We start from the raw sequence: 576,716 nt of genomic DNA, 5'->3' as shown, positions 1-576,716 counted from the left end.
AGAACAAAGAAGAATCTCAAAACCAAAGTGAGGAGAATTAAGAATTAATGGGATTGTAAGGAGTGAGGTGGTACAGAGGGGTCAAAGATGTTGATGATTGAGAAAAATTCAACAATTCAGTGGTTTGGAGGTCAAAGTCAACATTTTCTTAAGAAATGTAAATAGAACTAAGTAGGGGAAGCTAAATAAAATGAATTAGAAGACTTGAGAAGAAGATAGTAGATTAGGGACAACCACCCAGATGAACTCTCAATGTGTTCCATTCCAAAAAACTTTACAATAATGACTTAAACCAAATTTTAAAGAAGAGCCAACAAAAAGATGAAGTCAGAGAATTTTCTAACCTTAGAAAACTTAAGAAGTCAACAAGACAAGTCAGTGTCACTAGGGTGGAGGTCCTTCCAGAGCCAAAACAGGCAGTGGTGGCAACAGCAGCACCAGTAGCTTCTAGAACTCTCAGCCCAAAGATAATAAATAGGTTGGATAACTGACCAGAAAGAGATTACAGGGGGCTCTTTGATGGTATTGGGTACAACAGGTGCTGATGGAAAACTCTATTGCCCATACCCAGTTTTGAACGGCAGAAGAGAACTGCTAGAGGTCAGTTACGGGGTAACAGGGACCATGGCTATAATTTCAAGACACACAGGAGAACTAGCACTTGCAACTACAGGAGACCAGGGGCCCTTGGTAAAAACCAGAAGATGGAGAATAGAGACCATACCCAGGAATATATCATCTTGGAAGCACCCAAAACTTGCAGTTCCTCAGAACTAGCAGTTAAAACAACAACGTGACACCCCCAGGTGAGCAGAGACCAATTTTAACATAAAGTTCAAAGTCAAGAAATAGGTTGGGAAAAATGAGCAAATAACAACAAAATAACTTGACCAAATAAAGGTATCCTCATGTCAGGGAAGGACAAGACAAAAACTCAGAAGAAAACAATGTGAAAACAGCTAAAAACAAAGCCTAGAGAAAAATACTAATTAAAGCCAAGCCTAACAAGAAATCTGAGAAGAGTTAAATTAAGAGATTAAGGGTGGTGCAGGGAAAACAGGGAAAGAAATGAGAATGATGCAACAAAATTATGAGAAGAGCACTTATAGCGTGATAAAAAAAAGGCACAAAAATACCGAAGAATATACCACTTACTTAACAACAACAACTAAAGGGAAAAAGAAAAGGGGGAGTTCAATGAATAAAATAACTCCTTAAAAAGCAGAATAGGCCAAATGAAAAAAAAAGAGATACCAAATCTCACTGTAGAAATAATAAAACAAAGTCAAAGGAATGAAAAAAATAGAAGAAAATGTGAACTCTCTCATTAGAAAATCAATTTACATAGAAAATAAATTGAGGTGATTTCATTTAAGAATTATTTGACTACCTGAAAGTCATAATTAAAAAGAGAGCCTAGATACAAGATTTCAAGAAATTATCAAGGAAAACTACCCCAATATCTTAGATCCAGAGAGTAAAATAGAAATTGTTTCTATTTCAGGAGATAATCTACTGATTATCTTCTGAAAGAGATTCCAAAATGAAAACTCCCAGGAATATTATAACCAAGTTCTAGGGCTCCCAGGTCATAGAAAACATGCTTTAAGCACCCAGGAAAAAACCCAAAACCAAAACAACATAGGAGTCACAGTCAGGATCACACAAGATTTAATGTCTTCCACAGTAAAGGAGTAGAAGAATTGGAATATGGCATTCTGGAAGATACAGGAGTTAGGGATACAACCAAGAATAATCTACCCAACAAAACTGAGGGTTACTCTTTGGGGGAAAAATAGACTCTTTAGTGAAACAGAGGAATTTCAGGCATTCCTGATGAAAAGACCAGACCTGAATAGAAAATTTGACATGCAAACACAAGACTAAAGAGAAGTATAAAAAGGTAAACATGAAAGAGAAATGCATATAATTCTATATGGAAAGATAATACTGTAACTCCAAGAAAGTTTTTTTTTTTCAGTATTAAGGCAATTAGAAGAAGTATACATAGATAGCAGGTATGGGTCTAATTGACTATGATGGGATGATTTAAAAAGAAATAAGGCATTAGAAAGAGTGATGTATTGGGGAGAAGAGGGAAGGGAGAGAAAAAATGTGGAAAATTATATCATATAAAAAGGCACAAAAAGAGCTTTTACAATGGGGGGAAAGCAGAAGAGAGGTGACAGGCAATGCTTGAACCTTATTCTGATTAGAATTGACTCAATGAGGAAATAACATACATACACCATTGGGTATAGAATTCTATCTTACCCTAGAGGGAAGTAGGAGGGAAAGAAGATAAAAGAAAGAAGGAGACTGATAGAAAGAATGGCTGATTAAGGGAGGCAGGGGTCAGATGCAGAAAAGACTTTTATAAAAGGTCAGACTAAAAAGAGAAAGAGAAGGATAAACAGAGAAAAAATAGGATCGAGGGAAAATATACAATTATAGATCTTAACTGTGAAGATGAATAGAATGAACTCAACCATAAAATGGAAGCAGATAGCAGAATGGATTAAAAACCAAAATCCAATAACATGTTGTTTATAAGAAACACACTTGAAACAGAAATATACACATGGAGTAAAAATAAGGGGCTGGAGGAGAAACTTATGCTTCCAGTGAGGTTTGAAAAAAAAAACAACAGGCTTAGCAATCATGATTTCAGACAAAGCAAAAGTAAAAAAGCGATTGAATTAAAAGAGATAAGGAAGAAACCTACATATTTCTACAAGGTACTATAGAAAATGAGGTGATAACATTTCATACATATATGTATGTGTGTGTGTGTATCAAATGGGTGTAGTATCCAAATTCTTAAAGGAAAACTCAAAGAATTGCAGGAGGAAATAGTAAAATCTTAATGGTGGAGAACCCCAAAATTCCGTTCTCAAATCTATATAACTCTAATCATAAAATAAACAAAAAAGAAGTTAAGGAAATGGAAAAAAATTCAAAAAATTAGCTGCTATAGCCCTCTGCAGAAAATTGAACAGGAATATAAAGGAATATACCTTTTTCTTTTAATGTAAACATGGTACTTTCACAAAAATTGGCCGTGTATTAAGGCATAGAAACCTCAAAATCACATTTTAAAAAGCAGAACTATTAAATGCACCCTTTTCAGATCATAATACAATTAAACCTATATTCAATAATGGGCTATAGAAAGTTGGATGAAAATCAATTGGAAATGAAACAATCTAATCCTAAAGAATGAGCCAATGAACAAATCTTGAAACAATCAATAATTTCATTAAAGAGAATGAGATATCATACCAAAATCTGTGGGACGAAACCAAAATAGTTCTCAGGGGAAAATTTATGTCCTTTAAGGCTTACATCAATAAAAGAAAAAGAGAAAATCTCTGAACTGGGCCTGAAATTAGAAATAATAAGCAAATATTTCATATTCTTCCTATCCAGCTTTAATATACTAAAATAAAAGCCACGTCATATCTTGCTACAAATGTTTAAGCTAGCTAATTTCTCTGCAATTAGTTGATACTGCTGGTGCCATATATATGACAACTTAATATCATTTTGTAAGCTTATCCTTGTAATTTTCCAATTACATTAATCTGTTTAGCTGTCAATTCAGTGAAATTAATTTTGCTACATTTCCATTTTTAAAGTGTTCAGAGGAAACCATGCCAATTGATATTTTCCTTTCCTTAAAGGACAACACTTGGTCTATAGAATTCAGAAATGTAAAAAGCCTTCAAGATCATTCAGTTTTGCCTCCTTCCTTTGCCAACCAGGAAACTGAGACCCAGAGATATGAAGTGACTTATTCGTGATTACAGAGCTCAACTCGAATTTGAACCGAAGACTTGTGACTCTATCCAGTCTTTGTTCTACACACTACACTGACAAGCTAAAATAGTTCAATATATTTTTTCCCCATTCTTTGTAAATATCACTTGAAAAAATATCCTCCAAGTGTCTAAGCTAGACCGCTAGTTATAAATGATTTGCCTTTGGAAATTTCATCAAGAGCTATTTTCATAGGGACCTGCTATCCCTGTGATAGTCTGATGGACTGAGATGTCTTCATGGTCGGAGTAATAATTAGAGTTTTTATGTCTGGGCCAGCACAAACCATGCACAAGCAAAGCAATAGAAACACATCTCTCTCATCCCCCCCCTTGCTCACCTCTCCACCCTAAAGAGTGATCTCACACAATTCTAAGGATGAAGAAAGTGGTCAGGATAGATTTGAAAAGAGCCAGCCTTGGTCAGGGGGAGAATTCATCCTCTGGGAACTTTATCTCTTAACTAATTCTTATTACCCTAGGGGCCAAACTCCATCATGCCTCCTTTATGAAAAGATTGAAAGCATTTTCAATACCCTCAAATTCAACTATTGGACAAAGCCCCAGGGTTCCTGACCTATTTAGTGGTCTAATTATGGACTTGTAATTGCTGTGTTCTTTCTGAACCATCCCCTCTCTCCAATGCTGATTCTAGATCCTCCTTTACAGTGAGAGTTCAACAAGCACTGCCCCCATCCCCCTCAAAAAATTCTAAATGTCAGAGGGAGTATTTTCACTTCAAGGCCTAGGCAATGTTTTTATCACCCATTTGAACCCTACAATGGATTGTCTTCTTTTCGGGGGACAGGGAGAGCAGCAACCTAATCAGAGGGTACAAAAGGAAAGATTTTATGGTGTCTCTCACATAGACAGGGCCATGGAGCTGTGTAAAGTAATAGAAAAGAAACAGCACTGGGGAGGTTCAGAGGAGTTTAACAAACTGATAGACCAACGAGGCTGTTCACATCCCATTTCTAACATTTGACTTCACTTTTCCTGTATTCATTTATTTCCCAGAAGGCCATGAAGGGGTTGGACTTGAACATTTTCAGGCCTCAATTTACAAACTAATCTGAGGCTTATTTCAGGCTAATAAAGTCATCCAACTGTCAGAATAAAAATGACAATGAAGCATTTGGTAAATACTTAGTATTATATAATAATGCCATCAAAGAGGTTTACAATTCATCTGAAATGGGCTGCAGATGAGTCCAGACTTCTCTTAAGATATCTTTACCCTGCCTATCTGTCCAAGAAATTTCAGAGGAAGCCACATGGAGCAGCAGTCCCCAAGTCAATTTAGTTATGGGCAAATTTGTAGATTCAAAAGCAGACTTGTCTAGTCTTCATCTGCCTTGGGGGGGGGGGATTCCCATCTGAAACAGTCTTGATGCCAGCCTGATTCTAGGCATTATGGCATCTGAAATGTTCAACAGTATAGAAATTCTCATTGCAATTATAAATATAAGCTTAGCAATAGAAGAACAGTGTTTTTGAATGTAATCTCACCTAGATGATTGCAATAGTTACTTCATGGCCTTGGGTCTTCTCACTCCAATGCATATTCCGTACATGTGCCAGAGTGACGGCCCTAAAGCAAATGTTTGCTCTTAGTCAAGAAGCTTTAGTGGCTTCCTATTATTTGTAGAATCAGAAATAAACTGCTCTGTTGGCACTTAAAATTGTTCACAATCTGTCCTCTTACCTTTCTAGTCATCCTGCATATTACTACTACCTTCCACCAACTCCAGGCATAGTGGCCTCCATGCTGTTTCATACAAAAAAGTACTCTATAACCCAACCCCAAGAATTTTAACTGACTGTCTCCCATGTCTGAGATGACGATGTGAAACACATCTCCTCTGTTCTGTTTTTGTTCTCATATTTCATTTCATTTCATTTTGAAAAAAAATTCTCTTTTCAACATAGTGCTTGATAAACACCTCAATCATTTTCACCTTATGTAGCTTTTTTTCAAACTTTTTATTTCAAACCTTTTCCATCCCTAAATCATTACTCCTAACATGCTACATCAGAGACACTACTGTTAATAAAAATTATTATTAATATGGCAGAGAAAGAGCAGTGTTAGAAAGAATATCATCCCCAAAGCTAGGAAGACCTGGCCTCTATCCCAGTGCTGACACATATTTGGCAACTCACTTAAACTTTCATTGTACTTCTTTCATGTTGCAAACAAACCCCAGTGATTTTCATTGGAGAAGGGTTTGTCATCATCCAGAAGTTCTTGATATCAGTGAAATCACATGTTCTATTCTTATTCCTCTCTTTGATAACAATAATAATGACATGTGGTAAGCATTAATTATTATAAGTTATTTCTATATTATTTATAATACAGCATATTCATATGAAAATTATGTTGGTATTTCTACTATAACAAAAACAGCGACCACAATGATTACCAGTGGAAGCCACTTCTTTGGGTTTTAAAGTTTGAGAACTTCTTTCCTCATAAGTCTATCCTTTTCTGATATAAGTTGAACCAGGTGGCAGCTGAAGTTACTTTGACTGGAGGAGGTGGAAGGAATCACTTGCTGACATAGACTAAAGATGCCCCTTTTGAGCTCCTTGATAGCAGACACTGCCTTTTCCTACTATTTCAATGCCTAGTCAGCCATTATATAGCATGTGCTTAATAAATGTTTATTGAGTATTGACTGAAAACCCTAGGTATCAAAGACTATTGAAGAGTATGGAATGCAGAGTCAGAAGACCAATATTCTAATGATGTCTCTAGTGCTTACTATAAAGACACACATTTCTCAGAAGAGCTCTCTTATCCATTCATTTATTGGCTTCTCCTTTGGCCTGTAAAGGCAAGCCTTAAGGCCTACTGCCAATATGTAATCACAACATCTAACACACCTGATGTCTAAATCTAAAATAAAATGAGAAATAGCATTAAATAATGGCACGAGCAGGAGCTCAGGGCCTAGATGCACTTTCCAGACCAGGCATCTAATATCTGTATGATCTCAAGTTTGACTCAGAGCTTCAATTTCTATAAAATGAGAATAAGCATGTGTTCCCAATACCATATGTCCATTGCAAGGAATGTGCTTTGTAAACTATCATGGGATATAGAGATTCATCAATTGTTTGAACTAGAGGGGACCTTTGAGATCATTTTTTTTTTTCCAGCAGCCCTCTCATTTTACATATGAAGAAACTACAGTCCAGAGTGTTTTAGTGACTTAGAAGCTGGTATAATAAACATAAACCATTATTATTAAATATATACCAAAGCTTAAGAAAATGGATAAAAAAAAGCTTCAGCCAGTCAGAAACAAATACCTTTAGTACCAGCTGCTTTCCTGCCTATCAGAGAAATCAATAAATCCAAGAAAGATATCTATTACTAAATGAATAGATACACACAGCATTCACCATGGGGACAATTTGGGAGTTATGGTTATTCCTGCTAGAGGACACATAAACACCATAATGTGAATTATTTTAAAACGCCCTTAAAAAACAAAAACAAAACAGAAAGCCAATGAAACCAACTCAGAGGAAGGTACCGTAGGGACCCATCCTTCTCTGACATAGGACTGAAGTGGATGAATGAGAAGTTGTCAGTAATTTACTTGAACATTATTTGTTTGACGTAATAAAATTTAAGACAGATGGGAGATATAAATATTCACAGGAAAGACCATATCTTTACTGTGTGAGTGTTACTTAACCTGTTTTCCTCTCCAGTTTGATTTCCTTTTCACAGAATCAAAGAATGCTTCTTTTTTTTCCAAGGTGGTGCTAAGGACACGTTTCTCTTGGTTGTTTTGCCCAGAAAGACAGTATCTAAGAGCTAGAATTCTGAAAGACCTCCCACATCTGATCAAAGATCCCTTCTATAATATCCCAATCATTCAGCTTGTCCCTGAATCCCTTTACTGAAGGGCAATTCATAACCTCCCATTGCATCCCCTTTGATTTTTGGAAAGCTATAATTATGAGGAAGCCCTTCTTACATCACACATTTACCTCTGTACCTTCCATCTGAGGCTCTATTCATTTTAGTAATTTGTAGAAAAGGTAGATTTCACTACCTCCTGTCAATCCTTAAAATTCTAAAAATAAAATTTATCTCTTTCCCAGCTTCATCCCCCTTCTCTCTCAACCCTGCAGTTATCTTGGACTGCCTGTTCTGTTTTCCTTTTAATTATGCTTAGCCACAAAAACTGAAAACACATGTACTCACTGGAGGGTAGTGAAGTTAAAGGATAAAATATCGATATTATAAGATGTCTTCATTATGTTCAGTATTAAAAATCCACTCTATGTGATAAGGAAATCTTGGATAAACAAATTGTAGGAGCTCAACCTAACTGATAATTTTTGCTTTGCCAGGCACTTATCTAACTTTCCATCAGATACCCCTATGGATTAATCTTAATTCTGTTTTCTTTTATTCTCCCTACAGACCTGAGACGGTTTTCATAGACAACATTTAATAAATCCTTATTACCTCGGCTTTGTTTCACTTGAGGGAGTTGCTAGTGAGAAAGCAGAATGACTGAGAGCAAGGCAACAAAAAGAGCAGAGGGAGAAAGCATCTGTTTCATCCCCCAAATTGACTAATTGTCTACTAAGATTGAGAATTGCATGGAGAATTTATGTGATAAAGTAAACCTGCAGGAATAAACAGATCCATGTCACAGAATAGATGATGTTTAGGAAAAATAGAAATCAGTGTTTACTTGGAAAGACTTGTATGAACTGATGCTGAGTGAAATGAGCAGAACCAGAAGAACATTATACACAGGAGCAGCCACAGTGTGCGAGGACTGTTTCTGATAGACTAAGCCCTTCAGAGCAATGCAAGGACCTAAAACATTCCCAAAGGACTCAAGGCAAACTGTCATCCATATCCAGAGAAAGAACTATGGAACTGGAATGTAGAATGAAGCAGACTATTTTCTCTTGTGCTGTGTTTTGTTTTGAGTTTTTCTCATGATTTCTCCCATTCATTTAAATTCTTCTATGCAACATGACTAATGGAAAAATGTGTTTAGTAGGAATGTATGTGTAGAACTCATGTAAGATTGCATGCCAGCTCAGGGAGGGAGAGGAGAGGGAGAGGGATCAAATTTAAGACTTATGGAAGTGATTGTTGAAAACTGAAAACAAATAAATTTTGATTTATTTAAAAAATTTAATTATTTTTAAAATTTGATTTTATATTAAATATATAAAAATATAATACATATTATATACAATATATAATAAAACATATTAAATAATTTAAATAAATTTAATTATTTTTAAAAAAGAAATCAGTGTTCACAATACAGTTTTATCTTAGGGTTAATGGACCCACCAAAAGATTTTGCAATCACTTAACTGTGACTATTGGGGAAAGCTCATAGGCAGCCATGTATTTTAGAGCAAGGGTAATCTTCCAGTGTCCAAGTTATAGTTCCACTCAGGAATATTTGCTGTCCTTCTGGACACCCCCCTTCCCCAAAATAAGAATTATAATCATTCTAGTTCCACTGATGAAGTTATTATTTCCTTTTTACCCTAGAAGGCTCCAACTTGCTTGTTGGGGTAAAGTTCCAAAACACATGGGTTTGCTTGCCATCAGCATTTTGTTTTGGAGCGATAATAGAGTTCTTAAGACTTACTGTTTGCTGTTTGTTGAAAGTATTCAGGTCCTCACTTCTCCCTCATCATTTTCTCTTCTCCCTCAGTGAATGGAACTACCCAGAGCAGCAAAGTGATCACTGATGCAAAGGGTTATTTCATTTTAAAGATCATTGTAAAATCACAATTGCACACATATGAAACTCAAAGGCAGCTTGGCTTAGTGGAACAAGTACTATATCTGGAGTTAGGAAGAAGTGGGCTTCGATCATTTGACTATTGCTTACTAACTATATGACTCTGGGTAAATCTTTTAACTCTGTCTCATTTTCCTTCTTTGTATAAAGGGGGAAACCCATGTTATGGAGCTGCTCTCCCCTTTACTGATTGGGTCCCCAGGGCTCAACTACTACATCTCTCCTCAGGGTCTAGAGTTAGCCCTAAGAGATTGGGGGAGTATCATTTCTAATGTTCATGAGCCCCCACCACTGTGCTTTCCCCCATGACATTTGTTGATATCAATTAGTCAGCCAGCCTTGATTAGCTTTTAGAAAAAGGTATTAACTAAGGTTGTAGAGTAAGACTAGCTGAAACAAAATATACTACAAAAGTCTATGACATTCTCTCTCACCGGTATATACAGAATCCAGGGGAAAGTATGAGCAAGGGCAAAAGGGGCAAGTCACATCTCCTGGAGTCTTTTTGTACTGGAGTCTTCAAGATATTTCTCTTAGTGATAATGTATCTTTTCTTCTGGGATCCTATAAAGACTTAAAATATGCTTTTCCTTATATCCAATGTTTTCTTGATTGCTGATGTAGACATCATTGTCAGTTGTTCCAAGGACATTAGAATATCTATAAAAATAAGTCCAAATTATCTGACCTCCCTCCCCCTCGGTTCACATGGTCCTCTTCACAGAGGGTAGGAAGAAGACTGAAATCAAAGTTGAGTTTAGGATTCTTTTTACCACAACCCTAAGCTATTTCTTCTTAGGGGTTTAACTACAGGTTTCCATTACTAAACCACTATATACTCAAATACTAACTTCTGAATTGACTTCACACCCATAGGGTTTTGATACTAGTCTCCTTAGCCCATCTGAATATGCTTATGCATGACAATATTTTAATTTCTCCAGTGGTTGTCAAGAACTTTTTAATTGATCCACGACTTTTTTGTATTTAGACTAAAGTCACTGTTAGTTGACTTGATTTCTAAGTCTCCATCCTACCTAATATGCACTTTAAATTGATTGTTCTTAATTGGAAAAGGTTTCAGGGCATAGCATCTTGCCTTTTACTTTAGTAGGTTGGGTAATTGATTTATGGACTATGTATTCCATTATTTACAGGGGAATGGTAATATCTGTAATATCTACTTCAAAGGGTGAAATTCTATATCATATTTTAATCCTTGAAGCACTATATTCTATTAATTTCAGTTTTAATTTTTATTCTACTTCTTTTTTTTTTTTAACATTCAGAGAGAAATGGTCCATAGATCTTTTGCTTGGTTATGTTAATGGTGAGCCTGCCTCAACAAAGCAAGTGGATAAAATAATGCTTCTTCAAATTGAATAAAAGTTGGGTGATGGAATTTCACTTCTGCAGGTTCCCTGACAGTATTCTCATGTAGAAAATAGGACATGACTATAAGATATAATTCATTCACTTTCCACACGCTCTTAATTTTTTCCATTACATCTCTATGCTTTGAGAATATTTCATATCACATAGTTTGGAAATTGAGTATTCACTATGGTGGCATCTTTTTGTTTGTATTTAAAAATAATTTTATTGTTATCTTTTTTCCACGTCAACTTTATGTCTATCTGTGTCTTTCTGCCTTTCCCCTTTCAGAGAGCCATCACTTATAAAAAGGAATACAAAAGGGGGGGAATAGTTCAGCAAAATTAAGCAGTATATGAAGAGTCTCTTTCATTACATGTAGTATTCTAAACCAGTAGTCCCTCACCCACATTTGTGAAGAAACATGGGAGGAGTACATTCTCATATCTCTTTTATCGGGTCCACTTTGGTTATAATTTGGTCACAAAAAAAGGAACAAAATCAGCACAACTGAACAATTCATTGAAAACATCCAAAAACACATGTAGTATGTAACATCTATGGCCCTGCATGGAGGGGTAGGTGGTGGCATCCTCTCATATCTCTTTGAGTCATATTTGATCATTAAAATCCAACTTTTCCTTTTTTGCTTGCAATTTAAAGAAATATCTTTAAAATGCTGTTTCCATTTTTGCTGGTCATTTTTTTATGCATGTGATTGTAGGTAATTATTTGGTTTGTGATAATTCTCCAGTTCTAATACTTTATTTGTATTGTTGTCAATTTTATTTTGAAGTTGCATTTGCCATAGGAGGATTTATTGTCTATTAATTTATTCAAACTATTGGTTCATAATTCAGGGCAGTTTTTTTAAAGAAACAGCAGCAACAGCAACAACAATAATAGCTTTAAGGTTTGCAAAGTACTTTACTAACATAATGTCATTTAATGCTCACAACACCCCTGGGAAGTAGGCAATTGTGTGTCTGTATGTATGTAAGTGTGTAAATAAACACACATGTGTGTATATGCACATGTATATATGTGTATTTATGTACATATTTACATGTAGAGAGATTGATAAATTGGAGAGAGAGATGATAGACAGATAAAGATAAAGAATTTATTGAACACCTACTATGTGCCATATGTATTATAAATAGGCAAGACAGGTCTGTCTTGAAGGAGCTACCATTCAAATGGGGGAAGATAATACAATAGGGATACTGGAATGGGGGATGGGAGGAGGAAGGGAGCTCACATGGGGGCAGTATTTAGGTATTGAATGTATTTAGAGGCTAACATTTACAACCTTTAGTGAGAAATTACACAGTTTTTATCACATTGCTATATGGTCTGTCTTGATCATTAAGTCCAAGCTCTCTAACAATGATGACCTCTCTATAATGTGTTATGGCAACAACATAGTCATATATTGATCTCAGAAGTATGTACATTTTGAAAAACAAGCTCACATGACTCAACCTTTTGTTTAATACTGCTTTGTCTACGTGCTATTGGTTGATTGATTTCATGTGGATGGCACTCATAAAGTCTTTTGGTACTAATCTTAAATATTTTCTATTTCATAAACTTCACCTGGAGGTAAACGGATATTGGTTATATTTGGCAAGCCTAGTAGAATATATCCATTGCAGATTTTGTTCTTACTCTGTGAAGTGGTGCCTGTTTATTTCAGAAGTGTTTTTAGTTATCTGAACCTATTTTCTATTTTTCATATGATCTGAGAACATCTATTAGTTCTTTTGTGTGTGTGTGTGTGTTTCTGTAAGTATTCATCTTTCTATAACTGCCTTAATAATGATGTCCCTAAGTTTTATTAATATTGTCCAAGGTTTACTTGGTCATCATCGTCATTATCATCATGATCTTATCATCCTATTCTATTCGAGGTCATATAATGTCTTCATTGAGATGCTTGTTAATGAGTCATGCCTAAATGAAATAAAACCCAGGTCAAGAATGACAGAGTACCTTTTTTTTTTCCTATTTTCTCCTGTAAGAATCCTATCCTTCTGGGAAATATATTTGAACTTGGAAAAAGTACAGATTTAAACTGTGTTACAACCTGTGCTGACTTTGGAATCCCTTCCTACTTTTGGGTCTCAGTTTTCTCATCTGAAAAATTAAGGGATGGAACTAGATGATCCCTGAGGTCTCTTTCAGCTCTAAATCTATAATCCTTACAGTTCCAGAAAATGTGAATTCAAATTCCAACTTGGTAAAATTCTTCCTCTTCTCTGACCCTCAGCCTTCTCTTCTGTAAAATTAGGGGCTTAGACTAGGTTCCCTCTAAGATCCTTTCCAGATCTAAATTTATAATCCTAATTTTAATTGAATCCCTTTATCCTCATTCCTTTATCTAACTGAGATTAAATATTAGGCAACATTGTTTTCTCTGGGACCTTGATTTTCTGTGCTGTATTCATGTTGACATCCCTACTTCCACGAAGGGACAAAGGCTATTTAAATGGTTTAATGAGATTTGGAGACTCCAGCATTCGAAGTAAATTCAATAAACTTCCAATGATGTATGCAGTCTGATCATCCGTGTGTTTTTGGTAGTGTATCATTGTGTTGAATCTGAGACTAGGTGAACTCTAAATGATTCAGCATCCCTGCTTGCCACGAATAATATATGGAGTCATCCAATTGTAGATTCAGAGAGAGATTGCTGTCTGTGCAGGGAAGGGACGGAGCTGGAAGTGTCACCCACGAGAGAAGATTATACTTATCGACCCATCCTAGAAGAAGAAAGCTTATGTACTTGAATGCCATTGGAAACTCTGGCTCAGTTTAATCATGAGAAAAGAATTGTATTAGCAAATATCTATTCCCTGAAGATAAATCTACTGTTCCAAAGAATGTGGTACTTCCCCTGTGATCTTAAAGGCTATGATGCTAATTAAAAGAAAACAAGGGAAAAAAAAAACTTTCCAGCCATATTAATGCTGCAGTTGATCGGTGGACTCCTAGTAAGACTTTTTTTTTTTTTTTACTTTTTCAGGGAATGAAAATATTAACTATGTTGGGGTGATTTGGGTTTTGTTAGGGTGCTGAGTTTGCAGGGCAATGTAAATACATTTGTAGATTCACTTCCCCTCACTGAAGTATATTCCTTTCTTACCTTTCTTTTTTTCTTTTTCACATTCTTTGTAACCTTACAACCAAGAGTTTGATTTACTGTTTCAAGGTAGTTGCCTTTCCCATCTCCTAAATCTGCCATACCTTCCCACAATACCTCAACTGAGATACCTTTCTTGTTCCTGGCCACAAGAACAAAAGTTTCTAACTGTTGCTGTGAACATAGAGGATTTATTTTTAATTCTTAATCTCAAGGGCGAAGCAGGTATAAAGCAGTGATTCTTCTACCATTCATGACCAAAAGTGGGTGATCCTATTACCAGTCATTCTGCTCCTGCATTCAAGTTATCGATTCAACAAACATTTAGAAGGTAAAGTTGGGGATACAGACAAAAATGAAATAGCCTTGTCCTCAGCTTACGTTCTGCTTTAGAGAATGTATCATGTACGTACATAAAGTGAAACAAAGTACATACAAACTGATTTGAAGGAGAGAACTCCAACAACTCTTATTGTTCAATCATTTCAGTAAAGTCTGACTCAGTGACTCCATGTGGGATTTTCTTGGCAGAGATGCTGCTACAGTTTATCATTTCTTTCTCTAGCTCATTTTACAGATGAGGGAACTGAGGCAAACAGTATTAAGTGACTTTCCGGGGATCACACAACTAGTAACTGTCTGAGGGGAGATTTGAATTCAGATCTTCCTGACTCCAGGTGTGGACCTCTACCCACTGTCTCATCCAATTGCACTAGGGATTAGCCAAGTCTTTGTGTAGAAAATGGCACCTGAGGTAGGCTTGGAAGAAAGTTAGCAATCTTACTCTACATGACAGATGGCATCAGGGGAAGCAATCTAGCAATTGCCAGGAGAGGGGGAAGGTGATAAGCATGCATACAGGGTGGGCCAGGTGTGCTGGCACGCCTAGGATTGCATTGCAATGGCTATTCACCTTTTGCTCAGAGCAACTGCTTCTCAGGGACTTTTCCCTCAGGTAAATGCCTAATGGTAACAAAGGCCATGAGCATGTATGAACAACTGGCTCGTGCTCCATTCCTATGCAACAGCACAGTAGAGGGAGGTCGAATACAGCATTATATGTATATTATATTTAATATAAGAGAATAATTAGCAATCATTATTTTGGAACAGAGAATGGCAATAGGGAAATAATATGGGGTACAAAATATTTGAGAAGCAAGTAGAAGCTGTACTTTGGAAGGCATATACTAGGCTAAGGACTTGTATTTTATACTATATGGGACCACTAAATATTTTTATACATTAATGTGAACCATGCATTTGTGTTTAAATGCTTTTTTTCTTTCAAGGAATGGGAAAGACCTCTTGTATAAAGTGATATTAGATCTGATTCTTAAGAAATCCACAGAATGCAGAAGTCAGATTCAGAAAGGCTAGCATTTAAGACATGTGAGAGAACCAGTGCAAAGACACAGTTGGGAGATAGGGTACCATTACCAAGAAGATCAAGTTTGTGTATATTGTAGCACAGGGCATGGAGAACATTGAATTGTAAGAAACTGGAAAGGTTGTGAAACACCAGTTGTGAAAGGATCAAAATGCCACAAAGGGAGCCTTATATTTGATCCTGGAAGAAAGCAGACCCATAGAAGTTCACAGAATAAAGTATAAAGGATTACATTGTCAGATTTGTGTTTTATAAAAATAATTTTGACAGCTGTGTGGAGGATGACTGGAGTTGGGAGAGGCTTGAGGCAGGGAGAGCAGATAAAAAGGCATTGCAGCTATGAAGATATGAATTGAGGAGTGCTTGTACCAGGGTTGTGGAGACATGGGGACAAAGAGACTGATGTTTTGAAGGTAGAAATGACAAGATTTTATAGCATTAGTTATTCAGGATGAGTAAAAGTAAATGGTTGAGAATGGCCTCAAAATTATTAGCTTGGATGACCGTAATGATGGTGATTCTCTCAACAATAAATGGTCAATTGGCAAGAAAGAATCATTTCCCCAAAAAAGGGAAAAAAAGGATATTTTTTGTTTTGGATATATTGAGTTTGATCTCACTATAAGGTATCCAAAACAGGATGTCCAAGAGACAATTGGTAATTTAGAACCAAAGCTTAGGGGAGAGATTAGGGATGGATACTTCGACCTACGAATCATCAGCAAAGACATATTTAAACCAAGGGGACTGATGAGATCACCAAACCAGATATTATAGAGGGAAAAGAGAAGAAGGCCTTAGCTAATGGCCATGTCTTAGATGAAGACTCAATAAAGAAGGCTGAGAAGAAATGGAAGAGATATAGAAGGTAAAGAAACTTTCAGGGTAAAAGATGACTCTGTCTTAGTTACGGCAAAGAGAAGGGTACAACTGGTATGTATCTAATTGTAATTTGATTCATTAACTGCATTCATTAACCTTAATTTCATAATGATTAACCTATTCATTAATACTATTTCTAACTCCAATTTCTTGATGTTGGGCCTTGGGTGTGATGCCTCTCAGGCAATGGCAGGAGAAGGAAGAACATTTAACCATGATCCTGAAGGATGCTGCCCTCAACACTTGACCCACCCAAGTTGTATTATAATCACCACTCTTTCTGCCTTAATAGGTGGATATCTCTTGCTCCCTACAAGAGTACCTCCATGAATACATGAGGGCCATGGGCTTTACGTAAAGTCTTTACATGGAATATTTTGCAGGCATATGAACTTTTTCTGACCTCTCAAATTACAGGCCTGGAATCATCGGGGCATCACCAAGAGATCACTGTTCATCCATCATGGAGCAACTATTGAAAGTTTCAGAAAGAGGATGGGAGGGGACTAGACAGGTGGAAGAAGCAGGCAGAGAGGGTCTATTGCTGATGAACTGATGGATTTCAAAGCAGCCCCTGGAAAACAAGACTGGCTAAACCATGAACACTCTATAGCAGCTCAGGGAAGGTGGGATCGTTTTCAGAATCTCTTTGAAAACAGAGTTCTCTAAATGTATTCTGGAGACAGTATGGTGTAATAAATCTGGCCCACCATTGTTAGTCTCCGAGGTATTGTGGCTGGTATTTTCACACACGACGTTTAAGAGGTGCTTTAGAAATGCAAAATTATCGAAACACTCATTTCCTGTTTTAGTTCCTCATCATTTCACAGCTGTGCTCAATTAGGTCTCTTGAAAAACAACGGAGAAGAGAGAAAACAATGCATTCTTCTACCCATAAGAATCCCTCATAAAGAAGAAAAAACTCACTCCTTCCTTACGGAGTTCATGTCAAATCATCATTTTGAAATGGTGACCTCTGTGTAGGCATGTGGCATGTTCTGCATTACTGGAAAGACTAATCAGAGGATCTTTTTGTTTCCTTAGGTGTCTCTGGTTTACTGGCATTTCCAAAAGACCCTCATCCATTTGGCAAGCAAAATCACTTTCACCCTCTTCCTGAAAATGCCTCCTGGGAGCAGATGCAACTGGGCACCTTTTATACAAAAGGAAATTAGCATGGGGGAGAAAAAAAAAGGCCAATGAATATAGCCTCTCCTTGGACAAGTACCTGACTTAAAGTAACCTGAATCCAGATATGTCTTCTCCCAATACCTATAATAGGTATAAAGGAAATACTGTGTTAGTTCCCATTAATATGTCTTAGTTTACTTAGGAAAGTGACCTTATTTGAGCAGCAGAGAAAATAAGGATGTATCTAGTGCGGACTAACAGGAGAGATGGAAAGGTATAGTGATAGAAGACCTGGATTTGGAGGAAGAAGACCTTATTTTCAATCTCAGATCTGTTATATCAGTTCTATATATTTGGAACCTTGGAGAATTTAATTCAACTTTCTGAGTATCATTTTTCTCTTCTGAAAAATGAGTTTGGATTGGAATTTTACTTGTTTTCCCCTCAGGTCAGTAGGAGCTACTGTGGAAGAAGTCAATGGATCCTTTCTGTAAAGTACAGTGGAGTGGAGTGGCTAACCATGCATCTCATCCATAGATCTGGTAACAAGAATCCAATGGACCATCCTGGCATACAAAACTGCTGAGGAAAAGCACATAGAATCATATACTACAAGTCATTCATCTTTTAAATAAATAGATCATTGATCTAGTGCTGGAAGGAAAATTACCTTCACTGAGTCCAGGCCTTTCATTTTAAAGAGGAGGAAACTGTAGCCCAGAAAGTTTAGGTAATTTTCCCAAAGTCACCCAGCTAGTAAGCCTGAGAAGCAGGATTTAAATCTAGGTCTGTTGACTCAGCTTTCCTTTCACTATATTATAGTATCAGCCCAATAAACAAACAAAGCAATCATGTTAAACTGATATTTTAGCATTTGATATGTGCTTTTAATGAATCTAATGATGATGGATCTAAGTGGAATGCATAGTCGTACTTAGTAATTTTTGTTTTTAACAAATGAGAATGACATGAAACCACTTCTCAAATTGTTTTTTAAAAAAATAGATACTGTTGAATAGAGGAAAGGGTATACAGGCCAAGGAAGAATGTGGGATATCCAGAGGCATAGACAGGGACATCGGAGAGGAAAGATCACTGCCTGGTATATTACTGCTTGAACTATTCTTTCTCAGTGTTATGCTCAATGGATTCTATTATGATGAAGACTACAAGAGTTCTTGGTAACACTTGAATTTTTACACTCTGGGTCAGAGAGCCAGTTGCCCCAGCCTAGTTACAAATCTAGTGGAAAGTATCAGATTTTGAGAGCGTCAAAAGAAGAATGTATTGTAAGTTCAATCTGATAGTATTTTGGGGATATAGAATATTTCCTATGAGGTACTTTGCCTAGTATAGTAGCAGTCTTCTCAGCATGGGTAAATATTTGGTTTCCATATAAAACTTAGGCATTCATGCATAAGCTTCTTGGTATCTTTCAAATTATTGTAAATATCATGTGAAATTTGGAGTTCCTCCTGACTTATCTGGCACATCCACTTCAGGTATCTGAAGGTCATTGGCACCCAAGTCTAATACTGTGCCTCAAAGAGGATGATTGGAAATGGGGAGATATATCTGATTCTCCATAGGTTCCTGGGAAAACTTCATTTCTTAGGTATATTTTTAATAAGAATGTCACATTTTATCATTGTGTGTTCCACTGTTCCCTGTCTTTCTATATAAATATCCATGATAGTGAAGGCTCAAATTTCTCTTGCTCCAAAGTCACTAAAAAATCTCACTTTTTTAAAAAAATCAATTCCATCTTGCTCAGCATGTTTATGGAACTTTTTTTCCTTTAAATTCACTTCACCTCAATTTACTTTGTTACTTCACTTAAGCAAGCTTTTATTAAAGGCTAGCTGAATTTAATGCACTGTGCTAGGTGCTAGAGATACAAGGATGAAAAAGACAATGTCTTCATCCAGTTTAAACTCAATTAAGATACGACATGTTCATGAGGAATTCAGTACAAAGTCTCTTTATGGTACCTACTTCAGGACATCACTTCAACTCACTCAAGAGTTGAGGACCCATGAAAGGTCCATAATCCTAAAATGGGCAACTGGGTGGATCAGTAGATGGAGTCAGGAGGACCTGGGTTCAGATCCAGTTGCAGACTGTTACTAGCTGTATGACTCTGGGCAAGTCACTTAACCTTATTTGCCTCAGTTTCCTCTTCTATAAAATGAACTGGAAAGGGAATGACAAACCACTCCAGTATCTTTTCCAAGAAAATCCCAAATAGGGTCACAGAGAGTCAGATACAACTGAAACAATTCAACACCACCACCACCACCACCAATTCTAAAATGTAAGCCTCTGGAAAGCAGCTGCTGTTTTTGCCTTACCTAGAATTCTCAGTGCTTAGCTAACTACCTAACACATTGCAAGCACCTAATAAATGCTTATTGATTGATCACCTCCCACCCAATTGTGGATTAAGTGGTAGAATTAGAGTGATCCCAAGAACATTTCCTCTAAGATCCTGTCACAATATTTTCTGCTGCCAACATTCAGACCTTATAAGATCAAAGGCTTCAATTAACTTGTAAATATTTTACCTAGTCAGTTTTGGGTCTTCCAAAACTTTGATATCTAATTATGAAATGGAGAGGACATTGGAACCTCCAAGCCAAGGGAAATCTTTGTATGTGGTCACCTTGATTCTAGGTGTCGGAATTCCACCCTAGCTGACTGGTGATGAATATTTCAGTCATAGCAATTCATTAAAAACAGACAAACAAACAAATATCACTCAGTTAAAAAGGAGTTGTGATGTTCTTTGGGGATACCACACCAGCATAATCTCAGACAAATGTAACATAGAGGTCTTCTGGGAGAAAGAAGGGGACTATTAAAGGGTCTTAGGCAGACAAGGAGCAGTGTGGGGTTGGCATTGTTCCCTAGAAAGGGAAAGAAGGGAGAAGAAAAGCAAACACAGAACCTTTAAAGGAAATTAAAGATTGAATTTCCCTATTTTACAATTTACTTGTAGTCGATCCTGGTAAATTCCAGTGTGTAGGAAAGCCATTTACCAGATTGGATTTCTGAATGTCATTTGATCTCATTAAGAGAGATTTGCTAATGAAATGGGTCTGACTTGGGTTTGGGGGAATCCATTTCATCTCATTGTTCTTCAATGGCAGGGAGAGTATCACCTTTGTCTTTGGTATCTGGCACAATACTGGACACATAGCAGGTCCTAAAAATCATTTTTTTGAATGATTCAACCATCCTTCATAGAGGAGTGCAGGGTATTTCTTGAGAAGGTCTTTGGTTAGTCAACTACAGGAGTGTAGTTCATATATTTCATTTATTTGTTTAATCTGATAGCAAGACACAATAGGAGGTAGCTTTGCTTTAAAAAAACAGCATCTATGTGGTGGCACTGATTTGGATGGCACCATGTTTTTCTGCTAAGTGGTGGTATTTAGCTAAGAATCATCAAGGGAGAAATAATCCTAGAGTCCCTAATTAAGTAATAGAGCAATGACTTCCTCCTCCAGGAATGTAATGATTCTTGCAGAATACATTCTTGTTCCCTCATTCCTTCATCCACTTATTTCCACTACCTTTTATTCTTTATTTTCAAATGAAGAATCAGGAAGGCAGGACTGGATCAAAGATCAGTTGGATTTCAATTATCTTTGGTGGAATATTTAGGTTTGGTTCTTATGCCAGGTGGTTAATAGATACCAAGGTGGAGAAATAATTCACTCAGCCCTAGAAAAATTGGCTTCATCTATATAGGGTAAGGAACACTGACACAGCCACCTGGACATCCAAAACAGTCTTTCCAGATCAAGTGATACTTAGGGAACTGTATTGGATGCTGCTTTTATTTCTGAAGTTCATATGTCCTTTTATTTCATTTTTATAACATTACTGGAAAAGGCAATAAACAGATTCTGTTCTCTCTAATAGCAGATGAAAGTCATTAAGTGGCTTTTCTCAAGGTTTTACAATGACAACATTAGGACTACCATTTATTTATACCTACATTGTCTTTTCCTCTGTCCCATTAGCTTTGCCACAGTCTCAATCTACCTTTTTCCAGTAAAACACAAATGAGTGTGGGCAATTGCCCTGAATTACATTTTGAACAATTTCTCCAGTTACCATTAATTTGGAGGTCTTTGTTGATACTAAGCTCTCATTAAAATATGTGTAGAATTTTGTGTGGGAAAGTTCCCTCGAAATGGGGCCATTACCATGATTATTGAAAATATTAGTAATAATTGATATTAAAAACAGCGACTATGATATGGTTAAATAGATTTAAGGTTATAAAGTATATCACATACTTTCAGAAACTGATCCTTAAGCAGTCCTTTGAACTAAGTATGGCATTTAGAATCTGGTAACTTGGCTCTAACACTTATAAGCTGTGTGTTACATTAGGCAAATCACTTGATGTCTTAAGAGTCTTAGTTTCCTCATCTTTAAACTGGGATAAATGTAACTTGTATTACTTACCTTGAAAGGTTGCCATGAATAATGGGACAATGGAAGAAAATATTCATATCAAATGGGCTCAATTTTGCCATTAAAATAGGAGTATAAATTGTGATACATCTTGATTACTCAAGATGTTGTTACATGCATGCATACAAACACAAACACACATATAAGGAATATAATGCAATATAATATAATTGAATGTAATATAACATAACATAATGCAGCATAATGTAATATAACAACATAATATGATGCAATGCAATATGATATAGTTACCTATTATATTGTATATTACAATATTTTGATTATAAGTATATAAAATAATCATATATGCAAATAATTATATTATTAATACAATATGATATATAATTAGACATAATATATACTGTTCACTCTCTCCATTCTCTTCGTCTCAAAATCCCTTGACATCATTTACCACTCCCTCCTCCTTTCCCCCAGTCTCTGACAAAGACGTAACCTTTCTTACCAAGGTCAAATCCTCTACATTTACACTTGATCCCATTCTCTCCTTTCTTCACTTCATTACCTTGTCAATCATACCCTCTGTCCCTTGAAGTATTAAACCTCTATCCACCGGTTCTTTTACTGCTACCTTCAAATATGTCCAAGTTTCCACTCCTTTAAAAAAAAAAAGCTTCACTTCCCCCTACTATCTCCTCAAGTTATGATACTATACCTCTCTCTCACCCAAATTTCTTTAAATAGTTGTCTATAGCTGACAATTGTCTATACTCACTATTTATATGTAGTTCTTAGATAAGGTTATAAAGAAAAATCTTACAAAGTTGTTCATAACAGTGGTAAAAGGGGCTTAGGTGATGGTATGAACTTGTGAATCAATTGGTCAATAGTTTGAATTTGGGGGCACAGAAGAAATTTCTCTAAATTATATCCTAATGAGAGTAAACTTTAATCTCAATTATTAAAATATGGATTCCTTTGAGGCTTCACATATTCACATTTTTTTATTCTAATAAGAATTTATTTTTCTTTACTATATGTTAGGCACTGTTAGGTACTGAATATACCGAGAAAAAAATTAGAATTCCTTCCTCCACAAATTTGCATTCTACTGTGGGAGATACCACATGCATATTTACATACGTTAGAAGGATAGTCTTACATAGGAAGGCACTCATAGATGAGGGGACCAGAAAAAAATCTCCTGTTGAAGGTAGCATTTTAGAGTATTCTTGAAGCACACCAAGGATGGCAAGATGTGAAAGAGTGAAGGGTCAGTATTCCAGTCTGGTGTAAAAGCAAGCACCCCAGTATACACAGAAGGGCCTGCTATCACAGGTTCTTAGATCTGCTTTTCTAAAAGGAAGCAACTTGTGAGGGGTCAACAATCACTTTAATCAAACACATATGTATCATTCACTTAGTTCGGGGGAAAAAGTCAGCACCCTGAACTTCAGAGAAAATACAAAGAAATAAAGATCAACAGATGTTGCTTCCAGCTGCCTGACATAAGCAATACATACATCACAGATCAACAGACAGATACTTATCTGATCAAACACCCATAGTTACCAGAGACAGAAGCACTAACATCTGGTCTTTTATAACTAAGGTCTTTAACAGGTCTCAGTCTGACTGAGGCAATATCCAGTGAGTGATTGAGGCTACATAAGAAATGAGGCAGATAATGACCTCTTTACCTAGTCAAAAAAAATTATCCTGGGAGAGAAAGAACTTCAGGGCTCCTGACCAAAATAGAAACAATGGCACTCTGAGCCATCCTTGTGTCTGTCCTTCCTTAAGAGGACCATGACATCAAGATAATGACACAACTTACAGTTGACTTTGATTTGAGTGATGGAGGGCTGTGCAAGCTCACTAGTCTCACTTTCTTCTCTAGAGTCATCTGAATCCAGTGGTCAGATATTTCATCAGAACTACTGGATGTGACCTAGGATGCAAAGGAAGACTCTGGCCATTTTAGGTTAAGGCCTTTTCAGGTTCTCACTTTGAGTGAGGTAAATCCATTCAATGAATAGAACCCAGATTTCTGTAAGAGAAAGTGAGGCTGGTGACCTTTCACAGCCCTCCTTCACTCAAATCCAAGTCAACTGCAAGTCCTCTCATCATCTTGATGTTATGGTCCTCTTTGAGAACAAAGGACAAACACAACCTGTGAGTGAGTAGCAGCTCCTCTCCTCTCTTCTCCTCTCCTCTGAGCCTCAGAACCCAAACAATGACCACATGAGACTTAGGCTGGGATTTATTATTGGCCAATCAGAGTCTGAATGATTTAGGTTTAAGGCATGGTCCTTAAATAAGAGATCTAGCCCATAAACCCCAAAATATAGTGCAAGGTTTCAGTGATCAAAATTAACATTCCTTTGGGCTGAACAACTGCATGAAAGGGTATGATTCCTTATATGGACAGAGAGAGAGGAGAGAGGGAGAGCAGGGAAGGGAGGGAGAAAGGAAGGAAGGAAGAAAGGAAGGAAAGGACAGAAGGAAAGAAGTAGCACTGTCCAATGGAAGTGGCCAGTTGGGTGCCCAGTGAAACAGCTATTACTAATCAGATTGTCGTTTGTCCTTCATTCTCAAGGAGGACCAATGACATCAAGAAGGTGATGTCCTGATTTGCAAGTGAATTGGATTTAAGTGAGGCAGCATTATGTAAAGTCACCAGCCTCACCATCTCCTTCAGTTATCTGGGTCCAGTGGCATGATATAGATCAGCTCAATAGTGGTTGTAGCTTCCCTTGGAGCTAGGAAAGCAGCCATGGAGAGAAGGAATTTCACCATAGCAATTTTATCCCAAGGTCATTTTCTGGGTTTTTCAGTATAGTTATGTAGTTTCCAAAGTTCTGAAAGTTCAGAGAAAATCTCTAAAATTTGGGGAGTTAAATAGAATCAAACCAATTATGAAAAGAACTCAGGAAAAGTAACAAGAGGAATAGGAAAAGTTTTCTATGAAAAGTTTATAAAACTAAACATCTGTTAGGAAATTGTGCCGTACTGAATGCACTTATCTCAAGGAATGTGTAACATAAGCAAAACCCAAAAGAATTCTATTAAACATTTTTAAAAGGAATGTATGAGTTTCTGTTTCTCTTTGAATTGTGTTCAGCATTGGTGTGTGTATGTGAATGCATGTATGTGTGGAGATATACACATGTGTTCATGTATGAATATATACACATATGCACACACATGTATATGCACGAATGTGTACACACATATATGTATGTATATGTATGCGTGTATATATGTATATAAATATTTATATATATATGTGTGTATTTGAATTATATCTGCAGCAGGGAATGACAAGACCCAAATAAACAAGTCAGTGCCCTCCTTATGGTTTTATTTCCAAGGCAAATCAATTATAAGTTTTAAATAACATATTCTGTTTTGATGAAAGCCATTAGGGGCAATGACCAAATGAAAATGAAGCCAAATTTCCACACATTTGCTTGAACTTCATAACTTGCCTTTGACATCACTGTAGTTACTTGGCAATATATTCATGTCTTGACATTGGTAATGAAGGCTTAAGTTGTTCTTAAATGATGATTATTCTTTATAAATAGGGGGCCTCATCTAAATCTAAATTGTGGACTTTTTGTCCAGCTATCCTGCCTCATCTACTTGCTGTAACACCTTCCTCACAAGAAGTGCTCTCATACAGAATCTTCCCGAACTCTACTCCCCATTCTCATCTCCTCACCCCCTTGGATGTTTTACTGCACCTCCATTCCACTATCACCTGAATCATTCCATAATTCCTTTTAGAACATTTTCTCTATTATTAACCATCTTGGGAATTCCTTCAAATTTTGCAACAAGCAAATCACTTCACTTTAATGGAACTTTATGAGAAGGGACAATGATATTCCATCTAAGCTTTGAGCCTAGGGAGTATCCTAGAGACAGTAGGTGCTTATTAAGAGTTTATTAGTTTTGTTGCTGAAATTACGGATTTTGGTCTCATGTATTTATTGTCTCTTTACTTCTCCCAAGAGAGATCACTTGAAAAAATGTTATAGCATGAAAAAGATAATGGCAGCCAGATAGCACAGTGTAGAGCACACTAGATTTGGAGTCAGGAAGACATTTTAAAGAGTTCAAATCTATCCTCAAATAATTATTGGCTGTGTAAGTGATTTGACCTCGTTTGTCTCAGTTTCCTCATCTGCAAAATGAGTTGGAGAAGGAAACGATGAACCACTCCAGTATCTCTGTCAAGAAAATCCCAAATGATGTGAAACAAATGAACAGCAATGAAAATGATAAAAAGATAATTGTTTTCATACTACTACTACTACTAGGTGGCTACCATTTATATGGCCTTTTAAGGTTTGTAGAGCACTTCACACATTTTAGTTCATTTTATTCTCCACCTTGAGATGTATAAGTTATTTTTGTGCTCTTTTTGCAGATAAGAAAACAAGTAGAGGTTAAGTGACTTGGCCATGTTTCCCAACTTGCCCTTTCTCCTGGAAAGGTAGCAAACCCTGGAGATGGATGGATATTGTGGACTTCTATTAACTATTATACTAATATTTGGGCATTTTTAATATTAACAAATATTTCGCTTAATGATATCAGTAGCTCATTTCCACCAAATTGAAAAGGACCTGACTTGGGTCTGATTACTTTAAATCACAAAGATTCTGAAATTTGGAAAGATTCAATTCTGTCTCCCCTCTAGTTGGACTTGGTAAACTTAGACAACAACCTATTCATAGTGGGTTTTTAAAAATTTATTTGGTTTCTTTGACTTAGTTGCAACTATTTCTATTTACCAGGGAAAACTTTTCTACGGTTTACAAGATACTCTTTCCATTCTTTCCTTTTGTTTCTCTCCTTTGACTTACTTTGGGCTTTTTTTTCTTCTATTTTAATATACAGTTTTCTTTATCAACTATGTCAGATGTCAAATAATTGTCTTCTAAGAAGTTCTGGAAGTAAAGCATATACAAGATGTGTCTGAATACAGGATGTGATCGGGTGATGTCTGAAGAAGGCTAATAAAGGATAAAGATGTTGGTGAAGGCCAGTTCTTATACAGGGTCTAAATCTCTCTAATATTATTTTTACTTGAAGAATATGAACAATTAGAGAGGGAGAATCATATAATGAACAGAATACAGGGTGTGGAGTCAGGAAAACATCTCACACTTACTAACAGTATAAGCCTGGGCAAGCCACTTCAAATCGCCTGGCTTCAGATTCCCCATGTATGCAATGGGCAGATTGGACTCAATGACCTCTAAGGCTCTTCTATGTCTAGATCCATGGTGTCATGATCTTATGAACTACACTAGTAAACTGATCAGTTTGGGGTCCATTGACAATACATTGAAGATTATTTATTGAGTTGTGTGTTCATCCTTTGTTGTCCCCATGCCATTAGAGAAATAATGACATGACTTGCACTTGACTTTGCTTTGAATGAGGGAGGGCTGTGCAGGTCACTAGCCTCACTTCTCCTCCAGAGCCATGTGAATCCAGTGACTAGATATTCATTAGGATGACTGGAGATGACCCAGGATGAGGCAACTGGGGTTATTTGCCCAAGATCACACAGCGAGTGAGTGTCAAGTGTTTAAGATGATATTTGAACTCAGGTCCTCCTGACTCCTGCACTGGTGCTCTACCCACTGTACCACCTAGCTGCCCCTATTGAGTTGTATGATTTTGAGGATGGATTGAGCCATGGTTAACCTCCACCTAAACCATGCCTTTAGTGAATAAAGGAATCCCTCCTCCAGAAGAAACCTGTTATTTCCTTGGTCAAGCCTCTACTCGGGGATTGCCTATATAGTTCCTAAGTCTTTACAGAAAAGGTAAAGGACTGATAGCTCTCATGCTATTTCTGAAAACATAAATGACTCACCTCTAAGTCTATAAACAGTCAAGTTATGTCTCCTCGCTCGAGTCAGCACCATCTCCCCCAGGAATCTTTATAGATCTTTTCAGTTCTTTTGATTTAAGCAACTGCACATACAGGCAATGCCTAAGGGTGATGTCTCTTCCACAAGGAAAGAAAAGGAGAGTAACTAGAGAATAAACCTCAGTGTTAAGTCTCAGTTCTCATTAAGGGGAAAGTCTACACTCCTTCAAGGAGAAATTTGTTCTTTGATATTCTTTTGTCAGATGAACTTCTGCTTGCATTGTAAATTCACTGGATCATAGATTTAGAGCACTCAGGGATCTTCCAGGACATCAAGTCCAGTCCCCTCATTTTATAGGTAACACAGCAAGCATTGGGTGGCAAAACATTCATCTTGAAATCAGGAAGATCTGAGTTCAAATACAGTATTGTAGACATTATAAATCTGTGACTCTGGTCAAGTCACTTAACTCTCTGCACCACTTTCCTCATCTGTAAAATGGAAATTGTAATGACATCTACTTTACATGGTTGTTGCAGGGATAAAATGAGATAGTATTTGCAAATGATGAAAAAATATTTACAAACCTTAAAATACCAAATAAATGTGATGATGATGATCTGACTCACCTACAGTCATACAACTAGCGAGTATCAGAGTTGGATCTGAACCTTTGTCTTCCTGACTGCAACCCAATTATCTCATCTACTCTGCCTCAGTTCATCTTCTCCTCAGGAGGGTCAGTTCAGGAACTTTTCTGTTGGGTGGTTCCTCTTTAGGAATTTCTTTATACATCTCTGACTACTTCTTCCCTGCTGATATCTCTTGGGACAAGATATGTCATTTTGGGGTGTTTTTTATGTATACATAGGATTTCTTTCCCCACTGCCAGGTACTAGAGGGGTGAATATGCTCTCTCTTCCTTCCTTCCTTCCTTCCTTCCTTCCTTCCTTCCTTCCTTCCTTCCTTTCTTCTTTTTCTTTCTTTCTTTCTTTCTTTCTTTCTTTCTTTCTTTCTTTCTTTCTTTCTTTCTTTCTTTCTTTCTTTCTTTCTTTCTTTCTCTTTCTTTCTTTCTTTCTTTCTTCCTTTCTTTCTTTCTTCCTTTCTTTCTTCTCTCTTTTTCCTTCCTTCCTTTCTTCTTTCCTTCCTTTCTCCCTCTCCATCTGTTTATCCATCTATTCATTTATTTCTTTATCTCTCTATATCTCATCTAGCTCTAACTATTTTTTATGGTTTTCAAAACACTTTGCATTGCATAATAAAACTATATGGGGAAAGGCAGTTTGAAGCCAAAATTCTCATTTAATAGGTGATAAAGTAGGTCCAAGGGGGTTAAGTTACCAGCCCAAGATAACACAGGCATTAATAATGAGGACTTAGTCTTCATATTCTAGAGCAGGGCTTTTTCCAGCATCCTACATCACCAGTGTCAGCTCCAGTCTCTTCTCATTTATCTAGGTATTCATTTACTCTCCCTTTAAAGACCAAGTTTAAGGATGCAGTTCAGCTGCGTATTAGCCAAAGATAAATCAATCATTCCTAAATTAAACGACTCAACCAATCATCCTTAATGTGGCTTTAATTAATGAATGCTTTTTGATCAACTACCTGGCATGAGTGACAAAAGGAGACATAAACCAAAAAGAGACATAATGATCCTCTCAGATGTACTATCATTGGTGTCAAAGAAACCTAGATCTAGTGCAGACATATCAAACTCATGGTCCATGGGCCTCATATAACCAACAAAACTCCCCATTACTGCTGAACTAGATTGAAAAGTAATTGTGAAATGTTTAACAAAATAATTACAAATATAATAGATCATAGATAATACTAATTTGTGGTTTTCCAAGTCAATATGTTTCATACAAGAACCCATTTCTACTTGAGTCTCATGCTACTGATTAAGAACATGGAGGGGTTATTTTCTTGTCCAGCTCTCTTTTACAGATGAGGAAACTGAGGCCCAGAAAGTTAAATGACTTGCCCAAAGTTATACAACTTAGAAGTGACACATTCATGTCCTAGGACACCAAGATCAGTCTTCTTTTCCCTATATCTGTTGGTAAAGTTGACAGGAAGATAATTTCAACAAAACTCTCTTCTCGGAGATTTCTCAGTGTCGTACACACTCCTGATCATCCCATCTAGCTTGAACTCATAGTTTCTCCTGACTTTCCCCTGGGATTGCCTGCCTAAATCTTACAACTTACACCATGGAAAGACCCAAAGCCTAGTACATCTACTGTATAGGCAGTATGAATGAATTTATGCATGAAATCGAGGTTCCTCCCTTTCCCAAGTTTTTCTCGTTTGACTCTTCATATCAGCTTCTTTAAAGCTTGGAGCAGAGTAGGCCATCAGGGAAGTTGTATACAAACAAATAGACAGAGTTGTACTCCTAGGTTTAATGAACAGAAGAGCTATAGATATGACAACCACGGATTTTCTAGTCTAGTTCAGATTGCAATTTTTCTATCCTGCTGGGCATGAAAACAAACAAAAAGACTCATAACTTCAAGAGTTTAGGCAAGACACTGATGAATGAAATCAGTAAGAATGTATTTGTGTGTAGGTATGCACAGATGTATGTATTCATACATATGCATTCACATACATATGCACATGCTCATCCAAGTTATGTCATCATCTCCCTGATGTCATGGTCCTCTTCAAAAATGAAGGACAACACAAGAGACACTTATAGCCTGAATATTCTCTTGGCAATTTAGTCTCACTAAGGAGTAACCAGGAATTAGAATATGCACCAAAGTCCAAATGGGTGATACGTCTGGACTTTTGCCTCTTTTTATCCCTCATACTTGGCACAGTGCCTGGCACATAACAGGTACTTAGTAAATATTCATTGAATTGAATCAGATGGAAAAGGGAATGCACCAACCAACTTAGGTCTTTAAAAGACATATACAAAAGAGAAAAGCAAGGGCATGTCATTGAGGAGGAATGCCAAAGATTGGGGAGGTCTTTTGAAAATAAAATATGGGCCTCTAGAGCCCCGTTCAACCTGTCAGGGTGAAAAAATGAGCTATATTATGCAAAAAAATTCAATAGGTATAAATATGAAATAATATATGTGAGGAGTTAAAAATCAAATGGCATATTTAGGATAGTGGAATATATGACTAGACCATAGTTGATGACAGAAAGTCCTAGAGCTTTTGGACCCTACAGGATGAATATTGTGATATATAACTGTGTGATCTCAGGAGGATTATTAGAAATGTAGTATTCATGAAGAGGGAGGTGGTAGTAGATTCTCTGTCATAGACAGATTCAATCAAGTCTTGATCCTTCCCTCTCAAATAGTCATTACGAATCTGTATTGATCTGGTAGAATTTCAGCCCCCTGAGATTGGACAATGCTTGGCTTTGGTCTTTGCAGGCCCACTGTCTAGCCTAGCACCATGCACATAATAAGTGCTTAATAAATGCTTGTCAGATTGGGTTAATTTCAGGCTTGGGCATCACATTTGAAGAGGGCTAAAGATAAGCTAGAGAAGTTCCAGAACATTGAAGTTTAGATGAAAGCTTCTTAACCTTGTTGGCGTCACAGACACCTTTGACAGCCTGGTGAAACAGAAAGACATCTTCTGAAATCTTTTTGTGTTCATCCTTTGTTGATGAAGAAGATCATGCCATCAGAGAAAGGACAACATGACTTGCACTTGTACTTGAGAGGGGAAAAAACTTAGAGGTGGAGGGTCATGTAGAGGGGGCTAAGTACTATCTTTAATTAATCGAAAGACAACCACATAACAAGGAATTATTTTATTTTTCTTTAGCCTAGATAGTAAAAGTAGGAGCAAAGTTTTAGGAAGTCATGTTTTGATTTCATAAAAGGGGAAAAAAAAACCACTTTTTAGTAATTAAAGTTGTCCCATAGTGAAATGAATGGCTTCTGGAAGTATAGGGCTGTCCATTGCTTTAGATATTCAAGTAGAGGATGGAGATGCTCTGGGGGATAGTATAGATAGGATTCTAGTTCAAGTAATGGTCAGAATACATATCAGCAGATGTCTTTTACAATTCCAAAGTGTTTTGATTGGCAGGATTTTGCAGTGACTATTCAACTGAAGCCACAAATGGTTCCCTTCTCATAAAACCCTCTTTTCTTGTCTAGATACTTATGAGCTGTGGGTTAGGTCAGCATATAAGTGGCTGTGAATTATATAGGTTCCCATCATGTCTGACTAGGGGTACATTTTAAGATTCAGCTGTTGCAGTTTCATGGTCTGTTGAGGCAAGATTGTCTCAAAGAATTCAGACTTGGACCACCTCCAATCCAAGCAAAGGCATTTATTGAAGATTACGCTCTCTAGTGGATTAAGTTCCAAGAAGAACCAGCAAATAAGTAAGACAAGACAGGCAGTTTTATAGTATAATGATGCTGATTTCACAACAAAATGAATATTAAAAAGACAGGAAGTATTTGTCAAGAGATTAGGTAATGGGGGAGAGGTCCCAGTCTCAGTGGAACTACACATGCGATTACTCACAATGCATTTGGGGAGAGGGGGCAATTATGTATGATAATGATATTATAATAAGACTCTCTATGTCATAAGTTTACTTTAGGTCACTTCTTTACTGTCACTGCACAGGTGCTCTTTTAGATAAGCCCCTTCCATGGTTAGGTCTGTCAAGCATCTCAGTCATGCTACTATCTGATTGGATAGCTATTGTGGTCCTGTTTGGTCAAGATGGAGAGTTAGGTATTGGGGTCCTGTCTTCAGCCAAATGGATGATGTGATTGTAGTTGAGGGCATGGCCACACCTGTTTAAATATGAGAATTGGATCTGAGGGCAGAGGCTAGTTAGATGCAGTGGCTAGCATTCTATCATATGGACACACCCACTGTTAGGGAGAAATATAAGTTCATGGACACGCTTGTTGCTCCAGTGGGGCATTGAGGCATATATGAGGAAGTAAGGATTGTGAGGTGGGGTAAAGTGATTAGGTTGGGACAGTGGACCTGCTGTACAGTGAGACCAGTTATTGAGTCAGGGGGCCTATGGTGTGGTTAGAGCCAGACTGTGTGGTTAAATCAGGACATGCCTGCTGTTCTGCTGTTTAGTGAGGTCCATAAGGAAGTTAGAATATTGAGGTTGGGGGAAGCTTTATTAGGATTCCATCACAGTCATCAAGTAATTTATGCAATTCCTGCAAAAGCAAAGAGTCAAAGGATGGGGAGGGAGAAGTGTGAGTAGATTGTAAAGCTGAAGCTTTCATTCATAATATCCACACTGGTACTTTTCAGCCAATGAGGTGGGTCTGAATTGAATGTTCCACTGATTATTAGGTATTCCTCAATATAACTGAGTGGCTTACTTCAAAAGAAGGCCTTCATTTTGGACAAGAAGAAAGTGTGTTTCCATATCCCTCTCCCTTTTAGGTCCTGGAATGCCTATATTCTTTATGGGTACGTGGCATCATCCAAATTCCTTAGCTTATTTCAGGGAGAAGGGTTGACTCATTATATAATAGCAAATAGGTGATTGAGATTATTATGTTCAGTTATAACTTAGCCTCTGACTCATTAAATATGGGTCATTTTCCAAGCAAACTTTGTTAAATTGTCTTTTGGTGAAAATGATTGAAAAATGGGAAAAGGATATTCCTAGGCACCATCCCAAGCATATTATGGAATTTGCCTGGCATTTATAATGATCTTCAAATTTTTTCCTGGAGTGATAAAATCCAGAAATGCACCACTGTCAAGCCAAATTCAGATCCAACACGCAGGGCGTATTGAATCATTTTTATACTTTAAAAAGAAAGGAGCCTTTTACTAATTAGGAGCTGAGTAGTGCCAGACTCTGAAAGCATCTCACCAAATTGGCATAGCTAGAAATTATTCCAGTTGTCTTTACCAATTTTTACTGTCTGAAGATTACTGTCTACTCTTCATTCTTTTTTTTTCCTAAATCCCATATAGTATGGTGGTTACCTTGCCTGGGAAATTTTAGTCGTTTATGTTATAGCCTTATTTCAGTAATTCCTCATTTATTTTCTAAAGCCTTTTGGGATTTTGAGTAAGTTTGTTAAAAGAGTTCCTATGGCCATCTTTCTATAGTGCTATGGCATGACTCCAATTAACTTGGTAATTCAAATGGAGAAGGGGATGTGAAACAAGCCTTTAATTATGTAAAATGCTAAACATGCATAATTTGTTTTGTGGTTTGAATTATCTAGAAAATGTATAAAAGTTTCCTTTCTTGTTTTTTGGGGGGTGAGGCATTTTGGGAAATGACAGATACATCAGAACTACTCAGTGTCTCTGTATAGCAAGACCCTGAAATGCAGAAAGATAAATACGATACCAGGTATGTGCCTTTCCTGGAAATTGTAAATGTGAAGTACCTAGGCACTGTCAGAAGGCACTGGACCTGCAGTCAGGGAGATCTCAGTTCACATTTGACCTCAGACATTTCTTAACTATGTGATCCTTTGTAAATCACTAAACTTCACTTTCCTTATCTGTTAAATGGACATAATAATAGCGATTACCTCCCAAGGTTATTGTGTGTATCGGATGACCTAATAATTGAAAGTGCTTAGCATAGTGCTTGGCACAAAGCAGGCACTATATAAATGTAGGTTATTATTATTATCTAACTAAATATTGGACTGAGATAAATTATTTTCCCCTCACCAAATTGTGTACAGACACAGATTCTTTGCTCTTAAACATTTTAAACCCAGACAAGTGATCAAGAGCACAACGCGTGCCAGGCACTGTTAGATGCTGGATGCACAAAGACCAATAATAAATAATCTTTGCCCTCAAGGAGCCCTGAAGTTGTCTTTTAGGAAAGGCAACGCATAAATACATAGGTCTATATGGAAGCATTTTTAATGATACATAAATTATATATATATATGTATATGTATATATACATATACATATATATACTTATATGTATATATTTGATGGAGATTAGAGAGTTACTAGTAGCTGAAGAGATAAGGAAAGGCCCTACATAGAAAGTGACATGAATAAGTTGGGGGAAAACTAGGGATTCTAAGAGGCTGAGGTGAAGAGGAAAATAATCTACCCCAACCATATGACACTTCTGTTTCTTGGTTGACACAATATCCCATGGTTCAGAGGAATAAGGCTGGATTTGGAGTCAGAGAATTCAAGTTCAAATATAGATTTTGGCATTTACTGGATGACTTCCTATGCCTCAGTACTCTCATTTGGAAAAGTGGAAAGGTGGTGTTGACTAGGTGACATTGCTTCCCAAACTGGTTGTATTGTTACCATATTACCTGAATAAGGACACTTTCTTTGTATGGTGGGATCCTTGGTCATGGTCTTCCTTGTATCTTGAATGTCTTTATTCTCTCGGTTTTTTTAAAAATCCTACATATTCCCCAACCATGTCCAATTTCCTCTAATGCTTTTCTCCTTTTGGGTTCACAGAATCACAGCTATACAGTTAGAAAGGACATAAGAGGCCATTGAGGTTATCCTTCCATTTTACAGATGAAGAAGCTGAGGCACAGGGAGGTTGCATAATTTGTTTAAGGTCATATAACCAGTGATTATCTGAGGAAGGATTTAGACCCATGTCTTCCTAACACCAAGTTCAATGCCTTATCCACTCTCAAATTCAGCCTCTGTAGTAAGCTTTACCATCTCTGATCTCCTGTGGTCCTTACTGTCTGTACTGTCTTTTGGGCAGTTAGCTTATGCTACCACACACTGGTACGCTATTTTTCCCCCTGTAGAGTTTGTTTTTCAGCACATGGAACATATTCTATTTTTCTGTATCCTGAGGACTTCGTCTGTTACCCACAGATGAAACAAAATAGAGTAAAAGGAGAGCATTGGAGTCAACAGAGACCTGAATTTAGGTCCTTCCTCTGACACTGGCAACTGTGTGACCATAGGAAAGATATTTAATCTATCTGTTTTCCTATCTGTCAAATGGGTGTAATAGTATTTGCAATAATATCTGTCTCACAAGGTGCTTGTGAGTGTCATATGAATTAATATACACATATGAAGGGCTGTAAAAACATGGATTTGGAGATGGAAGGAATCTTTAAGATCATCTATTTCTAACCTCTTTTTGTGAAAACAAACACAAAGATTTTTCAAATTGGCTTGTCCGAAGTCACAAAGGCAGTATGTGCAAGGGCCTAGATTTAATCCAGTCTTTCTGACTCCAAAATCAGAACTATTTCCACTGCATTATGCAGTGCACACATTATCATAAATTATATAAATATCCCTAATATAAATGTCAGTCCTCGTTGCTGGTGAAGATGATACTCTCTGGCCACAGCAAACATACTCATTATAATCCGTATGTGGTCACTTGCCAAGCCTCAAATTGTCTGGCAGATACAAAGAGCCAAACCGATTTCTGGCCAAGCAAAGCCTGAACAAACAGAATCACCCACAAAGTCAACACTTTGAAAGAGGGTTAATCTCAAGGTCACTTACCTCAGACATGAACTGAGCAGAGAAATAAAAAAAAAAATGAACTCTTGCAAAAGTATCTGTAGGATGCCCAAGTCTTTAAACACCTGACTGATGACTCTGGAACCCACTCAGGTTAGGTCTTTCTAATCACTCCTATTCCCACCAGGAATGATAACACATTCATAACTGAGGAACATCTTGAATACAAACCAAAATTAAAACATCTTTAATCATTATCTCTGTATCATCACGTTTTTCTATGTTTTGCAATTCTCTTATTTTTCTATGTTGTCCTCTGGAAAGCACAAAGTTGACATTTGGTTTCTTTGGCAAATGAATCACAAACCTGGTCATTACCCTCAAAAGTTTTTGATCAGACGTTAAGTTTTGTTCCGTCTCTTTGTAGCACAAATACTTTCAATACTGATAAACGCAGATCAGTGCCAACCCCATAAATGATTGAAGATTTTTTGTCTTTTAAGACCATAACTTATTTTTCTTGGCCTATAATTTGTGCCTCACAAACATTCCAAACTAAGATTTATGGGAAAAGGCTCAGGAATACCTAACATGAATGTAAAAATTCCATGGAAAAATCTCACCCATTTGGTAAGACATAGGATGAGTTTAGAAAAGGATTCATGCATGAAGATTTTTACCCACAACATGAATGTATTGCAGTCATAACATAAAGTATGGATAACTATTGGAATTTGTGAGAAAAATAACAGATATTCTTCTTTTTATAGGTTATTTCTTATCATCAGATTGAAATTTGGTATGGAGAGAAGGAAAGAAGGCCATTGCCCAACCAGATGCATTCACACGGAGTACTACCACTCCCTCTCATTTACCTGATGCACTGAGGTGGACAAATGATTCAGTGTCATCCATGACAGCTGAGACTCAGCAGCTTGACATGAGATAGAAGTCAATATTCCCTGAATAAATAAGTTGAGGCTATTACCCAAGCAGCACTTATTCTATTCTATCTCTTTTTTGTGACTCTATTCCGATCTGACTACTTCTGCTGTGTTGTATGGCATGTGTTTCCAGAAAATTATTTGACTCAACTTTGGTAATAACAGCTCTGATTTTTCTACCATTTTAAATCTCTTTCCCTTCCTACCTTCTTCCTCTTCCTCCTTCTTTTCCTTCTCCTTCTCTCTCTCTGTCTCTGTCTCTCTCCCTCCCCCTCCCTTCTTCCCTCCCCCCTCCTCTCTCTGTCTCTGTCTCTGTCTCTCTCTCTTTCTCTCTCTCTCTCACTCTCTTTACCTCAATGTGATAGTTGAGGTTACTGATAGAATAATATGATTCAAATTTAAGTCATTCTCTCCCGTATGCCAGCCAGTGTACCATGACAATCACATTTTTAGAAACCTAGCCTCCTTTTCCAAGGAAAAATTATGTATTGTGAACCATGCCCCAATTAAAGTCCTTGTTTCTGCTAAGAATTCTAGAAGTCTTCCCTTAGGCTATGTCTATTGCAGTCTTTCAAATGCATGTGGTTTACCAAGAATATAAAGTACTTGAGAAAGGACTGTATTTCACAAGAACTTCTAGGAAAACCAGAAAACAGGTTGGCAGAAAATAGGTTTAGACCAGCATCTATATCATATGCTAAGTTCCAAATGGATATGCAATATGTAAAAGACCACATCACAATGAAATATTAAAAGATAATATATTGAAATAACTTTCACAACTATGGCTGAGAGAGAGAGAGAGGGCAAAACAAGTTTGAATAAATTTAATATAGGAAATATATGATGCCTTTGTAAGCTCTATTTATATTCACATAGGTTCTCTAACTGTGGCTTGTTGGAAAAATAAATATATGGGTTATTATGTATCATACATATATATTTATAAGAACCTACATGAATGTGTGTGTGTGTGTGTGTGTGTGTGTGAGGTGTGAGAGAGAGAGAGAGAGAGAGAGAGAGAGAGAGAGAGAGAGAGAGAGAGGAGAGAGATATGCAGGATATTAACCATCTCTTTCTAATGTGTGAGTCCTGGAAGAGAAGAGGAGAATGGAAAATATAAGATCAGGGATATTAAAATAGAATTATACCTCTCTGTCTTCCCCCTGCCACCCCTGCCACCCATATGACTAGAGTCACTAGACCAAAGGAAATTGTCTTAGGTCAGTGTTTCCAGGTAAATATCTTTATAGAAGAATAAAAACATATATCTAAATAATTCCTTTTTTCCCTATCAAATGCTTGTTATAAAAAAGACCGTCATAGATCATGAATACCAATAAACTCATTTTCCCAAGCAGATAACCAAAAGAAATCAGAAAATTTATACAGATGAGAAAATGAGACTAGAATTATATCCCTTTAACCACTGCCTAAATACTGTTAAAATATTATTCTAGGGGAAATAATATTTTGTTTCAAGCTACATTCCCCATTAGGACAGATCTCATAGAATTAGTCAGTTGAATATCTAAAGTAAAGTATTCCTAGGGAATATGAATCAGAAGAAGATGATGGCTACCATTACGGATTTATAAGAATGAATAATTACAGAGTTTGCCAAATTGCACCTCCTGGGAGTCAAATTAAAAGGATTTTGTTTTATTTTTTATTTAAGAAAGAGAATTTGCTGGCATAGATTAGTATATGCTGAACCAACAGACACACGCCAATACCTAGAATAGTTCCTAGCACATAGTAGGTATTTAATACATACCTTCCATTCCAGTGAACAGATTCAAAGAGGAGAAAATATAATAAAAATGGAGTAGTCTTTAGTACCCATGTGTTATGTATTTATTCTCTTTTATCTTTTTGATAGTATGATTTTCTCAGCTTTTGTCATAACCAGGGTCCTTATAGTCTCTTCTATCTCCTCCTGATCAAAATATGTTCTCAGGAAAAGGTCTCAACCATTCATTAAGGGGCAATGCCAGCCACCATCCATTTCATAAGGTGCTGGTATTTTAACAGAGATTAAGTCTTAAAGAAAATCAGTTCTGATTCAGTTTTTAGAAATTGACATATAGAAGGAGGCATTTGGGATAATTCAACAAATTAAATTTAACATGCATTTGTTAAATACCTACCATGGGCACATTTTGCCTGTTGCTAAAGGAACAAAGACTTTAAATATGTATTACCTTCAAGGAGCTTATGTTGTAGTAGGGGGTTGGAAGGTAGCATATAATCACGGACATAGGTTGATATGTTTTGTTTTGTTTTAAAGAAAAGATGTAGAATAGGGAAAGGAGGAAGATAAAGTTTTCTTAAAATTTTTGAGGTGGGAAAAAGTTTTACATCTAGGATGAACAGGGGAAGCTACATATAAAAAACCACAACTCAGTTGAAGGCCCAGTTGAGCCTTCAAAGAAAGTAAGGCTCATTAAGATGAGACATAAGGTAGGAGATGACATGTTAAGCTCAGAAGACAACTAGTTTTGTAGGTTGGCTTGGATGTGATTTAGTACTAAGATGCCTCAGGTTCTGAATTGGATGAAAATGAGCAGTTGGGCTATAATTGTGCTAATATATACCATTTCTAGAAGAAGGAGGTGGCAGACAGCTCCTGCATCTTTGCCAAGAAAACCCTAAATGGGGTCGTGAGCAATTGGACACACCTGAAATGACCAAAAAGCAAAAATACTTTTATTAAGATCACGAGGGAAAATGAAACATCAGTGATTAAGGAAATGTGATAAAGTTAAATGCTATGCTATTTAGAAATACCTCTCTGTCCCTTTCTGAGTTCCTCACAAAGGCTCATCCTTCGTATAGGTGGCAGTAGCCCAGATGAATGATGAATGTCTTACAAAGTGAGAAGGCCATTTACCCTCTGCTGACAGGTTGTTTCCATCCTCCAAATACTAGGTGCCATGTTAACCCCAGAGTTATGTGGCCAGTTGTCGAAAAGCATAGTTGATATGTCTTGAGCTATGTGTGTCTGGACTTCCCCACTCCATATTTTTTATTACTTTGCTTTATCCTGCTTCCAGAGGGTCAAATACCTTATTTTCCATCCAATTCAATATTTATTGCCCTCAAGGTGGCTCCTCCTTCCTTTTCTCTGTATACATAATTGGAAATTGGTGGAGGTGACAGCAGACACTGTTCAAATCCTGCTGCATGGTACATGAAAGGGAAATAAGTCAAGAAAGATAGAGTGGAATTGAATTGTGGAAGGTCTTAAATCTTAATTTAAGAAATTTGCATTATTATCTACAAATAGGAGCTTTTTTGAGTGATAATATTTGACCTGTACCTTAGCAAGACTACATTGACAAATGTGTAGAAGGATAGGAGAGTAGAGAGACTGGATAGAAGAAGACTACTTATGGTAGATCAGGTAAGAGATGATAATGGCTTGCTCTAACCTCTGGGTAGTATGAATGGAAGAAAGGGAATGCATATAATGGATGATGTAAAGTTAGAATTGACAGGGCTTGGCTGGTAACTTGATATGGGAGAGGCCTAAAGAGGAAGGGGGAGTTAAAGATGATGTTTAGTTTTAAAACTTAATTAGAAGGGTGAGGAACTAGCAGCTGAGGGTTGGGACATATTTTCGAGTACAAGGTGATACTTGATCTGAGTTTCAAAGGAAACTAAGGGATCTAAGAAATGAATAGAAAACACATTCTAAGCCTGGGGTAAGCCTGTACAAAGGCACAAAGTTGGCAAGGGAGACTGAGGGATGTTCAGACAAGGAGGAGGAAAGGCAATAAAACACAGTGTCACAGAAATCAAGGGAGAAGAGGGGATTATGATAGTTGGTACTGTTGAAACATGAAGGAAATGAAAGATCAGCACTGAGGAAAGGCCATTGGATTTAGTAGTTAAAGGATCATTTGAGAGAAGTTTCAGTAGAATGATGGGCTCAGTCTTTCCCCTTCAACTTATCAGTGATAAAAATGAGGCTCAGAGGAGCTGAGCAACCTGTCCAATGTCATGCTTAATATTATGTGGTAGAACTCATATTCAACCCTTCTCTTTTTTTAAGTCTTCTTGATCAACCATAAACAGAACAAATGATGGGCCCAGTTGGAAAATCACATGGACTGTGTGGATCTCTGTTTCACTTAGATCACGAGGAAGCATGGCCCAAGAGAAAGTTATATTTAAGGTCAGTGGACCTAGCTTGACCCCTAAAAAACTGTGTGACCTTGGAAAAATACTTCTTGTATTACCTTTGGGCCTCAGTTTCCTTATCTGTAAAATGAAGGTATTTGATTGTATTACCACTAAAGTCCTATCTAGTTCTGAGTTTATGATCTCATGGATCCACAATTTCATAGGTGTGAGTACTCTACTGCTGGTCCAGATCACAAACATTCTCTGTCTTCTGGCCTGGTACAGTTCTTGTCTGTGTATTCCATTTGTGGGTTTTCACAGGTTTTAGAATTGGAAAGGCCTTTAGGAATTGTTAAGTCCAACCTCATCTTTTTTTTTAAATAGATGAAGAAACTGAGGCTCACAAAGGAGAGGTGATATGCTTAAGTCAGACAGACAGGAAGCAAAGGCTCTCTGTGATGCCCTCTAATATCCACATAAGGTCCCATAGGCCTTTTTCTCATCTATTTTCTATCTTGTATGTATCAGTGGAATAATCTGACTATTCATGTGCTATCTCTGTTGCATGATACATGACTAGTCTGTCTCCTTTACTGGCCACACATATAATCAATAACGATTATGGCATTCTTTCATGCACCAAATATGGCATTCTTTCATTCAAATGCCACCCCTGATCATTTCTTGAATTTTTATTTTGCCTGCAAAAATAAGCAAGTGACATAGATTTTCTTTTTCTTCATACCCTAATGCCTTTCCCCAGCCAAAGTTGGTATTCTGAAGCTCTCCTTTTTTGGCAGCATTCTTGAGCATGTGGTCTTAGATTCAAGGTAATGATGGTTCTTCTGCCAGGGACTCTGCATATTAGAAGTACTACTCAAAATAGGCTAGGGAAAAAAATGTGAAGCAAGTGCTATATTTGAAAGTTCATGAACACATTTTTCTTCCTCAAAGAAAGAACGAGATAAAAAAAAAAATAAGTCCAGAAGTCAGCCTGGGACGGAGATTAATTCTAATTAAGGCTCCAAAGAGGGTGACAAGTGTATTGATAAATGATTTCCTTTTTTTCTTCCTTTCATGGACTGTGCTTGAAGTCAGAGGACTTGCCTAGTCAAAGCCTCATTACATAGTATAAAAATAATAGAACTCTCAGGCAATGGAAATAAAAACTGTCAACAGTAAGAGAGTGATGATTTGAACACTTGTCCTCAACCTTCTTGGAGTCATCATATCTGAACTTAAAATTGACTCTCATCCACTGGCTTGATGTGACCGTGGCTTCTCTTCCAAATTTTGTTACTTTGAGTGTATCTACACTGTACTGTGAAAAGTCTGGAGGCAAAGTTTTTGCTGTTGTTAAGAAGTTGGGTTTTCCATTCTGATTTCAATGCCATTACTAGAACAGGGAATCAGTAAGAAGGAATATTTTATTGTTGACTTGTTTGGATTTTTGAAAATGTGCAGATAGTACCACAAGAAAGTTGTACAATGTTCTTGAGCATAGGACTTTAGTGAGGTCTTGTAGCTTTCTGGTGTGGTGAATTGGTAAACTGGGCACATATATATTCCAAAAGTGTCATCTTCCTCTGCAAATATACATTCAATAGGGCAAAGATCACTTCCTATCATCTAACTTAGGAGAGGACAGACCAGAGATGATAGCAGTCAAACTAAATTCAACAAGCATGTTAAACACTTACTACATGTGATCCCCCACTCTAAAAAAATAATGAAAGAAATAAAGAAGGAAGGAAAGCAAGAAAGCAAGCAAGCAAGAAAGAAAAAAAGAAAGAAGGCAAGAAAGAAAGAAGGAAGGAAGGAAGGAAGGAAGGAAGGAAGGAAGGAAGGAAGGAAGGAAGGAAGGAAGGAAGGAAGGAAAGAGAAAGAAAGAAAGAAAGAAAGAAAGAAAGAAAGAAAGAAAGAAAGAAAGAAAGAAAGGACGAAAGAAAGAAAGAAAGGATGAAAGAAAGAAAGAAAGGATGAAAGAAAGAAAGAAGGAAGGAAAGAAAGAAAGGAAGAAAGAAAGAAAGAATGAAAGAAAAAGAAAGAAAGAAAGAAAGAAAGAAGGAAAGAAAGAAAGAAAAAAAGAGAAAGAAAAAAAAGAGGTCCTTCCTTCTGGTGTTCTCCTATCTCACTTGGTGCTCTTGCAATTTATCTTATTCTAAGAGGCAGATTGTTAAGTAGAGAGGGAGCTGGACTGGGAGTTGGAAGAGATCAATGGCACTGGTTTTCAATGCCACTGGTTAGTGTGGCCATGAACAAGTTACTTACAATCAAAAATCAATCAAAAGGCAAGTCTTACGTCCCACTCTGTGCCAGTAACTGTGCTGGGCAAGACAATATGAACATAAGGAATAAAACAACCTCTACTTTCATTCCTTATCTGTAAAATGGAGATAATGATAATGCTTATAGGATTTTGTCTCACACACATATTATACGGTAGTTTTAGAGTTGGGAGTAACCTAGAATCCACCTCATCCAATCCTCTTCCTTTTAGACACGAAGGAACTAATACGGAGAGAAGGTAAATAAACTTCCCAGAGTCACTTAGCTGTTAAATGCTTGTGATAGGATTTGAAACCAAGTCTCCCCTTAAGTTCAATGTCCAATCCACTATGTTTTATTGCTTCTAAATGATGTAATAGATTTAAGACATAATGTAAATGTAAACGGACATAATGTCTATTTTTCAGAATAATGTGATAGATGGAAAGGACACTAGGTTTAGAATGAAAAGACCTAGGATGGAATCTTTGCTCTGTTTATTATCAGCCATGTGATCTTAGAGCAATAATTTTACCTTTCTGTGCCTCAGGTTTCTCAATCTTTGAAATAAAAGGATTGGATTAGATGATCACTAAGGGTTCAGTTTTCATGTGGCTTCTCTATTAGAATGAGAGTTTCTTGTTGAGGATTGAGTGTTTGCTTTTTCCTGTATCTCCTGAATTTTATGGAGTGCTTGACACATAGAAAGTGCTTAATTAAGACTAAATGATTTGTAAATTGAATTTTATTCATTTGTGGCTGTCTCATTTTGATCAAGAATGCTATACCATGGCCATATAGCTTCTTACTTTCATGTGAATGTGTCTGTTTACGCATGTAAAAATAGAGAGAATGGCAGTAAAGGACCACCTCCTTCACATACATCTTCTCTTGCCTCTTCCTCCTTCCTACACCCCCCCCCCCCACCATGGGTATCCTTGGGGTATTCTCTTCTAAAGTTCTCCTTGGTGCTTCTATATGGTACAGCAGAGAGAGTACTTGTCCTGTAATCAAGAATTTTCATCTTCCTGAGTTGAAATCTGACCTCAGACACTTCCTAGCTGAGTGATCTGAAGCAAGTCACTTAATTTTGTTTACCTTAGTTTCCTCATCTAAATGAACAGGAGAAGGAACTGGTAAAACACTTCAGGATCTTTGCCAAAAAACAAACAAAAACAAATAAGGTCACAGCAAATTGAACATGACTGAAGCAACTGAACAAGAACAATAACATGAAAGTTATCTTCATTTGTAATGGACTTTTTGAAATTGATTTTATCTGCTTTAACTCCTCCTTATTGAAACATAAACAGTGGCTTTTAAAAAATATTAATTGCATTTAATTTACAAGCAACCATCAGCCTCGTACCACAAACCTAGGCTCAAGGACCAAACTATTTAACTTTTTTTTCTGTTGAGAAAGCTTTTATTTATTTATTTATTTTAAATATAATTTATTTATTTTCAGTTTTCAACATTCACTTCTACAAGATTTTGAATTCCAAATTTTCTCTCCATCTCTCCCCACTTTCCCCAGGACAGTGTGTACCCTAGCAAGTCGTTTCCCCAAATCTGCCCTCCTTTCTATCACTCCCCTCCTCCCATGCACCTCCCCTCTATTTTCCTGTAGGGCAAGATAAATTTCTATACCCCATTGCCTGTACAACTGATTTCCCAGTTGCATGCAAAAACAATTTTAACATTCATTTTTAAAGTTTTGAGTTCCACATTTTCTTTTTCTCCCTTTCCACCCACCCTAATTGAGAAAGCAAGCAATTCAATGTAGGTCATACATACGTGGTCATGCAAAACACTTCCATAACAGTCATGTTGCAAAAGGCTAACCACATTCCCCTCTATCCTGTCCTGCCCTCCATTTATTTTATTGTCTCCTTTGACCTGTCCCCCACAATAGAGTTTGCTTTTGATTACCCCTTCCCTCAATCTACTTTCCCTTCTATCATTCTCCCTCTCCTATCCCCTTCCCCCCCTTCCTTCCTGCAGGGTAAGAAAGATTTCCATACTCAGTTGAATGTGTGTTATTCCCTCCTTATGCCAAATCTGATAGAGTAAGGTTCACTTATTCCCTCTCAGCTCCCCTCTCTTTGCCATCCATTGCAAAAGCTGTTTCTTGTCACTTTTATGTGAGATGACTTACTACATAGTACCTCTCCCTTTCTTTCTCCCGGTACATTCCTATCAACATTTAGTTTTATTTTTTAGGCATCTTCCCTTCATATTCAGCTCACCCTGTGCCCTCCATCTCTCTCTCTTTCTCTGTCTCTCTGTCTCTCTCCCTACATATATATATATATATATATATATATATATATATATATATATATATATATATATATATATATATATATATATATATATATATATGTATATGTATATATATATATGTGTGTGTGCGTGTGTGTGTGTACATATATACATATATATATGTGTTCCCTCTAATGAATGTATATTAGTTATTCCCTCTAACTAACATATGTGTATATATTATATATATGAGTGTGTATGTGTGTATATATGTATTATATGTATTCCCTCTAATTCTCCATTTACATATATATATGTATGTATGTATATATATATATATATATATATATATATATATATATATATATATATTCTCTCTAACTGCCCAATATTTAAAATGGTCTCATGAGTTACAAATAATATCTTTCCATGTAGGAATGTAATTCAACTTTAATGAGTCCCTTATGACTTCTTTTTCCTGTTTTTATTTTCATGTTGCTCTTGATTTTTGTATTTGAAAGTCAAATGTTCTATTCAGCTCTAGCCTTTTCAATAAGAATGCTTGGAAGTTCTATATTTAATTAACATTTGCTGGGTAGGTGATTTTTGGTTTTTATCCTAGCTCTTTTGACCTCTAGAATATCATATTCCAACCACTCCAGTCTCTTAGGGTTGAAGCAGTTAAATTCTGTGTTATCCTGATTGTACTTCCATAATATTTGAATTGATTTTTTCTGGCTACTTGCAATATTTTCTTCTTGACCTGGGAACTCTGGAATTTGGCTAATATATTCCTAGGGGTTTTCCTTTCAAGAAGGGATTGGTGAATTCTTTCCATTTCTATTTTACCCTCTGGTTCTAGAATATCAAGGCAATTTTCTTTGATAATTTCTTGAAAGATGATGTCTAGGCTCCTTTTTTTGATCATGATTTTCAGGGAGACCAATAATTTTTAAATTATCTCCCCTGGATCTATTTTCCAGGTCAGTTGTTTTTCCAATAAGATGTTTCACATTGTCTTCTCTTTTTTTGCATTCTTTTGACTTTGTTTTACAAATTCTTGATTTCTCATTGTCACTAATTAGCTTCCAATTGCTCCATTCTAATTTTTAAGGAATTATTTTATTCACTGAGCTTTTGGACTTCCTTTTCCATTTGGCCAAATCTGCTTTTTAATGCATTCTTCTCCTCATTGGCTTCTTGGATTTCTTTTGCCATTTGGGTTAGTCTATTTTTAAAGGTGTTATTTTCCTCAGCATTTTTGGGGTCTCCTTTAGCAAGTTGTTGACTCGTTTTTCATGATTTCCTTGTATCCCTCTTATTTCTCTTCCAAATTTTTGCTCTATTTCTCTTACTTGATTTTCAAAATCCTTTTTGAGCTCTCCTGTGGCCTGAGATCATTTCATATTTTTCTTGGAAGCTTTGGATGTGGAAGCCTTGGCCTTGCTGTCTTCCTCCAGTTGTATGCTTTAATCTGTCTCTGGTTGTATGCTTTGATCTTCCTTGTCATAAGAAAATACCTTTTCACCAGGAAAGTAACATTTTATAGTCTTATTTTTCCCCATTTTGGTTATTTTCCCAGTCAATTACTTGACTTTTGAGTTCTTTGTTAAGTGGAGGGTGTACTGTCACATGTCTCAGGGGTTTTGTGTAGCTGTTTTCAGAGATATCTCTAGAGACCTATAAATTCTCACTTCCTCCAAAGTGGTATGATCAGTGAGAGGTGTTTATTCCTTTCCTGCCCTGCACTCTGGTCTGTGATCAACCACAGGTACTCTTTTTTGCCCTGGATCTGTGAGTAGGATTCCCTCTCCATAGCCACCACCATCTCTGCCTTGCTAGTGTTCCTCCTCACTCCAGGACGACCACCCAGGATGGTGACCCAGATCAGCAGCACAGTTCCCTCACTTTCTATAGGCCAAGAGCTCCAGAAGCAGGCACTCCGTCAGCAATGGCTGCAGTCACCCTGGGGCTGTGGCTGGGTCTGGGGCCTGACCACATTCCTTTCTCCTCAAGGTGAAAGAACTTTCCCACTGACTTTTGAAGTTGTCTTTGGCATTAATGGGTTAAGAAGTCCAGAAACTGATACAGCTGCTAGTGATTCAGGCCTGTCTGTGCTGGCATGGCCTACATGGGTTATGCTCTGCTCAAAGCCCAGTGCAAAGGACCCTTCCTGTCAGTCTTTCAGATTGTCTTGAGCTGAAAATCTGTTTCACTCTGTCATTTTGTGGTTTCTGCTCCTCTAGAATTTGTTTAGAGTCATTTTTAATAGGTATTTTGAAGGATTTGGGTAGAGAGATCAGTCAGGTCCCTGCTTCTACTCCACTATCTTGCCTCTGTGCCCAGTCAAACTATTTAAAATAAGATAGCAAGAAAATGCTTGCCATAGGGTCAGAATAGGATAAGAGAATGATCCTCAATTCCTCTAATGTGACTGACCCAGGAGTACCATTAAGTTCTAATCAACAGCATTACCACCAACATATAGGTTTTGTAGGATTTAATGCTTACTAGCTGTTTCCTTACTGCCTGGGAATATATCCATGTCACCTATATCCTTAAAAAAACAAACAAAAAACCCATCTCCCTTGATCCCTTCATTCCTGCTAGCTATCTTATCATATATTTCCTTCCTTTTGAGGTGGAATTCTTTGAGATAACCATCTATAATTAGCATTTCCACTTCCTTTCCTCAAACTTTCTTCTTAATTTCCTGTAGTCTGACTTCCCATCTCATCATTCAGTTGAAACTGCTGTCTCTGAAGTTACAAATCATTTCTTAGTCAGTAAATCTAATGGTATTTTCTCAATCCCTATCTGTTTTTCCTTCTCCACAGCTTTGGACACTGTTGATCACCTGCTTCTCCTTGATAGGTATTTCTCTATACCATTTGATGACTACTGTCTCCTTGTTCTCTTCTCACCTGTGTGAGTACTCCTCCTTTGTCTTTTTGCTTTATCTTCATCTAGATCATGCCATGTGTCTCCTATAACTCTGTGCTTTTCCTTCTTTAGATTACATTGATTTCACTATCATCTCTATGCAGGTGATTTTCAGATCCATTTATTTAGTTCTAATCTAACTTCTGTATGTCCTGTGTGATCCTGATTGTGACCCCTCAGTATTTGAATTGTTTCTTTATGGACTCTTGTAGTATTTTTTTCCTAGACCTGAGAGCTCTGAAATGTGTCTATAATGTTCTTTGGAGTTTTTATTTTGGGATCTCTTTCCTGAGGTGATTCTTCAATGGTGGATTCTTTCAATGCCTATTTTTCCCTCTGGTTCCCGGACATCAGGGCAGGTTTTCTTGATCATTTCTTGAAAGATTCAGTCCAGGTCTTCCTTTCGATTATGGCTTTCAGATAGTTCTGATGTTGTCTCTCCTGGATCTATTTTCCAGGTCAGTTGCTTTTCCCATGAGATATTTTACTTTTTCTTCTATTTTTTTTCAATCTTTTAAATTTTTTAGATTGATTCATGCTGTGTCATAGAGTCATTAGCTTCCACCTGCTCAATTCTAATTTTAGGGTATTGCTTTCCTCAATAAGGTTTTGTACTTCTTTTCCATTTGCTAATTGTACTCTTTAAAAAGTTGTTTTCTTTTGTGCATTTTTGTATCTCCTTTTCCATTTGGCCAAATCTACATTTTAAACAGTTTTTTCAGACTGTTGACTCTTTTTTCATAATTCTCTTGCATCACTGTCATTTCTTTTCCCAATTTTTCTTCTATCACATCCCTTATATGATTTTTAAGCTCCTTTGTGAGATCTTCCATGAGTTCTTTCTGGACTTGAGATGACTTCCCTTTTTTATTTGGGGTTTTGTTCATAGAAGTTATAACATTGTTGTTCTCTTCTGAGGTTGTGTCTTGGTCTTCCCTGTCACCGTAATAACTAAAGTCAGATTGCTTTGTTTGTTTCTGCTCATCCTCTTTGGTTTGGGAAGGTGTTTCATTTTTTTCAAATTTGAGCTCTGTACCCATGGTGGAAGGGGCACTGTCTCTGGCTTCTTGTCCTAGGGGCTACAGGCCCTGACTATTTCCCTGGTGCTGCACTAATGTTGCTCTGAGGTCAATGGAGGACTCTCCTGTCTGGTGCTGTGCTGAGGACATGAATGGGGGTTTAACTGGCACTGCTGTGGGCCAAAGGGGCCTGGCAGTTACTTGGTGCTGAGCTGGGATCCCAGTGGTGGTGTCTAGCATGTACAGAGTCCTGGTGGGGTGTTTGTGCATTTCCTTGTGGTTATACTGAAGCATGTGGTGGCCAGGCCTCTGGAGACTTCCCGTTTGTCTGGGGCTACACTGAAATGTAGTAGGCTGGCACTGGGTGGCAGCTGCCTCTTGGCTTAAGTACCTTTAGGGTTAGCATCTACCTTTATGCTGAAGCACATGGTCTGGCCACTGAAGGGTGTCTGCTTGTCTGGGGCTATGCTGAAGTATGTGGTGGTTCTTCAAGCTGGAGTCTGCAGTTCCTTTGGCTACACTAAGGCCTAAAAGGCCAAGGTCTCCCATTGCATCCTGGGCCATTTCCAGTTATCCTGATGAATATCTGGTCACTAGTCAGATGGTCAGGAAGAGAAGGTGAGGCTGGGGACCTTGTACAACCCTCTAAAAACAAACTCCAGTGCACTCAAAACAAACTCACTCAAAAGAAAGGCAAGTGCAAGTCATGTCATCATTTCTCTGATGCCATGGTCCTCTTCGAAAACAAAGGACAAACACAACAACAACAATTTAACTTCTAACTTCTGGTCTCACCTCTCCAATTGGATTTCTCAAACTAGATGTCTTAAAGTCAATATGTACAAAATGCAATATATTATATTTTTAATATTTTTCCAATTAGAAATGAAAATAATTTTTAACATTCATTTGATTTTAAATCTTGAGTCCCAAATTGAAGCCCTCCTTCCCTCTCCACAGCCACCGTCCCCTGAGAGGACAGGCAGATTGATATAGACTAAATGTGTACAGGGATGCAAAACACATTTCTATATTAGCAATATCGCAAAAGAAAACACCCAAATCCCAAAACAATTGGAGGTACTCAAAAAAAAAATCTGAATTTTTCATACTGAATGCTACTGTATCTTCATTAAGAATCTTAGTATTGGCTTGGAGAAATTCGAAGCCATTCTGTATTTCACTTAGTCAAAGTTGATTCTGAATCACTTTCATAGTTGAGACCTAGATGAAACTTCAGAGCCAATCCATCTGGTACAAATCTGTGTGTTACAGATAAGAAAATGGTCACTAATGTTTAGTATCATGTTAGTGAAAATCAACATAGTTTGTACTTACTGCCATCCTACTGAGTAACATTAAAATCAGTAAGAGAACAAAGTGAATGGTTTTGAAGTCAGGAAGACCTAATTTAAAATCTGATCTCAGACACTTATTAGCTATGTGATCCTTGGGAAGTCATTCAACCTGTTTCCTTCAGTCTATTCAGTTGTAAAAAGGGATAATGATTGTTTCTACCCCCCAGAGTTGCTATGACAATCCAAAATAACAGTTTTAAAGTGCCTAGCATGAAGGAAATGTTTTATAAATGTTAACTGTTGTTAGTATTATCAGTGTCCAGTGACTAATGTATTAAATGTATTTGAATGATCGAATGTATTAAAATTTCATCTTCCAGTTGCTCATTAAACATATGCATTTATTGAGTCTTTACTATTTATCAGGAACTCTATTAGTTAGCTGTTGTCCAGTTACATGGGTCTCTGTTTCAAGGGTTAAAATGCCCAATAACTGTCCTGTGATAGTATAAAATGACTTACATTCTGTAAGTTTCCTGAGTCTCTTAAATCAGTCAAACAAATCATCAAGCATTTATTAAGTACCAAATATGTGTCAGACTCTGTCATGGGCCAGGTTTATAAATACAACGAATGAAACTACCCTTTCTCTCAAGAATCTGCTATACCTCCTATTGGAGAAATTAAAATATACATGAGTAAATAGAAAATATATAATAAACAAATGCCAGTTAAGGCACAAGCAACAGGAATATGAGTAAAGAACTCTAAAAAGAATTCTGGCTTTAGAGATGGTAAGAGAAATTATTTAATTTTGAAATGGCAGCTGCTCTATTAATTAGAAGGAACACAAATCTATTTTTTTAAAGTATGGTACCACCATCAAAGTGGAAAAAAATGTATCATTCTTTTCTGGAAATTGTCCAATGTATACCACCCATTCTCATGTAAAGGACCATAATTTAGGGGTAGCAATGACCTTAGAGGTGATGTAGTACACTACTTTCATTTTATAGATGGAACTAAGACTGAGATAGTAGGATTGGTTTTATCAAGGTAAGCATTGGAGAGAAGCCTGAACATTAAGTTCCTTGATTCTGTGGTCTATCCAATACACCATACTTCCCCAGAAATTTAGCTAGGTTTAAAGAAAAAGCAGCTCATTTGATTGGGAAGCTATGGGTGAAATAAGCACAAACAGTTTCTAAGAAGAGATAGAAACAAAAGAAGGTGGAAACATCTGAGGCAAAAGAGTTGGAAGGTATAGACTAATAGCCAACTTTCTGTGTTTGATCATTCTTTAATCTCTGATGTGAATGAGTATCCCGTTTTTCTCCCTCACTGTTCTGAGAATAAAACATTTGCAAGTAAGACAGCCAAGGTTTTTATTGTTTTATCATCCTCATCCTGCAGTGACAATTCCATTGGAATCCATAATCCTCCTATTGATTGTTTCCTTTTATGTAGTTGGAGGCTATAAAGAGCTCCATTTTACATATACTAACTGTGCTCTCATAGATGGTCCAGTTTCTCAGTCAAAAGGCAAGTAAGAGATCTCTAAGGAAATCAGGAAGGTCAGTTCTACTTCTGGTCGGCCATCAGAAAGTACGAGTCTCAGTACTCACTCCCATCTCCATAAATCACTATGTATTTTTAAAAATAAAATTTCTATTTCTATATTTGTAGATACATTATTTCTCTCTGATAGATTTAAGCTTCTTGAGGATAAATACTATTTTGCTTTATTTTTGCATTCCCAGGGCAAAGCCTAGTGCCTGGTACATTGTAGACACAAAATATACTTGTTGAATTTAGCGTAGGAGATGGAACCCCAAATCATCTTTCTCTTGCAGGAGATGATTTAGGGATGCTCTTAGAATATAATCAAGAAACTCACATCGATTCCTACTAGCATTTCGGTTTTTTTTGAAGATAATTGCTTTCTTTTTTTTATTGTTGCTTTCACTTCCAAATACATCCCTCCCCACTGTCTCATCCAGAGAGCAATCCAAAGAATTAAAAAAAAATCCATTTCATCAAGCTAACTAACGAATCAGTGTAGTCTGACGATACATAAAGTATCTAAACAGAGAGGCCTCCCTTCACTCCCACCTGTGAATGCAGGAAAAGAGGTTTATTTTCTTAGATTTCCTTCAGTGACAAGTTTGGTTATAATAATTACAGTACTCAGTTCAGTAGGAGTTTCTTTGTTCTGTCCATTTGCACCCCTACAAGCTTTGAGCAGTATCCGCACCATATCCAATGACATTTATTTGCATTTCTATACCTGTCGCCTATATTGTTTTCCAGCGCAGCTGGAGGGAGTGGATAGAGGGCTGGCCCTGGAGTCAGGAGAACCTAAGTTCAAATATGGTCTTAAATACGTACTAGTTGTGTGACCCATGGCAAGTCACTTAATCCTGTGGACCTTAGTTCCTCATCTGTAAAAATGGGCTGGGGAAGGAAATGGCAAACTACTCTTGTATCTTTGCCAAGAAAACCCTGAAGGGGCTCATGTAGAGTTGGACATTAAATGAATGACCTACAATAAAAATATTGTTCTTTTGGTTCTGCATCCTTCCCCATACTTTAGTCCTTGTAAATCTGACCATATGTCTCCGAATTTATCATGCCATATTAGAATAATATTCCATTTCATTCATGTGTAGTAACTTCTTCATGCATGCCCTGCTCTATGGACCTCCTACTTTATTTCTACTTGTTGCTGTGACAAGTGGTTCTGGGAATGTCTTGGTGGAGTTGGAGCCTTTCTTCCTGATTTTGACATAACAAATTTTCTAAAAAGTCAGATTATTACCCAAACACAAACATCTAATTGGTTCTAAATATACACAAGAGAAAGATCTATTAGGTGCTTTTGGGATATTGAATAGCTAGAAATTGACTAATAACAGACCCTCCTGCTCTAAGTAGTCTTTGCCCACCTTGGCACTTCAGAGCCTTATGGCTTTCTAGTCACCACTGCCAATTGCATCTTCCTTTTGCTGCCTACATTTTTTGCCAGTTTCCAGAGTATTAATGTCATAACTTAGCTCTTCCCCTGTTAAGTCTGAATTAGACCAAGGAAGCTAACTTTAGAAACAGAATTTTCACATTCTCACCCTCTCTCAGACCTAAATAAATTTAAATACAAGGACAGGGAAAGGAAGCAGATATACCCTCCCCCCGCCACACTCCAGCCCTCATGCAAATGAGTGTGAAATCAGGTTTCCTCTTAGATGTTCAAAATAAAGGAATGTAAAGCACTTAGTTCTGAAATGGTCCTTATAATCTTTTCTTAGAACTCTGGGAAAAGTGGGAGGGGAGAATTATTCCAGTTCACTGAGCATATATATATTTTTTAAATGTTCATTCTCCTGTGTATGATTAAACAACTGTCTATATAACAGCCTGGTCACTAACACTTTTCCAAATGAAGATTTTCTCTCTGATTTGAATATGTGTGTGTGTGTGTGTGTATGCCAATGTTTAAGAGAAAGAAATGTAAAAGCCCATTAATCTTGCTTTTCTTTAAAAAAATCCCCAGAAGATTTCTTACTCTATCTCAGTTTTAATAGCAGAGTAAAAGCAACCATTTACCTTTCCCAGTTTTTCCAATCCTAGCCTTCTCATGGGGACTGGAATATGCCTAGAGAAAGACCTCAATTATGTGATCCCTGCATGTGAGGCCTTTTTTCACATGAGTGAACTGGCCTATGAGGGTGAGGGGAGTTCTTTGAATATTTGTAGATACTGCCTATCTTGCAATGGCCTAAGAAAATCACATAGAAACTTTTGGAAATCAGGTTGTCATCCATATGCACCTGAGAGGTTTGTGGTGAAGGAAAAATTTCTAATTCTTTCCAGAGCCAGGAAAAAAAAAAAAGATTGCTGAGCTGACATTAAGTAGGGAGACAAAAGAGTTGGTCTATTTTGATGCTATCTTCTATTTGGTTTTCTGTTGTTGTTTTTGGCTTGTATTTTTTAGGAGGCAACACTACTTAAGGCTGATCTTGAGGCGGGGAGGGTGATTGGTGAATGTAGAGGAGAGGCAGTCCTTTCTCTCCCCTTGCCATAGTAGCTGTGGGCACTTGATCACTTCTTTCTCTGCTTCTTCTCTCCTTATCTTAAGTGAACAAGTATTCTGTGAACCAGGAGTTCAAAACCTTGAATTTCCAGTCAACCTTGTGAGTTTAGGAGATATAGAGACCCCCTCAGAGGTCCCACTAGCAGCTGGAGCTAAAAGGAGCAAGAGAGAGCAGCAAAAGGAAATAGAACTGACTGTGGGGAATAAGTGACTTGAGGAGAGCCCAGCTTTACAAAACATAGTCCTTCATGATGGGGAGAAATGACAGTTGAGGTCTCCAGAAAGTCACTGATTTGGGCAGCCTAGCAATAGAGCAATACCCAAGGAGAATTTTGTGAACACTCCATGAAAGAAGGAAAGGACGTTAGGAGGTAAGGAGTAGGAGTTCCCTCTGTCACAGGTGTTCTCCATTCAAGTGCCTCACAACCCTTTTATCTTATATGTGACCCCTCTTTCCTCATGGATGCTATGTGTATTTGTGGAAGAATGTGATCCAGGTTTTGGGAGAAATGTTTTCTATCAAAGGTACTATTTAAATATTCTCTATAAATCTCTTTATTAAAAAAAAGAAAAAACTATTGGGGATGATTACTGATTTTGTACTGGGAATACATAATTGGGGGCTCAGGGCCAACAGGACTAGAAGTTATGTTTGTATAAATGTCTAGATTTGGAAATCACCATCTGATTATTTTGATTCAGGAAAAGGTACATTATTGTTTAGAGTTCATGTAAAAAAAATAAATTTTACCCACATCAGAGAAAAGTCCTGATGACCTAGTTGTAAAATGACCCATTTTCTGCCTCACTACTTAGTTGTTAGTAAATGAACATGAACAGCAAAGAATCTCAAAACATCAGATGGCTTATCATGCTATACTCATTTACATTTGTATCTTTAAATAGTATAAAACGATTGACTTGAAATGAAGGCTTCCTTAACTCTTTGCTATAAAAAAGAGAAATGTGCCAGTTTTTTTTTTAAATCACTATCACTACATTCTTAATAATTTTGAAAATGTTAATTTTCTAAAATACTTTTTCCATGTTCTCACTTCTGGTTACACTTATTTTCTGTATTTACTATCATGGATAGCTCTCCCTTAAAATTTAAAGTATTTAAGAGACCTTATACTACTCAAGGGTAAGAACTCCATCAAAGTATAGTAGTGAGCCCCCAGTGATGTGTTCCCCATTCAACAATCAATCAGGTGACTTTATCAGAAACACATTCATTTTCTTCTCTCTGGCAGATATTGTACTAAGTACTAGGAATACAAAGGCATAAGTAGTAATAGTCAGGACCCTCAAGGATCTTATGTTGTAGTCAGGGGAGTAGCATGTACATATTTAGAGAAAGACAAAAGAGATGTGAGAGGATGAGAGGTGAAAAGGGGGAATATACTAGCATCAGAAGGGATCATGAAAAAGATGGAATTTAAGTTGTGCCTTAAAAAAAACTAGATATTCTGAGAGATGGGGGGAAAGTATTCCAAGTCAGGAGAAGGAGGAAAGAAGTGAATACTTTCCATCATGCACAGCACCCAATAATGTAGTTACTTGATTCATACATAAAGGCATAGATATACTCTTCCATTCATTCACTCACAGCAGTGGAAATCTCCCTGAGCTCACTGACCAGGGGAACAAAATTAACAGATGATAACATTTTTGGGAGAATGCTTAGAGGTCATTAAGAAGTAAACAACAAGAAATAAATCTGATACTCACAGAAATAAATAAATTGTCTAATTCACTTTACAGGTAGATAGTGATATGGTTTGTATTAACCTGTCTTCTTGTATTCTGGTCTACAGTCTTTTCCATCATTAAAGCCTGATTTTTCTTGCAATGAAGGCAAGTCAGTTGCTTGTTAAAACACCAAGAAAAGTTGATCATGGAAGTGGCACAATGGATTGAAGGTTGGACATGGTGTTAAGAAGGAAAGTCTTGCATCTGGCATTTATTAGCTGTGTGACATTGAACATTTAACCTTCCTCAACCTCAGTTTCATATGTAAAATGGGGATGACAATAGCATCTCCCTCACATAACTGTTGTGAAAATAAAATAAGCAGTCCACATGGGACACACTTTGGAACCTTAAAGTTGTATATGAAAGCTATCCATGTTGTATTATGATGATGTTATGTTAGATTATGTTGTGTTGTTATGCTATCTCATGTTATGTTGTGCTATGTGATGCATTGTGTTATGATGTGGTATGATCTATTGCATCATGTCATGACATGGTGATGTGCTGTGATATAACATGGTATATTATGAAGGGCAACATGATGGAAGAAGGGGAACAATTGCTTTAGAGTCAAAATGGCCTGGGTTAAGTCCTGATGAAAACGTTCTGTCTTTTTTTAAATCTCATGACAACTAGTAGCATTGAACTAGCATGGGGGAGCAAGAGCAGGAATAAAGTGATGGTGCCCCAGTGACAGGAACTTGGGAAGGGTGATGCAGAAAGAGTTACTGCAACGGGGTTGTGCTACATAGTCTGGACAAGTGAAGATCTCATTCTGTGGAAAGAGTGTTTGCTGAATTGTGATGGGGAGGAAATATCTCCTATTCCTCCTTTCCCAAATGAAGTGTAGCCCCCTCCCCCATATAAGTACCTTGGAACAAAGAGCTGGTTACTCTACCCGAGTTATAGCCATGGGTATTGGATTATATGATCTTTAAGGGACCTTCCAGTTCTAAGACTCTCTGTATATCTCTAGAGATTCTTAGTTTTCTGAATGTTACTGGTACCTCAGATACAGGAAAAAAATAGCACACAGTCCAGATGATCTGACCCTCACTCATTTTCCTTTATCTCATCTCCCAAGGCATATCCCTCCTAGGTAGCAAACACTAAATAACTTCTGCCTCTAGTTATGAGTTTACTTCTCTTTTATTTATAGTATATAGTCACAGTCCTCTCATTTCCAAAGCTTTTTTTGATGGATAGTTTTGAGCTAGATCCAAGCTAAATCAAACTATTTCTGTGATGGTTTTGATTGATGGGCCAGGTGTTGGAAAATTTCAATGTGACCTAGTCCTCAGTGAGGTACATCAAAACTTGATCCTGCCTTCATCAGCAAAGAGTGTCTTTTTTTTAAATGAGTATGATGGGTGCACATGGGGGAGAAAGAGTTCTAGTGGGATTTGTCAGAGGGAATTTACAAGGGAATAAGGGTTTGGAAGTAGGAGAGGGGGACTCTTCCTTATGTTCAGTTTTCAGGGTTTTTTTAATTTGAATTCTAGAAGTGTTCTAAATAATCTTTTGAATAAGAGGGGATTGGAAAGAGACTGAAGGAAAGAAGATGTAGGAGGAAGGAGAAGAGAAGTAGAGGGGAGATGAGAGAAAGACAAAGAAGCACAGAGGAGAAAAAAAGATAAATCTTTTGACTATAGATACTTGATATCTATTGGAGAGGCTTAAAACTTACAGAAATACAGCTAACATTTGAATTTCAAATTAATAGAATTGCATTTGTCTCTTTAAGAGAATGTTGTCTCTTAAGGGGGTGGGCGTGATTGCAGAGTAGTATAAATTATGAACTAGCCATTTCCCAAAATGACTATGGCTCTCTGTCTTAATCGAAGCTTGTGATACTGGAGAAAGAATTCTGGAGTTTGAGTAAGAAGATTTAGCTTCAAATCCTAGCTCTTCATCATACTTCCAATGTGATATTGGGGAAGTCACTTAGTTTCTCCATTTTCTAAAATTAGACTTGATTAGTCCCTTCCCTTCCCTTTCACTACAAGAAAAGATACCCAACAGTTTCAAATTTCTAAAAGTCCATATCTAGGAGGATCATACTCTCTCAATGAGAAAAACAAATTCTCTTTGCATTCTGCTCTTTGTTGTTGGAATCGCTGCATTAAAGTTTTCCTGCTCCTATATATGATGTCTAGCTTGCTCAATATTTTGAAACAATGAAACATGAACATTTCACTGTCTCCTTGATCTAATCAAAGTAGGGAATCTTCTAGTGGAAGAATTCATAACCTCTCCGTACCTCATCCTGAATGATTTACTTCCAAACTTTTCTACAAATTCTCCATTAAAAAAGTCTCTCTGAGGTGCTGAAAATTTATTTTAAGTCTTTCAATATTCTTTGGATCCTCGCTAAGGACTCTATTTTCCACCAGTTGTCCTTCCTTTTGTTACATGAAAGACATGACTCATTTTTAAGCACATGTAATGAGAGGCAAATTGATGTAATATATAGAGAACTGGGTTTGGATTCAGGGAAACCAGGGTTCAAATGCTATCACTTACATGTAGAATGTTTAGGAAGTCAATTGACTTCTCTAAGACTGTGAGTTGTAGAGCCACCTTGTACTGGGAAATGAAGTTTGCTCACCAAAAGGTCCCTAAAGACATAAACTCATAGATCTAGTCTATGGGGTGGGCTCAGGGGAATGAGGAGAAAATGTCCCATAGATTGTCTGTTATATACAGTCTGGAAGGATGTCTGGAAGATGTAAAATGAGTCCCCAAGGATATGAGGGCCTTAGAGTACTCTTATTTATGTAATAAATCATGCTTATTTCAACATAGGCTTGTAACTCACAATATTTGTTTCATTTGACCTCTTTTTGTGCTAGGGTTCTCAACAATCTTAGGACAAAAGAAACACTCTTACATACAGCTTTCTATGAATATATAATTCTTAACTTCTGCTGAAAAGAAAGTCCACTTGGAAATAGCCATAGACAATCTTGGATGAAATCATTTCCAAATCTGAAGTTCAAACTTAGGCAATTTATTAATGTTCTCTCAACCATCCCTGAAAGAAATGTTGTAGGTATTCTTTATCAATGAATTTCCAAGCAAAGATGTGAATAGTTCTCTCCTTTCCTAAGATCATAAGCTTTTTAAATTTAGATCTAGAGGAGGTTTACAAATAGTCAAATTCATCCCCCTCATTTTAGAGACGCAGATTCCAATTAGAGTGTGGACTTGAGGACAATGAAACCAAAGGATAAATAACTTTCCATACGGTGTTTTGGAAATTCGTTTCCAACTCTGATATTATAATATCCATTTAGATAAACTGTAGAATTAGAGGAATGTTGAGATCATTTATCCCAATCATTTCACTTTACAGACAAGAAAACTGAGTCCCAGACAAATTAACATAAATTCAGAGGCAGCAATCATCAGATCTAGGGTTTGAATCTATGATAGAATCAGCCAAGGTCTAATTCATTCTTTTTCTATAACAATAAGGGGAAAGAAATCAAGAGATCATTATCTAGCATCCTTCTTTTTTTATATTTTAAAACATGTTTTGTTTTATAGCATATTATAATGGAAAATAATAATGGTATTTAAATCAGAAGCCCTAAATTTGGATTTTTTCCCTACGACTTACTACTAGATATTTTGGGGAAAATCACTTAACCCACCTTGTCTGTAGTTTCCTCACCTGTAAAATGGGGGCGTTGGACCAGATGTCCTCTGAAGTCTGTTTCAGCTCTAAACCTATGCAACTGTGAAACAACAAATTAGAAGTTCCTATATTTGTGGGATTTTATGTAGAGTAGTAATTAAACCATAATGAGTGATCTGCCAGCCATATTTTAATACTATTCCCCAAATTAGAGCCCCTAACTCTAACCTTTCTCGTGGACAATTATTTCAGCAATAAGGATCATGGCAGATAGGTAGATAGATTCAACAAAGAGTTTCTGATTTCATAACATTAAGGAGTTTAAAATTTATTTGAATCACAAAATTTCATAGCTAGAATTAACCTTAGAAATCGCCTAGTTGGACCCTTTTATAAATGAAGAAGCTAAGAAACATCAGGGTTAAGTGATTTATCCAGGGTTACAAAGCTAGGTATTTATGGAATTAAGATTAGTACTGAATTTTGGCATTTCTCCTTTCATGTCATTTGGAAATCAGTTGTTAATATATTCATTCTTCCATATTTGTATGGGCTAGGTGTAGTGTGTGTAGGAGGTTGGTCATGGGAGGGGGATGAGGTAGGAGAGAAGACAGAAGTTCATTGTATTCTCAAGTTGCAGATATAGGATGTGTGAACCAATGAACTCCATAACTGGGGAACAAAGATACCAAGAAAGAGTCAGAGTTGGAAGTAATGAGGTGGGCAGCCTCACTTCATTACTCCCAAGGCAACTGATATTGTTAAAGTCTTTCTATTCCACTCTCTAAAAATGCCAAGATAGTTTTTCATCTTTCCCTCATAATTGGCAAATAAAGACTGGCTTTGATGAGGGATGACTGCTCTGAATCAAAGGCAAGGTTCTCTCTAGGCCTGTCATTCTTTCCCTTCAACCTGAGCTGTGATACCCTGTGCCCATCTCTATTTCCAAGGTTAATTTTGTTTCCTTCAGGAAGCAAGATCCTGGATGTGTGTCTGCAAAATTGTCTAGCAGACTACTGAAAGAGAGGGGCAAGAACTAGAAGGTGAAAGAGGCATTTATAATAGTTTGTCAGTCACCATCAAACTGCCGGATTACATTGAATAGTGCCCTAGGAAAATAATATATGAGTCTTTTGGTTTTCATCTAACATCCCTGGTGCAGCCTTGGTCTTAAGTTTTATTCATTTTTATTTTATTTCTTTATTTTACAGCTGCACCATTACCTAAGAAGAGGCAGTTTATTGATCAGCAATTCCTCTGCAGTGATGGGGAACCCCTGATGTAGATGACTGATTACTTTCTCAAGGCTACTACCTGATACGAAAGAGAAATAGACATGAAGAATTGTTTCTCTGCCTGCAGTTAATCCAAGATGGTTTGACCAATCACAGTGACACTGTGATTCAGATGAGATGCTCCTGACAACTAGAATCAACAGTATATATAAAGCACCTACTAAGTGCAAGGCGCTGTTAGTGATGGGAATACAAATACAAAGAATGAAAAATCCTTACCTGAAATGAGCTTACATTCTAAGGAGGAGGAAAACAATAAGGATATATTAAAATATATGCAGGATGATTGTGGCATTAATAAATATTAACACATAAAACTAATCAAATACAAAGTTGCTAGGGAGAAAGAAAGTTTTCAGTTTGGGGGACAGGGAAAGCAGCAGTGAAGAAAGGCTTCATGCAGAAGATGGTGCCTGAGCGGCATCTTAAGGCAAGAGAGGAGGTCTTTGAGGGAGAGGCAAAAAGGGGGTGTGTTTCAGGTACATAGGATGACCATTGCTAAGAAACAATATGTAGAAAGTGGTGGCAAACTTGAATAGAAATGTGGAACACGAAATCACCCACAAGGATCCCTGAGTCGCATACTGACTTAGAAAACTTCATTTTAATATTTCCTATAGTTTTAAAGCTTGTTTTATTAAGTATTTCTTGGGGCTCCATGTGGCCCATGGGGAATTCACATGTTTGACAACTGGTGTAGAGAGAGAAGAAAAGAGGGCCTGGGAAGAGGTTTGAAATACAACAATTAGGAAAAGAGAGATGGTTATTATCCAGGAAAAGAATAAAGATGAAGATTGACCATTCTTGTGGATAATATGGGGATATAAGGATTAGGCAATAATGTGATTCATTGGATTCAAAATTGATTTGATGACCAGACTCAAAAAGCTGTCATTAATGGTTCAAAACCAATGCACCAAGGAGTCTGCAGTGAAGTAAGCTGAGGATTTATGCTGGGCCCAGTGTGGCTTGATGTATTTATCAATGTCTTGGATAAAGGCAGAGATTTCATTATATTTGCAGATGAAACAAAGCTAAGACAGACAGCTAACAAAAGGCATGGCAGAGTCAACATACAAATGGATCATGATAGCATAGACCATTAGCCTAAATCTAATATAGGTAGCTGGGTGATGTAGTGGATAGAGGGAGATTTGGAGGCCAGAAGATCACAGGGCAAATGCCACATCAGATCGTTTCTAGCTATCCTTGAACAAGCCACTTGAATTTTCTTAGACTTACTTTCATTATACAAAAAAAATTGGGAAAATATGGCACCTGCTTCATAGTGTTGTAATGACCTTAAAGAGCTATACATACATATATATATATATATATGCTAGCTAATGTTGTTGTTAGAAATCTAATGAGTTTAAATATAACTTCTTATATTTGGGTACCAAAAAAATCAGCTATGTAAGAACAAAGATCATGGAAGCAAGTTTGGATTGTAGTTTTTCTGTAAAAGACCATTGCGACATACAAGTCCAAAATGAGTCAACAAGTGTGCTAAGACAGTCAAACCAAGCCTAACATAATCTTGGGCTTTATTCAGAAGCAGAGCTTCAGGAACAGGGATGTTATAGTCTGAATAGAGTCCTCCTTTACAGACCACACCTGAAGCATTTTATTAGGCTCTGAGCACCATGTTGGAAGAATTATAGTGATGAACTAGAGCAAGTTTAGAGGAAAATAGGATGGTGAGGAGTCTTGCCCCCTTGAGTCAGTGTCATGAGAATGGGTTGTACAAACTGAGCATACTTAACCTAAAAGAAAGAGAAGCTTCATTGTGTGTGTGTATGTGTGTGTGTTTGTATGTGAGAGAGACAGAGAGAGAGACACACACAGATAGAGAAAAAGACAGAGACAGACAGAGAGACAAACAGGTACAGAGAGACAGAAAGAGACAGAGAAAGAAAGACACACACACAAAGATATAACACCAGAAGATGAACCCCTCAGGTTGGAAGGTGTCCAACACACTACTAGGGAAGAGCAGAGAACAATTACAAATAGCTCCAATATTAATGAATCAACTGAACCAAAGTCAAAATCAAAGTCAACTATGGTTACATCTGATGACCAAAGGAAAGTACAGTGCCAAAAAAATTGATATTGAGTAGTAACCTGGAACATAAGACTATGAATCAGGGTGAGCTGGATGTGGTCAAAGAGGAGACAGAAAGATTAAACATCAGCATCTTAGGTATCAGTGAACGTAAATGGATGGAAACAGGTGAATTTAATTCAGGTGATCACTATATATACTTTTGTGGGCAAGAATTTCCAAGAAGAAATAATGTATCTTTCATAGCCAATAAAAGCCTAAGGACAGCAGTACTGGGGCATAATCTCAAAAGTGACAGGATATGTGTTCAAATCCAAGGCAAAGAGTTCAATATCACAGTAATCACAAGTCTATGTTTAACCACCTACACCAAAGAGGCCAAAGTTGATCAGTTCTATTACAAACATACAAACCAAGAATTTCCAGAAGAGCAGACTGGTTTTCAAAAAGAGGCAGGAGAACTAGAGACCAACTTGTCAACATTTGTTGAATCATGGAAAAAGAAAGGGAGTTCCAGAAAAAAATTACAAAGCAAAAGCAATTTACTTTTAGAAATAACACCAAAAAAAGTCAAAAAGGAAATCATAACATAATTGGAATAATAGTAAAGTTTGACCTTAAAATACAAAATTAAGCAGGGCAGAGTTTAATAGAGTTTTATCAAGATAACTCAATAGTCACAGCAAACACTTTCAACAGCCCTACACATAGGTGTCACCAGATGGTCAATACAGAAATCAGATTGATTATATACTTTACAGCCAAAGGTAGAGGAACTCTACATAGTTTGTTGAAAGAAGACCTGGAGTTGACTGTGGATCAGATTGAACAACTGCATGCATTTCACATGCCAGTGAGGTTATGCTTAAAATTCTGTAAGCTAAGCTTCAGAAATAAGTAAACCAAGAATTACCAGAAGAGCAGGCTGGTTTTCAAAGAGGGAGAAGAACTAGAGAACAACTAGTCAATATTTTCTGGATTATGGAAAAAGCAAGGGAATTTCAGAAAAAAAAAAAACAAAAACCAATCTACTCCTACTTCATTGACTACATGAAAGTCTTCGACTGCTTGGAACAAAACAAAATGTGACCGACACTCAAAGAGATGGGAGTACCAGATGATCTTCTTTGACTTCAACCTGTATGTGGGCCAAGAAGCAAATATTTATCCCAGAATATAGAGAAACTGACTGGTTTAATATTGGGAAAGGACTACTGTAAGACTATAAATTGGTATATTGTCACCTTTTTTAATTGATATGCATGCTATATCATGTAATGAGTCAGACTGGATGAAACAAAAACTGCAAGTAAGGTCGCTTATCTCAAATATGCTGATGATACCACTCTGATGACAGGAAGGGGTGAAGAATTTTTTTTTTTTTAGGGAATTTTAGGTAGATTGCTTTTGCTTTGTATTTTTTTTTTCCTGGAACTCCCTTTCTTTTTCCATAATTCAGCAAATGTTGACAAGTTGGTCTCTAGTTCCCCTGCCTCTTTTTGAAAACCATCCTGCTCTTCTGGAAATTCTTTTAGGGAATTTTAGGGAAGTTCATGTTTGTTGATGTTTGTCAGATTCATAATTATGAAAGGGAAAAAAATAAGCCATTAATAACTTCAGCAAAGTAACAGATACAAAATAAACCTATAAAAATCTTTAGCCTTTCTGTATGTCATCAACAAAACCCAGTAGGAAAAGTCTAAAAAAAGAAATCACATTCAGAATAACTACAAAATTTTAAAAGTGTCTGGGAGCCCTTCTTGCAAAACACACTCAGTACTTATATGACCCCAAGTATAAAACACTCCTTGGAAATAAAACAAGACATATTTGGAGAGATATGAACTACCCAAAGAGGCTGTTAATATAGAGATTAACCTGAAAGCCAGAAAGAACTACTTCTAACATATACATGGAAGTAGTTTAAATCATACTTCTAATATAAATTGGCTATGTTGGTCTGGGCAAATAACTTAGAACTTTTCAGTGCCTCAGATGACTTTCTTTTTTTAAAAAAATTATTTATTTATTTTAAGTTTTCAACATTCGTTTCCACAAAATTTTGAGTTCCAAATTTTCTCCCCATCTCTCTCCTCCCCCCACCCCAAAACTCTGAGCATTCTGATTATGCCTCCCACCTGACTGCCCTCTCTTCTAACATCCCTCTCTTCCCTTATCCCCATCTTCTCTTTTGTCCTGTAGAGCAAGATAAATTCCTATACCCCATTACCTGTATTTCTTATTCCTCAGTTGTATGTAGGAACAATACTCAACATTTGTTCCTAAAACTTTGAGTTCCAATTTCTCTTCCTTCCTCCCTCCCCACCCATCCCCACTGAGAAGGCAATCAATTCAATATAGGATATATATGTAGAGTTTTGAAAATGACTTCCTTAATAGTCAAGTTGTGTAAGAATAACTATATTTCCCTCCATCTTATCCTGTCCCCCATTTCTTCTACTCTCTCTTTTGATCTTGTCCCTCCCCAAGAGTGTTTACTTCTAGTTTTTCCCTCCTCCCATTTGCTCTCCCTTCCAGCATCCTCCCCACCCTGCTTATTACCTTCTCCCCTACTTTCCTGTATTATAAGATAGGTTTTCATACTAAATTGAGTGTGCATGTTACTCTGTCCTTGAGCCAAATGTGATGAGAGTAAGCTTCACTTTTTCTCTCTCACCTCCCCCCTTTTGCCCTCCATTGAAAAGGCTTTTTCTTGCCTCTTTTATGAGAGAAAATTTGCCACATTTCATTTCTCCCTTTTTCCTCTCAATATATTTATTCCTCTCTCACCCCTTAATTTTATTTTTTAAGATATGATCCCTTTCTGTTCAACTCACCCAGTGCACCCTCTCTCTCTCTGTCTCTGTGTCTGTCTGTCTCTCTATATGTGTACATGTTTGTGTGTGTGTATAATCCCACCAACTACCCAGATACCGAGAAAAGTTTCAAGACTTACAAATATTATCTTTCCATGTAGGAATGTAAACAGTTCAACTTTAGTAAGTCTCTTATGATTTCTATTTCCTATTTACCTTTTCATGCTTCTCTTGATTCTTGTGTTTGAAGGTCAAATTTTCTTTTCAGCTCTAGTCTTTTCATCAAGAATGCTTGAAAGTCCTCTATTTCATTTAAAGACCATTTTTTCCCCTGAAGTATTGTACTCAGTTTGGCTGGGTAAGTGATTCTTGGTTTTAATCCTAGTTTCTTTGACTTCTGGAATATTATATTCCACACCTTGGATCCCTTAACTTAGAAGATGCTAGATCTAGTGTTATCCTCATTATACTTCCACAATACTCTAACTGTTTCTTTCAAGCTACTTGCAATATTTTCTCCTTGACCTGGTAACTCTGGAATATGGCTACAATATTCCTTGGGGCAACTAGGTGGTGCAGTGGAGAGAGCACCAGTGTGGGAGTCAGGAGGACCTGAGTTCAAATCTCACCTCAGACACTTGACACTCACTAGCTGTGTGACCTTGGGCAAGTCACTTAACCCCCATTGCCTCATCCTGGGTCATCTGCAGTCATTCTGATGAATATTTGGTCACTGTATTCAGATGGCTCTGGAGAAAAAGTGAGTTCAGTGACATGCACAACCCTTCCTCACTCATGTCATCATTTCTCTGAAGACACGGTCATCTCTGGTAATGAAAGATGAACACACAATATTCCTAGGGGTTTCTCTTATTGGATCTTTTTCAGGAGGTGATTGGTGGATTCTTTCAATATTTATTTTGCCCTCTGGTTCTAGAATATCAGGGCAGTTTTTCTTGATAATTTCGTGAAAGATAATGTCTAGGCTCTTTTTTTGATCACAGTGTTCAAGTAGTCCCATAATTTTAAAATTGTCTCTCTAGGATCTGTTTTCCATGTCAGTTGTTTTTCCAATGAGATATTTCACACTATCTTCCATATTTTCATTCTTTTCATTTTGTTTTGTGACTTCTTGGTTTCTCATAAAGTTATTGGCTTCCATCTGTTCCATTCTAATTTTTAGAGAACTATTTTCTTCAGTTAGCTTTTGAACCTCCTTTTCCATTTGGCTAATTCTGCTTTTTAAAGCATTCTTCTCCTCATTGGCTTTTTGAACCTCTTTTGCTAATTGAGTTAGCCTATTTTTAAAGGTGTTATTTTCTTCAGCATTTTTGTGGTCTGCTTTAGCAAGGTGTTGATTCACTTTTCATGTATTTCTCTCATTTCTCTCGCCAATTTTTCCTCCACTTCTCTCACTTGATTTTCAAAATCCTTTTTGAGCTCTTCCATGGCCTGAGATGATTGAATATTTTTTTTTTTGGATGTTTGGGATACAGAAGCCTTGACTTTTATATCTTTCCCTGATAGTAAGCATTGTTCTTTCTCATCCAAAAGGACAGGAGAAGACATCTGTTCACCAAGAAAGCAACCTTCTATAGTCTTATTTTTTCCCCTACTTTTGGGTATTTTCCCAACCAGTTACTTGACTTTTGGGTTATTTGTCAAGCATAGAGTATACTTTGGGGACCTGTAAGATCTCATTTCCTCCAAGGTGGCACAATCAAGCCTGCACACTGATCTGGGATCAACCAGAAACTTTTGTGCCCAGAGTCTGCGAGTGGTAGAATTCCCTCTCCACAACCACCCTTGCCTTCAGTTCCACCATGCCACCCCACAGGCTGAGATTCAGATCAGCTGCTCAGTTCCCCCAGGGGCTTTACGTAGGGGCAAGGCCAGCCACTCAGGACTGAGGTTTAGATCAACTCCTCAATTCCTCCAGGGGCTTTACTAAGAAACTTCCAACAATGGATGTCAGCTGCTGCCTGCAGTGGGAGTTCCTGCCTGCTGTGGCCTCTGTTACGTTGCCTGAGGCCAGAGCTATGAGGGGACCCTGCTCCCTTCTCAGGCCAGCTGAAAAAGCCCTCTCACTGACCTTTGGCACCTGTGGGTTGAGGGATCTGTGAACTGCTGCTGCTGCACTGGGGATTCCACCCCCAAGGTCAGCTCTGGTCCTCCTGCCCGCTCAGTGCAACCAAGGCTGGGCTGCACTCCACTCTACCTCTGGTGTGACAGACCTTTCCCACGGCCTTCCAGGTCACCCTGGGCTGGAAATCTCCTCCACTTTGTCATTTTGTGGCTTCTGCTCCTCTAGAATTTGTTAAGAGTCATTCTTTACTGGTACTGTATGGGCTATGGGGGAAGAGCTATAGTATGTGTGTCTTTCTACTCCACCATCTTGACTCTGCCCCCCAAAGTGGAGAAGAATGAAAAAGTCTTTTGATGAGGGTGAAAAAGATGAGTGGAAAAGCTGGCTTGAATCTTAACATTAGAGAAAAAAAAAACAAACTAAGATCTTGCTATCTGGTCCCATCACTTCCTGGAAAATAGAGGGAGAAGAAATGAAAGCAGAAATGAAAAACACGTACACATATAGAGAGAGACAGACAGACACAGAGACAGAAAGAGAGAGGGTGCACTGGGTGAGTTGAACAGAAAGGGATCATATCTTAAAAAATAAAATTAAGGGGCGAGAGAGGAATAAATATATTGGGAGGAGAAAGGGAGAAATGAAATGTGGCAAATTTTCTCTCATAAAAGAGGCAACACATTCTTGTGTTCAAAGATCACTGCAGATGATGATTACACTTCCTTGGAAAGGAAGCTAAGGCAAAGATGGACAGAAAATTCAAAAGCAGAGGCATCACCTTGACAACAAAGTTTTTATAACAAAAACTACATTTTGTTTTGCTTTTCCAATAGGACTATGTAGCCATCAGAATTGGACTACAAAGAAAGAGAAGTGCTAGAGAATTGAGACTTTGGAATTCTGGCATTAGAAAAGACTTTTGAGAGTCCCCTGGGCAATAAGAAGATCAAATCGATTAATACTTAAAGAAATCAATTCAGACCGTTCACTGGAAGGTCAAATACTCAATGTGAAGCATAAGTATTTTGACCACATAATGAGAAGATATAACTCATTGTAAAATACCCTGATGTAGGAAAAGATTGAAGACAAAAAAAAAAAGGGATAGCAGAGGATGAGAAGGATATGTCATGGAAGTTATGCAAGCATCAAATACGAGCTTGGACAGACTTCAGGTACCAGAGGAAGACAGAAAGACGTGGAGTGCTATAGACCATGGGGTCATGAAGAGTCAGACATCACTGAATAATTGTACAACAACATGAATAACAACACATGTGTACGTAGCATGGAGCTAGGAATTGCAACGTTTCTGGCCTGGGGACCCACATTGGCATTCTCACCTAAGCCATGGAGAGTCAGAGACATAAAATGGGAAACTGAATTATAGCATGCCCACCTGTACTACTAGATTGCTATTTACACCTGCAATTACACAGGAAAGCACATGGCTCTTGCCATACTTGAAACAGATGTGATGTTGCCATTTGAGGGAATAGACCAACTGCTAATAATCCTGGCTTCTGGAGTTCCAGAGTTAGGGCTTCTTGCCTGCAGTTTTGATAATGATCATCTAACCATTTTAGAGTTCTTGTTCAAGTGGACCCTGTGTGAACCAGACTGATGCCTGACACTGAAGATGGAGTGGATTAGCTACCAGCATAGAATGGTAAAATATCATTGCATATATATCGAGTGACTGGGTCATTACTGATCTTTGCCAACTCCCTCTTAGTCCAGTATCATAGCAGATACTGAATACATGGCATCTGCAGGAGACTTCACATTGCCTCATTTCAATCTCAATTCTGCGAGTTGTGTGCTAAAGTGTTTTTTGTCACCACTTCTAGCACGACTCAACTAGCAAGTATCTGAGGTAGAATTGGATCCTGGGTCTTTCCAGGTTGAACATTTCAATCTCTATTGCTTCTCTACCACTCAATGCATATTTGCTGTTTGTTAAATAGCAATTTTCCTTTTCCTGTTTTCTGATTGATAAGTCAAATGACTGATCATCTGTACGTAGGCATCTATGGCCATGAGGGGGTCCAGGAGGTCAGATTTTTTTTTTTAGGTTGGACTCAAAATAAGTAAGCCTTTAATGCTTTTGTGCCAATGAACTGACAGAGTCTGCTTTAAGAGGTGGGAGCTGAAACAGGCTGAGAAATCCACTTTCCACCTCTTCCTGGAAGAATTATCAGATAGACTAGTGATTATAATGAAAGCCTTCCCCTTTAACTGTCAGGATAAAATTTACTATTGTGAAACTTGCTTCTAACTTTCAGGCCCTGGTTTCACCTCATTGTGTAGAGTCCACTGCCATTCTTCATTTATCAAAGATTGTATATAATCTGGGCCATTAGCGACCTATGACTGTGAGCACTGCACTGCTTTCCAGAGTGGGCAAAGTTATCTCTGGAAGCACATATTTTTCTTAACAAAGATAGTACATGTCAGAGATGAAGACCTGCATAAAACTATTTACCAAATGACATTTCCTGGCTTATTGGTTTGAGGAATTCCTAAAGACATTTCAGTTCAGTGAGAATTTATTTATTATGCACCTTTGTGGTCAAAGATTGTGACAGGTGATGATTTTTTATTTGGAATTATTAAAAATAGAGAAATCGGTTCTAAAATATTTAATTTTTTTATACTTGGAAAGAGCTGTTTTATAAACAGTTCCAAACAGATAATAGTTTACTAATTGTGAAGTCAACTTTTCTCCCCCAAAAGGTTGTTGGTGCCATGGTCCTTCAGTATTTCCCTAAAAATTACTCTAGATTGGAAATGTCAACCACACCTGCCTCTATCACTACTCCTGTTTAAAATTGTCACCATCCGACCTTTTCAATGACCTTAAGGTTTCAGAATTACCTTACAAAAATTAGATACCCATAACCTAGGATAGGGAGGAGAAAGGGTGAGAAACATGGAGTGGAACATGTGAGAAAAAAGGAGAAGAAAGAAACAGAGAAGCAAGAAGAGTACCACTGGAATAATATTAATAGTGGAAGGATACCACAGAGTGAGATATAGGAAGAGGTTGGACTTTACAACATGATATGGGGATGAATCAGCTAAGATCAAAGGATATGTTCCTGAATCTCAGTGTTCCATAATTTGACAGGACCTCAGAGACTACTGGGGTCCACACATATCTTATCAAGAAATGATTTATAAATGTTGAATGTTGGAGGGGATGTTAGGAAAACTGTGCCACTAATCCATTGTTGGTGAGGTTGTGAACTAATCCAACTATTTTGGAGAGCCATTAGGAACTATGCCCAAAGGGCTATAAAATTGTGCATACCCTTTGATCCACCAATTCCACTATTAGGTCTCTATCCCAAAGACATTCAAAAAAGGGAAAAAACCTATTTGTACAAAAAAAATTACAGTAGTTCTTTTCTGTGGTGGTTAAGAATTGGAAATCAAAGGGATGTCCATAAGTTGAGGAATGGCTAAACAAAATGTGGTATGTGATTGTAATGGAGTATTGTTGAGCTATAATAAATGACAAGCAGGATTATTTTAGAAAACCCTGGGAAGACTTACATGAACTGATGCATAATAAAATGAACAGAACCAGGAGAATGTTATACACAGTAACAGCAATATTGATGAATAAATGTGAATGCCTTAGCTATTCTCAGCAATACGACAATCTAAGAAACGATGTATATTGATGAAGCATTCTATCAGCCTCCAGAAAAAGAACTGGTATTGTTTGAATACAGACTGAAGCATGCTATTTAAATTTAAAATTTTTCTTGTTGTCTTATATAAAATGACTAATATGGAAATGTTGTACATAATTGTAAATATATATCCATATCTGATTGCTTACTGTCTCAGGAAGGGGGAGAGGAGGGAGAGAGGGAAAGATAGAATTTGGAACTCAAAACTTTAAATAAATATGCTAAAAATTTAAAAAGAAGCACCTTTACAACAAATAGAATAATTATGATTCAATAGAATAATCATGATTCAATCTTCCCTTGTAGATTTCCAATGGAAAACAGTCTTTTATCCTATGTTATGGGTCTCTAACTTCTGTAGGTTAATTCTGAATTAAGGTCATTGAAAGGGTCAGATGGTGACAATTTTGAACGGGAGTAGTGATAGAGGTAAATGTGGTTGGCATTTCCAATCTAGAGTAATTTTTAGGGAAATGCAGAAGGACCATGGCACCAACAACCTTTTGGGGGAGAAAAGTTGACTTCAAAATAAGTAAAACAGTCTTTAACTCCATTAAAGTTTTAGAAAGCCCTAATTGACATGGTCTTGTTTCCCCTATAATCAAGCCTAAATTAGACTGCAGTTTTCTCACATTGTTCCTAGTAATGCCATTTGGAACCAAGTAGAACAAGCCTAATTCTTTCCCCTACTTAATTACCTTTCAAATACTTATAATTTGAAAAAGCTACAAGTCAATACAAAAGTGAGGGAGAGATGGTGTTTGACTTTTTCTCCATTGATGATTGTGCCTCAGTGAAGCCTCTGAGGCTGAGAAGCAGCAAAGCATAGGTCCATTCTCTGCTGCTTGTGCTAATTTTGACCTAATAATTAATATGAAGCTTTGTGAGCTCTTTATTTATCATCATACTTAGCTAAAAAAAAAAAAAGCTAGGAAATTTGCACCCAGATTAAGAGTAAGTAACTTGTTTTTCACCTCTGTGTGTGGGCAGAGAACAAAGCTCTCTGTTATAGATATATCTCTGACTTAAGCTTAGATATTTTCCATCTTTTCTGGCTTAGAATGGAAATTAAATTGAAGTATAATAAAAATTAGACTAAGGAGGCAAGCTTAGTGTTCTCCATGCATCTAACTCATACACCTATATTCATTATGCATATCTATCAACAGCAAACCCTGATTGCTATCTTTGGTCAAAAATATAATCTCCCTCCAACCATAATGGGAAAAAGAAAAGACTCAAAGAAGTCTTAAGACTTCTCCTTAGTGATAGATTCGATTATAATATTGGAGAATGGAAAGGAGACAAAGTTGAACTCTGACTTACTTCTGTGCTCCTAGGGGTAAAATACTTGTTGACTAAACTTGAATGGAAAGGACAAAATGAAGATATTTAATAGATTATTGAAGCCCAACAGTAAGTAGACAACCCTACCTAGAAGAACTACATTATATTTTGTTTAAAGAACTGGCAAATATGATGGCTAAGCCACCTTGGAAAATAGTATGGAGATGGCAAAAATGAAATAAAGCATATATCTGAAGTTTCCAGAGAAAGAGAATGGAGTATGCAACCTCAAAGAGTTGAAATTAGGTCAGAGGGATGAAATTTGATTTCTGTCAAAATTCTGAAATGTTTTATTAAAAGGATGATTTGTGAATGGCAAAAAAAGAAAGCAACAACCACAAAGAGCCTGTATGGCTTCAGTAAGAAGTAGTCAAGACAAATTAAACTCATTTCCTTTTTGAAAGGGTTACCTGATTCACTGATCAGGGTAATGCTATAAATACTTTTCACCTTAACTTTTAGCAAATCACCTGACAAGTCTTTTTATGATATCCTTGTGAATAACAGGGAGAGATGTGGACTAAATATTCATAGGATGAGGTAGATTAAGAAGTGTTGAATGATTGGACTCAGAAAATAATCATTAAAAGTTTAATGACAATTTGGAAGGAGGTCAATTTGTTGGAGTTCCCCAAAGTACTATTTAATATTCGTAGCAGTGACTAGCTAAAGATAGGTAACTTACATATCACATTTGCGGATGACACAAAGCTCAGAGGGATGTATAACATATTAGATGACAGTGTCAGGATATAAAAATGACTAGAACACTGGACTGAATCTAATGAGATGAAATTTAATGGGCATATGAATAAAGTACTATACTTGTATTCAGAAAATCAATGTCATTAGTACAATATAGGTGAGACATGGCTATGGGGCCATGAGTCTGAGAAAAACCAATGGTTTTCAATAGAATGTACATAAGCAGTGTGACAGCAACCAAGGTCTAGCTCCTTCTGGACACTTTATATGACCTTCCTTCTGACCTTTACCCTTTTTTTGTGCCCCACCCCAAAGGTTATGCTCCCAGAACCTCCAGGAATGATAGAATTGAAAGGAGTCAGGACAAAAGCATAATGGTTTCCCAAAAATCTTCAACAGGAGACTATAGGTCTCTGCCTCATTTAAATGCTTCTTCGCCAACATCCCTCAAATACTTTTTAATTTTGATTGACTGGTCAATGTGACTTCTCTTTAATCGATCCTTTCTCAAAGAGAATCACATTCTGAAGCTGTCAAATGACATAAGCTATGTCAGGTTCAGGTGACCGAAATAGTCATCCTCTGTTGTCTCCCTCTGAAGTGTACATGCAAATGAGGAAAAGGAGGGATTAAAATATCCTAGGACTGCATTCACAAGGATGAGGAAATAGCAACACAGGGTTCATTTTGGAAGGCCAGGAATCCAGCAGGAATAAGCCTTTGATGTATTATTATACCTTCTATTCTTGTGACATTTTTTTTACATTAGATGCCTCAGCTTCCCACATTTCTGAGGCCAATCTTGGTGCCTTCTTCAATTACGTATTTCATGGAGCTAACGCTATTTTTGCAAATGCTATGCTGTAATAGAACAGTCTTATAGTATGCTTTCATTCTTTTCATTTTTCCTCTTTACATGTTTTTTATGAAGAAAACCAGCATTTTTATCACTGAATTGAATGCTTTTGGAGGTATATGGCACTCTTCATTATCACAAAATAAATACCCTTAGTTTGCTGGAGATAGCTTATTTTTCCCCATTGCATTTTCACACTTGAATTGTCTTTTGTATATTTTTTTTAAAGAAGACATTAGGCACAGTTATTTCTGACTGAGCCCTTTGTACAGCACATGGAAATGGAATCTTAATCTTGCAACAAAACTTACAGATAAATCATGTGTCATACCCATTATAACAAACGTTTTTATAACCAAAGATCTTATATATGTGTATGTGTGTATGTATATATGTGTGTGTAATATAGCTATTGTACATATGTGTATATATGTATATGTATGTATATATAAGTATATATAGAAAGATATGTGTATATGTGTATTTTATATATGCATGTGTATATAACAAGTTTATGTATATATCCTTGAGTGTATACAGACACATATCTACACACATATATGTATGTGTATATATGTATACATATACACACATATATCTCTGTGTGTATATGCATGTATAATTTCTAAGCCCTGCTTGCAGCCTATTTATTTAGAAAAAATAATAGACTCTCTCTCTGTGTACACACATACATACACAAATGTATATATGTGTGTCTATATATATATATATACACATCTATGTGTATACATATATACATACATACACACATAGACCAACACATGTAGGTAATCACAAAAGAGATGAACAATATAGACAAGGTGATGTGATGGGGAGGAGGGGGCTCAGGTGGAGAAGGGTAAAGGAGACAAGGTGATTTTATGGGTAAGGGTACTATCAGAGTACTATTTGGAAAGGCTTCATGTAGAAGCAAAGCTTGGGTTAAGTCTTTAAGGAAACTAATGAATTTAAGAGGGGAAGGGAAGGAGGGACAATATTCCAAACCTGAGGAAAGACACTGGAGATAGGAACCATAGTTGTCATATAGGAGGGACAATAAGATGATCACTTTGATTGGGATATAGTTTTCAAATGGGGTAATGTATAATATGCCTCCCAGTAATGGTTGAGGCCAGATTGGGAAGGTTTAAAATGCCCAGTACTCCTCAAGGTAACTGGGAGCCAGTAGAGTTTATTGAGTAGGGGACTTACATGATTAAATATACACTTTGACAACTGTGGGGAAGATGGATATAAATGAGGAGGCCTTTTAAACTGGGAGACCAGTGAGTAGCTATTGAAATAGAGCAGAGGACAGGTGAAAAATCAGGGTAGAGGATGTGAGTGTGGTAATAAACAAGAGGATTCAAGAGATGTTGTAGAAACAGAAACACCAGGAATTGGTGGCTGATGAGATAAATGGAGTGAGTCAGAGTGAGGAAGTAAGGGTGACAGTGAAGTAATAAGTGACCTAAGTGACCAAAGATTAGCAGTACATAAATTAGAAGGCTTGTGATGCCCTCAACAAAAAAGAGTGGTGGTCATGGTTAGAAGAGGGATGGTATTTTGGGGGGAGAACAATGAGGAGAGAGAGACATGTATATATAGAACTATCTATCTATCTAGATCTAGATCTATAGACATAACATAGATATAGACCTCGATAAATACAGTTTTCAAAGATTCTTGGGCTCTTTGCTTCAGGTTGGGAGCAGTTTACTAAAAGAATATAACAGTTCATTATCTCCCAAAATGTGAAATGGATCATAGCTACTTGCCTGGGAAACCCTGTCTACAGTGAAAAATAGCCAAGGTCTCCTAGGCCTTATTTTCATGATGAAATTAACTTCAATTGATAAGGAAATCAAATCAAATTAATCACTTGGAAGTCAATTAATAGAGGGTGACTGTCCCTACTCCCTAGTGCTCATTTTCAACTCTGTATAGGGTTGATACTGAACTGAAACTTGTTAGTGAGTCTGTCAAGTCACAGGGATTTGGACTTTTTAGTCTTAGTTATGGTAATGGGCCCATCTGTTTTCATTCCATTTTCCAGTTACCATTGACTTCTGCATGTTTTGCCATGGTCGTCAGGCACCAGAGTAAGGACGAAGTTTCTGAATCTGGACCTGAATATGTTTCCTCCATAAAGACTGGACTTCACCCCATCCTATACAAAACTTTGCAATTACCTCCTGCTATTGCTCAGAGATTGTTATGGCTCCAGGCCCCTCCAAATATGATTCATTGAACTTCATTTGAAGGAGGCTTCAGAACTCTGTTTATCCTAACCCCCTCCTTCTCAGATGGCAAAATTGAGCCCCAAAGAACTGAAATATGTTGTACACACTTCCAGAAGAATATGAGCTCCCTGGAGACAAGGACTGTTTCACTTTATGTTCAGTTGCTTAATATTCTTTCTTCACGTCTAATTCAAATGGCTCAGATCTAAGACAGCCTTTCAGAAACATCTTTCCCCAGACCTGTGAGAGTCAAACCAGGTTTTTTTCAAATGCCAGAACTTGAGGCCCTGATTCTTCCAGTTTTAAGGCTCCCTTTTCTTCTCAAGTACTCCTCCCCCAGCTACACCCCACAAAATTTCCTGTTTGCCATCTGAGGTATACTTTTCAGTTCATTTACAGAACAGAGATGACTAGTAGGCCTTGCATTTAGTGAATGGTTCATTTTTTCCTGACTCTTCTCAAATGTCAAGTTCCTCTTTGATGACCCATCAAGTAGGTATTCCCAAGGGAAGAACTTTTCCAAAGTTTTTCAGTTAGTATTTGACCGTATATGATGCTTGTAGAAAGAAGTAATACTTTCTTGGGTCATGATGTATTTCTTAACTTTAGGTGAGTTTCTGGGAAGGAGTATCTGTGCTTACAAAGCTTCCCACACACTGAGCAAACTCTCTTCATGAAAAGGAATATAAAAGAATGCCACAGGATGAGAAAGCATGGGTAGATTGCAATTAGCACTGATAAGAAAGAAACTACATTGAATCTCTGGCAAAAAATAAGGTGGAGGTCTTTCTGTTACAATTGGTAAGATTCATTTGTTTATTCCTTCAACAAGTATTAATGGGTAATAGTTGTTGCTCAACAAGTATTAATTAAGCTCCTGCTAAGTCCCAAGGAGGGAGGATGCAAAGGAATGTAAAATCAAGGTAACTTTCCTCAAGAAGTTTGCATTCTAAGGGCAGAGATAGTACAAATGACTCTGTACATAGAAGTTACACATGTGTCGAATAGAAAATATTCTCAGAAGGCAGGTGCTAGCAGTATAATGTAGGGGGACAAGGAAAAGACTCAGTTAGATGGTAAGATTTTATCTGACTTCTGAAGGAAGCTAGGGAAGAAAAGAGGTCTGCAGAGAATAATGTGAATAAATAGAGTTGAAAGATGACACTGAGGTTGTAAGCCTTCTGGGAGACTGGGAAGATGGTGGTGCCCCCAATAGTAGGAAGAATGTATGGAAGAGGGGATGGTTTGGAGGGAAAAGATATTGAGTTTTATTTAGGACATGTTGGTTTTGAGATGTTTATGGGACATTAAGTTTAAGATATCCAAAAGGAAGTTGATGATGCAGGACTAGAACTGGAGAGAGAGATTAGATCTAGACATATAAGGGGTTTAAGATCATAAGATTTAGAGTTGGAAGAAATCTTGGAAATTTTCATTTTACAGAGGAGTAAACTGAGGCCCAGACTTACACTCACATGAGTGATAAGTAGAAGAGACAGACATTTCTTGTGTAAGGCAGCATGGACAGAGCTCAAATCTGGGCATTCATTTTCCGTTCATCATACATTCTTTCTTTCCTTTTAAAAATGATCTTTAATGGAAATGTTTTACATGATTGCACAAGTATAAACTATATAAAATTGTTTTAACATGTAATTTTGATAAATAAAATATTATATGAAAAGAGGAAAAATAAATGAAGTATTTAGCAGTACATACTGCTTATACCACACCTTCCCAATATAATACCATAGTGGAGTTAAAGTTCTCAAATAGTATGATTCATTCATTAAGTTACTCTAAATTCATTCAGCAGTTTACTCATTCAGACACTAGTTCATTAATTAATCTGATCATTCAGTCATTCCTCTGCTTATTCTTTCATTCTTTTTTTCATTCTTTCAACAAGTATTTATTGAGCATATATATTGAAGGGAATAGAAGTGAACCAGAAAAGAGGATCCTCATCCTTCAGAGTTTTAAAAACTGTTTAGGGAGAGAAATATATAGGAAAAGGTTAAATAATAGTTTCTCTTTAAGGCAGTAGAAGAAATATTCAAAGGGACAGGTGAATGAGTATTGGAGAAATAAATATTATGGTCCCAAAAGAGAAAGAGAGTGAGGTAGGCAGGTGGAACCATTTGAAAATGGAAGAGCCATTTTCCTCAAGTTATATCACCCATAGAAGTGGATACTAGTCATTGATGGGAAAGGAGATTGTAACAAATCAATAGAAGACTGAGTACCTTTGAGGTACATTCAATGTAATTAGCAATCATAAAAAAATCCTTATGAAAAAGTGATCACATAAAATTAAATATATTCAAAATTCCAAATGGTGCCAATCTAAAATATGTACAAAAAATTCTGGAAACTGAAGGAGAGACAAGAGACCATCTTTCTGTAAATGAGATATAGATATAATGAAATGATCATTTCAACCTAGTCAAGAAATGCAGAATTCTTTCATAAGTTTATTGTGGTTTTTTTTTAGTTTGTGTCATGCCCTGATGTTTAACCTAATTAACACAAATAAAAGGAACACTAATTAATACACCCCAGACAATGTGACATTTATAGCCCTCAGTATGATGAATGAGGGGAAACTGCATGGCATTTCTGAATGATGCAGATAATTAAGCAGGGAAGTAGAGGGATTCATTGTCACAGTCAGAGTGAAAGGCACCAAAGAATTCAAATTCAAAGAGAGTTAATTTCTCCCAGGATCTGCATATTCTTCTACTCTTGGGTAACATAGCAATTTGCCTACGTAGCATGAAGAAAAAGCATCTTAGATGCCTTCCAGTGACTCCTACATCTTCTTCATTATGCAATAAATGCCTTGAACAGAGGGTATGTGTTTTAATTCTGCAATTAGAACGAAGATTAAAAATGTGACTAGATCCAATAACTTAATACAATAGCATTAAATTCACACTAAAGTATGAATGGCTGGTAGAGGGACTTTTCCTCAAAGGAAATTCAATGGGGGAGAAGGAATAAGAAAACAAAGTCTCTGAATACCTGAACTGGGAAGTTGAAAGACCAGAAAAAGATGGCTAGGGATACTAAAAATAGATAATCTATGCCGGACTAGAAGCCACTACCCAAGAATCAGAGGCTTCATCTGGAAAACCAGCTCATACTTAGATGGAGTCAAACCATTGCTGCATACTACTGCTGCTACTACTACTACTACTACTACTACTACTATTACTACTACTACTACTACTACTACTACTACTGTCACTACCATTACTACTACTACCACTACTACTATTACTACTACTACTACTACTACTACAAAAGATGGAAGTGGCAGAGTCAAGATGGCAGAATAAAAACAGGGAACTGCCTGAACTCTCTAAACTCCCCAAAACACCTTTAAAAGATGACTAAACAAATTCTGGAGCAGCAGGAGCCACAAAATGACAGAGTGAAACATATTTCCAACTCAAGAAAATCTGGAAGGCCAACAGGAAGTGTCTATTGCACTGGACTCTAAGTATAGCAATGGTCAGCAATGGGCCATGCTGGCACAGACAGGATTGGAGCAGATCTCAGGGTGCTGAATCACTGGCAGTTGAAGAAATTTCCACACTTCTCAACCCACAAATGCCAAAGACAGCTTCAAAGGTCAGTAGGAGAGAGAGAAACATGGTCCACACCTGGCTCTAACCCCAAGGCTGCTGCAGCCACTGCTACAACAGTGGCTGCTTCTGGAGCTCTCAGCCTACAGATGGAGGGGAAATCGAGCGGCTGATCTGGGTCACAGTCCTGGGTGGTGGTCCTGGGGTGAGGAGGAGTGCCGATGTGGCAGAACTGGTGGCAGCTGAGGAGAGGCAATCCTATTTGCAGTTTCAGGGCAAAACAGAATGCTTGTGGTTGCTCAAAGGCCAGAGCACAGGCCAAGAAAGGAGTAAAGACCTCTACTTTATTCATTCCACTTTGAAGGAACTGAGAATTTACAGGTCTCTAGAGATATCTCTGAAATCAATCCCACTAAAACCCTGAAACTTGGGGCAGTATACCCTCCACCTAACAAAGAGCTCAGAAGTCAAGTAATTGGTTGGGAAAATGTCCAAAAAGGGGGGTAAAAGTAAGACTACAGAAGGTTACTTTCTGGTGAAAAGGTATTTTCTTACAACGAGGAAGATCAAAGCATACAGCCAGAGGAAGGCAACAAGGTCAAGACTTCTACATCCAAAACCTCCAAAGGTTGTCCATAAGACAGACATATCATCATGACTGCTTCCTGACACCAGAGAACAGAAAGAAATCCAAAACCCACATGAGGTAGAGAAAAAATAAGTTGAAATGGAGTGGCATCCTATAGGATTAAGACCTATAGGCATATAAGTGGCAATGGGCTAAGGAAATCTCAATTCAAATATAGCTTTAGACATGTGCTAGCTCTGTGATTCTGGGACACCCAATTTCTGTCTACTTTAGTTTTCTCAACTGTAAATGGGGGATGATAACAACACTTCCTTCTTAGAACCAGTTTGAGCATCAAAACAGAAACTATTTCTAAAGTGCTTATCACAGTACCTGGAACATAGTAGGTGTTAATAAATACTTGTTTTTCCTTTCATTCTATAGATCAACCCCAGTCCCCCTTTAACAACAGATTGTAGTAAACTATTCCATCTATTTGGGTTATTTTTACGTTGTGTCCAAATCTTTGTGAACTCATTTGGGGTTTTCTTGGCAAAGATACTGGCATGGTTTTCTCTTCCTTCTCCAGATCATTTTATAGATGAGGACACTCAGGCAAACAGGGTCTAGTGACTTGCGCAGGCTCACACAGCTAGTGTCTGACTCCAAATTTGAACTCCTGTCTTCCTGACCCTAGGCCCAGTGCTCTATCTACTGCACCATCTAGCTGCCCTATTCTATCTATATTACTTTAATATTGGAATAGTAAGCACCTCAACATACACAGGGGTCTTACTATCACAGGTTCTTTCATCTGCTTTTCTAAAAGGGAAGGCAACTTTTGAGGGGTTAAGAATCTCCTTTAATCAAGCACATATATCATTCACTTAGTTCAGGGGGGATAATCAGCACCCTGAACTTCAGAGAAAATACAGAAAAATCAAAATCAATAGACATGCTTCCAAATGTCTGACATAAACAATATATGCACCATAGATCAACAGATAGATCCAACTGTCTGACCATTACATACATTCATACATACATAGTTACCAAGAAGGAAACACCAATATCTGGGTTTTCAAAGCTGGGGGGGCTTCTCAGCAGCTTCCTAGAATCTCATCTGGCACACAAAGCTTCTTATAAAAACTAAGCCCCAAAGTAAATCCTCACCTCAAGAGTACTTACACAATTTTCAAAGCCAGAGGGCATCACAACCCTTGAGAACCCAGTGCCTCCTTAGAAATACAACAAAAGTGTGGACCTTCCCAAATCTTCTCAGACCCATTAATGAGTGGGGAACATCTTCCCATTAAGAAGAAAAACTATATTAACAATAAGCAAAAATGCATTATCAATACAAATATTCAATGTCACTGGGATAGGGATCGAAACTGTGATTTCGTTAGTATAAGGAAACCTCCTCTACAAAGGCAAGCTGTCACCTTTTCTGCAACTCAGTCTTAGAAAACTGCCTACATAACTGGAAAGTTAGTTAATATATCTAGGGTTTCACGCAGAATAAAGGCGAGAGGCAGATCTCAACTCTTCCTGGCTACAAGGCTAGCTCTCTAACCATCATGCAGTCCTATCACAACATTAAAAAACAAAACAAAACAAAAAAACACAGATAGCTGAATAAGGTACCTTTCAATGATGTAGCTAAGAATTCTTATCCAAGCCAGTGATGGCATGACATTGAAAACTTGAAGGATGACAATGTCAACAGGATAGTAAGTGAAGACATTAACTGGGGGAGAATATGTTTGTATCATATGTCTCTGGTAAGGCTCTATATCCAAGATATAAAGACAACACAAATAAATGAGCAGAAGCCATCCCCCTAAAAATGGTATTTTATAACTGTGTGAAAGAATGTTCTACTAGTAATAAGAGAAATGAAAAAAATAAAATCAATTCTAGTTTACTCATGTGCATCAGATTATCAAAGATGATAAAAGATCGTAATTGGCAATGTTTGATGGGGTTATCTAAAGATAGCTTATTAACATGATATTGGTTCAACTATTCTAAAATACAATTTGTATTCTAAAATACAATTCAATACCAATTGAAATAGCTATACCACCTTGACCCAAAGATCAAATTGTTTGGCACTTATGCCAAAGAAGTCAATCACCAAAATTTAATAGCAGTAGTTTTTGTAGTAACAAGGGAAAAAAAGAACAATGATGACAGTGACAGAAACTGGAAACAAAGCAGATGTTCATGATAGAGTACTATTGTTCTGTAAGAAATTACAGGAAAACAGTTTATACAGTGTCTGCAAATATCTAAATGGAAAGAACAGCTACAAACCCTCAAGACTGAATACTCTGAAATTAGAATGACCAAGTTTGGTCCCAGCAAAAAGATACAAGAATGCACCTTCCTTATTTTGTAGGGGGAAAGAACTATGGTTGTGGAACACTAAAGACAATGTGGAACTTGGTTGAGGTGTGATTAGTTTTGCTTCTTTTGATACTTTCTAAAAAATAAGTGATCATTTTCTGGGAAGGGGAAAAAGTATGAACATGATGAGAAATGTAAGTAATGTAAAAATGGTGTTTTGGGGAAATAGCATTTTTTCCAATTACATGTAAAGATAGTTTTTAACATTCATTTTATTAGATTTTGAGTTACAATTTTTCCCCTTTCCTTTCCTCGTCCCCCCCAAGAAGACAAGCAATCTCATATAGGCTACACATGTGTAATCATGAAAACATCTTTCCACATTAGTCATGTTGTGAAAAGAAAAACACAACAAAAGGGAAAAGTCACAAAAACAGTGAAAATTCTTCGATCTGCATTCAGACTTCATAGTTCTTTCACTGAATGTGGATAGCACTTTCCATCTCCAAGAGTCTTTTGGAGTTGTTTTGGATCATCATTTTTCTGAGAAGTGCTTAATCAATCATGGCTGATCACCACACAGTGTTACTGTTCTGGTTCTTCCACAAACTTCACTCAACATCAGTTCATGTAAGTCTTTCTAGTTTTTTTTTTCTGAAATTCACCTGCTTGTCATTTCTTATAGCACAATGGTATTCCATTACATTCATATAACATAACTTGTTCAACCATTCCACAATTGAGGAACCTTCCCTCAATTTCCAATTCTTTGTCATCACAAAAAGAACTGTTCTGAATATTTTTGTACATGCAAATCCTTTTCCCTTTTTTATGATCTCTTTTTATACAAACCTAGTAGTGGTACTGCTGGATCTAAAGGTATGCACAGTTTAATTTTCCTTTGGGCATAGTTCCAAATTGCTCTTCAGAGTGGTTGGGTCAGTTCATAACTCCCCCACCAGCGCATTAGTATCCCAATTTTCCTACATCTTCTCCAACATTTATCATTTCCTTTCTCTGTCATATTAGTCAATCTGATACATACAAGGTAGTACCTCAGAGATGTTTTAATTTGCATTTCTCTAATCAATAGTGATTTAGAGCATTTTTTCATATGACTATAGATAGCTTTAATTTCTTCATCTGAAAACTGCCTGTTCATATCCTTGGACCATTTGTCAATTGTGGAATGGCTTGTAGTCTTATAAATTTGACTCAATTCTCTATATATTTTAGAAATGAGGCTGTTATCAGAAACACTTAGTGCAAAAAATGTTTCCCAGCTTTCTGCTTTCCTTCTAATCTTGGTCATCTTGGTTTTGTTCGTGCAAAACCTTTTTAATTTAATGCAGTCAAAATTATCCATTTTGCATTTCATAATGTTTCTGTTTCTTGTTTGGTCATAAATTCTTCCCTTCTCCATAGATCTGGTGGATAAACTGTTCCCTGCTGTCCTAATTTGTTTATGGTATCACCCTTTATGTCTAACTCATGCTCCCATTTTGACCTTATCTTGATATGGGATGTGAAATGTTGGTTTATGCCTAGTTTCCGCCATGCTATTTCCCAGTTTTCCCAGAAGTTTTTGTCAGATAGTAAGCTCTTATCCCAGAAGGTGAAGTTTGGGAGTTTATCAAATGGTAAATCACTATAGTCATTGATGATTCAGTCTTACGTACCTAATTTATTCCACTCTTTTACTTAGCCAGTGCCAAATAATTTTGATGATTGCTGCTTTTCAGAATTATTTTAACTCTAGTAAGTCTAAGCCACCTTCCTTTGCATTTTTTGTAAAAAAAAATATTTTTAAAGAAAATCATATATCTACATATTCATCCCAATCAAACCATTTAATTGAGGTTAAAAGTGATTTTTTAAACGAAAAAGTGATCAACAAATATAAAGCAATCTCATCATCACGTTTGAAAAATGACTCCAGGGGCCTAAAAATTGAAAGCATATTCTGAGCCTATACACTGATCAGGAAATCATTACCAGAAAGCCACAAGATCTTTCTGAAAATATTTAGGATAAGGAAAACAGGGTGGGGCAATATGAGCACAGGCATAGGCATACAATGATATGATTTCAAATTTTACCTATCCCTGTTGCACATATACTATCTCTCCAAAGAGCTATACATTCAAGGATGGATGCCATGAGTCTTTTTTTATAATTCCTGAATTTCACGCTATTTACATTCCAGACATTTCCAAGGGCTAGCAACTTCTAGGGTAAAAAAAATCTTTGTAGCACATGTGATCAGCACATAGTAAGTATTTAATAAATGTTAATAAATAGGCGTTTCTATGCTTGTTCTCATAGTTTCATCCCTTTTCCACTTGCTCTGAGAACTGACTCCATCTATTATGTTATCTCAGGACTAAAACACTGGAATCTTCCACCATGGCACTTTAATGAAAACTTTATATGAAACTTGTCACCCAACTTATTCTTGGAGATTTCCAAAGAGGAGGAACACATTGCTTCTTAAAATAGCCAATTCCATGTTGAGACAGCTGTCATTAGAAAGTTTTTCCTGACATTAAGCCTACATGTTTTCTGGCATTCCTGATTGTTCCACCCTTTAGAGTCAAATAGAATAAACATAATCACTCCTTCTTATAACAACACTTCAAGTATTTGATCACAGACAACATGTCTTGTTCCTTCAGTCTATTCTTATGTGACATGGACTCAAGGGCCTTAAGTGTAGTGAAGCTCCTTCTCCTTTGGATACATTTCAGCTTATCTATATCTTTAAACTATGGCCCTCAGCTCTGAGTACAATGTTCCAGATGAGGTCAGTACAATAGCACTACCACCTCCCCATGTCTAATTCAGTCAAAGATTACAATAGATTGTTTTTACTGTCACGTCACATTTTCTATTGATGTTGAGATTGCAGTCTACTAATGGTAACTCCCCATTCTTACAGTTATGAGTTATAAGGGATGTCAAAGGTCACCCAACTCAAGTCATACCTATATAAGAATTCACTCTATAGCATTGTCTTTCCTTTCACCCGCTTCCACAGAATACTCACATGAGATTGTAAACTACTTGAAGGTAAGAATTTAACCTTACCTTATTTTGTTTCCCCTCATAGTACATAGCATAATGCTGGGCACATATTCGGTGAACAAAAAATGTCTGTTGACTTCACCTACGGATACATTAAATTCATTTAACTTGGGTGTAAATGTCAGGGTAATACATACATACATACATATATATATTTCTTTCAATAAGAATTCAATGAAGAATGAGAGTGATGTCTATAAAAGGAGCATTTTAATTTGAGTGAACATAAGGACCTTGGGATCCATGAAAATCTGCTGTCTCATTGAAATTAAGAACTATATACATGCCAAATCTTGGGCTAATGAGATTTAATCAATTTGTAATGCAATTTAATTAAGAAAGAAGGAAATAAGGATGACTATTATTCAAGGTTCTCTTAGTACTCATTGATAAACAAGTTAGACACATCCCCAAAATGCTGGTCCTCAATGACAGTAGAATGGCTGGTTGACTAAAAATAAAATCAATTTGTTATTTTTCCTTCTCCCAAAATTTTTCTTCTCTCTTCCTAAGGGATTTAGTCCTTCAAGGCCTATTGCTTTGATGATATGGTGGATATCTAATTGTCCCTTTACTGCTTCCTCAATTTTCTTATGTTTTGCTTTCCTGCTGACCACCTTTTCCATCTTTTGTCTTTCCCAGTTCAAAAATATTCTTTCTTGGTAGAAAAAACAAAAACAAAATAAAAGCCGAGTAGTTCTGTCTCATCTCTCCATCATCCATTTTTATAATCTAATCTATTCCTAGTTCAGTCCTTTACTTTTCTTCATTTTCTACTTGCCCCAAAATAGATTTCTCAAAAGCCTTCCTTTGCAGCCGGTTGCATTCATCTCCAGTCTCCAACCGTCCTCAACTTTGCTGCTACTGTCCTTATTCTTACAGAACTTTCTATTTTTCATTTGTCTTAATTCTACTACCATTGCAGTGCATCTTCTGTACATATCTTTTTCAAAATGGAGTTGCACAAAGTGTACCCTGTGTATTCCTGTAAGGGACATCAAAAAGGTTCTTATTTTCTTCTTCACTGGAATCATTTGTGTTCATGTCATGAGAATTTTATTATTTTAAGCTTCCCATTCTTCATGGTTGTGTTATAGAATTTTTGAACATAGGACACAATCTGTCTTTTCTCATAACTCTTTTTAATCTATTTCTTGCCTTTCTCTTCCTTATCAATCACAGATTCTAACCTGGAATACTGACTATTTCCCAAAGAGCTTGCCATTTTATCTTTATCTTTCAGTGTCTCTTTATTGACCCATGACAACTCCAGAATAACTGTTCTTTTAGCCTACCTCTTTGGAAGAATACAAAGGACAGTATTACAAGTAAAGAATGTATTCATTATTCATACTTTTTAAAAAAAATTAAAAATTCCTATTAGTACCCATTTTTAAACTAAGAGTCTTAGAAAGTTTGACTTGTGCATTGTCATATGGCTAGTGAAAAGGACTTGAAGAAGGAATTATATTGAGAAAAATGCTAACATATCATTAACATTACAAAGCTTAGCTTCTTGGTTCATGCACATACACATACATGTGAGGCCTGTGGAATCAAAAGTGATTGAACAATTGATCATTTCTCTGCCTCACACACCCATCAGGCCCTCATCCTGTCTCTGCTAGAGTATCAAAAGAGTCTCCTAATTGGTTTTCCTACCTCCAGGCTCTTCCCTCTCCAATCCACTAACCACAACTAATTACAATCTGTAATTTGATATTCCTAAATCAGAGATATGTTTGTCATTCCCTTAGACACATACACCAAAAAAAAAAAAAAAAGATACAGCTTCCCATTGAGTCCCCACTCTCACTCATTACTTTGTAGTTACTTCACATATAGCTGGCATTTATTTATCTATGTGTATGGTGTTTCCCCCAAGCAAACATAAAAAACTTCCCGGATTATTTTTTGTCCTTGCACTCTTAGCACTTATTCCAGTCTCTGACACATACTAGGTAGTTAACAAATACTTCTTGAATTACATTAAATTGAGCAGCTTCTTTGAAGGGAGAAACTTCCTTTGATAAATAAGCTAGGCCAGTATGGCTGACTATGGATGAAAATGGTCTTTTGGTAACATTTACTTTAAAGTCAGAAGAAGTATTTAAAAAAAACCAAAAACCATCCAATAATAACAGCAAACTCTCTAGGTTACTTTTCCTACTGTTTTCTTTTGATCTGGATTTTATAAATATAAACTGCTTGGTTACAGAATACTGAAATAATAAAAAAGTAAGGACTTACATGTTTATGTTCCTTTGTACATGTAAAGTTCTTCATGTACGTTAGAAGGTCAAAGGATGTTAAGCTAGAAGTGCCTTGAGAGACCATCAAAGCCACTACTATTATTTTACAAATGAGGAAATCAAGGCCAAGAGGAGTCAAACGACTTAACACAGAAAAGAACTTACACAGAAAGAAGTAGCACAGTCAGTTTTGAACCCAAGGCTTCTAACAACAGAGGTCATAATCTTTAAGTTATTCCAAACTGTCCTCTTTGTTTCATTGGTTTTTCAAAACAATCCCATAGGGAAGTCTGCCCACTGATGATCTACACCCAGAATATTTGATGGACTTTACCTGGAAGTGTCTTTACTCAGGGGATTTACAGTATTTCCTTTCTGAGCTTTGTGGATGCCACTCACATTAATGCTCATATCACTTATACCTTTGAGTCATTTCATTGGTAGTAAAAAATAAGTGAAAATCAATTGTATTAATCATGGGGAGGTTTAAAGGTGGCTCATATTTTATTACTATTATTTGTTCAGGTGTTGTGATGATCCCTAGAATTTTTGTTGTCCACCTTTGAGATTTGTGTGTGTGTATGGAGGAGAGGAGAGGGAAAGAGGGAGGAAAGAAATTATGTATGTTACTGACCCTAGTTGAGGAGTTCTAGTTGCTTATATGAATCAGAAGCAATCAAGGATAACCACAGACCATGCCCGGATGAGAATGTTCGAGATTAAACTATGGAAAGCAAAGGACAGTTTCATCTCCATAGGCTTCCTGTGTCTGCTGACTCTCCTCCCCCTCCTGGCACACAACTCTTGCTCTACCACAAAGGGATGTTTCTTCTGTTTTCATTCACAGTCTGGGCAGCAGACGAAGCAAGGGAAGTTGAGCTATTGGAGCAAAGAAAATAGAAAGTTCCCCCTGGAGCCCGTACTGTCTCCAAAACAGCTGTTTTTCTAAGAGGTATGTGGAAAAATGGCAAAAGCTGAGAATTCTGAACTCTTCTGTGATCCTAACCCCAGAATAATCACATATTAAGTACTTCTTGAAAAAACAAAAAGCAAACAAGCAATAACTTAGAATAGATAGAGGTCAGGAAGACTGGGTTTAAATGTTGCTTCTGGTCCTTAATGGCTGTGAAACCCTAGGCAAATGATTTAACTCCTCATTGTTTTGGCCAGCTCTCTAAGAGTAACTCTCTAAGTTACTAAAAAAGGTACCTTGATAGAGAGTTTCCTCATCAAATAGTCCCCCACAGCAAATAAATCATAGAGCTTCCTTCCCCCTTTCGCTGTTTTAATATATGAATCAATAAATCAATCAAAACCAAAAAGAACTAAATTCTGTTAGGCTTCTATTTTATCAATAATTGACATTCTCAGACTTCTACCTTAGGTCATTAACATTTTCAACATTGCTAATGAAATTGCCAAAATCAGAGACTAATTCAAATATCAAGTCTAACAAGAAAATACTTATAAAGCACATAGCGCTGCTCCGGGAACAGAGTAGGCAATCTATAAATGCTAGCTATTAATATTCATAGTTATTATTATGATAAAAACATGGAGTCTCAATTTCCTTATCTGTAAAATGTAGATAATCATATCTGTCATACTAATTTTATAGGCTTAGGATGTTGGAATGAAGAAAACAAAACTAAAGCATTTAAAAACCCTTACAGTGCTATATGACATAATTATCCTATTATCATCTGGTTGATCAGATTCAGATAAAAATAGTAACCTGGTGCAAGTTACTATTCTCCTCTCATTCTCTTATGGTTAATGTTCTACAGACACTTAAAAGTTAATGTTCTAGGGACAATTGCATAGGTGGATAAAATAATTACTTTTATAATTGAATAAAAGTATTAGGCTGTGAACATATGACACATAAGTTCACTGAAAGCATTAAGATTATTTATTAGTAGAATTAATCACTGTTATTCCTCTCTGCAAGAACAGTCTGGTTTTGGAAAGAAAGAGGATCATGCTACTCTTGTCTGTTGGCTTTTGAGCTGATACTTAATATTTCCTATTCTGCCAAGACCTTTTCTCCACTACCTTTGTTATCTTGCCCACAAGAATGGAAAACAGGTCCTGGAAAATGCTGAGTTATTCATATTATGTCTACATAGCAACCAAACAAAATGAAAGAGTGGAAAAGTCAGTCAAAACAACTAGTTGGTATGCTAATATCACAGAAAGAGAGAGAGAGAGAGAGAGAGAGAGAGAGAGAGAGAGAGAGAGAAACAGAACGAGAGAGAGAAAATGAAGAGATGCTGTGATTTGGTTTCTCCCCCTCAATGTATTGTTTTAATGTTTTATGAACTCAGTCTTTCCTTCAAGAAGAAAAAAGTAGCTAAAGGATTAAATAGCAAATTTCTTTTAATATAAGCAAATTTTTAAAATATTAATTGAAATTTTTAACATAGTAAACAATACCAAAGCCTTAAATTACTTTTCACCAGAAGATATATTCTGTGACAATATGTTAGAAACACCCAAAGAATGATTGGAATGAGTTGAAAAACTATTTGAGAAAAAACCAAAAATGTTTAATCAATAATCTTAAAAAATTGTGCCCCCAAGTGACATTCTTGCCCCTGTCCCCCATGAATAAAAAAGTATATTCCCCAATGGCTCCTGACAATGCATCGCCCTACTGCACCTGTGATCCATCCCCTGTCTTTGGAAAAGCAAAGGACTTGCTACACGGTCAAATTCTCTGGTCTTGATTGGTCACTTCACTCATCATAGTTCTTAATGTCTAACGTATTTTTTCTTTGTATTGTTGTTGTCTTGTAAATACTCATTTTGCCTACTTCATTCTGCATCATTTCATTTGACTCTTCCTTTAACACCCTCAAATTAATTCATTCTTCCAGGTTATTAAAAATCTTTTCATTATGATGGAGACCTTTCATTCCAACCCCTCCCCAAACCATTTGAGTTTTTGCTGAAGACTTCATTGAAAAAAAATGAAGCTTCTTCTCTCTTCCTTATTGCATATCACTAAGATATCTTTCTTAACTACCTCCACATTCACCTCCGTCTCTCATGAAGTTTTCTTCTTCTTTTCAAAGCATCATTACATTTCTTCCTGTTTACTCCACCATCAATGACAATTCTTTTGCTAAACTTTATCTCTTCTTATCTACTAGTTCCTATTTTTGTCTAAAAAATCACTCATGTCTCTTCACTTTGAAACAAAACAAAAACATCATTGGATCTTGCCATCTCTGCTAATAATTAATCTGTAATTCCTTCTCTTGGTTTTTTTTTTTTTGTGAAAATTTTGTTCAAATTGTGAATCTATTCTTCTCCTCTTACTTCATTCTAAACCATCTGAAATCTGGCTTTTAAACTACTCGCTCAATGGGAAGCTGTCCTTTCTAAAGCTACCAATAATCTCTTCATGGTCAACTTTAATAAACTTTCCTCCAAACTCACAATTCCTTACCCCACAAATACTTTCTCTTCACTCTCGTGACATTGCTGTCTCTGGGTTCTTCTCCTTCCCCTCTCATTGTCATACAAACTAATCAATCTTAAGTACCCACTAAAGCAGATCTTCTCAGACTTTCAGGGCTCAACTACATAGGACACTGAAGAACTCTTTTTTTTTAAATGTCCATTAGATATAATTGTATTCAACATATTATAAATTGAAATTAATAAATTTTGAAATAGATTTATTAATTCATTTAAAATAGCAGCAACAAACCCATTACGTGGTAGGATATTGCATGGAAAAATGATTATTTTCTAAAAAAAAGTATTAGGGAGAAGAGTGGCATTGTTTTATTTTTTTGCAAATTCCTTTAGTGTCTTGCTTAATCAAAGACTCCTGCTTCTGTATTTGATGCAAAGTTCTGAAGAGTATCTGACTTCACATATATAAAAGTTGGGAGAAGTACATTAATAACCTATTCAGATGAGTGTATATGTTATTCTTTGATACTACACTAAAACTTAACAAGTGCTAGATTTTTAAAGTTTGGTTGCAATTCAGATTCTAAAAATGTATCACTTAACTTTTCATATTCTGTCACATGAAAATCCATTGGTCTATTGTACTCTGAATGCATTTTTTTTTTACTTTGTATGTTTTTGTAACATACAGAATTGCTCATTGGGAAAACAACAGTTCCCTAAGTGAAACTCTCTAAATGCTGGCATATTTCATTATATCAAATAATCACATTTGTTACGTTACCACCAATCTTATCTGAAAAAAAAAACCTTTAAGTATAGGAAGCTGTCAAGCTCCCCATGGTAGATTCTGAATTGTTTTTTTTTTCAAAATTCTTGTTTCCACTTGAAAGCTTAAAATGTATCATTGACAATAAATCTGCCCATTGTTTTCCTTGAAGTGACCAGGTCATTTTCTCCATTTCCAGCAAATATCTGCCAAATACACAGGTCTGAACAACTGTAGTAGTTTGTCTGTCAGTTTTCCTTTCACATAAAAATTGTGTTCCATAAAAAATATATCCAGTTGAGGTCAGAAATCAAACAATTGCAAAAATGCTTTTCTACAAGACTTTAATTGTACTTCAGTATGGAATAGAAGTTTCATACATAATTCCCGTGTTATCACATATAATATTTTATAAAAAGATCCATTCAAAGGTCATTATATAATAAATTTAATAATATTTTATTGTTTCATGTAGGTTATTCTAAAATGAAACTGATACATTAAAAAAAAACTACAAGTACATAGTGGTTAAGAATCCAATGCCTACTGCTACAATTTGGTGTCACCACCTTAAGTCATAGTAAGGTGCCAGCCATTTTATCAACCATTCCTTTTGTACCAGCCATGCAAAGGTCAACGCAGTTCCTCCACATTAAAAAGGAGTTTCAAAAAAATTCCTTAAACAACTGTATTTCAGCATCACTTGTGCTTATTTACAAGCATCCACATAAAAGATGTTCTTCCATGATTATTTGATTCTGGTACTAGATGAATACAAACAAAATGATAAGTCAAGATATGTCTAAATTTTCACTAATATGTTATACAATAGCACAATTCTGAAGATGAACTATTAACTCCTCATGTTGCCAGCTAAATCTTTGATTCATAGGTCATGTAATCTCTGGAAAATTTCACTGTGCACATGTCGGAGAGTGAGAGTAAAAAAGGCAGATGATATCTTAATATTATTGTGAAAATAGCATTGACTTCATTGGACTGGTGAAGGGGTCTTGGAGGGTCCTTTGACTAGAGTTTGAGAATTGTTCCCCTAAGACTTGTCCTCAGACCTTCTTCTCCCTCTTTGCTATCTCACTAAGTGATCTCAGCATCCTTAGACATAATTAACATCTTTATACAAGTGATTCCCAGAACTGTATCACTCTAACCTTGAACCCAGCATCTTTTAGATGTCCAAAACTGAATGTGCCATAGGCACCTCCAAATCAACACATCTAAAAGAGAGTTCTTTCAAACTTCTCTTTTTAGAACCAAAGGTTTCACCATCTTCATAGCTCCCTAGACTAGAAATTTCAGTACCTTTCTGAATTTTCCTTTCACACTCACTCTCAAGATCAAAGTATTCAACCTGTTGGCTGCTCCTGTTATTTACATTCATCATATTTGTCTGTACTTTCATTTCTCTCAAATCGTACAGCCATCACACTGGCATGGGCTCTCATCACTTCATACCTAAAATACTTCAATAACCTTCTAATTGATCTCCTTGCCTTAAGGTTTTCTAAACTCCAATTTATCCTCTATTTATAGTTGCCAAGGAGATTGTTTTTGGGGAGGCAATTGGGTTAAAATGACTTACCAGGGTCACACAGAGAGTATCTGAGGTTAGATGTGAGCTCAGGTCTTTTTGTCTGTAGGACTGGTGCTTTATTCACTACACCACTTCACTTTCCCCCTTCCTCCCCTCCCCCCAAGTGATTTTTCTAACAAGGAGATCTGAGGATGCAGTGATATCTTTTTTTTTTCCTGTTTGGCATATGAAGCTTTTCAAAAAATGGCTTCTTGTTACTTTTCCAGGATTTACATTTTTGGTGCCTCCAACAAATTTTGCAATCCTTCAACACTTGCTTATACACACTCCCTTATACACACATGCACAAGCACACATACACACATACACACACACAAAACCTCCTGACTTCATTACTTTTTACTGTCTCTTTCTCATACCTGGAATATTCTTCTTACCTCCCCTCTGCTTCCTGGTTTCAGTGGCTTCCAGCAAGACTTATCTTCTGCAGAAGGCTTTTCTAGGTCCTCTCCCAGCTGGTGAACTGCATGAGATTATTTCTAATTTCACTGTATATGTTTTCCATGCACATAGGTAGTCACATGTCATCCTTGGAAGGCAGGTATTGGGCTTTTGGCTTTCTTTGAATTCCTAGGGCTTTCCATGCTCCCTGATACATAGTAGACACTTATTAAATACTTGTTGACTGACTGACATACCAAGTTTCTCTGAATTTTTCATATCCGTCATTCCTTATGGTGCAATAGCTATCTCACTCAATTTGTATGGCAAAGTTTAATAACTGTCTTGTCAAGCATAAATGCAAGTATTCAAATAGATGTGAGATAAATCATTGGAAATTCTTTGCACATGCTGGGCAAGTTCAGAATAAATCTCTCTATATCAGCAGAGACCATTTGGTTCATGATAAAGAGATAGTATGGGATAGTAGATTAGTATTAGAAATACATTCAGGAGACATAAGTGTGCTCTAGATTGGTCATTTATCAGTTCAATTATGTCTCTCTGAGCCTTAGTTTTCTCATCTACAAAATATTAAATATAGAAGTAGCTGGGGCTAACTAGGGCTAGCTAGGTAGCATGGTTACTATGACATCACAGTGTTTTCATAAGAATTCAGTGGGATACAAGAGATATACCCTTTCTCAACCTTAATATCTGTATAAATGGAAGCTATTACAATTGAGTCAAAATTAGGTACGTAACAAAGGTTTAACACATAAGGAGGGGGGAATAAAATAACCCTTGAGTATAAAGCACTTAAATAAGATAGCCCCAATTTAAAAACTCCTAGCTTATGAATTAAAAACAAAAATAAACCATAAATGAAAGTGAACTCTGATCTACCTGTCATTTCACTGTTCCTCTCTAATTTCAGCTATGGTTATGAATTAGGAAAAACAAAAAGTTTGACTTAAAAGAGTACTTTGGGGGAGGGCAGGGCTAAGATGGTGGAGTAGAAAGACAGACTTGTAGAAGCTCCCCCGTATAGCCCATAAAATATGTGTAAAAATGACTCTAAACAAATTCTAGAACAGCAGAAAGCACAAAATGACAGAGTGAAAGAGATTTCCAGCCCAAGACAGCCTGGAAGGCTGACACGGAAGGTCTATCCCACCAGACACAGAACGGAACACAGACCAGAGTGGGTCATGGAAGGACAGGACCTGAAACAGGCTTCAGGGAGCCACCAGCAGCAGCATTTACCAGATCCCTCAACCACAAATGCCAAAGACAGCTTCAAAGGTCAGTGAGAAAGCTCCTTCACCCAGGAGAAGGGAACCTGGTCTGGCCCCAGTGGCCCCACAGCAGCAGCCCTAGCTGCAGAACAGCATCCATGTAAGGAGCCCTCTGCCTAAAGCCCCTGGGGAAATTGAGCAGCTGATCCACCCTGAGCCTGGCCTTGGGGTGAGGAGGAGGACTGGCATGGTGGAGCTGAAGGTGATTATGAAGAGGGAATCCTAGGTACAGATTCTGAGTAGAAAAGTTTTTTGTTGCTCCCAGACCAGTGAGTAGGCCAGGAGAGGAGTAATCTTCTCTCCCTTGATTTTGCCACCCTGGAGGATTTACAGGTCCCCAGAGTATACCCTCCTCTTGGCCAAGCATTCAAAATTCAAGTAACTGGCTGGGAAAATGCCCAAAAAGGGGGAAAAATAAGACTATAGAAGGTTATTTTCTTGGTGAACAGGTATTTTCTTCCACCCTTTCAGATGAGGAAGAATAATGCATACCATCAGAGGAAGTCAAAGCTTCTACATCTAAAACCTCCAAAATAAATTAGAGAAATGGGAGCGATGCAAGAAAATCATGAAAAGCGAGTCAACAGCTTGCTAAAGGAGACCCAAAAAATGCTGAAGAAATTACCACCTTTTAAAAGAGACTAATCCAAATGGAAAAAGAGGTCCAAAGACCAATGAGGAGAAGAATGCTTTAAAAAGCAAAATTAGCCAAATGGAAAAGGAGGTTCAAAATCTCACTGAAGAAAATAGTTTTTTTAAGTATTAGAATGGAGCAGATGGAAGCTAATGACTTTATGAGAACCCAAGAAATTACAAAACAAAACCAAAAGAATGAAAATGTAGAAGATAATGTGAAATATTTCATTGGAAAACAACTGATCTGGAAAATAGATCCAGGAGAGACAATTTAAAAATTATAGCACTACCTGAAAGTCATGATCAGAAAAAGAGCCTAGACATCATCTTTCAAGACATTATCAAGGAAAATTTCTCTGATATTCTAGAACCAGAGGGCAAAATAAATATTGAAAGAATCCACCAATCACTTCCTGAAAGAGATCCAAAAAGAGAAACTCCTAGGAATGTTGTAGCCTAATTCCAGAGTCCCCAGGTCACAGAGAAAATATTGCAAGCAACTGGAAAGAAACAATTTGAGCATTGTAGAAATATAATCAGGACAGCACAAGATCTAGCAGCTTCTACATTAAGGGATCTAAGGGTGTGGAATATGATATTCCAGAAGTAAAAGAGACTAGGATTAAAACCAAGAATCACTGACCCAGAAAAACTGAGTATAATATTTCAAGGGGAAAAATGGTCATTCATTGAAATAGAAGACTTTCAATAATTCATGATGAAAAGACCAGAAGTGAATAGAAAATTTGACTTTCAAACACACACACACACACACACACACACACACACACATAGATAGAGAGCACAAGGTGAGTTGAATAAGAAGGGATGATATGTGAAAAAAAATAAAAGTAATGGGTGAGAGAGGAATATATAGGAAGGAGAAGGGGAAAAATGGAATGGGGCAAATTATTTTTCATAAAGGAGTCAAGAGAAAGCTTTTCCAATGCAGGAGAAAAGGGAGGAGGTAAGAAGGGAAAAGTGAAGCTTACTGTCTTAACATTTGGCTTAAGGAGGGAATAACATGCTCACTCAATTTGGTATGAAAATCTATCTCACACTACAGGAAAGTAGGGGAGAAGGGGCAAGTGAGGGGGGGGATGATAGGAGGTCAAATGGGAGGAGGAAGTAATTAGAAGTAAACACTTTTGGGGAGGGACAAGGTCAAAAGAGAGAATAGCAGAAATGGGGGGCAGCATAGGATGGAGGGAAATATAGTTAGTGTTATACAACATGAGTATCATGGAAGTCTTTTGCAAAACTCCACATATATAGCCTTTATTGAATTGCTTGTCTTCTCAGTCAGGATGAGAGAGGAGGGAGGAAGGGAAAGAAGTTGGAACTCAAAGTTTTAGGAATGAATGTTGAGAATTGCTTTTGCATACAACTGGGAAATAAGAAATGCAGGTAATGGGTACAGAAATCTATCTTGCCCTACAAGAAAAGAGAGCAGATGAGGATAAGGGAAGGGAGGGGTGTGAAGGGAGGGCATATTGAAGGAAGGGGTAATCAGAATGCAAGTGTTATGGAGTGGGGGGAGAGGAGAGACGGTGGGAAATTTTGCAACTCAAAATTTTGTAGAAATAAATGTTGAAAACTAAAAATAAACAAATGAACAAAAAAAGATTTCTTTGGTGGGGTGTGGTCTGCTTTCTCAAATGGCTTGAAACAATTTCCCCAATTAGTTTCCTTTAAATGAGGAAGCATTCTCTTTTTTAAAGATACAAATGCATCTAAGAAAGATTAAAAGGTCCTCCTATGTTAGCACCTTGGTTTAATGAATTTTCCTCACCCTCTATAGAGCAAAGGATCTAGAATGAGGAAATGGCAATATTGATTAGGGAGCAAAGGTAATTTCAGGGTGGGATGATTTTATTTAGGGTGTGTGTGTAGGAAGGTCTGGAAAATGGCACATTGGCAACCTTTGTACTTGAGACAGGAGTGGGAATGGAAGGGAAATGCATGGCACAGGCAAAGAAGTTGGAGATTGCCAAAGACAAATTTCACCCATTTGAATATTTTCCCTCTGACTGGAGGGTGCCCAGGAAAGAGGCTGGGGAAACTATTCCTTCCATATTTTTTCTGTTTCTCTGAACCTGCTTATCTTTCTGTTCCAGGACCTAGAACTCAGTCTAATGACATAGTTCAGCTCCATTTTGAGTTAAGCAGGCTTTTGTGGCTTGGCCTGAGAATGGAGCTCCTCTTGAGAGAAATAGGTATATTCAATTCAAATGTCAAAAACTGCCTTACGGATGAATTTTAGGAATAAAATAGAATTTTCTTCCAAACTCCTACAGTTTATTCAGATTTCTCTGGATGTGATTCCTACTTACTCTGTCTAACAATGTGACCTTAATTCACTTAACTTCATCTTGCTTCAAATTCTGTGTCAATAGAATGGAAATAATAATATAAAACTCCTATGTATCTAGGGAGGATTAAAAAGATAATACTGTATATGCAAAAATACTTCAATTTCTTAGGAAGAAAGGTCTTATGTTTTAATGTCCACCATTGTATAAATCCCAGATACTATTATCATCATCTTTATTATGTTAATCTTTAAGTAAACCACCTATCACAGCAAAGAATATAAATCAGAAAATGGAACATACTCTAGAGACAGTCCTGGAAGAAGGCATTTAAAACTGTTTCAAATACCCAGTCACCATGTGAGATACTCATTTTCCTTGTCACTGGGGAAAAGGAACCTCTTTCCTGTTCAAACTCTTTCATTTTATCTTGTAATTACACTCAGTAGACACGTTGCCACAAGTAGCATATGCTGCCTTGGGGACCTTTTTCATTGTCATCTTCCATGGTTTATGTGTCCTTTTTGCAAGATAGGATGGAGAATTTGACAAAAACTGCAGGAAAAACTGAAAAATAGTATGACAGAAACTATGCATAGACCAACATCTTACACCATCTTACAAAAATAAAGTCAAAATGGGCATACAATTTAGATATAAAGGCTGATACTCTAAGCAAACTGGGAGACAAAGGAATAATTTACCTGTCACATTTATGTAGACTGGAGGAATAAACAAGATATGACCAAACACTATGAAATGCAAAATGGATAATTTTGCTTACATTTAATTGAAAAGTCTTGCACAAACAAAACCAATGCAACCAAGATTAGAGGGAAGCAGAGAATTGGGAAAGAATTTTTACAACCAGTGTCTCTGATAAAGGCCTGATTTCTAAACTATACAGAGGACTGAGTCAAATTTATAAGAATACAAATCATTCCCCAGTTGATAAAATAGTCAAAGGATGTGAACAGGCAGTTTTCAGAGGATGAAATTAATGCTGTCTATAGCCATATAAAAATACCCTAAATCACTATTGATGAGAGAAATGGAAATTAAAACAATTCAAACCTATAAGATTTGCTAACATGACAAAACAGGACAGTAATAAATGCTAAAGAATATGTGAGAAAATTGGAACACTAATGCATGTTTGGTGGAGTTGTGATCTGAACCAACCATTCTAGAAACTATGCCCAAAAGGCAATAAAAATGTGCATACCGTTTGACCCAGCAATGCCATTTCTAAGGCTATATCCAAAAGAGATCATACAAATGAGAAAAGGGCCCACATATCCAAATATATTTATAGCAGCTTTTTTGTGGTGAAAAAAAAAATGGAAATTGAGAGGTTGCCTTCAATTGGGGAAAGACTGAGCAAGTTGTGGTATATGAATGTAAAGGAACACTGTGCTATAAGAAATGATGAGCAGGTGAACTTCAGAAAAACCTGAAAAGACTTCAGTGAATTGATGCTGAGTGAAGCAAGCAGAACCAGGAGAACATTGTACCCGGTTAACAGCAACATTGTGAGATGACTAACTTCAATAGACATCTCTTTTTAGCAATGCAAGGATCTAAGGCAACTCTAAAAGACTCATGATGGAAAATGCTGTTCAAATCCAGAAGAAAAAAAGAACTGTGGTGTCTGGATGCAGATTGAAACATATTATTTGCTTTCTCTCTCTCTCTCTCTCTCTCTCTCTCTCTCTCTCTCTCTCTCTCTCTCTCTCTCTCTCTCTCTCTCTCTCATCTTATTTTGTTTGTTTCTTCTTTCTTTATGGTTTCTCCCATTTGGTCTAATTCTTCTTTACAAAATGATTAATATGAAAATAGGTTTAATATGAATGTATATGTAGAACCTCTATCAAATTACACACCATCATGGGGGGAGAGAGAGAGAAGGGGAGAAAATTTTGAACTCAAAATCTTATGGAAGTGAATATTGAAAACTAAAACTAAGAAAAAGTAGATACAGCAGAGTCTTTTCTGTTGAAATGGAATTTCATAAAGGGATCTTGAGGTTCATGTAATGAAAGTAAAAAGTATCACACATATCTAAGAAATAAATATGATGGCTCTCATTTTAATATATGTGTACATGTGTGCATGTGTATAGAACCCTGGACACTTATTCTTTATTTTTTGAAGATACCTCTGGGATATGATTGCCTGCTATTGATTTCTTATCGTCAGCATGACTAAATGTGAATATGATAGATAATAAAGGATAATCATGTAGCTGTCACACACTGTCTTTGGGGTCTTTGTCTTCACAACAGGGTGCTATCTTGACACTGCCTGCAACAGAAGGCTGCTTTTGAAATGTTAGTCACATCTTTGCTCTTGCTTCAGAAGCTCTTATATAACACATTTTATAACAAAAATTAATCTACAGAAATATAATGGGATCTTTCATTTTCTATATATTTTAGTCAATTTTGGCAAAAAGTATCATTTACTATGGGATATCATTCACAAAAGCATTTGTTTATTCCTTACAAATATCATTCCTCATTAAGAAGAATGGCCTTGATGGGCATGTAGATTGTTCTTTTAACATGTGAATGTGAAGGTTCATATATAGGTTCATGGATATTTATGTTTTCTAAGTTGTCTCTCTATATTTTCATAGTAATAAGTTCCATCATTTTTCAATGCCCTTATTATCTCCTTTCCTCTTCAGGTACATAGAAAAAATGATCAAAAGCTTTCAAATTGTTTCACTTCCAACATGGGTCTTTTCCATATATCCTTGGTCTAATCCAGATTTTTCTTTTCTTCAGTGTTGTTTTCATAAGTAAGTCTGGGACTATAATATTAGAGTTTACATACTATGAGTCCATTACCATTTATAGTGAAAAAAGCTTGTTATAAAATATTCTCATATCTTTTTTGCGTCTTTCGTCTTTTTGTTGTCATTCCATTTCCACTATTAAATGACCTTGGAGCAACTTTGCTTAGTTGAGCTTCTCACTAAGTGTTTTTCAAACTGGCTAGAACTTGGGTGGTTATTACTTTTTACCACCAGGTTCTTTAGAATTTTATAGAGGAGTTTGTATTCTAAATCACTAAAATATTCTGTCTTTGATAAGTGTTTCTTGTCTCAAAAGACTTTCGGTCTTTTGGTCTCCCCATTATAAGCTAATTTATATTGGATAAACTGTGTGAAATTGGCTAAAATAGGTATTACCTTTTCTTCCATCCATCTCCCATCTTACAGCACCATTAGCTTCTTTAATGTAATGATTTGAAATTGTCTAAATTGCAAAATATGTATCGTTTTTCTAATTTTTATTTTTTTTTCTACCTTTATAAATTTGTATCTTTGCATTTACAATTTGATAATCCAACTGTATGCAGACATCTGATTCAGGATTAAATTTCACATGAGGAATAAGGAATTTTCTGACAGTTAAAAATATGACCAATTTTATTTTTACAATGTTATCTGATCTTCATCCCTTTTTCTCAAAGAGTATTCATTACATATAGGTATAAGGCTGCAGTGTAGTCTTTGAGCGTTTCGCTTCTCATTCATCAAACCTGAATCACATTTTCCACATATATTAAAATTTCCTTTACGTAGTCCTACTTTGCATTCAAGTCACTGAGTAGCAATGTATATTTTGATTTATTATAGAGGATCTTCTCAAATTATTCATAAAATTCCTTTATTTTCCGCAACAGAAATTGGCACATAAGCTCGAGCATTTTGAAAATATTTGCCATGAATGATACAAAGTGATCAAATATCCCTGGACATCACATTTTTACCTTGTCTTTGGATTTCTATTTGATACCAATTCCTCCAAATCTTTGCTTTGCTTCTACTAGATGAATTTGTAAGTCATTTACCTACTTACCTAAATTTATGAGTTTTTTCTTAGTTTTGTTTATTCTTAGAATATTAACATGGATCACACACTTCCAACAGTCTGTTCTTTCATTGGTCATTATGCAAGAGTTTCACATTTGAAGTATCAACAACTAAGTTAATATTTGTAGACACCTACTGTGTGACCCTGGACAAGTTACTTCATCTACCTACAGATAAATTTCCTCATCTGTAAATGGGTAAACCTATAAGATCTATCTCTCAGGCTTGTCATGAAGAGCAAATAAGATCATATTTGTAAGGGATTTAGTGTAGTGTCTATAGCATGTATTATGAACTATATTACTACTACTACTACTACTACTACTACTACTACTACTACTACTACTACTACTACTACTACCATTATTATTATTATTATTACAAACATAAAGACTGCTATTCTACAACCAACACCACCAGAAGTAAAAGAGAAACAAGTTCCCTTGTAGATTTTTTGAGGTTTTGTGAGTTTCCTTGGCCAAATAAATAATCCATCAAATAGTGGTCAATTTACTGATGGGGAGTGTGTCAGTATTTATCTAGTCTAGTCCTTAGGATGCAGGACCAGTCCATTGCCAACACTTCATAACTGAAGTCCTTCCAACTTGGTAGAACCTGACAGATGTCACACTACACTAGAACTTGGAGAGCTCCTGTTCATGCCTCAGAACAAGAGGCAGTTTGATACCCAGCTAGGGGACAAAGTCAGTTTATTTCTCAAGTGACTGGGCAACCATGAAACTTACTGGAGGGGAGGAAATTAGCTCTAATTTTCTTTGGGTTTCTTTGGGTTGCAGAATCTAGATGTTATATACCACTTGATGTCTTTGTGTGCACACATACATATGTAGATATGCATATATGTATATATACACATATATATGTATACACACACTTATATATGTATGTTTATACCACTGGAGATGATGTCAATTGTAGCAAATGCTTTCTAGACCCCCCAAATTCACAACTAGATGGATAAGTAGAAAGCATTTACCACAATTGATATCGTGTCCCATATTTAAAACAACCATAAATATATAATTTGTTATGAAGAGATTTTAGTACAAATTTCCATTTTTCTTTTTTCAACATTTAAGACCTTCATCAATCACTCACCCTCTCCAGACCTCATTTTCCTCATCCCCCAAAATGAAGGAGTTTGTTGATTTTTTAGATACTTCAATAAATTATATCATTAAAGAATTACAATTGTCCTGAGCATTGGAAGAGGGGACTTAGAGCACAAAGGATCTTAATTTTCATCTAGTCCAATCCATTTTATTTTACAAATGAGGAAACTGAGGACTAAATAAGAAAAATAACTAGGCAAATTTCTCTCAGGTAGAAAATTGCAAACCAGACATTTGAACACAGGTACCTTGACTAGCTTTGATGTTGCTCAGCACCCTTTAAAATAAGCAATTAATGAGAGAAGGAAGATGACAAGTACATATTAAGGGCAGAGCACTGTGCTAAGTGCTTTCAAATATTAGTGCCATGGTTCAATTAGTAGCAGGCTACACTTTGGACAAATAGAAACAGAAGATTTTGGAAACCACGCACATACAATCTCCCATTCCTTCCTACTCTCCAACTCCTTTTGCTTTTTGCCTTCTTGACCTTTGGAATGATTGATGTAAAGTAACAAAGCCAACATCTCTCAACCAGAGTGAAGGAAAGCTGCTTGGAGAACATTTTATTGGTCTAAAAATTGGTACTTATCTTTAAATTAGATGGGGTAGTCTTGAACATCCATTAGAGTAGAATTAAGGGAAGGATTGAGTGCTGTTTGCCCCATGGGCTGGACAGATGGGAAATCTTACTTTTCTTGGCATCCATAACTGCCCAAAATAGACAAGTAAGGCTGCTTCTACTGATAGTCAGCCACAGAGGCAATTGGTTTTGATTTGAGACTGAAGAATTAAACAACATCTCATAGATAGATGTAGTTCTTCAAATAACACCTAATTTTCCCTTTGAATATCACAGGAATGTTTCTGTCTGTGGCTTATACTTTTGCATTATGCATTTATGTAAAATGATCTTAGCCAGGAGGGAGCCTTTGAAATTCACATCTTTATTCCACGGGGAGAAATTATGGACCCCTTTCTGCTTATACAACCTAGAAATAGTTGTCTGAGCTACTATGTAATTTAATTTTTTAATATGAAGCTAAACTTACTATGTCTCTCTTCCTTGGCCTCGAGTCTGATTGATTGACATGAAATTATCTGGCAGTTATTGTCTTTGATTAATGCTTTTAGCACTTGTGTTCTGATCTTGCAATAATTGGTTTCTGAATTCTTTCACAATGCTAATTTCAGTCCTAGTGACTCTCCCTTGAACAATTTGCAACCCACAGACTTTCTGATCGCTGTCTGAATTCCACTGTCCTTTTTATGAGACATTTAGCTTTGATATGAAGCTACTGATGTGGAGGGATATATTATATATCACTGGAAATGAGTATGTATATAAACATTCTTGTGAACTTTCAGGGGACTAGAAAGCATTTATGAGCATCGAGATTATATCCCATATTTATGACAGTCATAAATATGTGATGTTCTTAGAGGAATATATAAAAATTCAGGAGAAGAATACTGGCTGTAGAGTCAGAGAACTTGAGTTCAAATCCCACTGATGACACTCACCTCCTATGGAACCTTGAGCAACTCACCTCCCCAGGCTTCCATTTCCTCATCCATAACAAGAGAGTCTTAGTTTAGGTGGTCTCTAACGTCCTTTTTAGCTCTAGATTTGTGATCCAATGACCATTTAAGATAAAATATGATATTTGTTCATTTTCTTCCTAAAGTAAATCTTCCCTTGCACAAAGAATTGTTGTAAGGAAAGTGCACTTTAAATAGTATATTATATTTGTTTTCTTCATTGATTTTGTACTAGACCCACACTTTATTTTTTAACTATCTTTCTATTCATTTATATTTATTCCATTTTAAAAAAGATTTCAAGACAGATGCATCAATTGGTTTCCCTAATGTCCCATAGCTGGTCCTTTGCAATGCTGGGACTAGAGCCCAGGATATTTTCCATTGGAATAGTTAGCCTTTTAAACCCTGGACATTTAATGATCAAAGGCAAAAATGAATCTGAGTTTAGTCTTTCATCCCCAAATTTATTCGTGTATTTGCTTTCAGTTTTCAATATTTATTTCCACAAGTTTTAAATATTTTCCCTGTCCCTCCCCAAGATGGCATGCAATCTTATATGGTCTCTACCCATATATTCCTATTAAATACATTTACATACCAGTTATGTTGCATAGAAGAATTATAAGTAATGAGAGAAACCATGACAAAAACAAAACAAAACACAACATAACCAGAAAGAAAATTGTCTGCTTTGTTCTGTTTTCTGACTCCATAGTTTTTTCTCTGGCTGTGAATGGCATTTTGCATCATGAGTCCTTTGGAAATGTTTTAAGTCCTTGCCTTGCTGAGAAGGGCTAAATCTATCAAAATCTGTTTTTGCACACTGTGGTTCTTACTGTGTAGAATGTTCTCCTGGTTCTGCTCACTTCACTCAGCATCAGTTCACATAAGTTTTTCCAGGTTTTCCTGAAGTCTACTTGCTCATCATTTTTTATAGCACAATACTATTCCATTATATTCATACACCATAACTTGTTCAGCCATTCCCTAACTTATGGGCATCCCCTTGATTTATTGATGAATATCCCCTTGATTTAGACCCTGATTTTCAATGAGTGCAATATCCACCCATGGATAAGAAAACTCTCTCTACCAATGCAGTTAGGAACCTGCTCTGTAACATAGAGGCTTAAAGACTTGTCTGGGTCATGAAGATACTGAGTGACTTGTCTCTGGTCACCCAGTCAGTGTATGTCAGAGACAGAACCTGAACATAAGACTTCCTGACTCCAAGGCCTTATTCCATCCACTATGACATTCTGCCTTACTTATAAACCATGTGACACTAAAAATAAATAAACAAAAACACTAGTTATTCTTTTAATTTGATCAGATATTGATATGATAATGATATTGATCAGAAATAATGTGGGATGGCAGAGTAGAGGCAGCAACCCAACAGAACTCTCCCGCAATTTCCTTCAACCACTTTCAAAATAATACCTCAAATTGTATTTTAGAGCAGCAGAGACAACAAAAATTCAGGATGAGACTTTTTTTTCAGTCAAAGACAACTCAGCAGGAGAGTTCTGTGACAGTGGGCTGGGAGCCAGCAATGGGTTTTAGAGGCAGCTAACAGTGGCGGCAGCAGCTTCAGGAGTTCTCAGTCCAGAAGAAGTAAAAAGATTGGACAATTTGTCAGAAAGAGATTACAGGGAATCTTTTGCTGGCACTGGATCCAGTTGGTGCTGATTGACAGCTATATTGCTAATATACAATTCTGAATCATAGTTTCAGGGCAGAGAGAAGCTCTTTTGATCCATCACAAGGGAGCAGGGGCCCTTGTTGAAGTTCAATGGCAGGAAGGAGCAATAAAACTTGTGGCTGCAAGATAGCAGGGGACTTGGTCACAGTTCCATGACCAAGAAGAGTGCTATCACTTTTGATTATGTCAAATCAGGGGCCTTTACTGGGTAAAGATCACAGGGCAGATCAGGACAATAGTGATCACATCTCTCCTCAAATCACAAAATCCAGAAAGCACCAAACATTTATAGAAACCCAGAACAAGCTCTGAAAATAGCAGCAAGATAAAAGCCCGAATCTTGCTCAGGTGAGCAGAAACTAACTTTAACATAAAAATTCAAAGTAAAAAAAGAATTAGCTGAAAAAAATGAGCATTCAAGAAAATGATGGCAGTGAAGATCAATAGAAAACTCAGAAGAGGACAATAATGTGAAAAGAGCTACAAGCAAAGCCTCAGAGGGGAAAAACGTCCTAACTGGACAGAAGGCTAACAAGAATTTTTTGAAAAGTTAAAAAAAGTGGCAAAATGGATAGAGGAAAAATTATGAAAATAAATTAAAGTGATGCAAAATTATGAAAACAGAATTAACAGCTTGATTAAAGAGGCACAAAAAGTACTGAAGGAAATAACAGAAAAAAACCAGAATATACCTAACGGCAAAAGAGGCACAAAAATTCATTGAGCAAAAGAACTCTTTAAGAAAAATTGATCAAATAGGAAAAGTTACAAAAGCTAACTAAAGAAAATAATTCCTTAAAAATTAGAATGGGGCAATGATTTCATGAGACATCAAGAAACAATAAAATAAAGTCAAAAATAAAAAAAAGAAGAAAATGTGAAATATCTCACTGGAAAAGAAAATAACTGACCTGGAAAATATAACAAAGAAGAGAAATAATTTAAGAATTATTGGACTGCTTAAAAGCCATGATAAAAGAAAGATCCTAGACATCATATTTCAAGAAATTATTAAATAAATTTTCCATGATATCTTAGATTGAGAGGGTAAAATGAAAATTGAAAGAATCCACTGATTCCGTATTGGAAGAAATCCCAAAATCATAATTCCCAGACAATCTTTTGTTTACCAGACCAAAAAATAGTAACTTAAAAAAGCCATGCATACACTAAAAATGAGGAGCTCCAAAAAAAAAAAAAAATGCTATGCATTGCCAAAAAAAAAGCAGGAATTGCAAGCATGCTGTCAGACAAAACAAAAACAAATATTTACAAAGTAAAAAAGGGACATAAACAAAGAAACTATGTTACACTGAAAAGAATTACAGACAACAGACTAATATTAATACCAAACATATTACAAATGCTTTACCATCTAAATTCATAAAAAAGAAATTAGCTAAATAGCAAAAAGGCATAAACAGTAATATACTAATCCAGGAGTTTTCAATAACTTTCAGTTTTGGATAATTTTAATGGATAAATAAATGGAAAATATAGAATAGAACAATTTGCTGGAGAATCTGGAGCTAAAAGACTTAATGGCAACTTCGACAAGGGACTCCTAAAGAATATATATATTAATCAGCATTTTATGGCACTTTAAAAAAAATGACCATGTAGTAGGGCATTGCCAAATATGTAAAAAGGCATTAACAACAACAATAAAAACCATCTATACAGTGCTCACTATATGCCAGGCACTATGTTAATCACCTTATAATTACTTTCTCATTTGATTAGCACAATGAGCCAGGCAAGTAAATGCTATTTATTATTTCTTTATAGATGGGGAAACTGAGGTAAACAAAGATTATGTGAATTTCTCATGGTCACATAGCCAGGAAGTATCTGAGGTCAGATTTGAATTCAGATTTTCCTGACTCTGGGCTTAGCATTCTATCTACTTTATGCAACCATAAAACAATAAAAAACATTTATCGATTCAGAGATGATCAAATTCTAAGCTATTTGAGGTCAGTCACCATTTTTGTTTTTTCATTGTAGCTGAAGTAATTAGCGTAGTCCGTCCCACACACAATAAATGCTTGTTGATTATCCTTCCATAGGCATACTGAATTAATCACCCCCCCACTCTTCAACTATTTCTTCCTCAAATTATCCCTCTCTTTCTTTCTCTGTCTCTGTCTGTGTGTGTGTGTCTCTCTCACTCTCTCTCTCTCTCTTTCTTCTTCTCTCTCTGGTTCTCTCTCCCCTCCTCTTTCTTTCCCTCTCCTCCGCCTCTTTCTCTCCATCTCTTATGTACCTTTTGTTCCCAAGGCAGTAGTGAGGAAAATGTCACCCATGTCTCAATTGTCTTTAGTATCTTGCCTAAAAGCTTGTTACTTCATACAATGATTTCTAGTTTCATTTGACAGTATCATATGCATTCACATAAAATCATTATAAGTTGGTAGTATTGATCCATTTTTACACATCTTGGGCTACAAGTGTGTTGTGTCTTGTATACATGCCCTAGGGAAGAAAACAAGCCTTATTGTTATTATTGTTGTACTGACAAATAGTTGCCTAAGTATCCCTGAACAGAAAGCCACTGATCACTTTTATTATTCCCTGCTTCTGAACCCCAGGTTCATCTCTCACCTGACAGTCTCATAAATCTATCTGAACATTCCTTGGGGGATAAAGTGGTTGCTTCTTAAGAGCATAATGCCCTTCTTGATTTAAATATTTAAAATATTTTTATTTAGCTCCAAGTGTAAAATGGTTCTTTTTATTCCCTTCCTCCTCTACATGGCCTTCCTCAACTCACAAACTTCATGATTTTATAAATTAGATTTCCTTTCTGCCAATTCAGTTCTCATCTGACAGTTCCTTCACATAATCTACCTCCCCCATAAACAAGGAATCTCAGCAGTGAATGGGATCTTGGATATCATAAAGTCCAACTCATTCCCAAGCAAGAATCCCCTCTATAACATCCATAGCAAACTACTTTTCCTTGAAGATCTCCAGTGAGTGGGAATACATTATACTCCAAAACAACCTAGTCCAGTTTAAACAAGTTAAATTTATTAGAAATTTTTCCCTTTCATTAAGTAAAGGTCTAGTCTTCTGAAACTTCTCTTTGTTGGTACTTCAGCCTTCTGGGACTCAGTAACAATGATTTTAAGACTCTCCTATGAGTCTTCTTTTCTCCAGGCTAAGCACTCCTATTTCCTTTAGCTGATCTTTATAAGACATAGGCTACAGGCCCTTCACTGTGCTATTTCCTCTCCTGCGAACTTCCTCCAGTTTGTCAGTGTTTTTCCTCAAGTATGGCAGACAGGATGAAACATAAGCTTCTAAATGTTACCTAGCCTTGGCAAAGGACAAGAGCAGGACAAGAATTCCTTGTCTGGGGCACTATGCTTTGCGATGCTACCTAGGATTACATTAAGATTTTTTCTTTTGTTTTGCTTGCTACATGGTGCTATAGACTCCTGTTGAGCTTATGGCCCCCAACCAGATCATTTTTTTAAAAAAGAAAAATTGCAATCTAGTTATTTCTCCTTCATCATGTCTCTGTGAAACTGATTTTTTAAATAAAAAAAAATATCAACACAGCACCATGCATTTTGACACTTTTTATGGATGTTGAAAAAAGATCAAACCAATTGACCCTCTGAAAAGTGGGCAGTGTGTATATTAAATTACATATCACTATGATATTGACACTGGCATCAGAAGACCTGAGTTCAATCAATTGCCTATGTGACCAGGGGCAAGTCATCTGTAAAAGGTGGAAATTTGACTGGAGAGTCTTCAGTCATTAGGAACTTTCCCATCTAGTATTGATCAAGGCTGCTGGTAGAAGTAGTTAAGAGATTCAGATACTGTGGAATCCCTTCACTCCCAATAATCAGCTTGCATTTCACTTTAGGAAGCCCTTAGTCAAATTTTGGGTCTGGGGCTCTGTTGAGAGTTAATAAAACCTCCCCAACTCCCTTAAGTAACTTTTCTTCCCAGGAAAGCCTATAAGAATGGAGTTGTTTTCCAATTTTTTTCCCATTTCCTTTCCATCTGTTCAACATTGAAAATGAGCATATCCATGTGAATTATTTGGCTAAGTAGAACAGGATGGTTTCAGCTTGGGAAGAAGTGTCTTCTACCTAAGCAGGTTATCATTTCCTAGAAAATAAACCCCTGATTTCTTCCTACCAGTCATCACGCCTGTCTGTGCCTTGCACACTCCTGATTAGTTTCCTTGGCAACATGTAATCACTTGTTTCCCTTAAATAGATGAGATGCCAACAAATATGTAATAGCGGTTTGATACATCAGCACAGAAAATTGCTGTAATGACAGCCTAATAAATTCGAACATGAAAAGTTAATAGCCACATTAGTGACAGCCTAAAGTTGAGTGTGTATTGCTTCCAGCCCCAGCATTTTCTGTCTTCTTGTTTTTGCGGACCTTGGCACTCCCTGGAAATTCGTCCTCCCTCCTCAGCACACAAAGGGGACTGGATTCATACAAACTTTAATCAGAGAAGCAAACAGAAAACCTTCAGAGTCCATAAATATCACTGGCATTTGAGTCTGTGTTTTCCTTTTGAGAAATTCTATGAGCCTCCTTTGGCTTTAGCAATCTTATCCTTATCAATATAGGGAGACCTATCAACATAGGTCCCATGTACATTTACTTCAATGCATTGTTTGCATGTATTATAGCATTTTTGTAGGCATAAAAAACAACCTCGCATAAGTTTTTTTTTTTTAATGTATCTGCATTTTGTCCAGTTATATGCTAGATAAGGTGAACAACCTCATTGTTTGCATGACCAGTGTTTATAGCACACTGCCTGATTGGTCCATATTGAATATTTTAGTAAATGTTCTCTCACACTTAACCACCCAACTCTTCTTCATCTCTGTCTCTGTCTCTCTCAATCTCTGTGTGTCTCCCTGTCTCTTCCTGCCTCTCACTCTATTTTTATGTCTCTGTGTCTATCTCTGTCTCTGTTTCTCTCTGTGTGTCTCTGTTTCTGTATGCCTCTGTCTCTCTCTCTCTCTCCCTCCTCATGTTCCTTACAAAAATCCTAGAAATCTTCTAATTCAGAAATATAATTGGACAAGATAAGACGATATGTGGAGCTCCAATCCATTAGTCATATGTACTGGGACTCACTCTTTGAACCTCAGCTTACTTTTACAGCTGTTATCAGTAAATTGGCCAAGGAACACTTATTAAATATCCACTATGTGCCAGATAGAATGCTAGGAAAACAAAAGAAAAAAATGAAATGGTCCCCACCCTCATGACATTTGTGTTCTAGCAAGAAAACAGCAAGTACACAGATAAATATATAGAACATAAATTCAAAGTAACCACAAGACAGTTTTAGAAGGAGGCAAGAACCAAGCTAGAAAGGCTTAAACACAAGATAATATCTGAGCTGTACTTTGAAGGAAGCTAGGGAATCTAAGAAGCAGAAGCTCTTGGGGCAGTCCTCAATAATTTTGAAGTAGTCCTGAGACCACAATGTTTGAGAAGCACTGGACCAGATGGCTAGAATAGCATATAACCTTGTCAGCTTAAGGAAAATAAATCTGAAGTCAGTCATAAAATACCAATGTGGTACAGCAGCAGAAGAAATTTCTTTGAAAGGAGAATCATTTAACTTCAAAACTGGAAGAGAACTTAGTAGCTATTGAGTTCTACTCATACTTTCCTGCCACACTGTCCTTCCCAATCTCAACATACCCACCCAATGGTCCAGACTTGGCTTGGAGACTTCTACTTAGGGGAACCTACTAACCCACAGGATCTGGTTCTAATTCCAGCTCTGTTACTTCCTACTTATATAACTCCAGACAATTTATTTTCCCTCTCTTGCTTCACTTAGCTATAAAATGATGGGACTGGATTAGGATAACCTTTAAAGTGTCTTCTAATTTAAAAATTATATGATATTAGGATAAGTAAAAAAAGGGGGGAAATAGACTGCCTCAGGAGGGGGTGAGATTTTCCTCACTTGAGAGCTCCAGGAAAAGATTGGATAACTACTTTTTGGGGAAGGCATTCTACCTTACATTCAACATGATCTAGAGGGCCCTCTAATGCTGACATTATATGAACTTTGCCCACTCTTTCATGGAATGCAGGTATTAGAGCTGGATGAGACTTTACATGTTGGCAGTCAAACTTTCCACATAGTAGGGGAGCTATTTATACAGAATTATGATGGATGCTCAATAAATCAACACCTTAAGATGTTCTTCACCTTATACACACACACATAGAAATATAAAATACCTGTGTGTAAATATATATGTATACATATATTCACATGTGTATATGTGCAAAAGTGTGTGCACACATGCACACATATGGACCCTATAATTCTCATCTTTTAATCACTAGAGGCAGAAGTGAATAGAGTGCTAGAACTGAAGTCAGGAAGCCCTAAATTTAAATCTAGCAACAGACACTAGCTATGTGACACTGGGTGAGTCACTTAAACTGTCTGCCTCAAATTCTTTATCTGCAAAATGGAAATAATAGTAATACCTATTTCTCAGGGTCGTTGTGAGGTTAAAGTGAATTATTTTGAAAGTGCTACATAGATGCTAGCTGTCATTACAGAGCCTCACAAGTTAGAAAGAACCTTAAATGGTCATCTATTCCACCCATACCTCATAATTTATTGACATTATCTCAGACAAGAAACCAGGAAGACATTCGCTTCCTCCTTATAGACTTGTAGGTAAAGAGAACTCATTACCTTCAAAATAGCCCATTTAATCTCTGAAAAGTCATAATTGTTAGGAAACTTTCTTTTTTATTATGTTGCAAAGCAATGACAGTTCTAATTAGATGATGCCTTGGACAGATATCACCCTATAGCAAACCACACCTCAAAAGCCCTTTTTTTGCCATAAAAGATTAGGATTAGGATTGACTCAATCAACTATTACTTTTAACTTCAGTATTCTTTATGCCCTAGATGGCCTGTAAAAATAATACAGACAGAACTTAATCCTTCATGAAAGCAGAACTACATAATTTTATACTTCAAGGACTTTGCAGTGTGTGTATATGGGGGGAGGGGGGTCAGGCCGAGTGGAGAATTAATTCTTTCCACCAATGCAGATTGCTATCCCTATTATTTTTCTTGTCTTAGTAGATCATTTGTGAAAAGTGTTGTGGCAAAAACAAACAAATAAAAAAAAATACATCCAGGTACTCTGAAGCTTGTATGATGATGAACATGTTCCTACCTTACCTAGGTACATTCTTTGGCAACAGATTTATCCTGAGACCATAAGAGCCATTGAAAAGAATAAGAGGGTTCAAATTCTGTTTCTGTTACTTACAACGTGTACGATCTTGGTAAAAATGAATACCTATGTGGGCCTCAAATTGTCATCTGTAAATTAAGGAGTTCAGATTAAGAGCTCCTATCTGGTACAGTGGAAAGAGATCTGGTCCTGAATCAGGGAGACCTAAGATCAAATTTAGTCTCAGATACTTACTGCTGTGACTGAAGGGGACCAGTGCAGAACCAGAGCTGTCCAAGATAGCTCCACCTCAGCAAACTGATAGGAGATCCTGAGCCCCAGAGGGGTGGAGCCCATAATTGCTAACACCAGGACCCCAGGCATACCTTAGCACAGCCAGGGGAATCTGGAAGACACTAGCACAGATTGGGTTCACCAACCCTTGAGCTTACCTATGCTATTGCTCAGGAGAAGAGACCTCCTACAACCAGACCACTCCTCCCCCACACTTAATGCAACTAGCTCCAGGGCAACTCCTGGGAAACTCAGAAAGACTTCACCTGACCTCTGCTTTGGCACATCAGCCAGCTCAGCACCAGGCAAGCTGCAGGATTTTAGCTTCTAGCTGAAAGAACCAGAGGCCACAATGTACAAAGCCTCAAGTTCTAAGCATAAGAACTGTGGAACAGAGCTCCCTGTGCCCCAGAAGCAGGGATCCAATTTAAAAGTTAGGAAAAGTGTATTCATGAGCAAGAAGCAAACCAGAAAAGATAAGATCATAGAATCTTTCTATGGGAACAAGGACCAAAACATGAATACTAAAGAGGACAGGATTGAGACTGTACTCCCATCTGAAACTTCAGAAGGGAATATGAACTGATCTCAAGCCCAAAGAGCATTCTTGGAAGAGCTCAAGAAGGAATTTAAAAGCCAAATTAGAGAAGTAGAAGAAAAACTGGCCAATGGCTTTTAAAATATGAAAAAAGAAATCATGGAAGAATTTAAAAGGAAAATTGGACAAATGGAAAAGGAAATACAAAAACTAACTGGAGAAAATAACTTCTTAAAAGGAACAACTGGGCAAATGAAAAGGAGATGCAAAAGTTAACTGAATAAAACAATCTATTAAAATTAGAATTGGGCAAGTAGAAGTTAATGACTCTATGAGACATGAAGAATAATTAAAATAGAATTTAAAAAATTAAAAGGTAGAAGAAAATATAAAACATCTCACTGGAAAAGCAACTGACCTGGAAAAGAGATCCAGAAAATAAAATCTAAGAATTATTGGTCTACCTGAAAGCCATGATAGAAAAAAGATCCTGGACAATATCTTCCAAGAAATCGTTGAGGAAAACTGCCCAGAGGTCCAATATCCAGAGGAAAAAATAGTCATCAAAAGAATGCACTGATCACCTCCTGAAAGGGATCCAAAACTGCAAACATTGAGGAATATGGTTGCCAAATTCCAGAACTATCAAGTGAAGGAGAAAATATCACAAGCAGTCAGGAAGAAACAACTCAGATATCAAGGAGCTACAGTCAGGATCACACAGGACCTTGCAGCTTCTACATTAAAAGATCAGAAGAATTGCAAAAATGATATTCTGTAAGGGAAAGGGGCTTAGACTACAACCAAGGATCAATTACCCAGCAAAACTGAGCATAATATTTCAGGCAAAGAGATGGACATTCAATGAAATAAGGGATTTCCAGACCTTCCTGATGAAAAGGTCAGAGTTTAGTAGAAAATTCAGTCTTCAAACACAAGTCTCAAGAGAGGCATAAAAGGGAAAAGGGGGAAAAAAACATGTTATTCAATATGGGCCAACAGTTTGCATTCCTATAACGAAAGATGTTACTTGATAATCTTGAGAATTGTATATTTATTACGATATTTAAAGGGGATATACATAGATAGAGGGAGTGGGTATAAGGTAAATGATGATAAAAATATGATTTAAGAGTGCATAGGGATTGTAATAGGAGATGTGAAAAGGAGGAGGCAGAAAAAGGGAAATTATATCACAGGAAGACATATTAGACACAAGACACAAAAGCATATTAGAGTAAAGAGAAAGAGGGGGAGAGATGAACACTGTTTGAGATTTACTCTCATCTGATTTGGTTCAAGGAGGGTACGGCAAACTCAGTTAAGGATAGAAATCCAACCAGTTCTACAGGCAGTAGGAGAGGAAAGGGGAAAGAAAGGAGAGGGGAGGCTAATAGGGAGGGAAGAAGTAATAATGAGAAAGGGGAGCAAAAGGGAAGGGGGCTGAAAGACGGGAGAGAAGGCTGAGTGAAGGCAGTGGTCAAAAATTAAAACTCTATTGTGGAGGGGAAGGGAGAAGGGAGAATTAAAAGCATAAGCTGATGGAAAGAGTATGGAAGGAAAGACACAGATAGTAATAATAACGGTGAATGTGAATGGGATGAACTCTCCCATAAAATGGAGGTGGATAGTAGAATGGATTAAAAACCATAATCCAACAATATATTGTTTACAAGAAACATATTTGAAACAGGGGTACACACACAAGGTAAAAGTAAAAGGTTGGATCAGAATATATTATGTTTCAGCTGATGTAAAAAAAAGCAGGGATAGCAATCCTAATCTCAGACAAAACAAAAGCAGTAATAGATCTAATCAAAAGAGATAGGGAAGGAAACTACATCTTGCTGTAAGTCAGCATAGACAACAAAGCAATATCATTACTAGATATGTATGCACCAAGTGTTACAGCATCCAAATTCTTATAGTTATAGCAAGAGACAGACAGCAAAACTATACTAGTGGGGTACCTCAACATCCCGCTCTCTGAACGTGATAAATCTAAACTTAAAATAAGCAAGAAAGAAGTTAAGGAGGTGAATAAAACTCTGGATTAGGTAGATATGATAGATCTCTGGAGAAAATTGAATGGGGACAGAAAGGAATATACCTTTTTCTCAGAGGTACCTGGCACATATACAAAAGTTGACCATGTACTGGGGCATAAAAACCTTACAATCCAGTACAGAATAGCAGAGATAACTAACATATTCGTCTCAGATCATAATGCAATAAAAATTATATGTAATAAATGGCCATGGAGAGATACACCAAAAATTAATTGGAAACTAAATAACCTAATCCTAAAGAATGAGTGGGTTAAACAACAAATCATAGAAACAATCAGCAACTTCATTCAAGAGAAGGACAATAATGAGACAACCTACCAAAACTCAGGGGATAATGCAAAAGCAGTTCTTAAGGGAAGTTTTATATCATTGAAATCCTATGTGAATAAAATAGAGAAAGAGGAGATCAATGAATTGGGAGTGCAGCTGAAAAAATTAGAAAAAGAACAAATTGAAAATCCCCAAGTAAATGCCAAATTAGAAATACTGAAAGACAAAGGAGAGATTAATAAAATTGAAATTAAGAAAACTATTGAACTAATAAATAAAACAAAGAGTTGGTTTTTTGAAAAAACAATGAAGTTGATAAACTTTTGGTCAATTTCACTAAAAAAAAGAAAGAAGAAAACCAAATTACCAATATCAAAAATGAAAAGGGTGAATTCACCTCCAACGAGGAGGAAATTAAAACAGTAATTAGATATTACTTTCCCCAACTGTATGCCCATAAATATGACAATATAAGTGAGATGGGTGGATATTTTAAAAGAAATATAAATTATCTGGATTAACAGAAGTGGAAGCATTATGCTTAAATAACCTCATCTCAGAAAAAGAAATTGAACATGGCATCAACTCTGTAGGAAAAAATCTCCAGGGCCAGATGGATTTACAAGTGAATTCTATCAAATATTTAAAGACTAATTATCTCCAATAGTATGTAGACTGTTTGGGAAAACTAAAGAAGAAAGAGTCCTAGCAAATTCTTTTTATGATACAAATATGGTTCTCATACCTCAACAAGGAAGAGCCAAAACAGAGAAAGAAAATTATAGACTAATTTCTCTAATGAATATAGATGAAAAAATTATAAATAAGATATTAGCAAAAAGACTACAGCAACTTATCAAGGGAATAATACATTATGATCAGGTAGGATTTATGCCAGGAATGCAGATTGGTTCAATATTAGGAAAACTATCAACATTACTGATCACATCAACAACAACACTAACAGAAACCATATAATAGTCTCAACAGATGTAGAAAAAGCTTTTGTCAAAATACATTGCCCATTCCTATTGAAAACACTGGAGAGCATAGGAATAAATGGAGCCTTTTATAAAATAATGAACAGTATCTACCTAAAACCATCAGCAAGCAATATATGAAAAGGGGATCAGCTAGATGCATTTCCAATAAGATCAGGGGTGAAACAAGGATATCCATTATCATCACTGTTATTCAATATGGTAACTAGAAATTTTAACGTTAGCAATAAGAGTAGAAAAAGAGATTGAAGTAATTACAATAGGCAAAGAAGAATCTAAGTTATCCCTCTTTGCAGATGATATGATGATATACTTAGAATCCCAGAAAATCAACTAAAACCTACTTCAAACAATAAACAACTTTGGCAAAGTTGCAGGTTACAAAATAAACCCAGATAAACCATCTGTATTTCTATATATATTACTAACAAAGCCCAACAGCATGAAATAGAAATAGAAATCCCATTTAAAGATACTGTATACACCATAAAATATCTGGGAATCTACCTGCAGAAACAAATCCAGGGACTATATGAACACAATTACAAAACACTTCACACAAATAAAGCAGATCTAAGTAAGTGGAAAAACTGTGGCTCATAGGTGGCCAAGCTAATATAATAAAAATGACAATTCTACCTAAATTAATTGACTTATTTATTGCTACACCAATCAAACTATCAGATAATTATTTTCTAGACCTAGAAAAAATAATATCAAAATTCATCTGGAAGAACAAAAGGTCCAGAATATCAAAGGAATTAATGAAAAGATACTAGGCAAGATGGCCCAGCCCTACCAGATCTCAAATTGTATTATAAAGCAGCAGTCATCATAACCACTTGCAACTGACTAAGAAATAGAGGGGTAGACCAGTGGAATAAGTTAGGTACTCATGACACAGTAGTTAGTGAATATAGCAATCTACTCTTTGATAAACCCAAGGACCCCAGCTTCTGGGATAAGAACTTACAGTTTGACAAAAACTGCTGGGAAAACTGGATAGCAGCATGGCAGAAACTGGGCACAGACCAATACTTGACACTGTGCACAAGAATAAAGTTCAAGTGGATACATGATCTAGGTATAAAGATTGATACTATAAACAAATTAGGGGAACAAGGAATGGTGTATTTGTCATATTTATGGAGAATGGAGAAATTTTTGATCAAACAAGAGATAGAGAATATTATGAAGTACAAAATGGATAATTTTGATTACATTAAATTGAAAAGTTTTTGCACAAACCAACTCAATGCAACAAAGATTAGGAGGGAAGCAGAAAACTGGAAAATAATTATTGCAACTGGTGTCTGTGATAAAGGACTCATTTCTAAAATATGTAGAGAACTGAGTTGAATGTGCAAGAATAGAAGTCATTCCCAATTGATAAATGGTCAAAGGATATGAACAGGCTGTTTTCAGAGGAAGAAATTAAATCTTTCTGTAGTCATATGAAAAAATGCTCTAAATCACTATTGATTAGAGAGATGCAAATCAAAATAACTCTGAGGTACCACATCCCACCTATCATATTGGCTAACATGACAAAACAGAAAGATGATAAATGTTGGAGAAGATGTGGGAGAGTTGGAACACTAATTCACTATTGGTGGAGCTGTGAGACAATCCAACCGTTCTGCAGAGCAATTTGGAACTATGCCCAAAGGGCTACAAAAATGTGCATACTCTTTGACCCAGCAATACTGTTTCTAGGACTGTATCCCAAAGAAATCATAAAAATGAGAAAGGATCCCTCATGTACAAAAATATTTATAGTAGCTCTCTTTGTGGTGGCCAAGTTCTGGAAATTGAAGGGATGCCCATCAATTGGGGAATGGCTGAATAAGTTGTGGTATGTGAATGTAAGGGAATACTATTGCGCTATAAGAAATGATGAGCAGGAAGATTTCAGAGAGGCCTGGAAGGACTTATGTGAACTAATGCTGAGTGAAAGGAACAGAACCAGGAGAACCTTGTACACAGCAACAACCACAGTGTGAAAAGAATTTTTCTGGTAGACTTTGCCCTTCACAGCAATGCAAGGACCTAAAAAATTCCCAATGAACTCCTGAGACAAAATACCATCCACATCCAGAGAAAGTGTTAGGTTTTGTTTTGTTTTTCATGGTTTCTCCCATTCATTTTAATTCTTCTATGCAACATAACTAAGGTGAAAATGTATTTAATAAGAATGTATGTATAGAACCTATATAAGATTGCATGCCATCGGGGGAGGGAGCAGGATGTGAGGGTGGAAGGAGAGGGGAGGGAGGGAAAGAAAATCTAAGATATATGGAAGTGATTGTAGAAAACTGAAAACAAATAAATTAATTTTAAAAAAGAACTTCCCAAGATTATCGAGAAAATAGAATGAGGCAATATGTGTAAAATGCTTAGCATGTTGCCTGACACATAGTAGGTTTGTTATTATTATTAATTACCTGTAGTTCTTCACAGTCCCTTCTAGATCCAAATATGGACTTCCCTGTTTCTAATAACACCAGCATCCTTCACTGAAATTAACTTCTACTTGTTTTTTCCTTGCTTGGAAAGCAGTAGATGATTGACTCATGAGATACAGTGATGAATGTGATTTGGAGTTAAAGCATCTGGGTTTGAATCCCACTTTTTCATCTAACTATCTATCTGACCCTGGGTACGTCATTTTTCATCCATGAGCTTGAGTTTCCTCATCACAAAAATGAAAATATGATTTCTAACATACCTTACATCTTTAAACCTATGAGTTTATGAACAAACCTGTTGAACTGAAATAAATTAAAGCCTTTCAAGTTGGAAGGCTCTCTAAGAAATTGCCCTCTATTTGTCTAGAATCCAAAGTCATCTCAACATCTTAATGAGCCATCAGAGGGGGACTTTGCTGAATGGTAAAGAGTGAACCCAAGTTATACAAGTTAACTTAGTCAAGAACCTTGGTTTTCTTCACTTTTCAGCTCAGCAAATACCATCAAATCATTTCATTTCATTTGAATAGCGATCATTCCTAAAGTCTAACTAAGAGGTTCTTAATGTGGAGTCCATGAACTTGTGTTTCATAAAAAAAAAAAATAATAAGTGGGTTTCAACATAATGGGTTTCCTTTATAATCCTAATGCTTTTGTTTTATGAATTAAAAAATATTTAAACCCTTTCTGAAAAGGGGTCTTGAAGCTACACTAGACTTTGGCCAAAGGGTCTAGTACATAAAAAAGGTTAGGAATCCCTGGATATCTTCCTGGGAGTGGAAAACAGAAACCAGACAGGATGGGAAGTCTCCTTTCCAAAAATCCTTCAGGAATCCCAAATAATTACACATTCCATTTCGCCTAACTCAAATTCATGGGGTTGGATGGCATTCTGATGTCACTGGCCAGATCTGCTCCTGTCTTGAGTATGGACAACATTTCTATCTCATACCTGCCATAATTCACTATTGGTCCCTTAGAGGGATTAGTAACTTTATAAAGTCTGCTCTTCCTGTTGTAAATTTGTATCCAAGCAACCTGCACACTTTCAATAAATATATAGTTTTCCAAAACCTTCATACACTAAGGATTGCTCTCAGACTTATCTGTTTGAATGAGCAGCACCTGGCTGCTGTCATTTTTCTCTATGAAATAAAAAAAAAAAAACGTACATACTTCCTTCTCCTTTTCAAATTATTGTTGTAACTGAGACAGTCTTCAGTTTTCAGGGAATGGTGAAACACTGTTGGCTGGAATTCTCCAGAACGTGTAGAGAAGCAATATCAAGAAAAAGATATTGGTCTGAATGGATCCAAAAATCTTGAATTTCCACAGACCTGTATAAGATCTATAGTTTCCTAATAAATATATTTTCTTTGTCATAATAATTATAAAAGAAATTATTTTAAGCATCAAAAAAATAGATGATGCATTTTTGTCTCCAAATATGAGTCATCCTTTTTTTTTCTTTTACAGTTACATGGTTAACAGTTGTCACTAATTGTAGAATTAAATGATAAATCCAATGGAATCTCAATTTCTAATAGAATCATTGATTCAAAATTGGAAAAGACCTCTGAAGTCATAGGATCATAGATTTAGGGTTGGAAGAGGCTTTGGATGACATCTTGTCCAACCTACTCATTTTATAAATGAATAAAAGGACAGTTAGAGAGATTCAATGACTTGCCCCAGGGCGTATAATGGCAAATGAAGAAATTCAGCCTAAATCCTCTTACTCCATAGCCAAGTTCTCTTCTTGTAACATGGGCTGGCCATGTTGTTTGAATGCCAAGCACAAGTTTGCCAAAAGCACTTTTTTATGGAGAACTCATACAGGGCAAGTGTTCACATAGTGGTCAGAAGAATTGATTACAACGACACTTTCAGTGTCTCTCCGAGGAACTCTGGAAGTCATTGGGTAACTTGGGAGACACTGGCACAGAACTGCTTGGTATGGTATGCCCACATCAGAGAAGAAGCTGTGCCCTTTGAGTAAAGCAGAGTTGAAACAGCTCAAAGGAAACACAGGATGCTCAAATTTGGAGTATTCACCTCAAATGGTAGTGTGGAATATTTGTGTCTGACCTGTGGTAGAGGATTCCAAGCTCATATTGGTCTGATCAGCCACAGTGGGACACAATGAAACTTGACTGTAGCACAGCGCTACCATTTTGATCCTCCTTGAGGACAAATGACAGCAACCAACCAACATGCTCTTCCTGTTATCTAGTCCACTGGTATCAAACTCAAATAAAACAGATTCCAGCTGCCACATATTGATTGAGAGAAGCACAAATTTATATTATATATGTTTTATTGTATTTTTATTTATTTTGTTAAACATTTCCGAATTAAATTTTAATCTGATTCCGGTGGGCTCTGAGTTTGACACCTCTCATCATCCCTGAATCGCTATTCATCTTTTCTGACATATGGTCATCCATATAGATTGGTGGGCAGCACAGTGCAATGGAATGATTGTTGGGTTAGAAGCTGGAAGAACTGGCTTCAGATTTCAGTTCTATCACTTACTGCCTGTATGATTTACCTGGGCAAATCAATCAATGTCTCTGGGTCCTAGATATCTCAATTATTAAATGGGAGTGGGGGAAGGTTTGAAATAAATGTTTCTAAGGTCTCTTGTGGCTTCTAGTCTATGGGAAGCTCATTACTACATGAAGCAACCTGTTCAACTCCTTGAAATCATTCAGCATATATATATCTATCTATATCTATATCTATATCTATATATAACTGTTCTCTATAAGTAGCATTTATATAGCATTTTAAGGTTTGTGCAATATTTTGCAAAAGTTATCTTTTCACGTTCATAACTACCCTTGGAGGTAGATATTAGTATTGTCCCCATTTTGCAGCTGAAGCACCTTAGGCAGATAGAGGGTTAATCATTTGCAAAGGGTCACATAGCTAATGAATGTGATGTCAGATTTGAACTCAAGTATTCCTGATTCAAGGTCCAGATTTCTATAAAATGTGTTACTTAGCTGCCTATATAATAACCCTGTCAGTGATATTTGATTTACATCTTCTCTGCTTTTCTCTGAGTCTGTTTCCTTATATGTACAGTCAGAGAGCTGGGCTAGATAACTTCTGAGGTCCCTTTTAGCACTGAGTCTATGTTATTTACGTTCTACATCAGGGAGTATTGTAATCTTCAACTTCTACACCACCGCCAAACACAGCCACTTATCTTAAGTAATCTGTGCCTATATTTTTCTTGAAATCCTCTCCTGAAGATCCATCCAGTTCCATGGGGGTATCTCTCTGATTAGACACTTTAAAGAATTATTCCGTCCAAATCCTTCATAAAATATGGTACAGAAAATTGAACACAGATATAGATAGATTCCGTAATCGATGAATACTGAACACCTTCCAAACTCTCCTTGCGTCCTTTCCCCTCTGATTGGAGGGCTGGAGAGTAGAGTCCTAAACCTTGGCCAAAGGTTTCCTTTTTAGAGGGTGGGGCTTGACTTTCCTCACTTTCTATTTTTCATCTGCAACTTTGCTTGGTTTGAACTCCATGGAAATAGATCACCACTGGTGTCCTCCTCCCCACTTTCTACAGTCTATGAAAAGGCAAAAAGGTCAGAGACAGCGTTGGATTTTAAACTCTTCAAACAGATCCTTCAGGCTAGAAATAGAGTGTATGAGGGGGGTAGTGGGGATGACCTGGGCACTTCTGCCACCATCGCCTCCAACGGGAGTGGCCACAATGTTGGCCGAGGCAACCAGTGTGGAATCCCCGGCCATCCCCTCCCCAGGGGGTCCCGAGACCCCAGGCCCGTCACTGCTGCCCACACCTCCCACCCCCTGGGCCACAGGTTGGGGCGCTGCCTAGGACTTCAAGCCACTGAGTCAGAGTAGCCAATATGTGAAGCTGAACGTGGGGGGCTTGCTCCACTACACCCCGCTGCAGACTCTGACCAAGAAGGTCACCTTGCTCAAAGTTATGTTCAGTGGTCTCATGGAGATGCTCACAGACTCCGAAGGTTAGGTGCTGATTAATGGGAGTGGTGGTCATTTTGGAACAACCCTGAGCTACCTTCAGGATGGGTCACTGCCTTTTCTGGAGGGCCCTTGGGAGCTGGGTGAGCTGTTGGGTGAAGCACAATACTACCTGGTTCAGGGCCTCAGTGCGGATTGCCAGTTGACTCTACAGCAAAAGAGAGAGCCTTTCCCCAATCTATTCCCAGGTGACATCTCCACAGGAAGGGCAGAAGTTTGTAGCTATCACCTCTAAGCCAGTGGTGAAGCTACTGCACAACCGAAGTAACAACAAATATTTCTACACCAGCAGGTGGCCAATCTACTAAAAAACAGTGAGCTGTTCAACAAGATGGCATTGTGTTACCACAGGCGGCTGCTCTTTCTCAGTAACATACTGGGGGATGAAATCTGTTGCTGGTATTCTTATGGACAGGGCCAAAAGATTGCTGAAGTCTGCTGTACCTCCATCATCTATGCCACAGAGAAGAAGCAGACCAAAGTATAAGTCCCAGAGGCAAGGATTTTTGAAGAAATATTGAACATCCTGATCTATGAGACACCCTGGGGGCCAGATCCTGCTCTCCTAGAGGCCACAGGGGGTGCTGGGAGGAGAGAAGATGCATCCAAGCCAAAGGATCCATGGCAGAAGACACATTATTCATGAAGAGAGACCTCATGGCCAGCAGGCTGTCTTTGAGAACTGACCTTTCACCCACCTTGCCCTTGAACTAGTTCTCCTCTCTTATTGTTACCATCACCTTAACACTTCCATTCTCTCCTTTCCCATGACTTCTGCTTAGGCTTTGTTGGTCAAGTCATGCAGTTTCCTTTCTCCACTCAGTATTTCAGATTTATGGCACAGTACATTTAGTCCCCTTTATCCTTCTCATTCCTCCAATCCTATCAGCAACATAGTACATTCCAAGGCACATAACACAATGCTTCCCAAAATGTCAAATCTGTTATTTCCAATCCTCCAAAATGCTTGGGTGCAATGTTCTCTCACTCACTGTACCTTCTCCCTAACTCCAGTTCTTACATTCTCCTGTCTTTGCATCCATCATATGTGCATGTTTCAAGTTTTTGGTTCTGCCCATGTTTTCACTTCCTCTTAGTATATATTTTGTACTAAAGTTTTTCTCATGACCTTAACCATCTGCTACATTCCAAACCTATTCCTTTACCCCGGTACATTTTACAGCCACTTCACCTACTATCCTGTCCTTGGCCCTTTTCCCTTCTTAAATTGGTACTGAAGTGACCTGTGGTCTTCCCAGCCTGGTCTCCCCATTTACTTGTTTCTTATTTTTTTTATTAAATGATTGAAATAAAGTTGAATTGCAAGGATAGACTTGGTTCCTGGGGGTGAGGAAAGAAAGAAAATAGAGTGTATGTAACAGATAAGCCTAGAAAAACAACCAAGATTCAGATTGGAAAGAGTTTTAAATACTAAGGTGCAGTGTTTGTATTTTATTTGAGAGACAATAAAAAGACACTGAAGATTCTTGATCAGGGAAGTGGAATGGTTGGACCTGAGTTTAATATTTCTGTTAGTCATTGAACCTTACTTGCAAGCCTTGGTGTCTATACCAATAGCTGTGACCCAGTAGGACATTTAGCATCCATAAAAATCACAGAGTACTTTCATAATAGAAGGAATTTTTTTCTAGACCTAGTGATAGACCACCTTCTCTGCAGACAGACTATATTTCACATGTAACCCCTATCCCAAAGCCCACTGATATAGAAATATCTTCTTACTGTGGAGATGAATTCCCTGTTATGAGTGAGGTCAGGGTGGAGTTGGCAAGAGAAAAGAACTTCAGTTCTCATCTTTGTCATCTTTCAGTTCAGTCTTTTGGGAACTCCCCAAGTGAGAGGTGCTTTCATTGGGAACTCTTCAAGTTTAAAATTCAAGACTCTAGCTCTGACCTCCTTGTGTTCTCATAGACTTTATGAAAGTGAGGAGAAGGATATCAGTGGTCATCTGTTTCCACGCAGTTCAAACCAAACAGAGCTACAGATGGAAAATGGAAACTGAGTAAAGTCAACTCCAACTCTTCAAGTCTTCAAGACTCTTCAGGCCAGCTTCCTTTGAATCCTCTTTCCCCCCCACCTTTGGATGACTCCTGCCCTTTGGAACTGGTCAACCTTCTTTGATCATGAAGTCACTATGGATGATGCTGGCTGCTAGCTTACAGACAGAAAATGGAAGCGGACAACCCCACTTCAGGTTTCTGGAAAAAAAAAAAAAACTCTGGGAAGACACAAGAGGAGCTGGCAGTCTCTGTCATGTCCTTATTCTTAGCTTGCTATGCTAGAGACGTTTGAGAGTTTTCCCCTTGGGTGATATCTAGGACACTTAGTTGAGCTGAGTTATCACTCTCTCAATGAGAGAGGACTTATTGTCTGGTATATGTTCTCCTCTGTATACCTCTGATGATTTTTATTTTGCTACAATTTGCATAAATGGGTATCTTTACTAATCATATGTTCATTGTGAAACTGTTATTATGTGGGAAAGAGCTCAAGCCTTAAATGTAGAGATTGGGGTCCCTTTCACCCTCCAAACGACTAAGTGATCAAAAGTTAGCTTGAACATGATCATATTCCCATAACTAATAATATTTAATGGAGCAAATAAATCTACCTTTAGCTTGGTACCCCTTTACTTTGAGTAGTGGACAGTGATAGCCTCTGGTCTTAACCTCCTAACACCCCACTCCACCCCCCAGAGAAGTGTTAAGGAAGAAAAGACTAGAGTTCTCTAATTTTCCTTCCCTTCTAGTCACAACACTTTACTTCCATACTTTTGCTTAGTCATGTCAGTTGTATTTGACTCCGTGACTCCATTTGGGATTTTCTTGGCAAAGATATGGCAGTCAGTAGTTTGCCCTTTCCTTCTCCAGTTCATTTTACAGATGGCAAAATGAGTCAAAAAGGGTTAAGTGACTTGTCCAGGGTCACAGAGGTAGTGAGTGTCTGAAGACAGATTTGAACTTGCAAAGATGACTTCAGGTCCAGCGCTGTATGCACTATAGAGTCACCTAGCTGTCCATAAATAATCATATCAAAGAAACTTGATGTTTACTACCATGTCATTCTTTGCCAGGTGTTATATACTTGACTGTACTGAGAACTCTGATGAATAGGATCTGATTGTTAATTAAGGTAGAAATGATCAGAAGCTATGATGCATTAAAAGGAGCAGATAGCTATGAAAGCAGCTTTGGTAAGAAATTATTTACCCATTTCCCCAGAATGTTTATAGTCTAGGGCTCCACATAGACTCTTGGAGCTTAAAGTCATTGCCAAGAGGGATAGACAGAGGAAAAAACAAAACAAAAAAGATATAGGTGTCAAGTAGTCTACCCACTGGACTTGACTAATTAGTAGAACTGTGATAAGAACACATACCCCTTAACTTTTAATTTCTCAAGTATTCTTTTCACCAATATGTGTTTTTGGAAAGGGTAATTGGACTGGAAGTCATGAAACCTGTTTTCTGGTCCTGGCTCTCCCTGTTATATGACCTTACATAATTCGCAAACTCTATGGGCCTCTTGAACATTATTAAAATAAGATGATTGTACTAGATGGACTCCAAGGGCTCTTCTAGTCCTAATATTCCTACCTAATAAATAAGTTATTAGCTTCCTTGGATGAGCCCTGAATGGAGTTTAAATGTTTTCCAATGAGATTTGGACACCCCTCCCCCTTTTCAGATATTGTTAATGTGAAATTTCGACATACCATATGAAAGAAGAGATGTCCACTACAGGGGACAATGAAAGTACATCGATGCAATTGTCTAGAAAAGTAGCCTGATACAAGGAAGAGAGTGCTAGACTTAAAATCAGGAGACACCTGGGTTCAAATTGTGCCACTGAAACTACCTATGTGACCATGGGCAAATCACTTAAGCTTTTTCATCCTTAGTTACCTTATCTCTAAAATGGGAGTAAGGGTAGTGGAAAGTAGCAGATAGAAGGTTGAAATTGGAGGCAATAAAATCCAGATTAAAGTCTTCACACTAAAACATTGACTATGAGCAAGTCACCTTAATTTTTCCATCCCAAAGGCAACTAAGTTTATAAATTGAACATATAGGTCCTTCCTTCCTGCCCTTAGTTTTTTCTTCTTCCTTCTTTCCTTCCTTCCTTCCCTCCTTCGTTAAACATTTATCAGCACATTTCTGCCCCCATCCTCATTAAGATGTCATTTCTCTACTTCCGACAATGGCAGCAGCTCCTCAAGGGAATTAAACTTCTTACCCCTAAGATTTAGGTAGTGGAAAATGGGGCATTTGGGGATCAAAGGATCCAGGTTTTAATCCCAGCAGAGGAACTTTCTAGCTGGGTGATCTTGGAGAAAACATTCCTGGGTCTCAATTTCCTTATTTATAAAATGAGGGTATTGAATTTCATAGCCTTTAAAGTTCCTTAGAACTTTGAATCTATGATCCAATGATGGGACTTTGGTATTTTATATGTAATCAGCATTGCTTGTGTCATTTATTCAAAATGTGGAAATAACAACCAAATATTCTTCTGATCATTATATTTTGACACCCCCAACCCCATCCCCAAACTGGCCTCTCACTCTCAGTCTTTGGACAGGACTTTGGTTGGAGAAAATGTGAAAACAAAGCAGGGTGATAAGCATATACTCACTTGGAGTGACTAATGAAGTTGAAGCTGCAGACGATTCCCAGGTCTCACATGCCATCTCCCCTAAGGCAGACTTGAAGTCTTCCCTTCCTTTGTCCTGATTTTCAAACATTTAATTTTATGACAAACATGCCACTTTGCCTTGGATTAGGTGTGGCCCTACCTCAAGGCAGCAGGATGAGAAGTGGGGGTTGCGGGGGGAGGGGAGAGGCAATGTGCTTCTCAAGAGCTCTCTGAATTCTATGATGCCTGATTGCTGATGAGGAATTCATTGAGATAATTATAGCTGGTGAATAAATGATGGCTCTTTTGGCATCAATGGTGTAGGTTTCCTATTGCCAGTCTGATGTAAATTGAAAGCAGGGAGAAGGGAATTTAGGATCAGGTAATAGAGGGGAGGGACAGGGGGTGAGAGAGAGAGAGAGAGAGGCAGAGACAGAGAGAGATACAGACAGAGGGGCAGAGACAACAGAGAAACAGAAACAGACAGAGACAAAGAGAGACAGAGACAGACAAAGGCAGAGAGGGGAGAAAGAGAGAGAGAGAGAGAAGAGAGAGAGAGAGAGAGAGAGAGAGAGAGAGAGAGAGAGAGAGAGAGAGAGAGAGAGAGAGAGAGAAAGAGATCAACTGAATGTGATTCATATAGCAATGTCTCAATGGTGACTGGAAAAGAAAATTATTTGCAAACAACAACTAAGGCAAACAAGTTTGTGGTGGGAGTAGGGTGGCAAAGAAATTTTAATCTTATAATTAAATTGACAACCTGAATGGTTCACTGGTATTCCCAAGATACTAAGAAAAAGAAAGAAAATCAGATTTTCCCCCAGGGAAAGAGTACTAAAGGATTTATGAGGAAAAGACAGACAAAGAGAGTATTGAATTGGACAAGAACTGACAGTGGAAGAATTGTTGTCGGCATCAATGAAGGCAGAATTTACACAGGTAGAATTATGGTTGAACAAAGGACCAAAATGTTCAGCTAATGATCTGAATGATCTGAATACGCCTCTCTTGATCTGCTAAGCATGCGACTATTGGTATAACATCCCATTCCTATAGGATTTTGGTGATCTTTGAACTAGTTTAGAAACTCTGTGAGAGTAAGGGCAGTCCTTTCACCTTCTTTTTGCGAATGCATGATGAACTAATGACACGGACCTTCTGTAGGCAGCGTGGTAAAAAGAATGGTGCATTGACTTTCATGTTAGAGGATTTAGAATCAAATCTCAGATCTACAACTGGCCATTTCCTCACTTTAGATCTCATTTCCTTTATCTGCAAAAGTAGGGATTTGGACTATATGCCCTTGAAGGTCACATACAGCTGTATATCTATGGCTATGTGATATTTGAACCCAGGAACTCATATGTGTTAGGTTCTGTTCACTATTTACCAGGATCTTTTACTGTGTGTTACAGACTTTTTTTAAGCATAAAACTACCAGTGTTATTAGGCAACATGCAACCTTGATAGATTTCGAGGGATGGTCCTGCACTTGGAAATTTCTAAGAATATTGTTTTTAAAATTTTTCTCTTTTTCATACTTTTATTTTTATGGCTAATTTTTTATTCATCCATCCATCCATCCATCCATCCATTCATCCATCCATCCATCTATCCATCCATTCATCCATCCGTCCATCCATCCAAGAACAAAGAAGAATTTGAATAAGTAATTAAAATACAGTGTTAGTAAAATAGTGGATATGAGTAGAATTTTAAGGAGAGTTTGTATAAATAGAATTTGAAGAGTGACAACTGTCTCACTTTTATGCATTTACGTCTTCAGCAACTCATCAATTAGCATGTAATTGACACATGGTAAATGACACATGGTAAGTACTTAATAAATGCTTGTTCATTCATTCATTTATTCATTCATTTATTCATTCATGACAAGCCTGGGCCTAAAATACCTGATGAATAATTTCAAAAATTTAATAAGTAGAAAGACACAATCTTCAAGGCAAGAGAGAATTAATTAACCTTGTCTGTATAAAAATAAAAAAATGAAAAAAAATGTAAGCCGTATGTAAAGGCTACTGTATAGTGTCTCTAGTAGGGAAGAACAAATAGCATGCCTATAAATAATTTTGTGTTCCTACTCTAAACTCCGAACCTATTTGTTTATACTATAGTTTCTTTATTTCATAGGATCTTGATTATATCCTCTTAACGAAGATTAATAAATGGTGGCTCAAATTTCAAAAGTCATACACCAGAAAGATGAACCAAGTAAACAAGTCTGAAAACACCTCTAAATGTAAGGTTTAGATATGGGAGTGGGGAAACTGGATTTATTCCATGAAGTTTGGATTCAGTCAGAGAGTCACACTTGAAGACCTAGAGGGCCACAAGTAGCCTCCAGGTCACAGGTTCCCTATTCCTCAACATAAGTAAAGCTAACATTTTCCCCTTTGAAATATAAGCAGATTAGTTGATGAATCTGTTTATTGTTTTCCCTACTTCAGGGACTGCCTAGTTGTGGATTTCTTTTGTCTTTTTGGGCATATATTTTAATGTTAAGTCACTAGCATCTTCATTAATGTAAGAATTCTCTTTTGATAACCAAACTCAGGAAAACAATAAAAACAACAACAATACAGAAAAATGAGGACAAGGACTTCACTTTTATATTAAACTGTATGAAATGCCATGAATCAAGACTGCCCATTAAGCAAATGGGCCATGGGCTTTTTTGGGGGGTATTTTGTAGTTGATGCTCAGACCTGTGATTTCATTAGTGCAGGGCATTTCTAGGGAGGAAATTCCCTGTACCCATAAAGATTCACAATTTATAATCATCGAGAGTTATCTAAAACCCTGAAAGCTTAAGTTAACTTGTTTAGAGTTACAAAGCCTATATGTATGCATGAGGAATGTTTTTCTGAAAAAAAACAAAAAAGCACCAAAAAAAAAAAAAAAAGACAACTCTCTGCTCTCTATATCACAGCCTCTTTCAGGTTGTGAATTTATTTAATATTTCAAGATTCTGTGATTCTCTCTACTCCTAGCAAAGAAGGCCAGGTCTGTAGGATTTAGGGGATTCAGAGGGCTGCTGCAAAAGGAAGAAATCAATTAAGCTGTGGCTAACTTGAGGATGAAACTCATGGAATTTATTTAGGCTGGCCCTGGGACAATAATCATGTGTCAGTCATGAGTCTTTACGTGAACTGGTAGTATATGCAAACGCTTATTTTCCATGATCAACTTCTTTTCCAACTGGAGTTTATCTTCAAGCCTAGAATGAGGCAATCACTAGTACTAATGGTAATTAGCTCCACCCAGCCATGAGTTAATTAACAGTGGGAAAAAAATATCAGCAATGTGAGAGGCAGCATGGCTATGCAGATAGGTGTACCATCTTTGGAGTCAGGCCAAGCTGGGTCCCATATCATCTCATGAGTCAACTGAGCAAGATTAGAGAGATGAAAACCCAAATAGACTAATTTCCTTCTCTGCCTCTGATACATTATGGGTGTATCTTTTAAAGTCTCTGTGCCCAAGGCAACTCTCTAAGAGAATAAGTCACAGACAAATTGCTGCTCTGAAATGGATGGGGGAGTTTTGAAACCAAGAGCTCTGCATGTCATTGAATCTCATGCCTCAAAAAAACAAAACAAAACAAAAAAATCCCAAACCCAGCAAAAGCTGATCTTCTCCATGTGAGTCTTATGTGTCTATGTTTCAAAGAGGGTAGGGTTAGATGGATTCAAAATCTAAGTTTTGTCATTTGTTAATACTATTCAGTACAGTAGTTAATACGATATTATATAGTTAATACAGTAATGTTAGTATATTACCATATTATATAATGAACTACATAATTATATTACATAATATGCTACAATACATTAGTTACATAGTTAATACTTTTCCGTTATACCTGTGGAATTCCTTGCTGAGGAAAGGAATGAAGAGCCATTAATTCTTTTTCTGTGATTTCATTCCTTTCTTTTTCATTCTTTTTTCCCCTAAATGCTAAACTGCGCATGCGTGCATGGGTGAGAATGTATGTACGTCATCTCTAAATATGTGGGAGAGGCACAATGTGCTGATCGACTTTACCACACGTTTCTTCAGAGAACACATTTAATTCAGAGAAAGGGGAGAAGGAAAGGCCAGGACAAAGTGTTGTCTAGTCTTGTCTTTCATGTTTAATGCTAATGCTACTACCAGTACTATTTTACAGACTGAAATATTTATAAGCAACCTCAGTAAAATGCTTGCAGCTATAACAATCTGACAAAAACATCCTCCCCACCTCCACTCCCAGGGCCAATGTCACAGATCAGAACTGGGGAGAGACAGGCTTCATACATGCACCAAAAACATTTGCTGTAAATGGTATTTTCAAAGTATTTCCCTTCTTCTAGCTTTGACTATTTAAGAAGAAGGAGCTAGAAGGAAAGCATTACACAGATGAGTTCTGTAATAATCAACTAGAGGGAGAATTTCCCTGAAAACCAAGCAATAGCAGTGTATAGCTCTCATTAAGAACCAGAAAACTCTATAAAAGAACATCAGCTAGGAAGGGCAGCAGGATCCTTCCAATAGCTGCAGAGGCTGGACTCTGACTGATGTCATTCTGAAGGGTGCTGAGTGGCTGCGTAGCACCCTTTGGCTTGAGGATGGCAATGGTTTTTGTTTTTAATTTTTTGGAAATTGACCATGGAACAGGCATCAATTCAGTGCTGAGTAAAATTAAAATAATTTACTTTTTTTTTCCTTCAAGCAACACATTTCTTTGGAGAAATAGTCAGGAAATATATTGTCCAGGATTCTGTGAGACTTTCTTGGCACTCTAAGCAATTGTTACAGTAGACTGAGTGTTTTTTCACAATATCAGAATATTACAGATAAGGCAAAAGAATCAGAGATAACTAGAATTGGAAGTTTAGAAAACACAGGACCAACATTGTATAACACATACACACACCAGCACACACACACACACACACACACACACACACACACACACACAGAGAGAGAGAGAGAGAGAGAGAGAGAGAGAGAGAGAGAGAGAGAGAGAGAGAGAGAGAGAGAGAGATTATCCTCACCTCAAATATTTTTAGAGGAAAGCAAAGTTGAGAAGAAAACCCCTGAATCTGATCAATCACTATATTAGAGAAGAAAATGACAATTTTGTTTCATGAACCAATAAAGCGCTATTATACGAAAACATAAACATAGCAGTTTCCTTATAATATGAGACCTATCATTACACAATTTTAGTCTCTTCCATTAGGAGACAGGAGAGAAGGGGAGGCTCCCAAGGTGTGGAAACAGGAAACTTTTATGACATGATAATCTTACACATTTCTTTCTTTCGTTGAAAAGAAGTGCTAAATAAAGAAATCTCTCTATATCCACACACACATACACACACACATGTGCACACACACATACATGCACACACAAATACATGCAGCACATACTCAATTAAATTAGCTCAAGCTCAAAAATAAAGCAGATATGATCACTCTCAATTGCTCTGTCTTCATCATTAGACAGAAGCACCATATTGAGATTTTAATACACGGTAGTAAATAAAATAACAAATTATAATTATGATGAAATGAGCCAGGTCTGACTTTTGGATCTAACATTTTACCTGGAGATTAACTAAGGGCAATTCTACATAACCCAGACCAGTTGGGTGAATCCAGGATGGAAGATACCACAACAAAATTGTCATTCATATATCTCAACATGAGCATTTCAAGGATAATTTCTTTGCCCTAATCTTCAAAGACTATTGGTGGCCTGACTGCTTCTGGTACAATTCACCCAAATCTTACTCATTGTGATGGAGTTGAATGACAAGATATGCTGGCAAAAAGTAAAGATGGAGACCTGATGAATATTGAAGTGAATAAGGTTCCTGTCATTTAAATCACTGAGTGAAAAAAGAATTCCAAAGAGTCCTGCAAATGAGAGTGTCCACTGAAGGTTGAAATGGAGAGCATATTTTCTTTTTCCAAAGGAAAACAAACAAAAAATACTTCTAGGATGACTTCAGTCCTCAATAAGAATATAAAAGTTTTTACAAGAATGGGGTTAGCAAGCTAAAATCTCATTGTAGCTATAAAACACATGCTTGTCTAAACTATATTATTAATAGAAAAAAACTAGAAAACTAAAAACTAAAAAGAACACTCTAAATTTCTAAACAGAAGGAAGATTTTTTTCTCTTCCTGTTCCCCTCTCACCCAAAAGAAAGTGTTTTCTCTGACGTATGATTAGAGACTTTATCTGTGATTTCTTTGGCATAGGGAATTTGAGGATGAAGACAATATGGTATTAGAGAGTTGACTTACTCAGAATTACACAGCTGGTATGTATCTGAGGTATTAGCTGGAACCCAGGTCCTCCTGGCTCTGGATCCCAACCTGACAGTTACTATTCACTATATAGATTTTCATAGTAACAGAAAATATTATCTTTGCTAATTCTGGGAGGATATTAGATATTTTCAAAAACTGTAAAATATCTACCAGGCACTTTCAATTTCATAACCCCATGTTTCCAACTGGATCTTTCATCATCAAGACATCCTACAACATTAATGTGTTAGATATTGAAATCGTGTTATGTTTCACTGCTTAAATGAATCTCCCAACAAAAACAAAATCAAATAAAGCAACAGAAACAAAACAAGTTTGTTGATTTCAGTAAACATGGTATGATCCTAATTATAATTCTCTAATCATGAGTTATTTTTTGTTAATTTAAGTAAAGCCTCAACAACACTCCAGCAGCTTCCATTCTATGGAATAATATTATCCAATTTTTCTAAGATTGGATGATGCACTTTTCATACACATCTTTCAAAATCACAGACATCGATTCTTCCTAATGGACATTATTAACAAGACCACAAGATCACATGTGTAGAGTTGGAAGGGACCTTAGAGGGCTGTCTAACCCTCTTCTTTTACAAATGAGGAAAATGAGACCTAGAGAATTTAAATGACTTTCCCAAGTTGATATATGTAGCAAGAGGTAGAGTCAGAATTTGAATACAGGTCCTCTGACTTCAAGTGTAAAATAAAGAAACTACAACAGAAATAATTAGAGCTGACAAAGCCATGAAAAAACATTCTCATTAGTTGTTTTTTTTTTTGCCAATTATACTCCAGTTATTGAGTTTGTTTTGTCCTTCGCTCTTGAAGAGGTTCATGACATCAGGATGATGACATGACTTGCAACTGACTTTGATTTGAGTGAGGGAGGGCTGTGCAAAATTACCAACCTCACCTTCTCCTCCTGAGCCATTTGGATCCAGTGGCCTGATAATTTATCAGGACTACTGGAGATGGCCCAGGATGCAATATGAGACTCTGCCCCTTTCAGACTAGCATACATGGGGTCTTTATGTTTTTGAACTGGTAAGTTTTCAATAGTGAAGGTGGACTGTCTAAAACTATTTTCAATAAATATTAAAAACTCTTTCCAGATTCTTTCAGGAAAAAAGTACATTGAATCATGCCCCTGGTTATCTACATCTCTTTTATTTTAGTTTTCTGAAAGATCAGGAAGAGGAAGAATAATAAAACAGAGATCTAAACTTCATTAAAAATAGGCTGTTGAAAGAGGAATTTAATAGAATCCATATAGATGTGTAGTCTAATTTTTAGATTCAAGTTAACTTTCTTCCAAATGAGTTTTTTGTATCACATCCTCTCAAACTAGGCCAATCTGCCTGTCCCCATTTGACAAAAGAAAAAGACCAAAACATCAAGGGGATTGTCCCAGTTTTCTCACTGGAAATTAGGAGTTGAGCCAAGAATCCAGCATTAGCTACTTTTGGTATTTAATTCTGGATTTTGTCTTTAGATCACTTGGCTATGGGGCCTTTCTTAATACTAAATCCATTCAGTTCTTTCCCAGAGTCAGCTCACTTAATAATTGGATACTTTCAGAGAGTTCATTTCCTCTCAGTTCATAAAATGTTTCCTGAATTTTAAGTAATTTGCAATATATTCTAAGATTCTTACAAATGCTTTTAAGTGTCCACTGTCAATGGAGATGATGTCTTCATGGTGACCATGGGATGACAGATTCCGAGATTTATGATTAGAAGTGAATTCTGAGGTCATACAATCTACTGCCTCTTTTTATAAGGAAACAGGAAACTGAGGCAAAGAGCAGTTGAATGACTTTCCCAGAGTCACAAAGCTAGCAAGTTTCTGAGGAAACATTTCAAGCCTGGTCTTCTTGACAAGTTCAGTGCCCTATCCACTCTGCCATGACACCTCTTTGGACTTTATCTACCACTCCTTATCATTTCAGGTTTTTTTTTTCAGTTGTGTCTGACTTTTTGTTGATCTCGTTTAGGGTTTTCTTGGCAAAGGTATTAAAGTGGTCTGCCATTTTCTTCCCCAGGTCATTTTTTGGATGAGGAAACTGAGTCAAGCAGGGAGAAGTGGCTTATCCTGGGTCAAAAAACCAGTAAGAGAATGAAGCCAGATCCAAACTCAGGAATATGAGTGCCTGACTCCAGATCCTGGGCTCTGTGCCACCTAACTGCCTCTCTCTTTTCATTACTTGAACTTAAATTCTTCAGTCTTATTTCTTTTGATTGTTGCTTTAATTTGTGATGAAAGATGTCATCCCCCCAAACCTAAAAAGTTTCATAATGATGTAACTTTCCTTAAAATGAAGATACGTATGATAAGATAATCTCAGAAGCTGGGTGGTAAAAGTAACTCCTTCATTCAAACCAAAGGAATTAATGGAGTCACAGCAAAACAGACATGCTTACTCCATACTGGATGGAAATTATGTAAACTAATTTGGTAATTATTCATTGGGCATCAATGTGGTACATTCTTTGAAACCTGGAGTTATTTTTCCATAGTTCTGCAAAATTCTATGGCATAATTGAGGGAAGGTCCAGTAGGATTTTAGAGATATTATCTCTCTTCTATTTTCATTGTCTTAGTGGTTTTCATTATAGAAAATATTGGATATGTAACATCAGTAACAGACATGGAAATAGGAAAGGAAAGTCACCACCAGAAGTTCTACTTCCCCAAGTTGAATTGCTTCAAAGAGATAAGGTATTGGACAGAGTGCCCAGTTACCAAGCTTTCTAGCCAAATAACCTTCATAAGACTCAGAAAATGAAACTGGAGAGATATCACCCAAGTGAAGGAACAATCAGCCCTAATCTCTTAAAAGGCTGAGTTGGTGATGGATTTGAAAAAGGAATACTTGCCAGTATAAAGGGAGGAGAAGGATTGTTATCCAACATATCAGACCTCTTGTAAATGAGTTTTCCTTTTGTAGGCTAGATGGTATGGTGGATAGAACATCAAGCCTGAAGTCAGTAACACCCCAGTTGAAATTCAGCCTCAGACACTTACCAGATTGTGACCCTGGGCAAGTCGCTTAACTCTGCCTCAGTTTCTTCATCTATAAAATGATCTGGAGAAGGAAATAGCAAACCCAATATCTTTGCCAAGAAAACCCCAAATGGGGTCATGAAGAGTCAGACACAACTGAAACAACTGAACAACAATAACAGAACGACTGGCACATTGAGTGAACTAAGAAACACTTATTGATTGCTATTGAATGTTCATCAAAGCAACAATTATGGGAAGCTCTAAGCTTATTTGGAAGCTGCTGCCATTGATTCAACCATCTTTGGTTGAATCAGAATGAGAATGTGGGTCACTTAAGAAAATGTTATTGCTTCAGTCACACTTTTCTTTAAACCCCAAATGGTGCTAAAGCAGGAGTATGGTAGAGTGAATAGAGTTGGGTTCAAAGCCAAGAAATCCTGGGTATAAATTTGCCTATGACCTATTTTACCTGTGACTCTGGGCAAGTGATCTTATCTCTCAGTGGTTTAGACAACTCTCTAAGACTTTAAGTTGTAGAAAAGGTACTGACCTCCTCTGGCAGAGAGATTTTTCTCACCAGGGAGTGAGTTCCCTAGACCAAGGAAATCATGACTCTAGCTCCTATTTCTTCCCTGAAAAACATTATGTTTCTTGATCACCTGGTTTTTCTGTCAGTCTTGGGTATGAATAAAATCTGACCCTTAATTAGTTCAATTCTAACTACACTACTCCATCTCCCAGTTCGACATTTTTCCTGGTTGTCTCCTATGTTCTTCCTCATCATCTCTGCCTCTTTCCTTAGCTTTGTTCAGTTACCAGCTAAAATCTCACTTTTTAGAAGAAATATTTTCTGCTTCTCCAATTCTAGTATCTTTCCTCTGATGATTATTTCCAATTTATCCTAGATATAGCTTGTTTCTACATAATTATCGGCATGTTTTCTTCCCCATAGGGCAGTGAACTCCTTGAGAGTAAAGACTCTTTGCCTTTATTTTTATCCCTGGCACATAGTCCAGTGCCTACCTCTACTAGGTGCTTAGTACATAACTACTCAAAATAATGAATCTGTGATTTTTTTTTATCAAAGCAATCACTTCCTTCAATGATGCTCATTACAGGTAATCAACTCTTATAAATGTCCTTTCCTAAATTTAGCACAAGGTATTCACCCAACATATTGTGGAACATCTTTGATTTCTTTTGTGAAAACTGAATTTTAAAGAAAGAAAAATTTATGAAATGTGAGAATATTCCTGAGACTACCAAGAGCTTAGCAGAATAAGGTCCTTTGACTTCATGCTTGGTTATGATTTTTTGAAAGTCAGATTTTGACAGCCCACATCACAGACCATCCATAAAAACTCCATTGCATTTAATAAACTTGGAAGTACTTGCAAACCAGAAATATTTAGGGCTGAGATACGTACTTTTTCTGGCACAACCCATTATTCTAGATGACAAATTTCTTTGGACAATCAACATTAGAAGAAAACTTGGAATTGGCAACCAGCAAATCCCAAGGTATTTGGAAGCCCAAGGATTCCTTGCACTACTATGACCTGCCAGTATATTAGTGGGGACCTGTCCCATTCAGGGTCCATTCAACTATTTATACATTTCTTTGTTAGTTCTGTAAGCAGATAGAAAAAAGACCATGTGAAAGGCTCCAGAGAATGAAAATCATCTATTAAAAAAATAAAAGGAAAGGGGAAGTATATAAATTCATTCTCAGGATGTATATTGAATATATATTGAAGAATGAATGACATGGCTCTTTAATGCCTTGAATTCACAATAATAATGAATTAACAGCAGTGATAATACAAAAAGCTACACCAAAGACTAAAAAATAATGGAGATCACCAAAGACAGAATGCAAGATTATTTGTGGAGAGTTCCTCTAAAAGAGGTCTTGGGTTGTTTGAAGATGAAACATTAGATTCCCCCATTCGATTGTAAGCTTCTTGAGGTCAGGGACTGATTTTTACCTCTTTGTATCTATAATGCTTAGAAGAGTGTTTAGCACACAGTAGGCCTTTAATAAATGCTTATTAATTATTGAAACAGAAACAAAAGCAAGAGGAGGAGAAACACTAAAATCTATTCCCCCTCCCACCTCCAATGATTTACTCAGCATCTGACATGATCTAGGCTAGAATAGATGTAGCAATGTGTCAAACCCATGGCCAGAATTATTTCAACTCAGAAATTAAACAGGATGCAACAACTGCTGTTCATTGGTGTTCTCATTGTCTCAGATAAGACAGGTCTGTGATCTACAGTAGGAGGGCATTATATAACAGAAAAGATTTTTAGAGCACTTAAATTGAAACTGGCAAAGCCACACATAGATATACTTTTGGATATCTAAGCAAAGGCAAGGACACAGTTTCTCTGCTAAGTGGTAATATATCATAGAGCTAGAATGAACCTTAGTGATTATCTACTCTAATCATATTTAACAGATGAGGAAACTGAGGTCCTGAGTTGCCACAGGTAACAATTTAATTCTTATGTCAGACTGGACCCGTTCTCCTGACTCAAACTATTCATGTCTCTTCTGTTGTTCCATAATAAATAGAGATTTCTATATAATTAATAGATGGAACACTCTCAATATAAAGCCATCCACTTTACGTTCTGTGTTATGCAATATTTTAGCGTTTGTATTCACTAAAGTCAGTAGGCCAGAATACGTGACCATGTGAGTTTTCTTCCAGCTTGATGGTCTATCTTGTATAGTAAATTTGAAATTCCATACAATTTGTTGTTATTCAGTCACTCAGTTGTGTCTGACTCTTGGTGACCCCATGGACCATAGCACACCAACAATGTCTATGGGGTTTTCTTGTCAAAGGCAATGGAGTGGTTTGCCATTTCCTTCTCCAGTGGAGTAGGGCAAACTGAGGTATACGTGACTTGCTCAGGGTCACACAGTTAGTAAGTGTCTGAGGCCAAATTTGAACTCAGTCTTTGTGACTCCAGTCCTCTAACTATATACAGGGTCACAAATGTGTTTTTTTTTTTGTAAGGATTGATTGATTTATTGTCTCCTTTCTCATACATTGGTGCTGTGTTTGCAATCCATTGATAAGCACTATTATATTTGTAGCTGTTCTGTTTATCAAGTAAGTCTCTTTCATTTAATACTCAAATTATTTGAAATATTGAGTTGTTGAGCATACTCAGACATGGATGTGTTACAGTCTTGATCACTTGAGGGAACACTCCCTTCAATGGGACCATGGATCCACTGGAATAAGGGACTACTTAAGTCTTGCTGGCCCTAGTTTTTCACACTAATTTAAAAATATTTCTAAAGAGACCTAGGGATTTATGGCTAGAAGGAAGCTCCAGGGTCATGTAGTTTGAACTCAGATCTTCGAATTCCGGATGTGTGACCCTTTCCCTTGCGTGGAAATGCTTCTATTTTTAAGTAATTCCTAAGAAGCAACTTATATAGACTTTTTCAAGAAACTAGAACATTTCTGCTAAAATTAGTGGTGTATTATTACAATGTCTGAAAGACCAATGATGCCTACAGTTAGTGATCCTTTCAAGAAAGTTTTTGCTTGTCCTAATAGAGCATTAAGTCACTGATATTACACAGTAATTTCTTCTATGAATAAAAACGTCACATGTGAAAGTTTCATGCCAGTCTAAGGAACAATTGCTCATATTCCAACATTTATTTCTTTGCAAAATAAATCCAATACCAGCCACTGTTGCCCATTGATTGAGTTTAAATGTATCCAAAAAAAATTCCTCTTCTCCCGAAGACTTTTGGCTCTTGCTGTACATTTATATTCATTTTAGATGAAATCAGAGATGCTCTCCTTGCTCATTTTTTTCTTCTACCATGGGGTAGGAATCAGATCTGAAGCTTCAGGCTAACTCAATAGAAGCGTGTGTTCCCATTGCTGACATAGTCAAACTATCTATCTTCACTTCTGAAACAGCATTCCATAAGGGACAAAATAGACCACTCTAAGAGTCTGGATTTGAATGGTTACTTACTCCTCTTAAGTAGTTATGTGCTAGGTAAGGAAAATGAAAATAAAATCATAGAAAATCCACTGTAAGACCTAATGATTAGGCTTCATCCTTTATTAGGTAGTAAGAGACAATCGATGTTTACAGGTCAAATTTAAGAGCGGCCATTTGAACCAAAACTGTTCCACAGAGCATGGAGGCAAAAGAGATTCAGACACCGCCTAGAGTTTGCATGGGTTTGCACGTGATACTGTTTGTTTTCAGCCATCTTTATGTTACCCCTCCCTCATGTCCCCAGAATAAGATCCAGATCTTGCTTCCTAAGGATATAGAAGTGTCAACTCCTGTGAAATTGGAGAATTGTGGGAAAATATTTGACATGTTGATATATACCAGCTATTGATTTTCCATCTTCAATTCAGAGGATTGTTTTATTTCTCCTTTATAGGTATTCTTTCTCAAATTATGCCATTGGTTGACTGTTGTGAAAACCAAAGTATTTTGTCTAATGGAAAGACTGAACCAAAGTCAGGACTCCAAAGAACCTGTTTAGCCCCATCAGGCCATTCCATGGGCAGACAATAGCTTATCTTCTTCTGTAAGGTCAAACAGTATTACACATGCAGAGGGCTCCCAAATCACTCGGAGTTCCCTCTCAATTGGCTAAACAGATGGACCACAAATTTGATCGTAGGTGAAAATGGGACAATCATTGAGACCAAAGGATACAGACATTGGGAAGTGTGAAATAAGCAATGGTCAAAATAAGAATTTGAGGAGATAATTTAAATAAATACTCATGTGAATCTTCTGAGTTCCTTGCCCCACAAAATACACAAAACACATTTTTCTTCTTTTGCTTAAAAATATATATGTATATATACATACATACATATATATACACACACATATATATGTATATATTTAAGCACACAATTTTTAAAGAGATGAGCACCACGAACTATGGCTAGATTGTGGATAAGAAAGCTCAGGACCATGCTCAACTCTGAGCACTGAACTTGTGAGTGGTTTTAAATATGGCAACAGTCAAACATGAAATATCTGCAGTTCTAAAGTATTATTGTATCCTGAATTCTTAACATCTCTCAAATTGCTGCTAATTTCCTTTATTTTTATTTGTTATTAAAAGCAATTTCAGGAAGGTGATATATGTGCCTCCCTATCCCTTCCTCATTAAATAACCTTTACAAAAACTTTTCAAAAATATTTTTTTTCCCTAAACCTAAGTTGTGGTTTCAATTCTTGTTCTAAGTGTAAGAGTGGCGTGTCTCTCAGCCGTGGAGCAATGCAGCTGCATCTTCCTCCATCAGGTGGATATGGTACCTTTTAGCTCTCCGAGGGCAAAAGTCAGTCGTGTTGATCACAAATCAAAGGCATGGTTATTTTTGGTGCCATTTACTATTTACCACTTTGATGATAAAGTGTGAAGTTAGATGGTTATATATTTACTTTAGATAGTAGATTTTCTGTTTATAAGTTATTTTCTTAATCTTTCTAACATATATACAATATATATACTTATATATACCCCTGATAAATCTTATTTTAAAGGGACACTGTCAACCCTTCAAAGCCTTACATTGATCACATAAAGCTTCCAATGTGCAGAAGTCCATGACAGAAATGAAGGTACAATAAGACCTTCCAGGTGTTTTTTCTCTCCTCCATATCCATGGTGTGCAGTTTGCTCATTTGCATTTTTCCCTTGTTGCTACTAACCTTTACATCTACAGTAAACATTTATATCATGTCAGTAGGAGATCGAAAAAATAAACAATTAAGCTTATAACTACCGTTGTACTCCAAACGAAAGCATTCTACCTACAGACGCAGTGTCACTGGCATGATATAAAGGGGGTATGCTGCAGAGGTATAATATGCTCCCTTTTTTATGAGGTAGGGATGACCATGGATTTCCTACTCAGCACTTCTCTTGGCACTATGGCTCAAGGTTATGGCCATCCCTAGCTCACAGAAACTGAGCAGGTGGGCTGCCTGCCATCGTTTATTTTCTCTATACCCATGGCACATATCTCCCCCAGTGCTTACTCATTCATATTTTCAAACATGGATATTTGTTGTTCCTGGGTACTCAGAACATTGCAACAAATCACTTTTCTTTTTTCTGATTTTTAGGGGGAAGGGTGACCCCAAAGCATGACTCCACTATACAACGTCTCTGAACACTGCATTTGTCCCAGAGTTGAGTAGGAGAGAAAGATTATTGATTCAGAAGACCTCCCCAACAGCATCATTGGTGTCCATTGTTTTGACTACTTACAGGCTGATCATTCTACCTCTTGTGATTCAGTGATAACCCTAAAGGTGTTAAATTGGGGCATGGCTACTGTTTTACAAGACAAGTACAGCATCTAATTTTGTTCTGATAAATACTCAGTAACTGCTGACATGGCAGGAGGATCAGTAAGGGGTACTACTATTCACAGTGTTGCTGCTGCTTCTCATTCTTCTTCTCTCTTTAAACTACAGAACAAAGTACTGAATATACACTGGAACCAGTTAATGCCCTTAGACAAAGGTATAGTTGTTTCATAAAGCAGGAAAGACAATGCAGGGGAAGTAGGTGCCCAAAAGCACGGTCACAAAGGTTTTGCAAGTTCTAGATATCGCTACGAGTCAATGCTGGAGATCACTTCTAAAACAGTCAATATTCAAGAGGAATGCTCTTATGTGGAGAAAATACTGCCCCTTCCCCTCCCTCCCATCCCCTTTGAGAATCTTTTCAATTCACTATCAAAAGTCCTGGCTCTTCAGATAGACTTTAAACTATAAATAAACACTGCATAGTTCATTTTTTTGTTTGTTTTCTTTGTTTTTTGAAAAAAAATTATTGCAGTACAATGACTCCCAGTTGGAGTTCAGTAAGGAGCAAACAGCACAGGAGTATGGGTGGTCCGTATGGGCCCCGGAGCAGGCCGGAGGAGTGCTGGAGGGAGTGCAGATGGCTGGAAGAGGGTTGCTGCTGGAGCTGTTCGGAGACTGAAGGGTGAATTTACTGCCACGGCAGCAGCAGCCGCTGCAGCTGCCAACGGGTTCGGGAGGATCCGTGGAGCCAATGGCTTGGAAGGTTCCTTAGAAAATACTAATTTTACCTGCGATGGAGAGGGAGAGAAACAAAACATAATTGGTGGACAAGTTCTTTCCCAGTTCGTTCCAAATTCGACAGCTTTAGAATTCCAAAGGATAATTTATAAGAAAGTTTTAGACTTATATTTCAAATACACACATGCAAAGAACTATAGGGTTTCAAATATATTTTCAGAGGAAAACCTGGCTGACAACTTGAGTAATCTGTTAAGAGAGACTGTGTGTATTTGAGTGCTGTCACGTCCTACAAGAATGTAAGCTCCTTGAGGTCAGGGACAATCTTATTTTCTCTATTTGTATCCCTAGCACTTAGCTTAGTGTCCAACACACTGTTAACATTTAATAAATGCCCCCTCCCCCTTGTTTCATCCAATCATGCTACTGAATTGTCATTAGAAAAATAACCAGGAAACCTTCCATTTGCCAAAGACAGTAACTGGTTAAAAAACAAATGCTCAGTAGAAAGTGTGCCAAACTTGGGAGTGCTGACTGTGGAGCAAGTGATATTACTGTATAGTTACAGAATCTTGGCCCTGACACTGTCAGATGTGAACAAGTTATTCAACCTGTCTGGGTCTCATTTTTCCTCATCTGTAAAATGTAAGAGCTGGCTTATATGGTCGGTGAGAGCTCATCAACTCCTAACAACATTCCTGAAGCCCAGTTTTATAAAATGAGAAGTTTGAAGGGGATAACCTCTGAGGTTCTTTCCCATTCTAGATCTTTGATCCTGTGATTCACAGTCAATTCATCTCCCAGGACCTCGATGTCTTCGTCCGTAGAAATGGATTTAAACTAGATGATTTCTGAGGTTCCTTAGAATTCCAGAGCTAAGATCCTAATAAACTACAAGTGATAGGGAATGTAAATGAGACAGCGATGGGCACATCAAATCTTTACGAGTACAATTAACGTAAATTACCCAGAGAGGTTCAGAACAAACAAAATAAAATGAAAGAGAGAGAGAAGGAGAGAAATTCATCATCTCTCAGACAGACAGCTGTCATCTGACAATTCAGTCCTATCAACTGCCCACAGAGAATGTCACTCTCATTTGAGCACATGGAAAAACTTGAAAAAAACAAAAGCTGTTCTTAAAGTGAAAGTTCTTGCCTCTAACAAGGTAAACATTTTTTGTTTCCTCATTATTTCAAATAAGAGTAGTGTTTTTTCAGCTTCAATCTAAATCAATAGCCTGAACCTCCGGCCAGAATCGCCAGGAAAATGGCATCTCTGAGGATGGATTCCAGTTATCGAACAGCAAAATGGTGCTAAGATTTTTTTAAGTGTTTGAAATTAATACGAATACTTTAAAAACCATACTCTTCACCTTTAGAAAATATTTACTTTGGCTAAGTATAAAGGTATGATAAAACCAAGGTTACTAATAAGATGATGAAATCAATGAGCATTTCTAATCTTATGCTATAGATAACATTGTTTCTAATAAAAAAAGCCATTTCATTTGTATAATGAGAGAGTTATGATGTGAAAGGACTTGTTTTGACCTACCCTGAGGACTAATCATCAAAGACTACAGTTCAATTCAAGGGGATTCTATCTTTCCTAAGCACCAGCTAGGGACAAGGCAGCATGCTATGCACCAAGAGGGTGAAGATGAAAGATAGAGCACTGGCCACACACAGCTTCCAATCTAGGGGAATGTGATCAGGGAAAGGAGAGAACCTAGATATTGATGACTGAGGAAAGTTTCTATAGAGTGATAAATATTGGAGGACATCGAGGAATTGGATGATGGTGAGCAAGTGGAAATACTGAGGGTAAATTACTCTTTCTAGAGGATTAGCAGTGAAGGTGAGGGGAAATAAAGGATGAGGACACAAGGAGGTAGCAAAATGGAGGAAAGGGTTCATTCTCTCTCTCTCTCTCTCTCTCTCTCTCTTCCTCTCCCTTTTTCTCTTTGCTGATAAATAGATCAATTGAACGATTAAGAGATATTTGCTTAGAAGAATCAAGTATGTTTGTAAGCAGAGGGAAAGAAGCCATTAGAGACTGGGAAAGTGAAAAGAAAGATAGAATGATTGATACAACAAGTATCAGAGAAGATGGAGAGGGGGACGATCAAGGGCACAAGGGACAGAATAAATCCATATCATGGAAAAGAACCCTCTCATCTTCTGGAATTTTAAAAATCAGTTTTAAGATGAATAATTATACTGATAATTTCTAAATGTAATTTTAAATTATTTTTAAAATATAAATTTATATACATAGTATATGAATATCACAACTGGATATTTATCTACCTAATACATGTAAGCACAATTAAAATTTAAATATTTAATTAAAATATAATAAAGTATAATATAAATGTATATCCATGTATACACTTTACATATTTGTGTGTATGCATGCATATATACATACATGTACATATATGTATGTATTCATACATGCACATTAAACAGGTAAATCAATTTCTCTTTTTCACCTTGGAAATTTCTACACTACTGTCTTATCTATTTTTGTTGCATTTGTCTTTGGTGTCTCAAGTCAATCAATCCATATCAATATCTGCTTGTGTGTGTGTGTGTGTGTGTGTGTGTGTGTAGAGACAGAGAGAGAGGGAGGGGAGGGAGGGAGGAGGAGAGAGGAAAAGAGAGGGAGGGAGAAAGGGAGAGAGGGAGAGAGAGAGAGAGAGGGAGGGAGGGAGGGAGGGAGGGAGGGAGGGAGGGAGAGGGAGGGAGGGAGGGAGGGAGAGAGAGAGAGAGAGAGGGAGGGAGGGAGAGAGGGAGAGAGAGAGAGCGCATTTTATAAAGGTGGATCTCAAAATGAAAAGGTATATTCTATAAGATCACCAAAATACAAAGAGAAGAAGAAATATGCTCAAATCAAAACATTGATTGGGTTGAGACTCCAAAGCCACTCAGGTTTAAAACATCCTAGTTTACTTTGACTTGTCTGTATTACTCATTAGTCCCTCAAAAGAAGCAGCTGAAGTGTTTTGCTTTGCCTACCCTTTGTTTCTAAGAGGGTTCTGCCTTTTAAATCAATACCAGAAATATACAGTAAGTGAACCATACTGCCCTCTCCTTATTGCTTTCTCTTTTCTTTCTGGGCTCAGTGACAAATTGGGAGTTCAAGGAAAAGATGCATGAATAGTGTTAGGGATAACAGCTACATTTATTCAATGGCGAAATATTAGTTTAGATGCTGGTAATTTCCCCGGACTAAGTTGATTCAATTGTTTATCGAATAGATCAAATACTTGCATGCTTTGTAGGTACAATCATTATCTCAAATATTGTCACTCAGGGATTCATCAGCTCATTTTTAAGTGAAAAACCATTTTCAAGTCAGCATATTTGGAGGGAAGTGAAAATTGTACTCACCCCAAGTGGATGTGCTCCCTTCTGAAGTTTGTTGTAGGGACTGTATTTAGGTTTGGGGGGTTTCCCAGCAGCTCTGTCTTTGTGCCTTCTACTGCTGATGTGCTATTAAATATAGGGAAAGGAAAGGAGCTTTTAAAATTTGACAATAGAGATCCTTGAAAAAGCCTTCCATCCTAGGAGATTTCAATATATGTGTTGAACTTCTAATATTAATGAAGTTTACTTGAACTCCTTAACTCCTACAGCTCTCATGGAACTATCATTCCTAGGGTTTAAAGTTATAGGGGAACTTGGACATTTTCTAGTTAGGTCTCCAAATTATGTGGAAACTGAGCTTGAGAGAGGTGTGGTGATATGCCTAATCCTTATGAAGTTATCAAGTTTTCACTCAAACTCGAGTCTTCCACCTCTAAAATTTATGTTGTCTCTTTTCTACCATATTTCTTGGTTTCAAATACTACAGGTCCTTCCTTAACCCAAATTTATTCAATACACAAAATCTTGAAGTCAAAAATTTCTCCTCTCTAATTGTAATGTCCTAACCTTCCTTTTATCTCACTCAAGCTTCTCAAATTGGTTTGCACTTTGTAACCTTCATTTTCTCAAATTTCTAGAATTCCACTCCATCCATGTTATTCTGGCCTTGCTTCTTTCCTTCCACAATATTGACCCTATGGCCAGTGATTGCATAATGTGTCTTCCCCACCCTTGAATTTTCTACCCTCTTAATCTTCCACCAATCACACTAATCTCCTAAGTAATTCCAACCAATGCCTTTTCAGCTCCTTACCATTCTAGAAAGAATAATCAATTTTTGCTGTCTTTATTTCCCCATCACCTCCCACAGTCTTGTGCAATTTGTCTTGCCTACCTATCATTAATATTAAAGTTTCTTTGTGTGTTACTTATATTCATTATTTGAATGTAGGAACCTTGAGTGAGGGACTTTTATTCATTTTGTTGTAGTCAATATCCAATATATTCCCTTCAATAAAGTGTATGCTTAAAAACACTTGGAATTTTGATTTAGTTATTTTATTAAGGTATCAGAGAATCAGAAGGCATGTGCTTAAATGCCCTCTGCCCTCATCAAAAATATGATCTAGGGAAAAGAATTAAAATGCGCATGTGCATTTTAAGGGTTACATCTATTTGGGTATTAGTTATAAAAATCAATAGATGTCATTACTTTTCTATGATACAAATCCCTTTTTATGGAAGGTGGCCTGTAAGAGAAAGAAAATTCTTGGGGAAGCTTTATGGGTAAATAAAGTCATATGTCAGGCAGAGATAAATTTATTTTCATACTAATGTTTATCCCTCTGTCCGTACAATTCAGTATCAACCTAAAAAATCGGACCTAAAAAGTCAGTGAATAGGATCTCTGAGAAAAATACTGTTCAGAAGCCTGTAAAATTGACCATAATGGAAAGGTTGTGTTCTTCAGTTATATCACTGGTATATTTTAAAAGAATTTTTTTAATTTTTATTTAGTATTCTTGAAAAATGCCATAAGAACAGTTGCTACAAATGTAAACTCATTAAACCAAGCATTTTCGTTTTTTAACTGTCCCCTATGTTGCTAGTATAGCACTTGATGCAGAGCTGATGGATTGATTGATCAGTATCCCAAGTGGAGAATTTAACAATGAATGGGCAAGTTTACACTTTAAGTAAAATCTTATTTAGTTGGCTGGTAAATCTGACCTCAAAAGTTTACCAGCCCAGCAGCCCAGCCACATAGAGTGGCTTTCCCACATCAGATTGAACATCTGTGAGCCCCAGAAGAGCACTACATTTCTTTCTCAGAGAATCAGGCTGAAACACACATGCAAATGCTCAACAAATACTTAGAGGTCAAAGGAATAAGCTATTTTCCCATTCCACATGAGGAGACCAAAAGTTCTTGCTCTCAGATTGGAGCCACTCACCTGTTTAAGTTGTGTCTCTGAATTTACATGCACATCACAGATTTCACAGTGAAATGTCTTGTTTTGCAGGCCCGTGTTTCCCTTGTTGATTGGACCTTTGCCTTTTACTCCTGCTCGAGGAAATGCCTTGATCGTCCCACTCCCATTTCGGGCTTCCAGCATGGTTTTGTGCTTAGTACCTGAAATATATATTTAAAAGAAATGAAAGACAGAAATGGGATCAGAGAGGAAAAAAATAAATATTGCAACTAGTCAGGTCCTTCCTCCTATCTCTGTAAAAAATAACCATTAGAGGTGTTTCATGTTCCATGGGTGATCATTGGAATATATGGGAATTTTGGAATCCTAATGGACTCTCTCTATCCCTAACACACACAAACACACAAACACACACACACACACACACACACACATATAAGATAAACCTGACTTAATCAATGTGTGTTAAAGTAAATGGTTATGACTTTATTTCCTCATGTCTTATTTCTTTATGTCTCCTGCTGGTTGGCAGGTATTTAAAAAGAAAGAGAAACTCTGTCCTTAATGTAATCCTAGAAAATTTCTAGATTTCTACTTTTTTGGAATAGGTCTAAATGAAGTACATAACTGAAAGGTTATCATATGAAATAAAATAGTTCCCCAAACTCAGATTGAATATGCATTTATGATCTTATATAGAATAAGTGCAAAGAAAAAAGAAAGAAGCTCAGTGTACCCAAAGGTTCTTTCTAGGTAGCCTAAATAGGAAAATAACATCCACCCAGATGAGATACTATCTTCTAACATCAAATCATTGGAACCAGATGGTGAGGGAAGGGTATACACACTATAATAGTCTCCACAATAGGTTACAGAGCCAGGCAACTGTTTTCTTTGAAGAAAGCAATAGTAGCTTTTTAATTCCTTTCTTGGATGTGAAGTATTTAATCATTATAAATCCACAGATAAAAATAATATTTATTCTACCACTTCAATTTTCAGTTTGATTTCTCATTTTTTCACAAGTTTTCTTAATTTTGCACCATTAAACATTTTTTTCTTTCCCTTGATGATGGAAAATGTTAGCTATTAGTTCTAGGAGAAATTTTCTGTGGAAGATTTTTTGAGAGGGAATGGATAAAATTCGAAGAGGAATTCCCAGAGTTGGGAAGATGAGATCCAACTTTGTAATAGCTACAGGGTCAAGGCAATAAGAAGAAATCACAGATCTAAGCCAACTTTTAGCATTGACTCAATATGGATTTTTACTTCATCACACTTTGGCAACCCTTCACTGTATCAGCTAGTGTCCTTCTACTACTGGTACCTTCCTAAAGTGGAATTGCCCATTCTAGTAGAAAGAGCCTTTTCTTAGGTTTGACTTTATTTTGATCTTACTTTCCAATTTGCCTTTCCTCTAGTGCGTTTTCCTGCACAGTACCATTACTTTTGATTGGTTAGTCAAAAGCCAATAGCTACATAAGAATCTTAACTACATTCTTTGATTTGTGATGATGTGCAAATGTTTCTCTAGGGTAACAATATGTCAGCACACAATATGTACCAAAGACAAAAGCTGTTCAGAATGAACCTTTCCCTGATTAAATAAAGATAGGCATGCATTTCATAGTTTTAAGTGATAATAGACCTTATAATTTTGCCATTTACTTAACTCTAAAGAGGTAGCATGGTCTAGTGGACACAATATTGGCTTTAGAGTCACGAAGACCCTAGGTTCAAATTTTGCCACTGACACATACAGTCTACTCTGGATGAGTCATTTAATTTCTCAGTACTTCAAGAAATACTTTAAGGCTACACACATTACAGAAGACAGTCCAATTTGCACTGGTAAAGAGAGTTTCCTGACTGGAGACTTGCTATACCAATGAAATCAGAAGTCTCTCCTTTAAAAAAAAAGATAGAGAGATAAATATAGATATATCTACATCTGATTCTATCTCTCTAAATGTCTAGCTATCTCTACTATCCCTATATGTGTGTATGTATGTATTTATGTATTTACCTGTCTCTGTCTTAATCTATCTATCTATCTATCTATCTATCTATCTATCTATCTATCTATCTATCTATCTATCTCTCTATCCATATATCTATCAACAACTATGCCATGTCAAAACCATAGCTCTCCATGAATCCCAGAAGCAAAGATGGATGCAAGGAACCTAGATGGCCATCTAGTCTAATCCACAGATGAAAATGAATACCCACAACAACACATGAGTGATTGTCCAGATTTTCCCAGTAGATTTCACTGAATCGAATTTGACTGGGAAATTCACTACTTCCTCCAGACATTCATTCTGTTTAGGATAGATTTAATTATTCCGAAACTGTTGCTTTTTCCTTACATCAAATCTAATCTCCCTCTTTGTAATTCCTGTCCTTTATTCTTAGCTCTGACCTCTGGTGACAAGTAGAACAAATCAAATTCTTCTTCCACACGATAATTCCTGAAACACTTGAAGACAATCACCATGTTTCCCACCATCTTTTCTTCTCTAGGCTAAAGAAGCCAAGATTCTTCCACTGATTAAAGGCAATGATGTGGAGGACTGTCCATATCCTATTCATTTCTCTCTGGGTACTGATTATCTGTTCTAAAATGTGGTGCTTAGTACCAAACATCATTCTCTATATGTGATTGTACTAGGGCAGAGTGCAGTGAGGCTGTTGCCTGCCTTGTCCTAAACATCAAGTCTCTTGATACAATGTGACTGTGTTAAATTCCTTACCTGTAGCATCCCTGTTGGTCCACCAACACTCCTTCCATTCTAAGGATTTATTGTCAGGCAAATTACTAATTTCTTCTCTATCTTGTACTTGTGAAGGTGATTTTTTTGTATCCAAATATAAAACTTGACATTATCCTCAATAAATTTCATTTTCTAAAATTAAGTCCAATGTCCTGGCCCAATAAGGACTTTTTTTTAAAATCTTAACTCCTAGGCAACATGTTAGCTATCTTTCCTGGCTATGTCTTTTGTAAATTTCATACTCTTATTTTATAAGAGGCAGCAAGGAAGAGAAATGGATATGGATTCAAGAAGCCTTGAGTTTAAATCTTGTCTCAGACACTTCTTGTGCAACCCTTGGCATGTTACCCTTTGTTTGCTTCTGCTTCCTCATCTATGAAATGGGATAATAGAAGTGCTAACTCAGAAGGTTCTTGTGAATACAAAATGAATAATCTTTGTAAAGCACTTTGCAAACTTTCAAACACTATACAAACGTAAGATTATGGTAGTGATTATAATTTCTAAAAGCACAATTATGTCACAGAGCCAAAATAAAGCAAAATGTAAGTGCAGATTTATGTTTATGTGAGTTTATGTGAATGTATGAAATGGGTAAAACGAGGGTGTCTCTTAGTAGGAAATTAACATGTTTTCCATTTGTTCTAATTTCCTAGGAAACAATTCTAACAGAGAAAAATCTCAGTTAACCTGTGCTTTGGATCAACTATATTAAATAGAAAACAAATCTCATGCCATCAACCCTTGGATAATAGCATCTAAGTAGCTCAATTATCAATTTTTTTCTTTCCTCCCCAGAGTAGAAATCATAGACTGGGACAGTCATTTCATTTTCCCTTTTAGGAATGATAAAAAAGATTAATAAAAGGAGAATTCTTTTATTAATTTTCCTTCCTATGAGCCAAACTTGCCTTCAATATTTATCCATTCAAGAGATATTGATTGTCAATGACTTTGACAACTGGGGACTCAGGGAATACGTAAACAGACAAACAAAAGAACAGTCCCCACCTTCAAAGAGCTTATTGGCATTCTACTGGGATAATGCAACATCAAAATTAATATTGTTCTTATAGTTGGCCTCTTTTTTCCATTGGAAAATATTCTGAATCATTCTGATATGTAAGGTATTGGCTATAAAAAAGAAAACTAGATCTCTGCTTCATCATTTAGAAAGAAGGCTGTCAATAAAGAGTATTTAAATAAACACTATGAGAAATTTGAACCTTCATAATAATTACACAGCAAAACTCAACATGTCTGAAAAATTGGATTTTCTGATTCTGACAATTACTGGCATTTATGTTGAGAGCTGCAAAAATGTTACATAACAAAAAGGCCATTTTCTCTAGAGGAAATCATCTAGATCTATGCTACCTTACTGAACTTCCTCTCTCCCTTCCAAAACCAAAACAAACAAGAACAAACAAAACAAATAAACAAACAACAACAACAAAACCAAAAACCTAGGGAACTCATATTTTTGGCTACCTTAGGGAGACAAGGGGTTATATTTCCCTTGATCATATGTTTCAGGTTAAATTCACTTGAATGATACTTTTCTACATAGTTTATTTATATGTTTGTTTGTTTATTTTCTGAATTCCCTTGAGATCGTGTTATGGCAAAGGCTCCTTCCCTGGCTTAATTCAATGTGGTTTCTCCTTTATCCATTGGCATAGGAGTGGAATTCAAACCTTTTTTCCTAAAACTCTGTAAAAAGGTGCGAAATACCCAGCTTTATACCTCATACTAGGTGGGTTTTACCCATGTAGACTTATAGAGGAACCCTTTAAAGCTTCTGCCTTTTGTCTTCCATTAGGCAATTCCTGAGGATGAAATCTTGGATCTTCTAGGTGGCCTTGCTTTTTTATTTCTATTTGTGACCTTTTAAGGGGAGGAGGCAGTTTCCTAATGGTTCCAGACACTTGAGTCCTGGCTAACTGATATTTTAATGTATTCAAATAAGCCCTTACAAAACTCCTGCCATTCCCCAAACCTCTATTCTAATTGCTTATTTAGTACAATTTCAGCCTACTTAACTTTAAATAAAGAGCAGCAAAAGCACTTTTTCTATAAATAGCACACTGGAAAGGTCTTACTCAATATATGGTGCTGAATTCATACCATGTGTTCTGAGAAAATAAAATTCTCCTCAGTTTGTAGACTCAATGGGTATCAGAAGCATTAATCAAACCCCAACTGAAATCATATCTCACCCTGGAAGATTCACTGACCTCTGTTTCCTCTAAAATCTTAAAACACATGGGGGCAGAGCCAAGGTGGCAGAGTAGAAAGACACACGTACGCTAGCTCCAAACCCACAGCCCATAAAATATCTGTAAAAAAGAACTTCCAACAAATTCTGGAGCAGCAGAAGCCACAGAACAACGGAACGGAGGACATTTCTGTTCCAGAGGGACCTGAAAACCTGACGCGAAAAGTCCATCATGCCCGAACCAGAGCCGAGCCCAGCCCTGCCTTGGCCGTGCAGCACCAAAAGGAGTGGATCTGAGCGGGCTTCAGGGATGGAATCTCCAGCAGCTGCATGGATCCCTCCACCCATGGGCCCCAAAGGTTGGTGAGAGGGTCTTCTTGGCCTGCTGAGAAGGGAGTGGGGTACCCCCATAACTCAGGCCCCCTCAGGAGGCAGCAGCGGAGGCAGGAGCAGACCAGGACTCCCCAAGAAGGCAGGAGCTCAGATCCATTGTTGAAGGTCTCCACATAAATCCCCTGAGGGAACTGAGCCTGTGAGGCAGCCCTGCCCTCACCTGAGCACCTGAACTTAATCTCACACTGAATAGCAGCCCCGCCACCACCCAAAGCCCTGAGGCTGGGAAGCAGCATTTGAATCTCAGACCCCAAGGGCTGGCTGGGCAGATCTGGAAGCGAGGTGGGGGTGGAAAGAAAACTCTGAAGTCAAGTCACTGGCTGGGAAAATGCCCAGAAAAGGGAAAAAAAATAAAACTATAGAAGGTTACTTTCTGGGTGAACAGATATTTCCTCCCTTCCTTTCTGATGAGGAAGAACAATGCTTACCATCAGGGAAAGACACAGAAGTCAAGGCTTCTGTATCCCAGCCCACCCGATGGGCTCAGGCCATGGAAGAGCTCAAAAAGGATTTTGAAAATCAAGTTAGAGAGGTGGAGAAAAAACTGGGAAGAGAAATGAGAGAGATGCAGGTAAAGCATGAAAAGCAGGTCAACACCCTGCTAAAGGAAACCCAAAAAAATGCTGAAGAAAATAACACCTTGAAAAATAGGCTAACTCAACTGGCAAAAGAGGTTCAAAAAGCCAATGAGGAGAAGAATGCTTTCAAAAGCAGAATTAGCCAAATGGAAAAGGAGGTTCAAAAGCTCACTGAACAAAATAGTTCTTTCAAAACTAGAATGGAACAGATGGAGGCCAATGACTTTATGAGAAACCAAGAAATCACAAAACAAAACCAAAAGAATGAAAAAATGCAAGATAATGTGAAATATCTCATTGGAAAAACAACTGATCTGGAAAATAGATCCAGGAGAGACAATTTAAAAATTATGGGACTACCTGAAAGCCATGATCAAAAAAAGAGCCTAGACATCATCTTTCATGAAATTATTAAGGAAAACTGCCTTGAGATTTTAGAACCAGAGGGCAAAATAAGTATTCAAGGAATCCACAGATCACCACCTGAAGGAGATCCAAAAAGACAAACTCCTAGGAACATTGTGGCCCAGAGTTCCCAGGTCAAGGAGAAAATATTGCAAGCAGCTAGAAAGAAACAATTCAAGTATTGTGGGAATACAATCAGGATAACACAAGATCTAGCAGCTTCTACATTAAGGGATCGAAGGGCATGGAATATCATACTCCAAAAGTCAAAGGAACTAGGACTAAAACCAAGAATCACCTACCCAGCAAAACTGAGTATAATGCTTCAGGGGAAAAACTGGTCTTTAAATGAAATAGAGGACTTTCAAGCATTCTTGATGAAAAGACCAGAGCTGAAAAGAAAATTTGACTTTCAAACAGAAGAATGAAGAGAAGCATGAAAAGGTAAACAGCAAAGAGAAGTCATAAGGGACTTACTAAAGTTGAACTGTTTACATTCCTACATGGAAAGACAATATTTGTAACTCTTGAAACTTTTCAGTATCTGGGTACTGGGTGGGATTACACACACACATGCACACACACACACACACACACACACACACACACACACATAGAGACAGAGTGCACAGAGTGAATTGAAGAGGATGGGATCATATCTTAAAAAATGAAATTAAGCAGTGAGAGAGAAATATATTGGGAGGAGAAGGGGAGTAATGGAATGGGGCAAATTATCTCTCATAAAAGAGGCAAGCAAATGACTTATTAGTGGAGGGATAAAGAGGGGAGGTGAGAGAAAAACATGAAGTTTACTCTCATCACATTCCACTAAAGGAAGGAATAAAATGCACACTCATTTTGGTATGAAAACCTATCTTACAATACAGGAAAGTGGGGGATAAAGGGATAAGCAGGGTGGGGGGGGATGATGGAAGGGAGGGCATGGGGAGGAGGGAACAATTTGAGGTCAACACTTATGGGGAGGGACAGGATCAAAAGAGAGAATAGAAGTAAAGGGGGACAGGATAGGATGGAGGGAAATACAGTTAGTCTTATACAACATGACTATTATGGAAGTCATTTGCAAAACTACACAGATATGGCCTATATTGAATTGCTTGCCTTCCAAAGGGAAGGGGTGGGGAGCGAGGGAGGAAGAGAAGTTGGAACTCAAAGTTTTAGGAACCACTGTCGAGCACTGTCCTTGCTAGTAGGAAACAAGAAATACAGGTAAAGGGGTATAGAAAGTTATTTGGCCCTACAGGACAAAAGAGAAGATGGAGACAAGGGCAGAGAGGGATGATAGAAGAGAGGGCAGATTGGTGATAGGGGCAATTAGAATGCTCAATGTTTTGGGGTGGGGGGAGGGGACAAAAGGGGAGAAAATTTGGAACCCAAAATTTTGTGAAAATGAATGATAAAAGTTAAATAAAAAATAAACAAATTAAAAAATAAAATAAAATCTTAAAACACTTTCTGTCCATGTCACTTCTTTGAATACTTTCTCCCCATATATAGACTAATTTTGATGATCCACAGATCAACCTGATGTCATTCTTAAGTATCCAGAACATTGCTATCCGACAATTATGGGACTAAAAGATAAAAGAAGTGTCTCTGGTAGCAAATTAAGAAGCAATGAGTATCAGGGAATGGATGGCAGTGTCTGAGATGAGCCGAGAATGCAGATTCTCTCTGCTCTCATTAACCAGTTCACCAGAGGAGAGATGAAGACGTACAAAGATGATATCTGATGTACCGTAATTGGCTATTTCCTTAGTGAGAAGAAGATGATTGGCAGACACTAGGAAAAGAAAAATCTAAGAAAAGAAAATGGAAAGAGTCAAGTACTGTGCATAGACCAGTGAGATCATAGATGGCAGAGGTCTTTGAGTTCATTTCCTCAGCCATTTTACAGTTAAGAAAATTAGTACTGTAGTCCAGTTGTACTGTGGCCTTGGTGATTTGATCACAGAAATTGATCACCTTTTTCAAACCAATATTTTTAAGGGAAAATATTCTTCAACTTCCAGACATCTAACCTACAATGTCTGTAATGTAGATTGAACATTTCCACTGATATGCTAACGACAAGGAGGAAAGAAATTCAAAAATTGATTCAAACTCTAAAGTCTATGATTTGACCTTGAACCCTGTAAAACTAAATCAGCTTCCTTTGGATCTAGTGACTTCTTAATAGAGTTCCAGAGGGGCTTGGTATGGTGGATCCATCCCTGGGCCTAGAATCAGGAGGAACAGAAATCATCAAGCCTCAGATATTTACTAGCTGCACAACGCTAGGCACATCAGTTTCCTCAATTATAAAATTTACTACGATAATAATGCAACAATACTATAATATAACATGACTTTAGTAAAAAAAAAAAAAAGTATAATAAAACTATAATAGCACCCACCTCCCAGGTTGCAGTGGGGATCAAATGAGGTAATAATTGGAAGCACAGTGCCTGGCACATAGTAGGAGTTATATAAGTGTTACTGATAAGGATGATGTTGCTTGGCTCTAAGCCTTTCACTTTTCATAATTTTCTCCATTTTTCTTGATCATCAAAGTTTGATCACTCAGAGCATGAAGTCACCTCACCCTCCCTGGCCTGTATCTACTTGTTTTTCTAGATAGAGATCCCCTGCTACAATCTCTGATCCCTGACTTTATTGGAATTAGATGCCTGAGTTGGGCTCTTTTCTCACTTTCCCATCCAGGGACAGCTGGGTGACATAATGTATATACTGCTGGCCTGGGAATCAGGAATACCTCCCTATGCATAATGGGTTTCTAGGTTTTCTGTCAACATTCCTGACTAAATACTAATTTCCTCTCTCACTGGCCAAGGGAAAGAGGAGGAGGCACAAAGCAGTTACTCTGACCTCAAGAAGGAAACATGCTCTGTCTCTGAAAGTACACAGAGATGACCCCATCTATCACAACATGACAGAAATACAAACACTAAGTAAGAGAAATAATGTGCCATAACTCATCCCTGTTCAGAGTGTGACACACAATGAAGTTAACCGACTCCAAATCACTCCGATATCTAATCCCCCAAACTGATTATCTCTAAAAAGGAAACACAGAGACAGATTCCAAGGACATACTAAGGCATTGAAGGAGTATTTATCAAAAGAGTGGAGAAGACAAAGGGAGACCACTGAAGTAACTGACCTCCACTGCCTTCCTATCCATTGCATCCATTGTAAAAGAGTTGAAAACCCATGCTTCAGAAAAATGTTACGAGGTATTTTCTACCTAAATACTGTGCAAAAGTGATGAGCTACCAGCTTTCTGGAAGGTAATCAATCAGAGTGACAACTGTGACTATCTCTGCCAATGACACAGGGACAAAGATAAACCATGACTGGCCAGTGTTGCTCTGCTCTACCGATGAGAGGGCTCTGAACTTTTTCTATTGTCTAGCGTAGAGGCCCACTGATGATCTTCCATTTGTCTCTGCTTTATCCTTTAGAAATATGTCTTTATTCCTTCTTTGTGTACATGACAGAAGTTCTGTCTCAGTGGAATAGAGAAATCACACACATACAATGGTAAAGGAACTGGGATGTGAGCATCAAGGGGAAAATCCAGGCATGAAAAGTCCTTTTGTTGCGGATGATCATAACCTATCTCTGCCTGAGTAAAAGTTGATTTATAAACTCTTTTATGGCAATTGTTTCAATTTGGTTGGTGTAGCCTCAGGGCCTATGTAATAGGCACTTAAGTGCTTATCAAATTGAATTTTTTAGGTCCTAAGAATTTATTTGAGATATTCAGAGGCTTGGTATGGACAGTGGGATTGGAATCCACTTCTATCTGACTTCCAAACCTAGTGTTCTAACCACTATCCCACACTACGAATAACAGCAAAAGCAGTGATCATGAAGATAATGATAGCAACTTTATATAGTGCTTTACAAATATTATTCGGGGTGGTAGATGAGGAAATAGAGGCAGATAGAGGTTCAATGATTCCTCAGTGAGTATCTGAGTCTGTGTCAGACCTAACATCTTCTTGACTTTAGGTTCAGCAATGCTTAATCTACTTTATCACTGAAGAGAAAACCATAAAGAACCTCCATTCCAATGCTTCCCATTATATAAATGAGGAATCTATGGCCCAGCTAGGTTAAATAGATGACTCACTGTCTCACTGATTGGAAATAGAAGAGTCAGAATTCAAATTCTGAGCCTATATCTCCAAATCTAACACCTTGTATCTCTACAAGTATGAGCTAAAATCAATGTCTTGGAATTAGAGTGCTTCTTATTAACATGCCCAGGAGGTGAATGAAGGCGGGTACATGATTTAACTCTAGAAATAGCAGATAATTTCTTAGCTCACAAGTTGGAACCAACTGCTGTGTTCCACAAGAGGCCGTGAGGATCTAGATCGGGGATGGGGAACCTGTGGACTCTAGGTCCCACGTGTCCTATAGGTCCTCAAACTTCACAGAAAAATGAAAGGATTTGTTCTGTAAAACTTGAACTCAGTGAAAAGGCTGCACCCAAGAACCTAGAAAGATATGTGTGGCCTCAAGGCCACAGGTTTCCTGCCCCCTGCTCTAGGGCATGACTATAGGCAAGTTACTTAGCCAGTTATACCTCCATTTCCTCATCTATAGAAAGGAGATAATAACATTTCTACTGCCTGCCTTGAAGGGAGGAAATTGCTTTGCAAACCTAAAAGTGTCTTATCAATGTGAACTGTGTGATGAATAAACTACTTATTATTGTAGCATAATTATAACATTAATAATGTGATTATTGCAATATTCTTAAAATACTTATTATTACAACAGTAATAATGTAACTTAAGCAGAAAAGATGTTAAAGTGCTCATGACAAACTGGTGTTTCAGAATGTTGCCTAAAACAAAATAGCTAGTCAATGTGAAGTGGAGATTACATTATATATTAGATATTATATTAGATTATATATTAGATAAAGAATTTATTAAATTCTTATGATATGTCAGGAACTTCACCACACACTGGAAATACAAATATAAAGAAAAGGAAAAGCAGTTCCCATCCTCAAGGAGTTTATATTCTGATAGGGAAAAACAGAATAGGAAGGGTTTCACAAAGTAAGGTAAAAGTAAGCTGGAGAGTCAGGAGATGAGGCCATTAAAAATGGGAGGGACAGGATTTTTTTGTTTGTTTGTTTCTCCCTCCCAATCTACATGCTCTATTGTTACCAGGTAGCAGAAGTCAGGCTAACTCTGTCACTACCATACTAGGGTAGCATGATTCCACTTAACCCATTCTAGTCATAAGGGCTCTCTCTTCCCCATCCCCCCACACGATACTCCATCTCCCCTCTTGGTATGCTGTGGTGCTTGTCTCCCATGCTGGAATACTTTCTCTCCTTCATGGTGCCTGTTGGAAACCCTGGCTCCTTTCAAGACTCAGTTCAAGCCCCATCCTTTCATGATTTCCTCAGCTTCTAGTGTCTTTTTCAACAAAGGTTAAATGTTTTGTCTTTGTGTGCATCTTGTATGTGTTTGTTTATAGATGTATATATTATTTTGTTCTCTTGCAGAATGTAAGCAGGAAATATTTTCTTTAGTCTTTGTATCTCCATACCCTACAACAGTACCTGACATAGAATAGGTATTTAATGAATGTTTATTAATTGGTTAGGTACACTTCGGAGAATTCCTTGCATGTTTAATAACATGCATTTTTAATTTCTACAACTATTTATTAAGCAACAGTCAAGTAGTATTTATTAATTGCCTACTGTGTGCCTGGAACTGGACTAAGTGCCCTGTGCACTCATGGAAAATGATAATCCCAGCTCTTAAAAAATTATCATCTAATAGGAGAGATAATATATGGATAGGTAAGCATGATGCAAAATGGAATGGTCTATGGGAAAGCAGAGGTCCACAAGAAGAATGGAAGGAGGGAAAGATCACTGTCAATCAAGAGATTGGAATAAGTTGTATTGTTGGGGGGAGGCTTAAAAGTAGAGAAAAATTTCAACCTCTAGAGAAAAAAAGGAAATGTCTTCTGGGTATGGGGGGAAGACATATTTTTCGGAGAAAAGTTGGGGGGAAGAGATTCCTTTAAAAAACAGTTTAAAATTATTTCTAATTACTGTGCAATGGCAAATATTTTTATAACACTTAAAGATTTACAAAGCATTTTCCATATATTATTGCATTTGATCCTCACAACAACCCTGGATGTAGGTGTTATTATTATTGCCATTTTGCTAAAAGGAGAAACTGAGATTGAAAGAGGTTGAGTAACTTGCCCAGGATGTCTCTGTAAGGCAAGATTTGAACTTGGGCCTTATTGACTCTATGTCTATTGACAAATAAAAAGAGACTCTTAAACCCTCAAAACCAGTTTATTCTCTGCTCTTTCTAGTTATCCAGACTTTTTGCTTATTCCATTAATTTGCTTAGCAAAGCCTTCTTCACAGATAGCATGGCAAAGCTATTTCAACCAAGATTTTGCCCAAGTTAAGACAGGTTCCAAGTTATTATTTTGAGATATATATATATATATATATATATATATATATATATATATATATATATATATATATATATATATATATATATATATATATATCTATAATAAGTTCCAAGTGAATTGATGAGATTTTCCTTCAAAAGAAATATCATCTAAACATACAGAATCTATGAAACAAGAGTAGGTCTAATAGACTGTTATTGCTTTGACAACAATATGAATAGGAACTTTCATTCACTCCTAAAAACCTTTGGAAGTAAGTCAAAGACATATTATTTTTCCAGTTGAAGATAAGCTCTTTGAGGGCAGGAACTGTTTCAACTTTTAGCTTGTATCCCTAATGTCCAGCATGATGCATGGCATATATTGGTACTTATTAATGCTTGTTCATTCATGGGTTGACCTTTTTTTTAAAGATAAGGAGGTCAGGGGCTGAGCCAAGATGGTAGAGTAGAAAGATGCACATACACTAGCTCTTCCCCTACAGCCCATAAAATACCTGTAAAAAATAAATCTCAACAAATTCTAGAGTAGCAGAAGCCACAGAATGACAGAGTGAAAGAGAATTCCAGCCAAAGTTAACCTGGAAGGCAGATAGGAAAGGTCTATCCCATGGGATGCTGAGCAGAGCAGAACCCAGCCCTGGTTGCATGACACTGGGAGGAACAGGAGCAGATCAGGCCTCCAGGGCAGAATCCCCAGCAAGGAGGGTCTCATATACCCCAACTCACAAGTGCCAAAGAAAGCTTTAAAGGTGAGTGAGAGGGCTATCTCAACTGGATGGGAGGGGAGCAGGATCTCCCTCAACACTGGCCCCAGGAAGTGGCAGCCTCCATCTGTGAAGCATTCTGCCTAAAGTTCCTGGGGGAATTGAGCAGCTAATCTGAATATCAGCTCTGAGCAGGGTTCTGGGGTGAGGAGGAGCACTAGGATCCTCCTCTTGACAAAGAATTCAGAAGTCAAGTAACTGGCTGGGAAAATGCCCCCAAAAAGGGGAAAAAATAAGACCATAGAAGGTTACTTTCTTGGTGAACAAATATTTCTTTCCATCCTTTCAGAAGAGGAAGAACAATGAATACTGTCAGAGGGAGTTGAGCCTTCTGCATTCAGTACCTCCAAAATGAAGATGCAATAGGCTCAGGCCATGGAAAAGCTTGAAAAGTGAGTCAACAGCTTGCTAAAGGAGATCCAAAAAATGTTGAAGAAAATAACACTTTTAAAAATAGGCTAACTCAGTTGGAAAAAGAGGTCCAAAAAACCAATGAGGAGAACAAGGCTTTAAAAAGCAGAATCAGCCAAATGGAAAAGGAGGTTCAAAAACTCACTGAAGAAAATAGTTCTTTAAAAGTGGGAATGGAGTTGAGGAAAGCTAATGACTATATGATAAACCAAGAAATTACCAAAACCAAAAAAATGAAAAAAAAAATAGAAGATAATGTGAACTATCTCATTGGAAAAACAAGTCACCTGGAAAATAGATCCAGGAGAGACATTTTAAAAATTATGGGACTACCTGAAAGCCATGATCAAAGAAAGAGCCCATCTTCCATTTCATCTTCCATGAAATTATCAAGGAAAACTTCCCTGATATTCTAGAACCAGAAAGCAAAACAAATATTAAAAGAATCAATTGATCATCTCCTGTAAGAGACCTGAAAAGAGAAACTCCTAGGAATATTGTGGCCAAACTTCAGAGTTCCCAGGTCAAGGAGAAAATATTGCAAGCGGCTAGAAAGAAATAATTCAAGTGTTGTGGAAATACAATCAGGATAACACAGGATCTGGCAGCTTCTACATTAAGGAATTGAGGGGCTTGGAATAGGATATTCCAGAAGCCAAAGGAACTGGGATTAAAACCAAGAATCACCCACCCAGCAAAACTGAGTATACTACTTCAAGGGAAAAAATGGTCATTCAATGATATAAAGGACTTCCAAGCATTCTTGATAAAAAGACCAGAACTGAAGAGAAAATTTGACTTTCAGAAACAAAAATCAAGAGAAATAATGAAAAGGTAAACAGGAAACAGAAATCATAAAGAACTTTCTAAAGCTGAACTATTTACAGTCCTACGTGGAAAGAAAATATTTGTAACTCCTGAAACTTTTCTCAGTATCTGGGTAGTTGGTGGGATTACACACACACACACACACACACACACACACACACACACACACACACACACAGCACAGGTTGAGTTGAATCAGAAGGGATGATATCCATAAAAAAATTATTAAGGAGTGAGAGAGGAATATATTGGGAGGAGAGAGGGAGAAATGGAATGGGGCAAATTAGGCAAATTAGCACTCATAAAAGAGATAAGAAAAATCTTTTTCAATGGAGGAGAAAAGCAAGGAGGTGAAAGGGGAAAACTGAAGCTTACTCTCTTCACATATGACTTAAGGAGGAAATAACATGCTCACTAAATTTGGCATGAAAATCTATCTTACACTACAGGAAAGTAGGGGAGAAGAGGACAAGTTGGATGAGGGGGATGATAGAAGAGAGGGCAAATGGGAGAAGGGAGTAACTAGAAGTAAACATTTTTGGGAAGAGACAAGGTCAAATGAGAGAAAAAAGGGGGGACAGAGTAGGATGGAGGGCAATATAGTTAGTCTTACACAACATGACTATTATAGAAGTCTTTTGCAAAATGACACATATATAGCCTGTATTGAATTGCTTGCCTTCTCAGTGGGGATGGGTGGGGAGGGAGGGAGGGAGGGAGAGAAGTCGGAATTCAAAGTATTAGAAACAAATGTTAGAATTGTTATTGCATATAACTTGGAAATAAGAAATACAGGTAATGGGGTATAGAAATCTATCTTGCCCTACAAGAAAAGAGAGAAGATGGGGATAAGGGAAGGGTGGGGTGTGATAGAAGGGAGGGCACATGGAGGGAAAGGGTAATCAGAATGCAAGGTGTTATGGGGTGGGGGGAAGGGAGAGATTGGGAGAAAAATTGGACCTCAAAATTTTATGGAAATGAATGTCATAATCTAAAAATAAATAAATTAAAAAAAGAAAGAAAATTAAAATAAGGGGGTCTAGAGAGGTTACCTGCCTACTCCCAGATCCCCAGGGAACAAAGTCCATAGTTTATCTTTGAGCAGAGCTCTGAAACATCCTGATCCCTCACCCAGAGCAGCTTGTGGAGTAGATAGAGTAATGTTTTTAGGTCCAGGAAGATCTGAGTTTATGTCTTACCTCTGGAACCTATTAGCTATGTGATTCCAGAAAAATCACTTAACTTGTCAGTACATTAATCATGTCTCTAAGACTATAAATTACTGGGGAATTCCTGAACTCCATTAATAGGAGTTTTCTCATCCACATCCCACTATGGCAAGTTCATTTCCCATCTCAAGCTCCCTCAGTTTTAAAAGCCAGAGCCAAAACAACTTGCTTTTCTCGTTTGTTTCTGAATCACATGTTGCTGAGGAATATTGGAGATTGATTCTTGTTTCCTTTAGAAATTAACTTCAGGCCCGAAGAACACAATTCATTTATTTGCTCAGAATATGGTTGGGTGAATTGATCTTCTCCCTAAAATTAATGTTATCATGTTAGAGGAGTCAATGGTTCAGTCTTCTTGAGAAATAATTGAACTTCCAATAGTTTTTATCATTCAGTTTCTTTGGTGCAACAAGAACACACACCATGCGTCTGTAGAGTATAGATTTTGACTCAGGGCCAGATTTTCTCTGTGCCTCTCTGCCCCTGAACCCATGAACTCTCAGTGAATTCTAATAGAACTTCACATGCAGAAGGCAGATAAGGGCTAAAAGAATTGGTCTCCCTGGGCAATTACTGCATTAGATTTTCAAAGTCAATAGCTGACATATGCTGATGGGCTTGGCACCCTTCTGTCAGCATAAAGTTCTCCTATTAAATCTTAGGCTTATACCAGAAGTGTTGAGGATCCCTTTCTTATTGTAATTTTGGTCAATGAATCCTATCATTTAGAAGTCATTGGAGAAAATGTGGTGGCTGGGAAGATTTCTTCTCACAATCTAAGGTGATATACTATATGATTATTTTGGAATGGGATAGGAAAAAAACAGTGGGAAGAAATATAAATCACAGGTTGAGATTGAAAGGAAAATTTAGAGGTCACCTAATCTAATCCTCACCCCCATTTTACATATGGGAAAACTAAGGCCCAAAGACATAAGGAACTTGCTCAAGGTCACAGTGTAGGACAGTTCTAAATGATGATCATGGAATGGTATGAAAGTAAAATATTTCATTAGACTATGGGATCTTTGATTTAGAGACAGAAGGCACTTCAGAGGGCATTTTGTCTTATTCAGTCATTTTACAGAAAAAGAAGTTAAGACCAATAGAGGTGAAATGAATTGTTAGATGGATGAAAAAGCAAATTTTGGTGTCTAGACCTTCTGGTTTTAAATTCAGGACATTTACTGAGGCATTGTCCACTGCATGGGGCAGCTAGGTAGTGTAGTGGATAGAATGCTGGGCCTGAAGGCAGGAAGGCTGATCATCCTGAGTTCACATCTGATTTCCAACACTTATTAGTTGTGTGACCCTGGGAAAATCACTTAAACCCATTTTCCTCAGTTTCCTCATTTGTAAAATGAGCTGGAGAAAGAAATGGCAAACCACTCCAATATCTCTGCCAAGAAAACCTCAAATAGGATCACGAAAAGTCAGGCATAACTGAAATAAATGAACAAGCATTATATACCCGGCTTCCCCAGATAATTATCATCATGCTTGAAAAAAAAATAGATATATTCTACCACACTGCCTATATTTGTTTGTTTCCATGCATCACATTGCCACAACTAGAGAATCTTTTGGGTGAACAAAGACTCTCATTTTTGTGATGCCTGCCAATGGAAAGATTGCTAGCTCTGGAATCAGAAAATGCGGGTTAAAATCTCAATGCTGAGGCTTAACCTCACTGGCTCTTGGGGCTCTCATCTCCTAAAAATGACAGGGTTGGACTGGAAGGCCTCTGTGTTCTCTCCCCTCTCTATGATTCTGGGAGATGTTGAAGGAGTTATCAGTCAACCAAATAGCAGTATGAATTAATTCAACATGATTGCTTTCTGCCTAACACTGACAGAGGTACACTGGAATTTTGTTTTGGGGAGCTTGCAAGAGGAGAGACAATACTAAAGCATGAACTTTCTATCCTGATTTATATATTGAAACCCACTGATGTAGACAGTCTAAAGGTATGAAGTTTAACGTCACTTTAGCATTCACAGATAACTCATTGATTCTCCAGGAAACTTAACCAACCAAGGTTGACTTTGTATATAAATTCTTCTATTCCACGTAGACTCAGTTTAGAGAGAAGTAGAATTTAGTGATGGTGGCCACTTTATGAGGAAAAAAATTCATAAGAGAAGGCAACCTTTGAGTATACCCTCAAAATCAATGGATTTAGTTGGTGTAAGACATAAAGGTAAGTTTTTATGACACATCACCTCCAAAAGTTGAATTTGATGCAAAACAAGAATGTTATTGTCAACAATAACCAAACTATGGCTTTGCAGAACATTAGCATCCCTTCCCTTCCTTACGTGATATCCTGCCTGTCATTTTTATTCTTTAATGGTTAATGAATACTCTGCTATTGGTAGTTGCCTACCACCTTTTTTGCCCCCTGCCACAAAAAGATCTAATCTATTCTGAGGAAGCTAATGGCAGACATGTTGAGACAGAACAGAAATCGCCACTTCTCACCGCTGTTGTGAGCCTCCAGCTGGGAGGCCGAGTTGACAGCAACCTTGCATAGTGAACAATACAGGAGCCTCTTGGCCTTCTCTTCCTCAGTCTCCACAGAAGGACATGTGCTATTGTTGCCAGGAGTGGTGGTGGTGGGCGTCTTTTCCACTTTGGTGGTGATCTCTGTCGTCATGACACTGCTTTTTCGAATTTCCACGGTGGTTGTTGATATTGCTGGTGTCCCTGTGGTACTGTCTGCAGCCAAAATAACCAAGAATTAAAGTGAAAAAAAAATTAGTGGGTTTTTTTTTAACCTTTATCTGGAAATCCAGTCTTCTAGCTACATAAAGTAATATAAAACTCAGAGGATCCTTGGTGGGGATGAATGGATGGATGGATAAACATATATACACACAATATACATGTATTACATATACATGGACATGCAAATGCATACATGGTTGCATGTGTATACATACATACACATGCATGTGCATCACACACATAACAGCCATGATAAATTTTCCATGTGAATCTATATGCTTGGTAAATTCTTTTTTTTTTTTTTTACTAATTTGTATCATGGTTAAAAATAATATTTTTGATAAGTACTCCTGACATGTTGACAACAACGCAAGAAAAAAGTGGAGAGTAACACAATAAGAAAATAAGGGCTTGTCATTATTCCTGACTCATCTCCCTGAGTTTTTTTTAAAGATTATTTTGATCTTGCTTCTCTCTGCCCTTCCCTCCTGCCTTTCCCCAATACTATGACTTTATTTTTTTATATTTCTTTTGTTTGTTTTTTTCAATTCAATAACAAGCCCTGGTTCTTTTCCAGGTGTATGCATGCAACAATGGGAGACAGATATCATAGCCCATTAGGTAAATGAGCAGTTCAAAAACTATTAAATGCTTGTAGAAGAAAAGAAGTCCCTATTTAACACTGGTTCAAAAGATCAACTTATTGCCATATTAATACATAGTCTGTATGTATCTCTATATCCACATTGATAGTACAGTGGATAGAGCACCAGGTCTGGAGTCAAGAAGATCTGAGTTCAAATCTAGTCTCAAACATTTAACTAGCTGTGTGAACCTGGCAGCTCACTTAACCACTGTCTGCCTCAGTTTCCTCATCTGTAAAATGGGGTTAATGATAGTATCTACTTCCCAGAGTTATGGTGACTTTCAAAAGAGATAATATTTGTATATCTCATAGCATAGTGCCTGGTACATAGTAATATATATGTTAACTATTCTTATTATTAATATTAATGTATTTCCATCTATGAATTTCTGCATATTTTTGGATTAGACCTATGACTTCATTGATGCAGAAAGTTCATGAAGAAGGAACTCCCACTGCCTATGCAGATGGACAATTCTTCAACAACACAGAGTCGTAAAACACTTCCTGGGGCATTGAGCATTTGGGTGACTTTCCCAGAGTTCATGTGGCAGAAGCAGGACTTGAACCCAGATATTACTAACTCTAAAGACAAATTCCCATCTTCTATTCTACGCAAGTTGCTTCACACATATATGTCTATGTTACGTAAATGCATGTCAGTATGTGTACATACATATGTGTGTGACAGTGGGAAGGGGTGGGAGAGAGAGTGAGAGAAGAAGAAGAAGAAAAAGAAGAAGAAGAAGAAGAAGAAGAAGAAGAACAAGAGGAGGAGGAGGAGGAAGGAGAAGAAGATGAAGGAGGAGGAGGAGGAAGAAGAAGATGGAGGAGCAGATGGGAGGTAGGGAGAATGTTAGCTGTAAATTTAGTCAGGAAAAATTCTCACACAAAATTTCTAGACTTAATTCCCTTCCCCTGAGCGTGCAGCACTTCTGGAAGATGAAGGCCAGCATGGTGACCACTAACTTTAGAAATACATTAAATCTCTGATGACCTCTGCCTAACTTCCCAGGCAAGACCTGTTTGACCTTGTTTGCTCGCTGCAACTGTTGAGTAACTTGACATGCTTTTCTTTGCCTGACAATCTCCTGATCATTCCCAAATGATTTAAGATTCCTCTGCTAAGATCATCCTTCCAAGTCCCATTGTGAAATAGAGGTGAGCCTGGCTTCTCAAGGCTTTGCCAGGAGATCTCCAGATTGGGCAGTTTCGATAAATCTGGTAAAGCTTCAGTTACCAGTCCACTAGCAGGATTACTCCAATAGAATTCTCATGCAAACACTAGCCTAGCTACTTTCAGAAAGTCTTATCACTCGAGTTGGCTACCAATTAATTTTGGGGGGAAGGGCTAGGGAGAAGGGAGGTAAGGAGAGGAGAAGCTATAGAAACCCATTATAGTCTCTACTAAAATGAACTGTGATCTGCATCTGTGGAGAGCCATACAAACAAAATCATAAAACTACTCACCCCTAGCCAGTCTTTTTCCAGCCGTAAAACACCTGCATCTATGGAGGAAAGACAGCTAGGTCGCAAAATGATAGAATTCCAGGTCTGGAATAAGGAAGACTCATCTTCCTGAGTTCTAATGTGGCTTCAGACACTCACTAGCTGTTTCTGGGTAAATCACATAATCATACTGGCCTCAGTTTCCTCATCTATAAAATAAGCTAGAGAAGGAAATGGCAAATCACTCCAGTATCTTTGCCAAGAAAATCCCAAATGGGGCATAAAGAACTGGACAAGATGCAAACAACTGAACAACAAATAGAGGGAAGACCTATACAAACAACATCACAAAATACAAAAGTCTAGCTAGACTTTAAGGTAACTGGGTATGGCTTCCTGAGGAAAATGCACAAAAGTGATCAATTTAAGATCTCACTACACTAGGCAAATCTCTAAATCTTTAAGTTTCAGAGAAAACTCTGAACTGGAATGGTTAAAATGGAGTTAGTCTTGTCAGTGAAATCACAGTCCAGTTCCTATCCCTTTAGCCATCTGATTTCACTTGTTGCCACCATATTTGACATTTAAAGATGAAATTGAACTGATTTGTGTATGATAAATCACCAACCATCAATCCCTACCCTACCTCCAGCCAGCTATAATATATATGTCTGGAAACTGTTATATTTTTAGATGAAATATTTCTATCAGAGAGGCATTCATTTCATTCTAGAAAATATAACCTCTGAGAAGGGAAAATAATTGTTGAAACTCAGAGTTTCCCTCAAACTCACCTATGGTTTCTTAGAATTTTACTGAGATGTCATTACTGGTCTGTGATATTTTATGATAAATCCACTGCAAGTGACCAGCTAGAAGTATTCCTTCTTCTCACAGGTAGGTTTTTGAAGAATGATCACTTTTAATACAGGTGTTACATTGAAATGGACTCTGGGCCAAGAAAACCAAGAGGAAGTGTTGCTAGATGATCATTGCTCTGGGCAGGCTCTCCCATGATGTTTTCCCCAGTCATTTCATCTCTGGCACAGGCTTGCTCCTAGAAGCCTCTGCTCTGAGCTTTGGGTATTTATGTCTGGATCCATAAACGCCATATGGCATAAGTTAATATGAGCTCAGAAAAATCTTTCATTTTTTTTTAACAGTGAAAAGCCTTAACATGCTTCAGAATAAACAAAGCACACCTATCTTGTGTTTCCAGTGACAGCTAAGTCTGTATCTTTCCTAATCTCACAGACTATTGTACATTTACACCAAAAGCTATGCTAGATTAGAGACACCCAGATCACTCTGAATACAGCTTAGCAAAGAATCAGCATTTTTTACAGCAAGGTCCGTATAGGCAATGGGCTTAGAGGGCATAATATTCCAAAGCTTAAATTCTGCTTTACCTTCCATCATACTTCTAACCACAAAGCTTCTCACAGAGACACAACTGTACTATATTCCATAAATGGATTGGTTATTTGCCAAGGAAATAATAAAAAAAAACAAACAGCACATTTATTCTGCATTTTTTTACTTGTGTTTAAATTTGACTATATAATAGAATCCCATTAATTCAGCTCCACAGAATTGGAATTTGTGATCATTTAAAACATGAGGGTTGAGGCAGAATTTTCCCTTGGCTCCAGCAATGATTAGAGGGATTATTCCCAAACAGTGGAAACAAATTAAGGGCAATAAGACCCACCTTAAAGGGAACCAACTGTTTTCAAGTACACACCATTGCATGTGATGATGCAACTTTCCATCAGTTCTTTGTTTTGACATTTATAAGTAATTCTTGTGATGGGGTGGGAATGGACTTGTGATAGCTCAAAGAGGTAACCTGTGCCAATGCACATCTGTATCTTCTCTCCAGTTTATAATCTTAGAGAGTTCCCTAGGCATTGAGAGACAAAGTGACTTGCCCACGGTCCCACAGTCTGTGCCAATCAAGAAATAAGCATTTAACGAATATCTACGCTATTTCAGGCAATGTGTTAGGTACAGGAGATCTTAATATGGAACAATTCCTGCTCTTAAGGGGCTTACATTCTAATGGGAGAGACAGCAAGTTTATAGATAAGCATGAACAGAATGACAAATCTGAAAAATAGCATGTAATGTGAATAATGCAATACAAGGTAGTTAGGACGTGATGACGTTAAAACATTGGTGATTGACAGGATTGAAGAAGGCTTCATGTAGAAGGTAGTACTTGATGAAAAAAGGAGGGACAGAGAGAGATGAGAGATGAGAGAGAGAGAGAGAGAGAGAGAGAGAGAGAGAGAGAGAGAGAGAGAGAGAGAGAGAATGGACACAATTCAGAGTTTAAAAGGCATGGGGGATGAAGACAAGAGATGGTGTACCAGGTACAGGGAATAGTGAGAAGGAGGATTTGGTTGGATTATATGGTGTAGAAAAGAATGTATAATAAGGCTAGAAAGGTAGCTTGAAGCCAAGAGGTTATGAAAACCTTTGCAATTTAGAGCAGGTTTCTTGACTCAGAGCCCAGATGTCTATCTATTATACCATAATACTTGTCTATTCGTTATAGAATAGCTTCATTCTGTACATTCTTATCTATAAACTTTCTGTCTCTCCCATTAGAATATAAGCCCCTTAAGAGGAGGGATTGTTCCATTTAATAGTAATAAAACTACATTCTTGACAAAAAAAGGGCAATGAAACTCAGACATTCCACTACTTGGCTGGTCAGAGTCACAGTTAAGTAACCTTGAGGAAGTTTTATAATTTGTCCTTAAGCACACTTAAATACTCCAAAGGATGTGGTTACTTCCTTCAAAGATGTCAGTACCAACCCATCCCAGTCAGCCAAACAAATTTTACTTTTCTCCATATCCTCCCAGACATTCTCTACAATTGCATGAATACCAATAGAATTAGCTGCCATTCTGCTTTTCCTCATTCTGACCATGTGACTGGTCCATCTAATGGGGTCATTTGTTTCTTCTGCGACATCAACATTTCCTACACCACTTCATTTGTGTAATTCCTTACTGGTCACAGTAAATGACCCGATTATTTTGTAACTCTTTTTGCACTTCTCAGCTGTCCTTTGATGGATGCTACCTATCACTTTAAGGAAGATTCCATTTATTTCTATTCTCTCTAGTGTTTTTACTAGGAATGGGTGTTATATTTTGTCAAATGTTTTTTCTGCATCTATTGAGATAATCATTATGAATTGAGATAATCCATTAGTTTTGCTGTTGATATGGTCAATTATGCTGATAGTTTTTCTAATATTGAACCAGCTCTGCATTCTTAGTATAAATTCTATCTGGTCATAATGTATTATCCTCGAAGTAAGTGACTGTAATCTCTTCACTAACATTTTATTTGAAATTTTTGCATCTATGGTTATTAGGGAAATTGGTTTATAAATTTTTCTGTGTTTTAGCTTTTCCTGGTTGAGGTATCAGGACCATATATGTATCAGAAAAAGAATTTGGTAGGACTTCTTCAACTATTTTCCCAAATAGTCTATATGGTATTGGAATTAATTATTCTTTAAATGTTTGATAGAATTCACTTGTAAATCCACCTGGCCCTGGAGATTTTTTTCTTAGGGAGTTCATCGATTACTTGTTCAATTTCTTTTTTTTCTGAAATGGGGCTAAGTATTTTATTTCCTCTTCCATTAATCTGGGCAATTTATACTTTTGTAAATATTTATTCTGTCCTTTGGATGATGCTCAATGAGTTTCCTTGGAAAGAATATCGATTCTAGAGGCAAAAGAAGTTGGTTCAAATCCTGCCTCTAACATTTGCTTGTTATGTGAGCTTGAACAAGTCATTTCAACTTCATGTAGCCTCAGTTTCCTCTTCTGGGAAATGAGGAGGTGTACCTAGATGACTTCTGAAACCCCCCTCCCTAATAGAAATCTGCCCAAATTATCACTTTATTAATCCAGTGTTCTATGTAGCAGCACTGAAGGAAGATTAGTATTAAAATCATGGCACCTTTGTTGCTGGAAGAAGCCTGAGATCATTAAAAGAACTTTACCATTTTTCACAGACAATCTATCTTTCTTCATCATATGAGATAATATTTGTAAAGCACTTAGCAGAGTGAACATAGCAGGTGTTTTAAAAAACTGCCCCCCCAACTCTTTAATATTTCCATTCAATTCTGGGCCTAGCTCATTGTTGAGTTGTACTGTCTGCCCATAAAGAAGTGGATAAGCAGTACAGGTTGTCCAACTAATCGTGTTTCATCATCCATACCAAGGGTTCTTAACATGGGCACAAAAATCAGTTTTTGAAAATACATATTTTGATAATTGTTTCAATGTAATTGGTTTTTTTTTAATCCTCTGTATTAAATTTTAGCCTTTTAAAAACATTATTCTAAGAATAACTCCACAGGGGGTGGAGCCAAGATGGTGGAGTAGAAAGACACATATACGCTAGCTCCAAACCCACAGCTCATAAAATATCTGTAAAAAAGAACTCCCAACAAATTCTGGAGCAGCAGAAGCCACAAAACAACAGAGCTGAGGAGATTTCTGTTCCAGAGAGCCCTGAAAATCTCTTGTAAGAGGTCTGTTGCGCCCTGGACCCAGAGCCAAGCTCAGCCTTGCCTTGGCCACATGACACCAAGAGGAGCGGATCCAAGCAGGCTTCAGGGATGGAATCTCCAGCAGATGCGCGGGTCCCTCCACCCAGGGCCCCAAAGGTTGGCGAGAGGGTATTCTCAGCTTGCCGAGAGGGGAGTGGGGTGTCCCTGTGGCTTGGGCCCCCTCAGGAAGTAGCAGCAGGGGAGGCGGCCAGCAGACAGGGGCTCCTCAAGCAGGCAGGAGCCCAGATCCATTGTTGAAGGTCTCCACATAAACCCCCTGAGGGAACTGAGCCCTTGTGGTGGCCCTGCTCCAACCTGAGCACCTGAACTTAATCTCACACTGAATAGCAGCCCCGCCACCACCCAAAGCCCTGAGGCTGGGAAGTAGCATTTGAATCTCAGACCCCAAGGGCTGGCTGGGAGGATCTGGAGGCAAAGTGGGTGTGAAGAGAATACTCAGAATGCCCAGAAAAGGGAAAAAAAATAAAACTATAGAAGGTTACTTTCTTGGTGAACAGGTATTTCCTCCCTTCCTTTCTGATGAGGAAGAACAATGCTTATCATCAGGGAAAGACACAGAAGTCAAGGCTTCTGTATCCCAGCCCACCCAATGTGCTCAGGCCATGGAAGAACTCAAAAAGGATTTTGAAAACCAACTTAGAGAGGTGGAGGAAAAACTGGGAAGAGAAATGAGAGAGACGAAAGAAAAGCATGAAAAACAGGTCAACACCTTGCTAAAGGAGACCCAAAAAATGCTGAAGAAAATAACACCTTGAAAAATAGGCTAACTCAATTAGCAAAAGAGGTTCAAAAAGCCAATGAGGAGAAGAATGCTTTCAAAAGCAGAATTAGCCAAATGGAAAAGGAGGTTCAAAAGCTCACTGAACAAAATAGTTCTTTCAAAACTAGAATGGAACAGATGGAGGCCAATGACTTTATGAGAAACCAAGAAATCACAAAACAAAACCAAAAGAATGAAAAAATGCAAGATAATGTGAAATATCTCATTGGAAAAACAACTGATCTGGAAAATAGATCCAGGAGAGACAATTTAAAAATTATGGGACTACCTGAAAGCCATGATCAAAAAAAGAGCCTAGACATCATCTTTCATGAAATTATTAAGGAAAACTGCCTTGAGATTTTAGAACCAGAGGGCAAAATAAGTATTCAAGGAATCCACAGATCACCACCTGAAGGAGATCCAAAAAGACAAACTCCTAGGAACATTGTGGCCCAGAGTTCCCAGGTCAAGGAGAAAATATTGCAAGCAGCTAGAAAGAAACAATTCAAGTATTGTGGGAATACAATCAGGATAACACAAGATCTAGCAGCTTCTACATTAAGGGATCGAAGGGCATGGAATATCATATTCCAAAGTCAAAGGAACTAGGACTAAAACCAAGAATCACCTACCCAGCAAAACTGAGTATAATGCTTCAGGGGAAAAACTGGTCTTTCAATGAAATAGAGGACTTTCAAGCATTCTTGATGAAAAGACCAGAGCTGAAAAGAAAATTTGACTTTCAAACAGAAGAATGAAGAGAAGCATGAAAAGGTAAACAGCAAAGAGAAGTCATAAGGGACTTACTAAAGTTGAACTGTTTACATTCCTACATGGAAAGACAATATTTGTAACTCTTGAAACTTTTCAGTATCTGGGTACTGGGTGGGATTACACACACACATGCACACACACACACACACACACACACACACACACACACACATAGAGACAGAGTGCACAGAGTGAATTGAAGAGGATGGGATCATATCTTAAAAAATGAAATTAAGCAGTGAGAGAGAAATATATTGGGAGGAGAAGGGGAGTAATGGAATGGGGCAAATTATCTCTCATAAAAGAGGCAAGCAAATGACTTATTAGTGGAGGGATAAAGAGGGGAGGTGAGAGAAAAACATGAAGTTTACTCTCATCACATTCCACTAAAGGAAGGAATAAAATGCACACTCATTTTGGTATGAAAAACCTATCTTACAATACAGGAAAGTGGGGGATAAGGGGATAAGCAGGGTAGGGGGGATGATGGAAGGGAGGGCATGGGGAGGAGGGAACAATTTGAGGTCAGCACTTATGGGGAGGGACAGGATCAAAAGAGAGAATAGAAGCAATGGGGGGCATAATAAGATGGAGGGAAATATAGTTAGTCTTATACAACACGACTATTATGTGAGTCATTTGCAAAATTACACAGATATGGCCTATATTGAATTGCTTGCCTTCCAAAGGGAAGGGGTTGGGAGGGAGGGAGGAAGAGAAGTTGGAACTCAAAGTTTTAGGAACCACTGTCGAGTACTGTTCTTGCTACTGGGAAATAAGAAATACAGGTAAAGGGGTATAGAAAGTTACAGGACAAAAGAGAAGATGGAGACAAGGGCAGAGAGGGATGATAGAAGAGAGGGCAGATTGGTGATAGGGGCAATTAGAATGCTCAGTGTTTTGGGGTGGGGGGAGGGGACAAAAGGGGAGAAAATCTGGAACTCAAAATTTTGTGAAAATGAATGTTAAAAGTTAAATAAAAAATAAAAAAAAAAGAATAACTCCATAGGTTAGCAGAATTACACACAAAAAAGGTTAAGAACCTCTGGTCTAGGCCACAAGCATGCCTAAAGCTAAGAAACATAATCATGCAAGCCAATACATACAGCCATAGGGGCCTTGAGGTGGCTCAATGGATAGAGCACCAGGCCCAGAGTCAGCAAGACCTCAGTTCAAATGTGGCCTTATGAGACACTTACTATGGGGTCATGAAGAATCTCTCATGACTGAGATGATGGCAGGCAACACACAGCTCTGCATAACCCTCCCCTTTTATTTCCCTTCTAGCCCTGTACCATCTCGAGTTACTGCATTTTGTTTGTAAGGAACAATTCATTTTTGTGAAAATCATATGACTCAGGTGAACATTTTATTCCCAAAGGAAACATTTATGGCAAGTGGCAGACCCAGAAAGAATTATTTTAGCCATGAACAAAGCAGAATTTTCAGGGAAGCCTTAAGGTATGAAGTTAGAATCAGTTTTTGAAAAGCCCATGAAGGAATCCGATTATAGGGTTTGTGGGCTGTGCTCCTTTTCATTGTTATCATTTAGACACTTTCAGTTGTATCTGAATCTTTGTAACCCCATTTGGGGTTTTCCAGGTGAAATACTAAAGTGATTTGCCATTTCCTTCTCTAGTTCATTTCACAGATGGGGAAATTGAGACCAACAAGGTTAAGTGACTTGCCCAGGGTCACATAGCTAGTATGAGTCTGAGGAAAGATTTGAACTCAGAAGATGAGTCTTCTTGACCCTGGGCCCCCAACCATCTATCCACTCTGCTACTTAACTGCCCTGTCTACATAAAAGTATTCAAAATCAGGGCTTTGGGAGCTCTGCATTACCAAAACAAAAGATGTAATAACATAGAGGAACGATTCATGTTTTGGAGAGTTGCCCATCTCCCAAGTTAGCTCTCAGGGCAATGTGTCATAGTGACCCCTAAGGAGAGAGCAAGTGGCTGGGAGCCTGAAGTCAAGGTCGTGGTGCAGCTGGTAGAAGAAGGTCCAGAGATAAGACAGGTTTGCAGCTTGGAGCTGTCCTCATGCCAACTGCCAGCAGCAAAGAACCTTTATTGCAACTGTCACTGTTTGGCTTTGACTTGGAAACAGCTTGCTCATACTCAAGGCAACATGTTACAGATTGAATAAGAAAGTTCCACGTTCACAAGGGACCATCATTTCTCTCATTTCAATGTTAACCCCTCTGTGACCACTTAAGAATTCCATAACATAAAAAAAAAATACTAATTGGGATTTTTTTTTGAGGGGATAGGATCTATAAATTCTTTTTTAGGAAATTTTCTGGTGGGGAAGCTTTGAACACAGATGCAATTTATGTCTGCTATTTACAGGTACAGAGGATTGCCTGAAAGAAATTCAAGGCTTAGTGATTTGTTCACTCTCACCCAGGCAGTTTGTGTCTGAGGCAGATCCTAAATGCAGGTCCTATGACTTCAAACGCTGGCATTCTACTCACCAGATCATGGTGGATGAAATTATCATATTTTTATTAAAATTAATATAAAAATCTTATTCTTTTTGTGTTTGAGACTAACTACCTCCGTGACCTTAGATAAGCTGTTTAATACCTCTGTGACTCAGTGTCCTTATCTGTAAAATACCAAAGTTGGATTGAATGGCCTCTGAATTCCTTTCCAGAAAGAGATTTATGATCCAAATTCCCCATGGCAAGAAGAAAATCTATAACTAAGCTATGAAGGATTCCTTCATGGAACATATAGGATTAATTTATCCCACAGATGCTCATTATGGTTTTTCTTTGTATTGAAGAGTTAGAAATTATAGCCAATTCATTTTAACTAGTACTTTAAGAACATAAGCCTCACTCAGAGGTATTTGTTTATGGGCAAAACAGCTGCTCACTCTTAAAGTAGATTGCATTATGGATTGGTGAAAAAAAAAAAGGTGTTCTGTGATAGAGAACGAATCACAACAATGTGCTTAGAGTCCCAAAGACCTCAGTTCAAATCCTGCTTTGAAATTCACCAGTGGTGTACCCCTAGACCAGTCATTATAATTTTATAGCTCTCCACATATAGTGATACCAATATTGGGAATCATGCTGAGAAAACTTGGTTAAATTTCACTTTACATCCTAGAATGATACATTTCTGAACTCTCTAGCCCCCAAATAAAGAAAGAAAATGGTTGGACAGAAGGAAGAAGGAGAGATGGACAGAATAAGGTACACAAGACAATAAGGCCTGACAGTATGAGAGGTTCTCTAGGGAAGGGGATGCATCTTCTAGATTTATGAGTTATGACTATGAGGCTTATTTTACGAATTTGTCCTCTTAGGTTGCAGTCCCTAACCAAAGTACTAACCTAGTAGCTTGAAGCAGACATAAGATCCTAAGACATCTTGCCTTGCCTTTTAAATCAAGGCTAGGAAAATAGGGTCTTTTAGGCAGATGCCCTTTGAACAAAATTAAGCATATTTCTAATGCCAGCTTTCATTACACATAATGACACACCTATAAAATCATGTGAACAACTAGTCAAGTGGGAAAAGTGTGGAGTTTTGAATCACATGACCTAACTTTGAATCATAGATATGCCCCCTACTACCTGCATGACCTTGGGATAGTCATTAACCTCTCTATCTCATTTTCCTCACCTATAAAATGAAAGGGTTGTACTAAATGGCTTCTAAGCTCCCTTTTCAAATCGAGAGCTATGATCTTATGAAGACTGCATCTTAAAATACTGGGCATTTTCTGCATCTAGCTGATGTTCTCATGACTTGTAAAGGAAAACTGCATTAACTCTGTTCATCATCTCTGCATGATTGGAATGTGGTTCCTCTCTCATCATTACCTCTTATATTACTTGAACTTTCTTCAAAGTTCAAACATCTATTCTATATAAAACCTTGCCAGATCTCCCTCCCCCTTCTCCCAACTATGACTGCCCTTCCTCCCTCGCAAAGAATTTTATATTTACCTATATGTATTCATGTTTTTCACCCCTACTCCTGTCAGAATGTAATCTCCTTGAAGACAGAACCTGTTGGATAGCTGTGTCTATTTCCCCACAGCCTAGCCTACCAACAAGTTAAACCAAGTCAATGAGCATTTATTAGGAATCTTCTATATCCTAGGCCCTGTGTTAAAACCAAGAATGGCACAGAACAGGTGCTTAGTAAACTCTTGGTATTTGTTAGTTAAATGAAAAAAAGAAATGGAATTTTCAGAAATAGATGATTGAGGACTTAAGACACCAGGGATCTTCTTAAATGGAAAATGACTATATTAGTCTTAACTGTTCTGCCAATTTAGGTTAACTGGTCTCAGCTGGAAGCCAACTAAATCTTTGATTAACATGTGATTAGAAAAAAAGAAATCAGCTACCGTTGAAAGCAACATTTGTCCTGAGATAGGCACTCAGCCCTCAAGGGTATCTAACATGGCCTTTTGTGGTAAGAATGACACATTCAGTTCTTAGAAGCAAAGAAAAAGGTTGAGTCCTTAATGCCCTTCTAAGATACAGTTGAACCCAATTTTGTTTAATATGAGGACACCCTCTCTCTTCTTTTTATACTACATGTCATAATTTTCTCGAGGAATTGGTATTCTTTATTTATGAGCTGTCCCTTCCCAAAAGGGAACTAACAACCAAAATGCAGGGTGACTACTTCCCCATCATAATTAATTGAGTGAAGCTGGCAGCCGAACAGCTGGAGGTTAAAGGCCTTTGGGAAAGAACCGGGAGGAGAGTATGAGTGAGGTCTTGTCTGAATTTTGGGACTTTCTGACAGATATTGCAAAAATGGCAAGAAAGAGAGGGGAAAGAAAATCAATTTATTCCAAAGCTATTTTAAGTAACTTAGTTGCAACTAGATTTGGGAGCTGTCTTTTCAGGCTTATAATATAGATTTCTTCTCAAAGAGGCAGAGGAAAAAAAACCAAGCACTTAAAAAAAAATCTATGAATGAAAGTTCCCTTGCTCAAGGGGCTTTGGGTGAAAGAATGTCTGCAGTTATAGTTTCCACTTAATTAATGAGACCTATGTCCTAAGAAAATCCAATTTAAACCTCAACAAAGAGTTAGTGCATGGAGTGGTGGTATAGACTCTTGTTTGCTTTGGGGCCTCCTCTGCCCAGTTAAGTAGAGATCACAGAATCCTCTTCCTCCTGCGGCCATATCCTTGAATGTCAAATGTAAGTATTAGCTTTACCTAACTGTATAACTCCTCTACTATTTTGCTTTTATAAAAGAAGACTGATTGGCAAAGATGAATGATACTGTAAATTACTGCTGGCTCCAGACAAGGTAGAAAGTAGGTACCCTTTTAAATGAACAATGGATTTGAATCATGTGGACAAAAACCATGTAACTCAGCACCAAATTTATAACAAACCCTGCATATATAATCCAATTGGGTTATCTCCGTGGCAGAAATTCATTTTCTAATTGTTAGAATTGTTAGTGCTCTATTTTTTTTTTAATGGTCATCCTAAAACTAAACAGTTTAACATGCAAGTTATCTTATTTCTTGTCTAGAAACACTGGTCTGCGTAGCTGTTTGTAGCATACAATATTTCATCACCCATCTCCACATTTTGTCTCGTATTGTCTGCCATGCTTGCAAAAGCTCTTGCTCCTTACCTATATCTCCTGGCTTCCTTCGAGACTGATCTTAAGAACCTCTTGGGCAGGAAGTCTTTCCAGTTGCTCTCCTTCCCCTCTACTGCTCCAACAGCTAGAGCTTCCCTTTGAGATTACCTTTCATTTACCCTAATGACATCTTAAATGTAAATAGTTGTCTATTACATGTTGTCTCCCATATTGGAAAGTCAGCTCAATGAGGGAAGGGACTATTGTTTTTGCTTTTTTTTGTAGCTACAGTGCTTAGCTGGGTGTCTTTCATACAGTAGATGTTTAATAAATACTTCCTGACTATTGACTGAAAACTTCTCAGTGCCCAGCTAGCTCTCCCATACCTTCGGTTGCCAAGTCATGTTTGTTTGGCATTGCAGTGGGAGTTGCATATACCAATGAAATCAGAATCCTCTTTCTCCTATGCCGCACAAGAAACCCAGCAACAGCAAAGGCACTAAGCGCTGTGCTAAGCTCAGTGGATACAAAGAGAAATATGAAAATCAAGCCCTGTCTTCTAGGAACAGTAAGAACATGAGGGGCATTTAGAAATTGAGACCTTGTTCTACTGACCACTTTCCTAAAATCAAAAAACTTCTGAGTTCAATGAGTGATTGTGACATTACAATACAAAAACCAAACAAACAAAAACAATTTGTTAATATATGTTTGTGTGTGTGTGTGGTGGGGAGAGGGGTCAATCATTCCATGTAGACCAAACTACCAACTACACACACACACACACACACACACACACACACACACACACACACATACATATTTTCTTTTTTAATTTTCCAACCACATATTTTGGTGCCATATAGACATATTCTAATGGAGTTTTCTCCATTCACAAAAACACAATAAGCAAACACAAAGGAAGCCAGAATTACCACTGTTTGCTTTTTTCGTTACCAAAATGTTCTGAACTCAAAGGGCTGAGTAGCTCACATGGAAAGTCCAGAAGAAAAGGACAATGGCACCTCTTCCTGATATCTAAGCAAACAGGTGGAGACCATCACTGGTGCAATTAGCACGGTACCTTTGTGCAACCTATTAGGAAGTAACATATTACCTGGGGCTATTTCTTCTCTCCAGTAGTGAATGCCACATTTGGTCACCTTCCCTTTCTTTTTTTAATTCCTTTCTCTTTTTAAAAAAGCTCAGTTAATGAGTTATTTAGATATAAATCCTATTTATTATGGTTTTAAATATCTATAAATACCAGCTCTTCCTACTGGCTAACCCAAGTCTTAAATCAACACCTAAAGTGTTTTTAGGGGTGGTGTGTGTGTGTGTGTGTGTATGTGTGTGTAAAAATTAAGGTTATAAAAGAATACAATTCATAACTGGAAAATTGGTTCTAAAAGACATTGAATCTTTCCCTACCCAATTATCCCTGTAACTGTGAATGATGAAAGGATTTTCTCAGCCACAGAGGATGAGAATATGGTCTAGTGTGAACTGGTCTCTTCCTCTCAGAGGAAGTGGCCCAGTGTCATTGTCGTATGACACTTCCCAGCGTGAAATATATTTTCCTGAGGAGATATGGGGCACAAAACTCAGGCCCATTAGAAAGTAATGAGGTTGCAGTTACTTCATTATTGTTAAAAAAAAAAAAAATAAAAGGGGTTTAAAAGAGGTTTCTCTTATAAATTTGACTCCAAACCTCAGAAAACAGAGCTCATATTTTAGAATAATAAAATGAAATGAGACCCTTATTTGAACAGCTGTTTAATGTTATGACTAATTTTATTACTTTTCACTATAACTGCAGTAGTCTAAATTAAAATAAGGAGCCAGATTTGTTCATAGGTAAATGATTCTGCTTTACTTTTATTGTGTTTTCCACAGACAAATAGGCTGTTCTTAGTAAGTCTTGCATTTCCCCCTAACATAAAAGGCATCTTTTAGAATGTTTCTCCCACAGTGGACAAACTTTATTATGGTTCAGATTTTTTCCTGGTGATATTAGGGAGGTAGAACAAAGGAATGGGGGTATCCTCCAAAATTGGGGGTACTCTGTTTCTATTGTCCTCACATTGGTTGCCATGAAACAAAGAGAGATCCTGGGTAGAAAAGTGGTGAGTCAGGGTAGAATTCAGTCAGAGAGCACTAGGGCAAAACTCTCAGCACAGCTGTGTCCAGGCCAGAACTCTTTAACACATCCCCATCTTGAAAAGAATGCCACAGCTTGTTAGTGACTCTATGGTTTAGTTAGCTCTACTTTGTGAACAAATGAGGAATGACTAAGTATAAGCATATTTGCTATACACACACACACACGTATATATACATAAATACACACATACATGCATATATATACATATATGTATACATACACACATATATGTATACATACATACATATATATAGACAGACACACATCTGCCTCAACAAACATCAATTGACAGTATTATAATTAATACACATGCTACCCAAACCCACTGTAATATGACAAGATCCAAGTATATCATCATCTAATCCAGTTGTCCATGATGTAAACTGGATGGTTAGCAATCATCCAAGCTCATGTTTAAATCTCAACACTCTTACCTCCCCTGCATTCCAATCTGCTTTCCTACACCATCCTGCTTACTCCATTGGTTTTATGAAACCTTGACACCTTCTCCCTTACTCTGGATTTGATGTAATAAAACTTTTATTTATTAAATCTCTAGTATGCTCAAGCTTTTGTATTACATCTGGCATTACAAAAAAGAAGTTAAAAAATTCCTTGCTCTTAATAAGCTAATATTTATTTGGAAGAATACAATAAGCAGAGAATTATCCAAAAGATATTTAGAGGATGAAGGAGAAAGCACAAACAATGAAGGGGAAAAGGTAAAAACTCCCTGTAGGATTTGGCATGTGGGCTGAGGTTTCTAAGAGGCAGAGGTGAGGGACTGGCAAATCTCATAATTGGGGATAAACTTGTATAAAGTTATAGCGACGGACAACGGAACGCTCAGTTTGGGGAACAGCCAGTCGCTAGTGTGACCCCAATATATTCTACTACTAAAGACTATGGCAGCAGGGGGAAAAACAACATATGTATATAAAGATAATCATAAAATTTATACAAAGTAATTTCAAAGAGTATAGACCATGAATAACTGGAGCAGATTGTAGAATAGAGCCAGGAAAGGCCTTAAGAAGGAAATGGTACATGAGCTGTCCATCAAAGGAAGCTAGAAAATCAATGTAGAAGGGGTGAAGAGGAATAGTCAGTTTATAGACAAAGATGGGTTATGGAACATCATGTGCAGGGAACAGTTAGCAGGCTAGTGTTAGAAATCAGAGGTGGCAATTAAGAAACATTTTCTAATTGAATTAATCAGGGGCAAAATCTCCAAAAGAGGAAGTGCAACAATCATTTGACAAGAGTGAAAAACACTCCAATTATTACACTCTTAACCACTTGACAAAATGAGTGAAAAGAATCTGCCCACTAAATTGATTAGTTAGCAATGTTAGTCAATTGACAAGAATTTATTAAGTATTTGTTAAATGTTGGACACTGAGCTAGGTGCTGGGGATTCAAAGAGACAGAACAGTCTATGTCTTCAATGAGTTTACATTTTAATGGGAGACAAGATATAAACAACCGTAGGTTCATGCAAAGATATAGCTAACAATGTGACATGAAAAGGGTGAATGGGATGTTGAGCTCTATTAAAATTATAGTGTCTAGAGTAAGGGAGGTATTAGTCCTACTGAATTATATCCTCTTCAGACCATACTGGATGTAATTATGTTTAGTCCTTGGCACCATATTTTAAGACCATCATCAACAAACCAGAGCATCTAATATAAGACAACCAGGATAGCGATACCAAAGGGTTGCAAACTCATGCTATAGGAGGATGAGGCAGAATTAATAGGGATGGGAAGGAAGTGGGAGGGACTGTTAGCTGTCTCCAAGTAGTTGCAGGGCTGTTGGGTAAAAAAGGAATCGAGTTGTTCTGGTTGGTCTGTACAGGCCAGACTAAGAAAAAGGGCTAGGATTTGCAGAGATGCAGTTTTAAGTATGATGTCAGAAAACTTTCCTCAACAATTAGGCCTGTCATGAAATGGAATGGGCTGCCTTGGGAAGTCATAAGTTCTCCTTTTGTCAAAAGCTTCAAGCAAATGTTAGGAGAATACTTAGAGTACATGGTAGAAAAAATTCTTGTTAAGTTACAGGTTGGATCCATTGGTCTCTGGGACCACCTCAAATTCTGGGGTTCTGTGATCCAAATCCTGAGTAACAGATGACCTCAGAAGAGAACTCACATACTTAAGGTAACTTTCTCTAAAATCTAATAGTATTCTTTCCAATGATTGTTCAAGAACATGTACACAAGAAGGAGGGTTTCACATTACAATTTTCCTTGCAACTCAAAACATTTTAAGCAAGGAAATGTCAGCATTCTTCTGAACCCTCTGCCTTTTTTTAACCCAACATTCACTGAGATGTGCACCATGACATGATATCCTTAATGTAACTCCTGAGTAGATAATTACTTTTTCTCTGTTGCTAATTCCTTGATCACAGCTAATGAATTTTCCTTCAGACTTAGAATTTAACTAAGTTAAGCTGAATAAATGTGAATGAATTTTAAAGAATCCTGAGGTTGGCATTAGCTTTGACAGTGTCACTTGAGATGCTAGCAGCTGTTTTGAACCTAAGCAAAGGTTCAAAGGATAGAAAGGAAAAGTGAAAGAAAAAACCCGTTATCCTTATTTTATACTGGAGAACACTCAGCTTCAGATAAGATAAATGGCTTGCTCAAAGCCATAGGTTAGGAAATGACTGGGCCAGCACCAGTATTCTACTGTCCTCAATCCTGGTTCATTTCAAGGTCTATTTTTGGCAAGTTATACAATAATAGACAGACAGACAGACAAGATAAATAGATAGATAGATAGATAGATAGATAGATAGATAGATAGATAGATAGATAGATAGATAATACATAGATACTTTTCTCATTAGGATTTCTCTCCAATTAGAATACAACCTAGTAGCATGCAGTGGCAATTTTTGCCTTTTTAAACTTAAGTTTTAACCTTTTATCCCTACTATTTAACACAATTGTTGGCATATGGGTAGTGCTTAATAAATATGTGCTGACTGACTAATCAGGGTAAGGACAGGAGTTGGACATGTGATTTCACTGGTAAAACCATCACTTGGGTAAAAAAACATCCTTCCACCAAAGCAGGACAGCAGCTTTTCTGCAGCTTCCAGCCCTAGAGAGTTGCCTAGAATGAGCTGCGGTGCCAAAGTCAAATAGAAAGAGTGACCGCTAAACTGTACACAAGGGTCCTGAAGGCCATATACTGACAGCTTTAAAAGCTAATATTGTAGATGATCTGTGATATTTTAATTATTTTCTTAAATACTTCCTAAACACATTTTAAGGAGTGATGTGGGTTAAATGTTTGACACCTCTGCCAAGTTAAATGACTTGCTCTGAGTCACATAGCTGGAATTTATCAATGGCAGAATTTAAATGTAGGTCTTCTGGCAGATGAAGGGAGGGAGCAAAAACGGGAAGGAGGAAGGATGAAAGAAAATACTTATTCAGTGCCTATAATATGCCAAGCCCTGAGCTAAGTATTTTAAATATGTTACCTCATCTGATCCTACCAACAACCCTGGGAGGTACGTACTATTATTATCCCCACTTTAAAGATGAGAAGATTGAAGCAGACAAAGAGGTCAAGTGACTCATCCAGAGCTTCACAGCCACTAAGTGTCTAAAGTACATATGAATTCAGGTCTTCCTGATTCTATCTATAATGTGCCACCTAGCTACCAATTCTATCTACCATACCAGAGTGCCTCTTAAAGACCATCAGAAGTCCTAAAAGTTAAGGAAGATAAGAAATAAATATTTGAGAAAGTACAGAGTATTTAAAAAAAAAACTGTCATTTCTTTTACAGTACATTATCTATAGTATCTGCTTAACAAAACCAAGCCCATTCTAATCAAATAGTACAATATAAAATACATGCATACTTGGGGTGTCGATCATATACTAGCATTTCTTCATTTTCATTTTACTTACTATCGTGGCAGTCCATAAATCCCTTTGAGCTATTTGCAAAATCTATATACTTTATTTTTCATTTTTATTTATTCTGAACTTAAAGAATAAAACAATCATTTCCATAACATAATAGAATAGGGGAAAAATGATAGTACATGAAACTGTAAATCTGTTGTGTAAAACTGACTATTCCTTTTAAATATATAATAAAGTTATCATGTAATTTTCTTTTCCCCTCCCCCACCCTAGAGATAGTTACCATTAGTAACAACTGTGTGTGTGTGCGTGTGTGTGTGTGTGTGCGTGCACGTGTATGTTAAACCATTCTATGCCTACTTCTACTTATCAGCTCTTTCTCTGGACGCAATGTTTCCTTTCCTATATCTTTTGAAGTTGATTTGGGTATTTATAATATTCAAAATAACTTATATGCTCAAAGTTGTTCTTAAAATAATGTTGCTGTTATTGAACACAATGTTCTCCTGGTTCTGCTCATTTCATTCTTTATAATTTTATGCAAGTCTATTCGTGCTCATCTATAATCATCAAGATCATCATTTCTTGTAGCACAGAAGTATTGCATCACAATCATCTACAACAAGATGTTTGGCCATTCTGCGATTGATGATCATTCTGAGATCCCCACAATTTCCAGTTCTTTGCCACCACAAAGAGAGCTACTAAACATATTTTAGAACGTATAAGTTCTTGTCTTTTTCCCTAATCATCTTTGGAAATAGACCTAGCAGTGCTAGGTCAAAGGGTATAGGCAGTTTAATAACTCTTTGGGCATAATTCCAGACTGCTCTATAAAATGAATGAGTGAGTTAAAGAATAAATCATGGAAAAAATCAATAATTTCATTAAAGATTATGACAATAATAAGATAGAACACCAAAACTTATGGGATACAGCAAAAAACAGTAATTAGAGGAAAATTTATATCTCTAAATGCCTGCATCAATAAAATAGAGAAAGAACAGACTGTTGTTGGATTGGATATGCAATTAAAAAAACTAGAACAAGAACAAACTAAAAATCCTTAATTAAACACTAATTTGAAAATCCTAAAATTTGAAGGTGAGAGTAACAAAATTGAATATAAAAACTGAATTAATTAATAAAACTAAGCATTGGTTTTATGAAAAATCAATAAAATAGATAAACCATTGGTTACTTGGATTTTTTAAAAGAATACCAAATTACTAGTATTAAAAAATGAAAAGTGTGAATATAACGCTAACAATGATGAAATTAAAGCAATAATAAGGAGTTCTTTTGCTCAATGATATGCCAATAAATTGAGCAATTAAGTGAAATGGAGAAATATTTACAAAAATATAATTTGCTTAAATTAGCAGGAGAAAATAGAATACCAAAAAACAAGTATTTTTATAAAACAAAATTGAACAGGCCATAAATGAACCTGCTAAGAAAAAAGTACCAGGACTAGTTGGATTTACAAGTGAATTTTATCAAATATTTAAAGATCAACAAATTCCAATATGACAAATTATTTGAAATAATAGTCAAAGAATCAAATTCCTTTTATGAAATAAATATGATACAGATATCACCTAAACTAGGAAAAGTGAAAAGAAAGAAAATTTTAGACCAATTTTATCAATGAATATGGATGTAAAAATCCTAAATAAAATACTAACTAAAAGATTATAACGTATCACAAAGATTCTACATTGCAATCAAGTGGAATTCATATACTTTCTTATATCCCTGTAACGTCAGAAGGAAGTGAATGGGGCAAACTGGGTGTTCCCCTCTGACAGTCTCTCATGGGGGGGGGGGGTCATGGACAAGTTATACAGAAGGAACAATTACAGCTTGGTTGCTATCTACATCTTTAGAAAGGATATTCACATCAAAGAGAAGGCAGATCCATTTGAGAATTTCGTTTCAGAGTATATCATTTTAAAAGCTACATGGAGGGTTTCTTTTCTTTTGATGGATATGATAATTGACTTTATCCAACAACAAGAAAAAACAATAGAATGCATAATAAAGATTTTATTACTCATATGCAAAATATAGAAAACATCTTTTCCTACTATTGAGCTATCTGAAAAAAAAGGCAGCATTTTTTTTCCAAAAATCTTGTTATGTCTTGAAAAGCAGAGTGGTATAATAGAATGGGGGCAGGTAAATGTCACATGGATAGAGTGCCACTCAGGATATGAGTTCAAATTCAGTCTCAGACACTTACTAACTGTGTGGCTCTGGGCAAGTCACTTAACCCTCTTTACCTCAATTTCCTGTTATGTAAAATGAGCTGGAGAAGGAAATGGCAAATCACTCTAGTATCTTCACCCAGAAAACTCTAAATGGGGTCACAAAGAGTGGGATACAACTGGAGTGACTGAACAAAAACAACAACCTAATGGAATGACTTTCAAGGTTAGACTGTTGAGGATCTGGAGCAACACATTAAAGCTCTATCTTGTAATAGTTACTTTATATTTGGTAAATTCAACTTGTCTGAGCCTCAGTCTCCCAGTCTGCAAAATGAAGGTAACAATACTGCATTAATTCCTTTATAGGAATATTGTGAGAATCAAATGAAATAATGCACATGAAAGAACTCTGTATCTATAGAGCCTGTGTAAATAGAAATTCTTAGGGGAAAAAGAGGAATAGTCTCTTTAAAAAAGAGAAATAGACAACGTGCTCTCTCAAGTCCCTCAAATACATGAAAAAAATGGGTTTGGGCTTTATTGAAATCTAGGTTGTAAAACCTTTAGAGGTTCTAAGGAAGTGGCCAATGAATAAATTTAAGTATTAAGTGCCAATTAACTATGACATAAGTTCCTGCTTTAAAAGGTAAAGAGCTGAGTTTGTAGAGGGTTTACTGAGAATCACATAATCAGATCATTTTAATGCTGAATGGAATATCATCTGATTAGAAAACTCCAGCTACATGAAAATATATTGAAAAGAAGATTAATGCTTCAAGCAGGGGTTTGACTAGGTAGTCTCTAAAGATGCTATCCAATATTAAAATCCTTTAAGTCTAAAGCCATATTGCTTTTCTGTCTGTAGGTATGCAGACATGACCTTTTACTGCTTAGCAATGCATTAGACAGAGATTGAACTCTGAGGAAAATGCTCTGGAGACTTTCCTCAGTGGCTAAATTTGAGGGAGAAGGAAATGTGTGTGTGTGTGTGTGTGTGTGTGTGTGTGTGTGTGTGTGTGTGTGTGTGTGTGTGTAAAGAACAGTTTGGTAGAAAAAAAGTATAATTGTTATTTTTGAATCATTTCAGTTGTGTCCACCTCTTTGTGACTGCATTTGAGTTTTCTGAGTAAAGATACTGGAGTGGTTTGCCATTTCCTTCTCTAGTTCATATTACAGATGAGGAACAGAGGGTTAAGTGACTTGTCCAGGGACACATAGCTAGTAAGTGTCATGTCCATACTGGGTATTCTATCCATTGCACCATCAAGCTTCTCGTGGAAAGAAAATATAGCAGAATTTAACTCCAGTTTCTAGGAAGCCATGTACAGGCTTTTTTGTAAGACTTTTTTTATGTAAATATTTTGGCTGAGACAAAGCTAGAATTTTTATTTTTAAAATTGTAGGGGAAAAGACAAAATTAATCGATATACTTGTGAAAAACCATTGAGAAAATTACCTCACTGTGCCCAAGTATCATATTTCTTTAAGTCTTGTTCTTTTTGAATATACTTTTGTAACAATATGTACATCCTCATAGCCAATAGAGAGTTAGCTTTGGAGTCAAAAACAATGAGATTCAAATTGGTCCTTTCATGCATACTGACTGTGTGAGCCTGAATAACTCATTTAATTCCTCAGTTTTCCAAACAACACTGAGACTTAAAAACGGTGTTCTACAAAAGAACAAAAAAAGTTTCTTCAACTGGGAGTATTTTCTAGGAATGAAGCCATAGGTCCATACCATCCACTCCCCTCAGGAAAAAAATATCAATATGTATGTTTATCCAGTCAACTTTGTCCATCTAATAGTAGCTTTTAGGAGTTTAAAGCATAGTACATAATATAGAATAAAATAACCTTTCCCTTCCTTTCAGTAAAGTAGTGACTAGAATGACTAAACTGTTCTAGAACAATTCGAAAAATTCTGAGCCTTTTTACATAATAACAAAATCTGAAAGCTGGAAAAGTTCTCAGAAGTCTTTAGATTTAAGATGCAAAGGAAAATTATGTTTATTCCATCCCCAACAAGTGGTCCTTGACTGTGTTTGAAGAATTTGATTGAAAGAGAATTCAACAATTACTGAAGTAAGAAATTCTAGTTCTGGATAACTCTAATTGTGAGAAAGTTTTTACAATTATTTCTCCCCTTAAACTGAGTTCAAATTTGTCTCTGAAATTTCTGTGGACTCTTCTTAGTTTTGAAGAAAAGCAAAATAAATCAAAACTATCAAAAAAAAGACATCCCATGTGATACTACGTCAGCCACTCCAATAGTTTTCTCATTCTTTTTCTTTTTACCTTTTTAAAAAGTTTTATTGATTGCTCCTTTTCAAAAAAAGGTACATTATTTCCACTTTCCAACAACTCTTCCCAGTAAAATGATACTGTCATCCATTGTAACAAATCAATGCAAACTAAACAAGTAAATGCATTGACTGTATCTGAAAATATATCACTCATTCTACATTTTGAACCCTATACCCCATTTTGAAAAAATGGGAGAAATTCTGCCATCAGTCCTCTAAAATTATAATTAGATGCTACACTAGTTAAAGTTTGGAAGTATTTCCACATTGTTTTCCTTTACATTATTGTGGTCATCAAATAAATTGTTGTCCGTGATCTGAGATCCAGGTTTCCTAAGTTTCTCTGAATTTCTCATATTCATCATTTCTTAAAAACACAAAATTCTACTATAGTATCAAGCCATATTTTAGTCAGCCATTCCTCAATCAATGTGGACACCCTTTGCCTGGACGAAAATGGCTTCTCCACACCATCTCTCTCCATGTATATGTATAATGGGTATGTGTTATGGAAATGTTCTTTCTGCTTTTGTCCTAATTTTTCAAACCGCTAGTCTGAGATTAATATTTATTTCCAGTAAATATCATCTTATTCAGTTTCAGTTTAATCTTCCAACTTGTCAAGAGCTTTGGGATCCTGACTCTACCATTTAGCATATATCTCCCAGATTTGGAATGTGATGGAACAGGAAAAGAAGGTAGATAGAGGATGCTGCTACTGTCTGAAAACTGATTCTTTTCTTTCTGAAAAGGGCTGGGAAAAATCATGTCTCCAATTCTTGCTCTTGTAACTTGCAGAAAGTAGGTGGTGGGGATGGAAGGCAGAAACGTAACTTTATTAATCACCGCATAAAACCATTGACAAATGACCTGCTTGTCGTAGGCTCCTACTTTCTCTGAATTCTAGTTTGCAAATCCAAATCTATTCAATAGAGTTTTCTAACTAGAGAGAGTCAATGAACTTGGATGGGATATATTTTTATTTTCACTAACGTTTAAACAAAATTTAACATTTCCTTTTAATTATAGATGTAGGCAAAAGAATTATGGCACCACACAATGTAAGGGGGCCCCCCAAAACAGTTAAGAATTCCTATCATGTCATCATGAAAAATCATAAAATACAGTGTCAGTCTCCTGAAATTTCACTCCTGTGCCTTACTATAACCACTTTCAAGCCTTATGATGTTGCTTCATACTTTGGGTCTTCATGAGCATTGACCCTGATCATTAGCATGAGCAACAGCTACTAAATTATCTGTCCTATTAACTGAATACCATTCAACTTACTCCAAATACAAAACCTGTCCTTTTTTGCTTGTGCATCCATTGGCTTCCTCCATCACAATTCCCTGGGAGAACATGAGTTAATCTTAGTTTCACATGAAGATGATGTTTTAGTAATTTTGCTACTTTTGTGCCAGGCCTAGAGGCCTGTGTGGGCTACCCGAGTCTTTCTTACCTCACCTCCGAGGTCTTCGGTTGGCCAAAACCGGATGCTCATATGAGAGAAAGGACGTTCCAGAGGCGAACAAGGGTTGAGCTTTATTTCAGGGTCTCGGTTACAAGTGCAGGGAGATCTTCCTTAGGAGGAAGAGGGGGAGATTTCCTAAGGAGGCTAAGATCTTAGGGATTGGAAGTAGAAGTACAAGCGCAGAGAGAGGGGGAGGGGAGAGAGGAAAGAAGAGAAGCGGAGCCTACTGTCCTCTTGGCTCCTCACGTGCTAAGAGAGCTTTCAGGCTTCCTCAATCCTACTTAACCTTCAGCTGCATAGTTTGCATCTGAATACCGTGCTGTTAGGTAACTAGGTGTGCCCAGATCCGGGACAATCTCGAGGGCGGGGAGATCTCTCTCCCATCACGTTTCTCACGGGAAGAGGCAGAATTACTCGAGATAGCTCGGTTCACCTCGATCCCCTGCCGTTTCCTGGGGGGGTCTCGTGAGAGCTCTAAGATTTAGAAGCTCCCACCTTTACCCGCCCGAGACTGTCCACACGGAATTGAGCTTCCAATCCCAACACTTTTGTAGTCCATGCTGGGGGAAAATATAATCAAAATACCTTTTTGTATGTTGTATGCCCTCCCTTACATGAATCATTGATTCCCACGAGAAGTAGATTGCTTTTTGTTTCTGATATTTGAATAAAAATCAAGTACCCAAGTCTAATGCCTGGTGTGTTTGACTGTTTCAAAGGGAGCAGATCACATGTGACAGACATAATGTGCAGAAAGCCAGACAACCATTTACTGAGAGTATATATTAACCATTTGGCTGAGCATAGGCCAAGTGATTTGAAGCTCATCCATACTCGACAACACTTGCTTAAATTTGGAACACTAATGCAGATCATGGTGATGGAGGAATTCCATTGATACTTAGAACATGACATTTTACAACAATTAAAATTCAGCTTAATTCGATACATAAAACTAAGTGCTAGAACTATTAATAAATAAGCCTATGGTGAGCATTCAAGTATATTAATTCATTTAATGAACATTTAAATAGTAAAAGAAAGTCATGTTGCATGTCATTTTCCATTCCCTTCAATATTATAAGGGAAGGAGGGATAACGATTGTGTTTAAAAATTAACTGTTGTTTTTTTTTTTAATTCATAACCCTTTGTTTAAAATGGATCTGTCACAGATACATCACGAAAATCATTCTTGTAGTAGATTAAATTATACTTAAGTGCATCTGCTGTATTTAAAGTTGGTCTCTCAAAGACTAATCTTTTTAAATACCCAGTAGATTGTTTAAATTGACCCCCTTATTTTGGATTGATGGTTTAAGTTCAGGGAGCAGAAAACAGACCAGGAATCTGAGGACGATGAGGGAAAATGTAAAAGCAAGAAAAAAATCTAATAATTCTACTCTGAAAATAATCTTGTATTTTCACTAATATAGGTGTACACACTTTTGATTTGACTCCTTTTAGAGTTAAAATTTGTTTTTGAAATTGGCTTTGAAACAGAATATTTTAAGAGAGTATTCTTGGCCTAGGTATTTCAAATTAAAAATTCAAATTATTCATGTAGGGCCAAACGTTAAATAGGATCCTAATTGCCTCCAAATTTGCACAACAACTAATTGGGACCCAAGCCAGTTGAGAACAAACTATCAACTGTTAGTAGCAAATTTCCAATACTTATCTGACAGGAGTTTGCTAATCTTCTGACAGGTGTGCGTGCTCCATATCTGCAAATTCCTGTTTTCTAAGCCTGCTTGTCATCTCTATGCAAAATATAACTCATGTATAACAAGAGACAAAAGTATTTTGTTTTTTATTTCTTCTTAAAGTTTGGATTAAAGGCATTTTTAAATACAGTTTCATTTTAATTTATCAGGGGCAGAGATGATAGCACAATTCATTAGCAGCTAGTTGGGAGTTGTCCAAAAAAGCCAAGTCAGCCTCAGTTTCCTTTTTCAGAATCATTAATCACAATTCCCCTTCATGCATTCTTCTTTCCACTGAAACCAGAGTTCTTGAGTGTCTTTGAACTTGGCATTCTATGCTCCATTTCTGTGCCATCACTCAGGCTGTCTGGAGTTCCTGAAATGTTCCCCTTCCCCCTCACCTTTACATCTTAAATTCCTTAGCTTCTTTCAAGGCTGATCGCAGATGCCAGTGCTTATAGGAAGCTAGTTCTGTTCCCCCCTAAAAACTGGAATAAACCGACAAGCATTTCTTAAGCACTGACACTATGTGCCAAGCACTGTGCCCTCTCCTGCTTTAAAGTGCCTTGCCCTTTTCTGTTTAAATGTCAAATACTCCATAAAATTCCACCTCACTACCTATTCCTAGCATATAAATTCTTTGAGGGAAGGGACTAAGTTTTCTCATTGTATCCTGAGTACTTTACACAAATACCTTTGGAATAACAAAATGGCTTTTGTTTATATGTTTAAATGTTTGCAATGAAGTTTCAAATATGTGCAAATTATTGGGCATGAAATATGGATTTGCTTAGAGGTAGTTAGGTGGCATAGTAAACAGGGTGCTGGAGGTAGAGTCAGAAAGACCTGAGTTCAAATCCAACCTCAGACATTTACTATCATTGTGATCACGCCCAAGTCACTTTACTCCATTTACCTCAGTTTTCTCATCTATAATATGAGCTGGAAAAGGAAATGGCAAACCATTCCAGTATCTTTGCCAAGAAAACCCCAAATGGGGTCATAGGAAGTCAGACACAAATGAAAATTACTGAACATCATTGACACATTTTCATTATGTAATAACATTAGTCATGCAAAAATATTTTTACTAACATGAGGGTCACAGAATATATCTAATCCTTACGAGACAAAACTGGATTGAGCTGGTTTCCCACATTTAGGTAGTTCTCTATCAGTGGAGCTTTGATGCACTTATTTTTTTAACTGCACTTACTTGTTGTGTTTTCAATTCTGTGGTTTTTAAGAATGGATATTACTCCAAGGAAAAATGGAAAGATTATAGTTAGTACTTACAGAGCACTCTTCACTGACTGTTAGAGATAGGTTTTTGGTGTGGAAAAGTCAAGTGTTTCGAGGATCATTCAAGCCCATAATGAAATAGAATTAGTTGTAATAAGAAACAAAGGAATTTGTGTCTGACAATGAAAAATGACATCAAGAACTGGAAAATGGTTTATGTGAAACAACCAGATTAATCTCTAGGAAAATAGCAACCATATTCCCAGGAACCTGGCAGTTGGAGATTTTTTGTTACTGATTCTTCTACAGTGTGATAGAGAGATTCTCTGAACAAAGAAAAGGCTAGTAAAATAACAGCAGCAAACTGTTTCTTGGAAAACTTTGTTTTCATTTGCACTTTGAAGTACATGAGATTATATAAGAATTGTATAAAAGATGAATAAAAATTACGTTTTCCCTAGCTTTTCCCCATGCCTAGACTGCTCTCCTTTCTCATGTAATCTGTCCCATCTTGTTCTAAATCTGTCATCCTAGGAATCTGACTCTATTTGGAAGAGATAACTTTAATCAGGATCTCAGAGGATACCATAACATCATGGTATCCAGGAATGTTTTCTTGATGTTGTTTTATTGCAGAGCTGCTCTGGTCTCCTCTCTTTGTTTACTGACCAGTTGGCTATCTTTGCCTTTTTCTGTCTTGTTTGTCAACTAGGCAGCACCGTGAGTAGAGTGTTGGGCCTGGAGTCAGGAAGACCTGAAGTCAAATCCATCCTCAGACCCTGGGCAAGTCACTTAAGCGCCATTGGCCTCAGTTTCCTCAGCTTTAAAATGGGCAGAAGAATAGCAACTCTCTCCCAGAATTGTTATGAGGATCAAAGAAAATAATATCTGTAAAGTGCTCAGCAAAATGCCTACCCCATAGCAGTTGATACATAAATGCTTATTCCCCTTCCCATCCACCTTTGCATGCTTCCTAGGTCAGATAATAGTTTTTAACCTTCTTCTCTTTGGAGGAAGGAGACAAAGCCTGAAGTAGACAGCTGAAAGAAATCAAGAGGTCAGCTGAAAAAATTCAAAGAAATGATGTCCCCAGGGAATTCTGCTTATGTGGAGTACATGGAAAGTAGAGAGTGGAATTGGATATAATAGAGAAAATGGGTAATCTTAGTAGTAGTAGTAGTAGTGGTAGTGGTGGTAGTAGTAGTAGTAGTAGTAGTAGTAGTAGCAATAGTAGTAGTAGTAGTAGTAAGCCATATTAAAGGTATATGAAAGGCTTTCAATGAATCAACAAGAATTTCTTAAGTGCCTACTATGTTCCAGACACTATAAAAAGCCTTGGGGATACAAGGATGAAAAAAAAATAGAACAGTCTTGTGTCTGCTTATGTTCTGATGGGAAGAGATGACTTCACAACTAATAAGAAACTGACATTTTCATGGAAATGTAAGGTTTATCTGCTTTATCTAATGTGATTCTCATAACAATGCTATGAGACAAAAACTATGCTCATTTTACAGAAAAGGAAACTGAGGTCCAGAAGCTAACTGATTTGCCTGGAATTACACAGCTAGTGAGTGTTTGAGGTAGATTCCACAGCCAGCTCTCTCCTGACTTGACTTCAATGCACTGCTCCATGACAGAACCCTCAGTTGATTCTGGTTGACTATAAATGTTTTCACTCTGTTTCATTGGTTTCTACCAAAATCTTAAGCTAAGAAGACAATAGAAGATTCTGGAGTTGGATGAGGCCTTAGCTTTTGGTTTGTAGAGAAACAGAACACAATTTATATTTTAATCTACTGTTTATCAGAGAAATGTGGGGTAAATCACGTCACAGTTGGGTAGATTCATGTCCTGTTGGAAATGTTTCTTGTGGAGTGTTTCAGGGCTGGCTCTCTATATGGTCCTGTCCTATTTAACATTTTTATCATTGACTTAAAGACATATAAAGTACACTTAACAAATACGTTAGCTAATTATGTTGGATGACAGAAATATGATTTAATATGCCATCCACAGGCAAAAAGAAAAGCAAAAATAATTGTACCAAGATTAACTTTAGTAATGATAACCCACTTAAAATACCAAATTCAGGCTCAAAAGCTCAATCACACAGTTACAGAATTAGAGACATGGCTTAATGTAAATTCATATGGAAAAAGGTACGGGGGTGGAAGATTGCGATTTGGCTAGTAACAACGTTTATGTGATCAAAGGCTTGATGAAATGATTTATAGTTTCCAGAAGAGAGCAGCTATTTATCCTACTATAGTCTGCACTGGTCAGACCGCATTTGGACTATTTCCTGTTTAATTCCAATGCCACATTTTATAGGAGTAATGAAATCATTAGCTTATCTGGAGAAAAGAGAATTAGATGGTGAAAGCTTTGTAAACGATGCTATTTGAGGAATATCTGAAGGAAACGGAGATGATTAGCTAAAAGAAGACTGAAGACATAAAATAGTGGCCTTCAAAAATCTGAAGGACCATCACATGAAAGAAGAATTACAAGTATTCTAAGTTGCTACAGAGGATAGACCTAAGCCCTATGGAAAAAAAGTGAAAGGGAACATATTTTTTTATTAAGTATAAGAATTAACTTCTCTAGTTTTAGAGCTACAGGAAAATGGAATAGGTTGCTTAGAAAAGGAGCAAGTTCTTCATCCATGGAAGTATTAAGGCAGTGGCAAGATGTCATAGCAATGATTTATGAAGTGGATAGTACCCTGAATCAGTGACCTTTTAATATTCTTTCCAATCCAGAGATTCTCTTGTTTGTGTGTGTGTGTGTACATATATAGATAGATAGATAGATAGATAGATAGATAGATAGATAGATAGATAGATAGATAGGTATAGATATAGATATATATACATATGATATAAAACCAAGAACATGTGATGTGACTAACTAAGAGTGGCATGGTTATGTTATATTAATTTTAGTATAAAGTACATGCCCTATAATAAAAAAAAATTTTAAAAGCTTCCATTTTAGTGGCAATCAAGTGCTATATGAAAATAAATATATTTGTTAAGGTTCACCCAACTGTGAATCTTTGAACCTGCTTCTTATTTTAATTTCTATTATATAAATAATTCTAGATCATCATATTTTTTTTTTATAAAATCCCCTCGGTATAGTGGAACAAAGGAGAATAAAACATGAAACCTTTGTGTCCAGGACATCAGACACAATAAAATATATTCAAAGAACAGGGAATGAAGCTGGCACCTATATCCTCATTTCTCTGGAGAAATACAGGGAGATTTTGAAGTAGTCTTAACCCCCTTCCCCCACTAATTTTTATTCCAGCATATGTTGTGAGAAAAAGAGGTAAAGACATTTATATCGGTAAGGTCAACCATGAATGGTCAGGCACTGAAAGAACCCATCAATTTGGAGCATGTGTGGGGAGGGCTGTTGGCAAATACAGGTCTTCCGCATGATGCTCATGTAGACAATCCATGGGCCTACTTCTCCTTCCTCTGGTGAACTACCTGATTTCTTCATGATTTGTTTGAAAAATAGAACTGCACTTTTATGGCATTTAAATTGACTCCAAGCCAAGATGTAAAATGGATAATTTTGACTACCTGAAATTAAAAAGATTTGGCACAAATAAAATTAATATGGCCAAAATTAGAAATAAAACAGAAAACAGAGAAAACTAAAAAGTATTTCTCTGATAAAGGTCTCATTTCTTAAATATATAGGGAACTAAGCCAAATTAATAAAAAATAAGAGCCATTCCCCAGTTGATAAATGGTCAAAGGATATGAATAGGCATTTCAATAGTCACATGAAAAAGTGGTCAAAATTATTACTGATTAGAAAAATGTAAAGTAAACAACTCACAACTCTCAGATTGGCTAACATGACAAAATGGAAAATACAAAATGCTGGAAGGGATGTGGGAAAAAATAGGACATGAATGCATTGTTGGTGAAGCTGTGGATAGTTCAAACATTCTGATGAACAAGCATAAGCTACTCCCATAGTGCTATAAAATGGTGCACACCTTTTGACCCACAATGTCACTACTATATCCATATGCCAAAGAGATCAAAGAAAAGGGGAAAGTACACATCTGTACAAAATATTTAGTGTTCTTGTTTTCTTGATTAGTTTTGTCCAACTCTTCATGACCTTATTTGGGGTTTTCTTGGCAAAGAGACTACAGTGGTTTGCTATTTCCTTCTCTAACTCATTTAACAAATGAGGAAACTGAGGTAAACTGGGTTAAGGGACTCAGCCAGGATTAAACAGCTAGTGTGTGGTTGAGGCCATATTTGAACTCAGGCTTTCCTGACTTCAGAGCCAACCCTCTATCCACTGTGCCACCTAGCTCTTTACATGGTGGCAAATAATTAGAAATCAAAGGAATGTGCATCAGTCGGGAAATGGCTGAACAAACTGTAGTATATTTTTGTGATTATTGTTCTATAAGAAATGATGAGCAGGATAGTTTTGGAAAAACCTGATGAGACTTAAATAAATGCATGTAAAATGAAGTGAGCGGAACTAGGAAAATATTGTACACAGTAACAACATCATTGTAAGGATGATCAACTGTGAAAAACTTAAAAACTCTGATTAAGACAATGACCTAAGACAATTCCCATGATGAAAAATGCTATCTACCTCCAGAGAGAGAACTGATAAACTCTGAGTGTAGATTGAAGCAATTTTTTTGACTCTTATTATATATGTGTATGTGAGTATGCATATATATGTGTGTATACATATATATGTATGTATGTATTATATTTTATTTTGTTTGTGGTTTTTTTGCAATATGTTTAATATAGATATGTCATAATGAGTTTACATGTATAATCAATATCAAATTGCTTGCCTTCTCAAAGAAGGGGGAGAAGAGGAAGGGAGAGAATCTGAAACTCATTTTAAAAAAGATTGTTGGTTTTTTACATGTAATTGGGAAATATTTAACAAAATAAAAATATTTTTAAAATAAATTGACAGTAAACAATCATGAAAGAATCATGTGATATACAGCCAATCTTCTTGTGCCAGGAAATTCTGCCTATATAACTTATTAAAGAGCAATGGTGGGCACTTATATATATATATACATGATGTATATTATATTTTATTCTTCATTTAAGATCACAAAAGTAATTTTAAAAAAATCCGAGGATAGTTAAGAAACTATTATATTAACAGGGTTTACTTGAATCTCTTATAGTCTACTGCTCAGAGCTCAGGATTATGTGAAATTAAAAAAAAAACATTCATTTTGTTTTATTTTTTTTTAATATTGTGATTTTTCTCCATGTTGTTTATGTCTTGGTAAATGCCGCTCACTTCTTCCTGTGTCCTGATCAGCCAAAGGAAAAGTAAAGCATTTGTTCTGAAGAACTTTTAAAGCCGTTAGAAAGAAAAATAACTCTTCACTTTCTAATTCTGAGCAAGCTGGGAGGGCAGACAAAGATACAGATAAGAAGGAAGGAAATTTTTGTTCCTAATTTGCAGGAATTTATAACATTTTGAACTAATTAGAGACTAAGTTAATGATTAAAATCTGATTTCTATAGTGTTAATTTCTAAATTGTGGTTCGCATACTTTATTTTTTCCCCAAATTTATTAATTTTTTTTTCAGTTCTCAACAAATCACTTCCATATGTTCCATATTTTCTCCCCCTCCCTCCATGTTCCCTCTCCAAGACAGCATGTAATCGTATATGGGCTCTACATATACCTTCTTATTAAACACATTTTCACATTAGTCATGTTGCACAGAAGAATTAAAACGAATGAAAGAAAGCATGAGAAAAATAAAATATAACAAGGAGAAAATAGTCTGTGTTCATTCTGTGTTCCAAATACAAAGTTCTTTCTCTGGATGTGGATGACATTTTGCATCATGAATCCTTTGGAAATGTTTTAGGTCTTTGTACTGCTATGAAAGTCTAATGATATCAAAAACAGTTCTCACATACTGCGGCTATTACTGTGTATAATGTTCTGGCTCTGCTCACTTCACTCAGCATCAGTTCATATGTCTTTCCAGGTTTTTCTGAAATCCACTTGTCAGTTCTTATAGCACAACAGTATTCCATTACACTCATACACAATTTGTACAGTTATTCCCCAAATGATGGACATTTTCTTGATTTTCAGTCTTTGGCTACCACTACAAGAGCTGCTATAAATATTTTTGTACATGTGGGTTCTTTTCCCATTTGTATGATCTCTATAGGATACAGCCCTAGAAGCGATATTGCTGTGTCAAAGGGTATGAACATTTTTGTAGCCCTTTTGGTACTGTTCCAAATTGCTCTCCAGAATGGTTAGATCAGCTCACAGCTCCGCCCAAAATGAATTAGTGTTCCAACTCTCCCATATCTTCTCCAATATTTATCATTTTCCAGTTTTGTCATGTTACCCAAACTGATGTGGTACCTCAGAGTTGTTTTGATTTGCATTTCTCTAATCAATAGTGATTTGGAGCATTTTTTCATGTGACTATAGACAGCTTTATTTTCCTCCTCAGAAAACTGCCTGTTCATATCCTTTGACCATTTGTCAACTGGGGAATGGCTTGCATTCCTATAAATGTGACTCAGTTCTCTATATATTTTAGAAATGAGGCCTTCATCACAGACACTAGTTGTAAAAATTCTTTCCCAATTTTCTGTTTCCCTCCTAATTTTGGTTGCATTGGCTTTGTTTGTGCAAAAACTTTTCAATTTAATGTAATCAAAATTATCCATTTTGCATTTCGTAATGTTCCCTAACTTGTTTGGACATAAATTCTTCCATTTTCCATAAATATGACAAAAAAAACCCTATTCCTTGCTCCCCTAGTTTGTTTATAGTATAAGCCTTAATATGTAGATCATATACCCATTTGGACTCTATTCTGGTACATGATGTCAGGCATTGGTCTATGTCCAGTTTCTGCCACACTATTTTCCAGTTTTTGTCAAACAGCGAGTTCTTATTCCAGAGGCGGGGGTCCTTGGGTTCATCAAACAGTATACTGCTATAGTCATTGCCTACTGTGTCTTGTGTACCTAATCTGTTCCACTGGTTCTACTCCTCTATTTCTTAGCCAGAACCAAGTAGTTTGGATGATTGCTGCTTTATGATACAATTTGCAATCTGGTAGGGCCATACCTTCTCTAGCATTTCTTTTCATTAATTCACTTGATATTCTGTCCCTTTTGTTCTTCCAAATGAATTTTGATATTATTTTTTCTAGCTCTATAAAATAATTTTTGGTAGTTTGATTGGTATGGAACTGAAGAAGGAAATTGATTTAGGTAGAATTGTCATTTTTTTATATTACTTCATCCTACCCATGAGCAACCGATGTTTTTCCAGTTATTTATATCTGACTTTATTTGTGTGAAAAATGTTTTGTGATTGTGTTCATATGGCTGCTGGGTTTTTTTGGCAGGAAGACTCCCAAATATTTCAGAGCGTCTACAGTAACTTTAAATGGGATTTCTCTATCTCTTCCTCTTGGAGTTTGTTAGTAATATATAGAAATGCAGATGATTTATGTGAGTTTATTTTATATCTTGCAACTTTGTTAAAGTTCTTTATTATTTCAAGTAGTTTTTTACTTGATTCTCTAGAATCTATAAAATTGATAGAATTCTCTAATTACATCATCACATCATCTGCAGAGAGTGATAACTTTGCTTCTTTGCCTATTCTAATTCCTTCAATTCTTATTCTTCTCTTATTGTTAAAGCTAATATTTCTTATATCATATTGAATAACCGTGGTTATAATGGATATACTTGTTTCATCCCTGATCTTATTGAAAATGTATCTAGCTTATCCCCATTGCATATAATGCTTGCTGATGATTTTAGGTAATATTTATTATTTTAAGGTAGGCTCCATTTATTCCTATGCTCTCCAGTGTTTTCAATAGGAATGGAAGTTGTATTTTGTTAAAACCTTTTTTTTGCGTCTATTGAGATAATCATTTGGTTTCTGTTAGTTCTGTTGTTGATGTGATCAATTATGCTGATAATTTTCCTAATATTAAACCAGCCCTGAATTCCTGGTATAGATCCTGCCTGACCAAGGTGTATTATTTTGGTAATCAATTACTGTAATCTTATTGCTAATATCTTTTAATTTTTTTGCATCAATATTCATTAGGGAAATTGGTCTATAATTTTCTTTCTCTATTCTGACTCTTCCTGATTTAGGTATCAGTGCCATATTTGTATCATAAAAAGAATTTGGTAGGACTCCTTCTTGACCAATTTTCCCAAATAATCTATATAGTATTGGAATTAACTGTTCTTTAAATATTTGATAGAATTTGTTTGTAAATCCATCTGGCCCTGGAGATATTTTCCTAGGGAGTTCACTGATGACTTGTTCAATTTCATTTTCTGAGATGAGGTTATCTCTATACGTTATTCCTCTTCTGCTAATTTGGGTAATTCATAATTTTGTAAATAGTCATCCACCTCATTTAGATTGTCAAATTTATGGGCATACAGTTGGGCAAAATAATTTCTAATTTTTGTATTTAATATCCTCTTCATTGGAGGTGAATTCTCTCTTCTCATTTTTGCTACTGCGAATTTGGTTTTCTTCTTTCTTCTTTTAAATCAAATTGGCTGAAGGTTTATCAATTTTATAGATTTTTTTTTCATAAAACCATCTTAGTTTTTTCTATTAGTTCAATAGTTTACTTGATTTTATTAATCTTTCCTTTAGTTTTCAGTATTTTTAATTTGGTATTTACTTGAGGATTTTCAATTTGTTCTTTTTCAGTTGCATGCAGAATTCATTGATCTCCTCTTTCTCTATTTTATTCATATAGGCATTCAATGACATAAAACTTCCCCTAAGAACTGCTTTCACTGCATTCCATAAGTTTTGGAAGGTTGTCTCTTTATTGTCATCCTCTTGAATGAAGTTATTGATTGTTTATATGATTTGTTGTTTGACCCACTCATTCTTTAGTATTGGATTATTTAGTTTCCTATTAATTTTTGGTCTCTCTTTCCATGGCCCTTTATTAAATATAAATTTTATTGCAACATGATCTGAAAAGAATGCATTGACTATTTCTGCCTTTCTTCACTGGACTGTGAGGTTTTTATGCCCTAGTCCACGGTCAATTTTTGTGTATTTGCCATGTACCACTGAGAAAAAGGTATATTTCTTTCTGTCTCCATTCAGTTTTCTCCAGAGGTCAGTCTATCATGTCTACCTTTTCCAGAATTCTATTCATCTTCTTACCTTATTTCTTGTTTAATTTCATGTTAGATTTATCAAGTTCAGAGAGGGGGTGGTTGAGGTCTCCCACTAGTACAGTTTTGTTGTCTATTTCTTCCTGTAACTCCCTTTACTTGTCCCCTAGGAATCTGGATGCCATACCACTTGGTGCATATATGTTTAGTAATGATATTACTTCATTGTCTATGATGCCTTTTTTACAGGATATAGTTTGCATCCTTATCTCTTGATTAGATTTATTTTTGCTTTGTCTGAAATTAGGATTGCTACCCCCCCTTTTTTACTTCAGCTGAAGCATACTATATTCCCTTTCAATTATGTTTTTGTAAACAAATGTGTTTTTTAATCCCTGCTATCTTCCTCTGTTTGATGGGAGAATTCATCCCATTCCCATTCACAATTATGATTACTATCTGTGTTTTTCTCTCCATCCTATTCCCCCACCCATTTATGATTTTATTTCTCCCTTCCCCTCCTCAAAAGTTTTTTACTTTTGACCACCACCCCCCTCAATCTTCCCTCCCTTCTCTCAGCCCACCTCCCTTTTCTTTCCCTTTTCCCTTACTACTTCTTCCCTCCCTTCTATTCACCCCTCTCTTTTCCTTCCCCTTTCCCCTCCTACTGCCTGTAGGATAAGTTGGATTTCTATACATAACTGAGTATATTATTCCCTCCTTGAACCAAATACTATTGAGAGTAAAGCTCAAATAATACTCATCTCCCTTTCTACTTTCCTTCTACTATAATGTGTTTTTGTGCCTCTTTATGTGATGTAATTTACTCTTTTTTACCTCTTTCTTTCCTTTTCTTCCTTTGTACCCTTTAATTAGTTTTTTTATTGTCACATCAGCTAATTTATACCCACACACTCTATGTATATTCATTCCTCTTAAGTGTTGTAATAAATATACATTTCTCAAGATTAACAAGTATCATCCTCCCATATAGGGATGTAAACAGTTTGCCCATGTTAAATAATGTTATTTTTTCTTTTTTTTTCTTGTTTACCTTTTTATGCCTCTCTTGAGTCTTGTATTTGAGGATCTAATTTTCTATTGAGCTCTGGCCTTTTCATCAGGAAGATCTGGAAATCCCTTATTTCACTGAATGTCCATCTCATTGCATGAAAGATTATGCTCAGTTTTGCTGAGTAATTGATCCTTGGTTGTGGTCCAAGCACTTTTGCCTTATGAATTATCATATTCCAATCCCTCTGATCTTTTAGTGTAGAAGCTGCTAGGTCCTGCATGATTCTGACTATAGTTTCTCTATGTTTGAATTGTTTCTCTTTGGCTGCTTGCAGTATTTTCTCCTTCACTTGATAGTTCTTGAATTTGGCAACAATATCCCTTGGTGTTTTCAATTTGGGCTCTGTTTCAGGAGGTGATTGGGGGGTTCTTTCAATGACTATTTTGTACCCAGATCTAGGAACTTAGGGCAGTTTTCCTTGATGATTTCTTGGAAGATACTATCCAAGGTCTTTTTTTTTTCATCATGGTTTTAGACCAATAATTCTTAGATTTTTATCTCCTAGATCTATTTTCCAGGTCACTTGCTTTTCCAATGAGATATTTCACTTTTTTTTCTATTTTTTTTCATTCTTTATATTTTGTTTGACTAGTTTTTGATGCCTCATGGAGTCATTAGCTTCTGGTCAAGTCTGTGCTGATGCAGCCAACATACTCTGTGCTCCTGCAACCTGGAGTAGAAGACCCTTCCCTTCGACCTTTCTGGCTGTCCTGGGCTAGAAATCTGCCACACTCTGTTTCCTAGTGGATTCTACTACTCTAAAATTTGTTCAGGTTCACTTTTTAGAGGTATCTGAAGGAATCTGTGGAATAGTTCAGGTGAGTCCCTGCTTTTACTCTGCCATCTTGGCTCCACCCCCTAAATATTTTCAAGGAAAAGAGAACTGAAGCTGGTCTAAAAGTAGTATCAGTGAGCAACTTAAAAAGCAAGTAAAACCTAATCTGAAGAAATTTTGTTTTCTTCTGTGAGCAGTATAACAGAACTTAATCATTTTATAGTTAGTCTGGGACTCAAGATGAAATGTGCTGCTTAGATGAACGTTGGGAGTGAGTTGACAAATTGCAGGGATAATTGAAGTTATTTAATATTCATGATCATTATTGTATTATTTTAGCCTTTTAAGTCAGAATTTTTATGCTGGATGAGTTTTCTTGGTGAGCCTTGAATTAAAACAAAGTCCAAGAATAAAAGCCCTGTTGGCTTTTATGGTCTATATCCACACATTGGGGTTGCCACCTTAGACCAGGCAGCAAAACATCATGCTCTTGAGCCTAAGTAGTCGACCCGAGCCACAAGTGAGTCTATCATCTCCTTTCAAATTGAGAGAGATTCTTTAGCTCAAATGGTCATGTAAAACCACATGGTCTTAGCTACTGTTATTGTTTGGTCATTTTGATCTTGTCTGAATCTTCATGACCTCATTTGGTGATTTATTGGCAGATACTAGAGTGGTTTGCTATTATTTGCACTAGCTCATTTTACAGACAAGGATACTGCGGCAAACAAGATTAAATGACTTGCCCAAAATCACAGTGAGTAAGTGTCTGAGGCCAGATTTGAACTCAGCAAAATGAGTACTCCTGACTTCAGACCCAGCACTTTATCCACTGTGCCACCTAGCTTTTTTTTTTTAAAGGATTTCTATAATTTTTTTGCAAGAAATTATGTATAAATGGTTACATTTTTAAAAGTTTCAAGTAAAATTGGTCAGAAGAATTCTATTACAATACTGCAAATATGCAGAAAATACTCAGGACACTTTCGATCTTTAAAGTAAGTAGTACTTTGTAATCCAACAGAAATCTATTAATATATGTGAAACTTTCCTCTGCACTATAATACATAATGCTTTCTGACTCTTCTTTAAAATCCAAATCTGTCAAACTGACAGAAGAGAGCAATAAAGTTGATGAAGGTGTTCCATTGTTGGACAACTAGGAACAGTTACAGAAATAAAACCTCAAAGCATTACTCTTCAGTAAACTACAAGCCATTTCTGTTAGAATAATCCCAACCATAGCATAAGGATATCCCAAAGAAGGAAGATTTAAATGGTTGATAAGTTTCATTGGTGTCATTTTCACTAAAATACAGAAGATTGACAAATCTCAACAATCTCATGTCTCAAAGCTGTTTTGGGATCCTCACCTTGAAAACGAATGTCAGATTACTACTTGGTGATTCAAGTCTTCCATTTTCCTTTAGGCATCAGCAGAATACAAAGCTTCATTAGTAGTTCCTCATGTTGGTAGTTATTAGCACCCTAAGGATTTTTTCTCATAGTTTCTATACCCAAATAGTGTTGCTTATAGTCAGATAGCTATGATAAGCTTCCTTTCATGTATATTTTATACTTTCTGTCCTGTTGTGGGTTAATATTCTCCTCGTTATATCTTATACACCTTCTATTTCCCTGCAATTTTAAGATCTGATTCTTTGAAAAGTTTAATCTTGTCTTTTTTTTTCCCCCACCTACAAACTCCTCAGAGATGCACTGTAATTCACATTTTCTGGTGACTGCTTGAGAGATCCACTTCATCCAATTTTTATTTTTAAAATCTATACAGGTACTATGACATGGAAGTAAATATTTTATCGTTTGTTGTATGGCCTCGGACATTCTTACAACTCTACAAGGAATTATTTTTGTTACAATCAATCCTGTTGTTCCTATATTAATCATTCAGGTAAAATTATAACAATTCTTTACAAAATTCAACAGGTTATAACAGAAACCCTACAGGAGATAGCCATAGTATAACCCTTCTTTATAGTTTTCTTGGCTATGCTTCTGGAGGAGGCATATTGACTATTATAACCATATGGGCTTATCCTAAGAAAACGGATTTCTACTAATTTAATGATGGTTCAAAGCACTGATTGTGCTATACAAGGAACCTTATTTAATTGGCATTAGATAAGTAATCCATGGGGAACAAATTTCACGAGACTGAAAGGGAGAAACTTTGATTTTCAAAAATTTACTATGTTTTGATTCTTCATGCTGTAGTTCTCATTTGTTTTGTAAGCCAGGCAATGCTTCGCTATAAAGCATATGATTATGGGGAAACTGAGATGCTGAAATCATTCTGGGAAATGGGGTAGAAGGTGCTAATCACAAAATGTTCCGTACATCCTGTTGTACATTTGTATAATGACCATAGAATGTATTGGGATAGTCTTGTAATAACTATAAGATCTGAAAATCTCTGGCTAATCAGAAAGAGTGAATACATGTTACTCAAGATCGTGTAAGTTGATTGGTTCCTTATTATTGGCTATAAAAAAGTATTTTTAACTGGCAAATGGTGTTCCTGTGCCTACTGAGGGACCCTGGGCTTAATTTATTATTCCACTGTGTGTCTGGCTAATAAATCAATATGCTCAGATTTAATTGCCTCAGCCTTTATCAATTTCACTCACAGTAATTGAGAAGCATCTGAGGACATGATTTAAAGGGTTAACATATCATATAACTCTTCTGTGATTGAATAAAATGATTTTTCTCTATAAGTCTTTTGAGTTCTACCAACTAATTGAATCAAACATGAATTTATTAGGTACCAAATGTTTGTTGGACATCCTTCACCTAGATGATAGCAGTAGTCTCCTAATTGACCTCCCTACCTCAAGTCTCCAGTCCATCAGCCACACAACCACCAAATGAACTGTGATAAAACACAAGTCTAAACATGCCACCCTCCCCACCCCAACCCCAGCTCAACCAATTTATAGAGCTAGATATAAATTCCTCTACTTATTTACAATCCAGCCTCTTCTTTTCCTGGTAGTTTTCTGATATTTTCTTTCCTTTTATCCAGCCATACCAGCCACGGTGGTATTTTACACACCCAAACACCATCTCTAGACTCCATGGTTTTGCTCTCTCCTCTCAGTATTTTAGAATCCCTGGTTTCCTTCAAGATGCAGCTCTAGTGCTGTCCTCTACATCAGGCATTTCCTGTTTCCCCGGGCATCTAATGCACTCTCTCTTGTATCTGTCTGTCTATCATCTATCTATCTATCTATCTATCTATCTATCTATCTATCTATCTATCTATCTATCTACAGTGTACATACATACACGCATACACATATACATACATATACATATTGTATATATGTATACATATATGTGTGCATATATGTATGTTATGTGTGTCTATATGTGTATGTGTGTATATATATATATATATATATATATGTATAATGTACATTGTATTTACTTGTAGATGTATTTTTCCCCCAACAGAATGTAATGTCCTTAAAGGCAGGGGTTGTTTCATTTTTGTCTCTGTATTCCCAAGCAGTAATAACAATCATTGAGTATTTCTTAAAAATTTATCTTGTTCTCGACATTGTCCTAGGCCCTAGAGATGCAATGACAATACTGAAGCTTGTTCTAAAAAAATTACATTCTATTGGAGAAACAACATGTACACATATGAAAAAACATATACAAAATAAAAACAAGGATTTTTTTTGGTTTTTTGTTTTTTTTTTAAGCGGGGAGAGTTGGAGGTACTAGCAGCTCTGATATCAGGAAATGCTTCTTAGGTGAGCTGCATTTTGAGGGAAATCCAGGGATTCTAAGGATGGAGGGTAAGCATATAATATCCTGTAGGGATCACAGACTATAAGCATGGAGGACAGATTGTGCAAGGAGAGAGATATTAAAGAGAAGTTAACATGTGGGAGGAATGGCATGAAGGCCAGTTTGACAGAACCAAAGTGTTCATGAAAGGGAGTTATATAGACAAAGGTTGGAATCCAATTGTGAAAGATATTAAATGTGAAACACAGAAGCTTTCATTTGATCCTAGAAGTAATAGGGAGCCACTAGAGTTTGTTGAAGGGAGGAGTGGGGGAACAGAATGATCTAAAATGTCTTTTAGAAAGATCACCTAAAGGTAAAATGGGAATGACCAAGGTTTTCAAGGTAGCCTGCCAAGTTTCCATTCGTATTTAATCAATTAAAATATCACCTGGAGGTTGAGTGTTGAGAATAGATGAAGAAGGGAAAGGTCATCTGTGAGCACTAGAACATTTTATAGGAATATCTCTGCATCCCCCAGCCCCAGCCCCTAGGCTTAGGGTCCTTAGCTCCTAGAACCTGAATAGGAAAAAATGACAGAAGAGGCAGAATATGTATCAATACTGATATGTATCAATACAGAGGGGAAGTAATACCTGAAAAAGCTTATCAGTGAAAACCTTAATTATCAGTAATGTCTCAGCAGGAATAAATCAGGAAGAAAAATCTGATAATGAAGGTCAAGAAGGGGAAAGGTAGAAATAAAACCATATGGATTTGGGAGGTAGATGAGAACTCAAAACAAACTTGAGCAGCTTTGTAAGATTCCTAATAACCCCATGGATTAAAGGCCTACAATGTCCCCTCATGTTGCCCCCAGATGCTATGTACAACTGATTAAGGACTCATTCCTGGCTTTATTTTGCTTGGTTTGCCCTACCCACACCTTTCCCCCTCCCTCTCCCCTTCCCCCCAGACTAAGATCAAAGAGGCTCAGAAAGGAACAGGCCAATAGGATGCAAGTTTATTTTTAACTGTTAAGCTTCTCAAAGTAAGAGAGGATAGGCAAAGTCCTAATTTAGAGTGATTTCACTGTGATGATCTCCCATCTACTTGTGTTCTCTCTCCTTTTCAGAAGGATCCCTTTGGTTTCTGGCTAAGGCATCCATTCCAGGGATGTTCCCCCCCCACCCCCCATAAGTGTTCCAAGCTAAGCTAGAGGTTAGAAAAGCAATACAATTTGTGTCCTAGAATCAAAGACTATGAGTTGGAAGGGACTTCAGAATTTAGGCCCATTTACACATTTACAGATGGGGAAAGCAGGCCCTAGAGAGTTTAAGTGAAATGCTTCAGGTCACATAGGCAGGTTAGTGGAAGGGCTTATATTTCGATTCAAGTTTTCTGATTCCAAATCCACAAGACTGATTCTCATCTAGTCCTCATAAGGAAGTGAGAATCACCCACATTCCTCTCCCCTTTCCCATGACTGGTGACTTGTTAAGTGAATTTCCCATAAATAGGATGCTAGGCAGTTTCTGGGATATATATTTTAGGAAGTGCTGCCAACTTTTACATCATTCATTTTATCCTATCCTATTTTTCATGAGAGAGCAGAGCTTGGCTTGGATCCCCTCTCCCTTCTCCTGGTGTGAGCCCCCATAGAGTAAGCTGTCAACAGAGTAGGCCAAAGTAAGATGTAAATGAGATGGATACTTGAGGATATCTTATCACCCTGACAGTGAATGGTGTGGCAAAATAATGCTACACTGCATGAAACATCATTGGGACTGGTCTATAGCATGTTGGGTTTTACTCCGTGACCTGCTTTCTTCACATCACGTTTATGTGTTTATATGTTACATTTGGCATTTACTACCTGTGTGACCTTGGGAAAGTCACTTAGTCTCAGTTTCCTCAATTATAAAATGAAGAGATTGGACTAGAGTTTCTGAGGTCCCTTCCATCCAGATGCATAGTCCAATTTATTGTACTATGAGGTCTATTAGTTGCTTTACCAGTCATAGGACCCTCATGAGGAAGATGCAGAAGGAATATTTCAGTGCCTTCATTAGCAGAGAGCATAGTATTATCTATTTTATCTCACTCTTCAAAAGATCGATTGCATGTGACCATTGATTACGGGTAAAACAGAAATAAATCATTGAAGCAATTCCAATTCGATAGTAATATATACTATAGATGAGATGGAAGAAAGCCTTCTGGCTTTCATACAAAAGCCCTGAATTTAAATGCTATTCAACTGCCTGTATGTCCTTGGACAAGCCGTTTCACTTCTCTAGACCTAAGAGATTCCACCTGAGAAATACGGGGTAGGAATGGCACGAATTAGGTGATATCTAAAATCCTTTTCTGATTTGAAATCTATGATCCATGGCAATGAGATTCAACAATGAATAAAGATTGGAAATCTATGATATCTCTAACAAAAGAAAACATACACTGCACCTGCACATCCCCTGGAAGGAAAGTATTTAATCAAAGCCAATTTCAACCAATAAAAATAGACCTTCAAGAAACAGGTTTTAGAGATTCCAGAGGGCTATTTCCTTTCCCTAAGCAGAGGCTATATTTTAAAATAAACTAAAACATGAAATGTTACAAAATGCTTTTAAGATTCCCACCTTGGTACAATCATTACTTTCTTTTAAGTGGTGTTACATGATTTTTGTTAGCATTAGTTACAGAATTAGCTAATCCTGACCAATTATATAACTGCCTTGACTAGAAGAAGTATTTTTTTAAACTACATTAAAAAAACCCACATTTGGACCAAGAAATACTTGCTCCCATTTCTCTCTTTGCAAACTACATTTCAGCTTTAGCTGTAATGGCCAATTCTTTAGATAGATTCAATTCCAAAAATACATTAAAACACAAACACACCACTACACATCTGTTACAAGCTGAAGTCCAAAGTTAATGTGTGCTGTGTTTTCACACTGTAGCCTCCCCAAAAAACCAAACCTGTGGTAAAACATGCACGAATATTTGAGCCCAGTGGAACATAAATAAAAACATGAGTTTTGCAATAACTTCACTGAGTTTTTTGAACAGAATAGAATATTTCAGAAAACAGATGTGCAACATATTAAAATTTTCCCTGAAACAGAACACAGGAAAATGACATAGTACCTGCTTACAATTCAAAAAAATGTGGCCTCCCTCTTCTTCTCAGTGGGAGTAGAAGGAAGAGGAATTTAAGTCATTTCATTAGGCTGCTCTATGCACAAACTGCTCACTAAAGAGTGTGTGCCATTAAGTGAGATGACATAAATTTCATTACAATTAAAAACATAATTATCTCTAAAGCTCTTTCTATGGAAGTTTCCTATGTGATGTCTTTTCAAAGAAATCCCACAAGACTAGTATTCTCCATATCAAAGAAATTTATGCTACATTTTATCCTTTGGCCTGTTTTTATTTGAGTGGATACTTGCTCATGTGGGGAGCTTCACACTGTGTGAGAAAATCTCTCCAACTTCCTTTGTATTTCTCCTCTCCTATCTTGAACACCCATATCTTATTCATATGTACCTAACATGGCACACATCTTTGAAGTATCTTCCTAAATTCCCTGGGTTCCAAGTTATTCTTTTATCTGATCATTTAAGCTTTTCATTTGAAAAAGAAACTAATTTCTCAGAGCTGTGCTTTTCGCAAAATGACCTTTTACAAGCTCAAAGTTAGTTAGGCACAGGTCACAAAATGGATACTGGTCTCTGGCTACCAGAGAGCTGGCATCTTCTCAAGGATAAGAACAGTCACAACTTACTCTTTTCTTCTTTCCATGCAGTCCAGAGAAATTGTTTCTTTAAATATTTAATACAGAGATTGAGCCAAATGATCCTTGTTTGTTTTTATTTTTTTTTTAGTCTCTATCATGTCTTGGAACCTTAGATGCTCATTACTTAACAGAGTTTGGTAATAACATCCAAGGGGTATGGGAAAGAAGGGACATACTCTGAAAGAGGGAATGAGACAGTGCCCCAGACCGTGCATTGTGTGTAAGTGTGTGTGTGTTTAGTTTATACCTAGTTTTCATGTTATCTCCCCAGTAACACCATAAGCAGCTTCTGAGCAGGGACTCTCTTCCACCTTTCCTTGTATCTCCAACACAAGCACACCATTTGACATGTTTATTGCGGTTGTTCTGTCATTTCAATCATGTTAGACTCTTCGTGACCCCATCTGGGGTTTTCTTGGCAAAAATACTGGAGTGGTTTGCCATTTCCTTCTCCAGCTCATTTTACAGATGAGGAAACTGAGGCAAACAGGGTGAAGTGACTTGCTCAGGGTCACACAGATAGTAAGTGTCTGAGGCTGGATTTGAACTCAGGAACATTCCTGACTCTAGACCTGGTGCTCTATTAACTGTGCTTTCTAGTTGTCTGTGTTTAATGAATACTTATTGACAGGAATGACACATACATTATCTCAGTATATGCTTATAAGCACCAGACCTACCACTCCTTTGTCCAACCTTGCCTTCCTCCATCTGATTTTTACCCCTTGGCATTATGGGATCTTGTAACTCAGAATCGCAGGATCAGAATTTTAGAGCTGGAAAGTAGTGTCTACTGCAACCACTCCAACGTATACATGAAGAAACTAAGGCCTAGAGTAGTCAAGTGACTCTCCTCCATTTATATAGGTAAATAATAGCTGAATTTGGCCTGCAATCTAGGTCTCCAGATGTACAGGCCAGGTATATTTCCACAATACCATGCTACCTGCCAATTTTCTTAAATTTGCTGATTAGGAATGTTCTCATAATTCCTATCTGGGATTTCTACGTGCTGTAGGTATGCTGATGTCTAATAGTAAACCACCACTCAGTCTGATTCTTGAGGATTTCAGTCTTTTATGATTGTACTTATTATCAGAAAAGAAATGTTTAAATAATTAGAGAGGGAACTGTTGGGATTTTAAATTCCGTGGCTTCTAAGAACACTCAAACCATAGTTAATTCAAGTTTATTTTTTCCACAAATGTAATTTCTTTTTTAAATGGCTTTTAAAGGTTTATGAAATATAGATATGGACAGTTACTAAAATAGTATTCCACTTCCAAGGGTTTCCTTCAATTCTGAAGGCAAATGAACGGAAGCAATGTATGTAAAAATCATAATTTTGCTAATTTGGAACTGAAAAAGACATGTGAGATGATCTACAAGTGGAGTAATGGTGATACGGAGAGAAGTCACATATCCAAGGACAGCTAGTTAAGGAAATGGTGGCACCAGAATTCAAATCCAGATCTTCTTATCACAAGATCAGTTTAGCCTATACTATATGACTCTGTCTCTTCCCTTGACTGCTTCCTCATAATATAAATTCATCTTATTCATTCAGATAAAAAATGATTTTCAAAAATTTAAGGCATCCAAACAGGTAACAGTCTGGCATAGATCAAGAGTTAGTATGGGGATCAATAAAACCTATCTTTAATTTCTAACTCTGAACTGCATCAAAGGAGAGATTTTTCATACACAAGTTCCCCAAATCCCAAGTCTGAATGATGACAGCAGAAATTACAAAAAGGAAGCATTTATCCAACCCTTAGATATTTCCAATTAAGTTGAATGTTAAGAAAAGAAATGAAGGCTGTGATTGTTATCCCCACCATCGCTGCCCATTACATTTCAAAGGAATTGTCAATAATTTATTGATCCTTCTTACCAAAGCTTTGACTAACCTGCACTGAAATGGTACAAATTTGATTGAACTTCTCATTTCCCAGGGTTCCCTCCTTTAGTTAGTCTAGGACAACTCATTCAGGGATAGTCAGATACCAATTAGGTCATTCATAGACACACTTTGTCTTCTGAAGACTAATATCAACACTGAATTATTGTATTGTATTAGATCCATAGACATAGTGTGGTCATTAGCCAGCAGTAGTTTTGTTTTTTCACATGAATGAATGATAACTACAAGCACAGTTTCAGAATTATCACCTCCAACTCTCCTCCATTTTACAGATGAGCAAACTGAGGTCTAGGGAGTTAAGTGACCAGCCTAAGCCAACATAATGTGGTAGAGATATGAACTGAATCTAAGTATTCCAATACCAAATCTAGCACTCTTTTCACACTGTACCAATTACCAATTACTAATGTCACTGACATAATATTACCCAGCATTTCCTTGTAATCTCCTGAGACTGCTAGAAAGAGCTACTGTATCCCTTGTTCCAGAAGATCATTATTTTCCCTGACATCACCAGGGATGGAACTCATATCCAATTTAATAATTAGTTTTATAGGCAAATAGATTTAGAGCCCGATGGGACCTGAGAAAACACAAGTTTAAATACTTCCTTTTACATTATAAGAAAGCTGAGTCATTAGTAAGTTAGGAAACTTGCCCAAGGTCATTGTTAATGGGAGTTCTTCCTAGCCCATTAATAAGCCTCACTTCAAGCCCAGTAAGGAAAGCTTGATGAGGGGAGGCTTGTTTGCTTGAAGGCTTGCATACCTTTTGTAATTTGGCACCGAAGCACATGGGTTGTGATGCATTCTGGCTCTCTGTATACTCTGAGGTTAGCATTTAGCTTTGGGGCTCACTCACTGTAGGAATGTTCCTGTGATTTTGCCAGACAAGACTCTGGGTAGCCCTCAAGGAGCCCACCGACTTTGAAAAGTCAGAAGTTGGTGCTTCTTTCTCTGGTAACTATGTATGTATGTACTCACTTAGGGGTATGTAGTGGTCAACAGTTGAATCTGTCTGTTGGTCTGATATGAACATTGCTTATGGTCAGAGAGAAGTCCTGCCTATTGGTCTTTATTCTATTTTCTCTGTTTGTAGTTTCTGCTTGTAATTTGTTTGGATTTTCTCTGAGGTTCAGGGTGCTAACTTTTTTCCCTGAACTAAGTTAATGATATATGTGTTTGATCAAAGTAAGATGGTTGACCCCTTTAAAGTTGCTTTCCTTCAAGAAAAAGCAGATCCAAGAACCTGTACTAGCAGGTCACCCTGGGCATGCTAGGGTGCTTGCTGTTACAGTCATACATGTAATTAGGGTTTAAAGTAGAATTCAAATCCAGGGTTTCCTGAGTTGAGGTCCACCATTTTATCTTCTAGGCCACTAAATCCCAGGTCAGGCTTTCCCTTGGAGTCAGCACCAGGATGCACACCCCAGCCTTTTTGTAAGATTACAGGCTTCAAGCTGAATGAATATCCTAAAAACCACCAGGTCCAACCCCATCATTTTACAGATGAGGAAGTTTAAGGCTAGAAGGATGAAATTATTTCCCAAGGATCCCGATTCTAGTATGTATGAAATCAATTCGGGGCTGGACTACAATGGTTTGCTGTCTCTTCAGACTTTGGACAATAACATTATTGCTATTGTACCCTGAAATTCAGAAACACTATATGATTGTGATCTAATAAATTCTAAGTTAATAAAGTTGCACAAATTTACTTTTCTATTTACAAAGCAACTTCTTTTTTGGAGAGAAGATTTTTCTATTTCCTCCTCCAAGGAGGCCTTTCTCTTAGTGATACTACTCTCATCCCTCACCCTCTCTCAGATACAGGAATAATAACAGGAAGCTTCCATAAGCTCACAAAAGGACTAGCCAACCTTCTGGCTTTGGTTCTGGGCTGAGCTCCTAACAGATCTAATCAATACACATCAGTGGTATTTTCCTAATCAGAGAAAGAAAGAACGATAAAATGAAAATATTGTCCACTGTCACATTTAATGCTATATATGGATGCACGTAAAGTAAGAAAAACTTGATAAAAGGAAATATAATCAGACAGTTCAGAAATGATTTTTAATGGGCAGAATACCCCAAAGTTTGAGGGCTTGGGGGTCCACATTAAGATAAAACTTGGTATTTATTTTGTGAATCTTCCTTAAAAAAATGACATGTTTTCCTCTGTATTCCTGTCTCTTAAAAAAAAAAGAGGGGATCAGTTATATTAAGCCTCAAATTGGAAATAGGGAGTGAGATCAGACCAGTGAAATTGTCCAAAGGCCAAGTAATCAATAAACTATTAGAGCAATTGAACCAAAGCCACCTTGAGTTTCTTTCTGTAAATGAAAATGAAACCAAAAGACAGGAAGCAGCTGGAGTTCAATGGAAGTCCAGCTCAAAGTTTTCCTCTTCAACAAGTAAAAACAAAGAAAAGAACTTGCAGACCAGTCTTCTTCATTTGTTGAATGACAATAAGGAACCTCATTTCGTAGGCCACTTGGTCATCTCCACAACAGGCAGCCAACCCTTTCGCCATCAATGCCATTTTCCCTATTGCAGAACTTTAGACTACATCCCTGAGACAATGGGCTCTGATCAGAAGAGTTTCTGCCTTATCCTATCCAGAGTGAGGCCTCCATATCACTTCCTGGTTCTCTCACTATGATGCTAGCACCTACCCCCTCCATCTTGCCTTCTTTTTTACCTTTCTATATAACCTTCATGTGCTTTTGTTGTTTTCTCCAATTAAGCTCCCTGAAGGTGGGAACTATCTCACTCACTTGTATTTGTAACCCCAGCATAGAGGATAGAAGATGGCACATAATAAGAGAATAAAAAGTGCTCTATGTTGCCTTAAAGAGCACCAGCAATCAATTAAATTATAAACACATATCTATTAAGTAACAGCTATGTGCCAGGAGCTGTTGATAAAATGAAATACGGGAACAATCACTATCCTCAGGGAACTTACCTCATATTCTGGAGACAATGCATACATACATAAAAATGTGAAGGATTTATGCAAAATGAACATGTTTTGGTTTTTTTTTTTTTTTTTTTTGAGCAGGAGACAACATTAGAAGTCAGGATGTGGGCTGAGTCATGAAAAGCTTCATGTGGAATGTGGTACCTGAGATGAATCCTGAAGGAAAGAAGAAATTCTACAAGGTCAACTTTAAGGCAAGGAGGAAGAGAGAATTCATGGCATGAGGCACTGATGGCATGGAGAAAGGAGACAGAGTGACACAGATGAGAAGCAGCAAGATGACCAACTGAGCTGGACCAAAATATGCAATGAGTGGTGACAAATAATGAAGCTGGATATGAGAATTAAGATGATCACTATTTATATGGCAAATTCTTCCATAGAAAATAAAGCAGTAGAGAAATTTTAAGACAGATCCTTCCAACTAAGTCAACATACTTCATGATGATTTATGACATCAATGAAATGATTAGATACAAGGAATCCTGTAAGATATATTTTAGGAATTAAGCATAATATGGTTATTTTTTCCTCTGGAAGAGAATTGGAAGATATCTAAAGAAAATATCACCCCAAAGTAGCACAGAGTATATTTTAACAGATATAAAATTGCCGATAACCAATAAAGCAAGGATTTGAGTAACACCAATCTGTTGCAGTTAGATCCTGCTTACCGTAAATTTCAATTTAGACCAAAAGGATAAAGATGAAAAGATAATATCAATAACATAGATCATAATCCATCCATAATTATAGTCTCAGAGAATTATTTGAGACAAAAAAATAGATTGAATGACATGCATCGCCATATAACGAGAAAATTTCAGAGGCTGGATCAGAACTCAGATCTCCTGAAAGTATGGGTCCAGTTTTCTATCTACTATACAATACTATGTTTAAATGTAGTTTCAGATCAACTTGTCTGAGCAAGCTACTAGTCCTTAAAATAGGGTAAAATAGAAAAGCAAATGTATTCATTGCTAAAGGCACTAGAAAAAATGTAGCCTAAGCAAGATTATTTTCTCAATAACATGACTAAGAATCTCCAGAAGTTTCCTCCACAATGAAATACTTGATACTTCCTGCCACGCTGAGAAACATGGTACCCAAAAACAACAAAGGGTGCAAGTTATTTTGCATTATTTTTGAGGAAGATGAGAGATTATGAACAGTAACAGGTCATAAAATAAGAAAAAAAAATATTGTTCAGAGGAAAACATAGCTTGGCTACCATTCCAAGAGTAGTTATAGTTAAAATTGGAGAAGGAAAAGAAAAAGATGTAAAATGGAACATGTTTGTTGGCATTTCTATTATGATATATACTGATCAATAAGGAGAGCATAGCCTCTTCACTTGGACACTTCCAATTTCATGCTAGATTCACCCTTTGGGGAAGTTGCAATGTCATTTAATAAAAATAAAATCCAAAAGAACAAGTAGATCTGAAAAATAAGTATGAAAGAAATTCATATTAGAGGAAACACAAGGTATCCAGGGATAGATTTTCAAGACATATCAATGAATTAAAGATTCCAAAAGAATAGAGGGAAAGGATGGTAGGTAAGAAATTGACACTCTCACTCAAAAAAAAAATGAAAAATGAAAAATAAGATGGCAGCAAATACTAAGCCAAGAAGAACATTTTGTGAGAACATTTCTGTATGCATCTAAGAAAACATCCATGTAAAAACACAAGAAAGCAAGACTGGCTTTTGCATACAATTTATTTTTTTATAATACGTCACATCTTCAGAATCATTGAACTGCCTGAATGGGGTAGCAAATATAAAAGATCAAAGCATTTATTTGTTTGTTCACAATGAAATGTTTATTTCATTTTTTTGCTATAACAAATTAGAGTCTAAAAACACTTCCTCAAACAAAGAATCTCTGTCTGCTAAAACTGTATGAATTCTACACCATTTAGCTATAGTGATAACTGTGCCTCATAATATGCTCAATATCAATCAAAGAGATGAATGTATGTCTTCCAGGAAGCATACTGAGTTAGTACATTTATATATCCTGGATATGAATTGCAGATGGACAGTGAAGTTGGCTCAGAACTGAACAGAAGGGAGGAGATCAAGCTGGATTGTATTTGGGAAATTGTCTTGAGCTTTAAATGACCCTGAAGTTCTGGCTGCTGCTAAAGGACATTTTCTTTTTAACACTGAAATTCTTCCATTGCTGTAAATCATGAATCATCATGATTCTGGAAGAATAAATCAAATACATGTGGACTGAAAACAGGCCATGACACATTACCAATTATGACTTGTATTTGAAAAGTGACAAAAAGAGGTAGGGGATGGTAGACCTGTCACATGAGAATATAGAGCAACTAACATATCACAGGAACCAAACAAAGCAGGGCCTCCAATGTGTAGGAAGAGTCTTTTAAGGAGAAATAAGGTGAACTGAACAGAATGAGAAGATTTGGTACTGGTGGAAAGACCACCATCACTGAAACCACAAATGCATTGATAGACAAAATTTAAGTATAATAGGTACACAATTTATATATATATGTATACACACATATATGTATAGCTAAATATTTACACACATATGTATATGTGCATGTGTATGTGCGTAAGCATTTATGTATGCACATCTCAGATTTATTAGTACCAATGAGGAAACTGAAGAACTTCCAAATGCATGCAAATTTACAATTGACATGATAAACCATATTCCTGCTAATTTCTTTGATTTCTCAGTCTGGAAAAGGCACAAATATATTAACTTCTAGTCTTCTTTTAATTTTTCCTTTAGAATGAAAACAGGAAGTAGAAAAATAAGTGGAAATAACTTTTCCTTGAAATTTATATACATTAAGTAAATGTTCCAAGGTTCAAAGGTATTGTTACGAATAAATTCTCATTTTTATAAAATTCCCTATGAAGTATTTAAATATCCAAATAATGTTTTAAGCAGACATTTAAAATATGAATTGGTTAATCTCTAGGATACTTATATATGTATATAATATAAATTTCAATACCTGGGAAATCATAATTTATTTCAATGTAATCACCTCTTCACAATAAAATGATAACCTGAAGCTTCAACACCCTTAAGTAGGTAATAAAATATTAAAATAATAATGTGAGGAAGATGAATTAATTAATAACAACTGAACTGATTCTTCCACTTTATGGTTTTAAAACTCTGTGGAAAAATTCCAAAGAGCTAAAATAGCCTCTTATTTTGTCAAACCTCAATTTGTCAAGTACTGAAAAGCTAAAAATATCAAGCATCTAATAACGAATGGATGATATAAATCCTAAAGTTGGATAAAATATACTAAGACTATTCCTTTGTATTTCTTCCATACAAGAATACATTATTGAATCAGTAAGACTTGAATTCTAATTTAGCCTCACACTCACTAGCTGTGTGACCCTTGGCAACTCACTTTACCTGACTGCTTCAGTTTCCTCATCTGTAAAATGGGTATAATGATTAATAGTATCTAGTTCCCAGGTTGTTGTGATATAACATCTGTAAACCCTATAAAGTGCTATATAAATGCTGGTTATTTTATATTGCCTCAATATATTTCAAATATTCTATAAATTGTCATTACACACACAATGCACACACACACATCCACACAGGCATTTTGTTGACATTTTTTTTAAATAGGTGGAAAACAAAATCAAATGACTACACCACTTAATCCTAAAATCTTAGAGGATAGAAGATACATTTTATGGTTCTCTGATCTCCACAGCAATAAGCAATCATGTTCAATAAAATTTTATTAAATGTACAACTACCTCTAATTTAATAGCTGCAAGGGTTCCCCAAGTATTAGCTGCAAGGATCACAGAACTTCTGAGACAGACATAGTTAAGAAAATGAAGAAGAGCTCAAACGCCCCTACATCGGTGAAATTCAAATTCAAACCAATGCCATTAACATGTTCACCAGAATCTTTGCAAACTACATATTGACTTAGAAAACCATATGTGAATCTTAATTATATTTTATTGTATTTTTATTTATTTTGTTAAGTATTTCCCTGTAACATGTTAATGTGTAGACTTATGTATTTAAATACTTCACAGGGTAAAAGAATCAAAGACCACAGTATCTTTAGAATTATGAAGCAATTACTGGTTATCGTTAAAATTGCAATTCGGTCATTGTGGTTTAGAATTTTGATGTCTTCTCTACCAAGGATGACCTGCTGGCACAAGTTCTTAGATCTGCTTTTCTAAGGAATTAACTTAAAAGGGGATCAACAATCTACTTTAATTACATTCACCAACAGAAAAAAATACAAGCAGAGAAATAAAGACCAACAGTCAGGGCTTCTAACTGTCTGACCATAAGCAGTACGTACATCACAGATCAATAGACAAATCCAACAGTCTGACCATTATATACATGCATAGTTACCAGAGATATATTAACAAAAGGTGTGGGCCTTCCTACAAAACAAGCTTCCCCTAATCAAGCTTCCCTTAATGGGTTCCACCTGAGGCCTATTAATGGGTGGGGAAGATCTTTTAACTGCCATTAATATAAATCTCATTAACATTACAAGACTTTCTCCTAACTTTTAACAATGAAAATAAGATTCAAAGCTTCAATACTGTTCTCATGGTAAGCATATTACTATCTGGGATTGAACAAAAAGGTGGAATAATCCAATCAAATTCAGTTCACAAATAGAAATTCCTAGAGAAGTTTTCTCCTCCTTTACACCTGTTTTTACAAGAAAATTCCAATTTTAAGTGACTTGTAGACTCAAATGTAGACCCACTGATCTCCAGACTGAAAGATTCCCTGGTGGTAGTTGCAATTCTTCTACATGCTAGGGTTTTGTTACTAAGACAGATTCTATGTTAGAAAAACAGAGAACATAATTTAACCAGTTTTTAGCTCAATTTTGCAATAAAAAAATCACCTAGTGAATTAAAATTATTTGTAGTTAGTGAATGTGTTCATTTTCTCAGGCCATGCCACTCTTGTCATTTGCCTTTTCTAGACACAGTACTAGAGAGTGAGTCTTCCTTTCAGAGAATCACAGAAACATAAAATCTATAGAGAACTCACCCAACAACTAGTCAAATCATTTCCAACTTTTTAAAAAAAGTAATCACTTTTATTATCAAAAAATCAAAAGTAGGCCCATATGATAACTGTCATTGATGTTAGTTAATAGGAAAAAAATAGGGAAGCATCATATTAGGGGGAAAAGAACAGATGTACTTGATTTGAAAGTTAGCTTTGCCATTTGTCACCTAGGTGACCCTGGATAACTCAATTAACCTCTCTGGGATTCATTCTTCTTTTCTAGAAAATTCCTCTAATTTTAAATTTATGATGCCATGACAAATCTGACAGGATCATTTTCCTTCTATGGAAAACACTTTTTAAAATGAGTTTGTATTTTATTCAACTCATAAAAGGCAAGTCCACATACCATGTTGCGACATAATTGCCATTTGCCATAGCTCAATAAAATGTGTGAAGGTGGAATAATGTGCCCAGTTCTGCAGAGTTAGGGAATCTGGATTCAAAAATCTGCTTCTGCTTCTTATCAGAACTTGGGGCTAGTTACTTATTCTCTCTGGGCCTATTTCCACATGGAAAGTGAGTCCAATTTCATTGGAGTATATGAGTGTAAATCATCCTTCTGCCTCTAAATCTGTGATACAAAGATTACAAAGACACATGTGAGAATTTTATGCATGTGAGAATTCAGGAACCTCTAGTCATTGCTCTAGACTGTCCCTCTGCTCCCATCCCCTAGGTATCTTTAGGTTGGGTGGTAATCATGCACTTAATCCAGCCTCCACAATGTACAGTGGAGGAAACAGAGGTGCTTTATGGTTCAGCAACTTATCTGTCACACAGCTAAATAATAGGTAGTTAACAAAATCTCATTATGACTATGGTTCAGTACAGTGGGGAAAAAATGAAAATAAAAAGCTTGCAGTGAAGTCCAAATACCATGGCTCAGACTGCACCTTTGATGTACGATACCTGTGTGATTTTGGTCAAGGCACTTCATTTCCCTTGGACTTTGATTTTCATCTCTAAAATGAGCCAATTCAGAGTTGAAGGGCTCTGAGATTCAATCCAGCTCTGTAACTAGGAACCTAGTTTATCTAAATTATAGTCATTTAAACTATACCAAGATACCTCTGATTAGACATTTTCTTTTTCCTTTTTCCTTCCTATAATTTACAGTTAAGCTCCCCCCACAAAAACCAAAATAAAATAAAACAAAACAAAACACAACATATGAACCAATTTTATTCATATCACTTCTTCATGAGATGCATTCCAAATATATGTGTGCGCATGAGGGTATGTGTATAGACAATCACAGATAGATCGACAAATAGATAGATAGTCCTCTTATTAAATTAATTTCACACACCAATTTTCTAGTCATGGTTTGCTGTCTGTAACAATGGTTGAACCCTTACAGGATATCAAAAGCAATGTCAATATTACATTAAAGAGTCTAAGAAATGTTCCCTCCTCTCCAATAATATGTCAGTTTCTTAATGTCATTTTTAATTGCTGCTATTATGTATGGGGGAAGGGGTACTATTTGCCAGTGTTCAATTCATCTATAATATATAGTCTCATAATGATCAAATAGCTCCCCAGAAGACAGAGTGAAGCAAATCATTCCCCTACCCTGCAAGTTAAAACATCCAATATTTTAATTAAAACTGGTTGCTTCTTATTTGACAGGGCTTTGAGACGGTGCAGTAATATTCCCCGTTAGACTCTTTAGTCCTGAAACAATTAGAAAAATAACTTATTTCCAGCAATGATTATAAAGATCTGTCAGGGAAATTTTGAGCATGAAATTCTGAGAAAGATCAACAAAAAAATCAATTATTATTTGCTGTTTCTTCCCTTTGGCAAGAAATTTAAATTAGAATAATTATTCCTCTCGATTTCATTAAATACCCAGGTTCTAGGGGGAAAACACTACATTTGCTAAATTGCTTTGCTGAATTTGTAATGATATTCTGTATTAATATGGGGGCTGGTTATTCTTATTGTCATCCTAAGTGGTAGATTCAAGTGAGCATTTCAGCTAGTTCATACTTTGTGTTTTGGGCTTTAGTCCAAATGCTACTTTTCTCTGGTTTGTAAACTGATGGCTACCCCTGAGCCTCAGGTGACTCCTCTGTGAAATGGGCCTTTAAGGTCCCTTAAAACTCTATATCTAAGATCTTATGAAAATCAAAGCCGAGAAAGAGTGGCCTCTACTAATGAGGAGGAGAAAGGGGGTCTGAAAGACAACCAGAAGCAAAGTAGATGTCCATCATTTGGGAATGGCTAACTAAGTTGTGGTACATGAATGCTGGGAAATCTAACTGTACCATATGGAATAATGCCCAAGGACTGCAATGGACAGTGTTGGACAAGGAGGAAGGATGACCTGAATTAAAATCAGACATTTACTAGCTGTGTGATCTTGGGCAAGTTCTTAAAACTTTTTCATCCTCCGTTTCTACATCTGCAAAATGGAGGATAATGAGACTACCTACCTCTCAGGTTTATCATGAGGACCAAATGAGATAACCTATGTCAAGTGTCACATAAATGCTAGCTATTAGCTATGGACAAATGCTCAGAGCTTTTTCTAGAAAGTAGTGACTTTGGCATAAAAGGGAAACCCTTTTAATTTCAAAGGAAAATTAATGACTTTAACAATGCCTGTTATCATAGGACATATATCTCATAGTGTCATAAAGTCCTAGTGATGGAAGTCCTATGATGAGTACAGAGAAGTATGAGAAGACTTGTGAACTGATGCAAAGTAAAGTAAGCAAAACAGGGGAAAAAAGGGGAAATGATCAATCAGGCAATGAGCATTAGTGTCACTGACCTCCTGGCTCTTTTACAAACAAGAAACTCCATCTCTCAACTCTAGTAATTGTTTTTTCTCTGGTTGTTCTCCATTCTGGGGCCATTCTCCTTCCCAGGACCTCTTGGCTTCCCCTGCTTTTTTCAAGTGCCAACTAAAATCCCTTTTGTACGGGAAACCTTGCCAAGCCATCTTAATTCTAGTTCTGTTTGTCTTTTAATTATTTTCTGTTTATCCAGTATGTACCTCCTTTGCACATATTTGCTTCTTTATTGGCATTCTCATTAGATTATGAGCTCCTCAAGGACAGGAACTGTCTTCTGTCTCCTTTTGTAACCCCAGTGCTTAGTACAGTGCCTGGAACCTGCCTAATAAATGCTAATAATCTGACTAAGTGCTTACCCTATGTCAGGCACTTAGGAAATGAAGACAAAGAATGAAATAATCCTAACTCCCCAAGAGCTTACATTCTAATGGGAAAAACAACTTATAAAGTATATGAATATATAGCTATACATGCATATGCATACATACATATACACATATACACACACATGCATATGTATGTATATGTGTATAGGTACACACATATACATAAACATACATATAAATAAAAGAGGAGAAGGAGAACTGTTCAGTGGTTAACTTTCTACCAAGTTCTAAAAGGCAGGCTATGATAACCTGTTCAAGGTATTGAGTTATAATCTGGTACTTCTCTGCTGAGAAGAGACAGGGTTTGGGGGTTCACAATCAACAGCACCATCAGCTCAAGCATATCTATATCACAATAGAAGCATTATAGAATCGGCTCCCCTCTTGATTTGAAATGGATGATTCAAAGGGTCTACACTAGCAGATCATCAAAGGGTCTCCTTTGTAAATGCCAAATTCAATCAGCTCTAACATTCTAGCTTTGCCTTGGGGTCATTCACAGATAAAGCCCATGCCCATACTCCTAGAAAAGAACTTTCACAGATACTAGAAACAAAAGGTAGAGAGCATTTTAAAAGAGAGTTTCAAGTGGGTTTGAAAATCTCAAAATACATGTTGCTGTTTCTAACATTAAAAAAAAACAAAAAACAAAACCAAAAAACAAACAAAAAAAAAAAAACCCAAAAGAAATGTTTCCTTCCATCACTAGGACTTTATGATGCTATGAGATATATGTCCCTTTGGTAACAGGCATTGTTAAAGTCATTAATTTTCCTTTGAAATTAAAAGGGTTTCCCTTTTATGCCAAAGTCACTATTTTCTAAAAAAAAAAGTTCTGAGCATTTGTCCAGGCCTCCAGGAGAACATTTAATTTGTTAATGCTTCTGAGGAGAGCAAATATAAGGCAGAGATTAAGATTAAACTTTACAAGCCCCTAAATTTAAGTTTAACATAGAATCCATTGGAATATTCAAGTAAAAAAAAATATTTCCTTATCTCTCAGTCTTTATAGGTTTATATAAAACCATTTACAATGTGTGACTTTTTCAGAAGATGATTTCCTCCCCCCCTTTGTGGACAGCATGAGTCAGGTATAGTGGATAGAAAACTGGCTTTGGAATTAGGAAGATCTAGGACTAGATTCTAGGTTAAAATCTGCCACTAGCACTTAACAGCTGTGTGACAAATGACTTAACCTCTCTGGGTCTTTACTCTAGATTTACAAATTCCCATTGGTTGAAAGAGTTTCCATGGTGGGAGATCCCTTCAAGAATGTAAATAAAGAGCCTGGATCCCTCACCCCCATATAAAGACCTCTTGAACTTGTGACTCTGCATTTAATTTTGGACCAGATCACTATTTCACTGACATAGTTCACAGATCTCAACAAGGTTTCTTCCACTACAAATGAAGGTCACTACCTACTCTGCCAACTAACTGATAACCTTGGATGGTTGGTTGCTGAGGGACACCCAAGAATGATGCAACTTTCCCAGGGGTCACATGGTGAGTATGTATTAACAAGGACTTAAACATAGTTTTTCATGATTCAAAGGGAGACCAAGATGGGGCAGTGCATAGAACAGTGGGCCTGGGGTGAGAAAGACCTGAATCTTAAACCAACCTCAGACACTTACTAGCTGTGTGACCCTGGGCAAGTCACTGTTTGCCTCAGTTTCCTCTTCTGTAAGACAAGGACAATAGTTTATAGCAAAAACTTCACATGATTTTTATAAGGATTGAAATAATAATTGCAAAGCACTTTAAAAACCTTAAAACACTGTGTAAGTACAAGGAATTACTATCCATTATTTCTCACTGCCTCAATGCATTTCATATATTCTGAAAACTGTCCACACACACACACACACACACACACACACACACACACACACACATTTCTTGATGGATTCTGGTTAGGAGGACAATAGAGAGATATCATCTGGATATTCCTCTTTAGACGATAAATACATCCTTGACTTGACATGTAACATTAAATTGTTCTAGTTGAGGAAGACTTGGACAAAGAAACTGCCAGCTATGATGAAGTGGGTTGCAGCCCTGTTATATTTGTTATTTGTAATGTCTAGAGATTTAATATAGAACATCTCACCCATTCCCATTCCCATAATGACCTAAGTGTCGATTTAAGGAGTATTTCTTCCTATAAAAGATCATTCTGTAATCTAATCCTCAGCTAGGTTCTTAAGGGATAGCTCAGATCATCATTTGGGCAAAGCATTTCTCAAAAGCAAAGAGGTTCAAAAGGACAGTGGCCAAGAGTATTATTTATCCAATGTTCCTAATTCACCAATGTCAAAAATTTTAAGTGAAGCAATAAGTATGTTGAGTTCAATTCTCCCCTTCCAGCACAGAGAACCACCAGTATGCCTTAGCATGCTGAAGAGCATGAGCACTGAGCTCAAAAATTAGAACAGACTTTCCACATGTTAGCCACGTGAACATGGATATACATCACATAACCTATCTGGGTTCGAGTTTCTTCACCTGTGAAACGATGACATGATATTAGATGGCCTAATTGTCACTGAAGGTATAAAAGTCTACTACCTGTTCTCCCCAACTTACAGAATTTGCAAGATCCCATTGAGAAAATTGTTGCTGATATGCTTGGTCAAATATGCCATGCTAAGCACAAATAAGAATGGTGGAGTCTAGAGAGTAATTAAAGGTCCCATTATGGAGTGAGGTGTACCTACACTGGGGGCAGGGGTAAGTTGCATTAACTAGGAAGGAGTCCTTTCATTCTGCATTAACAGCATCTTCTCTCTTTACCCAGCAAGCCCTCTCAGGCCACTTAACCTTGACTCTCAGATAGTGCCACCCTCAGTGATTGTGGTCAAAAGAAAAAAAAATATCTGTATGTGGGCCAAAGAGCTCACCTGTACCCTGCTGAAAGGGTTTTCCCACAGGGAAAGCGCTCAGTAATCACATTGGGGTTACCTTTAATACCTAGCAATGCAAGATAGGCCAGTCACGTGGGATAACTGCTTTCCCTTAGACTGCCTTTCATGTACTTCTGCTCCATCTTCCCCACAGGAGATCTGACCCTGAAACCACGTCTGAGTCTGTTGTTATACCAGAAATAACTCATGGCATACTTATCTGTGAGCAATCCGTAGTTCTGGCCCCTGCTCTTTCATTATCTCTCCCTGAAGCTGTCTGCCCTCCATAATGAGGCAAGAGCAACTGGATGCTTTAAAAAAATCTAGTTTTCATAACATTGTTACCTTGATGTATGTAGCCAGATGACTGTATCAATACAATATTAAAAACATTCCATTATAATCTAACTATCAACAAAATGCAGTGCCATGATACCACAACTGAATGTGTGCATCTCTTTTCTTTAAGATTTTCTACAACTCAGTCCCACAAATATGGATTAAGCACTGCCTACATTAAAGCCCTGTGCTAAGCACATAGGAGATACCAAGACAAAGACAAAATAGTACCTGCCCACAGGGAGATTATCCTGTGTTCCTTTCCAACCCAAGTGACTGTCATACGTACCCCATATATATATACACCATCTCATCTCCTGCTTCAGTATGCTTTGAACTGATTTCTCCCATCCCATCCTCTCTCTCTCTTTCTGTCTCTCTCTCTCCCCTCCCTCCCTTCCCCCCGTCTCAAGTGTAATTCAAGTGCTATCTCCTTCATAAAGTTTTTTGGTTGTTTTTTTCTCATTCTTGCCCAACTGCTAAGTGCTCTGAGTCTCTTGAAATTACTTCACAGGATAAAAGAATGGAAAATGTCATATTACCACATCCTCATTTTAAAGAGCAGGAAGGGGAAGATAAGATTCCCAAGGGTACACATTGCATACTGTTTATATTGACTTAGCTGTACACCTGTCCTCTTCCCTCAAGAGAATATAAGCTTTCTGAAGACAAGTAATGTGAGTTATTCTGGGTAATTATAGTATATGAGATGACTGTTAATCACCGATATTTAGAAAGCTCTAAGATTTAGCAGCAGTTCTACAAAGCTTACATTGTCTGAGAAAATAAAAGTTCCGTAACTGAGGTGGTGATGAGAAGGATTTGGGGATGAAGAGGCAATTGCCATCATCCATTTAAGTGTGGGAACACAAATTGAGTTAGTCGTATTGGGGATGGCAAAGTTATTTGACAAAGTTATTTGACAAATTGTTTTTTTGCTAGACTGAGATAAACATGAGCCTCACAGAGTACTTACTATGGAGTCTATTCTATCAACTTACAAAAATAAAACATCTGAACCATTGAACTCAATGACTGGTGGATGTTCCTGGCAACAAGCCTGAGCTGAAAGTAATGGTGGATGGGGTAATGGTGTGGTCAGTCTCACTCCATTACTTTCAATGCAATTTATTCTGTTGTAGCTTTTATCATACTCTTTAAAAAACATGGAAATAGCATTTCATTCTTCTCTCATGATGGGTTACAGAATCAGTTCTAGTCCTTGTCTGGGTGACCAAGGCCAAGTTCCTTAGCCTCCTTTCTCCTCAGATTACTCCTATGTAAAATAAGGATAATAATAGCACCCCCTCCCCAGCTAGCAGTTTCCAATTATTCTGGTCTACCATGATCTCAAGGCAATGGGGTTTTTTTGAAACAACTTAGCACAGACTGACCAGGTTACAAGAAGGAAGAAAAGCCAAATGATGATGATGGGGCTTAGCAGACTGAAATTCAACGAGCCATGAGGAGAGAGGGTAACCAATAAACAAATTCTATCCTGAGCTATATTAGTAGAGACATGGTTTCTAGAACAAGGGAGGGTAGGATCCTAGTGTACTCATTTTTGGTCACACCACAGTAGCTGTGTATTTGGGGTGTCATAATTTAGGAAGAATTTGGAAAAGTAAAATGTGTGAAGATTAGTACCTTGAGGTACTAGAAGGCATCTCATGTGAAGCTAAGTTAAAGGAATTATTGACATGGAGAAGAGAATAGTTATGACATGACAGTTGTTTTCAAATATTTGAAATTCTTTTATGGAAAGACAATTACAGTAGATGAGGTTGACTCCAAAGAGCAAAAGTTGAACCAAATGAGGAAAAAGCTAACATTTGTATAGTATCTACTATGTTCTAGTCACTGTGCTAAATGTCTTACAGTTATCTCATTTGATCCTCACAACAATCCTGAAAGATGGGTGTTCTTATGATCATCATCATTTTACAAATGAGGAAATAGAAGTTAAGTAGCTCGTTCAGGGTCACACATCTAGCAAATGCCTGAGGTCAGATTTGAACTCAGGTCTTCCTACCTCCAAGTCTAGTACTCTACTCACTGTAACATCTAGGTAGGTGCTACAGCTCCCCAAAGTGGAATTGGCTTTGTTGGAAAGACCTGGATCTCTCTCACGGGAGGTCTTCATGTAGAGTCTTAAGACTGGTAAGGTCCATATGTTACCTCTTTTACTAGATGGTTCCTCCAGTTCTTTCCTACTCTAATATTCTAAACATTTCTTTTCTCTTGGTTCATTGCACATGGCTGCATCACACGACTAAGCCCTGGGTACTTGAGTTTCATTACGGAAAGATTGCTGTGCTGGAAGTCAGAAGACCGGGGACCTGCTCCCAATTCTACCACTAACATGCTTTGTGTGAAAACTAAGTCATTTGGCCTCTCAGTTTCATCACATGGAAATTGGAAGAACCTAGACTTAAGTCTTTTCTAAATTCCTTCCACTTCCAAATTCTCTGATTCTCTCTCGAATGCTGATTAACTTGATTGAACAGTGTGCAACAGCAAGTACCCAGAATACATAGGAGGGCCTGCGGCACAGGTTCTTAGATCTGCTTCTGTAAGGAAAGCAACCTTAAAAAGGGTAAACAGTATGATTTTAATCAAGCACATATATCATTCACTTAGTTCAGGGGAAAAAATCAGTACACTGAACTTTAGAGAAAATACAAGCAGAAATTACAAACCAAAAGACAGGACTTTCTGTTTGACCATAGACAGTACATACATCATTACGAGAGACAGAAGCACCAGCATCTGGGTTTTTGGAGCAGGGAGGTCTCATCTGGCCTAATTACACAAACACTCTTCCAGTGATTTGAGCCCACAGCAAAACCTCACCTCAGAGTATGTGTACACTTTTCAGAGGTGGAGGGGATAACCCTTGTGACCCAGTGCCTCATTAGCAATTAACAAAAGGTATGGGACTTCTTACAAAACAATCCTCCCCTAATCAAGCGTCCCTTAACAGTCCCACCTGAGGCCTATTAATGGGCAGGGAAGACTTTTAACTCCTATCACATAGTGAGGCTCCCCCATATCAGAATTTCCAGTGACACCATGAAAGACAAAATGGGTGAAAAGCAGAGAGGAAAATCCACACCTTGTCTCATCCTTGAGCTTTGTGTTGCGGTCACATTTTTTTCTTTTTTTAACAAACAAATGATGCACAGGAGGAGGCAACAGACATGGAAATCAGACATGGAAAAAGGATTTTGGAAAAGATGATATAGATGTTGAGTTCAAGAAAGGTACTAATTTTTTAAAGCTACTAAAGTCATATTAGCAGCTTGTCTGAAAGTGTTCATGTACCATTGGAAGAGTGTTTCGCTTACTCTTCTACCGTTGCATAATTCTAGCATAGCATTAATGTAGGAATCCATGTGCCTACCCAGAAGTTGGCCTACTGTGCTATTGTTTTACCCAATTTTTATGACAAAATTTGAATTTTTTATCTAATTCTCTTGAGTACACACTTATCACATACATATAATAATGTGATGATAATCATTGATTTTATGATCTCTCTAGCCCTGGAATTAAAATTCCTTGATTTAGTTCATATTTCATCTCTAATGTGACATTCCAGCATCTGTGCTTTGCCTTGATATGGCTAAGCTTCTCTGAAGAGAAAGCTTAACAACTTAAACTTAAGGTTTCTTTACAGGATTAAAAAAAAATTTAGACATGAGTGTTCTTTTCTTATGACAACTCATTCTGAATTAGCATTAGGAACATAAGGAAACTACTTAAAAAACTCCTATCAGTGTTCAGCAGGCTTCTGATGACTACCAAATACCCTGATTTTTTATTAACATCATAGGAAGAAATTAATTTACATTGAAAGACTACTGTGCTATAGCAGCTAATACTACATTTATACGCGTCTATAATTTGCTTCACTTATGGCTGTCTCTTACATTAATATTCATTACAAAAGTCCCCTTCTAATACTGCTTGATTTGACAGGAATGCATTAGCTATGACAAATGCTTTATAATGTACTCAGACGGTATTAATGCAGGCAGAACCTATGGCAATTATTGCTATTTGAACACACAGATTATTCCTTTCTGACTTTTTCAAATGTATTATTTTAAGAAACAGTAAAAAGTTTGCAACAAATAGCCAATGGCTCCAAAATGTTTCAAAAAAAAGTAAGATCTGTACTTGTCTTTGGAAGTTCTCTATTCTGATTCCTTAGGATCACAGATCTAGAAGGGAATTCAGAGGCCTAAACAGGCCAACTCTCTCATTTTCCAGGTAAAGGAACAAAGAACCAAGAGTTCTACAAATTGTTCAAGATCTTGCATATTTTAGCAGAAGAGATGGCATTGAAATCTATGTCCTCTGAGTACAAAGCTAAGGCTCTATTCATTATATCACAGTTTTTCATCTGAGCCACACTGTTGCTCCAAAACCAATACTTACGTAGCAGTGGGCAAAAATTCTGGTTAAGTTTAAATTGTCAATTTCAAAAAGAAAAATGGCTCTGATTTGTATGACAACAAGGAACCTCCTAAGTCTGACAGCATTTCAGACTCCCACCTTAATTCTCTGGAATGAACCCAAGCAAGATATTATGGAGTTGAAAGTGGCAATAAATTTTGTGGTATATCCCAGGATGTGTATACGTTTATGGAACACCTTGTGAAGGCATGCAAGAGAGACTAACCTGCTTAGGACAGGATTAAGAGGACTTGGTGTTAGAAGAAATAGGAGAAGTATAGGAAAATGTCCAGTTGACCTTTCTAAAGCACAATATTAAATAGCATTCAATGAGATAAGGAATTACTAACTCATCAGCCTGTTCCCCCATATCAGTTCTAGTCTAGTTACAAGTTCTCCTGTTTGGAGGACTATGAGGCTTTGGTTGTCCTGAACTCTGGAGAAAACTTTCCTATAGCCTTCCATTCTCTTTGGAAAGTCACTGTGGTCTCTGTGGGTGAAATGATTTCTCCAACAACTTCCTTCCTCCCCTCACCAACTATATCCAAAGGCATTGCCAGTTCCTGGATAAAGTAATGTCTTCCTGAAAAATCATCTTAATTTTCATATTCAGTTCCCACATAAGAAATGTGGCTAGAAGCCAGATGCATATATATATATTTTTTTGTCACACTGTCCACATATCTTATATATAATCTGGTCACAGCTGTTTCTGCTACTTTTAACTGTATCCAGTCAAGTCCCAAATATACTGCACTGTACTAAGTACAGGAGATATATAGGCAAAAAACACTTGCTGATCTCAAAGAGATTCTGGTCTAATGGGGGAGAAAACATGAAAACAACTTTGCTATCGTTCAGTCCTATCCAAATCTTCATGACCTTATTTGGGGTTTTCTTGGCAAAAGATACTGGAGTGATCCTCCATTTCCTTTTCCAGTTCATTTTACAGATGAGAAAACTGAGACAGAATTAAGTAAGTCATCCAGAGTCACACAGCTATTTAGTGTCTGAGGATATTTGAACTCATGAAGATGAGTCTTCCCGACTCTAGCCCGGGCACTCTTTCCACTCCACCACCTAGCTGACTTCAAAAACAACTTTGGACAACTAATAAAAAGACAGGTATTGGAGATGCTAGTACTTTCTTAGTTCAGTCTCAATGTTGGGATAAAATGAAGCACTTAGAAATAATTGAATAGTTAACAAGAGCAGTTTTGTTTTCCCTTAAAAGAATAAGAATACGTAACCAGAATATTTTGGTCTTTAGGAACTTTGGTGTCGTACTCCTCAGCTCCATTGAAATAAATCAGATCAGCAGGGTAGACTATGGTGAAAGAGTGTTCTCAGGAAGCCAGCAAATCTGAGAGGCCTGGACTCTATGTGGCTGGAATTTTTATGCCTCTCTTTTCCTTTCCTTTTATGGAAAGCTAATCCCCTAATTAGGGAAAAAGAATGGCCAGGCCTCTTCATGTTAAAGAAGCATCAGGGAAATGTTAGTAAATATTTTTTCAACCACAACAGGATAAATTGAAGATAATCAACAAAGGAAAGTCACTAACATTAAGGGGAACCAAGTAAAGCTTCTTGCCCAAAATGGGATTTTAGCTGAGACTTGGAGAAAGCCAGCAGGTGGAGCTGAGGAGGGAGGGAATTCCAACAATGGGGAATAGTCAGAAAACACAGAGTTGGGAGATAAGTGACCTTAGCCAGATTACTTAAACCACTTTGGGCCTCTGGATCTTTCTCTAAAAATGTAACTTATTTAGGCCTCAATCATCCATATTAATTAAGAGAAACAAAGAAACCCCAAAGCAATAGATAGTTTAGAATGATTGAAGAATATAGTTGATTTTGGAATCCTTGACATTTCAAACATGATGACAGCACTTGAAAAAGGTAATTTTTTCCCCTTATAAAACTATGAATTCTAATTTCCCCAACTGCATAAATTACTCAAGGGTGTTCTAAGTAGACACCTTTCAATTTTTCTTATTATGTAAAATGACTCCTTAATTGCCAATTTCACCCCCAAATTCTTTGACTGATTTGTAGTCTGAGCACACACGCTGAACAACAGAGGAGTTAACTTTATGGCATGCCTATTTCCTTTTTTAGGCTCTTCATTCTAAGGAGTAGGAATCACAGAATCTCCCTGCTGCAAGTTCAACCTGTACCTGAATAAGAATTTTCCCTGCAAACCCAACCTATGGTCAACCAGTTTGAAGGCCTTCAAGGGGGTACATGGTAGGGTTTGCTACTCCAGAGGGAACCCATTCTACTTTTGGCCAACTCTAATTAACAGAAGTGTTTCTTTATGTCAAGCCTAAAACTATCTCTTTTCAAATTTGATCTATGACTTCTAACTCTCCCTGGTGCCCAATAATCCCTCATTCATAAGACAACCCTTAAAATATCTAACTTCAGCTCTCACACTCTATCCCTGACCACGAACTCTTCTCTTATTCAGGATTCTACCATGGCATTTTGCAGCATCCTTTTTTTCCTTCTGGTTCTTCCTATCAACAATGAGACAATTTGCTAAGCTTCTCCAAGGAATTGGACAACACCTCCTCAAACCGTAAGTCATGAGTGGAAAGAACACTGAAATTGGAGTCCCAAGACCAATATTCAACCTAGATTCTTCACTTTTTTTCACAAGGAAAAAACTCCTCAGAGTCTCAGTTTCTTCATTTGTAAAATGCAGGGCCTGGACTAGATAATTGTCAAAGTCCCTTACAGCTCTAAATCCTATGAACCTTGCCCCAAGAGGAATTCCTTTTCAAACTGTCAGGCTTTATCAGCTCTGCTCACAGCCAGATCCTTCCTGTTATCTTGCTTTTTCTTGACCTCTCAGTCAAGGACTCCATTGAGCCTAATTTATTTCCACAAAGGGAAGCCAGCCTGAGGCCTTTTTCTCTGGGAGGTAGCTAGCTTCTGAGTCAGCTCTGACCTGTCCAACATCCCTACTGAGTTCTCTCTATAGACAGTAGGGTCAAATCAAGTCAAGTCAACTAGCATTTATTAAGTTCCTGCCTTGTGTCTGGTACTGAGAGAAGTAAGGAGTGGAAAAGAGTATCTACTGATCTATGCAAAGGGCTTGGCTGTTCAAGGTCATATTTGGCCATGACGGGAAAAGAAGATCTTGTGCAAGATAACTAATATTTCACGTTTACTTGGTGATTCATGATTTGCAAAGCACTATCTATGTATTTTCTAATTTAACCCATTCAATATGGGTTGGATACTATTATTATCCCCATTTTATAGATAAAGAAACCAAGACATGTAGAGATTAAATTACTTGCCCAAGGTTAAACAGCTAGTATGTATAAAATAGAATTTGAATTCAGGTCTTCAGACTAAGTACATCATGGGATCCACTGCCACAACTAAGTGCCATGAAAAGAAATCTTGAGAAGACAAAGGAACCATAGAAACCAGCAGAGCATCAGAGGAAAAAAATAAAGGGGTTTTGTTTATTTAGAGATGTGGAGTAGTGACTCTGTCTATCTCTCTCCTTTCCCTTCTCCCTCTCTCCTCCCTATCTGCCTCTGTCTCTCCCTCCTTTTACACACACACACACACACACACAAGCTTATCAGTCTTTCTCGTTAAGGAGCTGATATTCTAATGGAGAAGACCACATATAAAATGTGTGTGTGTGTGTGTGTGTGTGTGTTCTTTGTTCTCGAAGAGGACCATGATGTCAAAATGATGACAGGACTTGCAATTGACTTTGATTTGAGTGAGGGAGGACTGTGCAAGGTTGGCAACCTCACCTTCTCCTCCTGAGTCATCTGGGTCCAGTGCCATGATATTCATCAGGGTGACTGGAGATGGCCCAGGATGCAATATGAGACCCTGGCCCTTTCAGGCTTAGATCTTATCATAATCTTACTTTGATTGACATATACCCATTCAATGAATAGAGGCTTCTTTAAGTTACTCAAGGAATATCTTTTTTAAACAAAACAAAACAAAAAAATCAAACTGGGAGAGGAAGACCCTCAGGGTTGCTGGGTAAAAGAGAAACAATTACAATTAGTTATAGGGGAGGAGGGGATAAGGATGAAACAGTATGGTGAGGTCTGGATTCCAGGAAGAGAAGGCTAAAGCTGACCTATCAGAGCTGAGGGACCTGGGAGAAGAGACTAAATTACTTCGGGAGGAAGAAAGAGCTTGAGGTGATACAGTAGCAGAATGACGGTTGTTTCCTCACCTACCTTCAGTCAATTTCCTTGACAGTCATGTAATGAGTGTGCACCAGGGATCTCTCCTTGATACTTTTCAGAATTTGTCCTGAGTAGGGTGCAAGTGCTTTGAGGTCAAGAACCATGTTTCTTGTCCTTTTCTGAAGCACTTATGATAGCCCCTTGTACAGAGCAGGTGTTACCCATACAGACAAACACATGTATGATTACATCAAAAGGCATTGGATGGTGCATGCAATCGTTTCTACAAAGACAAATAAACCATATATGTAAATACAGGCATAGTTCTGACAACGGATACACACAATTTAGAGACTCATCTTACAAGATGATAACAGGGATAAAAAGAGCCTCTATCAATCATGTCACAACCTGTCATCCTGATTACAAAGTACACGCTGTCCATTCCCTTGAGTACAATGACATGTTATCAGAAGATGATAAATGCACTCCCAAATATGTAAGGCTGAAAATGCCTGCAATATTTCTCCCAGTTTTATAATAACAGCCATTCTGAAATGGATATCCTCTCTGCTGGGCGGTTACAAGAAAAAGGCTCATTTCACACAAATACAAAGAGGGAGAAGCCAACCCAAGTTAAGTCTGCACCAAATCTGACAATGGATGCTCCATTAAAAATGGACAAGAAGGCCAAGATGGCAGAGCAGAAAGACACACATACGCTAGCACCGAACCCGCAGCCCATAAATTACCTGTAAAGAAGAACTCCCAACAAATTCTGGAGCAGCAGAAGCCACAGAACACTGGAGAGGAGGAGACTTCTGTTCCAGAGAGACCTGAAAAACCCACGCAAAAGGTCCATCACGCACTGGACCCGGAGCAGAGCCCAGCCCTGCGTTGGCCGTGCGGCACCGAGAGGAGCGGATCCAAGCAGGCTTCAGGGACAGAATCTCCAGCAGTCACACAGGTCTCTCCACCCATAGGCCCCAAAGCTCAGTGAGAGAGTCTTTTCAGCTTGCAGAGAGGGGAGCAGGATGTCTCCATAACTCAGGCCCCCTCGGGAGGCAGCAGTGGAGGCTGCAGCAGACTAGGACTCCCAAAGCAGGCAGGACCTCGGTTCCATTCTTGAAGGTCTCCACATAAATCCCCTGAGGGAACTGAGCCCTGAGTGGCGGCCCTGCCCCCATCCAAGCACCTGAACTTAATCTCACACTGAATAGCAGCGGTGCCCCTGCCAAAGCCCTAAGGCTGGGAAGCTGCATTTGAATCTCAGACCCCAAGAGCTGGCTGGGTGGATCTGGAGGTGTGGTGGGTGTGGACAGGACACTCAGAGGCCACTGGCTGGGAAAATGTCCAGAAAAGGGAAAAAAAATGAGACTATAGAAGGTTACTTTCTGGGTGAACAGATATTTCCTCCCTTCCTTTCTGATGAGGAAGAACAATGCTTACCATCAAGGAAAGACATAGAAATCAAGGCTTCTGTATCCCAGCCCATCCAATGGGCTCAGGCCATGGAAGAGCTCAAAAAGGATTTTGAAAATCAAATAAGAGAGGTGGAGGAAAAACTGGGAAGAGAAATGAGAGAGATGCAAGAAAAGCATGAAAAGCAGGTCAACACCCTGCTAAAGGAGACCCAAAAAAATGCTGAAGAAAATAACACCTTGAAAAATAGGCTAACTCAACTGGCAAAAGAGGTTCAAAAAGTCAATGAGGAGAAGAATGCTTTCAAAAGCAGAATTAGCCAAATGGAAAAGGAGGTTCAAAAGCTCACTGAACAAAATAGTTCTTTCAAAATTAGAATGGAACAGATGGAGGCCAATGACTTTATGAGAAACCAAGAAATCACAAAACAAAACCAAAAGAGTGAAAAAATGGAAGATAATGTGAAATATCTCACTGGAAAAACAACTGACCTGGAAAATAGATCCAGGAGAGACAATTTAAAAATTATGGGACTACCTGAAAGCCATGATCAAAAAAAGAGCCTAGACATCATCTTTCATGAAATTATCAAGGAAAACTGCCCTGAGATTCTAGAACCAGAGGGTAAAATAAGTATTCAAGGAATCCACCAATCGCTACCTGAAAGAGATCCAAAAAGAGAAACTCCTAGGAACATTGTGGCCAAATTGCAGAGTTCCCAGGTGAAGGAGAAAATATTGCAAGCAGCTAGAAAGAACCAATTCAAGTAGTGTGGGAATACAATCAGGATAACACAAGATCTAGCAGCTTCTACATTAAGGGATCAACAGGCATGGAACAGGATATTCCAGAAGTCAAAGGAACTAGGACTAAAACCAAGAATCACCTACCCAGCAAAACTGAGTATAGTACTTCAGGGGAAAAAATGGTCTTTCAATGAAATTGAGGACTTTCAAGCATTCTTGATGAAAAGACCAGAGCTGAAAAGAAAATTTGACTTTCAAACACAAGAATGAAGAGAAGCATGAAAAGGTAAACAGCAAAGAGAAGTCATAAGGGACTTACTAAAGTTGAACTGTTTACATTCCTACATGGAAAGACAATACTTGTAACTCTTGAAACTTTTCAGCATCTGGGTAGTGGGTGGGATCACACACACACACACACACACACACAGAGTACAGAGTGAATTGAATAGGATGGGATCATATCTTAAAAAAATGAAATTAAGGGGTGAGAGAGAAATATATTGGGAGGAGAAAGGGAGAAATGCAATGGGGCAAATTCTCTCTCATAAAAGAGGCAGGCAAAAGACTTTTTAATGGAAGAAAAAAGAGGGGAGATGAGAGAAAAACATGAAATTTACTCTCATCACATTCGACTAAAGGAAGGAATAAAATGCACACTCATTTTGGTATGAAAACCTATGTTACAATACAGGAAAGTCAGGGAGAAGGGGAGAAGCAGGGTGGGGGAGATGATGGAAGGGAGGGCAATGGGAGGAGAGAGCAATTTGAAGTCAACACTGTTCGGGAGGGATAGGATCAAAAGAGAGAATAGAAGCAATGGGGGGCAGGATAGGATGGAGGGAAATATAGTTAGTCTTACACAACATGACTATTATGGAAGTCATTTGCAAAACTACACAGATATGGCCTATATTGAATTGCTTGCCTTCCAAAGGGAAGGGGTGGGGAGGGAGGGATGAAGAGAAGTTGGAACTCAAAGTTTTAGGAACAACTGTCAAGTACTGTTCTTGGTACTAGGAAATAAGAAATACAGGTAAAGGGGTATAGAAAGTTATCTGGCCCTACAGGACAAAAGAGAAGATGGGGATAAGGGAAGGGAGGAATGATAGAAGAGAGGGCAGATTGGTGATAGGGGCAATTAGAATGCTTGGTGTTTTGGGTGGGGGGAGGGGAAAAATGGGGAGAAAATTTGGAACCCAAAATTTTGTGAAAATGAATGTTAAAAGTTAAATAAATAAAAAAATGGACAAGAAATGATGATGAGGTAACATTAAGAATCAGCCTGTGCCACATGGCCTGTTGACTCCATCCATTTGATTCACCTTCTTATTGGAGGGTTTTTAGTGCATTACAATCTCCAGTTGGCATCAGCTCTTGGGAAAGGGATTTCTTTTTTTGCATTTACTTGTTAAATCTCTTTAAAGCAGCTGAACAGTGTTAGCTCAAGGAAGAACTTGGAATTGGATTTTGAGTCCCAGAGGATACCTCTGCGGCTTTGAGAGATAGTCTTAAGTCCTAGTGGGTAACAAGGCCATTTGCCTTCAGAGTCTATTAATAAGCTGATGGGAATAAGCACCATGGTTAAAAGCTACAGAAATCCATTTATTTTATTCTCCTGCTTTAAGTGAACTAAAGCTTCCTAAAATGCCACTAAATATTAACAGCAACAAGAGTGGCATCAACCTAGAAGGGAGGAGAGGAAAAAAACCAACTTGGGAACAAGAAGACTGTCAGAGATGCTGTAATGAACAGGAGGATTTTCATCTAAGAAGGGGAAAAAGGGAGGAATTGGAACAGAAGAGTCCAGGGCCAGCTGGAAGCCAAGAAGGCTTCAGGGACCCTGGCAATGGGGGAAAGGATGGTCATCTGCAGCAAGAATTCACTGGTGGAACTTCTGCAGATCCACTATCAACTTTGCTTGGGGCTATTAAACTAGTGGAGCAAAAAATAGACACATTTTGTCCACAAATAACGAAAGCTGGGTGTAGTGAAGGAAGAGATTCAAAATGGCACACCAGATGTCTCAGGACTCTCTTTACAAGGTAGATGCACCAAAGTGCTCTTTCGGGGGCTCTTGAAGAAAGAGAGTGGGTTATTGTGCACAAAAACGAAAGAAGTGTGAAAATGGAGTTTTAAAGACTTTCTGTGCTCTTTGTTGTGCCCCCGATGTGCTGTTTAGGGTCTATTTGTGGAACCTGATAGAAGCTGTGTCAACACGGTACCAAATTCAACTATTTGATTCAAACCACATTGTATTTGCACATGGGAAGACCTGGGTTCAAATCCCATACTATATATTGCACAAAGTTCAAAAGATATCCATTGACTCAGTTACCCCTTGGAAGAAAAAGGAGCTATTGTCCATTATTGAGTAGAGGAGGGACAAAACTGGATACTGAAATGCAATTGTTTGCTCTATGAGCTGGGTAGCCCCCCAAAATCATTTCATCTCTCTATACCTCAATTTTCTCATCTGTAAAATAAGGAGGTAGTACATGATGTTCTCTATGGTCTCTCCCAGTCTTAAATCTTTTTATCTATAATATCATAGTGCAGTGAAAAGAGCTTTGGATTTAGGGTTCAAGTAGTGGGACTTCTTGTCCAAAACTGGTAATTCTGTTTCTCTAGATTCATTTAGCATGTGTAAATCCAATGAAGTACCTTCCAAAGCTCTCTTTCTTCGCCTATGCATGAAATGGGAATTTGTTCTGTGATTTACAGTATGATAGAGACCAAAAAGCTCTGGATTTTCTCAGTCTGAAGGACTAGAATTCCAATTCTGATCTATGCTTCATGTCTTTATCATCTAGATTAAGATTTCTCCCTTCTTTGTGCCTCTATGAACAGCCTAGATGACTTGAAGACCCTTTAAGCTCTAAGCCCTCATATCCGATTGAGTCATCTGTCAAATTTTCTTTGTTACACATGTCAGGATGTGACTCCAACTATTGCTCCCACACTCCATTTTTTTTTTTTTTGGTCAGATGTATTTAATTAGATTGGAGGATTTAAAACTGAAAAGGAGCAATAGGCATCATCTAGATGGAGCTCTTCATTTAGCAAATAATAAAACTGAGGCCTAAGAAAGGTCATGTGACTTAAAGTCATCCAAGTAATAAACAGCAAAGCCATTATGGGAGCCCAGGCTTTGTTTCCTGTCAAGTGCTTCTCCCCTACAAAATGTCCTCTCACCTGAAGACCTTAGGCTTGTCAAAACCAGCAGTTTGCTCCTTTCTCATCAGAAAGCAAAAGCAGCTCATGCAGGAATCGTTTCTTAGTATCAAGTTTACCTCATCATTGACTCGTGCCTTGTATCCACTTCCCTGCCTACCTTGATTCCTGACTGATTGTTTTGCCCTGAACTGTGTGTTCTTATGTATATTCTTCCTACTCTGCTACAAATAGCTGGAGTTCTCCATCAGAAAGGATACGTGGTACCATTTTTTCTCTCTACCTTTCATATATCTTGGATTTGGTCTGATAAGTTGATTACAGAAACTTGACATTCAAGAAAATAATGGGAAAGGAAGAGTGAAGGGATTAGACTCAGGAAAAAGCGGTGCAAATATAAAAGAATTACTAATACCTGTACCATAGGGGACAAAAATCTACTTCTCCTTCATTCACTACCCTAAAGACTTTGACTGTATGGGTCATAATAAAATGTGACAAGTCCTCAAAAAGATGGGAGTACTAGAGCATCTTATTTGCCTCCTGAGGAACCTGTATGAGGTTCAAGAAGCAAATGTTAGAAATGAACATGGAACTACTGATTGGTTTAAGATTGGGACAGGAGTATGACAAGACTATATGCTGTCACATTACTGATTTAACTTATGTGCAGAGCACATCATGTGAAATGCCAGGCTGAATGAAAGACAAGCTGAAATGAAGGTGGTCAGGAGAACCATGAACAATCTCAGATATGCATATGATACCACTCTACTGGTGGAAAGCGATGAAGAATTAAGAAACCTCTTGTTGACAGTGAAAGAGGTATGTATAAAACCTGCCTTGAAGGTTAACATTAAAAAACAAACAAACACAAAAACACTAAGGTCATGGCAACTGGTGCCATCATTTTCTAGCAGACGGAGGGAGAAAAAATGGAAGCAGTATCAGATTTAATGTTCTTGGGCTCACAGATCACTGCAGATGGTGACTGCAGCCGTGGAATTAAAAAACACTTGCTCCTTGGATGGAAAGCTATGGAAAATCTGGACAGCATACTAAACGGAAGAGACATTACCTTGTTGACAAAGTCCTGTATAGACAAAGCTATGGTTTTTCCAGTCACAATGTATGGTTGTGGCAGTTGGACAACAAGGAAAGCTGAGCACTGTGAAATCAACATTTTCAAATGGTAGTGCCAGAGAAGATTTTTGAGAGTCTCTTGGACAGCAAGAAGATCAAATCAGTCAATACTTAGAGAACTTGATTCAGAGTACTCATTGGAAGGACAAATACTGAAGCTGAAGCTTAAGTAATTTGGCCACATAGTAAGAAGATGGGACTCATTAGAAAAGAGCCTGATATTAGAAAAGATTGAAGGCAGAAGGAGAAGGGGACAGAAGAGGACGAGACGGATAGATAGTGTCATGGATGCAATGAATACGAGCCTGGACAGACTTCAAAAGATGATGGAGGATGCAAGAACCTGGTGTGCTATGGTTCCAAGTTTCACGAAAAGTCAGACATGACTGAACGATAACAATACCAGAGTTCGGGAGAAGAGGGAGAGGGAATGAGAGAGAAGAGAGAGGCAGGCTAGAGATTAGTTCTTTAATTTCATTAGAATAGAGAGGTCTGAAAACTCCTACTACCAATCCAAGTCATCATCTTCTATCACAAGGTTGGGGTGAGCAAAGTGCTTTATAAATTTTCAAGTTCTGTACATGTTTATTGTTATTCTCTGAGAACTGTAAACCTTCAGACATCCACCCTTTCTTTCTACTTTTATCACTATCTCTGATACTCTCATCCTGTTTCTAGCTCTACCTAAATCATATCACCAAGTCATCTTGATGTTTAGAAACATTTAGACAATAGCCTGAGAATTTTCACTTTTTAATCTTGATATCTATCATAGTTTAAGAGATTAACACTTAACTATACACACATACACAGAGTAAATGGGGAGGCTGGGGGAGGAACTAATTTTTATCAATCTAGACATATTTCAGACATGAATAAGAACATGGATTTTCTCTACGTTTGTACTTCAGTCATAGAGAGGTAGATTCCTTTCTGTTATATCAGTTTATTCTGATCATAAGCATTGCTTAGTTTCTCTTCTTTCATTTGATTTCCTGTCGAAACCAACAGAATATTTTCTGACAGCAGAGAACTTCTTTTGGATTAATTGGCAAGCTTGCAGTGATATCTTGTTTAAATGATTGACTGATATTACAGTTCATGAACTGAGCAGGATGGAAACGTGGTAAGGAGCTGATACTCCCTGATAGCTTACTCTCTATCTTACCTGAAGACACTCAATTTACCTCTTCCTAAAGGGGGCATGGAGTCAGGTAGGGGCAAGTTACTTAGATCAAGCCATTTGACTCCTCTACCTTGCTGTTTGAAAATTATGCAACTTCATATTCAAAGAATTTCATGACTAAACACCAGAACTTTTGGTAGCTCAGACAAACAGCAAGAAAAACAACTGCCAATCCATTTGGTGGCAAGGGAAAGGAAAGTGGATGACAGGATCTAGAGTTGATTCGTATTAAAAAGAAGTTCCAGAGTCTGGTCAGAAATACCTCTTGATAGATCCCAGCCCCTACCATGTAGTTGGCCTCCTTCTCCAAATTTGGCAGATACAGCACAGCGAGGTTGAGACATCACAGGGTAGAGGAAAATATACTGGACTCCAAGTCAGCAGAAACCTAGGTTCCAGTCTGGTCTCTAACTCAAACACTTAAAGCTTGGGCCAGTCTTCTCACTTCCTGGGGTCTCACTTTCCTCATAAATTGTGATAGTAATTACTATAGAGCATATCGCTGACTGTCATCAGAAGGAACAAATGATTAAATGTATACATGGGTATGTAAATGCCAGCTCATTATTTACATGATTTATGTTGCACATTTGTTTAGGCCAATAATGGTGTGTGAAATGCAAACAATGCATTCTATATGTGTGGATTCAGGTCTATTGCCTTGGAGAGTTTTGTAAGAGTCTGGGCATGTGATAAAATCAAATAGGTCCTTCCCAGATGTGTGTGTGTGTGTGTGTGTGTGTGTGTGTGTGTGTGTGTGTGTGTGAGAGAGAGAGAGAGAGAGAGAGAGAGAGAGAGAGAGAGAGAGAGAGAGAGAGAGAGAGAGAGAGAGAGACAGAGAGACAGAGAGACAGAGAGACAGAGAGACAGAGAGAGACAGAGAGAGAGAGAGGGAGATAGAGAGACACAAGAAGAGAGAGAGACACACAGAATGAGAGAGAGAGAGAGAGACAGAGAGAGAGAGACAGGCAGAGAGAGAGGAAAGAGAGGGGAAGGGAAAAGAGAGGAAGAGGAGATTTATAGCTAAAAAATAGAAACATGTGAGATACTATGAACTCATACTGTACATGTCATAATATTGCCTTCTACTTTGAAAGTCCAGCTGTCCTAGTCAGGTTGCATGAAGTCTTCAGAGGACACCTTTAACCAGAACAGTCAAGATTTTTCATTACTCCCTATAACTCTCTTATTCCATGTAACACATTGTTATTTCTGGATACAGAAGGTTAAGGAGCTACACAGGGTAACTGAAAAGAAATAAACTGGTGATATTCTATCTCAGCAGGCCAAGTGACACTGCCACCCTGAATCTCATAGGAAACTCTTCCTGGCACACTCTAGTGAATCAGCTGCTGTCAGACTGAAGAAGATTGATGAACCCCATCAATACTGGTACAGAATGGTTATTAAGGTGATCCCCTAGACAGCTGGGTCCCTGGAAAATTTGCTTGTCAAGTCAGCTGGTTGAGTTACCCATTATTATAATCCTGGAGATTTTACTACTTGAAAATAGTGACTGCATGCACAATGATGGCCTTTGGTAGAGGCCCGGTCAGGCTAAAAATCGGCCCAGAGAGAAGACTGATTTGGATCACTAAAGTGATAGAAATAAAATAAGACGGGTAAGAACACAGCCATTTATCACTGAAATATAGCAATGACAATGATTGCTTTTTGTGCTTATGAATCTTCCCTCACTTGGTTTTCCACTGAATTATATAGGCAAAAATTCAGATGCGCAGCCCAGAATGGTTCAAATAGGAGTCACAGACATGCAGAGGGGAAGGGGCCTCAACAACCACCTAGGCCAACCATTGCCTCCAAAGAATTACTCCATAACACAACCCATAAACCACCAGTTAGCCAGGCTCTAGAGACTCTCTTTACCTCCAGGATCTGATATAAAATCCTCTGATTGCCTTGTAAAGCTTTTCATGGACTGGAGCTTTCCTACCCTTCCTGCTGGATTCCATCTGACCTTTTAGGCCTTTATGGTATTCTCCCCAAATTTCCCTGTCAATTGCTCTTCTCAGAAATTAAGATGGCTTAGGCATATTTTGGGTAATGGGGGATGATGCAAGGGGAAAAAATGACCAGTTATCAAGAATTCATTATGTACTATTGTCTTAAATTACCTTTTTCTCCCCACCTGATGAACCTCTTTAACTAGCTAGAAAACCTGGGACTTGAAATAATGCTGGGATAGGATTCAAGTGAGTAAGGAGACAACTTGCATTGTACTGTCCCCTCTCAAGGCCTCAGTTTCCCCTTCTGTAAAATGAGGGGGTTAGACCAGATGACCACTATGGTCCTGACCAACTCTTGTCATAAAACCTGATTCAGGTAAGAGGCATCCTCCTTCTGATCTGGGGGTGAATCAGGCAGGACACAGAAGGGTTTACTCATTTAGAATATTCCTTCCAGCTGCCTACAGTTGGGAGCACAGCTGCTATAAGATGGGTCATTTTTTAGAAAGAACAGGAAGTGAAATATGAGAAGAAGAAGAAAAAAAGTAATATTTTTCATCCTGGAAACATGATGGGTGAGAAAGTATGTGATCCAAGTTTATAAAAATCACAAAAACTGGTAGACGGGGGAAGAGAGGCATTCACAAAATCCCAGAATACTTCATCAGTGAGCACCTCTGAAAACTTGAAAGAGGATTATTATAGGAAAAAATGTTTATATCGAACACATTAGATTTATAGAACTTATTAGCCTCTGAGGTAGCTCAGATGGGAAATACCAGTAATTTTATGGGGCTTAGAACCATGGCTGGAAGATTTGCAACAAGTTACTATGAGAAGATGGGTATGTTCTGAGTTTATCATTCAGGTTTGGAATTGATTTCAAGGAGCACAATGGTGCCTTTCCATGCATTACTTGGTGCCACTGGCAGGTAGGCACAGCATTCTAGAAAGATCATTACTCTGACCTATGCAGACATTTAGAAAATGCTTTTATGAATTGGAAACAAAAGGCAGGAAGTAAAAGGTGGCTCTTTGACTCGCTCCTGTCTTCCCTTCTTCTCACATACATACATACAAATGGAAATTCACTTTCTAACTTTCCCTTCCAAGTTTTTATTTGTTGCTTTGTTTTTGCCCAAGGCAATTGGATGACACCTTTGATACAGCACTGGGTCCCAAGTCAGGAAAACTCAAGTTCAAATTTGGCCGCAGATGTTAACTACGTGGCCGTAGGCAAGTCACTTAACCTTCAGTTGCCTGGGTTTTCTCAGCTGTAAAACAGGGATATTAAAAGTATCTTTTATTTCTTCTTTAATTTTAATTAACAGAGGGTTGAACAAAGTTCTTCATTGCTACATTTCTCAAAGACTTTTATATGACTTTGACATATACAAGAAAGACATTATTGGAGGAGAACCTTTGAGAAAGTGTTTTGGTCTACAGAACAAGAAAAAAAGAAACATAATGGTCAACAAAAATAAAAGCATAGTCGAATTCTGTATTCCCTATATCTTTCAGGAACTTGTAACTGTAAAGATATAGGCTGCTATGGAATTATGTCTGATTCATTCTCATAACTTTATGAAGGATGGCATGGATGGAATATAGATTACTTTAATAAAAGTGTTATACTCTTGGGAAAGTGGGTATACAGATAGCTATTGCTGTTTTCTTGGTAACATTTTTTCCTTTTTGGTAATCAAGTCTGAAATTTTATTCAATGCACTTTGCATCACTCATCCAATTCAGATATTTGAGAATCACTTCTTAAATGCCTTCAAAATAATATCACTTTCCACATGGATCTCCCCTGTGTATACTAGGCATGCCCTTCCCATTTGTGTTTTCTTCCATACTACTTCCCGCTCCTTATACAGCAATCTAATATTAGGATCTATAAGTGGTGGCTGTACTGTCCTTGATAGTGAAGAGTTTGTTACAAAAAGTTTTACAGATCTTTTCCATTTTTCTTCTATCAGTCTTCCAGTTTCTCCTTAATTTTTTTCTTATGACTTTACTTAGGTCTCTTGCCATATTCTCTTTATTTATTTTTTTGAACAACAAACAATGTAACTGAATGTTGTTTAACTATAAAGCCAAAGAAGTTCTGTCATGGAGAAGAATGGAGAGAAATGTACCTCCCTCTCTCTTTACAGAGGTTGGGAACTATAGGTATGGAATACAGCATATTCGGTCAGGCTCAGTTGACCTTTTGGTTGGTTTGGGAACTTCCTTTTACCCTTTCTTTTGTTATTCTTTGAATAGAGGATACCTAACTGGGATAAGGCTCAGAGCTTGGGAGCTGAAGGTTCCTTGTGGGACACATGGGTGAGGGGATGGGAGCACCAGTGATTCACAAGGCTGCGCTGGCATGGAGATGCAGACTCTACTGAACAAAGCAGTCTCTAGCCCAGCTCCCAGCTCCTGGAGAGAAATTCCACTTAAAGTAACTATATTATATATAAAATACTTGGGGTCTACTATCAAAATTCGTAGAGGAAAGATATGAAAGAAAAGCCTATGAGATATGCTTTACACTAATAAAGACAGAACTAAATAACTGGAAAAGATATTAATTGATCATGGGTAAATTGAGCCAATAAAATAAAAATAGTAATACTATTCCAAATAATTTACTTATTTAGTAAGAACTTTGTTTCTGTGATTCTCTGACCCAATAATATTGGTCCAGTACTTCCTATCCATTGCCAACAAGAATGCTGGGACACTCAATGTTCAGATAAAGTCCAGTTACAACCTACTCTACAAACTTAACTATCTACAGAACTTACTATCTGCAAGGAACTTTCTCTCCTTTTCTCTTGCTCTCCTTTAAATAAGCAGCATCTAGCTTCATGGGCTCTGTTAACAACTACTATGCTTATACGTTGGTTTTTCATAATGACTTAAAAGTGAGCATTGCACAGGCTTGCCACCATTAGCTATTCTACAAATACATTTCAGAAGCCAACTTTGATGAAAGAAAAAAACTATTTGGGAATAAAAATTTCATAAGGTTGCTTCCAATTCCTACACTAGGGACATGACCTTTTTTCTGCACATTTATTATCCAGATGACATTTGGTTTGGAAGAATAGGACAGAGAAAGTTGAAATGGGACACTATTTCCCAGGATGCTAGGAATGGCATGCAATCCACCATTTAAATACTGCAGTATGTCGTTTATCAGTGGTGAAGAGAGTCTGAACTCCTTTCAACTGACTTCAGATCATACATTAATCTTCTCAGCAGTTTCTTATCCTTGTAGAAAGAATTATTTCTTTTCTTCTGAAGAAAATCTGGAAATAATAATTATAACAGCTCCTTTGTGAAGTACATGTTTTTGGAAACAGGGTAAGAACAATTATCAAAAGCATGGTCTTACTAATGCACTGTTGGTGGAATTGTGAGCTGATCCAACCATTCTGGAGAGCAATTTGGAATTATGCCCAAAGAACAACCAAACTGTTTACACCGCTTGATCCAGCAATAGCACTACTAGGTCTGTGTCCACAGAGAGATCATAAAAAATGGGGAAAGTACCTACATGAACCAAAATATATATAGTGGCTCTTTTTGTGGTGGTAAAAAATTGGAAATTGAAGGGATGCCCATCAACTGGGGAATGGTTGAACAAGCTATGGTATGTGCATGTAATGGAATACTAATGTGCAGTAAGAAATGATGAGCAAACTGACATCAGAAAAACCTGGAAAGGTTTATACGAACTGATGCAAAGCGAAAAGTACAAAACCAGGAGAACGTTGTATACGATAACAATAACATTGTGTAATTATCAACTATGAATGACTTAGCTCTACTCAGCAATGCCATGATCTAAGACAATTACAAAGGACTTGTGATGGAAAATAGTATCCACATCTAGAGAAAGAATTCATGGAATCTTAATGAAGATTGAAACACACCATTTTCACTTTATTTTAATTTTTTTCCCCCTTTTAGTCTGTGTCTTCTTTAGCAACTATGAGAAATATGGAAATATGTTTTACAAGACTGCACATCTATAACCACTATCATACTGCTTCATGTTTTAAGAAGAGGGGAGGGAAGGGAATAAGGGAGAGAAATTTGAAACTACAATTTTGTAAAAATTCAATGCTAAAAATTGTCTTTATATATAATTTTGGGGGAAAACCTTCCAAAAGGAAAAATAAAAAAGTATTTTCCCTATCTTCTTTGATTCTAGAGCCTTATCATTAAAGAAATCTCAGATAACACCAGGTTTTCTGCCATCTTCATGATTTGCAGAGATACCCAAGAATGATTAAGAAATATATAAGAAATAGGAGAATATGTGTCCATTTTTTTTAGAAATACACAAAAGAATTGTGACTTCAGCATTGTTTAATATTTTCTCATGGGAATGATCAGACATTTTGCCTCTCCCCTTCCCCCTCTCTGACTAACATTTACAATGACTTGGAGTCTTTCTAGATCCCAAGCTGCAAAGTAAGACTTTTGAAGGTTTAATGAAAAACTCATTTGATCTCTTATTGTCCTCTGACAGTGAATTAAACGCTTTGTCAGATATCGCCTAGGAGTCGAGTAAAATCCTCCTAAGATTGCCTTTGAGTCCTCTACTCCAGCATGGGTTATTTTTTCACTTCTACATTGAAAACAGGGTTCCTCTAAGATTAAATGAATATTCTCTTTGTACACCTGCTGCTGGCTTCTCTGTTCTTAAAGTATCTCATGAGTGCCTCTACACATCATTGCACAGCCAACTATTGGAGCAGCTGAGAAATGAGATTTCTAGGGAACCTGAGAAATACAAAGAAAAAATGTAGAGTCACAAATGAGAAGTTGTTGGATTTTAACATTATTAGTGTCAGAAAATATTTTCAAGGTTCAACTGCCTGGTTTTATAGATGAGGAAATATATGCCACAACTGGTTACACATATAGCAAGTAGCTGAGGCATGACTTGAGTGTTCTGACCCCAAATCCATTCCTATTTCACTCTCCACCATATGATATTGAGAACATTTGGATTTGGAGATTGAATTATTCAGATGCTTGCATCTTTAGGATAACAGATGTTGTTGTTCAGTTGTTTCAGTCATGCCCACCTCTTCATGACCCCATTTGGGGTTGACTTGAAAATGACACTGGAGTGGTTTGCCAATTCCTTCTCCAGCTCATTTTAAATATGAGGAAACTGAGGCAAACAGGGTTAAGTGACGTGCCTAGGGTTACACTACTAGGATATGTCTGAGGCTGGATTAGAACTCAGGTCTCTCTGACTCCAAGCCTGACACTCTATCCATGGTGCCGGCTAGGATAACAGCAGTGTTAAATAACTTTCATAAGAGAAGGACAGTAAGCCTTTGGATACATTGGACTTTTCAAAAACTAGGTTATAATTTGGAAGATTATTGAGGTGTTTATAAAGAGGAATGAATATATAAATTCAAATTCAGTGCTATTATATCAAAAATGACTTCAGGTTACCTAACATCCTACAGCCAAAGTAGTCAAAAGAGGTGTATAAATTGTACTAGAATTCAGACTCAATGCTATTATATCAAAAATGACTTCAGGTTACCTAACATCCTACAAAAGCCAAAGTAGTCAAAAGAGGTATATAAATTGTACTAGATGACCCCTAGCCTTCCAATTCTGTGATTCAATGAAGAGTGTGTGCCAAGAAAAGTACCCCATTCATACACAACACTGGCACAACTACTGCCACACTAATTTTTACCAGTTACAAAATCATCATTTTATCCTTGCTGGTCCGCATTCCCATGGGTAGAATGTCTAGCCCCACTTATCAACCACCCAGGTCATGATCACTATTATACACACGCATACACATATATAACATATATATAATATATGTACATATATACTATGTTTATATTTGTGTATGTATATTAGAGTTATCCTAAAACTGAGCCAAGAAAATTCCTGAATTTTAAGAGATCAATGACATCCTCTTGTATGTTTTCTTTTATTCTTCAATATTTCCAGTAAGTTCTCAAGTGGGATAAGTTGACAGGTGAAAGGGAGAGAGAAGGGATCTTTTTTTTCTTGACAAGGGGTTGAAATCATCCATCTTCCAGATTTAAAGAAGAAGATTCAACTACTTTTCTCCATATTTACCATTCCAGGATGGGATGGTATTTGGTCAAGAGGGGAACATGAGGGTGACCCTCAATCAATATGACAAGAATTTATAACACTGTTTAAAAAAATGCAAGAAGAGTTGATCACAGAAGCACAGAATAAGGAAGTCAAACTGGGTTTAGAGAATGGGAGGAAAGCATGGGAAGAAAGGTCAGGGGAGGGCTACCAGACCTAGTCAATATTTCAAAGTGGGTGAACTTAACCATTGGTATGATTCTACTTCTCTCATCTCCAGAAGACCCACAATTTTTTATCCTTCAAAGATGATAATGATGATGATGACAATAATGTAATAAATTGCAAACATTTCTGTGGCACTTTAAGGTTTGCAAAGTGTTCGTTATACCTCATTTATCTCATTTGATACAGGTACCTTCTATTGTTTACGTTACCCTTCTAGTCAGACCCATTCATTACAGGTCCTTATTTCAGAATTGAGCCAATTTCTCAAAAGTTACTTAATTCTTTTGCTATTATAATTTTTTTCAGTTTCAAACTATGATAGATGTATTTCAACTCCTTCCTTAAAATAATATATTGTTCCAAAGTTCCTGCTTTTTTATTAAAAATAATCTCTCATCCTATACATCTTATTTTCTTATTTCATACTTAAAAAAATGAGTTTTTCTTCTGTATTAACATCCATTTACTTATTTTTCTCAATCAGTTTTAACTTGAGAGAGGTAGTGAGTAGTTAGAAACGGGAAAACTGAATTGAGACTAATGGAACTTGTCTACTATTTTCTCTTCTCTTTCCTTGCTATATGGGCCTGAATATGTCACTTTACTTTCCACTTAGGGCATTGAACTGGATTTTCTTTTAAGGCCTTGCTTAGTTTTGACATTCTTTCAACTCTTTGGGGGTCATTGTGTCAGGGTTTAATTAGGTCTAGACCTTGCCATGCACTAGCTTAATCCAAGATAGAAAGACCAGAATTCTACACAATATCCCTGCAAGACAAAATGGTAGATAAAGAGTGAGCAAGCCTCTGCTTCATGAAGACCTGCATTCAAATAAAAACTTCTGGCACATGCTAGCTTTGTGATCACAGGCAAGTCATTTAACAGTGCCCCAGGCCAACCTCTGAGTCTATAAATAGCAAAGCAGAGGTCCTTCTTTGCTGAAGGAGGATGTTTTCCTGTAACAATAAAATCACAAGTTTAGGATACCCTTACAAAAAGGACACAGGATTGAACAAAAGTTAAATGTCATTCAGTCCTTCAGTTGCATTGGAATCTTTGTGACCCGATGGGTCCCAGAACAGCAGGTCCTTTTCTCCACTATCTCCCAAAATCTGAAAAGAAAATTCCGCCAAGCAATAAGCAGCTTCTTCATCAAGAAAAAGGGGACGTTGAGCCAGATGACCTTTGAAGTCCCTTGCAGTTCTCTATCTATGAAGTAAACCCCTCGAGTGTCTTTCCCTCCCTAACCCCCTAAAACAGTGGCATCAAATTCAAATAGAAACACCCTGTTTGACTTCATAGTGACCTAGAAAACAATACATTAACATTAGCCATGTTGCATTGTATTTTTTTCAATTTTGTTAAACATATCTCAATTACATTTTAATGTGGTTCCTGGCATCATTTAGGAGTTTTGCTTTGTTTGAAACTTCTACCCTAAAATACTTCATGGTCCAAAATTCATTCTCCTTATCCTCTCCCCTCAAAATATTCATAGTCCTAATCCAGCTGATCTTTACAGTTAGGAGGAAAGAAATCAGATTAAAATAAATTGCATCTAGACAGGAATGACAGATGGCCCCTGCTTGACTCATTCAGAGGAATTTATATTTCAGAAGAGGATGCCAATCAACCCGCAGGAATCTCAGGTGACAGGGAGAATGTGGATATAACTGCGTGAGGAAGCCAAGGATGAAGATATTTCCGTAGGGTTGGTGAGCCTCCCTGTTACTCTTCAAATTCTATATTTCATCCATGCTTGTTACTTTGTTGGAAGAGAAGACCAGTCACTGTTCTGTCTGGTACTTGTTTCTGAACTTTATTGCAAACAGTCGGCCCTGCCATAAAACAACCACTAACCTTAGAACCCAGCTTTCATGCTGTTTCAAATCCCAAATCTTTTCATATCTGCAAACTGGGAGAACAAACTCCCAAGGCACCAAGTTTTATCCCAGCATCTGACTGTTCAAATTATCTAGGAACCTTGAGAAAAACTTCAGATTGGTTATCTGTACCCTACTTTCCCAAATGAGGGACACAGTAAAAGTAGGGAGAACGTTACCTTTGGATCAAGTGAACCCGAATTTGAATAGAGATTCAGCTATCTTTTGTACGTGTCCCCTTGAACAAATGACAACCTAAGCTTCAGTTTCCTCATTTGTAAAATGATCCCTAACCAAATCCTATGAAATTTTAAGTTTGTTTTAGCTCTTATAACTCCATTCAGCTCTATAGTGGGTAGCTCCTACCCCATTCCTTTAGACAACAGAGTTTTAGGCCATGATTCACTAGGTATCCATAGTCCCAGAGCCTAACTTTCTCAGGTTCTTGTCCAAAGAACATTTTAGTCTTTAGTCAGAACCCAAGGTGGGCCAGAGCATCTCTGATCTCCAGAGCCAGTGGGCTCTCTTGAGAGTAAGCACAACAAATCAGAAGTGTTACACCTTAGAAGCTAAGATTTGGGTACCTGAGCTACCAAAGAATTCCCAAGATGAATTAAAGTCTCTCCATATGTATTTAGTCTTCTTTTCTCATAACAATCATCTGCTTCCAACTTAAAAAAATAGAAAAATCAACACTGACCTTGCTCACTGGGCCTCGTTATTTCCTAAATGGCAGAGAACATAAGGTTGTTTGCTTTTAAGGTTTTTTTTCAAGCTGCAGAGGGATCCTTTCCCCCGCCCTCTTTGGTCCAGCAGGGAGAACAAAACTTTAATCTTAGATTTTAAAAGGATAAACCTTCGATCTCATCTAATCCTATCCACTATCCCTCAGATGATAACATTGAGGTCCAAAGAAATCTCCTGACCTCCTTGTAATCTGTGTGTTATGTGTGGCCTAAAGGATAGATTCAAGGACAGAATATTGTATGTATGTGTTTATATACATGCATGTAGGTAGTAATGGCACTGACTTGTATTCCAGCAAAAATTCTGTCGATCCTAAATGTCATGGCCACCTTATCTTACCACAGAAAGTTGTTACTCTATCTACAAAGGGGCAAAATATTTCATTCCTTTGATACCAAGCCTTATAAACTGAAACTTAAGTATGCCTCAGTATTACAGACTGGGATAAAGTTGGAGTAGCTGAAAAACCCTGGAGTCTAAGGGAGATCCCTGGCTCATTATGAATAGGGACACTCAAAGCTAGCACCTTCCTCATTGTGAATAGAAAACTCTAAGCCAATACTTTATACAAAGAGCCTAATGACTTCTATAATCAGTATTCTGATTAAAATTACTTACTGTTCCTGGTCATTTTCTTCTTCATATAGGCCTGTGATTTATCAACGTGAAGAACCAATACTGACTGGCAACACCTTTGTAATTTACAGTCTTAGAGAGTTACCTGGGCTATTTGCGTGACTTGTCCAGGGTGCTCCAGCTAGTTTGTGTCAGAAACTGATTTTAGCCTATTCCTAACTCCAAAGTTGGCCCTCAAGCTTCTACTCCAATGATCTCTCCATATTTATTTTTTTCCCTCTTAGTAAACATACTTATTTGGTGCAAGTCTTCTCTTGAATAAAAGGGCCATCTGTCCTGGGTAAGGAATTGTCTCAAGTAACAATGGAAAGCTTCCTTAATATTTATTCTCCATTGGCACATACTTTTACAATACAACTAGGTGTTACCTTCAGATACACACCAGAGGTCATTATCAGGATAATATAATTCCTCCATCACAAGATTTGCTTTCCCCCCTAAACTCTCAGATGTTGTCATGATGTTTAAAATATCTGTTTAGGGAAATCCTACTGGGTTGACCTGATGCTCATAAGGCTTTGATTTGTCCCAAGTGGCAATTTAAAGTCCATTCCTTCAGCTCGAAGACTCTGTTAAGAAGAGTAATTGGCATCAATAACACTTACCTGTATGTGTGGAATACAGGCTATGCAGCCACAATAAGTTAAGAATCATAGCATCGTTACTTTAAACAATGAAGTGAGTGGAATTTATGTGACAAAGGTTGATCCTAATGAGGACCTTTATAAGATGTGGATGGAAAATGTGGGAGAAAGTTTATCATGAAACTGAATTGTATATCAGTCATTATAAAGCATTAGGTGCTGCCCTCAGACTGCAAAGCAAATTCTGGGTCCCACAGAAGGCTTAACTTTTCATCACTCACAGGAGACCTGGATTCAAGTCATTTACAAGCACTGAATTACTCAAAAGTCGAGATCCCTTTCAAATATAGAAAATTCACCATGCACCTGGGAATTGGCTGAACCTCTCATGGGCAGTGAAAAGAAAAGGAGAGGGGTGGGGAATTCACCACTGGACAGAAAAATGGCTCCAGAGGGACGCTGGCATAACCAGCACATAACCCAACAGAGGAGGGCGATGTGAAAACAAAACCCCCAGAATGGTAACAATGACAAGAACAAAGATTATCTCATAACCTGTTTTGTCAGAGCTGGTATTGATGGCATTGGTACTGATGGAGGTGAAGGTAGTCTTTGCGCTGTCCTTGGCAGGTACAGATTTCTGTTTATTTTTCATGGCTTCCAGTGCTTTGAGCTTCTTGGCATGTTTAGTGCCTTTGTAGTGGGCCGCAGCCTGGCTCTACAAAGGAGAACAAAATGAACCATGCAATCAGGCTCATTTCTAAACTGGCATTCTCTGTATTAGTACAAATACAGATGACCTTTCAATAATGGGTACCATCCATGCTCTTCCTGACAAGGATCAAGTGACTAGCACTCTCTAGAATGAGGTCTAGAAATGAATAGACTTGGGTTCTTAAAAACCCCAGGGCAGACATGATTGAATTGGATGAAACCTAAAAGCATTCACATCCTAACACATCACTGAACTTTTTTTTCCTCTGTGGCATGAAGAATATCACATCGGCACATTGGAATGTTGCCTCCACTCCACCATATTGCTTGTCTCCCTAAGATTTAAACAAGGAGACTAATGAATTGTCCATCTGGTTCATTTGCTCAGAAAATGTATCCACTGCAATCACTGAATGTATTACTACTAGAGGAGTTGCCAGAAGTGTTTATGAGTAGGATCTCATAGAAAACAAGCCAAGGGAGTACTCTACAGATAGTCAGGTGTGCAAGTTAAGGAGAAAATATGGCACCTACATTCTAATGTTGGGGAAAGATGTTCAACTTTCTGGCTTTAAAAGGAAGAATCATTTTATCCTGCTCCCTCCTGAAAGGAGTCAGTAAAATTCAAGGCTAAGGACATTCTCTCAAATCATGACCCTTAGAGACTTTGACCTATTGCCAAGGGGTCTTGATGTGTTCTGACTAACAAATGAAACCCATAATGGCAACATGTTTTACCTGGGCTTCTGCAAGGAGTTTTTCCCTTCTCTAGACTTTTCCAACAATACATGAATCCTTTCCCTTTTTTTATCTACACCTGAGAAAAATATATTAGGAAGGCCTTTAAAAATACAAATCCTTCTTTTCATCCTACTTTTCTCCCACTGTTTAAAGATCAAGGATACAGAGGCTGGGAGTATGGGCTAGAGGGATAGCCTGCTCTAAGGACTCTTGGGTCCCTTCTGATTTTGAGATACTGAAATATCTGAAAATTCTTCAACCTTCATATCCTACAGAACAATGTCTAGTACAGAAATACCTCCCCAACTCTGGGGGCCTATGATATCCATTAAGAAAACAGTATCGCTCCTTTTGTTAAAGATACAATTCTGTTTTAAAATTTAAGTTTTATCCTTCTCCTCTCCATTACTTCCTCTTTCTCCACTCCATTTTTTTCTTCCTTGAAGAACAAGAGAAAAACCAGCCTTATACAAGGTTTGGAACAGAAATCATCTTGATAATTGAGCTATGATGACTTAACAAACCACAAAACCCTATTGATAGTGAAAAAAAAAAAAAAAAAACCACTGTGTCCTACCCTACCATCATGAAGTCTCATTTACCACTGAGAATTCATGAAACAGTCAACATTTATCAGCATCCCTATTGTCTTGCACAGAGTGTAGTTTAATGCTGAATTAAACTGAGCTAGGAAAAGGGAAAACCAGTAGATATATTGTTAAGAATAGTGACCCAGTTTCACTCAGTGAGTTTTTTAAGTAATCTCTGTGCTGATAAACATCCAGAAATCAATCTTTCATCTAGTTAACTGTATTTATTAATTTAAAAATAAGTGATCTGTTACTTAAGGTGCATCATTCTGACTGGCCAAAGCATGTGGTTTTAAAATACAAGTACCAGGTACCCTTATTGAAAGAACACTGGACAGTGAAGTTATTAGAAACAACTTAAACAGAGAGCACAGTCATGCATCATTTACACATTTTCAGGGACACATAACACTGAGACATACCATAAACCAAAAAACAAGAAGTTAAGTGACACTATAGTTAAATAAACAATGCTGTATTAGCATGATCATGCAATATAGAGTATTTGTATTCCATACAAAAAATTTGTTTTGTCACTCGCACCAAATGATATTCATTTACTTTAATGTCATTATTTATTTTTCTTTTTAAGACTGGATGTCCCTATTCCACCAAGACTGAAAGGAGAGGAGCCACTCACAGGCCTGATCCCTCTATGGACCATAGCACACATTCTGAGCTTCTCTGTTTCCACTCTTGGGCCAGCTCACCCTTCCGTGAGCAGTCCTCTGCTCCCCATTCCTAGGAGCTCACCATATTTTTGCTAGACTCCATTCAGACACCTGATTATGCTTAGCCCTAGCAAAGCTCAGAATTCCCGAGCTCAAGTAATTTATCAACCTTCTTCTGTCTGGTAGTAGAGATTTTAAGCATATGTCACCATGCCTTACTAGTCAAGCTTTTTCTTTTTAATTTTACTTATTTTATCCTGAATTTAAGAACTAAAACAAGCATTTCCATAGCATAGTAGAAAAAAATTGCATAGGAAACTACAAATCTATTTTTAGACAACTTGCTATTGCTTTTAAATATATAATAAAGTTATCATGTAATTTTTTTTCCTCCTTCTTTCTTCCCTCCTCCCACCCTAGAGATGGCTACCGTTAGACACAAATATATGTGTATATATAAAACCAAACTATATATAATCCTATTTACTAGCTCTTTCCTTCATAGGTTCTTTGCAGTTAATTTGAGTATTTATAATAGTCAAAATGACTTAGTTGCTCAAAGTTTTTTTTTAATTTCTTTTTAAACTGCTTAAGCTTTTTTAAGGGTAACTGTATATATTCAATTAAATTATTTGATAGGCAACAGTGTCTTGTCAGCTACATTTTCATCTTTAAAAATTAAATCACCCTACCCTCCATTCTTTCCCTTTCCGCAATGGGGAAATATGAACTTTTTAACATTCTAAGATTGGGAAGAAGGGATAAGGATGGATATTGATAGATAATTTAATCAATGTGGGAAATTCCTTAGTTCAGAATCTAATTTACCCATTTATATTAGCACAAATAAGAAAGACATAACATGGATTTATACATGAAATGACAGATACAATAAGATATACATTAATATCTTCATAGGGCAGCTAGGAGGTACAGTGAATAGAGTGCCAGACCAGGAGTCAGGAAGATCTGAATTCAAATCCAGACTCACATACTAGCTGTATGCCCTTGGGCAAGTCATTTAACTTTGTTTGCTTCAGTATCCTTATCTATACCATGACAAACCACTGCCAAGAAAACCCCAGTTGGAGTTACAAAGAAACAGACATGACTGAAAGTCCCTTCTTAGGCCTCCAGCTGCTATAATCATATTTCAGGTGTCCTGCCATCTTTTAAAATTTCAAATCTCCACCTCCTAAAGGACAGCCATACTTTTTCTTTCACATCATCCTACAAATCAGGTTTGGATTCATCTCTAGTGGATTTAGGGATCAAGCTCTAGGAAATTTTATCTAGCTAGATGTTTACACCCACTAACATTGCCTTCCAATTTGCAAGTGAACAAGGAGGAAAAATAGGGGGAGTAAACCATGTAGAATAGATAAAGTAAACCTATGTCTAAAATGATGCCAGTTAATAAGTTCTCATCTTCCTGAGCTGTGAAATTGAAAACTAAATTGGAGAATAATACCAAATGAATTCTGGCCCCAAAGAAGTTGTTCAGTGGAACTCAAAAAGGTCAATGTGTATTCAGTGGGGGGAATCAAGATGGCAGAGAATATATGAACAACATTAAAGAGAATGCTAAGTAAGGATAGATTGAATCTGGTCGACATTGGCAAACAACCCAGATCATGTGAACTTCTGGTCTACCCATATTTTACTTGGATACTTCAATAATAGGCAGCTATGATTTCCACAGTCGCAACACTCCGTATCTCAACTGATGTAAGCTGCATTCTCCTTTACACTTTAGTAGTCTATTTATATATATATATGCTTGTGCACTTCAAAAATCATTATGTGGGGTCTAACCTTCCGGCATTGAATCTCTGCTGATGGTAACCATGCAAATACTTATAGGAAAGACCTTCAATAGACCCAGTCACAAAGACTTTCCTACCTTCTGCAAGAGGCCTTTCCCATACACCCCTTTCCCACCCTTCTTCTCTCTGGGATTATATCTGTTTAGGTGTATATATCTCACATGTACACAGTTCTTTGTCTATTGTCTTCCCTATAAGAGTGGGAGCTCCTTGAGGGCAGACACTATGCAATTATCTTTGTTTTTCCCAGCACTGAGTATAAGGCCTGGTACATGGAAAGCACTTAATAAATGCTTTTTTTTGCTTGTTTGCTTTTTTTTCCAGTTTCATAATTTAGTAGAACCTACTAGAATTCATACCCCACTGTTCTGATTACAGAAAATCAGGAGCCATTTCTCTAGAAGTACTGGGTAGTAACATCAGTAGACTATGTACCTCCATACCGGTCAAATAGAGTTCTATTTCAGAGTTTCAACAGGAGGGCAGAGTATTTCTCCCTTTGGGAGAGAGTTCTCTACAGTGGCTTCCTCCCCTGTGCCTCATTTCTTGACCCTCCACAACCCACATTGCCACATAGCACCACTAGCACTCAATAATCATTCCATGAAACTGAATCACTCTCATAGGCAGAATGTCCTCTGTCCTATAGCCAGCTTCTCCTTGCTCCCTCCACTAGTTTTGCCTCACAGGGAAGATATCTAGTTACAGTTCTACCCTATACCAATAGTTTACTTGTATCACCCAAATAGTTGCCCCAGTTTTCTAGTTAACCTGCTTTAGAAAGTCACAGGTCATGCTTCAATGACTCTCATAGAATTGCATGTGATAAGAATTCTAAGGGACTCACTATAGAGTTCCAGGAGAGGGAGAGATTAACAAATATCTCACTCCTTTCAGGAGCATCTGAACAAGCCATAGTGAATTAGACAGACTAAGTCTTTCAGTCACCTCTAATCTAGCTGTGGCCATAAAAAAGTAAGTGTCAGTCCAAGCATGGCCCCTGCTCTGAATTTCTAAAAGCAACAACTTGAAGAAAGCATCCTCCCTGACTTAAACAGCTTCTACTTTTGGGGGAGGATAAGCCAAAGTAGAATGTGGCATGATCTATCTTCCCAAGGATCATTTCCTGTGTTTTATATGGAAGGTTTCATGTCAAGAACTTCCAGGAAAACTGGGAACCCTTGCATAAAAATGTGTGTATGTACATATGTATATGGAAATATTCACACATATCTATGCGTCTAGATATGTCTATATACATTTCAAAGGAAAAAAATAAAAAACACACCCTCTGCTCTGTTAGAACATATTTAGGACTCCTTGTTCTGAAAAACTAATATCTAATTAGACAACTGTATAATTTCATCATGATTATAAGAATAGAATAAAGATGAATTTAATGTTTTCAGTTAAAAAGAGAAAGTCTGTGAATAAGAAAAGCTCGCTCTCATTGACCTTGAAATATCAAACAAAAATATAAAACTGAGCAAAGAGCACCTGCAGAGGCAAGGACCAGCCCTACACTTCTTTGTACATTCCTGTGAAATACAAGGGAAACTTTTATAATGTTACTGGAGCTAATGGGTCAATAGTGCAATCCGATTTTTTAAATCTTGAATATTAAACTGTAATTTTGAGGAGATAATTCTAGTTCAAGCAAATTGAAATGCAAACTCTAGTAATGATTAACTACGTATATCCTTTCAGAACTAACTCATTTATCTCTGTCTTTTAAGCCAGCAGTCTCTTTCTGAATCACTATTATCTATCAAGTGGGGCCAACAGGACCCTCATTATAGGGTTATCACAGCATTCCACAATCACAGTATAGTTTTGATTTGACTCTATATGTGATGCCTTGAGGACCTTTAAAAAAAATTGGGACTACTAGATACTAACAGAATTTCTTACGTCATTTACCAATTTGTTTGATTGTAATGTACATTCCAAATACAAAATGTAGTGGTTCCTTGTGATATCATACAACTTGATCCATGAGAAAAACAACAGCACATGAAGACACAAAATCAGAGAGCAAGCAATTGAAGGTGGATATAAAAGCTCTTATTTTTCCTTCTAGAACTATGATGGAATACTTCAATTAAAAATAGGTTATATCTAGAAGTTACCCTTCAACAAAAAAGTTTGAGCTAGAGCTAATTTTAAAAAACATCAATTTATATTAGTTAAAATGTAAGAATTTTATATATAAAATAAACTCATCATATAATATAGGTATAGACCACATATGAATTATATTAGTTAAATATTAGAATCTCACAAAATATAAGAATTACCTCTCTTAGTGTAAGTTGGTATTCATGAGTATTCTTTGGGAGATTCTGGGGAGGAAATGAAACTGATGAAACATGATGCTGTATTCAGGAAAACTCAACTATCTTTAAAAACAAACTTGCTACATATTATGCTCTAAGAAATATTGAAAATAATGCCAAGATATTAAAAAAAAACCCAGATTCCTTCTTTCACCCCATTTTCCTACAATCTTGTAGTAAGTACAGGTCATCTGTCATGTTTCTCTTTTTCTACTAATATCTGTTTCATTTTTAAAAATAAGCTTCATTTCCTATTCACCTAGTACATTAGATGATTGTCTTCACAAATATGTTTTTGTACTTGAAGTATCCAGGTTTTTCAGTCTATAAATTACTGCCAAACTAAATTTAAAATTGTAGTCATAAGTAATTTACAGTGGTAACCCTAAGCAAATTCACCAGCTTCCCTTAGGCACAGTTAAAAAATATTTCATAAACATGTTCATGAACCCTTTTACAGGGGAAAAAATACATGAAATCCCATGGATAAGGAGGAAGACTTTGATGAGTCTTCATTATTACCAAATTCATATTTTGATGCTTTTCACTACTTTATTTTTGAAATAAAGATTTACCTTAATGGATCAATTATTCTTTTAAACTGATAAGGCATTCCATTGCTTATGAATTAGGTGTGATGAACTGGGGTAGGGCTAAGGGAACAGTGCAAAAGAATGTAACTAATGTTTCATCCCCACCGTCTAAAATTGACTAGAGCTGAAGGGGGATCTAATCCATTAACTGCAGCTGTATGAAACCAATTCGGGGCATATAGGTTTTTGTTATTTCTATTCAACACTGGGTGCTTCTTTAAAACTTATGAAAAAAGAACCTTATCAGGCAGACAAGTCAAATTAATTTCAAATTCCATTCTCATAAACAAAGCAATATCTTTTTTTTTTCTTTTTGTTCCCACCCCACCCCATTCAGTAAAAGAACTTCAAACACTTAGAGAATCACAGTTATAAGAAACTTGCCTCCAATGGTAAAAGCTTTAACATTTTCAACTCGTGGAATTATATTGAGCAAGGGGAAACAGCCATGAATCTGATAAGTTAATTACCCTTTTCACATTTTGCATCCTACAATAACACAACCCATGTAGCCAACTTAATAACCTGTTTCAACTTGGGAAGCCAGCATGTAATTAGATGACCTAAGAGTGATGAAAACTGGAAACTCTCACCCATTTTCAACCATTCCTCATGGCAAATAACACCCAATTAAGAGTGATCTTTCCAAGACCAATGATTGGTGATTCATTTTAGATGTGTCTTGTTTGGCTCAGGACATTAAATGCATGAACTCAACAAAATTCCAATAGTTTGGAATAAGCTAATATTGGAATTTGCTAATAAGCGAACCAACAATGGAATAAAGCAGACTTTAAACAAACATAAATGTTACAAGGTTCAAAAAGGGTGCTGTCTATGGTTTCTGCCAAGTAATGAGAAGATCTGAATGTTTCTTGTAAAACAGATATCTCCAAATTTGACTTTGCAAATTATCAAGACTCTTTCCTACTGAGTATTTCCCTGATTGGATTGGAGCAAGCCTTAGGTACTCACCTGCCCAAAGCATCTCTGTCCAGCTCTACATTCCACAGTGCCTAGTCATGAAACATGACTGTTTCTGTGGTTCTGTGCATTGATAAAATGAGGGAACTGGAGTGGGTGAGACAAGTTAATTGGAGTGTTTTCACCTGGTCCTTGTTGCCAAGGAAACCAGTAGTGGTGGAGTACATTCCAAACAGCTGTCTTATGGAGTAGCAGAGTGGGGAACTCTGATTGGGTCATGAATACATAATACAATAAAAACATAAGCAAAAAAAGGGGGGGGGGGAGTTGTCTTTAGAAGAGTGTTACTCCCAGCTAAGCTAACAAAAAGAAAGAAATGGTTAAGAACTAATTCAATGGGTTTGGGAAAATTTGGTCAGTAGAAGAAACAAAGTTATTTTAAATGCCAGAGATTCTATCGAACCAGGTTTGTCAACTGTATTGACAGATACAGATAGAAATATAAGAATAAAAATGAAACAATGCCTGTCCTCCCTGATCTTACATTCTACTAATGCATACAAGAGACAAAATGCCTGAGGTCTCATTATTTACTCTGTTTGGTGCTTGCAAGTAATCACAATAATGATCATAAATGAGTGGTGGGCTTAATAGATTGTATGGTTACATGCAAAACATTTACTCTCCCTTGTCCTTGACTTCCTCCTCCATGAAATAGGGCTAGTAATACCTCCTCACTCACCCCCATCATTGCCCCTATGAAGCAATAGAATGTAAACTCCTTAAAAACAGGGAGTATTACATTTCTATCATGGTGTCCCTGCTACTAAGACTATGCTTGGTACATGATAGATGCTTAATGAATGTCTGTTGAATTGAATTGAGGGAGAAGTTAAAATATTGCTTCCATAGTAATGCTCTCATAAATTAAAAGTTCCTTTGGGATGGCCTTCCTTAACTGAGAAATGTTACCTTTTTGTCATTTATATTGGTACATATAATGGTTTCTGGGTTTACCTATGGAATCAGAATGCATGCTGAGCTCAATTTCACTCTCTTGTCATTTCATGGCGGTTCTCCTTGTCTGTCAAACGTATTTCAGGGAATTTTTTATGGCCCTTAAAGCATCTAGAACAAACACAAACTATTGTTTTGGTGCTGTGATGAAGCTTATCATCAAAAACTAATGATGCTATGTATAGAAAGGAACTTTCTTTAGGTCAAATTTGTCAAAGGAATAATATGGAGGTTTATTTTTTCAAATTTTAATAAATAAATAGTGTTTCCTTTTCAAAGGAGGAAAATAATGAACTATTCTGATGATAAATGTGTATTTTACAATTTATTTTAAAAATGTCTGTTCATAAATATTGAAAAAACTCTACTAGCCACATATGTAAGGAACTGACTTTATGAAACATTTAATTCTCTCAGGCCACCATTACAGCACAAACAATAAATTATTGCTTCAGTTCAGCTCTCTCAAATATATTTTTTTGGACTCACACACAATTAAATACCTTTTGCAACTACCAGCATATGGATGTGGAGTTATCATTCAGAGCCACAAATGGATTGGAAGCCCAATAGAAGTAAAGGGTATAACATAGGGGACTTGAAAAGCTAAAGTGAGTCTACAGTGCATTAGCAGATTTTCTAGTATGAGAAATTTTCTTTTATCCTCAACTCATACCTAGTCAGACAATAGTTGGAATATTGTGTTCAGTTCTGAGATCCACATTCTAGGAAATTGATAAGTGGAAGCAAAGAGGTTAGTGGCTAGAAAGATTTCACTGGAGCCTTCCTCTATAAAGGCTATTTCTCACATGGTCTGTATGAGTAATCTAGTTATTTACTCTTTCTCTCTCCCAATACACAGAGGCTGCTTTTGTCCATCGTTTGTATCCACAAAGTTAAGCATAAAGCCTGACAAACTTTTGAATGAACTGACTGACAGACTTGATGTACAGTGCCATGCAAGGATCAGTGAAAGAAGAGGGGATGCTGAGTTTGGAGAAGGGAAGACTTGGGGACTCTTAAGTGGAAGAAAAATTACATTGTTTTTATTTGAATTTATTTTCCTTGAACCAATGGCATGGAAGCATACATATCTGGAAGTCTGAGACAGACTTCCATAAAATTGAAAATTTCCCAACAATTCAGGTGGTTCCATAGCCAAATATATTGCTTCACTGTGTGGTGAATATTCCATTACCGAAAGCCTTCAAGAAAGGAACGGAGGACTAGTCATTAAAGGCATTGTGAAGTTTATATCTCAAGTATAGGTAAGACTAGATATCCCTTCAAACGCTGACAGTCTAGGAGTCTACAAAGGAAACATTGTATCCAGAAACCAATGAGGAAAGGTATATGTATACTTTCCCTAGTCATTAACAAAATACAGGTATATACCAAAAATTTTGCACTTCCTCATGTGAATGAATACAAATCAGCATAACTAAATGAAAACAAAACATATGGGAATTAATGTGAAATATTGGCCAAGATGGAATTGACACAAAGGAGAATAGCATCTAATAATGAAACAAAAAAGGACTTGATCTAAATATTTACCCTCCTCCCTATTGCTAGCAATGGTATTAGTGATAAAATAGGCTATGAATATGCTTGTAACCAGTTAGTCAAAAATTGATATTTTCTAAACTTTAAAAAAACATATCTTAAACATTTTTATGGAAAAAAATAAATTCATTCTCAGTGTGTACTATTACATTAGGCAACATTGGTTATTCTCACATTAAAAAAAAGCCATCTGAAAATAACTTATACTCCATACCCATTGATTCACTTGAAGGCATATATAAGACTGGGAGATCAATGCTAAAAACAAAACAAAACAAAACCCACTAAACTATTTATAGCAGCATTTTTTGTAGCAACAATGCACAACAAAACAAAAACAAAGAAGATGTGCCCATCCTTTGAAGGACCCCTACATAAGTCATGATACATGAAGGGAGTGAATATGAGAAGTAGCATAGAATCGTGGTTAGAACAGTGAATAAATTTGGAAGGATCTGGGTTCAAATCCCACTGCAAATATTTACTAGTTGTGTAACAGATGTTGTGCCTCATTTTCCTTATTTGAAAAATAAGGATGTGTGTGTGAAGAGATAGATGGCCCCTAAGGTACGAACATGTTCCGAATCTATTATCATGGGGAAAAAATGAATGCAGAAAAGCATGGGAAGATTTATGAACTGAGGCAAAGTGAAGTAATCATAACCAAGAAGCCAACATACATAATGACAGCAATTGAAACAGAAAAGAGCTATTTAATTAAAAAATGAATATTGTGAAATTATAATGGATAAGTTTGGGTCCAAAGAAGATCCACAAGGCACTACTTTCTCATTTTTTTTACAGAGGTGAAGGGACAAAGGATGTAGAAAATTGCCTATAATGTGACATTTTTTATCTGTCCCTTAATTTTGTGGAACTGTTTTTCCCTTCTTTTTATTCTTTATTATGAGAATAGCTTCTGCAAGAGAGAAAGGGAGATAAGATACACTGGGCAGTGCAGGTGTTAGAAAAATTAAAGAAAACTTTTTTTTAAAAGAAAATAAACCATCTGCAATAAAAACAAATTGTTTATTTCTTTACAATGTACCAAAACAAAATTATGTTTGATTAATTCCATGACTGAGTAGCCCAGATCCATAGTTTTAGTTATTTTGTGTTGCAATACCTTTTATAATCTTACATCATCCTCCACGGTGTTCAGCAGATGGAAGATAATGATGTCATTAATTCAAGAAATATTTGAGTTTCAATTTTGCATCAGATACTGTGCTAAACCAAGTGCTTGGGATATAAGGAAAGGCAAGGAGAAGAGAAGAGGGGAGGGGAACGAAGGGGAGGGGAGAACTAAAGATATATTTGCTTTCTGGGACTAAATATTTAAAGGAAAAGCCAAAATGCTAATATCTTGATCCATCAAAACTATATGTAGGTAATTTTAAAAGCAGAGATATTAGAAAAGATTTTCAGAAGGTAGGATTTCAGTTAAATTCTGAAGGAATCCACAGAAACCAAGCAGCAGAAGTAACGAACAGACAATTCAAGGATGGAGGTCACTTAGTACAAAGCGAGATGGATTGATTGTTGTGTTAAAGGAACAGCAAAGAGGACAGTTTTGCTGGATAGTAGAGTACAGGCATACCTCAGAGTTATTGAGGGTTTGGTACCAGATCTCCTCAATAAAGCAAATATAGCAATGGGGCTTTTAGTGCATATCAAAGTTATGTTTACATTACACTGTAGTCTATTAAGGGTGCAATAGTATTTTGTCTAAGCAAATGTATGTACCTTAATTTAAAATACTTTATTTCTAAAAAATGCTAACCATCATCTGAATCTTCAGTGAGTTGTAACATTTTTGTTGGTGGAGAGTCTTGCTTTGATGTTGGTGGCCGCTGACTGATCAACGGGGTGGTGGCAGAAGATTGGGGTATCTATGGCAATTTCTTAAAATGAGACAACAATGAAGTTTGTCACATCAATTGAGTCTTCCTTTCACTTGAATATTTAAAGGCCATTGTAGGGTTATTAATTGATACAATTTCAAAATTGTTGTGTATCAGGGAATAGGGAGGCTTCAGGAGAGAGAGACAGGGGAAAAGCTGGTGGGTAGAGCAGTCAAAACACACCAAACACTTATTAAGTTCACCATCTTATATGGGTGTGGTTCATGGCATCCCCAAGACAACGACAATAGGAACATCAAAGACCACTGATCATAGATCACCATAACAGATAAAACAATAGTGAAAAAGTCTGAAATATTGTGAGAATTACCAAAATGTGAGAGTTGCTCAACACAAACCTTCTGTTTATGTTGCCACAAACCTTCGGTTTATAAAAACAAACAAACAAACAAAAACTGTGAAGTACAATAAAGTGAAATCAATAAATCAAGATGTGCCTGTATTAGAAAGGAATAAGGTGTAAGAAGGTTGGGAAGGAAGGAAGGGGCCAAGTTGTGAGGGCACTATATTTAGTACCAGAACTCCTGGTAGGTGATGAACTCAGCACAGAATGAAACAAAGATTTTTGTGGCCATTACCAGTAAATTGATTTATTTTGCTTGACTTCATATTTTTACAACATTTTTCTTTTTTTCCAATGATGAATGGTAGGAGAGAGAAAAAATACATTTTAAGTGAAAAATAATTTTAAGAATGTTCATTCTATAGAGATTTGGATTTTGAATAATCTATAAGCCTCTTTCCTCTTTTATTTCTTGATCCTGAAACCATATTTTCTAACAAAATGTTAGCTTCCTCCCTTGTTCTTTCCTTTATATTGACATCATTATCAAGTTTTACGTTGACTTATTCTGAGACTCATCAGATTCATCATCTAATTCCCCTCCTTCATACACTACAATGTAGGCAAGATGGTTACATGTCCTAGAATATAATGTCCTCATGCCTAGAATACTTTTTTTTTCTTTACCTCTGCCTTTTAGATTTTCTGACTTCCTTCCTGAAATCCCACTTCCTACAGAGGCCTTTCCCAGTCATCTCAGGGACTATCATCCCCAGTGAGATTACCTTCCATTTACTCAGGATCATGCGATCTTGTATGGATCTAGATATCCACTTATTATTTACTCTATAAGAATGTGAAGTCTTAGAGCATAGGGACCATGTTTTTACCATTCACTGTGTCCCCAAGCACTTAGCACAGTGCCAGACACACAAGTTAATGCCCAATAAACACTTATTGATTTGCTATTTCATGTTGTCTTTGAATGCATGATAAAACCCATTCCAGTAACTCATATTTGAATCTCCAAAGATCCTGAGTCATTCTTTCACTTAGCTGTAGCTTCCTTCTATCCTCTAGCTTCATCTGTAAAGAGAATGTCAGTACAGATCAGTTTCACTTTCCTCAGTACAACCTCAACTCATAGATTGTTAGACAAGGATTGTAGAATAGAAGTACCAAAAGTTAAATTAATATCTGTGGATGCTCTAATAACTAAAATATTCTTATAATCACCTATTTTTTCTCCCTCTCAACCACTATGGCTATGGCACTGAAAATAAACCACATACGACTAAGGGTTATTTTAAACTTGCATTTGCTTCATGGCTTTCCATGGTCATAAAAATAGATCATTATTGACCAGTTTTTTCATAATGAGCTTATGGACAAGTAGCTCTTAGCTCTTCATTGGGAAGTAGACATAGCCTGTCAGTAAATCTAGAGTTGGAACATTTCTCCTTTGATGGAAGTTGTTGAGGATAGCATTATTCTGGCATAGTCTTCCATACATCATACTTCCAGCTTCCTCATCGAGCCAGACTGAGACATTGGGTAGGGTTTATGTGAAGGAGTCATTGGATACTGGTCAGTGAATTAAGGATGTAGTCCTGTAATCCTTAGATGATTGAGTGAATATGATTTAAATATGTCTTAGATTTTAGATTATTTACTAACTTTTTCAAAAAAGATAGATTCCCTCATTATAGACCTTCAAATGTATGAGATTTTTTGAAATGTCAGGATAAAGTGAGGAAGACCATGTGGTATAGATATGAAACAAAAGAAATTCACTAATGATTTAAAATTATTTTCTCTTCATTTTGTTGAATAATATTTATCTGGGAAGGCTGGGAAAAGAGTCACAAAGGGAGAGAGGTACAGATGAACAGACCTCTGCTATATTGGCTTGGATATAATAATCAATGAAATTAGGGTGCCGTTTGAGGTTAGGGGTATCTGATCCTCTACCTATTTTATTGAATGTTGAATTAGGATTAGATATTAGGGAGGTATTAGAATTCCTGACCTTTTACATTTTACATTTACATTTGGTAGAAAATATCAATATTTATTAAATAGTATTTTATAATATTATTTACTGCTATCCATAGCATATAATATTATGCTATATTAGTAATACTATTTATAAATCTATTTATATATTAATAATTCTTATTAATAATAAGAATCTATATAATGCTATAAGATTTAAAGTGCTTTACAAATATTATCTTATGTTATTCTTGCAATAACCATGGGAATTAAGTATCATTGTCATCCATATTTTACCATTAAGAAACTTCAGCAGACTGTGGTTGAGTGACTTGCCAAGGATCACAGGATGTCCAAGGCTAAATTTGGATGCAGGTTTTCCTGACTTCAGGTCCCAATGATCTATCTCCTGAACAACCTGTCTGCTTTTAATTTAAAAGTAAGCTTCCTAAATTAATGTTTGTCATCAAAATGAAAAGAAAAGGAACCTTTAAACATCATTAGATGATTCCTTTTATTCCATATGCACTGAAAAATTAATCCTCCAAAGTTTAATAGAGAAACACCTTCTATTAAGAAAGAAAATCAATAGCTGCCACTTCTGTATAAACCTTCAGAGGACTTCCCATTCATGTTTTCCCCTACCTGGCCTTCAGTTTATGAGTAGGCTGATTGTTCTGTTAATAAATCTGCCCTAGAGAACTGCAGTTTAAGAAAATACTGTTGTTACTGACTTTCATCACAGCCTACCAATAATGATTTACATCCCTACCAGCTGCCTTGTTAGCATTAAGCACCATGAAATTTCCCTGATGGCCTCTGAGCAGACAGGAAGAGCAGTATAAAACAGGATAAACATTTTCCCCCAGCCTAGAAAGACTGATAATGATAATTATGAGGAGGAAAGACTCAGTGTTCTGGAGTTTGTGAACTACTATCCTATTGGACAGCCTACTAGCAAATGGATTGGCCTTCATGTAGTAGGGAGTATGTGATGTGATGCGATGTAATGTGTGTGTGCATGTGTGTATATCTGTGTGTGTGTGCGTGCACGTGTGTACAAAATCTTCATGTCTAGGTTCCCTTGAACTAATCACTCAAGCTAGAACACTGTGAATGATTCATATTTAATATAGATTTTTTTAAAATTGGCATTCCTCTCATGGTGTTCTTTGTTGGCCATGAGAAGCTAGGATAGGTAAAACCTGAGAGCCTGTTGCTCAGAGAATAACATGAAGAAAAAAATCAGTAAATAATCACTTGCTAGTGAATCAGTTGTTAATTTAATGGAAAGAAATGGACATTTGATCCTCTAATTTAGGGATGTCCAATGTTGATTGGGAACATAGAATATTTAAAACTTTCTAAAATGGTTTATAAAGATATCCTAAGATACTAAAAGAAAAAAAAACTGATTTTAATCCAACTGATTCCTAATGAATAAATAACAGCAAACTAGAACATACTCAGAGAGGTGTAAGCATGATGATAAAGAACCTTGGGATCATGCTATATAAAGATCAAATGAAGGAACTGGGAAACGCTGAGCTGAGAAAAGAGAAGACTCACATGGACATGATAAGTGTCATCAATTATCTAAAGGACTGTCAGGTGGAAGACGATATGACATGCTCTATTTGGTCCCAAAAGTAGAACTAGTGGCAAGGGATAGAAGCAGAAAAACAGGTCAATTTTGGTTGGATTTAAGAAAAAAAATACTTCTTTACTCTTAGTAATATCTAAAAGTGGGATGAATTACCTTGAAAGGCAGTGATGCTCCTTCAGTAAAAGGATTTCAATAACATCTGGGTGACAGCTTCTGGTTAGACAAGTCTCCCCATGTGACACTGGGAAGTCATCTAGCTTCTCAGTGTTCTAAGCAACTCTTTAGGTCTTAGTATTCTGAGCCTATTTTTATTTGGGTGAATTCTATGTACCTCTTCTCAGAATAATATTTTTAAATGGATAAAATAAAATACATGGGATTACAAAGGAAAACAGTTACATTGAAATATAATTATCAAATATATTTTTAAAAAACCCACAAATTCACAAAAAACTCAAATTATCCAAGGATCTGTTGGGGGTTCATAGACTACACACTGAGAATTCCTAATCTAGGATTATAAATTGCAGAGAAATGCCAACTTGTATTAGGAAAGAGTCAGCCAGTCAACAAGCATCTACATGGACCTGCTATATATGTGGAGATAAAAAGAAAGGCAAAACATAGTGCCTGCTTTCTGGGAGCTCACAGTTAATGGCAGAAATAATATGCAAATGACTATATTCAAGTTGCATATACTCACACATACATACACACACCATATATACATACATACATATACAATACATTCATGAAAATCAATAGAAAAGAAAAAAACTAGGAATAAAAGGGACTGGGAGATGCTTCCGGATGAAATTAGAGTCTTATCTGGGACTAGAAAGAAGTCAGGGAATCTGAGGCAGAGACAAGAAGAGGAGAGAATTCCAAGTAAGTAAAAGAAATGATTATTTCTGTTATGTTCATAACCAGTTATTAAATTAGGAGTAAGGTTTTCCTTTTCTAGTTCCTCATTCTGAAGCCAGTCTCTTTAGGTTATTCAGTCAGCCTCTGAGGGCATTGCTGATAGATGAGGTTGCCCAAATCCTTTTTGATCTTGGGTGAGACATCAACCAACCAGAAGACCTACAAATATAATCCAGTCCAAGGGAGTTCTTGCCCTTGGGAAATAAGCCCCTGTCCTTAGGAGCTTCCATTAGAATTTAGGGTGACCTAGTTTATGAAGGGGAAAACCAACCAAAATGGTCTGGGTGGAGATGAATTCTTTTGTCCAGATTGCTACAAGTGACTGAGTCTCAGGATCCAGTCATGCTCTCAGTAAGGGAAGCTAAAGACTTTTTGCCCACTTCCTCATTAATTCATCCATCCCTCATTGATTGTTAAGAACTCAGAGTAGATTTCTACCCTCTGGCACACCAACTTTTCCAAAGGCTTTTCAACCATTGAATGTCTTGGGAGGTGGGAGGACATGTCTTGACTTCAAGGAAGGTCACTGACCCCACTCTATTGATTATTTGCTAACTATAATTAATACACTGAATATTAAATACCTCCAAATTCCTTTTACCTCAAAATTTTATTTGTCACAATAAGATTGTGAGGAGTAAGGAGGTGGGACAGCAAGGAAGTTTCCTTTTCTAGGATTTAGCCATACAAATGAATTAATGGCAACTGTCTAAGACTATTTAAGCTGTGAAGGAGGTGTAATCTCCTTCAGAGAGGTAGATCCTAAATGGCTGTGCCCTATACTGCTGGAATCCCAAGTCTGGTCCAACTGAAAAACATATACAACATATTTTGCAACCATCAATTCTGTTTCTTAAGTGGGAACTCATCTGACAATTATGTATAACACTAACATGGTTTATTTATTATTCTCCAATAGCTTGTTATGAGATGGTCCTCATTTCTTGAAGGATATGATGGCAGAAGAAATGTTCTCTAAGTCCAGGTTCCAAGACAGACCAACTTCAATAAATTTTGGGAAGCTCATTACTGTCTGGTTGTAAACGAGTAAGAATCTAGGTTGGTTGGCAGACTATCCAACATGATGCAAAAACTTTTTCTCAGAGTACTAAGTTATCAAGAATAATGTAGGATCACATGATTTCAAAGCATGTGCATTTATTTCTCTGATCCTTGTGAAAGATATTGGTTGTTAAGAGAATTATTGTAGAGGAAAGTATAAGAACTGAAGCTCAGAAAGTTGAGGTGATTTGCAAACGTTATATAGAGTTAGTAAATGGGACACTGTTGATTATCTCCTATTTATTCTATATGAAATCTATACATTGTTATTTCCGTGTAGTCTACCTCATTAGAGAGTGAGAACACTCTCTTTCTTTGTATTCACAGCATTTAGGACCGTTCCTGGCACATTGTAAGTGCTTAGTAAAGGTTTCTTGACTGATTCACTTCCTTAAACCCTGACCTTTTGTGTTTAGGTTCAGGGTTCTATGCATTGGGGTCAGTAGGTGACATAATTGATGAAGTACTAGTCACGGAGCCAGGAAGATGGATTTAAACTAGCTGTGTGACCCTAGGCAAGCCACTTAAGCTCTGTTTGCCTCAGTTTCTTTATCTCTAAAATAGGAATAATAATAGCACCTACCCCCCAGGGTTGTTATGAGGATCACATGATATCACTGTAAAGCACTTCGCACGTTGTGTGGCACACAACAAATGTTGTTGTTATCTACCCATTTCATTTACTGACATTTTTACCATATTACCTCCTTCAATATAATCCTGAAATGCTAAGCAAGTGTAGAGAATGAGTTACTGTAGGAAAAGTAGCCCTGAAACCTCAGGAGGTGTCAACAGAAAGTGAGTGACATTAACTCGATTCTAAAGAATTTGCTATAAACTTGGAGACAGACCCAAGAGGATCCCTAGCCAACTGCAACTGGAGAATTAACAAGCTACTAAAATAGCTGTGTTTGAAATCACATTATTTTTCCCTTCTCCAAAAACTTTTTGTTGGTGATTTATTTTGTCTTCCTAAAATAGACATCTTAGAAACCGCCCTGTACAATGATTACCGTAAACGTAACTGTGTGCCTAGGAGACATCTCTGGGATCATGCTTGAAGTCTGTAATTAGAATGACCTCATGATGGAATGTTGCCTCACTGAGTAGGGGGTATGCCATTACTGGAAGTCTTAAGCAGGGGAGGAAGGAAGATTTGAAGGAGCTTTTATTTTAATAAAGCTTTGGAGAACTTAAGAGTCTCCATGATGCAAGGGGACATTGGAAAAGGATTTTTTTAATACCATTAATATATTTAATAATTACCATAAAAACACACACTTTGAGATTTATGTTCGCAATCCACATTACATATATTACTTGTTTTACCATCACTTTCAGGCAGCCTGGAGTACTGGGCTTATAGTCAGGAAGACATGGGTTTAACTCCCACATCACACATTAACTTGCTGTGTGATCCTGAGTAAGTTGCTTCTCCCGTCTGGACCCAGGTAACTCCCTAGGATTTCTTTATTAAAAATCCTGCTGCATCGCATAATAACCTTCTGTGGTAGGTCATACAAATTATATTAGTATTGCTACCCTTTTGGATTAGAAATTATGAGAACCTTAGAAAATTATAGCTAAGTTCCTGTCTGTCTAGGATTGCTTATGACTGCTGAGCACGTTAGAATCCAAAAGATTTTGAAATACATTAATAAAACTTGAATATACCTTTACTTATTGATATCAGCTTTCACCATTTTGGTAATGGTCTTAAATATAGTCCTTATGTAATAGATGACTGTTAATGTTGTTGCGAACTGCTTAAACAGGCAAGTGTTGCCCCCCTTGGGTCTGTATTAACAACTTACTTTTTCGCAGACAAGTGCACAAATATGATTAGTTTTTGCAAATTATTCTTTATTCTGTTAGTGGTAAGTAATTTTTATATTATTACAGTATAAACAGATGCTATTTTCCGGTACATATTCAGCAATAATGAGCTAATTTAATGTGTTATAACAACAAAATAACTTCAAGAATAAGCTTCCAGTTCTAAGGCTTCAGGACACATGACAACCTACCCAAAAATGACCACCGTGTTTAGGGAACTATTCCAAAAATCCCTTGCTACTTTGGGAGCATTGTGACTCTACCTCAATGATTAGCAAGTGAATATTTTAATCCATGACAGCCCTATGTACACCTAGATGAGGAGTAGGACCTACAACCCATTCAACTCATTATTTCCCACAATGGCTAGCCACTACGCTTGAAATTTCTGATAATAGAATCATTCCTTTCAGGTGAAGGCAATATATACAGGAGGCTCCTATTAAAAAAAATAGAAGGATAAAGAAATAGGGAGGAAAATACAGAGGTATAGTGATTCAGAGATAGAGTTAGACATACGTTCATTGTGGGAAGGTGATCTTATGACTTGTGAGTGAAGGGGATTTAAGTGAGGGAGGGCTGTGCAAAGTCGCCAACCTCATTTTCTCCTCCATAGCCATCTGGGTCCAGTGGCCAGATACAGATCAGGACAACTGGAGATGATCCAGGATACAGTGGGAGACCTTGGTCATTTTAAACTAATGTCTTCCCAGATCTCAGTTTGTCTGAGGGAACACCCTTGTTTGTCCTTCCTTCTTGAAGAGGACTGATATCAGGGAGGTGATGCCATGAGAGCTATACAAAGTCACTAGTCTCACTCTCTTCCTCAAAGCCATCTGAGTCTAGGGGCAAGATATTGAAGAGTTATTTTGAAGTTGTTTGGAAGGGAATGTTGAAAGAATTCAGCTGGGTTGCTGCCTCTATTTTGTCATTTTTGATAGAGCAGGTTTCTATCTCTTTTCTATGATACCACTCTCCTAACCCTTTACCATAAGCTTATCTACTGAGAACCAGAGAAAAAGAGAAAAGTTACCACAAGTAGGCAAGCCTATAAAAAGGGATTATAATAGAAAAAGAAAAGCAAAGAAGAGATGCTGAGATCCTAGGGTTTATAGCTTAAATGAACCTTAGCACTCATCTGAAATGAAATGTCACACAGTGAAAAGATCATGGAGTTTGGCATCAGAGGACCTTCAGTCAAATCACTCTGCCTTAGTCACTGAAAACCACTGTAACATTGGATACATCTGTTAGCTTCTCCAGAACTCAGCTTCCTTTTCTGTAATATGAGGGACTGGCTAGATACTGAGGTACCTTCCAGCTCTAAGCATATGGTTTTATGACCTAGTCCAACCATCCCTTCTTCATTTTAGTTTCAGAAACTAAGGGACAAAGAGAAATTAAGTTATTCATTCAAAGTCATGTTGAAATTAAATGACAGCCAATATTTGAACCAAGTTTTTCAGATTTCAAGTCAAGTGCTCTTTCCGATACACCACCTGAAAGCTGGCTGTGTAAATTCTTATTAATTGCTAGATTTCATAACACCTTTGCTGGAAGCACTAACAAGTTTAAGATCCTCCCTCCATTCCACACACCACCCAAGAAGGCATTTTTACAAAATACCTTTAGTCTACCAAAGATGCTCCACATTTCTTTTATTTTCGAAGAGACTTTAGTCCTTTTCTCAATCATCAATTGTGGTGCCCATTTTTTACCTAATGTATTCATGCATCCAGTTCCTTAAGAATAATATTAATAAAAGATAATATTAATAATAAAACAATAGCTCACACTTGTGAAAGGACATATGTCATGGTAGATCAAAAGCAGGAGAAGTCAAATTCCTGACAAACACTAGATGTGGCTCTGGGAGGTCACTTAACCTTTCATTGCCCCCAGAAACTCTCTGGGACTGTAAATTGGAGAAGGTACTGGCCTTCGTCAGTAAAGGTAGCTTCCTCGTTCAACACTTTCCTATGGCTTAGCACATCCCAGCTCAGAATTATATGGTGCTTTGAGATTAGTAAAGCACTTTACACGTTATGTCATTTGATTCTCTCTGTGAAGTAAATGCTGTCAGCAAGTCTTTCTTACAGATGAGTCAATCAAATCTCAAAGAAGATAAGTAACATGGCCATGGTCCATGGTCACCCATATAATAAACATCTGGGGCAGGATTCAAACTCAGGTTTTCTGTGTTTCAAGTCTAGGGCATTATTCATTATGCAACATAATTTCTTGTGTTCAAGATGTTCATACATTTGACATTTGATGAGGAATTTGGCCTTGGAACATGTTCTCAATTCTTCATCAAAACCTAGTTCTATCTTTAAGTAACTTCACAGTGGTATTGGGTTGAATTCCAATGGAATGACCTCAGGACTTTGATCTTAACCTCAAAGGGGAAAAATAAAACTCTTGCTTCCTCTAAATTAAATCAAAGATTTGAGGTTTGAACATTCTCTAAGACCACAACATGCTGTACTTCAAAGTTAAATACTAATTTTTTTCAGGTTTCCTCAAAAATCTCCAATTGCCCTTGGGCTTTCTGCTTGTTTCTTAGCCTGCCTCTCTGATCAGAAATGACACAGGTGACCTAGAAGGATTTTTTTTTAAATTGTTGCCTTCCAAAAGACCTTTTGAAAATTGAACAACAATAACACAAAGATGGCACTGTGATTCTTTGAACATTCCTTGTTTTTTATCTGTGATATCTCTCAAGTACCTCTGCGGACACCCACTGAGCTTTACTATACACACTGAAAGTATATAGAATTATGACTTTTTAATGAACTAAGTTTAAAAAAAAGCACAGCATCATAGCAGAGTTTGGTAAAGTTTCTTGAGATCTTATTCCAGGTCTCTGTTCTAGCTATTAAAGATAGTCATTCTCTAGCAAGTTAGAAATAGAAATAAGAGAATAGGGAATAGTTCTCTTATGGCGAAAATAAAAAAAAAAAACATAGTTTTTTTTAAAAAATATATATCTGTATAATGAATTCATCATACACTCTCAAAGGTATTCCACTTTCATTTGTTTTCTTCCAGACTTTCTTTTGTCCCTTTATGTGCATTAAAAAAAGTTTTTGATGATGACCTTTTCATTCTTTTTTTGTGGGGGGAAAGGTCAGCACTATCTCTAGTTCTGCTATTTATTTCACTCACTTTGAAATATTCCATCTCCAATAGAAGGAAAAGAAATACAATCTTTGAAACAAATAATCCTGGTCAAGCAATGCAAATTCAAACATCTGCCTCAGTCAAAACAAACAAACAAAGAAACCACTGTACCTATAGTCCATTATATTTTCTCTTAGGGGAAGGTAACATGGTTCATCATCAGCCCTCTGGATAGTCAATAACTTTACTCTGTCATCTTTAATCTTATACTACATTCTTAGAGAGCTACCTAAAGGACCCAGAGGTTAAGTGGCTTGCCTAGAATCCCACAACCGGTATGTACCAGGTGAGGAGAAAATAAACTTTTCTGTACCAAATATCATATGTTCTGCTTTTAGTTATTAATTGTTATTTCCTGAGTCCCAGTTTTCTCTGGATTGAGAATTCTGGCTCCAGGAACATTCTTCCAGACCCTATCCAAAAGACAAAAATAACATATAGAAGTCCCACAAATAAACTCTGCTCCTTCCTACAGTAGTTTAAGACACCCCTAGGCTTGGTACATACTGTGTGACTCATGAGGCCTTCAAACCTTTAATGAACAAAACACTATGCTGAGCCAAAGGGCTGGAGGCTGGCTGACCAAGTCAAGGGAGTTCTGTTCTATATTTACCAGCAGAACTGGTGATTCAAGAATGCCTGACTGTTAGGACATAGATATGTGGAGCAGAATGGGAAAGCCCCTCAAGATGAAACCAGGGTCAGATCTGCCCTTTCTGTGGGCTATTAAAAGAAATGAGAGGTTAAAGTAGATGAACTCCTAAAAGAAAGTTGGGACCTCTTAGGTTTCTAGACCCTGGTTTAAATCCCTCCGCCTTACAGGGAATTCTTCAAAAGTGACATCACCTACATATTTTGTTGATGCAAACATTTTCCAACTGTACCTGGCACTCCCAGAACTATTTTAGAATTGAAATATTCAATTATCCATGTTTGCAAGGTCTGCTTTGTGAAACAATCAGGGAACTTCTTAAACTCTAGAGTTTCCAGTCCCCTTCTCCTTTCCTCCATCAATTGGTATACACTGAATCAATGAAAGCTAGTTTTATGATCATCTTAACAAAAGGGTTGATAAAGATACATTGACTTTAAAAATAATTGTTATTACAACATAAAGTGCATTAGGATTGTGAATTAGCTACTTTAGATGGTCAGTCATTTAATGAGTTTTTTAATGAGCTCTTACTATATGCCACGTATTGTGCTAAGATGGTCTACATACCAAGGGCTCATAAACTTTTCTCCATGATGGACCCCTTGGGCAGTTTGATGAAGTCTATGGACCCCCTCTTGGAATAGCAAAATGCATTGGATTGAAAAGGAATTAAATTATATTGAAATATAGTTATAAAATGTATTTTAAAAATATTCAGGGTTCAAAGGTTAGATCCCTTCTCTACAAAATTTCCTCATTCCATTGGCATCGGAAACTGAGTGTTGTGAAGCCTTCCTGTTGTGCTGCTGATCCTGAATCTGGATGTGTGAACAATTGATCATTAGGGTCCCTGCCACTGATGAAGAAGTGGATTTTCAAATTCCAATGACAATAAAGGTTACAAGAGAGGAAGGAACACTGATATTGCTAAATGACCATGTCCAATCATATTCCCATACCATAATGGGAGGAGTGACAGGAGCTAATAAGGAATGGGTTTGAGCTTACTATTATAAATTTTTACTGAAATTTTAAGTAATTTTCATTGATGAGCATATGTGTGTGTCAAAGGATTTATATGCTTGTTAAAAGATATATATGTAGGCACACATATACACACACACATATTTGCTTGTCAAAGGGTTATATGTATGTGTATCTATCTATATCTATCCATATCTGTCTATCTATATCTGTATCCCTTTTCCCTCACCTATAACCTTTTCCTTTTCTCTATAACCTTTATCTCACTGGGTGAAAAACAAAAAAGAAAAAAAAAACATAGAAATATTTGTATTTAAACACAACAAATCTGCGTGTTGACTGCATATCAAAAAATGCCATGCTGTATACCTAGCACTGTTCATCTTGTGGATGTTTTGTGGAATCACAGTTGATTTTTGCATTTATGAGAGTTTTAGGTCACTTAAAATTATTCATTTTGAAATGTCAATATCACTATACATATAGACACCCTGATTTCTCAGAAACCATCTCCTTCATCATCTTCTGGCACAATAGTATTCTCTTGTGTTCCTGTTACTACCGTTTGTTCAGTAATTTCCCAATTGATGGGCATGACTTAATTTTTTCAGTTCCTAGGCAGGTACCTTCTTGTAGATCTCAGATCTGAAACTTTCCTACCATATACAGAGACTTGATGAAAAAGCAATTCACCATTTAACATGGCTAAAAAAATTCCCAATGTTCTGAGTCTTTCTTGTATGTACTGACCCAAGAGAAGAGGAAATACCTCCTTTTACCAAGACATTCAAGTATTAATCCATCAACCACTAGCAAGAACCCACAAATACTTAGAGCTCTATGATAAAATGACAGGCCAGTTTTCTCTCGCAAGCAGTTCACATTGTGATATACCTTTGGAGATTCGGATTTCCTTTGTTTATCCCAACAGAAGCAAACTTCTCGGAAAAATCCGAAGATGGAATGTTATATACAAGTAGGTTTCTTTTCCTTCTTTATTTTTAACTTAACTGAGATGTCAACTCGAGTATCTGGCAATATGGCACCTAAATCTGGAGCCTAAAACCTTGTACAGTTTTTGAAGAAAATATGGTCAAGGCTATACAATATTATACAAGAGCTTGTGACCTAGGACATGAAAGCCACATCGAAAAAACCTAATCCCTTCTATTTAAAAAAATCTAGGTCTATTTCATTGCCAGAATTAGTTCAGACCATTTTAAACTCCTGTCTTGTTGGGCCACTTATCAGATTAGAATGGCAAATGGGTGCTAAATTTCAACAGGATGAGAAGGAGTCAAATTGGGTAGAGCAAAGAGAAAAGAAAAGATCTGTGGTAGCTGGGAAATCAGAGTTCTAAACTGATTTATTTGGTTAATTGTAATTTAGAGAGATAGAGGCTTCTAGTGGTTAGACAAACTCAAAGTCATAAACTCAAAGTCATAAAAATCTACAGTTATTTCCCAGCAATGACACATACTGTCAAGTCACTTTATCTTCAGCATTCTCAGTAACTCTTTAAGACTATAAATTGCTATATGAGAGTGATCCTACAAGGTTCTCTGACTCCTGAGCCTAAGCTCATTTCACTATATTAGCCACACTGTCTCCCCACATTGACTTGAACACCAGCATGGTTTACTGAGGTAGGCATGGGAAGCAGACAAGCAACTGAAGAGAAATATTGCTCAAACTAACGCACAAATACCTTCAGCCAAAGATGAAACATTGGCATTACTGGCTCTTTGACACTCAAACTTCCTAAGGGTTTGAAGACGGCAAACCAACTGTAACCAACTGGCAACGCTGGTAATCCTCATATTCTAGTAGATCTAGGATTCTTACCACATATCAACTATCAGTAAGCAGGCTGACAACCACCATCTGTTCTTCCTTGACCTGTCCAGTATGAGATGTGGAGAGCACTTAGAGATGATCATACTGTTCAACCTAAACATTGTACAACTAAATAAACTGTATCTCATAATGGGAAAGTTCTAAGTTAGATTTTATGGTCAAATAACCTACTGGGCAAAGGGAACTCGAATGCTTCTGAATGTGCTTCTAACTAAAAGTATGATGACTAAATCTGGATCCTGGAGACAGTCTCCAATGGAGTGAAACAGGGCTGTATACTTGCTCCCATGCTTTTTAGAACGATGTTTTTAGTCATGTTGAGAAATGCTTTCAAGGAGGATGAACACAGCATCAAGGTCAACTACTGTACTGATGGCAAGTTCTTCAATTTGAAAAAGCTACAAGCCAAGACCAAAGTGGAGGGAGTGTTGGTGCATGATTTTCTGTTTACATATGATTGTGCACTCAATGCAGCCTCTGAAGCTGAGATGTAACAAAGTATGGATTAATTATCTGCTGCCTGTGTTAATTTTGGCCTAATAATTAACACTAAGAAAACACAGGTGCTCCATCAGCCACCACCACCACCATCAGTTACAACAAATGAAGAAGTTTTGAATGCTATGGATAAGTTCACTTACCTTGGTAATGTACTTTCCAGGGATGAACACATTGACAGTGAGGTTGATGCATGCATTGCCAGAGCTAGCTCAATGTTTGGGAGGCTCCAAAGAAAAGTTTGTGAGAGAAGAGGTATTAGACTTACTACCAAACTGAAGGTCTATAGAGCCATTGTGCTGAACTCATTGTTATATGCTTGTGAAACATAGACAGTCTACCAGTGCCATGCCAGAAAACTAAATTGCTTCCATTTGAACTGTCTTAGGAAGACTCTGAGCATTGCCTGGCAGGATAAGATATCAGACATTGAAGTCCTTGCTCAAGCTGAACTGCCAAGTAATTCAAACCATACTTCAGAGGGCACAACTCCGATGGACTGGCCATGTTGTTTGAATGCAAAATGTACGCTTGCCAAAAAGATTATTTTATGGAGAACATGCATGGGGGCAAGCAACCACATGGTGGCCAGAAGAAATGATACAAGGACACTCTCAAGGTCTTTCTCAAGAACTTTGGATTTGACCATGCAACATGGGAGACACTGGCACAGGACCACTCAGCATATGTGCCCACATCAGAAAGGGTGCTGTGCTCTTTGAGCAAAGCAGAATTGAGAGAGCATAAAGTAAATGTAGGATGCACAAATTGGGATATCCATCCCACATATTCACATGGACTATCTGTGCCTAACCTGTGGTAGAACATTCCAAGCTTGTATTGGTCTGATCAGCCAGAGGAGGACACACTGAAATCTCACTTTACAATGGTGATGTCATTTTGGTCCTCTTCAAAGACGAAGGACAACAACCATCTCATGTGGGGAAAGTTCTAAGTTAGGTCTTATTGTCAAATAATCTAGTGGGGAAAGGGGACTTGAACACTTCTGTCTGTGCTTCTAACTAGAACATAATTAATAATTCTGGATGCTGGAGAAAATAAATGGGAAAAAGGCCATCAAGTCAACTTCCCTAGACAAATTTGAGATATGGGGTGTGAAGGGTAGAAATACCTTGGGAAGAATTTTGAGCTTGGAACTCAAGTCTCCAAAGGCAGAGACATCAGCCAGTAGGGGGTTGAGGAAGAGATCCTGGAACACTTTAAAGCTGCACTGCAGTTGATACCACTGTGGAATGGAATAAGTTGGAGTCAGGCCAGAATAGAATTCACCTAGGGTAGGACTCCTAATCTGGCAGCTTGCTAATTTTACTAATTATTCTCTATACTTCAGGCATAAACTCAGTTGTCCTTATCTACTGAAGGTATTGGTACTGTTAGTAGCTTTAAAATGTCAGCATTCTAGGTCATTGCCCCAATTGCTCCGCCTTAGTTATGATTGCTTTCACTTCTCTGCTTGATGAACACAGATACACAACATCTGGGTTGTGGAGATAGCTTCTTTTTTTTCTGATGTTCCATAACAAATTTTATGGTCATTGTTGGCAGACTATCAGATTCAAGCTCTTAATTCACAGCCAAGTTAACTTATAGCATCTGGTAAGAAGAAAAAAAATCAAAATGCAAATCTGGTGCTAATCTGCATGAACTCAGGATTGTAGGAAAAGAAGGAGTTTGAAACTGTGGATCCAGAACAATTCTACTATTGTCTCTGGGCATACAGAAAACTAAATGTCTTGGGAAAGCTGGGGTATGTTAAGAGTAAATGGATTGATAGGACAATAGTTTAAAAGGAACCTCGCCAGACCAGCTAGTCCTGAGCCTTTATATTAATATGCCTTCTCACTTCTCTAATTTTGAGGCTATCCTTGGATTTGTCGTCTCTACTTTTCCATAATAGCAAGTCCCTCCTCCTTCTCTATGATACATGTACTCAAAATTTTACCTTAGGGTAAGAAATTGAGAGGATACAGACAGCATTCTCTTTTCTCCTCAGCCTCTTCTCCTCTACCCTAACTATGGGAATGATGCCATCATCCTAGGTCACTTTCTCCCACCAGCTTCTGGTGATGCTATCACACCAGAATCTCCAGTCGCCCATTACTTACTCTAAGACCAGATATTGCTCATTGAAATTATGATATTTAGTTCACCTATGGCCACGTACTGAATGTCTAAAGCTTCAGATCAGTTGTCTCCTTTCCATTCTAAGATGGGTCACTTTCAAATCCTAAAGATAAGGCCTCTGACAATTAGAATTTCAGATGCCTCAATCAAGGACTTCTGACATTAAATTTCTCTGGGGCTTTCTCTACACATGTGGCAAAGATACTATCTGCTGTCATGCAAAGTTAGCATTTCACACGTGAGCAGTAAGAACGGAGATGGTGAGAATTCTCTACATAATGAGACTCCAGATAAAAAAACTATAACAGATTATGCCACACAGAAGCACAGAGCAGGACATGCTTGCACACACATATGTGCACACACACATGTGCACACACACACATGCACACACACACACAGTTGGACACACATAACACATACTGCCAAAAGAGCAGTTGGATGTGACCAGTTGATATCACTCTTTGTCTAGCTCCTTTTGTGCTGACTTGCCTTCCTTATGGCATGCATCTTGTTGGCCTCCTCATCACCTTGTGATCCTGGCATTGATCCTGTTTCTAATTCAGACTGTACTTCCTGCCTTGTGACCTTCACTTCCAGGACCCATCTCCCCATTTCTCAACTTGCCCAAGGCCTAACCTCTCAGGCTTCCTAATGATCTTGCAGTAGAGACCCCTTGTATGTGTTGTCTCCTCTTATTAGAAGCTTTTTGAGAGCAGGGCTTTGTACTTAGTAATTTACTTAAAAATGCTTTTAAAATGCTTCCTCATTCATTCAAATCACAGTGTAGGACTGATTAAACCTGGATGCAAAGACTATCAAAGCACCTCTGGAGCAACTGAAAGGATCTACATATGTTTGTGTTTATAGATGTGTATACACACATATGTATATGCATGCATGATATGCTTGTATTCAATATAATTGAGTTCCTTTGTAATCCTCTGTATTTTATTTTATATGTTTTAAAATTTTATTTTAGGACAAGGTCTGTAGGCTTCAACAGATTTTTCCAAAGGAGTCCAAGACACAAAAAGAAATCAGTAATTCCTGTTTTAATTTAAACATTTTCATGCAATTGTGATGTCCCAACTTGAGTATTTTTGCCCTCTCCTGATCTTTTTGTATAACTTCATATGCATGTATTAAAATATATGCATGTATATGAATATGTATTTACATACTTAAATATATAACATATCAATTGCTTTTTGGTAAAACTATAAAAATAATTTCATTTTCTTTATATGTTAATTGGATTGTAATTGAAAGTTGGAAACAATTCAAAGATCTCCAGGTCTTACCATAGTACTTGATACATAGTAGGTGCTTAAGGATTGGTGGATGGATGGATGGATGGATGGATGGATGGATGGATGGATGGATGGATGGATGGATGGATGGATAGATGAATGAATGGATGGATAGTTTAGATAAGCTATAGCTATGAAAGACTCTCCTCCAACTCTCACAACATAGACTAAGACCAGGGAATAACTCAGAAGGTACAATCAAGGATAAAACCTTAGCTTCCCTTATAAAACAGATGGATGCCAGCTGAGGCTCTTTGATGTTCCTGCACCCAGACCTCCAGCAGATCAGAAGCCAGACATGGAAAAGAAAATGTGCTCCCACCTCCAAAGCCATGGGGGCCCTCAAAGTCTTGAGGAAACACACGGGGTTATAAATTTTAAGTTATGAAGAACCTCAAACGCCTTCGAGCCCAACCCCATCCTGTGCAAAGAAATGGAAACACAGAAAAGTTAGATGACTTGTTGAGGTTCACCTAGCCAGTAATAACTTCAGGAGGGATCTGAACACAAGTCTTCCTGGTTCCAAGTCCAAGGCCCTGTCCACTATACCCTACTCCATCTAGGATCCAGAGAGGAAAAATAGAAAGATTGCTAAGGATATCTGAATCTTATAGTCATACTGCATTAACACATCCTGCATGGATTATCTCTCTCCTAATAACATCCATGAAAATAATTCCTCCTATATTTGTGTGTCCCTGGGACATGGGAAGGTAAAGAAAGGTAAGCTCTAGTTTCTTGATACATGATTGCTAATACTTCACACATCAACTCCCATTCCCAGAATATGGAAAAAGTTTAATCAGGTCATGATTATTTTATATTGGATATATTTATTAAATCTAATTTTTAATGAAGATCAAATAAAATAATTCACCTGATAGAGTACTATTATTTTTAGTTTAATCAGAATTATCTTTTAAAAACTTTTAAATTTTTAAAAACATCTCATAATTATAAACTCTCTAAACCTGAGAATATATGTGGTTGTTAGGTCTTTTTAAAAATAATCTCCTTCTATGTTTAAGTTATAAAAGGAAAACAACCAAATCTATTAAATGGTTCTCTCAATAAATCCTAATGCTGCAAAGTTAGTAGGTTTGTTCTTGATTCCATCAAGTGCCCATCTGTGAGGTGGGAATATTTAATTCCAAGAGTATAGAAAGCAGGCAGTCAAAATTGAATTTCTCCCACTCTTTTATCCTTTAGACATTTAATAAAAATAGAACACAAAATGAGAGAAATTATATTCTTGAGAGTGATGATAGCTGGATTGCAAGAAACCATTCAATTGGTTTAATCCTTTTCATAGATTAACCTAGCACAGGCAGGAGCAAATGTCTTAATCTAGGTGCTATCTGACCATAGTGCACACTTATATCCTCCATCATAGCATTACCCTAATCCTTCTCACTTCCTGAAGATTTGTTTCTGCTTGCTTCAACTGTTACATGGTCTATAGATTCCCCTTTAAAGGTTATGTTATGATTACATGTGTTCTACATCATTGAATCACAGATTTAGAGCTGTGGAGGTGGAGGGGTGGTCATTATCATTTTATAGATTAGAAAAGAGAGATTCATGAAATTAAAATGACTTGCCCAGGGTCACTAAACTAGTAGGTCTCGGTGGAAGGATTTGAACCCAGATCCTTTCTAGTTTCCTACTCTAGCCACAATGCAGTATTGCTAATACGTCACATTGGATAGGTGATGGAAATTCCTATAAGCTCAGGCATCTGTATCTCTGTGTGAACTGCAGACCTTCTGACTTGCTGATTCTCAAAGCTCTTCATTAAGTCGGCTTCTGGAGTCACTTTTTTTAAAGACACAGGTATAGTTGTTGTTTTTCTTTTGGGGGTTAAGTTGAAAAGAGTGACATATTTCTAGCGGCATTATTTTACTAAAATGTCAGTACTAAAGACAATTAAGAGTTTTATTTTCCTGTTAGGTAAGATTCTCCATTAAGTACTAATAAGGAATGACAAATATATAGATAGGTATTCTGTAAAAATAATAATTACGTAAGATTCTCGTATTAATACTCTCCTATAACAACACATACACATGTTGCATATGACTATGTAAACATCTGTACATAGAGATAGATATGTACAGATGGGAAGGGGGAGGGGAAGAGTAAATGAAAAGGAGGAAAAGGGAACCAGGCAGGACAGATCAGAGTATGATCAAATCCGCACATGGACCTAAGACTGAGAGAGAAAACATACGGGAAACAGAAATATATGATTTTTCATTTACCATCTATATTATTTTTTTTAAATAAAATCTCCACTGACAGCTTAGAAGTTTTAAATATGGCTACATCTAATGAATACCCATTACAGAATATCATTTTCCCAGGTATTATGTCACAGTGTACATTAAGGTAAGAGCTAATCATGCCTCAGTGTCCACAGCTGAAGGAAACATAAATCCTTTTTTGTTGGCTCCCGTAACTCCAAAGAAAGTAATACATTATAGTCCTAAAAAGGGCTGACAAGAGAAGAAAATGAACTTCTGCTAATGAAGCCTTTTAGATAAATTTTCTAGTTTCTAATCAAACTATTATTCAGCTCTCTTATTTTCTATTTGGGTTCCATTTATAGAGTGCTCTACAGCCTTTAAAATTTCATGTTTATAGGAGCTTTTAAATTGTTCATCTCAGCTCTGTGTGATCATAAAAGAGAAAAAACACAATAAAGTAGATGAGAGAAATGGGTTGGCTGGCTTGATGGGAGAGGAAGGACTTAGTACAGGGTGTTTGTAGAAGCACATTAGGAAATCAAAGATATTTCTTTTTTAAAAGACATGGCCATGGAATAATCAGCTACATTGAGAAATAAAGACATTTTCAACTGTTATAGACCACTGGGGGAAGGAAGAAATGGTAAGTTTATCATGTGGGTATGGTTCTCAGTAATGACAACACCCTTCACATGATCCAAGAATTGGTATATAGTTTTAGAGCAAGTGTCTATGGACTCTGTGTTAGAATGTGTATATAGATATGTATACGTGTATGTATGTATGTATGTGTGTAGATGTATATATGTATATACAAACCTATATGCACATACATATATGCACACACATATTGTATTTCAATATAATTGTTTTTTCTTTGTCATCTAGGGTATTCTATTTTATGCATGGAAAAGAAATATTATTCTGAGAAGGGATCCATTGGTTTTACCTGTGTGCCTAGGGGATCTCTCTCTCTCTCTCTCTCTGTCTCTCTCTGTCTCTCTCTCACACACACACACACACACACACACACACACACACACACATACACACACTACCTTCTATCTTAGATTACTCATGTCAGGGAGAGACTAAATAATAAGCCCAGCATCATACAACTTGGACGCATGAGAGGCAAGACTTGAAACCAGATCCTCCTAACTCAAAAGCAGGCTCTCTATCCAGTATGCCAAGCTACTATAGTGTAATGATTCACAGCAATGACAGATTGGCTTCGAAAAACTGAAGAAGTGGCTTATTTTTAATATGTTAAGTATGTAGAAAGCTTGTTAAAAGACTCCTAAAATAAAATACACATTCAAGGTAAATACTTCTCAGTGGAAGCTAAAGAATCTAACTAAGGAAACCAATAAAAATGGACAAAATTTGTCTTGCAAACATTCTATGAAAACTTATGCTAAAATCTCCCCTTCCAAAATATTGAATATTCATTTAATTTGGAACTCATGCCATTTTAATTTTTTGAGTAACTACAATGAGGTGAAAGAAGTTCACTGTTAATTTTTAAATACTTTTTTTTTAAAAAGGATGTGAGGGGAAAAAAATAACAACAGGTAGAATAGAAGTATATCATTCTAAAGGATTCCTCCTTTCCCCTGTCCCCACCAAAGAAAAAGAAAAGAAAAGTAAAATCAAGCCACTTTTGAAAGGCCATTCCAAAAAAATCATTTCAATAAAAGAAATGATAAAGTCAAAAAAAGAATTGACGATTCAACAAGACACAAATTCAAATAAAAAAGCTGGAACACAAAGCCTTAAAGGAAAATGCTTCTTCCCAAGGAGGGATGGTTTTCACTGGCCTCCAGGTGTAATATTGTGTGCACTGATGAGCTGATCAACAGAACAGAACTTCTACCCAGCTGTAATCAAGAGTGATTGATGGTTGGAACAAAAAAAAGTTGATTATCATGACAAGTTCACTGATGTGGAGAAAATAAGCAATGCTCTGGAAATGGATAAAACCTGTTCAGAGCCTGCCTTCTGAAAGCATCTTTCTAAGGGAACTGAGAAAAGGGCTAGCTTCCCCCAAGAGACCTGAGATAGGATGCACCAGCTAAGGGTAAATTTGCTTGGCTTTAATTTCTACGGATGGAAAGAATCAGCTCATTTATATTTTAAAATGCACACCCTGTAGATAATGTTACAGATGCATTTGGTCAAACTTACGTTTACCATTGCCTAGCTTAGGTCCACTATATGTACGTGTTCCATGGTACCTACAACTAAAATGCACACATGTATCTCAATACATAGAACTTATGGTGAACATGCTTCCATCTGTCACTTTCAGTTCACTCATGATACAGACTGGCTTCCCTATGGTGACTGCAATTTTACTGATATCCATTTCAAATTAAAGCAAAGCATAAATTTGGACAAAGACAACATATCCCACAAGCACTTTCCTAGTTTGCATTTGGCATGTCAAATAAAGTTTCAAGAATTTGCAAACAAAGTGAATCTGGACTCAAGTATCTGGTGTGATGGTTCTCATACAGTGGTCACACCCTGTGCAGACATCGCTAAAACAGAACCACATTCAACCAGTTGACTGGTGGGGTTTTTCATGTCTTGTCTAGTTTTCAACACCAAACCAAAAAAAAAAAAAAAATCAGCCAGGAAACTATTCCTAATGAGTAGAGCTATCCAAGAATGGAATAAGTTGCCTTGAGAGCTTATAAATTCCCTCTCCTTGGAAGTCTTAAAACTGATGATGGATGACAATTTGTTTGGTATGTCATAGTGAGGATTCCTTTTATATATGTGTTACACTAGATGACCCCTGGGCCCCTTCTAACTCTGAAATTCTGTGATTCTGATCTAACTTCAGTATGAGTTGTGTTTAACTGTAGTAGTTAAAATGATCCTTGTGATGTGATTTATTTCATTCTATTTGGCTACTTTATAATTAAACATGACACAGATTGTTGGAATTGGGCTTACGGGGGATTAAGTTCCATTGCTCCCATGTACATCTTCTATTACCAGGGGTAAGGCATTTATTGTCTCTGGGCCACAGTTTCAACTCTAAAATCAGGAGGTTGCCCCCAATCTTCTCTAAGATCCCTTCCAGCCTGAATGCTATGGTGCTATCAATGTATGGAAGTAGACAAATGAAGATGTTGTCTCTGTGAACTTTGAACTTTCTTCTAGTTTTAAATCTACAATCCTGTTTTCTAAAGTCCCTTCAAACTCTTAAACTATATTGCCAATTGTCATCAATATATAAACTGTGATGATCTCATTGATTCTGAAATAGTCAAATTGAATAGGTAGCTTCCTTCCCCTCATTTGGACAAAGTTAGAGCCTTGGTAGCTCTAGAATTTGGGGAAAATTCTGGTTCATTCATTCATTTCAAAGCATGTCATTGAAACAGAACAGACATCATCTATAAGAAAAATATTGAAAGTTACATCTAATAGGAAAAGGACAATACTACAGGCTACAAATAATAAACACAAAGAACAGGGACTGAGAAGAATGACTTAATTATCACACCCATGTCTCCTCCTTTTGGGACTCCAATGCACAGGGCAGCTCACTTCTCTTACACTTCTCTTTTGCATGGTGCATGGATGGCACGATCCTACTAAGTGTTGAAATTTACACTAATGAGGTGAGGAGTAATGGTAAGTGCTTCAAGAAATTATGAATACGATGAGTACAGGCAAGCATTGGAAGACCCTTCTGAACTGATGAAAAGTAAGCAGTCGGGGAAACAATAGAATCCATTAGTACAATAGTAGACATGCAAGATCAATGACAAGAAATTAATTAAAATAGAATGCCATGACTAAATGTAGCCTCTATGGGTTTCTTTGGTAAGATGAGGGAGAATGGGACTGAAACACCAAATAAATAATGTGTAATTTTCTTCAGCTATTTTTGGTAATTTTTTTCCTATCCTTTTTAGTCATTGTTAGGAAGAGTGGAGAGGGATACGTTGAGAATTGCAGATCATGTGAAATCAAAAGATATCAATAAAAATTATTTTTAAAATAATGAGTGGAATGATGATCAATATCAAACATCAATGTGAATTGAGCTAACCATTTAAGAAAGCAATTTGAAATTATGACCCCCACTTATGGCACCCTCCCAGAAAAAAAGAAGTGGAATTATGCTAAGGAGCTATCCATAGAAACGTCCACTGACCTGGGGATTTCTCTGACAGGCACGCACACCAAAGAGGGCAAAGACTGAAAGAAAACTAGCATATGCACTAAAGTGTTTATAGCAGCACATATAGTACTGGGGGAAATGGAGAAAATGCAGGTAGTCACCCACTGGGGACTGACTAAACAAACTGTGAAATAAGAATGTGATATGAGATTACTGAATTACAAGAAATGAGAATTATGAAGGATAGAAAAACTGGCTTTTTTTATGAAGGAGGGAGAGGAAGGAAACAATCTTAACTGTCTATGTGCCAAACATTGAGCTAAAGCCCTTTACAAATATCATTTCATTTGAATATGAATTAATGCGAAAGAAAATAAATGGAATCTGGAAATAAATATGCATAATGACTATAAACAACATGTGAGTAGCTAAGTGCACTGGATACAGCACTGGGCCTGGACTTAGTTCAAATGTGACCTCAGACACTTACTAGCTGTGTGGCCCTGGGCAAGTCATTTAACCATGTTTGCCTCAATTTTCTCACCTGTAACATGAGCTAGAGAAAGAATCAACAAACCACTCCATTATCTTTGTCAAGAAAACCTCAAATGGGCTTACCAAGAACTGAACACTACTGAAATAACTGAACAACAACTAAAACAATGTGTAATAAAACCCTTCATAGAGTACTCGCAGTTGACATTCCTGGCTCTAAGCAACCACAAAAAAGGGGGATGAGAATTGGGGAGTAGTACCAGTCCCATATGACTAATCGTAAAGGGTTTGCACTGTTTGATGATAAAGAGTCTCCTAATTGGCTGTTAAAGTGGAAGAGTTGATGACTCAGGATATGAGTGGGAGATGACAAAAAAGTCCCCTAAGTGCCTGCTTGGCCATAATCCAGTGAATGTACAACGAAGGTTGAGCCATCCCACTATGAAGCATGAGAGTTGTTTACGGCTGCTTCCAGAGATGATCTGAGGCAGTGAATCTGACCTAACTTGCACCAAGCAGCAGACTGATGTGCGTGGATGCCCTGCTTAGGCCTTCTACATAAGATGAGGCTGGTTCTCTTTGAGTTTCTTTTACTTAGCTGACCTTGTCATACTCCAGTGTTCGGAATTCTACTGGTGCAGGAACCACTCCATCTCCTTTACATGACATGCAGCATCAGTGCACACAGTGGCATCCCATAGCAGCTGGGAAGTTACCACTTTAGGGAGAATGACCATCAGAAGGCAAGGACTGGTCCAACTGAATTGGTTCATCTGCAGAGTTTTATTAGGCTACTGTTTAGAGAGTATAAAGGAAGGTAAAATTGAAAAAATGGATAATGAACAGTCTTGCAAACTATATTATGTCTCAGTGAAGTTTGAATACTAGCCTTCCAATCAGATGTATTATTAGTAATTATAAGTTAAAGTGGTGAGTCCTGTTTCAATTTTTCTGTTGTATATCATGGTTCTTTTTATGGTTACCATTATATTCCATATATAAATAAATGACCAATTCATTATTAAATTCTATTGTACATCGAGTTTTCACCTTTCCTATACATCCCCATTTTGGGTGACCTTGACTAATGTCCATAAGTCAGACAGTCTCCAGGATACCAGAGTGGGAGGCTTTAATGAGCTCATGAGTGTGAGAATGAAGGGACCTACTTTGCCTAATGAAAGGGGAGACTTCCCTAGCAATGAATCTAGTAAAAACCAGGTTGAATGCAGAGGAAAGGGAAGTATGTGTGTCCCAACCCCTGTTTACCCAATGACAGTGGATCCATACAGAAAAAAAATACCACAACAAAAAATCTGAACTGCATACAATTACTGAGATCAATCTTGGTCTAAAGATGACAGAAGAAAATTCCTTTCCCCCCACCCTCTTCTTTATACAGTAAGGGGCAATGGTCACCAGATAGCATATACTATCAGAACTGGCTGCCATGTTGGTTAACTTTGATGAATAGATTTTGTCTTTTCTCTTTTTAATCTCTGTTACAGGGAATAATTCTTTGGAAAGGGGAGTACAGCAGAAATATTTAGAAATGAAAGTGATATAAAAACAGAAGACATTAATAAGATAAAAAAATCAACAGCAAATGTCAAGTCTTCAGTGACAATAAAATAAAGACACCTTTCCATTTCAACACTCTCAATATTTTTTAGATGTCAGTGATTTGGGAATTTTTTTTTGATCTTAGCATCCAATGCTCTTTTGAGATATGTATATAATTACATAAAAAGAGGAAAAAGTAATTAAATTCAAATTAAAACAGTATCTCATGTAGTTTCTTAGGGGATCTTGGATGTTTCAGCAAACAAACCATTCATGGCTCTGAAAATGAAAGTTTTTCTTTGACATCCCCTTCCCCTTCCATGTAATAGGACCATTTGTACTGTTTGAAATCTTCCTATAGAAGAGACATTATAAGTAGAGGCTTGACTTCTGCCCTTAGAGAAATCCTAGATCTCAAATGATGCTGTAGGATACAAGGCTTCTCATACCTAAAGACAAGCTTCTTTTCAGGGATCCTTGAAATCAAGTCACACTTGAGAACATTTTTCTGTGTTACTGGGTCGGTAGGGAATGACTGAGGGAAATGTATCGATACATTCACGAGAATGACCCAGGCATTCCAAAACAATCATTGATGAAGCTGACAATTTTAACTGCATTTTCTGTCTCTGTATCCAATAATTCACAATACTTTAGCCTGCTCAGAAGTTAGCATTGAAAACTGACTATAGTTGACTTCCCTCCTCTTCCTTTGGAGCCAATAAGTTGGACCCTCTCTTCCTTATGTATCTGTATACTCCTGTATATAGTCCAAGCTTTGTTCTTCTACCCACTATATAATCTCTATCCTGAGCCCATGCCCTACATGACCAACTGCCTCCTGAACACTCTTATTTGGAGGCAAATTTAGAGAAGAAAGTGATAAAGCACATACCACTATCACCACCACAAAACTTCCTAACACTTGGACTGCCTCAAAGTGGGATGGTTTACCTTGGGAGAGAGCAGGTTTCTGGTGTGTGGAGACCTTCAAACAAATACAGAGTGCATGTAATTTAGTGGAGATTATTTCCAGTTATGAATGACCTCTGCAGAGATCACTTATAGCTCTGAAGCAAATTCTATAAATCAGTAATCTTCACTCAATTCTCTGTTCTTGTCTTTCCAACAATTTGATGTGTAAACTATTCAGAAACTGCCCCTTGCAAACAAGTCAGCCTGTCTCTGAACATGACTAATTTTCTACTTGGACAACAATCTATCTCTCTTAACCAGTTTCCATCTGAAGAAAATCAATCCTGTCTTCTAATAATGTATGATGATTCATGGGCCTCCTATAGACTGTAAGCTTCATCAGTGTGAGGATTATTTTATTTTAGACTTTATATTCCCAGTTACTTATATATAGTGGGAGTGTAAAGAATATGTGTAAGGTTGCATTAAACATGTTACCACCATCACTCCAGTCCCACAGTTATGAGTTTCATTTTAAAGAGCTTTTACAGCAGGGGTGATTAGGCATTGTGGGTCATTGAACCCTTTCAGCAATCTCATGAATCCTAGGTATTCCTGTTCAGAATATTTTTAAATGTATAAAATAGATGGTTATCAAAATTTAAAAAGAAGATCAAGAACTCTTCCTCTAAAGGATGCATTTCTCTCAAAAGAATGCTCTCACTATTTTCTGGCACAATTGTTTTTCTGGGCCCACCTGACTTTCCTTTGGACTTTGAAATCTGTGGGAGTTTGGGCCAACATTTTCTTCCATGACCCACCCAGTGGCTCTTTTTTGTCAGGGATCTTCTCCAAAGCTCAAGCTGAAGGCTAGAAGAGGTACACTGGCAGCCATGGTGAACATGTTGCTCCTCTGCTGCACACATTGGGCACAAACTGGCCCTTCAAAGGGCATTTTTGACTGTATTCCATCGGTATAGAAAGCTTGTGTCACCAGCAAACTTTGAAGAGCTGGCCTCCTTTGAACCCAGGGTAACTTTGACCAACAATACAAAGGCATCTTGCCAAAGTTCCCTGTTCTTTTTTGAATCCTAATGGTTATGCCAAAGAAGTACCTTTGAAGGGAAAATAACAGTAACAACAAGCTCACCAGGCTGAGATATGGGGTCAGATAACCCTACAGTCTTAGACCGTAGCAGAAGACATTATCTATGTAAAATACATTTCAGGGAGGGCTGAAAATTTCATTTTAAGGGAGAGACCAACAATGACTTAGAGAAAATCTCAGCTGTTTTTTAAACAGATACACATATGTATATGTGTATATTTGCATATGTATATAAATGGGGGTTATGTGTTTAAATATGAATGAATATTTGTACATGCAAAGGCAACATTATACTGTGTTAAAAGCACTGGATTTGGAATCAGGGGACATGGGGTAAAATCTTCATCAAAACTCAGCTGAGATACTGAGTTCAATTTTATCACTATGGTTTAAGAAAGACATTGATATGCTAGAGGGTTCACAGAGGAGGACAAGCTTGCATCCTAATATTTTTATTCATCTTAAAAAGCATTGATTTTCTCTTCCTGTGCAATAGTCCACAGAACGTTAAACATAAAAGAATCATAACAGAATATCAACTTGTACCTAGGCTATTTCTATCTGAACTCAGAAGGAAGAAGGGGGTGGAAGGTGGGGTAAAAGAAGGAGTGGGTCAAAAGGGAGGAGGAGGAGTGGGAGGGAAAGGAAAATAGAGGAAGTAGAAAGGGAAAGGGAGAAGGAAGAGGGAAGGGGAAGGGGAAAAGAATAGAAGCAGAAGAAAAGTACAGAAAAAGAAGAATGAGAGTGAAAGAATGGGAAGAGAAAGAAATAATTATCATATCCCATTTTTTATTATATAGGAGGCTTGCACCTAATTTCCTAATTGATTTTGGTAATTAGTGTTTACTGCTTTTTTTTTATTTGTAGAAGTTAAAAACCAACAAAGTGTTCAATATCTCCAATACAGTTGTTTTTATTTACCTATTAAATATTCAATAAAGACTTTAGATCTATGGCAGTCTCTATTTAGAAAGATAATCTACGAGTTGGAAGGGACCTGTAAGGGCAAGCAAAGTAGGCTCTTTTGACGTTTTTGTTTTAGTATAAAGAACCTCTGATTGAATAATGTGATTAGGGAAGATTTTCCCCCTGGGAAGATTTGTAGGAATGAGGCACTGGTTCTCAAGAGTTGTGATGCCCTCTGGCTCTAAAAAGTATATAAAGACTCTCAGGTGAGGTTTAACTTTGGGGCTTAGTTTTTGGAATGTTTGTGTAGTAGATGAGACTCTGGGAAGCCACTAAAGAGTCCCCTAGTTTTGAAAATCCAGATGTTGGTGCTTCCCTCTCTGGTAATTATGTATGTATGTGATGGTCAGACAATTGGAAACCTGTCTTTTGGTCTTTATTTCTCTTCTTATATTTTTCTCAATTGGTAAATGATATATGTGATTGATTAAAGGAAATTGTTAACCCCTCAAAAGTTGTCTTTCCTTTTAGAAAAGCAAATCAAAGAACCTGTGATAGCAGAACCCCCTGTGTATATGGGGTCCTTACTATACAAGACCATAGAATACATCTTTTCCAGACTCCTCATTGTATAGATGAAGGCACTAAGGTCTTGTAAATGTAACTGGTTTACCACAAAGCCCACTTGAGAGGCAGAATATGAACCGAAGTGCTCTGACCACATAGGACATATTGCACTATATGTATATATACACATACATGCATACATACATGTATATACATATATTTATATACATATGTACACACATGCACATACATGTATATGTATATATGTGTGTATATATACATATATAAATAAATATATGTGCACTATATGTACACCTACTATAATCAGAATTTTTTTTCTGAAAGTTCTTGAAAATGATCACATTTTGTAGCAGATAAACAAAGAGGGAATCTTCCCACATCATATTTTAAAAGAGTAAAAACTGAACTTTCTAAAATTAGCTCTTCACTGAGAAATTGGACTAATGCATAAAGAAGAGGCGTGTTTTTTTTTTAAGTGTCATACAAGTGAATTCTCATAGGTCAAGGCTACAAAGAATCTGAAAACATGCAGTTATGTTATAAGGCAGGTGCAGCAGGAAACCAAATCAGCCAATTGACAACATCAGAATCAAAAACAATAAAATCCCTGCTTTTTCCATGCAATGAAATGACTGTTTTGAGAATCATTTAGTTCTGTATGCTCTGTACTCCCTTAATTCACCAGACAGGGATGCAAATTCGATTCACTTCCTGCCTGGCTGCCCAGACAGCAGAGCTTCCAAGGCTCAAAAAGCAGCCTGCCCCAAAGGAAGAAAAATGTATTGATCCTAGCATCATCTTTATTCAGAATTAGCAACACTGGTGATACTCAGTCTCACACTCAAAACCACATAGGAATACTGCAGATAGAAAACACAGACAGAATTCTTGGCAGGTGACGGTGGCATGAAGGATGCTCCTGCTGGGGAGGGAGGATCTGAAACACTGTCAGTGAAATTCTCACCCAGTATTCAGACCCCTAGGGCTCCTCTATGGCACCTTTTGTGCCTCAAATTCTCTCAAGGAAATCTTGTTCCTTAATTTTTAAAGCACCCCTTGCCAACTATGCCAAGACAAGGGGGATGTCATACATGTTCTCAAGGGATTAGTTAACAATAATCTGAGGCCAAGATGGAAATAGAAGTTTGAGTGTATGAAGAGGGAAAGGGTAGCAAAGACAAAGTATCATCAGTTTCACAGTTTTGCCAAGTAATAATCCTGCACAGAGAGGAATTTGTCCATAGCTCAGGTCAGCAGGCCTCCAATGGGTCTGTATAGTTGAGAGTAGCCTTTGGCCATGTACCATTTCTATACCCATTGGATGATGGTGTCAAAGTATCACTAAGTTATGCATAAGAAACATAGTGCATGCATTGCCTTTCCTTATCAAAAAATGAGCAGATTTCCAAACTAAAGGGCACATCATGGATTAATACAGTTTCAATACCATAACACTATATACTTTTTCATGCTCAGTTCTGGGAGAGAGAAAGCTTAAGGAAGCCCTATTGCTTTATGATCAGAAAAGTACAATGCATTTTTATAGTGAATAGCAAGTGATAAACTTACATCAGAATTAAATCTCAACTGGCAAATGTTGCATGATATGATTTGCTTTCTTCGATGAGGAAGAGGAACCCCAAATGTATGGTTTATTACAGCTTTCTGAATTGGGTCCATCTGCAACAAGAGAAAAAAAATGGAAATAAAGCTTGTCAGTTCCAAAGGAATTCTTCCTACTCCACTAAATAGGCAATCTGAACAGCTCTAATCCATGACTTACATGATTAAAAAACATTTTTTTTTTAATTTGGAGGGATTAGTTTTCTATTTTCCTTACAGACTGGGCCACAATAAATTCAAAGCTCAGGATAATAAGAAAATAATAAATGTCTATATTACATCTTTCATACCAACCTATTTCTAATTCGGGGTCATGGATTATGTTGTTTCATCACCATAAATAAGTAATTGAAATATCACAAGAACTTTTTTGTCAAATGCTAATGTCCCCAGTAATATGCTCTATGTCCACACAGAAGCTAGTTTTTTTTAAAGCATTTTTACATGGAATTAGTCAACTCAGATATTGTAAAATTATACATTTATCAAACCTTTGATTTAATACTTGATCAGACACACCAGTAATCCCATTTCCCTCCTAGACAGGGGAGCATGGTAAAATGAAAAATATCTCTGAGTTTGTAATTTAAGGTCAGAAGCCCATGAAAAAATCAGCTTTTGCTGTTTTTTATTTATGTTAACAGAGTAAAAAAGAATTTTACCACTCTGAATTTTGGTTTTCCCATTAATATAATAAGGTACTTGGAGAATATCATCTCTTAAAGTCCCTCAGTGGATAAAGTACCATGCCTAAAGTCAGTAAGACTCATCTTCATAAGTTCAAATCTGGCGTCAGACATTTACCAGCTATATGACCTTGGGCAAGTCACTTAACTCTGTTCACTTCACTTTCCTCATTTGTAAAATAAACTGGAGAAGGAAATAGCAAACCAGTCCAGTGTATTTACCAAGGAAAACCCAAATGGTGTCATGCAGAGTTGGACGTGACACAACAAATGATTGAATGACAACTGAACAAGAAAAACAACAATGAACATGGGCCTCGGTTTTCTGTAAAAATGTGGAGTTAAAACCATATCCTCCGTCAGGACCTTAATTCATCAGCTACACAAGGGATTCTTCTGTATATGGGAATAGGCTTAGAATGTAGTTCATTTCACTTTTCATGGGCAGAGCTAAAATGGTGGAGTACATAAGCATTTAGCTAAGTTCTCCCAACATTCCTTTTCAGACAACTTTAACATATCACCTCAAATCAAATTCTGGAGCAGCAGAGACAACAGAAGGTGAGAGGGAGACATTCTCCCAGCCCAAGACAATGGAGGAGGTCATAAAGAGATATCTGACACACAGGAGGACACTGGCCTGGAGTCCATGTGAATGAAATTCCAGGGATGAGACTAAGTGGTAGTGACAGAAACATCAGCAGCTTCAGGAATTTTCAAACCAGAGACAATCACACCATTTTAGAAGCATTGAAAACTTCTAGAACTCCAGAACAAGCTTTGAAAACAGCAGCATGAGATAGCCTGAAGCTGGAGACAGAGTCCATTCTCCCTCTTCCTTGTCAGGACAGGAGACCAACATTAACATAAAGTTCAAAATCAAAAAATGAGGTGGAAAAATGAGCAAACAACAACAATAATAATAATAAAACCTGGCCATAAAAAACAACTATTGTGATAGAGAAGATAAAGACACAAACTCAAAAGAAGACAATGAAGTCAAAACAACTACAACCAAAACTTCAAAGAAAAATGTGGATTAGACATAAACCCAACAGGAATTCTTGGAAGGTTTTTTTGTATTTTGTTTTTTAACAAATAATAGTGGTAGAGAAAATATTAGATATTGGAAATGAAAACAAAGGAAGAAAATAATGAAAATACAATTTACAGCTTAGTTTTTAAAAAGACAAAAATAGGTACTTAATGAAAAAGAGGACTTTCATGCATTTCTGATGGGAAGATCAGAGGTGACTAGAAAATCTGAATTTCAAAAGCAAGACTCAAAAGAAGCATAAAAATGTAAACAGGATAAGGATGAAGGATAAAGAACAAGAGAGAAAGAGAGAGAGAGAGAGAGAGAGAGAGAGAGAGAGAGAGAGAGAGAGAGAAGAAAACAGGATGAAAAAAATGCAGTTTGTAATCATAATGGTGAATGTGAATGAGATGAACTCAAGTAGAAACAGGTAGCAGAATGGATTAGAAACCAGAATTCAACACTATGTTGTTTATAAGGAACACTTGAAACAGAAACATATGCAGAGATAAAATAAGGAGATAAAGCAGAATCTATTTATCAACTGAAATAAAGACAAAAAAAGCAGGGGATAGCAATCATGATCTCACACAAAGCAAAAGTAGCAACAAACTTAATTAAGAAGGAAAAGCAGGGAAGCTACACGCTGCTAAAAGGAACTATAGGTAATAAGGTAATATCATTACTAAACTTATGTACACAAAATGGTATTGTATTAAAATTCTTAAAGGAAAAGTTCAATTAATTACAAGAGAAAATTGACAGTAAAACTATACTAGTAGGGTATCTCAACTTTCCCTTCTCAGAGCTAGAGAAATTAAGTATAAAATAAATAATAAAGAAGCCAAGAAGGTCAATATAATCTTAGAAAAACTAGATGTGATATACATCTAGAGAAAACAGAATGGGAACAGAAAGAGGTATATCTTTTTCTCAGCTGTATATGGCACATTCAAAAAAATAAACATTAAGACTTAAAACCTTGCAACCAAATGCCAAAGGACAGAAATATTAAATGCACCCTTTTCAGATTACAGTGCAATGAAATTACATTTAATAAAGGGTTACAGATGCATATATTAAAAGCAAAATGGAAAATAAACAATGTAATCCTAAAGAATGAGTGCGTAAAAGATCAAATAGTAGAAACAATCAATAATCTTATTAAAAGAGAATTCCAAAATTTGTGGGATGCAACCAAAGCCATATTTAGGGGAAAATGTGTAACAATAAATGCATACATCAATAAAAGAGAGAAGGAGCAGATCAAGGATTTGGGCAAACAGCTAAAATGAAAAATCTAGAAAAAAAATGAAAATCCTTAACTAAACACCAAAATGGACATCTTGAAAATCAAAGGAGAGATTAAAATATTGAAAAGTATAAAAAAAAGAAAAAGAAAAAATGATAAACAAAACTAAGAACTAGTTTTATGAAAGAAAATAAACAAACCATTGGTTAATTTGATTTTTTTAAAAAGAAAGAAACCTAATTATTAGCATCAGAAATGAAAAAGGTGAATGTACCACCAACAAATATCAAAATAATTATTGTGAATTATTTTGCCCAATTATATGCCAGTAAAACTGATGAAATAAGTGGTGGATGAATATTTACAAAAATATTAACTGCCCAGATTAACAGAAGAGGAAATAGAATGCTTTATTAACTATATCTTAGAAAAATAAATAATCAATGAACTCCCTTAAAAAAATTTCCCAAGACCAAATGGATTCACAAATGAATTCTATTAAACATTTAAGGAACAATTAATCCCAATAGCATATAAACTTTTGAAAAAATAGTTAAAGAAGGAATCGTCCCAAACTCCTTTCATCATACAAATACAGTTTTGATACCTTCGGGAAGAGCAAAAACAGAGAAAGAAAACTGTAAACCAGTTTCCTCAGTGAATATTGAAGCAAAAATTTTAAATAAAATACTAACAAGAAGATTACAGTAATGTATCACAAAGGTCACATGCTATGAACAGGTAGGATTTATATCATGAATGCAGGGTTGGTTCAACATTAGGAAAACTATCAGCATAATTGATTATATCAATAATAAAAACATCAAAAATCAGATGAATATATCAATAGATACAGAAAAAGCCTTTGACAAAAATACAACACTCATTCCTACTAAAAGTACTAGAAAGCAGAGGAATTAGTGGAACCTTTCTCAAAATCATAAGTAGCATGTATAAAAAACTAAGAGCAAGAGGCAAAAAAGAGTCTTGGGATGTGGTACCACAATGAAGAAAAGGCAGGGAATCACCTGAACTCCTCCTAAAACCTCTCCAAACAACTTTAGATAATGCCTCAAAACTAATTCTGGAGCAGCAGGACCCACAAGAAGACAGGCTGAAACAATTTGCCAGCCCAAGGCACCTTAGAAGATCTGTAGGACCGCAGTCTTTTGTACAGGGGTGAGATTGGATTGTAATCCAGCACAGACTGGTCACAAGCAAGTCAGATGCAGGTGACTGAATCAGAGGTGGCAGTGGTGGTTTATGGAAATCTCAGCTCACAGACAGTAAGGGCATCAGAAGGAGATTATACCCTTTGCTGGCAACAGGGGAAGGATTCTGTTGCATTGTCCACACTTAGATCTGAGTCACAGTCCTGGGTTTCATTCCCAGGGCAAGGAGCAGCACTAGCACACCAAAGCTTGTGGCCCAGTTCCATAATGGAAAAGAGTACTCAGGTTCATTCATAGGACAGAGCATAGGCCAGGAAATTAGGAAGCACACCTCTCCCTAGATCATGCCACTTTGGAAGAAAGAAAAACTACAAGTCCCCAGAATTATCTCTGAGAACAGATGCACAAAAAAATGGAAGCTTAATGGGCAGAGCCAAGATGGCAGATTAGAAAGGCACATATACTCTAGTGCTTCCCCCAAGGTCCACAAAATACCTGTAAAAAATGACTCTCAAAAAATTCTAGAGCAGCAGAAGCCACAGAACAACAGAGTGAAAGAGATTTACAACCAAATGTAACCTGGAAAGTGACAGGAAAGGCCTATCTCATGGGAGGCTTAGTAGAGTGGGGCTCAGCCCTGGCTGTGGGGCACTAGGAGGAACAGGACCTGAACAGAACTCCAGGGCAGAATTCCCAGCAGGGAGGTCCCAGATCCCTCAACCCTCAAGAGACAAAGAAAGTTCCAAAGGTCAGTGTGGGAGGACTTTCTTAGCTGGGCAAGAGAGGAGCAGGGTCCCTCTAGCAGAGGTGGCAGCAGCAGCAGCAGCAGGCATCTACATGGCTGTGGAAGCAGCCTGGGTCCATTGTCCAGGCAGCTCAGCTTAAGGCCTCTGGGGGAATTGAGCAGCTGATCTGAATCTCAGTCTTGAGCATGGTACTGGGGGGAGGAGGAGCTCTTGGACCCTCCTCTTGACAAAGGATTCAGAAGTCAAGTAAATGGCTGGGAAAATGCCCAAAAAAGGGAAAAAAAATAAGACCACAGAAGATTACTTTCTTGGTGAACAGGCATCTCCTTCCATCCTTTCAGATGAGGAAAAACAAATCATACTGTCAGAGGAAGTCAAGGCTTCTAACTCCAGTACCTCCAAAATGAATATTAAATGGGTTCAAGCCATAAAAGAGCTTGAAAAGCAAGTCCGCAGCTTGCTAAAGGAGAACCAAAAAAATTCTGAGGACAATAACGCCTTTAAAAATAGGCTATCCCAATTGGAAAAAGAGATCCAAAAGGCCAATGAGGAGAAGGAGGCTTTAAAAAGCAGAATTAGCCAAACAGAAAAGAAGATTCAAAAGCTCACTGAACAAAATAGTTCTTTAAAAAAGAGACTGGCATTCAGGGAAGCTAATGACTATGATACAAACCAAGAAGTTAAAAAACAAAACCAAAAGATTGATAAAATAGAAAATAATGTGAAACATCTCGTTGGAAAAACAACTGACCTAGAAAATAGATCCAGGAGAGACAATTTAAAAATTATAGGACTACCTGAAAGTCATGATCAAAAAAAGAGCCTAGACATTGTCTTTCAAGAAATTATCAAGGAAAACTGCCTTGACATTCTAGAACCAGAGGGCAAAATAAATATTAAAAGAATCCACTGATCATCTCCTGAAAGAGATCCAATAAGAGAAACTCCTAGGAATATTGTGGTCAAATTTCAGAATTCCCAGGTCAAGGAGAAAATATTGCAAGCAGCTAGAAAGAAACAATTTGAGTATTGTGGAAATACAATCAGGATAACACAGGATCTGGCAGCTTCTACATTAAGGGACTGAATGGGCTTGGAATAGAATATTCCAGAAGTCAAAGGAACTGGGATTAAAACCAAGAATCACCTACCCAGCAAAACTGAGTATAATACTTCAAGGGAATAATGGTCATTCAATGATATAGAGGATTTTCAAGCATTCATGATGAAAAGACCAGAGCTGAATAGAAAATTTGACATTCAAACACAAGAATCAAGAGAAGCATGAAAAGGAATAGGAAAGAGAAATCATAAAGGATTTACATTCCTACATGGAAAGATAATATTTGTAACTTTTGAGACTTTTTTCAGTATTTGAGTAGGTGGAGGGATTACACGCACACACACACATATGTAGACAGAGAGTACAGGCTGAGTTGAATCAGAAGAGATGATATCCATAAAAAAAATAAAATAAAATTAAGGGGTGAGAGATGAAAATATTGGGAGGAGAAAGGGAGAAATCGAATGGGGCAAGCTATCACTCATAAAAGAGATAAAAAAAATCTTGTTCAATGGAGGAGAAAAGGGAGGAAATGAGAGGGGAAAAGTGAAGCTTACCTTCTTCACATATGTCTCAAGGAAAGAATAACATGCTCACGAAATTTGGTATGAAAATCTATCTTACACCACAGGAATGTAGGGGAGAAGGGGACAAGTGGGGTGAGGGGGATGACAGAAGGGAGGACAAATGGGAGAAGGGAGCAATTAGAAATAAACACTCTTGGGAAGGGACAAGGTCAAATGAGAGAATAGAAAAAAGAGGAGGGGACAGGGTAGGATGGAGGGTAATATAGTTAGTCTTATACAACATGACTACTATGGAAGTCTTTTGCAAAATGACACATATATAGCCTGTATTGAATTGCTTGCCTTCTCAGTGGGGATGGGTAGGGAGGGAGAGAGAGAAGTTGGAATTCAAAGTATTAGAAACAAATGTTGAGAATTATTATTGCATATAACTGGGAAATAAGAAATACAGGTAATGGGGTATATAAATTTGTCTTGCCCTCCAAGAAAAGAGAGAAAATGGGGATAAGGGAAGGGTGGGGGGTGATAGAAGGGAGGGAACATTGAGGAAATGGGTAATCAGAATGCAAGGTATTATGGGGTGGGGAAGGGGAGAGAAGGGGAGAAAAATTGGAACTCAAAATTTTGTGGAAATGAATGTCGAAATCTAAAAATAAATTTAAAAAATCAGAAGCTTGGGACAATGCTCCCTACATTTAGGAAGCAGAACCCCACATTAGTATAGAGTTACAAGGCTTATGGGAACTTAAAGTGCATCAGGACCAGCCACTCATTTTACAGGGAAGGAAAGTGAGGCACGGAGATGTAAAGAGATTGCCCAAGCTCATATACTCAGTATGGACCAGAAGCATGCCTTAAACCTAGGCCTTCTCACCACTTCTCTCCACTGCCTTCATTTAAACAACAACACCTATCTCTTCTGGAGGCCAGGGCATCATCCCTTAATGCAGGCCAAGATGTCATGGGATTTTTTTGGCAGCAAGGGGGTTGTGGATAGAGACCAGGGCCTGTAGTCAGGAAAAATTGAGTTCTAATCCAGCCTCAGATATTCCCTAGCCTTGTGACTCTGGTCTATTCACTTAACCTCCCTTGCTTCAGTTTCTTCTTCTGTAAAATGAAGAGTCTAATACCATCTCTCTCCCAAGGTTATTGTGAGCATTAAACGTGATCGCATTTGGAAGGCACTTAGCACAATGCCTAGCACACAGGAGGTGTTCAATAAAGGCTTGTTTCCTTCCTTTCACATTACACATCTGAGTCACTGAGTGTGTGATATGCTAGAACTTCGAAATCTTTGGGATTGTCTGACAAATTGCTTTCTCTCCATTGTATCAGGTTGTCTTTCCACTGCCTTTATGGTAAAGTATTGATTAGTAACCTGTGATTACTTTCCTAGGAAGATCAATTGAAAAACAGAATATTTGGAAAACAAACAAACAAATAAAAATCCTTTGCAGAATGCTCGAGGCAATCCAATTTTTGTAGGGCTGTTGCTTTTTAGAGGGATTAGAGAAAGGCAGGCAGACTGTATGATGGATAGAGTGCTGGACCTTGAGTCAGGAAAGACCAGAGTTCAAATCCTGATACAGACACTTAATTAGCTGGGTGCCTGTGAGCCTCTTAATCTCTCTCAGCTTGGTATAAAAATAATAATAAAAAATTTATATATGTATATATGTGCATGCAAGTATATTGGTATCATGTGTACACACATACACATATGTATACACATGTGTTTGTGCATATACACACATGTGTGTATATGTATGGAATAATAACACCTACCTTATGGAGTTGTTGTGGGTTAAGCACTTTATAATCCTTAAATTTATATGTAAATACAAAGACAAGCCTATTGTTATTTTGTTCTTTGCCCCAGAGGAAAGAACAGATACAAGCTACAAAATTTCTGTTAAATATAAGGTGGGGTGGGAGGCGAAGAAGCCACTTAAAACCTAGAGGAACCTGTTGAGAGTGGAATGCTTTGGGTCACAGGGAGATCAGATCCACCTTCGTTGTCAATCTTTAAGTGAAGGCTGTATAAGAGTGGTTTGGAGAGGGGATCCCATACTGGCTTAGGTTGGGATGGACTCTAAAATCTCTTAGCGTCTTGAGATTTGGTGACTCTAGTCTCCTTTCCCTACAGGCCCAACTTTAGAGGCCCCCAGGCAAATATATTAGATGCCTTCTGGTTATTCTAATACATATATACATGCATACATACATATATACATGAATGCATGAACAAATGCATGTGTGTATATATAACATACATGTTATATATGTGTGTGTATGTGTGAACACATATATATATATCTTTGTACTATATTTGGGATCATAATCTCATAGATTTGGATGAGAAGAGACTTCAGTTGTCTTCTAGTTTGATTCCATTTCGTATCAAATTATTATTATATATAATTTTATTATATATATTCATATAGTATTCTAATATATTATACAGAATAACATATTGCTCTCCACCAGTTTCCTCCCTCAGGTAAAATCTAATCTCTTTAAGGGACATTAATCATTTTTAATTTGGTCTTTCTAGCCCCTTTCATGCCATACTACTGGCACACAGTAGCACTCAGTAAAGGTTTACTGAACTGAACCAATTCAAACTGGAAGAGATCTCATGAGAAATGTCAGTCGGGTTTGTCCTGTGCACTGATTTTTTGCTGTGATTTTACTCAGCTAGGCTTATACCTGCTAACCCATGTGTCTTCTAGAAGAAGATTCAGTTTTCTCTGGGCCCCTCTGCTGATGTACATGTGATGCTGAGTGACAGGCTCATCCTCATCCTCCTAGCACACAAATGCAGTGGAATTGGGGCTAGACTTCAGGGCCACCAAAAAGGCTGGGAACAGGGACACCAAATGCTTACAAGGGCCAGTAAGTACATGAATGGAGTAACTCTGTGGCCCATCCAGTAGCCTCTGCCTTGTTTCCCAGGAGTCTTTTTAGGCCACTTTAAAAATAGCATCCTAAGGCTTCTTTCCCACAGTCATCTAGGACTTTGGGAGATAATCAGACCTCAATCCACCAGCTGAAATATAAATTGGAAAGTAGAGGTTGTCTTAGAAGAGAGGCCATGGAAATTGGAGTAAACAGCATACTGTTTATCATATCCTGGGTGCCTATCCTGGGTGGTAGCTGTTCTGTGAACAAAAAGGTTCCATTCCCATGGAAAATGGTACAAATATACCCATAGCCCACAGGGGAAAACATCCCCTTATAGAAGACTTGAAATAAAAAGCGTGATTTATTATCTGAAAGTTCTGAAACTCTCTTAGCATCAATCAACAAGCAACTACCACGTGTGAAGAAATGTGCTAGGTTTGATATCGCATGTTCGTGTAATACTCGTGCTCAAGGTATAACGTCAGTATTTCGATAACTCAGGAAATGCTCATATTATTATCAATAGAGAAGAGAAGGAGGAGAAAAGGAGAAAGAGGAAGAGGAGGATAAGGAAGAAAAAAGGAGGAAAAGGAAGAAGAAAGAAAAAAAGGAGGAAAACTAAGGGAAGGAATAAACTGCCCCATCAAGTCTTGACAGATTGCCAAAAAACTAATACATGTTCTAAAAAAGAATGTGAATGTCTAAGGTGAGAGCAACCCGGTGTTCTTACTGAAAGAGAAAAGGAGCCATGTCATCAGATCATCTGAATTCAAAATCTGCCTCCATGACTTACCTGTGTGACCATGGGCAAGTCAGTTGACCTGCCTGGGCCTCAGTTTCCTTTTCTTTACAAAAAGAAAATAAGGGAATTGGATGATATAAACTTGGAGCTTTCTTCTAACTTTAAATCTAAGATCTTATCATCAAGAGTTCAACTATATGGGAATGATTGATTAGGTATAGTCAAAGACCATATTGAGCTACAAAAAAATTCCTGCTTTCCTCAATTCTGGCCACTTTTTTTTTCTCCACTGAGAGCTCAGTTCAAGAAGGAAAAAAGATGAAAAACAAAACAAGACATTTAAACTATGCTGAATATAGCTGTGATCTTAATATTACAGCATCTAAAAAAAGAATAAAAATCAACAAATCTACCTGTATTTATTGTGTTATACTGATATAATTCTTTCACCTTCCCTTGGAAGGTATCTACGTTAACTAATAAAAATTAAATGAAATTGAGTTGTCAGAATTTTAAACAAATGATCTCTTTAACATGCCAGTAACTAGAGGGAGAAAAAAGATTAAAGATATGAATAGGTGCTCCCAAGCCTAACATATTGGTTTAATTAGCTAATTATTTAGTATTTAGTGAATTTTGAAAGCAAAAAAATAATCCATTTCATCTTCTTATTTCCCTCAGCTATTGCTTGAAGGATTTTTTTTTTTTGCCTTTTACATGCTTGAATTCAATTCTAGATTCAGCCTATGACCTTTCTTAATCCCAAATGAATGTTTTGCTTAAATTCAGGCAGTTGGATCATCAGATTCAGACGGAACTCTGCTGTGTTTCCCCCTTACATCTTGTCTGGGTGTTCTGCTAAATTAATTTATAAATGAAGATACCAGGACGTGTCTGAAGTTAAACTGCAGAGCAAGGTTTTCTTCCCAAGCATGTCCATTTCCTTTCTTTCTTCTATCAAAGGATTCATTGACACACTAGGTTTCAATTTGTGTTTCCCCAAGATATTTGTCACATTATTATCATTGAATTCATCAATCTCATTTTTTAAAAATCAAAGTTGAAGCACTGGAAGATTAGACTTTTGAACACCATGGCAAAGAGGAATCTTTTAACTACCTACCCCACCCCAGACTTCATAATTGTTATTTGTTGCTGCTACAGAATTCATTCACATAGCAATGGGCAATAAGCTTCTTTGAGCTATTGGGATCACATGGTACGATGCCATCTTGGCCCACAAAGTTGAGCAGCAATGATAATGTCATGAAGAGTGGGAGGGATGACACATTGGATAGTGCTTACTATGTGCTAGCCACTGTGCTGAGGGCTTTTTATGCTTACTACTTCACTTGATCCTTCTAAGAATCTTGGAAGGCTGAATGTTAGTATTATCCCCATTTTACAGTTGAGAAAACTGAGGCATACAAAAGGTAAGTGACTTGCCCAGTGTCACACAACTAGTAAGTGTCTGAGGTGAAATTTGTACTCAAGTCTTCATGACTCTAAACCTAACACTCAATCTACTACACCACCAGCTGTCTCTAAATTAATTTAAAAACTCTAAGAATTCTAAATCAGATAAATCAGTTTCTCCTTACTGGAGGTCTTTAAGCAAACGTTTCATAAATAATCATTGAATCAATATGCATTTATTAATACACTTAGTATGTGCCAGCAGTATGCTGAACACTGGTAATGCAAAAAAATGGCAAAAAAAATAGTTCCTGATCTAAGGAAGCCCTTAGGAGATACCCGCTTAAATCCATCTCCTCATTTGAGACGTGAAGAAACTGGGGCCTAGAGAAGTAAAGAGACTCATCCAAGGTCATAGAAACCAACTTGAGAACTTGAATCTATTCTGCTTGCTCTCATTCCAGACCTCAATATACCATATTATAAAAATGTATGTGCTAGGTATGATATTGCATGTTCTTATACACATGCTCAAATTTCTATAACCTACATAAGACACAAATACTTGTGGAATGTAGAAAAATATAAAAGATAACAGAAGCAATCCCCAGAGATTCACTTCAATCATTCAATGCATACCTAGCTTAAAATGCCCCGTACCACAATGCGCATGATTCACAATCATGCTGTCCTTTCTATGGAACAGCTCGCAGAGCCAAACACCAAAGAGTAGGATCAGTTTGGAGAGGCAGTCTTCTTTCTAGCCTGAGAAGTCTTCTACACACCCTGTCCGAGCAGCAGCCAGAGGCTGGGAAATCCTATGTCCAGAGATTTTCAACGGTAGATTAGAGCTAACAAAACCAGGGGGTTATTGAACACAAACCAAATCACCACACATTCCAACTCTGAATTAACAAATTAACAGAAATGCCTGTCAGAAAGCCAGCACGTCATCTGAGAGATGAGACAATTTGCCGAACTGGTCTTTTCACCCTTCCTCACCCTCTCATCTTCAGGCCTATGAGCTGGCTATCACTGATGCCTACAATGCACTCCTTGGTCACTCCCACCTCTCAGAATCACTATCCCTTTAAAGATCCATAGAAGAGATAAACTACCATTTATTTAATGAATTATATATGTAGAACATGGAATGTAAATACATATATACACATACATATAGAGAACATATGATATGTATGTACATACATATACGGAACATAGTAGATATATATTATATATATATATACACACAGAGAGAATATAATAAATATCCACTATTCATATATATACATATTATATATGTATGTATATATCTATATATTGTAAATACAGAGCATATAGTGAATATTCATTATATGTGTATATAGTGCGTATATCATGAATACAGACTATACAGTGAATATTCACTAACCCTATAGCAAATGTTTGAAGGGGAAGGCACTAGCAATAGGAAGATTAAAAAAGGCCTATTGAAGAAATAACTATATTTTTATCAATCTATCTACATACGCCACATACACGCACACACACGCCACACACACGCACACACACACACGCACACACACGCACACACACACACCATACACACACCACACACACCATACACACACCACACACCACACACACCACACACACACCACACACCACACACACACACACACACACACACACACGCACACAGTTTATAGGTCTACATGTTGTTTCCTCTAGTAAAATACAAGCTTCTTGAGGACAGAGATAGTTTAATTCCTTTTCCTTTCCACGCCCAGCTCCTGGAACCTAGCATAGCGTCTGGTACTTAACACATACTTGTTAATTGATTAACTAAACCAGGAATTTATTTAAAAGATAGGGGCAGGAATGGAATTTCTTGTTAGGTACATCTCATTATAACAGATTCTATCATCACCTGAATGTCTATGTAAACACAAGGTTTATCGAATCCCTCTAATAATATTTGGTGCAACAAAAATTGCAAGACAAAAAAATAATGTGAATGGTCCCCAGAATATATCATAACCAATCTTGTGGAGAAACTACACCTGCCACTGAGTCCAACATTTTCTCAGTCACTGATATATCACCTATACATTAAATCACAAACAGGTTGAGCCAAAGGATAAGCAGAACCTAAATGATCTTACCGCACTGGTTGCTACTGTCCAACTCCATTAAATCAATTATGCAAAGAGTGGAGACTCCTGGGAAACTCCAACAACTGCTGGTTATTAATTCAGGGGTGGGGGAGCAGGTAAAGGAAAGCCAAGCAGTGGAGGAAGGAAGTAAAGGCTGATGCTCTCAACAATGCAGATTGCTAAGAATAAGAAAATACCATGGCCAAGAAGGGGGAAGGGATTTGGGTAAGTAAATGTATTTGGGGGATTACTCCAAAAATCTCCAGTCCCCACCATGGCTAGGCGTTATAAATAGTAGCTACTGCTAGAAACCCACAGTCAGTGATGGATGCACGTGCCTTTTGGGACTGGCTGCTGGCCACTTACTGATTGGTCTTTTCAGCTACACCTGTGCATATGAATAGGAATTACCGTCACTGGGGCATCTTCCAGAACACAGCCTAGCATCTCCTATATCCTCATTCTCAATTTGGCCCTGACTCTTCTGAAAAATGGATGCTTGAACTTTTAGAAACCAAAATATTTGGACGTTTGCCAAAGTAGTTAGAACGTGTCTAAATGTAAGAAATTTTCCCCTGCCAAGAACTTTTGAACATGGCTATCTGCCCAAATATTATAGCTCCATAAAGCAGTGCACTAATGATGATGAAGCAAAGAAGGAAAATGGAAAGGGGAGGCAAGATCACGAGTGGCTCAAATGATAATGTTTCATTTTTATGGGGGAAAGTTGCTGCCAATTTATAATGTTATTCACCAGAAATGTGGGACCTGTTACTATTGAATATATGGAATGTACTCTGTATGCAATGTTGATAAATGAGTGAAAAAAAAAAAAATCAAGTTACCCAAAATAGAAGCCTGGGCTTTTAGAGCAGGAAGAGCTGAGAGAGCATTAAATACAGCTTTATTGTTTTATAGATGAAAAAACTGAGAAAGGCCAAAAGAAAGCACTTAGGTCAGATTTTCTAAGTTTTTCTTATTTTGAAATATTTTTTAAAGGAACACAGTGGATTACCATGGAATAACGCAGTGCATGAAGAGCCAAGAAAATTAGAGATTTAATTCAAGGGCACCTCAACGTCTGAACCTTCACATTGCAGAACAAGAGGAAGCTAGCATATTAAGCTTAAACTTTCCCAATTTGGGGAGATTAAAACAAAAGCCTCAAGGAGGGGAGAGTATGTATTTATAAACGGCTTTTTCCTTGCCTTATTCTCCGAGCAAACTTAATTTTGATTCAGTCAAGTACAATTTTCAGTCATCTATGAATAAGTCAATCAAAAAACATTTATTAAATACCTACTATACTCCAGACACTGTGCTAAGGGCTGAGGATACAAAGGAAGATTGTCTGCAATCTCAAGGAGCTCACACTATATTAACATGGAAACAACTATGTGCAAAGACTACATATATACAAACATGTATATACACACAAATGTGTGTATATGTATCTGTATAGACACATGTACATATATACACACACATATATACATATATGTGAAATTGGGAATTATCAATAGAGGAAAGAAACTAACATTAAGGAAATTGGGAAAAGCTCACAGAAGGCAGGCTTTTGTGTGGGGTGTTCTCCATAGAGAAGGCTAGGAGGAGGCAGTAGAGGAAGAAAGAGGTAATACATATTCCTGCAGTATCCCTGACTAAAGAAAGAATCACAGTAGAGAAAGTGGAAGTTGAAAGGAAGTGCCTGAAAAAAGAATTTGATAAGCACCAGATCTAAAGTCCAGAGGACTTAAGTTCAAATCCAGCCTTAGACACTTACTAGCTGTGTGACTTTGGACAAGTCACTTGACCCTGATATTGTCTCCAAAAAAAAGAAAAAAAGGAAAGAAAGGGAATATACAGGGAGCACAAAGAATAATGGACATAAGAGGAAAAAATTGAGAAATAAAGGTTTTAGTGGGAGAAATCTTTAAGGAAAAGAATTTTAAGATGGAGATAATCTGGATGTGAAGGGTGAGTTTTAGGATAAAATAGACTAGAAGAAAAAAGTCAGTTAAGAGGCTTTTATTAAGTGCCTACTGTGTACCTGAAAAATGTCAAGCACTCAAATATAAGAATGGTGCTGTGATGTCATTAATATGAGTGTTTAATTCAAAGATTGGAGATGGATTGAGAATCCCATTACTGCCCATCCTGTGCAGCCTGGGTTCAGAGAGGCAGGGGTGGAGGAGGGCATGTCCACTCAACATGTTGATGGCTTTTCCTGGATTCCTCCTGACATTGCAAAGTTGTAGCGTAAGCCCCATTGCTAGCAGGATGGTACCTTAGTCATGAATTCTTTTGCTCTAAAACCTCACATTAAACATTTATTTTACGATGAACATTGTTTTACTCTTTGAATTTACTTGGGTTACAAAGGTCGATGACATATCGGAGAGAAAGTCAGACAGGTTCGGAATCAAAAATACCTGGGTTCCTTCTTTGCATCTTCCATAGCTAACTATCTGTCTTCCATGTGAATATCACATGACAGGTAACTGAAAGCAAAACCGTACTATAGAAATCCTTAATCCAACTTGAAATTTTTCCAGAGGTCATGATGCAGAATGGTTACATAATCTGCTTCTGGTGTGTGTGTGTGTGTGTGTGTGTGTGTGTGTGTGTGTGTGTGTGTGTGTGTGTGTGAGAGAGAGAGAGAGAGTGTATGAATGTGTTTATCTCCTATTCAGCCGTTAGCAAACAGAGAAGCTTATCAGCTACCTTTCTCTACAGTTAAACAAAGCCTGGCTCATCACAATTGACCAAAACATTAAAACGAGACAAAGACACAATCCAGATCTCCCTCTCTCCCCCACCCCCAGAACATACTGTGTTTTGTACCTTGGTAATTCCAAAAGGAAAAAAAATGGATTTTCTTTAAGGGAGAATTCTGAATGCTTTCTGAACTCCCTAACCTTTCCTTCCAAGGGATTAGCCATCTGTAGGCTTTAGCATCCTCCCTGAGAGTCAGCTCCAGCTACATAGGCGTGCACAGAGAGCTTAAGTCAAGCACTTCTAGCTCTGATCACAAATGTTCTTCTGCTTCCTATCATAAACGTAGTAACAAACGTTTTCGAGAATAATGAATAACTGCCAATCCTCTGACCAAGTTACAGAATTTCCAAGTCGGAAGGGAAGCATCTAATGAACCCATACCTAGAAGAGAATGCCTTCGATGCTACTTGAAGCAAGCGGTTGTCTGGCTTTTGTCTGAAACCCCTCCGGTGATGGAGACCTCACTACATTCCAAGGCAGCCCTCTCCACTTCGAAGTACTGGTCAGGCTTTTGTCTTCTGCGTCTTTATTTATTCTCTGTTTTCCCTTGACATGAAATGCCTGAACTAGTTGTTTTCATCCTCTGTTCCTTGTTCTCAGCAAAACAGCATAAACAGGAGTTAATCCTTTCTGTAAGGAAGTCCACCAAATATTTGAATACTACCACTCTCAAACAAATGCCTTAGAAGCATAGCAATTACAAGCTTAGCTTTTTCATTTATTTATTTATATTTCATTTCTATATGAAATATGTATTTCATATATTTATATACATTTATTAAATAAATATATATTTCATTTATTCATTATAATATAAATATTATTCATTATTTATTAAAATAAATAATATTATTCATATTATTTACTGACCACACACACATACACACACACACACACACACACGTACACACCAACAGAAGTCAAGTCAAACCAAAAAATATTTATTAAACACCTATATGCTAGGTACTGCATGAAATGCTGACACATACATAGCCTGTTTTGTATCACATTTTCATTGTCCTATTTTCCTGTCAATTGGAGTCCCTAGTCATCTATCCCATGTCCAGTTTGACAGGATTAATAATAATATATCTAATAGGTCCTGCCCCAAGCCTCTCCTCTGTTACTCTTTGTTTGGGGTTTGATGGCTTACAGTGAGGGCAAAGAGCAATTATTTTCTACTCTGAAAAGAAACTCTTAGAGTCTTCCCCTCCCAGTTTGACACCCTTGCAATGGTAAACCAGGCCCTGTTTTGGCTGGATTCTTACCCATCCCTTAGTCATCGAATGGGTATTGTCTCAGACAAACTGAGACCTGGGAAAGACGTTACTTTAGAAAGTCCAAGGTTACCCACTGTATTCTGGGTCACAGCCAGTCATTTTGACTTGCCATGATGCCTCTGAAGGAGAGAGTGTGGGTAATGACTTTCTCATAGCTCTGCCTCCCTTAAATCCAAGTCACACACAAGTCAAGACATCACCTTGAGATGTCCTTGGTCCTCTTTGAGAATGAAAAACAAATAATAACAAAAACAATTTCTAGGCGTGTAGCACTCATAGTAGTTGTTGAAATATATGTCTGATGTGTGTGTGTATGTGTGTTAATTAAAAAGCTACAAAAACATCATATGCAATTAAGCGTGTGTTTTCTTGGGCGGTGTATACCATAATTTTGGAATAATCCTATGGATAGGATCAAAGGCTTATAGCTAATTTAGGGAAAGTTTGAACTTTCTCAATAGGATGGAACTTGAACCTATTCTAATTTGGTAAAATCATCGTAACCATCCCAGGACCAGAGACAAATATTCCCTCTTAGAATGAAATGAAGCAAAAGGATAGAACATTGCCCATTCACTGAGAACCATAGAGAACTTGAAACTTCCACCATCAAGCTCCCTAACAGAGCCTAACCTACAGTACACATTTAACAAATGCTTACAAAGAGATTAATCTCTTTTTGATTATGGGCAGCATACGGGATGATCAGGTAGAGTTTGGTTCTTTTGGTGAATGGGAACAGGTTAATCAGTAGTGTGATCATCTTGTGCTTAAAACCTGATGAGAAATTTTAATAAATGAATTTGGCCATCATGTTCCTTTCCCTTAGAGAAAGATTTTTTTTTCTGTCAGTCTTGAATGAGAAAGCAATGATCACCATCTTGCAGTTTCTTCTGAATTTGTCTGGCTTGATAGGTATGAATAATACTAGGATAGAGATGAATATGTGGGTAGAAGGATGGGTGAGAGGAAGGCAGGCAAGAAGAGAGAGAAGAAAAGGAGGAAAAGAGAAAGAAGAAGGAAGAAAGGAAGAGAGGAGGGAAGAAGAAAGGGAGAAAGAGAGGGAGCAGCCACAATATGATACAAAAGTAAATATTCTAGGTTTCTATAAAGTGTGGGCCAGGCTGCTCATATCCTAACTACTCATAAATCTAGCTAGAGGCAAAATGGCTAAATAATTTAATAGTGAAGTTGAATGTGTAAGGGAAACTATTTTTTAAAAAGTGGAAAAGTCTTTGCGCCATATGGACCATTAATTTGTCCAAAGGCAGAGAAGAAGCTGAGTATTTATGTCTTCAAGTGACTGGATGACTCTCAAGCAGGTAATGAATATTCCAATCATTGTGATGTAGGAGAAAGAACAAACACTTAGAAATCAAAGAACTCAGGTTCTGGGTCCAAGTCCAGGTAGTGACACTCACACCACATGATGGCCTCATCTACGTTCCTTCTTTTCTTCAGGTCTTAGTCACCTCGTGTATAAAGTGAAGACAGTGTGTTCTATTAGAACTAGCACCAGTTCTGGAGTCAAAAGGCCTGAGTTAAAATTCCATCTTTGATTCTTGCTTCCTGGCCAAGTAGCTTAACCTTGGGACTCAGTTTCCCTATCTATAAAATGTATGAGGGTGGGGGGGGAGGGTAAGAAAAGATGGCCTCTTAAGTCCCTTCTAGATCTACAGCTATGATCTTATAATTTCTAAAAATGCCTTCTGACCAGAGAATTCTAGGAGACAAGTTTCTTAATGGCTAGATGTTAGGAAACCTTATTACTTTCTCTCTTAAGTTCAGATGACAGGGAAAAACAATGATTTGCACAGGAATGAAGAATCAGAGAAAAGAAAGATTCAAGATAGTAAGATGGCCTGTGAGAAATTGCATGAACCTAAATCACATTTCGTCTCCTTATTTTGGATCTCTTTAGTAATATCCAGTGAATTTTCCTCCTATCTTTGATCCTTTGCAAGAATGGCTTGGCATAGGAGAAAGAGCATTAGTCTTGTAATTAGAAGACTTGGGCCTGAATCCTAACTTTAAGTCTTCCCATGAATATATCCATGGGTAAAACATGTTACCTCTTTGGACCCCAATTTCATAACTTGCAAATGAGATGGTCAGGAAAAAAAGTTCCATGGCTCATTACATCTTGAGTTAAAGACAAAGTCAGAACCACATAATTTAGAGTGATTTCAATTCCAAGAAGGGAGAAGGGGAGATAGGGAGGGACAAAAAGAGGGATGAGGGAAAGAAGGAAGTGTGACATTAAGGGAGGAAGAATGGAAGGGAAGAAAGAAAAGATGAAGGGAGTGATGGAGGAAGGAAAGAAGGAAGGAAGGAGGAAGGGGAGGGAGGAAAGTTTGTACTCAAGCAAAAAAGGGAAGTAGGCAGATAAGAAGGGAAAGAGAGGAGGGAGGAAGGAACGAAGTCAATGCTTGGGTACAGGACCTACTCATGATAGGGATTATGTATGTGAACCTGAAAAAGAAACTCTCCAAGGATCTGAGTGACAGAGAAGATTCTTCAGATCAACTTTGGTCCAGAGAATTTCCTCTTCTAGGAAATTGTCTCCACCAATAAAAATAACATATCTAGTTCCTATTCCCACCTTCCCCCATACACCTCTAATTCCCCTTAATCCTCTTATCCTTCCATTAATTGCTTCTCCATAAGGTCTTAGCAAAAATGCCTACAGGTGATCTGAGCAGTAGGAGGAGACTGTGATAATTTTGAAGATAATGAGATTAATTGATTTAAGAATTAAAAGCAACAATAAATATTTTTGAGCTCTGAGAACAAGAGCTCTCCAAACTGTTTCATTGTTGTTAATCAATAAATATTTACTAAACACCTACCATGTGTCAGGCACTATGCTGAGCATAATCTTGCCTTAAGTCTCCCACGTGTTATTTCAGTCACTTCCTGCCAGACTCTTTGTGACCCGATTTTGAGGTTTCCTTGGCAAAGATACTGGAGTGGTTAGTCATTTCCTTCTCCAGTTCATTTTACAGGTGAGGAACTAAGGTAAACAAGGTTAAGTGACTTGCCCAGGGTCACACAGCTAGTAAGTGTCTGAGGGTGGATTTGAACTCATGAAGATGAGTCTTTCTGATTCCAAGCCAAATGCTCTATCTACTGCACCACCTAGCTGTCCAAGCCTGGCACATAGTAGAATCTTAATAAATACTTACTGATTAATTGATCACCCACTGTGTGCAGTTCACTGTGCAGGCGACAAGGTGAGTGTAATGGTAAGGGAATCTAAAGATGTTCCTTGCCCCTTAGTAGGTCCATGTGACCTGCTTTGATTTTTGGCCCAGCCCACAGCTTGAGTCACATGGAGTCCAGGGTCTGGGGAGCTTGCTACATGGGTGGACCAGGAAAGTGAAGTGGAGCTGAAAGAGAGAGAGCAGGCAGAGCAGCACAGAGCAGCTAGTGGGAGTGAGAGAGGGAATGATTTTGCCTAAGGGAGAATTTTTGTGGGGAGGTCTTATGGAGGGAAGGCTTGGGGATGGCTATGCTCTGTGAGCATATAGATTTCTTTACTGTTATGATGGATCTGACTTTCCAGTGTTTGAATAAATGTCTTGGGTTCATCTTTGAGGAAGAGAGTTTATATTTTGCAGATTTATTCTGAAAATATACATGCATACTCATAGCAGCTGCTATAGGTATCACACTGGCATTACAGTGAGGTACAAAGCTTAGATAAGAAAAGGTGCCTGTTCTCAAAGCACTGGACATTTAATAGGACTAAGGAAGGAGTGAGTATTCAGGAGCATGGACTGACTGATGGATGTACATCCTTTCTTTAGTATAGAAATTTACCATGGGACCTAGGCTCAATGCAGAGGCCAGATAACAAGTATGTACTCTGGTTTGGAGATGAGGCTGTCCCTAAAATCCATTGACCTTTTTGAAAACATTCAATATGTATTTTGTAGATACACACAGACATGAGCACTTTTTTTACCCCCAAATGCAGGGCAGCTGGAGATACTTCTAGGATGTTGACACATGCTATGTGATGGTATTCATTACACAGGGGAACACTGATTTCAATGCGTTATTTACATTATTGTGTCAGAATATTTATTCGGCATACTCTCCATTAGCCATGTCACGCCATCCAGCTCTGAAATTCTTTGAGTCCACAAGGGTCCCGAAGTGATGTTCCTTTATTTCGAGCCTAATGCAAGAGTGCATAAACTAGTAGAAAAACAGCTCTGGTTACTCCAAAGTTTGTATTCAAGAAAAAAAGTGAGGGTAACTGATACATCAGGTGAAAGTCTACCATGTGCATTTTATACCAAGCAATGGTTGTTGGCATGGAAGAACTGGGTAAATTTCCCATTTGGGTTGTTTCTTTTTACAAAGCATTTTACCTTCAAGAGAAATATTTGAGGAAAACATATCATTTCCTCTGTAATCTGCTAGATTATCTCTCAACAGAGTCCCTCTCTTATTTTAAGATATAGGTGTCCTTCCTTTACTGATCACAAATATTTAAGTATTTTATATGCAGTTATTCATTTTTCAATCTTGTCCAACTCTTCATGACCCCATTTAGGGTTTTCTTAGCAGAGCTACTGGGGTGTTTTGCTATTTCCTTCTCCAGTTCATTTTATAGATGAGGAAACTGAGCAAACAAGGTTAAGTGACTTACCCAGGGTCACACAGCTAGTAAGCATCTGAGGCCAGATTTGAATTCAGGAAGATGAATCTTCCTGACTCTAAGCCCAGCGCTACTCAGCTGACCAACTATTAAATATATGTATATGTATTACGTATATGTGTGTGTGTGTGTGTGTGATGTGTAAGCATATGCTTCTATTTATTCCATATTTGTGCTTTGAATATATATAAGTAGATACGCATATATCTACTTTATAAATTATTATATATTATTTATAATATAATGTAATTGTTATATATGAATTAATATATTATCGCAAATATATGTAAGTAGATATGCATATGTAGCTGTTGTCTGTTAGGATGTAAGTTCCTTGGGGACAGGTGCTGTTTAAGTTTGTCATCTTTGTATCCCTAGCAGAGTAAATATTTGTTAATGGATAGACTAAGGCTCCCCTTCTCCTGGTTTGTAATTTCTTCTGTCATTCATAATGAATCACCAAAGAATTCCCTTTGCTCCTTACCCTCTGTTTCAAAGATTGGTTTGTATTTTAAAAAGACCTCTTGCAAACGAGTGTCAAAATTCCCCAGATCTTTTCCTGTAACAAGCTCCTTTCTCACAAGGATAACCTGACCAAGGCAGAAACATTAAAGGCATTCCCAATATTCAACTGAGGCTAACTACCGTATCCGTGCTGTCTACTAATTGTCCAGGAAAATAATGTGGTTTTCTGAGTCCTTCTGGGGTGGTGATTTGAACTCTCAAGGAAAAACAGAGCATGCATCAGATGTCAGAGCACAACCCTGATTTTACGTTCCCAAAACAGGAAAGAACATATACTGCATGCAATGTTATGCTGGTCCAATTCCTGTTTTCATTCTCCCTTGAAAGGCCACAAAATGATGAAGTTAAGTTAGCCTTGCCCAGTGTCATTCAGGTAAATCATAGAAATTCAAGGCTAAGGCATGGGTAATCATAAATCAGTTGCAACAAACTGATCCTGGGACAAGCAACATGAATTGTACCCTCAGTTCAGGGTTATAAAAAGTCAAACACCACCCCAGATGGGAAAGATAGAGACCCCAGGAATTGGAACTTGCTTTCTTTTGGGAAAGCTTTGGAGGAGGGCTGGGAATGTCACACAGGATCACACATTTAGAGTGTGAACTCAGAGGCCATTCCATTCAGATTTCATAGTTTGAACTGAATTTAAGAAGGGTAAAGTGACTTGCTCCAAGTCATATGATTAAGAGTTGTCTCCTGCAGGATTATACCTAAGTTGTCCCTGATTCCAAGCCCATCCTCTATCTATCTGGTAGTTTCCTACCTTAACTCATTTTTCTTATATGCTAGTTGCCAAGTTCTGTTGTTTCTACATTTCTGCAACATTAAAAGTGCTGCCAAAATCTTCTAACTTGGCACTCTGAGGCATAGCCCCAGTAACCACACCCTGGTTCTGGCTCTGGTCACAGACAACTCTGGCTATGGCTTCACTAAAGGTGGATCTTGGGAATGTTTTCAATCTGATATATACCATAGTATTTAGCTAAAAGATTCATTGGACTCCATCACCCATCCGAGTCGCAGGTTCTTTAGGTTAATCCATAAGTAGATAGGACATGAGAAGACAGTGTGAAACTTTCTTAAAGGTCCATAAGACAATCAAGTTTGCACCTGGAACAATTTCTTCTTCTCAGCACAGGCAAAAACAATTTGGAAACAAAAGGTTGGAAAGGTTTAAAATGGATCATTCTTATTTCAAAAACCTATTGATCATCCATGATGTATGAGGCACTGGGTTTGGGGAAACAGATGGAAGGCATGCTTTGTTGGAGTGTGGGGATGTTCAGGGAGGACTAGTATCTCCAACGTGAGGACTTGCCAAGTCCTGTCAGGGATGCTCATCCATCTTTGGTGTAGAACCCATCACCCAGCTCTCACTCATGACTCCTAGAAGCTGTAGCATGTGCACTGGTCACATTCCAGTAAAAACTATCTCAGCAGATGGGTTAAACCAGTTTGAAGATAACTGACAGAGCTCAAATCCATCAGTGAGTTGGGGGCATGTCTCCCTCAAGCATGTGAAGACTTCCCCTGATAGGATGGGCAGATGAGAACAATTTGGTTCAATGGCCACGAATGCGACTGAAAAGCAAGCACTGTGGAGCTCTTAGAGCCTGGTCAGACATTGAAGATGCTAAGGTCATCCGCTACATCCTAGGCCATTACCAGGCATCTTGACTTTGGTCTTACCACTGGACTTAAATGACTCTGGAAGAAATAGTGAGGCTGATGACTTTGTAAAACTGTTCCTCACACAAATGCAAGAGTCAAGACATCATTCCATGATGTCATTGATCCTGTTCAAAAATGCAAAACAAAACAACAAGGCATGGTCTATAAACTCCAGAAGGTAAGGAGTGATGGAGAACAGATAGGCACATAGGAAGAAGAAGAGTAATTGGAAATAGCTTATTATAAGTAACAAATTAAAGCTATAAACAGTTATACTACTCGTCAGTACTCTCAGAGCTCAAAGAATAGGACTGCCTGAGAAGGTTTCACGGAGGACCTATGATTTGATTATAATTAGAAATTCAAGGAATTTTAATTGAGCTGCATTTGAAGAAAACCGTAGCTAAGACTTGATTAAGTAGAGTAGAAAAGGCATTCTGTACCTGAGATACCACCTGAACAAATGAACAGAGGTGAAATTATGTAGAGGGATCAATGAATAGGACCAGTTTGGCAGAAACAGAGGGTACTGCAAAATAAGGAGAGAAGATGAAATTAGGTATGTAGTTTATTTATAGGGAGCATCAAATGCCAAGCTAAAGAGTTTGTAGTTTTCTCTTTGGGAAATGAGGAGCCTTCAAAGTTTACTGAGCTAGGACGAGTAGGGAGACAAGATATGGAAAATGGGATTTAGAAAAATAAAACTTCTGAGGGCAATTCCAAGATTTTCAGCCCAAATATCTAGAAAAATGAGGGTAACTGACAGAAATGGAGAGCACAGACTGGAAATTGGTGTTCTGGGAACAAAGATAGATTAAGTTGAGGTAACATAGGTCCAGGTGAGACCACTAGGTGGAGCTATTCAGCAGACAGCTAAAATCATGAAACCTACACTCAGGAGAGAGGTCAGGGCAGGAGGTGGAAATTTGGGATTCTTCTGCAGAAAGAGGCCCCGGGATACCTAAACAGCATTCCATTTCATAAACATCTTTGAAGACAGTTATACGATCTTGACAGCCTTGGACCCAAACCACTTTCAACTGAAACAGTCAAATATTGCAATTAAATCAAAGTTTTTACTTTGGCTCAAAAAAGAAAAAAAATCTGACTGGTCATTCCAACTCTCTCTGTCACTTTGCAGATGTCGTTGTAAACCTTTAAATATGAACACTGTGCCTCAAAAGAAAAAGACTGCTGAGAAATGAACAACATCATTTTTTTCTATATTATCATATGCAATCAGCATTAGATGGAATATACCAAAAAAAATGACTTATTCAGAAAAAACAGCATCTAACACAAAGACATGCTCACAGATGGGAAGTTGTCATCATAAAAGCCCACCCTCCCTCGCCCCACCAGTATACTATTATGACTTCAAGAGGCAATTTCAGGATCACATCTGGGAAATGTCATTCATTAACTTCTCTGGCATCGCTGAATAGACTATAAACACAGTATACTGGATCTCTGTGTGGTTTACTTTTTCCTTTTAATCTTAAATCATTTTTATTTGCTAATTTGACACATCAAGTTTTATGATGTTAAAGCCTCTTCCCCTCTAAATTTTATCTTATTTTTTGTTGATTTTTTTTTTACAATATTATGCAATAATATGATGAAATTGACCACAGTGTTAAGAAACTAGGTGCCATGAAAAGGGTATTAACACTTCATGGTGACGCAGAATTGAATTACAAGGGCCATTTCTAGGAAAGAAGGTGTCATAGACATCAAGTCATATAATCTAATACTTACCCAAATCATGAATTCCATTAACAAAACCCCCTATGGGAGGTGATCCAGAAGGGTAGAGGTGGAAAGAAACATAGAAAATATCTAGTCCAAATGTGGCATTTTAGAGATTAGGAAACTAACACCCAGTGAGGTGCAGGTGACTTGCCAAAGAACACATAGGTAGTAAGAGAAAAAGCCAGGATTTGAACCCACATTCCCTGATCCAAATCTGGTTCTCTTTTTTTCTTTAAAATACTGATTCCTTGAGAATTTTGTTCCTTGGGGATTATTTGGTCCCTTTGACTTTAGCTAAATAATAATGTAGCAATTATGCTACTGGAGCAGCAAGGTGGCTCAGTGGATAGAGCACAGACCTAGAGTCAGGAAGACTTTAGTTCAAATTTGGACTCAAGATACTTATTTTCTGTGTAATCCTAGACAAGTCACTTAACGCTGTTTGCCTCATTTTTCTCATCTGTAAAATGAGCTGGAGAGGGAAATAGCAATCCAGTCTAGTATCTTTGCCAAAAAGGCCCCAAATGGGGTCTTGAAATATTGGATATAAATGAAAACAGACTGAATAACAACATTATGCTATTAGTTCTTGAAATCCTAGGGACTTAGAATATTAGGTGAGCTGTGATCTCTGTCCTTTAATTATTCTGATGAGGTATCTATCATTTTTCCCATAGGATTTCTATGAAAGTAAATTCTATGAGGTCTTTGGGTCATCTGTTTCTGGATCCACAAAGCATTTTGGGACTGTTCAGAAAAAGTTGGGATATTAAGAACAAAGAGTTTTTAAATTTTTTTCTCCTTTTCTCTTTTTAATTCTGCTCAATTCTATTAATTAGGATCTGTCTCACAGGCCCTTGTCACTTTTCAGTTAATTAGAAACTTTCTGATGAATTGCAATTCATCAGCTTCTTCCTTTCAAGATCCTTTAAAGACACAGATATTTGCATACCCACATTGACTACTTTATGATTTTAAATTTCAAGGAAAAGATTGAAATGGGATCTGATAAGCCACTCCTGCTATCTTAATTGAAGAATTTCTGAATCCTTTAATATCTATGTCTTAATTAAAAGGGTATAATTTATTCAAAGCAGATATTATAGTAATTAAGTATATATTCATGCATACATACATATATGGGGATGCTCACGAAATTTGGAATCAGAGGATTTGTGTTCTAATTCTTCCTCTATTATTAGCTACTGTTTCACCTTGGCCAAATCATTTAAACTCATTGTGACTTCAGTTTGTGTGTGTGTGTGTGTGAGTGTGTGTGTGTGTGTGTATGTGTATAAAATGAGGAGATTTGACTACAAGGCCTCTAGCTCTAAATCTATAATTCAAACCCCATTTTCCCTGATCATTGAAATAATTATTCACTGAGAGGTCACATTTCAGAAAGTCTTGGAAAGACTTATATCAACTGATACAAAGTGAAAAGAAGCAGGAAAACACTGTATACAGTACCAGCAATATTATACAGGTGATTAACTGCGAAAGTCTTAACTAATCTGATCAATACAATGATCCAAGAGAATTTCAAAGGACCCATGATGAAAATCTCTATCCACCTCCAAAGAGAGAACTGATAAACTCCGAGCACAGTGAAGTATATTTTTGTTACTTGATTTTTCTTGCTTTCTTTTGGCAGCATGGTTCACATGGAATTTTTGTTTTCTTTTTTAGCTTTACAGGTTTAATGCGTATTTGTCTTCTCAATGGATGGGGAAGAAACTGGAGGGAGAGAGAGAATTTCAAATTCATTTTTTAAAAATGAAATTATTAATTACCTGAAAGTGGACCAATATATTTTAACAGAACATAAAAGAGAAATAAAATTAATGAGAAACTCTCATTTTTTTCTAACAAGACAAAAAATAAAGATGCTCAAATTAAGACATAGATGTCATACTTCTTCAATATTGAGGTCATGTAAAGCTGATGAGGGAGTTGCCTGATGAACTAGAAGAAGGAATTAGGATCCAAAAGAATCTTGACAGACCAGAACATTGGACAGAATAGAAAGAAAAAGGAATTCAATAAAAGTACATCAAAAGTATTGTGTCCAAAACAAAGAAGTTTCACAAATACATAATGTGGGAGTCTTGGTTAGGGAGAAGTTTGTTGGAAAAAAAGACTTTGGGGATTGAATAGCCTGCATTCCCAATATGAGTCAGTGGTACAATTTGGCAGGAAAAAAAAGGCTAATGTGTTCTTCAGCTTGATGAGAACTTGCAGAATATCAAGTGCTTATAGCCCTGTGGTGCTCTGCCTCAACTAGACAATATCTGCAGGATTACATTCAGTTCAGAAGACTTTATTTTTAAGAAGGATACTTATAGGCAAGGAAGATCCAGAGGAGGTTAGCCAGGATGGGGAAGGGTTCCCAAATTCATGCTATGAAAGGATTGTTTCAAGGAACTCAGGATATTTAGCATATAGAAAAGAAATCTTGGAATAGGGGAAAATAGAAGGAGGGAAAGACATGACAGCTTTCTTCAAGTATTTGAAGGGCTATCCCATAGAGGACTTTGCTTGGCCCTAGGGGCAGAAACAAGAACAAAATGAGAAAATTAGAAAGGTAAATGTAGGTTTGACATCAGGACAACCTTTCTATTTGGGCTATCACAAGTAAAATGGGTTGCTATAGGAAACCATGGATTTCCCTTCATAGAGGGAAGCTGTGTGTGTGTGTGTATGTGTTCGTCCTTCGTTGCTGAAGAAGACCATGCCATCAGAGAAATAATGACATGACTAGCACTTGACTTTGTTTTTGAGTGAGGGAGGGTTGTGTAAGTCACCAATCTTATTTGTCCTCCAGAGGAGAAGAGTCATCTGAATACAGGGACCAGATATTTCTCAGGATGACTGGAGATGACCCAAGATGAGGCAATTGGGGTTAAGTGACTTGCCCAAGGTCACACAGCTAGTGAATGTCAAGTGTCTAAGGTGAGATTTGAACTCAGGTCCTCCTGACTCCTGCACTGGTGCTCTATCCACTGCACCACCTAGCTGCCTGAAATGAAACTTTAAGCAAAGGCTGGAGGACCACTTGGCAAGCATGCCTTAGGGGAGATTCTTGTTCAGGTATGGAAAGGTCGCTGGGGTTCCTTCAAACTTAAAACTTCTCTGATTATAGGTCAGAACTAAGATAAATCGAACCTGGTAAAAAATAAAAGGATGACTGGGCATGGTGGTACATATCCATAGTCCCTGCTTCTGGAGAGGTTGAAACTATTGGATCCTTTGACTTCCAGAGTTATCAGGTGCAAAAGGATAAAACTAACTGGGTCTTCACACTAAGTCAGACACCGAGATGCACAGCCATGGATTGACAGGGCTAAGGGTGAAGAATGGATTAGCTGCATGAGTAAGTCAAAAAGGGAAGCCAAAGCTTCCAAGTCAATCAGTAATGAGCCTAGAACTCAAGAGTGGCTCCTCTACTTCCATATTATGTGAGATAGAGAGATCCATCATCATCGTCATCATCAATCACAATAATCAGGTGGTTATAGTCCTGTTGTTAATTAGTACTTTTCTTAAAATGCAAGTTTAAGATGACTATAACTAACTTTTTCCCATGTGATCTAAATAAGTATGCTGTATGTTCATGCAGTTTAATTTTATCTTATTATTCAGGTCCTGCCAATGAAACAACATAACAATGTTCTACTTAACTCACTCAACTAGGAACAACACAAATCTATTGATTATAATTTAAAAAGAAAACAATTTTGGAAGAAAATAATCAACAAACGAAATCATCATTAAAAGTATTTCTATAAATGTGTTCAATTTAATTTTTAAAAATCTGTATAGAAATTAGAACATAAATGAATGAGTATGATTTATGGAAATGTTACTCATTCAGATTTTTCAATGAGATTGCCATTTAAAAGTTTTTGTAATTAAGTTTCAGTCTTAAAGATCCATTGTACTAAGTAAAAGACTGACAGAATATAATGGAAGAGATGCTCAATAAATGATTGAGTGACAGGGACATAGGATGCCTCTGTCTGGGAAGGAAAGACAGAACTGTCAATCAAATTGTTCTGCATATACTGCCCCCGTATGTTCTCCTTGGCAGTCTAGTGTTCCTGACAGGCTTGTAACACTATTTTCTAGAGATTATGCTTTCTTCAAAGCATGTGTTCTTGATTTTTGTGCTATGTACTTCCTTTTGCTTGTGACCCTAACTAGGGAGATAAGCTCCTGAGAAGGGTAACAGGAAGAAAGCAGTTGCCAATACTCCTAAACAGAACATGAACATCCCCTCCACACCCACCTCAAGACTATGCATCCACAGAATATAAACATAGGACTCTTAGAGATTAATGCTGCCTAAATTGGATCTTGTGTTCTGGTTGTGGAGCTGAATCCATTGACAGGAGAGTAAACAAGAGAATTTAGTGAGGTTTTCATTATGATTTTTTCGCTTATGTTTCTGGGGATAGCCTGCACAGTAGGCTGTGTTTTAAGCTCCCTGATGTCTTAGGTACAGGATACACTGAAAGGCTCCTTGATGATGACTATATATCAATTTATCAATCAATAAGCATCATAGACCTACTTGCTGGATGAGACACTGCGCTAAATCCGAGGGATATCAAGAAAGAAAAAAAAATGGTTCCTACCCTCAAGTAGCTTACATATTAATGAGGAAGACAATAGGCAAATTACTAGGTACATACAAGATGTATGATTATAATGGAATGGAATGGAAGGCTGTCTCAGAGGGGAATGCTCTAGAAGCCAAATAGGTAGGTTGTATACCGTATGATTGGGAAAGGCTTTCTGAAGTTGGTGATATCTGAAATGATTCTTGAAGGAAGTTCAGAATTCTAAGACATGGTGAGGACAGAGAGTAACTGGACAAGTCAGTGCTAAGGCATGGGATGAGAAACGGAATATCCTATGTTAACAATAGCTGTATCTTAGAAAACAACTTTTAAAAAAAAAATTAATTTATTGTTTTCAGCTTTCTACAATCACTTCCATAAGTCTTAGATTTTCTCCCTCTTCCTCCCACCTCCCTCACTGAAACAGCATGCAATCTTATATGGGTTATACACATATATTCTTATTAATCACATTTTCACATTATTTGTCTTGCATATAAGAATTAAAATGAAAGGGAGAAACCATGAGAAAAACCCAAACAAAATAAAACACAACACAAGAGAAAATATTCTGCTTCATTCTGCATTCCAATTCCATAGTTCTTTCTCTGAATGTGGATGGCATTTTGCCTCAAAAGTCCTTTGGGAATGTCCTTGCATTGCTGTGAAGGGCTAAACTTATCAGAGACAATCCTCACACACTGTGGCTGTTACTGTGTACAATGTTCTCCTGCATCTGTGCTTTTCACTCAGAATCAGTTCATATAAGTCCTTCTAGGACTCTCTGAAGTCTTTCTGTTCATCATTTCTTATAGCACAAGTAGTATTGTGCTATACAATAGTGCTATACAAGTAGTATTCCAGTATACACAATAGTAGTATTCCATTATACACAGTAGTGCTATATAAGTACTATTCCATTACATTCATATACCACAACTTGCTGAGCCATTCCCCAATTGATGGGCATCCCCTTGATTTCCAGTTCTTGTAGAAAAGAACTTCTGATGTGGGCTCTAGGGTATAGATCAGGGGTGGAGAACCTATGATCTCAAGGCCTCATGTGGCCTTCTAGGTCCTCAAGTGCATAGCTTTGACTGAAATCCAAACTTCACAAAACAATCCCCTTAATAAAAGGATTTGTTCTGTAAAACTTGGACTCAGTCAAAAGGCCTCAATCAAGGAACGAGAAGGCCATATGTGGCCTCGAGGTTGCAGGTTCCCCACCCATGGTATAGATACATCAGTAACAACACTGCCATACTAGATAGTTATAATTTTTGCCTCAAAGTTCATTTTTTAAAACACTGTTTTTAAAATAGGAAATTATCCCAAATGGAGCAGAACAAGTGAATCACTGTCATCGAATATTATGTAATTTTTATTATCTTTAGATTTTTTCCCCATTTTTTCTTTTTCTTTTATTTTCTCCAGTTTCGTTTGTATTTCCTATTGAGCCATTCAACAGATAAAAGAAAATCATTGCATTAAGTTTAATTTGGGGGAATTAAAAAAAAACTATTAAAGAAAGCTATTAAGTTGAACATTTTTTAAATGTAAAAAAAAACCAGGTTCATTTTCTTCTTAGATGCAAGATGTTAGGCTGTGTTAATCAATGTTTAAAAAGTCCACTTAAGAAAAGTGGTCACAAATGGAGGAGCTACTCAGAAGTCATCCTTGATATAAATCAAATACAAAGGTGAATTCTCATCGTTAGATCATTCTTCATCTTACTTATGCTAACCTTACTGTCACAACTAATTCTACAAGAATGATATGCAAATGAACCCGAGTCTTAGACTCAATTAATTATTTTCAATGATAGGAAACAGTACAATATTAGAAAGTAAGTGGGTTCAGTTAAGTCTGCCACATGACAAAACAACCCAAGTGAATTAATAGGTTCTATGAAATATTCAAGCTAAATCAGTAGGGGCGAAATCATCATGCGAATCATTTGGTAAATTAAATGCAGTTTGTTCTATGGATTTTTCCCCTACCTTTAAGCCAGAGTGTGCCTTGACAATCATTCTACTCCACTGCCTCACATAAGCATGAAGGTGACCCTGAGTTCTTGAACAATATTCCAGTGGAACCCAATTTCTGGTTGGTTGTCTCAACTAGGAAAGTCTTCAAATATATAATTGACTGGAAGGCTGTGTCTTCTATCTGAGAAAGTTCATCACAAATCTGGCCCCTACGTTTTAACCGTAATGACCCCAATAAATTGATCATAGGATCATAGGCTAGCCTGGGAAGTACCTCAGAAGTCACTTTTACAATTCTCTCCATTTAGTCATAAACAAAACATACTACTCAGGGCTATGTAGACAGTTGATATTGGAAGTATGGAGAAACAAGTGTAATTAAGAATCATACAGTTCTTAATCCTAAATTATGAAGTTAATGAAGGGTCATTACCATTTTTCCACAATCTTTGTCCATTGATGGGGCAGATAGAGTGCAATAGTCCCTGTCAAACATCCCTGTTTCCACTCTCTCTCTTGCTAAATCAAGAGGCTATAAAGAAATTTTGAAGAAATCTACATCACAAGATTGCATCTGGGAAATTGGGGCAACTCTATTAAGACCTCCAAGATTCTGTAGCAGTAAGCACCCCAGCATACATAGGATGGCCTGCTACACAGGTTCTTAGATCTACTTCTCTAAAGGGAAAGCCTTTTAGAGGGGTAAACAATCTTATGTTAATCAAGCACATATATCATTCACTTAATTTGGGGGAGAAAAGTCAGCACCCTGAACTTCAGAGAAAATACAAACAGAAATTACAAACAGAAAGATCTTCCAACTGTCTGACCATAGAAAATACATACATCATTACCAGAGAGAGGAGCCCCAACACCTGGGTTTTCAAAGTTAGGGGGCTCCTTAGCAGTTGCCCAGAGTCTCATCTGACCTAATCACACAAACACTCTTCCAGTGATTTGAGCCCCAAAGCAAAAGCTCACCTCAGAGTATATATATATTTTTCAGAGCTAGAAGGCAGGATCCTTGTGAACCAGTGCCTCATTAGCAATCAATCAACAAAAGGTGTGGGCCTTCATACAGAACAAGCCTCCTCTTATCAAATTTCCCCTAATAGCCCCATCTGAGGTCTATTGAGGGTGGAAAAGATTTTTAACTCCTATTACAGATGCTTAAGGTGTGTGTATATGTGTGTGTGTGTGTGTGTGTGTGTGTGTGTGTGTGTGTGTGTACCCACCTGTACTTGTACTGTTATAGATAGATAGACAGACAGACAGATATTATGGGCATCTGGGTGATGCAGTAGACAGGATGCTATACCTGGAGTCAGGAGGACATGAGTTCCAGTCAGGCCTCAGACACTTACTAGCTGTATGACGCTGAGAAAATAACAACCCTATTTGTCTCAATTTCCTCATCTGTAAAATGAGCTACTCCAGTAGCTTTACCAAGAAAATCCCAAATGTGGTCACAAAGAGTCAGACGTGACTGAGATGACTGACCTGAATGAATACAAGTCCATCCTAGATTCAGGATGACCTCAGGCCTTCACATTTGGATTCTTTATGTCATAAAATGTGTCAAATAACTCAAGTAGCTTCATGTCATTAGAAGACATATTTTTAACAGAGGGTCTTTCAATTTAAAAAATTGACAATTTCATTTCAATATAATTGATTTCCTTTCTAATCCTTTGTCATTTATTTTATGTATTTAATAAAAGCATTATTCTGAGAAGAGATTCATAGACTTTACCACAATTCCAAAAGCCCATGATACAAGAAAGGTTAAGAATCCCTGTCTTAGAAGAAAGGAGGAGAAAGGGATGGGAAGGATGAAAACATGGACAGTGCCTCAGACTTCCTTTGCTGAAGAGAACATGACAATGATACCTGGCCCCTAGCCACCTGAAAGAAGGCCTGAAGTAGAGTCGTAACAACGGGGACCATGAGAAACTCAACAAAGACACAACTCCCCATTGTCAAGCCTGCCCCTGGGAGAAGGGGTCATTGCTTATGGTAGTGAAATGTTTTTAAATGAAACAAATTTGCATTACCCAAGTGCTAGGGCCTGAGGCAGATCTACTCTTGCTTATTGAGAAGGTTAAAAAAATAAACTTTTTACTGGCTAGCCAAATTTCTACACCTCCCTTGACATTTTTTGTCATTAAAAGCTCCAAGCTGCCTAGGTTAAAACTGACTTTTCAGCTATCAATTCTTGTTCTCTCATTACCATTTACATCTGCCTGACCCTGACAGATTATCCATCCCACTCTTTCTTCCCCTTCAATAATTTCCCCATTCATATCAGAATTCTTTCTCTCACAATATCTTCCATTTTCTTGCAAATGGAACCATTTCCCCAAATAGTACTTATCTATTACTTATACACATACCTCTCCAGTACAGAATTCATCTTTTCTCACTTTCTCTAACCCATAATCATTAGACCAGCAAAAGAAGGATTTCTCCTTAATGTTCCCCCCTATCACTTCTAGACTTTCCCTCTGCCACCATAATTCAGTAATTTCCCTTATTTACTTAGAAGTCCATCCCATCATCTATATCACTGGATTGAAGAGTTCATTGGAATTTATCTGGCAACTCTTAGGTCACTCTCCCTCTATCTATAGGTCAACTGAGGTCTTACAGTCTTCTGGTCCAGACCCCCAAGTCACCTTGAAATTATTTTGAATATTCTCAATATCTCCTTATATGTACATGCATAGAATGTTAGATCTCGACTGTTTTAGCCACTTAATAAGTGCATGTAAATTGGATTTCTAGGTAAATAAGAAAACAGAAATCAATATAGACTAAAGCCTGTTCTAAGAACACAAATGAACTTGAAAACCGACCCTGTAAATTGGAAGTGTCTAATCCTCCTAGTTTCAATTTCTTTGTACTTTGTAATTTTCACCTCTAGCCTCAGCAAAGAACCAATGTTAGTAGTACTATCTGAACTACAGTGATGCATGTTCTATATAAAGGGATTCACTCTATTCTCACTTGAACCACATTTTCACGACAGAGAGAATTTTTGGCCCCAGGAAAGTTAATAAAACTACCTTAATTAAACAAACTATCTGCAAATAGAAAGCTTTTATCTTGCAAGAGAAAGAAGAAATAGTCAGTTAAAGTGAGATGAGTAATTTGTAGTGACCAACATCTATATACAGATGGATGGATGGATGGATGGATGGATGGATGGATGGATGGATGGATGGATGGATGATAGAAATAGATAGATGGATAGATGGATGGATGGATGGATGGATGGATGGATGGATGGATGGATGGATGGATTGACAGACATAGATATAATAATAATAACATTCATAGAGCACTTTAGGTTTTCAAAGTACCTTGAAAATTATCTCATTTTATCTCCATGAAAACTCTGAGAGGTAGGGGCTGTTATTATCACTCCCATTTTACAGAGGGGGAAGTTGAGGCTTGACTCAAGTCTTCCTGACTCCAGGCCTAGAGCTCTATTCAGTGTGTATCCATGATCTTCTTCAGTCTTGATTCCTCTCTAATCCTTGGTTAATCATCATTTTCTATCTGTAATTTAGGTTTTCTATACATAGATGTATCTATAAATATGTTTATGTAAAATAACCATAGTTGCCTAGCATTTACATAGCTCTTTAAGGCTGGCTAAATACTTAACAAATGGTTTTTTAGTTAATCCTCTCAACAATCCTGGAAAGTAGGTTCTGTCATTATCCTCATTTTACTGATGAGCAAACAGGCTGAGGGGTGTTAGGTGAATTTCTCAGAGTCAAACAGGCAGATTTTGAGGCAAGATTAAATCTCATTTTCCTAGCTCCAAGTTCAGCCCTCTAACCATGATGGCACAACTAATGAGAAATTAAAACATATAGACAATGGGTTTTGAAACAAAACATAAAAGGAAAAGAACACTGAGGTAGCGAGAAGGGTAAGGCATGGCAGATACATGGACAGAGTGCCACAGTAGTACCCTCAAGTTGACAGAGAAGCCAAGGAAGGACTCTGGAAGATTGGGTGTCTCCCCCTTTAATGATAAGATAAGATGACCCAGGATAAGCAATGATCTTATGTGGGTGGATGGAACTTTCAAACGGATGAGATCTCATATCATGTAAGTATGAGGATCTATGTAGCTCCTATATGTGCAGCAGCTTCTTTATCCTTATTTCAACATTGATATCTACTTCATCCTAATCATTTTAATATGAATCACATAGATAACAAAGCAATGAGATGTTTCAAGAGGATTTTTTTAATGACAGCCTCAAGGACAGTCAACTTCTTGGTTCAATCCGAGTTTTGCCAAATATATGGATACAAAAAGGCCATTTTGATGAAGAAACCATTGCAAATTCTACAATATTCCTTTGGGAATCAGGGGAAAAACAACAAAACGAAAGCAGCTAGGAATTTGTTTAAAAATACAAGAAGGCAAAAGAAGCAAATCATCACCATGAGAATAAACTCCAGTTCAAACGGATACAAGAAAGCAATAAGGTACCACTCACCGGCATTATTCTGATGAAAGGTACTTTAGCAATTTTAGAACAAAATTAAAAGCATAAATAAAATTACAAAGCCAAGATGAGATTAGAGCAACATGAATGCTGCAACTCTGACTGCAGGGATGGCAACCCTCTGGATAAGGAGAAATTAGGTTGTAGGGGAGCAACACTTGGCCTCAAATAATATTTCTTAAGCATTCCCAGTACGACCCACCATGGTATGAAAAAAAAAAGTACAGACATCCCAGAAGTCTATTCCTTATCCCCTCAATAAATTCTCTTGATTTCCTTATCTTGAGCTGGTTGGTTGTAGAAAAGGACCAAGTGGCAGGTGTGTGTGTGTGTGCATGTGTGTGTGTATGTGTGTATATGTGTGCATATGTGTGTATGTATATGTGTATATGTGTGTGTATGCATGTGTGGGTGTGTGTGGGTGTTGTTCCTTTGTGGGATTCTTTACTTCCAGGTCTTAGATTTGGAGTGAGAATTGCACTGCAGCTCCCATGCTACCATTTTTTCCTCCCTTCCAAGGAAGAGAAAGATGTATAACTTCCCTCAAAAGTGTAAAGATGAGGGAGGATAAAACATCATTGAAAGTGGAAGAGATTGTCTTGAAGAGATAAAGGGAAAGAGAAAAGAAGCTTGGAAAGGAGACTGGAGAAGAATATTACTTTATTTTTTAACACTGTTCAACTTGCTGGGAGTTATGCTCTCCACCCTGTCATTGATTTATCACAGGATAAATGACTTCAAATCTGAAAGAGAATTTGGAAGTTATATAGTTAAACTTCCACATTTTTACAGATAAGGAAACTGAGAGCTACACATGTTGCCTGACTGTTCCAAGCTTATATATGGAATGGGTGGCAGAGCTGGGCACCAAGCTCCATTGACGTCTAAGTCATTGCTCTTCCCATTGACCCACCATGTGGATCTCATGGAATGAACATGGGATGATTGCAGGTTTTTATTCTACCACAATTCTTATTCATGACTAATTATGATACCCCAAAATAAGAGAAGAGCATTTTGAGGGTGGCAAAGTTGCAAGGAGTCCCTTCAGTTTGTTCTAAGGAAATACAAATAGCCACATTATTTCCCTTCATGCCTTAGTCAAACTATCCTACTGATCGGAAATTCTACTTTTTGCCCTTATGCCTCAGGCTATAACATCATAGATTTAAAGGTGAAAGTTCTCTTAGATGTCATCAGGTCAATGACCCATTTTAGAGATGAGGAAAGTGAGGCTAAGAAAGGTTCAGTGACTTGACAAGGTCACACAATTATCAAGTGTCTGGGGCAGGATTTGAACTCAGAGCTTCTTGACTTGAAGTCCAGAGCTTTGTCCACCTCATCACCTAGCTGCCCCACACATCTGCAATGCACTGCCTCCTCTTTCTATTTCCTGAAATTCCTAGCTTCTTACAAAGCACCCCTCAAATGCCACTTCTAAGATAAGATCTTTCCTGACCTTTCAACTTTCTAGGTATCTTTGACTTTCTTTGTGTTGCCTGTGGGAAAATATATGTATACACGCAAATACGTATGTGTATTATGTGTACACATATATGTATAGATCCATGTATATACATATACATGTGTGTTGCATACATATGTGCATTTTTATATACATAATTATATACATCATACACATACATATGTGTATAAAATGCTATTGCTGATTCATTTCAATTGTGTCTGACTCTTCATGATCCCATTAGGGATTTTCTTGGCAAAGATACTGGAGTGGTTTACTTTTTCCTCCTCCAGCTCATTTTGCAGATGAGGAAACGGAGGCAAGCAGGTTTAAGTGACTTGCCCAGGATCACACGGCTAGTAAGTGTCTGACATTAGATTTGAACTCAGAAAGATGAGTCTTCTTGACTCCAGACCAGGTCATAATATATGTCTGTATTTGTATACATATACACACATATTGTATTGTTTGCAGATCTGTCTACATACCATGTTGTTCCCCTTTCCCCATCACCACCATTACAAGGTAAACTCCTAAAAAGTCTAGGGGATAAAAAGTTTTATCCCCCAAGCCAAGTATAATGTTCTGCACATATGAAATGTTTTTTCTTACAGCTTGAGAGCTGCAAGGAGCTTTAGAGGTTAGATCTAGTCAAATCCTCTTGTTTAATATTTGAGGAAACTGATCCAGGGTCCAGAAGGTGCCATGAATGACCTAAACAACAGCAGAAGCCAGGTCCTCTGACTGCCAGTCCAATGATCTTTTCCTTACACATCTCAGTTGAACTGAATTCAGTGAATAGTTTCCCGCTTCATTTCTTTCCTAAGCATGCAAGGTCACCTTTGTCATCACTTCCACAGTTCTTGCTAAATCCTGACATTAGCATGTGCTCATGTTTTTATGAAATCTTTTCTGAACAGCAACCACACCTTAGCACCAGAAATGGATCACTTTTTAAATCAACTATGTCCTGAAAATGAAGCCATGTTTATTCCAAAAACAGAGTCTAAATCAGCCTGTCAAAACATCTTGTCTCCTTAATGAGTGAGTACAAGTAGGTCTTCTTATATAAACCTAAGTGAGTCAGCATGAAAATTAACTCAACTCAGGGCTTGATTTTTTTTTTCCCCAGGAGACCTTTCTTTCTTTCTTTCTTTTTGTTTCCATTTCTAAGTAATATCACTGTGAAAGGCAAAGTGATCTATATTTACACTCTTTTAATAAGTCATACTTTCCCCACAGATAAATAAACCTCTTACAAATTCATACATTTACTTAGCAGATATCTATTTCACATCTATTCTGTGTAAGACGCTGTGCTGGGGCATTATTGGGGATTCAATAACGAATGAGCTGGCAGGCTCATGAGTTTATAATCTAGTCAAGAAGATAAAAGACATGTCCAAATAACTATAAGAGAGAATGTGCTGTTCAAGAGATACTCTTAAGGAGTTCTGTGAATTTGGAGGTGGGAGAGATCACTCCTGGAATGAGAAAACAGGAGAAACTGCCTGGAACTGTTGGTATGGAAAATGGGTCTCAAAGAATGGGCAGGGATTCAACAGATGGGAGATGGGCAATAAGGAAGTAATGATAGGTGGTTTTAATGGTACGGAGAAAGGTATGGAGGCAAGAAAGCAGGGGACATGTTTAAGTATGCTGGTGTCATGGGAGAGTAAGACACATTAAGAGAAAAATGGGACCTGAGACTAGAAAGGAAGGTTGGCGTCTGCTCATGGTTGAGGGCTTTGAATACTAACAGCAGGAAATGGCATTTTATTTAGTAGGAAATAGGGAACCAGTAAAACAGTTTAAGCAGGGAAATTCTATCATTAGAGTTATATTTTGTTAATCTGACAACGTTGTTTACAATGTACTAGCAGAAACATTTGAGACAGCGAGACTAGTTAGAGATTCAGACAATAATCTTAGCAACAAATAATTTGAATCCCAGCTTGGGTAATTCTACCGAACCTATTGATAACGTATTGATATGAGAGATATGGCATAATTGATAGATTATTTCCATTAGAACCCAGGAAGTCTTGGGTTCAGATCTTGCCTCAGATAACTGCTATATATTTTACCTTGGGCAAATAATGCACCCTGACCTGGCCTCACTTTCTCATTTATAAAGAATGAAGGTCTGGACAAGATGTCCTCTCAGATCCCTTCTTTCTTAAGATCCATGATCTTACTCAGATGGAGATATAATCAAGCAGAATTCTCAAAACTTCCATGAATTTATGCATTAAAGTATCATCTACCAACCTCAAAAAATAGTTGACTAGTAAAGACACTGGTAGGTGTAACATCAGTTGCTTTACTCATGATACTTTAGGTAAATATACAAGTAAGGCAAAAAGGACTAACTGCTCGTAGCTTTTCAGTCCCCAAAATGGGAAAGTTAAACTGAGCTGTATAAATTGATATTCTAAAATATAATAAATTTGTATTAGATAATTAAACAAATTAAATTAAACAAATAATTAAACAAATCTCACCTACAGAGCGATTCTCATTTCTAAAGTACTTTAAGATTATAAATGTGTTTTTATTTCATAATAGGTTTTAAAGGTAGTTAGAGGTAGTCTTATTTATATTTCATTGATGAGTAAAGTGGAGCTCCAAAACACGGTCAAATAATTAGGAACTGTGTTCCTGAGCAAGTCATTTGCCCTTCTTCTCTAGGCTTCAGATTTTTTATTTACTCAGTAAGTGGATTTGGTTTGATGGTCTCTGTCACTAATGTTTGGAATGCCTATATTGGCAGTCTCTTTTCACATGCCTTATTCCATGTGCCTTCCCCTTTCTTCCTCCACACCTATTAAATTACCAAGTTGCTGATTTCTTTCTTTTCTTTTTTTTGGTTGTACATACACATGCATATGTATGTGTATGTATGCATATATGTGCATGTATGTATATATGTCTATTTTTGTACAGACATACATACACACATACATATATGCAATGCATACATATATGTATGCATGTGTATACATGTGTATATGATATGTATACATGCAATATGTATAAATACATATGTATGTGTATATATGTGTATATACTAATGTGTGTGTATACAACACATAAGTGTGTGTGTGTGTGTGTATGTGTGTGTGTATAAATTTCTCCTCTGGTAGAATACAAGCCACTTTAGATCAGGGATCTTTGTGTTGCTAGAACCCAAGATAAAGCCAGGAACTTAGTAAAGCTTTGGTAAATGTGTTTTAATTGAATGATCGACGACATCCATTTTAATTCTTAGTTGAAGGTGCCATGATCATAGCTACAAAGAGGATTCTAACAAATCTCCAGACTCCAAGTCTAGCACACTGTCTATTATGCTGTATGTCCTCTAAGAAACTAAAATAATAATAAAAGTAAAAATTAAAGACAAAAACAAAACAAAAACACCAGCTTCATTTTCAAACTTAGCCATTAAGAAAAAAGTCTAGAAGAAAAGGCTGGCTCCTCTAAATGAGAGTTGTGTAATATATTCCCGGTGGAATCATTCATATGTGAATAAGGTAATCAACGATGGAAAACTGGACCCCACAGTGTCATTGGCATTCAATAACAGCAGTGTCATTTAATCGCTCATAGACAACGGGATGCTTGCCAGTCAAAAAATATGGTTGGGGGTAGGGATGAGGTTGTGTGTGAGGAAGAGGCCCTATTGCTTTAGAAGGAATTAGATCCTGAGGGGAACAAAGCACTCAGGAGTGATTTTGTGTCTAAAGACACACAGTGTTTCTGTGTACAGTGTAAATTAGGCATTTGGAATGTTAAAAAAAAATAGATTAAGTAAATATGTATTTAGGGACTCTAAAAAAATCATGCTAATTAGCAATACAAAACACCCAACGACTCCACAGGGCCTCTTCTATGCATTCAGGCAATTTAAAAACTCCATCTTGTTTACTCAACACACAGTAATGATTCCAGAAAAGGTCCTGAAGTCCATCATCCCCAGTGATCAGTACACCTTAAATGGCGCCCCATTTGTTTGCACATATCTTATTTCTCCTCTACTAGATGATCAGCAATTTGAAAACAAGGGCCATATTTGATGTATCTCTTCATCTTCCTCAGTATATAAGGAAGTGAGTGGTCTCTATACCTAGGAGGCACTCAAGAAATGTTTGTTCAATTGAATTAAATGACCTAATGGATGCTTCCGGATCCCAGATTTACATTAGCTAAGTATACCCGTGGGAACTCTGATGCCCCATGAAGCACTGCTTCTAAAAGGGGTCAAAGTTCATTTTCGTTAACAATAATAATAATAAAAAGACCTATTAGTTATTTCTAAAGAAACCTCAGTCATTTCATAGGATTATAGATTTGGAAGTAGAAAGCATATCTGAGGTCATCTGCTTTGAACCTTTCCTTTCAGAGATGAAGAATATGTCATCCTCAGAGTTTAAGTGGTAGGAGGGGGAAACTGAGAGAGGATAATTAAATGAGCAACTTACCTCATCACATAGACACTAAGTATCATGGCCTGGATTCAAATCCAGACCCTGTGATTCTAAATCCAGTACTCTTCCTACCATACTACAATACAACAGAATCTTAAATTCTGCATCATCTTGAATTAGCCACTACAAATATAAAAGTCTAATTTTAATGAAAAAGCAAAATAGAAATAGAACTAGGTCTGGGTTTCCTAGGTTTCACATTTTCCCTATCATGGTATTGTGGAGCTACACCCTTTATGAAGACCAGACTAACTGACTTCTTTTTTACACCCATCTGCCATTAACAGCAGATTCCAAGATTCAGTTGATTAGATTCAGTTGCTACAATAAAAGTTATAACTGAATATTCTAAATGAACCATACTTCTGTCTGGAGTTATTGATCACAACCCAACATCTTATCTATCTTATATCAGCTGAAGTTTTTTGGTCATGGTTCAAGGCTTCCAATATACAGTTATGGAGATGGTAGAGGTTAGTAACCCATACAACTGGGAACTGGGAAATGTCTGGGGAAGAGGTCAGGGCTTGGTGGACTTAGTTGAGTCACTGAGAAGTTTGCACATCTTGTTCCCTAGCACTTTAATTATTATAACGTTATTACCTAGCAGAGGATCTAACCTCAAGGAATGCTGAACAGAAAATGTGAGGTGGTGGGGAGGATGAAATTGGGGGACTGGACTAAGGTATCATAAAATGTCTCTCAAATATTTGAAGAAGTGATTAGACAATTTCAGGAATGGTAGACTGGGACTATCGTCTTATCTTGGTCTGCTTGGGTATAATTGGAATTCTCCCTGTTGCTCACATTTTTTGTATCACACATAAGCATTTTGGGGACTGCTTACAACCAAAATTTTACACATTGATCCTAGTATGTATCTCCAATTTGGCTTAAGAGTTTTAACCCTATCTTTTTACTTTCCCTCACATCCCACATCTAAATCAGTTGCCATAATTTTTTAATTCCATCCCAGCAATATCTCACACAGCATCACAGATTTAGAGTTGGAAGGGACCATTGAAGTCAGAGTCCAACCTTTTCCTTTTAACAGATGAAGAAACTGAGAACTGGAGAGATTAGGTGACTTGCTAAGGATCACATATCCAACATGTGTCAGGGTGGCAATGGAGCAATTAAAATCTGTGTAAAGAGATAGAAAATGAAATTCCCTAAGAATGGGATACACTTGTAGAATCAGAGAATCATGGAACTTTGGAGTTTGATGAAATGTCAGTCTAGTCCATACATGAAAAGGAATCCCCAATATGACATTCTTTGACAGTAGTCATCCAGCTTCTGCCTGAAGACCTCCAATGAGAGAAAACTCTCAACCTCTGGGGACAGCCTATGTTTCTTTGGGGCAGATTTAACTATTAATAAGTTTATCCAGACAGCAAAATTGAATCTTTATCATAATCCTCTCTTGTGTTTGGTGTTGTTCTAGAGCCAACAGAGCAAGGCTAATGTCTCTTTTATACAACAACCCTTCAAATACTTGAAGAGAGCCATCATGTTTCTCGGGGGAAAACATCTTGAGTTCCTGTAAATTCTCGGCATAGAATATGGATTCTAGGACCCTCAACATACTGGTCACCCCTTTCTAGACCTTTTCTGCCTTATAGGACCATAAATTTAGAGCTGCAAGAAGCTTTAAGAGATATCTAGCCCAACCCTCACATTTTACAGATTTAAAGAACTGAGCAGAGAAGTCAAGTGACTTGCCCAAGGTCACACTGCTAATACATGTTTCAGTAAAATATGAAATGTAGGCATTTCTGATTCCAAATCCAGTGTCTGTTGCATTATTCCATATTGTATCCCTGTCATTCTTAACAACGAGTCACTTAAAACTGTAATGTCCAAGGTTTGGGGCAAGGTAACTCAATAGAACAGGGGCAACAGTGTTTCTCAGAATTTCCTTCCAAAACTGAAAAAAAAAGTCTCTATGAATTGAAGATTACTTGGTGGTATTTTCAAAAGGAGATCCAGAGCAGATATTCCCCTAAAGAGGCCATCTTTATTTAGAAGGAGGAAGTTTGGGGCTGTCAGATTAGAGCTTGGTCCTTTTCATGTCCTTGCATTTGGCAAGACAAATATTCCAACTCAAAGGGCTCATATTTGGGGAAATTGATCTGATGGCCCTCCTACTGCTTCATTTGAATGAATGAAAAGAAACTTGAAAAAAGATTTTTTTTAAAGATAATTAATCTTTTTGTCCTGGTTTCTTTGCATAAATACTTCAAATGAATTAGCCCCAAGAGCTTTTACCAAGGAGAAATCTATACCAAGTCACAGCTCATGGAGACTGGAGGCTGACCCTTCCCAACTTGGTGGGCTGGGGGAGGGAAACCCTATGGGACATGAGGCATTTGGGAGTAAATAACAAAGTTAAACCTTCTCTCCTACTGAAAGAATCCTAAAATAATAATAATAATAATAATTTCCGCTAGCCAACTAGAAGTGATTGTGCATTTGAATTAGTATGACCATTCACTTTCCAACTACTGTTTAGATAATTAGTTGGAAAAAAAATCAACCCTTAATATTAAATCATTTGCATAAGTATTCAGCGTTCACCAGGAAAATGACTGAATTTCTTCCCTTTCCAACAGTATTAATGACTCTCCATTTTAACAACAAATTTTATTGCCTTTCCTATGTGTAGAATCTCATGCAACACTCTGAGGGAGATAGAAAGCTTAGTTCAAACAGTCCCTGCCCTCCTGGAGATTACCTTCTATCAGGGAGAGAAAAAACAACACATACACATACACACACACACACATCAAAAACAGAAAATTTTGATCTAGTGTGAGGCATATGACACAAAGTGTTACTATCTGAGAGGGGAAAAAAATCATAATTCACCAGGGTATCTGAGAAGGCTTCCTGGAGGAGGTAGCATTTAAACTGAGTTTTAAAAGATGGAGATGAATTCAACCTAAGAAGAAAAGATTTTATATATATGTGTGTGTATATATATATATATGTGTGTGTGTGTGTGTATATGTGTGTCTGTATATATATATGTATGTGTGTGTATGTGTGTATATATATGTCTATGTATATATATGTATGTATGTATATGTATATATATATGTGTGTGTATGTGTGTCTGTATATATATGTATGTGTGTATGTATGTATATATGTGTGCCTATGTATATATATGTATGTATGTATGTATATGTATATGTATATATGTGTGTGTATGTGTGTCTGTATATATATGTATGTGTGTATGTATGTATATATGTGTGCCTATGTATATATATGTATGTATGTATATGTATATATGTGTGTGTATGTGTGTCTGTATATATATATGTATGTGTGTGTGTGTGTATCAGTAGAAACATAAAGAGAAGTATGGAAAAGTGTGTGAAAGGACAGACATGTTAGGAGTAGGGCAGAAAGAAATGCAGTTTGTTTTTAGGATAGTTTGCAGAGAAGTGTAATGTGAAACGAGGCAGGTATTGCACCAGACTGTGGAATCCCTGGCATTCCTTATGGAATCATAGTGTTAGAACTGAAAGTTATCTAGCCAAACCTCCTCAGTTTATAGATGAGAAAACTCAAGGTTGGAGAACTTAAATGACTTCTCTCAAGGCCACACAGGTAATAACGTTCAGAGATTCGCTATGAAACCAGGACCTCTTGCCCCAGAGATGGCACTGTTTCTATGATACTTTATTAAATGTGGCTAAGTGGACAATAGGGTGATCCCAATGGCTTTTGAGTAGGAGTGAGATGGCCAGGCCTATTTGTAAAGAATGGTTATGCTGGTAGCAGTTCTGGAGACAGAAAAAGTAAACTGACCATTAAAAAGGGCTATGCCAACAATCCAGTTAGATGGAAATAGTAGTAGCGTAGTAGTGGCAATAGAAAAGATGGGATGGTTGGGAAAGGTGCTACTCATTTAAAGTAAAAGGATTTGGTAAGTGAATACAGACTGTAAGGGAAATAGGGGAGTTTAAGATATTTTAAGTAGTATAAATATGGTAGATAAGGTAATTAGTGATAAAAGAAGGGAATACATACATAAAGCACATTCCTTGTGGACTGATATTCAAGGATTTTCACACTATGGCCCCCTTCCTACCTTTGTAACATTACCAGCGGTGCCGTAACATGGACTAAAAATCTCTCCTCATAATTCCTCACACTACCTTTAGTTTTTCTGACTTCCTGTGTCTTTGCTCACATTAGTTCTCTTGTCCTAGAATGTCATTCTTTCCTCTTCTCCACTCACCAAAACATTTCATAGTATCCTTCTAATTTAAATTCCTTCATGAAACCTCCCCATTAGAGTCAAACTCTACTATTAATTACAGCAGATTTTGCCTATGCTATTTATAACACCTGGTACTGGTGTTTTTCAGGTATGTTATTTTCCTTATTATGCCCTAAATTACCTGAAGACAAGTATCATGCCTTCTATAACTTTGTATCCCTTATGTTATCTAGTAACATTTTACCCAGAGTAAGAACTGATGGGAAAATGTTATTAGATAAATGGAAGAGTGAAGGAATATATCTCATAGTCCAATGATCAGGCATATAACTCGAGGAAGTCAAAGGCAAAACAGTCCCCTCAATGGGAAATATCCCAGGTGCCCCCATATTGGGGCATGACTACACAAATTGTGGTATATAAATGCAATGGAATATAATAACTATAACAATGATGATGACAAGGAGGAGGAGGATAGTAATGATTTTTATATAAGGCTTTAAGTTCTGCAAAGTGCTTTAAAATATTAACTCATCTGATTAACTCATCTGATTCTCCCAATAATTTAGGGAGATAGGTGCTATTCTTAGAGGCAGCTTGATGCTAGAGCTCGGTTAGGGCACTAAGCATGAAGTGCAATGCAGCTTCAGACACTTACTTCACTACCTTATGACCCTACATTACAGGATCTGTCCATCTCTGTGTCCTCAAGGGAAAAATGGGGCTAATAAAATGGGCCACCTACCTCCCAGAGTTGTGAGGATTGAATAAGATAATATTTGTAAGGTACTTAGCACAATGTCTGGCACAGAGTAGGATCTTAATAAATGCTTTTTTCCTTCCTTCCCCACTTTATAGGTGAGGAAACTGAGACAGGCCGTGATGAAGTGACTTTCCCAGAGTCACGTAGCAAATAGATATTTGAGGTAGCCTTTAAACTCAGGTCATCCTGAGTCCAGCTCCAGTGCTCTATCCGGTCTGCCATCTGGCTATTATTATATTACATTATATTACTAATTCATAATGAAAATGAGGGCTTTTGAGAAACATGTAAAAATGCATATGAGCTCATGTATACTAAAGAAAAAAGAAGCATTTGTAACTAAACTTGCAATAAATAAATTTCTCAAAATCAAAGAGAAGGGAATCAAATAAAAATTATGCCACTGAGGGTAGCTAAGTGGCACAGTGGATAGAACACTGGGCCTGGAGTTAGGAAGACTCATCTTCCTAAGTTCAAAACTGTTCCCAGACACTTACTAGCTGTGTGACCTTGGGAAAGTCACTTAACCCTGTTTGCCTCATTTTCCTCATCTGTTAATGAGTTAGAGAAGGAAATGGCAAACCATTCTAGGATCTTTGTCAAGAAATCCCCAAAGGGGGTCCCAAAGAATGGGACATGACTGAAAATGACTAACCATTCATCACGTATAGCATTAAGCTCAAAATGAGCCCATTATTATAACATAGTGATATAATATGCATTAAGATCTTACTCCACACTCCAGGTTAGGAGGGGATGTTCCAACGTGGGCCTTCAAAGAAGTATTTTGGTAGGATTCTTTCTGTTTCAGATTTTCGAGTTGAATTTTTCTCTGAAATAATTTCCACATGCTCAAAATTACAACAAACTCTTGCTATGTGGCAGGTATAGGTGTGCAGCCTTAAAATACTAATTCCAAATAGGATTGGTCAAATATTTGGTTAACATAATTAGCATATATGAAGTTTCCCCAACTTAAGACACTAGGATACAGTAAAATAGTATAGTGTTGTGTGGAAAGACCTGGACTTAGTGCAGAGGACCTGGGTTCAGGTCCTGAATCTACTCTGTGCTACCTGTGTGACCTTGGCAATCTACATCCATTTCCTGGTTGCAATTTGTTTATCTGGAAAATGAAGAAATTGGCCTCTTCTAGCTCTGATTTGATTTTTAAATATAATCCATCTTCTCTGATAATAATAAAGATACCACCTGGTGTCTTGGGATTGTAACTGTGAACATTAATTATCATAGAACTACATTTTCTGGACATGCTATCTAAAATAACAACAATAATCTTCCTCGCATTTATGGCAATTAATATCTATGAAATAATTTAAAATTATGAAATAGACTATAAGATTTATGAAGTATTCTAATTAAAAAAACTGCATTCTTTTGGTTAAGTTGTGTCAAACTCTTCATGACCCCATTTGGGGTTTCCTTCGCAGAGGTATTGGAATGGTTTGCCATTTCTTTCTTCAGCTCAAGTTATAGATAGGGAAACTGAGGTAAACAGGGTTAAATGACTTGCCCAGGGTCACACAACTTAATAGCTGTGTTTGCAGCCAAATTTGAACTCAAGAAGACAAGTCTCCCTGACTCCAGACCCAGCACTCTATCCACTGTGCCACCTAGCTACTCCACCAAAAAACTTCATAGTAGTAACCAAATAGCATTCACACCTTAAGTTAGCTAGAGCAATAACACTTCCAAATTTTTCTTCCCTCCCCCTGTCAAAAAAGTGGGAGAAGAAGATAAATGACACCAAAGATCTACAACAGCATTAGAAGAGAACAGTGCTTGAATCTTGCCTCTGATGCATAATAACTGGGACTTGGAACAAATCATTTAACCACTTGAAACCTTAGTCCCCCAGCTATGTAGTGGGAACTATAAATTCTGTAGCACCTATCTCATAATATAGCTGTGAGAATCAGGTGAGGTGTGAGGAAAAGCACTTTGCAAACCTCGAAGTATGGGTAAATGTCAGCCACAATTATTACGAAATAAAGATTCAAAGTCAGTCCCCAATTCAGTTGAGAAAGAAAGTCTCAACTCGGCATAGCCATCATGATCTACATTCCCATTTTCTTCTTTTACATTATGTCTGAATTTTTAAAATGAGCCTTCAGCCACTCCGAGAGGAAAAAAATGGATTTATAAAGGCTTTCCATGGTAAGTCTGAGAAAATTAAGTTTCCAATATGAAATAACGATACTGTTCTTTATTTTAAAAAGTACTCCTGGCCAACTCAAAGCAGAGCTTATACTTGGAGTGTCTCTCAAAGGATGGTGAAATCATTCATTTGTGGTAATCCTTCCCCATTCTCTCAGCTGGCCTCCCTTGAATTCATTTATAGTAGGAATTGGCCATAGCACATGTTGACAATACTGCTGGCTAACTTGAGGAAGGTAATTTGTAGACACAGAACAAGGTCAGGTGCTCTGTCCCAAATGAAATTAAGATGGCATTGGGTCCCTTGGTGCAATGGGAGCTATACTTGCTGAGCTAAATAATTACGGTCAGCTATTGTCCTCTTGCTGATTGTTTTCTCTGACATTGCTTTCTTCTCCCTCTCTTCTTTCCTGTCTAATGACTCTTCAGTGTCCTTTCCTGAATCATCATCCCCTCATGGGAGTTTCCCAAGACTCTATCCTGTATCTTTTATCTACTCCCTGTATTTTATCTCCTTTGGTAATTCCAAGTAGCTCCCATGAGTTCAATTACTATCTTTATGCAGACAGTTCCCAGAACTACACATTCAGCCCTATATGATTTATAGGTATCAACAATTGCTTTTAGGATATTTCAAATGAAATGTCTCAAAGGCATCTCAAATTAAACATATTCCAAACAGAACTCATTTCTCCCCAAATACTTCTTTTTCCATACCTCCCTATCACTGTTCAGGGTGCCACCAATCCTTCTGTTAACCCAGACTTACAAACACATTAGCATCCTTAATTTTTTTCATAAACTTATTGAATATATACAACCTATTATCAAGGTTTCTTATTTCTACCTTCATTATCTCTTGTATATACTCTCCCCTTTCCTCTCAACCATCACATAGTCACCACTATCATGTGGGCTTTCATTATCTCACCTAGATTATCCCAACTGACCTTGGATTTTTCTTTCAGTGTCAAGCATCTCCCCAGTGAGTAAATCATCCACTGAGCTGCCAAAGTAACTTTCCTAAAGCATAGATATCATTGTATCATTCTCACTGCCACCTCCAGCATCAACAATGAAATACTTTTGAAATCCTTTATTTGGAAGTTAAAGCTCTTCCTAACCTACTTCCTGCCATTTTAGTCTCCCTACATTTGCTCCCTTTCAATTACTTTATGGTTCAATGGCACTGGTGTTCTTATTGTTATTCTTCTATGTCATTCCATCTCCAGACTCTGTAACTTTTCACTGGCTGTCGCACATGCTAGGAACACTCTTCATCTCTACCTTCTGGCTTCCTTCAAAACTCAGTTCAAATCCCTCCTTTTAAAGGAGATCTTACCATTCCTCTCTATTTTTTTTTGGTAATGCTTCACACAGATTTTGAATATATAGTATATGCCAATTGTTGTTTCCAAACTATCTCCCTCCTTAGAATGTGAGATCCTCAAGGATAGGGAGCATGCACTTTTAGTTACTTCATAGCTGCAGAGATTAATGAAATGCCTAAAACATAGTCAATGATTATTAACTGCCTGATTTATACTAACTACTGATCCATCATTGGTAAAGTGTGATGATTCCAGCTGTCTCTTAAGTAAGGATCAGTCTACAGAAATATACCTATATTCTATAGCAAGTTTCCTATGTTAACTTAAAGATGAGCGTCATCAAAATGTAAACTTCAAGTCTTGTCTTAAGTAAGGGTATTTTTTATCAAATGCTATATTCTTGCCTAGTCTTTACTAAAGACATTCTTCATCAAATGATCAACTGTCCTCAGAACTTGCATTCCAATGTGATGCTACAACGCATATTTTTGTTGTTGTTGAGTCTGGAATTTGGCTACAATATTCCTAGGAGTTTTCCTTTGGGGATCTCTTTCAGGGGGTGATCACTGAATTCTTTCCATTTCTGTTTTACCCTGTGGTTCTAGAATATCAAGCTAGTTTTCCTTGATAATTTCTTGGAAGATGATGTCTAGGCTCTTTTTTTTTTTTTTTGCTCATGGTTTTCAGGTAGACCAATAATTTTTATATTACCTCTCCTGGATCTATTTTCCAGGTCAGTTGTTTGTCCAATGAGATATTTCACATTATCTTCTATTTTTCCATTCTTTTGCTTTTTTTTAAATTTCTTGGTTTGTCATGAAGTCATTAGCTTCCATCTTCTCCATTTTAATTTTTAAAGAACTATTTTCTTCAATGAGCTTTTGAACCTCCTTTTCCATTTGGCCCATTCTGCTTTTTTAAAGCATTCTTCTCCTCATTGGCTTTTTGGACCTCTTTTGCCATTTGTTAGTCTATTTTTAGAGGTGTTATTTTCTTCAGTATTTTTGGGGTCTCCTCTAGCAAGCTGTTACTAGCTTTTCATGATTTTCTTGCATCATTCTCATTTCTCTTCCCAGTTTTTCCTTCACTTCTTTTACTTGATTTTCAAAAAATCCTTTCTGAGCTGTTCTATGCCCTGAGGCCATTGCATGTGTTTTTGGAGGTTTTGGATGCAGAAGCCTTGACTTTTATGTCTTCCTCTCATGGTATGTTCTGTTCTTCCTCATCCAAAAGGATGGAAGAAAATACCTTTTCAACAAGAAAGTAACCTTCAAAAGTCTTATTTTTTCCCTTTTTTGTGCATTTTCCCAGCCAGTTACTTGACTTATGAGTCCTTTGTCAAGTGGAGGGTATACTACCCTGGGCTTAAGAGGTTTTGTTCAGCTGTTCTCTGAGACATCTCTAGGGACCTGTAAGTTCTCACTTCCTCCAAGGTGGCACAATCAAGGAAGAGGAGTTTACTCCTCTCTTGGTCTGTGCTCTGGTCTGTGAGCAACCACATGCACTCTTTTCTGCAGTGGAATTCTGAGTACAGTCTCTCTCCATAGCTGCCACCAGCTCCACTACACCAATGCCAGTGATCCTCCCCATCCCAGAACTGCCACTCAGGGCTGAGATCCAGATCAGCCACTCTGTTCCCCCAGAGTTTGTGGGTGGAGAGATCCAAAAGTGGGTGCTGTTGCCTTGGGATAAGGGCTGTGGCTGGATTGCACTCCCCTCTCACCCAAGTGAAAAAGCTTTCTCACTGACCTTTGAAGCTGTCTTTGACATTTTGGGTTGAGAAATCTGGGAACAACAACTGCTACTGCTGCACCCTAGATTCCATGCCCTGAAGCCTGCTCAAGTCCCACCCGTGCCACGTGGCCCAGGTTAGGCTGTGCTCCATTCCAAACTTGGTGTCATAGACCTTTCCCATTGCCTTCTAGGCTGTCTTGGCCTAGAAATCTCTTTCACTCTGTTGTTTTGTGGCTTCTGCTGCTCTAGAATTTCTTTAGAGTCATTTTTATAGGTATTTTATGGGTTATGGGGGGAGAGTTACAGCAGGTGCATTCTTCTACTCTGCCATCTCGGCTGCGCCCCAATTGATAATATATTTTGAGCTAGAAGGGACCTAAATGTTACTTACTTCAAACACCTCATTTTTACACTGAGGTCCAAAGGGATCAAGTGATTTGCCCAAAGTCCCTGAGGTAATGAGTAACAAAGGAAAAAAGTGAGCAAGGGTTCATTAGCTCAAATGCCACATTCCACAGTACCATACTCCCTCTTATGCTAACATCTAGTGTACTTACTTCCAAAGAGTGTTGTGAGGCTCAAATTAAATCAAATGGATAGCAGCATGATGAATGACAAATGTAACATGTCATCACAGTCATACCATAAGACTGAACTGCCCAATGGCCAAACCATTGAGCTACATTTGCTAAATGGTCAAAAAACCCTTACTCAACTCCATTTATCAGACCATTTATGAAGACACTTTAAATTCAAGATAATCCATTTTAATTATGTGCTTCCATTTTTTTAAAAAAGCATAAAATATGTAGAAGGAAAAACTAAATTAATTAGCTATGGCATCTAATCAGTATATATCCACAAATGGTCTGATTAATTTAGGGAAATTATGGTAGGATTTTTATGGGCCACTAAATGAGCTGGGCATTTGTGTATTTTATTTACAAACACAGACTTAATGTTCTCCCAACATTGTTTAAAATGTTGATGCCATTAAATGAGACGAAATCTATTAAAAAAAAAACCCAACAACTTCCTATTTCCCTTGAATGCTTTTCTACATCTATGCTCCTCACCAATGTATATGCATATCACATATTAGAATTCAGAAGACAGGAAGTGGACAGATTCATTGGATCCAGGCTGGGATAGAGGGAGGATTCTGAGAACAAAGTGTAGAGGTGAAGCGTGCCATGTCAGAAAAGTGATCCATACCTTATTTTCAGCACATTCATCTCTCATAACCAACAAATATTAATTAAGTACCTATAATGTATAGAATGTCATGTGAGGTCATAGGGGAAATAGGTTTAGGTAAGAAATATTCTGTTTTCATAGAGCCTACACTTTAGTAAAAGGACAAAACATGAACACAGACAACTTTAAAGGTTCCCACTGCCTCCAGAGAAACTACCTGTCTGTGAGCTGGGTAATTTGTGAGTCAGGGCATTTGTTCAAAAAAACACAGCTCATGAGCACCAGTGAATGTGATGTTTTTTTACTACACAGCCAAAGGACATAATTAGTTCAAAGCCAAAGTATTTAATGAAATCAAAATGTTGTCATGTGGATTCCCATCATCACAGAAGCAGGGACAGGAGCCACTTTGAAGGTCATTTAGCCCAATGTGATCATTTAATAGTAGCGACAACTAAGGGTCAATGAGGTAAAGTGACTTCCCCCAGCTCACACAGGTAGGAAGCCATAGAGGCAGGATATGAACCCAGATCCTTTGATTACAAATTCAATACATGTTACCCTGCACAATGGAAAGAGTATTTACTTCTATTGTAAGATGGTCAGGGTTTAAATCCCACCTCTGAAACTTACTCCCTACTTGACCTTGGGCAAGTCACCAAAAAGCATGTGTTTCCTTATCAGTGAAATGAAGATGTGTGATATGTTAACCACTGAGGTCACCTCTAGATTTAAACGTATGATTCTTTGATCACTTAAATAGCAGCAGCAGAAAATTCTCTAAAACTGGAGTTCGCTGTCACAACAAATACACATAGAATAACTGGGAAGACTACACTCCCACATGGAAGCCATGTGGACCCAGTCTTATGGAGCACTTGTGTCCCTACGGATCTGTAGACCACAAAGATGTTATCCTAACTACTCTTGAGGTGTCTGTTCTTCTCTGGTCTTCAGTTACCTATAAATTCTACTGAACATGTTGTTTCATGCAGGAATTTAGGTAAGCCATGTAGCTTCTGCCATACTCCTTATTGGTCTTACATGGCTCATCTGGATGGAGATCTGATGTTCATATGGGTGCTGCTAGCTCAAGCTTGGTGAGATTATCTCCTATGGCATCCTACCTCCACTGGTTTCATGGCTTTCTACATTCCTACTGAACTGAAGCCAATTTTTAAGAAAATCATGGTTATGTTCAGTTTTCAGGTAAAACCCTCTTGATCTACCCAACCTCCTATATCTTGACTTCACTTCTCTCTGACTTTTTGGGATGACAACAGTATGGAGTAGGCTAAAAAGTTTGAGGAGGAGTGGGAGAAATGTAACACAAAAGGGAGACTTTGAAATATTTTTAAGGGGGGGACTGATAATAAATTAGGAGAAAGGAAAAAATCCTTGGGAGGCTGATTTCACTAGGATATTTAATGAACAACTTTCTGAAGGAGCAATCAGAACTAATGAGTAATGGGGGAAATTATTTTAAAATTCCTAATCAGTCTTCTTAGTTTGATGTATTTCATTAAACTGGAAACTCAAATTCTTTCTGTAAATAAGATAAAACAAACTACTCAGGGTAATCGACTTCAGGTTTTGGAATAAAATGACACAAGAATTGAATCCAAGCATGCATTTATATGCATGTATGTGTGTGCCCACACACATACATGAAGAATATCATATAATTGCTAGAAGCAGCCTGGAAGCCGGGAAGATCTGGATTCAAATCTTGCCTCTGACTTATACTGGCTGTGTGACACAAGACAAGCCTTTTAAACTCTCTAAGAGCAAAAATTGGAGTGAAAGTTTAAATCTGTACTAGTAGAGGGAATTTCCTCACCTGGAAGTACTCTATGCCAATAACCACACAAATCCAGGACCTATTCCTTCTCCTTAAAAGGATATAGGTACAGATAAGCCTACGTTAATTCATATAATCTCTCAAAACATGATTAACTGATACTGGGGAAAACATAAGTTTAGGACAGGAGTGAACTTTGCCTTGATGATGATGAATCATGCCACTGTCCTGCAAAGGACTCTGGGTAATAGAAACAGCATAAAGGACAACTTAATTCTTGTTTACTGCTAGGAAATATGCAGTCATCTGACTCACTGATAATGGTAAATTAGTTGTCCCTTGACTGATGCTAAAGATATCCTTCAGTACCTTCCATCAGAAAATCAATTTCTTTGCAGAAGAGTTTCTAAGAAAGGATGGAGGGTTTTCTAGTATTATGCTGAATAACCAGAGGCAGAGAGATACACATTGATTCATATGCTGACTTCTGGCAAGTTGGCAGCTTCACTCTTGCATATTGAGAAACACATCTGAATCCCACTAACAGTGACTACTTTGAAAAAGTCCCATTTTCTCCTAATTGTCACTCAAGAGCATTCCATTTTTCTTTTCTCTAGGTAGGGTATCATTAAACTGTCTCTGACTAGCTGTGGTTCATTTATTCCTTATAAGCTTTACCATCCTCTGCCAGACAGCTCCTAATATGATCTGCAAATTATATTTTCATATATTTTGCAATGATTCTAATTCATAATTCTCACATTAAGAAAGAAATGACCAACATAGCTAACTATACTTTGAGGAATTTCTGTTTGGGAAAACAAAAACGAATTAAGGCAGAATAGTTATTTGAATTTAAATGCTGGGATTGGAAGTGTCATAGATTACAACTCCCTTTCATTTTATATATCATGGAATCATACATTTAGAGCTAGAAGGACTCTCAGAGCTCATCTTATATTCTGCCCCCATTATTCTGAGATGAGGAAACTGAGGTCTAAAGAAAGGAAGGAATTTGCCCAGTGTTGAGCATCTAGTAACAACTGATCTGAGATTTGAACCCAAGCCCCATGAGGTGGGATTTAAACCCTGACCATCTTACAACAGAAGTAAATACTCTTTCCATTGTGTAGGATAACGTATTGAATTGGTTATTTTGACTGGACAACATGGCTTGGTACTGTCTTTCAGAGCATTTCTTGTATTCATGGCCTTCTTGATAATGTGTTACAGCCTCTTTATGTCCTACCATATTTTTTGGGTTGACTCTCAGGTCATATTCATTTGACCCTCTTCAGCCTCTCCAACAAAAATACTTGATTCAAGAAAACATGTTACATCGTTTTGCTCACTTTGTACTCATTTATTTTTTTCTCTTCTTTCCTTTTATTATGAAAAATTTTTTATTTGTTTTAAATCTAGAAGATTCCAAGTATGATAATGCTATGAAAAAAGAATGATATCATTTTTACTAAGAAAATAAGCTATTGTAGTAGAAAAAAATCACACAAATAAGAAGGTCTCTGATGTCATCTTGGATTGACTCCTATTCATAGTGTGGTACTGCCCTCCCTCACTCAAAACAAAGTCAAGTGCAAGTCCTGTCATGATTTCTCTGATGGCATATGTCTTCTTCAGCAATGAAAGACAAACACACACACACACTCTGCATTATACACTGAACCTTTCTATACCATCATATGTAAAATGAGATGGTGAGAATTGATTCTTGCCACATTCCTTTCTGGGAAGCTAAGTGGTACTATAGTGCACAGAGTACCAGGCTTGGAGTCAGCAAAACTCATCTTGAGTTCAAATCTTGACTCAGATACTAGCTGTGTGACCCTGGGCAAGTCACTTCAATCTATTTGTCTCAGTTTCCTCACTTGTAAAATGACTTGGAGAGGGAAATGGCAAACCTTTCTAGCACCTTTACCAAGACAACCCCCAAAATGGAGTTTTGGCATGACTGAATGACAACATAAAGACTCCTCTCCACCATTCCTTTCCAGACAGTTTACACTAGTCTTCCTCATGCAATCTACATTTTCATTGCACTTGCCTCTTTCTTGGTAACTCCACTAACCTGACATTCCATCTCCCACCACCATGCTTTTGCCCCACTCCTGGAAAATACTCCCTCCTCTCCTCTGACTTTTAGAATTCCTACTAGGTAGGCACCTCCTTCTATTCAAAGCCTTTCCTGATCCACCTCATTCTTGGTATTTCCTTTCTTCATGTTTTCCCCATCTAACTTACTTATCTGTATACAAATTCTATTCCTTCAAGTCAAGTGGAAGTCACTTAATCCCAATTGCCTCACCCTGGGTCATCTCCAGCCATCCTGATGAATATCTGGTCACGGAATTCAGATGGCTCTGGAGGAGAAGTGAGGCTGGTGACATGCAAAGCCCTCCTTCACTCAAAACAAAGTCAAGTTCAAGTCATGTCATCATTTCTCTGATGGCACGATCTTCTTCAGCAACGAAGGATGAACACACACACACACTCTGAGGTCAGAGACTATCATTTTTTATTTTGCCTTTATATCCCCACTGCCCAGCACTAGGAGGATGCAATTGATAAGTATTGGGTAGAATCAAATCTCTAGTTCTCTAATCATCTGAGATACATCAATCTCTTTGATCTTAATGCTCATTGATGATCAATGTCACCTTTTAGAGCTTCATCTTTCTTCCAATATTCCAAAGGCCTGTCTTTAGTTGGCTCCATACCAAAGACACTGTGGACCAAATGTATAGAACCCACCTCAGATACTCAGTCTAATGCAGGAGGGAGGTATTATTTTTCAAAGAACCATTTAGACTTCAGATGACAAATAATTAAAGGGCTATCGCACAAGTATATATCACTGCTAGCTTAGAAAAGTTTATTCAGTGTAACCATGTGAGGAAAATACTATGAATATTATTATTCCCTTGTTGCCGATGTGGAAACGGAGTCAGATAGGGTGGTAGGTTTCAAAGAATAGAATTTATGTGTCAAATGATTAGCATTCAAATACCAGCTTTGTGCTTTGCTTAACATGATCTTGGGCAAATCATTGTCCTCCCAGAGTCTCAATTTCCCCAGCTGGACAAGTGAACTGAACTAAATTATCTCTAAAAAGAACTTTCCTGCTATGACCTTCTATGATACTCATTCTGTGACTTTCCCAGAATGACACAAATACATATGACTCAATTTTTTTGAATACCATTTTCATCAATATTTCCAGTGCCTTGTGCTACTTTTGTGATTGATTGTTGATTAGTTATGTCTGACTTTTCATTACCCATTTGGGGTTTTCTTGACAAAGATACTGGGGTTATTTGTCATTTCCTTCTCCAACTCATTGTATAGATGAGAAAACTGAGGCAAACTGGGTTAAGTGACTTGCTCAGGGTCACATAGTATATGTCTGAAGTTGCATTTTAACTCAGGTCCTCCTGACTCTCAATTAATATCTTCTAACTGGATAGATAAGGATGAGATTGACATTTACGTTTGTACTATTTCGGAAAAAGGAGTTTTCAAAACAGTCTCTTTATTTGTGGCTACTCAAGGAATGGGAACGAGCTCCTCCACACAAGCATAGTTTTCCACACGATTGATTACGTTTTAATTTATTTCTATTTCGTTTGTTTTATTCAGTCATTTAAACGAATCAGACATTCTTGAAATCCTCCTCTTCCTGATTGATGCTCCCTGGGCACCAAGAAATTCAGTTAAGCAAAACCTACCGAAATAACAACTACAAATGACAAGATGTACAACACCTGGCACCAGCAGACCCTGCCCACCTCGCAGAAAGAAAGAAGGAGAATGTAACCACATGTTCTCTGGAATGAACATTGGTTATTGTCCATTGCCTTGAAATACTGTTCATTTGTATCTTAATGTTTTTATTTATAGCATGGTTGTCACTGTTTTCCTGTTTCTACTTTCTTTGCTTTTAAAGATTTCAAGCAAGTTGATGTCTTGCCTCTAGAGCCAAGCCTTGACCTCACTGTTGTTTGGACATTGTCTCCCCGCTTTTCTCATCCTCCACTCCCTGAGAAAGAGAGGGGGAGATACACACACACACACACACACACACACACATAAACTACACACATATATACAGTAGCATACATAATTTACACATCTACATACACATTTATATGTATATATACATATATACAAACATGTGTAATTATATATACATAGATATAAACACATGCATGCATACGCACGTACATATATGTATGTATATATACACAAGTGTATACATATACTTACCTTCTTTAAGAGGGACTGATGAACAAGATGTGAACCTTCCTTTATGCCAGTCTCATCATTAGGAATATCCTTTTCCTAAAATAACTCATGATTCCATGATCTTTAAATACGATCAATTCCATGTCAAACAATTTACTTGTACTTAAAATTTAAAATCAATTTTTCCCATGGAGTTGTACAGTTTTGTGTTTGCTCCATGGCTTCCCCTCTTGTCAGCCTGCCAGATACCACTTTCCCTGATGTCATCTTGCCTTCCTTTACTAGCTAGTGCCAAGATGAGGGGTCTTGCCTCTAATCTGCTATAGTTTGAAAAGTCAGATAACCCTGTTTGTTAAGGATTACATGTGAAATCGCAGTCAATAAAGTTTTAAGTAAAGGCCAAAGGAGTCAAGTACGTGGTCCTTCTGAGGTAGGCAGATTTTGTGGCAGCTTTTCTGCAGCTAAAGAGACTCTTTCAGAATTTGGGGGGGGGGTACCCTGGTATTCCAGGCAACTGATCTGGCTAGAAGACTAACCGCAGAATAAGTGGAGGACTATGGCAAAAGTATTAACAAAATTACATCAGAAATGTTTATATAGATTAAAGGAAGAAGTGTTCTCCTTGACTTCCCAGAAGAACCTCTTCACAAGAAAGAGTACGAATTTTAGAACTAAAAGAAACCTCAATATTAATCTTTTGAAGACCAGGGAAATAAATGACTTTCATAAAGTTTCCCACTTTGCTAGGAAAACCCCACAGACAGCTATGGTCCACGTGATTGTGAAGAATCATTCACAACTGACCAACTGAACAAAAACAATGTGTCACAGACAGGATCAAATTCAAGCCTTTTTCATTGCAGTCCAGGGTTTTATCCATCTCATCATGAGGCAACACATTTCTACATTGAGTGAGATGTTTGATGAATTGAGTGAGATGTTGGATTGATGATCCCTAAAGCTCTTTCTCAGACTCTGTGATTCTGGAACATATATTCATTTCAAATCTTGAATTCAATCTAGCAAACATTGTTGCACTGTGCCATTGACTGAAGACTGAAAAGTGACGGAGTAGCTGCCTTCAGGGAATCTGCTATCCAATCAGCATAGTTGGCATTTATACAAACAAAATACCAGATAGAGTATATTCTAATGAACCTTGTATCGTACTCCAAAGTGACCAGTGCAAACATTTCCTTCTCTCACTATCAACTGCACCCCCACACTTACAGCAGATGATTTTGATTCTTATTTCAATGAAAAAATTAACATCAGCTAACATGACCTCACTGAACTCTTTTTCCCTCATTCTCAGCATCCTAACATGCTACAGACATAGAAGAAAAGCCACTCATACCTCTCACTCAGACTAATAACCTATTGCTTTCATGCCCTCCTGTTAACATCAACATCTTACATTAACAGTCACCTTACCATTGAAAAATATGTATAGGCATAGGTAGGCAAGGAGACAGAGAGATGGACAGACAGACATGTAGAAGGACTGGTAGACAGACAGGAGAGTATGCTGGAGCCAGTTTGAACTAATTTTGTTAAATTTTCAGTGTCAGCCTCGATACCTTAGAAATCAGCAAAATACATAAATCAGGCCTTGGCTTGCTGTATTGTGGATTGTCCAGTCTTAAGAACGTGAGGAAGAAAATATAATCATGTGAATTAAACTTAAAAATAAGTCCTGTGAATATTTTTCCCCACAGAGAGTTGGTTGTTAAACATATACCAGCATATCATTTGATCAGTATACAATTCTCTCTCTCTCTCTCTCTCTCTCTCTCTCTCTCTCTTTCTCTCTCTCTCTCTCTGTCTCTCTCTCTCTCTGTCTGTCTGTCTCTCTCTCTCTCTGTCTCTCTCTCTCTCTGTCTCTCTGTCTCTCTCTCTGTCTCTCTGTCTCTGTCTCTGTCTCTGTCTCTGTCTCTCTCTCTCTCTCTCTCTCTCTCTGTCTGTCTCTCTCTCTCTCTCTCTCTCTCTCTCATTCTACTTGCAAATGCATTTATCCCCAAAGGAGAGATATGGGAAGATAACTCCCCCACTCCTTTGCAAAGGTGTGCATGTATGGGGGAAGGGCATTTTCATAAATGTGGAACACTGTGTATTTGGTCAGATTATTTTCCTTTAATTTATGTATTGGTTTGCCTGATCCCCCCCTTCTCTTTAAAAATATGGTTGTTACATGGGATGTTTTTCTGAGATGGGGAAGTAAGGACATGCAGAGTGAAATTTAGGGAATGTAAAAACAAAATATCAATACAAATTTATTTCAAAAATAAAATTGAAGACACAATAAATGTTCATCAAATATATATTAGGTATAGGAAGCCTATGTGATAAAAAAAAGGAAATTTGCAAGACAACCACAGCTTAGCCAACATAAAACATTAAAGTCGAGTTATCTGAGATAATATACTTTGCTAATTTGTAAAGTGCTACAAAAATATCATTTTGATTATGCACATTATTTTAATCCTTACTCTTTTAATTCCTTGATATCTGATGTGTTTTTTTTTTTTTTATGTTAAGCACATATATAGTGATTTGAATCACTAGGACTAACACTCAAGTTTTGATTCTTGTTTCTTTTCCTACAGTTTCTTTTTTAGATTCTTTTTTATTTTTTTTTAATTTATGAAATAAAATAATCATTTCCATATCATAGTACAATTTTTTTTAAAAAAGGTGATTGTACATGAAACTGCAAATCTACTCCAAAACTTGCTATTCCTTTCAATAATAAACATTGTCATGTAAATTTTTCCCTTTTTTTCTTCCTCCCCCCTCTCCCCACCTCCACCCGGACCTAGAGATGGCTACCATTAGACATAGATAGGTATATACATGTAAAATCATGTGAGTTTAACATCCCTGCTATGTGTTTCATAGGGTAGTTAGATGACAGGGTACATAGAGTTCTGAGCCTGGAGTCAGGAAGACTCATCTTCATGAGTTCAAATCAATTTTCAGACACTTACTACCTGTGTGACCCTGGGCAAATCACTTAACCCTGTTTGCCTTAGTTTTCTCATCTCTAAAATGAGCTGGAGAAGGAAATGGCAAACCACTCCAGTATTTTGGTCAAGAAAATCCCAAATGGGGTCATGAAGAGGCAAACACAATTGAAAACAACTGATAACAACGTGTGTTCTGTAACAGTTATGGACAGTGTTATGTTTGAAAATGTTTAACAACTGGCTCTCCAAATATTCACACACAAATATATATGTACACACATACATATATGCATATATACTCATGCAAATGACACAAAAGTTTATTTAACATGTTCCTCATCATTTTCATGAGTCTAGCAATCAAGGCAATCAAGAAAACAAGAAGTCAGGGTCAGCTTGAAGTATTTACCTATTTCTAAATTTTAAATGTTAATTTCCAAAGTTTTTCTAAATTTTAATAATCACTGGTGTGAGTTGGCTCTAGCACAGTGACTGGCACTTTTACCATAATTTAAATGTCTTGCTATATAAATATGTATTCTCTTCTCCTTCCCTCCCCTCTTTGTGGTCCATAAACAACTATTATGTGCCAGGTATTGTACTAAGCATGTTTTAAAAATATTTATATTTTTATGAGGTATTTATATCTCATTTGATCACGTCACACACAAACACACATACACACACACACGGAAGAAGATGCTGCATAACCCAGAAACAATACCATTGCCTGTAACTTTGCAGACAGGAGACAGGAAAATAAGTATTCTCTCATTCACCCAAGAATTAAGTACCCTCTGCTGTAGGATGGTTCAATTGGGACTCTTCACCCAAAGCAAAGAGAGAATATTTTTAGATAACCTTGCTGAAATGATCTCCAAATAGATGAGTATAATCTCTGAGAGGTATTTAAAAGCAACAATAACAACAAAAACTTGTTCTATGATCCAGTAGTTTTGCTGGATTGAATTTATTCAATAAAATGATTGATTTGAAAATTAGTAGGATGATTTAACAGTTGTTATGATATTGTAGGTGATGAAATTAAATAAAATGGAAATAGATGTTAGGAAAATATTCCTATTATAATTGCTAGCATTTATATTACATTTATGTACGAGGTACTGTGCTAAGTGCTTTAATAATATTTTGTTATTTGACCCTCACAATAGTCTTGAGAGGCACGTGCTATTTTTCTCCCCATTTAAATTTGGTGAAATTGAGGCAAACAGAAATTAAGTGACTTGCCCAAGGTCACAAAGTTAGTAGATATCTACAGCTGAATTTGAACTGAGGACTTCCAAACTCCAGTCTCAAGCTTCTTGGTTATATTGATGCTTAGAATTTTAAAAATGAAGCTAATATCCTTGGCAAATTTTATATAATCCCATTAGATTTATACTCCTCTCACCATACTCCCCAAATTTTACTATGTCATATCAAACTGCAGTGTCCCAAAAATATTAGTGCAGTTTTCAGATAAATACTAAGATTTCCGGGGACATCCTGAAGTCACCTGTTTTACTGCCAGTTTTCTAAACATTAATTTTTTTGTGCTTCTCATTTTTCTCAAATAAATGTAAGCCCTTTGTGAACAGGGAATATATCCTTTTGACCTCAGTATCCCTTGTACCTAGCACAGTGTGTAGCTTTAGGCACTTAAGAAATATTTGTTAATTGACGTCTTCTAAAATTTCTATTTAAATCACTAGATATGAAGATGGAAACTGGTTGACTGGGATACAATGGGATGGAATAGGTTGGTTATACTTGTATTGATGAATAGGGTTTTATTTGCTCATGATTTCACGCTGAAGATTGATAAACCATACACAATTAGATAGATTCCATGTATTAAGGCTACTCTAATGGCAAAATCCTGGTGTACATCCTTTCTTTTTCTCGGTTTTCTGGGCTGTCCTTTAATCACTGATGATTTTATAAATTTTATAAAGAAAGAATGTTATGACAAGAGCTCTAAATTCCCATTCACACCATCCACCCAGCTCAAAGTCAATTGTTGCTTCACATCTGTGGTGATCTTAATTTATTTCATTCTGAATGGCTGTTTGGTCCAATGTGCTGATTTCTTCATCACATATCCAATGAGGATTTATGCTAAATGTGATATAAAAATTACAATGACACCAAATATTCCTAAGGAAATAGTGTCTTATTCAAAGGACATTAAAAGCAAGGTGAAAATCTTCCATCGGGACTGGGAAATCCACTTCCAAGTACCCTTAGAAGTCATCAGTTAAGCAAATACCCCCATTTCAGCTCATTGAATCGCTAGCAGTACCGACATTTCCATAGGTTTAAGGTTTATAAACCACTTGATATATATAATCACATTGCCACAGTCCTGTGACTCAGGTTTTACTGGCATTATTATTCCCATTTTACAAAGGAGAATGCTGAAGCTGGGAGGGGTTAAATAAATAGGTCCACAGCTAGTAAGCTTTGCAAGCAGGATTTAAACCTGATTTTCCTCTCTACTTCCCACTGCCGAACTATGTTCACCATCCTTGATACATTCACAGCATCCTTGATAGACTAGGGATTTCTTATTTAAAGGAATAGATTGTATGGGTTAACCAGTAACCAATGGACAGTCACAGATTTCCTCTCAGAGCTGGTGTTACTTAAAATGATGCAAATCGAAAGCCCACAGAGGCACGTGTTTAAGCAGGCATCCTGCAAGGACTGTACTTTCCCCTTATAATTATGCTTTTGCTGTCTAAGATTAATCAGGAAAGTTAATGATGCAAAAAATTACATTTATAATCCAGGATGAATACAGCTGTAGTGCAAGCTAAGATCTGAGTGCTATTAAGGTAAATGGAATTAATGGACTGTCCCTGGCAATCTTTATATCTATCAGTTACTAATTAACATTCTTCTGTAAAGAATAGTTTGTTGTAAGGGGGAAAATTTTCAACTCTGAAGCAACAATGCTAAAACTTACAATATGTCTCACCTCAGCTGGCTGATGAGAGGCTGAACCTGGAGTCAGAGGACCTGGGTTCAAGTCTTGACTCTGCAACTTTGGGTAAGTCCACTCATCATCCAAAAGAAGACACCACCCTATGTGTGTGTGGTCTCTCCCTATTAGAATCTAATCTTCATGAAGCCAAGGACCAGCTTTGCTTTTGAATTTGTATCTCCAGTGTTGGCATGTAATAAACCAATAATAGATATTTTTTCTATTCATTCATTCATTCAAGTCATTGAATTCATTCATTGATTCATCCATCCATCCATCCATCCATCCATCCATCCATCCATCCATTTGTTTAAGTCACTTGAATACTAACTCCTTGTGTGTAGGGATTACTTTTACTTGTACCCAAGTATCTATGTTTGTTACATTTGTTGCTTTGGTCTTTTCAGTCATGTCTTACTTGGCAGCTAGGTGGTGCAGTGGATAGAGCACCAGTGCAAGAGTCAGGAGGACCTGAGTTCAAATCTCACCTCAGACATTTGACACTCACTAGCTGTGTGACCTTGGGCAAGTCACTTAACCGCAATTGCCTCATCCTGGGTCATCTCCAGTCATCCTAATGAACATCTGGTCACTGGATTCAGATGGCTCTGGAGGAGATGTGAGGCTGGTGACCTGCACAGCCTTCCCTCATTCAAAACAAAGTCAAGTACAAGTCATGTCATTATTTCTCTGATGGCATGGTCTTCTTTGGCAATGAAGGACAAATACACACACACACACACACACACACACACATGTCTTACTGTGATCCCTTTGGGGTTTTCTTAGCAAAGATACTGGAGTAGTTTGCCTTTTCCTTTTCCAGCTCATCATACAGATGAGGGAACTGAGGCAATCAAGGTCAAATGACTTGCCCAGGGTCACACAGCTAGTTAGTGTCTGAGGTCAGATTTGAACTCATGAAGATGAGTCTTCCTGGCTCTAAGCCTCTATCTACTGCACCACCTGGTACTGCTTATTATATACAGTAGCAGGTTAATAAATGCTTGCTGATCAATTGACCTCTCTGGCCCATTTCCTTATCTTCAAAACAGAAAGCTTGGTTCTAACTGTAAAATGATAACCATAGCCCTGGGATTAGATGCTACTGTTACAAGATACTGCAGTGAGAACTCACTCAGCAGCAAGCACCAAAGTGGTAATCAGTAAAATCTTTTATGTAAAGGCATCTATTTCATGCATCTGCAAATGATAATCACTAAGGATGAACTTTTGTAGGAAATGTTGGTTTCAGCTAATAATATAAGGACCAGGAAGAGGGAACAATAAAACAAGAGAGTTAAATTAGCCAGCAAAGGAGAATAAACCCTGAGTGTTATCTTTGGAGGGAATCATGCCAGTTTACTGCTTGATTACGATTATCTGATGTCTTCAGGTCTTACATTCATTTTAAGGGCTTCTGTAAGCTCTTTACATCTCTTGTGCACACATCTCCTATTTTTTCTTTTTCATTCTGTTCTTTTCCTTTTTTTCTGTTTGTTTTAATATATCATGAATTGATTTTTAAGACAAATTTTTCTTCTTGCTATTGAATCAACAATGTCATGTCAAATGCCAGAAATTTACAACAAAATCTAAATCTGAAAATAGGCATTGGGGTCCCCTTTATTATAAATACTATAGAGTTTAATTCATTTTTAAAAATTATTCTTTCAGTGGCCCTTGCCTGGAATGAAACATTACTCCATTCTGATCATGGTCACACATACATACACATGCATGTACACATATGGACATATGTGTATAAATGCATGTATATTTATGCGTATACATCTATATATACACATGTAAGTAATATGCATGTGAATATACATGCATATATATATTACATGTATATTTCAACAGGGATAATTGTTAGAGAAAGGGGTTCAAAATACAGCTTTTACTTATTTCAAATTAAAAAAAACAATGACAATTTGAGCCTTCTCTGTTTCCTGAGGAAGTTTCCAATCAGCTTAATTCTGCATATTTGCATGATTTTGCTTCTCTATCTCTCTTTAATAAGATCTTTAATATAAAGGAAAACACAGAAGTAGCATATATCTGAGGGTTCAGAAAGCTTAAAGAACTCTGTCACTGTTTTTATTGTATTTTGGATTGAATTGTTAAAATTTATTATCTTAAATCTCAAATCTCCAAGGGTGTAATGGACATTTTTAACCAGGATATCTCATAGATACCGACTTTGGGTGAGAGTGTAAATAGTCCCAGTTTCAAAGTATTCTGTAGATTCATCCTCCCAAAACTATATTTCATGAGCACCTACAGGTATACTCTCCACTAATATTCAGCTAATAACTCAAATTAGTTGAAAGTAAAAATATTTAATAAGTTGATATTATAATTGTAATGCTACAAAAACATTTCTCCAATAAACCTAGGGCTAGCACTCTCTCAACTACATAATTTCAATTTGAAGAGAGGCCACACATGGAGAATAAATTAGGAGAAAGGTAGATACTTGGGGAATATAGGTGGCCAAAGTACCTTCAAGTCATGGACAGTGGAGGATTGAGGATAGGTAAATAGGAGAGTCACAAAATATTTCCTTCTCAAAAGCTTGGGTCTCCTTCCATTTCTATTCTCTTTCCATTTTCATGGTTTCCTTATGATATTCCCCCAGGTACAGTGTTATAGCTGAACTCTCTGTGTCTGGTTCTCTCTGTAGTCGAACTCGCGATGGTCAAGGCTGGCTCTCTTCATGACTAAAAGAAGTTACTTCATCAGAGATTTCTCCTAAACTTTTTGAGCTGGCTCCCTGATAAGTTTTGAGTTGCTCACTGGGCCAAGAGCTCTGTTGTAACATGTTGTGGACAAAGGAGGGCTAAGGGTCTGTGGGTAGGAGAGAGAAATGTTCCAGTTCTTCAGAGTAAAAAAAAAATATATATATAGATATATGTATATATGTATATGTATATGTATATGTATATATATATATATATATATATATATATATCTCCTTTCCAAAAGCTTGAATCTTCTTCCATTTCTATTCTCTTCCCTTCTCCCTCTAATCATATGTCTCAGTGCCAACTCCTCTTTCAACTGACGTCTTCAAGAATATGTTGTGGTTTTTGTTCGGTTGCTTGTTTTGTTTTGTCTTGGAAAGTGACCATGGTGTTGCTAACCTTTGGCCAATAAATGGCTAGCTGCCCTATCAGTTCATTAATTTTGATTGTATGGCTTCCTCCCACTTCACAAGGGGTAACTGTAAATATATCTTCATACTTTCTTTAACTGGATGTCTTACAGGCACATTGAAACTCAACACTATGAAACTGAACTCCTTTCCCAAAGAAACGTCCACTCTTCCTAACTCCTCTATGGAAGCATATTGCTCTCCCCTCAGACATCTGGGCTCATAATACAGTTGCCATCCTTGATTCCTCCCTTTCTTTCACCCACTCCTAATCAATTGTTGCCAAAGTTGGTTGATTCTGCTTTTATAACATAACTCATCCATGCCCCCTACTCTGACACTAGTACCTCTCTGTACCAGCCCTCAGTACCTCATGCCTATTCTACTGCAATTTTCCCATTCCAGTTATTCATTCATTCAACTATCACATCAGTCCTCATTAGAGACTGATCTGATCATGTCATACCCCTCTCCCCAGTCAATAAATTCCAGTGGCTTTTTATTTTCTCCAGAATACAATATGAAATCCTTCAGTTGTCTTTTTAAAGTCCTTTATAATGTGCCCCCTCCCTGCCTTTTAAGATTTTTCTAACCTTATATAGGCAGCTAGGTGGCACAGTGGATAGAGACCACTGAGCTTGAATTAGGAAGACTCATCCTAATGAATTCAGACACTGTGTGACCCTGAGCAAGTTATCTATCCCTGTTTCTCTCAGTTTTCTCATCTATAAAATGAGTTGGAGAAGGAAATTGCAAAATACTCCAGTATCTTTGCCAAGAAAACTTCAAATACAGTCACCAAGAGTCCAATACAATTGAAATTACTGCACAACAACTAATCACCTTATTTCCCTCTTAAGTATTTCACATTTCAGAGGCGGACCCAAGATGGCGAAGTAGAAAGACGCACATACACATAGCTCCGAACCCACAAACCACAGAACGGCAGAGGGGACTAACCCAGGGCGAATTCTGCACCCAGAGACCACAGAATATTGGAGCGAGGGAGATTTCTGTTCCGGAGAGACCTGCAAACCTCTCATGGGGGGTCCTTCGCGCCGTGGACTGGGCGCCAGGGCGGGTAGCAGAGAGCAACCATACCGCGGCAGCGACACCGTGAGAAAAAGATCCGAGAGGGCTACCGGGACGGGATCTCCAGCGGCCACGCGGGTCCCCCCACCCACAGAGGGACCAGCAAACCTCTCGCAAAAGGACCGTCGCGCTGCAGACGCGGTGCCCAGCCCGGACCTGCGGCGGCGGCCGCGGCTCCGAGAGACACAGTTCTGAGAGGGCTCTGGAGGCGGGATCTTCAGCAGCGGCACGGGCCCCCCCACCAACAGGTGACTGACGGGGGTAGGTGAGAGAGTCTCTTTGGCGGGTTGAGAGGGGAGCGAGGTGCCCCCATGGCTCGGGCCCCCCCCCCCCCCCCCCCGAGATAGAAGCTGAGAGGCGGCTGCGAGCAGGAGCCTGGATCCATTGTGGAAGGTCTGTGCATAAACCCCCTGAGGGAATTGAGCCAGAGAGGCGGCCCTGCCCCTGACCTCAGCACCTGAGCTTAATTTAACACTGAATAACAGCCCTGCCCCTGCCAAAAATCCTAAGGCGAGAAGCAGCATTTGAATCTCAGTCACCAAACGCTGGCTGGGAGGACCAGGAGGCGAGGTGGGTGTGAGGAGAACATTCAGAGGTCAGGCCACTAGGTGGAGAAAATGCCAAGAAAAGGGAAAAGAAATAAAACTATTGAAGGGTACTTTATTGGAGAAAAAACACTTCTTCCCTTCCTTTCTGATGGGGAGGAACAAGGCTTGCCATCAGGCAAAGACACAGAAATCGAGGACTCTGTGTCCCAGCCCACCCAATGGGCTCAGGCCATGGAAGAGCTCAAGAGGAATTTTGAAAATCAAGTTAGAGAGGTGGAGGAAAGACTGGGAAGGGAAATGAGAGGGATAAGGGAGAAGCATGAAAAACAGATCAGCTCCCTGCTAAAGGAGAACCAAAAAAATCTTGAAGAAATTGGCACCTTGAGAACTAGCCTAACTCAGCTGGCAAGGGAGATACAAGGGGCCAGTGAGGAGAAGAATGCTTTCAAAAGCAGAATTAACCAAATGGAAAAGGAGATTCAAAAGCTCACTGAAGAAAATAGATCTTTCAAATCTGGAATGGTACGGATGGACGCTTTGCACTTTTCGAGAAAGACAGATATCTCAGAACATACCCCGCAGATTCGAAAAATGGAAGATAATGTGAAATATCTTATTGGAAAAACAACTGACCTGGAAAATAGAATCAGGAGAGACAATGTAAAAATTCTGGGACTACCTGAAAACCATGATCAAAAGAAGAGCCTAGACATCATCTTCCATGAAATTATCAAGGAAAACTGCCCTGAGATTCTAGAACCAGAAGGCAAAATAAATATTCAAGGAATCCGCAGAACACCGCATGAAAGAGATCCAAAAAGAGAAACTCTTAGGAACATTGTGGCCAAATTCCAGAATTCCCAGGTGAAAGAGAAAATATTGCAAGCAGCTAGAAAGAAACAATTCAAGTATTGTGGAAATACAATCAGGATAGTACAAGACCTGGCACCTTCTACATTGAGGGATAGAAGGGAATGGAATAGAATATTCCAGAAGTCAAAGGAACTAGGACTAAAACCAAGAATCACCTACCCAGCAAAACTGAGTATAATACTTCAGGAGAAAAAATGGTCTTTCAATGAAATAGAAGACTTTCAAATTTTCCTGATGAAAAGACCAGAGCTGGAAAGAAAATTTGACTTTCTAACACAAGAATGAAAAGAACCATGAAAAGGCGAACAGCAAAGAGAAATTATAAGGGACTTACTAAAGTTGAACTGTTTACATTCCTACATGGAAAGACAATATTTATAACTCTTGAAACATTTCAGTATCTGGGCACTGGGTGGGAGTACACACACACACACATGCACACACGTACACATACATAGAGACAGAGTGTACAGAGTGAATTGAAGAGGATGGGATCATATCTTAAAAAAAAAATGAAATCAAGCAGTGAGAGAGAAATATTGGGAGGAGAAAGGGAGAAGTTATATGGGGCAAATTATCTCTCATAAAAGAGGCAAGCAAAAGACTTATTAGTGGTGGGATAAAGAGGGGAGGCAAGAGAAAAACATGAGGTCTACTCTCATCACATTCCACTAAAGGAAAGAACATAATGCACACTCATTTTGATAGGAAAACCTATCTCATAATACAGGAGAGTGGGAGACAGGGGCACAAGCAGGATGGGGGGGAGGATGGAGGGGAGGGCATGGGGAGGAGAATGCAATACGAGGTCGACACTCATGGGGAGGGAAAGGACCATAAGAAAATAGAAGTAATGGGGGACAAGACAGGATGGAGGGAAATATAGTTAGGCCTATACAACACAACTAGTATGGAAATCATTTGCAAAACTAAACAGATATGGCCTATATTGAACTGCCTGTCTTCCAAGGGGAAGGGGTGGAGAGGGAGGGAGCTAAAGAAGTTGGAACTCAAAGTGTTAGGACCAAATGTAATGTTCTTACCACTGGGTAACAAGAAATACAGGTTAAGGGGTCAAGAAAGCTATCTGGCCCTACAGGACAAAAGAGAAGACGGAGACAAGGGCAGGGAGGGAGGATAGAGGAGAGAGCAGATAGGTCACAGGGGCAATTAGAAAGCTTGGGTCTGGGGGGGGGGAGGGGAAAAAAGGGGAGAAAATTTGTAACCCAAAATTGTGTGAAAATAAATGTTAAAAGTTTAATAAAAAAAAAAAGTATTTCACATTTCAGTGACTGTCCTAGATTTTTCTTACACAAAACATTCCACCTCCCAATGGAGTGGCAAGACAAAAGTCAAGACAACTGCTGATGACCCATCCCCAGAGTTCAAAATTAGGTGAACCTTAAATCTTGTCAAGATGGAATCAGGCCCAATGAAATAGTATGTTATTATTTCTTTTTCATGCTCCATATTTATCAATAAACACCATACAGTCTATGCAATGAACATGGCTATGTGTGAGAGCTACCTCTACTCATAAAGTTTTGTTACTGTTGTTGTGGAAATGACACCTCGAATGGGAAAACAACATTTTTGTCTCTTTTGGATACCTCCCGGGTTGTTAACAGGCCTTCCAGCAGTCTTCCACTGCTGGATTAGTGAGGATCCTCTATGCATAATTTCCAACTTAAATTTATAAGTTGTCTAGGAAAACAAATTGGTCTGACATCCAAACCAGGCTTCAAAGAAAAACAAGTCATATGGAAGCAAAACACGGCCTTTTATTTCCCTCAAAATAAAAAAAAAATGCCTCAGAGATACTGAAAGTCATATAAATATATATGAAAAAGTTGAAGTCTCTCCATTGAATATATATAGAGTATTGTATCTGCTTTTTCAAAAATAACATCCAAGCAGAACACTGGATCAAGCATCAGAAAGATGTGGGTCAAAACTCCACCTCAAAAACTCACTAATCATTTTACTCTGAGCCAATCATTTAACCTCAAGAGTTCGCTCATTTCTAAAATGATGGAGTTGTACTCCGTGAAATCAAAAGTCCCTCCTATTCTGCATCTATTATTCTCTGTGCATATGGTCCCTGGTTAAATGCTGAGCTAGTGAAAAGATACTGAGTGGGTAGCATATAGATGAAAATTCCGATACAGAGCCTACATCTTATGGACAGAGATTTAGTCATGGAAGCCATATTAAGGATTATCCAGACCAAGTTCCTTATTTTACAGATGGAGAAAAAAGACAAGAGAAGTGAACTAAATCTGAGTACAGATAAGTAGAGAGTCATGGAAGGATCTGGACCCACATCACAGAATCACAGATGTAAATCTGGAAGGGAACTGAGAAGACATTTGCTCCAGAAAAACTAAGACACATATAGGTTAAGGGATTTGTCCACGCTGCCTCCAGTCTTCTGACCCTCACCCATCACTCTTTTTCACTATACCATACAAGTACCCCTTCTCCATTTTAACTCCTCAGTGTGCCCAGCCTTAAATCAAGTGCTGAGTCAATTATATACATTCAATGATTGTTCTCAGGGAAGTGAGGTAATAGGTGTTCTTGCAAGGGTTCTATGCAGTCATAATTCAGAAAAGATGAACATATAACTTCCCAGTAGTTTTGAAATAGTTACCAGGGGATATATGGGAGTCTTGGAAACAAATATCAAATTTGAATAAGTCAAGTAAGGATCAAAATTCTACACATCACCTTACAGACTTCACCGTCTCTCCACTCCTATCCCATTGTGCTTTAGCAGGAAGGACTAAATCACCTTAGAGGTTAACCTTTGAAATTCTTCATTTATTCATGGCCGTTGTCACAAGGGGCGAAATTTTTTTGGAGGGGGATTCTCTGACTACAACCCTTTCTTACCCATTTCCTATGGCATCAGCAATCATAAAGAAACCATGAAGACAAATCATAAACAAGAGATAATAATTTAAATATTGTTTACATACTATGTTTTGTTGGTGGGTCTCAAGGTCCACCAAGACCCCAGTCTTTGAAGAAGTCCTAAAGATATATAACTAACATGCCATATGAATGAGAAACCACAAGCAGCTTTCTGATCACTGCAATCACAATAACTTTGGATGAAACTAAAGGGTATGTTGAGGAAGTATTTGCTAAGTCCAGGTGTCTCCTGGTTGCTAGAACTATAACTATGCAGCTTGGAGGCCTTGGGAGGAGGGGTATTTTTTTCCTACTTGCAACTGGGACATTCTTAGTCCAGACATATGATTTCATCCATAGTGGAAAGTTCCAGTATGGAAAATCCTTTCGTGAATACAGGTCATTGACTTATCTCTAATTTATAGCTTTAGAGAGTTGCTTCCTACACTGAGCAGTTAAAAGAGGTACTTAGGGTCGCACAGATAGACAGTATTAGAGAAATGAGACTTTGACCTAAGTCTTGCTGACTTCAGGATGACTCTCTGTCCACTATTTCATCCTACTTCTTGTTACTAACCCAATTAAAAGATGAAACCCAGAGGACTAAGTAGAGATTCTGAAGGGCATATCTATGGACCATCAGTTGGCAAAACTAGCATAGGATAAGAGAAAAATATCCCTCTTTTAAACTTTGCTCTAATTTGAGACAGCCATGAAAGAGAATTTATCCATATAATTTCCCTCTTTCATCCTTCAGCCTGACTCCTCCTGACTATATCTTCCAAATGGAAGCAATAGAATTGATCACAGCTTTGTAAATGGAAATCCAAAACTAGAGCACCATCTCCAATGGAGCACCATCTCCAATGGAACACCATCTCCAACTTCTTTTGGAGCACCATCTTAAAAAAAAAAGCTTTGGAAATACACTGTTGATGGAGTAGCAGGGCTTGGGGTTTATACAGAATCTTTCATCCAGAGGATCACTTCATTTACTCACAAAATTGGATTTATGAAGCAGAATAGGGAAGGAATTCGTTTCTCCCTATTTCATAGCTGGAGAAACTGAATCACAGGGACATCACAGGGCTTTTTTTAAGTGGTCTAGTGAGACTAGAATGAATGTTAGAATCAAGCCTTGATATCTCCCAATCTTATTTCTTTTTAGCAGTTTGAACTCTGCGTGTGTGTGTGTGTGTGTGTGTGTGTGTGTGTGTGTGTGTGTGTGTATGTGTTTGGTGAGGTATTGGAGGACCCATAAGCACCAATTGCCTTTGAAGCCTAGATTGACTTCTCAGTCTGACATGTCCCTGAGTGAGATAATCTGGGGCTAGATAATTAATTAAACATTTCAGTACAAGTCAATTCAGTAAAAGAAACTGTTGTCTAAGAGGTCAGAATGATAATGTGTGCCTGCTCCTACATTAAGTGTCCTTTTTTTTGATGATTTTCCAAGAAGGTCAAATTGTCTTAAACTGATGGATGAAGTGGTGTGCTATGATATTTTTGAGTTGATGGGGGAACATTTTATTTTTATGCACCATTCTTTTTTTTAAAGACTTCTTTCTTAACCAGAGGAAGCAGAGATATCTTAGTTAATCAGTAGGGGTGAAACATCCAAATATTTTCAGTTCTCAGGCCTCCTGCTTGGCCTAGAGTGAATCTGGATTCACAGAATGATCCAAAGACCTGAGTTCAAATCATATCCTTCTGTTTATTAACTGTATTGCCTTGGGCAAAAATTAGATAAATAAATTCTTTTATATCAGCATATGTCAATAATTCAGTGTAGAAAACATTATTCCGTGGTTGGGTCATGAGGAATATGGACCATCTGGACCTAGAGAAGATCATCATAGAGAAGAAGCCAAGCTAGATTTAGGGGACCAAACCTCAGTAGGAAAGCTTAAAAAATTGAGTCATCCCCCAAGTTGGGAACGGAGAGTTTTCTTTTAAACATATTTTAATTACCTTGTATTTGTATATTCTTCCCACAATGGATGGAGATTAATACTGAGTTGGGGACACATAGGTTCAATTCTCATCACTGTCATTTACTAGATACAGGACCAGAGACAAGCCACTGAGTTCTCAAGCTGTCTCAACTTCAGTTTACTAATCCATAAAATAAGGATGATAATAAGAACACCTCTCTTATAGGGTTATTGTAAGACTGAAATCTGATAATATATATAACATTTGTTCTTGGCCAAGTGCCAGGAACCTGGAGGCAGGAAGACTTGAGCTCACATCTCCCATCAGACACCTATTAACTATGTGAACCTGGGCAAGTCACTTAACCCTGTTTGCCTCAGTTTCCCCATCTGCAAAGTGAGTTGGAGAAAACAAGGGCAAACCACCCCAATATCTTTGCCAAGAAAACCCAAAATAGGATCATGAAGAGTCAAACACAACTGAAATGACTGAACAACAATGCAAAGTACTTTGCAAACCTCCAAAAACAAACTAAAGGTTATCTTTATAAATTGTTATCTTAACATCAAAGACTGAGACATGGAAGTGAGCTCAGAGGTCATTCAGTCCAATCTTCTCGTTCTACAGATAGGAAGAGGAGGCCTAGGAAGGTGAAGTCGTTCACGCCCGACTGCAAGGGGAGGTCATCATTCTCAAATGCAAGTACGCCTAGGATACAAATCTAAGAAAAATGATTTCTTTGAGTCTGGAGCATACCAAGGAAAAGAGGAAAGAGAGATCAATATGAGACAGATAGTTCTCTGATCGGAGACAAAAGGAGGGAGAAACGGTAACTAGGAACCACAGATCCTGAATCATTGAACTCAGGAAGTCAAGGAGGATTGAGGACTAAGGCCATTCAGGGAGCATGGTGTCTGCCTCACGAAGAGTTTGAGTGAGGATCACCAAGATTTAGTAAAAAGTGAAAGGAGGAAGTCCTGGGACCAGGGGCAAGATTGGCTGGATTCGTCTCAAGGAGAAGTAAGGAATGCTTGGGAAACTGATTTCATGTGATCAGTAAGAAGTAAGGCAAGGGAAGGAGTGATCACAGGACACAAAAGAAATCCATCTAGTATGGGGCTCCAGAATGTGGTAGCGGATTCCATAGTGCCCACAGGAGGAAGATTCACAGAGGATGCTGGGGGATCTGTCTGTTCCCTTCCCTTACCAGGTAGCAATCCTGGTCACTCTTTTAGGTGATATATAATCCAATCAAAAAGGTAAGCTCATATACATATATATATATACACACATAAATGCATGCATATATTCATACATACATATGCACACACATGCACACATGCATACATGTTCATATCCCATTAGACTACAGAGAGCTGTAAGGTGCTAAGCAGCTGGGAATGACCCAGTGTATGGGTCTCAGGCTCTTATTATATGAGAGTTCCTAGATCAAGTGGCTAGGGTATATTTCAGGAAGGTGACCTTTCTCAAAGAGATAGCTGGAGGATGTGCTATTTTTAAATGACCCGAGGGTCATTTAAACCCTTCTCTAACCCTTCACCTTCAGTAAGGAAAATGGGTAGGGTTTGTATCCTTCCCTCCAACATAGAGTCCCACCTCAAGCTTCTATTCAACTGTTACTTTCTTCCTTCTTCAAGGCTATAGTCAGTAGTATGATTTTGACCTGAATTAATCTGCATTAAATATTTGGTGGGGGGAAAGGGATATGCAGAATTCCATCTACATTACCTTCCTTGTAATTTCTCTGAGAATCAGGGTGTTTGTATTATATGGGGGGTGATTGGGAGGGGTGACAGAAACAGAGAGAAAAGAGGAGGGTTGAGAAGGGAAAAGGAGGAGAGGGAGAGGGAGAAAAGGGAGAGTGAAAGAGCAGAGGAGAGAAAGGAGAGATGAAAGGAGAAGATAGGATAAGGGAGACTAGAGAGGGGAAGGGAAAGGACATAGATGAGGAAAGGAAAGTGGAGAAGAAAAAATAGACTGGAGAGATATGAGACAAATAGGTAACAGACAGACAAGAGACAGACAGAGGAGAACTAGAAACAGACAGAGGGGAGATAAAGACAGATATGATGCATATATTTGGGCAATAGAAACAAGTAGTGAAGGTCACTGGATCAGTAAAAATATACAAAGTAGCAGCAGATTCCTAAAGTCTCCTCTCTCTGGCCACCAGCCAAGAGCTCACACTCCCTTCCCTTGACACATTGAGGTTTCCATCACCTTCAGGTAGATGTTTTTCAAAGTGTGGGCTGTCACAGTCAGAATATGACATGCATGTGGGTGACAAGCCCAGGAACAGCCAATTCCAGCTGCTTTAGGCAGGGCTGCAAAAGCACATGACATAATTCTATTTCTGAGGAAGACACTGGAAGGATGACCATTTGGGCTGGAGAGCACCTACGGAGTAGGAGGTAGTGGGTGCCAAGTGGCTTTCATGGTTTAAAATACCCTTTGGGGAGAGGGGGACCTCACTCATCAAGGAAAATGCCTCCCGTGATGCTTGGACCACTAAGTAAGTGCAATGCTCTTGTATGAGGAGGGGGCAACTCGTGGCACAGTTTCAATGCTAGTAATCATCTGAATGGAGGTTCCAAGATAGAGAAATATCAGCCAGGACACAATTGCCTGCAGTGGAGCCAAATGATCTCAAGTACATTTCTTAAGTGAAAAAAGGGAGGAGGGGGAGTACGGGAATACTTTGCTTTATTGTGTTTCACTTTACTGTTCTTTGAAGATATAGTTTGCAGTTTCCTTATGAATTAAAGGCTCATAGAAATGCTGGACTGAGCAAGTCCATAGGTACCATTTTTCCAATTGCATATGCATTTTGATAATTCTCTCAATATTTCAAATTTTACCATTATTATTAATATGCATTAGTATTATCTCTGTTATTATTATATTTGCTACACTGTACTGTAATCAGCAATTTTTGATGTTAATACTGTAATTATTTTGGGGAACCAAGAACTGAGTCTAAGTAAAGTGATGAACTTAATCAATAAATGTATATGTTCTGACTGCCCCACCCACCAGCCATGGCCTCTCTTGCTCCCTCTCCTCAGCCTTCCAGATTGCCTGGAACGCAATATTGAAATGAGACCAATTAATCACCCTACCACGACCTTCAAGGGTTCATGGGAAAGGAAGAGTCACCCAATGCAGCAACCTTCATTGTTGGGTTAATTTAAGAAATTGCCACAGCCACCCCAACCTTCAGCATCCACCACCTTCAGCGATTATCGCCATCAACGCAGAGGGAAGACCCTCCTCCAGCACTAAAATAAATAAATAAATTAGGACTTACTGCAGGATTGGATCATAGCTAGCAATTTTTTTAGTAATAAAGTATTTTTAATGAGGCATGTACATTTTTTAGATATATACTATTGAACATTTAACACTATAATAGAATAGTAAGCTAAAGATTTTATTGTTACCGTTAAATTGGTTCTCCCTCCTTTTTGAAATCCCCTTTTAATATCATGTAATGGCTAGCATTTCGGTAGTGATGTCGTTTACTCTCCCTATTTTACAGATGAGGAAAAGTGATATTTAAAGAGATTAAATGACTTGCCCAGGGCCACACAGCTGGGTAAGTATATGGAGAATTTGAACTCAGGTCTTCCTAACCTCAAGTTTAATGCTCCATCTACTACACCGCTTGGTTAGCTCCATGGAAAACATGGTTTTTTGAGAGGCTAGGGCAGCTAGGTGGCACAGCGGATAGAGCACCAGGCCTGCAGTCAGGAAGATCAAAGTTCAAATTCAGCCTTAGATATTTAGTTAATACATGATTAACTTAACCAAGTCACTTCACCCTCTTTGCCTCAGTTTCCTCATCTGTAAAATGAACTGGAGAAGGAAATGGCCAACCACTCCAGTACTTTGCTAAGGTAACCCCAAATAAGGTCACAAAGAGTCAGAAACAACTGAACTGACTGAAAAGCCTGCACAGTGGCAGAAAACTAAGAATTACAAAGCAGAGACAGTAGAGAGGTGGGGCTATGGTACGTGCCAATATAGAGCTGAAAAGTCTCTTAGTTGACATCTACTCCAAAGCCCTAATTTTACAGGCAGCAGCTAAGTAGTATAGTGGGTAGAACATTTAGGAATACCTGAGTTCAAAGAGGAACTCAGACATTGTGCCTATCACTTACCCACTCTCTGCCTAGTTTCCTCATCTGTAAAATGGAATAACCACAGTATCTACCTCCCAAGGTTGTTGTAAGGATCAAATGATGTACTTTTTATGAAGTCCAATATAAATTTTAGCTATTATTTTTAGTATCATTGGCATTATAGGGAAAAAATACTGAAGACCAGAGAAGTTGTGAATAGCCTAAGGTCACAAAGATAGGAGGAATTCAATCCCAGGCCCTCTGGCTCTGCAGCCAGTTTTCTGTCCTTTGAACCATGCTATCTTCATCACAAGAGTTCTGTTGGATGCAGTTTAAGGCAACATTTTATTGACAAATGATATTTGGGGGTAGAGGGGGTAGAGGCGGTGTACAGCTATTCCTTCTATAACATGGGGGTTGGGGGTGTGACCCTGACGTCTGGAAAAGCTACATAAAATACTCTGTCCTTCCTTGATAGCACAGAAGTCTGAATTTTTTCTTCTTCTTTTATGGGGTGTTTACAGAACCTTATTGTAAAATTTGGGCGTATTTATGGTATTAGATAAAATATGTTGATATTATACTATATTATACCATACATATATTCTACACATTCCCGAGTTTCTTAACTTTTTCTGTGTCATCTGCTGGCCTTTGTACATCATCTGCAGCTTCCACAAAACTCCCCCCAAATTCCCATTTAATTTCTTGTGCTAACCTGTAATATATTGAAATTGTGATGGGGAAGTCATAATGTGGAAAGGTAGAAAATCCATAGTGAAGTAAGGATGAGGAAGCTAAAGAACTATGTGACCTTAACAAAGTCACAATCTTTCGGGACAGAGTTTGTCACCTGAAAAAATGGCAGGTTTGAAATGAGAAAGATCATAAGATCCAAGTTTTACAATTGGAAGGGGCATCATGGGTGATCTTGTCCAGGCCTCTCATTTTCAGATGAGCAAATAGCCTCAGAGGGGTTGAGTGATTTACCTGAAGTCATGCAGATACAAAGGATAAGAAATTAAATTTGAATTCAGGTCTTCTTATCCCAGACCCAGAATTCTTACAACTTTATGAAGGATAAAGTGGTAAAAAGACATGGATGTGCAATGAGAAGACATAGGCTTAGTCTCAGCTTTCCTGTCTGTTACATAAGTAACCTTGAGTAAGTCAATTCATACGTGTGGTCCATTTTCCTGCAGCATAAAGACAGAGTGCTAGGCCTCAAGTCAGGAAGCTGGGGATCAAATCTCTCCTCAGAGACTCTTATTAACTGTAATGCCCCGATCCAATCATTTAATCTCTGTCTGTTTTGATTTCCTCAACTGTAAAGTGAGGATAATATTAACACAAGGTGAATTCCAAGGTTTTTGTGGGGATCAGGTAAAGTAGCATTTACAAAATCCTTAGCATATATGCTTGGCATATAGAAGGTGTTATAGAAGTGATACTTCATCATTATTATTTTTATTCATAATGAGAACAATTTATAATAATTATATTACAATTATATATGGTATTAATTTATTGTATTTCATATTATGTTAAATCATATATTACATCATGTTATATTATATTTTATGTTGTGATAGAATATAATAAATTATTATCATAAATAATGGTTTATTATTAATAACAAGTAATCAATAAATAAGTTTATCATTATTACTATTTCTCTTCTAGCCCTAGATTCTATGTTTACTTTTATCTCTGTATCCCCCAAGACTAACACAGTGTCTGGTGCATAGTAGATTCTTAATAAATATCCATCAGTGAAAGGATGGTCAATCCTAGAACTATGAGTTCACGTGCAGTCTGATTTATTAGTTTGAGAAATAGACATTCTCTGGAATGGGGAGAAAAAGAGCTAGTTGCCTTTCTTTGTGACTTTTCCTTGCTTAAGCTAGAGCAAAGGGGGCCCTGAGTTTGCCCACCTTGGTAACTAGCACTCTCTCCTCCTAATAGCAGCACAAAATTATCTACATCTAGGATATTTTCTATATGGGTATGAAGAATAAACCAGACACTGAGCCCATGGAATACTGAAATCAGGCAGCCTGAGGTTGTAGAATTTGGTACCTGTAGTCAAGACAGACCTAGCTTCAATCTCTACCACTCTAGTTGTGTGCCATCTATCAAATACTCTGAGCCTCAGTTTCCTTACCTACAAAGTAAAGATGATACCTATAGTACTTATTTCACAGATCTGTAAGGAGGATGGAACAAGGACAACAAAAATATAATATATAGCACTTAAGGTTTGCAAAGTACATTATAGATGTTATCAGTAAATGTAATTATCCCCATTTTAGAGATGAGAACATTGAGGCAAGCAAGAGGAGTGACTTACCTAGGTTCACACAGCTAGTAAAATCTGAGGCTACACATGAACTCTCAATCATCCTGACTCCAAGTCTATCTAGTGAATCAGCAACTGCCACTTAAAATGAGATAATGTACATAAAACTTTTCAGCCAATTTTATTTAAAGTCATATATAAATATTAGGTAAAGTCATTACCATTTCCCTCTAATAACCTACTTCTCAATATGCCCCTTTTGGGTCCTATGGCCAAGGGGCTATGCATGGATGCAGTAGACTCCCTACCATCTCTTTCTGTTCATGCACAGTATAGGATTTTCTCACCCCATGACATCAGCCTCCATTGGCCATGGGATGTGGATTTATATATGGCTATTTCTCACTTTTTGCTCCCTTTCCATAGTCACAGAATTAACATCATTTTATTTTTAGTCAAGTTGACTATTTATACAAGATAAGTGGAATTTTAGAAGCATTAGGTCATTCTTTGTTACAAAATCCACATCAAAGCAGTGAAAAGAGGTGTTAATGTACTGACAAAGCTCAAGGCTTATTTAATATCATGTGTTAGTGACAAAGCCCAAGTGAGAACACAGATCATGGGATTTTGCAGTTTGAAAAAGGCATTTTGGAAGCCATCTTCTCATTTTAAAGATGGGGAAACTGAGACTGAGAAAGGTTAAATGACTTGCCAAGGGTCACAGCAGTAGTCCAGGGCACAGCCAGTATTTGTTCTCATGGCCTCTGATTGCCAACCCTGTGTTCTTTCTGCCACATCATTCTGCTGCACCTAGTGACTAAGAAATCCACTGGACTCTACACCAGGAAGATTTTCCTAAGATTCTAGAACGCCTTAGACTGGTACCATCAAACTCAAATAGAAACGAGGACCCCTTTTGATCCCTCTGCCTTAGAATGTGTCTAGGTGACTGATGTTCAAAGCTTACAAAGTTCCTGACCGTTGTGTCTGACAAAAGTTAGGAGGCTTCAGTTGCAATGAAGGCCCTGTGAAAACGGGAGTAATTCATTTGTGACAGCCAAGCTCATGCCTCATTCTCTTTTGAATAATCCTGCAAGGTATCCTCAGAACTGGGCAGTTCCACTCTCTTCTGCTCCATAACAGAAACCATGGGACATCCTTTCTTTGAGTAGGAACATTGTTCTAGGAGATATTCATGGCAAAATACCTAACCTACAAGGAACTCACAAATCTGCCTTTTCAGAGAAGAAGGAGAGAGGATGGATGGTATTTATGTGTCAAGTGGCAGGGCACAGAGGGGTGATTGGGACACATGAGTTTGTGTATAGGTGTGGGAGGCAACTCTGTGTACTTGTATGCTTTTGAATGCATGTATACATCCAGACCATTAAAGAGAAACCTCCAGAGGATTGCATACAACTCGGACAAGGCATGGAGATAAAGGTCCTTTGTGATGGACATAAGCAGCTGTTAACGGATGACCCCCCTCACTTCCCCTCATTCTGGGGTGACCTCATATTTTCAGGGATGATTCTTCCATTCCACCGGCTGGGCCAACTTTCAAATATTTCATGCCCTTCAACTATTTTTATACCCTAGGCCGGTGGCTTTCTGCTTTCCTGTAACACTATCGGCCCCAGGCCCACTCCTTTCATTCTTTCCTCCAAGGATAATATTGCCTATTTAGGTAGAAACTGCATGTACTTATAACAGTGAAAGGCTCATAAAAATCTCCCTCTCTCTCTTAGGAAACAGCCTTCTTTTCCACTAAAATATACAAATACACACAGTGACAAAGATGGACAGACACAAAGAGGGAAAAACAAAATAGACATAGAAACTAAGGAACATGCACACATAGATAGATGAACAATGGATAGAGTATTGAACTTCAAATGCTTCTGTTTCATCTTCATGTGACTCCAAGAAAGTCACTGAACCTCTCAGACAACTTACTAAGTCTAAAAAGTGCAGGAAAAGAGCCAGACTACATTGACAGGGTCCATTCACCTAGGGAATTCTTTAGCTAAATGAAATCACAGGTTTTCTTCCCACTCTGATCACTGGTCTTTTATCCATCCATCCATCTATCTATCTATCTATCTATCTATCTATCTATCTATCTATCTATCTATCTATCTATCTATCTATCTGTCTATCCATCTGTCTATCTATTCATCCATTCATCCATAGCTATCTAGCTACATATATATATGTATATCATTGGTAGGGATACTGATATCCTGGACCTTAATTCCATCATTTTTTACCAATAATCAGTTGCAAAAGATGAACTCTTGGGTCTTATGCTGCTCTAAAAGTCTATGTCATTTTATATGACTTTCTATTTTTTTTTTTTTTTATCACATAGAATTGGGAAGAGTCCAGATCTTGGGATCAAAAATCTAGACTTAAACCCCAGTCTTGACACATTCATATTAACTTACTTAACTTTTCTGAGACTTAGTTTCTTCATCTGTAAAGTGGAAGAGGGAGCAAAGACACATTGGTATCATTTTCAGAAGCTTTGTTAGGAGAAAAGTGATTTGCATAACAAGAGCTATTATGACTTTTGTGCTCTAACTGTGGGACAACAGAGTTATATGAAGGTTAGATCAGAGCATGTGAAGTTGGGGGAAGTTTCCCATGAAAAATCATCTATATTTAAACCCATTTTATATTATATTATGTTATACTATATTAATTATGCTTTATCATACCTATTATTCCAGTGTGTGTGTGTGTTTCCAGTACTATTTCCACTTCAATGGTTTCTTTTTATGTTTTACAAAAACTATAAACCTCTGAATGAGGTGAATGAAGTGAATTTTAAGAATGGAACAGTTCAGGGAAAACAAAAATAATGATGTTTCATAAATTTAACTTCTTACCATCCTCAAAGTTTAAGGAATAGGAAATGTTATACACCGTCTATCTGAATAAAACAGTGTTCTTTGGAGAAGTGAAACAAGAGTCCGGGAGTTTGGCAGCCTGATGGTTTTCGTGATTTAGCATATGTCCTATGTAAGGGGCGGGGGGGGGGGGGGGGCGGTAAAAGTTGGTCAACACAGAAGAATCCTGGCCGTCTCTTCTTTCCAAGTCCATGTCCTTCACCTTCTTTCCTGAGTACTGGGAGAAGAAGGATTGTATTATTCTTTGGAATCAGGAATAGTGAGAACTCTCAGTTATTTATATGCAAATGCAAGAGTCCTCCATGACTGGAATGAATTATTTTTTTTCACTTATTTGATTTCATTGATTATATTATTATTTTCGTCCTTACTATTATTTTATTTCCACTTATACTCAAAGAATTTTTAAATTAGGAGGCATCTTAGAAGCCAACTAAGCTAACCTATAGATCTGGTGATAAACATACATACACAGAAGGACACACATATCCATGGATATATATTCAGATTATTTACTTGACAAGGCTGCTGTGAGCATCCAAGAAGATAAACCATGCTTATAAAGTACCTTCTAATTCTCAAACATCACTCAGATGTAAGCTACTTTATTATGGATACATTGTTCTCACAGATTTAAATGTTGGTTCTACCGTTGTGAACCCTCAGATCTATATATCAAGTCCTAAAGTCTTTTTTCCGGGGGCTATCTCCATGACACCCACTGTCTTCGGGCATTTATTTCAAAGTAGATGCCCCATATCTATCTCAACTCATCCCACTCAAAGTAGAATTCTTTCACCTCCCCAACCCAGCCCTCTTCTGAATTTCCCCATTCCTTCTGCTATCTTCTAACCTAATTTACAATTTTGCCTTTCATTATAAATGACTCCTGATTTTCACTGACTCTATTATCGTTAATGTTACCAAACTGCTGCTTCTACTTTTCCAATATTTCTTACATGAATTACCTTCCCTCTTCTCACATAGCTACCATTCCAGTTCAGACCTTCATTACCATGTTTATCGAACTATTGCAACAGCATCCTAATTGTCCTCTCAGGCACAAAGTCTCTTTCCATTCCATCATCCACACAGCTACCAAAGAGATTTGTCTAAAGAAAGAGTCTGATCATGCAGTGCCTCTCAGGGGTGGGAAACCTGCAGCCTCAAGGCCATATGTGACCTTAGGTCCTTGGGTGTGGTCTTTTGACTGAGTCCAAGTTTTACAGAACAATTATTAAGGGGATTTGTTCTGTGAAGTTTGGATTCTGTCAAAGGGTAACGCTTGAGGACCTAGAGGGCCACATGTGGCCTTGAGGCTGCAGGTTCCCCACCCCTGGCTCAAACTCAGTGAATTCCAGAGGCTACCTATGATTTCTAAGATCAAATATTATTTCTTCTTTGTCTCTTTTAAATTTCTCTTTTATATAATGTTACATTCTATCTACTATTAGAATATATATATATATATATATATATATATATATATATATATATATATATATATATATGTATGAATATGTGGGGCAGCTAGGTGGTGCAATGGATAGAGCACCAGTGCAGGAATCAGGAGGACTTGAGTTCAAATCTTAGACACTTGACACTCACTAACTATGTGACCTTGGGCAAGTCACTTAACCCCAGTTGTCTCATCCTGGGTCATCTCCAGTCATCCTGATGAATATCTGGTCACTGGATTCAGATGGCTCTGGAGGAGAAGTGAGGCTGGTGACCTGCACAGCCCTCCCTCACTCAAACCAAAGTGCAAGTCATGTCAGCATTTCTATGATGGAATCGTCTTCTTCGGCAACGAAAGATGAACACACACAACTTGATATGAATATGTATCATATATTCAAATATGTATTAGAATAGATACACATATATAAGTATGTATATATATGTACAGGGAGTGATGAATTTTTAATTTTTAGTTTTACTTTTGATTATGACAGGCATATATGTGTGTGTATATATATATCTATACATACACATATATATATATATATACATATAAACAGAAAAGTTGGAAGGCAAATGCCCTACACCAACAAAATCACATTTGCATGAGTAAATAATAATGAGTACATAACAACAATAAGAAATAACAGAAAACAGAAAAATAAAAAAAAACAGAAAACTTTCTCCCTAAAAACTTACCAGGTAAGAAGCATAAGTATCATGCTCATACTGTAGACTGAGGAATCTGAGGAAAATATAGAAATGTTTAATGTTTTTGTTGTTCCTTCCCTCTCCTTCCCATACTCAGGCCAGGGAACTAACAAGAGATAGAAAAGCACATGATTCTGTCCAAATATGACACAATAGTCATCTTGTGAAACTTTCCTCTGGATACCCCAATTATATCAAAATACATTAAGCTGAAGTCAACTCTGATGAAATGAGCAGTCTATTCCACTTTTATAAATTAATCCAAGTGCTTTAAAAAAATTTAGACAGCAATAAATATGACTAAAAATCAAAACCAGACCAGGAAAATCCAGAGGATTATTGCAGGCTTTGTTAAATAGACAGAAAGAAATAGAAACTGGTTTCTGCAGAAGGACAAGGTTTGCCTCATTGGAGCATGCTAGGGCTGCAGAAGAGGGGATTTGCTGTATTCTATCCAAGGCCCTGGATGTCCTAACTAACATAAGAGAATTCCTTCAGGCAAAGATCTGGTGCTACACGGTTCAGTGAAAGGTTCAGTGCCACAGGACAAGCCAGTAGGCTTCTAGTGACTTGTTGTTTGTCCTTTGTTTTTAAAGAGGACTGATGACATCAAGGGGTGATATCTTGACTTGTACATGAATTGTATTCAAGTGAGGCAGAATTGCATGAATTCATCAGTCTCACTCTCTCTTCCAGAATCATTAAAGTCAAGTGGCAAAACAAAAATTGAGATGATTGACAATAGCTTGGGATTCAGTGGATGACCTTAATGTCTTTGATGTATGACCATCACTAAGCTGTCTACAGCATCTGCTTCAAATGGCTTCACGGCTATTGGAAAAAATCGTTCTTATTTACCCATTCAACCAGGGGGAGTCTTCTCATGCTTGGGGTTGACATCCCTCTAGCTCACTGACAGATTTGAGGACTGTCAGTCGGCCTCAACCTGGTCTGCGAAGATGGTTTACTAGAGCATGGCTGCTATGCATGCTACAGTTTCTTACAGGTATCTAGTAGAGTGGGCTGGCAATCTGGGACAGCAGATAATAAGCTTTGCAATTGATATCATTTGCCTGACAAAAACCAGAATGTGCATGGCCATACACACAATAGGTCAAAAGGAACAACCTGTCACTCTTTGTCCAATTTAAAACCCATGTGCCATTAAGTTCAAATACCTCTGCATCACTCTTAACCTTTTTCTTCCTTCTCCCTCCAACAAGAACCTGCATGTATCAACAAGTGAAGTTCTCTAAATTATTCAGACACAGACAAAGGACTGATGATTTCCTCTTTTTGTACTTCAATTGTGACTCTGGACAAATTACTTAACAGCTCTTTGCCTCAGTTTCCTCAGTGATAAAATGGGGATAACAATAGAGTTTTTGTGAGGATCAAATGAGAAAATATTCACACAGTGCTTGCCATAGTTCCTGGTACTTCACAAATGTTTATTTCCCTTCCTTAAGTTCTATTGATTTTCCTCATTTTCCTAAGTAATCTGAACTGTCAGTTACTGGACCCAATTCTAGTTCTGGGTTCCAGATTATATTTAATTCAACAGAATTTATTCATTATCCACTATATTCAAAGCACAGTGCTCAGCACTGGAGATACAGAAAGAAAATGATAAACAAACAAGCCTCTCTTATGATTTCATTGATACGGAGAATTCCCAGGTGAGAAAACTCCCTGTACCAACGTAAAGGAGCACCTTCTCTTTACCTCACAGTCTCAGAGACTGGTCGGAACACTAAGATGTTAAGTGACTGGTACAGGATCACAAAGCCATCTCACATTAAAGGCAGAACAAAAAGAAGGAAACAGACCTAGAATGTGATGGGAACTAGAGGAATCTGTCTTTTTTTTTTTTTTTTCTGAGGAGCATAAGCTCATGAAGATCAAAACTGGAAGGCACTTTGAGGTCAGTCTGCCTCCCTTGTTCTGGCTTGATGCAGAGCTGGTCATTGTCTCTATCCCTGATCGAGCAGACCGTGGGACAGGCTGTCCATACATGGCACCTTAATCAGTGGTTTTGATGGAATTGACAAATAATTCATTTGTTTTCCAAAAGAATCAACTGAGACAAAATTTGTTGTTAATATTATCACTGATAAAAATAACAGCTAGCATCTATGTAAAGATTTCAAGTGTGCAAATCACATTATATATTATTATTTGCCTTCAAAAATCATCTGAAGTAGGTGGTATTATTGTCTCCATTTTACAGATGAGGAAACAGAGTCAATTAAGTGACCATTCCATAATCACACAGCAGGGAAGTTTCTGAGACAGGATCTGAATGCAGGCCTTCCTAACTAGATTACATGTGTCAATGTCGCAATAATGAGTAATGAGAATGTCAGTCTTTCCCTAGGTGAATGATCAGGTATTCCTACCCCACAATGTGGTCTAATCCATTAACCACTAAGCCTTCCCATATTCTAGTCAGTACGTTGGCCACCGGGGATAGAAAAACAAACAACAAACAGTCATTAGCACAAAAACGGGGGATTGGAATGGAGAAAGACCCTTTACAAAGACAGAATGTATTCCCTCTACTGAATAAGTCTAGAGAAGACTTGCTTTTGCGAGTTTATGACAGCTTATTTACTTGTTAACCTATAGATCAGAGATCAAGTAAATCAGTATTCCCAACATCCAAATTGGATGGCATTTATTCAATAGAACAGAGTCCCTTTTGAAAGTGATTATAGCAATGGATAGACAGACAAGTCTTGAAGCTCAGTCTCTTCCTGTCATACTATGGGTCCCTTCCTCTGGCCACATTTAGTTGTGAGTGTTGTCATTCCCTCGGTGTCACGTACTTTATCACTTCACCTATCAGACTGACAATGTCTTTAGAAATTTCATCTTTATATTACAACTAAGAGCTCAGACAGCCTAACACTGTGATGGGAATACTCATGGGAACTTCGTCCATCCTTTGAGCCCATTTTCAACATTACCTCCCTTATAGCCCTGAATATTCTCAACTCTGTTTTGGAATTATCTTCTCTTGTGAGCTCAACCTAAAGGTCCCTTTTTCACATATATAAATTTTATATACACACACATATATACATGTATATGTACACACATATATGTATATATCCATATATGTATGGGTATATGTATAAGTGTATACATGTATGTATATATATACACAAACACATTATATATACATTACATGTGTATGTGTGTATATATGTGTATAAAATGTGTACGAGAATATGTATATATACACACATATAACGTATACACATGTGTTTGCATATATGTATATGCATATGTGTACACACAGACACACACATACATATATATGTGTATATATATATACATATATATATATGAAGATAGAAAGAGAAAGATGGTTCTGTAGTAAGTCACACTGTGAATGAGTGCTGGAGTGAAGAGACTACTGTCTTCCCAGGTCAGTCCCACTTGCCTAACATCCTCCCCCAAATGGCAGGACTTGCCATGAGAACTAGCTGCTAGAGATTTTCCCTAAGGATTTAATGTGATGTCCAAGATGGAGACCAGGAATGAAGTCTCAGCCCCTGAATCTTACATGCTGGCAGCCACAATGTTAGATTTACTTGACCAGCTGTCCAAATTAGTCTGAAGCCAGAGCTACTATAGTCATGGGCCAAGTCCAGAGTGGCCAAGAGTAACAGGAGAACTTGATGCAGCTGGGATTTCTGTATTGATATATAGGAAATCACAGGGTAATTAAGACATCTGAGGGTAATAACTTTGCAGCTGGGATTAGTGGAAAGACTATAATATTCATAAGTAAATAATTAACCTTTGAGTTTGCAACTAGCATAATAGCAAGGGGATCTAAAAGTACAGCTGGGATGCTGGAGATGTGACTAGACAATGGACTGTCATGGTTCTCTGATGGACTTAGTGCTATAGATTGCAGCCTAAATTCCAGGGGAAGGGAAATTTATGATATTCATGCATAAATAACAAACCTCTGAATGCATAATTTGCCCCACTGCCAAGGGTCTTTCATCCAGGATGGGAATTCAAGAAGAGAAAATGATACCATGGGGAAACCACAGCTGCTGGTCTGAGGCCTCCACAGTCTTGAGAAAAACTGGAAATTTATGCCAATATTCAATGGACATTATCTTAGTCCCTATGGCCCATGGTCAAACCTGCTGCACCACTGCTTGCTCAGTTTGCTACCCACTAAGTTTGGTGCTATCAGGACAGCTGGTAAGATGGAAGTGGATAAGAAGAAAGGGGGAGGATGAAAGGCGGTGGCATTAGAGCAGAAGAATGAGCCTGGATTTACCTTTCCCCCCAGTTGCAACCAAACAGAACCATAAGCTCAGGTCTTCCTTGAATTTAATTTTGCCAAGGGAAGAAACAAACCATTTCACCTTTAGGGAAAATTCGTTCCCAAAGGTGACCTCAGTCCTTCCAGCCTCAGTTTTCTCCTCTCTAAAATGAAGAGATTGAATGAAATGGTCTCAAAAATCTCTTGGAGCACTAAGATTCCAATGAGGATGTTATAAGAAAAAAATGGGTAGAAAGCTAAATAATTGAGGGATTTTTTTTTTTCAATTCTTGGCTAGAAATTGAATGACATTCATATAGCCCACAGAGGATTTTTGCAGGTAACCAGCTCAAAGCAAAGAAAGTATAAAACAAGTGGAAGGTACTTTATAGAAATTTCATATGCTCATATTTCTTTTAAAATGGGAGGAGGGAAATGTTCCAATGGACAATACAATTGTGGATTTAAAACACCACACAGCCACCAAATTAGCTTTGGTTTATCCTTCTCACAAATGAGAATGGAGTTGCTTGTTCATTCTACTGGACAGATGAATAAAATCTCAGATGACTTGCTGATGAAAAATACCTTCAAGTAACAGAAAAGCTGGGAAAAGTCAACCATCCCATTCTCAACAATTCTAGTTGTGGAAACGATCAGAAGTTTCCAAATATGAAGACATCCTGTTAGCTAGGATTCATGGGATCAGAGAGCTGGAGTTGGAAAGTATGACATACATAGTCTAATCCAACCCTTTCAATTTTCAAAAAAAGTAAACTGAGGCCTCGAGAGACTAAAGTGACTTTCTGCAATGGTTACATTGGTATGAAGTGACAAAATAAAGATTAGAACATAGGTTTTTAGACTCTGAATCCACAATTCCTCTTCTACTTCTGGACCACAGAAGAAGAAAATTCTTCTCTCCTCAAGCACAGAGAATGAAGTACAAATGATGTAAAAAGCAAAATCAGTTATTAGATAAACCAGGCCTGATCTTGGCTACTGCGGCCAAAGCGATAATACTTAGAAGTTGATTTCATCCAGAATTATTCAGCCAGGTACTTAATGTTGATATGATTTGCCACTGGGGTAATTAAGGTCTAGTTCAACTTTCTATTTTGTGAGAAAATTTAATTGTGGAAATTGGGGGAAAACCTTATTGTACTGCTTGAACCTAGTCTTTCATGTCTGAAGCTGGACCACCTCACTCTGCCTCTTACAGACCCTTAACTAAGGACTGAGGTTATGCTGACCAGAAATCCAGTCAGATCTGAAGATTGATGCAATGAATTTTCTCCCAGTTGTACATCATAAACAGTTCATGTCTTCTCTGAAAACTGGCCCTGTACTGATCAATCAGTTGTTGTTTTCATGTTCTGTTGAGACTTGGGGAGAGTGGGATACTTCTTTTTTTCTGAATTCATGGAATTGCATCTGTTCATTCTCCCCCTCCTAACTTAAAAAGTCCCTAATCTCTCCTCCATTTAGAAATCAGATCACCTAACTTTGTATCCTGGTTAACAGTTTCCTTTTAATTAATTGACCTTATTTGGTTAATTGTTTTTAATGTATAAAAAATCTGTCTCCCCCTGTATTCAGGGTCCAGCGCCAAAGCTGAGGAAGGCTAATGGTACCAAATTGTTGGGTAATTGCTATGCATCGCTTATTAAATCAATATGGTCAGAAGCTCAAACCTTTTTGTCCTCAGTCATTTCCTCTTTCATCCACCACGCCACCCTCTATTTCACAATTGCCAATGATCCTGAAGCCATATATGGCCAAGAAAGCTTACAGTCATGGTCGTTTGTAGCCTTTCACCGCTCTGTATTCATTGTTCACACAGTCTCGGGAAGGCAAAGAGGGAACAAAACTTAGATGTGTCTGCCCCTTTAGTGTGTTCTCATAGCAAAAGTGATTCCAAAGAGCCATTAACTAGATAGAGCAGAGAGATTTATAATTGTCCTTTCAACAACCTTGAATTGTCAGCAAATTAAAGCACTTGCTGAGGTGAGAAGGAATGGAAAGAAGGAAAGTAAAAAAGCAATAGAAACTGAACTAAGCATTATCAAGAAGACTAAATCTAAGAATTGGATATCTAACCATTGTTTCACTTCAATTCACCAAATAATTATTGAATACCTATGTGAAAAAGTCTCGGGTGCTATAGATACAGATAAACATAAAAACAGACAAACAACGAACCATTTCTGCCCTCCAGTATGTACTAGGATAGATTCAAGAGAATGAAAAAGTACACATAAAGTAACATCAGGAGGCAGAAAGTGCCAACAGGGCACTTGGCAAAGTTTCCTGTAGCAGGTGGCCCCTGAGGTGGATCTAGAGCAATCTACAGATTCTAAAAAGTGGAGGGGAGCCAGAGAGAGGATTCAAGCAGGGATACAGGCCATGAAAAGCTAGAGAGACAGAAGATGGCACATGGAGAGCTGAGAGTGCTAGGAAGCCAGATTAACTAGAATGTAAAATGCAGGAAGAGGAGTGATATGAAATAAATTTTTAAAAACAGGTTGGAACCAGGTTATGGAGGATTTTAAATGCCAGATTCAGGAGTTTCCTTTATCCTAGAGCTGGGGTTATGAATCTTTTTTGGGGTGGTGAGCAGGTCATGGTTCCCATCAACAGTTTGGTAAAGGTTATAGACCACTTCCCAGTGTAATAGTTTTAAATTGCATTAAATACATAAAATTACGAAGAAAGCTAATTTATTCTGAAATACAGAGTTATCAAGATTTTTAAATATAAGTTCACAGATTCCGGGATAAGAATTCCTTATCTCTGAATCACTCATTGAATTTTCTTTATTTCTTCATTCTTTCATCTCCCTCTTTTCCTTCCTACTTCTCCCTCTCCTCCTACTCCTCCCTCTCTTCCCTCCTTTCCTTCCTTCCTTCCGTCCATCCTTCCTTCCCAGGAAATGTGTCAGAAAGAAGACTAAAATCCAAATCTTTCGAGTGTAAGGCCAGTCTGCCCTTACTCTGCCAGACTGATTTTCTACTTTTAGGAATGTTAATTTGACATCTTGTCCAGGAAAGATTAGACAGGGAAACCAATTAGGAGGTTATTGCAATAATTTGTTAGACAGCTATAAGAGCCTAGACTAGTGTGACTATAAAAGGAGAGATTTGGACAGAATCCAGAGATATCATGGATGTGAAATAAGTAAGACTTGGTAACTAATTCCATATGGCAAGTAAGGGAGAGGAAGAAAAGGTAAAGATGATAATGATAGATGAAATTTATATAGTACAACTTTATCTCATTTGATACTCAACCACAATGCATAAGAACCTTGTGAAATAAATCCCCATATTTTAAGATGAGGGAATTCAAGCACTGAGAGCCATATGGATCTACCCAGGAGATCTAGTAATCTACCTAGGATCCATAGCTAGAAAGTATCTGAAATTTATTCAAACCCAGTACAGTCTTCTACTCATTATGCCATGTTGCTGTAATGACTCTAGGTTTCCAAATTTGGGTCCGTGAAAAGCCTTAAAAGAAATAGGGGAGTTTGCAGGAGAAGTGAGTTCAGGAGAAAAAAACAAGAAGTTTTGGATATATTCAGATGTTGGGCAGACTCTTCATGTTCCATCTCACAGCTGCCAATGACACTGAGGCCATATACGGCCAAGAAAGCTCATGATCACATACCTTTTCAGTCTTTCACTGCTCTGTATTCAATGTTCACACAATCCTAGGAAGCCAAATGGGGAGCAAAACTTGAGTCCAGCTGCCCTTCTTGGTGTGTTTTCATGGCAAAATTAAAGAGACATTAGATGGATAGAGCTATGTATGGCACATCTAGGTGGAAATGTAAGTTAGTAGTATAGCACTAAAGTTCAAGAGAGAGAGAGTTAGGGCCAGATATATAAATGTGGAGCTGTCTGCAGAAAAATGATAGTTAAGCTGATGGAAACTGAGGATAGAGAAATATATAGAAAGAGAAACTCAATATATTATTTAACATTAGAGTTACATTTGTATAAATATAGATCCCCTAATAGTCAAAGGTTATGAACAGGCAGTTTTCCAATGAAGAATTCAAAACAATTTTTATAGTCATATAAAAAGGCTCTAAATCTTTGCTGATTAGAGAAATGTTAATTAAAACCATCTTGAAATATAATTTTACACCTACTAGATTGGCTAAAATGATTGAAGTAGAGAGGAACAAATGTTGGATAGGATGTGGAAAAATTGGGACACTAATTCACTGTTGGTAGCACCATGAACTGGTCCAAGCAATTGGGATAGCAATCTGGAATTATGCCCAAAGAGTTATTAAAATGTCTATACCATTTGACCCAGCAATGACACTACTAGGTCTATTTCCAAAGATGATTAGGGAAAAAGGAAAAGAACCTATACATTCTAAAATATTCATAACAGCTCTCTTTGCAGTGGCCAAGAACTGGAAATTATGGGAATATCCATCAAGTGGAGAATGGTCGAACAACCTGTGGTATATGATAGTGACGAAGTACTACTGTGCAATAAGAAACGATGAGCTCAGTGATCTTAGAAAAACATGGAAAGATGTTCATGCAATAATGAAAAGTGAAATGAGCTGAACCAAGAGAGTGTTGTATACAGTAGCAGCTTGTTTTAAGAACAATTTAGATTGACTAAGTCATTTTAACTATTCTAAATAACCAAATTAACCACAAAGAATATATGAAGACTTTATCTGCATCCAGAGAAAGAATTGATAAATGGAAGTATATACAGAATGAGTATATATGTGTATGTATATGTATACACACATACATACCCATATGTATACATACAAATATGTATGTATGCATACATATATCTGTTTCTAATGGCAGTCATCTCTAGGATGCAGTGGAGGAAAGAAAGGAAAAGAAAAATTACATGATAACTTCTTTATATGTTTAAAAGGGATAATTGTAAGTTGTACATAACAGTTTTGCAGTTTCATGTGCAATCATCTTTTTCTCCCCATTCTACTATGTTATGGAAATGTTTGTTTTATTTCTAAAGATTAGAATAAAATAAATATATTTTCTAAATGTTTAGGGCCTTCCACCCAGAGATTCTACTTCCAGGCATATGCTCAAAAGTAGTCCAAAACAGAATGGAAATTCCCAGATATTCTGAAATATTTGTAGCAGCACTTGCTGACTTTTGTATCCCCAAAGTGCTAAACCAAGCAGACAGTGTTGGAAGAGGTGGCTAGACAGTAGGTATTCTCATGAAAAATACTTTGTTAGGCCCATGTTCTTCTGTACCCAGGGATTTAGTTGTGGAATAATAAGAGCCTGTTTTAAATCAGTTTGTAATCTGTCCTTCAGATTATGCTAACAATGATTTTGGGGTTTTTTTGGTAATTAGCACCTTGGTAACATAAGCTGATTTCTGAACAAAAAAAGAAGCAAAGGAGGAGGACCAAAAAAAAGCCAGACTGCCAATGCAAACAGCAGGTGTAGGAGAATCTAGTTTCAAATATCAGATTTATAAGTAAGCCATGTGCCCTTAGACGCAGAATGTAGAATGTTTCTATCCAAATACAACATAAATTCAGAGTTTTATATTTGGCAAGAACCTTCAGGGTCATCTAATCCAATTCCCTTGTTTGACAGATGAGGAAACTGAGATTTAGCATAGGTCTAAAGTGGTAGAACAGAGGTCTGAAATTAGGTCCTCTGACTCCAAATAGAGCATATGATCTGACTGTTAAGAAAATCTCCATCCTCCCAGGAGTGCTAATCTCCTCAAGTTTCTGGCTTTACATAATAACCACTGACTCCATACTAAAACACCCCTTACTGTCTGACTGGGAGTCAATTTATGAGCTGGAGGACTGGCTCAGCACTGTACTCTGGGAGGAAGGAATTTTGTAAACCTTCTGTTTGTAATAAAGGATTAAAAAACCTCTCCCACTCTTTGCTCAAGAACTACAGGTCCCAGACAAGTTGGACAAATGTAGCTATTTTTATCCTGCACGATCACACGGTAGAATTCCAGAAATAGTCATTCTGCTTTATTTTCATTATCTGTTTATTTTACCCATAAAAATATTAGTGGTGATAAAAGTCATTTCTTGCTCTTATTTCTCGGGCTAGTTTAATCAAATTGCTTCTTAAGGCAATCACTTTTCATTTTAAACATAGCTTAAAAACTGGGTTAGTAACAACAGCCTACACTTAACTGTACGTTTTATGTGCCATATTATTATATGCCATCCATTAGCAGTTTTATAGCCTGTGCAGAAGCAAATCATCATTGATCTTTTTCATGTGAATGCTATTAAGATAAATGGTGTAAACTTGGACTGATTAAAACATTACTTAAAATGCTTTATTAAAATTTATTTTTAAGCAAATTTTCCCATTAGGACTTGACAAATCTGAAGAGTACTTCATTTAATTCTACTTATTAGGATGTTTTGCATGCAAAGCAAGAGCCTAAGGGAACCCAAGTCCCCAGAAAGGCAAAGGTCTGCCCTCAGTGCTGAGACTCCCAGAATCATTCCTTTCTAACTCACTACATAACTGTGGAACAAACAATAGATGGAAAGAGATCACATTAGAGAGATAGTTTGATTTTATTGCCAATCTTGTACTTTTACATACAAAGGTACACACATGTACATATATGCATATGTATACACATGCATGTGTGCATATATGTGTATACATGCACGTGCATATACATATATACATATCTATCTATACACACATATATATATAAGATATTTTATCCCCTTTCATTAAAACAAGCAAAGAAAATAAGGTTGCAAAGCTGCTTTAGAATCCCTACTTTCTTCAAAACCCAATCTACACGAAGTCATTTCTGATTTGTCAGTTACTAGAGTCTTCTCCCTACCTCATGTAATCTTGTATTGTGTGTGTGTGTGTGTGTGTGTGTGTGTGTGTGTGTGTATGCTGGTACCCCAGCACTAAATCAGGAAGAAAAAACCTGATTAATACTTTCTTGATTGCTTTCTACATACATATTATCTCTTTTAATAGAAGCTTCTTGAAGGAAGATACGGTTCGACTGTTTCCTTATTTCTAGAGTACATCGTCAGCAACAAGCGTTCATACAGCACCCGCTGTGGGAGTTTTATCACAAGCATGAAACTAATGAATTCACAGGTTGAGCTGAAAGCAACAGCAAAAGGAAAAATGTGTATCGATTTCGTATTTGCTGATGGAAGCATATGTTGTATTCTTCAACTATTAGGACTCAGGGCCAGAATATAAGCTCCATGCAGGTAGAGACTGCTCTGCTTCTTTGTTGGTTTTATTACCCCTAGCACATAGCCTCATGCGTGGGATATAGTATATATTTAATAATTATGTTTTGGATGAAAGTGACCTGGAAAAATGCAAGGAAATTCCAAAGAATCCAGCTTTTTAAAAAAAAAAAACTTTTAGCAAGTCAAGACCAAGGTAAAATGTAGCAGACTCTCAGGAAATAAATTTGTCTCCAACAAGAAAAGCTACATTCTAAGAGGAAGAGACATTTGCCCATGGCCGGAGAGTGTGGGGTGCAGAGGGGCAGGAAAGAGGCGGGGACCTAACAATATTTTGTAATTTTAACAAGGTGAGATAAGAACTGTGAATCTGACGCCTCTCAAAATATCAGTTGTCCTCATATTACGATTTGTTTTCCAACTACATTTGTGGAGGTATTACATAGGCAATTACTCTTCTCTTTCCTAAGGAAACCAAGCCTAAATACTGCATTATAGAGGCTCTAATTTTGGTCAAAAGGAAAAAAAAAATCCTGATCTGGGAATTATTAATTCAATTAATATTTATTGAAAATCTACTAAGTAGTGATCACTGTCCTAGAGGTTGAGGGATGGAAAAGTAGAAATAACTCAGGGTCCCTGCAGAAGTGTGCATTCTCATGGGAGGCAGGCAGGGGTGTTGTGAGGCCCAGATGAGATAAAGGACTTAAAGATCTTCAAGAACCATGTAAACGTCAATTTCTTATTGGCCACCAGTATGATGCTAACTACATTCATTGCCTGAGCCTTCTACTTCCTGCATTCCCACTGATCTCAAGCAGTGCTTGTAGACCAATGCTTGTACACAGCTAAATGATTATTAACAAGGGGAGATGTTGCCATACTTTTACCTTTAACTTCCATTATTAACGTTTTCACAAGTATAGGCAACAAATCAGTCCTCAATCTGTAGCTTTTGCTAATTTCTGAGATGTAACTATTCAGTGAGCCCTTGAGAGCTAGTCTAGCTGACTGGCCCACACCCTTTGAGATATAGCAGCTACTTAGGTAAAGACACTATGAGTAAGTGCACAAGAAAGATTCATAACAAATCAATGTGTACCTTATGAGGGGAAGGATCTTTTAGTGACAATAAGCAGGAAGCTGGTACAGTGGAGAGCTAACCTGGCCTAGAGTCAGGAAGTCCTGGGTTCAAATTTAACCTCAGAGGTTTACTAACTGGATGACTCTGAGCAAGTCACTTAAATTCCCTTTCCCTCAGTTTCTTCATCAGTAAATGGGGCTAATAATCGCACTTATCCCAAGGTTGTGACAAGGATCAGATGAGTTAAGAATTGTAAAATGCATAGCTTAATGTCTAATCCATGGTAAGCATTAGACAAATATTAGCTATTATTAGTATCATTGTTAATAAGAAAGAAGGGTTAGACATTTGAGAATGAGAAATTCAGGATTATCCACTTGGAATTCATAAAGAGAAAATGAAGTTTAAAGTAAATCTTAAAAACATTTTTAAAACTAGCAATAAAAATAATCTATAGAATAGTATTTCCATTTTAAATATAATCATGTATTCAGGTGACAGGTACTAAAGCAACGGGCAGCTAGGTGGTGCCGTGGATAGAGCACCAGGGCAGGAGTCAGGAGGACCTGAGTTCAAATCTCACCTCAGACCCTTGACACTCACCAGCGGTGTGACCTTGGGCAAGTCACTTAACCCCAATTGCCTCATCCTGGGTCATCTCCAGTCATCCTGATGAATATCTGGTCACTGGATTCAGATGGCTCTGGAGGAGAAGTGAGGCTGGTGACCTGCACAGCCCTCCCTCACTCAAAACAAAGTCAAGCGCAAGTCATGTCATCATTCCTCTGAAGCCACGGTCTTCTTTGGCAACGAAGGACGATCACACTAAATCAGTGGCCCAAAACTGCAAATGAGTTAAATACTAATAATACTCACCTTTTTGTAATACTACTCTCTGAATCTGTTTCTTTTCAAATAGACATTAAGTTGATTAAACGCTGATCTGAGCAGAGAGGTTAGGCTTTGTGTGCAACAAGCATCCATTGGGAATGTTTGGATTTCTTACGTCAAAATATTGGTAAATAATGGAGCTTTAATTGTAGACTCTTTTGCTTTATTCTCTAGTTGCTCAATAGATAGATCTCAATTCTTAAGTTTTCCTTGCGACCTTCATATGAGCTTATCACAGCACTAGAGAGAGCAAACCCTTCAATAAATCTATGCTGGCTGATTGACTTCATATAGATAAAATAGCTGGCTGGTAAGCTGAATTATCTTAGACAAAGCTTTATTCTTTAAGATCATTAGCATTTTTTAAAACAATCAAAAAAGAAAAAATATTGTAGAGTGAATCAGAGTATAAATGACATCTGGATCCACTAATAGAAAAGGTCATGGAGTGATCTAAATTCACTTCAATTATTGGACAGGTGTTTAAGGAAATTAAAATGACTTTTTTCAAGGGCCAGGAAAATTAATGCAATACCAGATGATGGTGAGAAAGCCATTTCTATGACAAAAAAAGGTGGCGAGAAGTTAACTTGCAGCAATCAAGTGAAAAAAGGCAGAGGAGTAATTGGAAGAAGTCCAGTGGATTACAATCACTTCAATTAAGTGTCAAAGTAGAATGTGGTATTGTCTCTGTCACCCCTGTACTTTGGCACAGGTTCCTTCCCAGTCTAAACTACAATGTTTTGCATCTTAAAATCTCTGTGTTCTTTCAAGGTTCAGTGCAGGTACTGGCTTCCTTCTTCAAGTTACCTTGAGGGGTCACAGGATCCTAGGAAGTTTCTAAAGGCCATTTAGTCCAATATGCTTGTTTCATAATTGAAGAAACTGAGGCAAGAGAGATTAAGAGATTTGTCTAAGTTCATATGGATAAGTCAAATAGAAGAACCAGCATTAGACCCTGGAGCTTGAAATCCAAATCCAGTGTTCTTTCCACAGTGCCATGATCCTGATTGATCTGTTTACCCAGTATGATGTCAGCTCCCTGAGGATAAGGACTGTTTGGGGGTTTGTCTTTGTCTTGCCAATATCTCCTGTGGCACTTTGGACACAATCACGCTTAATAAACATTTGTTCAAATGAACTGCAGGAGGAAGCATTGTCTAGCCTAGTTACCTGCTCCATCCAAATCACATTTCCTCCATCCTAGTCATCATTCTGGCTTCCTGTCCTCCAAAAATCTGGACTCCACCTCAGCAACCACCTTGGACTTCTTATAGGTGAACAACCAAACCTCTACTTCACTTTGCAGCCACCCACCGCAAATGATGCCACCACACACAGAGAGGCAACTGCCCCAGGATCACCAGGTTAAGTAGGATTGGAATCCAGGTCTTCTAGAGTCGAAGTTTAGCACTTCATCCACATTGTACCTGCCTGATACGCTCAGATTCTTGATTTTGTTTGTTGACTTGGTTTCTAAGTCTTAGCAGATGTTTTTTTCTTTAGGAGGGGAAGGTGGGAGGAGCTTCAATTCCAGACTTATCCAACTCCTTCCAGAACAAACTTAACATGTTTATACTTTGAAAGTATTCTAAGCAAGCAGTAAATGGGGAAATTGCCAAAAAACAAAGCCCAGGCACCTGTTTTTCTCTGCTAGTGGAAGAAGGAAAAAAAAAGCCTAACTCTAAACCGTTCCCAAGGCTTGGTAAACGGCAGGCAATTTAGGCTAATCTTGATATACAGTCCTTTAAAAGAGAATTCTGAGAGCTATAAAGCCCATCCAATTCTGCCTCCGTGTGCCATTCCTGGCCTGGTGCATTATGCTCCCTGCACTGGGCCCCTTCACCATGACGTCCAAGATCAATGGCAATAACCCAGTGTGGTGGGCAATTTTGTCCCTCAGCTCTGTGCTTATTAAAAGTTTTTCAGAAGATCATGTTCGGCTCCTAAACTGAAAGAAAGTCATCATGTCATGCTCAAGGAACAGCGAGCACAGGGTTTTAATGGCTGGAGGCTTAATTTGATTTTTTTTTTTAAGGGACAAATTCCCTTTTCTCTGTCTGAGCCAGGACCATGTTTTATAAGCTTTCATTCAGGATCAGGGTAGAAGGCAATTGATCTTTTAACAAACACAACAACAGGTATGCACATAAAGGAGAAGAGGGGGATAAGGGTTTATAAAATACTGTCTTGTGTACACACAGACTCACCTGACTTCTCAGATAACCTATGAGCCAACAATGCCCTCAGAAGGTTAAATTTCAAAGGCCATTCTGTGGAACAGGGACAGCCTTTGTTCTGTAAGACCCCAAAGGACAGAATAGTAGAAATGCATTTTTTTTTCTTTTCCAAAAGGCATATTTCACTTTCATTAAAGAGCAATGGGTAGAAGTTGAAATGAGGCAGAATGTCTCAAAAATCTCCTAACCTTTAGAGGTATGCTAAAAAGGGAAACTGGGGCCCTATAAGATAGTGATTCCCTTTCACTAACTGGGTTCAAGCAAAGGCTTGAGCTCACTGGAGAAACTGTAATGAGGACTATTGTTCAGATATAGGTTGGACTAGAGGAAGTCTTTTTCCAATAAGAATCTGTGAGGCTGGGGAATAGATAATACAAGAAGTAAGGTTCAGGTTACAAATGACAAATGAAAGAAGATTAAGAAAAAAAACATTCATTTTTACAGTTTAATTTACATCCATCTTCCTAAAAGTGTGGTGTGAACAATATATTTTGTGACGGAGGGATCATTGCAGGAATGCTATTGAAATATGATGAGTAAACAAGATTATTCTGCCTAGTCAATATCAGACAACTTAATTCACCAAAAATTTGTTGAGCACCCGTGTTTTAGGCACTGTTCTATGTGTTAGAGGTATGAAGAAAAACATGGCGGGGCAGAGTCAACATGGTGGGGTGTAAGCAGGGACCTGCTACAGCTCTCCTCCCATGCTCATCAAAAACCTGTAAAAATGATTCTAAATAAATTGTAGGGCAGCAGAAGCTGTAACAGGACAGACTGAAGCAAATTTCCAGTCAAACACAATCTGGTATGTATTTGTGTTCGTCCTTCATTGCCGAAGAAGACCACGGCATCAGAAAAATAATGACATGACTTGCACTTGACTTTGTTTTGAGTGAGGGAGGGCTGTGCAGATCACCAGGCTCACTTCTCCTCCAGTCATCTGAATTCAGTGACTAGATGTTGATCAGGATGACTGGAGATCATCCAGGATGAGGCAATTGGGGTTAAGTGACTTGTCCAAGGTCACACAGCTAGTGAGCGTCAAGTGTCTGAGATGAGATTTGAACTCAGGTCCTCCTGACTCCTGCCCTGGTGCTGTATCCACTGCACCACCTAACTGCCCCCAATACAACCTGGAATATCTACAGAAGAGTCTATTGTACTGGGCTGGGAGTGGAGCACAGCTTAGCATGGGCTGTGCCAGGCACCAACTGACCTGAAGCAGGCCTTAGGGGACCAAGTCACTGGTGGCTCCTACAGTTTCCAGACTTTTCAACCCACAAATGCTAAACACAGCTTTGAAGATCAGTGTGAAGGGGATCTGGCCTGACTGAGAGGGGAATTTGATCTGGTCCCAGCCCCACCCCAGTCCAGCCCCTGGGCTATGTCAGCCACTGCTGAAGTTGAGGCTGCTTCTGGAGCCCTACACTTAACAAAGAGCTCCAAAGTCAAGTAATTGGCTGGGAAAATGAGCAAACAAGAGGAAAAGAAACAGGCTACAGATTCTTACTTTCTCAGTGAAGAGATATTTTCTTACATCATTGGTAACGAGGAAGATCAAAACATACAACCAGAAGAAAACAACAAAGTCAAAGCTCCTGCATTCAAAGTCTCTAAGAAAGATAAGAATTGTTCTCAGGCCATCAAGTAAGGGAAGCAGAGCAAAAATTGAGAAGAGAAATGCGAGTGATACAAGAAAATCATGAAAAAAGAGTCAACAACCTGCTAAAGGAAACCCCCCAAAATGGTGAAGAAAACAAGACCTTTAAAATTAGACAAACTCAAACGTCAAAAGAAGTCCAAAAAACCAATGAGGAGAAAAATGCGTTAAAAAACAGAATGGGCCAAATGGAAAAAGAGGTCCAAAAGTTCACAGAAGACAATAATTCCTTAAAAATTAGAATGGAGGAAATGGAAGCTAATGACTTTATGAGAAATCAAAAAAATTATAAAACAAAACGAAGAATGAAAAAATAGAAGACAATGTGAAATATCTCACTGGAAAAACAATTGATCTGGAAAATAGATCTGGGGGAGATAATTTAAAAATTATTTTAAAAATTATTGGATGAAAGTCATGATAAAAGAAAGAGTCTAGATATCATCTTTCAAGAGATTATCAAGGAAAAGTGTCCAGATATTCTATAATTCTCAGGTCAAGAGGAAAATATTACAAGCAGCCAAAAAGAAAAAATCAAGTATTGTGGAAACACAGGATAACACAAGATTTAGCAGCTTCTACACTAAAAGTTTGGAGGGCTTGGAATATGATATCCCAGAGGTCAGAGGAGACAGGATTAAAACCAAGAATCACCTCCCCAGAAAAACTGAGTATCATACTTCAGGGAGAAAAAAAAGGCACTTCAATGAAATAGAGGACTTCCAAGTATTTTTGTTGGAAAGACCAGAGTTGAATAGAAAATTTGATTTTCAAGTATAAGAATCAAGAAAAAGCATGAAAAACTAAACAAGAAAGAGAAACAATAAGGGATTTATTAAAGTTGAACTGTTTACATCCCTACATGGAAAGATGATATTTGTAACATGAAAAGATGTAAAAGATGAGACCTTTCTTGGTGTTAGGATAGTTGGAGGGAATATATGTATCTGTGTGTATATGAATGTACATATATATGTATTTATATATATGTATGTATATGTGCATATATGGAGAGAGAAAAGGAGAGGGAGAGAAGACACAGGATGAGTTGAATATGAAAGGATGTTATCTAAAAAAAGAAAATTAAGTGTTAAGAGGAGAGTACTAGGAGAAAGAGAAAGGGAGAGGTAGAATGTAGTAAATCATTTCATATAAAAGAGGTAAGAAAGAGGTTTTACAATGGAGGGGAAGAAGGGAAAGATGAAAGGCAGTAAGTAAGCTTTTCTTTCATCAGATCTGGCTTCAGGAGGAAATAACACACACACTCAGTTGGGTATGGAATTTTATCTTACCCCACAGGAAAACAAGGGGAAAGGAGATAAAAAGAAGAGGGATGGCAGATTGGGGGAAGGGGTAATCAGAAGCAAAAATTTTGGTAGAGGGTCAGGTCAAAAGAGATAATGGAATAAATGGAGGGCAGGACAGGGTAGAGGAAAATATAATTCATCTTTCACAATATGACTATTTTAGAAGTGTTTTTCGTGACTACACATGTATATAACCTATTTAGAATTTCTTGCATTCTCAATGAGGGTGAATGGGAAGAGGGAAGGGGAGAGGATGTGGAACTCAAAGCTTTAAAAATGAATGTACATGAAACTAGGAAATAAGATATACAGGCAATGGGATGCCTATATTTTGCCATACAGAAAAATAGAAGAGAAGGGGATAAGAGGGGATGTGACAGAAGAGTGGACAGATTGGAGGAAAGGGTAATCAGAATACATGCTGTACTGATGTGAGGGAAGGAGGGACATGGGGAGAAAATTTGAAATTCAAAATTTTGGGGAAGTGAATGTTGAAAACAAATATTTTTTAAAAAATAAAATAAAACACACAAAATACTAAAGGCAAACATGAGTCCCTGCCCTCAAGAGTCTCATATTCTATGAGACAACGAGACATTAAAACCCTTATTTAATAATTCATAGGTAGGTAGATAGTACAATGATAAGAGCACCTGCTGTGGAGCCAGGATGACCTGAATTCAAATCTGGCCCCAGACACAGTTACTCTTTTTTTTGCCTCAGTTCCTCATCTGTAAAATGGGGACACACTGTAAAAGGAAATAGCAAACCATTTCAGTATCTTTGCCAAGAAAATTCAATGAACAAATCCATGGGTTCATGTAGAATTAGATAGGACAACAGCTAGGTGGCATGGTGGTTAGAGCACTAGGCCTGAAGTCAGGAAGACTGATCTTCCTAAATTCAAGTCTGATCTCTGACACTTACTAGATGTGTAACCCTGGGCAAGTCACTTAACCCTCATCTGGTAAAATGAGCTGGAGAAGGAAATGGCAAATCACTCCAGTATCTTTGACCAGAAAACCCCAAATGAAGTCACAAAGATTGGAAAATGGCTGAATGACAACCAAAACAAGGATTTACATCATGGCGGAAGTGTGGTCATCCAGCGACAAGACTTAGGGTCAAATTCTGGTTCTGCCAACTTTTACTTGTTACTTAGACAAATCACCTAACCTCTTTCTGGGTCTCATTTTTCTCATCTATAAAATGAGGAGGTTAGACAAATAATCCCCAACATATTCTTCAGTTCAAAAGCTGTGATCTTATTTATGATCTTACGGGAGTTTTTGTCTCAAGGACAAAGAACTGTCAGATTCTCAAGTCCAGTGACGCTTGGATAGGGGGAGGGTGGTGAAAAGCAACAGAATGGGATAAAAACACAACAGGACATATTTTGTCAAATGGTTAATCTACTTTATAACTTTAAAAATATGCATGTACATTATACATATGTGTATATTAATGTACAAGTACATATGTATGCATATATGTGTGTATATGTTTGTGTATGTTATAGAGAGATACTGTTAATTAGTGGAGAGAATCCTGAGCTTAGAGTCAGAGGGTTCAAGACTTGCCCCTGATACTTACTAACTATACAACCCTAAGCAAGTCACTTTATATTCATAGATGGCTTACAACCTCTGTTGGTGACAGAGGTTCCCGAGGCTGATAAAATCATAGACTTTTTGCATATTTGCATCCATTAAAATAGAGATTAGGGAAATTCTGCAGACACTTGTAATCAAGGGGATACTAAAACAAACTTGCTTACCCTATTTTTCACATGGAGGCAGATTCGCTTCAACAAATCAGCAAATAAAATTTATAAAATCTTTTAGAATGTCTCTAAGGTAAAAGATAGTCTATTTTAGTTGAATTCATTCAAGACCCCTGCCATCACATAAGAGGATGTCATGAACATACATATATTTGGTATGATACATATGCTTAACTTATTTTGTCAACGATAATAATTGTTTTATTTCAAAAGTCCTTTGTATTTATGTCAGTAACCAGTTACAAAATTCTATTCTATGTTCTAAAAGAAAAAAAATGTGAATACTCACTAACTGTAGAATTATAGATCTATCATGTCCTGTCTTTGCTACTGTTGCTCCCTACATGTAAAATGTCCCTTCTGTTACTCCTATCCCTACCTGGACACAACCATTTCCACTTGCCTTTGAAGCCTTGTTTTAAGGCTTTAAGGTTTGAGGGCCCCTTCATATCTCACATCCCTCTTCATCCTTCTTGGGTACTTAAATCCAAATGCACATCACAGTGAGCTTTCTGATACCTCCTCCTTAACAGTAAACTCCTCTATGCCGAAAACTAGCATGTTCAATTTGGCATTCATCAATAGCAACTGTGAAAACTCCCAGTTTATTAGATGTTTTTTAATTAACACTGAATATGGCAAACAATAGTTTATTCAGTGTTTTCATAGAAAAATATGCTATGTAAACATAGAGCGAGAGTCAGTCACACAAGATAATAGGATCCCAGATTTAGAGTTCAAAAGGTGCTTTGAGGTCATATGATTAAAACCCTCATTTTACAACTGTTGGTGTTTTGCAATTTTATTGTAAATAAGGAAGACACATGAACCTGTGAATTTTCTTCTGGGCCAAGGACATTAGTTGAGAAAGCAACACCTTTCTAACTGGTACCTGGACATCCAGAGATTTAAAATAGTATGCATGTGTTCAATCTGCTAGAATTAAGGTCATCTCTACTAGGTGAGATAGGGGAGACAATAAGTTAGGTTAAATAAGTGCTAGGCTTTGGAATGGAATCCATGAATTAGGAAAAGTATCAGTTACAAGGGGTCATTTGTAAACAGCTGTAACTAGCAATTTGGGAAGCTGGGCAAGTCACAGGATCAAATCAAAGTAATAATTCATGATGTGAAAATAACACAGCATTAATAAAACAGGATGATTAAGACAAATTCAGTTAAGCAGGAGGGGAAACAGAAGCACATATAGCCCTGTGGAGAGGAGAGCCCAGATTTCTGCCCTGTGGATGAGGAGACAGAAACAAAATGATATAATGAGGCTACAAGGCGGTGGGGGGGGGGGGGGGGGGGCGGGGAACGAGCTCAGCCAAGAAGGAATTCATTTGAGGTATGGCTGTGGGAGTAGGTGGGTAAGGGAAGGAAGTTTGCCATGCTATAAGTTTTACGTTAAAAAAATATTTTGGCTAATTAGATGCTAAGTTCAGTTGTTTCTACAACCTAACAAAGAGTAAGTTATTTATACTTTCATAATCTAGATTTGTTAATCATTTCATGCCCCGTAAATTTCAGTGGCCTGGGGCAAAGCTCTCTTTGATTAAAGCTAGTTACGTCTCTATTTGTAAAGAACTCAGTCAAGAAGGGAGGAAGGAAGGAAGGAAGGAAGGAAGGAAGGAAGGAAGGAAGGAAGGAAGGAAGGAAGGAAGGAAGGAAGGAAGGAAGGAAGGAAGGAAGGAAGGAAGGAAGGAAGGAAGGAAGGAAGGAAAGGCTAGATACCAAAGTATGAGAAACCCATTGGGCAGAATTGTGCCTCAGGTCATTTACTCTTCTCCCTTTCACTAAAACAAGGAATTAGGCAGAATTCCAAAATTCAAGAAGTTCTTCTGGAGCCTCAACTGTCTTGATAGCATAGCCCAAGTCATTTTTGACTAGCTAGGGATCCAGGTAACTGCTCCAAATGTCCCCTTCCCTTTGTATTTTTTAATAGGTAAACCAAATATGAAATTGACTCATTTCCAAAACATTCCGAAATCATTGGCAAAAGTATCCTTAGCAGTCCTTGGAGCTGAATAGATTAGGCAGAATGCCTGCATAGGAAGGACTGGGAGCCTTTCTGTTTAAATCAAATTTTCAGGTAACTTAGAAGAACTTGTCTTTCTCAGCTGCAAAAATGGAGTTTCCCACTAATTTTGCTGCCAGCAGTAGGAATAGGCTCCCATTTTTCTTCCCACACCTCATATTGTGGTTTCCAAGTCTGCTTAATGCATTCACTGTTTCACAAAGAACTGGGCACTCTTTCCAAGGCAAAACCATGAAAATGATCTGTAATGAACCAATACATGTATTGTAACTCATTGACCTGGAGGAGCATTGCTTTCCATTTAAATACATCACCCGTTGTGGTTCTGGCAAGTCTGAGCTCCCACTGAGATACTTCCTCAACTGGTCCACCAAACCATAATCCCATTAGAGTTCTCCAATAAACAGATACCACAGAAAGAGGCTACATATTTTATGTCCCTGATTCTGGTCTGTGTGACAACTGCATGAAACAGTGGATAAAGCACTGGAGGATGATCTCAAATCCAGCCTTAGACACTTACTAGATATGTGACCCTGGGTAAACCATTTAACCTCTGCCTGCCTCTACCTACCATTCACGATTGTTGTAAGGATCAAATATGATAACAGTAACAAAGGGCTTAGCACAGTGCATGGCATATAGTAGGGGCTTAATAAATGCTCGCTTATTTCCTTCTTCCCTCTCCACTGCATCTTCTACACAACTGCCAAAAAAGATCTTCCTAAGAACACAGTTCTGATCATTTCACAACTCTGTTCAAGAGTCATCAATGACTCCCTAGGATAAAAATACAAATTCCTCATCTTGGCATTTAAACCCTTCAAAATCTGTTACCAGTCTACCTTCGAAAACTAATTTCATATTATTGACCTTTCTGTATTCTGCATTCTAGTTAATCTATCCCAATTGATGTTTCTCTAGCTCATCAACTTATCTCCCACTTCCATGCCTTTGAACAGCTTCTCCCAACATGTTTGGAATGCAATTTTTTTCATTTCTATCTCCTAGAATCCTTACTTCACCTCAAGTCTCAGCTGAGCTTATACTTCCCTCCTTCCACACCCATGAATTCTTTCCTGATTTATCCTAGTTAATGTTTTTTTCTCTTGTCAATATTTGTTTATCTGAGTAAATATTATTTCTCTCCAAGGTTAATGTAGTCTTCTCAATGGAAGAAACATTTGGATTTGGTCTTCATTTTCCCTATACCTAGCCAGGGGGTGAAAATGCTTGTTCAGCTGAATTGGCAAGTATAACTTACCTTAAAAAGCACATTTGTCAAGGTTAATAATAAAAATAACAATGTGTCCTTCTACAATGACCATTGTAAACACTGTAAACATCTGAGGCTAGAATCCTGATTCTTCCACTCAGACTTGAGTTCAAATCTGGTTTGAGGTACTTGCTATGTGATCCTGGGTAAGTCACTTAACCTCTGTCTGCCTCTACCTACCTTCTAGGATTGTTATGCAAATGGCATGAGATGATATGTACTAAAATGTTGGGTGATCTCAGAGGAATAATTTCACCTCTTTGGACCTCAGTTTACTCATCTTTAAAATGTGGGGTTGAAACTAGAGCATTTCTAAAGTTCCTTCTAGTTCTTGATGCTACGACTCTCCCAACAGGCAAGTAACAAATAATGGCATTCTGAAGTATGAAATGAATGGCCCAAAGTCATGGAAAAAATAAATGTCAAAGTCAGGACTTCTTTTCTGAATCTGCCCAATAACTCCAATGGTTAGTTATTTGGTGTATAAGCACAGAAACTTACTATCTATGTATCCTTGCCTATGTCATTTAATTAGACCTCAGTTTCCTCACCTACATAATGAAGACATTGAATCCAATCATCCCTAAGTTCCCTATCAAACTCAGTTCTGTGACTTGTCTGAACCTCAGTTTCCTCCTCTACCAAATGAGAACGATAATATCCCACTATGTAGTGTGAGGATCAGATGATAAAAAGTGTTATAGAGGGAAAATATGATACAAAAAATAAATATCACTGTATTTTGAACTTTCTAAAAGACTTCTGAGAAATCATATAAGAAGACAATTGGCAAAACAAAAACATTAGTCCTAATAATTAATTCTTCAAAGAATCTATGCTAATTAAACAAAAAAGAATTTTTTTATATTTCTAAGAATATAGATTTGGTGAAGGGACTCATTTTGTAGGTGAAAAGTATGTCATGTTAAAAAATAATATTAGAAATCATCTAATTGATGTAATGGATAGAGCTCTAATTTTAGTCGGGAACAGCTGAGATCAAATCCAGCATCTGACACTTCTTAGCTCTTTAACCATGGGTATTCCAAAAAAGCATTTCAAGACATCAAGAAACTTTTTGAGATTATTCATTTTCTATAGATAGGATGTGATCCGGATGACTGGAGGGATTTCTGGGCATCTATAAAATCAGAGAGAATTTATGAACTGACAGTTTTAAAGGTTTTAAAAGTTATCAAATCAAAAGGGAACAAGCATTTATATAGAACCTTCTATGATTGTGGCAATACATTAAGGGATTAATTAGCATTATCCCTTTTGATCCTCAGAACAACCCTGAAAGGTAGGTGCCTTTATTATTCTATTTTAGTTGAAGAAACTGAGGCAAGTAGAGGTTAAATAATTGACTTAGGGTCATGGAGTTATTAACTATCTGAGGCTGGATGTGAAACCAGGCCCAGACCTATATCCATCATGCCAACTAGCTCCCTCATATGACCATAGTTTGAGAGTTGGAAGAAACCTTAGGGTCATCTAGGGCAATTCTCTCATTTTACAGATAAGAAAACTGAGGTCCATGAAAGATAAGTGACTTCTCCAAAGTCACAGATAGTAAATGTCAGCATGGCATTTAAATCTAAGTCCTATGATTCCACAGTTAGTATTCTTCCCCCGGACCAGAATCAGTACAAAGGAGTCAACAGAGTGACAGGAAAGATCCCATCAGGGAAGGATAAATGCCAGCTCTGTAGATTAAGCTGATTATTAAACACCTGTGGCTGACTGTCCAATCCAAATACCAAGAGAACAAAATCCTGGATTGGGTCAGAATAGTTCTCTCATTACATGGGTAGGAACCATTCAAAAGCATTGACCTTCTTAATCAAACTTGATGTTCCTGTAGCAAATAATCATAATTACACTGTCATTGTGAAACAAATAAGCTCTTTGGTCATGTGCTAGCACAGGAGTGTTCTTGGTTCTGACTCGCTAATCAGAGCTAGGATCACTTTCTGCAGGCAATCAGCTGACTAGGAATTTAGGCTACAGAAATGCTAGAGGATTGATCATCTAGGACAAGTCTTTGATTCTTTGATCTGGTCCAACTTCTCCATCTTATAGATGATGTTTCAGAAGCTCCAGCTATTAAGTAACTTGTCCAAAGTCATACACCTAGTAAGTGGTAGAATTAGAATTTACAAGCAGGTCTTCTGACCCCAAATCCAACATATCATCCACCACTAGGAAAATTTTGAATGTAATCTCAGTGGCTGATTTCATCTATTTTTGAAAATTGCTTAGTTCAATATAGAGAGGTCCACACTAGTTTATTAACCAGTAGGTGATAAATGTGATGCTTTGGCAATCCTTAGAATAAGGAAAAGTACACAAGAGCCTACAGTCTTGAATGGCTGCTTAAGTTTCTACAGTGATTAAGGTACAAAGGCAAAAAGTGGGGGGGGGGGCGGCGGAGATACGAAGAAGATCTCAAACCATAGATTTATAAAATTCCCTGTTGGCATACTAACTGAGGCAGCTAGGTGACTCAAAGAACTCAGGACTTGGAAGTAGGAAGATCTCAATTCTAATCCAGTCTTGGACCCTTAGTAGATGAATGGGTCTGAGTAAATCACTTAACTTTTCTTACCTGTTTGTTACCTCATCTGTAAAATGAGGATGATAAAGTCACCTATCTCCCAGAATTGTCGTTAGGATAAAATGAGAGAAATATTTGTAAAGTACTGTGCAGACCTTAAAGCATTACATCAATGTCAGGTATTAATTAAGATTACTGTAATTCTTACTCTTTGTATCATTATTCTTGCCCAATATTCAGCAAGCTGATTTCATAATGGAAGATGAACCATATCAACACTGACCTTCTTAGTATAAATGAGAACAGAAAAATAAAAATTACTAGAAATAGATATAGAACCTTGAACAGTAGGCTCTCAATCATGATTTAATTGAGCTTCTATGACATGGAATAAAGGCTTGATTTCCCATTACAGAGGAAAATAAATAGGAGAGTTGATTTTTTGAAGACAACCAAAAATAATATTTGATGGAACACTTGGTTATTTTTCCCCGCAGGGCTCCTAATGAGCATAAGTAAAAAGACCTTGACAGCCTACATGGAACCCTGGAAGGTACCTTGGAGAGTGTCAGTTACAACCTTCTCACTTTATAGAGGAAGAAAATCAAGTCTGAAGATCGTGAGTTGCCCATGGAGATACAAAAGGTAAGTAGCAGCCAAACCAAAAGTCAAACCTCAAACTTCTGACTCCCTACACAGGGGTCTGTCCAGTACCCCACCCTGTCTCTAGATAGTTATCAGTTACAGAATATGAAGAGTTGGAGAAATTCTATTATAAAAAGTTGACATCATCTTCCAAACTATGTCAATATATGTTTAATAAACAATAATTCAATTCAAATTTGTATCTAGGATAGGGCAATAAAAATCATGTTGAAAGATAGGTTGTAAGATTAAAAACATGGAAAGGGTAAAAGGCTTCTAGAATACCTAGAAATCTTGGGTCTATGTTATAGATCATGACTATCTTGTCCTTTCTTAAAGGCACTGAGTTGTACGGCCCAGAAAATAGTGAGTAAAAAGCAGCAAAGTAATGAAACCCACTATATCATAGACAGTAGCATTGAATCATAGTGACTAAAAGCTTTGTATTGACTGGGATCATTAATACATTATGGTATGCATGAACTTCACCATTTGTACATTTCACATCAGCATGCTGGGATCAGCACACATCATTTTCATATTCACGTTATGTGATAAAATTTATAATGGTGGAAAATTTTTAAGGGGAAAAATTTTTAGGAGGATTTTATTATGCAAATATAACACAGGCAAAGCACAAAATGATATAATCAATTCTTTACAACATCCTTCACAGGAAAGACAAATCACTCAGAAATCAACAACAGCATATTTATTGTATTTCCCTACTTTATAAATTTTATACCCTTGTTGTACCTCTTGCATCCCATTTTGAGGACACGATATGACATTTTTTTCCCTTTCCCTCAAAATTTCCCCTAGGTTAAGTTCCAACTTCAACAGTTGTATCCCTCTGAGGACTCACTAAAAGCAATGAAAGATGTGTAAACAGCATTTAGTTAAACTCTGTCCATTGGAAATAAATGGAAGAATGGTTAGCTCCTACTCATACCCCTTCAGCTTTTCAGTCTTAGCCTTTAGAGATCTATTGCTGGCAGTCGGGGATTAACTAGGCAGGACTACCAACTGAAGATGTCTATGTGTGACCAGTGAATCTGGGATGCTCAATTTCCATTCTACTGAAAACAAATCTGGAACACCACAAATTTATGCAGAAACTCCACCCAGATGAGAGACTGAACTTATATAACCCTTTACTACTGGAGCTTTTCAAATGAGTTCCCAAAATTTCCTCAATGTTCCTCATCACAGCCCTCCAGGTTCCTATGGGAGGTGGTTGATGAGTATTTGCAAAGACTTATTCTATCATGTACTCAATAGTTATCTACCAGGAGTTCCCAGAATGTCTATTTTTTCTCTTGCTATCATCCAAGTGAGAAATTATGCAAGTCACCATGAAATTATATGAGGTACTGCTTGCTACTAAGTTATATTTACTAATAACTGCCTTAAATTAATGATTTTAATTAAGTGACAATAAAAATGTACAAATACAGTCATGTACTCAAATACAGTCATGTACTCAATTCATAAATACTTGGTAATGAATTAATTTATTGTTAATTATAAAACCTTAGCATCAATTACTGCACACTATGCCACAAGACTTATAGACTCAATATTTCTTACTATTCATCTGCTATATGTATGTACACAATTCATAAATACTTGTTAATGAATTAATTTATTGTTAATTACAAAACCCTACCATCAGTTGCTAAACACTATGCCACAAGACTTATAGACTCAACATTTCCCTTACTATTTATCTGTTATGTGTTTTCCTTCTCTACACTTACAATGATGATGATGATGAAAAAGAAGAAGAAGAAGATGAGAGATGGCATCTAGCATAACACTTTAAGTTCTGCAGGTCTGCAAAAGATTTTCATATATTACCACACTGGAACATCACAACAACTCCGTGATGATGATAGCAGTATTATTCCCATTTTAGAGATAAGAAAACTAAGACTCAGAAAGGTACATATTATCTCAGGCCTGGTGGTGAAAGAGACTTCAGAAGCCTTCTAGTTGAAATCCTCTAGTCTGCATATGAGGAAAGTGAGGTCCAGAGCTTAATTGAATTGTCCAGGGTCATACAATGGGGAAGAGCCTTGAGGAGAGATTTGAACATGACACTTTCTGATTCTACTCGCTATGTCATTCTCTCAGAAACCCTACCCCTCCTAGAAGGTTCAGATTATATTACACCTGGAGGAAGCCTTTGAGAAGTTTGGCAGCCATGATGAATTCTCACCTTCTATGGCAGCAACCAGAGGTGACTTCCTTTAAAGTGCTTGATGTCAAACATTTTAATAACTATTTAGATATTGCCTCACTTTGTTTTCTTCGATTTGTCTTGCATCCTCAGTGAAATTGTAAGGGACTACCTCAGTGGCAAAAACAAAACAAAACAAAACAAACAAAAACAACCTACTAGAGTTGGATTCAGAAGACCTGGGTTCCCATTCCAGCTTCCACTTCTCACCTAAGTGACCTCAGACAAGTTACTAAACCTCCATGTTGTCAACATCCTCATCAATAAATTGAGAGGGTTGCACTAGATAACTTTTAATATCCCTTCTAGGTCTAAATCAGTTATTGTCTACAAGGTCCGAGGGTTCCTTGCAGGCTGAATGCTCGTGTAGGTTCTCATATACACCCTCTTCTTCTTCTGGGGTGAACCATGTTATGGGTAACAGTACCTATGGTGTAGCAGGCACTCTGGAAATGCCTTTTGATTTGTCTTAGGGAGAGGCAGCATAATATACTGGAAAGCCAACTGGGCCTGGGTTCATATCCTTCTTCTGGTGCCTTACTAGCTGAGTCATCCTGGGCAAGTAATTTAACCTCTCTGACTTTTGGTTTGCTATGCCATAAAGTGAAAATGGCATCTACCTGTAGTACTCATTAAAGAGTACTCATGAGGCTTAGTTAATATAAGGAATGAAAAGTGCTTTGCATATCTGAGGCAATTAGCAGTTTATTCATCATTCATTCATTTATTAATTATTATTATTCCTCACATTTCTACAGAAGCTTAAGGTTTGTAAAGTACCTTCCAAGTGTTGTCGCCTTTTATCCCTATAATGACTCTGAGGGGCAGCACTGTTATGATCCTCAGAGAAGATGTAGACATGAAGAGAGAATTCCAGGCATGGGGAGTAGCCAGTGAAAGTGTCTAGAATTGAAAGATGGAGTATCTTGTTTAAGGAATGGCAGAGTCCAGTGTCACTGGACCACAAAGTACATGGGGAAAGGGGAGAGAAAGAAGGGACTTGAAATGTGTGTGGGCCTTCAGAGGTATGCTATAAAGGGATTTAAATAACAAGTGTAGGAGTTTATATTTGATCCTGAAAGTAACAGGGAACCACCAGAGTTTATTGAGTAGAGGGGGTATGACATGGTCAGACACGCTTTAGGAAGATCACTTTAATGGCTGAGTGGTAGGTGGGCTGGAGTGGAGAGAGATTTGAAAGATCAAGATCAACCAATAGGTTATTGCAATAGTCTGGGTGTGAGCTGTCAAGGACTTACACCAGGGATGTGGTATTACTGGAGGAGAGGACACATAAAGATGAGGTGTTATAAATGTAATATCAATAAACCTTGGGAATAGAATGGATATAGGGGGTGAGATAAAATGAGGAACTGAGGATAACAACCTCATTTTGTGAGTCTGAAAACCAGGAGATTGGGGTTCCCACTACAGTCATAGTAAAATTAGGAAGGAGTGAAGGATCTTTGGAGGAAAGATGAGATCAGTTTTGGACATGTTGAATTTAAGATGTCTACATGACACCCACTTTGAAATGTCTGAATTCCAGGCAGTTGGGAACTTGTGACTAGAGTGTCAACAAAGAGTTGACAGCTAGATAAATAGATCTGAAGATCATAGAGATGGTATTTGAATCCATGGGAGCTAATGAATCCAGTGAAGAGGTATAGAGGGCGAAGAAGGCCCAAGATAGAAGAGTCTTATAGGGACACTCACGCTTTGTAGATAAGACGTGGATAAAAATCCAACCATGGGGATTGAGAAAGTAAAATCACATAGGTAAGAGAACTAAGAAAAAGTTGTGTTACAAAAACCTAGAAAGAAAAGAGTATAAAGAAGAAGAAGGTGATAGTATGAAATGTTGCAGATTGATCAAGAAGAATGAGAAATGAGAAATTGATGATTAGACTTGGTAATTAAGAAATTTCTAATAACTTTGAAGAGAGTAGTTTTGAATGAATGATGAGATTGGAAGCCATATTGTTGAGTTAAGAAAAGAGGGAGACTAAAGGACATGCAAACATTATTTTACATATCAGTCTTTAGGAGTTTAGCTACAAGAAGAAGGAAAAACATATAATGATTGATAGTGGAGATGGATGAATCAAGTGAGGAGTTTTTGAGGACAGAAGAATCCTGGGAGTGTTTATAAGCAGTTGAGAAGCATCTAATTGACAGGAAAAGAATTCAGATAAATGAGAGAGCGGGGATGGATGATAGTGGGGGCAATCTCATGGAGAAGATAGCATGCAATGAGATCACTTGTGTAAGTAGAGGGATTAGCCTCGAGAAGGAGAAAAACCATTCTTCATATAATAAATCAGTGAAGAAGGACATGGTGGCAGAAGGCATCTAGGGGATACAAAATAAGGAAGAGGAGAGAAGAGGGAATTCAATGCATATGGCTTCAACTTTTTTTTCAATAAAATACAAGGCAGCATTCTCAACTGAGAAGACAAGATAGAAGCAGTCGTGGAAACACTGAGGAGAGATGAAAAGGTTTGGAAGACCTGCCCTGGGTAACGGGATAGTGAGTTCATTATAATTATCAGGAATAAATTATAATTATTTCATTACAGGTACAAGGTATGAAAAGATTGCATTAAAGCAGTGAGGGTCCGGCTGAAATTAAGTACCGTATGTTTGTCATGCACTCAGTCAGCACAGTTGATTTCTTCAGGTCTTTTCAGCAGCATCTGTGTAGGTGCAAAGGAAGTAAATGGCGGAAGGGACCCAAGACTTGGTGCGCAAGTCTGGCAATATAGTAAGGGGAAGGGACTCAACAGGAAGAGGACAAATGAGACTAGAGCTGGGTCACCAAGGGAGGGAGAGAAGATATGGATGAGAGTTTTACTAATGCAGAGATAATGGCCTAGGGAAGAACACTGAAGAGTGGAAAGATTGGAAGTCATGATCTGAACAAAGAATAGGTTGCAAGGCAGAGGAAGAGGTTGAATGGCAATAAATTGGAGAAGGATGTGTCAATGGAATACCTTATCCACCCCCTTTTAATTACAGCTTTATCCTAATTGTTTTCATACCCCTTATCAATCCTTATTTCACGTGTCTCCATCATTATAAGATTAGTATCTGACTCATTTAGATTCAATTCATGCACAAGTCAAGATATCACTCTCATGACACCATTGGTCCTCTTCTAGAGAGAAGAATGAACAACAATCTTAGCTCCCATCAGCCCAATCCCCTCCGCTGCCAGGCAAGAAACCTGAGGCCAAGAGGGATTAATTGACTTGGCTTGGGTTACACAGACATTAAGTGTCTAAATCTGGATTTGAACTCAAATCTTTCTGTCTTTAAGCCCAACATTCTCTCCATTGGACACAAACTTGGACACAGCTGTGCCAACTCTCAAATGCTCCAGATGAAGTAAAAGTGATCCAAAGATGGAAAATGACTTACTCTGTCAAAACCCAGCTTTAGGCCAAAGTTCATTCCCTCCAAATCCTTTCCAATTTTATGTTCCTTCCCATTTTCCAACCAATATTTTAATTAATCATTAATTACTGCTCCAGGGGATGTTATGGGTTCTATCTAGAAACTCTCATGATTCCTGGACAACTCCTGTGGATTCACAAGAAGATGCCTTAGCTCAGAGTTGGGGAACCTGCAGCCTTGAGGCCACATGTGGCCCTCTAGGTCCTCAAGTGTGTCCCTCTGACTGAATCCAGACTTCACTGGACAAATCTCCTCAATAAAAGGATTTATTCTATAAAATGGACTCGGTCAAAGGGCCACACTCAAGGACCTAGAAATTCACATGTGTCCTCAAGGCTGCAAGTTCTCTGACAGCTTAAAGACAAAAGCCTGCCTGATACCATACAGGAGTACTCAGAGGCAGCTGAAGGTGGCTTACTTTGTAGTGAATCTGTAGCAACAACACATCTCAAAATGAAGCAAGAAATCATTAGCTTTTGTTGTTTCTTACCAAGTCAATAAACTATATCCCACTCTTCCTCTGCCTCAAATTAGATCTTCATGATTTTCCACAAAGGATATAAACCATTATAAAGATCTGAGATCTGGGGCTAAAAGTGACACCAGGGTTCTAGCCCAGTGCCTTCCATTATATAGATGAAGATCTGTGGCCAGTGGAGGAGTGACTTGTAGCACTCTGAACTTGGAGGCAGAAAACTTGAGTCCAAATCCAGCTGTCACAATACCTCTATGGGCCTCAGATTCCCACATCTGTAAAGTGGGGAGGAATATAACACTTATACTACCTACCTCACAGTGCTGCCCTGATGAAGGGAATGACAATTCTTAGTAACTATACACATGAGATCTGTTCTGATGGTATTGTCCAAGGACACACCACATAGCTGATTCATACGTCATCCAGAAAAAAGGCAGAAAATGATACCTGTCAACCAATTTATGTCTCAGGCTTAGCAGTAGAATGCAATCTATGTGGGAGCAGGTATTATTTTATTTTTCATCTTTCTGTACCTTGCATTTAGTACACACAGTGTCTGGTACCTGATGTTCAATAAATACATGTTGCCTTTGAGAGATATAAGATCCCTGATCAATGAAATGACTAAGCATGATTGCAGAGGGCTAGTGATGAACTGTGCTACCCAGCTGCTGACAAACAGATGACAGATTCAAGATGCAGAATGAGACATATTTTGGGATGTGACCAATGTGGGAATTCCTTTTGCTTGACTACACATACTTGTTAAAACAAAGTTTTATTATTTTACAAAATTGGGAATGAGGTGGAAGGGAGAGGAAAAAATCAATGCTTGATATTGAAAATGAAAGGAAAAAATAAATTCTTGTTGAATTGAATTGCTAGCCACCTAAAGGCATAGGAAAGTAATTGCATGGACAATTTTCCAGTTGTTTGTCAAGTCACAGAACCATAGATTTAGAGCTGGAAAAAGCTTTAGAGGTCATTGATACCAGAAGTCCTTAACTTTTTCATTTCCTGGACCCCTTTGGCAGTCAGTCTGGTGAGGCCTAGGGACCCCCTTCTGTTTTCAAATGAGTGCAATAAATTTCCTAACATAATAAAGGAAACCAATTATATTGAAATGGAGCGCTTAATATGTTAAGAGAGAAAAAATCATGGACTCCAGGTTCAGAAGACTTAAGTTAAAGGTTAATAAAAAATTAAGATGTATTTTTTTCCCTTTGAACTTTTTGTGTATCTTTAAATTTATTCATGGACCCCTTAGGGAATCCCATATTAAGGACTCTGATCTAAACCAAATTATTGATTATAGCTACGTGAAAAGAGGGAGTCATGGGCAAATGACTTGCCCAAAGTAACATAACTAGTAAGGAGCATATTAGGAATAAAAAATAGGTCCTTATCCTCCTATCACATTGCCTCGGATACTATCACTTAACTTGACATAGAACTCAAGTCCGTTACATGAGTGCCAGACAAGGGCTGCCCCCCCTGCTTTGGCACTAGGATCAGGCCCTGGAGGACATAATCTTGCTTCATTCTCTTGATGGATAAAGATTGAGCTGGAGGAAAAGGAAAGAAAAAAATAAAGCTGGAGCCCAGAACAAGCAGCTGCAGTGCCCAGATAAGCTTTGTTTGCTCCAGAAATATGCAGTGCCCACCTTGACACTCCACTCCACTGCTGCTAACATGTCTTGGCACTGCTTTGCTCAAGCTTGGATAGGGCATCTTGATGACTTCTCAAATAGGTTAAGAAAAATGAATAAGGACCATCTGTCAGACTAGGTTCTAGTTTTTTAATTCAGTTTCCATTACTGCCCCCTCCCACTTTTTTTTCTACATTACAGGAATTAGCACAGAAATCTAGGCTAAATCAGCAACCCTCTCAGAAAGGAAACAAAAGAATATGAATTAGTACCCACAGAAAATAGCCATGGAGAATTGTTTTGGCTACTGTTGGCACAGCCCAAGACAAATGGAAGATAAAAAAAGGAGCACAGTGAGACGTGAAAACAGTAAGTATCCCATTATGAAAATTTTTTATTTGGTTGAGGTACAGAAGAAAAAATAAGATTACTATCTAGAGGAAAGGGTGCTCTAAAAATGGAACACATTGATGTATTTTAGTACTAATACTACTGCTGTTGTTACAACTACTACTTCCTCAAAGTCCAGATAAAAGCAATAAAAATACACTGGCCTCCCCTTTGAGAAGTCTCCTTATTTTATTCTAATATTCTCAACCATATCAATTTCACTTCAAGCACATCCCTTTATAACAACTGGGTCTTTGGCGTTGCATAGAGGTTGTCAGGAGAAAGCATTATGAAAAATGTAGCCAAATCTAGGCCCTCTCTCCTTAGACAAGGAGCTGATTGTGGACCCTTTGCATGATCTAAGAGCCCTCTGTGTTTAGATGATTAGAAGGGACTATAAGGTCATGACTGTGGGCAGGAGAATACCAGGTATTGCAGAATGGGCCTTTTGTCTTCTCCAGAACATAAAACCCACCTACTAATAATGCCATGAGCTTCAAGAACTGAGGTACTTACTGCATTAAAGTTGGGGAACAGATTGACTGCAGCTGCAGTGTCCAGAGGAAATGGAAGAAATGGTTTTATATCCAGCGAGGGCTGTAAAGGTGGGGCAGGTGGACGCACCAGGGCTGGGAGAGCAGGGCTCTGGCATGTGCCACCTGGGGACAAGAAGGGAAAAGAAAAGAGTTAGCGAGATCCTCTGCTTTTACATGAATGATTTTGATGCAACACTTGAAGTCTGCCACAAAGGATTAGAAGCCATTACAATATTTCCCTGGAAATCAAGAACTCACATGCCAGTTGGGAAACCTATTGCTATCAACTGCCAGAGAACTTTCCCTCCTTCAGAAATAGCTAGTTATGATTCCTCCCTCTGCCTTCAGATTGAACAGATAACACTGGGAAAGTGTCTCAGGGCTATTTCCTGCCAGGCAGCCAGACGGGATTCAATTATCAATCACATTTTCAATCAAAATGCCTTCAAAACCACTAGACTCCGTATTGGTTTTCCATTTTTGGGTAAATACAGCCCTCCTGCCCATCCTCTTCTAAAAAGCTTCTTATCTTTCTGAGGTGCTTATGATAGGCGGTGTGCCATTGTTTCCTTAGATCTCTCCTTTTTACAGCATTCTGAACTCTGGCAGTGGTAAGCAGAGAAGTAACCTTGCAGGAAAGACAAATCACCCTACTTTGCTGCCTTGGTAGGTGAGGGATTAAAAGGCTATTTTTAATCCACAGCTACCAAAGGAGTGGGGCTACTAGGATGCATTCCCCAAGAGTCAGTCCTCACTTGTAGCTGTCTAGAGCTATTATCAACTACACTAGATTTTTTTGGGGGGTGTCTTTAGGGGTCAATAGAATTTAGCATCTTCTTAAATGACAGCAAACCTCATCAGCCATGCTACCAATGGGCGTTCTGTGCTACCATTATGAAAATGACGATGTTCCCTTGCATACAAATCAATAGCCACCTGTTTGCAAAGGAGCATTTTTTGCCATGACCCCCCACCCTCACCCCCAGGACAATGTGTCAGTCAGTTGCCTGGAAGCTGGAAAAATTCAAACCCCATTTTCAACATCCAATATTTCCCATTTTGGTTATATTCCAAAACATCAATTTGCTGTTAATTAAAGACTGTTTGAATCCTGGGAAACTGTTAAAATATGCCAGTGTTCTTCTAATCTGAGAGGCAGGCAGCAGACTGTAAAAAACTTACTGGGGAGAGGCCAAGAAATATTAGAAAAACAAAATGCAGTGGGATTTTTTACCCTTCTCTCAGAACGTTCTGAAGAGAAGAAAATAGGAAGGAAAGAAAAGGTAGATGGGAAAGAGCAAAGTGAGAGAGACTCTAAATCCCAATATGGATCTACCATTTTATTTGGTGGTAAATTAGTGGAGTCCGAGGTGACCAATAGCCATAAGCAAGAGTTCCTGTTTCAAAAAAAATTACTCAGAATTTCTCTTAAAGAACCTCTCCTTTTTTCTTTCGCTGACTATATCTCTGTGTGACTCTAGTTGCTTCTAGGTGCTCTCTCTCTCTCTCTCTCTCTCTCTCTCTCTCTCATACACACACACACACACACACACACACACACACACACTCACACACTCACACACACATAATATCCCTGATTTCATGCCCTCTACATAACTCTAATCATTTTCATTAAGATTCCACACGTATCAGGAAGGATATACAAAATCTACCCAATTGGGTAGAAAAGCTGCTATGAGTATGACTTAATGCCTATAATTGAGGGCTAACAGCAAAAGATTTAATTAAACACTTGCTGTAGCCAGTCAGCTTTCCTGCTTCTAGGTATAAAATCAACCGGAGCTAAATAAGCAAACATAATTTTCCTATCATTTCCATAACTTTCATGAAAAAAAATCACAGATAATAACACATCCAAAACTGGAGAGTGGGGGCAAAAGGGAGAAGAGAGGGGAATTTTACATTTACCAAGAGGACACTTAAACACATCTGCTATCAAGGAGTCTTGAGTTAAACTTCCACAGAGGGCACTTGCCAGAGGATTTCGTGAGAGGCTAAGCGAGTACAGTATTCCTTGTAGCTTCCTAATGCCTCACCTCCCCCAAACTACTGAAATGTTTTTATGAACCTGCAATGAATTTTAATTGGTTCTCTTTGGAAAACTAATCAGCAGAGTCATATATGGATTCAATAAATCATGCCACTTATGTTCATGAGTCAAAATAAAATCTTTCAGGATCAGCGATTTAGAGTAAGAGAGGATATTAGTGACCACTAGTCTAATCTCTTCACTGTAGAGATGCAGGAACTTTAGTCTAGTTAGAAATAGAGACAGTCTCAGTCATGTAACTCAGTCTTATCAAATCCAAATAGAAGTGCGGTCCACTATTCCACATATAAGAATCCTTGCAGCCTGGATATTGGCTTAGTTTTAAAATAGTAATATTATCTGTTTTATTGTATTTTCATTTATTTTGTTAATATGTTTCAATTATATTTAATCTGGTTCAGGAAAGAATCCACATAGTATTGTGGGATGCATGCAACCTGGGTTATGTGTTTGGCACTTCTGATGGAGCTCATTAATGGACAAATGAAATATGAAACCAGGGCCTCTGCTTCCAAAACAAGAACTATTCCCAATACGCCCCATTCCCTCCCTAAATTCTATGTCACTTCAAAACATATTTGATATTATTTGATCTTTCTGTTGTTTTTCATCTCTTACTAATGATCTTGCATGTAGCATTAAGAGTAAAACTAATTGGTATGCTCACGATCACACAACTACTGTATATCAGAGGGGACATTTGAACCCAGGTCTTTGTGACTGTGAGGTCAAGCCTCTTTTTACTTCACCACTGTTATGTCATGGATTCTAACAACAAAGACATTATGCAACATATAAAAAAGTAATCCTGACAAAGAATATAAAAAATATAAATGTAGTTCTATAATGTACTATCCATGAGGCCTTGGGTAAATTTTAACTCCCTGAACACCTGTTTTTTCATGGATCACTGATCAATAGATAGGAAAGCCCTCAAAGCCCATGCAATCAATGATTGTGCTACAGGAACTCTCCTAGGTGCTGGAATTACAAAGATAATAAATGGAGCTACATTTGCCTTCAAGGACCTTATGTACTATCAAGAGAAACATATTTGTATATGGAAGTATTTACATGCATATACATGTACACATATGTATATATACATGCATGCATACATGATAAGTTAATTATATGTTTAAAAGGAATAGCAACTTGTATATAAGCAATTTGTGTTATCCATGTGTTATCATTTTTTTAAAAATTATACTATGTCATGGAAATGCTTGTTTTAATCCATAAATTAAAAATAAAATAAAATTATAAATATATAACAACCTATATACATGTGCATATATATACATGTATGCATATGTGTACATGTGTATATGTAAGTGTACACACACACATGCGAGGAGGGGCGATTCCCCCTCCCAGGTAAGTGCCTTAGAGTAGACTATAAATTGCAAAGACTGATTGTGAATATAGATATCATTGATATTTCAGTGCAAATATACATGTATTTGTATATACACATATATGTATGCACACAAACACTATGTGCGTATATGTGCATGTGTATACGTGTGTGTCCATATTTATATATGTATATATGTGCATATGTGTGTATATATATGTAGGTGTATGTGCATATATGTATGTGTGCATAAGTAATTCCTAACCTTGACCTTGCTTGGTGTGTTTCCTCATCTGTAAAATAACTGGGTTTGGACTGGATGGCCTAACAGGTCCCTTGAATAGCAAGTTCTAAGATGAAATGATCACTCTTTAAGCACCTACTATGTTTAAAGCAATTGAATGGTATTTCCATTTACAAGACAGAGGATTTACTTATAAACATTAATAATAACAGCTGATATTTATATGGTAATTTGAACCCTTCTAGTATTTTACACATATCACACTTGGACCTGGACTTTACAATCCTGCAAGAAATATACAACAGATAGCATTGTTGGGATTGGAAGCTCAATTCCGTGTGGACAGTCTTGGGCGGGTAAAGGTGGGAGCTTCTAAATCTTAGAGCTCTCACGAGACCCCCCCAGGAAACGGCAGGGAATCGAGGTGAACCAAGCTATCTCGTGTATTTCCGCCTCTTCCCGTGAGAAACGTGATGGGAGAGAGATCTCCCCGCCCTCGAGATTGTCCCGGATCTGGGCACACCTAGTTACCTAACAGCACGGTATTCAGATGCAAACTATGCGGCTGAAGGTTAAGTAGGATTGAGGAAGCCTGAAAGCTCTCTTAGCACCGTGAGGAGCCAAGAGGACAGTAGGCTCCGCTTTTCTTCTTTCCTCTCTCCCCTCCCCCTCTCTCCCCGCTTGTACTTCTACTTCCAATCCCTTAAGATCTTAGCCTCCTTAGGAAATCTCCCCCTCTTCCTCCTAAGGAAGACCCTCCTGCACTTGTAACCGAGACCCTGAAATAAAGCTCAACCCTTGTTCAACTCTGGAACGTCCTTTCTCTCATATGAGCATCCGGTTTTGGCCAACCGAAGACCTCGGAGGTGAGGTAAGAAGACTTGGGTAGCCCACACAGGCCTCTAGGCCTGGCATAGCATTATTCTCATTTGAAAAATGAGGACACAGAGGCTCAGTCAGATTGAGGAACTTGCACATGATCACACAACTAGTAACATTCCCAGGAAGCATTTGAACTCAGGGTTTCCTTACTCCAAAACCATCATATTATCTACTACATCCCACTGTCTTTCTAAAATAGCAAACTCTGAAATATGTAACTTGATATAGATGATCCAAGTTTGTGAAATATGAGTTGATTAAGGTGTTTATATTTTGTTTAAATGAAATGGAACCTTGAATGTATTCTCTGACTCGAATGCCTCTTCAAAACAAAGTAGATGAGTTCACAGGGTATGTATGGCTAATGGGCACAACCAATTTAACTTGCTTAAGCCAGTGGGGTTCATCAGAGCACTGATGGAATAAGTTCCCAACCAATTTGGCTGATTAAAAAAATTAATGACTTGACCATCATAACTGTCAAGCCAGTTGTTCATTCAGCCACAGAGATAATTACCTGATCCTTTGGGGTCCCAAGGACCAGCAATTCAAATAATTCTAACTAGAGGTCAGCTTGGTGCAATCCTCCACTTTCTTTTGCTGGTGTAAACTGCTGATACTGTAGTGTAATAACAGTATGATGTAACATTGTAAATCAACATTTTGAAGGATTCCTGGACAGTATTGCACAGTCTTTCCATTTAGGGGAAATATTTAACCTTGGACTTCTGTACTTGATCCAAATAGGACAGCTCAGCTATACCCAAAATCTGGCCAGACAACTTAAATTATTTAATCTTTCCTTTCCCAAAGTACAAGACTGATTTTGAAAGTAATCAAGAGTGGCCTCGGTGAATTATTTGTGATGTTGTCAACCTTGGATCTGTGATTCGTGGAAAGACGGGGGAGACTGGGGAGAAAAACAGAAATTGTTATTATACAAGGCAGGAGGAATCCCTGAAGATGTGACATATTGAAAATAGGGGGCTTCCCTTAATCCATCTTTCTCTCCCTGTCTCTCCCTACCATAACAGATTTTTAAAAAGTCTTTAGATAATTATCCACTTCTAAAAAATGGGTGATGTTCCTAAACTGCAGGAGGAGGAAAATAACATATTGCACATTGTTATGTCTTCAAATAGGCATTTTTGGATTAGGGCACAACTTTTGGTACTTGTCCCAAAGTTCCTCCCATCTACTCTAATGCAATTTGAATAATGTCATAAATCTTTGCTATATGCCTGGGCAGAATACACACACACGCTAACTTTATCATAACAAACTTGTGTTTGTTTTTCTGTCTGCTTCATTTTGCATTGTTCATTTCAATGAAGTCCCTGATGAGAACTTATTTTTTTTTTATGAGTTGTATCCTTTGCATAAAATTCAAGAAAGAAAAAAAAAACTAGTCAACTGAGCTTTTCAGCTAATTGAGATTTACTGTAGAGTCATTCACTGAAGTCACAGGACTAACTTCTTTGGGTTCACTTAAGGGGATCTTAAGCTAAATAAACATTTTCAAATATTTGGTTCCAAATTCTACTTCCCTTCCACCCCACTTATTGTCTCTCTACTTTGAATTAGAGAAAGTACTTAAAATAAGCAAAACTGAGAATATGAATTACTGAGAGACAACCAGTCTAAAAAAATAACAGACTTCATCCATATGCAAGAGCAAAGACTGAGTACATTATATGCTAGAAATTTATCAATTTCTTTCCCATGAACGTAGGTTGAAAGTTGAAGAGATTTCAGAAACCATCTAAACTAAAACATACATGAAATCCATGAATGGCCCAGATAGTTGTCTTCTAGTCTTTACTTAAAGAATTCAGCTCCCTCCTACCAAGAAACCTAGTCTAATTTTGGAAATCTCTATTACAAGGAAGGAAGGAACTCTTTCTGCTTTTTAGTCACTCTCCATATTAATAAATTTTTCTTTACTTCTACCTATATGACCCCTTGACAACTTCTTTTTCCTCAAGAGTAGACTGACAATGTTCAATGACATTAGAGAGAGTATCCAGGGTGGTCAGATCACTGCCACGTCTGCCCTCTGGAGAAAATCTCAATTGTCCCCATAAATTTTCATCTAATACTTGGTCATTTAATGTCTCACAGTATGCTAATTTTGAATACAAGCAAAACAAACATGCATATACAAAGATGGAAGAAGGTGGGAAATACGAGGCAAAGGTGGCATTCATTCCATAATAGCTAACATTTATATAGCATTATTATGTGCCAGGCACTTTACTAAGCACTTTAAAATCATCGTCTTATTTGATCCTTGTAGCAACCCTAGGAAGAGATGTTATTATTTTCCCCATTTATCAGATGAGGAAGCTGTAGCAAATAGAGGTTAAGTGACTTTCCTGTGATTGATATAACCAGTAAGTGTCTGAAGCAGGAATTAAATTCATGCCTTCCCAACTTCAAGAACAACTTTCAATTCACTCTACCACCTAGACATTGTAAGAAGTAGCTTGTCATAATGGATAATGCAGTAGACTTGGAGCTGGGAATCCCTGGGTTCAAATCCCACATCACACATTTAGTTTCACTCTAGAAAATTCATTTAAAATCTCCCACTCTCAATTCTTTTATCATAAAGTCAGGAGTGCCTACCTAACAGGGTTGTTGTTATTTTGTTATCCAGCCATTTTTCAGTCATGTCCGACTCTGTATGACCCCAATTGGGTTTTCTTGGAAAAGATACTAGAGTAGTTTGCCATTTCCCTCTCCAACTCATTTTACAAATGAGGAAACGGAGGAAAACAGGGTTAAGTGATTTGCCTAGGTTCACATGGCTAGTAAGTGTCCAAAGCCAGAATTGAACTCTGGATGATAAATCTTCCTGACTCTGGGCCTGGCACTCTAATCATCATGTCACCTTGCTGCCCAGTGGGGTTTTTCTGAGCATTAAATGGAACAAGACATGTAAAGTCCTTTCCATACCCTAAAGCTCTATGAAAATGTTATTCCTTCCTATTAAATGCTAGCACAGGAGGAAACAACAACTTCTCAATCTTGACTGAACTGAGGCCACCCGTCCGTTTGGCTTCTTCCTCTTCATCTAATTAAGCAATCCGTTTAGTGAGAGCACACAAATCGCCTGGGTAGTTAGACAAAGCCAGTGCTCCTCACAGCCACACTTGTCCATGAGGCTCTTTCCCTGCCAAAATGCAGGCCCAGGCTTAATATTCTAGGGGAGTCCATCCGTCACTGTTCATTGTTTAGCATTGATATTTGCCGACTACAGACGCATGCCAGGTTCCCGCCATGTTTGAAAAGCAGGCCAACGAAGTAAGGCTGCCAGATGCAGTTTTCCAAAGGCCAAGACTTGACACAATTCCTTGCCTCTGAATCCAACAAGCCAAGAATTCATGATTGTTCTTTATACTTCCCATTGTATCACTGCTACTCCTAGTATGGAAGATCACAGTTCAGGATTTTGACTTCTGATTATACTTTTTTTAAATTTATTGTCTAATGAAATAGCATAATGAGTTCATGTTTCAGGAATTGTTCAGTATCCAAGCACATCTACGTTTTACTATAGTCACTGGCTAAATTATAAGATCCAATATCTTTTGCTTAAAAAAAAAAGGCTAAATTTCATTTCCTAAGACAATTCTCAAAGGTAGTAAAATAGATTTAAATTACAATTTTGAAAATATCACTTTTCATTTTAATAAAATATCTATGTACAACCTAGATTCAGCCTGGGATAGTGGATAGAGCATTGGGCTGAGAGACAAGAAGACCTGGGATTAAATCTCATTTCTTATACTTCCTGGTTGAGTGATCATTAGTAAGTCAATTAGTGTTTGTAAACCTCAGTTTTCTTTCATGGAAAATAGGAATTTTTAAGAGTTCCTTCCTCACAGAGGTGACATGAGCCTCAAGTGAGTTCATATGCAGAGAGATTTTACAAAGCTTACAGAGAAACAGAAAGATGTGCTACTGATTATTACGACTAGGCTTTGGGGATTTATTGCCAGGTCTGTTGATTCATTTGCTAAGTCACAGGAATCATAGGCAGCTTCTTCTGCATTTGGAAACAGGTTGGTGGCTGTAAAACAATCTGTCACCAACTACTATATTCAGTTGTTTGTTAGACCAATTCAGTACACTATTCATCAAAGCTTTCAAAAGGCCTATCAAGAAGGACTCCCTAGCTTCTGGACCATACCCTTTGTCTCTCACAAGGTTAATCAAAGGGGAATGAGAGATTCATGAGAATCTGTGAACCATTTATCATTACTTTCGGAAAAGCCTTCTAAAGTATCTCTTTTATTATTGCCTCACAGAAACATCAGGTTCACATACTAAGAAAGCTGTGACCCTGGGCAAGTCACTTAACCTTTTTTGTCTTAGTTTCCTCATCTGTCAAATGAGCTGGGGAAGGAAATGGCAAACCAATCCAGTATCTTTGCTAAGAGAACCCCAAATGGGGTCACAAAGAGTTGGAGATGACTGAAACAACTACCACAACATTGTTATCTGTCCCTCATGGGACAGTTTCCCCAGTGACATTGGACCTAAGCTCAATTACGAAAAATCAGTTACTTGCTTCCGAGGATGAATGGAGAACCATGGTTTAATGGCTCCAATCTTCTCTTGGAGGTTTTCTGAACTCTAGATTGGATAGACAGTATAATACAAAGGGGAAAATTTTAAGCTTGGAGTCAGAGGACTTAGGTCAGATACCACCTCTGCTCCTTAAAACCTGTACAACTTTGGGCAAGTCATTTAAACTCACAAAGTCTCCATTTCCTCCAAGGCATTAGTTTATAGAAGATGATGTCTAAGATTCCTTCTGACTTTAAATCTGATCCTATGTAGTGCAGAATACCACTGTGGACCATATAAGACCAACCTACCCCCACCTCTGAGAAATTGAGATACTACAGTTCCTGACTGACTGACTTTCCCAGAATTATAGTAGCCAGGACAGCAATTGAGAAATACTGCCTGAAGAAACATAGATGAAACCTGAACCCAACATAGTTGAGACAACACAAACTTCTTGGTAGCTTGCCCTCTATGTTCTTCTTTATTCATTCCTGCAACACTCTGGATTTCTCACAGTGGCTAGCCCTCTCTGAAAAGAGTGCACCAGGGCAAAGGCAAAGCAGGTTTACATACCTGAAGTGTGTCCCTGATGCTCATTTCCAGTGGCTACCTACAGAGCGGCTTCTGTGTTCCTACATTCACTGCAAACCTGCCGATCAATCCTTTCAGCCTGTGGCCTCAGCTTTGAGGTTCCACTCAAACGAAGACTAACAGATTTTATTTTCATAATCCACAGGTTTCATGCCCCTGTGTCACTCCATTTCATCACCAGGGGCCAAAATCCAGCACTCTGTATTGCTCCAGAGATGTCAACACCCTTACTCCAATCAATAAATGGAAGACTGCTAGTAGCTGTATTTCTCTCAGATTTTTTAGTATAAGCTTATCTCTGAGGCCATATTTTGGATGCTGTCACAAAGCTAGAAAAAAATCTCATGACTATCCAAGGTTAGAAATCTTAATCATTTAGTATCAAGAGAAAGTCCAAAAAGCAATCATTTTGGCAGAATGTCTCCTTGGCAATTTCTCAGGAGACTTTGGTCTAGAAAACCTCACCAATCAGCTGCCATTGTTATTGAGTAGGGAAGGAAGGAAGGAAGGAAGGAAGGAAGGAAGGAAGGAAGGAAGGAAGGAAGGAAGGAAGGAAGCATCTATATTACAGCTCTTACTTCTAGGCAATGTGCTAAGTGCTTTTTTAATATCTCATTTGATGCTCACAGCAATCCTGAAAGGTAAGTGCCATTATTATCTCTATTTTACAGTTGAGGAAACTGAGGCAAATTGAGGTTAAATTGATGTGAGAGGCCAGATTTGAGCATGTCTTCCTGACTCCAGGCCCCACACACTGCTCACAGTGCCTTGAGTAATAATATGTCTCTTGCAAAGCCAGGATTTTGAAGCTACTTTTACTCAAATGATAAGAGCCCAAGATACCCTCTCTCATGGGTGACATACACATATCAAGAAATAAAGATTCATCTTTCTCCTGCCCACTTCCAGATTTAACAAGAAAAACTATTGCATAACTTTGTGGAGGCCATGGATAGAAAAAAAGTGTCCTAGAGCTAGCCTTGTGATTTATAACTTAGTGACTTATACAGTTCTTTCCAGAAATGCCCTGTTTGCTCAAGGCCAGAGATGCAGCAATGTCCCCAGGACAAACTGAGGGACCTGCTTCTTGAAAAGAAAAACAGCTCTCCATCACTCTTGAATGGAGCTTGTGCTAGTGAAAGGAAACGTGATCCTTAAGGAAATACTTATCTGGTTAACTAGTATGTGATGTTAAAAAATGTAAGTCACTCCCTAGACTTTTTTAGATCAAAATCATAAAATATCAGAAGTAGAAGAGACCATTCAGCCCATGGTTTCTTAACCTGGAGACTATGAACTTGTGTGTATACATGGTTGTGTATTTGTGTGTACATATGTATGCATGTATTTTTATGTGTATGTTTGCGCATATAGGTATGTATGTGTATCTATATATATAGATATACATAATTACAATTTAATATAATTGAGTTTCTTTGTAACTCTATATCCTGTTTTGTTTATGCTTTTTTAAAAAATTACTCTGAAAAGAGGCTCATTGGGCTTAAGTAGATTGCCATGAGGCTCACATCATTTAAAGGATAAAGAAATTCATGATCTAGTCCAATATTCTCATTTTTACAGATAAGGAAACAAGAGTGAAGATATAGATAAAATGGCTACACACAATCACCAAATCTCAGAGTTGGAAAACCTCCAAGGTTTCTCCATCCCAACCTCAATCTGGCCAATCGCTTCCTCTTCCACAATCCCAACAAATGGGCATCTAATCTTTTATTTTTCAAGTTTTCCAGGAAAGAGGAACTGATCATCTCCCAAGGTAGTCCATTCCACTTTTGGATAGCTCTAGGATTTTGTGTTTCCTTTCCTAGAACCTGAACCTGTCACTATATAACCCCACTGTCACTGTGCCCAGGTCTTCCCCATGGAGCAAAGTCTGATTCGTCTTCCACAAGAAAGTCCTCTCAAGTTGTTGAAGACATTTACTCTTCTACTCCCCACAACTTCCACCCCAAATCTTCTACTCTCTAGAATAAGCATCCTTCATTCATTTTATCAGCCTTCATACAGCAAGCTTGGGCACTTGTTCTCATTCCAAGCTTATATCAAGCCACTAATGAGTAGATCTACAGGCTGACTGATCACTCCAGTGATGAGTTCAGAGTCTACATTATGGCCCTGCCATTCAGCCTACATTTCTCCATCATGTCCTCAAAGATCTCATTAGAGACTCTGTCAAATGCTTTGCTGAACAAAGAACATTGCATGGAAGAAATTCCTGCCTTTGGTTACTAGAAACAGCAGTCACAGATGAGATTTTAAGTATGACAATATACTACAGTTGTGTCAAATTCAAATAGAAATGGATCCCTGAGCTTCATATTGATGTAGAAAACCAAAAATTTCATTATCTATAGTGTGTCATACTTTGGCGTACTTTGTTAAACATTTCCCGAAAATATTGTAAACTTTTCCTCAGGTAGACTTGGAAGTTTTGCAGGCTGCATGCCACTACCAGTTTGACACCTTTGGTTTACCAGATACTGCTAGAATTTATAGGAAAAAATGTTCCTTAGCCAGGTACCTAGGGAAAGTCAACGTGAATTGTATATTTTCACTGTTTAGCTGAAAAAAAGTTATACAGAAGGATAAGAGCGTGTTTGAGAGAACAGGTGAAAATAAGGGGTTGGTCATTTTGACTGGAAGAAGGAAGTGTTCACCCAGTATTAGCATCTAATTGGAAAACATTTGTCAGCCTAATATCCTTTTGAATTTTTCCACCCACCTTGGGCATTTTTTAGGGAAAAATATATCAGCCAAGGTATACTTTCAGGCCTGAGTAGCTTGGAGGAAGTCCCAAATTCCATACAACTGACTTCTTTTTTTTTTTTCTTAAGATTATAAAACTCTGAAAGGGTGAATGATTTAGGTGAAATAGGGCTAGGAAAGGAATAAGAAAATCTAAATTTCATTTTTTTCTCAGAGGTCAAATATCTAAATGACCACAGGAAAATTATTTAACCACTCTGCTGCTCAGTTCTCTTATTAAATAAAGGGGTTCGCCCGGATCAGGGGGTCTTAACCTTCTTGAATGTCACTGACCCATTTGGCAGCCTGGTGAAGCTAGTGAATCCTTTCTCAGCATAGTGTTTTTAAATAATTGAAAACAGGATTAGTTTTAGTTAGGAATCAGTGAAAATAAAATAATTATGAACCTGTGTTTTCTAAATAATTTCTGAAAATACTTCAAGTATTAAAATCTAGTCATCTTACCTAAAAAAAAAAAAATTGCCACAGGATCCCTTTCCTAGCACAAGGTAGGTACTTACTATTATAGAACTGTTCAGTTGTTATTTTAATACACTCATGAATGATAGAATTAACCTACTGATAAATTCCCATGTGTGATCAACAATGATCAGAAAGGCAAGTTAATGAAAAATCAATAAAAATGCTCAAATCAATACTGATGACTTCAGTGTGCCTAGGGATAGAATAAATGACTTTTTTTCTGGAAGCAAAGAGACGAAAATGTTAACTGAGTCATGAAGTGAGCATTAATTTCCAGCTACCATTGAATGTGTTATGGTGGACCTGTCATCTGGCCCACCAAACTGAGTCACACGAGGATTAGTTTATTGGACCAAGTATTCAAACTTGACTTAGGAATGAAAGCAAAGTCACCCTCCACCCTTATCCATGACTCCAAATGGATAGCTCTAAAAAGAGTCAGAGAACCTGATAGCACTGTTGCTTCAGTATCAGCTGCCTGATGTTAACCAAGGGCACTTAGTTATATAATCTACTTTCCTTGGTTGCTTTCTGTTTTACATTATGACTTCAGGGTTGGGTTCTGATCAGACCTTGGGTTTAATAATTCTTATTGCCACTGCATTCTTGGCCCGTTTGTTAGAAGCTTGCTGGTGGAGTAGAATGAACACTTAATTTTGAGCCTGGAGACAGATTATCTCAGTTTTTTAATCTATGTGAACGTCAATGGATATACAATCAATCAACCAGTATTTATTAAGCTCTTATTATATGCCATATACTTCTAGGTCCTGGAGATACAAGTACAAAAATGAAGCCATATTCACTGCAAAGAGCTTACAATCCAATAACAAGACAATTTACCACTCTGTTCATCAGTTTCTCCATCTGTAACATGGCGAGATTAAGTTGATCGAGTTCTTCCAGCTTGCTATTAGTGATGCTATCATCCTAAGTCACTGAATTGTTCTGGGTCTAGGTTTCATCTTCAGCAAAATAAGGAGAGTGGCTTGTATAAATTGCCTCCATGTTTCCTTCAACTTCCCCATCTTATTGGTGCCCTTGCTTATTATCCTACTTCCTGGTCTGAATCTTTTCCCTGCTTTGGATTCTTAATTCATTGCTGCCTCCAGGAGCTCATATTTCTTCTTCCCATTTTCCATCCCTCCTGCCTCCTGGTGCTCAGTACTGTACTTGACTTATAGATTCACAGGTGACACCTTAAAATTGGTATGTCCTTCCCCTAATCTATCTCTGTGTCTTTGGTTAAGATAATCAATTCACGTCTGAGATGGAAACAGAGGGCTTCCTTAATGATAATTTTCTCCAATGTGCCAGTGAGTGAATATTATCTGACGTCAGGAAGAAAAGAAGTAGATTTTCTCCCATCCCCTCTCCTCCCCCTACCACCTTTCCATTTTCTTTTCCAGAGGCCAGATTATAATTGGATCCAGGGCAGAATCTCTCTCCTAGTTGTCAGTAGCCTAAGCAGGTTCTGACTCTGATATTATTTCACAGCACATAGCTAAAAGAGAGACATGGACCAGCAACATGGTGGGTCATTAGGGACCAACCACTTAACCTCCTGACGATTGACAGAGGACACAAAGTCTCCCCCTCTCTGACTCATGCATTATGGAAGCAGAGCAGCCCTATTCAGAGCTGTTCCACACTGACCCACTGAATAAAAAACCAAAGAAGGCATTCCTCCCAAGGTTTATAGAAACCTGCTTGCCAACGCATGACTCAGAGATTTAGATGAGAAAATGTTCTGTGCCATTCTACTAAGTACTTATGTGGCCTTGGATAAGTCATCCAACTACTCTGGGTTTCTGTGTACTCATCTGTGAAATGAAGAGGTTGAATCAGAGGATCTCTGAAAATCCCTTACGTCTCTGGAATTCTCAGATTCTCATTACTCAGCAGACAGAGTTCCACGGTGCTGCGCTCTGCATACACGAATGCTTTGGTCAGTATTTCATTCATTCACTGTAAAGTTACAAAAATGGGCCATCCTTTAAACTGATGCACAATTAAATCTCGTTAGGACCTCAAATGTGTAAGTCTGAAAAATGAATTGAAGGCAGTATATCTCACTAAACCCTTTTGACCCCTATCTGCTTGGGAAGGCCTTGGAGCAAGGAAGCCTAACTTTAAGTTCCAAATAAGACCAGATCTAGGGCTAGAAGGGGTTTCAGTTAGCCTAGGGAGTAGAAGTGAGTCCCAAGGAGGTTAAACTACTTGCCCAAAGTCACACAGAGGTTAAGTATAAAATAAGAATGATGATGATGATGATGATGATAAATGGTGATAATTATAATGAGAATAGCTACCATTTATATGGCACTGTGAAGTTTGCAAAGCATGCTCTCTTTCTGCATATATAATTTCATTTGGTCTTTACAACAACCCTGAGAGATATTGCTATTCTCCCCATTTTGCAACCTAGCAAACTGAGGCAGGTAGGACTTAAATGACTTGCCCCAGGGCTACACAGCTAGTAACTATTTCAGACAGGCCTTAAACCTAGCTCTTCCAAGTTTGCCACTCTGAGCTATAGTGAAATGAGGGGCATAAAGATCTTTGGCTAGATGGCTACTTTTTTTTTTCTTTTGCTTGATTTTTATAACACTTTCAGGATTTATTCATGACCTTGGAATTATTATTGGGGTAAATACATATAAAAATCCAAGGAGGGATTTGAACCCAGATGCTCTGACCTCAGAGCCAGGGTTCTTCCCACTGTCCTCTGCTGCTTCATTCATTTCCTGTAGTTCTCAGACCACTTGATTTTGCTAGGATTCCATGTGGTGTATTAGATAGAGTACTTGGCCTGGAGTCAGGGAGACCTGAGTTCAAATCTATCCTCAGACACTATGTGACCCTAGGCAAGTCACTTAATGCTGTTTGCCTCAGTTTCCTCATTTGTAAATTAAGTTGGAGAAGGAAATGGTAAATCACTCCAGTAGCTTTGTCAAGAAAACTCCAAATGGGGTCATGGAGAGTCAGACATGACTGAACAATAATATCTTTCCCCACTCCTCCCTGTCCAGATAAATCTGTTCATTTCTTAAGGTCAATGACTGCCCTAAGGTGAAAGGAAACTGGCATGGGGTTGCTCAAGAAGCCAAAAAGAAATATATGTTCTCCAGATGGCACTGAAAAAAATCTGAGGCCAACATCTGTAGCAGGGAGGTACAGTGGACAGAGAGCTGAGTTTGAAACCTGAAGTTGTGGAATCCAGGATCTACTATTTACTACCTGTATAATCTAGAACAAATTATTTCAATTGAGTCTCAGTTTCCTCATCTGTAGAATAAAATACTACTGCTACTACTACCACTACTGTTGCTATTACTGCTACTACTACTACTCTTACCACTACTACTACTACTACCACTACTACTACTACTATTACTATTACCACTACTACAACTTTAGTAGATCTTTAAGGTTTAAAAGGTAATATCCATTTATCTTATCTTATTCTCACAATAACTCCAAGGTATGTGTTGTTCTTGGAGAAGGAAACGGCAAACCACTCCAGTATCTTTACCAAGAAAATCCCATGGACAGTATGGTCCATGGGGCCACAAAGAGTCAGACGCAACTGAATGGTGGAACCACAACAATGTGTTATTACTATCCTGATTTTACAGTGAAGGAAATGAGACTGAGGGAGAATAAGTGACTTTTCCGTATCTGAGGCAGAAGTTGAACTCAGTTCCACCTGATTCCAGCGCCAACACCTCATCCACTATGCCACTGACTTCTTCAAAATGAGGACAATGATAGTCTTTGAACAAATGGCTCTTTTTTGATAACACATGCCAAATACATTCGCAATAGAGCCAGGTCCCAATTAGTGTGAACGTTGAAATCTTTAAGTGATCTGATGGATTTCTTAGAACTATTCACAGTTATAATTATGTGAAATATGGAAATTGGTTCCAGTAGAATGAAAATATGTGAATTCTAATAATGTAACTACTTCAGGGGATTCATTATACCTACTAATCCAACCTAGCTGTAATTGGATTATTTTGGGGTCAAAATATATGCTGAACAAACAAACAAAAGAATTTATTCTGGTCTAAAAAATTTTGTGGCATTGTATTTAATATGTGAATACATACATAATTATATATGTGTACATGTGTATATATCTATATGTATGCTTATTTATTTATGTAGAAAGTAACTTAAATATCCAATGAACTTACATTCTAGGTTGGTGTGATTTTGATATAAATATAACTAACACAAAATAAACAGACACTCATGAGCTCTTGTGTCTCTCTGTTTGCTTTTCTCTATAACTGTTTCCCTTGGTGATCTCATTTGCTGGAGTATCAGCCATATGCGGACAGTTCCCAAATCAGTATCCAGCTCTATCATCTCTTCCAATCTTTATTCAATTCTGTATCACCAGTGACTGGTAGCTATCTCCAAAATGGACACCCAATCAACATCTCATATTCTAAATATCCAAATAAGAATGTATTATCTTCTTCCTTAAATCCAACCATCCTCCAAATATCCCTATTTCTATTGAAGGCTTCACTATTCTTATATACACCATAGTTTAATCATTCTAAGGGCACCCTTCACTCTTCCTTCTTCCTCATCCTCTGTATTCAACCAGTTTTCATTTTTTTTACTTCCACAGCATCATGCACATCCTTTCCCCTTTATCCTCTTTTGTAACATTCTATTGCCAAACCCTCATTCCCCTTCCCAGACCTACTGTAATATTTCACAAAATGGCCCCTCCACTTCTAGTGATATCATCTAACTAATATATTTGCACCTTTAAAAAATGTCGGGAGTAGAAAGACACACATACACTAGCTCCAAACCCACAGCCCATAAAATATCTGTAAAAAAGAACTCCCAACAAATTCTGGAGCAGCAGAAGCCACAGAACAATGGAGTGGAGGAGATTTCTGTTCCAGGGAGACCTGAAAACCTCTCACAAAAGGTCCGTCGCACCCCAGACCTGGAGCAAAGCCCAGCCCTGCCTTGGCCGCATGGCACTGAGAGGAGGGGATCCGAGCGGGCTTCAGGGACAGAATCTCCAGTGGCCACATGGGTCCCTCCACCCACGGGCCCCAAAGGTTGGTGAGAGGGTCTTCGCAGCTTGCTGAGAGGGTTGTGGTGTGCCCCCACAACTCAGGCCCCCTCAGGAGGAAGCAGTGGGGGCAGCGGTGGCAGACAGGGGCTCCCCAAGGAGCCAGGATCCATTATTGAAGGTTTCTGCATAAACCCCCTGAGGGAACTGAGCCCAGAGTGGCAGCCCTGCCCCCATCCAAGCATCTGAACTTAATCTCACACTGAATAGCAGCCCTTCCTCCGCCAAAAGCCCTGAGGCTGGGAAGCAGCATTTGAATCTCAGACCCCAAGCTCTAGCTGGGCGGATCTGGAGGCCAAGTAGGTGGGAAGAAGACACTCAGAGGTCAAGTCACTGGCTGGGAAATGCCCAGAAAAGGGAAAAGAAATAAGACTATAGAAGATTACTTTCTTGGTGAACAGGTATTTCCTCCCTTCCTTTCTGATGAGGAAGAACAGTGCTTACCATCAGGGAAAGACACAGAAGTCAAGGCTTCTGCATCCCAGCCCACCCAATGGGCTCAGGCCATGGAAGAGCTCAAAAAAGATTTTGAAAATCAAGTTAGAGAGATGGAGGAAAAACTGGGAAGAGAAATGAGAGAGATGCAGGTAAAGCATGAAAAGCAGGTCAACACCCTGCTAAAGGAGACCCAAAAAAATGCTGAAGAAAATAACACCTTGAAAAATAGGCTAACTCAACTGGCAAAAGAGGTTCAAAAAGTCAATGAGGAGAAGAATGCTTTCAAAAGCAGAATTAGCCAAATGGAAAATGAGGTTCAAAAACTCACTGAAGAAAATAGTTCTTTCAAAATTAAAATGGAACAGATGGAGGCCAATGACTTTATGAGAAACCAAGAAATCACAAAACAAAACCAAAAGAATGAAAAAATGCAAGATAATGTGAAATATCTCATTGGAAAAACAACTGACCTGGAAAATAGATCCAGGAGAGACAATTTAAAAATTATGGGCCTACCTGAAAGCTATGATCAAAAAAAGAGTCTAGACATCATCTTACATGAAATTATCAAGGAAAACTGCCCTGAGATTTTAGAACCAGAGGGTACAATAAGTATTCAAGGAATCCACAGATGACCGCCTGAAAGAGATTCAAAAAGAGAAACTCCTAGGAATATTGTGGCCAAATTCCAGAGTTCCCAGGTCAAGGAGAAAATATTGCAAACAGGTAAAAAGAAACAATTCAAGTATTGTGGAAATACAATCAGGATAACACAAGATCTAGCAGCTTCTACATTAAGGGACTGAAGGGCGTGGAATAGGATATTCCAGAAGTCAAAGGAACTAGGACTAAAACCAAGAATCACCTACCCAGCAAAACTGAGTATAATACTTCAGGGGAAAAATTGGTCTTTCAATGAAATAGAGGATTTTCAAGCATTCTTGATGAAAAGACCAGAGCTGAAAAGAAAATTTGACTTTTAAGCACAAAAATGAAGAGAAGCATGAAAAGGTGAACAGCAAAGAGAAGTCATAAGGGACTTACTAAAGTTGAACTGTTTACATTCCTACATGGAAAGACAATATTTGTAACTCTTCAAACTTTTCAGCATCTGGGTACTGGGTGGGATAACACACACACACACACACACACACACACACATACACACATAGAGACAGAGTGCACAGAGTGAATTGAAGAGGATGGGATCATATCTTAAAAAATGAAATCAAGCAGTGAGAGAGAAATATATTGGGAGGACAAAGAGAGAAATGGAATGGGGCAAATTATCTCTCATAAAAGAGGCAAGCAAAAGACTTTTTAGTGGAGGGAAAAAGAGGGGAGGTGAAAGAAAAACATGAAGTTTACTCTCATCACATTCCACTAAAGGAAGGAATAAAATGCACACTCTTTTTGGTATGAAAACCTATCTTACAATACAGGAAAGTGGGGGATAAGAGGATAAGCAGGGTGGGGTGGATGATGGAAGGGAGGGCATGGGGAGGAGGGAGCAATTTGAGGTCAACACTTTTGGGGAGGGACAGGATCAAAAGAGAGAATAGGAGTAATGGGGGACAGGATAGGATGGAGGGAAATATAGTTAGTCTTATACAACACAACTATTATGGAAGTCATTTGCAAAACTACACAGATAAGGCCTTTATTGCATTGCTTACCTTCCAAAGGGAAGGGCTGGGGAGGGAGGGAGGAAGAGAAGTTGGAACTCAAAGTTTTAGGAACAACTGTCGAGCTCTGTTCTTGCTACTAGGAAATAAGAAATACAGGTAAAGGGGTATAGAAAGTTATTTGGCCCTACAGGACAAAAGAGAAGATGGAGACAAGGGCAGAGAGAGATGATAGAAGTGAGAGCAGATTGGTGATAGGGGGCAATTAGAATGCTCAGTGTTTTGGGGTGGGGGAGAGGACAAAAGGGGAGAAAATTTGGAACCCAAAATTTTGTGAAAATGAATGTTAAAAGTTAAATAAAAAATAAACAAACAGGAAAAAAAATGTCTGTGATTCCAGCAATGCCCCCCCCCCCCCCACTACTAGGGAATATTCATAGTGGTCATATCACCTCATTCAGTTCTTAAAGTTATGATCTTATTAATACTATGGCTGAGATTTTATCAGAAAAGCATTCTTTTCTCCATTCCTCAACACAAGTTATTAAAATTTTACGTGTTATTCATAGGTAAGTAAAGGAACATAGCTGTCTGATGAAGGAGTTTTTCATCTTGGTTCTAAGAACTTTAAAAGCATCTTGATAACTATTTCAATATATATGGTTTTCTTTGTAATGTTATGTATTTTATTTTGTGCATTTAAAAACATAATTATGAAAAGGCATCTGTAGTCTTCATTAGACTGTTCTTGTCCTCTTTGAGAATGAAGGACAAACTCAACAACCACCAAGGGAGCCATAGCACACGCAAAAATGTTAAGTACATGTTTCCAGTTTTATAATTAAAAAGGGAACATATAAAGTGAGATACACTACTTCAACAAAAGCTAGTGTCTACCACAAAATTCCATTGTATCCAACTTGACTTTCCACAAGCAATGTAGAGTTGAGAATGGAAGCCATTAGCTGGTAGATCTGAATTTTTAAAAATAGCAATCCGTGTGATTTTGCCTGAAACATGGAGATAATCCATTAAAAAGTTTCAAATCTGATTCTGCTTAAATTAGGTAGATGACTTTAATCATTGGAGGGGGGGTGGTGGAAGAATCTCCTACTTTTTCTTGTGGAAAGAGAAAGGCTATACTTTGATATACTACTTCCTAGGGCCGATTCTGAGCTGAATCTGTGGAGAAACCAAAAGACAATTCTGGTCCCATATCTGGGTGATGACCATGCATTATGATAATAGAAATCCTGGAAGTGGAATCAAAGGATTTGACTTAAAATCCTGGTTTTCCTCCTTATTATATTTGTGACCACTGAGGCATAATTTAATTTCTCTACCTTAAAGGCTCAGTATTAAAAACAATGATATATTTGATCATTAGAAATCTCATAACTGGTTTATATAATACATTATGTATAATATTATATATTTGTACGTTAATATACAGTATTCATAATAATAATGATGAATTCATGTAGCTCTTTAAGGTTTTCTAAGCTTTTTACAAATATTATCTCATTTAATCCTCATGACAATCCTGAGGAGCAGCTGTTATTCTTATCCCTCTTTTTACAGATGAGGAAAATGAAGGAGACAGAGGTTAAGTGAATTGTATGGGGTTACACAGCTAGGGTCAAAAGCTGTATTTTTGACTCAGATCTTCCTAATTCTCAGTCCAGAGCCCTTTATTCCATGACGCCTATCTGCCAACTATATCAAACTTCCTGCAAGACATCGCTAGCAGCAAAATATTATTTATGATGTCCTGACAGCAATTATTATCAAAACAAAGATGCTACCACAATGATAACAGAACCACCAATTGTCTAGTAAAATAATAGTAATAACAAAAACTGTCCAGGAAGTGAGTGAGAATAATCCTAAACTCGTAAACAGTGAGAGGCAGTCTTGGCACAGAGGCTAGAGAGTTGGCCTCAGACATGGGAAGACTGGTTCAAGTCTGACTTCTGTAACATAATGACTGTGTCATCCAGAGCAAGCTACTTAACCCCTGTGCTCTGCAAAACTCTCTGAGTGCTCTGGGTACAAGTTATAGAGAGGGTGACAACATGGATCATTATGATGGAGTTCCTCCTCTGAGAGTTCCCTGTGCCAATGAAATAACAGGTTCAACCTCTGTCATACAGAAAGTAATTAAATTACTGAAGTGTGACCAATGGACAAGGAATCATGCATAGATTCTGGTTTTGAAAGCCATCTAATCACTTACAATCTGTCTGTCTAACTCCGGCTGAGTCTTAGGTCCAGACATGCCACTCTCATACTTGAGGTTTCAGCCCCTCCCTGTTGTCTCTAGGACAACATAGGGATTTAACATTTAAAGCCTTCTACACTTGAGCTTCTGCCAATCATTCTGGAATTATTTCACGTTACTCACTCCTTGTCATATCCTTCACATTTTAGCCAAATTAACCTGGTTTGCATTCCCCATATCAAGCATCCCATCTCTCACCTCCCAGACTTGATTCAAGCTATCCCTCATACCTGAAATGACTTCCTGTCTCCCTCTTGGAAACCCTGGTTCCCTGCAATCAGATGCATATCCTATATAAATTCTAATGTAACTCTTCAATCCGAAGTTTAATATTCTGTCTTCCAGAAATTGTGTTTATCTTTTGTGTATATATTTTATATTTACACAGCTATGCATATGCCAAGGTTGGGTGCAAGGTCATTGAGGGCAGGCACTGTCTTTGTATCTATAATACGAAGATAGCATCTTTGGTGCCTTGTACATAGTAACTTGTATGTAGGAACTTAGAAAATGCTTGTTTGCTGAAATAGTCTAAGCTCCCTCTTCTCTGTAAGAAAGGGATTGGGTAGAAGAGTTAGAAGGACAGTTATGGTTTAAAATCTATTATCTTATGACTGTGAAATGCCCACTGGCTTTGGACATCCTGGAAGCCCACTCCAATCAACTGAAGAGAGAGCTGTTGTTCTCACTTTTCCTTGCGCCAAGTCCAACATAGGCTGCAGGCCAAGGACAGCAGGACTAACCTAGCAAGGCTAGGAGCTGCTAACAATGCTGGTGAGAAAGTCGTCATTACAAGAGTACGGAGTCAGAACCAAAATAAAACATACCATGAAATAGGACATCAATGCTATTATGAAATAAGAGAGTTTTACAAAAGGGGACAATTACATGGAAGGATTAAAATTCAACTTAAATGAAAGGGAAGCAAATAAAACCAGCCAGAAGATTGTGCCAGGAACGGAGGGACCGCCCAGGGCATTGGAGGGTCAGCTATCAACTGGCATTCCATTTACTCCAGGGGACACATAGAAACTTAGGAGGTGCCCAAGATGGAGAATGGAGCGCCAGTAATATCATAGGCTGCATGAAATCCCCCAAAAAAATATAGGGGCACTGAAGGGCTTTCTTGCATCTGTACGTAGACATTTTTGAGGACCTCAGGTTTGTGACATTTCTTATAATAGGGCATCCAGCAGAGGACAATATGTTTTCTATCTCCCTCATCAAACCCAGCTGCTAGTGTTTTTCACTCTAATGCTATCTTCTACCTACTCTGTGTTCATACTATAGTCCCCCTCAAGTTTCAGCTAAAATCCAACCTTCTTCAAATTTAAAATCTTACCTTCTCCCAATCTGCCTTAATTTTAGGACCTTGGACCTCCCCTTTGAGATTATCTCTGATTTATTTTCTCTGTCTCTTTCTCTCTCTTCTTCATATATACATATATGCATATGTATATGTCCATATATGTGTGTGTGCATGTGTGTGTGTGTATTTGTAATGCTAATAAGAGTTAAAGATCTTCCCCACCCATTAATGAACCTGCGCATTAAGGGAAGTTTGATTAGGGGAGGCCCACACCTTTTGTTAATTTCTAATGAGGCACTGGTTCTCAAGGGTTGTGATGCCCTTTGACTCTGAAAAGTGTATAAATACTCTGAGGTGAGGTTTTACTTTGGGACTTATTCATTTGAAGTGTTTGGCCAGATGAAACTCTGGGCAATTGCTAAGGAGGCCTCGGGCTTTGAAAACCCAGAGGTTAGCGTTTCTCTCTCTCATAACTGTGTATGTATTGTTTATGATTAGACAGTTGGAAGCCCTGTTGATTTTTATTTCTCTGTATTTTCTTTACAGTTCAGAGTGCTGACTTTTTCCCTGGAACTAAGTGAATGACATATATGTTTGATTAAAGTAGATTCTTGACCCCTCAAAAGTTGTTTACCTTTCAGTTGTTTACCTAAGAACCTGTACAGCAGGCCCTCCTGTGTTTGTCAGGGTCCTTATTGTTCCAGTGCTGCATGTATATGTATGCATATAATTATACATGCATATATATATATACGCATATATGTATATAAGTACACACATATAAGTGCTTAGATGTGTAAATTTTGCATGTAACTCTTTATATGTCCATTTTAGATTAGAAGTTCCTTGAAGTCAATGACTATTTTTCTCTTTTTTGTATCCCTAGCATTTAGCAGACTGCCTGACACCGAAGAGGTAGTTAACATATCCTTGTTGACTTTATATCTATCATCAATCTATCTATCTATCATCTATTTATAGCTATACACCTACACATGCATACACATGTGTGCATGCATGTGTGAGAAAGAGAGAGAGTGTGTCTGTGTATGTGTCTGTGTCTATGTCTGTGTCTGTGTCTATGTCTGTGTGTGAAGCTTCTTGAGGACAGGAGCTGTTTGTTTTCTTTTCCTTTGTATCCCCAGTGTTCAGCAGAGTGCTTGGCACATAACACTAACTAAAAGTTTATTAATTGATAAATTACCAAGATGGAAAGATAGACACCAGAAGAAATGGGTCCTTAAACTCAACCATGGAGCACAAAGTCACACTCCCATTCGAATGTCAGTTCTAATGTCCTCTCTTATACAGAGCCCTCTTTTTTTTTTTTTTTTTTTTTTTTTTACTAAAAATTGCTAGTGCTCAACTTACCCTACTGCCTAGACTACTTTTTAAACATTTTTCGAGGGATAGCTAGATGACTCAGTGGATAGAAAATTGGGTCTGGAATCAGGAAGACCTATGATCCTGAATTCAAATCCGGCCTCAGACTTTTACTAGCTGTGTGACCCTGGGCAAGTCACTTACCCTGCTTACCTTAGTTTTCTCATTTGTAATATGAGCTGGATGTGAAAATGACAAACTGCTTGGGTAGCTCTGCCAAGAAAATCCCAAATGGAGTCACAAGGAATCTGACAAAATTGCTAAATAACTTAACTTGAAACATTTTGCTTGTGTATAACCATTGTTTTCTCAAATGGACTATAAGCTCCTGGGAGGGAAGGGACTGTTTTATTTTTGATTCTGAATGACCAGGAGATGGCACATAATTAATAAATGCTTATTGGTTAGGCTATTGATGAGAGGAATATTGAGCAGATGATTCTTGTCTGGGTCAGCAGCACCGCAATACAAATGTGGAAGGAAGCTAGGGAACAAGACAGTTAGGTGCACAGATTTGTTGGCTTTTCTAGAACTAGATGTACAGGAAGATATTCTAGCTTTCCTTTGGGTAGTTACTGGAGGGAGGAGGACTTTGGATGGCTTCTCATTTTTCTTCATTTGATTAAATTTCTTGTCCAATAGAAAAATGCACACTGGGATCTGATACTGCTGCTCTCCAGGCCACTGGGTGAACACAATGCTGCCAAAGAAAGCACAAAGGATTTGGAAGCTACTATTTATAGGGTCATTATATTTTCTGAGGCTGTTTCATCATTCGGGGCACAGAGATAGAGTGCGGAAGGACCTCAGAGGTCATGAGTCCATCTTTCTAATTCTACAGATCAGATGGTTGAGGAACAAAGACTTTAAATGACTAACGTGAGATTACAAGGTCACTAACTTGAGATCACAACCCAGCTTCTGAGGAAAAGTCCTTGCTACTGCTCCATGCTGCCTCCAAAGGATATGAATAAGCCATTCTCCAAAACAGAAATGCAAACTAGCAGTCCCCCAAAAAAGGACTCACAATAACTAATAACAAGGCAAATAAAGATGAAAATAACCCTGAGGAATCACCTCAAACCCATTAAGTAGATAAAGACAGAAAAATTCAGAGGTGTGAGGGAATGTGAGAAAACAAATACATGAACTTCCTGATAACAGTGAAATGAGTCACCTCTTCTGAAAGAGGATTTGACATTATGCAAAACAAAAATTACAAAAATTCTTACAGTCTCTGACCAAAAGGTTTATTGGATTTATTCCCTCTGGGGATTACTGACTGGAAAAGACCCATCTGCATAAAAATACTTACAACAGCATGATTTGTCCAAGCGACAATGAGGAGACAAATTGTAAGCTCAATGATTAGGGAATGGCTCAGCAGCCTGTGGCACGTAAAGGCACCAGGAAGAAAATCAAATACAACAATTGAAAAATAGGCAAACTTTTTGGAAGTAATAGAGGGTAAAATGAGCACAACTGAAGCAGCAGCATACACAGTGTCTATAGCTATATAAAAGTGGCAGCCTGAAGGCATCCTCGTCATCATCGTTGTGATCATCATCAACATTTATTCAACTTCAAGCTTCCAAAGGTCTTTCCCAATATCATCTCACTTAATCCATACAACAATCCTGACAGGTAAGCGATATCGTTATTACCATTTTACAGATGAGGAAACAAAGAGACATAAGTAAAGTGACTTGCCTAAGTCACACAGCTGGTAAGTATTTTAGACACATTTGAAGTCAGGTCTTTCTGGCTTCAGACACTTACTATATGTGTGACCCTGGGCAAGTTACTTAATCTTGTTTACCTCAGTATACTCATCTGAAAAATGAACTGGAGAAGGAAATGGAAAACCACACTAGTGCTTTTGCCAAGAAAATCTCACATGGGGTCATGAAGTGTCAGACTTGACCATAATAACATTAGATTGTTATTTGAGGGGCAGCTAGGTGGTCCAGTGGACCTGGAGTCAGGAAGACTCATCTTCCAGAATTTAAATCCAGCCTCAGTCACTCACTGTGTGACCCTGGGCAAGTCACTTATCCCTTTGCCCCAGTTTCCTCATCTGTAAAATGAGCTAGAAAATGGAATGGCAAACTATTCCGTCTCTCTGCCAAGAAAACCCCAAATGGGATCATGAAGAGTCAGACACAACTGAAATGACCGAGAAGTTTCATGACTCCCCATCCATCACTTTATCCACTGCAACCATCGGGATTGAAGTCCCACCTCTGAAACCTACGAGCAACGTAGTCACTTACCCTCTGAGTGCTCTAGGTACCTCTTGAAAATAACAGCTCAAAAAACATGATAAATTAATAAAATGTAAGAGTTCATCTGCTGTAGACAAATCAACCTTCCTTTTGCATGATCTTTCTCCCATGTGAAGTAGGGAGGGTGAGGGAACAGGGAGGAACATGGTGTGCTGTGGTATGAGTCACACTAGGAGTTTGCACTGAAATCACATTTGTCAACATATTTTGGGTGTTGGTGTTTGTCTTGGCCAAGGTCACACAAGGAACAGGGATTCAAACTGAGGTCCTGTGATTCCTAATACATTTTTTTGGCCACTTCAAGCTAACTGCTTTCTTTGAAACTGCCTGATCACGTCCCTTTGAAGGTACAGTGCTTCCTTCTGATAAAATAACTCAAAGCGCATTAAGTGATTTTCAACAAGAATTCCTACTGAAAAAAAAAAAATGAGGGCAATTCTAAAAGAAATAGGATCACTGAATCTAGACCTACTTTTTCTCCTACAGTATTAGGGCCTGCCCTATATAGTTTTCAAAAGTCACTCAATATACCCAGAAATGGAATTTTCACCAGTATTGTCCACATTTACCAATGGTGTCTTCACCAGTTGCTTACTGTCACTCTTTCTGTTCTCTGCTCTAAGGAGAAAGTATCAATCATATCCCCAGGGAATGCGAATCATTTTTCTCTGAATATTCAATCCTGCTTAAAAAATACACGCCAAAGGAGAGTCCTGCTACAAGAAAGATGTTCTTTCAAACATTTTGTATCATCTTTATTATCATAAAATCTTGTACCCTTATAGGTTTAACATCCCAGAGTTCAATACCAGGTACATCACAGCTACTCAATAAATCCTTGCTCAATTGAACCAAATTGAATTGGATCTCCTGGTGACATATCTGTCAGCTAGGTAGAGACAAGTATTATTATCCATGTTTTACAAGTAAGGAAACAGGCCCAGAGAGGTCAACTTGGTTTCTTAGCTAGGAAAGATAAAAGTCAAGATTCAAACCCTGGTTTTCTTCTTCCATGTACTTTCCGCTCCCACATGCTCCCTCATCCTGATTTCCTTTAGGACTTCCAAGTATATTTCAATATGTGTGTGTATGTGTATATATGTATGTATGTATGTGTACATACATATATGTACACATACATATATGAATCTACACGTATATTTACATATACATGATACACATATATATATATACCCATCTACATATATGTATATACATACACACATATACATATATATTCATAAATAGGTAAGACTGTCAATGTTTGGTATACTGTTATAGATCAGGACTGATCAGGGATAGTTAAATGACTCATGTTTGGGATTATAATGGAATGTGACACTTGTGGATGATCAAATAGTAAACAAAAGGAAATTTATTTAGCAATTGTACAGAAAATCTACTCAGCAAGGACACAGCATTGATTCAATTGTGAACCACTTCTTTGTCTCCATGTTCCGCACAATACCACTGGGTAGGAAGCATGTGGGCAGCCTGGCAGAAGACCTCCTGACTCTTCCTGTGCTGGGCTTTGTATATAGGCTAATAAAGAAGCTACAGCAATCATCCCAAACTGAATCCTCTGGCCCAATTAAGTCTCAAGGGCATTTTCAATATGTTTTCTGTTAAGGAAAAAGCAGTGTAGCCTGCATGACTTTAGGAAAACCCATATTGCTCCATGAATGTCAAAATCAGATTGAATACACAAAAATGGCTCACCAAAAAAAACTTTGAAACCCTCAAACAACTGAAGGATTTAAGAGGATGATGAAATATGCAATGATGACTAGAAGTTTCCCTTTGTGTAAGCTCTGATTTGAAAGCATGAAAATATTTAAGAAAATGAGAGTCTATTTATTTTCTCAACTGTTAGCAAATGGAGAAGCTACACATCTAGTCTTTCTGTTCAGTGTCCTCTCTTTTTCCCATTTTTTAAAAAATTACTTTTCCAGATCTGTCACCCCTATTACTTTCTCCTTTTTATCTTTCTTCTTTCCACAGACTATTCTGATCCTATATGCATTTCTTTTATATATTCAATCATTCAATAAGCACTGGATTCCCATTTTGTGCAAAGAACTGTGTCAATTTCCATTAAAATGACCCTTGGTAGAAAGGTAAAATAATCAGAGTTGTAGGCATATCGTTTTGCTACATTAATTTCTCTCTATTTTCCTATAAAGGAGAGGCAGGTTGCCATAGTGGCTATAAAGCTGGCCTAGAAATAAGGAAGAGCCAGGTTTAAATCCTGCCTCTGGTACTTCTTGGCTATTTGGCCTTTGGGTAAATCCCTTCATTTCTCTGGGTTCTGGTCAAGTCTTTGAACACTAGAAGCTGTAAAGATAGTGATGAGCTGAGCTGGTAGAAGAAGCTTCCTTACTGAGAAGTCAGCTAGACCAGTAAAATTATAGGTGTAATCCCATTCTGTCACTATCATTATTCTGATAGAAACTATCCCTTACATCATTTGTCATCACCATGGCTTTTCTTTTCAGATTAGAAACTTCCAAGGGACAGATAATATCAGTCTAGGCATTTGACAAACATTGTTTGATGATTCAATTCAATAAGTATTTCTTATGTTCCAAGCATTGTGCTATGTTCCAGTGATATAAAGACCAAAACAAACCAGTCCTTACTGTCCAGGGACCTACAGTCTCCTGGAAGGACAGAATATGTATATAGCTAAATAAATGCATGCAAATACAAAATTATGAATGAGGACAGGGCAGAGGAATCAAGAAAGGCCTTCTGTAGGACACACCACTTCAGCTGAGCTCTGAAGGGAGTGAGAATTTCCAAGTGGTGGAAATGAGACATAGCATTCCGTGAGCAAGGGACAGCCAGTACAAGGGTGCAAAGGCTGCAGGAGGAAGGTCACGTACAGGGAACAGCAAAAAGGCCAGTCTGACTAAATGCTAAAGTACCTCAGAGAACATCATGGAATTAATTTGGAAAGATGGTTTGAAGTCATGTCCCACAACTGTTAAGAATGAGGTCGACTTCTAAAAGGAGATATCAGAAGACATTTCCTTCCACTCCTTTGCAAAGATGGACAGAGGTGGGGAGGGGAGAAGGAAAAAGGTTGATGGAATACAGTATTACATATCGTGTCAATTTCATTTTATTTTTATTTTTTATTTAACAGTTTTACAGATTTGTCTATTTCTCCTCTCTCTCCTTCTCCTTTAAAATGATTTGTTATAAAGATAGCGCTCTGGGAGGAGGAAGGAAAAGGGATATAAACAAGAATCTAGGCAATACAAAAACAAAACAAAAAATACTAATCTATTAAAAAAAGATAAGTTGAAGATAAATATGGGCAGACCTTAAACACCAACTAGAAGTTTGTATTTTGATGATCTCGATGATCATGGTGATGATTGATTTGGAAGAACACAATACCCTACATTCAGCTAACTTAAAGACCATTGATGCACTTACATGAGTATCTTGAATGATTCATTGTGGTACTTTCACAAATGAACTAAGTCCTATAGGGCTGGGAAGGCACAGACACTAGGGAAATTCTGAAAATAATTAATTATGGCAGTTTTGGAGTAGTTGGAGGAAATGATGAACCCAGGCCCACAGTGGTACAGATACAGCAGAGAATATGCAAAGGCTAACACAGAACAACCAGAGAAGGATGCGATCAGAGCCAGGTACTTGACGAAACAACCTGTCATTTGCCTAGTGTTTCTCCTAAAGCAAAACTGGACCAATGCTGTGCTAATTTTCCAGTGCTGCACTACTACTGAAATTTTTGTTTCCTAATTTCTGTGTAGGCATTCGTATTGAATTAGAATGAACTCTCTGGTCTGCCTATACTGCACACACTTCCTATGCTGGCTTATATAATTTCGTACACTCTGGCTAAATCGTGAGTTTACCTACAGCTCAGCTAAAAAACATACAAGTTTCATTCTCTTCTGCTAACTCTTTTTCCCACCCTTTCACTCTCCTAGAGAGGCTTACAAGTCACATTTCCAACCTTCAAACACACATTGTCATTACCAAGGTAGATTGCTGGAGTTGTTTTTGATCGATATTTTTTAACCTGTTACATCACTCTCAACTAATAGGGACTAATTTTGCCACATAGATTGTGTGGCTCAAGGTTAGGTTTGGGATAATATTGAACTTAATACAGAATTGCTCCTGGGATTTAAGAATGCTATATATAGTAACAAGGTTGTTTGACCAGAAATCTCTTAGCCAAAAGTTGGTTAGTGTAATTAGAATGTGATTCTCGTATTTCTTTCTTCCAGAAAAAAAAAAATGCATAGTCTTGCAAAAGGTGATGTGATTTTCCTCAGTTTAGTTTATGGAAAACAAATCTCATTGACATGACACAAAGTGTGTTACTGATACTGTTCTGTGGCGACTTGACTTAAAATTGGAAAGGAAAAGCTATGACTTCAGTGATGAGAGATTTTAAAAAATGAAATTGCCCCATTTTCAGGAAATATGCACAGGATCACAAAGGAGTAGAACTGGGGAAATTTCAGATGACCTTCTTAGAAATCCAACAGTACACAAATATAAAAAGGGTCAGTAGGAAGGCAAGTGAGCAGAACAGAAACTTGCATCTATTCCTCAAATGCAAAAGGTGATGTTATATCAGCTGCACTAAGCCAAGAGCGATAAAGGAAGCACAGTCACACAAAGAAAATCTTCTATCATTAAGGATACTGATTCATACATTTGCCCAGCTAAAACTCTTATTTAAAGGAGTGATAAGAGCAAGAGATGATCCATGGAGATGGAAAGTGGAGGAGACTTGAAATAGCTGGCTAATTCAAAGCCCAGCAAGGCAGGGAAAATATTAATCAGAGCAATTGTTTTTCATGGCATCAGCTTGGCTTTGGGCAGCAGAAACAAACTGAAGATAGACAAGATGAAAAAGTGGGGTTGTGGGAAAGCCTGGCATGATGATAAGGTAGCCTGACCAGGGGACAGTGGCACAGAACATTATGAAAATGAGCTTACTCTTGAGATGCTTGGACAATCATTCTATAGAAACAAGAAGGTAATGTTTCATCCACTCCAAGCCAGTCTTCTTAAGGCACTTTGTGAACCTTTGGGGCCCATGACTTGTGCCAGATGGGAGGAGGGACCTGGAAAATTTCCAGAAAAGAGTAACCCAAACCATGAAAGGGAAGGTCAATGGGCTAAATGGGTCAGAAGTATTGGAAGTATCTTTTCTGGAGAAAAAGGGCTGAAACGTTCCTCTAAAATCATCTAAAACTATTTTGAAAGGCTAACATACAAAGGATGGGGAAGAGGTGTTCTGCATTTACACTAAAGATGGAACAAGCAGACATGGGCTTTGACATGCAACAGGAAGAATTTTAGTTGCTTTAGCTGTAGTCTTGTCTAGAGGCAGAAGAACAAGCTTTATATGCTTTTTGGTCCTGAAATTGTAGGGATGAGTGCTTGAAGTTCATATTCTAAGCTTTTCTCTTTCTTTCATTTTTAAAGATATAGTTTACTTCTCAGAGTATCTGGGTCTGATGCCACCTCCCCCCCCCCCCCCACTTCTATCTCCTTTTCATTCTTCAGATCTGTGGTTTAAATGCCAGAGGGAATTTCTGGAGTGGACATTCCCTCTACCAATATGTATTGGGAAATCATATGTAATGTAGAGTCTTTTTTCTTCCATTTAAGATTTTTAAAAAAATAAAAAATTGGGACAGGTAGGTGGCACAGTGGGTAGAGCACCAGCCCTGGAATCAGGAAGACCAGAGTTCAAATTCAGCCTCAGACACAACTCTTATTAGCTGTGTGACCCTGAGCAAGTCATTTAATCCTGATTGCCTTGCGAAAAATAAATTAAATTAAAAACTAAAATTTGTTGGTTAAAAACTTATGAAAAAAATTAGAACATTTTTTTTTTTGTTTTAAAGATGGACATTTAAGCATATGAATTTCAAGAAATGATGGTTTTATCATAACTAAGGACTAGAGTTTGTAATAAAAACATTGTTATTGAGAAACAAAAAAAAAGGAAAATAAAGGCATATCCTACTTTTTAACCTTAACCATAATAAAACTTCACCATGGTGAAATATCCTCTCCTCTTAATTATGCTTACACACACACACATTCTTTTCTAATGTATTGGATTATAGCTAATTATGACTCCCACCAATGAGAGTTCTCTATAAAATAAAGGTCTTTAACAACCACAGACCTTAGACAATGTAAACAGATTCCCTTAACAGTTAAGGACTGGGGGCGTATGGACCGAATCATATTAATTCCCAAGTCCTGCATTCTATGACATTCAAAAGTCTTTGACATGGTATATCCATACTCTGATTTCCTAATGTCCTTATAAAGGTCATGTTTATGGTATAATAAGCACACATTTACAAGGGTTATTAATCAGAGAAAAAGCTATATTGCAAACAGACTCTCCTAGAATTTTTACCCATATTAATGTGGAACATATTACCAACTTAAGAATGTCACATTTTTTCCAAGAGCGCCTTTGGGAAAAAATAAAAAGAACAGTGAATTTCTTTCAATGGGATATCTTCATTGGTGATTAAATCAAAATGCAGCTTAGCAGGAGAAATGACAAGTATGAATTTTGTTATTTCAGCAAACTTAAATGACTATTAATGAAATTGTCATTTTTAAGCCAACCTTATGTAGCCACTATATTACCAGCCATGCAGGAAACCAACGAGGTCAGTAACCTTTATTAACAATCCATCGGGTGTTGATAGCAGGGATTTCTAATTCATATGCAGGGAAAGAAAAATACCTTTTTAATGTTAAGACATGTTGCAAGCATCCAACTCATCTAACGTTACCACTCTGAGTAGACACTATGCCGATTTTGCCTCAACAGGGGAGACATTAGGTAGCCTCCTTCTTGCTCAATGTTTTAAGGAAAAAAGGAACAAGGCACAAATCCCTTTTTGTCCCTGTGAACCACCAAAGAGTGGGAAAGTCTGAAGCATCTTTGTGGCTAGTGGCTACCTGCTGCCATTGCTTGTGTGGCTCACAAGAAAGTATCTTATGCTGAAATGGGAGCATGTGTCTCTCTAACTGTACAATTGCAAATGTGTGTTTGCATATATACATATAGACACACACACATATACATATATATGCATATATATTCCCTTCTAACACTTAAGAAAAACAATTATGTTTTCAAAGACTTATCAGATTGTAAATATAATTTTGAAATATAATATATTTGTACATATATACAAAACATAATAAAGATAAAGCATCTTTATCTCCCTCTACTTATTTAAACATGGAAGTCAAATGATCTTTACAAAGCAAACCGGTAAGACAACAGAACATATCAACATAAAGAAACCATTCCATCTGGGGCTGGGTCAAGTCCAGCTCTCTGTTCTGTAGCCAGATTTGGACCAACTCTTAATAGTGCAAATATACATGGCAGCAAGAGACAAATCACTTTACAAAAGAAAAGCTCTGATATTTGGATGCCACCAATTAATACCAAACACTGAATTTCCTAAAAAACCCTCTTGATCAGACACATATCAGCCCCTTTAATTTAGAAAAAAACAGATCCAGATGCAAATTATTAATTATCCTGGTATCTTGACATAGGGTATAAATATACTGTGGTTCAATAATCCTCACATATGCATAATGCTACAAAGCTTATAAAGCATTTTAATATATTACCTCATTTGATCTTCATAACAGTTCTGGAAGTCAGGTATAATAATAATGAGGATACTAATAATAACTAGTATTTATATTTTCTTACCATGTGCCAGGCACTGTGCTAAGTGCTTTATAAATATTATCTCATTACTCCCCCAACAACTTTGCAAGGTACTTGCTATGATTATTCCCATTTTAAAGATGAGAAAACTGAGGCAAACAGAGAACAAACAACTGGCCCAGGGTCATACACTTAGTATGTGTCTGAGGTTGGATTTGAATTCAGGTCTTCTGGATGTCAGACCAAGTGTTTTACTCATTGAGCCACTGAGCCCTATCACCCCCATTTTATAAATGAGGCAATAGAGGGTCAGGTTAAGTAGCTTGCTCAATGTTATAGAGCCAGTAAGTTTCTGAGATAAGATTTAAACCTGGGTTTCCCTGATCATAAGCCTCGTAATCTATCTGCCATGTGAATAGACTGTAGGAAAAGAGAGACAAAGTCTCCAGGAATAAATCTCTCAGCTGCAAATATCAAAACAGACAGCATTGCTTCAAGTTCAGAGGGAGGGAAGCTTTTGAAAGGTGGGAAAAAATAGGAAAGGAGCTTTGAAACACTGCTGAAATCAAGCAACTCCTTCTAGGAAGCTCCTGTCAAGTATGGAGAATGAGATGTGATGTGGTCATGGAGGAAGTGAGAGCATAAGAAACGTTTTCTGTTGAAAGAAATGTTCTCTTCAGAGAGAGCCTACAAAGAAGTAATTTCCAGGTCCATGGATCAGGTGAAGCTTCCTCGTTTCATCTGAGTCTTTTAAGGTCATAGAATAATAATAGTTGGATGTTTCAGCAAATCCAGAAATGTAGAATAATAAGTAATGACATAAATGATGAAAGACTTCAAGAGATAATCTGGTACAATCTTCTACCCTGATGCAGGTAAAAAGTCCAATCATCATCCAGGTGAGGCAGTTAGAAGTAAAACGAGGTAAAGGGACTTTGGATGCCATGTCTGGGGCCAGAGGGGTTCTCAGAAAAGATTTAGTCCAACCTTCATGATTTATAGATGGGAAAACTGAGGACCAAGCAGTTTAAGTGATTTAGCTGAGCTCATACACGTGGTAGTAGAGAAGGAATTAAAAATCAGATGACAAGGTAATAGCTCTATAGCTGAAATGTATGTCAGTAACATCCACCCCAATCCTCCCATTTTAGAAATAAAAAATTCAGAAATATTGTCACTGTGCCAAGGTTATACAAGGAGGAAGTATCAGAGACAGCACTAGAGAAAAAAATTAGGGGTAGGAAGGGAATTAGAATAAAAGTGATGTCAAATGGAATATGTTTTAGATTTAAAAATCAGGAGACATTGGTTCAAGTACAGGTTATGCTATGTGTTTATTTTATGTCCTGTCTTTACAAGGTGAGACAAGACAAGGCAACAAACATTTAATTACATACTTATCATTTGCCAGGTACTGTACTAAGTGCTCATGTACATCTTCTTTTTATTCTACTATGCTATGGAAATGCTGGTGTTATTTTATAAATTAAAAAGAAATAAAAAATAAGAGATAGTTCCTGCCCTCAAGGACATTACATTCTAAGGGAAGAAGACAATACACAAAAAGAAAATGAGATTGTGTGGGTAGGGAGGGGGAAGGAAAGGTAAGGTGTCCAAGTTCAGAGTCAGAATCAAAGTTGGAAGAAGAATGAAGAATGGATGGCTTAGCTTCCCAAAACTGCTGAAGAAAATAACACCTTTAAAGTTAGACTAACCCAAATGGCAAAGAGGTCCAAAAGCTCACTGAAGAAAATAATTCTTTAAAAATTAGAATGGAGCAGATGGAAGTTAATGACTTTATGAGAAATCAAGAAATTATAAAACAAAACCAAAATAATGAAAAAATAGAAGGCAATGTGAAATATCTCATTGGAAAAACAACCGACCTGGAAAATAGATCCAGGAGAGATAATTTAAAAATTATTGGACCATGATAAAAAAAGAGCCTAGACATCATCTTTAAAGAAATTAGCAAGGAAAACTCTTATGGAAGTATTTTGCATGACCACACATGTATAACCTTTATCAAATTGCTTGCCTTCTCAATGAGGGTGGGTGGGGAGGGAGAAGGAGAGAATGTGGAACTCAAAGCTTTAAAAATGAATGTTAGAGGTTGTTTTTATATGCAACTAGGAAAAAGATATACAGGCAATGGGATATAGAAATCTATCTCACCCTAGAGGAGAATAGAAAGGAAAGGGATGGAGAGGGTAGGGCGATAGAAAGATGGAAAGATTGGAAGAAAGGGCCATCAGAATACATGCTGTCCTGGGGTGGGGGTAGAGAGAAGATGGGGAGAAAATTTAAAATTCAAAATTTTGTGGAAGTACATGTTGAAAACCAAAAATAAATAAATTTATATGAAGAAAGAAAATATGAAGGAAATGGTGTTGGAGAAGCCTGGAAAGACTTGCATGAACTGATGTACAATGAAGTGAGCTAAACCACTGTAACAACTCATCTGAGTACAATCAACATAAAAAAGAACAACTTTGAAAAGCTTAACAGCCCTGATTCCAAAAGACTGATGATTAAAGAGGTGGGACACCTCCTGACGGTGAAACAATGGATGTACAACTGAGTCATATATTTTTGATAATGCAATCATGAATATTTGTATTGCTTGCCCATACATAAGTATTGCAAGTGTTTTTATTTGTCTTTCTTTTTCGGTGGTGGGAGGTTAAAGTTGAAAACTTGAAAAGATAAAATAAAAGAAAAAGATGATGAAAGAAGGTGTCAGAGATCCTTGGGAAGACTTATTTGACCTGGTGCAGAGTGACATCAAAAGAAGTGTGTGTGTGTGTGTGTGTGTGTGCGTGTGTGTGTGTATGTGTGTGTGTGTGTGTGTGTACACACATTAGCAACATTGTAAAGATAAACAATCTGAAAAGTTTAGGATACTGATCAGTGCAAATCCCAACCATGATTCTAGATAACCAATGATGAAACTTACTCTCCACCTCCGACTAAGAGGAAAGGTCTCAGGCGCCAGAATGAAATACATTTTTGGACACTGTTAATATAGCGTTTTTTGTTTTGCTTTGTTTTTGCTAGACTCTGCATATTTTTACAACAATTTATTTGATTTTTATTTTTTTCTTTTAGGGAAGGATATCATTGGGAGAGAGAATTAGAGATGTTTTGGTTAATTTTGGTTAATTGCAAATTTGATTTAATTTTTAAAAGTTTTTTTTTCAAAAACTATATTCTTATCACAAAATGATTATTTATTTTTATTTTAAACACAGTGAAAAAGTTCTAGTGATCCCCCTTCCCCACCTCCTCCAAACTAGGCAAATGCCTAAATGGTCGTCAACAGGGTATGAATGACAGGCAATTTTCAGTATCAAATCATTCAGCTGGATGCATCATCTAATCTGCAGCATTTATTAGCACATATAAAAGACTTAGAAAGTCTCAGAACAGCTTTGTTAGAAGGGAGGAAAGGTTATAAGGGGAGTCACTGGGGAGAGGTACTGGTTACTGTGGGAAATCAGTGGCAGGAAAACTCTCTTAGATCCCATGATGTGTGTAGTTTTATTACAAACCAGAAGATGAAATATATCTTGTAAGGCAGAAGAATAAAGCTCCCCTAAAGGGCAACAGAAGCCTAGCTGCTTAATGTAACCATTTTTATACTCAAAAGAGACTTGTGAAATTGTCATTGTTATGCTTCCACTGACTCTCTCTGTCTTCTGATGCCTCTCTATTGCCTGGACCAGATACTAACTGGGGACGCTCACAGGTAGCCCATGAGAGTTCAAAGTCGGGAAGGGTCCCCTTCCAGTCTTCACTTCCAAACTAGAAAGGTTTCAAGTCCAACCCTCATTGTTGGTGGACTGTTCTGTCATCTGAGGACCAGCCTAGATGCAGATTGAGAGCTTCTAAACAGAATACCTGTTCGAAAGAGGTGTGGTAACTTGGTCAATACACCAGAAGGTCAAATTCAGAGGGTGCAAATAGTATCTCCAGACTTTCAGAAACTAGAAACTACGAAGCCCTAGCACCTGGTCTGCCCACTCTTCCCTCATCTTGATCTTCTCCTTCTTCACCCCTGGGTAACAACCCTCCCAGCAACACACTACGAGGGTGTACCTGGGTCTCAAGGAGCATGTCTTTCCCAGTTGAGGACATTTGCACTACTTGTCCCAAAAGCAAAGATTTCTAGTGACTGATCCAATCCAAGATGTAGGTTAGCTTCAAACTAATGGTTTGTTGAAAGTAACTTTTCTTTTTTTCACCAACTTAATCAAATACTGATATTTTAAGGTACAAAGAAATACAAGAAGAAATTATGATCTCTTATGGTCATTTTTAAAAGAAAAACAATAGCTAACATAAACATGATATATATACATACCATATATACATTTTCATGCATGTCATATGTAAAGAAAATGTTTATATTATATGCAGATATACACATAAATGTATACATATGCATATATAAATTTTTAAATTTTCTAAGCACGTATTATCTTGGTTGATCTTTACAATAACCTTTTACTATCCCCATTTTACAGATGTGGAAACTCAAGCTGTGTGTATGTGTATTATATATAATTTACAACACATGCAAACATAAGGGTCCTAAAAGTGTTAGTGTAGCTCAAAGATATTATAACATCAGTGCCTCTTCCATACTTTATTTTCTTTAACATGTGGGTGGCTCAGTGGATAGAGCACTGTACCTGGAGTCAAGAAGACCTAAGATCAAATCTAGATTCGTTTACTGGATGTGTGACCCTAAGCAAATTACTCTTTTTTTCTCAAAGTTTCTTTATCTGTCAAATGGGGATAATAATGGCATCTTCCTTCTACGGTTGTTGTGAGAACAAAATGGGATATTTATAAAGTGCTTTGCAAACCTTAATACATGATAGAATACTAGGTATTGTGGTGGTTGTTTCTATGTGCATTTAAAGTGTTTTACTGAAGCTCTTTTTTATTTCATATCTATATTACCCACTGACTTACCAAACAACACCCTCACATACACAAGAAAAAGCCTTCTCCTGCAACAGATGTGCATAGCCCAACAAAACAAATCAATCCATTGGCAAAATCTGAGAATGTGTATCTGATTCTTCACATCCATTCTAGGCCATCACAGGTTTTTAGTCACATCAAATGGTGGAGACCATCTCCATAATAGTAGAGGAATAGAAATCTATACCAGAGGAAGGAATATTCACACCAATGAAACCACAGACCCTGGAGGTATTATTCATATTTCTTAAATCAGTATTTAAATGTCTTTAGAGACTAAGAGCATTTGAGAGCTTACAAATGGTGGGCCAGCAATAGTAGGTGATTCTACTCTAGGGAAGTAACACAGTTTGCAAAATGTGTGTCATCAGAGAGACGTTGGCCTCACTCTTGAAATATCAGCTTAAAGCTCGCAGAGGTTGTGTTTTACCTCAGTTTACCAGAGGAGCCCAGCACTGTCTCTGGGTGGTCCATCTAGAAGAGGTGCTTTAACCTGGTGTCCATGAACTTTAAATGTATAAAGATAGATAGATAGATAGATAGATAGATAGATAGATAGATAGATAGATAGATAGATAGACAGACAGACAGACAGACAGACAGACAGATAGATAGATAGATAGATAGACAGACAGATAGATAGATATAAAGATAGATGGATAGAAGAATGGATAGATAGATAGATGGGTGGATGGATGGATGGATGGATGGATGGATGGATGGATGGGTAGATGAATAACTGTATGTCAATATAATTGTTTTCCTTTATAATTTCATTATACACATTCCTATGTGTGTTTATATATGTTTGTTTATTTGTTCATTCATTCATTCATTCATTCATTCATTCATTCATTCATTCATTCATTCATATGAAGAGTTCCCCAGGTTTCCCAAGGAATCACAAAAAGATGAAGAAGCCTCGATTCTCAATGTCCAACTGCAGTAATATTAAGGCTCATAACAGATGTTTCAGAGGCAGATATAAAATATCCATAACAGACTTCACTGTACAATACTGTGCCAAAGAGGAAATGCATTTCCCACTTCAGCCAGTGATCAAGCAGTCCCTGAGAGCATAAGATCTTACAGCCCCTCATAATAATTTTATCCTCACTACTCAAACTGCAGATGCTATTAAATATATTCCATAAAGGAAATTCCTGTTAGCCCTTTAAAATTTCTAGGCTTTTAATTCCAAGCATCTACTTGCTTTTATATAGTGGAAAGAAGAAGAGTAAGTAACAATAGACTTTTACGGATGGGCCACTAATTTTTTTTGTAAAATGAATTGCCATTGACCAACTCCTATAACTTGTCTCTCTACCCTGGTCCTCTATTAGGCACCACACTGGGAATTTTATGGCTAAGATCACAATTGAATATTAGAGGATCATAATACAGGATCAATTCTAAGCCCAGAGAGGCTATATCGAAATATGACCAGTCCACCAATTACATACACAAGGATGATCACATACATAAATATGTGGCTATAGATAGAAATGGAAAAGTAGAAAGGGAGGCAGACAAAGGGATAGAATGGGTTCACTTGGTATGGTAAATAGATCTCTGTGTCTGCCTCACAGATCTGCCTCATCAGATGCAGTGTGAAATCTCCAAAATCTGTGACTTTACCTAGGATGGAATGTTTCCTCTTCTTCTTCAGAGTTCACATCTCCTTTGAAGACTCATCAAAGCTGTCACTTCCTATGGGGATCTTTTGCTGACAGCCCCAAGGTAGAGCTCTGCTTTCCTGAAACTGACTTCCTCACCTATGTAAATTATGCATCTTTAACCTTCCCCATCCACCCCTGAGCTGAATGGAAGTTCCTTGAGGGCAGAGACTGCTTTATTTCTTGGTATCAAGTCTCCAGCACCTACCATAGTGCTTTGCACAAAGCAGATATTCAAAAAATATTTAGTTGAGCAACTCTTTGGCTGAACAAAAAGATTTAATTACCATGACCTCTCTATTCCACAAACCTACATCCACCACAGTCCACTGCCTGGGCAGAGTAAGCAATGAAAAACTGTTTGTTGACTAGCTGCATTCCATAGGTAACCATCACTTATCTATAGTTTTATCAAATAGTATATGTCTAAGACTCAGACTTTCTATTTCTCTTTATTTTCCATAATTGACCCTTGATAGAAACCAGGATATAGTGGAGAGTTCAGCAGAGTCAAGAAGCCTTCTGATTCAATTACACCTGATACATCCTGGCTATGTGACCCTGGGTGAGTCACTTACACTTTCAGATCCCCAGGGATCTCCTTAAGACCCTGAGAGAAACACTATAAGGAGACAAATTTCCTCACTAGGGGATCCAAACACTAATAAAATCAGATGTCTAAAATGAATGGAAAATGTTACAATTTTCTTTCTTCTATTTTACTTTTATATGAGCTGTCATTATATAGGTACATGAATATGTATGTTGTATATGCATGCACACATGTGTACATACAAAGTACAAGGACATAAGTGTGCATGTGTGTATATGTACTGTGTGTGCATCTACATGGAAATATGAATCACATACATATTGTGAAAGATGTGCACATTGTTGTGATATGCAGGCAAGTGTGCTTATATGCAAGGCACATGTGTCTAACATGTAAATTTCATTGTGTATATGTGTAAACACATGTGTGTCTACATAAAAACATGTACATGCACTCTGTGTCTATATACATATACATTTACCCAAATATATATGCAATTTATATAAATATAAGTATCCCATATTTATGTAATATATGCACATAAGGATATGTGCAAAGAGAGAGAGATGCAAAGAGAAAAAGAAAGAAGCAAAAAATGAAAGAAGAAAGGAAGGAAAAAGAAAGAGAGAAAGGTGAGAGAGGAAGAAAGGAAGGAAGGAAGAAGAGAGGGAGGGAAGGAGGAAGGAAAGAAGGGACAAAATTCATGCCAGGTTTTAAATTTGAAAATTTTTTTCTGACTTTCTCTTAATAGAAGGAAGGAGGAAGGAAGGGAGAAAGGGAAGAAAAAAGAGACAGACATTATACAGGGGTTTTAATTTTGCAGTTCTTCATAGAGATGAGAAAAGTATACATGTTATTTCAGGTAATTTATATATTTTTTGCTTTTGCATTATAAAGAAACCAGAGCTTCTAATAATGGAAAAAATATTCTGTGTCATAAGAATGGGGGTAAAGGGTGACATGGGCCCAACCGATTTGGTCAGAGATCCATTGAAGCACGCTTATCACCCGTAAATAATTTATAGGTAGGATGATGGAAGTTGCTCTAATTTATCCCTCTGGTACTTATCCTCAGAACTTTATGTTAAAAGGGTGTAAGATACAAAACAAATCCTATTAAATGGCTGAGCATCTGATAAATAAAACATTTCAAACATGAGCATATGCATCCCTCATCTAAACATAATTTCTTAACTCCATGAGTTCCCTTGAAAGCTTTGATCTTCAAGTACCACTATGGCTCTCCTAATCTCAAGGTCAAAGGTCTTTCTCCTTATGCTGTCCATGTTTTCCCATTTGTCCCACAAGAGAGTTTTGCAATAGTGCTCTTTGTTTGTCACAGGCCTTGACACAGGTACTATTGTAGAAGACTGACCACAGAAACTTGGAATTTTGTGGCTAAAAGAGACTTTGGAGACCAGCTTGTTCAGTTTAAGCTTATACATTGGATGCCAAGAGCCAGCAGGGTGAAGTGATACATGCAAAGTCACACAGGTTGTTAAGAGGGACTAGCCTGGAGTTTTGAAAAGTTTATAATTGTTTGTGACTCTGTGTCTATACTTCATGGAATGTCTGATATTTTCATTCTAAATCTCACAACACAAATATAATTCCTCAGTTATTCACACCCAACATGACATCGTGATTCTCCATGATAACTTTTTGATTAAATGACAAAGTGTGAGGGAATATTAGTAGAAGTGATTTCTCAATGTATATAAGAAAATATAAAATATGATTAACTGCTTCTGACTTATGTAGATAGCCAAAGGTGATCTGTCCAGGATTTCAGTGACAGGCCCTGGAGGAAAAATGAAGATGGAAAGGCACTACAAATTGTGGACATCACAACCCTGGAAAGGGTGAAAGGAGAGAAAAATTCCTGGAGATTAGCAGACAATAAACAATGTAATGTAATGCAATTCATAAGGAAAGCCCATGTAACAGAAATACTAAACACATTGAAAGATAAAAATATATTTCCACTGTAGAAAAGATTGGCAAAAAAAGTAGTTCCATGTTTGGTTAATTTTAATTTGAAAACCTTTGACCACTGGTACCTTGGGTCTCTCTGGAAACCAGGGGGGAAGGAAGGATATATGTGTGTGTATGTATGTATGTGTATATATAGGTACATATATGTATGTATAGGTGGATGTATACACATATGTATACGTGTGTATGTATCTGTGTGTACATATACATGCTTACACACACACATATTGTTGCTGTTGTCCTTCAGCTATGTTTGACTCTTCGAAACCCATTTTTGAGTTTTCTTGACAAAGATACTAGAGTCGTTTGTCATTTCCTTCTGCAGCTTATTTTACAGAGGAGGAAAACAGAGTTTAGTGACTTGTCCAGGGCTAAGCAGCTAGTAAATGTCTGAGCCTGGATTTGCACTCACGTCTTCCTGATTCCAGGGCCAGAGCTCTACTCACTACACAAACTTACTCATTCTCTCTCTCTCTCTCTCTCTCTCTCTCTCTCTCTCTCTCTCTCTGTCTATGTAATATGTGTATTATTATTAATATTATGATTATATGTATATATATGTGTGTATCCACATATACATACACACACACACATATATATATATACCTATATATAACATTATTGTAACATATATTTGTTGTTGGCCCAATGAATACACACACACACTCACACACACACATATACACACACACACACACACAGTATCAGTGTTCAATATAAAATGATGGATATGTCAATACTTCCACTCATGGAAAAAAACCTTCATTAATGGAAATAAGGGTCAATATGACACATAAAACAAAGTTCTGTCACTGAGTTTTCTGGCCAAACTCACCAGAAATGATTCATTTACTGAATCAAAAGGATTCTAAACCTTAATGACCCAAAGACCTGGAATTAATATACGTTGTATTCAACTCTTCCTCCAGCACTCTCCAGGAGGAAAATAGATGTTTTTGGAGAAAAGAAGAAAAACAGAAATTTAGGTACAGAAAGGGATCTCAGAGATCATTTCATACAACTCTCTATTTTATAAGCTAAGGTCCAAAGAACCCCTGTGAACTGTTAAAAGATCAAAGAGTCAGCTAGTGGGCTAGAGTGAGTAGAAGAGACCAGTACTTTGACATGACACATTTGCCTTATAGACGGCATGGATATAAAGCCATAACTAAGGTAGAACAACTAGTAACTTGTGCCAAGGTGGATTTAGGGGGCAGAGTTGGCATTTCTAGTTCTTGAAACAAATCTTTGCTTTAGCTATTGAAGTATAGGTGAGGTTTCCCTTTCTCCTTCATATTCTTCCTCACTATCTCCTTCCTGCCCCCACTCACTAGGAGTTTTATTCTGCTGTCCTAGGGTCTAATTGTACAAGTAAAATTCAGCACAAGATACCTATTGCCCACTCAGCTGAGGGTATGCTATGTACCACTGGACTCTGGTGTAATGTTTGCCATGTATAAAGGTTTCTACTTTTACTCCCAGGATAATAAGAGAGACTTTGGACCTTTTGGGACATTTACTATCTTGTGCCATGTATTTCTTCCATATAAATTTAACTTACTTCTCAAGACTGAATTAATCACCATGAAAGATCATTCTGAACAACTAAGTAAGGACTATGTAGGACTCAGGGTTCATATCAAACTCATTACTCTATTTCCACTACACAAAAATAATACATAGCCACCTGATCTTGCATTATTCTGTTTTACTTTGCATCAGTCCCCAGTAGGAAAGACTTTTTTAATGTCACTAGCTCTCAACCTTTCTCCTGGAATTGCTAACTTGAAGGTCAATTATCAATGTCACATGGGAAAATTGAATCCTCTGACTCTAAAGAAACTTCCATTTTACTGAGTACTGACCTCCCAAGAGGAGTGAATAGTGGAGGCAGTGTGATCCAGCAGAAAGAGCTCTGCAAATTGGCAGGTGGGTTCAAATTCTACTTCTGACATTTAATACCTGTGTGACCTTAAGTCACTTGACCTCCCTGGGTCTCAGTTTTCACATATGTTAAATTAGGCAACCTCTCAAGTCTATTTAATTCTTAAATCTGTGATTTTACCATCAGTATATAACCACTAGAGACCAGGCTAATGGCATTTGTACCCTAATCCAAGAGAAGAGAATAATGTATATTCTCTACAAACCAAGCAAAGATGCTTTGTGTCATGACTCTATCTTTAGGCAATTCCATATAGAATTCTAGAACTGGCGTGAATGAGCAGACATAGCTACTATCCTTGTGACAGTTTGATGCTCTCAAATCACAGTCACATATACATTTTAAAATGGAGCTTGTGAGAGGGGAATGTCTGACAATAGGACCATAGTTTCAGGCTTGGAAGGGACCTTAGAAGTCATCAAGTTCAACTACAACATTTTACAGATAAGGAAACTGAGACCCAGAGATGTTATCCTCAGATATTAGCACAGGTCTGGCACACAGCAACTACTTAATAAATTCTCATTGCCTTATTCTATGTCCTGCACTTTTTAATTTATTTTGTATCCTCCCTATTACTTTATGTTGGGCATGACTGGTCAATGATACTCCCCCAACTTTTGTGCCCAGTGCCCAATCATGACAAATGAAATGGAAACACCAACCAAGTAACAGAGGAAGAGGGAAGATAACAAAACAAAGCAAATAATAGCTAACAAAATAAAACAGAAATACGTTTGCAGAGTTGGGAGGATGAAGTATCCATTTAATTGCCTCAATTTCCTCTTTTACTCTTTATATATAGGCAGCTGGGAGACACATTAGTAAGCTTGGTGCAGATTCTCTGTTGCTTGTGTCTTCCCTCTAATGTGACATGAACGTAATCTGAAAACTTGCGAAGACCTACATGGCCAAGATTATTGGATGTTATTTGAAGAGCAATGGGCTCAACTGAAAGTCCAAAGTAAAACTTTCCTGGAATATTCCTATTCTTTTTAATAACCATTGTTTACATTGGCTTCACTTACAAGACTCCTAAATTACATGCTCTTTATTAAAGGCCCCTAAAATATTCAATGTGAAATAAAAATCCAAATGTGCGATTTATTCTAAATAGTGCAAAGGTGTTAGCTTGTTTACAGTGCCTAGGTGCAATGAGAAGTCAAGTGTTCACTTATATTTCATGCTTCAATAAGAGCTGCTTAACTTGGATGACTGGACTATTAAGATGGGGCAGTTATCGAGGAGGATAAATTCTGAGATGCATTTGCCTTCATGGGATCTCCTTTCATAATTCTGGAAGATCCTCAGTTCTTATACTTTACAGTGTTCTTGGAAAAATCAAGTTTCTTCCTGTGAAAAAGGCTTAAAAATTCTATATATTCCTCATAATATGAAGGTGGGGAGGATGCCAAAAATAGAGGATTAAACATCAATTTAGGTAGAGACCAGGATGTGTTTGCAGTAAGTACAACATTAACCAATATTTACTTCTGATGATGGGAACACTAAAATAAAAATTCAAATTATGTTAATGTCAAGTTATCAGTCACTATCTTGAAGAAACAGTAAATAATAACCATAACAGTCCTTAGATTGTGGGAAGAGATATAAATGGGAACCTGAGAATGATGATGATAAAATAATAGACCGCTGTTTAATGTTTTATAGTATAAGCATGTCAGTGAAAAAGACTTTTAATGTGTGTTTTTTAGGGGCTTAGAATGTCTTTTCTATTGTCTTCTCCTTTTCTCTTCAAACTCCTAATCTCCCTGTATAGCTATCAAGTACAGAAAGCAATTGAGAGGTGAACAAAAGGTCATTAAACCAAATGTTCTAAAAGGATGATGGCACAGATATATACAACCAGAAGTCATTCTTTGATAGACATATGGTCAGAGAATAGGATTAAAAAGATTTTAAGAAGAAATGCAAAGGATCAACAACCATTTGAAAAATGATGTTCCAAATTGCTAATAAGTGAAATGTAAATTAAAAGAGCTTTCATTTCATCTCATATGCTGCAAATCAACAATATTTTTTTGAAGTCAATGCTAGAGGAGCTAACATGGAACATTAGGAAGACAGCATGCTGGAACACTGAAGAGCCATAGATTTTAGAAAATTCTCTCTCTCTCTCCCTCCCTCCCTCCCTCCCTCTCTCTCTGTCTCTGTCTGTATATATCTGTCTCTCTGTGTCTTTGTCTCTCTCTCTGTCTCTGTCTCTCTGTCTCTGTCTCTGTCTCTCCGTCTCTGTCTCTCTGTCTCTCTTTCTCTCTGTCTCTCTCTTTCTCTCTCTCCCCCTTCCTCCCTCCCTCCTTCCCTCCCTCCTCCCTCTTGGAGATGAGGCATTCCTTAATATTCTGTGACTACACTATGATTTGACTGGATAGAGACCAGAGTTTTTTCTCATTTCCTGAATCTAAATAAAAACTTACTTTTCAAATGAATAAATCTTTTAAAGGGCTTTATTGTTTTTCAATAAAAGTCTTAAAATGGCAGAGAATGGGGAGAATCAGTCTGACACTAGGAAAATGATTAAACTATTGACCCTGCAATTCAGCTAATGAACATATGCAACATGTTAAGTGGAAAAGAGTATCTGTTGTGGAGCCAAATAATATTGGCTTTGGAGCCAAAGTAGCTGGGCCAAAATACCAACTCTACTATTTGTTTCGGATGTAACCTTGGACAAATCACTTAACCTCCCTGGTCTTCAGTTTCCCCTAACTATAAAATGAAGGAATTGAACTGTATGATCTTTTTGGTCCCTTCTGGTTCTAAATCTCTGAAACTATGAAGCCCCAAGGAAGTCAGTGACAGAAAGGTTCCAAGTATAATAAAAATATTTGTGACATCATTTCTTATGAGAGCAAACAACAAGATAAAAGAACTAGAAGCTATGTGAATACTCATTTGTTAATGAATCCTAACAAATTGTGATTTATTAAAATAATGTAATATACGTGTCATAAAAATTAACTATGAAGAATGCAGAAAAACATGTAAAGATCTGTAGGAACCAAAACAACAAACAACAAATCATGTGTGTAGATGTAGATATAGTTGTAGATGTATGTGTAAATATGTATATATATAAACATATATATAAAATATGCATATATATACATACACACATATGTGTATGTATATATCAGTTATATAGATAAGAACAATAAAACAGCAAATCTCATTCATATTAATAAGTAATTTGATTCCTGAAAACAAAGAATGAAACACAGATTCCTCTGTCAGGAGAGCAGTAAGGAATCATGGGTACAGAACCTTGTATAAATACACTATCAGCCTAATTTTTTGTCGGTCAGTTTAGGTGTTTCTTTATTGTAATGAAAGTTTCCTCAGTAGGAGGGACACAACATTTTAAATCTTTGAGGTTTATAAAGAATAATGGATAAATAAATGGGAAAAAATTTTAAAGGACTTTAACAACTATGACCAATAAAATGTTTGCAGACAGTTTCAAGGCAGAAATGCCCAGGAAGGGCTAAACTCCAGGAAGCAGAGTGAGAAACTAAGAAACTTGATGGAGTCTGCCTGGGATAGATATCACTTGGGGAGAGAAAGCTATTCAATGAATTCAGGCAGAGAGGAATCATTCAGAGCCAGGAGCAGTAGCCCAAGAGCTGGAAAGTGGCCCTTTAGTAGCATAGAGATAAAACTGAAGAGGAGACCCCTTTGGCAACTGGGGATCCCTTAGAGCTAGGCATGAGTTAGCCTTTAAATGTCCCAGATGGTCTCACGATTCTGTGCCTTTCTGCCTTAAGATGCTTAGGGCCCAGACAAACCAGAAGCTCTAATAGTAACAACATTAGCTAAGAGCTATTGCAGAATATGACATATTGCAAATACAATATATTGGATACCATTGTTACTATTGCTATTATTAGAGCTATTATTATAATGGCCATTATTTTTGTAATAGCCATTATAATAATAGCTCTAATAATAGTAATAATAGCAGCTAATAAAGAACTATAAAATGTAATCTTATTTGATCCTTATAACAGTCCTGAGGCAGGTGCTATTCATTTCATCATTTTATAAATGAGGAAACTGAGTCTGAGAGAAAGTAACTGAAGTGCCCAGGATGACCTAGCTAAATGTTAGAGGCTGATTTTGAACTCAGAAGATCCTTAATTCCAAGATCAGAGTTCTTACCAACGGTACCACCTAGATGCTTCTACAGGTCCTACCATCAGATGCTGAATAGGGAGTGTTATTTTTTTAGTTGCTATCTCCACAGACAAGTTTTCTAAAACTTGAAACACCAGAAATCTCATCAGTAAATGCTTACTTTCTTTTTCACTAACCCTAAAGCTACTGACCTAGTTGCAGGGTTTTAAAATAACTCAGCTTCCCAACTGCTTCTGTGGCTAGTGATGTTTTAAATTATTTTAAATGTAGTCTTTATTTTAAACTAACTACTGACATTTCTGACCTTTGCAACATTTGCCTTCTTGATTGGTCCAGATACTCATGTCTGACTGGTGTGATATAGAATTTATGTAGTTAATTAGAAAAGGTAAGGAAAGAAATAAAGAAGTCCACTCCTGCCTTGTTATTTACTTCCAGGTATACAATGCCACAACTGTGGGGACCTCTCTTCCTGCTAATGCTAAGGTTAGACCTCTCTGTGCTTTCATTGGATGACAGACATAGAAATGTATGAGCTTTCAGTGGTCATCGAGTCTAACCCCTTCATCGTACAGATGAGAAACCTAAGGTCCATAAAAGTGAAATCATTTGCCCAAAGTCATAAAAGTGGCCAAGTCAGGATTCTAATTCAAGTCCTATGATCCCAGATCTGCCACTTACTACTTGTATGACCATGGCCAAATCACTTAACCGTGCCATGTATGCCTTGGTTTGCTCATCTATGAAATGGAGAAGTTAGACTCCTGATTTCCCTTGAGCCCCATCTAGCTCGAAGCCTCTAATCCTATCGTGTCAAATCATGTTCTGTTTTTCTGATTTTCTCATAACTACAAAATCCTTATTTTGGAGATACTATTGGTACTTTTTTACATCACCTCCTCACCCATCCTTACAACAAAGAATAGTTTTAAAAATTCTATACAATATCTACCCACTTTTGAAAATGTATTATAGTCAGTTAACAGATATTTAACCAGTGACCACTATAGGCCAGGCACTGTGCAAAGCACAGGAGATACAAAGGAAGGCAAAAGACAGTGCCAGTTCTCAAGGAACTCACAGTCTAAAGGAGTAAACATCATTCAAATAACTGTGCACAAACAGGACGTACAATATAAAGTGACGATAATCTGAAAGGTAAAACATGCTTATAGTGTACTGCCTCTTTGATGAGAGGTGGGGTGGGGGTGTAATTTATAGATAATCCTGTGAAATTATGATCAATCCTGAAGAACTCTTTCTATTATATCATAGGACTTTATTTTCCCTCACTTCTCAGCTTCTTTTTTGTAAGTTGTCTTTCCCTATTTGATTGAGAGTTCATTGAGGGCTGGATCTGTCTAACTTTTCTTTCTCTATTCAGTGCTTCCACAATGCCTGGTGCATTGTAAATGTTTAATACCTGTTTATTGACTCACTGACGACGCTTCCCCTACACTCACACAACCTCCAACTTACTTCAGGCTCGCATCATTTCTCATCCGGACTACTGTAGTAGGCTTCTAATTGATGCCTCTGCATTGTTTCCTCCTACTCCAATCCATCCTGTATAGAGCCAACAAAGCAATTTTCATAAAGTATGAATCAGATCATGTCCCCTACCCCCATTTATTCCCAATAAAAATCTCTGACTCACAAGTACTTCTAGAATCAAAGATTAACTCCTCTGATATTTAACATTTCCATAGCTTAGCTACTTCCTTCTTTTCCAGTCTTCTTCATCACTCTTATCCATGCACTCCATAGTCCTTCCACAGGGACCCTAAACACAAAACTCCAACTCCCATTTCTTTATCCATGCACCAGTTGTCCTGCAGGTCTTAAAACACTCTCCTCCTTTAGCTCTGCTTCTTGGAATCCCTGCTTTCCTTCCAAACTCAGCTCAAGTACCAATTTCTATCAGTATTTCTTAAACCAGAGTCTCTGAACTTGTTTAATATGAAATATTCTGATAATTTAATTTAAATATATTTCCATTGTAATGCAAAGTATCTTATTTTACACACTACAAAGTGGTCCTGAGAGAGGTATTTTGAAAAAGAGTCAAAAGGCTTCACCAGATGTCAAAGGGGTCCATGACATCCATACAAAAGTTAAAAATCCCTCTTTTACAGGAAGGTTTTTCTCATCTCCCCCCACTTTTTTCTCCCCCAACTCGCAATGTTCTCCTTCTCAATACCGCTCTGATACATATATTTTGCATGTTTACAGATTTTACATCATATACTTACATATTTGATATATAAATTATAGATTTACATATGTACATATCTATCTGTACCTATCTCAATTACATATTTACCTATTATTGCGATCTATCCATCTATCTACTTAGATGCAGATGTTGTCTCTCTGCTTAGAATGTAATCTCTTTCACGGCAAGGATTGTTTCCTTTTTATATTTGTATCCCTAGCACGCAAGACAAGACTGAACAGAACAAGGGCTTAATATATGCTTTTTCATTGATTGATTACTACATGTATGGTTCTAGGGAGAAATTTCACTACCTGGAGCATAAGTTTTGGTATATGCTAAAGTGACGATGTTGGAAAGGAACCCGACTGAGGGTAACTTTTGGCTCTATATGTATGGTAACCTTTCTGGAAGCGCTTTTAGCTGGTAACCCTTGCATATCCCTCTGCTCTGTTGCCAGACAGGGCTTACAGAACCCAGAGTCAATTCCACAAGATAAGGAAGCAACAGGAGGACTTTTGTGAACAACCCACCCTACACATTTCAGAAAATCAAGTTATCCTTCAGCAAGCCCCACAAGACATACAGCTGGGAGACTTCTCAATGTAAAATTCATTGCTAGAAGCTGAAGAAAGTCAGCATTTATTTTCCTGAAAACAGTAACAATAACAACAACCTCTTACTCACTATGCCTTTTTAGATTTCAAAAATCCTTTCATATAACTTGTGCGTTTATATTTAACTTCCCTGACATAAGCATTTTCAAAGACATTAAAAGCAAAGTAAATATCACGGTTCTAGTACAAACATCAGGAATTCTAACAGCTGGGAGAGAGTATTTATAGACTGCAGGCTACAACCCTTTGGATGTAACCCTTGCCCAAAAGAAAAGATAAGAAAAGGTTTTACAATGTCATTTATTTTTCCCTTTCCTTCTTCACAGTGCCTGGATACCCCCAGGGGGATATGGGTAAAGAAGCAGCATATGCAAAATACTCTCCCTTTTCCAAAAACAAAGGCTTCAGTTTCCCTAGTAAATCTTCAAAGGGAAAGCATTTCACCTCAGAAAGAGTGGTTATCTTTAGCTATCACTTATCCAAAGGCATCTATCCTACCTCTAGCTCTCCTCTTGCTTCAAACAAAAAGTATTTTCCAAGCTCCTATATGGTAACAATTTTGGGGGGGCATTGTGTAAACAGGGCCTAACACACACACACACACACACACACACACACACACACACACACACACATACATCCACACGTATACATACACATATCTATCTGTGTCTATGTATTCATGATTTTGAAGTGTCTTCCAAAATCAGTTCTCTTTAACACAAGCCCAAGATTGTTTCCCTAGCATCTATCGACCAATAAATGATAATACTAATAATGATGATAAGAAATATTTACATAATGTTTTAAGTTTTGCAAAGTATCTTAAAAGGATATTGTATTTGATCTGCATAATAAACCTGGGAGTTAGGGATCACTATTAACATTTTACAGATGAGGAAACCAAGACTGAGAGAAACTAAATGTGTTTCCCAAGGTCAAATAAGTGTTGACTATTCATAAAGACCCTGATAATAATGGTGGTGAAATGCATGTGGAGATGGTCTTGGAACCAGAAAAACTTGGGTTCCTATATCCCCTCCAAAAATCACTTAACCTTTCAATGCTCTGAGCAGCTCCCTAAGATGCTTGATGGAGGAAAACTGCAGTCCTACATGATAGAGGCAGTTTTCCACCCTAGACCAAATAAACTGCATTTCCAATCCCTTGTCTGAATACATGTTGTTTTCACCTATTAGAATATAAGTTACTGAAGGCCAGAAACTGTTTTGGCTTTGCCTTGGTATTTTCCAGCACCCACCACAGTGCCTCTCAAGTGTACTGTAGGGGCTGAAGAAGGTTTGATCAATTGTACTGATCTTGGGGACTTTCTAGTCTAATCTCTGCTTATAATGTGAATCCTCTCCTCATTCTAATATCCATAACTATGATGTCCTGGAAAGAAAGGAAGAAGGAAAGGAAGGAAGGAAGGAAGGAAGGAAGGAAGGAAGGAAGGAAGGAAGGAAGGAAGGAAGGAAGGAAGGAAGGAAGGAAGGAAGGAAGAAGGGGTAAAGACACAGTTCTTTCAGTCAAAGACTTTATGTTTTTATTCAAGAGGAAAAAAGGAAGAACTTTGCAATACCATAATGAATTTCACAATACTCTTCTGAGAAAGGGTCCATAGGCTTCACCAGACTAAGGGACCCATGGAACAAAAAAGCATTAGAATCTCTGAGTGTGGAAAGATGACCTAAGTCAAGCCTTAAAGAAGCTCTGGATTTTAAGAGGCAATGGCTAGATACGCATTCCTAGATATGAGGACCAGCCCATATAAAATGGAGGTTGGACATGTAGATCACACAACTTTCTGGGCAGGATTTGAACCCAGATTCTCCTAACTCCAAACCCTGAATTCTCTGCAGAATTCCTCCTTTATGTCTGAGTCCTATCTTTGAAACAAGGCCTATGCCTGAAGCCTTGCCCCTTCGTAAGATTGTAAGTATCTTGTGGTGACTGAACTGTTTCAGTTGCCTCTTTACATCCCCAGCGCCCAGCACACGATACACACCTTGCAAATTCTTGTTGATTAATTGAATGGCATGATCTTTGAATATACAGGGTCACCTCCATGCAAGGAAAAGGCATCATGGTATGACTTTACTAGTGATAGGAGGCCAAGTGAATAGGTCACCTGAAACCCCATTCACCTTTCATTCCCCTCTTCCTTGCCCACCTTCAAAATGAACCTTGGCTATGTGTAACCCAGAGCCTATAATGTGTTCAGACTATATTTCCTATCTTCACAAATGAAGTCAGAAGCTCATGGGAATTAGAAACTGTTGACCAGTTTGGATTGTGATCTCTCACTTAGGGCCTCTTACAGAGATAAATCTATCATGCTATTATCTGAGATGGGTTAATATTCTTATAGCTGCGCCTTGTGTTTAATTTTTAGGCTTCTGATTTTAATCTGGGATACTTATAAAAAATCAACAATGACTTCTGTAAGCAACAAGCTGGATTCTTCCACAGTTAGGGAACTTTTTCAGGAAAGATGCCCCACAAAGGGACAGTTTCATAAATGAGAGCAAGGTTGGGATTTGTGTCTGTTTACAATATTGAGCTTGCCTGGTGGCACAGAGCTGAATTTGCATACCCTCCACAATAGGGAGGAATAAAGCTTATCATTTCTGTATAATGAAATGATTTACTCCTGCCCTGGGGCTGTTTCAGATTGTACACATCTAAATAAAGAAAATATGATCTTGTTTCAGAGGTCATCTCATTTATTTTAAAACATTTCTTCATTAGTTTTTAAGTCTATTTTTATGGACAAGTTTTCATGCATGCAAATATGTAAACTGGGTTTGAAAGAGAGACTCACAGAATCTGACAGAGACAGAGAGGCAGAGAGAGAGGAGGGGGGGCAGACAGAGAGAGAAAGCGGCAGAGGCAGAGACAGAGAAAGAGGCAGAGAGACCAGAGACGTAGAGACTATCTTCTAGGTTAACATCAAGCTTCCCCCAGCAGTGGCAATTTATTTTTAAACTGCAAAAGCCTCAATAAATGGTTAGGAAAGACACTGGCAAACATAAGTAGCAGAACAGACCACCAGCCATGATGCTGTTGACAAGAAATTGGAGGTCCTCATAAAAGCTGGGTAGTGGATTGAGATTTCGTGACTGAGACTTGATCCAGTGAGAGTATCTCTTTCCCTTGTTGTAAGGAGAGAAGTTTGTAGTTGAAACATTATCCTTACATGGTACTAACATAATGGCATACGACCAGTGAGGTTGATCATCCAGGAAAGAAAAAAATTCTGCATCCTTTTTCCTCTTTGGCACACAAATCAATGCCTACAGAAACTTTTACCACACATTTAGTGCTGTTTTCAGATACTCCCTGTATATGCATGCATGTACGCATGCACACACACACAAACACACACACCCATCCTTGATTGTTGTTAGCTATAGAGCACTCCCAAAGTGGAAATTCCCTCCACCACTGTGAATTGAATAGGAGATTATCTCTCACTTGGAGAGCTGCCTGCAAAACTAAGATGTTAGGTGACTTGTACAAGGTCACATAGGTAGTGTGTGTTAAAAGCAAGAAAAATCCCAGCGATTCCTCAGTCCAAGGCTGGCCTGCTGCCCATGGAGCAACTCTTCATTTCGCTGTATGCAATGAAAAATTAGAGATGAGATCCAATGCAATTCATTTAACAAGTATCTGTCTGTTAAGCTTCTACCGTGTGGAAAAGCTCTGGATACAAGGTCCTCAGGGACCTTATGGTTTATCTGCAGGTTACTTTGTGCATCCAGAAAAATAAAAACAAATATGCACAAACCATACAAAGCAATTTTAACAGAGAAAGAGGACTAATGAGTGAGATTCCTAGAAGTGGTTTATTACTACATCAGAGGTCATAGAGCTCTTGACCAGAAAGATTTGTGTTCAGATTCTGTTACTGTTAACTATTATTAACTATGTGACTCTGATGACTTAATTTGCCTCAGTTTCCCCATCTGTAAAATATGAAAAGTACTTTGCAAACCTTAAAGGGCTGTATAAATGCTAGCTCTTACTACTGTAAACCTATATAGAACTACATCATTACTGTGAACATAGAATTACATAGAACCATACCAGGACATTATCTTTCACCTTTATAAAGCTCATTCTAATCTAGTCTTAGCTTAAAAGCAGATATCTGTTTTTTTTTCACTAGTTGACAGCTGTTTCAAATCATATTTAGTTCTAACTTCCACTGGATACTTGTCTACCTTAAGTTGCTGCCAAGTGAAACTTTTTTCAAGATTGTTTCTGACAATAGCACAGGAAAAGAACTTTCACATGCCTTCATGTTCTGGGGAATTCTTTTTTTAATTTATTTTTGAAGAGGCGGATATGGGAAGAAAGACCGTGGATTAAGGCTGTGAGTCCCCTTCTACATGACACCAAAAGCAGAGGAAGGGCAAATTCTAGAAAGTAATTTGGTTCTATGACCACAAAGTCACTAAACTTTACTTAACTATTGACCCAGCTATATCATTCCTAGGCCAATAGCTCAAAGAATTCAAAGAAAGAGGAAGGATTCATATGTACAAAAATATATAAACTCCTTTTGTGGTGCCAAAAATTAAAAAATAGAGTATCTCCTTCAACTGGGGAATTGTTAGTATGGTAAATGAATATAAATGAATTACTGTTGTGCCATAAGAAGAGATGAAAGGGATGGTTTCAGAAAAATCTGGGGAGACTTGTATGAACTGATGCAGAGTGAATTGAGCAGAACCAGGAAAAGAATTTATACAATAACAAAAACATTGTGTTTTTTTTAAATTTATAAACTCTAGTCAAAGAAATGATCAAATTTGCTTCCAAAGGATTGTTGATGGAATACTGTACCCACTACAGCCCACCCCGCTGAAAGAAAAAAAATTATGAACTTAGAATACAGGACAACACAAAGAGTTTTTGATGTGGTCAGTGCCTGAATTTTGGTTTTGTTATGCGTTATAAGGACTGTGTTTTTCTTATTTCTTTTTCTCAAGGGAAGGGGTTTGAGAAAAAATATAGATGATTGTTCATTAAAAGAAAAGAGCACACAAAATAAAAAAAGTAAAAAATAAAAGATTTTAAGAATTAATGGACTTCCATTTAAGATAACAGGCTGGGTAAATTGTATTTTTTTAGCATTGTTTTCCTGGTTATTAGCCATACTTCTCTCCTTCTACATTTTCTTTTGAACAATTCAACATATAGATCTAAGTCACAGTGAAGAGGGATTATTTACCCACTCCACTGTCTTTGATGATAAAATTGTCATTTTTACAAGAAACCAACTCTGAGCAGAGGAGACCCAGCATGAGCCCAGGACTGGAATAATTCTGTCACTTTGGGGAAACTGTGGGAGGATGAAAGTCTGAAGCTTTGTAGCATGTTGGAAATGGCTTTGAAGAGCTCCCATCATAAATTCTGCCCTCCCCTTCCACTAATACGGTATGGCTAGGCTGCCACCTCTCAGCAGAAAGTCTAGAGTTGGAGCTGGTAATTAAGTAGGAAAAATGAAACAGAGGTGATTCCAGGGGTGGGACTTGAAAAAGTCAGAAGGTGATGGAAGAGATAGGTCAGACAGCCAAGGCTATGGAAGGATAGAGTGAGAACAGATGATATGTGACTGCTTCAGCTGCCTCAGGTGATGACATCTGCCAGTGATAAAACCTGGAAGGAATTAGATTTTTTTTAATATAAGACAAGGCCTTTGTGTGGTAAGGAAGAAAGAATGTATTCTCACCAGTAGTTACTTCTTGCTCTCAGCATCTCTCCAAAGAAGAAAAAGCATCCACTTGGGTTTCCGTTTAGCTCTGAGTCTGCAGGGGAGTCAAGGAAAGCTTCCTGCGTCTGATGGGGGCTTTAGTGATAAACAAACGTTTTACTCCGAATAACCTGATGTTGGCAGCAGTGCCCTAATGTCCAAACAACTGGTTCTGTTCTCTTTCCATTCCTTGCCTTCCCCAGATTTTTTTCAGAAGTATAGAATTTTTAGACCTGAAAGGGACCTTGGAGGTTTAGAAAGATCAAGTTTCATTTAGTGACCAAGCCTAGACTAGAATTTTAGTCCTTGAACTTAATAGTACATTTAGTCCTTGAACATGAATCTGTACTGCCTTTCATTTCAGAGCACTTTTTAAGGTCTATTTTTGTCTAGAACCCTGGGAATTCCTGTTGTTGAAACTGCCTCAGATGCATATTGGCAGCTGTTTTGTAAATCTTAGAGAGTTGCCTGTATTCCTGAGAGTTTAAGTGATTTACTCGGGGGTCATAACTGTCAGAGGCAGGATCTAAAACAAGGACCCAGGATCTTTAACTCCAAATGTAATAATGCCCTTTTAACCTCACCATACTATAACTTTCTTAGATATCATTTTCTCCACTTTACAGATGAGGAAACTGAGGCTTGGAGAGCTTAATTAACTTGCCTTAGATCACACAGTAGATGTAAGAGTTGAGATTTGAACACAAGCTACTGCTGACTCCAAGACCAGTAACTCTTTTCACTACCAGAGGTTTATGGTGGGCATTACATTCTGCTGCATTGGACCAGGGTTATCTGTACACTCCTCCTATCTACTGGCCGGATTATAAATTTGAAGAAGGAAAGGGCTCTGACCTCTTAGCATTTTTTTTTTTATTCCCCATATCACTTGCCATAATATCTTAAATTTAACAGGTGCTTAGTAAACCTTTGCTGTACTCAAATGAATTTTGCAGTTCAGTTTTGAAGGAAAAAAAAGAAAAAAATTCAGAGGTGAGTGAATTGGTGGACATATCAAGAAATGACAAATCAGGCTTAAGAACCTAGTTCATCTTTGTTGGTGTCAAATCAACCCACAAAAATGCCATACTGCCTTTAAATCAGTATGAGAAGAGTTAAGTCTCCACCATTCTAACTTTTTTGTCCCTGATCCACCACAGAAGGATGAAAAAGCTAGAATATACTCAGTGTCTAATGTCTCCCACAACACATATTCCCAAAGCCTCAGTTCTAATCTGAGATATCCCATTAACAAATTGACCAACCTTGGACAGTGTTATTGAGTTCTATGCTAAATATATCTAGGCCAACAAGTAGGTTGGTTTTCTCATATATAAAATGAAAGAGTTGACTTGGATGGTCTATAAAATCTTGTATAGTACTAAAGCTCTCTGATGCCATAGTATACAGAAGCAAACAACTAAATTCTAAATCTCAATTTAACACAAGAATTCTCACTACTATATTTCCAATTTTCAGCAATCTAACCTTTACTTGAAGACTTCCAGGTGAGAAACCCATTATGTCATAAGAAAGCCCTTGCCACTGTTAGATGACTCTATTAGAAAGCTTTGCCTAATATCAAACCTAATATTCTTTACTGAAGTTTTAACTCATTATTTCTAATTCTGCCAAGAAAAGGCCAAGAAAACAAGATGGATTCATCCTTCATTCATACACTTCAAGACACTCAATACATCATCCAAAGAGACATAGGAAGACTTGTTTGAATTGAGTGACATGAGCAAAATCAAAAGAACAATTATACATCTGCATTTTAAAATGGAAAAAAATTTCAAAGACTTAAAGACTCTGATCAAATAAATGATTAACTGCGATTCCTGAGGAATGACAAAGAAAAATACTGCCTCAACAGAGCGTCGATAGACTATTATGCAGAATAACAAAATCACTTTTGGACATGAGTAATATAGGAATGTTTGGTTTGGCTGTGCTTATGTGATACATGGATTTTTTTTCCAGTAGGTGGGAGGAGGAAAAATGCAGCTTGATCATTGAAAACAATACATTTTTTAGAAGGAAAAATAAATAAATGTCAGTCAGTTGGCCTGACTCTTTCAGGTCCTTGTTTACATGGACATAGCAAGATAAGAAAGAAAATAAACCTAAAAGAACTTCCCAGAGAAATTTTTTATGTAATAGAATTTATATGTCTTATAGACATATAAATCATATAATTTATATCATATAATCAGCTTTTTCTCAAGACTGTGTCATGAATTAGTTTGGAGTCAAGAAAATGGAATCCACCAATTGAGCTCATTAGATCTCAGGTTCTCTAGGTATGGCCCTTGAATCATATGACCAAAAGTTTTTATTTACAGTCTGTTTTTCCTTGGGGAAATGTTTTATTTCTCATCATGCATGCAATAGAATTTCCTTTTTGGTCCATCTTTGGTTTAATCAATTTGGATAAACTCCTTCCCCAAATGCAAATAAGCAACTCATCTATAACTGCCTTAGAAAGTTGCTTGACACATTGAGATATTAAAATCTTCGCATGTGGTCTTATAACTAGTATAAGTAAGAGGCAGAACTAAAACTAGTCTTCCTGACTAAAAATCTGGCCCTCTAGCCCCCATATTAGGTTGTCTTTCTGTAAATTGGATATAGAAATCTAATTGCTTTGGAGACTTCCCAGTCACAGTAGAGACATAGAAAAAAGGAGGGAAGGGAATTTTGAAGACAAAGTAAGGCACTGAATAATGGACCAGCTTATTCTAATGCATTTCCCACATTCTAAATTCCTAACACAGAGAAAATGTATTTTCCTTTCATATCTGAAATAGAGATTGGATGGTAATGTAAATGATTTATCCTACCTTTTAATGCTAAGTTATATGGTTAGGGAACACAACCATAAAAATCTCACATCATACTAAGTCAGATTTGATACATATATTATGATGTAAGTTTCCATTTACCCTCCCAGCCAATGGAAGAGGAAATGAATGAATGAATGAATGAATGAATGAATGAAAAATATATTTATTAAAAGCTTATTACATGCAATGTAACGCTTAACAATGAAGAGGCAAATATAAGCAAGCCAGTCTTCTTCTTCAAGGAGTTTATATTCTAATGGGGGAAGACAAGACATAAAGAGATACCTCATGGGGGCAAGAAGACCAAGGAAGTGGTTTGAGAATAGCATCCTAGTTCTGGGCAAAATAAAGAAAAAGTTCATCTTTTAGGGTTCACCATTTCTCAATTCTGGTGAGAGAGAAATAGGAGCATGGTCAATGTGCAGGCATCAAGGTTTGGAAATGGTTAGGAGTGAGCAGATGCAGTGGATAGAGATTCAGAGCCTTGACTTAAGAGGACTAGAGTTCAAATCTGACCTCAGAAACTTACCAGCTGTGTGATCCTAGGCAAGTCACTTACCCTCTGCCTTCCTCAGTTTCCTCTTATGTAAAATGGGGATAGGAATAGCACCTACCTCTCAGAATTGTCATAAGGATCAAATGAGACAATAATTGTGAAGTGTTTATACATATAGGCTTTATATAAATATTAACTATTATCATCATTGTTCTTAATAATTATATAATATTAAAGGAGAAAAGTATAAAAAGAGATTAATTTGCCTTTAGACTGTATAGAATTGCTTGGGAACATTCATGTATTAGAGTGTAAGCTTACTGAGAATAAAGTTTGATTCATTCTTTGTACTTATATCCCCACTGCCTTAACTCAGTTATTGACAAGTAATGGGTGCTCAATAAACACTTATTGATTGATTGATGTATATTTTCTTAATATTTTTGTCATGAATTTCCTTTAAAACATCATCTTCATTTCAATAAACAATTGCCAGGATCCACAGTGATGCCAACATAATTGAGTGGGAGGATGTATGGCTAACATGCCTTCTTTGGAAAAGAATGCTTTTTCAAATGGAGAGAATGAAAGAGAGTCATCGATTGCCAACAATTAGTTTCCTTCTTTCCTCCCAATGTTGCTAAAACTGTTCTAGGCCAACTGACTTCAACCTACGGCATATATCTACTACCAGCGACTACATTTAACCAGGTGAATTTATTACCCCAAGAGTACTGGTTTAACCCTGCTCGGCATTGCATGTAGGTCACAAGTTATGTTCTACCTTTTTTCTTCAACTGTTTTCTTTCTTGGACTCCAATTAACTATCCCTAATAGCCATCACTAGTCATGGAACCTACAAGAGTCATCTACAAAAAAAAATAACTAATTCAAAACACTCCTCTAAAATTCTCATGAGCTAACATATACTTGTGCTCTGAATACCCCTGGCTTCATTCTATGGGTTTAATGAGAGATATGGCCATAGACAAAGAGGAGTAAAAAGACATAAAGGAAGTTCTTAGCACTTAGCAATACATAGTGTTCTCAGGAATAAATCAATTTCAAAACAAGATCTATTGTTCTGTTTATGAACATAATTTCTAGATTAAGGAAGCAAATTGATAAATTGCATGAGATGGATGCTATCTAAGGTCAAGGCCATGTAATGGTGCCATTTCAATGTAAAATTAATATTATTTTTTTTTGTGCTGAATCTGTAATGGGGACCAAATTTCTAGCCTGAAATTAACTTCAGGGTTCCTAGAAAAAAACGACTGATATATCCATGATATAGTTAGGTCTTCTTTTGGCAGCTTATTTATAAACACAACTACTATTATTCTTGACTAAGGAGAAGAATTTATCCATACATTTTAATTTTTTAGAACTAAAAGAATCTTTAAAGACCACCTATCACAAATCAGTATGGTAAATTTTATTGAGAGTTCCCTTCATCAATGAAATAACAGGACCAATTTAGAGAAGACAAAAAAGAAAGCATAAAAACAGATGGAAGAATGAAATGAACCTAAACTACAATACTGACTTCTTTAAAGTCTCACCTAAAATCCCACCTCCTCTGAGAAGTCTTTCCTTACGCCCCTTTAATGTGAGCGTCTTCCCTCTGAGATGATCTTCACTCTATTACACACACACATACACACATGTGTGTGTGAGTATGATGTATGTATATGTGTGTATATGTATACACAAACACATTTCTATATCTCTATCTATCTATATATCTATATACATATATAGATATATAGATATATAAAATCTTATTTGCACATAAGTTGCTTACACAGTTTTTCCCCCATTTGATTTCAAACTCCTTGAGGGAAATGACTGTTTTTCATTTTTCTTCTTATCTCAACTGCTTAGAAAAATGCTTGGCATATAACATCTGTTTAATAAATACCTGTTGATATCTATTATCTAACTCATATGTCTCTATCCCTACTATAAGAACTGTTGGATATTTTCAAATGCTTTGTTAATAACAAAGGAAAATACTTGAATTTATCTGAACTAGTATTCTTGTTACTTTTTCATCTAGTCTAGCAACTATCAAAAAGAAAAAAAAATTGAATGTAATCTGGCCTGACTGATTATTAATGAAACCAAGCTGGCTTTCTGTGATCACTTGTCCTTTCCTAATGTTAGCTGAAAACAATGAAATTTCCCTGAGGAGAGGGATAGCTTCATTGTTGTCTTTGTATCCTTAGAGTTGCACAGGATACCCAGCACACAGTAGGTACTTAATAAATGCTCATTGAAACAGCCTGCCTCCAAAGAAGTAATATGAAAATGCAGCTTCTTGCCTTCTTGTAGAGGTTGGGGAGAAAATGGGTTCAAAAGTCCACATACATTCTCAAACTTGCTTGATGTCTTGAACATTTCTTTTAAACTGCTATTTCCTCCTTTTGTAATTCTTTAATATAGATTCCCTCTAGGATTTGTAGGTAGTATACAATGATGGAATTGAATAAAAAATGAATTAGGAAGCCTTTTAATAATGAAGTTTAGAATCTACCCAGGAATAAAATAAAAGCTCCCTAGACTAAGGTGTGTGTACCTTACCTTCTCCCTATTTTTTGAACATTAAGATAAGTAACAATTATGTTTATCCTAGTTCTCTTCTAGTTATTGCTCAGTCATTTTTTTGGTTGTACCTGACCCTTCATGACCCCATTTGGAATTTTCTTGGCAAAGATACTGGAGTGGTTTGCCATTTCCTTCCCCAGCTCATTTTACAGATGAGGAAACTGAGGCAAAAATGATTAAGCAACTTGCCCGGGGTCATATGACTAGCAAATGACTAAGAAAAAATTTGAACTCAGGAAGATAGGTCTACTTGTCTCCAGGCCTAGAGCTCTACCCCCTGTGCCACTTAGATGCCCATGATCCTGTTCAGTAACCTTTTAAAGACAACTGAGAATAACTCTGTGGGTGTAAACTCCCAGTGTATCCTCCAGGTAGTTTGGTAGTCTGGAATGTAGCTTTTCTTTACCTGGAAACCAACTCATGTACAGCATTCAGCCACATCTCTCTTATCTCCTATGTATCTTGAGTTAAAACATTTTTTCCTTTTTTCTTTCCAGTCCAAAAATCATTCATCTTCTCAGAGGAAATAGAAGCAAACTTAGAGATGGACAGCTCCAATCTCTTTACCATCCTTTTTTATCCTATGCACCCTAAGCGATGGTCCTATTATTTCTTTGATCTTTCTTTTTCCCCCAGTATATAACAAAACAGTTTCTTTAATTGTCCTTGGTTTTCCTCTCCAGACCTAGTCGATTTCAAGTTTGATCATTCTTAACAGGCTTGTTACTGGACCATGCTTTTATATTCTTCTTAGATGAAGTCATATGAACCCTTCAGAGAAAAATTATCCTTATTGGATAGTTTTCTCTTTTTTGCCTTTGGAATTTCATTCATGAGATCCTCTTAAGGCATCGAGACTTCTTTCTCTTTTACATATTTAGTTCATGGGATCCTACCTGTTTTTATTCTTTGAAATCTGCTCCCCAATTATACCACCCCTGCTGTCTTCTCTTCTTCTTCTTCTTTTGAAGAATTAAGAGGTACATGGATGAACTCTGTGAATATTTTCTATTTTGACATTGATTGGCTAGATGATTTTCCCTCTTTTTCTTTGAAAAAGAAATCCATTATTTGGAGTGGTTCTCTGGGGAACTGGAGAACGGGAGGGAAACAAAGGGAAATTTGAGCCATGCAAAGACAAAAGATATGAAGATTTTAAAAAATTAATATTATCTCTAAAATTCCTAATTACATGCCACACTTTCCAAAGATTTCCTCACTTTCTTTAGTCTAAATTCTTAAAAGGTGCACGCAGTTTCCCCAAAGTTTTACTCATTTGTATTCCTGCAATACTTTTCAACTTGTGAGCAAAAGCATCAGTTCCAGAATGGCTATTTTCCTTTGTTCCTTTATCTTTTGAAAAAAATATAAATACATGTTAAGAAAAATTAAGAAATTAGCTGTTCAGCTTTAATCAGAGAAATCAAGATGCTGAGATACTCATGATTTGTATATCGTGCCCAAGTGTCTACCCTCAATCTCTTTCCTAAACTGTCCAGGTATCTCTCCTTTTTCTGTCCTGGTGGTATCTTTGTTATTGCTCAGTCATTTTCAGACAAATCAGACACTTTATGATGATTTAACCCCCAGTTCTCTTCACTTTTCTCCCTCATGGGAAATTTCCTAGACTTCATCAGATGATCTTATATTTCTAACATAGAACACTAATAACTGTCTTTACCATTTGCCTACCCTCTTTCTTGTGAATAAGGTATACCTTTCACAGCTATACTTCAGTAACGGTGAATTACCAATTTTCATTGTATCCTAAAAAATAAATGTAATGAATCTGATATCATCTGTGAAGCAAATTCCCAGTAAACACTCCCTCTACAGATGCCTATCACCAAGGTTAAAGTAAATTAAAATCTTAGGCAGTTTCCATGGATGCCCTGAGACAGTCATAGATGAAATAGTGGTTAGAGAAAAGACAGACATTAGTCTGGAAGGCCCATACTCAAGTCTGACATTTGACACATATTCAACTTGTGACTTTTATCAAGTCACTTAACCCATCAATGATATTTAGGAGATCATATTTCCCTCACGATAATGTCACAGATTTGCCTTGCTTTATGATCCATATTGTGCACATTTGTCTATAGCTATCTGAAGCCTTTGTTTTATTGCTACCTCCTGTCTTTGATTTTTATCTCCTATGAATTTCTGAGGATCTATACTATTATTTTTTTCATACTGTATAATTGTTCTCTAAGGCATCTAGCTTGGTAAATATGCAAATGTATATTTTCTACTCCTCCTCCCTCTACTTCTTTTCACTTTACTATTCTTTGGCATATACATGTTTACCATCCTTCTTAGGTACATTCTAGTCTTGTCCAAGAGCCAACCATTCCCTATATGTTAAGCTATGGTCTACGAATCCAAGACAAGTCCTCAAACACCCTACCATATTCTTAGTCAGCTGTCCACTTTCTAACTCTGCCTTTTCCTTTTGAGAATGACTGACAGCAGTATTGAAAACAGAGAAGAAAACATTGTGTCTCTAACATCTTCATTTTCCTGCATAAGAAATAGCAATCCTTAGCAAAGTTTTCTTGTTTTCGTCTAGCCATATGTTTATGCCCATCAGTGTTATCAGAAATGGGAACTAGTCATCTACTTTGAACAATTCTTGGGAGGGTCTACATCGCACATGACATATTACTTCACATGATAGAATATAAGTTTCTTGAGGACAAGGGTTTTCATTTTCTTTGTCTTTAAATTCCAGTGCCTAACATGCTGCCTAAAACCTAGATGGTACTTAACAATTCATAGCATCTTATATTCAAAGATGAGAGGACCTTTGAAACCATCTAGACTAATCCCTCTCATTTTACAGTGAAAAAAAAAAAGTCCCACAATGATTAATTAATTTGCTTACGGACTTAGGGGGCAAACAGCAAAGCCAAGTTTTGAACCCAGATTGTCTGAATCCAAATCTAGATTTTTTTTTTTTTCTGTCACATCACTGCCACTTGTAGTGGATGATAATCGATTCATTGCGTTACTCAGGAAGTACTGTTTGGGTCTCTTTATTTTAGATGAGAAAAACTAAGATGCAGAGAGATTAAACAGTTTGTGGAAAGTCATACAGTTAGTTGGTCACAAAGTCAACACTAGAACACCATTCAGCCATCCACTGTCATGTCCATTTTGTACATCGTACACTAACATGTGTGCGCGCGCGCACACACACACACACACACATACCAGGCAATTCTGAGCAATCTATACTTGCCTTTGTCTTATTCCCACTGAGACAGAATTGCTTCTGTTTTGTGTGTTCATTTTGTTTTCTCTTTTAAACTCCTCAGCAGTAGAAGTCAAGGTCCTGCAACCCCTACTGTTGAATAATTTGCTACTTCTAGCAGCCCCATTTGCTAGTAATAATAGAAAAACAAAGGTGCCTTCTGCTCATTTCATAATAGTCCCATAGCTAGCAGACTAAATGTTTCTTTCTGCTAAGTGACTGGTATTTGACAGGAGGTGAGAAGATCACTTTTCACTGGCAAATACTAGCAAACTGAAACTCTTTCCCTAAACATTAGATTACTAAAAAAATTTACAGCCTCAGGTCTCTTGGAAAACTATTTGGATGAGGGAGAAAAATCTCCCTAGACTCTGCAAAGCTGAAATCAGAGTCTGGTCTTTCATGCCAAAGTGGTGTTCACAGTGAAAGTTTTTGCTGTTATTAAAAAATATATATACTGACAACACACTGATGAGTCAAACAGTTAGAAAGCCCAATCATTAGCAGTTTCTGCCCTCACTGCATTGCTTCTGTGCACAGTGAAGGATGCATGGCTCACAAAACTGACAGAAAAAAAGGTACCCCTTCAGGGTGTCTCGGGAATGGTGAGTTGAATTCAGGACTTTAATTTTCTAAGCAGAAAAAAAGCCACATTGGTATTAATGTTCAGGAGAAGACAAACTGAATAGTAAATAAAGAGGAAATTACAACTGTGTACAGTAGGAGGTTTAAATGCCAGCCTTCCTAAAGTTGAAAGACATCAGGTAACTTATCTGCTATTAACCACGTGGGCACATTTTGTACGTTTGTGTACGAGTGTATATGGGTGTGTGCTACTTGTGCTGAGCAAAGCCACAATGCTGGAGAAGGAGCACAGGGCTAGGGTTCCATTCTTCTTCATTTGTTCTCAGAGAGGACCAGTGACATCATGAGGGTCATGTCGTGACTTGCAAATAAACTGGGCAGGAGTGGGACAGAGCTGTGCAAAATCATCCGCTTCCTTCTCTCCTCTGGAGTCATTGTAGTCCAGTGGTAACACAAAGGTCAACATGACTGGCAGTGGTCCCCCAAGGGTCCTAGGTCCAATAATGCAACTGAATAGCTGTTCATCCTATAGCAAGCGCACGCTCTGTGTTCTACGGTTCCTTTCTGCTCTACCATCCAATGCTTCTATGTGTACTCCCAGTTTCCATATGTTTCTTTCTAAGGTCCTTGGTGGCAACAGTATTCTGGATTTCAAAATCCTTTTCAGATTTTATATTCTGCGATTCTAAATCCATGAGTCAGTTCTGAGCATCTATTCAAGATTTCTGCAGTGTACGAGGCACTGAAAATGGATTACTGTGAGTGAAGCAGCTGGTGGTACAACAGAGTTCTGAGGCCTGGAAGGCAGACATGAGTTCAAATACTGCCTCAGTCACTTACTAGTTGTACAACTCGGGCCAAGTCATTTAACTTCTACCTACCTCAGTTTCCTCATCTGTAAAATGGGAATGATAATAACAGCCCTTGCCTCTCTGCATTGTTGTGAGGATAAAATGAGATATTTATCAAGAGGTCTGCAAACCTTAGAGCACTATATAAATGATAGATGATACTAATAGTGGTAATAAGTCAGCAAAAGACTTTGTTGTTTGCCTTGGTGAAACCTCAACAGTCTACAAATAATTAGAGGATTAGATTCAAATAAACAAGTCCTAGATTTTATGTGTGGAGAAATTCTCTCTCCGGCCAATAACATGCATTTCAAAGCAATTAGGCGGCTTGGGGAGATTTAACACACTTCCTGTGGAACCCTGTTTCTATCCATTTTCACATTCACTATTTTATAAACAGCAGCATGGTATGCAGAAAGGACAAGATACCAAATCAGAGTGAGGAACCGCTGGCCTCAAGGCCACATTTGGCCCTCTAGGTCCTCAAGTGTAGCCCTTTAACTGAATCCAAACAGGGTCACACTTGAGGACCTAGAGGGACACATGTGACCTTAAGGTCACACCTTCCCCACCTCTGTACCAGATTGTTAGCTTGGACTACTATTGACTTGCTATATACAGCATGGATAAGGAATTGACCCTCCAGTCTTTCTGTAAACTGACAGAACAGTCTGGACTAGACGATCTCTAAAGTCTCTTCCAACTTTGCCGTTGTCAGCAACTACAATTGAATGCACTGTTTGAAAATACTCCTGGTCTCAAAGTGAAGGAACAGAGACCTGGAGTGCTAAGAGGTCTTAAGAGGTATTTAATCCAACTCTCCATGCCCCAGCTAAAAAATATTATGTTTCTACAGAAATTCTTTCCCAAAGTTCCTTTATTGTAGTTCCTTCTCTTTGTTTATTATTTAAAATTTAGCATGTTGGTACATAATTTCTTTTTATGTTTTCTCTCCAATTAGACTGTGATTTCCATGAGAGCAGGACTGTCTTTAACTTTGTCTCACATAGTGCTTGAAAATATAGTAGGTGCTTAATAAATGTTTAATCATTGGCTTTACTGAGCCCATTTCACAGATGAGAAAACTGAGACCCAGTGAGGTTAAATGACTTGACCAATATCATATAATCAGTAAGTTACAAAAAATAGAATTTGAACTCAGAAGCCTTGACTGAGGAGCTAGTGGTTTTTTTTTTCCTTTTTTTTTTTTTTAACCATAAGCTTCCTCTCCTGCTCTGGACATCTGAATAAACCAGCCATTTATAAGAAAACAGATTCTCCTTAAAAATTTGTATCCCCTATTCTCAATGTCCAGATAAGACTTCACTCTCCTACATTGCTTTATCAGGGAAAGGGGATGATCTGCTTTCTCATATACCATGTGAATGATAATAACATCTTTGGGATATAAAATGCAAACTCCCTATGGACCAGTAAGTTATAACCTGTCATTCCTTAGGGCAGTTAATTAAAATACTTGTGGTGATCAGGTACATTTCAGATCATGCAGAAGAAAGTAAATGCCACCCAGAGGCCACGTCACAACCATGATTCCTGCAAGCCTGACTACTGTAAGTTATGAACCACCAGCACGGTTTTCCAGCCACATTTGAGAAATGCTAATAAATCCATACAGGGAAGGGAAAAGATTTCTTTTCCCTTAATTTTTAAGCCAGTTTATTCAGTCAGCCAGAGAAATCAGTCTTTAAAAGTGCTGCCACATTGAGGGATAGATAAAAATCAATAATAAATCCCTCTTCCCTTTCCAAGCTACTAATAATAAACTCCCTTTGCTTACAGTATGTCTAGCCATGTTAGAGTCCTAAATAAGGAAAACTACTAGCCATCAACCCTTGTCCAGGTGTGTGGGGGTGTTTTCTCTCTACCCACAGGGAGTTCTATTTGTTATATCACATTACAAAAGAATAAACTACATATCATATCACAGGCAAATGCAAGGATATTTTCAAGATGCAAAAGAGTTACCCAAGAAAATATCTGACTGTATCCTTACTCTGTTTTTCTAAATACAAAACAAACAACAATTTGAAAAATACCTAAAATTTGGGCTGAATAACTTTAGCTACTGGCAGAATTCTTTAGATATTTTCCTCCTCCCTCCAACCACATTTCTACTCACAGGATCCTCAAGTTCGACCCTTTTATTTTACTGGATGAAACCAAACCCCAAACACCTGAAGTGACCTGCCCAAGCTCACCCTTGTGAGCCACTTATGTGGCTTTTCCTAATCTCTCTCCTCTTTCTCTCCCTTCTATGTGGAGGACTGAGTTGTCAGCCAAGTTGCCTCACGCTCCACATTGACACCTGCTGGTTACACAAGGAAGATATTTTGGTCTAAAGTGAGATCCAACTCCAAATTTATATTGGATGGGAGTTCAAGTTGAACACTGTTTATACTGGTATAAGCTTCACCAGAAGCAGCAGGAAACAATGGAAAGAGTAAGGAATTAGGAATTAGAAAAATCTGAATTCATGTTCCAGTTTCTCCACTGACTGGTTTGAATCCAATTCACCCAAGTCAATACATCATCCTCATGATAACATTGGTCCTCTCTGGAAACAAAGGACAAACAGCAACATGTGGCTATAGCAAAGGATAATATCCCCAAGCATCAGCTTCCTCACCTGTGAAAGGAAAGTACTTGCATGCCCTTCAAGTTTGTGAACATAAAAGAAATAAAGGATATTTTAGTATCAATCAAGAGCTTACTCAGAAAAAAAGTGGAGTGTCTGTAAATTATAAACTTTGTGTTCTTAAGAGAAGAATCTAATGTCTAGGGCTCAGTTTCTATTCCAGTTACTTATAACCTGTATGTCCCTGGGCAAGTCACTAAACTTCTTTTGTCATTAGATAGTTTCCCTTCCAAGTAGAAATCTATAATTGATGCTACCAGAGAGAAATAGATGGGCCAATTACATAGGAAGAGAAGGAATATCCAATAGATACTCCATCTGCAGCGTTGGCATCCATGCCCTTTCCAAGGAAGAAATGGACAAGGAATAAGCACTTATGTAACGCTTACTATGTGCCAGGCATTGTCCTAAGCACTTTACAGATATTTTCTCATCTGAGCCTTACAACAATCCTACAAATTAGGTGTTGTCATTATCCTCAATTTGTAGTTGAGGAAACTGAGGCAAGTACAGGTTAAGTGACTTGTCAAGGGCCATTTGGCTAGTCAGTGTCTGAGGACAAACTCCAACTCAGCTTTTCCTGAAATGAGGTCCAAAGGTGAAATCCCCTAAGCTGGTTGAGTCAACCTTCTGTGTTAGCTTCATGGGTTGGAATAGACAAAAGCCACACAAGATAGGAAGGCCTTGATAGGTTATAATCTGCATCTTTGGACAGAGTATTCACATCAAAGAGGTCTCACTGAAAAAAATGCAGTATTTGTTTGTTCCTTTGGTGGGAACCAGGAGCAAGTTGTGAAGGTGACCAAAGAGAAATCAAAATATTAGAGAGAAAAAGGAGTAGAAGGTGTAGCCTGGCCTGAAAGTGTCAGACTGTATGTGATGGGATGATGGATGGGTTAAGCATTAGACTGATCAAGAGGCAGTGTGGTACAGTGGATAGTGTTATCATGGGAAATCTGGAAGACCATAGTTTGGAATTTACCAGTCATGTGTTACCAGGTAAGCCTAATCTCTCTGAGCTTCAATTTACTTTGTCTTTAAAATGAGGCATTTTTATCATTATACTATGATATTTACTATTATACTATTCCAGTATAAGCAACCCTGATGTTCTTCTATATCTAGACTGCTCTCACATAGTAAGCTGGCTTGTCAAAGAAGCAAACGGTGACCTTCTTAGCACTTAACCCATGGAAGGACTCACATGGCACTAGAGAAGGAGACTGCTGCGGCTGCTGCTGCTGCTGTAGATTTCAGTCACGTCCTACTCTTTGAGACCTCATTTTCTTGTTGTTTTTGGCAAACATACTGAACTGGTTTGTCATTTCCTTTTCCACATCATTTTACAGATGAGGAACTGAGGCCAGCAGGGTTAACTGACTTGCCCAAGGTCACACAGCTAGTCCATGTCTGAGGCCAGACTTGAACTCGTAAAGATGATTCTCTTTGATTGAAAGTTCAATGCTGTATCTCCTATGTCACCAAGCTCCCCAGAGAATCACATGCTGATTCCCAGGTGCTTGGAGAGATGTAGAAGTTTCCATTCAGTTCTTCCTAAGAAGAACTGTTCTTCCTATTGCTTCACAAAAAGATGAAGTTACGCAATGGAAGGCCTCTACCTTGGGTGCAATGTTCTAAACTCCAAAGGCACAAAGACGTGACAAACACAGGCACTCTTTCTCAACTCTACAGAGAGCAAACTCCCTAGCTCTTGCTAATGGTACTAGTGACAGTCATTCCTTGACACTTGTAAAATGTAGCACAAGCCTGAGTATGGAGATGGAAGAGACCTTAGAGAACATCTAGGCCATGTATCCTGGACCTGGGAACAATAGGGAGATTTCAGGAAGTCCATTATCTTGAATGAAATAAAAAAAAATACATCTTTATTTTCACTAAGGAAATTTAGCATTTGCTTTCATTTATTTTAAGCATTTGCAACATTCTTCTGAGAAGAGGTCTATAGGCCTCACCAAACTGTCCCAGTGTTGCATGACACAAAAATAATTAAGGCTCCCTGGGCTCATTTTCCAGAAAAAGAATCTGAGATGCAAGAGGGGTAATTGATTTACCCAAAGTAGAATCATACCAAATGTAAGAGAATGGGGATTCAAATCCTGGCCCTTAGATTCCAAAATAAATTCTTATTCCACTAAACTACACTGTGCTATGGCTTTTGATGTGTTTTCACATATAACATTGCTGTCATGATCAACTGATTCAATCCATGCAACAAGTTGCCACACAGGCCACAATAATATTCATATTTTTTGTCCAAAATCAGAGACTTTTGCTCTAGTCCAAAAAATAAAAATAAAAAAGCTGGTGTTCCCTGTGATAAATTATATATATATATTCACTTCCCCGTCAGTGCTTCCTTTCCCTAACCATCATGTCTATGGAAAGAGTACTGAATATTCCATTGGAACAAATGCACTCAGCTCAATTCAATTTAGCATGGAGCAGCAGAAATTGTGCTTGATTTGTACTAGTGGTAAGAAGGTTCAGATTCTGGTCCTGTCTATGAGCTTTGGCACAAGGACTAGATGGTCTCTAAGGTATTTTCCAAATCTAAATCTCTGATGAACAAACATTCATTAAGTGACTGAGCTACATACATTTGCCTTAGTTTCCTCATCTGTAAAATGAGCTAGAGAAGGAAATGACAAACCACTCCAATATCTCTGCAAAGAAAACCCCATGTGGGCTCACAAAGTGACTGAAATGACTGAACAACAACAAATACGAGGTAGGACAATCCAGGAAAAATGAAGGACATTTCAATCCAAAGTATTTTTGCTTTAGTTATATGATTACTACATGTGCAAATCTTGTTGTTTGTTTGTGTGTGTGTGTGTGTGTGTGTGTGTGTTCAAGGTGGATAATCTGTATTATTCTCCAAACTGTCCCTTTTCTTTTTATCCTTTCTATCTTTCCAAATTCCAAACCAAAAAGGAACAAAGGAGTAGCAGAGAGGACATTACATTTCATTAAAGTCTTCTTGCCTGATTTCCTTTAACAGTATGGCAATATGAACTTGTCTTGTTTTTTCTCACTGATGAAACATCTGTTTTCTTGAAAAGAAAAACTTTTTATCAAAGTTAAGTCATAGAAACTCAGGAATCAAGATACTGGGTCTGAGCCCTTACTGTTTTTAGGTAGTATAGCAGTATAAACAAGAACTGGATGAAGCATGTCATTGGTCAGTGATATTAGCTTCCATGATGTCAGCTAAACCTGGCCCATCACCTTGAACAATAATGATTGGGGAGGAGGGCATTTACTAAAAGTTTACTATACATCAGGGACTGTGAGAAGTGTGGGGGTTACAAATGTAGTCAAGCAAGACAACCTTGGCCATGAAGGAGTTCATATTCTAACACAGGGAGAGATACAAAGGAAAAAAGTGGAGGATGGAGGGAGTAGGAAAGCTTCCCTTTTACAAACCTGCAATTTAGCTCAAACAGAATCCCAGATACTCTAAGGTTGGTTAATTCTAGACCCTTTTTATGCTGTTTCTGCTTAACGTCAGCAGTCATGTAGGAAAATCCATTACAAAATTAAACTTTGCCATAAATGATATGTAATGACTTTTAAAATAAAACAAAAACAGGGAGAAACTCTACGACTTGTGCCTCAAGAAATTTTCATGATCTACTACATATGGAAACTTTCTTTCTCAAGTTCAAAGTAAAATGGGTTTCTGTTTATATAACCATCACTATTTCCATAGCCATTACAGGTAGAAAGAGCTGTGATACCCTTCTGAAAACTTGATATAATACACAGTACAATACAGTATATGAAACAGTTCCAAACTGGCTGCTCACAAAAATACCATAATGTTCACATTAGTAAATTGACATTTTAACATTTTAAAACAATTGTAAAGGAGATTTAGCAATTGGAGCAAAGTCTATCATGAAAAAAAGATATACATAAGGGTAAAAAAGATGTCATCTTAGTATATGTAACCAATTCAACATCCAAATACTTAAACATGTGCACAAATATGCAGAAGAACACAAAAATTGACTTACATACACACACACACACACACACACACACACAAAATCCAATAAAGAGAGGTTCCAGTCAACAACAGCTGCAGCCAAATCTTCACAAATGAAGGCAGGAAACCACTAATTTAAATTTTTCATTTGTTTTTTTGGAACAATTATGCCACCCACAAAAGGGTAACTTTGTCAGTCGTTATTAGCTCATGGATTTGGGAACTTATCCCTTAAATAAACTCACTTCATTTCCATATAATTACAGCAACTAAGGAACTGGTAGTGTATGTGTGTGTGTGTGTGTGTGTGTGTGTGTGTGTGTGTGTGTGTGTGTGTGTGTGTGTGTGTGTTTTAAATGAAAGTATTCTTTGGGAAGGTGTAAGATATAATGAATTTCAGAGTTTAGGGTTTGAGAATAGAGCAAGAATCTGAGGTCTTTTATCCCTGTCTTTATTTACATATAGACATATAATTGATCATGAAACATATTGTTCAATAGCTTCATATAACTTTAGAGTATGAAGCACTTATGGGAATATATTTATGGATCATGCTTCTTTGAATTTGAGGGACTTGCTTTACGATACTTTTTAACAAAACTGACCTGCCATTTACATATCTCTTGACATATACAGAGATAAATAGATAGACAGACAGGCAGGCAGACAGAGAGACAGAGAGATAGAGAGATAGATAGATGATAGATAGATAGATAGATAGATAGATAGATAGACAGATAGATACAAAGTGGCAACTTTTTAATATGGAAATTATGGTATTTTTGAAGTCATCCAGTTTAGAATCATTACCTGTATTTGTATATTTATACATATATGCATGTGAAGTTTAATCTCCCTCTTGATAATCAGAAAGATACTGAGTGTTTAAGAAAGCCTCTGTGGTGGTCACAATTCAGCATGAAAGATCACCAGCCACAACCAAATTAGAATGTGCTAAACTCTTCTATCAGAACCAACAGAAAGGGGGCAATTTTCTATCACCTGCATATGCTCTGGTTATATCTTTCCTCAAGATCTTTTTGTTGCTAAATATCTTCCCCCACCCTCCATGTAAATTGCTTTCAGAAATGAAACCTGATGGTTCACATGACAATAAAGAGTAAATGCTGACTTGATAATGTTCAAGTTCTGAAATAAACTGAAAAGGATGCTGGAGTAAACGACGTACAAACAAGTAGATGGTGTTCCTGTGGCCAGGGTCTGAAGCTTTAGCATATTCCAGGAACTTTCTACCGAGCCTTTTTTATTTATTTATTTATTTTCTGGCTCCTTTATTGTTTACTCTTTCTCTTAAGTCCTCCCTGCCAGGAAAGGTATGCTACTTAATGCTTCACTCTGTTTGAAGCTACTTGAATATTTTAAGGGATATAACTCAGTTATAAGTACAGACAAGCTTTGGGTCACTTCCCCTTTTAAGTGTCCCTGGATTTCCCCCCATGATTAATGAATATTTCCATTCACTATCAATTTAATGAAGCTTTTACTTTTTACTGTTGTTACTTTTCAACTTCTATGTAAATTTTTTTTGTTTGAGGACAGTTGACAGTCAACAAGTATTTGTTAAATTCTTTCTATGTGTTTGGCACTCTGCTAAGGACTGGAGATACAAAGAAAGGCAAAAGCAGGGTAGCTGTCCCCCAGATGCTCCCATTCTAATGGGGGCAGATAATAAGTGGATAATTATGTAAACAGAACATATATTCATTGTAAATAGGCAGGCATTATAGCAGGATTTTCAGAAAGCTTCCCACATCCCATCAGAACTGCAACCTCACTGCAGTGTTTTCTTGACTGTTTCCAGCCATAAAACACCTTATTGGTTTCCAACCATGCAGAACCAACCTAGAAAGACCCATCATCTGTGCCTTGGTTTTCTCTCCCTTACGGAAGAGATGAGTCCAGCACTACCTCTCTGGCCAACAATGGGTCCCAGGCATTCTTTGACATGATTGGTAGCAATGATATTTCCCCCCAGCTTTGAAGACCTGAGCCCCACTTAGGTGGGAAGGGTGGGGTCGAATATGGAGCTAGGAGTAAGTGCTAGACCATAGCTACAAGCTCAGAGGCAAATGCTGTAAATCAGGGTGCTCAAGTAAATAATCTGTAGATCCTAACACATGCCCCTTCCCTAACACTGGCTGCAGAATCCGATGAGCACTTTATTCCATCAGCTCTATGGAGCTAGTGTCGACAACCACCCACAGCCTCTCTCCTCTAATCAAGGGAGAAGTCTCACAGAAGCTTTTCTTTTATCTCTGGATAAATTATTAAAGGTCACTCAACCTTGGCAAATGTCGTTTTTAACAACGTAAAATATTTATAGGGAGGGGAAGCAACATAAGTATTTACCAGTTTCATTTGTTTTACAGTAAACTCTGGGAATATGCTACTGCCAGATGTTTTCCCTTATTTTCCCCCATACCTCATATTTAAGTCAGAGTAAGGAATGGTGGATAGGATAAGTAACAAAAGTCTCCACAGTGACTGAACAGCAAACTCTTAAATCACTGCACATCATTAAGTGCAAATTTACAATTATTACAGATAGGAGCACTGCAATTTCAATAGAAAGTAAGAATCAGATCTAAGTTATTAAAAGTATCCATTAGACAGAATTCTGAAGCAGTCACTTTCTCCAAATATGAGAGTTATTCTGGGGAACTACAATTTTAACATCTCCTCTCACCAAGTGTCATTGACTTTGGGCACTGCAAGGTAGGGTCCAGGGCTAGTAGGGCAAAGAGCTGTAAAGGGGGCTGGAGAGCAGCAGGAAGCTTCCTGGAGGAGGGAGAACAGCACACATATGCCTAGAAGGTCAAATATTATGCAGCCTAGTGACTTAAAAGAAAGCCTGCTCCAATGTGATTGGCTTGCCAATTCATCCTTATTTTTTACCCAAATCCTGCCTTTCACCCAAAGTAGCTGGATGAAGAGTCCTACTGGCACAAAAGGAAGACAATGGCACCCCTTCCTTTCTGTCCTCAAGACCCTTCCCCAAATTCCAAGCATACACTTTATATTTCCCATAAGCATGCTCCTATGCACACCCTGACCAGCTCACACAGTCATAACTCCCCCAACAAACACCCTTCTCACACATGTATGCACACATATCCCCAAGTGGTATAAGTGGACATGCAACAGGATGAATTACCAAAGGCAGAAACAAAGGGGAAAAAAAGTCATTTAGGATTAACTAGCCTTAAGGCAGAGTGAGAACTGCCTTCAGAGAGCAGGAAGCCTATAGGTATTCATTAATATTAGACATTCAGATCATCACATGCCTCACCCATGGTGTTCAGCTCTTGCTATCAATCTTGGAGTCTGCTCTGTTGGGGACAAGTGAGAACTCAGGCTATATGAGGTTAGTAAGTAAGAAGATCCAGGAAATAACCTGCCATAAGTAGCATTCCTGAATATGTTTCCCCACTAGGAAAGAAAGAAGGTAACCATAGGATTTAGTCTCCAGACTTCAGTTGCGCTTTCTTCAGAAGAGCATGGCTCCCTCTCAAGTAGGACACCACATTTCAATTTGTACTATTAAAGGTTTTTACATTACAGAATGAAACAAATTAGCCGGTGAATCAGCCTGCACTGCCAGCAGCCTGGATTGGCAAAATGATAATAAGATCTGGCCCCAAGAACATTCCTATAATAGTCGTATTTTAATCCAATTGCATATGGCTGACCTCTAGCTAGCACTTCTAAACCATGTAGCCTCGCTGGTTAACCAGAGTTGTCTGCCACAATCACACAGGAAACTGTTGCCAGAGACCGAAAATGTAACTTCAGTTACAACCATAACCTACTCTCTCTCTCTCTCTCTTTCTCTCTCTCACCACCGACTGCACAACACGATCACAGCCACTAAGTATTCTTTGGGCCACGAGGAATAGCCTAGTATTTTTTTTTTTTGAAAAGCAAAATAATAAGAAGAGCAGTGATACTGCTAATAAATAATTTCATGATTAGCACAGCTAATTTTGCCAGTGAACAATCTGACGTTCACCGTCTGGCAAAGGACGCAGAACCTGAAGCCAGAGTCTATTGCACATTAGGTTACAAAAAGGGACTGTTTCTCCTGAATTACGTTCAAGCATTTTTCAAACATCTTTTCTAATATAACACAAATTACGGGGGAATAAAGACTGCTGTCAAGCGAAGGCTTTGTAGCTTTCCTAACTCTGACTCCTCCACCCTTTCTCTCTCTCTCTCTTTCTCTCTCTCTCTCTCTCTCTCTCTCTCTCTCTCTCTCTCTCTCTCTCTCTCTCTCTCTCTCTCTCTCTCTCACACACACACACACACACACACACACACACACACACACACACACACACACACACACACACAAACATAGGGAGAGTACACTGGCAGCAAATGCAACCCCCCCCGCCCCCCGGAAAATTCTATGTAGACTAAAACTGCCGCTATGCAAATCCACCCAAAGAGTAAGGAAGCACTTTTAAAAAGAGAAATCAGTTCCAAGTGAACTCTGGATTTCTTATTTGGTGGAAACCCAGAAATCCACTGGAGTATCTCTCTTGGCATCCATCCACATCCTCTCTCCACTTGGACATGCAAACATTTCAGCATTAAGTACATAACAGCCCAAGTCCCCTCTGGGTTGGGTTGGGGGATGGATTGAACTTACAGTAGGAAAGCATAACTTCGAGGCGCAGCAAAGTGTCTCTATGCCAATCCTCCGCTTCTGGGCTAATTCACCCCAACCCTACCTCCTTCCCTCTTCCTTCTCCAGAAGTCAGTTTATAGTCAATTGCAGCATTCCATTACATTTCATTGCAAGACCCCAGCGAGGGAATGCGGCACCGGCTAGGCAGCTGGGATCTGCACCCCACCAAGCCTTCCGCTTGTTTCTACCAGGCGACTCCGCGGTAAATCCCGGAGAGGTTTCAGCTGAGAAACCCAACTCGACTGCCCAAGGATCGAACAAATCAGGGACTTCTCTCTCTAGGCTTAAGATCCTCAGTCTTGCCGTGTGCTGCCTCCAGCCAGCCCAAGAACCCGGGGATCTCTCTGAACAGGGGAGCGTTCTCAGCTGCTCAAGTCCTGTAAATGAGAGACTGGTTGTTGGGTCCCCACCCACCTTCCCTCCTCCCTCCTGCCTCAGGATCCACCAAAGCAAATGTTTAATGAAACACTAATATTGATCAAACCTCCTGGATCGTAAATAAGACAAGAACTTTTTTTGTCTCTATAGCCCATTAAGTTTGCCGGCAACTTTCCATGATTCAGGGCCATTTCAAATTCTGCCAAAGACTACAGCTCAACTTGGTGGAGAGAGATCGGGGGGCTTCAGCATGCCCCACCACTCAGATCTTTATTTTTTTTAACCACTCAAGCTCAAGGCCAGCTCATTCACTGCCCAGCAAAAGGCGAGCGCTGCTTCAGCGCGCTCGCCCCCCCCCCCATTTAACCCTTGCCAATTTTAAGTGTTTGCCACAGAAATAATAAAACTAATAATAGACTGACAGTCAGAGAGAGAGAGAGAGAGAGAGAGAGAGAGAGAGAGAGAGAGAGAGAGAGAGAGAGAGAGAGAGAGAGATGGATGGATAGATGGATAGACAGAAAAACAGACAGGCAGGCAGATGCTTTCTCCCTGGTAGCTGAACCCTCAACCGATCAAAGGTGAGCCCGAGCCGGAATGACATCATGGGGGTTCACACTTACCAAAATACATTATGTTTCTCATTAATCATACAGCTGGAATCCCACCGCTGCGTCCTCGGCATCAGCTCCCCCTGCGCTGGGCTGCCTGGCACCGAAAGTGGGACTGCTTCTTGCTATGTTAGGTGGAAATTTCCCCGGCATGGCATGGAGACAGCGAGAGCGAGCGGGCGAGCGGGAGAGCGGGCAAGCAAGCAGCCCCAGAGGCTAGCGAGCTCAGTCGGTGTGCCGGGTTCCTTCTCCCTAACACGATCGCCGGCTGATTTCGCATTTACTCGCAGCTTTATGCTGCGCGGCCCATTCTTACTGTAATCTGACTCCTCCTTGTTATGTCCTTGCTCAGCCTGTGACATCAGGACTCGGAGTACTACAAACAGATTCCCCCCCTTCCTCCCATTCCCTAGAACAGCCTCTCATTGAGGGGTTCCAGTACCCAGCCCGGACTGAACGTCGCTTTCTGACCCCTTTCTACGTTGTTGCTAGGATTATTTTAAACAGGAATTGTAGAGGGCGAAGAGTGGAGGAGTGTCTGGACTGGGTGGAGTAGGTTAGAGGGAGAGTACGGAGTTGAGGGGAGAGGAGAGAGAAAAGAGAATGGGGAGGAAAGAGAAGAGGAAAGGTAGGACCAGTAGGGTAGAGAAGGAATCTGTAGATTAACACCAGAAAAAAGTGGGGGTGGGGGTGGGGATGGTATGTGTGTGTGTGTGTGTGTGTGTGTGTGTGTGTGTGAACAAAGCTGGAAATTGACACCTTTTCTACAATCAACAACCTCATTAGATAGCCTGATTTATTAAGTGTGCCACTTGGCACATAGGCATTTAAAAGGGTTCTCCAGCCTCCCCCACCCAACACACACACACGCACACAAAGACTACACACTCACACACTCCCAGGTGTGGAAGCAGATTAGTCCAAGGGATTACTGATGGGGTAATTGAGGTTTTTGCCTCTAAATTATCTGGCAAAGCTGGGGGGGGGGGGGGAGGATTCGAGGTAAATTAGGTAGCTAACAACCATCGTCTTTCAGTGGCTATTTTTCTACTTTAAACTCGCACAGACAAAAAACCGCGATTAATAAAAACCACCCATCATTGAAAACCTCACAAATCCCTGATTGGCAATAACGATTATTCCCAACTGGTACTCCTCTTTCAGGTACTCAGAGTTGGAGGAAGGGGGGTCAGGGACTGAAGAGCCCTTAAATGGGAACTGCCTGGAGGCTGTTGGCAGAGCCTGGAATGCGCTCTTCAGAGAAGTTTGCCCGATCCCCCCAACCCCCACCGCGCCCCACGGTCCCTCCCGTTAGATTTGAGGAGCACAGTCAAGAAAGTGAGTTGACCCCAAATGTCGCCTAATGCAGGATTCCAGATCTGCAATCTGGATTAGTCAAAGAAAGAGAGAAAGCCTGGAATCATAGAGATACAGATTCAGTCTTGCAGGAAGGAAAACCTAGGTTTAGGGCCTGCCTCAGACCACCTGAAAGCAGTGTGGCCGTGGGCAGGTCACTTGAACTCTAGTGGCCCTGATTCAATGCTCTTAGACTGCAGGTTTGACTTCCTAGAGGGATTTTCTTCACTGAGAGCTCCTGCATACATATTTATATCTATATACATGCATGCATATGTGTATATGTACATATGTGCATGTACATACATATACACATATATGTGTGTGTATACATAATATATACGTATGTGCACATGCATGCATATATGAATGTATATCAGAGGAAAGGATGTTAGAATTTCCTAAAAAAAAATATTGATAAATTATTGCTTACATCAGGAAATCTCAATCATTTTTTGTATCATGGACCCCTCTGGCAGTCTAGCAAAGTCTGTGAACGTTCTCCCAGAACAATGATTTTAAGCATATAAAATAAAATAAATAGAATTACAATAAAACCAATTATATAGAAATCCAATTATTAAAATATTTAAAAAGCAAAGACCCTAGGAAATATCTCTGTAACTCTGAGGTGCACAACCCCTGACTTAGATGCTGAGCTTGTCAAATAAATATCATCAGATCAGGTCAGTTCATAGGTCAGGAAAAGACCTTGAAAAGTATGAAGTCCAACCCCTTTATTTTACTAATAAAGAAACCGAGACCCCAAGAATTAAAATAACCCCACAAAGTTACCTTTAGAGATTTGGGATCCCAACCTAGGCCCTTTGAGAGGAGGAAAATAGCAAAGTACTGTGAATGGCACAGTGAATAGAGCTCTGGCCCTGGGGTAAGGAAAAAAAAATTAGTTCAAATCCACCTCAGATACTGACTAGCTGGGTGATCTTGGGCAAGTCACTTAACCCTGTTTGCCTCAGCTTCCTTGTCTGTAAAATGAACTGGAGAAAAAAATGACAAACCACTCCCAAATGGGGTCATGAAGAGTAGGACGGGTTGAAGAACAATGACAAAGGAGGAAAAAAAAACTGGATTTGGGGTCAAAGGACTTGGGTTGAAAATCTGCCTCTGTCACTTACAACAGGTATAGCTTTGCACAAGTAACTTACCCTGAGTCTATTTTTTTTTTTTTTTGGTTTGTTTATTTTTTAATCTGTAAAATAAAAGAGGCTAGATTATCTGGCCTCTGTGGTATCTTCCAGCCCCCAAATGACAATACTAAAATTACAGATCTAGGAAGTTTACTGCTATAATGCATTGCCTTCCACAGTTCTATTTCCTAAAAACCTGATCGCTGTTTGGATTGAGTTAAAAACTTGCAATAAAAGCCAGTGGGATCTTGAACCTAAAATGAACAGAACAATGAATCTTCCTGATTGTTCCAATAGACTTCTCTTTATTTCTCAGAACTGTCAAATCTCCCTTTCTAATGGAATGAATAAAATATCCTATAGGTCCTTTACTTTTTAAAGCATATTAATGTCCACCTGTAGAGAGATCAAGAAATTGGATGATTTGGCAAATGATTCAGATCTAGAGAGCTGAAACTCCTCAGGATTGACTTCTCTTTGGATGCCAAGAAATTAGTTTTAATTTCCTGAATTTAACTTTTCGTATTTGCGAACATCTTATTTTTAGAAACTTGGTGGTCCAAGAATAAAATGAAAGGAAGAACATTTGATTAGAAAAATTGTCTTGCTTTTGCTTTGCTTTTTTAGAAAAAATACTATATTATCCCACTGGAGATTTAAATATTTATCATCATAGTACTATTAGGAAAAAGTGTTGGTATCAATTGATCACTTTTCATTTTAGAGCAATAAAGGACTTAGTAAAAGAAAAAAAAAGGTGTTTTCCTTATGTAAAGTTCCATGATACAGGTACAATATAGACAATTTTTGATAGATATCAGCTTATCAAAAATATGAATTTGTTATGAGCCTCCTCTGAGCCAGGAAACATCAGATATGTACTTTAAGTTGCTAAAACAAACTGGGAAGGGAAATAAAAAATCAACCCAACTTTGGCAAGTTAGTTGGTTGTTGTCCTTCGTTTTTAAGATCAAAATGACATCACTATGTTGGTGTCAAGGTAGAAGTCTGTCTGATTGTGGCTGATCAGACCAATAGAGCTCTGAAGGCCGACCACAGGTCGGGCACCAATGACCCACATGAATATTTGAGGTGGTGTACATTTTTTGTTTCTTTTGAGCTACTACAGTTCTGCTTTGCTTATAGAGCACAGCGTCTTCCTTGATGTGGGCATGCTGGTCCAGTGTCAGTGTCTCCCATGTCTAATAATTGATTCCAAAGTTCCTTAGAGAGACCTTGAAAGTGTCCCTGTGTGTTTCATAAGTATGACAAAGTCAGAGCTGTAACTGAGACAAAGGATAAAGGTTTTAATCACCCCCCTCTCAGGCTACTAGCTTGAGGTAAGCTGTTTTTAAGCACTTAGATAGGGCCTACTATGTGACATGCACTGTGCCAAGTGCCTTACAAATATTATCTTATTTGATCCTCACAACAATGCAGAGAGGTAGGTGCTGTTATTACCCCCATATTACATTTGAGGAAGATGAGGTAAATGGAAGTTAAATGATTTGCCCAGGGTCACACAGCTGGTGTCCAAGGTCAGATCTGAACTTAGTTCTTCCTAACTCCATGCCCTGGGCTCTATATACTGCATGACAGCTACCTCCACTGCTTCTCAATGCTTTTCTTCTGGCATGCCTACTTTGTATTAAATGATTGTCCCTACTCCTTAGCCCCACAATCCCTAGGATCCCATTCACCCTAGTGTCCCTCTCCTAGAGCCCACTTTCCCCAGAGTTGTGTTCTCTTGATTAATCCTAGGGGTTAGAGTGTCAGGGTACATTTTTCCATGTGATGGAATTAGGGGATATACTCTGAGGGACTGACTATCCCTTCTTTTGGCATGACTTCATGAGAACACCATTCTTTCCCCTTCCCAATCCTCTGTTACAATGGCGATCCATTCAATTGAATTTGTCCCAGGCATAAGAATTCCAAGTCAAAGCTCCATACCAAATGCCTAATTTGATTGACTTGGGGACTGTAATACATACATACATATACACACACATATGCATACACATATATGTATTTGTGTGTATATACATGTATTCTGTAAATATGTCTGCATATGTATATGTGTATATACATAGAGTTTTGTTCTGTGAATTAATTTGCACAATTGAACCTGTTCATCATCTTCATTTGGACACTGACCTTTCCGTATTGGTACCTGGGGAGCCAGGTTACACTTCAAGATGTCTGATCTACTCTTTTCTAAATCATTTCTTGAGAATGGCTTGACTTTTGTCTATCTCAGTGGTGACTGGTGTTGGTGGCCGTAAATAGACGTGGTTATCCTAAGTTGTACGTTCTTGTCGGTTTATCTTATTCCCCTTTAACTGGAGAAAATGAGCTTCAATTTCTTCTTTGAAGACTTTACTGAAAGAGCACATTGGATTTGGAGGACCTGGGTTCAAATTTCTCCTCTGATAATATCTACTTGTGTGACATTAGGAAAATTACTTAACCTTTCTCTACCTCAGTTTGTTCCATCTGTAAAATGAGGGGGATTGGACCGGATGACTTGTGAGATTACCATGATCCCCAATCAGGGTGTACTGGAAAATGTTTAACAATTAAGGGGAAAATGGATATAAAATATACTTATAAGTTTAATATACATTATGGACATTTCCTTTATCACTTTTTAAAATCTTAAACAACATTAACCAAGCAATAATTCAGCCCTGATTTATTGTGTTTGCCAATTTGCAAATGCTAAATGCTCTACAACGAAAATTTAACAGTTAACTCTCAACTCCTAAGAGTGGGCTCCAGAACCCTCTTGTCCCCTTCCCATGCTACTCCTCATCTTAATTGTGACACTCTCAGCACTCTGTATGTAATTTACTGTGATGTTTGATGCTTCCTTTAGCTATTTAGTTCTTTCATGTGTCATCTTTCCGAAGGAACCACCCTTCAATGGCTGGATCAGTATGTCTGTCTTTCTTTATATCACTTCATAGTGTGCAGGACATATTGATCATCATTTCAATCACAATCACCATCATCATCAAACATTCACTGAGAATCTGCTAGAGATAAGACACTATGGTAAACAAGGATCAAGCAACCGAGGAGAACACAGCTTTTACTCAAGGAGCTGTCCATGAAGTTGAAGAGACAAGATATAAGAACCAAAATATAAAGACAATATTTGAGATGTGTGACCTCTCCAAATCAGTAAATTCCAGTGGCTGTTTCTTGCTTCAGTAACCCAGAGTTCAAGCAACTATATTCTATCTGTTGCCTCTCAGTTCTACCACAACACTGAATCCAAGTATAAGGGACAGTCTTGCTGACGTTCAGACACAAGAGATGGAATGTAATTATGTGATCTCTCTGGGCCCCAGTTTTCTCATTAAAATAAGGGAGTTGGAGAGGTTGATTGTAAAGGTCCCCTTCAGCTAGGTGGACAGTGGAGAGCACCAGGTTTGAAGTCAGGAAGACTTGAGTTCAAATGTGGCCTTAGACACTTACCTGAAGTGTGACCCTGGACAAGTCATGTAACCCTGTTTGCCTCAGTTTCCTCATCTGTAAAATAAGCTAGTGAAGGAAAGGGCAAACCACTCCAGTATCTTCACCAAGAACATGTCAAATGGGGTCACAAAGACTCAGGCATGACTCTTCATTCAACAACAATGACAAGAACAAAGTCTGTTTGGTATCTATGTGACTATTATATTTGTGAGCTGCTATTGCTGAGGGCTAAAAAAAAAGGTGATCTTGAGCTTATCTTGAAGGAAGAGGAGAACTTCATAAACAAAGATAAAGGCACTCCTCACAGGACAAATGGAGGAGGAAGGCGGTGCCTGCCATGATGTGTTTAACTGGCAGCATTTAGGGGATAATCAGGAGACGTTTGACCTTAAGCTGAATGGTGATGTAAAAGAAAACATGAAGATAAATCTGGATATAAAGGGCAGGCACAAGGCATTTGCAATCACAGTAGAGACAGTCGTAGTAATAATAACAATTTCGTTTATACTTTATTTCTATATTATACTTAACTTTTGCAAAACACTGTACTTTAATCTTTACAAAGATTATCTCAATTAACTCTTACAAAAAAAATCTATATAGGTGCTATTATTATCCCCATTTTACAGATGGGGAAACCAAGCCTGAGTGAGGTTATTTGAGTTGCCCAAGGTCAAAGAGCTAGTAAGTTTCTGACACAGGATTCAAACTCAGGTCTCCTTGACACCCTGTTCAGTGCTCTATCCACTCTGGCTGCCTAGTTGTCTAAAATCTGAAATGTCAGACTAAGAAGTTGGGATTTGATTTTGCAGGTGACAGAATTATTTGCTGAATGAATGGATGAGCTAACAAATGAACTTCAAAGTATATCCGGGGGCTGAAATGTAATAATATGCCACCAAAGACACTTGGAAATGAGATAGCATAGGTTAATAGATCTTGTGTAGCTGGTTGAAAGATCTCATACACTTCAGAGGTTTCCAATTTTTCTTAAGATAAATTTCATTTATGGTTCTTGGGCAGCTATTTCAGAATCCAAAAAGGGAAAAATGTACTTGAAAACAAAATGGAAGAAGAGAACACTGCATTGGATTTCTTCTTTTGCCTTGAAGACTGGCAAGCCTTCAAGATAAATGGAGTACAGGTCTAGTAAATTTTGAATGTCTGAAACGTCATGGACATTTCATTTTTAAATATGCTGTGACAATAGCAGTGCTCTCCACGTAGAGCAAGAATGTACAAAAGCAAGTGGCTGTTTCTCAACATATATAAATGCATGCCTCCAGTCCAATCCAGTGAATACAAATGTATGCATATATTTATACATGTGTATGCATATGTGTGTATAAACATATATGTGTATATTTGTACATATGTGTGTGCGTGTAGGTATTATGCATATGTGTGTATATACATATACATTGTAATAAGAGTTCATTACATAGGCCTCAAGTGGAACCCATTAAGGAAAGCTTGATTAGAGTCTGGAGGCTTGTTTTGTACGAAAGCCCACACCTTCTGTTATAAGGTGCTAGATCATGAACATGGTGATGCCCTCCTGCTCTGAACAGTGTATATATACACTGAGGTGAGGTTTTGCTTTGGGGACTTACTCTTTGGAAGAAGGTCCATGTTTCAGATGGATAACCATTAAGGAGCCCCCACCCCCAGTTTTGAAAACCCAGATTTGGGTGCTTTTCTCTCTGGTACTATTTATATATGTAACGGTCAGACAGCTGGATCTGTCTGTTGATCTGTGATGTATGTGTTGCTTATGGTCAGACAGTTAAAAGCCCTATCTGTTGGTCTGTATTTCTCTGCTTGTATTTTCTCTGTTGTTATATGTAATTAAAGAAGATTGTTGTCCCCCTCAAAAGTTGCTTTCCTTTTAGAAAGCAGATCTAAGAACTTGTGCTAGCAGGTCATTTGAATATGTCATGTTGCTTGCTGCTACATACACACACACACACACACATACACACACATATATATACATATAATATACAGTGTAGATAGATAGATAGATAGATAGATAGATAGATAGATAGATAGATAGATAGATAGACAGACAGATAGACAGACTGACAGACAGACAATATGTCCAATGAACTTACAAACAAACATACTAGCATGCTTACCAGGAAATCCTACAATTTCACATATTTTTCAATTAGATCCCAATTTCATTCTGATCATGAAAATTATCCAAAGGAACCGATCGTTGATTCTTTTCCACTGGATAAAACCACCAAATGTGTTTTTTACCCTTGACTCAAAAGTGTCAGTTCTGGAAATCTACAGTATTTGTCACCATGAATACCATTTAACTGCAGCGGTACCCAAAGGAACTCTGCACAGCCACACGTGAATACAGCCAGAGGAACTTAATTAATCTTGCTGTCACTTCCATGAGGCTTTTCATTAGTTTTGCTGCTATCTGATCAACTAGCCCTTTCCATATTGGAAATGGCTACCACAGTCTCCTACAAAAAGAATTTTCAAGAGATAAACAAAGACTCACCTTTAACACAGAGTGAGCCTTTAGGCAGGCAAACTTTATCAGCTTGATAGCTGTACCTCTGGGATGCTAATTGGGAGGTAACCCCAGAATTTCATAGTTGAGATTACAAATTGGTAAGAAACACACATCTGTTGTATAGGGGGAATTCACATGACTGGTTTCTGACAGGATACTACTTTAAAATCTAAACACAGATTATATATTTCAGATGAAAGGTCATATTTTCCTCTCTTTCCTCTTCATGAATACTGATTCTGTGTACACTGTGAAAAGAAACATGTTTGGTGGATGTGTATTCAACCCATAAGAAAATCAGCATTTCCTGTTGCCTAAATCACACTGGTTTCAATTGAAATGAATTGAATTGAATTGAGTGGGGATTCGGGATTTTAGAAGGTCAAAGTGATTTGACAAGCGTTTAAGAGAACAAAATGAAGGCAAGTCAAAGATCAAGTAAAATAATTTCTCCATCTGTGAGTGTTTATCAGCTAACCTTTTAGGTAAATATCAACTGAATTAAATAGGTAAATAGGTGAAAGAAAAAAAATATGATGAGAATTCATACCCATCTTGTTTTATACATTTTTGATGAGAATGACTCTCAAAGCATTTAATTAACAACTATCCTATGCTGTGCATTTACATTATGCCGAAAAGTATTTAATTAGTCAGTCCAATTGAGCTAGTTACTTCGATGTTAGCTAAAGGATCAAATTCTTTGACAGATGAGATCAGACAAAATTCCATTAATGACACCATGTCCTGGCTCAAAATCTCACTTGTTTTTGACTCTTCTTTCCTCCTCATTTCCCACATCCAATCAGTTATTAAATCTTATTGAAACTATCTTTCACAACTTACAGTGCCAGGATGGCAGAGTAAGGAAGGAACTCTCAGAAACCCTCCCAAATTGCTTTCCAAATAACTAGAAAACCACCACAGAACTGATCGAGAAGCAGGGAAGCAGCTTACCAGCCTGGCATGAAAGATTTGTCTCACTGAGGTGGAAGGGAAGCAAGGTCCAAGGGCATCAGTAGCCAGCCATCCTCATAGCAGGGGACCTGCAGCAAGACTCCAAACCTGGGGCAATCCACAAGTGAATTCCTACCTTTCTGCAAATCAGCAGCCATTTAGGCAAGAGAGCAGTCTGTGCAGCTCAAGGCCCCATCCTAGAAACCCCACCACCATTGACCCCATTGCTGACCAGTAGTGGAACCCCAGCCCGGAGAAGGAAACTACATCTTACTGAAAGGTATCATAGACAATGAAGTCATATCTATACTAAAAATATGTGCACCAAATGGTATAGCATCTAAATTTTTGAATAAGTTGAATGAACTAAAAGAGGACATAGATAATAAAACAATACTAGTGGGGGACCTCAGATTTCCCTTCTCAGAATTAGATAAATTTAGCCAAAACAAAAACAAGAAAGAAGTTAAGGAGGCATGTAAAATTTGGAAAGGTTAGATATGACAGATCTCTGGAGAAAATTGAATGAAAAGAGAAAGGAATATACCTCTTTCTCAGCAGTACATGGCACCTACACACAAACTGACCATGTATTAAAACATAAAAAACTTATAACAAAATACAGAAAAGCAGAAAAAGTAAATGCATCCTTTTCATGCCATAATGAAATAAAATTACATTCAATAATGAGCAATGGAAAGACATTAAAATTAATTGGAAATTAAATAATCTAATTCCTAAAAAACGACAAGTGGGTCAAAGAACAAACCATAGAAACTATCAATAATTTCATTAAAGAAAATGACAACAATGAGACAGCATACCAAAATTTATGGGATGCAGCCGAAGTGGGACTTAGAGGAAAATTTATATCTCTAATCACTTATATCAATAAAATAGAGAAAAATCAGATGAATGAATTAAGCATGCAACTGAGAAAAAACTAGAAAAAGAACAAATTAAAAATCCCCAATTAAATACCAAATTGGAAATTCTGAAAAATCAAAGGGGAGATTAACAAATTTGTAAGTCAGAGAACCATTGAATTAATAACTAAATTGAGAGGCTGGTTTTATAGGGGAAAACATAATAAAATTGATAAACTATTGGTTAAATTGCACGTAAAAAAAGGAAAGAAAACCAAATTACTAGTATCAAAAATGAAAGGGGCAAATTCACCAGCAATGAAGAATAAATTAAGACAATTGTTAGGAGCTATTTTGCCCAATTATATGCTAATAAATTTGGCAATCTAAATTAAATGAATGAATATCTACAAAAATATAAATTACCTAGATTAGGAGAAGAAATAAATTTTAGGAAATCTTAGAAAATAAAGAAATTGAATAATCCATCTATGAACTTCCTAAGAAAAAATTCCCAGGATCAGATGTTTTCACAAACAAATTCTACCAAACATTTAAAAAGCAATTAATCCTAATATTGGATAAACTATTTGTAAAAATAGGTGGAGTCCTTCCTTTTATAACACAAATATGGTGCTGATACCCAAAACAGAGAAAGAAAATTGTAGACCAATTTCCCTAATGAATATTGATGCAAAAATTAAAATAAAATACTAGCCAAAAGATTACAGCAATATATCACAAGGATCAAAAACTATGATCATATGGGATTTATACCAGGAATGCAGCACTGGTTCAATATTTGGAAAACTTTCAGCATAACTGAGTATATCAAAAACAAAACCAACAGAAATCCTATGATTATCTCAATAGATGCAGAAAAAGCTTTCAACAAAATACACCACCTATTCCTATTAAAAACAGTAAGGAGCTTAGTAATAAATGGAGCTTCCCTTAAAATGATAAGTAAAATTTATCTCAAACCTTAAGGAAGCATTATCTGGAGATGTGTTAGACCTTCCCAATATAATTAAAGGATGAAGCAAGGATGTCCATTATCACCTCTATTACTTAATACTGTACTTGAAATGTTAGATATAACAATAAGAGAAAAAAAGAAATTAAAGAATTAGAATAGACAACATGGAAACAAAACTGTCACTCTTTGCAGTTGATATATGATGTTATACTTAGAAAATCCTAGAGAATCAGAAGTACTTGAAATTTTTACAACTTTATCAAAGTAACAGGATGCAAAATAAACCCACATTATTCATTATATATTACCAACAAAGACTAGTTGTTGTGCTCATCCTTCATTGCTGAAGAAGACCATGCCATCAGTATTGATCAGAAAATGCAAATTAAAACAACTCAGAAGTACCACTTCATACCTATCAGAGTGGCTAATATGACAAAAATGAAAATGTTGGATGTTGGAGGGGATGTGGGAAAACTGGGGCACTAATGTACCTTTGGTGGAGTTGTAAACTAATTTAACCACTCTGGAGAATAATTTGGAACTATGCCCAAAAGACTGTAAAACTGTGCACCCTTTTTGACCAAGCAATATCACTTCTAGATCTGTATCCCAAAGAGATTGTAAAATGGGAAAAGGATTCACATGTACAAAAATATTTATAACAGCTCTTTTTGTGGTGGTCAAGAATTGGAAATTAGGAGGATGCCCATCAATTGAAGAATGGCCAAGCAAGCTGTGGTATACAACTCTAATTGACTGTTATTGTGTTATAAGAAATGAAAAGCAAGAAAGACTAACATAAACTGCTGCATAGTGAAATGAACAGAACCAGGGAAATGTTGTACACAGTAACATCAATATTATTTGATGAAGAATTATGAATGACTTAGCTTTTCCCAGCAATATAGTGATCCAAGACAATCCAAAGGACTAATGAAGCATGCTATCTGCCTCCAGAGGAAGAACTGATATTGACTGAAGGCGGAATGAAGCGTGCTATTTTTCACTTTAATTTTTTTCTTTTATTTGAATTTTCTTGTACAAAATGACTAATATGGAAACATTTTACATAATTATACATGTATACTCTATATTTGATTGTTTACCATCTCAGGGAGGGAAGAAGGGTGTGATAGAGAGAGGGATAGAATTTGGAACTCAAAGCTTTAAATAAAAAATGCTAAAAAAAAAAACTATCTCTCACAATATTTGGTCATCTCCAAGACGTCTCCTCCATTCCTGATTGAATAATTAGTTCAGGGCCTCATTTCTTCCAATATGTGTTATTGAATGGGCCTCCAAACCTGTCCACCCACCTATGATTTCTTCTTCTTCCAATCTATCCTACCCATCACTGCCAGAATAATCTTTCAAGTGTCTGATCAAGTCACTGTCCTGTTCACCAAACTTAAATAGCTCTACAGATGATCATGAATAAATTCTATACCTCTTAGCTTGATATTTAAGACCCTTCCACAATCTGTCTCCTACTTACGATTTATCCATCCATCAATTTATCTATTAATTTATTCACTTATTTATTTTATTTAATCTGTTTATCCATCTGTGTTTTTGTACATTCATTCATTCATCCATCTAACTATTTATCTATTTGTGTATCTGATTGTTTACATTAGAACTGTGATTTCACCAGTGAAGGTTAATATTCTCTACCAATCAATGATATAATATTAGACAATCAAATGAGATATTTGTAAACCACTTAGGATGGTTCCTGGCATATAGCAGTCACTTAAATTCTTGTCTCCTTCCCCTTACAAAAGCACATTAGCACTCTGCTCAAATTTAATTCAGTAAAACAACAAGCCTTTATTAAACATTTGTTTTGGGTAAGACTTGTTTGCCTGAGACACTTGGAGGTTAAATTGACCCATGCAGATTCACAAAACCAATAGATGTCAGAGATGGAAGTTCAACTCAAATTTTTCTGATTATAAGGTCTCCTCTTTATCCACCTGCTACATTGCCTCTCTTCAATTTTCTTTTTTCTTTCTTTTTTTTTACTTTATCTTATAACATTCCTCTAATCCTCTTCTTGTGTTCTGTGTCCCAGCCAAATTGGTTTGACCATCTAAGCACTTCCCTAATTTCCAGCATTACCTTAAACTGTTTCTCATACCTGGAATTCCCTTCCCAAAACCTGATGGGTGAAGTTCTAATGTCTGAAATGCTAATGTTTAGCATTAGCATTTAGCTCCCCATAGAGTATTCTCTAATCTAGACAGGAATCCATCTCCAGTAACTCTTATTTTTGACCCTTCTACCCCCTCCTGCCCTTCTTTACCTTATAAAATAGTAAATTCCCTAAACAAAGGATTGTTTTACATTTTGTGTGCTATTGTTGAGTCATGTCTGATTCTTTGTGACCCAATTTGGGGTTTTCTTGGCAAAGATAATGGAACAGTTTGCCATTTCCTTCTCCAGCTCATTTTGCAAATGAGGACACTGAGGCAAGTAGTGACTTGCCCAGTGTCTCCCAGATAGTAAGGGTCTAGAGGCAAGATATGAGCCCAGGAAGAGAAGTTTTCCTGACTCCAGATCAGGCTCTATCCACTGTACCACCTAAATGCCCCTAGATTAGCATGGACCGAAGAGGCATGCAATGAAGAAAAGGAATGCTAATTGAATTGAGAGATAGCTAGGAAGAGTCAGAAGCAACTGAAAAAAAAAAAAAAAACAACTGAACAAGAAAAGATCAAATGAAAATTGCTTGGTCACCATACAGACTTCTTATTAGATATCACACCTCATATCTAATGTGTTGACAAGACTTGTTGATTTTACCTGTGCAATCTTTCTCCAATGTGCCCCTCCCCCAATCTTTTCTGACACTTCAACAACCCTGGTACAGGCTCTCAAACCTGTACCACAGTCTGCTGGTTGGTCTCCTGTATTCAGATTCCAAAATGACATTCCTAAATTGCAAGTCTGACTAAGGTATCTTCCTACTCATTGAACTCCCATTGAACTCACCCCTAGAATTAAAAACACATATCTCTGCTTGGTAGTCACATCACTTCATAGCCTAGATCTCTTTATTTTTCCAGTTTGTGTACTCTTCACGATGTATTCTTTGGTCCAGTAACGCTGACCTCCTTACTGTTGGAACAAGACACTCCATTTCTCACTTTGGGCATTTTCCCTGGCTGTCCTCCTCATCTCCACATCCTGGATTTCCTGGCTTCCTTCAAGTTCCAACTAAAATCTCACCTTCTGCACAAAGTCTTTCGAAGTTGCTCTTCATTCTAGTTACTTCTCTGTACATGTACACACACACAAACACACACACAGATGCAGACACAGACACACACATACACAGAAAATATGTATAAAATGAACAGCCAGGATTCTGGAATAGAAAGAATTCTAAACTTGAAATAGGAGACACTGGGGTTTAAATCCTATTCTACTTCCTAGATCACAAGGAAGTTTTAAAGAAAGTGCTTTCCAAACTGTAAAAAGCTATATAAATAAATTGTTACTATTTTTGTTATTATTATTATTAATGCACTTTAAAAAATCTGCTTGAAATGATCAGCTAAGTTAGAGTGACCATTAAGATGAGACCATTAATAAAGTGGTATGTATTCTTCCTTAGTCAGTGCAGTAAATTTCTCATACATCAATTAATTTATAATTATTCTCAACCTTGTTGTTTATTTTCCTAATTCAAGGAATCTCTTGGTTTTACCTTTCTTCATATCCCCAACAGATGGCATAGTACTTGACCCATACTTGTTGAAGGACTGAATGACATTTTTTTAAAGACACATTCTCCATGAAAAGATGGTAACCACTGTTGGTTAGGGAATGGTTAAACACATTGTGCTAAGTGAATGTAGAGGAACAGTATCATGCTATAAGAAAAAACGAATGTAAGGAATTCAGAGAGACACATGAAGACTTTCATGCAGAGTGATTTAAGCAAAAGAGTTGAATATATAATATACATAATAATAACAAGAATGACAATGATAAAAGTGCTAAATTGAAAGTAGATTCTGGTAGCTATGAAAGTTAATCTTGATCATGAAGAAAAAACTAAAAAACTGCCTATTCCCTTTAACTAGAGAGATGGAGGAGGGAGGGTGGTGGTTACCATAGTAAGGATTTGCATTTGCTGTCAGAAATGGACATTGTGGTTTTTTTTTTTTTTGGTTGCTGTCTTCCTCATCATCACTTTTCTTAAATGTTTTCCTTCTCTGCAAGGGACAATTCACTTGCAGGGGAGGATATAGATAGACAAGAAATATGATACAAAAATTAAAAGCATCAATAAAATTTATTTTTAGATATATATAAATAAATGTTATTTTTAAGAAGACACCTACCTGCCATGAAGATATATTTACTTTGCAGTCATCAAAGGATAAGACTGTGTAGCATATTTAACATCTGCCATTTCCAGCACAGTCTAACTGAGTAACACAGTAATGAGACAGAGTGATACGATCCCTTAGCCTCATATTAAATCAATCACCACCACATTCCTTGTTCTCTCCTCTAAAAGATAATCATTCAACATTTCATCTATTCAGGAAAATGTCATTACTTTGGGAAGACAATAAAAGTACTAAAAACCACCCAAGTGTTCTTTTATATGCCCAATCTGAAGTAGAGTGGAAAGTTTTCTTCACCTTCAAGGGAAAAGAAGCAGTGGAGGCATGATGGAGGGATGAAGGAAAAAAGACCATAGCTAATACAAGCAGGAAAAACCATTTTTGTTTTGGGAAACTTCTGTAGTTTCAAAGTACAAAATTCTTTGAAAGAGACTTTAAAATTGAGTAATTTACAATTTTCTTTAATGTCTTTAATAGCTAAAATTGACCCTACATGAGACATCTTTTCAGTTATGTAACTGGGACCTAATTTTTTTCTTCTGGCCAAAAGAAATTTCTTTCATTGAGAAAAATCTTTTCTGTGGTAGACTGGTGGGGGAGGCCACATTCAGGAAAAGCTTTATCTAAGGAAAGTCAATCCATATCTCAGGAGCCACTCCCATACAAATAGACCAATCTGTCAATGAGTTATGGGCCCCCCAGTGAATATTTCCAGGCCTTTTCAATCCTTGACACAGATTGAAAGTTGAATGGAGAAGATGACAGTACAGGTAGCTATCCAACTGAATTCTCCCACCTTTTCCCTCCAAACAACTTCAAAATAACCTCAAATCAAATTTTAGAGCAGCAGAGCCAACTAGAGGTCAGAGGGAGATAATATTTTTCCAACCCAACACAACTTAGGAGGTTGGCAGGAAAGGACTGTGACATTAGGGTGAGAGTGAGCTCACAGCATAGAAACAGCATTAGTGGTAGACTTGGAGGTGGCAGCAAAAGTAGCAGTAGCAGCAGCTTCAGGAGCTCCCAGCCCAGAGATGGTTAGGGAAGGAGGTTACAGAACAAGTCAAAAAGAGATTATAGAATTAGAGGAGACCCTTTACTGGTACTGAGTGCAACTGGAACTGATTAACAACTCTATTGTCCATAAGCTGTCCTGGGTCACAGTTGCACAGTGGAGAGGAGTACTTCTTTTTGGTCACAAGAGAACCGTATCCCTGATAGTAGTTTCAAGGTCAAAAAGAACACTAACACCTGTGGCTGCAGTGCATCATGGACCCTTCCTAGGTAAAGATTAAAACACAGACCAGAAGAGCAGTGACAACACCTCTCTCCAGACCAGATCACATTTGAAGCAATAAAAGCTTGCAGACCTCTAGAACCTAATCTGAAAATGAGAGCATAAAAACAGCCTGAAGTTTAGGTCAGTGACTCTTCACCCCTAGGTGAAGAGAGCCCAACTTTAAATAAAGGTCAAAGTCAAGAAATAGACTAGAAAAATGAGCAAATAAAAACAACAAAAACAGAACTTGACCATAAAAACCTACTACAAGTAAAGCTTCAAAGAGTAATACAAATTGGATTCAAGCCTAACAAGAATTCTTGGAAGCATTAAAGAAAGAGATAAGGGTGGAAGAAGAAAAAACAAAAATTGGAAATAAATGAGAGTAATGCAAGATTATTATGAGAAAGGGGGTGGGGCCAAAATGGCAGAATGAGAGCACTGACTCACCTTATCTCAATGACAAATTTTTTCAGATACCTCTAAAAAGAGAATCTGAACAAATTTTAGAGTGGTAGAATCCACTGGGAGAAAGAATGTGGCACATTTCTAGCCCAGGACAGCTGGGAAGGTTGACAGGAAGAATTTGTTACAGGGGCTGGGGGAGTACAAAGTGCACAGGCTGCACTAGCACAGATTGGACCATAGCAGAGTGGAACAAGAACTGCCCGGGAAGACTGAAGCAGAAGCAACAGTGCAAATTTTGAAACATATAAGTACAGGAAGGGAGTCCAGCAGAAGTAAGTGAGAGAGAAGCATAGGACCCCAGTAACAGCAACAGCCACTCCTGAAACTATCAGCCTGCAGATTAAAAGTTTGAAAGTCACCTACTTGAACTTCTGGGAGCCAAGACAGCAGAGTAAATTGTGAGTGCCCTCCCAGAGAATACTGCCCCAGGAAAAATCCTGAAATACCAATCAGCTGAAGGGGTAAACAGTCTCTCATCTTGGGAGGCAAGCAAGATTGTCAAGGAAAGTCCCTCTTGCTGTGGCTGAAGGGAATCAGTGCAGGAAGGGAGGTGTCCCAGACAGCCCCACTTCAGAGAAACAGGAGGAGATCCTGAGCCCAGGGGAGTGGGGTGGAGCCCATAAGCACCGACACCAGGAGCCTGGGTATGCCTTAGCACAGCCAGGGGAATTGGGCAGATACCAATGCAGATGAGAGTTCACCAGCCTCTGATACCATCTATCCTCTAGCTCAGGGGAGAAGATCTTCTGCAGCCAGACTGCTCCTCTCATACCTCACACAATGAGCTTCAGGGTAACCCTGAGGGAAACTCAGAAAGACTTCATCTGACCTCAATCTTGGTACATACCAAACAGCTCAGCACCAGGTATGTTGCAACATACTAGCTTCTAGGTGAAAGAACCAAAGGCCACAACATACAAAGCCTCAAGGTCTCAGTACAAGAAACGTGGGACAGAGCCCCCTTTGCCCAAGAAGCAGAGATCCACTTTACAAGTCACAAAAAAGGCAATCATCATTAGTAAGAAGCAAACCAGAAAAGCAAAGACCAGAGAATCTTACTATGGGGACAAAGACCAAAATGCAAATTCAGAAATGGACAGCATGGAGACTGCAGTCACATCTGAAACCTCAAAAGAGAATATGAGCTGGTCTCAAGCCCAAGGATTATTCTTGGAAGAGTTCAAGAAGGACTTCAAAAGTCTAAACAGAGGGTTAGAAGAAAAATTGGTCAGTGATTTTAAGAATATAATTGATAAAATGAAAAAAAGAATTCACTGAAGAGAACAGATACTTAAAAAGGAAAATTGGGAAAATGAATAAGGAACTACAAAACCTAACTGGGAAAATCTGACAAATGAAAAAAGAAGTACAAATCTAACTGGAGAAAATAACTCCTTAAAAGGAACAATTGGACAAATGGTTAAGGAGGTGCAAAAGTTAACTGAAGAAAACAATTTATTAAAAATTAGAATTGGGCAAGTAAACATCAAGAATCAATCATCAAGAATCTGTCAAACAATATCTAAAGAATGAAAAAATAGAAGAAAATCTCCAAATAGATACATGATCTAGGTATAAACATTGATACTATAAATAAATTAGGGGAGCAAGGAATAGTGTGTTTGTCAGATTTATGGAGAATGGAGAAATTTATGACCAAACAAGAGACAGAGAACATTATAAAGTACAAAATGGATAATTTTGATTACATTAAATGGAAAAGTTTTCCACAAAAAAATCCAATGCAACTAAGATTAGGAGGGAAGCAGGAAACTGGGAAAGAATTTTTGCAACTAGTGTTTGTGATAAAGGCCTCATTTCTAAAATGCATAGACAACTGAGTCAAATGTACAAGAATACAAGTCATTCTTCAATTGATAAATGGTCAAAGGATATGAACAGGCAGTTTTCAGAGGAAGAAATTAAAGCTATCTATAGTCATATGATAAAATGCTCTAAATCACTATTGATTTGAGAGATGCAAATCAAAACAACTCTGAGGTACCATATCACATCTATCAGATTGACTAATATGACAAAACAGAAAGATGATAAATGTTAGAGAAGATGTGGAAGAGTTGGAACACTAATTCATTGTTGGTGGAGCTGTGAGTTGATCCAATCATTCTGGAGAGAAATTTGCAACTAGGCCCAAAGGGCTACAAAAATGTGCACACTCTTTGACCCAGCAATATCATTTCTGATACTGTATCCTAAAGAGATCATAAAAATGAGTAAAGGTCCCACGTGTACAAAAATATTTGTAGCATCTCTCTTTGTGGTGGCCCAAAACTGGAAATTAAAGGAATGCCCATCAATTGGGGAATGGTTGAGCAAGTTGTGGTATATGAATATAATGGAATACTATTGTACTATAAGAAATGAAGAACAGGAAGACTCCAGAGAGGCCTAGAAAGGCTTATATGAAGTGATGCTGAATGAAAGGAGCAGAACCAGGAGAACTTTGTACACAGTGACAACCACAGTGTGTGAGGAATTTTTCTGGTAGACTTAGTACTTCATAGCAAAACAGGGACCTAAAAAATTCCCAATGGACTTTTGAGGCAAAACGCCTTCCATATCCAGAGAAAGAACTGTGGAATTGGATTGCAGAATGAAGCAGATCATTTACTTTTGTTTTATGCTTTGTTTTGCTTTATACTTTCTCCCATTCATTTTAATTCTTCTACTCAACATGACAAAGGTGGAAATGCAAAAAAAACCAAAAACAACCAAAACAAAATAGAAGAAAAAGTAAAGTATCTCATTGGAAAAACAACTCAGCTGGAAAATAGATCCAGGAGAGAAAATCTAAGAATTATTGGTCTCCCAAAAAGGCATGATGGAAAAAAGAGCCTGGACAATATTTTCCAAGAAATCATCAAGGAAAACTTCCCTGAGATCTTAGATGCAGAGGGCAAAATAGTCATTGAAAGAATCCACCAATCACCTCCTGAAACAGATCCCAAATTGAAAACAGCAAGGGATATTGTTGACAAATTCCAGAACTACCAAGCGAAGGAGAAAATACTGAAAGCAGCCAGAAAAAAAAAAAAAAAACCTTACAGCTTCTACATTAAAAGATAGGAGGGATTGGAATATTATATTCTGTAAGGCAAAGGAGTTGGGACTACAGTCAAGTTACCCAGCAAAATTGAGCATAATATTTCAGGCAAGGAAATGGACATTCAATGAAATAAGGGATTTCCAGAACTTGCTGATGGAAAGATCAGAGCTCAATAGAAAATTGAACCTTCAAATACAAGACTCAAGAGAGGTATAAAAAGGTAAACGGGGTGAAGGGTGGGGATACTTGTTATTCAATATGGGCAAACTGTTTACATCCATATATGGAGGATGATATTTGTAAATCTTGAGAACTGCATATTTATTATGACATTTAAAAGAGATATACATAGATAGAGGGAGTGGGTGTAGTTTAACTGATGTAGTGATTAAAAAAAAACATGATGAAATTGTGTGAAGGGATTGTAATGGAAAAAGAGAAAAGAAACACAAAAACATTATAGTGGAAGGAAAGAGGGGAGGGAGATAAGCAATGTTTGACATTTACTCTCATTTGTTTTGGTTGAAGGAGGGAAAAATAGTTACGTATAGCTAAGTATAGAAATCTAACTTGCCCTATAGGCAGTAAGAGAGAAAAGGAGAAAAAAAGGGAGGAGGGCTGAGAGAAGGGAGGAAAGACTGAGGGAGGCAGTGGTCAAAAATAAAACTCTGTTGTGGAGGGGAAGGGAGAATGGAGAAACCAAAGCAGAAACTGGGGCAAAGAGGATGGAGATAAAGACACAGATGGTAATCATAACTGTGAATGTGAATGGGATGAACTCTTCCATAAAATGGAGGCAGATAGCAGAATGGATTAAAAACCATATTCCTACAATATGTTGTTTACAAGAAACACGTTTGAAACAGAGGGAAGGTAAAAAGTTGGAGCAGAATATGTTATGCTTCAATTCATGTAAAAAAAAAAAAGCAGGGGTATTGATCCTAATCTCATGCAAAGCAAAAGCAGAAATAAATCTAATCAAAAGAGATAAGGAAGGAAACTATATGCTGCTAAAAGGCACCATAGACAATGAAGCAATATCATTACAAAGCATATATACATCGTGGTATAGCATCCAAATTCTGAGAGGAGAAGTTAAGGGAGTTACAGGAAGAAATAGAGAGTAAAACTATACTAATAGGAGACCTCAACCTCCTCCTCTCTAAACTTGATAAATCTAACCTCAATATAAACAAGAAAGAAGTTAAGAAGGTGAATAGAAGTCTGGATGAGGTAGATATAATAGATCTCTGGAGAAAATTGAATGGGGATAGAAAGGAATATACCTTTTTCTCAGCAGTACATGGCACATACACAAAAATTGACCAGTACTAGGTCATAAAAACCTCACAATCCAGTGAAGAAAGGCAAAGATAATCAACACATCCTTTTCAGATCATAATGTAATAAGAATTATACATAATAAAGGGCCATGGAAAGATAAACCAATAATTAATTGGAAACTGAATAAACTAATCCTAAAGAATGAGTGGGTTAAACAACAATTCATTCAAGAGAATGACAATAATGAGACACCCTACCAAAACTTATGGGATGCTGCAAAAGCAGTTCTTAGGGGAAGTTTTATGTCATCAAATGTCTATATGAATAAAATAGAAAAAAGAGGAGATCAATGAATTGAGTATGCAGCTGAAAAAGCTAAAAAAAAAAAAAGAATAAATTTAAAATCCCCAATAAATATTAAATTAGAAATATTGAAAACCAAAGGAGAGATCAATAAAATTGAAATTAAAAAAATTATTGAACTAATAAAGAAAACTAAGACTTGATTTTATGAAAAAAACAATTAAATAGATAAACCTTTGATCAATTTAATTTAAAGAAAAGAAAGAAAAACACAAATTACCAATATCAAAAAATGAAAAAGGTGAACTCATCTCCAATGGGGAGGAAATTAAAACAATAATTAGAAATTACTTTGCCCAACTGTATGCTCATATATTTGACAGTCTAAGTGAAATAGAGGAATATTTTTAAAAATATAAATTGCCTAGATTAGCAGAGGAAGAAGATAAATACCTCAATAACCCCATCTCAGACAAATAAATTGAACAAGCCATCAATGAACTCCCTAGGAAAAAAAATCTCCAGGTTCAGATGAATTTGGAAGTGAATTCTATAAAATATTTAAAGACTAGTTAATTCCAATACTATATAGACTATTTGGGAAAACTGGCCAAGAAGAAGTCCTAGCAAATTCTTTTTTTATGATACAAGTATGGTTCTGATACTTAAACCAGAAAGAGCCAAAACAGAGAAATAAAGTTATAGACCAATTTCCTTAATGTATAAACACAGATGAAAAAATTTTAAACAAGATATTAGCAAAAAGATTACAGCAACTTATCAAGAGAATAGTACATTATGGTCAGGTAGGATTTATACCAGGAATGCATGATTAGTTGAATATTAGGAGAACTATCAGGATTATTGATAATATCAACAACAAAACTAACAAAAACCATATGATAATATCAATAGATGTAGAAAAAACTTTTGACAAAATACAACACCCATTCCTATAGAAAATACTGGAGAGCATAGGAATAAATGGAGCCTTCCATAAAATAATAAGCAGCACTTACCTAAAACCATCAGCAAGCATTATACGTAAAGGGGATAAGTTAGATGCATTTCCAGTAAGATCAGAGGTGAAACAAGGATGTCCATTATTACTGCTGTTATTCAATGTGGCACTAAAAAATATTAGCTTTAGCAATAACAGAAGAAAAAGAAATTGAAGGAATTAGAACAGGCAAAGAAGAAACTAAGTTGTCACTCTTTGTATATGATATGATAATATACTTAGAGAATCCTAGAAAATCAAGCAAAAAAAACTACTTAAAATAATAAACAACTTTGGTAAAGTTGAAGGTTACAAAATAAACTCACCAAAATCATCTGTATTTCTATATATTACTAACAAAGCCAAACAGAAAGATAGAGAAATCTCATTTAAAGTTACAGTAGAAAGTTTCAGTTCTGGGAGCCAAGACAGTGGAGTGATTGGTAATTGTTATCTCCCTCCCCTTGTTGACCTTGAAGAGTCGAGAAAGTATCTCCCTGGGAAAAACCCTGGAACAGTGGGAGTAGCTGAAGGGGTAAATAGACTTTTAGCACGTGAGGCTAGGAAGATTGCTAAGGTGGTTCCCTCTTGCTGTGGCTGAAGGGGATCAGTGCAGGATCAGAGCTGTCCCAGACAACCGCACCTCAACAAACAGTAGAAGATCCTGAGCCCCATGGGGGTAAAGCCAGCAACTGCCAACACTAGGACCTCAGGTGTGCCTCAGCACCCCAAGGGGATGGGGAAGACACTAGCATAGTTGAGATCACCAACCACTGAGCTTGCCTATGCTCTAGATCAGCAGAGAAGACCTCCCGTGGCTAGACCACTCCTCCCCCACACTTAACACAGCTAGCTCCAGACTAACTGTGGGGAAACCCCAAAAGACCTCACCTGGCCTCTGCTTTCCAACACCAGCCAGCTCAGCACCAGGTGTGCTGCAGCATTTTAGCTTCTAGCTGAAAGAACCAGAGACCACAACACAAAGTCTCAAGTTTTAGGGACAGGAACTATGGGACAGAGGTCCCTGTGCCCCAGATGCAGAGATCTACTTTAAAAGTCAGAAAAAGGGTGATTATCATGAGTAATAAGCAAAGCAGAAAAGACCATAGAATTTTTCTATGGGGACAAGGACCAAAGCACAAATACCAAAGAGGTCAGCATTGAGACTGTACTCCCATTTGAAACTTCAGAAGGGAATATGAACTGGCTGGAAACAAAAGAGCCTTCTTGGAAAAGCTCAGGAAGGATTTTAAAAGTCAAATTAGAGAAATAGAAGAAAAAACTGGTCAATGACTTTAAAAATATGAAAAAAGAAATTACAGAAGAATTTAAAAGGACAACTGGACAAATGGAAAAGGAAGTACAAAATCTAACTGGAGAAAATAACTCCTTAAAAGGAAGAATTGAGCAGATGGAAAAAGAGATGCAAAAGTTAACTAAAGAAGACAAATTGATAAAAAGTAGAATTGGGCAAGTGGAAGCTAATGAATCTATGAGACATCAAGAATCAGTCAAACAGAATCTAAAGAATGAAAAGATAGAAGAAAATATAAAAGATCTAATTGGAAAAACAACTGACCTGGAAAAAGGATCCAGGAGAGAAAATCTAAGGATTATTGGTCTACCAGAAAGTCATGATGAAAAAAAGAGCCTGAACAATATCATCCAAGAAATCATCAAGGAAAATTGCCCACAAGTCCTAGGACCGGAGGGCAAAATAGTCATCAAAAGAATCCACCCTTCATCTCTTGAAAGGGACCTCAAACTAAAAACACCAAGGAATATCATTGCCAAATTCCAGAACTATCAAGTAAAGGAGAAAATACTGCAGGCAGCTAGAAAGAAACAATTCAAATATCAAGGAGCTAGAGTCAGGATCACACAGGACCTTTGCAGATCTTCCTGATGAAAAGGCCAGAATTCAATAGAAAATTCAATCTTCAAACACAGGTCTCAAGAGAGGCATAAAAAGGTAAATAAGGGGGAAAAAGTTTGTTACTCAATATGGGCAAACTGTTTACATCCCTGTAAGGGAAGATGATACTTGTTCATTTTGAGAATTGTATATTTATTATGAAATATAATTAAATGGGGTGATGATAACAAATGTGATTTAAGGATGTGAAGGAATCATAATGGGAGATGTGAAAAGGAGGAGGCAGAAAAAATAAAGTTACAGTAGATACTATAAAATACTTGGGAATTTATCTATCAAAATGAACCCAGTGTGATAATGTGCTATTAACACAATTACAAAACACTTTCTGCACAAATAAAGTCAGATCTATGTAACTGGAAAAACATCACTTGCTCATGGGTAGGCTAAGCTAATATAATAAACATGACAATTCTACCTAAATTAATTTACTTATTCAGTGCCATACCAATCAAACTACCAGAAAATTATTTTCTAGAGATAGAAAAAATAATATTAAAATGAAATGTCCAGAATATCAAATAACAAAAGAAAAGAAATGCTAGGGAAGGTGGCTGAGCCATACCATGTCTCAATTGTATTATAAAGCAGTAATCATTAAAACCACTGGGTAATGGTTATGAATTATAGGATTAGGGGTGGAGTCAAGATAGTAGAGTAGAAAGATGGACCTGCTGTAGCTTTCCCCTCATAACCCATAAAATACCTGTAAAAAATGACTCTAAACAAATTCTAGAGCAGCAGAAGCCACAAAACGATAGAGAGGAGATTTCCAGCCCAAGACAGCCTGCAAGAATGACAGGAAATGTCTATTACACTGGGCTAGGAGCAGAACACAGCCCAGCCTGGGCCATGCAGCAAGGACAGAACTGCAGCAAGCATCAGGGCATGGAACCATGGACAGCAGCTGTGGTTGACAGATTTTTCAACCAACAAATGCTAAAGACAGTTTCAAAGGTCAGTGAGAAAGCTCTTTCACCTGAGTGAGAAGGATGTGCATCCTGGCTCCAGCTCAAGCTCCAGGGCATCAACAGCCACTGCAGCAGCAGCATCTACTTCTGGAGGCCTCTGCTTAAAGATTCTGGGGGAATCAAGCAGCTGATCTGAGTCTCAGTCCTGAGTGGTGGTCCTGGGGTGAGGAGGAACATTGACATGGTAAAGCCAGGGGAGGCTCTGGAGGGGGAATTCTACTCTCAGATCTTGTGCAGAAAATAGTCCTTTTGGTTGCTCCCAGAACAGAGCACAGGCTCAGAGAGGAGTAACTCCTCTCCCTTGATTGTACCACCTTGGAGGAACTGAGAACTTACAGGTCCCTACAGTATACCCTCCATGTGACGAAGGACTCAAAAGTCAAGTAGCTGGCTGGGAAAATGCCCAAAAAAGCGGGGGAATAATACCATAAGAGGTTTTCTTTCTTGGAGAACAGGTATTTTCCTCCATTCTTTTGGATAAGGAAGAACAATGCAAACCATCAGAGGAAGACATAAAAGTCAAAGCTTCTGCATCGAAAATGTCCAAAAAATTGTGCAAAGTTCTCAGACCATGGAAGAGCTAAAAAAGTATTTTGAAATTCAAGTAAAGAGGTGGAGGAAAAAATGGGAAGAGAAATGAGATCAATGCAAGAAAATCATGAAAAACAAGTCAACAGCTTGCTAAAGGAGATCCAAAAAATGCTGAAGAAAATAACACCTTTAAAAATAGACTAACCCAAATGGCAAAAGAGGTTCAAAAAAATTAATGAGAAGAATGTTTTAAAAAGCAGAATTAGTCAAATAGAAAAGGAGGTTCAAAAGCTCACTGAAAAAAATAGCTCTTTAAAAATTAGAATGGAGCAGACAAAAGTTAAATGATTTTATGAGAAACCAAGAAATTATAAAACAAAACCAAAAGAATGAAAAAATAAAAGACAATGTGAAATATCTCATTGGAAAAACAACTGACCTAGACAACAGATCCAGGAGAGACAATTTAAAAATTATTGTATTACCTATAAACCATGATCAAAAAAATAGCTTAGACTTCATCTTCCAAGAAATTATCAAGGAAAACTACCCTGATATTCTAGCAACAGAAAGTAAATTAGAAATAGAAAGAATTTACTAATCACCTTCTGCAAGAAATCCCAAAAGGAAAACTCTTAGGAATATTGTAGCTAAATTCCAGAGTTGCCAGGTCAAGCAGAAAATATTACAAGTGGCCAGAAAGAAACAATTCAAGTATTGTGGAAATATAATCAAGATAGCACAGGATTTAGTAGCTTCTACATTAAGGGACTGAAGGATTTGGAATAAGATATTCCAGAGGTCAAAGGAGATAGGATTAAAACCAAGAATCACCTACTCAGAAAAACTGAGTATAGTACTTTAGGGGGAGAAATGGAATTTCAATGAAATAGAGGACTTCCAAGCATTCCTGTTGAAAAGACCAGAGCTGAATGGAAAATTTGACAATTAAATACAAGAATCAAGTGAAACATGAAAAGGTAAACAGGAAAGAGGAGCATTAAGGAATCCATTAAAGTTGAACTGTCTATATTCCTCCATGGAAAGATGTTATTTGTAACTCATGAGACCTTTTTCAGTATTATGGTAGTTAGAGGGAATAGTGTGTATGGATATGTATGTATGTGTATATTATATATGTGTAGGTGTGTATATGTACAGGTGTGTATGTGTGTATATATATGCATGTATATGTTTGTGTATGTGTATATATATACATGTATACATACATACATGGACAGAGGACACAGAGTGAGCTGAATATGAAGGGAAAATACCTAAAAAAATAAAATTTACTGTTGAATGGAATGTATTAGGAGTAAGAGAAAAGGAGAGATAGAATGTAACAAATCATCCCACATACAAGATGGAAGAAAGAGCTTCTACAATGGAGGGGAAGAAGGTGGAGATGAAAGGAAATAATTGAGCCTTACTCTCATAAGATTTGGCTTAAGAAAGGAATGATACATACTCAATTGGATATGGAAATCTATTTTACCCTGCAAGAAGACAAGGGGGAAGAGAATAGGAGAGGGAAGATAGTAGAAGGGACAGCAAATTGGGGAAAGGGATAATCAGAAATAAACACTATTGTGGGAGGACAGGTCAAAGGAGAGAATGGAATAAATGAAGGGCAGGATAGGACAGAGGGAAATGTAGTTAGTCTTTTGAAACATAAATATTATGAAAATGCTTTACATTGTTACATACGTGTGACTATATTGAATTGTTTTCTCAATGAAGTTGGGGGAGGGGGGAGGGAGAGAATATGAAACTCAAAACTTTAAGAATGAATGTTAAAAATTGTTTTGGCATGCAACCAGAAATTAAGCTATACAGGCAATGGAATATACTAATCCATGTTTTCCCTACAGGAAAATAGAGGGGAAGGTGGATGAAAGAATGGTGAGTAATAGAAGGGAAGACATATTGGAGGAAGGGGTAGATACGGTGCATGCTGTCCTGAGGTGAGGGGTAGGGAGAGATGGCGAGAAAATTTTGAATTCAAATTCTTGAGGAAACGAATGTTAAGAACTGAAAAATTAATACATTATAAATTTTAAAAAAAGAAATAAAGGGTTTTATCTGTGAAATAGCTTAGGTACTCAAGACACAGCAGTCAATGAATATAGCAGTCTACTGTTTGATAAAGCCAAGGATCCCAGTTTCTAGAAAAAGAACTCACTGTTTGACAAAAACTTCTGGACAAACTGGATAATAGTGTGGCAGAAACTGGACCTAGACCAATGCCTGACACCATATGCAAGAATAAAGTCCAAATGGGTACATGATCTAGGTGTAAAGACTGATACTATAAATAAATTAGTAGAGCAACGGATAGTACATTTGTCAGATTTATGGAGAATGGAGAAATTTATGACCAAACAAGAGATAGAGAACGTTATGAAGTACAAAGTGGATAATTTTGATTACATTAAATTGAAAAGTTTTGCACAAACAAACCCAATGCAGCCAAGATTAGGAGGGAAGCAGAAAACTGGGAAAAAATTTTTACAACTAGTGTCTGTGATAAAGGTCTCATTTCTAAAATATATAGAGAACTGAGTCAAATTTACAAGAATATAAGTTACTCCCCAACTGATAAATGGTCAAATGGTATGAACAGACAATTTTCAGAAGAAGACATTAAAAGTATCTATAGTCAAATGAAAAAAATGCTGTAAATCACTATTGATTAGAGAGATGGAAATCAAAACAACTCTGAAGTACCACATCACACTTATCAGATTGACTAACATGACAAAACAGCAAGATGATAATTATTGGAAAAGATGTTGAAGAGTTGGAACTTGGAATTCATTGCTGGTGGAGCTGTGAGCTGATACAACCATTCTGGAGAGCAATTTGAAACTATGTCCAAAGGGCTATAAAAATGTGCATACCTCTTTGAACCAGCAATATAGCTTCTAGGGTTATATCCCAAAGAGATCATGAAAGTGGGAAAAGGTCCCATTATAAAAATATTCATAGCAGCTCTTTTTGTGGTGGCCAAGAACTGGAAATCAAGGGAATATCTGTCAGTTGGAGAATGGCTAAACAAGTTGTGGTATATGAATATAATGGAATACTATTGTGCTGTAAGAAATGTGAACAATTAGACTTCAGCAAAAACCTGGAAAGACTTATTTGAACTGGTGCTGAATGAAATGAGCAGTACCAGGAGAATATTATACACAGTAAAAGTCACAGTGTGCAAGGACTGTTTCTGATAGATTAAGCCCTTCACAACAATGCAAGGACCTAAAACATTCCCAAAGTACTCTTGAAGCAAAATTCTATCCACATCCAGAGATAAAACTATGGAATTGGAACACAGAATAAAGCAGACTATTTCTTCTTGTGTTATGTTTTGTTTTGGTTTGGTTTCTGTCATGGTTTCTTCCATTCATTTTAATTCTTCTATGCAACACGACTAATGTGAAAATGTATTTGATAAGAATGTATGTGTAGACCCCATAGGATATTGCATGCCATCTCATGGAGGGAGGGGGAAAAATTCAAGATTTATGGAATTTGAAAACTGAAAACAAATAAATTAATTAAATTTACAAAATAAAAAAAAAGTTAAAAAAATTTATGAAAAGAGAATTAACAGCTTGGTAAAAGAGAAACAACAGCAATAACAAAAATACTGAAGAAAATAATACCTTAAAATAGAATTGCTCTAATGGTTAAAAAAAAAAAAAGGCCAAAAAAATCACTGAAGAAAATAATACCTTAAAGAAGCAGAATTGGACAAAAGGAAAAAGTACAAAAACTCATGGAAGAAAACAATTCCTTAAAAATATAATTAGGCAGTTGGAATCTAATGACTAAATGAGAAATCAAGAAACAATCAAATAAAGTCAAAAGAATGAAAAAAAAGATGTAAAATATATAATAGGAAAAAAGCAACTGATTTGAGAAGAGCTAAATTAAGAACTATTGTACTATTTAAAAGCCATGACTTAAAAACAAACACAAAGAGCCTACACATAACATTTTAAGAAATTGTCAAGGAAAATTGACTTGATATTTTAGATCCAGAAGATAAAATAGAAATTTTTATATCATCTCCTGAAAGAGATCCTCAGATGAAAACTCCCAGAAATATTATAAACAAATTCTAGAGCTACTGGTCAAGGAGAAAACATTGCAAATATCTAGAAATAAATATGGGGCCATAGTCATAATTGTACATGATTTATCAGCTTCCATATTGTAGAATTGGAGAGCTTAAAATATGGGAAAGCCACGGAGCTAGGATTACAACCAAAAATAACTTATCAAGCACAACTGAGTAAAACCTTTCAGGAGAAATGAAATGGATATTTAATGAAATAGAGGACTTTCAAACATTCCTAATAAAATGACCAAAGCTGAACAGAAATTTTAAATTCAATAGAAAACCTCAAGGGAACTATGAAAATATAAACATAAAAGAGTAGTCATAAAGAACTCCATTAAGTTAAATTATTTGTATTTCTATATGGGAAGCTGATACATGTAACTCCTAAGAACATTATCATTATTAAGAAAGCTAGGAGTATTGTTAGAGGGTATTGGTATAAATGGATTATGTTGGAATGATATACCAGCCCAATAAAAATGAAGGGTTGAGAAATAGGGATGCACTCGGAAAGGGAGCAAGGGAAAGGTTAGAATGGAGAAATTTTTCTTGCATAAGAGGCATGCAAAGAAGAGCTTTCATAGTCAATGGAAAAATGAGGGTGTGTGGGCAATGACTGAATCTTACTTTCATTGGAATTGGTTCAATTGAGTCTAGAAATTTATCTTAATAGAGAAATAGGGAGGGGTAGGGACTAAGAGATAGGGAGGGGGATGGGATGATAGAAAGGAGGACAGATTAAGGGAGGCAGTGGTCAGAAGCAAAACAAAATTTTGGTGAAGAATAGTATAGAGAGTGAGCCCAAAATAAACGGAGGAAAATGGGATAGAGGGAAATATACATATGATAATCATAACTGAATGGGAATGGAATGTGCTAACCCAATATTTTCTTTACAAGAGACACACTTGAAACAGAAAGACATGCACAAAGTTAAAATAAAAGACTGGAGCCCAATCTAATGTGCTTCAGTTGCAATAAAAATAAAGGCAAGGGTAGCAATCATGATCTCAGATAAAGAAAAATCAAAAAGAGACCTAATTAAAAGAGATAATCAGGGAAACTACATTTTGCTAAAAAGTAGCATAGACAATCAATAGAGCAATATCAAAATTATTTATAGCAAATTTTTCTGAAAAAATCTCATTTCTCAAATGGGAAACTGAGTCAAATTTATATAAAAATAACAGCTATTCTGCAATTGGTAAATGGTCAAATGATATGAACAGGTAGGTTTCAGAAGAAGAAATCAAAGCTTTCTGTAGTCATATGAAGAAATGCTCAAAAACACTATTGATTAGAAAAATACAAATTAAAACAACTCTGAGATACCACTTCCCACCTGTCGGATATGACAAATGTTTCAGGGACTGAGGGAAAATAGCTACATTAATAAGCTGTTGGTGAAGTTGTGAACTGGTCTAATCATTATGGAGAATAATTTGGAAATATGCCCAGGAGGCTATAAAATTATGTGTAACCCTTTGACTCAACAATACTTCTTTATATTCAAAAGAGATCAAAGAAAAAGGAGAAATATCTACATGTGTAAAAATATTTATAGCAGCTTTTTTGTGGAGCCAAATAATTGGAAATTGAGGAGATGCTCATCAATTGAGGATGAGATGAACAAGTAATGGAATATGATTGTGGTAAAGTACCAGTGTGTTATAAACAATGATGAAGAATATGGTTTTAGAAAGAAAAACAAAAACATGACAAGACCTACATGAACTGAAGCAAATCGAAGTCTAAAGAATGCAGAGATCGTTGTGCACCATAACAATAATGTTGTAACGATCAACTGTGAAAGACTTGGTTACTTTGATCAACAAAATTTTCTATGACAATTCCAAAGGACATATGATGAACAAATGCTATCCACCTCCGTGGAGAAAAGATGAACTCAGAGTGCAAATTAAAGTATAATTTTCTCTCTTCATTTTATTTTTTTATTTTTGGTGATAAGGCTCATATGGAAATGTTTTGATTTCACATGTATAAATGATACCATTTTCTTGCCTTCTCAATGGAGGTGGGAGAGGTTGGAGGGAAGGAGAAAGTTTGGAACTCAAAATTTAAAAAGAAAAGAATTAAAAATAAATAATACATCTACTTGAAAAAAAATTATTAAAAAAAGTTGAAAGGATTCAGTAACATGAGGGAGTACCATAAAGCTGAACATTCTCTAGCAAGAATGTCCCTCACAAAATCCATTCACACATAAGGCATGCTTAAAGGTAAGGGATCACAGACCTAAAGAATACTGAGACCTGAAGGGACCTTAGAGAACATATAGTACAAATCCTTAATAGAAGTAGAAACTGAGCCCTTGTGAAATTAGTTGAAATGACATCCTGCAAGTTCCATACATACCTTAAAAGAGATAACACCAGGAAAAAGAATCCATATCTCCTAGGTTCAAGTGCTCTTTCCCATTCTTCCTATGTGTCAACAAGTATTTGCTAAACTCCTACTACTTAATGCCAGGCATTGTATCCCACGTTCTTCCCACCTTCCCCCATTTCTGGTTTTGTTATCTACATGCCATGAATTGGAACAGTGAGAAACAAAAAGGATGTTTTGAGTGAGTGGGTTTATCCAAGAGAAGTTAAGGGGGTATCATTCTAGAGTACCTGGAAATGCTGTAGGGAGAGCTCAACAGGGACTTGCAATGGATAGGCTGTCTCTGTTTCACAGCTATTGAATTGGTGTACCAGAGTCAACATTCAACATCTGGAACTGTTTCTCTCTCAACGCTTAAAGAATTCCAGCATTCCTCCATTCAACTACTCACAGTTCAGCATATAGTAAGCACTTAATAAATCCTTGCTGATTGATTGATTGATTAGAAAGTACTGTGACTCTCCTGGAACCATTCTGAAAACCCTACTTATTGATCAGTCAATCAACAAACGTTAATTATGCACTGATTATGTGCCAGAAACTATGCTAGGCACTGGGGACTCAAACAAAATGTACAAGGAAAATTACCTCTGACTAAAGGACCTTGAATATGTTTATCCTTATTAGTCATGCTATAGTACTTGAGCAGATCTAAAGTGGAATGGGCCAGTTGATTTCCCCTTCTTGTAGGTCACAACAGAGGTCACAATTTGAAGTGAAGGCATAGGTTCAGATCCCACCTTTGATGCTACCTGTCTGTGTGACTGTGGGCAAGGTCACTTTATTTTCCTGACAGTCAATTTCCTCATCAGTTAAAATGACTAGGTTGGATTAGAAATCCTCTAAGGTCCATTACACCTCTAGATTTATAATACCATGCTTTTCGGACCGCTTTTAGGGTATGTGATAATAGGGGCTTTCTTTCTACTATGTTTTCAGTTGTGTCTGACTCTCTTTGTCTCCATTTGATTTTTTTCTTGGCAAAGATACTCAAGTACAAAGATACCCCATTTCTTTCTCTAGCTCATTTTACAGACAAGAAACTAAGACAAATAAGGTTAAGTGACTTGTCCAGTATCAAACATCTAGTAAATGTCTGAAATCAGATTTGAATTCGTGAAGATGAGTCTTACTGCTGCCAAGTCCAATGTTCTATCTACTTTGCCACCTAACTGCCCTCTTTCTACTATGGGACTATCTAGATCAGAAGCATCAAACCCACTATTTGTCCCACACTTCTGACTGAGTCTGATTAGAATGTAACTGGGCAATATTTAGCTAAATGAATTAAAATATAATAAAGATAATGTACATGTGAGGTTTTCTGAATCAAGAGGTGATCTTTTAGTTTGACATTATAGGTGTCCTTGAAATCTTTTCTGACTTAAACCTCTGATTCCATGTGAATAGAAGTTAGGGAGGACAAAGGGAGAATGGCAACTATGAATATAATAATTTGACTAAAGTATGAGTGACTGTACAACACCATGGAGCTCATGAAGTAAAGTACGGGAGGTAGAAAACCACTTAGGTTGCCAGTCTCAATTTTGGGAAACATGAAAGGTTTTTTGAAAAGGGTGGGACTTTCTATTTTTATTTCTTTTTTATTAATTTTTATCATGAGGTGGGGTAGTTTCTCCTAGTTAGAAGGCTATCGAATTAGCTGAAACCTGTTCCATGGGATGTAAAAATTTACTTAAGACTTCAAATATTCCTCAGATAAGAAGCCAAAAAGAGAATCAAGGCTTCCCAAGTAATTGAACTTGAGGTATGAATTCTGCTGCCACTGGCTCTGGAGGCATGTAAATCTCCCCTCTCGCTCCATTGTGAACACTCTAAATGTAGTTCACTTTATAATTTGACTTAGTTTACCAGTACAGTATGTTTAACTAAGTTTGTTTCCTTAGGGGCTGGATAAGTGTGTGATTCTGTTTAATTTAGTTTATTAAACTTTTATGACATTGAAAGAAGACTGAAATTAAGAATCAGTCTTAAAAAAACTCATAGTTTGTTCAGGGATTATTTTTCTACCCCTCTGAACTTGTGCTTAAGCATAATAAAAACTAGGTTTTTACCTTGATAATTGGTATTTTGTGGTAGATCTATTTTGGCCACAGTTGTATACCACAGGAGCTCAAAAAGGAGATATTTCTACCATAACAGTGGGACAGGGCAAAAATCACATTAGGACCATTTCTTTGACAGTAGTGAGGATTGAAGTGAGCAGAGCCCAGACTCAAGGGTACCAGCTGTGACAGGTATAGTTGTCTCCCCCATTAGAATCTTTCTTCCTTCCTTCCTTCCTTCCTTTCTTCCTTCCTTTCTGTCTCTGTCTCTATATCTGTCTGACTCTTTCTCTGTCTCTCTCTATGCGTCTGTCTCTCTCTGATCTGTCTCTGTCTCTCTACTTGTCTCTCTGCCTCTCTCTCTCTCTCTCTCTCTCTCTCTCTCTCTCTCTCTCTCTCTCTCTCTCTCTCTCTCTCTCTCTCTCTCCCTCCCTCCCTCCCTCCCTCCCTCTCTCTCCCCTCCCCAGTACTTATATTCCAGTACTTAGCCATGTGCCCAGTTTATTGACTGGCTGATATAATAGTTCAGGTAACAGATAAGATGAGCTAAAAGAAAGAAGTCAGATCACTAGGGCCAAAGTATATGAAGACCATAGTTTATATTTGAGCTTGGATTCTCTTCTTTTCTGTACAACAACACTGTACCTTAGATGCTAGGAGAGAGGAAGGGATTTGCCAAGTGTCAGTCACCAGGAAGACTCTGAAGGGGCTTTTGAACCTAAGTCCTCCTGATTGAGTCCAATATCCTCCTCTAACTAAGAAACTGCAGTGAGATTTCAAAAATTATGGAGACAGCGAGAGAACCACAAACCTAGAAGCATTCATCCATATGACTCTTAATTTTATATCCCCTACATGCAGATCTGACCTTATATCCCTCCCCCCCACACACACACTTCCTACACATCTTACCTATAGGATTTGATTTTGTCTTAGATGTATAGTTTCTTTGGCATTAGGAACTCCCAAGGAGGAAATTCCCATCTACTGTAAATCGGCACCTAATCTACAACTTAAAGGGTTTCTAGGAGGTAACTAAGAGGTTATGGGACTTGTCCAGGTCAGAGAGACAGTAGGAACAGAACCCAGCTCTTTCCAACTGTAATGCACGCCACAAGATCATGGAGTCTGTCTCACCACTTATAGGAGAAAATATAATATTCTCAGACTGGAATTTAAAAGGCCTTCAAAGCCTCATGCCCACATGATTTTCTAATAATATTTCACTCTCTTAATTCCAGACAGAATTGTCTCCCAGCCACCTCTTGTAATAAAGCTTGTCATCTTCTATCTCTAGCCTAAGCCCACCTATCCCTCTCCCTGTGACTTAACTCTCTCTCCACCTCTAGCACTGCTGAGCATCAGTATTGCCAGTTTCCCTCATCAGGAAATTCCTTTGGGCTATTTTACCTAGACTGAATTTCCCTCTTTGTGTATTGGATCCTTAGATTGTAAACACCTAGAGGATAAGGGCAGGTAACTTTGATTTGATTTGATTTTTCTTAGTGTTGAATTGAATTGAATTGAATTGAATTGAATTGAATTTAAAAAGTAGTCTGTAAAAGAGAGTGACTAAGAGTGCTCAGATTCAAGTTAATAGAAGGTGCAAAATAAAATGTGGAGGAGTTATACAGAAGGAAAGGTAAATAGGTCAAAAGAGGTGGAAGGGGTTAACAAATATAAAGGGTTTTGAAAATCTTAAAAGACAATATAAATGATAAATGATGAGGAGGAGGAGGAGGAGGAAGAGGGGGAGGGGGAGGATGGAGAAAAGGCCATTGAAGTTGCAGAGAGACACATTTAGGTTTGCTAAGGAACATTTTTCTAACAATTGGAGTTATCTAAACATGGGGGAAGTAGTGGGTTGCCCCTTCCCACAGCAGTGGTCTTCAATTCACTAATCAATCCATAGGCACGTATTTATTAGATATCAACTATGTTCAAGGTACTTTGCTAGGCAGTTGAGCACCTTGCTTCATATTTTACTGAAAAATGGGTGCCAATTTGAGGTGAGCTCTTGCTTCTATGCTCCTTTCCATCTTCCATCACCCAGATGCATTCCCCCTTCATTTCCTCCCTCATCCCAGTTGCACTTGAAAAAGTGGCCCTTCTTCTCAAATCAAACTGCTCTCCATGCACAAGTGAGCCCAGTCTCCAGCAGGCATCAACCCTACTCACTAATATTTAATTGCTTCTTGTTTACTGGCTCCTTCCCTACTTAGCCTTCAAATGTGTTCATGTTTCCCCTGACCTTGAAAACCCTCATTTAATCCTTCTATCCTAACTAGCTATTGTTCTACATCTTTCCTCCATTTCTCTAAGGAATTTCTGGAGAAGGCTGTACTTCTTTATTTTTTTTATTTTTTGCTTTCTCAATCTTTTCTTTATTCTCAGCAGCTGAGCTTTTGGTCTCATCATTCAACTCAAATTGCTCTCTCCGCACCTACTCATGGTATCTTAATCATGACATCTTTCAGCCTTTCAGAGTCTTTCTTGACTTCTCTGCAGTCATTTGCTTTGTCAGTTAGACTCATCAATACTCTCTTCTCTCTCCTTTGTTTTACATGTTCTCCATCTGCTTGTGTCTGCTCCTTCTCATTGTTTGGGTCTTCATCCACAAGAAACCCAGTGGTGGAATACCCGTAACATTCTGTTCTGAGTCCTCTTCTTTTCCCTCCATACAATTTCACTTGGTGATCTCATCAGCTGGCATGGATACAATTATCATGTCTATGCTAATGACTTGAATCTACTTATCCAAGCCTAACCTCTCTGCTGACCTCCAGTCTCACATCTTTAACTGCCCATTAGACATCTCAAATTGAACGTCCCATAGACATCTTAAACTCAGTTTCTCCAAAACTGAATCCCTTATCTTTATCTCTTATCTCTTCTCTTTTTGACTTCCTTATCACCGTGGAGGACACCACTATTTGCCCAATTGTTCAGCCTTAACCTTGGTGTAACCTTTGAATCCTGTTTTCTGTCTCACCTCTCATATTATCCGTGATCAAGTCCTTTCCTCCTTACCGAGTCATCCTTTTTAGTCTGAAATTGTGCTCTGGTACAGGCCCTCATAACCTTCTGGTTGGTGTCTTAATCTTCTCCCCACTCTGATCAGTCTTCCATTAAAATGATTTTCCTAAAACACCAGTCTGACCATAGCACTTCCTATTCAATAAACTCCAACGACTCCCTGTTACATCCCGAAACAAATATGAAATCTTCTGGCTTCTGAAGCCATTTACAATCTAGCCCTTCTTAGATTTCCTATCTTTTTAATATATTACTCCCCCAATATATTCCATGATCCAGTGACAATAGGTTCCTTACTATTTCTTGAATGAGACATTTCATCTCCTGAATCTTGGCCCTTTCTCTGGTTGTTCTGCATTCCTTTAAGGTTCTCCCCTACTTATGTCTACATGCCCTGACTGCCTTCAAGCCTCAGTCAAAATATCTTCTGCAAGAAGCTGTTCTCAGTCTTCCTTAGTGCTGTCCCTCTGGGATTCTCTCCATTTCATCCTGTAGATATCTTATTTGTATATAACTGTTTTCACTTGGCCCCATTCCTCCCCATTAAATTGTGAGTTCCTTGAGAACAGAAACTTTTTGTGGGGGAAGGGGATCTCCTTAGTACTTAGCACCATGCCTGGCACCTGGTAGTCACTTAATAAATGTTAATTGACTGATTATTATCAAAATATTCCATTTCATGAAGAAAAACAACCAACTTTGTATTTCAGAAACTCTAAGTAAAGCCTCAGACAGGGAAAGGCTGCTCCTGAGATTGCCACATAGGTGCTAAATCTAAAGGATTGTTATAGCACCTGTAAGCTTTCATCAGTAAAGAACCCAAAGTTTAGGCCATCATTAGAAAAAACAATCAGTTCAAACAGAAAACTCTTGGATGGGTTAGGCCCTAACCTTGGGGATGGCTTTTTGACTGAGTACAAGTTTTACAGAGCAAATCTTTTTATTAAGGGGCTTTGTTCTGTGACATTTGCATTCAGTCAAAGGGCAGCACTTGAGGACCTAGAGAGCCATATATGGCCTCAAGGCTGCAGGTTCCCCACCCCTGGGTTAGAGTTAACCCATTCCTCTCACTCCCATCCTGCTCCCTACCTGTGCAACAACCTCCTAGGAGACAGCACAGCAGCTTGTCATTGGCATTCAGGGATCTCTGTCTCCTTGACATGGGGCAGTGTCTCTTTTCCCCACTTCCATGTTACCTTCCCCTGAGGTGCTGTTCTGTTCACCTAGACCCAGGGGCCTAAATTTCCGTTAATGGTTTTGAACTTAATCCTGCCATAAGGAGGTACATTCAGGAGGGTAGGTAGGAATTCATACTCAACAGTATAAGAGAAAAGATTAGATATTTTTTTTCCTTTGACAAGGGAGTCTGTTCTCAGTACATAAATAGCAGGGAATAAACTGCAGAGGCAGAAAAAGTAAAAGATTGCACACACACCCCCCCCCCCAAAAAAAGGAACCTAAGATAAGGTAGCATAAGGAAAAGGGGAGAGGAAACAACACACACATGCACACACAGCAAGACTCAAACACCCTGAGATATTTACATATAGACAGACATAAACACAGAGAAATAGAGAACAAGGAGATTGCAGAGATGGGGTGAAATACTAGCAATCCTTGAAGTCAAGGACTGAGAGTTAAAATTGTATTTGGTTGAACTGTATTTGAGAGGACTTGAAGATCTGGCCAGAAGGACCAGCTAGGCTCAGTTCGATTAATATCTATCTTAGCTAGTCCAATACTTGATACAAGCTGTGGATTTAATCTTCCTTTTTAATGAGCCAATCAAAGACAGATGTGTTCTTTGGAGCTCTGTTCCACTTTCACTCCAGCAAGTGGCTACTTATGTCTATTGCTAAAGTGAAAGGCCTGGTGGACAGTGTAATCAGTTAAGCACCACAAGCCTTAGGGAAAATGCTCTTTCTGAAGAGCAGTTGAGGCCAAGTGCTGCCAGCTTTAGGAAGAGATGAAAGATCTGCTGCTTCATTGGATTTGTACTATTATTGGACAAAATGCATTTTCAGCTTCAACCCACGATCCATGGCCTCTGGGGAATGAGGGTGAAAGCAAAGTTAACTCCTGAAACCACTTTCACATTACACTAAAAAACAGCTCAGGAGTGTCTCAGCTTCAGGCAACCCAGTGCCACCAGAACCAGTTGCAACCCAACTTCTGTGGGAGGTAATGCAATTAGGTAAAAGCAAACTTAGAAAATGGTGAAGGTGTCACTGAAACTTAACCAAAAAGAGGGACATTCTCCTCCAATCCTACAGGAAGAGAGAAACTTGGATTCTCTCTCTCTCTCTCTCTCTCTCTCTCTCTCTCTCTCTCTCTCTCTCTCTCTCTCTCTCTCTCTCTCTGATAGATGGATGGATAGACAGACACATATGTGTGTATGGGGTGAATTAAGATCAAATTCCTTGACCCAGGTTATATTATCTCTTATAAAAACTAAGGATATGGAGGGGGGCGGAATGTTTTCATCTGCAAACCAATATTCTGTAAAAGTTATACTTATTTCACTATAAGTTTAGACTAGGTGGCTTCTAAAGCCCCTTCCAACTCTAAATATATGATGTCTATCATAATGGTCTATGCTGTATCGAGAAAGAGATGCATTATATACCATTATATAACTAAACCAACACCAATTTTATTGGAATTTGAAATTGTAATAATGATAATATATATCTTTCTGACAAACTATCAATTCAAAAAATGTAATTTAAGAAAAGGTTAAAGGAGTTTGCTCTATTAGTTGCCTGCATGAGTAATTGCCAACATTAGGGCATTCGTATGATATTGGCAAGTTAAGAAGTTATTCATTTATCCTATTTAGAGAAAGGAATCAAGGCAATGGGTGAATCTTGGGGTTGATTATCTTTCAAGGTAGATGAAACAGGTGGAGGGTATTTGTGGGAGACACCCTAGGTTGAGCCATGCTAGGAGGGTGCTGCTCTTGGATACTGACCAAGCTGAAATGTATTTTTGCAGGGGGGAAATCACAAGGCTCTTTAAAACACAATCAAACAAAAGCAAGATGGAATTCTAAGAGGAAATGCACAAAACAAAAAGTGGACTTTTAAAACTGCTTTGTTCATCCACTAGAATGTCATATGTTGTTGTTGTGGTGGTGGTGGTTTTCATTCACTTTCTCTTCCTCTCTCTCTCTTCTATAAATTTTGATACCATGAGGAAGTCAAAAGAGCAAGTCATAAGTGTCCACTCCAGGAAATATCTTGAAATAATCAACTGGTCCATAAAAATATAATTACTACTCATTCCAAGAGCAGTTGTAGTCTATAAGATATGAAAAGCTTTCTTCTCTCTTCTCCCTCTCTTGGAATCCTTGTTTTACTTCAAGATTCCTCCTAAGTACTACTTTTTGGCAAGAACATCCCTCCTTCCCAGCCCCAGAATCCCAGCTCCAGTTGTGGTTTATGTATTCCTCTGCAGAGGCCACTAAATCATGCATAAAGATCTTTGGGGGCATTATATTATAAACCACAAATTAACATCATCTATGTCATATCATATTTTATTTGTTTTATTAACAATTTCCTGGTTACATTTTAATCTTTTCCTACAGCACCCCAAAGTTGTGATGGTCATATTGTTTTCTCTTAATCATTTGAAAAATTGACTTCAGATTTTTCCAGTAATCTCTGAATATCAGATGTTGGATACAGTACTAATATCTGTATTCAGATCACCTCTATAGAGACAGTGAGGAAGACCTTGTCTGAGGAATTAGAAGTCTGGGGATGCTTTCTACCATGGATAACTCCCTTTCACTCCACAGTCCGTGCAGACTGTTCTACACTTGTCACCCTTCCTTGGCATTCTATTTGCATCTGTGCCTTGATATGTCATTCACCGCCAGAATGTCCCAGAATGGGCCCTGCTCCCTTTCCCCTGCCTCTTAGGATAGATGTCACTCTAAAAACTCTGCTCAGGGCCATCTGGGGACACCACCCTGATTGTGAAAGTGCTTCCCTCAAATTATCAAGCATTTACTCATCTAAAAATAAAGAAATACTTAAAAAAAGTAAAGGACCTCAAATGTCATGATGGCTAACCCCTATCCTTGAAGATCAAGAATCTAAATGCCAGAAAGAAAGGGAATTGCCTGAATAGTCAAAGCAATTAATCTAAGGCAGTAGGACCCTCTCGGGAGGATCATCTGCAAAGGTATGAGTTGGAGAGTTGTTTGTTTAAATTTATTTTTATCAGTGAAGTGAGCACCCTTCACCTAGGAAAATATGACTCCTTGAACCATCCCCAATGGAAGGGAAAATCAAAAGTTGTAGTTTTCCTTTCTGAATGCATTTCTCAAGTCATGGCTAGCAAGTAGTCAAAATCCTGTTTCTCAGTTAGTTACGTTTTAGAGATATGATTTACAGGCTTTAAAATCTGCCTCAAAGTGTCATCATTAAGTGAAAGGAAGGGTAAGGGAACTGCAAAGAGGTAGTAGATTTGGAGTTTACAAATTCCAGTTGCAGAAATATAAGCAATGGCTTCCATACCTATATGCCCATATCTTCATATAAGAACACTAGGCAGAAAATGCTTCCATTTTTTTTTAAAGCAGACACTGATTTTCCTCCTCTATTGTATTTCCTACTTTTGCAACATTTTGCAGAAAATGATTGTTTTGTAAGACTCTGGTGAGTTCGAGGATTGGCATTCTTTTTAGTAACACTACTCCTGAAGATCTTGGACCAGAGATTCTTGCAAACAATTGGTGCCTCTTTCAGAGAGAATTTTCTGGTACTCTCCTAGCCTACAGCATGCCACATCTTCAGCTTTATCACCACAGGCGATCATGTTTCCAATAATGTTTTCGGGATGAATTTGAATTCATCAGCCTTGAATTTAATTATATTATGTAAACTAGAAAATGTCTCTGGTAGGCTTTGAGGGAATTTGGGCATTCACAGGGCAATTGTTAACCTCTGTTTTGGTTAAAACATTTGCATTTTGATAAATCCATTCAGCAGCATACAGCATTTATTGATCTTTGTCAGGAACTCATTTTCATCACATTGGGTTACTTTTATTTTTTTCTATAAATGTTTATAAAATTTTGCAAAAGGCATTTCCACCATCAGTCCACATTCTTCCCAAATGCATCATCATGCACCTTGGGTGGAGGAAGGGAAAGGAAGGAAGTGAAAGGTTATACCCCTTCCCCCATCAAAGAATTTACTGAAACTGAAGTTACAGCAATGGTAATAGTCATACCTAGGACAAAAGGTTATTCTTGAACACATACAGCACAATGGTTTTCAGAACAATCAGACTCAGAAAGAGAAAATGGGGGAAACTGTGCTTTCCTAACTTCTTGTCCTTTACAAGTGCTCCTTCATATGCACCTCCGTTTCTTGGAATTTATAGTTTCCCTGAAAGCACAGCTTAGGTGAGGTCTTCTACATGTGGTCCTTTTTTGACTCTCCCAGATTTAATATTCCTTTCGGGACAGAGGTGTGCTCATAAATGGGTAACAACTCACTCTCACAGCTAGGTGGCACAACGGATAGAGTGCTGGGCCTGGAGTCATTGACCTGAGCTGAAATCTAACTTCAGACATTTACTAGCTGTGTGATCCTGGGTAAGTCACTTAACTGTTTGCCTCAGTTTCCTCATCTGTAAAATGAATTGGAGAAGGAAATGGCAAACCACTCCAGTATCTTTGCCGTGAAAACCCCAAATGGGGTCACAAAGAGTGGGGCATGACTAAAATGACTGAACAAAAACCTATTCTTAAAAAATATGTATACACAGGACGCATTTTAAGGTTTATTCTTCATTGTTAACATTTTGTTCATCACTTTTTAAAGTCTAGATAATCACCAAAATAACAAACCAAACTCTGATGTGTAGGATTTGTTGATTTTGGAGGAATGTTTACAATCAATTTTTCCAGATGAACTTTCACTATCTGAGCAGGTAGAAACTAACCCTAGAACAAAACTCCCCCGGGAGACTGTGAACACATTGAGGACTGCGGCTGTTTTCATTTTGTGGTCTTGTAATGCTGACACTTAGCAGAGCAACTCACATGCAGTAGGCACTAACGCTATGTGATGAAGAAATAATGAATGAATGAATGAATGAATGAATGAATGAATGAATGAATGAATGAATGAATGAATAAATGAATGAAGGAACAGATGAATGAATGACTCTATAAGGTTTTGTCCTCAAGATTCCTTCAGGTACAATGTGCTCATCCAATGAAGAGATTGTGAAGTCGTCATTTGCAAAGAAAACACTGAGTTACTCAAATCCAGGTGTTTTTTGTTGAGAGGACTGCTTTTACCTTTGTTTACAAGGTAGATCCAAGAAGAAGCTCCCACCTGGACTTTTGCTTTTGCACTGGCTATTAAAGAGGAATCTCTCACCAGATTTTTACTCCAACAAGCATATATCACAGATGCTACAAGAGCCTGAAAGTGCTAGCAGATGAACATAGGAACAAAAAGGGGATTTTCATTCTCCTATCTATAGGGGTTCTATAATCACTGGATCACTCTACAGTCAATCAGCTAAGGGTTACACTCCTCCTGTACTGAATGACAACCTCACAGAGAAACAATTTTCAATAGGGTTCCTTCTTTCCCTTCTTCCTTCCTTCTTTCCCTCTTTTCTTTGCATAGGAAACTCTCAGTGTGGAAACTCCCTCTCCCAATGAAAATCATCTCCTGCTCTGCACAAAAATTTTCCCGGGACACTAAGGATATCCTTGACTTTTCAGGGTAAGACAGTCTGTAGGTTTCAGAGGTGAGGCTGTCAGGTCAACTCTCTAGTCACTGGACACACTGCCTCTGTTCCCTGCTCTGACAGTTAAATAAACAGATCTGGGGTACACTTCCCTTAAACCTGTAAACTTGTCAAGGTGTGACTCATTTTGGGCAAAATCAATAAATGAGTTGGTGAGTAAATGATCTTGGCAGCTCAATATTTTATAAACAGCCAGCTAACCTCAGCAAACATATTGTTATGAAAAGACTAGTTTTACTTAAACAAAGTCACTATCTGGTATACAGTCTGCTATGTTAGTATGTGCAGTCAAGATTCTATTAATATCTCTCCTTTTACTAAAGGCAACAAACCTGCCTAGTTTCAGTTTGCCAAGTGAAATCTCTCCTACAGAAAATCATGTTGGTTAAGGAAGTAGGACCTCAGCTGGCTGATATATACATATCATTTGGAAAAAGAGCTACATAATTTTGAGCCTGGAGCAAAATGAATCAATGAAAGTGATTGCTCAAGGGAAATATTAATAATGACCTATTAACTGGATCCCACTGCTGCCTCCATAGCACTCAAGAAAATGTGCACAAGTTACTTTCACTGTGCCCCATTTGAAGATTTGAGGGAAAGATGCTCACAGATGCACTTTTTGTCCATAAAATACCTCTTCATGCTTCATGTTATGCTTAGGATCACAGAGGATGGGTGACAGAATGTTGTTTTCAACAGTTCTCACTGTGCTGTTTACCTCCATCAGGGGTCTATGTTTAATAAAACACTTTAAAATTTATATCACCTTCGTTAGTCTGGAGACTACATTTCATTAATATGAGCACTTCTTTCAATAAAGTGAATCACAAATCCCCTTTATGTCTTCCTCTTTTTTGTGATTCTTGCCTAGTTCTATGGCCAACCTCATGCACTTTTCTTGTCATCAATGTACCAGTGTACCATGTAGGCTAGGCACATGTCTCTCATTCTCAATAAATGACTGACCCACCTCCCATTCTTCTCATATAACATTAATAATATTTTTATAATCCTTTATGCATGACCATACTCAAAAATGTTAGAGGTTACATACACACTCACACACCCACCCATCTTGCATCTTTGGGCATTTTATAATTCTGAGGTCACATTCAATCATCCTAATCTACTCATTCACTTGATCCTTCAAAGTATTTAAAACTGATACACCCAACACAAATTTCTCCTAAGGTAAAATATCAATATGATGATGCTTGTAGATATGTTCCATTTCATGCTTCTTTGTTCTCCCATTTTCATGTGGATTATCTGGTTTAGTTGCCTCTCATATCTGAATCAGTGTAGACCTGTCTTCACCCACTTTCACTTCCTTTGTGAAGTGATATTGCTCATGGACTTCCACAGTCCTCCTCTAGATTTTCATAAATGGGCTGATACTCTAAATGTTTATTAGCCACCATAGCTAGGCTCTTCTGTTTGGCAAGAAAATGAAGGATTTGCTCAACCAGGTCATTTGGGGATTCAGTCAACCTCCTCATTGTGGCAACTGTTTTGCATATGTCATATTTTCCAAAGGAATGGTAATAGATTCACTATATTTATACTTAGCCATACCCCATTTTGAGTCCTTTTTTCTAGGAAAATAATAACTAAAAGGTAAAATGATAGCTGTCTTTAATTATCTGAAAGTCTGTCACATGGATTAAGGATTAGGCTTTCTCTGTTTGGTCCCAGACAATGAACTGGGAATAATTGGTCAAACGTTCAAAGAGAAATATTTATGAAGAATATAAGAAGAGACCTCTGACAATTAGACCTATCCCAAAGTGAAATGGGATGCCTCTGGAGGTGATGAATTGCTCTATGTCAGTGATCATCAATCAAAATCTGGATCATCACTTTTGGTGTAGAGGGACATTCTGTGATTTGAACTGTCTTTTAAAATAAGTACGATCAGAATTGATTTAATTGCAAGTACTATCTTCTCAAGTTTATTTCTTCTGATCAGATTTTTTTTTAGGTTGGCCTTTACTCAAACCAGGTGGTAATCTGATGGCACATAGATAGGTGAGTTGGAAATTATTACAGTGTCTATAATAGTTCATTTTCCATCCTATTAATATAGTTGCATTTTCCCCTTGCTATTTGAAATTATTTTATTTTTAATTCATGGAAGAAAACAACCATTTACATAACATACAATAAAAAAAATTCAGTGAACATGAAACTGTGAATCTACTATGCACAACTTTCTACACTTTCAAATATACAACAAAATTGTCACATAATTCCTCCCCTTTATTCTTCTCTTCCATTGCCCTAGAGATAACTACCATTAGAAAGAAATAGGTACACACACAAAATTATTCTATATATTGTTCTATTTATCAGTTCTATGTCTGAATGCAGATAGTTGCATTTTTACACTTTTTTTTGAGACTTGTCCACCCTATAAATATAGTAGCCACTGATGGACCTTATCCCATTGCTGATCAGCATGTCATATTTGGCCTACCCCATTCATTCCTAACCTGGTCTGGTTCACTACTATATGGACATCCGGGTGGCTCCCTGATGTGGATGGTTTATTTCAGTGTTGGACATAACAAGAATACCCAATTAGCTTAGCCCTACTGAAGCTCAGACATTCCACGCCCAAGCAATGTAGCAACTTCAACCTTCCCAGCAGTAAGGATTACAAACATGGTCTCCCATGCTCAGGTTTTGTGATATTGTTCAGTGCTCATCATGCCCAGCAGCTTTGGATTCTCTTATTAAAGAGTATATTCATATTATGTGGGTAGAAGGATTAAGTGAAGAGCACAAGACTTTGCATGTTCATGTTGTGCCATATTTCCAAAGATCAATTTCAGCATTCTATCTTGTGCCCACTTTTTCCTTGAAGTCACTTTGTATAAAGGTGTGTACTTATCTTGAAGACTTTTGTAAAGTTAAAAAAATGATCTTCATTAATAGTTTCTTTTCCATTTTTCTTAAATTATCATATTTGTTTTCAGAGTTCTACAATCATTTCCATATATCTTAGATTATTTCCCCTCCCTCCTCTAATTTCCCCCCTCCCTTCCCACTTCTTCATTGAGACAGTGTACAATCTTATATAATTTCTACATATACAATTCTATTAAATACATTTTCACCTTAGTCATGTTGCATAGACGAATCAAAATAAATGGGAGAAACCATAAAACAAAACAAAACATAATACAAAAGAAAATGGTCAGCTTCATTCTGTGATCCAGTTCCGAAGTTCTTTCTCTGGATGTGGAAGGTATTTTGCCCCAAGAGTCCACTGGGAATTTTTTAAGTTCTTGCATTGCAATGAAGTATGAAGTCTACCAGAAAAATTCCTCACCTACTGTGATTGTTGCTGTGTACAAAGTTCTGCTGGTTCTACTCTTTTCACTCAACATCAGTTCATACAAATAAGTCCTTCCAGGCCTCTTTGAAGTCTTCCTGTTCATCATTTCTATTATTATTATTATTTTATTTGTTTTCAGTTCTCTACAATCACCTCCATATAACTTAGATTTTTTTCCCCCATCTTTTCTTTCTCCCTCCCTGAGAAGGCATACAATTTTATATAGATTCTACACATATATTTAATTTTATTTAGGTTCTACACATACATTCCTATTAAATACATTTTCACCTTAGTCACGTTGCATAGAAGAATTAAAATGAATGGGAGAAACCATAAAACAAACCAAAATATAATACAAAAGAAAATGATCTAATACATTCCGCTATTGAATTCCATAGTTCTTTCTCTGGATGTGGAAGGCATTTAGCTTTAAGAGACCATTGGGAATTTTTTAAGTCCTTGCATTGCAATGAAATTCTAAATCTATCAGAAAAAATCCTCACACACTGTGGTTGTTGCTATGTATAAAGTTCTGCTGTTTCTGTTCCTTTCACTCAGCCTCAGTTCATATAAGTATTTCCAGGCTTCTTTGAAGTCTTCGTGTTCATTGTTTCTTATAGCATCATAGTATTCCATTACATTCATATACCACGATTTGTTCAGCCATTTCCCAATTGATGGGCATCCCCTTGATTTCCAGTTCATGGACACCAAAAGAAAGCTGCTATAAATATTTTTGTATATGTGGGACCCTTTCCCATTTTTATGATCTCTTTGGGATACAGTCTAGAAGTGATATTGCTGAGTCAAAGGGTATGCACATTTTTGTAGCCATTTGGGCACAGTTCCAAATTGCTCTCCAGAATGGTTGGATCAGTTCACAGCTCCACTAACAATGAATTAGTGTTCCAACTGTCCCACATCTTCTCCAACATTTACCATCTTCCTGTTTTGTCATGTTAGCTAATCTGATAGGTGTGATGTGGTACCCCAGAGTTGTTTGGATTTGGATCTCTCTAATCAATATTGATTTAGAGCATTTTTTCATATGTCTATAGGTGACTTTAATTTCTTCCTCTGAAAACTGCCTATTCATACCCTTTGACCATTTATCAGTTGAGGAATGACTTGTATTCTTGTACATTTGACTCAGTTCTCTATATATTTTAGAAATGAGGCTTTTATCACAGACACTAATTTCAAAAAAATTTTTTCCCAGTTTTCTGCTTTCCTCCTAATCTTGGTTGCTTTGAGTTTGTTTGTGCAAAACCTTTTCAATTTAATGAAATCAGAATTATCCGTTTTGTACTTTAAAATGTTCTCTATCTCTTCTTTGGTCAAAAATTTCTCCAGTCTCCATAAATCTGACAAATACACTATTCCTTGCTCCCCTAATTTGTTTATATTATCAGTCTTTATACCTAGATCATGTATTCATTTGGACTTTATTCTTGTACATGTTGTCAGGCATTGGCATATATCCATTTTCCACCACACTGTTATCCAGTTTTCCCAGTAATTTTTGTCAAAGTGTTCTTATCCCAGAAGCTGAAGTCCTTAAAGTTTTGAGTACCTAAACTATTGCACTGGTCTACTCATCTGTTTCTTAGCCAGTACCAAGTGATTTTGAAGATTGCTGCTTTATAATACAGTTTGAGATCTGGTAGGGTTAGGCCACCTTTCCTAGCAATTCTTTAGATTAATTCCCTTTATATACTGGACCTTTTGTTTTTCCAAATTGATTTGGATATTTGATATTGATTTTTGAACTCTAGAAAATAATTATCTAGTAGTTTGATTGGAAAGGCACTGAATAAGTAAATTAATTTAGGTAGAATTGTCATTTTTATTATATTGGTTTGGCTTACCCATGAGCAACTGATGGTTTTCCACTTACTTAGATCTGACTTTATTTGTTCAAAAAATGTTTAGTAATTGTGTTTCTATAATTCCTGGGTTTGTTTTAGTGGGTAGACTCCCAGCTATTTTATAGTGTCTGCTGTACTTTTAAATGGGATTTCTTTTTCTATCTTTTGCTGCTAGGCTTTGTCAGTAACATATATATCATCATACCATCTGCAAAGAGTGATAACTTAGTTTCTTCTTTGACTATTCTAACTCCTTCAGTTTCTTTTTCCTCTCTTATTTCTACAGCTTATATTTCTAGTACCATATTGAATAACAGTGGTGATAATGGACATCCTTGTTTCACCCCATATCTTATTGGAAATGCACCTAGTTTATCCCCATTGCAAATAATCCTTGCTGATGGTGTTAAGTAGATACTCCTTATTGTTTTTTGGAAAGTTCCACTTATTCCTATGCTCTCCAATGTTTTCAGTAAGAATGGGTGTTATATTTTGTCAAAAGCCTTGTCTGCATCTGTTGAGATAATCATGTGGTTTCTGTTAGTTTTCTTGTTGATATGATCAATAATGCTAATAGTTTTTCTTATATTGAACCAGCCCAGCACTTCTGGTATAAATCCTACCTGATCACAATGTATTATTCTTGTGATTAGTTGCTGTATTCTTTTTGCTAATATCTTATTTAAAATTTTTGCATCTATATTCATTAGAGAAATTGGTCTATAATTTTATTTCTCTGTTTTGATGCTTCCTGGTTTAGGTATGAGAACCATATTTATATTGTAAAAAGAATTTGGTAGGAGTCCTTCTTCCCCAATATTCCCAAATAGTCTATATAGCATTGGAATTAACTGTTCTTAAAATATTTGATAGAATTCACTTGTAAATTCATCTGGGCCTGGAGATTTTTTCCTAGGGAGTGCATTGACGCCTTTTTCAATTTCTTTTTCTGAGATGGGGTTATTCAAGTATTCAACTTCCTCTTCTGTTAATCTGGGCAGTTTATATTTTTTAAAATGATCATCCATCTAACTTTGATTGTCGAATTTATGGGCATATAGTTTGGCAAAGTAATTTCTAATTATTGTTTTAATTTCCTTCTCATTGGAGGAAATTCCTTCATTTTTGATATTGGTGATTTGGTTTTCTTCTTTCTTTTTTTAAATCAAATTGATCAAAGGTTTATCAATATTATTGTTTTTTTCCATTAAACGAAGTCTTAGTTTTATTTATTAGTTGAATAGTTTTCTTAATTTCAATTTTATTAATCTCCCCTTTGGTTTTCAGTATTTCTAATTTGGTATTTACTTGCAGATTTTCAGTTTTTTCTTTTTCTAGTTTTTTCAACTGCATGCCCAAGTCATTGATCTCCTCTTCCTCTATTTTATTCATGTAAGCATTTGAAGATATTAAACTTCCCCTAAAAACTGCTTTTGCAGTATCCCATAAGATTTGGTAAGTTGTCTCATTATTGTCATTCTCTTGAATGAAGTTGTTGATTGTTTCTGTGATTTGCTGTTTAACCTGCTCATTCTTTAGGATTAGATTATTTAGTTTCCAATTAATTTTTGATTTATCTTTCCATGGCCTTTGACTACATATAATTTTTATTGCATTATGATCTGAAAAGGATACATTGACTATCTCTGCTTTTCTGCACTGGATTGTGAGAGTTTTATGACCCTGTACATGATAAATTTTTGTATACGTGTGATGTACTGCTGAGAAAAAGACATATTCCTTTAAATTCCCATTCCATTTTCTCCAGAGATCTATCATATCTACTGTATCTAGAGTTCTATTCACCTCCTTAACTTCTTTCTTGTTTATTTTGAGGTTAGATTTATCAGGTTCAGAAAGGGGGAGTCTGAGGTCCCCCATTGGTATAGTTTTGCTATCTATTTCTTCCTGTAACTCCCTGAACTTCTCTAAGAATTTGGATGCTATACCATTTGGAGTATATATGTTTAGTAATGAAATTGCTTCATTGTCTATGGTGCCTTTTAGCAGGATATGGTTTCCTTCCTTATCTCTTTTGATCGGATCTATTTTTGCTTTTGCTTTGTCTGTAATTAGGTTTGCTAGTCCATCTGAAGCTGAAGCACAATAAATTCTGCTCCAACCTTTCACCATTACCCTGTATGCATGCCCCCATTTCAAATGTGTTTCTTGTAAACAACATGCTGTTGGATTATAGTTTTTAATCCATTTTACTATCCTTTTCCTTTTTTATGGGAGAGTTCATCCAATTCACATTCACAGTTATGTAATCGTAACTATCTGTCTTTCCCTCCATCCTCTTTCCCCCCATTTTTGCTTTGAGTTCTCCCTTCTCCCTTCCCCTTCACAATAGAGTTTTAAGTTTTGACCACTGCCTCCCTCAGTCTTCCCTCTCTTCTTTGTGTCCCCCTCCCTTTTACTCCCATTTTCCATTACTACTTCTTTTCTCCCTTTCAGCCTGCCCCCCCTTTCATTCTCCTTCCCTTCCTATTGCCTGTAGAGCTAGTTATATTTTTGTACTTAACTGAATTTGTTGTTCCCTGCTTGAACTACATCAGATGAGAATAAATCTCAAATAATGCTCATCTCCCTCCCCTCTTTTCCCCTATTGTAATATATTTTTGTGCCTTTTCCTGAGATGGAATGTATCTTTTTTCTGTCCCCTCCTTTTCACATCCCCTGTTACCATTCCTTCACACACTTAAATCACATTTTTATCATCATATCCTTTACCTTGTACCCTCTCCATCTGTCTATGTAGATCATTTTCAAAAATCATGATAAATACAAAATTCTCAAGATTAATAAGTATCATCTTGTCTTATAGGGATGTAAACAGTTTGCCTGTATTAAATAACAAGTTTTTTTCCCCATTTACCTTTTTACGCCTCTCTTGAGACCTGTGCCTGAAGATCGAATTTTCTATTGAGACTTTTCATTGGGAAGATCTGGAAATTTCTTGTTTCATTGAATGTCTGTCTCCTTGCCTGAAATATTATGTTGATCTTTGGTTCAGTCTCAGCTCCTTTGCCTTATGGAATATCATATTCCAATCCCTTTGATCTTTTAATGGAGAAGCTGCCAGGTCCTGTGTGATTCTGACTGTAGTTCCTTGATATTTGTGTTGTTTCTTTCTGGCTACCTGCTATATTTTCTCCTTCACTTGATAGTTCTGCACTTTGTCAATGATATTCCTTGTGTTTTTAGTTTGGGATCTCTTTCAAGAGGTGAATGGTGGATTCTTTTGATGACTATTTTGCCCTGTGGATCTAGGACTTCTGGACAGTTTTCCTGATTATTTCATGGAAGACACTGCCCAGGCTCTTTTTTTCATCATAGCTTTCTGGTAGACCAATAATTATTAGATTTTTTTTCTCCTGGATCTATTTTCCAGGTCGGTTGTTTTTCCAGTTAGATAGTTTATATTTTCTTCTATCTTTTCATTCTTTAGATTGTGTTTCTTGAAGTCTCATAGAGTCATTAGCTTCTACTTGCCCAATTCTAATTTTTAGCAAACAGTTTTCTTCAGTTAACTTTTGTATCTCCTTTTCCATCTGTCCAATTTTTCCTTTTAAGGAGTTATTTTTTCCAGTTAGTTTTTGTATTTCCTTTTCCATTTCTCCAATTTTCTCAGTTAGGTTTTGTGCTTCCTTTTCCTTTTGTCCAATTTTCCTTTCTAAGGAGCTGTTTTCTTCAGTCAATTCTTTTTCTCATATTTTAAAAATCATTTGCCAGTTTTTCTTCTATTTCTCTATTTTGGCTTTTAAAATCCTTCCTGAGTTGTTCCAAGAATACTCTTCATTTGTGAGACCAGTTTATATTCCCTTCTGAAGTTTTAGATGGGAGTACAGTCTCATTGGTATTTGTGTTTTGGTCCTTTTCCCCATAGAAAGATTCTATGGTCTTTTCTTTTCTGCTTTGCTTCTTACTCATGGTGATCATCCTTTATCTGGCTTATAAAGTAGATATCTGCTTCTGGGGCACACGGGGCTCTGTCCCAGAGTTCTTGTGCCTTGAACTTGAGGCTTTGTATGTTGTGGCCTCTGTTCTTTCAGCTAAAAGCTAAAATGCTTTAGCTTACCTGGTGCTAGGCTGGCTGGTGTGGGAAAGCAGAGGCCAGGTGGAGTCTTTCTGGGTTTCCCTGGAGTTGTCCCAGAGCTAATTGTGTTATGTTTTGGGGAGGGGTGGTCTGGCCACAGTAAGTCTCCTCTGCTGAGCTAGAGCAAAGGCAAGCTCAGTGGTTGTTGATCCTGGTAGAGCTAGTGTCTTCCTGATTGTCCTGGTGTTGGTGGTTGCGGGCTCCATCCCCCTAGGGCACAGGATCTCCTCCTGACTTACTGTGGTGGGGCTGTCTGGGACAGCTCTGGTTCTGCACTGGTCCCCTTCAGCCACAGCAAGAGAGATTCCCCCTTTGCAATTTTCCTAGCCTCACACACTAAGAGCCTGTTTGCCCCTTCATCTGATTCTACTGTTCCAGGATTTTTCCGGTGGAAATATTCTCTGGGCTATTCAAGGTCAACAAGGGGAGAAAGACAGCAATTACCAATCACTCCATCATCTTGTCTCTCAGAAGTCCAAATAGGTGACTTACAGACATTTAATCTACTGGCTGATAGTTTCAGTAGCAGGTGCTGCAACTACCTGGAGTTCTGTGCTTCTCTCTCCCTCGTTTCCACTGGTCTCCCATCCTGAGCTGACATGTTTGAGAATCCACAGGGCATCTGCAGCTTCAGATCACCTGGGGTTTCCTGCTTGGCCCTGCCATGGCAGACTGCACTAGTACATCCTGTGTGCTGTGTTTTCCTCCAGTCACACACAACAAATCCTTCCCATCAAACTTCCGATCTGTCCTGGGCTGGAAATTTGCCACAGTCTGTCTCTTATTGGATTCTGCCCCTCCAAAATCCATTCAGATTCTCTTCTTAGAAGTATCTGAGGGAGTTTGTCTTAGAGCTTAGGTGAGTAGTTGCTCTCATGCCACCATCTTGGCTTCACCCCATAGTTTTGAATATAGTTTATTTTTATAATTTTTGTATTTTATCATAAATCCCTACCCCTCCCAACTCCCAGAGTCCATTACAACATTTTTTGAAAGAGAAACAAGAGAAAAATTCAGGAATGCCAATGAACTCATTGAAAAAGTTTTGAGACTATTTGTAATGTAGCACACCTGTGAAACTCCACACCTATAATGAAAAAGAGAGACTGTAATATTCCACACCTGTGGACCCTCTCTTCCACAAAGTGTCTTCTTATATCTCTTCTTCTGGACCAACCTGGGTCTTCATAATTTCACATTTTGTGACATTCTTAAGAGAATTTTGTCCGCTTTCCTAAATCTCTAACAGATGTTGGCTTATAAACTTCCATTAATTTCATGGTGGTCTCTGTGCTTATGCTCATTAAGAGTACTTCAAGGCAAGGTGATCAAGTGAACCAGGGAACACTGTTTTGTGTTGCCCTTGGAAACAGAGCAGAATTAGCTCCCTCAACTCCTGTGGTCAGCTCTCCAAGGAGAGCCTGCCATCTTTTCCACTTTGTTCTAACTTCTTTTTTTGTCTGCTGATTTGATTTGCAGAATTTGATTATATTCATATGAATATGGTCTGATTTATCCACTACTGTGTGCACTTGGATAAAGATAGTGTTGAGTATAAATAAATTGGGGCAGTTAGGTGGTGCAGTGGATAGAGTGCTGGATCTGAAGTCTTCCTGAGTTCAAATCTCTCCTCAGACACTTACTAGCTGTGTGATCCTGGGCAACTCATTTCAACCTATTTGCCTCAGGTTCCTCATCTATAAAATGAGGTAGAGATGGAAATGTCAAGCCACTCCAGTATCTTTGCCAAGAAAATCCCAAATGGGGTTATAAGGAGTTGGGCATGACTGAAATGACTCAACAACAAATTAATTAATCAATCTATGGAAAGGGTCTAAGAATTATGCAATTCTTCCCCTCCAACCCCAATTTCTTTCATTTCATCACCCATTCATTCTTTTTTATCTCTTCCATGGTTTATTATGCTTCAAAAGATTCATTACCTGCTAGTCAGCTTTCTGATCATGAGTTTCTATATTTAGGTAGGTTGGCCCCAGGGAATTTGATGTGGAATGCAGGATGAAGGTGTACTTTAACGAAGGTGAATGGGGAGGGAGAAAAAGAATGGTGATTGGCACATAGGCAGCATTTTTTCAAATGATAAGGTACTCATGCAGCCTTGGACATAAGCCAGGCCCAGAGACAGATTGTGAATGCATAGGATTCTGACTGGTAAGTAGGAGACATGTTCAAAGCAAAACAACCACATGAGTTTTAGCAATTTTCCAAAGTTGGGAACTGGAGCAGAGGTAAATGCAGATGGCTACATTTGTCAGAGTCTCAAGCATTTTGCCACAATGTTGGGCCCAGTTAATAATCTTTACTTTCCTATCCAGTAGTAGAGGGGGGGTTAAGAAATGGGAGAACCCTGAGCTTTTGAGTTTTCACTTGCCTGCTAATAAATGAAGTCCCTATATGCTGAAAGAAGAGTACTTTTCCCTATTTGGAGAGTGGAGAAAAGTATAGCAGAATCATTGCAACAGAACACAGTATACCAAAACAATACAAGTGACTGCATAAGTAAATCAAGTCAAAAATGAATGAAAATTGGAGGCAGCACTATTGGTGAAAGAAGAGTAAACCTCCAAATTCACAATGATGTCCAAGAGGGGAGGCCAATGGGAGTCAAGTTCTGGACTTCAGGTTGTATGGGGGTTAGTACTGGATGATAGACAGTGGTCTGAGCAAAACAAAAATAAAAGGTTTCATTTGCTGGACACAAGGACACTACATGTACATTGAAGTTTTATTCATTCATCAATTCAAAGGCATGGACATACTGGGTAGAATGTTGAATTTGGAGTCACATTAAATTGGTTTAAGTTCCAACCTTTGACAACTAAGTAGATATGCAACTATAGGGAGGTCAAACCTACCTGAGAACTCACTTTCTTTAATTTTGGGATCCTCTGGCATTTAAAAACTCGTTTAACCTGATCCCTTCTTATATTTCACTCTTCGGATTCTGCTCAGCTCCGTGTACTCTGTGGTCTAGAGACACTGGTTTCCTCACTATTCCTCACACAGGATGCTCCATCTCTAGACACTGGGCATTTCCACTAGCAATACTTTATGCCTGAAATTCATTCCTTAAAGTCCCAACTAAAATCTGATCTTCTGCAAGAAGCCTTTTGCTATTAGCATAGTTCCTGGTGTATAGTAAAAGTTTCAGAAATGCACATTTCCTTCCTTCCTTCCTTCCTTCCTTCCTTCTTTCCTTCCTTCCTTCCTTCCCAATTTTTCTTAACCCCTTCTATTGGTTATTTCCAATTTTCCCTACGTATTATTTGCAAGTAGTTGCTTGTATGTTGTCTCTTTCATTGGATTGTGAGTTCCTACAGAGCAGGGAGTTTGGGATTTTGTTTGTTTTTTCATCTCTAGTGTTCAGGACATTAAATAGTACATAGTAGGCACTTTATGAGTGCTTGTGGACTGACTGAATTTGGAATGCTAATATCAGTAGTCTCTAAGGGTGTCTACAGAATGCAAATTTATGTAAAGTCCTTTGCACAGTTTGAAACCCTAGCTAAAAGTTATTATTATTTAAAAACAAAAACAACCCACATTTGTCAAAGGCCTTCTCTGGACAACCCCAGTCCTTTCAAGGAAGAGCTCACCCTACCACAATTTTCTTCTTTATCTTCTGTGGTATTTATGTTTCATATGTATATGAAAGAAAACACTTATCATACATCTAATAACAATGGCTTACATTGATGTGGTGCTTAATATATGCCAGGCACTATGCTAAGTGCTTTACAATCCTTACCTCATTTGATCCTTACAAAAACCCTGCTATTATTATTCCAGAGAAACCTGAGGAAGACAGGTTTAGTGACTTGCCTAGGGTCACAAAGTTGCTAAGTATCTGAGGTCAGATTTGAACTCAGATGTTCCGTACTCCTTGTGCTCTATCTATATGCCCAGATATCCAGTCTCAGACACTTACTAGCTGCATGATCTTGGGCAAGCCACTTAATCTATTTGCCTTAATTTCCTCATGGTAAAATAGATATAATAATAGTAACACTTACCTCCCAGAGTTGTGAGGATCCAATAGTATTAATATTTGCAAAGCACCTAGTGGAGTACCAGGTATATAGTAGGATCTATACAAATGTTAGCTATTATGATTATTTCCTACTGTACTTTAGGCCCTCTGTTGACATTCTTTCTCAAGGACTCTTACACCATATGCTTAGTTTAGTCTTTTTTTTTCGACTTTTTAATACACCAATTAAGATCATCATAAACCAAATGACTGGATTTGTTTTCAAAAGAAACGTAATGAAATCAGCTATAGACCAAAATATAACCTTCTGGCATTTATCCAATATAGAACTAAGGCAAGGCAACATGTCAGCTTTGGAAGGATAAAGGAACTTTTTAAGATTTCACAAGTATTATACAAGACCATCACCTTGAAGTGTCCAAAATACATCTCTGAAACTGAAGGAATTCCTTCATGTGCATGTAAAACCTTCAAAATTCCATGGGAAACTAAATCTTTATTTCAAAAAATGAGCTTTTCATGAGAGAATCAAAGCCAATGAACCATTTGCTAATGTGGAAAAGGCAATTCTGTACTGTTATAGAGCTACCAAGAAATTCAAAGGCAGTCATGGCAGGTTTTAGCTTAATCTGGTGTCCATAACCCAAGTCAACAGGGGTCTGTGATAAGAGCTATTTACACTCATATTAGAGGCTACTGTGCCTACCCTAGTGCTCTCTCTCTCTTTCTCTCTCTCTCCCCCCCTTTCTCTCTCTCTCCCCCCCTTTCTCTCTCTCTCCATCTTTCTCTCTGTCTTTGTCTCTATCTCTATCTCTCTGTCGCTATTTCTGTCTGTCTCTCTGTCTTTGTTTCTGTCTCTGTGTCTCTGTCTCTCTCTCTTTTCCTTAACTGGTCATAACATGAAACAATATATGTGCTTTGTTGAATTTATTAAATATATTTACATTAACTCAATTCAAAAAAGAGTTCATATGCTTCTCTCCTTTGAAAATGGAAATTAAGGGACTTTATATTTGGTGTTTCTCTGTATGAAAAAGTTTCAAGGACATCAAGGTTCCTGCCAGTGTAATAAGACCAGGTATGAAGTGTTGGTGGCCATCCATAAGATACCTCTGTGTGCTCACTGTTGTGCTTGGGATCTCAGATGATAAGTGACAGAACACACTCTTTACCAATTCCTACTGTGTCTAATGCCTCAAAGTCTTGTATGCCTCATAATCACTCCATTCTCTACTTCCTAAAGGTTCCTTCCTTTTTTGTCCCTTTCATCCTTTATCATTCTGCTTCCCCTACCTGGAATATTTCCCCTTCTCTTCTCTACCTGTGGATATTTGACCCAGTCTCCATGGCCCTTTTCATTATCACCATGAAACATTGCACCCATAGTATTCTCTTCTTCCTCCAAATTTCTAGATTATTCAATGCACCTGCTAGTTATTTGACACACCATATATAGCCTTGCCCTCATTCTTACTTGAAAAAGTCATAAATCTTAGATTTCTCTAATGAAAGTGTAGGTTCCATAGTAGATAACGCATTAGCCTGGGAACCTGGTCTAGTCACTGCCACTAACTAGCTGTGAGACCTTAAGAAAATCTCTTAACTTCTCTGACCCTCAATTCCCTCAGTTGTAAAATGAGGGCTTCCACACTCAAAATTCTATGATATTGATTCTTTCAGAGCTATGTATTATAGTTCATTGTATTTGCTACAAGGGCTGGGTAACATATTCACAGATGTATCTGAATTGGACTACTCCTCAAGTCTTGTAAATCCCAGCCCATCCACCCTTGTTAAGACTATGTGACTCTTATCGATCTCCTCACATACATTTGCCATAGCAGGTTCACTCAATGTGCTTGGGACCGTCCTTGATTTCTTTGGACATTGAGGGGATATCAGTTCTTACTAAATATTATTTTGATTTTGATTTTGATTGCTTGAAACAATAGTCCAAGGAAAATCTCACTATAGTTCAACCATAGTAGTATGTACAAATTCACTTCAGAATCATACCTCATGCTGTGAGTCCTCAGATCTAGAATTGCATGAGCAGTGGAGTTCTAAATATTTAAGTGACATTTTGGAATTTGCTGAATTATCTCCAAATGATAGTTGCCAAATTGAGGATATATTTCCTTAAACTGAATCAAAATAAGAGATAGATCAAAGGCAAAAAAAAAAAAAAACAATCAAAAACATGAGATTCTCTTTGGTTTAAGTTTTACTTGTAGAAATATGTATGGACAAAATATTGTGGAATTTAAGAGTTAGAAGAGATTAAGGAGGTATCCATATGGAAAAAGAGGAATTACCCTGATAACATACCCAACAAGTTGTCATTAATGCTAATTTGAAGACTTCCCACAAAATGGGACCTCTCCATGCAGTTCCTTCTACTTTGGAGCAGATACGATTCTTAGGAAAATCTTGACGTACAGCTTAAATATCTGCTTCATTTGCCTACCCCACCGTTCTGTCTGCTGGGGCCAAATAAAGCAAGCTTATTCTTTCTCCCACACATTGTTCAGTCATTTTTAAGTTGTATCTCATTCCTTGGGACCTCATTTTGTGTTTTCATGACAAAGATACTAGAGTAGTTTGCCATTGTCCTCTTCAGTTCATTTTATAGATGAAGAAAGTGAGGCAAAGAGAGTTAAGTGACTTGTCCAGGATTACACAGTTAGTAAGTGTCTGAGGCCAGATTTAAATTCAGGAAGATGAGTCTTTCTGACTCCAGAATGGACAATCTATCCACTGCACCACTTAGCAGCCATTCAAACACATGCACACAGCTGACACATCTACTTTCACTTTTCTCCATACCAACCAACCCTATTTCTGTCAAATTATCTGCATATAATACGGACTCAAAGCCTTCACCATTCCATTTGCCTTCCATTCTATGTTATACAGCTTATCTAGGTCATGGGACCCAGAAGTATGTGTAGTACTCCTAATACAGTCTCATGATTGGAGATTATATATGAACGACTGCCTGCTTATTCCCGGAAGGTATATTTATTTTCATGCAGTCCAAATTCATATTACTT

The 576,716-nt window shown here is 37.5% G+C and overlaps 1 protein-coding gene and 2 pseudogenes across 13 annotated transcripts; 1 reads left to right on the top strand and 2 right to left on the bottom strand.

Annotated features, from left to right (window-relative positions):
• Window positions 1-125,940: 125,940 nt before the first annotated feature.
• On the top strand, window positions 125,941-126,919 carry LOC140531108 (BTB/POZ domain-containing adapter for CUL3-mediated RhoA degradation protein 1 pseudogene; annotated as a pseudogene).
• A 19,857-nt stretch (window positions 126,920-146,776) lies between these two features.
• ZNF385D (zinc finger protein 385D) lies at window positions 146,777-515,765 on the bottom strand. 13 transcript variants are annotated; one of them, XM_072651193.1, is made up of 10 exons: window positions 515,403-515,765; window positions 433,321-433,463; window positions 308,568-308,678; window positions 292,708-292,821; window positions 270,629-270,673; window positions 264,345-264,507; window positions 171,214-171,450; window positions 152,645-152,823; window positions 150,714-150,815; window positions 146,777-147,365 (listed from the first exon to the last, which is right to left on the bottom strand). In XM_072651193.1, exons 1-10 carry the CDS (start codon window positions 515,422-515,424, stop codon window positions 147,132-147,134), a joined length of 1,350 nt encoding a protein of 449 aa, XP_072507294.1. In that variant the 5' UTR covers window positions 515,425-515,765; the 3' UTR covers window positions 146,777-147,131. The 13 variants fall into 13 exon arrangements, with proteins under 13 accessions (XP_072507294.1, XP_072507295.1, XP_072507296.1 ...); XM_072651194.1 differs by lacking the exon at window positions 515,403-515,765 and adding an exon at window positions 514,366-514,480; XM_072651195.1 differs by lacking the exon at window positions 270,629-270,673.
• Window positions 212,192-213,322, bottom strand: LOC140532585 (ELMO domain-containing protein 2 pseudogene; annotated as a pseudogene).
• Window positions 515,766-576,716: the final 60,951 nt, after the last annotated feature.

This window comes from Notamacropus eugenii, chromosome 3 (genome assembly GCF_028372415.1).
Source record: "Notamacropus eugenii isolate mMacEug1 chromosome 3, mMacEug1.pri_v2, whole genome shotgun sequence".
Taxonomy (NCBI): Eukaryota; Metazoa; Chordata; class Mammalia; order Diprotodontia; family Macropodidae; genus Notamacropus; species Notamacropus eugenii.
Note: the sequence above shows the minus strand (reverse complement) of the source record. Positions and strands in the feature narration are given on the sequence as shown.

Coding starts and splice junctions, on each gene's coding strand:
- ZNF385D (XM_072651193.1), bottom strand. CDS start 515,424: ATGAGAAACATAATGTATTTTG. Junction 433,464..515,402: donor GAGAAACATAATGTATTTTG/GTAAGTGTGAAC, acceptor TCTTGTCCCCAG/GTGGCACATGCCAGAGCCCT. Junction 270,674..292,707: donor AGCTCAAAATTCTTCCCAAG/GTATTTCTACCC, acceptor TTTCCTCCCCAG/AATCTCCCAAAGAATACTCA.